General features: G+C 43.4%; 1 protein-coding gene, 3 non-coding genes and 1 pseudogene across 4 annotated transcripts; 1 reads left to right on the forward strand and 4 right to left on the reverse strand.

Annotated features, from left to right (window-relative positions):
• Positions 1–106,008: 106,008 nt before the first annotated feature.
• Trnap-cgg (transfer RNA proline (anticodon CGG)) lies at positions 106,009–106,082 on the reverse strand. The gene has a single exon. It is a non-coding gene; the product is annotated as a tRNA-Pro (tRNA).
• A 45,677-nt stretch (positions 106,083–151,759) lies between these two features.
• Positions 151,760–414,013, forward strand: LOC126183848 (probable ATP-dependent RNA helicase DDX31). Its single transcript, XM_049926135.1, has 12 exons — positions 151,760–152,265; positions 152,421–152,792; positions 152,873–153,139; positions 153,293–153,513; positions 160,012–160,309; positions 162,719–162,988; positions 163,075–163,134; positions 269,478–269,668; positions 312,696–312,774; positions 316,806–316,911; positions 379,230–379,431; positions 413,809–414,013. The coding sequence occupies exons 1-12, from the start codon at positions 152,197–152,199 to the stop codon at positions 413,891–413,893; spliced, it is 2,220 nt and encodes a 739-aa protein (XP_049782092.1). The 5' UTR covers positions 151,760–152,196; the 3' UTR covers positions 413,894–414,013.
• On the reverse strand, positions 196,717–196,791 carry Trnat-ugu (transfer RNA threonine (anticodon UGU)). Its single transcript has one exon. It is a non-coding gene; the product is annotated as a tRNA-Thr (tRNA).
• On the reverse strand, positions 324,524–324,597 carry Trnat-ugu (transfer RNA threonine (anticodon UGU)). Its single transcript has one exon. It is a non-coding gene; the product is annotated as a tRNA-Thr (tRNA).
• Positions 414,014–549,033: 135,020 nt separating the features above from the next.
• Positions 549,034–549,151, reverse strand: LOC126185595 (5S ribosomal RNA; annotated as a pseudogene).
• Positions 549,152–576,716: the final 27,565 nt, after the last annotated feature.

Here is a 576,716-nt window from a genome sequence, read left to right on the forward strand (position 1 = left end):
GGAAACATCCCCCAGGCTGTGGCTAAGCCATGTCTCCGCAATATCCTTTCTTTCAGGAGTGCTAGTTCTGCAAGGTTCGCAGAAGAGCTTCTGTAAGGTTTGGAAGGTAGGAGACGAGATACTGGCAGAAGTGAAGCTGTGAGACCGGGCGTGAGTCGTGCTTCGGTAGCTCAGATGGTAGAGCACTTGCCCGCGAAAGGCAAAGGTCCCGAGTTCGCGTCTCGGTCGGGCACACAGTTTTAATCTGCCAGGAAGTTTCATATCAGCGCACACTCCGCTGCAGAGTGAAAATCTCATTCTGGAAACATCCCCCAGGCTGTGGCTAAGCCATGTCTCCGCAATATCCTTTCTTTCAGGAGTGCTAGTTCTGCAAGGTTCGCAGAAGAGCTTCTGTAAGGTTTGGAAGGTAGGAGACGAGATACTAGCAGAAGTGAAGCTGTGAGACCGGGCGTGAGTCGTGCTTCGGTAGCTCAGATGGTAGAGCACTTGCCCGCGAAAGGCAAAGGTCCCGAGTTCGAGTCTCGGTCGGGCACACAGTTTTAATCTGCCAGGAAGTTTCATATCAGCGCACACTCCGCTGCAGAGTGAAAATCTCATTCTGGAAACGTCCCCCAGGCTGTGGCTAAGCCATGTCTCCGCAATATCCTTTCTTTCAGGAGTGCTAGTTCTGCAAGGTTCGCAGAAGAGCTTCTGTAAGGTTTGGAAGGTAGGAGACGAGATACTGGCAGAAGTGAAGCTGTGAGACCGGGCGTGAGTCGTTCTTCGGTAGCTCAGATGGTAGAGCACTTGCCCGCGAAAGGCAAAGGTCCCGAGTTCGAGTCTCGGTCGGGCACACAGTTTTAATCTGCCAGGAAGTTTCAAGGCAGAGCTTGTTGCTTCCTACATTCTGACACACAGAAAAATTCAATGACTACTCGTTGCTACCAGAGACTAACTCTGTATTGCTTATTCTCAGGGCAATAACTTTCAACAGCCTTGCCGCAGTGATATCACTGGTTCCCGTCACATCACCGAAGTTAAGCGCTGTCGGATTGGGCTAGCACTTGGATGGGTGACCATCCGGTCTGCCGAAAGCTGGTGGCAATCAGGGTGCACTCAGCCCTTGCGAGGCAAATTGAGGAGCTACTTGAATGAGAAGTAGCGGCTCCGGTCTCGTAAACTGACATACGGCTGGGAGAGCGGTGTGCAGGCCACATGCCCCTCCATATCCGCAGCCAGTGACGCCTGTGGCCTGAGGATGACGTGGCGGCCGGTCTATACAGTAGGGCCTTCGTAGCCTGTTCGGGTTTAGTTTTCAGTTTTCAAAGCAATAACTGTTGCTGGAAACTTATTGGGAAATCAGTTGTCTCCCTCGATTGAGTACGGTCTTCCCGTAGTTTACAGCAGCACCAAAGGGTCACTCTATAGGGTCTTCGAGGCTCGCTGTAGTACTGCTCTCTACGAATACTAAATGCGACTGCTTCCTGCTATGACTCCATCTAACTTATGGTAATGACTGCTTTTACCTGCCACTCTTCACTGCCAACTGTTCACTTCCTTTCGGTGCTCTGTGGTAACAGAAGTTATATTGGTTAACACCGATCACGTAGTTAAATGATAATGCATCTGCTTTTCTCGTTACTACTCAACGACGATATTATTGCACTTGGTGTTATCAGAAACGAGCGATTTCGTTACAGGTCGCCTTACCATTTGGCTCTCCGAGTACTACTCACGGCCAGACACAAACTTGTGTCTGTCGTCAACCATGTGTCAACAGCTTGTACTCGTACATCCATTACGTATGTTGCTGTGCAAGGGAGACATTTTGCTTGAAAGTCGCTTGCCCGGTGTCGGCGGATAAATACGATATTGTAGTGGCTATGCAACGTTCCTTCGGACATGCATGTATGTTCAAACGAACATTGCATCGTAATTCGGAAAAACACAGGCACTGCAATATCGTACTAATATTCTAAGTTTCTCTCGAATTGTCGATGCATTTATCCACTTACACTGTTGTGAATAATACCAGTAATAATGAAGGTTACTTTAGAAGTATTGGGAATCTGTACTTGACAATTAAATTAATCGTGCATGTTTGATAGGTGCTACTTCACTTGACATTTTTCTCAGTGCACGTCACCCACGTGAAACAGCACCGTTTTAGAGGACTCACTACACAAGGTGTAACGGGTGTAGGTGCAGATACTTCTATATGTGGTGCCTTAATATGTGCACATATTAGTGTCTTGGTTGTGTTTCTTTGTGTCGAACAGTCTTCCTCAAACACGTCACAAATTTTACGATCTGATGTTTTCTGCAGAGTCGTACTGCACCACAAAGTGCACTATGTCGGCCAGTATGGACTAACCGTTTTGAGTCCACGCATCGAAAAAATGGTTCAAATGGCTCTAAGCACTAGGAGACTTAACATCTGAGGTCATCAGTCCCCTAGACTCTGGAACTGATTAATACTAACTAACCTAAGGACATCACACCCATCCATGCCCGAGGCAGGATTCGAACCTGCGACCGTAGCGGTCGCGCGGTTCCAGACTGCAGCGCCTACAACCGCTCGGCTCCCCGGCCGGCGTCGGTCAAAGCATCTTGCTTATCAGCAAGTTACCATTCAGGCAGGGCACGTAGTTTTGTAGTCTTTTTTTGTGTCTCTTGGGGTGAGCTTACATGGAACGAAATGGGGCCCCTACTACGCGTTGTATCGTGTCTCTCGGCGAATGGTACAGTAACCAACTGCCAGGTCATGTCCAGGTGTTTGTTCATCTGCAGCATCCTGCAGGTTTCCTGCACCTACAGCAAGACAATGTTACAGAACTGTCTCAGAATCGGCTGAGAAAACTCAACATTTCTGACCCTTACCATATTAAGAACACTCTCTAACTAGCCAAAACATTATGACCACCGCCCACCGCGAGGTTCAAGGCCCCCTGGTAGCATTGCGAGCACAAGACGCAGCAAGGAAAGTGTATAAGTGTAGCAGAGATGATTAGGGGGCCATTCTAGTGACGATATGGTCCGAAAATTGGGAAATCTGCTGATATAAGCAACTTTGAAAGGGCAAATGCCAATGGCCCAGCTCCAGGGAACGAGCATCTCGAAAATGGCGAAGCTGGTCGACTGTATGTTTGTTAAGGGGCTCCGGAACGCCCTATTCTTGCAATGTTAAAATAACGCTTATAAATTACATCTTTCCTCACAAAATATTTGAGGTAGGAAGTTGAACTTTTTACAGATTATTTATTGGAATATGGGCTACAACGCAACACAGGGATTTTACAAAATTTTAGTTCAGTTATTAAAGATGATTTTTTTCAATTGTAATGAAAATTCACAACATTTTTTTGCAATTTTTTATTTATATATTCAAAAATATACAGTTTTTTTGGAAAAAGGCTGTGTTAAATTATGCAGAAGGTACTGTGTAACATTTACTGAAAGTTTGAAACAAATATGTTTGGAAGATCCTTAGAAAACATGTAATTAGTATGAGAAAATAAAAGTTTTGGGAATCGAGCGGCAAAGATTGGATTAACTTTTTAGTGCATTCCAGGTCCATAGGATGGATTATCTTCATCCTCTGCAAACTCCTCCTCCAGCTTCCTCTTGTTCCTCCTCCTGTTTACTCTTGCTTGTATTTCTAGACTCTTTACAGCCCTGTCTGGAGCCCGAAGGCGTTCCTTGTCTAAAGCAAGCATCGCTCGTACCATGTTAGAATGTTATTATTTACAGTAATAACACATATCTTTGGCTTTCCAACATTTCTCCTTTTCTTAAAAGCCTTCAGATGATTTCTAATAACTTTACTTTTACTCATTATTATACTTCAACAAAACAGACTCAAGAAACAGAATTAATTACGAATATTTTCGAGATAACGACAGAGTAAATAAACATGAAACAATCGACAATCACACCAGCGATATATATTGAACCATCACAGGTTAGCCACAACACATACTTTATCTCACATCACTAAAATGTACCTGATGAACACGGACGTTAATAATAACACCATTTGACAGCAGTTTAACAGCGCCACAGTGGGTCACGCCCATGTAGAACACATATCAAAAAAAATTTTAAAATAGTTGTAGCCTTCGGAATTGAATAAATTATATATCTATTAAAAGGTAATAGTCTGCAGATTCAGAAAACGCAAAAAAGTAAAAATTGAACTTTTCATGATTTTGAGCCTTTCCGGAGCCCCTTAAGGTGGGCTTACACCTGTTCGCCGTGCGTCTTTCAAAATGGCTCTGAGCACTATGAGACTTAACATCTTAGGTTATCAGTCCCCTAGAACTTAGAACTACTTAAACCTAACTAACTTAAGGACATCACACACATCCATGTCCGAGGCAGGACCGTTGCGGTCGCGTGGTTCCAGACTGAAGTGCCTAGAACCGCTCGGCCACTCCGGCCGGCCGTGCGGCTTTACCCCACACGGAAGATGAGGCGCCAAGTGTGAACACGCCCATGTTGAGGAAGAGGCGTGCACCCACACGTGTGCCTCTGCTTGTGTGGGGGGCAAGGTACAGCCTGACGGCGACTAGCTTCAAGACGTGCAGGTGTAAACGCACCTTCTGCCGTGGTTCTCACTGAGGCGATGTGATATGCGATACGATACGCGGTACGCCACAGAAACAATCCACATTGGTGGAGCACATAGAAACGTAGTGGAAGCCACTTAACCGGGTCACTTTGGGACGACAGTGACCCACCGCCGACACGACTCTTTGTCGTATCGCCGAGCCCAACTTGTTGTGCTGGTTGCTCCACGCAGCTGTATAGTACAATACATGGGGAGGAAAATTTCAAGTCACCTGATGTGCCTAAAACAAATTGTTTTATGTACATGAAGCAATGCTACATGTGTCTCCAGATTTACTTTCTCAGAAAAAACTTCTACTCATTTGTAAAAATTGCAAAACCACTGTTTTGCGACCGAGCGGGGTGGCGCAGTGGTTAGACACTGGACTCGCATTCGGGAGGACGACGGTTCAATCCCGCGTCCGGCCATCCTGATTTAGGTTTTCCGTGATTTCCCTAAATCACTCCAGGCAAATGCCGGGATGGTTCCTCTGAAAGGGCACGGCCGACTTCCTTCCCAATCCTTCCCTACTCCGATGAGACCGATGACCGCGCTGTCTGGTCTCCTTCCCCAAACCAACCAACCAACCAATGTTTTGCTTTTTAATATAATCCATTATGGAGTTGAGGTAGCAGTTGTCGTTACACTGGTTATCACTGTTAGCATTCAAGCGCGATTCTTATACATATATTTTAACAACGCGTTTCAAGAGACAATGCTCTCATCATCAGGTTGTAAAGTCTATGTCATGAAATTAAACGGACTAAAAAGACAAAATACCATCACAAATAGTTGGGAAGTCCATAGAGTAAAACAGATTTAAAAGTATATTGGACTGTGGGTCCTCGTCTTACATTGAAGTTGTTGAAACAAGTCAATGGCCGTCCCATAGCTACCAGATATGCTGTCGCACTGCGCCGGCTCGGCAGCTGTTGTGGACTGACGTGCCTAGGTGTTGTGGCGTGGTTACAGCCGTGTGCTTGACGCCCAATAGCATAGCGTTACCGCCTGTGTGATCCAGTTATTCTTCGAGTGAAACCAGTCTGCAGTAAATTCACCAAGTGAAAGTAAAGCAGCGGTATACAACACAAACCTGGTTACACATACCAGAGGGTAGCACCATCCCCAGACACGAGAGAAGACATCCAAAGCTGAAATAACCGATACACATATTTATTTAATTATATACTGAAAGACTAATTATTCTTTTCACTATTTAAAACTCATAAATAGACTGCTTTGCATTTGATTGTTGTAGGTGCAATTAACATGTGACTAATAAGGCTTCTTCGTTGGCAGTATAAAGTTGAACAAGTATAAAATTTCTCTTAGGGGTTCGTGAAGAAGGAACTTTTAGTGACTCTTTGCACTCCATTTTACTGAAAAAGTCTGATTTCGTCCGTTAATTAAAAACCATTTTAATTTCTGAGATTGCACCTGCATGCTGCCTGCACACTCCACGCCGGTATCCTGCTGCTGCCACCAGGGCCAGGGTGAGGGCCAGGAAGGCAAACGGTGTGAGGAGGTAGCCAGTCACCCTGTGTTGTGGACTGACAAGACAGCCAGTCCACAGTGACGGGTAACCGAAAGGCACGCGTTTACACACGCCGGCTGGCGTTATGTCTGAAACAGGATACGTAATGAATGCTATACGAAAAGTACGTAGCTTCTGGAATACTTAACTTTAATCCATCATTTGTATACAGCATTCTTGATGATACAAGTGAGACTCTCTCTAGATATGGTTAATGGCGCCTTGCTAGGTCGTAGCCATGGACTTAGCTCAAGGCTATTCTAACTGTCTCTCGGCAAGTGAGAGAAAGGCTTCGTCAGTGTAGTCGCTAGCAAAGTCGTCGTACAACTGGGACGAGTCCTAGTACGTCTCTCTAGACCTGCCGTGTGGTGGCGCTCGGTCTGCAATTACTGACAGTGGCGACACGCGGGTCCGACATGTACTAATGGACCGCGGCCGATTTAAAGCTACCACCTAGCAAGTGTGGTGTCTGGCGGTGACACCACACCCTGCAGTGCTGCGCCCGCACCGGCTACCACGCCACTTCCTCGCGCCGGCTGTCACCCTGGCAACAACAGCAGGAGGCTACGGCGGCGCCTCCACGCGCCCGCCCCATCGACCGTCGTCGCCCGCCTCCGAAAAGGGTGGAAAAGGTTTGGAAGCGAAATCACTCAAGCCCAGAGTGACGTAACCAACAAATACTTTTGTCAGTAGGTTCTCACATTAAATGAAACATCTCAGACCTGGAGAGTGACGTGTCACCGACTGGGCACTCCTCGGTTGTTGAAAACCTCGTCACTATTTATTTACGAGGTGAGTGAAATGAAAACCTTAAATATTTTTTTAAATATTATTTATTGAGCAGAAGTGGTACAAAGCTGTATCAATTTTCAACATAATCTCCCCCACGCCCATTGCAAGTCCTCCAGCGCTTACAACGTGCATAATTTCCTTTAGAAAAAAAAAAAAATCTTCTGATAGTTCGCGCAACCACTCATGCACCGCATGGCGTACCTCTTCATCAGAACGGAGCTTCTTTCCTCCCATTTCGTCTTTGAGTGGTCCAAACATATGGAAATCACTTGGGGCAAGGTCTGGTGAGTATGGTGGATGAGGAAGACACTCAAAATGCAGGTCTGTGATTGTTGCAACTGTTGCACAGGCAGTGTGGGGCCTTGCGTTGTGATGTTGCAAAAGGACATCCACGTCGCTTTGATTTGATTGGAGGCCGCAGATGATTTTTTAGGAGATCTGTGTATGATGCACTGGTGACAGTGACAGTGACGCCTTTTTCGTCCCAAAAGAGAGTCAGCATACCTTACCTGCTGATGGTACGTTCGAAACGTCTTTGGTATTAGTGATGAGGAATGGCGCCATTCCTTGCTAGCTCTCTTCATTTCTGGTTGGTGGAAGCGAACCCAGGTTTCGTCCGCAGTAACGATTCTTGCAAGGAAGCCATCACCTTCTCGTTCAAAGCGCCGAAGAAATTCTTCACAAGCATCAACACGTCGTTCTCTCGTTTCAGGACTCAGCTGCCGTGGTACCCATCTTGCAGACACTTTGTGAAACTGGAGTACGTCATGCACAGTGTGGTGTGCTGACCCATGACTAATCTGTAAACATGTTGCAATGTCATTCAGTGTCACTCAGCGGTTTCCCTTCACTATGGCTTCAACTGCTGTAATTTTCTGTGGAGTCACAACTCGTTATGCGTGACTTGGATGAGGAGCATCTTCCACTGAAGTCACACCATTTGCTAACATCCTACACCATTCGTAGACTTACTGCTGTGACAAACATGCATCACCGTACTGAACCTTCATTGGTCGATGAATTTCAATAGGTTTCACACCTTCACTACGCAAAAGCCGAATAACAGAACGCTGTTCTTCCCTGGTGCAAGTCGCTAATGGGGCGGCCATCTTTATACTGATACTGATACGGTATGTGTGCATCTGCACTATGCTGCCATCTACAGGCCATTCTACACACTGTTTGTAGCACGCTTACCAACTTACAGGGTAACGGCGCGAAAGTTCGATTTGTTATTACAAGTTTAAGATTTTCATTTGACTCACCCTCGTATAACATGCTTGGATACTCCTTGGAATGTTGTCCACAAGATAGTCGAGACTTCGCTACTCAAGACTGTCCCCACTCATTGACGCCAGACCTCTCGATGTCATCCAGTTTCTGTTCAAATGTTCAAATGTGTGTGAAATCTTATGGGACTTAACTGCTAAGGCCATCATTCCCTAAGCTTACACACTACTTAACCTAAATTATCCTAAGGAGAAACACACACACCCATGCCTGAGGGAGGACTCGAACCTCCGCCGGGACCAGCCGCACAGTCGATGACTGCAGCGCCTTAGACCGCTCGGCTAATCCCTCGCATCCAGTTTCTGAGAAAGGTTCGTGCAACCAAGCACTGCAAGCTTCAGCTGGTCTCATGCACACAGTCAGGTTCGTGTCAGCAGATACTGCAGACCATTCATTCCATTCAGTTTATTCTTGCCTGCAGGAAGAAGGTCTTCATGTGATTGATGATGAACCCATCACTGAAAGAATGATGGCAGGACTGGTCAACATGTTGGAGGGTCTTTTCCCATTATTACACGGCTGTCAAATTACCTTCGATGGCGATGACAGATGTACATGACGCCAGCCCAAAACAGAGCTGACCCCCTCCCCTTCTGAACCTGTGTGACTGCATGCTTGAAGCATGCAATTGCACTTGGCAACCTCCACACTCTTCTTTGACGATTATCAAGTGATGCACAAATCATTCACTCGTCGGTGATGGAACCTGACACTGTGATCCTGGTGCCATTTTGGATATTCCCTTATTCACATTCTTCGTACACCACCCTGTTGGTTGATTTGCACTGTTGTTCATAATGGACTCCTAGAGGCCAAATTCCTAGTCTGGAGACGACTGCATTCTGTTTGGATCGATACAGCCTCCCCAGCTTCCTCTAAAAAGGCTGTCCATAATTTTTTAGCATTCGTTTCAGCTTACGTATGAGCCATAATCTGTATGGTGTCGCTAACTACGGGCGACCATAACGCCAATGGTGATGCTATACTCCAAGATGATGGGGCCCCTGTTCACATAGCTTGGGTCATCCAGGACTGGTTTTGTGACCACTAGGATAAATTGTTGCATCTCCCCTGGTGAACAAAGCCACCAGGTCTCAATATTATTGAACCTTTGTAGTCTATTCGTGACCGCTATCCACCTCCATCATCGGTATCTGAAAAATTTTAAATTTTTGAAAATTTGTGGTAAGTTCTATGGGACCAAATGCTAAAAAATTATGGACAGCCTTTTTAGAGGATGCTGGGGATGCTGTAGAACAGGTTTTATTACACAATCTAGATGTCGGCCTTAGGTCATTATCAAGTGTTAAAACTGTATTGCCCGTTTTACTGCTTTTGAAGTGGGTTTGGTCTTCACGTGGATGTAATTGGGAATGACTTCATTTGCCCTACACTCTTTTTTGAACTAAATGCATTCTGTTGCTTTGGTTAGCTTTATTTTTGTTCGATGAAAACGAATTACATCTCCATATGTCTGGCAAGACAAACAGTTAATTATTTTACTTTTGTATGGAGCCACAGTCATATAATGTAACACTTGATGACGGCCGAAGGCCGAAATCCCGTTTGTGAAATAAAACCTGTTCAAAAATCAAATGGCGGTTATATCTTTCAAAGAATTTTATAAAATCATTAGAGATACAAATATAAAATCATTAGAGATCAGTGTTGCTGGATACGGGAATTATAAAAATTGACATTGGTCTCACCCCTAAGTATCACTTTTACATTTGAGGGTTAGCACGTTTTTCCGAGCATGTCTTCAATTGCATATATCTTATTTTATAATGTTACTTATAATCCGTCTTGATTGCAAATTCTTTTTATTCATATGACCGGTTTCGGTTCATTCAGAACCATCTTCAGATCTGTAACAAATGTAATGTAACAAATGTACCAGACGCCACCTGTCGGTAACAGTATTATAGTTAATATAAATGACGTGCATTATGCCAACCAATTTTATGTGACGCAGCATGTGAAAGTTGTTGGATTTGGACGGGTTACTCCTGTAACTGAAATACCAGGTTCGTTATGGTACATTTGATGTTGATTAGATAGGATGAAAACGATTTGCTTTCATGAAATAGTAAATTAGTATCAGTATCCTTACAGATCTGAAGATGGTTCTGAATGAACCGAAACAGGTCATATGAATAAAAAATTTTGCAATCAAGACGGATTATAAGTAACATTGTACAATCACTGATTGCTGATATCCCATCAGACATTATGTCTGTTTTTGCAAAAAATATCTTATTTTAACTCGCTTGTGATTAGAAAAATCTGTTTCTGTCCTGCTCGTATAGCTTAGCGTGCAATGTGCCAGTTCTGCAGGCAGGAAGTTGAGGTACACAGAAAGTGAATACCCTCGGCGTATTCACGACCATTGATTTGGTGCACCGATCAGGTTGAGCATGGTTTTTAGGCAGTTTCTCGCTCTGTTAATTATCTTGGAAGTGATACTGGTACAAATTCCGTAAAAGTGTCGCTATTGTTTAGGTTAGACTAGGAGCAGTGCTCGGCGTTGCCCGAAATGTTTAATATCTGCCACTCAAAATGACTGGCCTGAGCCTTGTTGATACTCACTGCGAACGCAAGTCGCGTGGGAAAGAATATGTTTTCACCTGCGGCATTCATAAAAATGAGGTTCAAGGCGTCCGGTTCTGATAAGTGAAACATCTCAGGCCTGGAGACTGACGTGGCCGCAGAATAGTGTCATTACAAGGTATACACTCATGTTCAGAAAAGCAGAACACATTGAACGACTCGAGGTAGGATATTCATATTCACTGGACACGTACATTATTACTCTACTGGCCATTAAAATTGCTACATCAAGAAGAAATGCAGATGATAAACGGGTATTCATTGGACAAATATATTATACTGAAACTGATTACATTTTCACGCAATTTGGGTGCACAGATCCTGAGAAATCAGTACCCAGAACAACCACCTCAGGCCGTAATAACGGCCTTGATACGCCTGGGCATTTAGTCAAACAGAGCTTGGATGGTGTGTACAGGTACAGCTGCCCATGCAGCTTCAACACGATACCACAGTTCATCAAGAGTAGTGACTGGCGTATTGTGACGAGCCAGTTGCTCGGCCACCATTGACCATACGGTTTCAATTGGTGAGAGATCTGGAGAATGTGCTGGCCAGGACAGAAGTCGAACATTTTCTATATCCAGAAAGGTCCGTACAGGACTGCAACATGCGGTCGTGCATTATCCTTCTGAAATGTAGGGTTTCGCAGGGATCGAATGAAGGGTAGAGGGACGGGTCGTAACTCATCTGAAATGTAACGCCCACTGTTGAAAGTGCCGTCAATGCGAACAACAGGTGACCGAGACGTGTAACCAGTGGCACCCCACACCATCACGCCGGGTGATACGCCAGTATGGCGATGACGAATACACGCTTCCATTGTGCGTTCACCGCGATGTCGCCAAACGCGGATCCGACCATCATGATGCTGTAAACAGAACCTGGATTCATCCGAAAAAATGACGTTCGTGCACCCAGGTTCTTCGTTGAGTACACCATCGCCGGCGCTCCTGTCTGTGACGCAGCGTCAAGGGTAACCGCAGCCATGGTCTCCGAGCTGATAGTCCATGCTGCTGCAAACGTCGTCGAACTGTTCGTGCAGATGGTTGTTGTCTTGCAAACTTCCCCATCTGTTGACTCCGGGATCGAGACGTGGCTGTACGATCCGTTACAGCCATGCTGATAAGATGCTTGTCATCTCGACTGCTAGTGATACGAGGCCGTTAGTATCCCTCACGGCGTTCCGTATTACCCTCCTAAACCCACCGATTCCATATTCTGCTAACAGTCATTGGATCTCGACTAACGCAAGCAGCAATATCGCGATACGCCTCTGCCAAGCACTTAAATGTGAATTGCAGAGTAATCATGTAGATGTAGATGTAGATAAGAAACCGCAATCACGATAGGCTACAATCCGACCTTTATCAAAGTCGGAAACGTGATTGTACGCGTTTCACCTCCTTACACGAGGCATCACAACAACGTCTCACCAGGCAACACCTGTCAACTGCTGTTCGTATATGAGAAATCGATTGGAAACATTACTCGTGTCAGCACGTTGTAGGTGTCGCCACCGGCGCTAACCTTGTGTGAATGCTCTGAAAAGCTAATCATTTGGATATCACAGCATCTTCTTCCTGTCGGTTAAATTTCGCACGTCGTCTTTGTGGTGTAGCAATTTTAATTGCCAGTAGTGTATGTTATGCAGAAATGATGAGGATTTGAACCATGTTTGGCCCGCGGGTTCAAGGTCAACAGCGATATCGCGGCGCCACACCACCGGTAAAAGGTGGCAGCGGCTCTCGTTGTCGCTGTAAACCGAAGGTAATGGATGAGTGTGACTTAAGCAGACGTGCAGGGTGCCTTGCAGACGTCCGTACAAACCGTGCCGTCAAATGTGTGAGTATGAAAGAGGGTGCACTATTGGCAAATTGCTGCTCGAGTGGGATGAAGTGTTTCGGCTGTGCAACGGGTTTGTGCAGATTGGTTCACGGAAGGCCGTAGAACACGACGAGATGTGTCAGTTCGCACCACCCATAGGATCGACACCTCATCCGGATGGCACTGATGGACATATCTGCGTCCTCAGCAGCTCTGTCGTAACGGTGCAACAGTTTAACACATCGTACACTGTCAGGGGTGACGGTTTACGTCCGCGTCGTCCACTTCTCCGCCTACCTTTGACGAATGTGCAGAAACATGTTAGACGACAATGGTGTATGGAACGACATCACTGGGGACAGGAATGGCATCAGATAGTGTTTTCGGACGAATACAGGTTTTGTTTGTTTGAAAATGATGGCCGCATTTTGGTCTGCCGCAGGCAGGAGGAGCGGCATCACAGTAAATACAGGGTTATTACAAATGATTGAAGCGATTTCACAGCTCTACAATAATTTTATTATTTGAGATATTTTCACAATGCTTTGCACACACATACAAAAACTCAAAAAGTTGTTTTAGGCATTCACAAATGTTCGATATGTGCCCCTTTAGGGATTCGGCAGACATCAAGCCGATAATCAAGTTCCTCCCACAGTCGGCGCAGCATGTCCCCATCAATGAGTTCGAAAGCATCGTTGATGCGAGCTCTCAGTTCTGGCACGTTTCTTGGTAGAAGAGGTTTAAACACTGAATCTTTCACATAACCCCACAGAAAGAAATCGCATGGGGTTAAGTCGGGAGAGCGTGGAGGCCATGACATTAATTGCTGATCATGATCTCCACCACGACCGGTCCATCGGTTTTCCAATCTCCTGTTTAAGAAATGCCGAACATCATGATGGAAGTGCGGTGGAGCACCATCCTGTTGAAAGATGAAGTCGGGCGCTGTCGGTCCCCAGTTGTGGCATGAGCCAATTTTCCGCGGGCTACGCGTGAAACTTGCCCGCACGCGTTCAACCGTTTCTTCGCTCACTTCAGGCCGACCCGTTGATTTCCCCTTACAGAGGCATCCAGAAGCTTTAAACTGCGCATACCATCGCCGAATGGAGTTAGCAGTTGGTGGATCTTTGTTGAACTTCGTCCTGAAGTGTCGTTGCACTGTTATGACTGACTGATGTGAGTGCTTTTCAAACACGACATACGCTTTCTCGGCTCCTGTCACCATTTTGTCTCACTGCGCTCTCGAACGCTCTGGCGGCAGAAACCTGAAGTGCGGCTTCAGCCGAACAAAACTTTATGAGTTTTTCTACGTATCTGTAGTGTGTCGTGACCATATGTCAATGAATGGAGCTACAGTGAATTTATGAAATCGCTTCAATCATTTGTAATAGCCCTGTACATTCGCACAAGTCATACAGTGTCAACTCAAGGCCTTATCGTGTGGGATGCTATCGAGTACCACTACAAATCACAGCTGGTGCATGTCCAGGGCACTGTGAACAGTGAGACCTACGCGAATAACATCCTGCTATCCATACCCATACCGTTTCTGCACAACATCCCAGACGCCATTTTTCAGCAAGACAATACACGAACCCATGTTGCTGCAGAGGATGTCTTTTGCCTTGGCCTGTCAGAGCACCAGACTTGTCGCCAATCGAAACTGTGTGGGATATGGTGAAACGACGGGTGCAGTGCTGTGACCTAGTGCCAACCACCACAGATGGACTGTGGAACCAGGTGAATGCAGCGTGGATAGCTGTACCACAGGACGCCGTTCGCGCCTTATACTCGTCGATGCCATCACACGGCGTTGTCACGAATGTAAAATTAGAGAGATTCGAGCGCGCACGGAAGCTTTCAGACAGTCGTTCTTCCCGCGAACCATACGCGACTGGAACAGAAAAGGGAGGTAATGACAGTGGCACGTAAAGTGCCCTCCGCCACACACCGTTGGGTGGCTTGCGGAGTATAAATGTAGATGTAGATGTAGATGCATGTAACAAGTTATCAGGGCCCATGGCGACCCCTGTTCCTACTAGGCAACAGGACACATGCTGAACGATGGTAACTGAAATGCTAATCATTTCTGTAGAACATGCTAATGTACATGTCCTGCGAGTATGAACGACCTGTCTCTAGTTGTTCAAGGTGTTCTGTTTTTTTCTGAAGATGAGTGTACACCGAATTCTAAACAAAAGTTTAATAATAAAAATTATATCACAGATTACGCTTTGATTCCCTTTTATATTACAAATTAAAACATAATGTCTGTAATGCATAATGTTCTTAAATTCTAACTGTAAAATAAATACTTTTATCGTTTCAATACCCTTGATTTTCTGTAAGAAATATTTTGACTCTAAAAATATACTGTACGAAAAGATCATTAGTTGCGCCATCAGTTGTCACATTTTGCCATAAGTTATGTGTTTTTGGATAATACGTCCTTTATTTTGTCAGCACAGTTTTCAAGTTGTGCTGTGTTTGAGCAGGAATCGAAGTGTTCAACAGTTTACATCACAGTTCAGAAAATTTCGGGTTCTGTTCGATCTTTTGAATGGCTCGCTATCTGATGACTTTTGTTGGTACTATATTCACGACCTGCCTTGGCGTTTGTATGGTACTGTAAATGGTTCAAATGGCTCTGAGCACTATGGGACTTAACTTCTGAGGTCATCAGTCCCCTAGAACTTAGAACTACTTAAACCTAACTAACCTAAGGACATCACACACATCCATGCCCAAGGCAGGATTCGAACTTGCGACCGTAGCGGTCGCGCGGCTTCAGACTGTAGCGCCTAGAACTGCTCGGCCACCCCGGCCGGCATGGTACTGTATATTTTAATAATAAAAATAACTGTGAAACACGGACTACAATATCCTCTAGGGTATATGTCATGTGTAACAACGGAAACTAATCATTAAACAAAAGTTTGCAACCATGTTTTTGTCAAATTCTCAAGCTTTCGCTCGTCCTGCAATCTAGTGACGTTTAATGATAAAATGTCCAAGACGTGTACTGCCACTGTATTATTCTCGCGTTGGCAATGACAGTCAGTTTACAGCAATATATTTAATTTCTCAGGAATTTAATCCTTCATTAATTTTCTTCATTGTTTCACCTGAATGTAGAAATCTGAAGTTAATCGGTCAATAACTTTGAAGTAAATCGGTCAAGTATGTTTCATGATGTTTGCTAAGAATGTTTCTCCTTTATACACTTTAAATATACCTCTATTTTATATGTATATTTAAAATATATATATATAGCGTATTTCCTCCCAAATGGTCAGTAAGGGATTATGTAGAAATTCAAAGTAAATCGGCCAAGAACTTTCAGAGATTTTTAGTAACAAACTTTACCCCCAAATATTGTTTACATATATGTTTCAAGCCAAATTACAAAATCTTATGTAGAAAGTGACCTTCGTCCTGTCTTAAAGGTAAAGTGTGGAAAGTTTCATCAGGATCGGAATGAAACTGTAGATTTAGGTGAATTACAAACAAACGCACACTCTTCTTTACGTATGTAGACAGATAAAAATTCGTGTTGTCATGCATTCATTGTTACAGTTTGATGCTTTTGGTGGCAGTACCAAGAATGACACTAGCTATATTAAGGCGTTAATTCTTTACTAAAATGTTAGCATTTTACGAGCAATGAAATTATTTCTGGGTTATTAACGTTAATTACGTTTAAAACTTTACGAGACGTGTTCACGAGAACAGAATATCGTATCGCCGTCACTTGATGGACAGTGTGAAACCGTAACGTGGTACCTCGTTAAGGACGTTAATTGAAAATGACCGTCCGCATTTAGGAGAAAACAGATCCGTTTAAGGAATAAACGTTTCCGCTACATTATTATCGCGCACTAACACTGGGAAACATTTTACTTATTTATACGATAGGCGAGCTTCGGCAGAGTCAACAAGAGAGAGGGCACTGATGAATAGCGGCCTGCCCGTCGCCTGTAATGGTCGGAAGTGCATGCTAAAATCCCCCGCGTTGCAATAATGTCCTTCGCTATTGTTGGTAATCACATTATTTAGATGTCTTCCGGAAGCTATCAACTTTTAAGACCATTTCCCAGTAGGCCGCCATATAACCCGCCTCAATACGCAGCTCCCCCCCGCAAATCCTTGGTACAGCCGCGGGCAAAAGTAGTGGAAGCTGCAGCGAGCTTTGGGAAACGGCGGTGTCCGCCAATAAAAGTTGTCTCCTCTTCCTTCTGCTGTACCCGAGCCCGCGGCCTGGCAATATGTACTGCGTTTGCTCGGCACAATTCTTAAGATATGCTAACAAATATTCAGCTGGCGCTGGTCCGGACTCTTCGTATCTTAAAATAAGAGAATCACTTAGAGCAGTTTAAGAACGGGTGAGAGGCTATGTTCATGGTAACAGTTAATTGAGCCGGATAAAATAAATACACATTTCTCAGTAGTATTTCCATTTTCTGTATATAATTTCGAATCGCTCGTGAGTGTAATTTCTGTCACGTTTATCTCTCAATTCGACAGTGCTCATCTGGGTACGAATTCTGGCTTTCTGGACGTATTTCAAGAGTTATCACCTGATTCATTCTTTCTTCGCGTCTATTTCATTTACAGATTATAATGTATTATTGAGTCTCACTAGTGAATGGCGTTTCTTCTTAGTGTCGTTATGTTTTCTTTTTTCCTTTTTCTTTTATTTTATTTATTTATTTATTTTTTTGTGTGTAAAATTCTGCCAGAGACAGTCAAACTATTTCGTACGATTCAACTCTGTTCATATCACATGACTCAAATTTGGAGAAAACAGAACTGTTATCAGTACAAACGAAATAATGGTAATGTGTAAACATGAAGTGGCAGCGCTCAACGGTTCAAAAATGGTTCAAATGGCTCTGAGCGCTATGGGACGTAACATCTATGGTCATCAGTCCCATAGAACTTAGAACTACTTAAACCTAACTAACCTAAGGACATCACACAACACCCAGTCATCACGAGGCAGAGAAAATCCCTGACCCCGCCGGGAATCGAACCCGGGAACGCGGGAGTGGGAAGCGAGAACGCTACCGCACGACCAGCTCAACAGCTCAGTTAAGCATGATAGATGTAGGGTAAATATGTCGTGATCGATACATCTGAAACGATACGTGCTGTGATTGTATTTTTTACGTAGTCAGAGATGATACATGTTTGACCACAACTTGCGAACGAATCGACGTGAACCGTTAGTGTCGAGGAATCCGATCACAGAATGTGACATTACAGGCGGAGGTAATTTTTTTATTCATATTTTATTTTAAGTATAAGTGTTTTGCTGCACTATTTAATCACTCGTAGTAACACAAGTTACACGATGAGCTCGTTTCGGCGTTTTGCCATAATTGCGTACCTGTAGTTTGGTATAATATTCTTCCTTAAGTCTATGTTAGTCCATGTCTACATATAGCACCTTATGCTGGTGAGTTGTGCTCCATATGGCATCTTGGAGCGTATATGTCGTTTGCCTTTTGCTATGATATGATAATATTATTTGTTTGTGTACTTTTTATTTGCGGGACCTTGTAAAGTTGTTTTTGATAGCTTCTGCTACAGCGATGCTCTAAGTTTACAGCCGTGCGGGGTAGCAGTGCGGTCTGAGGCGTCTTCCCACGGTTCGCGCTGCTCCCCCCGTCGAAGGTTCGAGTCCTCCCTTGCGCATGGATGTGTGTGTTGTCCTTAGCATAAGTTAGGTTAAGTTAGATTAAGTAGTGTGTAAGCCTAGGGACCGATTACCTCAGCAGTTTGGTCCCATAGAACTTACCACAAATTTCCAAAATTTCCATGTTTACAATGGAATTTCTATTTCGCGGAAAGTCAGTGACTACGTTTAATTTTTCAGAGATAACACGGAAACGAGCTGGTCCTGTAACATGTATCACTACGAATAAATAAATAAACAGTGCAACAAAACACATGTTCAAAATAAAATGTGTCGTTCTTCGACCTCATGCGAGCTGCGGGCCACTGCAAATCAAATTTTTTAATTCAGTTGACCTGAGGCACATGCTGTATCAGCACCATCAGATACATTATACATACATAAAAAAAAGTTTTGCATCTCCTCGGTTCCCAAAACTCCTGGACATAGACGTTGACTGTGGATACTGTACCACAGACACAGTCCCTTTGACTGTTCAGAGATGTCACAAAACCAGTCCAAAGATGTAAACAACCATGCATGAGCAGCACCTATTAGACGGAAGGAGTCCGACAGCCTATCAGTTCCAATCACTTCACCAGGATGGAGGACAGCTCGTGTTGTCTGTAGTTCAACCATGCCTAGACGGTCAATACTGCGGTTCCTTCGAGTCCGCACTGTTACTTTGTGCCAGGAAGGGCTCTCAACAAGGGAAGTTTCCAGGCGACACCTACCAAACACACCCACGCAATATCGCACCGCACTCGCCTGGTGTCGCAACGACGAATGTGGGGCCCTGCTGACTGTCAGCGTGTCGGCTTTCGTGGCGAGTCCCGCTTCTGTCATGGATGAAACGACCACAGGGGAGAGCGCCAAGGGGAGCGGTTTGTAGCCTTCCATCACACATCACAGCAGTCTGACATGATGGTGTGGCGAGTGATATCTTATGGTGCTCATTCACCGGTAGTGTTCGTAACGAACTCCGTGACAGTCGCTCGGTACATCTACATTTGCATGACTACTCTGCTGTTCACACTTTAGAGCCAGGCAGAGGGCTCATCGAACCACTTTCATACTACACTCCTGGAAATGGAAAAAAGAACACATTGACACCGGTGTGTCAGACCCACCATACTTGCTCCGGACACTGCGAGAGGGCTGTACAAGCAATGATCACACGCACGGCACAGCGGACACACCAGGAACCGCGGTGTTGGCCGTCGAATGGCGCTAGCTGCGCAGCATTTGTGCACCGCCGCCGTCAGTGTCAGCCAGTTTGCCGTGGCATACGGAGCTCCATCGCAGTCTTTAACACTGGTAGCATGCCGCGACAGCGTGGACGTGAACCGTATGTGCAGTTGACGGACTTTGAGCGAGGGCGTATAGTGGACATGCGGGAGGCCGGGTGGACGTACCGCCGAATTGCTCAACACGTGGGGCGTGAGGTCTCCACAGTACATCGATGTTGTCGCCAGTGGTCGGCGGAAGGTGCACGTGCCCGTCGACCTGGGACCGGACCGCAGCGACGCACGGATGCACGCCAAGACCGTAGGATCCTACGCAGTGCCGTAGGGGACCGCACCGCCACTTCCCAGCAAATTAGGGACACTGTTGCTCCTGGGGTATCGGCGAGGACCATTCGCAACCGTCTCCATGAAGCTGGGCTACGGTCCCGCACACCGTTAGGCCGTCTTCCGCTCACGCCCCAACATCGTGCAGCCCGCCTCCGGTGGTGTCGCGACAGGCGTGAATGGAGGGACGAATGGAGACGTGTCGTCTTCAGCGATGAGAGTCGCTTCTGCCTTGGTGCCAATGATGGTCGTATGCGAGTTTGGCGCCGTGTAGGTGAGCGCCACAATCAGGACTGCATACGACTGAGGCACACAGGGCCAACACCCGGCATCATGGTGTGGGGAGCGATCTCCTACACTGGCCGTACACCACTGGTGATCGTCGAGGGGACACTGAATAGTGCACGGTACTTCCAAACCGTCATCGAACCCATCGTTCTACCATTCCTAGACCGGCAAGGGAACTAGCTGTTCCAACAGGACAATGCACGTCCGCATGTATCCCGTGCCACCCAACGTGCTCTAGAAGGTGTAAGTCAACTACCCTGGCCAGCAAGATCTCCGGATCTGTCCCCCATTGAGCATGTTTGGGACTGGATGAAGCGTCGTCTCACGCGGTCTGCACGTCCAGCACGAACGCTGGTCCAACTGAGGCGCCAGGTGGAAATGGCATGGCAAGCCGTTCCACAGGACTACATCCAGCATCTCTACGATCGTCTCCATGGGAGAATAGCAGCCTGCATTGCTGCGAAAGGTGGATATACACTGTACTAGTGCCGACATTGTGCATGCTCTGATGCCTGTGTCTATGTGCCTGTGGTTCTGTCAGTGTGATCATGTGATGTATCTGACCCCAGGAATGTGTCAATAAAGTTTCCCCTTCCTGGGACAAGAATTCACGGTGTTCTTATTTCAATTTCCAGGAGTGTATAAATTAGCAACAGCAGAGGGTCTATGGCACTTCCTTGGGGAACGCCAGAGATCAAGTCTATTTTACTCTACGACTTTCTATCAGTTACGACGAACTGCGACCTTTCTGACAGGAAATTACTAATCCAGTCGTACTAGTGAGATGATACTCAGTAGACACACAGTTTGATCAGAAGCCGCTTGTGAAGAACGGTGTCAGAAGCCTTTCGGAAATCTATAGATATGGAATTAACTTGAAATCGCCTATCGATAGCACTCAGTACTTTTCGAGAATAAAGAGCTAGTTGCCTTTCACGAGAACAATATTTCCTGTATCCGTGCTGACTGTGTGTCAAAAGATTGTTTTCCGTGATTTAATTCATAATGTTCGAACACAGTTTATGTTCCTAAATCTTACTGCAAATCGACGTCAGTGATTACTTTTTTCTTGAGTACTGGTGTGACCTGTGCAACTTTCCAGTCTTTAAGTATGGATATTTCGTTGTATACCTGTATGATTGTTAAGTACGGAGCTATTACAGTATATCAGCATATACTGTTGCAATCTGGACCAGAAGACTGTCCTTTATGAGGTGATTTAAGCTTCTTCGCCAAACCGAGGATATCCACTTCTAAGTTAATCATGTTGACAGCTGGTCTTGATTCGAATCCTGGAATGCCGCGCGGTTTGAGGCGACGTGTAATGGATTGCGCGGCCCCTCCCGCCGGAGGTTCGAGTCCTCCCTTGGGCGTGGGTGTGTGTGTTGTTATTAGCATAAGTTAGTTTAAGTAGTGTGTAAGTCTAGGGACAGATGACATCAGCAATTTGGTCCTTTAGGAATTCACACACTGTGAGCGTGTGGGTGCTATTCTGTCATTCTGCGCAAAGGATTAATCTGAGATGCAACCTTTACCCTGTGGCTCCTGCAAGATGCAATTTCCACCCCCACACTACTACAGAAGTCAGACAGACGCTCCTAATGTTCTAAAGAGAAATGCCTGAAATACTTTCAGCAATAAATATCTTCTGGAGTCGTCCGCTGTAAGGAAATGAAACAAAAATTCACAAAATTTCTTACGTAACTAGTGGGATACTTGGGTACTGGAGTAGTGCTAGTTAGTGTAAGAAAAACATGAAACTAACGAAAATTATCATTTATTTTCAAAAATTCTGAGAAATCACAATGGCACTTTTAGTTACGAACTGAACAATTTATTTCTGGGTTCTTTTCGGAATGTGAAGTTACCTCTTAAGGATAGGCTGCGCTAATGAAATTTCTATACAAAGTTTAAGATTGTTATTGACTTGGCAGAATGGCTGAGAGCCGTGCCTACTCAACTTGAATAATTATCCGTTAGAATTTTGCTAGGTACGGTCGAGGTTGTCGCGTATGAAATGCAGTGAAGTGTACTGTTGTGGAGGAAATGTGTCGCTCGCAAGAGCTGTAGCGCTCAATACCGTAAGCTGCGATGACTGCTGTCTGCGCCGCTCGCTGCTGACAAATAAGATAACTCTCATTGTATCTGGATTGACCTTCGCCAATGAAACTCTCCCTACGCCTTGATGAAGTCAAGGACTTCTATTCGCCCCTAGTCTAACTACTGGTGTAGTATACCGGTCAGATAACCAGTCCACCACGATGTCACTCAAAAATTCGCTCACAGGCGTTTAGCTATAACTCTGTCTGTTCATACCACACAATAAGTGTGGCGGCCAACACAGTGAACAACGCTTAATCGCAAGGACTCAATATAGAGTCGCACTCCGATTCGCTCTTGACAGAGGTGCTCTCCCAGTGAAGTACTGAGGAGAGACTTGTTCTTCGCTCTTTGAGTACACGTACGATCGCACACGCTCTCGTTACGTGTTCTCGCTCCAAGAGCGACAGCGGAACGCCCCTCTCCACGCCAGACGTGAAGGGGTATATCTTTTGGTCTCTTCCATTACTCCTTCAGCTCAAGGCGTCAGGAATATCGTCTGCCAGTCAGCATTGCTCTTCTACAATGGGAGAATGAAATCTGTAGCATCGGCGTTTGGCGTTTGCTGTCTCCCTGTGAAAACCTCTGAAACTGCGTGCTATGTTTGTAAAGAATGCGTAGGTTGGGCGCTCCCACACAATGTACAGAATTTGCTTTTAAGCCGAACACGGGGTCGTTTTCCCCTTTCAATCGGGCACACGCTGTCCGCTCCACGGGTGGTCGCCATCCAACGTAGATAGGCTGAATTGTCCTCTGAAGGGACTGGCCTCTCGGCGTGCGGTCCGCCTCTCCCGAACTAAAAGCTCTTGTGACCGTCGTGTCTTGAATGTGTGTGTGTACACCAGCCTCGAGTATCTCAACCCTGGTGCGCACTTGTTATTTGCGTATCGTTTGCATGAATTCATACAACATTGACTTTATCTTATCGAGTTTGGGTTCAAATGAAGCGTCTTGATGTGCAGAATATGATTGTGAGGGCGGGCATGTAAGCAATGAAGGTCAGGAGACCATGACCTCTTACAACACATTTGAAAATTTGAATTCTGGAATATTTACTTCGTGTTGTTTGGTGAAGGAATTTCGGAAAACCGCATTTAGTAACTCCACTTCAGTGGCACTGTCATCGGTAACATTAGCAAAGCTATAACGCAGCGGAGGTATTGATTGCGTGTTGCCACTGGTGTACTTTACGTACAACTAGAATCTCTTTCTATTTTCTGCCATATTTCGAGACACAGTTTCGTTGTGGAACTATTAAAAGCATTTCACACTGAAGTTAGCATTAAATTTCACCAATCCTGGGAATTTTGCGTTGTTTTAAGTTTGGCATGCTTTTTCCGTTGATTTTGCAATAGTTTTCTGAAATGTTTGTGTACCATGGAGGGTCAGTTCCGTCTCTTGTTAATTTATTTGGTATAAATCTCTCCAGTGCTGTCGATACTACACTCCTGGAAATTGAAATAAGAACACCGTGAATTCATTGTCCCAGGAAGGGGAAACTTTATTGACACATTCCTGGGGTCAGATACATCACATGATCACACTGACAGAACCACAGGCACATAGACACAGGCATCAGAGCATGCACAATGTCGGCACTAGTACAGTGTATATCCACCTTTCGCAGCAATGCAGGCTGCTATTCTCCCATGGAGACGATCGTAGAGATGCTGGATGTAGTCCTGTGGAACGGCTTGCCATGCCATTTCCACCTGGCGCCTCAGTTGGACCAGCGTTCGTGCTGGACGTGCAGACCGCGTGAGACGACGCTTCATCCAGTCCCAAACATGCTCAATGGGGGACAGATCCGGAGATCTTGCTGGCCAGGGTAGTTGACTTACACCTTCTAGAGCACGTTGGGTGGCACGGGATACATGCGGACGTGCATTGTCCTGTTGGAACAGCAAGTTCCCTTGCCGGTCTAGGAATGGTAGAACGATGGGTTCGATGACGGTTTGGATGTACCGTGCACTATTCAGAGTCCCCTCGACGATCACCAGTGGTGTACGGCCAGTGTAGGAGATCGCTCCCCACACCATGATGCCGGGTGTTGGCCCTGTCTGCCTCGGTCGTATGCTGTCCTGATTGTGGCGCTCACCTGCACGGCGCCAAACACGCATACGACCATCATTGGCACCAAGGCAGAAGCGACTCTCATCGCTGAAGACGACACGTCTCCATTCGTCCCTCCATTCACGCCTGTCGCGACACCACTGGAGGCGGGCTGCACGATGTTGGGGCGTGAGCGGAAGACGGCCTAACGGTGTGCGGGACCGTAGCCCAGCTTCATGGAAACGGTTGCGAATGGTCCTCGCCGATACCCCAGGAGCAACAATGTCCCTAATTTGCTGGGAAGTGGCGGTGCGGTCCCCTACGGCACTGCGTAGGATCCTACGGTCTTGGCGTGGATCCGTGCGTCGCTGCGGTCCGGTCCCAGGTCGACGGGCACGTGCACCTTCCGCCGACCACTGGCGACAACATCGATGTACTGTGGAGACCTGACACCCCACGTGTTGAACAATTCGGCGGTACGTCCACCCGGCCTCCCGCATGTCCACTATACGCCCTCGCTCAAAGTCCGTCAACTGCACATACGGTTCACGTCCACGCTGTCGCGGCATGCTACCAGTGTTAAAGACTGCGATGGAGCTCCGTATGCCACGGCAAACTGGCTGACACTGACGGCGGCGGTGCACAAATGCTGCGCAGCTAGCGCCATTCGACGGCCAACACCGCGGTTCCTGGTGTGTCCGCTGTGCCGTGCGTGTGATCATTGCTTGTACAGCCCTCTCGCAGTGTCCGGAGCAAGTATGGTGGGTCTGACACACCGGTGTCAATGTGTTCTTTTTTCCATTTCCAGGAGTGTAGTTGTAAGATACGTGGATGATGTTCTGTAACCGGTAGCTCTGCTGATCGTGAACTGCCACGCCCATGCTCCATTTCTACAGGACAAATCTCGTCCTCACACCGCAGCCACGTTGCAGCCGTGGATACCCTGCCGTGGCCAACCACATCGCTCCATCTCTCTCCGATCGAGAATGTGTGGGACGCTGTAGAGCATGTTATCAGGACTCCACCTCCAACCAGCATTGTGTGCGATCTTTGCGTTCAGGTACAAACGGAACGGGATGTAGCAACACATGACTAAATCCGAGACCTGCAGAAATCCATCCAGCCTCGTCTGTAGCCTTGTATTCACATCAGTGGGGGTCCGACGTCGTTCTAGCATGTACCTCTGTGATTGTGTAGCGTAATACATGTGTAGCGTAATACATGTTGGTTCTCTAAAGTTGAAAGTATGTGTTTTACCTGCCTGCCAAAAATGGCTGCAGTGCGCCTGGTCTTTGTCTGTGCAGTTTTCTTTTATGACAACAAGTGTATTATAGGCAGAGTTTAAGAACATTATGATTTATTAACGTTCGTTTCAAGGTCATTCATCAGGCAGGTTCCAAAACTGTACTATTGGTCTAATAGCCTACGGAATATATAGAAATATATTTTTAAATTTATTAAGACTCGGAGCCCAAACGTAAACGATTTTTTTTTTTTCGCGGGATGGCAAATGCTGATAACTGTAGACTGTAGTCGTAAGAATACAGAGGTAAAGATTTTTATGGAGTTCAAACATGGATTTAAGTTTCTTTAAGTCCCTCTGAAACAAATTTAAGTAACGCCTCTGTTTAGAAACATGTTTCGATACGGCTTACAACAAAATAATGACGGTTAGCTTGCAGCAAACAACATTTTATTGTTGATAGCTAAGTCCGGGTAACCGCATACAATAGGTGAGGGACTCATTGAAACGTTAATGACGTTCTACAGATTGTTTTACACAGGACACCACACTACATAATTAAGACCTTACAAAGATGCATAGCTGAAACGGCTTATAACGTAGAAGAGACGTAATGCTCTGTACTAAGAACGACAGATTTTGCATTACAGCTACAGGATTACACCAGGGTATGAATCTTTACTTACAACTTATGTGAGCTTTATGAAGGATGAAGACTTGGTTCGGGATTTATTATTTGCAAAGTTGCTAGACATACACGCTAAAGGAGAATCAATATGTGGTGTTATTGAGCAATTCTTCAGAGAAGAGGAAATCCTACTTAAGTAGACACTTTCTTGCGGAACTGCCTATTTCAAGAAAACTATAGTGGGTACTTTTACAGTTCACTGTGTCATTCATCGCAATCAAGTTGTGGCGAAAAACGTAAGTAACCGCTTACAGAACTCGCTTCAAACTGTCATCACTGCACTGAATAAAGTGAAATCCCAAGCTCGCAGTGATAGACATATCCGTGGTGAGAATCGTGAAAACTTTGTAGTTTGCTGCTTCATACAGAAATTCATTGGCTGTCGAAAGGTATCTGTGTTAGAAGGATTTAAGACCTCTCTGATATTGTTGCGGAGCTTTTGCTCAGTGAAAAACTAGAAGCGATTAGGCATGATGTTGCAGGCCTTTCAGATCTGTTTGTAAAATGTAGGTCCAGTTGCAAGATAATGAATTCAGACTTATCAAAGCCAAATCTGTGATCTCAACATTTGTTTTGGAGTCGGTTTTGTTCAAGAGAAACCTAAGCCATCGAGAATTATACCGATTTTCAAGCCTATCGGGGTGAGATGAAAAGAGTAGAATTCTTGCTGATGATATGTTAGTTTACTTTGATCATTTGGGCGTGTTGCATAAAGAAATGACAGAACAGTTTAATGATCTCCTTTAGATGGATTTCCAGGTTGGATGATAAATCCACTTTCAGATACTGGGGAATTGGGAGTTTTGGAGAAAGAACTAGTTGAGGAACAAAATGCTTTTCAGTTGAAACTAAAGTTTAAGGAGTCTTATCTTTTGGTTGCTGAAAGATATCCCTGGTCGATATGCTGCAGTATGGAGGGAGATTAAGAAGCTTCTTGTTTCATCCCCAATATCATATTTGGTAGAACGTGCTTTTAGTCTGGAGGTGCGACTTCTTTACAAGGAAAGAAACATACTTCAGATTACTCGAAGGAGAGATCTGAGATTCTCGTTAACTAAAATTAAACGCGATATTGGAAACGTGATATCTCTTCATCAATTTCATCCATCACGTTGAGGTTGTTCTGAACGTTAATTCAGAACATTAATTTTGTCTTATCACATTTCTGCGTGAATTCAATGTTCAATTCTGAACTTAGATCCATTATTAAAGTTGAAATCTGCGTATTTTTTTTAAAAACACCGTGAATCACTTTTCAATGTTTATATTTTAAGGATTAATACTGGATAATTTAGGAGGGCACTTATTTGCATTTTATACGACGCGTCTCGGGAAAGTATTTCCATTTTTAAGTGCGATGTTCTCTGTGCGCTATGCCAATTTCTCCGTAACATTTTTGATGCGTAAGGTTCTTCTTTCTTCTGTTGACTTTACAGCAATGTATAAAAAAAACCGCAATTATTAGTTGACTGTCGATCTTTATATATAGTTAGTGGCGAAATTTGGAAGCACATATATTTGCATTTTTCTTAAGGTGCAATTGTAGAGAGTGTCACACATGTTAAACATCGCACACAATTTACTGTGCACAGTCCGCCTCCTTAGCTGGGTGGTAACGTGCTCGCCTCCCACGCAAGCGGCCCCGGGTTCGATTCCCGGCCGGGATGGAGACTTTCTCCGCTCAGGGACTGGGTGTTGTGTTGCCGTCATCATTTCATCCTCATCACGGGCGCTCAAGTCACCCAATGTGGCGCCGAATGAAATAAGACATGCACTTGGCGGCCGAACTTCCCCAAATAGCGGCCTCCCGGCCAACGATGCCATACGTTCATTTCCATATTTTTTGCTGTGCACAGCATACGTCGAGAATAACAATGTTACGTAAAAAAGCAAATAAAAGAAAATCGTGACTGGTAACAGAGAAGCTATTTATAAACAAACCCATGGAACTATGTATATTTTTTCTAAAGACACAGGATACGACACCAGACATAATTCTGCCGGCTGCGTCCACGCACGCACTGCGCACCTACTGTAAGCGATCCTGTTACACCAGAAATGCTTCCGCTTTCTGTGATTGCGTTATGTCGATGGTAGCCCGCGTGGTCCATATCCATTGAGGCGACCAGTGCGGATAGCGAGAGAGGACGACTTAAGTCCAACGGCAGCTGAGCTCACGTCGCAATGCTGCTGCTACGCCAGGGAGCGAGCCGCAGCGGCGCGTGGGCGGCCACCATTTTGTGCGTGCGAATTATCGACTGAGACAAGGCGCAGCGCCACGCTCCGGTGGCTGCCTCATGGCGCCCGCCCGCTTCCATTGTTGCGTCGCCTTCTCCCGCCGCCGCCAGCAGCTGGCGAAGCCACCTGTCCTGGTTTACATTCCACACGGCGACCCTCGCCACTCCAGTACACTGCCAGTCCATTTACGCGCACTGCCCGTCAGGCAGTGAAGGGGCAACTGACTATTTTAAACAACAGATTGGGCGGTAGATTTCTTTTCGGTCAGTCAGTTTTTTTTTATTTTTTTTTTTTATTCAGTTGAACCAACCGTAGGTGACCGCAAGGGAGCGGGAGGGGGCAAGAGGATGTATTTGCAAACCCATCCCATCCCCAATTGGACTCTGGCGCACAGAGTTTAAATTCAGTTCAGGATTCTCATACACCATACACAACCATCAGTTCTCTTGTATAAAATAAGGTTCTTCTGTCACCTAGTTCTTTTTGCCTTAAACGTCTCGGAACTGCCGACTCATTTATTTCAAAAACGGCCATTTTAGATTCTTGCTTACCGTGGATAAATTTCCGTGACCGCCCAATGAAACAACCGAATAAAACTAGTCTCTCCGTTCACGTCAGCTGTATGAATATTTTCCCCTCACTCTCCGTGTTTGAGTGATTATACTTAATGTGTGACAACCGAATAAATGAAGTATTTTCAAAAAATTCACTACGTTATTAGCTTAAATAGAAGTTTCTCGTGCTCGTGGCACTAACCGTCAATTTTTGGTTGTTTTAAAAATTAGACAAAGTGCTACATTGTAAATTTGTATTCAAATAAATGAACAATTACTTTTTTATGTCTCTATCTTCCTGTCATTTTCCACCCATCACCGGCTGGCCGGTGTGGCCGAGCGGTTCTAGGCGCTTCAATCTGGAACCGCGCGACCGCTGCGGTCGCAGGTTCGAATCCTGCCTCGGGCATGGATGTGTGTGATGTCCTTACGTTAGTTAGGTTTAAGTAGTTCTAAGTTCTAGGGGGCTGATGAACTCAGATGTTAAGTCCCATAGTGCTCAGAGCCATTTGAACCGTTTTGAACCACCCATCACAGATAATTTTCTTTCGGTAATTATTGAGTTGATGTGAACAACAAGCAAATAAGATAACTTTTTAGATTGTCTGGTGACTTAATCACGATTTTTTTAAGCATGCACTGCTAGTTGTCGAAATTATTTTTTGCGAAAAATATTTGTTATCATTCATTAATTTGCGATACATTAAGTTTTCGTACGTATAAAGTCAGCATTCACGTCTCAAACCCAGCATTCCCAGTGGTGACTGTCCAAACGCGTGGCAAAATCACATAAACTTTTGAAACAACGTTAAACGGGATTTTGGCAGAATGTAGTGAGTTTGATTTTGCGGAAACTCAATTTCTTCTATACATCATTTCATCCAAACCAGGACTCTTTCCTTTCTTTCCTGTCGCCAGATACAGATTCTTGGGTTCTTAAGACTGGAGAAAGCTATTTTCAGATAACTTCATCCGTTGATGATTTATTACAGGAAATGTATAAGCTGTCATAATATCAATAGTGTCTATCAAGATACACTGAATACTGACATTTGACATCGTAAGTTCCATGCGACCGATGTGAATGTATTCAAAGCAAAAAAACACACGCGCTTTTTAAATACAAATGTATTCTTATGAAAATATATTATTGTTGCTGTAATTATACTACCACCAACTGGAAACAACCAGAAATTTATCGACACTAGTACAGGGTGTCCCAGCTATCTTGTCCACCCAAAATATCTCTGGAACAATAACAGCTATTGGACAACGACTTTCACCGGTATCAATGTAGGGCTGGGGCCCATGAATGTACATATTTGGAAACATTCTAAAACTAAAGCGTATGTGTTTTTTAACACAAACTTATGTTTTTTTAAATCGACCTCCTATATTTTTTCTTCAGCAACCCATAGCATGACAAAGCACATACACAATGGCGTTGATTGCATCGCAATATTCCCAGTACATCCCGAGATATTGATACGCGAAGTTGACGCTTGAAACACACGACATGCGCTGCTAGCGCACGTCCTGAGGCTCAGGCGTGAGCCCCATGCTGCCCGTAATCGCGATGTGACTGAGATGTGTAATCACACCTTCATACTTATCAAGAGGTCCGAAACGAATAATACGGTCTGCTGCTATCAACTCTCATAGCACAAAATGGTTTCCCTCTTGCACGTTTTACGTATCTACGTACACAATATGAACCAGTACCGATCGGTGTACACCCGTCAGGTTGTCTTATTTATCCTGCACACCCAAAATAAGGTTTATCTAATGCGTTATATGACCCATTGTGCCTGTCGCGCAGGGCCTGGCTCTACCTAGTCAAGTGACCAACGTAGTTCCCACTACTGCCACAGTTACCACTTCGCCTTGTTTATGATTTGCGACCCATGCAAACTCCTGTACTCCACCACACTCCGAGCATCCCATTTGTTGTTGCTTTGCCGTGCAGTACACCGCTTGCCAGTGTAGTCGTGCAACAGAGTAATCTAGTGACGGCACGGAGGTAGTACATATTGTGAATAAACGTTGTGTTATGGAACTTATACTGTCCAGTATAATGTACACACATGAAGAGATGGTAGAAATGCTGCTGATCTATGGAGAATGTACGTTGATGGGAAATACGTTATGAGATTGCTTGTTTGTTGATAGTACTGTTAGCGAACATTATGATTATTAAGTTAATATGTCTGTTTTCTACCCTACTCTACATACCTGTACTGTACCCTGTTGTAGGTGGACGAAATGCTGTTCAGGCAGAACGACTGTATAGGAGACGATTCCCTGACAAGCCATCGCCTTCGCGCCGGATGTTTGGTCGTCTCACACCTCGTCTACGTGAAACGGGAAGCTTAAATCCAAGGCCTCGACATCGTCCTAGAACACGCACATATGAACGTGCTGAAGTTGCAGTGCTCGCTACCATAGCTGTGAATCCTCAAATCAGCGCACGTCAAATTGAACGTGAAGTTGGTGTGTCGAAATCAAGTGCACAGCGTATTCTTAAACGTCATAAATATCATCCTTACCATGTTCATTTACACCAGGATCTTCATGGAAATGACTTCCGCAATAGGGTAACATTTTGTCAGTGGACTTAGCAAAAACTTCTGACTAATCCAAATTTTTTTGCAGATGTTCTCTTTATCGACGAGGCATCATTCTCCAGCAATGGAATTGTCAATATGAGGAATATGCATTATTGGTCCGTAGACAATCCAAAATGGCTCCGTCAGGTAGAGCATCAACGTCCGTGGAAAGTTAATGTTTAGTGTGGGATTATTGGAGATACCATTATCGGACCTTTCTTTATAAATGGCATCCAAAATGGCAGACAATACTCCAGATTTATACGACACAATCTTCCTGTTCTCTTGGACACCGTACCTCTGAACCGGAGAATGGTCATGTGGTATCAGCATGACGAATGCCCTGCACATAACGCCTTACGAACACAACGACTTCTGAACCGTAAGTTCCCTGGTAGGTGGATTGGACGAGGTGGCCCAGTTAGGTGGCCTGCCCGATCTCCGGACCTTACACCGCTGGATTATTTTCTTTGGGGAGCAGTGAAGGATGCTGTTTACCAACATGAACCAACAACACCAGAGGACATGAAGCAACGCATTATTGATGATTGTACAGCCATCAAAGAGGAAACAGTAGCACGAAGTAGGGCATCCTTCATCCGCAGAGTGACTCTATGTATGCAAGCCAATGGGCATCACTTTGAACATGAGATGTGAACGCTATGTTTAGTATATAGTGCTGGTATCACAGTGGAAGTTTCTACGAAGGGCCATCTTACCCAGTAATGTTAAGAAACATTTGTTTGCAACAATTTGTCATTTAACGCATTAGATAAACATAACATTGATAATTATGTGATAATAAAACTAATTGGTTAAACATGTTTACATTCATCTTCTATGTCCCACCTGAACTTCCCAAATCAAAACATTTTTACCTAAACAACGGTAAAACTTTTAGTCCACTTGCTAGTTTCACTAAAACCATCAACATGAATTTTACTATTACGAGTGAATGATTAACTATCACTTGCGCTAGATCTACAGTAAAGTAAAGTTTTAACGTTGAACGGTATTACCTTTTTAGTAACGGATTAACGATAAGCGAAGTTAACTTTGTGACTAACGTTGCGGTACACAGATATGTTACAGAACCGCATCACCTCTAGCCTATGGGATAAATACCTGCTGGAATGTAAGACGTTAATGCAGGATGGCAGCAGACCGTATTATTCGTTTCGGACCTCTTGATAAGTATGGAAGTGTGATTACGCATGTCAATCGCATCGCGATTACGGGAAGCATGGGGTTCACGCCTGAGCTTCAGGACGTACGCTAGCAGCGCATGTCGGGTGTTTCAAGCGTCAACTTCGCGTCTTAATATCTCGGGATGTACTGGGAATATTGCGATGCAATCAACGCCATTGTGTATGTGCTTTGTCATGCTATGGATTGCTGAAGAAAAAATATAGGAGGTCAATTTAAAAAAACATAAGTTTGTGTTAAAAAGCACATATGCTTTCGTTTTAGAATGTTTCCAAATACGTACATTCATGGGCCCCAGCCCTACATTGATATCGGTGAAAGCCGTTTTCCAATAGCTGTTATTGTTCCAGAGATATTTTGGGTGGACAAGATAGCTGGGACACCTTGTATAACAGCATTATGAAGGCGGTAGCCGACACTGTAGCCTAATACACGCAACTACTGTGGTGAGTGCTCTCGTATCGTCGGCGAATATCAAAAGCGTAACAGTAAAGTAAAGTTACCGCTGTGTCATATGTCTGACCTTTGTATCTGCACAGTGTGTGTACTAATGTGTGTAATCTTAGCTTACCAGTTAGTGCGCAGATGGACAAAACATCTGAAATGTCTTCTCATGCCCAGGGTGTCAAACAGACATTCTAAATAAATATGACCCTGGCCCTGTAAGACAGCTAATATCAGGTGCGGGTCATAACAAAAATCATTAGAAATGCTGCTGTCACGTACCTAGAATGCATGAATTAATAAAAGTGGAAGTTTGGAGTCTACTCTAGGAAGACAACACAGCTATTCCCTGTTTTATGCTACATATAATTTATCAACTGTTGCTTTCAGGGGTCAGGTGATAAACAACAATCATGTTCAATTACTTTTGACACACAAAAACAAAATATTTAATTCTTGGACATATTGAAATGACTATTATTAAAATCGTTATCTCTACACATGAAATTTTTTTATCTCAGGAATGAATGATTATTAAAAATCCTCATCAGATCATTTAAATCTGCACTGTCATAGCCGGTCAATGCACTGAGCTGGAGGAGAATAAATTTACTTTTTGAACCAATGAAAAAACTCTCATGTACTCAATGCGACGGTAGGTTATTATTCTAGCTTTTGATATTCAATGGTCAAAGCGTACGCAAGTTGGAGTGAACAAAATCTAGACTCAGCATTTACTGTGGTCTAATGCGCGATAGTACTTTACCAAGCGGCTTCTGCACTGGCGTTGTCTCAGTGCTGGCTCTGAAACGCTAATTCCCTACTCTAGCCTTGACTGAATTCACTAAGTCGCAACTTTCCTGCATTCCATAGAACGTTAATCTTTGCCTGGTCGAAATATTGGCTATTGCACACTCTCTATGGGTTGTAGAGACGTGCACAATTTCTTTGCCCGCAAAAATTCCGGCAGGAATAATTAACTACAGCTTTGCTATCTGACGCCACGATACGTGAAGCGTATCGTCTTCACTTTCCAGAAAGCAAAGCTCCCAACGCCCTCACTTATTTCCACACCCTTGTGCGATCCGCCTTGAGACGAGAGAGAGAGCTAGAAATTTTAGGTCTCAAAATGCTTTTATATCTACATCTACATCTACATCCATACTCCGCAAGCCACCTGACGGTGTGTGGCGGAGGGTACCCTGAGTACCTCTATCGGTTCTCCCTTCTATTCCAGTCTCGTATTGTTCGTGGAAAGAAGGATTGTCGGTATGCTTCTGTGTGGGCTCTAATCTCTCTGATTTTATCCTCATGGTCTCTTCGCGAGATATACGTAGGAGGCAGCAATATACTGCTTGACACTTCGGTGAAGGTATGTTCTCGAAACTTTAACAAAAGCTACTGAGCGTCTCTCCTGCAGTCTTCCACTGGAGTTTATCTATCATCTTCGTAACGCTTTCGCTATTACTAAATGATCCTGTAACGAAGCGCGCTGCTCTCCGTTGGATCTCTATCTCTTCTATCAACCCTATCTGGTACGGATCCCACACTGCTGAACAGTATTCAAGCAGTGGGTGCACAAGCGTACTGTAACCTACTTCCTTTGTTTTCGGATTGCATTTCCTTAGGATTCTTCCAATGAATCTCAGTCTGGCATCTGCTTTACCGACGATCAACTTTATATGACCATTCCATTTTGAATCACTGCTAATGCGTACTCCCAGATAATTTATGGAATTAACTGCTTCCAGTTGCTGACCTGCTATTTTGTAGCTAAATGATAAGGGATCTATCTTTCTGTGTATTCGCAGCACATTACACTTGTCTACATTAAGATTCAGTTGCCATTCCCTGCACCATGCGTCAATTCGCTGCAGATCCTCCTGCATTTCAGTACAATTTTCCATTGTTACAACCTCTCGTTACACCACAGCATCATCTGCAAAAAGCCTCAGTGAACTTCCGATGTCATCCACAAGGTCATTTATGTATATTGTGAATAGCAACGGTCCTATGACACTCCCCTGCGGCACACCTGAAATCACTCTTACTTCGGAAGACTTCTCTCCATTAATGACATGCTGCGCTCTGTTATCTAGGAACTCTTCAATCCAATCACACAATTGGTCTGATAGTCCATATGCTCTTACTTTGTTCATTTAACGACTGTGGGGAACTTTATCGAACGCCCTGCGGAAGTCAAGAAACACGGCATCTACCTGTGAACCCGTGTCTATGGCCCTCTGAGTCTCGTGGGCGAATAGCGCGAGCTGGGTTTCACACGACCGTCTTGTTCGAAACCCATGCTGATTCCTACAGAGTAGATTTCTAGTCTCCAGAAAAGTCATTATACTCGAACATAATACGTGTTCCAAAATTCTACAACTGATCGACATTAGAGATATAGGTCTATAGTTCTGCACATCTGTTCGACGTCCCTTCTTGAAAACGGGGATGACCTGTGCCCTTGTCCAATCCTTTGGAACGCTACGCTCTTCTAGAGACCTACAGTATAATGGTGATCTCCCCACCGTGTCGCGTCTGCGTCGCCAAGTATGACTTCAGCCAGTCATCGTTTCGCTAGAGGTGAATACATTTTTATTTTTCTTGCTGGATCCCAACCTAGCCCTGTTAATGACGGGCAGCCACTTTCCCTCTGTCCCGGCCTTATTTACCTTAAAAGGAATAATGTATTGTTCTGGCCTTATCCCTTCCTGCGCTGAAACTTGCTGTTCACTTGGTAAATGGGATTTTTACGATATCATTAACCACCTGCTCGGTTCGTCTCCAAAATTCGTTTCACTTTAACTTGTTTGTTCATGCCTGTCCATATATTGGTAGATATTATTTTGTTAGTTTTCAGTACATGAGATTAACTGCAATTGCTTTTTGTTGATATAATGTAATTATTATTTTCTGAGGACCTCATACTACAGTGTGTTACAAAAAGGTACGGCCAAACTTTCAGGAAACATTCCTCACACACAAAGAAAGAAAATATGTTATGTGGACATGTGTCCGGAAACGCTTACTTTCCATGTTAGAGCTCATTTTATTACTTCCCTTCAAATCACATTAATCATGGAATGGAAACACACGGCAACAGAACGTACCAGCGTGACTTCAAACACTTTGTTACAGGAAATGTTCAAAAAGTCCTCCGTTAGCGAGGATACATGCATCCACCCTCCGTCGCATGCAATCCCTGATGCGCTGATGCAGCCCTGGAGAATGGCGTATTGTATCACAGCCGTCCACAATACGAGCACGAAGAGTCTCTACATTTTGTACCTGTGTTGCGTAGACAAGAGCTTTCAAATGCCCCCATAAATGAAAGTCAAGAGGGTTGGGTTGAGGTCAGGAGAGCGTGGACGCCATTGAATTGGTCCGCCTCTACCAATCCATCGGTCACCGAATCTGTTGTTGAGAAGCGTACGAACACTTCGAGTGAAATGTGCAGGAACTCCATCGTGCATGGTCCACATGTTGTGTCGTACTTGTAAAGGCACATGTTCTAGCAGCAGAGGTAGAGTATCCCATATGAAATCATGATAACGTGCTCCATTGAGCGTAGGTGGAAGAACATGGGGCCCAATCAAGACATCACCAACAATGCCTGCCCAAACGTTCACAGAAAATCTGTGTTGATGACGTGATTGCACAATTGTGTGCGGATTCTCGTCAGCCCACACATGTTGATCGTGAAAATTTACAATTTGATCACGTTGGAATGACGAAACTAAAATAAGTTCTAATATGGAAATTAAGCGTTTCCGGACACATGTCCACATAACATCTTTTCTTTATTTGTGTGTGAGGAATGTTTCCTGAAAGTTTGGCCGTACCTTTTTGTAACACCCTGTATATCGTAAGGTCGTTATGGATCAAGCTCATGTAAAGTCCGTAAAATCTGGAACCCCTACAGATGTAATAAGATTTTTTTATATTTTTTCGTGTATTATGGACCACCATAAAAAGTTAGTCGCCATAAAAGGAAAGAGAAATTTAAAAAAAAATATTTAAAAATTTTTTATAATCTCATCAATTCATTAAAGTACAATTTGTATAGTACACCCACCCGTATAGCCATGTGTGTTAATACGCTTCTTCCGGGACTAGGAGGTGCGCCGTTCCCGATCTAATCCCCTCGGAGGATTAACAAAGGGTGTCAGTGTGTCGCCCAACCTGGATGTGGTTTTTAGGCAGTTTCCCACATCCCACTAGCTAAATATTGGGCTGGTATCCAAGCCCCTCTTTAGTTACATGATTCGTAAGTATTTAGAAAAACTTTCGTTCGCTTTCACGTAAACAACACTACACGCAGCCAGCCAGCTGGTTACTGAGCGATGTGGCGCAGTGGTTAGCACACTGGACATGTATTCGGGAAGACGACGGTTCAAACCCGCATCCAGCCATCCTGATTTAGGTCTTCCGTGACTTCCCTAAATCACTTCAGACAAATGCTGGGATGGTTCCTTTCAAAAGGGCACACCCGACTTCCTTCCTCGTCCTTCTCTAATCCAATGGAACCAGTACTTCGCTGTTTTGTTCCCTCCCCCAAATCAACCAACCAACAAAGTGGGATACACATACACTGAGATGATAAAAATCATGGGACAGTGATACGCATATATACGGATGACGGTAGTATCGCTTATTCAAGGTCTGTAAGGGCAGTGCATTGGCAATGTCGTTTGTACTTAGGCGATTCATGTGAAAACGTTTCCAACGTGGTTATGGGTGCACGTCAGGAATTAACAGACTTTGAACGTGGAATAGTTGTTGGAACTAGACGCATTTCATTTCGGAAATCGTCAGGGAGTCCAGTATTCCGAGATCCACAATATCAAGTGTGTGTCGAGCATACCAAACTCCAGACACTACTTCTCACCACAGACAATGCCGTGACTAACAGCCTTCACTTAACGACCGAGACAGCAGCGTTTGCGTAGAGTTGCCAATGCTAATAGACAAGCAGCGCTACGCGAAATGACGTCAGAAATCCATGTTTGACGTACGCCGAACATATCAATTAGGACAATGCGACCAAATTTGGCGTTAATGGGCTATGGCAGCAGACGACCGACGCGAGTGCCTTTGCTGACAGCACCCCATCGCCTGTAGCATTTCTCCTGGGATCGTGACCATGTCGATTGAGCTCTAGATGACTGGAAAACCATGACCTGCTTAAATTAGCGCCGATTTCAGTTGGTAAGAGCTGATGGTAGGGTTTGAATGTAACGCAGATCCCACGAAGCCATGGACTCAAATTTTCAACAAGGTACTGTACAAGATGGTAGGGGCTCTATAATGGTATGGGTTGTATTTATGTGGAAGAGACTCGGTCGTCTGGTCCAACTGAACCGATCATTGACTGGAAATGGTTAATTTTGGCTACTTGGAGACCATTTACAGCAAGTCATGGACCTCATGTTCCCAAACAGCGTTGGAATTTTTATAGATGGCAATGCGCCATGTCAAAAGGCCACAGTTGTTCGCGATTGGTATGAAGAACATCTTGGACAATCCAAGCGAATGATTTGGCGAACCAGATCGCCGGACATGAATCTCATCCTACAAAAAAAATGGTTCAAATGGCTCTGAGCACTATGCGACTTAACTTCTTAGGTCATCAGTCGCCTAGAACTTAGAACTAATTAAACCTAACTAACCTAAGGACATCACACACATCCATTCCCGAGGCAGGATTCGAACCTGCGACCGTAGCAGTCGCTCGGTTCCAGACTGTAGCCCCTCGAACCGCACGGCCACTCGGCCGGCCTCATCCTACATTTATGGGACATACTCAAGAGTTCAGTTCGATCAAAACGTCCTGCATCTGCAACTTTTTCACAATTATGGACAGCTATAGAGGCAGCATGGCCCAATATTTGTGTGTGTGACTTTTAACGACTTGTTGAGTCCATGCCACGTCGAGCTGCCACACTGCTCTGGGCAAAAGGAGGTCCGACACGATATTGGGAAGTATCACGACTTTTGTCACCTCACTGTATTCCGTTCGGAGGGTAATGGAATGTCGACAGGAAGGGCATCCGCCCCCCCTCCCCCCACCGCCCTTAAATTAACCATGCCAAATACGCTGTTAACCGACCCTGCGCCGATGCAGGACATAGGCGCAAGAATATTATGCTGATGGTAATTTGTATAGTGATATTTTATACAAAGGGCGTTCAAAAAGTTTTGCACAGTCGTCTCTAATTTTTTTATTTTTTTGCAGGACGAGAATGAAATTTCTTGTGAACATAATTGAAACATTTGTCTATACATTGAGCCTACTCAATGTAGACTCCATCAGCTGTGACGCATCTGGCCCAACGTTCTTTCCACGATGTAAATGCACTTTACCAAAGTTCTGGGGATTGACTTTCACACCATCGCTTGACACAGGAAATAAGAACTTTCTCCTATCAAACGTTTTACCGTGCAGGTGGGCCTTCAGACGACCAGAGAGGTCAAAATGATACGGAGCCAAGTCCGGACCGCAGGGAGGATGAGGAACCATTTTCAAATCCATTTTCCTGATTTTCTCCTGCGTCATAAGGGCTGTATGGGGTTTGGCATTGTCATGGTGTAGTCTGATGATCTGACCCTGAAGCTGCGGTCTGTGAGTCTTGATGGCACGCCGCAGCTTGTCCAATGACAAACAGTAACGGTCCCGGTTAATTGTGGAGCCAGGTTCCAAAAAGTCAATGAAAATGTCACCACACTGATCCCAGAAGAAGGAGGCCTTTACCTTTCGGCCTACTGTCCGTGAAAGTCTTGTTTCTTCTTCCGAGGGGAACCCGGATGACGCCACTCCATGGATTGGGTTTTCTGTCAGGTTCGGACAAAAACGACCATGTTTCATCCTGGTTAATGACGCCGTCAAAACATTATGTCCACTCTTCAGTAAAGGTCTTCATGAGACCCTCGCACACATTCGTCCTCATCGTTTTCATTTCTCTTAATAATCTAGGCACCCAACGTGCACAGATTTTCCTGTACCCTAGTGACTGTATCCAATGACAAACGAGTCATTTGAGCAAGCTGTCGTGTCGTCACACATCTGTCATTTTGGATGATTCACACATCTGTCATTTTGGATGATTTCATCAATGGTCTCCTTATTCACATCACTCACTGCCGTCGATGGTCTACCGCATCGTGGATTGTCCAGTAGAGAGAAATCATCTTCTTTAAACCTCTGCAACCACCGCTGGATACTGCTTCGATACACTGTGTTCTTCCCATAAACAGGCAGCAACTTCCTGTGTATCGATGTGGCAGAGTCATCGCCGGTCTTGAAGAGGAAAACTACTGCTGACCGTGGTCAATTGATCTACCACCGCTGTTTTAGTACTGTTTGTGTTCATTTGTAGTTCGTGGTTGTCCGAGGCATCAGACAAAATTTTTGACATATACTTCATATTCTTTTCAGTATCTGCTAAGAATGCGATCTCAACAACAATTCGTGTCCAATATATTTGTTTATCATAAATCTTTATGTCTTTGGTGCCGCTTTCTATTATTTGCATTGCATTTTCTATAAATAAGTAAAATAAATACTGAGAGAGAGATAGGAGTAGTGAGAGAGAGAGAGAGAGAGAGAGAGAGAGAGAGAGGACAGCCTTGCAGGAAACCTTTCTTATTCAGTCCTCTTTCTTTACGTCATTGGTACCTGTTTATGTACTCTGACTCATGCATATATTGAGAACCAGTCTCTTATCTGTCCAGTGTATTTCAGTCTTTGAGTTCTCGATGTAACTTACTCATTTTTAATGTATAATTTTACTTCCACATTATATGTGAACGTAGATTCTAACAATATTTTATTTCACTAATTTAACCACTAATAGGTGCTACTCGTCTTCGGTTTTGAACCTTTATCTGACCAAATCAACATTACACTAGACTCTAAAACTTCCTGCCGCTGTCGACTCTTAGTAGCTCCATAGCATGGAAGAAACAACTGTTTGCGAATAACAGCTCTCACCATGGTGAAACTGTAATAATTTTTGACCACTAGCCGTTTTGGACGTGTATATACTGAAACAGAGCAAGTGAGCAGAGAATTCTTACCCTTGTTTTCACCAAGTTTACCGTTTCAGGTTTTTACCATCACTCGAATTACCAGCATGCAGAACTGATAGCTTCCCAACGTCATAGGTGCTGACTTGTGCAGAAGGTTTCGAAGTGTGTTGTAAATAATTCCAGCTCACGTTGAAAAGTAAAGTGCATGGTATGATAAACGTATAATGTTTAAAACGCTAGCTAGATCAATATTTCACGACAAACGCCAAAATACAGTGCCTCACAGTATAACTAGGCGACACACTGGTTAGGAAAGTTTGATTCGCTTTATGCTTAGTGGTGAAAGCTCGAAACCTAGCACGGCTACTTTTATAAGGAGAGAACGAGAACACTTTCGTGTCCAGATGGGTTAAAGATTAAAGCATGTATGATACCTTTACAGAAATGTGTTAAAACATGTTAGACTAACAAACATACTGCAAAGACACCATCTGCCTGAAGTCAAAAGTAGTGAAATGGACATAAAACAATATTACGAAAACAGTGCTAAATAAGCTACGAAGGGCTTCAAAAAGTAAATTACTCATGTCATTCTACACCGAGACTAGCTACATTGAGACTGTCGCTCAACAGGAGCGGCACTTTGTCAGGAGAGGATATAGTGGAACCCCGCGTAGAGAGCATAATTCGCTACAGACTCTTACTCGTAGTGCGAAACACTCGTTAAGCGAAACATTAGTTCCATATTAACTAATGTAAAATACGATATGTGTTCCATGCAGAAAAAGTACTAAAAGTTTTATCTTGTTGATACCATTTATTCAAAGAAAATTATACATACGGTATTATGTACTTTATTATTCACGGTACATAACTAATTCTTTTTTTACTACGAAGCTATCTACGAGGTGCATTCAAGTTCTGAGGCCTCCGATTTTTTTCTAATTAACTACTCACCCGAAATCGATGAAACTGGCGTTACTTCTCGACGTAATCGCCCTGCAGACGTACACATTTTTCACAACGCTGACGCCATGATTCCATGGCAGCGGCGAAGGCTTCTTTAGGAGTCTGTTTTGACCACTGGAAAATCGCTGAGGCAATAGCAGCACGGCTGGTGAATGTGCGGCCCCGGAGAGTGTCTTTCATTGTTGGAAAAAGCCAAAAGTCACTAGGAGCCAGGTCAGGTGAGTAGGGAGCATGAGGAATCACTTCAAAGTTGTTACCACGAAGAAACTGTTGAGTAACGTTAGCTCGATGTGCGGGTGCGTTGTCTTGGTGAAACAGCACACGCGCAGTCCTTCCCGGACGTTTTTGTTGCAGTGCAGGAAGGAATTTGTTCTTCAAAACATTTTCGTAGGATGCACCTGTTACCTTAGTGCCCTTTGGAACGCAGTGAGTAAGGATTACGCCCTCGCTGTCCCAGAACATGGACACCATCATTTTTTCAGCACTGGCGGTTACCCGAAATTTTTTTGGTGGCGGTGAATCTGTGTGCTTCCATTGAGCTGACTGGCGCTTTGTTTCTGGATTGAAAAATGGCAACCACGTCTCATCCATTGTCACAACCGACGAAAAGAACATCCCATTAGTGCTGTCGTCGCGTGTCAACATTGCTCGGCAACATGCCACATGGGCAGCCATGTGGTCGTCCGTCAGCATTCGTGGCACCCACCTGGATGACATTTTTCGCATTTTCAGGTAGTCATGCAGGATTGTGTGCACAGAACCCCCAGATATACCAACTCTGGAGGCGATCTGTTCAACAGTCATTCGGCGTTCCCCCAAAACAATTCTCTCCACTTTCTCGATCATGTCGTCAGACCGGCTTGTGCGAGCTCGAGGTTGTTTCGGTTTGTTGTCACACGATGTTCTGCCTTCATTAAACTGTCGCACCCACGAACGCACTTTCGACACATCCATAACTCCATCACCACATGTCTCCTTCAACTGTCGATGAATTTCAATTGGTTTCACACCACGCAAATTCAGAAAACGAATGATTGCACGCTGTTCAAGTAAGGAAAACGTCGCCATTTTAAGTATTTAAAATAGTTCTCATTCTCGTCGCTCGCGGTAAAATTCCATCTGCCGTACGGTGCTGCCATCTCTGGGACATATTGACAATGAACGCGGCCTCATTTTAAAACAATGCGCATGTTTCTATCTCTTTCCAGTCCGGAGAAAAAAAATCGGAGGCCTTAGAACTTGAATGCACCTCGTATAGTCATTTGTTTCTGCTGACGCTTCAAGACTTGCCGAAAATGCGACACAGCCTTATCGTCAAATAAATTTGTAGTGTGCGTAGACACTGGATTAGTAGGGTGATGATTTTCAATGTATGATGCAACCGATTCCCATGCTTTCAGCATTTCTCTTACTGCGCCAGGTTTCTGCTTTGCTGTTACCACCTCCTCCTCGTCTTCCTCTGAAGAACTCCTCTCCACAACTTCTTGCTGTGAAGCTCGCTGCAACTCCATAACCTTTTCGATAGTCATTTCTTGGCTGTGATCTTCCACAAGTTAATCGATATCATTGTTATCCACTTCTAGTCCCATGCTCTTGGCTAAAGACACAATCTCGTTGGCTACAGGCTCTTCAGGTACTGACTCAATTGCCTCGGAGTCACATTCGACAACGCACTCCGTCCAAAGATTCTTCTAAGCAGAAGTGAGAGTTCTCTTGGTAACCCCTTCCTTTTCGATGACTGACTCAGGCTACGATGTTGTAGCGATATTTCGAAAACTCTCTGAGAGTGAGATTGGTAGCTTCAGTCAACTCAAAGCAATACTCGAAGAGTGCTTTAGGGTAGAGGTTCTTAAAGTTAGAAATAACCTGCTGGTCCATAGGCTGGAGTAATGGAGTGGTGTTGGGAGGCAGAAATTGGGTCTTGATGAATTGAAATTCTTCAAGGAGGTAGTCTCGTAGGCCTGGAGAATGGACTGGAGCGTTGTCCATAACAAGCAAGACATGAAGTGGCATATACACCTCAAGCAAATATTTTTTCACCGAAAGGCCAAACACTTCATTGATACAATCACAAAAAAGATCACGTGTCACCCAAGCCTTGTTGTTGGACGTCCACATCACATTTAACCTCATCTTCTGGACTTGACACTTCTTGAAGGCTCGTGGAGTTTCTAAATGATAAACAAGCAGCAGTTTAATTTTCAAATTGCCACTTGCATTGGCACAGAATAGTAGAGTGAGACTTTCTTTCATTGGCTTGTTACCGGGCAATGCATTCTTCTCTGCTCTTATAAAGGTAAGCTTCGGTATCTTTTTCCAGAACAGACTTGTCTCGTTACAATTAAAAACCTATTGCTGCAGATAACCCTCAGAATCTGCGAGCATCTTGAGGTTGCTGATGAAGTTCTCTGCTGCCTTTGTGTCGGAGCGAGATGCTTCGCCGTGTCTCACAGCGCTGTGGATGCCGCTTCTTCTCTTAAGCTTCTCGAACCACCCACTGCTTCCCTTACACACTTCTTCCGCCGCTGATGATCCTGGCGTCTTCTTAACGAGGTCAGCGAAAATCATTCTCGCCTCTTCACAAATGATGTTTTCGTTAATAGTGTAGCCTTGTAATTGCTGTTCATTTATCCATATAAGGAGCAACCTTTCGACATCGTATAGAATATGAAAGCGTTGTTTAGATACCCTTGTCACTCCATTTGAAGCAGCTATCTCCTTAATCCTCTTCTTGAGGATAGTGCAAATAGTTGATGTAGGCCGATAGCATGTGCGTGCTAAAACAGCAACATTCAGATCATGTTCACATTTTTCAATGATTTTACGTTTCACTTCTAAGGTCATTTCTTTTTCTTATGGTCGTCTTCTTCCGGCTTTATCCTCGGGGACATTTCTACGGAGGTTACTAAAATTTCCAGACAAAAACACTGTGTGAACACAAGTTTAGAAAAATGTTTGATCACAAGCTGCACTAAGATGGTACCAGAAAGAGCCAGACTGCAGTACTTACTAAAGACATTATTCATATGCTGCTGCCGACAAAGAAAGGTGTTCATATTGCTGAACGTTTCCCCCGCCGCGCGCGAATGGCTGGTGACGTCACACTAAATCGTCGTCACTTGTTAAGTGTTTTGCTCGTCAAGCGAGTCATTTTTTTACAACTTGTTTTGTTCGTTATGCGAATTGAGCGTTATGGGGGATGCTCGTTAAGCGAGATTCCACTGTACATGTTTTGGGTCTCCTGCAGACACAGATCTGCGGGGGTGCTTTTAACGGATGCATCACAGGGTGGGAATGGAAAACGGAAATATATTCCAAAATTGAAGAAAGCAGGACAGTACGATCCTTGTGGGCAAAAGTCATCATTGCACGCAGATTTACCGTGGAATTTCAGCGGCGAGTGGACCAAATGCAGTGTCACGGACAGCAGTAGTGAAACGGTGCCAACAATTTGACCAAGGCCGCGCAGACGTGGGTAACACTGATCGGGTAGAAAGACAATCTATATTGACCACAGATGACAATTTCCAGCCAATACAGGAACTGATTCGCACCAGTCGAAAATTTTCCAGCGACAAGGACGTTCCCACAGCGGTTATCGACGTCTCGAATGGCTCCGAGACCAAGGAGCAGATTTGTATAGTCGCGGAATTGAAAGCTTGACAGAACGCTCCGACCGTTATTTATAGAGACTTGGTGACTATGCTGAAAATTAATGTCATGTATCTGCATCATTCTGAAACGTACTGCAGCATTCAATAAAAGTTACTTGATCTGCCATAAAAGTGTGTAACTTATGTTTTGAAGTCCCTTCGTAGATGATCACCAATCTTCATTCAAACGTACAGTTGTCAGGCATTGTGAGTATTGTGGTTGTACGTTTGTTTCGCGCAGCGGCCTACGTCGTCTGGTGGGAGGGAGTATCAACAAATGACTTTTAGGCTATCTTCGTTAACATTCGGCTGTGCCGTGTCCATACGCCGCTTCCCGTCAGATCAGAGAAGTTAAGGACTTTCGGGCGTGGCTAGCAGTTGGATGGTTGACCACCCGGGTCAATATACGCTATTGACCTACCGAAGTGCACTCAGACACGTAGTATCAAATGAGAATCTGTTTGACCGATTAGTAACGACCCCAGATCACAAAAACTGACAACGGCCGGGAAAGCGGAGTTCTGACCTTACTCTCCTCAATATCCGCATCCGATAACTCGAGTCGGCTGAAGATGACGCGGTGGTCGGTCGGCACTGTTGGGCTCTCTGAGGCCTATTCTGACGGAGTTTTGTAGACGCTGTCTAGCAAACAACCTCTGTCGACAATTCTGAGACGCAATCGTAATAATGCACAGATAATTATAGTGCAGCGACACATGTAAGTAAAACTCTTGCACTAGTTTGTAGAGAGTGGTTGGATATTATAGAATTACGTCATACGTGTTCTTCAGGCACTTGGAAACACACACAATCTTATGTCTGTGATGTATTCTTTCCAGTGCTTTAAATACTTCCAATCATTTACACGTAATCCTAAACAGTGCCATTTTTTCAAGACGAATCTGTAATTGTTAATATTGCTCGAAAAAGTAGTGTTCGGGTGCGGGTCCCCTGAAAGGGTGGGGCCCCTGGAATGATGATAGCTCGATGGAAGTTGGACCGTACATTGAATGAACAGAACGTAACTGACAGCAGTACGTAATGATACGAACACAAATGACACTTTTGATTTAAATACAGTAATTACACTAAAGTCACTAAAATTTTATATAGCTCCCTATAGTTTATAAAAGGTGGGACATGGTTCTTAATAGGTTTTATGATCACCACGGAAGGCAATGCATGGTCTGTAACGTGCTTCTACGACGGCCACAAAGCTGGTGAGGAGTCCTTGTGTTAGGGCGTTTCATTCCTCCACCAGTGCGTTTGACGACTGCTGAATGGTCCTTGGTGCATGTGTTCGTGCTGAAATCGTCCCCCCAACGCTCTCGATACGTCCTTGGTGGGATTTACAGGGTGACAATTATTGAACTATAAGAAGAAACCTAAAATTAGGTACAGACTATGACACACTTTATTTAATTGTAAATGTCATTACAGATTTTCGGATTTAGGTTATTACATATTCGATATGCCTGTCGTCATTGACGATGATGTGGCGTAGACGACTTGCAAAATTCAGCATGACCCGCTGAAACATCCAAATGTCGATGCTGTCGATGACCTCCTGAATGGCTGTTTTCAGCTCAGCAATGGTTTTATGGTTGTTGCTGTACATCTTGTCTTTAATCATCTTGTCTTTCCCGACCGTTGTCAGTTTCTGCGATCTGGGATCATTACTAAGAAGTCAAACAGATCTGCATTTGGCATTATGTGTGTGAGTGAACTTCGGGATATCTTGTCTTGGAGAGGGTGAGGGGGGGGGCCTTAGGTTAAGTGCCTGTCAATCAAAAGGAAATGGGGGTGACATAGAAAAGCACTTAACAGAACAATAGGTTAACCCAGACCTGAAAGTGTACCTGTAGCAGTGAGGGGTAGGGAGTTTCCTGAGGAAGGAGGGGAGTGAGAGGGCGTGGGGGGACAATAGGTTAAGTGCAGCGACACAGAAAACCACTTAACAGAACAATAGGCTAAGGACCCGTCAATCAAAGGAGAACAATAGGTTTGCCCCTGAGTAAATACCTGCCCCTTATGTAGGCAACCTGCAGTAACAAAATGGCCTGCCCCCATCTTCCTGAGATGGGAGGGGAGGGGGAGGGGCTGGGGGAACAATAGGTTAAGTGTGGTGACATGGAGAAGCACTTAACAGAAGAATACATTGACATGGAAAAGCACTTAACAGAACAATAGGCTCACATGGAAAAGCACTTAACAGAACAATAGGTTTGCCCCTGAGTGCATACATGCCCCTGATGCAGGCAACCTGCACTAACAAAATGTGCTATAACAAACTTTGTTGTACTACTTAGGTGTTGGCAGCTGTGCTACATTTAGAAGCGATTTTAGAACACAGAAAGAGAGGTTATTTCATGATCGCATGGATTGATCTGACATAAAATCAATAGAATTGCGAAAAATGACGAGGGAATAGGTATAAAGGAGTTGCATGCATTCAAATCTGGAGAATATGGTGGCCAATTGAGGCCCATGCCAGTGGCCTCTGGGTTCCCCAGAGTCAGAATGCAGTCACCAAAATGCTCCTCCAGGACATCAAAACACTCTCCTGCTTCGATGGGGTCCAGCTCCGTCTTGCATGAACCACATATTATCGAAATCAGGGTCACTTTGGATAATGGAGATGAAATCATCTTCCAAAACCTTCAGGTAACATTTGGAGTCACTGTGCCACCAAGGAGTATCTGCATTTACATCATGTGCCGCAAGCCACCCAATGGTGTGTGACGGAGAGTACTTTCGGTACCACTATCTGATCCTTCAACCCTGTTCCACTCACGAATAGTGTATCGGAAGAATGATTGTCAGCCTCTGTATTGGCTCTAATTTCTCGAATTTTCTCCTCATGGTCAAGACACGAGATGTATGTGGGGGGAAGTAATATGTTGTCTGACTTCTCCTGAAAAGTGCTGTCCCGAAATTTCAATAGTAAATCTCTCCATGATGCACAACATCTCTCTTGTAACGCCTGCCAATGGAGTTTGTTTAGCATCTCCTTAACGCTTTCTCACCAGCTAAATGATCCCTTGACGAAACGCGCCACTCTTCGTTGATTCTTCTCTATCTCCTCTATAAGTCCTATCTCATAGGAATCCCAGATAGATGAACAGTACTCAAGAATCGGGCGAACAAACATCGATTATTCTGCGAATGGACACTGCACACCACACAGTCACCCGTTGATGGTGAAGAGACTTCTCGATCGCGAAATGCGGATTCTCAGTCTCCCAAATGCGCCAATTTTGCTTGTTGATGAACCGATCCAAATGAAAGTGAGCTTCGTCGCATTCTTGTGCATACTAATTCCCATCATGCCCCGTGGCCAACCGTGCAGTTTGAACGTCCTAGCACAAACCGTTCAGAAGTTATGATGATTTTATTTCATACAGTTCAATGATTGTCACGCTATATGTGAACCATTGTACTTCACTGGTGCTTTTCAAGCACCTGTCAAGAACAAAACGGGTTTTTGTAGCGTCTGTCGATGTAGTGATGCTATTTTTATTGCATTAAACCCGCCCCTGCAGTCAAACACACAGCCCTTGGGTAATGTGTTTCCGCTCGACACGAAAGTAGTCAGTTTCATATATTTAGTGGACAATTTTTCAGTGACGAATTTGACGATCAAGGAGAGAAGAGATGATGCATACAGCTTCTAATCAGCAGGTGTTGTGTCAACCATATCCGTCTGTAGTGGCTCGTAGAGCCATGGCTGAAGAACTGTCGACAGTAAACTTAACATCAGTGGTGCCGTTGGTGCTACTAGAGAGGAGTTGTTTGGTGTCGGAAACGCATTTCAGACCCTCATTCGCTCAAAAACGCAATCAAAACACTCTCTTGATGCACTCATTACAAACCCATATCTTTACGACACTACAATCACATTTCGTGAAGGAAAGGTATCAGCGTGGCGAAGGAATAAATTATTTCCAATTGGACAGACGAAAAATATTTCGGTTCATCCAAAGTGATGTCATCGACTCTTTCTTTCTGGTAAGCCTTACGTTGTTAACAACACCACATGCTCGACAGTGAATTTCGTTTGTCGCATGCATGAGATATCCTGCCGAACAAACAGGTGTTACCTTCTGATTTTTTCAGGATATGAATCCCACCAGATTATGCACACTTGAGACAGTCAAAAATTAGCAAGATAGTGCTCAAAAATGCTTCCAGTCTCCACTTTCCTTTTCATCTCCTCTTGGAGTCCCTACATACGTATATCTTACAATGGTAATTCTTTTAGCGGCGGTGGTGGTGGTTAGTGTTTAACGCCCCGTCGACAACGAGGTCATTAGAGACGGAGCGCAAGCTCGGGGTAGGGAAGGATTGGGAAGGAAATCGGCCGTGCCCTTTCAAAGGAACCATCCCGGCATTTGCCTGAAACGATTTAGGGAAATCACGAAAAACCTAAATCAGGATGGCCGGAGACGGGATTGAACTGTCGTCCTCCCGAATGCGAATTCTTTTAGCGCCCATTAACTTATTGGTGTTACCGAGTCAAAATTTTGTTTCGTAGGCTTATGTTCTTGTTCGTCATACATCATACAAACACAACACCTGTAATGCGCTCTCCTAATAACCGAAAAGAAAGAATGGTAACTTAGTGTTGGACTTACCTTCTATTTAACTTAATTAGAGGTTGAAAGTAAACGTGTTCTTAAAGCTTACTCGCGCATAGAATCTAATTCCTAGAAGAAATCCCAGTAGCCTGTCCCTCCTGCCGAATGATATGAATAGAGTCGAGGTACGCCATCCAAGATGAATAATTCACGTGATAACACAGATTACAGCAAATATATATTTTATTATGGCGCACAAACTGCGTGAGGAACCATGCTTGGTAACTCACCTAGCGTTGAATGCCTACCACCCGTGTAGGGATTGTGGCTGACGTAAAACGTTTGTTTGAGATTAAATTGATTTGGAAGCAATTGAGTTAGCGTGTGGCGACTCTCTTGTAGGGCCAGGGTGCCGGTTAAATATTCAGCGCGGTCAACCGGGAAGTTAGCTACCTACACTACAGAGGAAAAGCACCGTTCGATAACGGGGAATGGATGCGGACAGAAACATGGAAGCACGCTACGGCACTTGTCGGAAATTTCATCAATTTAAAAATTGTCAAGCATTTTTACTTATTGCAATTTTTTTACACGATAAAATGATAATTATGTCCTGGTGGCGCTAACTGGTCTTGCAGCTAGCTCATGCCACCTCAGCAATTCCATAAAAACAGTAAAATTAAACTGAGCTCAAGTTTAACAGAAGTTTTGTCTTTGAGGTAAAACTAATTCCTTGTGCAGTAGATGAAATGGTCAGTTCTTTGTCGAGTGTTGTTTATCGCATCTGTGATACATAATTGACTAATTGTTATTGTTGTGGCCTTCAGTCCGAAGACTGGTTCGATGCATATCTCTATGCTCCTCTGTATTGTCCACCATGTGCTAGAGAAGTATGTGCCTAGCAAAAGTATAGGGGAGGGAAAGGATCCACCTTGGTACAACAAACATATTAGGAAGTTGCTGAGAAAGCAGAGAATCTTGCACAGCCGTTTTAAACGTAGTCACTGCCTCGCTGACAAACAAAAATTATGCGAAATGAAAGCAGCTGTCAGAAGGACAATGAGAGACTCTTTTAACGAATTTGAAAGCAATATTTTATCTGCAGATTCTAAAAATAAACCCCAAAAAATTTTGGTCGTACGTATAATCTATGAACGCTACAAATAGTCTAACACTTGCTCTTGCTGACAGTAACTGATGATGATAAACAGAAGGCCGAAATTCTAAACCTAGTTTTCAAAAACTCGTTTACGATAGAGGACTGTAGCACCATTCCCTCTTACAATTATCGAACAAACGAAAGGATGGCTGACATAGTGTTTAGTGTATCTGGGATTGTAAAACAGTTAAGATCCTTAGACGCCAGAAAGGCAACTGGCCCAGACAGTATCCCCGTAAGATTTTATGCTGACTATGCTACAAATATAGCATCATTCTTATCCGTCATCTATCAGAGATCATTGGAACGGCGGAAAGTTCCACGGGACTGGAAGAAGGCCCAGGTCATAGCAATCTATAAAAAGGGTAGAAAATCGGATGCACATAATTACCGGCCAATTTCACTGACATCGATTTGTTGTAGGATCATGGAACATATTTTGTGTTCAGACATAATGACCTTTTTAGACTCTGAGAAGCTCAGCTGCAGAAACCAACACGGTTTTAGGAAACAGCGGTCAGGCGAGACACAGCTGGCCCTCTTTGTGCATGATATACAACAGGCTCTAGATACCGGCTCCCAGGTTGATGCCATATTTATCGACTTTCGAAAGGCGTTCGATTCAGTTCCGCACTGTCGCTTGCTCCAAAAAGTGCGCGCTTACGCTCTATCCGATGATATATGCGGTTGGATAGAAGGTTTTCTAACAGCCAGTGAGCAGTATGTCGTTCTGAGTGGGATGACTTCAACAGAAACATAACTTCAGATGTGCCCCAGGGCAGCGTAATAACTTCGCTGCCTTTTACGATTTACATAAAAAGATCTGGTTGATGGTATTGACAGCGGCATTAGACAGTTTGCCGATGATGCTGTATTCTACAGGAAAGTAGTATCACACGAAAGTTGTGAACAAATCAATGAGGATTTGTAGAAAATAAATGCGTGGTGTAATGACTGGCAGTTATCTCTCAATATTAGTAAGTGAAACCTACTGCGTATAACAAGGTGAACATCCCCATTAACGTATGAGTACAAAATAAATGATCCGTCTTTGGAAGCGGTAACATCAGTCAAGTATCTGGGTGTGACTATTCGAAATGATCTCAAATGGAATGATCAGATTACACAAGTAACGGGTAAGGCGAACCTTAGACTGCGGTTTATTCGTAGAATCCTGAAACGATGCAGTCTTTCAACAAAGGAAATAGCTTACAATACGTTAGTTCGTCCAGTCTGAGAGTCTTGTTTATCTGAATGGTACCCTTGCCTGTTGGGTCTCATTCAGGATATTGAAAAGGTCCAAAGAAGAGCGGCAAGATTCGTGACTGGTACATTTAGCCATCGCGAGAGCATTACAAATCTCATAGAAAGTTTGAAATGGGACACACTTGTAGATAGACGACGCGCTAAACAGAAGGGGCTGCTCACTAAATTCCGAAATCTAATCTTCACCGGGGATGTAGAGCATATATTACTACCACCAACTTTCAAATCGCGTAATGATCATCATTCAAAGATAAGCGAAATAAGAGCTCGTACTGAGACGTTCAGACAGTTGATTTTCCCTCGTGCGATCCGCGAGTGGAACAGAGGGGGGGGGGGGGGGGGGGGTCGGAGGGGGGGGGGAATATGACTTTGGCGCGAATTGTGCCCTCCGCCACACACCGCTTGGTGGCTAGCGGAGTATATATGTAGATGTAGATGTACCGTACAAACTTCTTCATCTCCGAAAAACTACTACAACTTACATCCTTCGGAATTTGCTTACAGCAGGTCTATTCACCTCTTGTTCCCCCTCTAGGATTTGTACCTCCCACACTTCCCTCCAGCATTAAACTGGTGATTCCTTGATGCGTCAGAATGGATCCTAGCGACTGATTCCCTCTTCTTGTGAAGCTGTACTACAACTTTCTTTTGTCCTCAGTTCTCTTCAGCATCACATCTTTAGTTACGTGAACTACCCATCTAATCTTCAGCATTCTTCTGTAGCACCACACTTCAAAAGCTTCTAGTCTCTTCTTATCTAAACTGTTTATCGTCCATGTTTCACTTCCACACATGGCTACACTCCGTACAAATAGTTTCAGAAAAGACTTCTTGGCACTTAAATCTATATTCGATGTTAACAAATTTCTCTTCTTCAGACACGCTTTTCTTTCCATTGCGTCTCTACACTTTATATCCTCCATAATTCAGTTATTTTGTTGCCCAAATGGCAAATCTCATCTAGTACTCTAAGTGTCTCTTTTCCCTATCTAATTCCCTCAGCATCATATGATTTAATTCAACTACATTCCATTGTCCTTGTCTTGTTTTGTTGATGCTCTCCTTATATCCTCTTTTCAAGACGCTCTCCATTCCGTGTAAATGCTTTTCCAAGTCCTTTGCGGGCTCTTACAGAATTACAATGTCATCGGCAAAACTCAAAGTTTTTATTTCTTCACCCTGGACTTTAATTCCTACTCCAAACTTCTCGTTAGTTTTCTTTACGGATTGCTCAATGTGTAGATTGAATAATATCGCTCTCTTCTCAACCACTGCTTCCCTTGGTTGTAAATAGCCTTTCGCTCCCTGTATTTTATCCCTGACCAATAAGTTTACTTAAAGTACGTTCTATTATGAAATTATCAGAATAAATGTCTTCAGTCTTACTTTCTCGTGGTATATGTTCTGAAGAATAACTTATTCAAACAACACGCAAACGAACTGGAGATTTGCGATCGACAAAAAAATCTAAGTTCTGGTTATATAATGAGGAAGCAACATCACGCTGAGTTTCTTGACAGAGTCACACTTTCAAAATAACAAACTTGTTTTCAAAACGAAAATACGTTGATAAGGTGAAAATTTCTCTGTTTGTCACCAACATGGCGCTGATATCAATGAAGTCCTTTTGTTTATATCGGTACATGGTGAGGATGAATATAACGTAAGTGGCAACTTGAACTGCTGAATGGTTTTGGATTTACAACTTTTTAAAGTTGTCAGTATGTGTGTGTTTCTTTCAAATGGATGAACAGGAATACCGTACCATCATTAAACTGTTGGTCGTGAATGGTTTATTGCCGATGGAAATTCACGTAATGATGGTTAAGGCTTATAATGAGCTTGCTTCTTAATTTTTAAATTAATTTTCATGCTTCTCTTGGATACGATCCACGTAAAGGATGTTCGCAAACCACAACACACCGTGCAAGTTACACTACAATATTGTCACATCAGTGGGATTAATGGTGTGTGAAGTATCTGGTGCCATAGACATATCAGAAGAAATAATACACAAAGAATTAACCACGAGAATGCTTTGTGCAGTATGGGTGCCGCCTTTGACGAATGCTGATCAAAGGCGAAAGCGATGAGGAATTCCTTAGTACCGCTTCGACTGGTTTAGAAACACTTCATTTCATGTTGTGCACACATTTGTTACTGAGAATGGGTCGCGAATACACCTCTTCTCTAGTCAATCAGGAGTTGAAGTGTTAGGCGTAAGCCGGACACCCGGAACTAAGACATGCAAAGTCTATTTCATGTACGGAAAGATTGCATGCTTGCGGCTAGTGTTGGATGGGATGCGAAAGGTATTCCCCCTTATTTATTACCTTGCAATGAGAAAATAACAACAGGCGAGTGAATGAAGAGAAAGTGAAGAGACCGGAAATGTAAAATCAAACCATGCTTCATCATGAAAACACAGCTGCCCACAAAGGCGTTAGTCACCGGGAAAACTGTTGAATTCGTACTACGGATAATTAGACTATCTACCATCGAGAATAGATACACTGTGATTTTCCCACACCTATCAGTATATTTAAAGAAGTTCTTGCCTGAATAACGTTTTCAGTCTAATGATGAAGCTGTGGAAGCTATAACTCAGTATTTTGCAAACTTTCCACAATCGCTTTTCAGGCTCAGAATCTATCCACTGTAAAAAACTGCATTTATCTATTAGAGTACCACATCAAAAATACTTTGCATTTCTGACCGACAATAACGAGACTGATTCCTATTTCAACGTTGTTTATAATGAAGATACACTATGTGTTCAAAAGAATCCGGACACCCCCAAAAACATACGTTTTTCATATTAGGTGGATTGTGCTGCCACCTACTGCTAGGAACTCCATATCAGCGACCTCAGTAGTTATTAGACATCGTAAGAGAGCAGAATGGAGCGCTCCGCGGAACTCATTGACATCGAACGTGGTCAGGTGTTTGGGTGTCACTTGTGTCATACGTCTGTATACGAGATTTCCACACTCCTAAACACCCCTATGTCCACTGTTTCCGATGTGATAGTGAAGTGGAAACGTGAAGGGACACATACAGCACAAAAGCGTACAGGCCGACCTCGTCTGATGATTGACAGAGACCACCGATAGTTGAAGAGGGTCGTAATGTGTAATAGGCAGACATCTATCCAGACTATCACACAGGAATTCCAAACTACATCAGGATCCACCACAAGTACTATGACAGTTAGGCGGGAGGTGAGAAAGCTTGGATTTCATAGTTGAGCGGCTGATCATAAGCCACATATCACGCCGGTAAATACCAAACGACGCCTCGCTTGGTGTAAGGACTGGAAAAACGTTGTGTGGAGTGACGAATCACGGTACACAACGTGGCGGTCCGATGGCAGGGTGTGAGTATGGCGAATGCCCGGTGAACGTCATCTGCCAGCGTGTGTAGTGTCAACAGTAAAATTCGGAGGCGGTGGGTGTTCTGGTGTGGTCGTGTTTTTCATGGAGGGGGCTTGCACCCCTTGCTTTTTCGCGTGGAACTATCACAGCACAGGCCTACATTGATGTTTTAAGCTCCTTCTTGCTTTCCCACTGTTGAAGAGCAATTCGAGAATGGCGATTGCATCTTTCAACAAGATCGTGTACCCGTTCATAATTCACGGCCTGAGGCGGAGTGGTTAAACGACAATAACATCCCTGTAATGGACTGTCCTGCATAGAGTCCTGACCTGAATCCTATAGCACACATTTGGGATGCTTTGGAACTCCGACTTCGTGCCAGGCCTCACCGACCGACATCTATACCTCTCCCCAGTGCAGCACTCCGTGAAGAATGGGCTGCCCATTCCCCAAGAAACCTTCCAGCACCTGACTGAATGTATGCCTGCGAGAGTGGAAGCTGTCATCAAGGCTAAGGGTGGTCCAACACCATACTGAATTCCAGAAATACCGATGGAGAGCGCCACGAACTTGTAAGTAATTTTCAGCCAGGTGTCCGGATACTTTTGATCACATAGTGTATGTAGTATACTTCTTCTATCCCTGAAAGATCAAATATAATAAATTTGTTCCGAGAAACGGAAGGCAGATATTCTCGAGTTCAGTTTCCAGTTAACATCAAGCGTAAAGGAGTTTTCTCTCTTTCTTTTTTTTTTTTTTTTTTTTTTTTTAGAAATGCGTCATCACTGAAGTGCTGCTTTCAGTAATTTATTTCAGGACTTACCCGTCAAGGAAAACAGAATCCCCGCCACTGTAGGATCACTGTCGTATTTATCACAGATAGATGGAGGTACGAACAGCTTACACTCTAGTATTCTTAAAAGTTGAACACTGAAACACGCAAAACATCTGTCTGCAGCTAAACGTTGATGGGAACTCTAGCTTTAAAGTATTCATATAACACTACACGGTAAAGCGGAGAATTATTGTGTAATCGACGTCAACACACGTCTAGTCAATGTAGAGTGACAATTTTTATGCCCTTACTCCGCCTACCTTCCCTAGCCTAGATTAATCGATAGATCGAATTCGGCGGCGCTCCTAAAGTGGTCAGATACAGAGATAGAACAGGATGCCCAGAGAGCACGAAGATGGAGGCAGAATGTGCTTTTCACGACAAAGAACAACGTATCAAACACATCGCGGAAATACGAAAACAAAAAAATGGCTCTGAGCACTATGGGACTTAACAGCTGTGGTCATCAGTCCCCTAGAACTTAGAACTACCTAAACCTAATTAACCTAAGGACATCACACACATCCATGCCCGAGGCAGGATTCGAACCTGCGACCGCAGCAGTCGCGCGGTTCCGGACTGCGCGCCTAGAACCGCGAGACCACCGCGGCCGGCGAAAATTCTGGCACTGTGGGCTTCGTCACAGAACCCGTCCGTAGTACCCGCAGAAACTAGCTCGAACTGTTTTAGAGAAAAACAGCTGTTACATCAGATCTGGAACATCCTGTGTAGCGAATTAAGATCATTCAGTTCTCCACTGATCTTTGTTTGATCATCCAGTAAACCTTCCGAAATGGATCAGTATCCGTAGGATACTTCCTGGGACCATCATCGTGACGCAGACATAAACTAGCTCTGGTCTTGTTCGCAACTGGTTGCGACAACACACATCCCATCAAACAGCTCCCAGGAGCAGGAACAAACAAGAGGCAGATAATGCGTTCCATCAGCGCTACATAATGGCACACGGTAATGTACGTTACCGGCTCGAACTGTCGTTACGTCATAAAAATACCTGCTCTATCGAGAAAGAAATTTTCATGTCAGGCGTAACTACAGGAGTCTCCGTCTGACACTTCTATTCACTGCTGGCGGGTAATCACAGTCGCCGGCTATGACAGACTGTATTATACGCTACAACAACAAGCGCATTCTGAAAGAAACAATCCTGGCACAATCGCTGGCCGCCTAATTTTTCGCCCGACCTCTCCGCTCCCCCGCTATTCCCCTTTCTCGGCCGGCAACTGCCAAGAGCTGTTATGACCGCTGAATGTGAATTTAACGAACCGCTCGCCATAGCTGGCGCGCCGCACAAATAGCAGGCTCGTTTTTGTTCGCTCGCTCCAGGAAGGATTCTTGCACGATTTGCCGCGGTTATCGCCGGCAATAACCTCCCCATTATTGTCATGCGAGCGGCGTACCATTTCTCGTTGATCAAAGCGCACTGCCTGCCCGATCAGCCGGGAATTTCGCTTCTGCTATCGCTACGAGGAGATGTGAAAATTTTCGGAGATTGAAAAATCTCGTAGGCGCCTCGTGTGGGTCAACCTTCAATCTCTCGGTTTCGTTGGACCCGTTATCCCGCTACAGAGGAAGACATTCATTACAAAACAAAGGACTATTCAAGTATAAGTTTGAGAATACATCCATCAACACTATGGGAAAAAATTTGTTTTGAAAACGCTGCTTTTACAGAACGAAAACATATATAAGATGGTATGCTGGTCTCTATTTAGAAAACAGTAATTATTTACATATAAATGAAAAGCACCAAAATGTGAGTGTTCTACCGTATTAATTTACTCAGTTGACTACGTTTGACTTACAACGCCATCATTGGACAATTTGGAGGCAAAAGGTCAGATATGTAAGCAACGCAAATTATTTAATTAGCGGCAATTGTAATTACTTACAAGTTGATTATCTAATGATACGTCTGTCAGACGAAAACTGGTTAACCAAATAAATTAATACTGTAGAATATTCACATTTTTTGCTTTACATTTGTAAGTACAGGGTGGCGCAAAATAGATGTTATGAAGTTTTTGTCTACTACAACATAATGTGGGATGAATGATTCTTGCTATTATATTTATGCTACAGCAGAAAACCCGAAACTTAATAAAAAAGGTTTTCAAAGTGCTTTTCCTCTGCAGCAACCAGTGTGGAGAATATACGTCTAACATACGATGACAAGAAGATAGAAGAAGTGGACAGTGTTAAATTCTTGGGATTACAGCTTGATAATAAATTCAACTGGGAGGAGCACACCACAGAACTGCTGAAGCGTCTTAACAAATCTCTATTTGCAATGCGAATTGTGTCAGACATAGGGGATAGAAAAATGAAAAAGCTGGCATACTATGCTTACTTTCATCCCATAAAGTCATATGGGATTATTTTTTGGGTTAATTCATCAAGCCAAGCTAAAGTTTTCCGGGCACAAAAACGTGCAGTAAGAGTTATATGTGGTGTGAACTCAGGAACATCCTGCAGAAGCCTGTTTAGGGAACTAGGAATACTAACTACTGCTTCCCAGTATATTTATTCCTTAATGAAATTTGTCATTAAAAATATATCACTTTTTCAAACCAACAGCTCAATTCATGGAATCAATACTAGAAATAAGAATAATCATCACAAGGATTTAAAGTCACTTAGTCTTGTACAAAAAGGTGTGCATTATTCAGGAACACACATTTTCAATAACTTGCCAGCAGCCATAAAAAGCTTAACAACCAATGAAATTCAATTTAAGAGAAGCCTAAAGGATTTCTTGGTGGCCAACTCCTTCTACTCCATTGATGAATTTCTCAGTTAAACCAACTGATCTGTGTATATATATATAAGTACAATATAACTTCTGCACAATTTCAGTGTGTGTGTGTGGATTACATGTTTATCACCTTATAAATAAAAAACTTTTTTATTTTAAATTCAGTGCATTAGTATTTGTAAAATACTGACGATCATTCCACTTGGGACCTGTGGAATGGTAAATTAGGTTATTTATTTTAGTTGTAAATATTTGTCACGTATTGTCACAGATCTTTCTGGAAAATTCACTACGTGGGTCCTGGAGTGTAGCAGTTGCATCTTCGAAGAATCTGTTCTTAGATAATCTCAAAAGAAATAATCAAGGGAGTGAGATCGTGACTATATGGTACCCATTCCACACCAAGTCCAGCAGCTTCAACGTGTGGATTCGCATTACCCCAGAGTAGCGAGTTCCGTTTGTTGACGTCCCCGTGGAGATTGCAGTGTGCATCATTACTAAACCTGATTCTTAACAGCTGTGCCGTTTTCAAAGGCCTCAGTCATCTCATCTGCGCCGGCCGTTGTGGCCGAGCGGTTCTAGGCGCTTCAGTCCGGAACCGCGTGACTGCTACGGTCGCAGGTTCGAATCCTGCCTCGGGCATGGATGTGTGTGATGTCCTTAGGTTAGTTAGGTTAGGTTTAAGTAGTTCTAAGTTCTAGGGGACTGATGACCTCAGATGTTAAGTCTCATAGAGCTCAGAGCCATTTGAACCATTTGTAAGGTCATCTCATCTGCAAAATAATATCGCTCACCCACGTCACTGTCCTTTAAAGGTTTGCACAGCTGAATTTTGTAAGGCAAGAGGTTAACTTTCTCTTCCATTATTCTCAGCAGAGACAGTGGTGACACCCCGAGTTGCTGAGATGAATGTCTATTTCACGTTGTGGACTCCTCACTGAATATGATACGCACTCGTTCCACATTCTCGAGTGTTCCCGTTGAGGCTAGGCTTCCTGATGGCCCTTTCTTGAATAATGTAGGGATCCAGTCTTTTCAAAGGTTTCATCAAACTGAAAAAAAACAGGGTAAACATTACGCAAAATCCTTATCAGGGGATGCTCAAATTTTGTCATCACAACTGGACTTCCTTTCAGTAGTGTAACCTCACGGAGAAGATGTCATTTCGGATAGTGCTGTTCCTGTATCAAATATGCAGATGACTGCGCGTCTCATAATAAGAATACCTCAAGGCCTTTGGTAACATGGGTGCTATATTGCAGTAGGCAAACACTTCCTAACATTTTGCGCCACTCTATTATTCTACCAAGCAGCGACAGATGGATTGACTAACGTGTCATTATTTATCATTATTTGCAGTTAAAGAAAAAGGTAAAGTGTATGGGGCACAGCCCTTGACCGGGCTACTGGCCTCGCCGTAGGTACTAAGGCTGTTGATAAAATATCGTTGTGTCGATATATCGATGGTTTTTCAAAAAATGTCATTATATATGGGCGATGCTTCTTTCACCCTTTCACCAATATATCGATATGTCAATACTGAAACGGCAGTATCGAGTGCCGATGTTTTTATTTTATATTATATTTTTTTCGCAATTTTGGGTAAAAATTTGAAATTGTTCTTTTTAGAGTGTAGTAGAATATAATTTTACTTTCACTGTGTCAAGGAGTCTTACTACTTTTTGAGCTTCATCACGTCTAGTCTTTCTCTTTGACTGTGTGAAGAATGTATAGGTGGCACAAAGAACAAGTCCAATTGCACTGGGGATGGCGGTGTGAATGGAGTAACAAGATTTCCGATATGAAGAAATAGCACACCAGTTGCGTTAAAAAACAATTTTAACGCAACTAGTGTGCTATTTCTTTACTTCGGAATTCTTCAAAAAGCGTTGCTGAAAATGATGAAGAAGACGTGTGAGGGGAAATGCTAACGCAATCAGGGCTCGGCGCTACCAACAGAACCTGCAACGTTAAACTTCACCATGCAGTTTTCAAACTACAGTTGGTAGTTCGCTGGAGTTTGCAGAAATGAAAAAAAACAGGGAAGTCGGCATGAAGTGTTCCGGACAAACTCGATACGTGATGAAAACGGAAGACGGACCCATCGGACACTTTCGTTGTGCTACTTCATGCAGTTATCATTGTTAGCAAAGTGGTCATCGCCAAGCGTGAACATGCATCGTTTTCCTTTCAATTCGTACACTGACGGGGATAAGCAGGCCACTAGCTTGCTGTTGTACAGAATATCTGATAATAAACCAATGCTGAAATACACAGCTCTAAAACCGACAGTATATTTACGATGTGCAGCCGATATTTTTATGGGCCGGTACGTCAGTACTTTTTCGACCACTATATAGATACTTTTTTCGATATATCGAGGGCCGATATGGAAAGTTTTTAAATATCGGCATATCGGATTCCCGATATTTTAAAAATGTTAACAGTCCAAGTTCGTACTGCAGAGTACAGCCTGTTGTCGCCGCGGCACTAGTAGGTGGAGAGCGACGGGCCTATCACCCCGACCGCCTTTTGCCCCCGGAAAAGATCTCCGATATTAATTCGATAGCTCGCTACGTAGAACAAAAATCCCCACCCTTACCAGAAAATGAAGCCGGAACCTCCAGAGTCGGAATCTCTACCCACTATACCACTACGCTGACGTTATTTACAATTACTGCAAAAAAATGGTTCAAATGGCTCTGAGCACTATGGGACTTAACATCTATGGTCATCAGTCCCCTAGAACTTAGAACTACTTAAACCTAACTAACCTAAGGACAGCACACAACACCCAGTCATCACGAGGCAGAGAAAATCCCTGACCCCGCCGGGAATCGAACCCGGGAACCCGGGCGCGGGAAGCGAGAACGCTACCGCACGATCACGAGCTGCGGACAAATTACTGCATATTAAATAATTTGCGTTATTTAGTTTTCACACCTCTTCTTTCTCCATCTCTTGAAAATAAGCGTTTTCGTGATACGGTTGTCCCGTTTTCAAACTTGCAGTGGTTTCTGAAAATACAGGGTCCGATAAAAAGACCTCCCGTCTTTCAAAACGTAGTTACAAACACACAAAGACAGAGACAGGTAAAATACTTTCATTCGTGAGCAACAAATGGTGTGCAATTTGACATTAGTTGTATTTAAAAATTATGACGGGTAAATGGCGTCCTCCATTGTTGGACAAATTGGTGTAACCTTTCCTGAAGTTGTCCACTGTTCCTCATGTCATTTCCGGTGGAATGGCAGCCAATTCCTGGGTGACTGTCTCCTTAAATGCTTGCAGGGGCAAAGGGCGATGTGTGCACACTTGAGCCTTTAAGTGTCCCTAAGGAAAAAAATCAGTTGACCTTGTGTACCAGCCGATGTCTCCTCGCGAAGAGAGACGATGTAAGGAAAGAACTTTCTCAAAAATTCTAGAGAATGGCGACCAATGCGAGCTGTGGCTACGTGTTACTGAAAGCAGACTTCTCTGTGTGTGTGTGTATGTGTGTGTGAAATCTTATGGGACTTAACTGCGAAGGTCATCAGTCCCTAAGCTTACACACTACTTAACCTAAATTATCCTAAGGACAAACACACACACCCATGCCCGAGGGAGGACTCGAACCTCCGCCGGGACCAGCCGCACAGCCCATGACTGCAGCGCCTGAGACCGCTCGGCTAATCCCGCGCAGACTTCTCTCTCTTTATGGCCCGCAATAGACTCGTTTAGCTTAGGCCAGAGTAAAGTCTCTGCCATGTGACAGCAACGCTTTGAATTAACCGATACCGTTACGCCATCTCCAACAAAAAAAAAATTCGGACCTCACACACCATATTCAGCAACGACGCACCAAACCGCCACACGATGGCTGTAAAGTGGTCGTTGGCAATTCAATTTCCTCTCTCTCTCTCTCTCTCTCTCTCTCTCCCTCTCTCTCTCTCTCTCTCTCTCTCTCTCTCTCTCTCTCTCTCACACACACACACACACAATCTCTTTCACTTAATTTTTAGGTAATCGTCATTTTTTATGAGAGCATATGAAGATCTCAATGCAGGATCCTTCTTATATTCCTATCAGACAATCCCAGAGCAGCTGCATATTTAAGTACTGAACGCTTTGGAGATATGGGGGCTAACGCTCTCACACGCACCACATTTTCCGGCGACTTTATAGTCTGAGGCCGGCCAGTAGATTTTATCCAATACAGGACCTGATGCTCGGAAGTCTGTTACACAAATTCTAATAGTTTTTGTATCAGGAACAGAATCACGTCGGTCAAGTTCAAACCGAATCCGAAAGTCTCGCTGAGTAATAATCGCAGAACCACTATTACGAATATATTCCTCCAGAACAGATCCACGATGGTCACCAAGCCAAGCCACTGAGCCTCCTAACAATGTTATGTACTTCACTATCGATCGATACCCATTCCACATCAACATCCCCATCACACTGTGGCCTCTCCAAATACGGGAGGTCTTTTTGCCGGACCCTGTATTTCACAGTACAGAACTAAGTCTCCAGTACCTACTTTCGCTACTGGAACACGTGTGTTTCCATTGGACAAAAATACACGGTACTGTTTGATTATTACACCGGAAATCAAACTCTGTAATCATATAAGGAAGGCTACGATTGAACGTTCCGACGATAAAAAGGTCATTGGAAATGGAGCACAAGTTCAGATACAACAAATACGGGAGAGGAACCAGCCGTGTCTTTTTAAATAGTACCATTTCGTCATTCGCTTTGAGCGATTTAACTTAACCGTGGGAAAACTATAACAGAATGGTCAGAGCGGTTTTGAACGTTGCTCCTTCCAAATGTGACCCTAGCGCCTCAACCACTGAGTCACCTTTCAAAAATGGTTCAGATGGCTCTGAGCACTATGGGACTCAACTGCTGTGGTCATAAGTCCCCTAGAACTTAGAACTACTTAAACCTAACTAACCTAAGGACATCACACACATCCATGCCCGAGGCAGGATTCGAACCTGCGACCGTAGCGGTCGTGCGGTTGCAGACTGTAGCGCCTTTAACCGCTCGGCCACTCCGGCCGGCCTGAGTCACCTTTTTTTTTTATTTTTTAAAAGGATGCGGAGCGATCAGCTTCAGGCTGGTGGAGACAGGGTGCGCAGGGGTGGAAACGCGGGGCCTGGCCACAATGCATCCCGCTCCCATTCCCCGAATCGCGCCACCTCCGCATTTTATTTTATTTTTTGGAACAGGAAGGCAGGTTAAACAAAGTCTTTATTCCTATAACTGTACCCTTCTAGGCAAAGAAAGTATCTAAATAGCAAAAACAAAATTAAAGCATAAATTCAACGTAAGGGCCGCCTTTCCGGCGGAACCTACATTAAACACTACACCCGCGGCTATTAGCGACAAGAAGTCCGCGGGTCATTCTAACCCGCCATTGGGGTGTGGCAGGTCTTTACAAGGAAAGAGTTCATATGATTTTGTCACTTGTTCCGGACCGTAAAACTGACACGCAAATAAGGTTAACTTCTCATTGTAGCCACACCCCAACTGCGTGGAGGGTCCAAGAAGACACTACCCAGACAATTGGCAAAGTATTGTCTGTAGGTTGGATGGCGTCGGTGAGGAGCGAATCGTTGTCGTAGGAAGTTCCAAGAATCGCGAAAGTGTTTGGCACCATCCCGGTGAAAATACAAGTCAACTACTTCGGTTAGTTGGATTCAGAACCATCAGTTATTTGGTGATGTCTGTCTGGAGTGACTTAAGGTGGAATCGCCATATACATTTGGCTTGCAAAGGGGTAGAGGAGAAACTGAGATTCTTTTCACTTGACCTGTCATCTGGCTGTCGTCACGTAGATTTCCACCGTATTCTCATAACATCCTGTTGAATACGTCTCGCACTACACATTTTCATAACTTATACTCTACTTTAGGTGATGAAACATGAGAAAACTTATCGGCCATGGACATTTCAATGAAAAATTTCGCCACGAGTGTTGCAAGGAAATCACGAAAACCCAGGATAGCTCGATAGCCCGATTTCAGCCCTAATCTACGAACGTTTGATATCAGTGCGTTATCCACTGCCCCTGCTAACTCGTTAGTGAAATTGATTGGAAGAATTGTTAAAACATTGTAATTAATCAGCGATGCAGATCGCGATCAGTCTGTTCTCTCGCATTGCATGATACCTACATCATCATCTGCACTCCGCGGACCGCCGTACAATGTATGGGGGAAGCGTACGAAGTATCATTGTCCATATATTTGTTTCATTTTCGTGTGGTCTAGCAGGAAAGATAGCCTTCCGTATAAGCCAGAATTTATGGAATGTAGCCTGGCACCTGGCACACGAGATGTATAATGGAGGAAGTTCAAAAAATGTTCAAATGTGTGTGAAATCTTATGGGACTTAACTGCTAAGGTCATCAGTCCCTAAGCTTACACACTACTTAACCTAAATTAGCCTAAGGACAAACGCACACACCCATGCCCGAGGGAGGACTCGAACCTCCGCCGGGACGAGCCGCACAGTCCATGACTGCAGCGCCTAAGACCGCTCGGCTAATCCCGCGCGGCAATGGAGGAAGTAATACGTTTCTGGACTCTTATCGGAACGTGGGCCTTTCTTGCAGCATCTCCCACTGCGGTTTAATGAGCATTTTCTGAACCTATCTCGCTGTATGAACAAGCCTTTCATAAATCACGCCGCTTCCGTGTCTCCTTCGTTAATCCAACTTGGTACTGGTCGCATACCAAGCAGGACGGGAAAGAATGCCCACGTGCACTAGGTGTATTTCGCCAGGAGGTCTCGTCCGGGATTTGCAGGAGGCCTCTGCCGGCGGCTACTGAAGGCACTGGGTCAACGGGCTGCGAACAGTGGCTCATGTCGGCACGAATGACGCTTGCCGCCTGTGTTCTGAGGCCATCCTCGGTTCCTTTACATCAATGCTTCTCAACCTGTTGATAATTATCCCTCGAGAGGTAAAATGTAATTTTATGAACAGTAAAAACAAACGGGTGCAAGTGTTTTCCGATCACGAAATTTAATTATTTTTCAAAGATCATTACTTTTATCACTATTTCGTAAGGCTGTAATACAGCTTACATAAGTTACCAATGATTATAATTTTTTCGTATACTAGCACTGGCGTGTGACACAATGTGGTGGAGGTAAGCGTTTGGAAACCAATATATGAACAATATCTTCCTCACATAGTCCACCCACTATACACATACCTCATGCTTTGCTGTCTCCGAGTTGTAGGTAATTCCTGCAATAGACCAGAAAGTGTTTCATTGTTCGCTCCGTAGCAATAAATGACTAACTGGAAGAACAACCTAACAGTAAATACGTAATGGCTACTACACTTCCGTGTGGTCTATGCAGTATTATTATTATTATTATTATTATTATTATTACATTATAAGACAAGGAAAGGAAGGAATTATTCGAATAGGACGGAAATCGGTAAATGAGACATACACAGACAGACAAACAAATTATTACAATTTCAGAAAAATTGGATGATTTATTCAAGGGAAGTAGCTTCACAAACTGGGCAAGTCAATAACGCCTTGGAACACTTATGGTCCTCATAGAAGCTGTTATTGGGCTTGTCATTGATTGATATAGTATGATTTATTCAAGGGAAGTAGCTTCACAAACTGGGCATGTCAATAACGCCTTGGAACACTTCTGGTCCTCATACAAGCTGTTATTGGCCTCGTCATTGATTGATACAGTTGCTGGACGTCTTCATGGATATCGTACCAAATTCTGTCCAACTGTCGTCTAAATCCCGAGATGGTTCAAGGGACCTGCCCATAATGCTCCAAACGTTCTTAGTTGGGGAGAGATTCGGTGACCTTGCTGGCCAAGGTAGGGTTTGGGAAGCACGAAGACAAGCACTGGGAACTCTCGCCCGTGTGGGCGGTCATTATCTTGCTGAAATGTAAGCCCAGCATGGGCTATGAAAAGAAATGGCACCCAGACCATCGCTTCTTGTTTTCGGGCCGTATGGCGAGCGACAGTCAGGTTGGTATCCCACCATGATCTGTGGCATGTATAGACACATCTTCGCAGGTTTCTGAAGCTCTATTCGAAGCAGAACTCATCACAGGAAACAATTCTACTTCAGTCAGTGAGAGTCCAGGCTGAAACTTCTGATGCACCACCATCAATCTCTGTCACCATAGCTTGTAATGCCTCCTACAAAGTTTGACTTGGTAAAAGGTGCAAAGAAAATCACAAATAGGAAAAAGAGTAAAGCCGTAATACTGACCTTCTCTCCACATAAAAATTACTTAGAAGTTCAAGAAAAAGCAGGAAAGAGAAAGAAGAAAAGAAAAACTCAAAACGAAAACTTTTTATAGATAAGAACAAAAAGAGGCAAGTCGTGAAGGATCACTTTTTCACAAACCAGTTTTGGTACTTAAAATAGATTTATGGTATCATTTGCTAGTTTTTAAGGATTTCTGTGTGTTTCCACATATTTTTTTGCAGTTTTCCACATTTTTCGATTCATTTCAACGGGTATTGTGCGCCTAACGAGGTTTTTAGTTTTTGTGCTGAAATGTTTATTTTAAACTGAAACAGAACTAGTATCATGTTGTTGAACAAGTAATTGATTTGCAGACTTAATGATAATTGAAAACAATTTATACAGACCAGAAATTAACGTAGCCAGTTTTGCCCTACCTTCTCCTACAACAAGTTACTTTTATAAATAACTTACTCTACCTTCTTCTTATGCAAATTTTGACTGATCGTTATAGAGCAGTGCAAATCACGCACAACAAAGACAACGAAAAGAACCACAAAATTCTGAATAACCCACAGTAAATCAATGAAGTTATTTCTAAATACTATCGCCAGTCCAACTGGAATAACTCTGTTGATTAACTAGTTTGTTATCAGAAATGTAATTATTACATAACTTATCCAACACTTTACCCATGAATGTCTTTAGTTTTTCTTATGCACTGCACGGCTATATTGCAGCGGACTTACTTGAAATCTGTTCTTAATTGAATTTTACTATGCTGCGAATAGTCTTCCAAGTAAGTAATTATGTTTAGTACCCGCCCCTTGGGCAATGATAGTCCTTTACTACGTTTCACTGGATACGAGATTTGTGGCTCCCTGTCCGGAAAGAATGATGAACTGCACGCCTCAATACCTCACTTTCACTTGTTAAGAACGTATCGTCATCGTTGTACTCCTCATGTACATTGTCGGCACATTATAGTGCATACGACACCACATATTCCACTGACTCATCTTGCAGAATCGCTAATATTTCATCTGCCACTTTTTCCTCACTCTGTGAAATTCCTGACGAAATGTCTATTTCAGCAACTATTGTTGTACATTTAATGCAATGTTTGCTTTGTTTATCGTTGCCATTGCTCTGCTTTGTATTAACATCACTAGCACTGTAGCACTGCTGTGAGTTACTCGTCGACTAAGCAGTTCAAGTACGTTTCGTAGCCTCTTGCTGTGCTAGCCATTGGATGCCCCCAGTCCCACCCCCCTTTCGCCATCAGCAACCAATATTGTGGTTGTATGGTAGAGAAAGCAGAGTGGGTTAGCCGCGCGATCTTGGCGCCTTTTCACGGTTCGCGCGGCTCATCCCGTTGTAGGTTCGAGTCCTCCCTCGGGCATGGGTGTGTGTGTTGTCCTTAGCATAAGTTAGTTTATGTTAGATTAAGTATTGTGTAAGTCTAGGGGCCGATGACCTCAGCTGTTTGGTCCCATAGGAATTTATACCATCGCCGTGGTAGACAATGTGTGGGGCGTCGGATGCCGTCAATATCGTTCGCTTTTTGCAACCTCGCACTCAATGGGTACCTAGTTATTATGAAAGAAAAGCTTCTTCCTCCAGACTTGTACTTTCTAGAGAACAACGAGCTTCGTGTTTGCTAAAATGTATTTGGGGAATTTATAATGAACTATTTTGCCACTTAGAATGAATTCAGCGAACCAGTAATACATATTCTGGTAAAAGTAATTAAAAGTGGTATAACTGGGGTCATACATCACTGAAACACACTAGGTTTATAGACACTAGACTTTCAAAACCTTCCTTTAGTCGGCGTTGCAGTGTAATAGATATCTTCAAGTGCTTAGGTGCAAAGGATTTCGACTGTCAGAGTTGCTTCTGCTTACTGGAGGAAACTTGTAGCAGAGGTGACCTGATTATGGTTCGAATTGAGAATAGCCAGTACTGGTCGAAAGAGGGTGAAGTTGCAGGGAAACCCGTTAACATCGAAATAAATAAACAACACAGAAATACGCTGAAAAGGAAAAAAAGGGACGAATAAAATCCATTATTTTCTGGTCTACAGTCACCCAAAAGATGAACATGGAACCTCGTCTTGTGATACTCGGGTAAAAAAGGAATTTTCATCAACTTCGGTACGCTATTCATGACACTACAATGAAAACATACACAAGGAACTGCTACGTATGGTAGCACAGCGGGAAGACGGGAAGGCAAGTAAGATTCCCTTAGCCTGCTTGGGTTGGGCATAGCTTGGTTTGGTAAAGCAGCCGCCCCGTTCTGCTGATAACGTGCAGCAGTCTGCCTCCCTGGCTAACAAGAAAGCATGGGCAGGTTGAATGCGGGATGTGTTCACCAGGCACTCTTAGACGAGTGCCGTTCACATCCCTTCTCTGGCGACCGTTATAGCTGTCACGGAGAACTGCAACTCTAATCATTTATATACTTGCCGCTGGTGTGTATGGTGTACGTGTACAAAGTTACGTTTACATTCTATAAAGTCTCCCGTATGCTTCACCTTTCTGTCAGGCAGTGTATATTCCCATCGGAATTTAGAATTTTGTCGTTATTCACAACTGGTTCCACCCAGATTTACGTTGTTAATACTGTGTAGACACTAATAAGCGGTATTAATTCTGGGATTTTACCGTGGACACTACTGCAGTTAATAATATCATATTAACTTTCTTTCTCTCCGATCTGTGAGGTCGAAAGTTCTCTGAGAGTAATGTGATTAATCTCTCTTCATTTTTGGCAGGCAGATCAACATTGTTCCTGATGAATGACTCCTGTAAACAAAAAATAAATTTAAAAAAATATGTGCACACGTACTCTGCTACCCTAGTAGCCACTTCCTGCGTGTAGTGTCCGTTGACCTACTGGAGGGGACCACACAATTCTCTTCCCGTTAGCGGATGTGGGGAAATTTGCATCCGAGATACGCAAAATCGTCTGAACGTGTGGGTTATACCTTCCATTAGACTCCATTTTTGGTTATGATGCCGCAAATAGAGAGACGTACTTCTACTCTACGGTCGAGGCTAGCTGTCTAGCTGCCTTCATCAATTCCGCCAACTGTCCAAAGGAACTGCGGATGGCTTTAAAACCCAGATGGTGTGCATCATTTTTTGTAACACTATAACGATGATGTCATTTTTTTCAATAAATTATTTAAGTAAAATCTTGTGTAATCAAAAATATTTATTTTGCTGTAACTTTTAAAATTCATCTAAACATGTTTTTCGTATTTGATATGGATTTTCTAATACGATTTTAGAAACCTCTGTGATTTTATATAAATTATTGTTACATTGGATCATGTCATTACAGAAATTATAGGGAAAGTTAGGTGGTTTTCGTATTTGTCAGAGAATAACTGTATTCGTAGCACTGGTTCTGGGCGTTGTGCGTTACCTTGTTACGTTAGAGAGCACACGTTCGGACTCAGTACTAGCCACAGCATTGAGTGGATGTATGAATCTCGTACAAGACGAGAAGTTGGTCAGTGTGAGGCAAAGTCATATTTTACGAGACACAGAGGGAGAGATGCATGTGGGCTTTACAGATTTCAAGTAAGTCCCCTGCAGTATGGCCATGTAGTGAATAAGAAAAATTAGAGACATTCAAGGGAGCAACTGTTACAAAAATTGGTGTTTACCCGTTTCAGGGATTCTCGATACAATGTACAGGATGTGCATGATAGTGACCTACTACGCTATGCACATCGAGTTTCGTGCGACATAGACTACAGTGATTTCAAGGGAAACAGTGGATGGATGAATAACTTCAGGCAGTGCTACAGAATTGGAAAACGCAAGATAACGAAAATTCAAACAAAGAGTCAACTTGATCATGCACAGCAAAGTATGAAATCGGCCCGAAAATTTGTTGTAGATGCGATAAAGAAACTTATCCCACCGTTTTCTAAGGAATTTGTTTTCAACATCGATCAATCGTGATTTGCTGAGGAAATGCATATGAACCCTGGAAATTAGAAGTACCAAGAGAGTTACCGAGCGAGGTGGCGCAGTGGTTAGCACACTGGACTCGCATTCGGGAGGACGACGGTTCAATCCCGTCTCCAGCCATCCTGATTTAGGTTTTCCGTGATTTCCCTAAATCGTTTCAGGCAAATGCCGGGATGGTTCCTTTGAAAGGACACGGCCGATTTCCTTCCCAATCCTTCCTTAACCCGAGCTTGCGCTCCGTCTCTAATGACCTCGTTGTCGACGGGACGTTAAACACTAACCACCACCACCACCAAGAGAGCTGTATCAAGATCAAATAACATCAATGTCTTAACTCTTTCGTATACAATCATGCCCACTGTTAATCCGGATGCTAAATTGGAAGGAAAGGCGTTTATTGTGCTGTGAGAAGTTGGAGATGGTCTGCTCCCTACGATTCTTTCTGGTGTGCGTGATCTTGCAAGAGCAGTGGAGAACAATCGTATTTACGTCACGGCAAGCAAGAGTGGGAAAACGGGCTTAAGAGAACTGCAACTATAGTACGAACATTGATTTTGGGAAATGACTAGTCAAAATAACTTGCTTTTTCTTGACTCCTGGTCTGCGCATAAAAATCATACTTCTTTAGAGCACACTATCACCCCTGAAAAGTATGTGACTTTGCAGTTCACACCACCTGGAACCACTGGACAAACACAGCCTCTGTATGTTTGTTTATTCCGTATCTATAAAACATATTATTGCATTATTCACAGCTGTGCCTTAAAGGATAGGCCGTTTCAGAATAAGCTCCGCGACAGACTGTTCCGCATTCGGTTGCATACCATTACATTCCATCAGCGCTCATCACCCCGTCACACCAATAACACCAACATGATTTTAAACGCATTCTTTAAGAGTGGATACATCATGCACGGTTTGTGACTCCCAAGGATTTCGCCTCCGATCTTGATGGTGCAAACCTTTGTGAACAACTTGGCGGGCAATTTTTTATTCGGTGTTTATGGTGTAAATTAATGATTTTTTCTGAGCATTTCTTGAATATCAACGACGTCTGTTTTGTGAAGCTTAATACATACACTATGTGATCAAAAGTATCCGGACACCTGGCTGAAAATTACTTACAAGTTCGTGGCGCTCTCCATCGGTAATGCTGGAATTCAATATGGTGTTGGCCCACCCTCGGCCTTGATCACAGCTTCCACTCTCGCACGCATACGTTCAACCAAGTGCTGGAAGGTTTTTTGGGGAATGGCAGCCCATTCTTCACGGAGTGTTGCACTCAGAAGAGGTATCGATGTTGGTCGGTGAGGCCTGGCACGAAGTCGGAGTTCCAAAACATCCCAAAGGTGTTCTGTAGGATTCAGGTCAGCACTCTGTGCAGGCCAGTCCATTACAGGGATGTTACTGTCGTGTAACCACTCCGCCACAGGCCGTGAATTATGAACAGGTACTCGATCGTGTTGAAACATGCAGTCGTCATCCCCGAATTCCTCTTCAACAATGGGAAGCAAAAGGTGCTTAAAACATCAATGTAGGCCTATGCTGTGATGGTGCCACGCAAAACAACAAGGGTTGCAAGCCTCCTCCATGAAAAACACGACCATACCATAACATCACCGCCTCCGAATTTTACTCGTGGCACTACACACGCTGGCAGATGACGTTCACCGGGCATTCGCCATACCCACACCCTGCCATCAGATTGCCACATTGGGTACCGTGACTCATTGGTGCACACAAAGTTTTGCCACTGTTCAGTCGTCCAATGTTTACGCTCCTTACACCAAGCGAGACGTCGTTTGGCACTTACTGGTGTGACGTGTGGCTTATGAGCAGCCGCTCGACCATGAAATCCAAGCTTTCTCACCTCCCGCCTAACTGACATAATACTTGCAGTGGATCCTGATGCACTTTGGAATTCCTGTGTGATGGTCTGGATAGATGTCTTCCTATTACACATTACTACCCTGTTAACTGTCGGCGGTCTCTGTCAGTCAAGAGACGAGATCAGCCTGTACGCTTTTGTGCTGTACGGGTCCCTTCACGTTTCCACTTCACTATCACATGGGAAACTGTGGTGGACTTAGGGATGTTTAGGAGTGTGGAAATCTCGCGTACAGACCCAAGTGACACCCTCTCAGCTGACCACTTTCGAAGTCTGTGAGTTCCGCGGAGCGCTCCATTCTGCTCTCTTACGATGTCTAATAACTACTGAGGTCACTGATGTGGAGTACCTGGCAGTAGGTGGCAGCAGAAAGCACCTAATACGAAAAACGTATGTTTTAGGGGTGTCCGGATACTTTTGATCACATGGTGTATATACCATAGGAGGTTGATCTCTGCACCTCCCGGACACTCACTTTTTGTCGCCCTCCTGATGCACATGGTTAGTTATTAGTAACTAATACTTTTCCTGTCATAATTGTTAACACAAAACTTTTAAATGAGTCTTACTGAAGATTGAACTTGCGACCATCCACTCAAGGGGTTCCCTGTAAGCGTTCTTCGTACTACGTGGCGTACCAGTAGAATTTGGTTTTCAGTATCCACAGAGACACATTTTTTCGTATTTCAATGTTCGCTCTCAATTTAGAAAGCCTATACATTGCTAAATTCCGGTCACGAAAGCTGACAACGACCGGGAGAGCGGTGTGCTGAGCACATGCACATTCATATCCGCATCCGGTGACGCCTATCGGCTGAGGATGACATGGCGGTCAGTTGGCACCGTTGACCCTCCGAGGCCTGTTCTGACGGAATTTACTTTTTATTTTTAATTTACTACTAAATGGCCTCAAGTCCTTAGCACACATTCCCACACGGTTTTCAGTCACTAAGTCTTTATCCTCTTTCAAAATATTTATGGAGATACAAGCTGCTGGTAAAAATTACAAACATTTTGTAACATATTCTAGGTTCTCGAATCAGGATTTTGCAATTTTTTACCCAATTTGCGTTGCGAGACACCTACCTATTTATTAGAAGCTGCCTCATAAACACGCGACAGCTTTTCCCCTGCTGGCTCTGGGCTCTGTTTGCTGACATATATATTTCCCAATTCTTAATTTCTCCTCAGTCTTCTTTAAGATTTATTTGTTCAATTTGCTGTTCCCACCGTTATGATAAATGAGCTGCAGTGAAACTACCTACACAAACATATACCTGGCTAGTCACGTTGGGTTGATAGCGCAAGCTGTTGTTAGGTGTAGCAGGTTGAACGGGTCCTGTGAAACTCGCCGGGCTTGTGGAAACGGAAACTGGCCTGCATTAACCACCGTGATTCAGTAGACATGTACCCTTGTGCCTCCACTGCGGAAGGTTGAGCTGCCTTAATGGTTGCGACAGAGATAGGTGCAGGCAGGCTGGAAGGAGAATTTGTGCACCTCTAAAGACAGCGTTATCAGCATTTGACGGAATTTGAAAGAGGCCGCTCCATTTGGCCAGCTGGTCGAATCGCGTTGTATTCAGATTTCTGAGACATTTGGTTGTGACAGTGGACTGATGATAAAGTGCATGGAAACCTGAGGGGATGTAACTCGTCGTCGAGAGTCCAATTGGCCGCGTCTTGCCACCCCAAAGGAGGACAGCCATATTGTACACCGAGCAAATCGTAAGCCCTTTACATCTGCGCTTGCTACCCGAGAACAAGTAATGGACTCTCTGATACATTCTACGGAGAGTAGCAGCAGCCGGACAAGGGAAATACCTTCCGTGCGTAGACTGCCGTTAACACCGCTAAACAAACGGCTGCATTTGTGGCGATGCCGTGACCGGGGAGCATGGACTGCTGATGAATGGCACCGATGTTCAGCGATGAGTCGCGGTTTTGTATTATCCCGGGTGATCGTCGTCAGTGAGTGTGGTGACGACCTGGTGAGAGATCCTGTTCTTCCAACGTTTTGGAGAGGCGCAGCGGTATTGCTCTTGGTTTCATCGAGTATGTCTTCGATGATGATGATAATGATGTTTGGTTTGTGGGGCGCTCAACTGCGCGGCTATCAGCGCCCATACAAATTTCCAACCTTTGCTCAGCCCAATGTCGTCACTTTCATGAGCGATGATGAAATGACGAGGACAACACAAACACCCAGTCATCTCGAGGCAGGTGAAAATTCCTGACCCCGCCGGGAATCGAACCCGGGACCCTGTGCTCTATGTCTTCGAGTCACGGCTGATAGTGTCAGAGGGAAATCTGACGGCACGAACATCCTGCTTCCTCATGTGTCACCTAGCACACATGCGAACGGCAGTGAACACTTACGAATTTTCTGCGAATGCTCGTTTGCTTCTGTTCTTTCTGGTGTAAAGCTGGCTTAAGGGGGAACGACAGGATGACGATAAAAAACAACTCGAAATTTTTTATTACGGACTTCGAATGTATATACGTTGAAGAATTATTCCCCAAAATATTACGAGAGAACTCCAAACAGAAATGTTTCTATGAGAGTTTGAAGCCGAGATTGCACTTTACGCCTCGGCGTTAGAGAACCGGTTCCGCGCTCGCGCTCACTATTTACACCGATCTCAGTAAACCTGAATTGGAGCGAAATTTTCAGTAGTCTCATTTCGAAACACGCTCCAAAAATAACATCCAGCCGAAGCAAAATTGTCAACATTGCTTCAAATTTGGCCGTATGTCTATTCAATGTAGGCCACACAGCATTAATGCACGTAGCATATCCCCTTCAAATCAAAATCGGCGATGAAATGCGCCGATTCTGCGAAGATAGAGACGCCAGTGACGACGCGGTCTGCGACGAAAGGGGCTTTGAGGACTAAAATGACGATTCATCAGGTCAAAGTGGCAGAAGGTGGCCGTCCACTAGCTTGTGCGATAGTTATTGTGGACCAAACATCGATGATATCCCTTAAGTTTCAAGCTTTGTCCCTTTTTATGTGAGAAATGCTTATCAAACTTAAAACGCGTTTTTCTCAAAACCACGTTTTTCTACAAGGTTTTCGTCGCCCACGCTACATTTTTCATCCGATTTTAATGATTTTTGATCTCCCTTGAAGCAAACTGAATTCTCTTCTGTTCATCGTAGCCGATTTTTTAATGTTGATGTATAGTATTTTTTTCTACCAGAAAGGAGGGGTTCAAAAATGGTCATTTGTTTCAAATATCTATAATTTCGCCAAAAAATTTGTTTTGCAAATCCCTACGATGAACTAAAATTACATCTGTAAGGATCAGGGAGATATGTTAGTTTCATGTTTCATGTAATCACAGCCGGAGTTACAGCGACAACCGTCGATCTACCTCCTTTCAGAGCTCCCTCAGGAAAATCCCGATTACACAGTGAAGATATTAATATTTTTTCAATAAAAAATACCAATAAAAACTTTAATGTATGCTTTACTCATTCCAGCAAACCCCCTTTGTCTACTGCATTCCAGTACGGAGAAAAAAAAATCCTGAATTTGAGCAATACCTTCGTCCGTCTTCCTGTCGTTCCCCTCAAAATACTGAATTGTTAAAGGAGTTACCTTCGAACAAAGTATTGATTATTGACTGAAGTTTGTGATGGCGGTCGAAAGACTCAATTGCAGTTGTGTCCGACAACACTGCATCAGTTGAAAAAGGTGTCGTCAAAATGGGTGGAAAGAGTTCACATAACTGCAGTCCTGGAGTCGCAACAGTGTGCAGCGTCTGAAATGGCGTTCGGCTGGACACAATATTATCGCAGTAGTGGCTGACGATTGTGGTGGTGTTTAAGAGCGCCTGGCTTAGATTATCACGTGCCACATAAAAAGCGAGGAAAATATCCTTTACTGCAAAACTGTGGTCCGCCTCAGCACACAGATGCTCATTTCCTTGAACACTCGTATCTGTTCCCTGTTGCAGAGATCGAGATTCCTTGATCATGTGGATACTCAGAGCTTGCGGATGTCTGTCACAAATGGGAAACTACATGACGCTTCGATGAAGCAGCATACTGAATGATAGTTGTATACATTAATACAGGTAAGAAATGCCTACGTTTCTAGTGTTGCATAAATAACTACCAATGAAAGAACATAGACCTTTGAAATTCTCGTTTTAACAGAATGTAGTCATAATGACGTTCTCGGATAAGACGTCTTGCTGGTATGACGAGCAGTCATAGACTGTGAAAGATCGGACCTCCAGATTGACCAAGCTATTCCAACAAGCACACATAATAAAGATTGCTCTGGGCGGTCGTCTGCTGCTGAAGACGTTGTTATCCAGCCATCATCAACGAGATGAATTCCAGTCATCAGTCGAGATGCTCCATCATATTGTGAAGCTTTTCTCGATTGCAAAAAGCTGTGAGACTCACAAAGGAAAACACTATGCCAGCGAGAATCATAAGCGTTGTAGGTCGTCAAGAAGACCTTTGGATCACAAACTGTCACGAGCAGCCGCAATTATTCGCTAAAATATGTGCGTAGGGACGGCAGAACCTGTCCAGGAAGGGCAGCTTGTATAATCGACAAGGAATCATGTTACACTACCACTACAGACAACGCAGGGGTGGAAGCTGCTATCGAACTGACAGTAGGATCTGGAACAACGTAGACGAGAGACAGATATTTCATGTCAATTTTCGGATGCTTTCAAATACTGAAAAGACAGACCAGGCAGCCCACGGTAAAAGATCTTATTAACACTGGAGACACCCACCAATTAGCCAGAGTTCATATAGAGTGCCTACTGCTGACCTACGAATAATCCGGGAGTATGTGGAGAAGTGTTGTAAGAAGACATCATTGCACCTTCAAAGAGTCCTTGCTTCTCTCCTGTGGTTTTTGTGAAGAAGGACACCACGTGGCTTATCTGCGTTGATTACCGATGACTGAAAAAATCATAAAGAAAGATGCGTATCCATTGCCGTACTTTCATGACACCGTAAACTGCTTGAAAGAAGCAAAATAGTTCTCAATTATAGATATACAGTCAGGCTACTTGCAAATCGAGGTTGGCGAGGCTGACCGGAAAAATATTACCTTCATAATTCCCGATGGCCTCTATGAGTTTAAAGTTATGCCGTTTGGACTCTTAACAAACGTCCACTGTTTCGTAACTAACCAAAACGTCTGATTATCGATAGTTAATTCTTTGGTGAGACGGTCTTTTGCTCTGTGACACGAACTTCCCGTGGCCATGAGATTCCTATTGAGGAAATACAGTGTTTAACTTACTCTACCTTTCCCTGAATGCCAAGTGAGGTCCCAGAACTGTTAACTGACTTTAGCCCTCGCTGCTGCAAGGAAACACGCAATGGAAACCTAACAACTAAGCTTCAGATTGACCGAGCATGGACTGAACATTACCAGATGTTTCCTATTAAGTTTCTGTTACAGTGTGCATGAGGTTAGTGTTCACGGGAGGGAAGATGGTTCAAATGGTTCAAATGGCTCTGAGCACTATGGGACTCAACATCTGTGGTCATCAGTCCCCTAGAACTTAGAACTACTTAGACCTAACTAACCTAAGGACATCACACACATCCATGCCCGAGGCAGGATTCGAACCTGCGACCGTAGCAGTCGCGCAGTTCCGGACTGAACGCCTAGAACCGCTAGACCACCGCGGCCGGCGAGGAAAGATGGCGTGCTGGTATGCACAATGGGGAAAAGTTTAAAGAACTAAATTGACGATTACAGCACATTTATGTACAAAGTGAAAATCGTAACACTGTGATTACGTAAGAGCAAACTGTATTGATGATTATCATTCAGTGAGGATTGTGTTGGGTCGGGGACACAACATGGATGCACATACGCTTACACGCATAATCTCAGACACTCACAGAATTAACGAAGATAATATTCACCGTTTACTAGCAAAAGATGAGATGTGAAATCTGGTTTGTGCATTTGAGCACAAAGAGAACAGGAAACGAAATCAGAATCATGACGCATGAAGTGAATCTTGTCTCTGTAGAGAACAAGATCCGTCACATCTGAATTTAGTTAAATGATAGGAAAATTTTCGCTCGTCAGAACGCTATAACACCTTTAACAAATGACTGTAGAGGTACAAAAAGGTCCCGAGTAGGAAAATGTAAACCAGTTCCAAAATCACTGCCTAAGCGTGCATAAAAGAAACATACTCACCGTAAAGCAGTACAGTGACAGTGCGAACATAATCAGTTCTTAGTTCTCATTGTGATCTTCCTCCCTGGCACGGAAAAATATGAGAAAACTGAGGCAGAGAAAACACTCTATAGAGCTTCTTGGAATGTGTTCATATTACCGGTGATTCATAAAGGACTCCTGTACCAAGACAAATCCTGTGTCAGAACCACTGTAAGGAAATGTCAATTTTCCTGGAATAAGGTACAAGAAAAATCTTTAATGGTCCTTCCGTAAGCGATAACATCTTCTGCAGTCTGTATGATGAGAGTGCCAAGACAAAACTTCACATAGATGCTAGCGGTTTTGGGATAGGGTCAGTTCTAGGTGAACAGGAAGGTGGTGAAAATGTGATAGCTCAAGCTTTCAGAGTTCTTCAAGTCCGAGATCAACTACTCCACAACCGGGAAGCAGTATCTTGCAGTTATTAGGGTTACCAACAAGTTCTGGCCACATACGTTTACTGAGCCATTCATCACTTTGACGGTCCATCATTCTCTATGCTGCCTGAGTAGCCTCAAGGATCCGTCAGGTTGGCTGGTGACTTTTAGGAATATGGCGTCACAGTGGTATACAAGAGCGGACGCAAACGCAAAAGGGAATCCTTTGGTGGAACCAGCAGTGTGGATGAAATTTCAGTCATCGCTGCTGAATAGAGGGTAGATCCAGCACTATTGAAAACCATAGAAGCCTTTTGTATAAGAGGAACTGCCATCCAAGGGGCGGAAACGGTTGCTCGTCATCCCCGACCATTCGTGGGCAGTTATCCTGAAATATTTCGATGGCGCAACGGCATATGGTCACTTGGAATTTGTGAAGACTCTAGATAGAATAAGACGTAGGTATCACTTGCTAGGGCTCCAGATACTTTAGTCACTATGGATTGGCAGAGACGGAACCACATGCTGCAATTCCCTCCCGAGCATATGGTCCGAGTGCTGCCCGTAGCAGCTCCATTTCAATGAGTAGAACTCGACTTCTCGGTAAATTTCCTCAAGTCGACAAACGGGAATCGATGAATAGTCTGCACTGACTACCTCACGCACTACCCCATCACCAAATATGTACCGACTGCCGAAAATCTGGAAATTACAAAGTTCCTTTTAGAAGACACCATTTTACACTGAAGCGCCAAAGAAACTTGTATAGACATCCGTATTCAAATACAGAGGTATGAAAACAGGCTAAATTCTGCGCTGCGGTAGGCAACGCGTTTATAAGACAACAAGTGTCTGGCGTGGTTGTTAGATCGGTCACTGCTGCTAAAATGACTGACTATCAAGATTTAAGTGATTTTGAACGTGGTGTTATAGTCGGCGCACGAGCGATGACACACAGCAACTCCGAGGTAAATATGAAAGGTGATTTTCCCCGTACGACCATGTCGTGAGTGTGCAGTGAATATCAGGAATCCGGTAAAACATCAAATCTCTGACATCGCTGCGGATGGAAAAAGATCCTGCAAGAACGGGATCAACGACGACTCAAGAGAATCGTTCAATATGGCAGAAGAACAACCCTTCCACAAATTGCTGCAGAATTCAATGCTGGGCCATCAACAAGTGTCAGCGTGCGAACAATTCAACCAAACATCATCGACATGCGCGAAACAAAGCTTTACGCCTCGTCTGGGCCCGTCAACACCGAAATTGAACTGTTGATGACTGGAAACATGTTGCCTGGTCGGACGAGTCTCGTTTCAAATTGTATCGAGCGAATGGACGTGTACGAGTATGGAGACCACCTCATGAATTCATGGGCCCTGCATGTCAACAGGGGACTGTTCAAGCTGGTGGAGGTAATGTAATGGTGTAGGGCGTGTGCAGTTGGAGTGATATGGGAGCCATGGTACGTTTAGATACGACTGTGACAGGTGACACGTACGTAAGCATCCTGTCTGATCACCTGCATCCATTCATGTCCAATGTGCATTCCGATAGACTTGGGCAATTCCAGCAGGCCAATGCGACAGGCAACACTTCCAGAATTACTAGAGTGACTCCTGGAACACTCTTCTGAGTTTAAACACCTCCACTGACCACCAAACTCCCCAGACATGAACATTATTGAGCATATCTGGGATGCGCTACAACGTACTGTTCAGAAGAGATCTCCACCCCCTCGTACTCTTACGGATTTATGGACAGCGCTGCAGGATTCATGGTGTCAGTTCCCTCCAGCAATACATCAGACATTAGCCGAGTCCATGGGACGTCGTGTTGTGGCACTTCTGCGTGCTCGCGGGGACCCTACACGATATTAGGCAAGCATATCAGTTTCTTTGGCTCTCCAGTGTAAGATACGGGGTACTCCGTGTGATGATGTGTGATCGTGATTCCAGTCAAGACTAATATCAGAGATAATTTCACTTTGTTACATCAGCCGGGAGATGACGACAGCCTAATGTCGAAAGACGAATGGTCTCACAAGCACTTTAATGAGACGTTGGTAAATACGCTCCCTTCATATTCTGATGGTGAACAGAGAGACTGGGGTATAATACTGCCCGTCATGACGTTTGCATACAACACAGCGAAGCAAGACAATACAGGCGTCACACTGTTCTTTCTGCTCCACAGTCATGACGCTGAAACAGCAATGGACATGCTGTTCCCTTTTCAGCCAGATGATACTGAGGATGGCTATGCGAAATATATCATTAACATGACCGAAGAAGCAAAGCAGCTTCCTTACTAAAGTGCTACTTTGGGCCGTTTCATATTCTTCGCTGCTTGTCGTATGTCACATATGAATGGCCGCGCGGTTAAGAGGCACCATGTCACGAATCGCGCGGCCCCTTCCAGCGGAGGTTCGAGTTCTTCCTCGGCCATGGATGTTTGTGTTGTCCTTAGCGTAAGTAGTGTGTCAGTCTATGGACCGATGACCTCAACAGTTTGGTCCCTTATGAATTCACACACACACATTCTAGTGGTGGACTATGACCCTCCATCAACAAGAGAAAAGCGCGGAGACGTCGTTTCTGTCGTCCTTGTGGAGAGCTATTGCATTCCACAAAACGAGATTCAAGAAACTGAAGACCCTCTCACCCATCGCGAAGCTTCGACAGGAGGGCTATCTTTGATGTTCACCATAGTGGAATATATGCAACAACATGGCCAGAACGCAAGAATCCACTGGCGCGGCCGTACAGAGGCCCACTGACAGGGTCTCGATCCAGGGTACTGTAAAAGGCTCCAGTGCGAACTGCTGAAACAGCAGGTCACATTTTCTCCAAGGGAGAGAAAAATGTGTCGAGCTGTGGTACATGGAGTGTAGTGTAGTGATTAGTGTCACTTGATGGCGTGCTGCAGGTTCAGATCTGACCATCAGCAATTATTTGTTGTTTAGTATTTATCATTTCTGTAAGGTTCTTTATGTATTTTATATTTGTCATGTTCATATATTCAGGAATATGCGATGTCTGTTTGAATAGCAGCATTCTGGAATATTCGACGTTTATACACTCCTGGAAATGGAAAAAAGAGCACATTGACACCGGTGTGTCAGACCCACCATACTTGCTCCGGACACTGCGAGAGGGCTGTACAAGCAATGATCACACGCACGGCACAGCGGACACACCAGGAACCGCGGTGTTGGCCGTCGAATGGCGCTAGCTGCGCAGCATTTGTGCACCGCCGCCGTCAGTGTCAGCCAGTTTGCCGTGGCATACGGAGCTCCATCGCAGTCTTTAACACTGGTAGCATGCCGCGACAGCGTGGACGTGAACCGTATGTGCAGTTGACGGACTTTGAGCGAGGGCGTATAGTGGGCATGCGGGAGGCCGGGTGGACGTACCGCCGAATTGCTCAACACGTGGGGCGTGAGGTCTCCACAGTACATCGATGTTGTCGCCAGTGGTCGGCGGAAGGTGCACGTGCCCGTCGACCTGGGACCGGACCGCAGCGACGCACGGATGCACGCCAAGACCGTAGGATCCTACGCAGTGCCGTAGGGGACCGCACCGCCACTTCCCAGCAAATTAGGGACACTGTTGCTCCTGGGGTATCGGCGAGGACCATTCGCAACCGTCTCCATGAAGCTGGGCTACGGTCCCGCACACCGTTAGGCCGTCTTCCGCTCACGCCCCAACATCGTGCAGCCCGCCTCCAGTGGTGTCGCGACAGGCGTGAATGGAGGGACGAATGGAGACGTGTCGTCTTCAGCGATGAGAGTCGCTTCTGCCTTGGTGCCAATGATGGTCGTATGCGTGTTTGGCGCCGTGCAGGTGAGCGCCACAATCAGGACTGCATACGACCGAGGCACACAGGGCCAACACGCGGCATCATGGTGTGGGGAGCGATCTCCTACACTGGCCGTACACCACTGGTGATCGTCGAGGGGACACTGAATAGTGCACGGTACATCCAAACCGTCATCGAACCCATCGTTCTACCATTCCTAGACCGGCAAGGGAACTTGCTGTTCCAACAGGACAATGCACGTCCGCATGTATCCCGTGCCACCCAACGTGCTCTAGAAGGTGTAAGTCAACTACCCTGGCCAGCAAGATCTCCGGATCTGTCCCCCATTGAGCATGTTTGGGACTGGATGAAGCGTCGTCTCACGCGGTCTGCACGTCCAGCACGAACGCTGGTCCAACTGAGGCGCCAGGTGGAAATGGCATGGCAAGCCGTTGCACAGGACTACATCCAGCATCTCTACGATCGTCTCCATGGGAGAATAGCAGCCTGCATTGCTGCGAAAGGTGGATATACACTGTACTAGTGCCGACATTGTGCATGCTCTGTTGCCTGTGTCTATGTGCCTGTGGTTCTGTCAGTGTGATCATGTGATGTATCTGACCCCAGGAATGTGTCAATAAAGTTTCCCCTTCCTGGGACAATGAATTCACGGTGTTCTTATTTCAATTTCCAGGAGTGTAACATTAACCAATTACGCAACTACATTAATGCTAGATAGTGATGTTGGACGCTGGGTTCTGGAGCGTAGCAGACGTTCTAACTCATTCCAAATGTGTTCTGTTGGTTTGGGAGCAGGCCAACCCGCTTGAGGAGTGTTATTCTTCACATACCATTGCTACACAGGCGCTGCTTTACGACACGACACATTGTCATGCTGATACAAACAGCCATTATCTCCGAACTGTTCCTATACTGAACACACTACACTATGCCATAAAATCCGTTCATATGCTTCTGCATTTAGGCATTTCTTAAGCGTAATACGTGAATCTTACGCTAACCACGACAAACACCCCCTTACCGTAACACCAACTCCTACGTACTTCAGTGTTGCAAAATACATGATGGCAGGTAATGCTCTTCAGATATTCGCCAAAAGCAGACTCTACCATCGGATTGCCACAGGGTATTGGGCGATTCATCACTCCAAATCATTCGTTTCCCGTCATTCGCTGCCCAGTAACGTCGCACTTTTAACCACCTCAAGCGCCGTTTAGCGTTCGCTACAGAAATGTGCGGCTCATGTAGAGCTGCTATACCACTGTGCCTCGCTGTCTTCAACTCAATGTGCACGTTCATTGCGCCAGATGGACTGCTAGTAGCACTTTTGGGAGTCACGAGTGCTTCCTTTCACTGGTATGCGATTTTTTACAACAAGCAGCCACAATACTCGACGGCTACTGTCCAGCAATACATGAGGTCTCCTTGATATTGGTTCAGCCGTGATTGTTTCTTCTCGGCTCCTCTCCACAATCACATGGTTTCGTTACTCAGATGAAATCTAACGACTAGTCTTGCGACTTTTATAAGATAGTGTATGTAGATAAGTATCCAACACCTTTGCCGCGGTGGTAAGATCGGTTCCCGTAGGATCACAGAAAGCACTTTCGGGCTTGGCTAGCATTTGGATGGGTGACCGTCCGGGTCTCCCGAGTGCTGTTGGCAAACGCGGTGCACTCAGCCCATGTGAGGGCAACTGAGGAGCAACTTGATTGCGAAGTAGCGGCTCCGTAACGAAAACTGACATGTGCTGACCACATGACCCTGCATATCCGCGTCCAGTGACGCTTATCGGCTGAGGATGACACGGTTGTCAGTCGGTACCGTTGGGCCTTCCGACACCTGTTCGGGCGGGGAGTTATACAGGGTATTACAAAAAGGTACGGCCAAACTTTCAGGAAACATTCCTCACACACAAATAAAGAAAAGATGTTATGTGCACATGTGTCCGGAAACGCTTAATTTCCATGTTAGAGCTCATTTTAGTTTCGTCAGTATGTACTGTACTTCCTCGATTCACCGCCAGTTGGCCCAATTGAAGGAAGGTAATGTTGACTTCGGTGCTTGTGTTGACATGCGACTCATTGCTCTACAGTACTAGCATCAAGCACATCAGTACGCAGCATCAACAGGTTAGTGTTCATCACGAACGTGCTTTTGCAGTCAGTGCAATGTTTACAAATGCGGAGTTGGCAGATGCCCATTTGATGTATCGATTAGCACGGGGCAATAGCCATGGCGCGGTACGTTTGTATCGAGACAGATTTCCAGAACGAAGGTGTCCCGACAGGAAGATGTTCGAAGCAATTGATCGGCGTCTTAGGGAGCACGGAACATTCCAGCCTATGACTCGCGACTGGGGAAGACCTAGAACGACGAGGACATCTGCAATGGACGAGACAATTCTTCGTGCAGTTGACGATAACCCTGATGTCAGCGTCAGAGAAGTTGCTGCTGTACAAGGTAACGTTGACCACGTCACTGTATGGAGAGTGCTACGGGAGAACCAGTTCTTTCCGTACCATGTACAGCGTGTGCAGGCACTATCAGCAGCTGATTCGCCTCCACGGGTACACTTCTGCGAATGGTTCATCCAACAATGTGTCAATCCTCATTTCAGTGCAAATGTTCTCTTTACGGATGAAGCTTCATTCCAACGTGATCAAATTGTAAATTTTCGCTATCAACATGTGTGGGCTGACGAGAATCCGCACGCAATTGTGCAATCACGTCATCAACACAGATTTTCTGTGAACGTTTGGGCAGGCATTGTTGGTGATGCCAATGTTCTTCCACCTACGCTCAATGGAGCACGTTATCATGATTTCATACGGGATACTCTACCTCTGCTCCTAGAACATGTGCCTTTACAAGCACGACACAACATGTGGTTCATGCACGATGGAACTCCTGCACATTTCAGTCGAAGTGTTTGTACGCTTCTCAACAACAGGTTCGGTGACCGATGGATCGGTAGAGGCGGACCAGTTCCATGGCCTCCACGCTCTCCTGACCTCAACCCTCTTGACTTTCATTTGAAAGCTCTTGTCTACGCAACCCCGGTACCAAATGTAGAGACTCTTCGTGCTCGTATTGTGGACGGCTGTGATACAATACGCCATTCTCCAGGGCTGCATCAGCGCATCAGGGATTCCATGCGACGGAGGGTGGATGCATGTATCCTCGCTAACGTAGGACCTTTTGAACATTTCCTGTAACAAAGTGTTTGAAGTCACGCTGGTACGTTCTGTTGCCGTGTGTTTCCATTCCATGATTAATGTGATTTGAAGAGAAGTAATAAAATGAGCTCTAAGATGGAAAGTAATCGTTTCCGGACATATGTCCACACAACATATTTTCTTTCTTTGTGTGTGAGGAATGTTTTCTGAAAGTTTGGCCGTACCTTTTTGTAACACCCTGTATAGAAAACGAACACAACTGCCAAGTTTCATTGCCACAGCTCACTTTTTCGAGGCGGTAATTAAAACTTTACGATCACACTTGCTACGGTTGTCCAGTGCAGCAGTCAGTGGCTTGTATAGTACGAACGTACTCATAGATTGGGATCTGCACGATAACACTCAATGGAGGAACCTTTAGTGATTTGTGGGACGGTCGGCGCCGAGGCACATTTGTAGCGATGCTGGCGTCGCGGGGAGGACAGCGGCGAGGGCTCCGCGAAGGAGCGCGGAAATCGATGCTGGCGGCAGAGATTGTCTTGTCGTGCGGGGGGCGCACAATGCCGCCGCACCGCCCACCACTCAGCCGCCGCGGCGCACAATGCCCGCCCCCGCTCCTCAAATAAAAGAAATTGTTATATCTGTAACGCACCGAGAAAGACGTATTTTATGAAATGTAATGGAGCGCAGAATCCGCCCTTTGTGCTCGAGGATCGCCAGTGGTAGTAAGGTTAGCTTATGGCGGAGTAATCCCGCCCACTTTGGACGTAACAGGGCCACCTCTGAGAGCAACTTCGTCCGCCTCCAAATACATTTACCGCGCGGAAAACTAGATGCGGTTGCTCACACCCGTCGTCACTCCGGACGCCGAACTTATTAGACCCGACACACCAATGCCAAATACCCATTCGTAGTCAGCATTCACCAGCCACCGTAGGATTATGCCCTGAAATGTACGAGGGTGTGCTGAAAAGTAACACCTTAGAGTTTTTATGTGAAAGCTCTTAAAGCTTTTTAAATAAAACAAACGTTATTCACATTCTACAACTTTGCTCTTTATCTCTGCATATTTGCAGCACTCTGTCGCTAGAGGGCTCTGAATTTTAGCGTGTAACATGACAGTGTGTAACGTAACTATGTAGGTGCGTGAGAAAGTGAGTGCTGTAATCGAGTTTCGAATTCGAAGAGTTCGTCCACACTTGAAGCACCCTGTGCTTCAGCATGAAAATGCCAGACAATAAACGACCGCCGGGACATCTGCAGCAATCCGACGCCACAGTTCCACTGTATTCCATCATCCCCCATACAATTTGTTCAGAGAGGAGAAACTCCGATCTCTGCCGCATTCGGGCAATGAAAATTTGTACCGAGCCTAGGAATCGAAGTAGTGTCTCCTGCTTACTATACAGACGCGTTAACCATGTATGCCACCTTCACATATTTGATAGCCGGACTGCATGGATTATCCAAGCTCGTTTCACCCCTTGTCAAAATTCCGCTTTGCCGCACACTACGAAAGTAACGTCTGCGAGCCCTCATATAAGTATATATGCGCCGTGAAGGCTAATATGATCATTCAGTACAGAGCACTCTTGGCTCGACCTCGTGCGGGACATCGCGTGATGCGACGAGCAAAAAGAGAAAAAATTACTAGGGGCGCTAAAAAATGGCTCTGAGCACTATGGGACTTAACTTGTGAGGTCATCAGTCCCCTAGAACTTAGAACTACATAAACGTAACTAACCTAAGGACATCACACACATCCATGCCCGAGGCAGGATTCGAACCTGCGACCGTAGCGGTCGCGCGGTTCCAGACTGTAGCGCCTAGAACCGCTCGGCCGGCTATATGTGCTATTTCGGTAGTGTGCGACAATAGGAATCTGGAGTGAAGGAGAGAGGCATGCTTTGGTAGTCCATGCACTTGTGTGTAACCACTGCGTAAAGTTGTACTACATGATCAACGCATCTGCCTCGTTAGAAAGAGAACCGGTTGGATTCCCGACCTTGGGTCCGCATCTCGTGGCCGTGCGGTAGCGTTCTCACTTCCCACGCCCGGGTTCCCGGGTTCGATTCCCGGCGGGGTCAGGGATTTTCTCTGCCTCGTGATGGCTGGGTGTTGTGTGCTGTCCTTAGGTTAGTTAGGTTTAAGTAGTTCTAAGTTCTAGGGGACTGATGACCATAGATGTTAAGTCCCATAGTGCTCAGAGCCATTTGAACCATTTTCCCGACCTTGGTACAAATTTTTCCATTGCCCGAATGCGGCAGGAATCGGAGTTTCTCCTTTCAGAACATTCCATGTCCGACCTTGGGATTCAACACAGAAATGGCGTCTGTCCTTTCGGACATGTCCGAAAGAACTGAGGTGTCTCATATGGGTATCCTCCATGCAGTCTCAACTTGGCCAAAGCAAAATTCATCTTTTTTCCAAAAATTTAAAGTATCCCCTCTAGGACTTCACTTCGATAATGATGAAGCGGCGCAAATAGAGATGAGGTTGTGGCTCTGTCAACAAAGTCAAGCATTCTACAGTGGCGATATCAACGAACTGGTCTCTCGCTGGGAGAAATGTGTTCGTCGCCAGGATGACTACGTTGAGAAATGAACATGTAGGTACGAAGAATAAAGATGTAGAATTTCAATAACGTTTCTTTTATTTAAAATGCTTTAAGAGTTTTCATATAAAAATTTGGAGGCGTTACTTTTCAGCAAGCTCTCGTAATTAGAGTATACGGAAAGCTTACTGACTGGTATTATTTTAATGTATTACTGGATCTTCTGCAAGCCGTACAGACTCTGCCTGCATTTATAGTAAAATTCGACTTATAGTTATTTCTGAATTTATATAATTTAATTATCAAACTCTGTCTCAGACCATACTAGAATGATAGCATCCAGTCACCTGTGCTGCATGAACTCTATTTCACTAAAGCATTGCCCGCATCACGTGGTCGTGCGGTAGCGTTCTCGCTTCCCACGCCCGGGTTCCCGGGTTCGATTCCCGGCGGGGTCAGGGGTTTTCTCTGCCTCCTGATGGCTGGGTGTTGTGTGATGTCCTTAGGTTAGTTAGGTTTAAGTAGTTCTAAGTTCTAGGGGACTGATGACCTAAGATGTTAAGTCCCATAGTGCTCAGAGCCTTTTTTCACTAAAGCATCACCGGTTTCCATCATCTACTACTTCTCTTTTTATGGTTTACATTCGAAACATGAATTCATGCGCTTCTTGAACACTTTGTTTGATGTTTACGCTCAATGTTCCTGTCGACAGAAAAATTTGTAACTGAAGATAGTGACATATCTGGGATAGGCATTACAGTGAAAAGCAATCGAAAAACACTTACTTCATAAGCTGTACGTTCCCAGTACATGTAACAGACTTTAGCACGAGCTGCATAGCTGCATTATAATCAAGTTGGAGCATAATTGACACAATAGGAAAGATCGAGATGACTGGATGTTTGTGTTGTCCTCATCATTTCCTTGTCATTCATGAAAGTGACGAGATTGGGCTAAGCAAAGGTTGGGGATTTGTACGGGTGCTGATAACAGCGCAGTTGGGTGCCCCACAAACCAAACATCATCATCATCACCACATTAAGAAAAATCAAAAAATGTGTCATTAATGTTTGTCACGACAGAGTAACCAGTAAACATTGATTGTAATTCAACAGGTTTGTTGATTTCCAGGCACAAAAAGGTCGTATTGCTCCTCTATTAAGTATGGATGAGAGAGTTTTGGTAAACGATTCCCGGCGGGGTCAGGGATTTTCTCTGCCTCGTGATGGCTGGGTGTTGTGTGCTGTCCTTAGACGTGCACCAGGATTTAAAGGTAGAGGTGATTTTCTTTGTTCTTTAGGTTCTCGCAAGGAAGGTATTTGCGTCCGAAAGAACATATCTGTCTGAAATGTTGGTTACAGGACCATGTGCTGATGAGTGCTGTTTTTCTGCAAGACTCTATAAACGTGCTCTAGATTTCACTGCAGGTGTCATTGTAGAAACTAAATGCAATGCAGGTATCTTAACTATAAGCGCAAGAGAGGACTTTCAGCCTCGCTTAACGAAGCACTGGTCTGTATAATTTCGTAGATAATTGATTTTAAATGACAGAATCTTTTACATTACAAAGAATCTTTCACGCAATTTTGGCTGCGTGTTCCTGGAAAGTAGCTTAGCAACTTCTGTTATGCTCTTGGCATAAACGAGAGCTATTTAATAAGAAATGCAGCACATTTTTTCTGTGAAAGGATTCCAGTACACCATACCACCCCCACTCTTCTGGCTACAATACCCTACTTTTCAGCAAAATTTCCGTTTCATGCGTCGGCCTTACACCACCTTATTGGGATGGGAGGGCCTTTATGCTCGCATGGCACCACTCCACTGGTAGATGTCGCAGCCAACGTTTTGATGCATCAAAAATCTGCCTAATATCCACGTACTGATTCCTGTGGAGTGCATCCTTTATGGTGTGAAATGTGCGTGACATGGCTTCCCTGCAAATTTAAACGCAGCCAAAACCTCTCAGACAAACAGAAGCCAAACGATGTCAAAGTTAGCGTAAGGAGGGCTATGCGTGAAGCGTTCAGTGAATTCGAAAGTAAAATTCTATGTACTGACTTGACAGAAAATCCTAGGAAGTTCTGGTCTTACGTTAAATCAGTAAGTGGATCGAAACACCATATCCAGACACTCTGGGACGATAATAGCATTGAAACAGAGGATGACACGCGTAAAGCTAAAATATTAAACTCCTTTTTCCAAAGCTGAGGAAGACCGCACTGCAGTTCCTTCTCTAAATCCTCGCACGAACGAAAAAATGGCTGACATCGAAAAAAGTGTCCAAGGAATAGAAAGGCAACTTAAATCACTCAACAGAGGAAAGTCCACTGGACCTGACGGGATACCAATTCGATTCTACACAGAGTACGCGAAAGAACTTGCCCCCCTTCTAACAGCCGTGTACCGCAAGTCTCTAGAGGAACGGAAGGTTCCAAATGACTGGAAAAGAGCACAGGTAGTTCAAGTTTTCAAGAAGGGTCGTCGGGCAGATGCGCAAAACTATAGGCCTATATCTCTGACATCGATTTGTTGTAGAATTTTAGAACATGTTTTTTGCTCGCGTATCATGTCATTTCTGGAAACCCAGAATCTACTCTGTAGGAATCAACATGGATTCCGGAAACAGCGATCATGTGAGACCCAACTCGCTTTATTTGTTCATGAGATCCAGAAAATATTAGATACAGGCTCCCAGGTAGATGCCATTTTCCTTGACTTTCGGAAGTCGTTCGATACAGTTCCGAACTGTCGCCTGAAAAACAAAGTAAGAGCCTACGGAATATCAGACCAGCTGTGTGGCTGGATTGAACAGTTTTTGGCAAACAGAACACAGCATGTTGTTCTCAATGGAGAGACGTCTACAGACGTTAAAGTAACCTCGGGCGTGCCACAGGGGAGTGTTATGGGATCATTGATTTTCACAATATATATAAATGACCTAGTAGATAGTGTCGGAAGTTCCATGCGGCTTTTCGCGGATGATGCTGTAGTATACAGAGAAGTTGCAACATTAGAAAATTGCAGCGAAATGCAGGAATATCTGCAGCGGATAGGCACTTGGTGCAGGGAGTGGCAACTGACCCTTAACATAGACAAATGTAATGTATTGCGAACACATAGAAAGAAGGATCCTTTATTGTATGATTATATGATTGCAGAACAAACACTGGTAGCAGTTACTTCTGTAAAATATTTGGGAGTATGCGTACGGAACGATTTGAAGTGGAATGATCATATAAAATTACTTGTTGGTAAGGTGGGTGCCAGGTTGAGATTCATTGGGAGAGTCCTTAGAAAATGTAGTCCATCAACAACGGAGGGGCTTACAAAACACTCGTTCGAGCTATACTTGAGTATTGCTCATCAGTGTGGGATCCGTACCAGGTCGGGTTGACAGATGAGATAGAGAAAATCCAAAGAAGAGCGGCGCGTTTGGTCACAGAGTTATTTGGTAAGCGTAATAACGTTACGGAGATGTTTAGCAAACTCAAGTGGCAGACTCTGCAAGAGAGGCGCTCTGCATCGCGGTGTAGCTTGCTCGCCAGGTTTCGAAAGGGTGCGTTTCTGCATGAGGTATCGAATATATTGCTTCCCGCTACTTATACCTCCCGGGAAGATCACGAATGTAAAATTAGAGAGATTCGAGCGCGCACGGAGGCTTTCCGGCAGTCGTTCTTCCCGCGAACCATACGCGACTGGAACAGGAAAGGGAGGTAATGACAGTGGTACACAAAGTACCCTCCGTCACACACCGTTGGGTGGCTTGCGGAGTATAAATGTAGATGTAGATGTAGATGTAGGGTGGATGAGGAAGAACAGTCCAATGAAGTTTTGTGATCTCCCCTCGAGTGCACAGATTTGTGTGAGACCTTCCATTGTCATGGAGAAGGAGAAGTTCGTTTGCGGTTTTGTCGTTGCGAACACGCTGTAGTCGTTTCGTTTCTTCAATTTCCTGAGGCATGCGGGAGATCGGGCAGGTTTACGCGACCTTGTTGCGATGACGACAAACGTCACGCACGATGATTCATCGTGCTTTTGTTCACTGCTGTGTCTCCATAGACAGTCTGCAAGCACCTATGAATATCTGCCAGGTTCTGGTTTCCGCCAAAAGGATCCCTATGGCAGCTCTCTGCTTGGAACGGACCTCCGCTACGGACGCTATTTTGAAGGCTACGTACAGCGCTGCCACCTATCAGAATGAAGCGGGAACATTCCACGATATACCACAAGCAATTCCACTTTTTTTTTTCTACTGGAATTGGTCGAGCAAAAAGATGTGTTGTATTCTTATTGAACGCACCTTCTATTTTATACTGCCCGAAGAAATACGCGACCCGAGGTTATGTGTATTTTGTAGTTTTAGGTGGAATGATTTTTATAATACCTTTTCCTTAAGAGGCTTCCAGTAGTACTTTTTCATCCTTATGTCCAGACCAGAAGTCACAAAGCACTAGTCACTTTGTCGGCAAATGTGGATTCAAATATGACTCAAGAAGTCTCCAGATGTTCTTTCGTCATCTTCCTACTCACACTTTCATCTTCAAAGACATTTGGAAGACACCGTTTTTCTATTTCCGTTGACACACGGGGTCCAGACTTTGTATTTGGTTCTTGGAAAGATGGATAGCGTTCTTTGGAAGAAAGCTCACAGCTGAATTGACTCTGATGACAGTTCCATACAAAATCCAGTCTGGATATTTTCTGTCGTGACATGCACATTGACTTTAGCAACAAAAGTTTGAGCTCTTTGAATCGTCTCTTCTTTATCGTCCTTATCTTATCGCGCTTGGAGCAAAGCTATGCGGCGTGATGTTATCCTAAGCTCCCTTTATAGTTCGTAATAAATCCCAGTGACGCTATCAAGTTTATACACCCGAGGTTTCCGGCCATGTCCAATGCCCAACGTTGTAAATGCCAAAAACGAAACTGAGCGAGGTGGTACTGTAGTTACCACTCTGGACTCCCATCTGGGAGGACGACGGTTCAAATCCACGTCCAGCCATCCAGATTTAGGTTTCCCGCGATTTCCCTCAATCGCTCCAGACAAATTCCGGGATGTCTCCTTTGAATGGGCACGGCCGATTTCGTTCCCCATGCTTGAAATATTCTGAGTTTGTGCCCCGTCTCTAATGACCTCAATATCGCGCGGATGTTTAGCACTAATCTTCCTGTCTTTCTTTTACGCACTTTATCAAACTACGTCACTACACGTTGGTTGATGATATTGAACTTTAGCTTGAAATTTCCTTTGAAAACCACACTGCTTTCTCTTTTCTTTGCCAGATACTCCACTACGCTTTTAATATTGATTTTAGCCTTCAGTTTAGGGTATCTTTTCAGGAGATTATGAAATGTGTTGAAACCTCTGGCGTGATCATCATCGTACATGTTCTCCAGTGTGCTGTCATTAAACATCATGACGACGCTTTCGAATTTAAACGTCTCATCAGGGGAATGTTGGAATTCAGTTTCACTGCGGACTTTTTCTATCACTCCCGCTTTCAGTCAGCTGCTTTCCATTGTCATCACTAGCATCATAATTATTTGTTGGTGTAACCACACTATCCGTTTCCAACCGGTGCTAATATTTGTGAACTGTAACAGACACCAGAAAACGTGCGACTGATTCAACTTCTTCACCAGTACCAACTTCACGAAGAAGACTTCGTCGTAACTTCATCTCAATCAATCGCAATACAATAGCAGGGTTGATTTCCAATCGCCGACCCATTTGACGCTTAACAACACAAATAACTCCGCAAAATGCAACTTCACATACACAATCCACTGTCGCTACTGCTCTCTATTGGCGTAGCGGCAGGCAGTGGTCGAATTCTACATCACATTCTCAGCTGCATCTAATGGACGACTGCAGAGGTATGCAGATAAACGAATGTTACCAGCGCAATAAGGGACAAAAAAAAAAAAAAAGATCGCTCACGGGATTGTGGAGTAAATGAGTGTTCGAGCCCGAATACTGCCCTTGTCAGTCTGAAGATTGGTCTGATGCAGCTCTCCACGCTAGTCTGTCTGGTGCAAACCTCTTCATCGTATAACTACCATAGCCTACATTCATGCCGGCCACTGTGATCGAGCGATTCTAGGCGCTTCATTCCAGAACCACGCGGCTGCTACGGTCGCAGGTTCGAATCCTGCCTCGTGCGTGGATGTGTGTGATGTCATTAAGTTAGTTAGGTTTAAGTAGTTCTAAGTCTAGGGGACTGATGACCTCAGGTGTTAAGTACCATAGTGCTTAGAACCATTTGAACCACTTGAACCTACATTCATTTCCACCTGTTTACTATAGCTAATACTTGGTCACGCTCTACAATTTGTACCATTTTACTTTGTTCCGTTAACAAATTAACTAATCTCCCTGAAATTTACACTTAAGACCCTGGCAGAGGGTTCTTCGAACCACCTGCAGTCAATTTCTCTACCGTATGTAAATGTAGCCTTTCCCGGTGCTCCCATCCGGGTAGCTGCGTCGAAAATCCGCGACATTTCGATGCAGCTACCCGAATGGAAGTCCGAGAAGGTTTCATCAGCTATTTCTCTAGTGTTCTACACTGAAGCGCCAATGCCCGCATCTCGTGGTCGTGCGGTAGCGTTCTCGTTTCCCACGCCCGGGTTCCCGGGTTCGATTCCCGGCAGGGTCAGGGATTTTCTCTGCCTCGTGATGGCTGGGTGTTGTGTACTGTCCTTAGGTTAGTTAGGTTTAAGTAGTTCTAAGGTCTAGGGGACTGATGACCGTAGCAGTTAAGTCCCATAGTGCTCAGAGCCATTTTTTTTTGAAGCGCCAATGAAACTAATATAGGCGTGTGTATTCAAATACAGAGATATGTAAACAAGCAAAATACGGCCCTACTTCGGCAACGCCTATATAAGACAACAAGTGTCTGGCGCAGTTATAGAGCGGTTAGTGCTGCTACAATGACAGGTTATCAAGATTTAAGTGAGTCTGAAAGTGCTGTTACAGTCGTCGCACGAACGGTGGGACACAGCATCTCCGAGTTAACGATGAATCTTCCCGTACGACAACTTCACGGGTGTACAGTGAATGTCAGGAATCCGGTAAAACATCAAATCTTAGACATCACTGCCGCAAAAAGATCCTGCAGGAACGGACCAACTACGACTGAAGAGAATGGTTCAGAGTGACAGAAGTGCAACCCTTCCGCAAATTGTTGCAGATTTCAATGCTGGGCGATCAAAAAATGTCAGCGTGCGAACCATTCAACGAAACATAATCGATATGGGCTTTCGGAGCGGAATGCCTACTCCTGTACCGTTGATGGCTGCACAACACAAAGCTTTACGCCTCGCCTGGGCCCGACAACACAGACATTGGACTGTTGATGACTGGAAAGATGTTGCCTGGTCGGACGAGGCTCGTTTCAGAGTGCATCGAGCGGATTGACGTGTACGGGTATGGAGGCAACCTCATTAATTCATGAACCCTGCATGTCAACAGGAGACTGTTCAAGCTGGTGGAGGCTCTGTAATGGTGTGGGGCGTGTGTATTTTGAGTCATATGGGACCCGTGATACGTGTAGATACGACTGTGACAGGTGATACGTACGTAAGCACCAAAGTCTGATCACCTGCATCCATTCGTGTCCATTGTGCACACCGACGAACTTGAACAATTCCAGCAGGAGAATGCGACACCTAACACTTCCAGAATTGCTACACAGTGGCTCCAGGAACATTCGTCTGAGTTTAAACACTTCCGCTGGCCACCAAACTCCCCAGGCATGAACGTTATTGAGCGTATCTGGAATGCCTTGCAACGTGCTGTTCAGAAGAGATCTCCATCCCCTCGTACCCTTACAGATTTATGGACAGCCCTGCAGGATTCATGGTGTCAGTTCCCTCCATAACTATTTCAGACTTTAGTCGAGCCCATGCCATGTTGTTTTGCGGCACTTCTGCGTGCTCGCGGGGGCCCTACACTATATAAGGCAGATGTACCAATTTCTTTGGCTCTTCAGTGTAACATCGCGTGGGAAAAATGAACACTTAGATCTTTCGGTACGAGCTCTGATTTCTCTTATTTTATTGTGACGTTCATTTCTCCCTATGCAGGATAACGACAATGAAATATTTTCTCATTCCGAGGAGAAAATTAGTGAACGAAATTTCAGAAAAGATCTACGCTTTGAATAAATAAAAGTAGTAGATGAGTGTTGCTATTTGGTTAGCGAAATAACTGACGATGGGTGAAGCAGAGAGGCTATAAGGTGCCAGCTGGCTATAGCAAGAAAAAGAGGAGTTTTTTAACATCCAATAAAAAGTTAAGTGTTAGGAAGTCTTTTTTTTTAAGATATTTGTCTGGAGTGTATCCTTGTAAGGAAATGAACCGTAGACGATAAGCTGTTCTGACTAAAAGAGAAGTCATGCTTTTGAAAACTGATACTCTGGAAGAGTTCTGAAGATTATATGGGTAGATCGTACAACTAATAAGGACACACTGAATCGCATTGGGGAGAAAAGAAGTTTATGGTAGAACTTGAATAAAAGAAGGGGTTGGTTGACAAGAGACAGAAAGAAATCACCAATTTAGTTTTGGAGGGAAATGTATAGTGGGAGGGAGGGTTGAAAATTGTAAAAGGAGACCAAGAGGTCAGAACAGTAAATAGGTTCAACTGGATGTAGGCTAGAGTAGTTACTCGGAGATGAAGAGACTTTCACAACATAGAATGGTGTGGAGAGCTGCATCAGACTACAACACCGCAAAAATCTACCCCTTACAAAGAATTAATTTCTAAACCTAGCGAAAGAGTGGTTCTGTTTCAGTGTGATGTAGTTAGCGTTAAAATATGTCATCCGTTTTGGAAACGAGATGCTTGTCATGAACGCTTAAATGTTTTCGATTTCTATTCACAGTAATGGGCATCACAGCTATATCACGTTATTAACTTACGAATTTCCGTGTTAAAATAGAAATTTTTACATGGACATTAAACAAAGTATACACCATCTGTACGAATCCACTATATTAGACATAAATAATCAGAAGTGGAGTTCCGAATGCTCGAAGCCGGTAATGGTTAGGTGAAATAAAGTTCATTCATAACACGTAACTAGTTATTGATTCCAATTCATCAGCGCGCCTGATAGTGGTAACACAGTCCTTTGCGGAAATCTGGTTCCTGCTGGACAAAGAGATTCAGTAGTACACCCGAGAATTATTTCGGCGCTCCAGTTCAGTCTATATTTCAGTGCAGTCTCTGACATCCTTCGTATACTATGGACGAAATATTATTAGAAAACATTCATGTAACATAAAACTAACGAAATATGTGCTAGGATAGCTTCCTGAAATGAGAGCTGGTGTTCCCAAAAATAAATAAATAAATGAATGAAGCAGTGCCGAATGGATTTTTAACAATTGGGAAACAATCTTCTACTGCAACCACAAAAAACAGGACATAGTTGATTATTAAGGCTACACTCAAAAGAGTTACAAACGTAAATTGCTTTCTGATTTTACGGGGTTGTATTTTGTTTGCGCTATATTTTACAGAATTCCCACTGCTTTAACTTTTTTGGGCTCCGAATTTTTGAAGCCTTTCAAATAAATACTTTTTCACTATCTTGTGATAATTCGGTTCCACCATAAATAAATTATTAGAAATATAATTTATATCATTTGTATTTATAGATTATCAAAATCTCCTCGCTAATTTCTCAGTAGAAAAATTAAGTTTCATACAAACATATTACATTATTGCAGTTTGTGTTTCAAGCGAGTCCGCTGACCATTTTCGGCCACACCGCTTAAGCAGAAAGCCACCAGAGGCAAAGAGAGAGAGAGAGAGAGAGAGAGAGAGAGAGAGAGGCGGATCAGTCTCAGCAGCAGTCATGCTTTGTTTTCGTAGCTTTGTTGCTTGTGTTGGGTTGATGCGTAGACTCTATACGTGTTGGCAGCTCACCTGGCGACCATCTGATGCTGTTACGTTTGTAGTGACTTATATCAATAGAAATTGACAAATAAAAAATATTATATTGATTCCCATTAAAATTGTTTTAGTTAGTATCACTAATGTCCATGAGGAAAGTAGACCTTCAATGAGATATCATAGGGTGCTTCTACCTTTTTATGCAGAAGAGTTTCGCTTATGGTGCGTTATTCCACATATGTTTCTGATTGATCCTGTAACGCTACTGTAGCTCGTATCAATATTTTCCCCCCTTCTCATTCCATTCACGAATGCTTCGCTGAAAGGATAACAGGTAATTCAAAAAGAAAGAAAAGATTTCAGTTGTTTATTACAGACAAACTATGAAAGATAGAAACACATTGGTAGGTTCAAATGGCTCTGAGCACTATGGGACTCAACTGCTGTGGTCATCAGTCCCCTAGAACTTAGAACTACTTAAACCTAACTAACCTAAGACATCACACACATCCATGCCCGAGGCAGGATTCGAACCTGCGACCGTAGCAGCAGCGCGGCTCCGGAGGAGCGCCTAGAACCGTACGGCCACCGCGGCCGGCTACACATTGGTAGGTTCAAGTTCTATGTTTGCACAGACACTATACCGTATACTCAAGACGAACACCATTCGTTGTTCGAGAAAAATCAAAACGGTAGTCCATTTCATTCCACAATGAATCAACAGGTCACTATTTATTGAATAGACAACTTCAACAATTAAGTTTCTCAGCTCTTGACGAGTAGATGCCATAGATGGGACAAAGACTATCTTTTTTATACACCCCCCCCCCACAAAAAAAAATCGCAAGGTGTGAGGTCTGGTGACCTGGGAGGCCAAAAACAATGAACAAGATCTTGATGTCCACTTCTTACAATCGAACGTTGTGGGACGGTGTTGTTAGGAAAACGCCGCAGCTGAAGATGAAAATGAAGCGGGGCACTGTCATGCATAGAAAATGAGTCATTGGAATCTTCGTGAAGGAAAGAACACATTCCTGTCACACTTTCTTCAGCAAAAAAAAAGAAACGTTCATAAACTCTGTGAACAGAAAAGCACGAAACACATTCAGTTTCTGTGAATCTCTTTCGTGTTCGAAGTCCACCCCTAATTCTTCCATTATGTCAGTTTAATCCACCCGACAGATAAAACGTCGATTCGTCCCAAAAGATGAGTCGTTTTGAGAAAGTGTCCTCTGCCATATACTGCAGAACTGAAATGCAATATTCGTACCTTCTGTTATGGTCGCCGGGACGCAATTGCTGCAGGAACTGCAACTTGTAATGCTTTATATGCTGGCGTAGTATCAGAACGGGCCATACCGTTGTCTGAGGAAGTTGAATGTCCTGTCTTTCTCCGTGTGAACGCCTCTTGGATACGCTCGACATTTTCATCAGGTGTGAGTGGCCGACCAGTGCTCTTCCCGTTGCATATATAACCAACTTCCAAGAATTTTATATTCTAGTCATAAGTATGCTTCCATGATTCATTTAAAAAGAGAGCATTTTTAGTATAAACAGCTCCATCATGCACAGACTTGAACAGCTAGTTCCAGAACTGACGTCGAGCAGCACCAGCTGGATTGTTTAGTCTGTGGCACTACCGTTACTTGGTAAGGTTTCACTTTGCGTCAGTGCATATCTACTCTATTGACACTGTAGCCTGGAGTACTAAATGGCGCAACGATGTGATTGGCGACAGGATATTACCTCACTGTCATTGGTTCTATCACACCGTCGGGCACAGGGCCTGCATCGTACGTGAGACGCGGCTGTAAGAGGCTTCGTCTCATCTCTTTTGGTGTCTACAGTTTCAACGGCCGTGACGAGGTGGAAACACAGGTTCACGTCTGATCACCCGAGTTAAGGTGCGTTGGGCGGGGCCAGTCATTGGCTGGGTGACCGTCCGGGCACGCCGCGTAGTCCTGACAATTTTCCCTTTGCCTTCACGGCAGAGGGGACAAAAAGCGTGGTAACGTAACGTCCCTGATCACCAGTCTTGGCGCCAGTGTTTCGGATTCATTTCCAAACCTGTCCGCTGTGTCTCATGAAGTGAGGGCATGCAACACTGTTGATAGTGATCTGTCCGTCGACTGGGGACGTTAAGTTCGACGGCCCTCTTGGTGCTATTCGATGATGATGATGTGTGGTTTGTGGGGCGCTCAACTGAGCGGTTATCAGCGCCCGTACAAATTCCCAACTTTTGTTTAGTCCAAACTCGCCACTTTCATGAATGATGATGAAATGATGAGGACAACACAAACACCCAGTCATCTCGAAGCAGGTGAAAATCCCTGACCCTATAGGGAATCGAACCTGGGACCCCGTGCTCGGGAAGCGAGAACGCGATCGCGAGGGTGCTATTCGAGAGAGTAGGCTATATAAAGCACCGGGTTTCATCATTTCCCTTCTCTCATCATGTCCAACACGAACACGATACTACACTACACCCATACTATTACAGTTTTCTACACTTAACAAATACACTTAAAGATGGAAAACAAAGGTGCCTGCAGGTGCGGAGGTGGCTGAAGCTGCCTTACGGAGTCTCCCAGTCATTCATGCCAAACGAATTTAGTTAAAAGATCTAGTCTGTAAGCACGAGACTACTTCATTTACTTTCTTATTGTCCTGGTGTAAAAATGTTGGCTGCCCTATGGTTTCACTTATAGATGACAGCATGGAAGAATTGTGTTCTACTTTTACGTAAGGACCCACATCTATATACTGATCTAAAAATCCTTATCAGTGTTTCGGAAGTCTGCCGTAAGTTCCAGAATCAAACGTAAGTAATATACGACAAGTGGTTTTGCATCTGATATAAAAGGCGCCTTAAGTAGTTTAGCTATTGTGTATTTGAAACATGGTCTGAATAGAATCAACTTTTCGACATTGCTAAAGTACTTCGTTGACTCTCTTCGAAGCTAAAACTTTCACGACATCCCATAACTTTGTTGGCACAGAAGGGAACAATTGAAAATGACAGCGAAAATACGTCAAATTAAAGGTTTTCCAATGATAGGTGAAAGTGAATGGTAGTATTTGTCTCTATGAAGTGGCCAGTTATACTCTCCTGTAGACTCCTTCTTAGGTGGTGCCGTCAAATTTATGGCAAAACACACGGAAAAATTAAGAAGTAAATATTCCCGGAGGGAAATGACTCCACGTAAGTGTGTGAGCGCGTGCCATGGGTGCATAACAACACACCAGCTAAGCATTCACATCTAGTACGTCTAAAAATACGCTAACAATTTATTATCCTAATTCTAGAACTAAAAGCCATCCTTCCAATCTTGTCTATTCACAACACATCTTCACGTCTTCCGTGAACTGGTACGATCATTATGACTGCAATTATAAGCACAAGGTCACAAGTCCTATAAATCATAACAGATATTTATTTATGTAATGAAATTTACTATCCCCGCTGTTAAGAAGTGTAATATTACCCACAAAGAACAGTTTTCTTCACAATATTTTTTTGACATTTTACCTTCTGTACGGCAGTTTACATTCATCAGTTCCCCTGTCCATCTTGATCGCTGTGTCAGACGACAAAGTAGCAGCTCCAGAAAGAAGGAAGATAACAGTTTAAAGTCCCGTCGACAGCGAGGTCATGAGAGACGAAACACAAGGTCGGATTAGGAAAGGATGGAGAAGGAAATCGCTCGCGTTCTTTTCAAAGGAACGATTTCGGCGTTTGCGATGAGTGATTTAGGGGAATCGTGGGGAACCTAAACCTGCATGGCCGGACGCGGATTTGAACTGTCACCCTCCCAAATCCGAGGCCAGTGTGCTAACCACTGCACCACTTCTCTAGGCCGCAGTTCAGTTGTTCGATCCCCGGTTGGTTCTCGGACTTTTTCCAACAGTTAAGGTGACCTCTGCTTCCGATAGTGCTGCAAAGTGATTCGTATTTCTCGTTTAAGAGAACTGGGTACTTTTTCGGTAGCATATTGCGGGAAAATCAGGACTTATTTCTTTCATGCAATATTTCTTGTAGTGTATCAAAATTAATGCAGAACACTTTCTAAACGATTTTAAATATTCTGAACGATTTAGGACGTATTGATATTTATAAAAAAATAACAAAAATTGGTGCACAATTTTGTAAAATGCTTTCTAAAACTCAGGTAGCATCTAATTCGAAAATACATGTGTGAAGGAGGCCAAATTTTTACCAGATATGTATGGTATCATGGCAATCCACCATAGGTCGCTCTGTGATACAGTCGAAACTTGGCAGGGCGATAAAAAGAAGAAAATAAAGGAACACCTATTTTGGCTTAGGGGCCAATACGCATAGCTTCTGAGAAAATGACTCAGATTTTCGACACGACTTCACCAGGCTATTCGCGCGGCATCTAATCGACTGTATTCGTATCGCGGTGGCTAAGAGCACAACTTCGAAATTTTGCGTCCTGTTTTCGAAACCAATCAATATTATTTTTCCTTTTGTTATCGTGGGAGTGTGCGACATCAGTATTTTTTATGGTATCATGAATTACAATGGAATTATGGCCAAAAGAAATAAGGATTTCAAATCCTATTAAAAATAGATTTTATCACCACAATTGACACGAAATAACACCTCCCAGAATAGTGCTATCAGTAGTTATTGTTTGTCTTCAAGAATTTAGTAACAAATTTGGTCCTCCAGACCATCAAGACGTAAACCAATAAACAGAACGAGATCAAAAAGTTCACGTAAAGGCTATAAAATTATAAAGGTCACAAAAGAAACCTATTTTAGTTTCTGGACAATTTTTTGTGGCCTTGCGTAAAAATGGAGCCGTTTCTGTAAGCTCATGATTCGTGGGATGGGCAAAACCGATCTCTCCATATGAGATCGGCTGTTTGTCGATGAAATCAGAATACCGATAAGTTCATTAAAAGTAATTAATCCAAAGTGTATGCCGTTATGTAAAACCTGCGGCGTATACTTTTACTGACAGGCGAGCAGTTACATTCGTACCCTAATCTCAACGCATAGCGAAGGGAAATCAGAAGTAAAAGCGATGCAATTAAAATACACTCCTTGATCCATAATCAACTGCAGGCTCCAGATTTCGAGAAAATGCTTCAATATGCGTGCTTTATTGCGAAATCAGCGCCACATGACGAGGTTGTTTACCACATAACATTCACACAAAAAATGTGACTGTAGTATAAGTGCCAGCGCACGTTGATGGTGGTGCTCCTAATTTTTATTCTTTGAATATGTGTTTAAGTGCACTGTTTCCCTAGAAGAATGAAAACAAAAATTAAAGCAAACATTGATATACTAGAATTGTTATGTTTTTAATTTTAAATTACTGTCAATTTTCTAAGATGTTATAAGATTTATGGTAATGCAACACGGGGCGCGATATTTCTAAACTGTTGTCATAGCCACTGCTCTATCAACTCATTTGATTTTACTTTGATCGAGTGAGTTGATGAAATCACGTCGAAATTCTTGGCTAGCGGTGCGGCCGCTCAGTTTTGGAATTGGAAATTTGTGGTAAGGACTATGGGACCAAACTGCTGAGATCATCGCTCCCTAGGCTTACGCACTACTTAATCTGACTTTAACTTACGCTAAGGACAACACACACACACCCATGCCCGAGGGAGGACTCGAACCTCCGACGGAGGGAGCCGCGCGAACCGTGATAAGACGCCTGAGACCGCACGGCTACCCCGCGAGGCTGCTCAGTTTCGCGCTCTGTGTTCGAAACCCGCTTATTATTTTTATTTTTGTTTTTCATTTATCTACCCATGTCCGTGGAAGGATACTACAGGAATGTTTTCTCACTTATATTGAAATAACATTGTCCTTGAAACTTCCTGGCAGATTAAAACTGTGTGCCCGACCGAGACTCGAACTCGGGACCTTTGCCTTCCGCGGGCAAGTGCTCTACCACTGAGCTACCGAAGCACGACTCACGTCCGGTACTCACAGCTTTACTTCTGCCAGTACCTCGTCTCCTACCTTCCAAACTTTACAGAAGCTCTCCTGCGAAACTTGCAGAACTAGCACTCCTGAAAGAAAGGATATTGCGGAGACATGGCTTAGCCACAGCCTGGGGGATGTTTCCAGAATGAGATTTTCACTCTGCAGCGCACACTCCGCTGCAGAGTGAAAATCTCATTCTGGAAACATCCCCCAGGCTGTGGCTAAGCCATGTCTCCGCAATATCCTTTCTTTCAGGAGTGCTAGTTCTGCAAGTTTCGCAGGAGAGCTTCTGTAAAGTTTGGAAGGTAGGAGACGAGGTACTGGCAGAAGTAAAGCTGTGAGTACCGGACGTGAGTCGTGCTTCGGTAGCTCAGTGGTAGAGCACTTGCCCGCGGAAGGCAAAGGTCCCGAGTTCGAGTCTCGATCGGGCACACAGTTTTAATCTGCCAGGAAGTTTCATATCAGCGCACACTCCGCTGCAGAGTGAAAATCTCATTCTGGAAACATTGTCCTTGTTGATATTGTATGTCTGGTAAATGAATTTAAAAAATAAAAAGGAGCAACAAATAAACGAGCAACCTACTTGCAGTTGTTTTCGGTGAAATTCCTGTAGTGCGTCTTGATTCATAATCAATTGCAAACGCCAGTTTTCGGTAAAGTGATCCGTTACGCACGGTTTGCCGAGAAGTTATTGCCAACGCGTGAAATCTTCAGCAATGTTAACGATGTTTCTTTCCCAGGTGAGATACATAAGAAGAAATAACGCTGTAGCAAACATGCCTTTGCGCGATGTTCGCAGTGTACGGAATGTCTGTGTTTCGAATGTTTCTACTATCGGTATCATCCAAGTGAATGCGCCAAATCTTCCTGAAGAATAAATGATATATATAAGAACTGATATAAGAATGAAACATAAGAATATGAGAATTGAAAAAGATCGTAACCCTCGAAAATTCCATACACACATATATTATTAATAAATGTATGACACTTATTGTGAAACCCAGTTGTGATTTTCCAGTTAATATAACGTTCTTGTATCCCCTGACTTGATAAGAAACATTCATGTAGTAACCTTCTACAAACATGGTTAGATAAATGAAAAAAACTAAATTAAATAAAAACACTAATCTGGTACCGAGCGAGGTGGTGCAGTGGTTAGCACACTGGACTCGCATTCGGGAGGAGGACGGTCAAACCCCGCGTCCGGCCATCCTGATTTAGGTTTTCCGTGATTTCCCTAAATCGCTGCAGGCAAATGCCGGGATGGTTTCTTTGAAAGGGCACGGCCGACTTCCTTCCCTGTCCTTCCCTCATCTGATGAGACCAATGACTTCGCTGTCTGGTCTGTTCCCTCACAACAACCCAACCCAACTAATCTGGAGACGAACAGAGGGCCCAAAACTGAGAGGTCGCGAAGCTAGCAACTGTGATACCATTTCGGCTGAGATTATCGCGCGATAAAAGCCGTCTAAATTACACCGAAAACTTTGTCCTTCATTTTCTCAGAAACGGTTGAGTACCTACGGATAAGCCGAAACATGTGTGAGCTTATTTTGATTCCTCTTCCACTGAGCGAAGTTTCTGGGAAATCTGGTATGGTACTACCGGTGTCCTCCTCGTTAGACAATCATATCGTTTGCGGAAAGGCTCAGATTCCCTTTAATATATTCGCAATCATTAATATACTACAACAATGGCTCTTTCACTATTCCTCGCGCACATCCGAAGTTGCTTCTGTCTCTGTGGATGGTTGTCCATCCAGTATAACATGATGCGTAAAGACGTTCTCGCTCTCGTCACAAACCTGATGACATTTTTGTTAGGAACAGTTTTTCGCGTGATGGGCGTCGATGCGATACTGAATTGGCGCTGTTCAAAAATTAAGAAAAACAGAGTTCATCTGACTATTTCTATACCACTACATTCTGTTTAAAAATCACTGATATTAGACATGATACAGTTGCAGAATGTTTCTCTTTCCAAGCATTTCTTTCGGCTTCTTTTGTTGCAAGTTCCCTCCTCTTAGCCTTACCAGCCGCGATGTTTTAGCACACGGGAGCAGCGTCCTTTGAAGCACAATGGAAAAGGCGGCGGCAGGTAGGCCAGATTGATATCTCCCTGAAGACTGCGCCCGCTTGGCAGTTCCAGCTTTAATCGACAAAGAAAAGCTCTTTTCTCAGTGGTCAGTTCCCGTAAATCTAACTGCTGAAAAGCCTGCGAGAACGTCGACGCCCTTTCACTGCAAATGGAGTGCGCTGCCGAGTTCTGAGGGATAGGTCCATTACTGCGCCCGCTCTCCCTAATAGACTGATATTATTAAAAGCTTAGCGTCCGGCAGCTTAATTGCCGAGTGTAATGGACGACGGTCGCACGTGGCCCAACCCATTTCCTCCAAAATCCGCTGCCGCCTACAATTTCCTTCACTGTAATCATAGACAGAGTAACGCTGATGTAATAATAGTGACACATCCTCCTTGAATTCATAGCATAATACGCATGTTATATTATAAGCTTAATGATAGAGAAAGTCTCAAAATATTCCTTATCTTGTAGAGACGTTGTATTTATGTACATAGCATAATACGAATGTTATATTATAAGCTTAATGATAGAGAAAGTCTCAAAATATTCCTTATCTTGTAGAGACGTTGTATTTATCTCCTGAGCGTTGTACGAGGTGCATTCAAGTTCTAAGGCCTCCGATTTTTTTTCTCCAGATTGGAAAGAGATAGAAACATGGGCATTGTTTGAAAATGAAGCCGCGTTCGTTGTCAATATGTCCCAGAGATGGCAGCACCGTACGGCAGATGGAATTATACCGCCAGCGGCGAGAATGAGAACTGTTTTAAATACTTAAAATGGCGACGTTTTCCTTTCTTGAACAGCGTGCAATCATTTGTTTTCTGAATTTGCGTGGTGTGAAACCAATTGAAATTCATCGACAGTTGAAGGAGACATGTGGTGATGGAGTTATGAATGTGTCAAAATTGCGTTCGTGGGTGTGACAGTTTAATGAAGGCAGAACATTGTGTGACAACAAACCGAAACAACCTCGGGCTCGCACAAGCTGGTCTGACGACACGATCGAGAAAGTGGAGAGAATTGTTTTGGGGGATCGCCGAATGACTGTTGAACAGATCGCCTCCAGAGTTGGCATTTCTGTGGGTTCTGTGCACACAATCCTACATGACGACCTGAAAATGCGAAAAGTGTCATCCAGGTGGGTGCCACGAATGCTGACGGACGACCACATGGCTGCCCGTGTGGCATGTTGCCGAGCAATGTTGACGCGCAACGACAGCACGAATGGGACTTTCTTTTCGTCGGTTGTGACAATGGATGAGACGTGGATGCCATTTTTCAATCCAGAAACAAAGCGCCAGTCAGCTCAATGGAAGCAAACAGATTCACCGCCACCAAAAAAATTTCGGGTAACCGCCAGTGCTGAAAAAATGATGGTGTCCATGTTCTGGGACAGCGAGGGCGTAATCCTTACCCATTGCGTTCCAAACGGCACTACGGTAGCAGGTGCATCCTACGAAAATGTTTTGAAGAACAAATTCCTTCCTGCACTGCAAGCAAAACGTCCGGGAAGGGCTGCACGTGTGCTGTTTCACCAAGACAACGCACCCGCACATCGAGCTAACGTTACGCAACAGTTTCTTTGTGATAACAACTTTGAAGTGATTCCTCATGCTCCCTACTCACCTGACCTGGCTCCTAGTGACTTTTGGCTTTTTCCAACAATGAAAGACACTCTCCGTGGCCGCACATTCACCAGCCATGCTGCTATTGCCTCAGCGATTTTCCAGTGGTCAAAACAGACTCCTAAAGAAGCCTTCGCCGCTGCCATGGAATCATGGCGTCAGCGTTGTGAAAAATGTGTACGTCTGTGGGGCGATTATGTCGAGAAGTAACGCCAGTTTCATCGATTTCGGGTGAGTAGTTAATTAGAAAAAAAAATCGGTGGCCTTAGAACTTGAATGCACCTCGTATATAGTACTAACAAACAAGTATAACTGACATTTTTTTGACATAAAACTACAGCCTTTCTTCTTAACATCCAAAAAACTTCGACATTAATCACTCGCTTTATTTATTTGTATAATTTATACATGTATTCCAAAGGCCCTGCCGCAGTGCTAATACCGGTTCCCGTCAGATCACCGAAGTTAAGCCCTGTCGGGCCGAGCTAGCACTTGGATGGGTGACCATCTGATCTGTCCTGCGCTGTTGGCAAGCGGGGTGCTCTCAGCCCTTGTGAGGCAAACTGAGGAGCTACTTGATTGAGCAGTAGTGGCTCTGGTCACGAAAACAGACAACGGCCGGGAGACCGGTGTGCTGAACACATGCCCCTCCATATCCGCATCCAGTTATGCCTGTGGGCTCAGGATGACATGGCGGCCGGTCGGTACCGTTGGGCCTTCATGGCCAGTTCGGACAGAGTTTAGTTTTTATACATGTATAGACTAGGCACGCTATCGGAGGGGAACACAGTGGCGGTCCTGTAAACTAAATTCTTTTATCAAGACACGAGAGAATTAAAGACGTTAGTTGCCAGGGGCCATTGATTTAAATCAGTGGGGAAAGTTGACAATTTGTGCCAGACTGGAATTCAAATGCGTGTCTCGTGCATACTAGGCAGATGCCCAGACCACTGAGACATCTGTGTAGAGTCTTGTGCCGTAGGAATCAAGGGAGAGGACGCTGTTATGGGTGGCCTATATCCTCTTTCTACAATACAAATGCGCACGTGTATTAATACGGTTCTTTATTTACAAGAAGCTGCTAATTAACAGGAACAGAGTCCATGTTCGTGGTGCAAGCTCATCAGTCATAGCCCTCTTGCAAACAATATCGGTAATCTTGCTATTACTGCAACTAACGCACAGATGCCAAACGGGAGTGTGAGTTAGTGAAGTCCTCCGGTCAGCGGCGGCGGCCTAAATACTTGCTGTGAAGAGGGTGTTGGTGGCTTGTTGCTTGTCGGTGTGTCTCTGGTCTCTCTCGTGATAGGCGTGCTTGATCCAGCGCCTACTATTGACATTCGGACTTCATCTTTGCCGACTGGTGTGCTGGCGACAGCTTATGCCAGCACAATCCTAACACACTTTCCATACAGGTACGATGACTACTGTGTCCAAATGGTATAGTGGTCAGCGCATCTGTCTAGTAACCAGGAGACCCGAGTTTGAAGCCTGGTCTGGCACAAATTTTCAAGTTCCCCCACTGATTTAAACCAATGCCCTCTGGCAGTTAATGTCGTTAATTCTTTTGTGTCTTAATTAATTATGGCTGCAGGATCAAAATGGTATCACATATAAAATTCTTTTATGTTCATCATATAGGTAAGAACAAATCCATCCATTGCAACCCAATGTTTGTTTTGTTTTTAACCAAACAAATGTCACATATTTACACTAAGTATCATCAGTGGTTTTCATTTTTCCAATGGTTCTTCAGTAAGCACCAGATGCACACAGTACTGGTTTCCAGGTGATTAGTGTAGGCAGTTCTGCTGTTTCACTTGATAACAGAAGCAAGATTTAAGAAAAATCAAGACACATTCACAGGGTCTGTCGACCTAGGAAAAGCATTCGACAATGTAAAATGATGTAAGACGTTCGAAAGTAGCAGGAAGATAAGTTTAAGCTATAGGAAAAGACAGATAATAATACAATACGTACAAGAAACAAGGATGAAAAGTAAGAGTGAAAGACTAGGAGCGAAGTGGTCGTATGGAGGTGTGAGGTCGCGATACTGTCTTTTGCTTCTACTGTCAGTCTATACTTCGAAGAAGCAATGATTAAAATAAACTAAAAGTTCAGGAGTGGGATTAAAATTTAGCGTGAAATGGTGTTCGCTGATGACACTGCTATCTTCAAGTAAAACGAGGAAGAATTGGAGGATCTGTTGAATGGAATGTACGGTCTAATGAGGACATACTATGGGTTGAGAATAAACCGAAGAAAGCCGAAAGTAATGCGTAGCAAAAATGAGATCAGCGATAATCTTAATGTCGAAATTGGGGACCAGAAAGTAGACGAAGTGAGAAAATTCTGTCACTTTGGTAGGAAAATAACGAATGACAGACGAAGCAAAGACATATGAGGCAGACTAGCATAGGCAAAAATGGCATTCCTGGACAAACGAAGTCTACTAGTATCAAACATTGGCCTCAATTAGAGGAAGAAATTTTGAGAATGTGCGTTTCGAAAACAGCTTGGTATTGAAGAGAATCATGGATTGTGGAAAAACTGGAAGAGAATAGAGTCGAAGCGTTTGAGATGTGGTACTTTAAAAGAATGTTGAAAATTAGGTTATTTATAAGATAAGAAGGGAGGAGGTTCTCTGCAGAACCGGAATCGGCGAGGAGAGGAAATGTGGAAAATAATGAATGTTCAGTGGCACTGGAGAGAGCTGTAGAAGTTAAAAATTGTGGGGTAAGATAGAGACTGGAAGATATCCAACAAATAATTGAAGACGTTGGATGCAAGTGAGATGAAGGGGAGGAATTCGTGGCAGACATCATCAAATCTGCCAAAAAAGTATGTCGCCCTTATACATTTCACTATACGTAAGCTTTCCTGTTTCTCACTGCAAATGACATTGTTCACTTGCTGTAGGGTTGTAAAAGGCGCATTTGTTCTCATATGCATGATAAAATGCAATTGGTATAGCAACTGAGGAAGAACAGCTGCAAATATTAACAAAATTCTTTTATTGTATCACTACCTTTTGGTCAGCAGCTTTGCCCGCGAATGCATCGGTCACATGTATTTCACACACACACACACACACACACACACACATATATACATAACAACAGAGGCGAATCCAAGGGGGGGGGGGTGCTAGGGGGCTGGTTCAAATGGCTCTGAGCACTATGGGACTTAACTGCCGTGGTCATCAGTCCCCTAGAACTTAAGAACTACTTAAACCTAACTAACCTAAGGACATCACACACATCCGCATTCGAACCTGCGACCGTAGCGGTCGCGCGGTTCCAGACTGTAGCGGCTAGAACCTCTCGCCCACTCCGGCCGGCTAGGGGGCTGGAGCTCCCCACCCCCAGAACTAAAACTGTTTACTATTTCTTCTTTATCACAAAAAAATTTCTTTTTGTCATAGCTTTCAGACCTAACAGTTTGGTAGATTTTCTCCCTATTGTCGTTGTTATTACAATACATTAAGGCACACCTTTGTCTACTTTAGAATTTCGAGACGGCATGATGATACAAAATTTCTACGAGCTAAGCCCCCCTCCCCCCATCAAAAATCCTGGATTCGACTCTGACAGATAATATATATCATATGCTGGCTCGTTCCCTCATCCACTGTGAGCGACGTTCTCGTCGTACCTCAGATTCATCAGCCTGAGTTGGGGTGGCACGTTCCCGTATTTTCTAAAGCTGATGATGTGATAGTCTCATTTTTTTCGCAATAGCTTCGCTTTAATGTTCGAATCCTTTCGGTTGAATCTGACTGACAGATTTCCGTTTCGTTTGAGGCATATAGACACATTAACTGTTTGGCGTTTCGAGAAAAAGGGTAAGTGTCTGATATTGAACAACACAAGTAAAATATATATTGCGTTTATACTTATCAAGTATTTCAGGGTAAATAAATACAGGTAAGAAATACCAATTGGTAGTTTTCAAACATTTTTACATGTCACCCCTTCTCATCCCCATCCCACTCCCACCCCTAGGGGCAGCAGACACCCACAGTATTTACATACAAATAATGAGTCATGCATATACCAAATTTTGTTGAAAATGCTCCAGACGTTCCTGAGTTACGCTTCTATGACACCCGACACCCCCTTTTCACCTCTACCCCCATCCGTTTGGGAGGTAGGTGGTTCTTAACCGCACATTACTTTTTTCATAGACAGTATGTGAAATGTGAAGCAAGTTATGTTGAAATCTATCCTCTGGTTGATGAGGAGATGTGGAAAATATATACATATATTTTTATTTTCTATATACAGGGTGGTCAGAAACATCCAGTAAAACTTTTACGGGTGTTGCAGAGTAGCTTGTGCTGCGAAACAAGTGTTAAGAAAAAAATTCTATATGCTTCGCAGTTTCCGAGTTAATTAGCGATCAGGCCATTACGCGCGCACATTCGAGCCGCCCGCCAGAGACGATGTCACTAACATGTTCATTTGGTTTCCGAAAACCGAACAAGAGGATGGTACAAATATTGGACATGGGACGGTAGTAAAGGTCGAACCTGAGCCAAAGGCTGAGCAGTCTCGTGTGCTATCAACTACACTAAAACAACTACTGACACTGATTGGTATATCTAAATTGAAGCTGGAGCTGCATCTGGACACTACGCGGAGTCAGCGGCGACGAGTGAAAATATGCACCGGGCCGGGATTCGATCCCGGGATCTCCTGCTAACTTGGCAAGTGCGTTAACCACGGCGCAATCGGGGACGCAAGAGTTACCACAACTGCACGGGCTGTGGCGTCACGCCTCACGGCCGATCCACATTCCCATAGAGCGTCACCTATCTGTAGTCCCTGTCCATTTCCTCCATGTCCGAAAGAACAGTCACCACTCATTAATACAATTGACACTATTGTGTCTAGCGGGCCACATGAATTTCCACGTTCATTGGCCTGATTGGCTAACTGCAATGCCAATTAACTCGGTGCAACCTATCAATTTTTTTTCTTAACAATTACTTCTCAGCACCACCTAACCTGCAACGCCCTTAAAAGCTTTTCAGACAGTTTCTGACCACCCTGTAAAAAAAATTTAAGCCTTAGTTCTCACGAAGGGTGTAGTTGATTTCGGGGGAAGTAATGTTATATTTGTGATTTAAGAGTTGCAACCTTAGTACTACTGTGCTATCACTTGTAGCCATTAGTTCTGTCTACCGAGCAAGGTGATGAGACACTGGAGGACGATGAATCATTTCCCCAGATTTAGTTGCACCGGGGCCCACAGTCAAAACAAATTTTCTGAGTGACGTTAACCGGCATCACTGGCAGCCATAACGTGGATTGAAATATTCTTTTATTATGAAAAGTTCACTACTGCATGACACTTAATTCATTATCTTAAGCCGGCCGGAGTGGCCGTGCGGTTAAAGGCGCTACAGTCTGGAACCGCACGACCGCTCCGGTCACAGGTTCGAATCCTCCCTCGGGTATGGATGTGTGTGATGTCCTTAGGTTAGTTAGGTTTAAGTAGTTCTAAGTTCTAGGGGATTTATGACCACAGCAGTTGAGTCCCATAGTGCTCAGAGCCATTTGAACCATTATCTTAAATACCATAATCATCCCTATTACAACATCTGTGTGTCCTAATTCTCTGTTTTCAGCTATTTTATTACTTTGAAAAATACTGCAACGTTTGAAAAGCAAACAGTTGCTAAGGGGTTGCCCCCATTTGAAGAAAATAAATAAACAACAAACAAACGAAATAACAACTGTTTTGTCTGCCCTGTGTGCATAGCGTGGAGAAGTTTGATATTTAAGTGAGTTTGATGATAACTAGTGTTGGACAACACCTGGTGTAGGGACGAGTATCAAGGAAACAGTGTGACCAGTAGTACGTAGGGACTTCAGAAAGTAAATCGCACTCGCACACGTTGTCCCATGCTAAGACCATTGCGCAGGAGTGGTACATCATCAGAAGAGAGTACATGGTCTGTGTTTCCGTCAGGCACAATTATTCTAAGCACGGATAACAGCTGCATCACAGTGGTCGAGTGAATTGGTGTGGCAACTGTAAATGCACTCCAAAGTTGAAGACACGGGACAGTATGATTCTTATGGGCAGAACGTCTAAATTGATAACAGAATCGACTTGAAATCCAAAAAAAAAAAAATGGTTCAAGTGGCTCTGAGCACTATGGGACTTAACATCTATGGTCATCAGTCCCCTAGAACTTAGAACTACTTAAACCTAACTAACATAAGGACAGCACACAACACCCAACCATCACGAGGCAGAGAAAATCCCTGACCCCGCCGGGAATCGAACACGGGAACCCGGGCGTGGGAAGCGAGAACGCTACCGCACGACCACGAGATGCGGGCGGCTTGAAATTCTGGCGGTATATGGACCAAATGCACTGTGGCATACAGCTGTAGTGAAATGGCACCAACAATCAGAGCAAGGCCGCACAGATGTAGGCGATGCAGGTTGGGAAGGAAAGGCATCGACATCAACCACAGAGGACAATATCTTGGCAGTCGACCAAAGCAATGGCAGCGATTTCGGGGTGATAATCGCAGGCATTGTTCAGCAGGTGCTTATCTACATCTACATCTACATAGATACTCCGCAAGCCACGGTACAGTGCGTGGCGGAGGGTACCCTGTACCACTACTACCCATTTCAAATGGCTCTGAGCACTATGGGACTCAACATCTTAGGTCATAAGTCCCCTAGAACTTAGAACTACTTAAACCGAACTAACCTAAGGACATCACACACACCCATGCCCGAGGCAGGATTCGAGCCTGCGACCGTAGCAGTCCCGCGGTTCCGTACTGCAGCGCCAGAACCGCTAGACCACCGCGGCCGGCTACTACCCATTTCCTTTCCTGTTCCATTCGCAGATAAAGCGAGGAAAAAACGACTGTCTATATGCCTCCGTATGAGCCCTCATTTCTCATATCTTACCTTCGTGATCCTTACGCGCAATGTATGTTGGCGGCAGCAGAATCGTTCTACAATCAGCTTCAAATGCCGGTTCTCTAAATTTTCTCAATACCGTTTCTCGAAAAGAACGTCGTCTTCCCTCCAGGGATTCCCATTTGAGTTCCCGAAGCATCTCCGTAACACGTGTTGTCCGAAGCTACAGGTAACAGATCTAGCAGCCCACCTCTGAAATGCTTCGACGTCTTCCTTCAAACCGACCTGGTACGGACCCCAAACACTCGAGCAGTACTAAGAGCAAGTCGTGCCAGCGTCCTATATGCAGTCTCCTTTACAGGTGAACTACTCTTTCCTAAAGGTATCCCAATAAATCGAAGTCTACCATTCTCCTTCCCTACCACAGTTCTCACATGCTCGTTCCATCTGATATCGCTTTGTAACGTTACGCCCAGATATTTAAACGATGCGACTGTTTCAAGCAGGACAGTAGTAATACCGTACCCGAGCATTACATGTTTGATCTTCCTACTCATCCGCATCAACTTACATTTTTTCACATTTAGGGCTAGCTGCTCTTCTTCACAACCACCTGGAAGTTTGTCTAAGTCTTCTTGTATCTTGCTACAGTCACCCAACTTCGACACCTTACCGCACACCACGGCATCATCAGCAAACAACCGCAGGTTGCTACCCACCCTGTCCGCCAAATAATTTACGTATATAGAGAAAAACAGCGGTCCTACCACACTTCCCTGGGACACTCCTGACGACACCCTTGTCTTTGATGAACACTCGCCGTCTAGGAAAACAGACTGGGTTCTACACTCCTGGAAATGGAAAAAAGAACACATTGACACCGGTGTGTCAGACCCACCATACTTGCTCCGGACGCTGCGAGAGGGCTGTACAAGCAATGATCACACGCACGGCACAGCGGACACACCAGGAACCGCGGTGTTGGCCGTCGAATGGCGCTAGCTGCGCAGCATTTGTGCACCGCCGCCGTCAGTGTCAGCCAGTTTGCCGTGGCATACGGAGCTCCATCGCAGTCTTTAACACTGGTAGCATGCCGCGACAGCGTGGACGTGAACCGTATGTGCAGTTGACGGACTTTGAGCGAGGGCGTATAGTGGGCATGCGGGAGGCAGGATGGACGTACCGCCGAATTGCTCAACACGTGGGGCGTGAGGTCTCCACAGTACATCGATGTTGTCGCCAGTGGTCGGCGGAAGGTGCACGTGCCCGTCGACCTGGGACCGGACCGCAGCGACGCACGGATGCACGCCAAGACCGTAGGATCCTACGCAGTGCCGTAGGGGACCGCACCGCCACTTCCCAGCAAATTAGGGACACTGTTGCTCCTGGGGTATCGGCGAGGACCATTCGCAACCGTCTCCATGAAGCTGGGCTACGGTCCCGCACACCGTTAGGCCGTCTTCCGCTCACGCCGCAACATCGTGCAGCCCGCCTCCAGTGGTGTCGCGACAGGCGTGAATGGAGGGACGAATGGAGACGTGTCGTCTTCAGCGATGAGAGTCGCTTCTGCCTTGGTGCCAATGATGGTCGTATGCGTGTTTGGCGCCGTGCAGGTGAGCGCCACAATCAGGACTGCATACGACCGAGGCACACAGGGCCAACACCCGGCATCATGGTGTGGGGAGCGATCTCCTACACTGGCCGTACACCACTGGTGATCGTCGAGGGAACACTGAATAGTGCACGGTACATCCAAACCGTCATCGAACCCATCGTTCTACCATTCCTAGACCGGCAAGGGAACTTGCTGTTCCAACAGGACAATGCACGTCCGCATGTATCCCGTGCCACCCAACGTGCTCTAGAAGGTGTAAGTCGACTACCCTGGCCAGCAAGATCTCCGGATCTGTCCCCCATTGAGCATGTTTGGGACTGGATGAAGCGTCGTCTCACGCGGTCTGCACGTCCAGCACGAACGCTGGTCCAACTGAGGCGCCAGGTGGAAATGGCATGGCAAGCCGTTCCACAGGACTACATCCAGCATCTCTACGATCGTCTCCATGGGAGAATAGCAGCCTGCATTGCTGCGAAAGGTGGATATACACTGTACTAGTGCCGACATTGTGCATGCTCTGTTGCCTGTGTCTATGTGCCTGTGGTTCTGTCAGTGTGATCATGTGATGTATCTGACCCCAGGAATGTGTCAATAAAGATTCCCCTTCCTGGGACAATGAATTCACGGTGTTCTTATTTCAATTTCCAGGAGTGTATTATTTGAGAAGTCCACGAGCCACTCACATATCTCCAGGAAAGTTCTCCTCTCAAATTATTCTTGAGACCGAAAGCGGGGTGAAACCGGAAGCGGAAAGCTCTGAGATATTTAGCAAGTCGTGGAACGCATATCTGAAAGACAGATTAGAGGCCATTGTTCATTGCAGTTGGCAAAAAATTGGCTCTTTTGAGGTCTAAGTTGAGTGGGACAGTGAAATCATCTGCTCGTGTATAACAGAAGTATGTGAAACCAAGATAATTGTGGGGTGTTACTACGACCACCCGATTCTGCTGTGACAATTCTAGAGTCATTCAAAGAAATTCTCCCGTCAATAACGCATAGACACCCACATCACGCAATACTAGTTGGAGGTGACTTTAACCTACCGCGTATAGACTGGAATGTCTAGAGATTCATTGCGGGAGGGTACAGACAGTGATGCGAAATACTTTTGAACACGTTTTCTGAAAACTATCTCCAGCAGCTAGCTCGACAGATCACACACAATGGAAGTATCTTAGACACTTTAGCCACAAATAGGCCGGCCCTTATCGACAATGTCAGTATAGAAACGAGGATTAGCGACCATGATGTCATTATAGCAACTATGATTACGAAAGTTAATAAATCAGTCAAGAAGGCTAGGAGAGTGGTTCTGCTAGACAGAGCGTATAAGCAGTCATTAGCATCGCACTTAGACCGTGAATTGGCATCACTTAGTTCCAGTAAGATGGATAGAGAGCAATTGTGGGCAAATTTTAAGCAGATTTCAAATCGTGGTCTGAAAAGTAATGTGCCTAGTTAGTGGATAAAGGATGGAAAAGACCAAACATGGTTTAAAAACGAAATTGGAGGATGCTGAGGAAGCAGAGGCTGTTGCACTCTCGGTTGAAAAGGGAACGCACAAATGGCGACAAGCGAAGGTTAGTAGAGATTCGTGCGTCTGTAAAAAGATGTATGCGCGAAGCGTACAATAACTACCGCCGTCACACCTTAGCAAAAGATCTGGCAGAGAATTCGAGAATATTCTGGTCTTACGTGAAATCGCTAAGCGGATCTAAAGCTTCTATTGAGTCCCTTGTTGACCAATCTGGTGTGGCAGTTGAAGATAGCGAAACGAAAGCCGAAGTCTTAAATTCCACGTTCAAGAAATCGTTCGCATAGGAGAATCGTACAAACGTACCGTCATTTGACCACAGGACAGACTCCCGTAAGGACGACATAGTAATAAGCATCCCTGGCATACAGAAACAACTCGAAGATTTGAAAGCAAGTAAATCTTTTATGACGCACTCAGTGATGTAGTTGTTAGAGTAAAGGACAATGACAGTGTTCTGCTCATGGGTGATTTTAATGCCAGGATTGGAAATCGAACAGAAGGGTATGAAAAGGTTATGGGTAAATTTGGAGAGGATATGGAGGTCAACAGGAACGGGAAACAACTCTCGGATTTCTGTGCCAGTATGGGCTTAGTAATCACAAACTCCTTTTTTAAACATAAGAACGTTCACCGGTATACTTGGGAAGGCAGGGGAACCAGATCTGTCATTGACTATATAATAACAGATCAGGAATTCAGGAAGGCTGTGAGGGACACACGTGTATTCAGGGGATTTTTTGATGACACTGATCACTATTTAATCTGCAGTGAAATTGGTATTGTGAGGCCGAAAGTGCAGAAGGTCAGGTCCATCTGTAGGAGGATAAGAGTGGAGAAATTTCAGGATAAGGAAATCAGGCACAAGTACATAACAGTGATCTCAGAAAGGTACCAGTTAGTTGAATGTAGTCAATTGCAGTCACTGGAAAAGGAATGGACAAAGTACAGGGACACAGTACTAGAAGTGGCCAAAGAATGTCTTGGAACAGTAGTGTGTAAAGGTAGTATGAAGCAAACAGCTTGGTGGAATGACACAGTCAAGGCAGCCTGTAAAAGGAAAAAGAAGGCATATCGAAAATGGCTACATACGAGTACTAGAACTCAGGTAGACAAAGAAAGTTATATTGAAGAAAGAAACAAAGCTAAACAGATAATTGCAGCATCCAAGAAGAAATCTTGGGAAGACTTTGGAAACAGGTTGGAGACTTTGGGTCAAACTGCTGGAAACCCATTCTGAAGTGTAATTAGCAGTCTTAGAAAGGGAGGTAAGAAGGAAATGACAAGTATTTTGACAGGTCAGGAAAACTGCTGCTGAATCCTGTTGATGCCTTGGGCAGGTGGAGGGAATATTTTGAAGAGTTGCTCAATGTAGGTGAAAATACGATCAGTAATATTTCAGATTTCGATGTACAATGGGACAGGAATGATGATGGAAATAGGATCACGTTTGAGGAAGTGGAGAAAATGGTCAATAGATTGCAGTGCAATAAAGCGGCTGGGGTGGATGAAATTAAGTCGGAACTCATCAAATACAGTGGAATGTCAGGTCTTAAATGGCTACACAGGATAACTGAAATGGCGTGTGAGTCGGGACAGGTTCCATCAGATTGGACGAAAGCAGTAATCACACCAATCTTTAAACATGGAAACAGAAAAGATTGTAACAACTATAGAGGTATCTCTTTGATCAGCGTTTTGGATAAAATCTTCTCAGGTATTGTTGAAAGGAAAGTGCGAGTGTTAGTTGAGGACAAATTGGATGAAAATCAGTGTGGGTTTAGGCCTCTTAGAAGTTGTCAGGACCAGATCTTTAGCTTACGGCAAATAATGGAGAAGTGTTATGAGTGGAACAGGGCATTGTATCTATTCTTTATAGATCTAGAAAAGGCATATGACCGGGTTCCTAGGAGGAAGTTATTGTCTGTTGTACAAGATTATGGAATAGGAGGCAAACTTTTGCAAGCAATTAAAGGTCTTTACATGGATAGTCAGGCAGCAGTTAGAGTTGACGGTAAATTGAGTTCATGGTTCAGAGTAGTTCAGGGGTAAGACAAGGCTGCAACCTGTCTCCACTGCTGTTCATATTATTTATGGATCATATGTTGAAAACAATAGACTGGCTGGGTGAGATTAAGATATGTGAACAGAAAATAAGCAGTCTCGCATATGCGGATGACTTAGTTGTGATGGCAGATTCTATTGAAAGTTTGCAAAGTAATATTTCAGAGCTAGATCAGAAATGTAAGGACTATGGTATGAAGATTAGCATCTCCAAAACAAGAGTAATGTCAGTGGGAAAGAAATATAAACGGATTGAGTGCCAAACAGGAGGAACAAAGTTAGAACAGGTGGACGGTTTCAAGTACTTAGGATGCATATTCTCACAAGATGGCAACATAGTGAAAGAACTGGAAGCGAGGTGTAGCAAAGCTAATGCAGTGAGCGCTCAGCTACGATCTACTCTCTTCTGCAAGAAGGAAGTCAGTACCAAGACTAAGTTATCTGTGCACCGTTTAATCTTTCGACCAACTTTGTTGTATGGGAGCTAAAGCTGGGTGGATTCAGGTTACCTTATCAATAAGGTTGAGGTTACGGATATGAAAGTAGCTAGGATGATTGCAGGTACTAGTAGATGGGAACAATGGCAGGGTTGTGTGCACAATGAGGAAATCAAAGAAAAACTGGGAATGAACTCTATAGATGTAGCAGTCAGGGCGAACAGGCTTAGATGGTGGGGTCATGTTACACGCATGAGAGAAGCAAGGTTACCCAAGAGACTCATGGGTTCAGCAGTAGAGAGTAGAAGGAGTCGGGGTAGACCAAGGAGAAGGTACCTGGATTCGGTTAAGAATGATTTTGAAGTAATAGGCTTAACATCAGAAGAGGCACCAATGTTAGCACTGAATAGGGGATCATGGAGGAACTTTATAAGGGGGAATATGCTCCAGACTGAACGCTGAAAGGCATAATCAGTCTTAAATGATGATGATGATGATGATAAATCACCAGGCCCGAATGGAGTCCCAGCTCGATTTTACAAAGAGTACTCTACAGCATTGACCGCTTGCCTAGCTTGCATCGTGAATCTCTCGCCCAGCACAAAGCCCCTAGCGACTGGAAAAAAGCGCAGGTGAGTCCAGTATATAAGAAGGGTGAAAGAACGGACCCGCAAATTACAGACCAATATCCTAACTTCTGTTTGCTGCAGAATCCTTGAATATATTGTCCCTATAGGCACTGCTGATTCCATTGACCGAGATTTCCTGCACTATCGGATACTGTACTCAGGCTGGATTCAACAATTACTGTTACCTGAACAAAGAGGTCGCAAAAAACACGAACTGCGGAAAACCAAGCAAAAGCGTTTATCTCCTGCACAAAAATACAGTACCCACACGGCACACACAACGCAAGCTTTCCTTTAACGTTTTTTGGAAATATACGCCATAGAGTACAGATCTTGTACAGTGTGATTTTCATCATGTTGACATGATGAGTACCATTACCCTGAATGCACGGTGGGTACTATTGTGGGGGAATTATGAGTTGCTGCACGTGGTAACTGCCATTGCAGCAGATACTATTGGGCCAATGATGCTCGATTGACAAGGTGACTGCCTTTACGCTAGATACTATTGTAGAGCAATGATGGTCAATCGACAGGATGACTGCCATTGTCCTGGATACTACTGTGGGGCAACGAAGGTCAGTTGATAGGGTGACTACCATAACAGTTCCCTACATGATCATTCTTACGTGAAATTGTAACACATTGCCCCATAATCGATATTATACGAAACTGTAACAAACTACTCCTGTTATAGCAAAGTTGTAACAAATTTCTCCATATTACATCACTGTTACACGAAACTGTAATAAACTGCCAATGCTATAGCAAGATTTGTTACGAATTAATTCCTATATCGCTGTGTTACGGTAAAGCTCTAAAAAATTGCACCTGTTATATCAAAATTGTAACAAATTGCCCTATGCATGGCCGGCCGAAGTGGCCGCGCGGTTCTGGCGCTGCAGTCTGGAACCGCGAGACCGCTACGGTCGCAGGTTCGAATCCTGCCTCGGGCATGGATGTGTGTGATGTCCTTAGGTTAGTTAGGTTTAACTAGTTCTAAGTTCTAGGGGACTAATGACCTCAGCAGTTGAGTCCCATAGTGCTTAGAGCCATTTGAACCATTTTTTGCCCTATGCATCACCACTGTTGCGCAGAACTGTAACAGATTGCCTCATATCTAACCAACTGTAGAAGTTGAATTTAGTTCAGGTAAGCTGCGACTCGTTCCAACAAGCAAAAGCAATTAGTCAACAAACTGAGACTTGTTGATGTCGGGAAGCTAAGGCTTGTTTCCACAAACAAATTGTTCAGTCAGATTTGTGATGTCATATGAACTGGTCAGTATCCTATCCATGATATCACAAGCCAAGATCCATTTACTACGATGTCATCATGGCGCCACACATTCGTCATTCAACTCAATTAAGTGACATCACAATAACCATAGTATTTTGCTAGCCATTAAAACGAAACAGCCAATCAGTATGTACCCACCATCATGGACTGCGTCTGTTTAGCACGATATTTTTAGCAACAAAGGTTTTCTACTGTTATAGAAAGTAGCCATTAAAGAGAGATACGAAATTTATGGACGAAGCAGTTCAGTAACTGACAAAAATATTTCTAATATAGGCAAAACACAGGGAAAGAGATAGAGAGAGAGAGAGGTGAAATTTACTGATGAGGAAGAATTTTATGTGTTTATGTAATTTTGATAAATAATACAGAAGTGGAAATATTGTTAAGCTACACTCATTATAAGTTTTTTGATGCCGTGTGTGCACATGTGAGGTGACGGGTGCAGTATGTGACATAAAATCATTTTTTTCGTTTTTTAATAACACAGATCGTTCAGATACTTTTCAACATGGCGCACAGTTCAGATCATTTTGGTAGTTTTGAACATGGTGCAATTTAACGGAATTCAGGGTAAACTAATATGTTTTTGACGTGGAAACACAGTAGTATAGTGAATACTTTTACGTATTTTTGACAAATAATTCAAGTTGTTCAGGTAATTTTGAACACGGCTCGAGTTTCAGATGTATATACACTCCTGGAAATTGAAATAAGAACACCGTGAATTCATTGTCCCAGGAAGGGGAAACTTTATTGACACATTCCTGGGGTCAGATACATCACATGATCACACTGACAGAAACACAGGCACATAGACACAGGCAACAGAGCATGCACAATGTCGGCACTAGTACAGTGTATATCCACCTTTCGCAGCAATGCAGGCTGCTATTCTCCCATGGAGACGATCGTAGAGATGCTGGATGTAGTCCTGTGGAACGGCTTGCCATGCCATTTCCACCTGGCGCCTCAGTTGGACCAGCGTTCGTGCTGGACGTGCAGGCCGCGTGAGACGACGCTTCATCCAGTCCCAAACATGCTCAATGGGGGACAGATCCGGAGATCTTGCTGGCCAGGGTAGTTGACTTACACCTTCTAGAGCACGTTGGGTGGCACGGGATACATGCGGACGTGCATTGTCCTGTTGGAACAGCAAGTTCCCTTGCCGGTCTAGGAATGGTAGAACGATGGGTTCGATGACGGTTTGGATGTACCGTGCACTATTCAGTGTCCCCTCGACGATCACCAGTGGTGTACGGCCAGTGTAGGAGATCGCTCCCCACACCATGATGCCAGGTGTTGGCCCTGTGTGCCTCGGTCGTATGCAGTCCTGATTGCGGCGCTCACCTGCACGGCGCCAAACACGCATACGACCATCATTGGCACCAAGGCAGAAGCGACTCTCATCGCTGAAGACGACACGTCTCCATTCGTCCCTCCATTCACGCCTGTCGCGACACCACTGGAGGCGGGCTGCACGATGTTGGGGCGTGAGCGGAAGACGGCCTAACGGTGTGCGGGACCGTAGCTCAGCTTCATGGAGACGGTTGCGAATGGTCCTCGCCGATACCCCAGGAGCAACAGTGTCACTAATTTGCTGGGAAGTGGCGGTGCGGTCCCCTACGGCACTGCGTAGGATCCTACGGTCTTGGCGTGCATCCTAGCGTCGCTGCGGTCCGGTCCCAGGTCGACGGGCACGTGCACCTTCCGCCGACCGCTGGCGACAACATCGATGTACTGTGGAGACCTCACGCCCCACGGGTTGAGCAATTCGGCGGTACGTCCACCCGGCCTCCCGCATGCCCACTATACGCCCTCGCTCAAAGTCCGTCAACTGCACATACGGTTCACGTCCATGCTGTCGCGGCATGCTACCAGTGTTAAAGACTGTGATGGAGCTCCGTATGCCACGGCAAACTGGCTGACACTGACGGCGGCGGTGCACAAATGCTGCGCAGCTAGCGCCATTCGACGGCCAACACCGCGGTTCCTGGTGTGTCCGCTGTGCCGTGCGTGTGATCATTGCTTGTACAGCCCTCTCGCAGTGTCCGGAGCAAGTATGGTGGGTCTGACACACCGGTGTCAATGTGTTCTTTTTTCCATTTCCAGGAGTATATATATATATATATATATATATATATATATATATATATATATATATATATATATATATTACGCTGTAATAAGTGTGCCAGAATATAAATAGCTGTTCTGTTTGCGCCACTTTGACTAACTCGCCCGCCTGGTATCCTGAGAACTTTATATTAGTTCAACGAGCTGGGAAGGTCAACCATATCACAACCATTAGCCTGTTTGTTCGGTAGTTTCCTTTATAAGATGATTTGGATTCTAGCAGGTTGTATGCCTTTTTACAGGTTGGTGGTGGTCTTGGACAAAGCCTGACAGTATATTGCTTTGCAATCCCTTTGAAGTTGATACTCATTTTCAGTTGATAGTAGCTGATTTTAGTTATCTTCATTTATCAAGTTCTGATAATCTTTTTGGGAAGGCAGTTGAGAAGTAGCTTTTTGTATGTGGCTGTATGTTTTCTGATGTCACCAAATCAGGCCCGTTGGACCCTGTATAGTGTAGATGGAATGGGACAACACCTCTGACACTGCATCCCGTTCGTATCACCTATGCTTCTCGTAGACGTAGACGCGAAAGAGGACAGGATGCTGAGGCCGAAACTTGGAAGTGGAGGTCGGGACTTGGATCCTCCAAGATGGATACAGGAAATGAAGAAAAGTCCTGTAACGACAGTTACGCATTAACTCCAATGGCGACTTACCACTCCTGGGCAAGGAACGGCAAGTCGACAGAAACACCTATACGAAAAATATTTAATTATGTAGTAATGCAGGGAATAAAGACACAGTAATTTTAATCTGCAATCCTCCATAAATTTTCATGGTGATCCGAATAAAAATTGAATATTGATCATATCTATAATAGTTTAGAATTTACTGTTATAGTGAAATTAACAAGTTTTGTAACCAAGACCTGAATGCTAAAATCTGAACGCTTTGGTCGATCTTAATGATCGACATTTCATATAGAAGCGCATCATTAAAATGAGAAATGCGTTCCATCACGTTTCCGACTTTGATAAAGGTCGGATTGTAGCTTATGGCGATTGCTGTTTATCGTATCGCGACATTACTGCTCGCGTTGGTCGAGATCCAATGACTGTTAGCAGAATATGGAATCAGTGGGTTCAGGAGGGTAATACGGAACGCCGTGCTGGATCCCAACGGCCTCGTATTACTAGCAGTCGAGATGACAGGCATCGTATCCGCATGGCTGTAACGGATCGTGCAGCCACGTCTCGATCCCTGAGTCAACAGATGGGGACGTCTGCAAGACAACAACCATCTGCACGAACAGTTCGACGACGTTTGCAGCTGCACGGACTATCAGCTCGGAGACCATGGCTGCGGTTACCCTCGACGCTGCATCACAGACAGGAGCGCATACGATGGTGTACTCAACGACGAACCTGGGTGCAGGAATGGCAAAACGTCATTTTTTCGGATGAATCCAGGTTCTGCTTACAGCATCATGATGGTCGCATCCGTGATTGGGGACATCGCGGTGAACGCATATTGGAAGCGTGTATTCGTCATCGCCATACTGGCGTATCGCTCGGCGTGATGGTAGGGGGTGCCATTGGTTACACGTCTCGGTCACCTCTTGTTCGCTTTGACGGCACTTTGAACAGTGGACGTTACATTTCAGATGTGTTACGACCCGTGGCTCTACCCTCCATTCGATCCCTGCGAAGCCCTACATTTCAGCAGGATAAGGCACGACCGCATGTTGCAGGTCCAGTACGCGTCTTTCTGGATACAGAAAATGTTCGACTGCTGCCCTGGCCAGCACGTTCTCCAGATCTCTCACTAATTGAAAACGTCTGGTCAATGGTGGCCGAGCAACTGGCTCGTCACAATACGCCAGTCACTACTATGATATCGTGTATGGGCAGCTGTACCTGTACACACCATCCAAGCTCTGATTGACTCAATGCCCAGGCGTATCAAGGCCGTTATTACGGTCATAGGTGGTTGTTCTGGGTACTGATTTCTCAGGATCTATGCACCCAAATTGCGTGCAAATGTAATCTCATGTCAGTTCTAGTATAATATGTTTGTCCAATTAATACCCGTTTATCATTTGCATTTCTTCTTGGTGTAACAATTTTAATGGCCAGTAGTGTATTTAATGTACTGCTGAAAAAGGCAGATCTACTTTCATGACAATGTTTTGCGTACTCCCGCTCACAAGGCACTCATGGTTAGTTTCTGCTTTCCTATCGTTGCTGACAATACACTGACCATTGTGCTGTGCGACAGATCAATTGTTTGTTTTTCTCAGTAACAACTATTTTATTCGTGAATCACACAATCAGTTTGGCAAGCCGTAGGTTTGTAGCCAGCATCTGGTATGTGCCTATTATTTCGCCTGAAGGGAACGCTCATCGTGATTTTAATACTGCTCAGATCAAGAGAAGGAATAAAATCCTTAGGTAAGTTTCCATTCCGGTCGTTCAGTGTTAAAAATACGATGGGTTACGAGGATTCAACTAAAATTCCAACACAATTCCCAATTTATTTTTGTGTGAATTATTAATCTTTTCTCATTCGAATAAGCATCACCATTTGTGAGTAACGGCCACATTTCTCTTGTTAACAGGTTTAATTGTACTTCCTTCGCCAAAACACAGTGTAATTTGCACGAATTCATCTCACAGCAGCTATTGCGACAGAATTCTGAAACAGAGTGTCTCACTAAACAAGTAATTGGCAGTCAGAAAGCTCAATAGCTTACGAAAAACCTCATAGTGTCGGCTTGCAGTAACATAAGAGAGGAAATTTCATGTTTATTTTCATACTAGGAAATGCTTGTTTCACTTGTCGATAACTCTTCAGAAATTACAGTCACGGGAGTGAAAAAAATAAAAAAGGAAGTATAACTATTGACATGTTGCCATAGATAAGAAAGTTCCGTGTGTTTATGAATTGGCAAAATACTCTTTTCCTTGTGTGTTATTATTCGCCAAACTCTCGTTTCGATGTCTCGAGCGGTTTACGAGATATGAGAGATGTGCATATTTTATTCTCACCGGCGTCAGATCTAGAGTGAGCGCGCTAATTAAGATCCATTTTCTCGAGATCGGAAGCAGATAGAGACTTCCTCCCAAGTCCAAAGAAAAATTCAACCTGTTAGGTAAATTTCATACGCAGGAACATATGGTGTAATACGTACCTAATGCAAAATCATAGCGACCCCTATTTTTCATTGCAAACTTCTCGAATTTTGCGTAGCGTCTTACTAAAATGTGTATATCACAATAAGTTTGACCATTAGCGAGATGATAGGCACTTCCTCACGAAGGTGACATATAACGCTACAAGCAAGGTAAAAATGAAATATTTTTACTGAATAGTTTCTGTAAAATCGGTTGAGATAGATTACAGTGTGCTCGCACTTCGTTTCTGTCAGCGCAAAGCGTCACCAACCGGCACGTGCATCCATGTGTACGCGTCTCAATATGCATTGGACGTACGCGACACATGCGGAACGTGAGCGTCGCGCTGTAGTGTCGTGTAACGTCACACGTACTATAACGCGTCTCAACTTGCAGTTAGCCTAGGGCTGCGCCTCTTAACTAGACGAGGCGTCTTATCCTCCCTCACTGGCACCTGGCGATGCTGCTTCAACATCGGTATATCTATGGTGGTCGATTATCGACGGCACTGCATCAAGTGCTAGTCCTATCCAGGTGAAAGAAGACACAGGGAGTTTTTGGAAAGATTTTGGCAAAGATAATCACCTTATTGTAGTAGGAACAGGGAACAACCTGGCTATGGTCAGTAACTAAAGCATTAGGGGTGATCTGGATCAAATAGGAATAGCAACTATACACAGAAATGTGAGTTTTGTGGAGGTCCTATAGTGCAATAAATAGCCCTGAGTTAACACTGCTGTGAGTTGTGTGACCACTGAATTACTACGCGGGCTGTTGTGGCCGAGTGGTTCTAGGCGCTTCAGTCCGGAACCGCGCGACCGCTACGGTTGTAGGTTCGAATCCTGCCTTGGGCATGGATGTGTGTGATGTCCTTAGGTTAGTTAGGTTTAAGTAGTTCTAAGTTCTAGGGGACTGAGGATCTCAGATGGAAGTCCCATAGTGCTCAGAGCCATTTGAACCACTCTGAATTACTACTGATCTGTTGCACTTGCTAACATCATTTTTCAAAATTTTTGAGAAGGTGATGTATTCTAGAAAGGTATCTCACCTAAACTACGATAATATCCTCAGCAAATCACATCTGCATTTCATAAGAATTGCTCTACTGAGAATGTCATTTACCTGTTCAGTCACTTAGTATCTTCTGGGACCTGTCTGAGGGAGTTGACTGTGTAAATCACAGTATTCTCTTAGATAAATTGAAGATTTATGGTATTGATGGTATACCCTACCAATGGATAATGTTATGTTTAACAAAAAAAATGCAGAAAGTTGTACTTAGTAATTCAACCAATGTAGTCCAGGAGCATTATGCTGACTGGAAAGAAATCACATATGGGGTTCCCAAACCCCAATCTCATGTCTGCTAATGTTCCTCATGCATATGTGAACTTGCAGATGACACTAGTATTGTAAACAGTCCAAGCACACATACAGAAGCAGAAGAAATGGTAAACGATGTTCTCAAAAGTGTCAGTTTGTTTTTCTGTGAATGGTCGCTCCCTTAATTTTAGAAAGACACAAAATATTAATTACAGCACATTTAGAGGTACTGCACCAGTAATAAGTGTAACATGTGGGAAGAAAATAATAAATAGGATACAAATTTTAAAATTCGTAGGTTCCATACTGACAAGAACTGAAACTGAGAAAAGCATATATTGAACTCCTAAGACAAATTAGTTCAGCGATATTTGGGCTTAGAATCAGTACAAATCTTGGGGAGAGACATATTGGAAAGCTGACATACTTTGCATATTTCCATTCAGTACTGTCATATGGTATAATGTACTGAGATAACACATCTTCACGAAAGAAAGTCTTAATTACTCAAAAATGTGCTGTAAGAATAATATGTGGTGCTCACCTCCAATAATTTTGTAGACATCTGTTTAAGGAGATGAGCATTCTGACTACTGCTTCACAGTATATTTATTTTCATATAAGGTTTCTTGTATATAATCCACTGCTGTTCAAACAGCACATGATGCATATAATTACAATCCCAGAAGGGAAATGAGTTTCATTACTGTACATTAAGGTTGTCTCTAGCACAAACGGTGCACACAATGGTTACGAAATTTTTTGATAACTTATCCAGCTCTCTGACAGACATTAAAGCAAAATTTGAAATCAAATTGAAAAAGTTTATTCTTGACAACTCGTTCTGTTCTGTAAAAGAATTTCTAAAATACTAATGTGTAGAAGGCAGTGGGTAGGAACTACAAAATCATATCTGTATATTTACAAAAAATAATGAAATAATATAAAAATGTTCAGCATGTAGCCACATTTACAAATGACTCATTCTGCATCATTATGATTTATTGTGCAAATGATCCATAGGACATGAAACTAACTAATTAACTATATCATGGAAATATATATATATATATACATATATATATATTCAAAAAAGATAACAATTTATTTCTCATTCATCTGTTTATACAAAATACTACTTCACAACAATTTAATTAATATTCAGAAAGTGTAATTCACTCTTTTTACATCTTTGTTATTAACAGAATATTTGAATTTACTGAGAGGAAAGCTCACATGTAGCGTATAATTTCAGAACTCACTATGTTTAGATTTTCAGTACATTGTTTTTGAGATCTTCCAGCTTTTGTTACCTACTGAAATATGTTTATATTGCTAGTTGTATTGGTTATTGGAAGTCTACTATATTTGATAATGTATTTCATTTGTAGTACTCGAGCTAACCTATATATCTTTAAATTTAGTGACCTTTTGTACATATATATATATATATATATATATATATATATATATATATATATATATATGTGTGTGTGTGTGTGTGTGTGTGTGTGTGTGTGTGTGTGTGTGTGTGTGTGTGTGTGTGTTTTGCATAGCTCCAGATAAGTTGAGTTGTCTGGAGGGGAAACTTGCATATTACCAAAAAACCAAAACTTCGATATTATTTTACTTAAGCTTCCTGGCAAAGTAAAACTGAGTGCTGCACCAGAACTCAAAATCAGAACTTTGCTTATATGCACACACACACCCTAAATATAGGTGTCCTGTAAAGTTTACACAGTGGCTTAGTATTCCTTCAATCAATGTCACTGCATCAAATGTCACAACACACTTTTGGTATTCTACTTTGTGAAACGAGAATTGAGGTAAGATAAAGTTTCACATAACACCATTTCTGCAGATGTAAAGCAGTCCATAATGTATTTCATCTAATCACCAAAATTCATATACATGTTTGCACAGTTAATTTTGTTCAGAGTAAATGTAGCCCTCCACAGCCAATTGCAAGATTCCAGATATTATTCCTGCTACAGCTCACTGTTATGTTATGTCAAATAGTTGCAAAACAGTGCACTTACTGCTGGAAGCTGAAAGAGTCATTCTGAACTCCCTTATTGGTACAAAATGTTTGTATGCTATCCACTAAACCACATGAAAAAATGATGAGCTCTTTCAAGACAACTCAGTATACACCTTCTTTCGAATTGCAAAACAATGTTGCTAAAATCAGGATCCCTGGACTAATGTAGAACATCCTAAAACTCCTTATCATGTGCATCTATACTCTGCAAGCCATTATATGATGTATGGTTGTTTACACCCTTATCTGTTTAAGTTGTGAATGGTTCATGAGAAAAATAACTGTAGGTAATAAAAGCTGAGAGATCTCTTTGTGTCTTTTACAATGACTGTTTAATTATTCTGATGCATTTGTTTTAATACCCTGGTGACTGTAACAATCTTCTCAAGACTAACTGCAGTTCCTGTGCAGCACAGAACAGTTTTAATCATTGTGTTGTTGGCAGTAACCGATTTATTCAAAAACCCTATTACATTACTACTTTCAAACTAGAAATATTCTCTAAAAAGCTCTTACTTTCACTATCAGATGTTCATTAGAGATTCCTAATCCACCATATTTCATCAAATAATAAAGAAAATGTATCTGTATTTTTGTATCTGTCATATTTCCTGTTTAATGTCACTCTTATTATGTGAAAAATAAACATACAGAAGCATATGAAAATAACTGATTTAAAGTACCGAATATTTTTCCAGTGAGTCTCTACCACTCATCACAGTTTCTCTCTACATAACACAGACTTGAAAGTAATAGCATTAGCACTCATGACTAAACTTAGAAGGAAGAAAGAGCATAATGTTGGCCAATCAAGTGGAGGTAGTATTGAAACCATAAATACAGGGTTATTACAAATGATTGAAGCGATTTCACAGCTCTACAATAACTTTATTATTTGAGATATTTTCACAATGCTTTGCACACACATACAAAAACTCAAAAAGTTTTTTTAGGCATTCACAAATGTTCGATATGTGCCCCTTTAGTGATTCGGCAGACATCAAGCCGATAATCAAGTTCCTCCCACACTCGGTGCAGCATGTCCCCATCAGTGAGTTTGAAAGCATCGTTGATGCGAGCTTGCAGTTCTGGCACGTTTCTTGTTAGAGGAGGTTTAAACACTGAATCTTTCACATAACCCCGCAGAAAGAAATCGCATGGGGTTAAGTCGGGAGAGCGTGGAGGCCATGACATGAATTGCTGATCATGATCTCCACCACGACCGATCCATCGGTTTTCCAATCTCCTGTTTAAGAAATGCCGAACATCATGATGGAAGTGCGGTGGAGCATCATCCTGTTGAAAGATGAAGTCGGCGCTGTCGGTCTCCAGTTGTGGCATGAGCCAATTTTCCAGCATATCCAGATACACGTGTCCTGTAACGTTTTTTTCGCAGAAGAAAAAGGGGCCGTAAACTTTAAACCGTGAGATTGCACAAAACACGTTAACTTTTGGTGAATTGCGAATTTCCTGCAGGAATGCGTGAGGATTCTCTACCGCCCAGATTCGCACATTGTGTCTGTTCACTTCACCATTAAGAAAAAATGTTTCTTCATCACAAGTTTCGCACTGCACGCATCCTCTTCTATGAGCTGTTGCAACCGCGCCGAAAATTCAAAGCGTTTGACTTTGTCATCGCGTGTCAGGGCTTGTAGCAATTGTAAACGGTAAGGCTTCTGCTTTAGCCTTTTCCGTAAGATTTTCCAAACCGTCGGCTGTGGTACGTTTAGCTCCCTGCTTGCTTTATTCGTCGACTTCCGCGGGCTACGCGTGAAACTTGCCCGCACGCGTTCAACCGTTTCTTCGCTCACTGCAGGCCGACCCGTTGATTTCCCCTTACAGAGGCATCCAGAAGCTTTAAACTGCGCATACCATCGCCGAATGGAGTTAGCAGTTGGTGGATCTTCGTTGAACTTCGTCCTGAAGTGTCGTTGCACTGTTATGACTGATTGGTGTGAGTGGATTTCAAGCACGACATACGCTTTCTCGGCTCCTGTCGCCATTTTGTCTCACTGCGCTCTCGAGCGCTCTGGCGGCAGAAACCTGAAGTGCGGCTTCAGCCGAACAAAACTTTATGAGTTTTTCTACGTATCTGTAGTGTGTCGTGACCATATGTCAATGAATGGAGCTACGGTGAATTTATGAAATCGCTTCAATCATTTGTAATAGCCCTGTACTTGTGAATGTTAAATAGCTTGATGAACCCATTTGTAATCATCTGTTGATAAAATCTGTCCCTGATTTTTTTTATAAAAAAAGGAGGTTTTGTTACAGTGACCTTCTAAGGGACAGTATTTTTGACTCTAGACTCTTTAAAACATTATTTTAACGCTTTTATGGAATGTTATAAGTGTGAATACAATATTTGCACTGGTAAAAATAAGGTTCTTCTGAACCACAATTCCAAATCTGTGGCTCTAATTTCTTTTCGTCAGAGGTACCTGTAGAGGGTACTGGTGGGTACCATCATAAAACAAGCACTGGATAAACTAACATTTGTGCATGAAATATTAAGTGTTCCAATTTTCCATCTCTTTAAGATTACAATGAAGTGTAAATGCTATCTTGGTCAGAAAACATCCAATGAAAAACAGCCAATGGGAAGACCTAGTAAGAGTGACGTGCATGAACACAGACAGAAGTGGCTGAGTAATATGACCACAAAAGAGATAAGGTGAAGTTATCTTATGAGACAGTCTGATAAATAGTAGCAGGTGGAGTACCTCTGACAATTTGCGATGTATCGTGCTCTTTCACACATCGACTGCAGTTCTGCAACATAAATTGTCCACCTACCTCGATACTGCTGCAGATCTGCACATGTAACTCCTGACTGCAGCTACTTAAGAGATCTCAGAAAAGCAGTGTTGAAGAAACAGAGATTTCATAACTACACGTTGGAGGCCGCTATAAGTACAAAAAGATGAAAATAGTCCTGTGAACTCTAAAGAATTAGTCGGAAATGGGTTGCTGTTCAAATTTCTAAGTTCAAAGGTCCTTTTAAACTTGCATTAGGATTTTTTTATTGCTATTAAGCAAGATCATCAGCCCAGATGTGTTCAAATCATTAAAGTTCTTGCTCACAGTCCTTGTCACACTCAAACACTCAGAACTTTTCCTATCCAATTCCGAAATCATTTATGAGAGTAACACAGTCAATAAACTGCTATTTACTTTTGCACTCTGCATTAAGTGGTTGTCTTTAAATAAAGTTTTTGCTGGCCATAAATACTCAGTAAAATAAATTTACTTAGTACTGCCACGCTTTTAGTTCAAAGTTTACACATGCGATTTTCTCCAGAACAAAATATCTCTCGACTCTTAAAATTTCACAACTAGTTAATGGTAAACACCAGCTAACTTTATCACTGTACCGAAACGTGGAAGTCACAATATCACTTCACTTTACACATAATGCGTTCGGACACTTTCAGCATGACCGGCTCCTTCAGAAGCTAGTCCACCACTTCCTTCTCTCTGCCTCTACAAGCACCTCTACCTCATGCGTTAGGTGGCAAACCGTCTCACTTCTTATTGGCTCTACAGAATTACGGCCAATCAGAACTGACTTTCAAGGCGTGGCTCGCTCCAAAATCTAGCAAGAACCAACCACTGCTCTTAGCTCACTGACGTCATTAAAATAAACAACTCAAAACACTCTTGTTAAACAAATAAAATGAAATAAACTTTAAGATGTACTTTACGTCTGGAATTTAACTATATAGTCGCGAACGCTCCGGCTGCCTCTTACATATTGAAGCAGGCTTGGACATCCGTCATCGACTAGTAGGGGAACCACTGGTAGATTCGTTCCCACAATACAAAGCTGGAACACTTGCTAGTTCCTATAGAGAATTACAAACTGAAAATTTAATATTGGCGAATGTCCCACATACACTCACACAAGCACTCTCTTTCACACTCACCCTAACACAAAACATAAATATCTACTTGAAATTCTTAAAGTTATTACCACAGCAAAATTACGAAAGGCTTTCTAAAATGAGAACTTTCCAAATTTGAATCTAAGCACTGAAGGTGTTATCATATCTTTCCAAATAGTCACAGTTCGTGAAGTATTAACATATATATATATATATATATATATATATATATATATATATATATATATATATATATTGATTTAGTTTTTTAAGTGTCGGATAACTACGTTTTTTACTGACTTTTCTTTTTTTTGTAACTTCTAAATTATGACAGTTATTGACTTCAGATTTTGATAGATTGTTCCTTTACACAGTAGAAGGTTATGTACCTAATATGAAGTTCCTCAGGCTATTTCTAGATCAGTTATTAATTTTTATAGTTCCAGAGAATGTAATTACTCTGTAAGCACCTCTCCGCTACTTTCACACGCTGCAGTCACGCCATATGGTCATGACGCACGTCTGCAGGACACAGCTCACCCGTTGCAGATCGTATAAGATTCTGATTGATTACACTGGAGCCCACATACATTCATACAAGAAAGCTTTAATAGACAAATTGGCGATCGCGCCCTAGCTGCGACGCCTCAAATTGCTAAATTCACAGGAGCTCCAGTTTGAGGTTTTTGAACAATTAATGCAAACAGATACAGATTATGTCCATTAATAGCTGTCTGGCAAGAGAAAGACAACCCTAACAGCATTAATGAAAGTGTATTTGCTGTCTCAGTTATCAAGAGGGATTCCAAAATAACATATTGTATCACATGTCTCATATCGCCACACACAGGAAAACCCCACCCCTGTAGAAAATATTATGCAATTATTTTTCCCAAACTGATGTAAAGCCTGGAATAGCAGGACAGATCAAATAGAAATTATTAATACCAACCAATAAATGAAATATGTATAGCACCATGATTTGCCAGTACTCAATTAACTTAGACTACATTTCCCTGTATTGAGCTGCATGTTCACCTAAAGAAGAAGGCTCTATGAAAGCAAGTTGTCCTTAGCTACAAGTAAGCAGATACACTGTAGGTAATAAAATGGGCTGGGAGACCACTCCATGAGATTTTACAGAAGAGACTGGGACACTTGTGAAGGTCAACACAACGCCAAAAGACTGACCATGCTTTGAGGCAAATAGCATCTCCAATTGTGCCAGAAAAATGGACTCTGTTTTTAATGAGCTGTATGTGGTAGGGGGATTTGTGCCATTTTTACCAGATATCCAGAAGAACGCCATTTTGGACAGAGTGCTAGAAAGTAAGGTTTTGTCCAAATACACAGAACTCTAAAGATAACATCTCAGAGTGGAATGAGGGACAGCTAAGTTTAGGACACCTTTCAAGGTTGTGAGACACCAGCACCAAGCTTAGACCCTGCAACACAAAATGTTTAATGCAATGTGCAAACCACTCTGATTGGTTAACATAAATAATTTAGAAGTCAGAGAGAGTAACACAGCTGTGCTTACAGAGGTCCATCCTCATTGACCATGGAAAGAGAAAGAAAGAAAGTAGGACACACCTTTTCCAACCAAGAGTTATGAATTTTGTTATTGATTAACCACCTGAAATGGAAGTAAGGGAAGGAGTTCAGCGTCTTTTCAGACAACTTTTCGCAGGTCAGCGCTCGGATTTTTTTTTTGTTCAGCCAGTCAAAGTTACGTGACACCAGAATAACACTAAACTAGAGTGTTCCTTCTAGGACACATGTGGCAGAAACTTACTCTGCAACCATGAGCCATCATGGGACGATCTCTTCGAATGATTACCTCCACAGCCAGGTGCCTCTTCAAGCAGCCTTGATGAGCAGGCGACTTAGGCACTCTTCAGCTGATTTTAACTTAGACACATATACACGTTGTTAGAACAACATCAATGACTGATTTTGCAGTTACTTTAGCATCCACCTGCAGATTAACATGATTAGATCTAGCTGCAACGCCGAAATAAACCATAGGAAAAGACAAGTCATTTTTACCATGAAGTAATTCCAAGCTTCTTTCTGAAGACTTGTCTGCAGCTAAAATATTAATATGCTTTCAACTCCAGCCCTAGATGCAAATACATACCCTTCCATAGCACCTTCTCTCTTTAAACACCAACACTTCAGCAACCACAGTACGTCTTCCACGAATAAAATTGTTTTATGTTGATACGCTTTCATTTAAATCGTATTTCAGATCCCTTGTCCAGGCCTTCCAATGTATTAGCTTTCATTGTCAACCGTTTATCAAACCATTTATCATGCATTTTAATGTAATAAACTGAGTTAATTGTGATTCTTGTTTAATTTCGTAGATAATGAAATCCTTGGTCACTATTTTGAAGAGAAATGATGTAATTATGTCAGATAAACAGGCTACTCCCGCATACCTAATTAACATTGCAAGGATGCTCCACACACGACCACTAACAAAAAGTCGCTGATATGATCCTATGTGGCGATCTTCATGTCAGTGGTAGCTGGTTCAGACCCTTGTGGTGGAAAAAATTTTCACCATCAGTATTTGGCCAACAAGGGGAGAAGAGCTGGTTGCATAAAGTTCCTGATCACTTAATACCACGGTGCCTTGTACATGACAACACACTAGGCTCTACTCTCTCTCTCTCTCTCTCTCTCTGACACACACACACACACACACACACACACACACACACACAGACACACACACACACACACACACACACACACACACACACACACACACACACACACACAATGCAATTCAGTCACTTACACTCCAGGGATGTGCTTCAAAAAACAACTCTTACAAGACATGTGGAAGGGACTATTGTGTGCAGAGGCAGAAAAACAAAAGATCTACTGTCAGAGTGCGAACAGAACGTTGGTGCCCCAAACTGATGTTGAAGTTGGGCTCAGTATCATCCACTGTTAATAGTAAACAACTTGCTGGAATGATGTAGAACTTATTTTAGGATTTACAAATATCTACATTCCGTGGAAACTTCATAATTATCACTGCAGCACATAATTAGTCATTTAATTTTAAAAATAACAAAAATATTTAGAGAAAATCTATTTTCTGAGCTACACTATTCACAAAATCCGTCACAGATCTCGCTTCAACTTAAAGGATATTGAATATGGCATACAATAATTTGGGAAGAAAGCACCTGAGATTACCAGGATACAAAATTCGTAATATTTTACGAACAAAATCATGATTGGTGACATCTAATTTGCATTCCATAGTAAATGAAAAGTACAATATTGTGTATATTCTACAGGACATACACAATATAGCACTCTTCATTCATTATTATGTTGTTCTACTAAAAAGCGACTGAAGAACGGATTAACATTGCATTTCGTATTTTATGTGAGATAGTTTACAGCTATATCTACATGCAGCCTCAACCAGCCACATCACGGTGTATAGTGTAGGTTACTTCACATACCACTACCGTAACTGCCAAACCCACCTTCAGGTGAGCTCACATTTCTCTGTTTTTCCTGTCATGTTAATTTTGTGATATGTATATGAGAGGAACTCATATGGTGCACAGTTCTCCTTGGAAAGTCTGTTCTCGGAATTTGTTAGAAAATTTCTCAGTGATTCACAGTGTTTATCTTGAAGTGAATCTGGATGACCGTTTCTGTGACGTTGTATCTTTTACTTAACGAAACTTACAAGAATGTAATGCTCCTTTTTGTATTTCCTCTATCTCGTCTTTTAATCCTAGTAAGTGGCACCAGTAGTGATCCCATTCCGACAAGCAACAGTCATGACTCCGTTGAATGTGGGTCTTGTAACGTATCTCTTTTCTAAGTGCATTACATTTCTTTAAAATAATAATGCATCATAGTCTGGCATCTCCAGATGCCTACTAATAGAGATCTTACAGCTGTGAATTTTTACAGTAATCTATCATTAATCGAGAAATCAGATGATAATAAGTCTCTGCTGATATCCATGTGAGATACATTGTATTTCTTTATGTTATGAGTCAACTGCGAAACCCTGCTCCAGTCGTTGGTCCTTTGGTGGTCTTCCTGAATTTTGACTCAATTATTTGGTTTTAAGACTTTAAGTCCGTTTTACTCGGTGCGATTATCGCAATTGTCACGGAATAATGATCGTGCAACAATAATCGTACAGTTGGACAGGAGATGACTGATTGTAGACGTCAGCCGCTAGCGATTTATGTTCTGAAAGACTATGTACATGATGGCTCCTTCGTTTTCTGACGCAGATGACGAAAATCTGGTTGAAGAAGTGGCGAATCATCCATCACTGTGGCAGCTATGAAACGCATCCTGTGAAGATGAAAAGCTCGAGGACAATATTGGTCTGAGATTACTAACAAAGTTGTAAAACCAAATAAGCTGTTCTTTTTTTAAAATACCTGTATTGGCTTTCAGTAATTACTTCTATAATTTTCAATGTATAATTTGCTGATGAAAAGGCACCACATAATGAATGAAGTTTTTTTATGTGACATTGAGCAGTTCATGGGTAAAGTTGGCAAAAATAACAACACGGATTGTAATAATAATACTGTTAGTAATAATAATGATAATAATAAGACACTTTTAAAATGTTTGTGACATTTTGTTTGTAACTGAGATGAATGTAGCAGGGTTTTTCATACAGCAGTAATACATGGAAGAAAATAACAGTACCATAATTAATTTCAGTTGGTTCTATTAACCTGTTGATCTTATCAGCCCACCACCCCACTGATGCAGAAATATACAGCAAATAAACTTCTCACTTCAAATCCTTCAACATTAGCATACTCTTGAGCTCTTGCCAAACTAATTAAATTGTCTCTGGGTGAATTCTGCAGAAGTCTGGTTTATGATAAGAAGACCCAGTTTTGCTGTATAGGCATCCCTCAGTATGTTGCATAAGCAGCAGAAAACTATACAGCCTCGTTGACCGTTTTGAGGAGTAAATTTATTGGGATACAGAAAAATCGAAAAACTTATGCTAACAAGCCAAACACATTTACAGACGTTCAGCGAGCATGGCACAATCTGTAATTAAATACAGCTATCTCTGATCGCACTTCCTTGTGAGTATGGTGCCAACAGGTTTTGCTGCAAGTGAAAAGCATTTTCACTGATGAGCACATGAAGTAACAGCATGCTGAAGTTGGACAGCTTGCTTGGGGGCAGAAGCAGCATTATAGAACATTCTTCGCTAAGCACACCATTCGAAAATTGCTGGATCACCTTTTTTCCTATAGGACCCAATGTCGATATAAATGAATTTACAATTTTTGTCGATAACAGCCAGAAGCATTACTGAGAAGAGCCCTTTGTAATTATGAAAATTTTCTGGCATACAATTCGAACATCATTTACATCAGTGGCTCCTGAACAGTTGAGGAAATCCAATTTTCACTCAATATCTTTTGCGTTTCCTTCCAAGTTTTCTTGAGTCAGTGGCTGCAACATTAATGACATTAAAGTCTTCTTGAGTGCTGCTGAAGCGTGTTTTATGATTTTCCTAATTTCTCTTACACTTAATGAAAACTGAAACTGTAGCAAATGGAAGGACTCACCAGTTACCAAATGCTTAAAAATAAGAATGAGCAAATTATCGGTTCTTACTTGATGAATTAGCGATTAATGTTGGTTTACATATTATAAACTTGTTTGTAGTTGATGACAGTAAAAAACGCTGGAGAATATAAAATACACCTATGATAGAGAAAGAAGAACACCAGATCAGCAGCTACTGCAAGGAAAAAATGGGATCTGGAGGAAAAAACGATTATTTCTAAGAATGTCTTAAGGTAAAAAATGTGCTCTGGAGGAAAAATGATAATTTCTAAGAACATCTGGAGACTATCATAGGTATGTAACCATTTTTCAAAATAAATAAGCCCTAAAACTATTGTAGATAACATTTATTATTTGTGATTTCCTCTCACGAGCTTCTCCAATCCCAGTCTGTCACAGGAAAAGGAAGCAAATTCACCTTCGCCAGGTGATGAGCAAATTCCACTGATGCATACCTTAACACCAAAGCTAAACTTGCTGATGCAAGCCTCAACAATGTCAACAATAAAGTTGATTCTTTCTTCTTGTAATGCCACAACACACAGGGGAAAAAGATTAAACAATACAGGAATTGTAGACAACCTAGAAAAGCGAAATGAAACTGTGAGGTCATTGCTTGTAGAAGAAAGTGAGGATGATGTTGACCTCTGTTTCAAACGTTTGGCCAAATTCGTAAAAAAAAGACACCTGTTCTACAGCAATGACAAAAACCTTGAAATGTTACACACAATAACAAGGCTGGAAACTGAAGTGGGGGAGTCAATACATTATGGTTCCTACAGTATTTCCAATAGCCAGATATTTTGCAGTAATTCTTCAGATACTGTTACGCTTCAGACATTATCGCCCAATTCTGAAGTAGATTATCGATGTCAAAGCCCTACACAAACAGAGGTCATTTCTTTCTCTCAACGCCATGTTCCTTCTGAACTTTCTAAAAATTTTGCAGTTGCAGATGAAGCTGTTACACAAATTAATGGATGCAGAATTTTTCATTTTCTGCAGTCTTTATATTTGGAACTTCATCTTTCAGTTGATTTGTTCGATATACATTGCTTTTTATTATTCCTGTTTTCTGTTGAATATGTGTAAGTTTCGAAGATGCAAGACAATAGAATTTGAGAGTGTAATTAACAGTAGTACTTACCTCAAGGCAATAGCAAGTTTTTCTTCCTTTGTTACAGAGTACAGATTTCTGTCATATGATTCATTGTAGATATCGTCTTTCATTAGTCCTAGAATGAAGTCAAACTGCCCAACAGAAAGACAGGTAAATTCAAAGAATTTTTTGTTGTCCTTCTGCAGATGCATAATGATCAACTCTTCATTTATGAGCTCACACATATGGTGGCTTTTGGCTCGAAAAGTATCTCATCATCTTCCACCTCCTAAGTCAAAAGGCATTTCAGTAACATTCTTCTACACTTACTGTATTTTAAACTTACTCTATCTACTCTCGCTAGTACACTGTGACTGCGAATGGAAACACGAGACTAGTGGAAATTGCAGATAATCCAAGCAAAATGGTAACCAATGGTTATGGTTCAATGTTTAATCGTTCAGTAATAAACGTTAAACAATCGTCATGACAGCTACACTGAGGAATATTTACCATTAACTTGTATGTAGAAAATCGCCTGCGAATGGCCTCACAAAGCTTCTGATGTAATCCTACAGGTCAATTATGTACATCTTGAAGAGCAACATGCATGCAATAGTCCTGTGTTGCAACTTCAAAGCTAGTTTAACATCTGGTGATTTCTCCCCATTAATAACAATGTGTTGATTTCTATTGGCTAGGAAGTCCATATAATCACAAGGTGGTTCGGTATTCCCTAAGCTCACTTGACAACAACTCAGAACTTTACAGAATGCCTACCATAAGTTAACAAGCACACATCAACTTGGGCAACACTGTCTACTGTGTTCTATATCTCATGTATGAAAAGAGTGAGCTGAGTGCTGCAAGTCTGCTGTTTGCATAACCCGTATTGATTCGCACAAAGAAAATTTTTGGTTTCCAAACAGGTCATAATACACATGCATAAAACATGCTTTATATTTCTACAGCAGTTGGACAACAGAGATGTGGGCCTACAGTTATACTCATTCATCTTACGATTCTACTCAAAAACATGAATTACCTGTAGTCTTACTACACATCCAGGATTAGTCTAGAAAGTTCTGGTTTTTTAGTGCTGTCTTGGGAAATGTCTAGAGCTTGAGAATTTCATGAGAGGCAAGGATTTTCTTTAAATTTTGGATTTATATGTTAAGCATTGCGTTTTTAAACACTATCTCGTGGATGTGAATCCCTCAGCCAGCATTGGTGACAACTACCCGTTCTGGCACAACGCTTCACGTAGTTATTTGGCAACAGAACAGGGACAATGTGCTTATGTTGTCATGTGTTAAGTAGCTCATCTACACGTTTTGACCATTTTACCTATGTTCATTTTTTGTCTCATCGTTAAGCAATGGGAAAGGAAAGTGAGCATTTAATGTTAACCTGCAATAGGAATAAAAAATTTTGAAATTGTGTAACGACAGTAACAATGAACATGCTTAATGCACCCATAAAGAAAAGGCTCATATTAAAGATCACAGGAAAACTACATTATGGTTACTGCTTCACCAAATGTGAGAGATTTTTTAAAGCCAAAGATGGAATGACAGTGTGTTGCCAATCACAGTTTCAGAACATCAGACTTCACATCTAGATTGGTTAAATAGCCAGATGAAAACAAAACTGAGGCAGTTATTGTTAAAGTTTTTTCACCATATAGAGGGTGGTCCATTGATCGTGACTGGGTCAAATATCTCATGAAATAAGCGTCAAAAGAAAAAAACTACAAAGAACGAAACATGTCTAGCTTGAAGGGGGAAACGAGGTGGCGCTATGGTTGGCCCGCTAGATAGCGCTGCCATAGGTCAAACGGATATCAACTGCGTTTTTTTAAATAGGAACCCCCGTTTTTTATTACATATTTGTGTAGTATGTAAAGAAATATGAATGTTTTAGTTGGACCACTTTTTTCGCTTTGTGATAGATAGCGCTGTGATAGTCACAAACTTATGGTTCACAATTTTAGACAAACAGTTGGTAACAGGCAGGTTTTTTAAATTAAAATACAGAATGTAGGTACCTTTGAACATTTTATCTCAGTTGTTCCAATGTGATACATGTACCTTTGTGAACTTATCATTTTTGAGAACACATGCTGTTACAGTGTGATTACCTGTAAGTACAGCATTAATGCAATAAATGCTCAAAATGATGTCCGTCAACCTCAATGCATTTGGCAATACGTGTAACGACATTTCTCTCAACAGCGAGTAGTTCGCCTTCCGTAATTTTCGCACATGCATTGACAATGCGCTGACGCATGTTGTCAGGCGTTGTCAGTGGATCATGATAGCAAATATTATTCATCTTTCCCCACAGAAAGTAATCCAGGGACGTCAGATCCAGTGAATGGGCTAGCCATGGTATGGTGCTTCGACGACCAATCCGCCTGTCATGAAATATGCCATTCAATACCGCTTCAACCACACGCGAGCTATATGCTGGACATCCATCGTGTTGGAAGTACATCGCCATTCTGTCATGCAGTGAAACATCTTGTAGTAACATTGGTAGAACATTACGTAGGAAATCAGCATACATTGCACCATTTAGATTGCCATTGATAAAATGGGGGCCAATTATCCTTCCTTCCATAAAGCCGCACCATACATTAACCCGCCAAGATCGCTGATGTTCCACTTGTCGCAGACATCGTGGATTTTCCGTTGCCCAGTAGTGCATATTATGCCGGTTTACGTTACCGCTGTTTGTGAATGACACTTCGTCGCTAAATAGAATGAGTGCAAAAAATCTGTCATTGTCCCATAGTTTCACTTGTGTCCAGTGGCAGAACTGTACACGACATTCAAAGTTGTCGCCATGCTATTCCTGGTGCGCTGAAATATGGTACGGGTGCAATCAATGTTGATGTAGCATTCTCAACACCGACATTTTTGAGATTCCCGATTCTCGCGCAATTTGTCTGCTACTGATGTGCGGATTAGCCGCGACAGCAGCTAAAACACCTACTTGGGCATCATCATTTGTTGCAGGTCGTGGTTGACGTTTCACATGTGGCTGAATACTTCCTGTTTCCTTAAATAACGTAACTATCCGGCGAACGGTCCGGACACTTGGGTGATGTCATCCAGGATACCGAGCAGCATACATAGCACACGCCCGTAGGGCATTTTGATCAGAATAGCGATACGTCAACATGATATCGACCTTTTCCGCAATTGGTAAATGGTCCATTTTAACACGGATAATGTATCACGAAGCAAATACCGTCCGCACTGGCAGAATATTACGTGATACCACAGGTCGTGGTTGACGTTTCACATGTGGCTGAATACTTCCTGTTTGTGACTATTGCAGCGCCATCTATCACAAAGCGAAAAAAGTGGTCCGACTAAAGCATTCATGTTTCTTTATGTACTACACGAATATGTATTAAAAATGGGGGTTCCTATTTAAAAAAACGCATTTGATATCCGTTTGACCTATGGCAGCGCCATCTAGCGGGCCAACCATAGCGCCATCCGGTTTCCCCCTTCAAGTTGGATGAATTTCGTTCTTTGTAGTTTTTTCGTTTGATGCTTATTTCGTGAGATATTTGGCCTGGGCACTATCAATGGACCACCCTGTATATTTGATAATGATTTTGCTCTTTTGGAAGCATCAACTGTGTAATAGTAATGATGGATAGACCAAACAGAAGCAAAGTAAAACTTGTTCAATCTACAGAAGGGAATTCAAGTTAAACTTTTGAATTTCAATGAAGTGTCAGGTTAAGCCACTCATATCCTGATTCATTACCTTTTGTAGTGTGTGTCAAATATACAAACTTCAAGAAAAGTTAGTTTATTATTCTGCTGATAACACTAACAGTACTTTTAGTGATGTGAGGGGAAAGGGGAATGAAAATGTGTTTCAAAAAGTTCAGAATTATTTAGATAGACCTATTTTAGGAATTAGTTGTTCAGCCCATGTTGTAAACAATTCAATACAAACAGTATGTGGTTCTCTAACCCTGGACACACAAGTTTTTGTTGCATATATTAATAAAAATTTTGATATATATGCAGTAAGAGTAATGGGACTTAAAGGAGACTGTGAATTTATTGAAGCAGATTACACAAAGTTATTATTTTATAGCAGCACAAGCTTCCTTAATTTGTTACCCACATTAGAAAGAATTCTTTCCATTTTTGAGGGCATAAAATCATACTTCTTATCTTTCAAAATGCCCAAAATTTTTACTTGGTTTTTTGAAAATCTAGAATGTGAACTGTTATTGAAATTTTTTTATGGTGGAGTTCTGAAACTGAAAGCTAATTCCACCACAGTAGCAGAAGCATTTCAGATATATATTGTATTAATTCAGCAACTTCAGGAAAGAGAAACCCACAAATTTATACCATCTTCTGTCACAGAGCTGCAATGCACTTGGAAAGAAAATAATGATGTTAAGGATCAAAAATTCTTTTTGGACATAAACAGTTTTTATAATTCTGGTATCCAGCATTTTAGAGCTGTGGAGAACTAGTTTTGATAAAGTTAGTTAGTTTCGGTAGATAAATTTATGAATTGAAATTGTCTGGTTTCATTAAGAAGAGAGAGCACAAGTTGTTAGTGTAGTTACAAAAGATTCCATAAATACTGATGACCTATTTGATGAACATATATTATTGAACCAGGTAATTCAAAACCTCATTCCCCATTCTTGCACTCACTTTTTGCTTTCTGTATGTTTTTATTAACCTCCTATTTTTCCATTCTATATCCACAGCTCTTAAAATTGTCAGCAATACAGTTGACTCAATTACACGCTTTCTTCCAGGCCATAAAATGAATATACACCTCCATGTTCATTTCTATCATTTTTTCTCCACTTATCCTCATACTACCTATAGCATCTTTTGTTCCTTTACACTTGCTAAACCTAAACTGATCTTTTCCTGTCTGTTCCTCAATTTTCTTTTCAGTTCTCCTTAGTATGACTTTCATTACAGCCTTTGTAACATGACTGATAAAACTAACTCTTCTATAGTCTTTGCATTCATCTGAGTTACACTTTTTAAGTAAAGGTATTAATATGGTTTTAAGTAGATACTGAGGTCAAATTCCTGTGTCATAAATTTTGTTTACTATCTCAATCAATCTGGCTGTTGAATTTGCACCGAAGACTTTCGTCACCTCAGATGGTATTCTGTCACAGCCTAATGCTTTCTTTTCCTGGGGCTCCTGAACTGCTTTCTCCAGTTCCCGTATGGGTATCTTAGAATCTCAGTTCCCTACATTCTGTTCCCATTCATCTTCCAAAACCAGTCTGCTGTGTACCGTACAACTCGTCCATCTAATCCAGTCAAACTTCCATTTCTCACTTCAAGGACAAAATAGCGTTCTGCCTCCTGCCTGCTCATATGCCCTCCAAGGGGGCTGTTGACACTTGATGGAAGGGGTATATTATCCCAGGAGATGGTTCCTGCATCGTTAGCCACTCGTGAGATGACAAGTGTTGCCCCTACCACATGGAGATGATGTAAGGATTCAACGATTCTAGGATCAAATGGGTTTTCCTAGACTCTACAGTACTTTAAGAGAAGCCATGTCTAGTGAAAAATACAACTCAATAAACGAAGTTTAATGTTTCTGTAAACCACATAAACTGCTAAGACTTTTAAGTTATGCCAAAAAGGTCTCCTAGGTTGAATCCTAAAAAATATTTTAATATATCTTGGGTTGGACAAAAAATATTGTAGCCTACTTATCTTTATCTTGTTCTTGCCACATAGAACTATTTATTGCTCTAACAATCTACGATAAAGTGCTGCCCAAAAAGGAAAAATTTCTTTCGAAATAATGATATATACAGAAGTGTACAGATATTCAATTAGATTCAGTCAGCTTTCCTTTGTTGAGCACTTTACTTGATTTTCTATTCTGTCATCAGTCATCTCAGTTCCCATCACTGAGCACTTGTGCATTGGCTGAAAGTAGGAACTGTATTATGACCTTGTGTGTGACATAATTTTGGAAGATAGAATTCAATATTTCAGTCTTCTCTCTCTCACCTTCCGTTTCAGGCCACTGAGCAACTTGATGGGCAACTTTAATCCATGCACTTACTTTATGAAAGATCAAAATTAGTTGGGATTTTTGGTCAGATCAGGCAGCAAAATTCAGGGTTAGAATTCATTACCTGTGTCACTTGTTGCCAACATGGCTTTCTGCATTCATAAAAAATTTCTAACTCCATAGGTCTGTTGATCCATAGAGGGTCTTTTTCAATCCTCATGCCCTTGGAACGGTTCTAAGCCCAATTATAACGATTAAAACGAAGAATGGTTACTTTCTACCACTTCCTTTCACATTGCTTATGTGATGATGTAAATAAGGCTTACCATATTTTTTGGGAGCCAACCAACCCAGGACATATTTTTAAAATTAAGTTAAAATTTTAACAGTTTACTGAAACATTCAACTTTGTGATTATTGAGTTATATTTTTCACTAGAACGATTTTATCAGAAATGTTTTGTTTGCTTCATTTACTTCATAAAATTCATAACAAGGAAGTTCTAGGTTAATTAAAAAATTTTTGTTCCTGCTGCAGGTTAACGTTATAGATACACTTTCTTTTGCCCACTGGTAAACGGTGAGGTAAAAAACAAGTAGAGATAAAACGATCAACACCACGTAGAAAAGTTACTTCACACACAAAAACAACATAAACACAATTTCCCTGTTGTTCTATGACTAAACGAAAAATAGTGGCTGAAGTGGTAGCTATGCCTTCCCATCGATGTCAGCACTTGCTCCAAGATCAGCTGAGAGAGACACTGCTGTAAAAAAAGTTTAAAAACGTGATGTCGAACACATAGCTCTAAAATTAAAAAAAAATTGTCATTAGCCATAAAATTCTCAAACGCTGTGCATTTTCGGAACCCTGGGCAATACAACATAACAGTCGCGACACTTCGCCTCGATTTTGTTCCCTACCGCAGCAGCAGCGCTCCAAGTGGCCAGTAAGATAAACTGTGAGTTTGGCGCGATCGTGAATGCGAATAGTAGTTGTTCATTTTGATTTCTACAATGGTTTATACTAGCGGGAGTGTTTTTAGCGCAATAATTTGCAGCAACAACAGGAAGAAGACAACACAGCTTTCGTTTTTAGGTTTCCTAAGGATCCTGAGAGGTATATAAAACCATATTACTAAACTGTATAGTCAGGATTCACTTGCAAACTACATGTGTATTAATGATTAATGTTTTGTTTTAGGAGCAGAAAATAGCTAGTTATTAGCAGACTAGAAGACCTTATGAAAAAAGAGCCATATTACCTGCATAATAATATTAGGTTTTGTTCGCTACATATCTAACAAAACCAGTTCATTAACGCAGACAATAACAAACTCGAGTGGAATGCAGTACCCATACTGTTTGACATCCCGAATAAACCACCTCAACTGACGATGAAGAGGAAACTACCACAAAGATTCGACAATTCATTTAAAGCTGTAAAAGAGTCCTATGACACAGAAGCAGCCAGTTCAACTGTCCATGTATCAGTGCCAGATTCGTGTGAATCGTCAACACAGACCTGCTTTGACGATGAAGTATTTAGATTGCAGTTATTCGTGTCTTACAAAAGCGTAATGTTTGGTATGTATTTCATTAACTTCTGTTGTTAGTCACTTAATTTTCCTTGCTTCTTTCATATGATAACATTATTTTGTTAGCACCTTGTTCACTGACATTGTTTGAAAATTATTGAAATATTTGGTTTTGCTTGAAATGTAGTTATTCAGCTCATTATAATGTTTTCAACATAGTTCTCCCACTATTTGGCAGTTGCTTGTCCCACTTAGAATAATATAAATATGAAGGTAGTACTTGTGGCAGCAGGCGACAATGACAAACATAGTAGCCCCACAGAACGATAAATGAGCTTATGTGTGAATCTGTGTGTTTATATTCTTTTGATATCAACGTGGTAAGCTGCAAATCTATCCAATGTCACAAGTGTTTCTTCAGGAATGTGTGGTAGCTTGCCACTCGATTAATGGTTTTTGTCCATACTTGCGCTTATTTTAGAATCATTTTAAAAACATATATGCCTTCTGATACTACGCAGATCCTTGGAGGCAAGAAAATAACTCAAATATTTCGTAAATTACGCAGGAAATGGATTCAAAACGAACATTATGCTTACGACACGTGTGACGTTCAACTTCCTCGCCGCTTGGAGCGCTAGTGTCGTTCCATCTGTCAGACGGTAACAACAGGGAGTGTCCTGACAGTTGTGTTACACTGTGGGAATACTAAGAAAACCAGTGTTGTTCGGTATAAACCCGCACTTTAGGTTAGTGTATGTCAGTTTAGTTGTATGGATCAAATGTATGTTTTTTTCAATATGACTTGTAAAATATGCATCATATACATACTTTAGATCTGTTGAATTTGTCGGCGGAGAGTCGTTGTTTCCCTAATCGCTACGTACGTGTACAGGGGTGAAGTAGTTATCTGGAACGCTAAGAAACTTCTGCTGACTGCTAAGTTTGGAGCATCTTTCATATTATCTTTGGTTTAGCGAAGGGAGCACGTGTGTTTACAAGTGAAGTGTGTAATAGCAGACACTGATGTTTACGTTGTGATGTGCGTAGTAAGATACTGCTCGTAAGGTGCTGTATGTCGTGTATTATTCGCTGTGTGACAAAAATTTACCCAAATTTTTGTGTAAAATGGATTTTAATGACAGCATTTCGATAAATGTTGGAAGTTTTTCTTCTGATGTCGACAACATATCGAAGGTAATGACGTAAAAGTTTCTTTTCAGATTCATTTCTAAATATTGTTCGTTATATTACGAACATGAGTCACATGCTGACATTATTGTAATTTTCCACGACGAAAGCTGTTCCTGCGTAGAATTTTACCGCAACTGGATTCCGTTAATTATTTTCAGGTTGGAAAGACACGTTTAACAGTACCTTCTGCGGTTTCCAACAAAGGTATGGTAAAGAAAGCTGTTAAGCACAAGAGAGAATTTTCCAAAGTTGAAGGTTTCGATAGGGAAACTGTTAGTGATACACACCAGGATGAACAAGAATCTGCACATATTCAGTCTGAGAGATCTACCAGTTCCATACCTCATGCCACAGAAGGTTTTAAGAGAAAGAAATCTAATGAAGCCAAGAATAGAGATGACTTTCATGAGAAGGACACAAAAGAAAGCCAATTTCGAGCAAGGATGTTGGAGAAAGAGCCCACAGAACCAGTGAAGGAAATTTTATTTTCTACAGACGAATTTAAAGCGTTGCCTATTCATCCTTTTACTGTAAGTTTTCTGCTGAGGTTTGTAGCAACCATGTTTGTAAATGACCTTAATTGATTGTAATATGAATTTGTCATTTTTAGGTTTCTAACTTGAACCAAAATATGAATATAAATAAGTTAACAATGGTTCAGAAGATGACAATACCAACCATATTATCAGGTGTGGATGTTTTAGTTAGATCACAGACAGGTAGTGGCAAAACTTTAGCATATGCTGTGCCTATAATTGAAGCTTTGCAAAAAATAAGACCAAAGCTGTCACGAAAGGATGGCGTCCATGCCCTCATTATCGTGCCAACCAGGGAATTGGCTCTACAGACTTATGAAGTATTCGTCAAACTTCTTAAAGTAAGTAAATATGTGACACTTATTCACTCACATACGTGTTATATGTTATTAATGTGCACACTTGTGGTTCTACTTGTGCTTTCTTGTTTGCTTTGGGTTTATTATCATTAAATAAGAACTGTTTTAATAAAACTGTTATTTTTTATTGGACAGCCATTCACATGGATAGTACCCGGATGCCTGATGGGTGGCGAAAAGCGGAAATCGGAGAAAGCACGACTAAGAAAAGGAATAACTATATTGGTGGGCACACCTGGGCGACTTTTAGATCATGCTAACAAAACTCGTGCCCTGAGGTTTGATCGTACTTCATGGCTGGTTGTAGATGAAGCAGACAGACTGTTTGAACTGGGCTATGAACGTGACATTAATGCGTGAGTGACTGATCAGTCTTGAAATTGTTTTACTTTTGATTACATGTTGCTACACCAGTTGCTGAGTTTAGTGTATCTCTTCAGTAATCCATAACTCAAAAATAACATTTATTGGACTATGAAAATTGTGTAGCTGATGTGTAACTCAGATTTCAGGGACAGGAAACATAGACCTACTCACTGAGTGATATTCCTACCTCATGACAGATTAATCATGAGGTCGTTCATTAGACCTGTAATGCTATGTGAAAATGTGAAATGGCTGTGTTTTGTGCTTTGTGGAAACTTTGTCATTATCACTGCTGACTTGCACTTGATTAATGTACTTTTTTTTTTATTTCTTCATGTAAGTTTTCTCTTTTCTCCTTCTGATGGTTCACACTTTGAATTGATAACCTTCTCCTGTTCCATTCTCTTATCTGTCATTTTAATGTGCCTTTTTGTGAATTTAACTTTGTTTTTTGTAATGGTGTCAGTTTGTTTGTTTCCTTGTCTTCTTCGATTTTGATGGAGTAGACTATATGTCTGTTCTTTCTGATATCCAGTCTCTGTAGTCACCTGCAATTATGAAGCATTGGACATTCATTTGTTTATTCACACATCCACAATAACCATTTTGTTTATCTACTTGTTCTCTTGCTTTTTATTACTTTTCCTGATGTGCTGCTGCTTTACCAGTAAACAGTATTGCCACATTTGTTTACCAATTTTTTTATGTAATCTAACAAGTTTCCATTCAACAGTTTAACATCTCACCTTCTGCTGCTTCTATTCACAGAGGTTTTCTTTTGGCATATCTGTACATTTTATCTTTGAGGTATGTATAAACCACCACCACAAATCCTTCAAGAAAATGCTTTAATTTTCATTACCGGTTGTGTTAGTCAAATATTGTCATGCGACCTGTAGTGTAATTGAACAGATGCACATTCAGGATATACTCTTATAAAATAAACATTTAAGATTTTTTCACATTAGAGTATTCGTAAGTGCCAGGGACCGTTTGGAGTACTTTGACATATATCAAAACAGTTTCAGTGGCATCCAATTCTATACCACGGCGATGAAATTTTATAGTATATTAAAGCTTTGTGCTAAATCCACTGGCAAATGTGGAGCTGTAGTCTTTCACATACCAGATATATGCAAAGCTTCCAGTTTGAATCGTGGACTAGCACACCAGAATCACTCAGAAAGTTTCACAACAAATTTGGTTTGTGTGTTTTACACTTCCTCTGTCCTCATGACAAGCTTTATTGCATGTCATGATACCATCATCAAACTTACTTAAATGTTCAACACACTATAGGCCCCACTCTTTACTGCATTCCAGCATTAGGCATTCATTATTTTGTTGTTTTTAGGCTAAATGTTTATTTTGTACTGTTTATTAATTTTTCTCTTACTTTTGTGTGTGTTCGCTTAATTATCATTGGCTGCAACAAATTTCTCATATTTCCTATGGTTTTATTTTCCTGCACAGAGCTTTCCATGATCTATGCTTTCTTCCATTTCATTGAAAGTGGCTTCAGCTCTTATCATCTAATAGTGTGGGATTGTCTCAGGAAATTCTGCATGTTTGTGAAAAATGTATTTCCATATAAATGTAATTGATTGTTTGTTTGTAAATAAAACTGCTTTTACTTGCTGAGCTGTAATTTATTTCTCCCAGGAGCATTTCACTTTTTTACTCTAAGGCATCCTCAGTGGGATAGTTTATTGGCATCTGCGTTTCCTCTCATCTGGAGGATACACATAATGAACTCATGATATTTATATCTTTAAAAGCAGTTTTCGAACAAATATCTATAACTGGCAGCAAAAGAGTAATAGTGCACCACGAAAATAAGAGTAAACATGGTGAACAGTGTGAACAAAAAGTTTGGAGTGTAAAAATATGCTTATGTTTTGGAAATGTAGTTTGACCTCCAGACCAGATGAGAGGAAATACAGATGCAAGCAAACATCCCACTTAAGATGCTTTAGAGAAAAAAACGCAAAATGCGTCTGGGAGAAATAAATTACAGTGCAGCAGGAAAATGTGGTTTTATTTACAAAACAAGTATTTCTGCGCTTACTGTGGAGGATGGCCATGCAAACAAACTTGTAATGGATTGTTATTGTCAGTAACTGATGAAATGCATCAAAGCTTCTATTTCATATCACCCATTTTAAGCTGCAGCATCTCTGTCATAAAAGAAGTGTACACAGTAGGTCTCCTTAACACAGTTTTGATTTTCACAGGTGGTTATAAGTATCTGCTGTCTTAAATAACTGGAGTGTAATTTGGCTCAGATTGCAGCTAGGTGTTCTGTGATTTGCTACTTACATGACAGTTGTTGCTGAAAGGTGTAAGCTCTGTTCAATCACAGATACTGTGATTAACATGGTGCATCTTCTAGGAATAACACATATCCAGCTCAGCATACAAAGAAGAGAGTTGACTTTGCATGGCCCAGGAAAGAAATCTAATGACTGTTCTTTTATCTAGGAGAAGAAATCATCACACTTTCTCAACAAAACATACAGAACACACCTTCAATTAAGCATTTTTTGAAAAATCTGTCCCATGTAATTAAACCTGTCAGCTCTTCTGGCAACAGTTATGTACATTAACTCTTACTGTGTCCTAGCTGTGACAGAAGTATTTTTTCCCAGTGGAAATTTGAGATACACAATTGTGAATGTTAACCTTTTCATCATGTGCAAGTACTGCCAACTTAATAATCAGGCATAAGAGATCATACTGAATAGGTGAAGACACACACAATATAATTTTCTTCTTGCTAAAAGAGGGCAAGGGGGGGGGGGGAGGAGGAGGCCATTAAAATACATTGACGAAAATAGAATCACAGCCTCAAAAAATAATTAATGTAGAGTTGGGCATCATTATGAAGACATTTGCAAGTCAGTGTAGCAATGTGCAAAAGCTTATGACCAACAAAATACATGGATTTGGTTGTTTCACTATATTTCTGTATAACTGAATATTGTTATTGTTATTTTGAATGGTAATTATTGAATGGTCATTTTACTGTTTATTACAATAGAAAATATTTTGTAATTAATGATTTAAGTCCAAAAAATGAATCAAAGTGTAAAAAGGATGTTTTGAAAAAGGGTACATATTTTTGAATAAATCTTGCATCTGTAAATCATTTAAAAATCACTGAAAAGCATTAACACATAACTAAAAAAATTTCCTTCCTCCAGAAAAGATTCAGGTCTAAAAAAAAGAGTTAAATGACAGAGGAAATGAAGCCCCACTTGAAAGGTCTAATTGAAAGAGGGCAACAGAAACAGGATTGGAAACTAATGAAACTGGCACATATCAACATAGTGTAAACATTTGACCCAGACATACATTCTGCGAAAGGATGACCAATCTGACACACACATACCTTCAATGAAGTTAAAATATGTGTTCCAGAGGGAATATGAACATGTTTTTATAGAAATTAAGCACATGATAACAAGAAGAAGAAAGAAAGCAGCAGACTTCAACCCAAGAGAGATGAGAGAGTTGAAGAAATGATACATTATTAGAACGAACTGTTAAAAGAAAACTGCAGAAGACAGAATAGCCAAACCCATACACAGACAATTCAGTTCGCGCAAGGCTATAACCAATGTGTTGAATAAAGGGACACCGTAATAATCATACTGAACAGGTGAAGACAACCACAGTTTTCTTCTTTCTAAAAGATGAGGATGGGCTGTTAATATACAGTGATGGAAAAAAAATTGCGACGCCAAAAAATATTAATGAAGAGTAATGGAATTTCAGGGATACATTTGTGTAGGTAGCATATTTAAGTGATTAAAATGGCACAGTGACAGGTTAATGTAAGTGCAAGATAAGCCATTGCATTATTAGCCAATGTAACGACCAGAACGTTAAATGCAAACATGCATGCATTGTGTTCTGCAGATGCAGGATTTCAGTTTGTGGGATGCCTGTTGCACTTGGTTGGTCAATACAGGGACAGTTAATGCTGGTTGTGGATGATGATGGAGTTGTCGTTCAGTGATGTTTGATATGTGCTCGATTGGAGACAGATCTGCAGATTGAAGAGGTCAAGGCAACATGTCAACATTCTGTAGAGCCTGTTGGTTTACAACAGCGGTATGTGGGTGAGAGTTATCATGTTGGAAAACACCCACAGGAATGCTGTGCGTGAATGGCAGAACAACAGGTTGAATCACCAGACTGACATACATATTTGCTTTGGGATAGCCACAAGAGTGCTCCCAATCTCATTGAAACCACCCTTGTTTGTTCTACCAACTCCTCAGTTGGCTGCATAGGGCTTCATTGGATTCAGAAGTTTGCCTACACGTTAAAATAGTCAAACTAATACCATTGATAAATAATTCAGGTGCCTCACACAATTGACAGTATTTCATCATTACTTTCGTATATTCATAAGATCTCAGTATATCAGTATCAGGGCTGTACAAAAATTACACATCCTGTCTCCTTGCATTTTAGTTTTTTCCCGGTTCTCATGTACAATTAGTGAGTCGTGAAAGTGAGATTGCTACCTTGGCAATTTTATATTTTTTTGTTGATTTTGGTGGAATGAAGACTACTTGGTTAGCAAATTAATCACAAAGCCACTTCTGTCCTTTTGGTTTCATACAGTAGTTGACATATTTTTCCTAAACATAAAATTGTGAATAACAGATGGAATTAAAACGTTGAAGCAGTGACCTTATTTAATTAAAACTGTGTTCACATGCTGTTCAAATTGTGCACTCTGTATGATCATAGTCACCTATCTTGGGCATATTGACTTTGACAATTTTAATTTGTAGTTTCCTTTAACTATAGCCCTTCAGTTGTGCATAGGTACAGCCATAGAGGTACCACATGTTATCTTGGAAGAAAGGTATTCCACACTATTTCCACGTGTTGTGCCAGCTGGTCTGTGGATATCGCCAGTAATGCAGACTGTACCAGATGCTGTCCGATCATGTGTCACATGTGCTTTATGGAGCAGAAATAGTGTCCATGCTGGCCAGGGAGTTAACAAATGTATCAAGGAGCAATTTGAGGAGCATGACATTAGTGTGCACCTGCATTGTCTTGCTGGAGGAGCACATCTCCCTGATGTAAGAGATAATGAAAGAACAGGTGTACTAATGCTACAAATGTATCCTTCACTGTTCAGGCTTCCTTCAACAGGCACCACAGGTTGTAAAGCCATTATCAGCTATGGCCCCTTGTATCACAATGAACATATTTGTTTGAGCTTATTGACACTTTCATTCCTCACTCTATCAGTGCACATATAAATATGGTGTTTTCTTCACCATGTTGTTTCATATTTCCATTTTCTGGTAGGGTATTGTAAAATATCATCATTTCATTCACTGTGCACACCAAAATGAAACTTTAATTTTCTGTCAGCAAATAAGAATTCCTGTAATTATTATTAAAATTTTATTTCCCTTACATGTCACATGAAAATTAGAGAGATCATCCATTCTGTTAAACATTATTAGTTGCAGCATTTTGCCCTCCCTCTATTTCAGTTTGGTAAAATATTCCTGCGGCTGCAAAAATTATCATTTAAATAATATTACTACTTTATAATTTTGTAGATAAGAAATGAAGTGAGTGATAGAAATCCCAGGTTTCATTTCTTATACAACAATGTTAAATATTTTATGTACTGTGATCTGTTTTGTGTTCTAGACATTTTCAGTCATTCTGGGAAGTAGGCCTATCTTTAATGTTGAATGTAAGCAAATGTGTGGAAGACAAAGAGAAACACACATAGGGGATTAATAATGTTTTAGCATTAGAGTAGTCATGTAAGCCTAATAACAATGACTTTTGTTGATGCCATCAGTTTAGACCAGGATATGCAGAAACTAGTGGGTATATGATTTATTTATAGGCCACAAGATGAGACATTTGTCTTTGGATTGGAGATCATAATGTGTTGCTTCAGTTTGAGACATAATCCTTTGTCATTTAGTAGTTTTTGTTAGTTATAGAAAAGTTTGATAAGAAATGTGGCTAGGTATGGTTTACAGAATAACTAATAGAAATATAAACATTTATGGAACAGAGGTTATATATGCTGACTGGTGCTACAGAAGTTAACCGGCTTACTTGAAGATTGACGCTGTGCATAGGAAAGGGCTAGGCACACAGGGTGCTGAAAGTTTTGTCTGTAACCATTGCTGCCTTTGATTTATGGGGCTAGCAGAATGTGTTGCAATTCAAAAGTACCTTGGAATTTTGTAACAACTGTATTTATTGTGTTTAAAGCTTATGGTTGTGTCAATATGCACATACTGTTATATGTTTGAATGTAGTCTATCACTGTGATGGTAGGTTCTGGAACTAATGTTAATTGACATTGTCATATTTAAACAGATCTTTAAAAAAAATAAATTGCACTAGCTCATGTAAAGATCTACATGTGATGTATTTCATCTTTAGGATACTGTGCACATGAATTCTAAATGGAATGATTTTTACAGCTTGCTGCAGTTGTTGGATGATCACCGGAAAGAATATGAATTGTGTTACGGTGCTGGATATGGTAGCATTCTTCGTCAGAGTGTACTCCTCTCTGCAACACTTACACCAGCTGTTAAAAATCTTTCTAATCTTGCTCTAAGAGATCCGACATACATTGAGACTGCTGAAGAAGGTGGAACGGAAGTAAAGAAGGATACAGATATCACCCTGCCTTCAACTTTATCTCAGTACTTTATGATGACACCAGCAAAACTTCGCCTTGTCAGTCTCATTGCATTCATTGTCTGCAAATGTCAGGCAAGTCTTCTTGTATAAGATTTTCTCTTTACATAGTTTGTAAGTAGCCTCCATGGTTTATGAATTCCGTTCACTATGTGTACTGTTACAAGTTGTAGAACTCTAACTCAAGTTGCATGTTTTTATTTTGATTTGCACATATCTCAACTTGGCGAATGGTTGTTAAAAATAACTGTGATACCAATTTTATTTCTGTATTTGATTTACTCAATAGTGACAGTCCTAAACATTTTGACAAATAAGATTTTATTCTTCATTGGCTTTTAAATTTTTTATTCAAGAGACATGATATTTGTTTTTGTACATAAAGAAAAATAGGTATTTTGACCATATTTATGATGTGTGTTTGCTCAGTTGCTTCTGGGCATAAAAACACAGCTTGAAAGCTTTTGGCTGCAGTTCCAAGTTGTATTAACTCATTTGCCTATTTTTCTGTCATGTAATTAATTAATTAATCTATTTTGGGACTACATAGGAAAGTAGATTGTTGCAAGTCACATGTTGTCATATGTCAGTTAAATTTCTGGGAGAAATCTGTTGAACCTTCAAACTAGAATGTAAAATTTTGTTGTACCAGGCCTTTCAATGAAATATCTCACTAATTGTTTATTTGAATTCAAATACAGTAATTTACAAGGTAGGCACTTAGTATCTGTTATCAATAAAACCTGAACATTTATATCTGGTAGGACATTGTACTCTTTGGCTTTCTCATTTTCTTTCTACTGACTATTATCTTTTATCTTCTGTTTAGCATAGCCTTGCTTAATGTCACTACCCCCCCCCCCCCCCCCTCCCGACTTCAACTTTGGGTTCTTGATTGGAACTTTCATCCATTGGAACAGTGGAAATTAGTCTTACTTCTATTTATTTATATCAACTTTATTGTTCTGTTATGTTTCATGATATGACTTTGCTTGTTTATTTAAGTTTAAAAAAATTTGTTTCTGTGTATAGGACTCAAAAAGTTGTTAATTATGTATATTGGTCTATAAACGTGTCAAATTAAAGTCAAAACATGAGTTTTGGGGTACCATGAGCAACACTCTCATTGTAATGAGATAAAATTTGACTTCTAGTCTGTGCTCTATAGGCTTTTATTCAGAAAAGATTGTGCTACCATGGGTAGCACTACAGGGGTAGTTAAATGTCTTTTTATTAGTTTGTATAGAACCAGAATAAAGCTTTCACTTGGCAGTACAGTGTACAGTGATATGAAATTTTCCCTAGCCTTAATCTTTGGCTCAAGGAACCAGTGATATTGACTAAACTATGCAGATTCAGTTCACAACCCAAACTGGAGTTATGGTCTGCTATTAACAACTGTAGAGTTTGGCTAGGAGAAGAAGACTTGGTTGCAGATTGAAATTGAGGGCATGTTGTGAGTTGTGTACAGGTAGCTCACTTGGTAAGAGGACAGTCCTTCAAATGAAAGGGACACTGTTTGATTGCAGATTGGCTCATATACATAATCTGTGCTTGAGAACTTTCTGTAGATGCCACATATTTCTGCCAAAGCTCAGCTGTGTTACACTGTCTTAATTTATTACAATACTACCTACTTCTTCCAAGGAGAGAGTTAGTCATTCACGAGCCATAAAAATTATTCTCTGCCATATTCTTTCTTCAAGGAATCTCTGCTCTTGAAATGTTTAGCCTTAAAGCTAGAGACTAAGACTCAGCTCATGACTCAATAGATACTGCTCCATGTACATATTCAGGTTTACATTTACATTAAATTTAAAAATGTGGAGTTATGTAAGTGTGTGGTACACTTTGCAAACCCTCATTTTATTAGTGCAAGTTGCTATCATCCCATTGAAACTGTAACTGGCAGAATATTTAAACTAATGTAGTAAATGAAAGAAACATAATTATTAAATCAAGTAATATGTCAAATAGATTGATATGTGACACTAATGTAAAATGGGTTCTTATGTCTGCCTATTTTGACCAAATTTGTTTGAATCAGAACTTGCTCAATTCAGTTGCTTTCTTGAACACAAATCAGTGTTTGTGCCATTGTATGAGATTATGATATCTGAGAGGAATCTGGAGAACTGTATCATACTACTGGAAATATTTCTTAGTTGTGTCTGGCTTGATAATGATTTTGCTGGTGATTCACTTTAGTTGCACTGAAAAATGATGACTAAGTGACTTACATCCTCCAATTCCTCGCAGTCTAATGTATATCATGCTGCTGTTCTTTGTTTGTTGAAAGAAGGCTAATCACTGGACTGAATGTTCTGTCTTGTGCCAACAGCATTTCCAGAAAAGATGGGGAGATAATACACCCATAATTTAAGTCATTGACAGATAGTATGAAAATAATTTTGCTGGTGTATATTATTGATTTTTCTTATTTTTGTAGCATTATTTAATCTGAATAAATATGTTCTCTTGCAGTTCAGCGAAGAAAGGAAGATCATAGTGTTCTGTGGAACACAAGATATGGTGGACTTCCATACAGACATATTCTCAGTAGTTCTGAATGATACTTCAGCTGCCATTGGTAATATCTCATCTGAGGATGACATATCAGATGAAGAGAGTGAATCAAACTCATTGAAGAAAAAGAAGAAACTTAAAACACCGCTTGTTATCAAACAAGATTATGAAGAAGGAGCCCTTGCAGATATTGACGTTTTCCGGCTACATGGACATATGTCTCAGCAGGTATGTGCCCTTTATGTAATGTAAAAGAAGAGCACTGTGTGATACCAATTATAATATTTTTTTTTTAAAACATTGATTTGTTACAGGAAAGAACAGAAGTTTTCAAAACATTTAGGAGTGCCTCGCGTGGTGTGCTTTTCTGCACAGTGAGTACATACAGTTCTCTAATTCATTCCAGTGTTATTCCTGTTCTGTTATTTTGATTTAGTCATTTGAGATAAACTACTGAGCTTGAGGTTTAAGTTTGTTAAAAACTGTTATACACAATATGCCTGAGTATTTTGCTCAATATGAGCTGATAATTAGTCTAGGAGTCTTTCGTGTATTATAGTATGAGCATAAAATATAGGTGTTATTGTCTTCTGTGCCAAGTTATATTACTGCCATTTTTACAAATTACAGTTTATTTTCAAGTGGAAAAATGCACTTCCTTTGTTTTCGGAAATTTTCCCATTTAAAATATCAGAACACAACATGCACTTACTGTTATGCATGGTTGTGTGAATCTTCCTGTGAGCAAAATAGGGACTTCCATATAATTGGCTTGTGAAAGTATTTGTTGTGTTCCATTAACCAACATTTACTGCAGCCATTGCTGTAGGTTCAATGAAAACACTGTGGATAATTGTTTATCAGTGGGGAAATTTGTATTTTTAAAGTGTTTGTTTGCTGTCACTTTTTGTTTTATTTGAGACTGTGGATCTGTGTTTATCTGTTGTTCTTGCAGCATTGAGTTGGATCACTACTTCTCATCTACAATGCTTTCCAGTTTTCTAGATCTCTATCATTTTAATATTAGAATGGTAGATGGTGGGGTGGTTAATAAGAAAAGCAGCTGTGCTGTTGGTTGGAGTACTAGCCTATTAGTGGGAATGGTAAAAAAAAAAAAAAATGCTCCTGTTCAGTGGCTCTGCCTGTAATTATAAACACAGAAACTTCTAGTGGCATGCAAAACTTAAGGGTTAAAGTAACTTTCACATGATATATCACTGCCAAGTAACATAACTCGATGAAACTTGGACCATAGATAGAAACAACTGCTACGGTATAGTACAGAAAAGAACTGGAAGAAATAGAAATGACACTTTTATTTAAAGACAATAATTACACTGAGGTTGCCACAGTTCATGATAGTCCCTTGACTTTATAAATGATGAGACATCATTCTTAATAGGATATGTGAACACCAGAGATGGCAATGCATGCTGTGCAGCGTGCTCCCGTGCCGACCACGAGGTTGGTAAGCTGTTTTTTGTGATGGGACATCCCATTTTTCCATCAGCATGGTTGGCAACTGCTGGACTGTTGTTTTTGCATGTGTATTTGCTCCAGTATGTCTCCCCAATGCATCCCACATGCACCCATTGGGATTTAAATTTGGGTAGCGAGCAGGCCAGCCCGTTTGCCGAATATCCTCTCAGTCCAAGAGCTGCTCCACCTGAGCGCATTGTCATCCATAAAAATGAAGTCGGGGCTGAATGCACCCCTGAAACAATGCACTTGGGGAAGGAGTACAGTGTCACAATAACGCTGACCAGTGAGTGTACCTTATTCATAGATTTGGAGGTAAGAACACGCATGCAGCATTATGCCTCCCTACACCTTGAACACCTGGACCACCAAGACAATCATGTTTGACAATGCTGGATGTACCCTCACATAGTGAGGAATTACACATAATGCACCCAGGAGCAGTCTCATACATGCTCGTTTTGGTGAGCCAAGTGTTATGGTGAGGGTAGGCGTAGCATTTCATGGGCATATAGACATCCAAATCTTTGAACACGGTACACTCACTGGTCACTATTATTGTGACACTGTCCTACTTCCCCATGTACATCTTTTCAGGAGACAACTGCATCGAACAGCATGAGTGGAGGAACACTTACAGTGTGAGTATATTCCGTGAATGGGCTAGGCTGTTCGTTCCCCCAACTTAAATACCATCAAGCATGTGTGAGATGCACTGGGTAAACATATAGCAGAGCATCAATATACACCGACGAAGGCCCAGCAGTCGTCGAGCAAGCTGGTGGATGAATGGAATTCCCTACCACAAGAACTCTTTACTGGGTCACATGACCAGCATGGGAGCATGTTGCAAAGTGTGCATTGCTGTCTGTGATGATCACACACCTTATTAAGAGCCATGACCCATTGTTTGTAATGTCCAGGGGACCATCATGAATTGAAGTCACTTCAGTGTCATTATTGTCTTTGAATAAAAGTATCATTTCTGTTCATCTGTTCTAGGTCAGTGCTGGTAGTCATACACATTTCTTCTGCACCCTTGTACTCCAGCATAGTATCATCAGGGATTTAAACTGAATTAAAAAAAGTGTTAGTCAAGAAATACTTGGATATCAGACAATTAATTAATTATCAGGCATAATTCGTTCTGTGGTATTATCTTCAGCTGTTGGAAGGTAGTTTGCCATCGCCTTAATCATTTTAATACTTCTGGTGGCAATTTTGGGAAACCATATATTGTAATATTGACTCTGATAAATGGGTGTCCTTTGTCACTGCTGCTATTTCAGTATGAATTTGTTTGCTTTACATGAGGTTTTCTGGGTACTGCTCTTTGGCATTGTTGCCTGTTGTCTTCATCTTCCAAAGGTGACTGGCTGTCTGTCACTGTGTTGGGAATAGGAGGTTGTTCATATTTTCTATGTAGAATGCTAGTCGCCTCATGTTCTTGTCCCTCACGTGTGATGCTTACAAGGGAAAAGCTAAAATCAGGCAAGATAAATGGTGATGAATGCCATATTAATTAAATTGTGAATCAGAAACAAATAATTTCACACACATGAGCTCGAGCTTTACTTGAGCCTCAAGGTCATTGCCAATTTGACTGAAGACCTTTCTGTCAGCAAAACTGCTTGTCACTCCACCATTAGACTGACAAGTATCAATTATTACTCATCATGTTAGTGTTGCCCATCATTAAAGTGGGTGTATATTAAATGTTTATGCCAATGCTGCTCTCAGTAATAACAACTTGGGTCAGATCTTATAATTTATATTTATTACCTGTATCCACATGCTTATTGTGAAGACTTTTGAAATATTTTGGATGTATTAGAGAGAGGAGTAAATATCTTGGTCTGCTACGGAGATGTCATTGGTATTGGAGATTTTTAAGGTGTGTGTTTTTAGTGCATGTTGCAGAACAAGGTAAGTAAAGAGTCAGCTTTGTCTGCTGAATAATTTTGAGTATATGAATTTTTAAAGTAAGTTTGTCATGTTTGAATGAAACAGATAAAGTGGAGTACAGTGCTGAATAACATTTATGGGTTTGGGCATTTAGTTTCCAATGGAAATTCTTGTATAAGTTTGATTAAGGCTTGTAAGAAGTTTTCTCAGTCATTATCAGATTTTAAGAAGCAGGCTTAAAAATTAAAATGTTGCTGTGCTTCTCTTAAAGGCGATCCCAATTACAAAGCAGCATCCACAAGGGAAAATATTAAGATACGCTGTCCAGTCAGATTAATGTGACCATCTGTTGGAAGTCTGAATAACCACTTTTTGCATCACGGACCACTGCGAGACGTGCAGGAAGGGCTTCAGTGAGGTCCTGGAAGGTACCGGCAGGGGTGTGAAGCCATGCTGGCTCCAGTGCCATGGCTAGCTGCACTACACTAATAGCCTGGCAGAGGTGATCCCACAGATCCTCATGTGGATTTAAATCTAGGAAGTTTGGTCGCCAGGGTGCTCTTTGAACCATGCATGTACACTCTGAGCTGTATGACACCTTGCATTGTCCTGCTAGTAGATGTCCTCTTGCCAAGGGCAAATTGCATGTAGGGGTGTGCGTGGTCCTCAAGGATAGAGACATACTTGTGTTGATGCACTGTGCCTTCCAGAATGACTAGATAGCCCAGGGAATGCCACAAAAACGTTTCCCAGACCATAACACGTCCTCCTGATGGCAGGGTGTTTGGTTTCAAATGTTCCATGCCGTACATGCCAACGGCCATCTATCCAATGGAGTATAAGGCATGATTTATCTGGGAAGGCCACCTGTCACCACTCACTGGACGTCCAGTTGCAGTATTGGTGTGCAAATTCCACCTTTAATCAATGATGAATAGCAGTCACCATGGGTGCATGAACCAAGCACTTATTGCGGAGGCCCACACGCAGCAATGTTTTCTGAGTGGTCATTAAGGAGACGCAGTCAGTAGCCCCTGTGGTTCACCCGGGTGGTCAGTTGCACATCTATTTGTTGCATACATCTCCACAGCTGTTGTTTACCCCCGTCATCTATGGCTTATGCTACACCACTTTTGCCATGTTGCTCATTTTGTATAGCGCTGTTTTGCCATTCACGGAGTACTTGAACCTCAGTAGCATCCTGGCAGTTTACCGACTTAACTGTTTTGGAAATGCTTACACCCTTGGCCTGAAAGGTATTGATAATGCCCCTTTGGACATCATATAAATCAGTCTGATTCTGCATTAGGACAGTGACTGCACTCCAGAATGAAATTTTCACTGTGCAGCGGAGTGTGCACTGATATGAAACTTCCTGGCAGATTAAAACTGTGTGCCAGACTGAGACTCGAACTTGGGACCTTTGCCTTTCACGGGCAAGTACTTTTAATGACTGCACTGTTTTTCACGTCCCTCTGGAACATGTCATACACCCTCCACTGCTAATGCTGCCATGTGCTGTCTATGAGTGATTATTGTATGTTGACATCGGACATACACTGATCAGCCAGAACATTATGTCCATCTTTGCCACTGGTAACAGAGGCAATGCATTGTGACATGGAAGCAGTGAGGCCTTGGTAGGTCACTGCAGGGAGCTGACATTACATGGGCACGCAGAAATCACCTAATTCCCGTAAACTCCAGGAAGGGGATCGATGAGCTCTGATGTCACCTTCAGTCACATCCCAGACATGTTTGGTCGGGTTCAGATCTGACAAGTTGGGAGCCAGCACACCAACTGGAACTTGCCACTTTGTGAAGTGGCGCATTATCTTGTTGAAAAATACCACTGCCATCAGGAAACATGATTATCACCATGTAGGGGTGTACGTCGTCTGCAAACAGTGTACAGTACTCCTTCACTCTCATGGTGTCATGTGTGAGCTGCAATGGACCCAGGGATGCTCATGTGAATGTTCCCGAGAGCATAATGGAGCTACTACCAGATTGCCTCCATGTCGCAGTACAGGCGTCAAGGAGCTGTTCCCCTGGAAGATGATGGATTCACGCCCTCCCATCAGCATGATGAAGAAGGTATCGGGATTCATCAGACCGTGCTGTGCTTTGCCACTGCGCCGATGTCCAGTGCTCATGGCCACGTGCCCATTTAAGTCATGGTTGCCAATTTTGTGGTATTAACATTGGTATGTGCATGGGTTGTCAGTTGTGGAGGCCCATCATTAGGATTGTTCAGTACACTCTGTGTTTAGACACACTTGTACTCTGCCCAGCATTAAAGTCTGATGTTAGTTCCACCACAGTACGCTGCCTTATCTGTTTTACCAGTCTGTCCTGCCTAAGACATCTGACATGTGTAATGAGAGGTGGCCACCCAACCCCACAACATCTGGATGTGGTTTCAGCCTGTGTTGAAGACATTCACCACAGCATTCCTCGAATACCCAACAAATTGTGCAGTTTCTGAAATGCTCCTGCTTAGCCTCCGTGCCATCACAATCTGCCCTTGGTCAAACTCAGATAGATCACACATCTTCCACACTCTATACCCAGACAGCATGCTTACTGAAACTAAATGAACCATGTGTGTGTCTGACTAATGGTCATTCCTTGCCAGGGGATGCTGCTATCACCTGGATGGGTTTATATCGATAGCAGACTGGTGGCTGATCGCTGTAGACAGTTGTCACATTAATTTTATTGAACTGTGTTGTATACAGTATGGTTTTGAACAATCAGTAGTGAAATGGAAGCTTTGTGCAAAATGGGAGCCATTTCGTGTTGAACATTAATCAAATGCAATGTGAAAACAAATTTCTCCACTCCATTGAAACATTCCTTTCATCCATGTCTCAGAGCTCCTGTGGCTTTGGCTGAAGACACACACGTGACCTGAATCCATGCACTCTTGGCGACATGTGGTGTGCAACACAAATTATGGGATGTAATGCTTCACATGTTTAATTGGAATATTGGCAGCCTGGATTAATTCTCTGCTTTGTTGCAGTAACTGTTGTTCTTAATAAGGGTAGCCAACCAACTTACAGGATTAAACTTCTCACCAACTCCAAAGTCAATAATTGAAGGCCCTGTACCTAGAGAACTAGTTTGAGGAAAGATTTCGAGATCGGACCACTAGATTGGAAAATGTTTACCACAAACAGTTCAGTACACTGCCTCGAAAAGGCTGCTACTAGCAATTCTTGCTGATAAACCCACTATGAAAACATCACTTCTGGTTTGAAGGCACACAACTTCATGAACTCCCAAATTGCTTATGAAATTATTAACATTTATGTTTTGCAGACAGTCACGAACAAGAAGTAATCATTCATTGACCATTACATTCTTCCCCGTATAGTGCTTCTGTAAGATGTTTCTTTCATGACAGGACATTAAGGAATTCTTCTGGCACGTGAAGAGGAAATTACTCACCTTCAAAATCAGCCTGGTCTGCTCCACTTGCCACGATTTCGGAGAATTAGGGCATGGTTATCCTATCATCTTTAGACCAAACAAAAACCTCTTCCCTCTGTGTCTGGAAACTAATCTAGGCAAATACAATAGCAAACAGGGCTAGCATATGGGGGTGGCCAGGAAATGATACTGCCACAAGAAATTGTCTTGTAGGTCACAAATGGGAAATATGTCGAGCCAACAGGGACATGTGTTGTTGAACGAACTATCAGTGACACATTTTTGGATGGGTTGTTGCAGGCATCACAAGCAGTTACAGATTGTGGAAGATCAGAGCTCCAGGTTAATGAAGTTGTTACAAAAAGCACACATAACAAAGTTTGCTTTGGGCTGTTGTTTGCCTTTGAAGACATTGTCCCACCATCATCAGCGAGTTCGAGTTGTCAATCTAGGTGCTCTGTTGAACTTTAAAGCTTTTGTTGAATGCGGAAAGCTAGTCAGTCTCGCAGAAGAATGCGTTACAGGTGGCCAAAGAGAACTTTGGATCACCAGTTGTCATGAGCAGGAACAACTCATCTTTAAAGGTATATGCATAGGAACAGCCAGACCAGTACATAATGGGCAGCTCAGTGCATCTGGACGTTCAGAGTCTCCTTGATTATCTTCTGTGGTGCTTGTGAAAAAGATGGATGGCACTAGGTGTTTCTGCGTCGACTACTTATGACAACAAAATCATGAAAAAAGATGTCTATCCATTGTCATGCATTGATGACACCCTAGGCTACTTGTACTAGTTAACGTCGTTGGCTGCATCGGATTTCTCTGGGATAGAAAAGACGGGAATTGGTCGTTCAGTCTCGTGATATCAACTGGCAAGGGACCGCACATACTCGTCATCACCGATTCCATCCCAAATTAATGGTGTATGCAGGGCCAGGCCATAACTGAAACTGACAGAAGTGGGAGCTCCAGATGACCAAGCGTTTGGGAAAAAAATAGTATTTTTGGCGCCGGTCGGACGATATATGACCCAATTATGTTAGCGTACTTTCCAGGCAGCGAATGGCGTAGTGGAAAGAATACAGAACGGTAATCCGAGATTCGCGGGGTGGATTCCCTATGCGGACAGTCTTTTTCATTTTCAGTTTTTACGGTCACTTACGCTGCAAATAATTCCGAAAGGCTCATGATATTGTATTTCTCAATATGGTCATAAATTGCTTGGAAGCATAAGGGAAATTTGGGGTGGCAAATAAATTTCCAAAGAGTAATTTTGCTTACGGCGTCCGTCCAGGAGGACTCTGGAAATAAATTTTCAAGAGGGGATTGAAATTAAAGCCTACAGGACCTCATATTACATTAGTTTCATTTTGAACTTCGAGCAGCGTTACACGTGGTTTGATGCAAACTGTGCAATGAGAGCCGGCCGTGGTGGCCGAGCGGTTCTAGGCGCTACAGTCTGGAACCGCGCGACCGCTACGGTCGCAGGTTCGAATCCTGGCTCGGGCATGGGTGTGTGTGATGACCTTAGGTTAGTTAGGTTTAAGTAGTTCTAAGTTCTAGGGGACTGATGATCTCAGAAGTTAAGTCCCATAGTGCTCAGAACCATTTGAACCATTTTTGTGCAATGAGAGGGAACCTTTGATGAAAATAAACCGTGTTTGTTTTTCTGCAGAAACTTTGAAATAACTATGTAGTTGTAAAAACGCACCGTTTATAACGTGTGCAAGATGCCGAGAAAACGACTGCTTCTCTTGTTTTAGGAGGATTATAACACCAGGTCGTGGAAATCATCAACTGTAGAATAACAAAATTATCACCACCGGCAATGGAGGGTGAAGCTTTGACAATGCCAGCCACTCGTGCTGGCGAAACGTCGGAAAAATCACTAGATGAACGTCGGCCGAAGAACCCGAGACAGAAGCCAATAGGCAGTTTGTCAAATTATCTAATGTTGTACGTGAGCGTATCGTGTACACTTTACAATCGTTTCCGGGAAATTTATTTGAGGAGGCCTCGTGGATGCTGTAACTGCAGTCCTTTCTTGGAAATCTATTTGTTGTCCCAAATTTTCCTTCGCATTTTCTTTTCGTACCTTTTATGAAAATATGATTAAGTAGAATATATTGAGCAAAATGTCGGATTGTTTGCAGTGTGAGCAACGTAGAAACTGAAAAAAGGTTTCTGGTTAGAGATTGGCACCATCCGCTGCCTGGAATCCACGTCAACGAAAGTGGCCCATGCCGCACGTGCTCCACGCCAAAAGTGTTATTTGTTTTCTAAACGCTTGGCCATCTGGGGCTCTAACTTCTGTCACGCGCATTTCTGGCCAAGTTGTAGGCATGTCATTAAATTAGGGCGAATCGATGATAAATAGGCGCGGTCCCTAGTGAGGAGCTATTTAAGTATGTAGCTAATTTGATATGCAAATTCAAAGGCTTGCAATACACTACTGAAAAGTCGACAATAAATTAAAAAATTTCTACGTTTTTCAGTAGTAGTGTTACGGTCGTAAAGAGTAGTGTCACATTATAGCTATTCCTGTATTGTCTCGGTATTGGAAATTTTCGGTTTCTAGCCGCAATTCGGGATTGCGTCAGGTCGTTCTTCTCGCACAATCTCGCGCGTGTTATTTAAGAAGATGGTGAAATGATAGTGGATCAGTACGAGCTTCCAGCGCACATCTTACGATAGTTTACGGACTAGAGAGAGAGAAGATTAAAACCGGCACTTGGATGGTACTTAAGTTGTTTATGCGCTGTTAATCGACCGTAAGTGTAGATGACCCTTGAAAGTGGATACCATAAATTTTAGGAAACTCACACGCTGACCAAAGTGCTCAGCTGACGTGTCGTATTATTCAAAATACGTCATGCTATGTTTTACGTAAACCTTTCAATAGCAATTACTAGAACCGATAAATCTGCAGTTCTTGTATTTGCTTTTTATAAGGGACGATCAAAAAGATTCAGTTTGAGCGTGTTGCTGCATCGTATATGCAACGTAGCGCGACGCCACTGCCGGCATATAACACCAGTATGTACCGGGTTAATAATGTTGATAGAGAGGTAAAAATTGACACACATGCTTGGAATGACATGGGGTTTTATTAGAACCAAAAAAATACAAAAGTTCAAAAAATGTCCGACAGATGGCGCTTCATCTGATCAGAATAGCAATAATTAGCATAACAAATTAAAACAAAGCAAAGATGATGTTCTTTACAGGAAATGCTCAATATGTCCACCATCATTCCTCAACAATGGCTGTAGTCGAGGAATAATGTTGCGAACAGCACTGTAAAGCATGTCCAGAGTTATGGTGAGGCATTAGCGTCGGATGTTGTCTCTCAGCATCCCTAGAGATGTCGGTCAAGCATGACGAAAGTGGCGGCTGAGCACACGATCATCACCAAACAACGCTCGCAAGAGCTTTCATGCGTCTATCAATATGGGGTGGAGCGCCATCCTGCATTAACATCGTACGTCCCAGCAGGTGTTTATCAGCCAGGCTGGGGATGACGCGATTCTGTAATATATTGGCGTACCTCTCACCCGTCACGGTAGCAGTTACAAAACCAGAATCACGCATTTTCTCGAAGAAAAAAGGCCCGATAACGGTAGACGTGGTAAATCCAACCATACCGTGACTTTCTAGTCGTGGAATGGAGTTTCCACGACAGTTCTAGGATTTTCGGTAGCCCAAATTCTGCAGTTGTGGGCTTTGACAGACCCTCGAAGCGTGAAATGAGCTTCGTCGGTCCACAACACGTTACTCAACCAATCGTCATCTTCCGCCGTCTTTTGAAACGCCCACACCGCAGTAGCCCTCCGCTTCACTAAATCGCCAGGTAACAGTTCATGATGCCGATGTATATTGTATGGATAGCACCGGAGGGTACGCCTCAGTGCCAAGCAAACAGTAGTGTATGGAATGCCGGTGCGACGTGCGACTGCACGAGCACTGACTTCCCCGTGCATAGACGAACCCGCTAGTCTCCATTTCTTCCTGAACTATCTCAGCAGCATTACGCCTTGTGCTCGGCGGCCACTACGGGGTCTATCGTCTAAACAACCCGTGGCTTCGAACTTCGAAATCATTCTCGCCACAGCTGCATTTGTCAACGTTCCTTTACCCGTTCGAATCCCCTTCCTATGGCGATAGGATCGTAACGCTGAACTAGCACATTCCCCACTCTGATAATACAGCTTCACCAAAAGTGCCTTTTCAGGTAACGTCTACATGCTGCGACTGCTGGCGCATCTGATTCTCTCTCTTTTTTTTTTTTTTTCCTTTATTGTAATTTAAACACCTATACAGGTGGGCTGGCAGCAGCATGGTTCGCTGCTCTTCAGCCGTTAGTTGAACAATAAACAGGATAGAGAGGCGATATACAAAAAAGACGGCGGGCAAAAACATGGAGATACAAAAAAAACAAGAGACAAGAAGCCGTTCACGTTGGACGAAAAAACACTAACACTTGGAAACATGGCGCACAAAACACGGAGAACGGCGACGGCACATGTGAACAGTTGAGTCGGGACTGTACGAAACACAGAACGATGCACACACACTAAACACTGGTGGCGATGGTCTCCGGCGCGCGAATGTTCACTGAGCGTGTACGAGTCCGGGGACCTGCCAAGAGGGGGGGTGGAGGAGGAGGAAGGGGAGATGGGAGAGGGGAGAGCAGAGATGCCACGGGCAAAGGAGAGAGGGGGAGGGAGGAAGGGGGAGGGGAAGGGGGAGGGGAAGCCCGGAGGAGAGGGTAGGAGGGAGGGGGAAAGGAAAGAGAAGGGAAGGGAAAGGGGGGGAGGGAGGGTGCCGAAAGGAAAGGACACAGGAGGGGGGGGGAAGGATCAAAGTTGATAGGAGGGGTAGATGCAGGGGAGGAGGACATCATCAGGGAGGGGGAGCTGGCGGAAGCCACCTTGGGAGAGGGTATGGAGGGTGGAGAGATGGAGACCAGGTGGGACATGGGAGTACAGGCGCGGCAGCGGGCGGGGGTGGGAGAGGATCGGGGAGACGAGCGGGTGAGGAGGATCGAGTTTACGGGAGGTGTATAGGATTCGTATCCTTTCGAGGAAGAGGAGGAGGTGGGGGAAGGGGATAAGGTCATACAGGATCCGCGTGGGGGAAGGGAGACGGATGCGATAGGCAAGGCGGAGAGCATGGCGTTCAAGGATTTGGAGGGATGTATAAAAGGAAGGGGGGGCGGAGATCCAGGCGGGATGGGCGTAACAGAGGATAGGGCGGATGAGGGACTTATAGGTGTGGAGGATGGTGGAGGGGTCCAGACCCCACGTTCGGCCGGAAAGGAGCTTGAGGAGACGGAGTCGGGAACGTGCCTTGGCTTGGATTGTCTGGAGATGGGGAGTCCAGGAGAGGCGACGGTCGAGGGTGACGCCAAGGTACTTAAGGGTGGGGGTGAGAGCGATGGGACGGCCATAAACGGTGAGATAGAAATCAAGGAGGCGGAAGGAGGGAGTGGTTCTGATTCTCTCTCTCATTACAGCTCCTTTTATACACGATTGTCATGCGCAGTCACTGACGTTTTGCTGTCCAGCGCCATCTGTCGGACATTTTGTGAACTTTGTTTTTTTTGTTCTAATAAAACCCCTTGTCATTCCAAGCATGTGCGTTAATTTTTACCTCTGTATCTACATTATTCCGTGGTTTATTAAGCTTTCAAATTTATACTGACTTTTTGATCACCCGGTATGTACGGGATTAGTGTGGCATTCGTGTTTCTTCCGATGTGCGTGCTTTAAATGCGGAAACGTGAACTATGGCGACATTATTACCAAATGCATCCAAACACCACCAGCTTGCTGTGGTAAACACCAGTTAACATCCATCGTATAATGAACGATGTGTATAAGGCAGCATGTGTGTTGAAAACCACGTTTGTGGAATGGTGCGCGACAAGGGGTGCTGCTGCTCCATGATAACGCACGTCCCAGTATCACAGATGTCGTAACGCAGAAGTTACGCCAACTCAAGTGGGAGACACTCGACCTCGTAGTCCTGATCTCTCCCCATGCGATTATTACGCCTTCGGCCCCTTGAAACAAGCGTTGAAAGGTCAACTGTTCATGTCGGACGAGGATGTGCAGCAGACAGCTATGGAATTTTTCACGCAGCAATACACGGAAATGTTCAACCTGGTGCGTCGGTGGATGCTTAAGGCGATTTTGCGTGATTGGCATACCGAGTGTGGACTGTAGTGCCTTCGAACAGAAAGTTTTTGATCGCCCCTTATACTTTTGGCGTGAATGCTTTTATTTGTTTAAGCACTCCGTCTTCAGGCCACGAGTGGCCTACCGGGACCATCCGACCGCAATGTCATCCTCAGTGGAGGATGCGGTTAGGAGGGGCGTTGGGTCAGCACACCGCTGTCCCGGTAGTTAAAATGGTATTCTTGACCGAAGCCGCTACCATTCGGTCGAGTAACTCCTCAATTGGCATCCAGAGGCTGATTGCACCCCGAAAAATGGCAACAGCGCATGGCGGCCTGGATGGTCACCCATCCAAGTGCCGACCACGCCTTTTATTTATTTGAGGACGACCATTTCTTATGGTTTTTTATACCTACCGTAACGTCGACTGTGCATCGGCGTCTCAACGTTTATGGATCTAAAGCTTGAAACCAATCGACATGGCACAGTTGTTTAATAAGGAATGGATTTCACATCCTGGCATAACAACCTTTTTTCTCTTTTGTTGTAGGTGTTATCTACAAAATTACTTACGGCAAATGGTGGGAATGCTCCTGTGAAAAGGACCCTGACCGATTGATTTCCCTATCCTGGACAATTCTAGCTTGTGATTTGTCTCAAGTGACCTCGTTGTCGACGACACGTTAATCCAAAAGACACGTTATTCAAAAAGACTCATCCGATTTGACGCGTCCATATTTCTGAAACTGACAAACATATACAATGAATTTTGTTTGTTGATGAACGGGAAACTCAAAAAAAAATTTTCATACGTTTTCATAGCTGTTCAGCATGCCTCCCCTTGAGATTCAAGGCATATGTCAGTGCGGTATTCAAGTTGTTCCCTCACTGCAGCGAGCATGTCTTGTTACAGCTTCCACAGCTGCTGTTATGCGATGTCTCAGTTCATTCAGTATTGTTGGTAACGGGGGCACACAAACAGTCTTTTATACCCCCCCCCCCCCCGCCCCCAACAAGAAATAATCACATTGAGTCAGGTTCGGTGACCTTGGAGGCAGTAACGTAACGCTGAATCATTTCGTCCAGTGTGACCGATCCATCGTTCAGTAATCCTTTGATTTAAGAGTTCCCGCACTTCTAGATGGCACATGACTCGCATTCGGGAGGACGACGGTTCAATCCCGCGTCCGGCCGTCCTGATTTAGGTTTTCCGTGATTTCCCTAAATCGCTCCAGGCAAATGCTGGGATGGTTCCTTTGAAAGGGCACGGCCGACTTCCTACCCTAATCTGATGAGACCGATGACCTCGCTGTCTGGTCTCCTTCCCCAAACAACCCAACTTCTAGATGGCAGTGAGGCGGTGCCACAATCAGTTGCTAAATGAAGTCGTTCTTAACAGCCTCCAACTGTAGGAAAAGAAAATATCAAGCTTATCGAGATGTGTGCTTCCTGTAACAATGTTCTCGGCAAAGAAAAATGGACCATACACCTTTTCCCGTGAAACTGCACGAAACTCATTAAATTTTGGAGAGTCCCTCTCATGTTGTACAACTTCATATGGTTGTTCCGTACCCCAGATTCTAACCTTATGACGGTTCACCTTTCCATTTAAATGGAATGTTGCTTTATCAGTAGGCACTAAGCGTGGAAGAAAACTGGCGTTTTCCATCTTGCCAAGAACGAAATTACAGAACTCCACACGTTGTTGTTTGTCACCTTCACAAAGAGCTTGCAGTAGCTGAATTTTGTATTGTTTCGTGTGTAACACACGCTAGACGGACATCGGGGGCATGGTGAGATGTCGAGCTGCATGGCGAACGAATTTCTGCGGGCTCCTTGTGAAACTATGGTGGATGCGTTTGACGTTTGTGTGAGACACTCTGGTACGGCCCGGAGATTTGCGTTTACACAAACAACGTGTTTCTCGGAACTGTTCATGCCCTCGTGTAATGTCCTGTGCTGTAGGAGGATCCACACCATACCTAGTACGAAAGTCACGCTGAACAGTCATTACTGACCCGCACTGCGCAAAACGTAGAACATCAAACTTTTTCTGTTTCCCCGACATCACTTTTACTAGAAATGAAGTGGGCACACACTGCTGCTACCTAGCGGGAAACATGTAAAACTCGAGAGTTTGCTCTTTCCGACAGTACGTAGTTCACGCACATATTTCAAATTACATAATAGTTATGATTTTTTAAAAATCGGATGATTCGTTTTGATACAGCGTGTACTCCTTTCCTCTTTGAACGTTCATCTGAACTTCTAAATGGCTGAGGCCTCATTGAGAAGAAGATCAGGTGATCTTAGTGAACTGCACCGGTGTACTGCAATAATCATTGGCGTAATAATTGAAGAAAGAAAAAAAAGTTCAGTGGTCGCATTTGATAGTTCAGATTATATGGCTGTGGTTAGTGGAGGTGAATTCCTTCATTGGTTCCTTAGCCGTGGATTATTGTGTTTTTAAGTGTATGAACGAGAATAAGCGTTTCGACGCTATACTACCAGTGGTGCTCTCTAAAAACAGATATAAAATTACTGAAATAACTTTCGTATCGTAGTCCAGAGGTAACTTAAATTCTCTCTTTCTCTCCAATGACACAGCGTGACAGAAAACGTCTGTATAATGTTGACACGTTGTACAGTTAAGATCAACAATGTCTTTCGGCGACAACTCGCTGCAGTCGCATTTGTGGACAGCCCTTCTTACTGCTCGGTTTTGTTAAAGCACACGAGGTCCGCGCAGTCTATTCAACGCAACGATTGATTTCCTCAAGTATTGCGTGAAGTTGCGCAACTAGCTATATCAGGACGCAATGAGTAACTGTGATGTGTTCTCTACTGACTTGTCTGAGATAATTAGGGGCCACATTGCCTGTACGTGGGGATGTGCTTGCCCAGTCGCTCGTATTGGAGGATTACGTGGCATCTCAGAAGTACCTGAGAAAATGTGGATATGAAGACATCAAGAGGACGACGAAGAAGGCATTTGTACTCTTCAAAAAACTAGAAGACGTGAAGAATCTAACACGGTCAATGTTAGAGCCATTTTAGATGTCAACATTAGAATCCATTCATGTCACCAAAAATGGGCGGAAACCTCGATTTACTAGTGACTGTGGTTACTGTCCGCGCCATACTTGGCATTGTGGTCGACGAGGATGACACATTGTCTTTGTAACAGATCTGCCACAGCACAAAATACGATATTCCATTTTCCTCATTTAGTGTTATTTAATCACAACGATCGCGATTACGATTTAAAATCCCATTTTCAAATGATAGCTGTAAGAATATAAATTACGGTAATACCGATTTATATTGTTACAGCTATGACTTGAAAATGGCATTGTAAGCTGGAATAGCGACATAAATAACAGCCCAGACGGAAAATGTTGTTCTCTCTAAAATATTGCAAGACTGTGGACATAGTTACAAAGAAAATAACAAAGTGGAAGAGTAAGTTTGGCTGTTTGAGGTTGGTTGCTTGTATCTCGAGAGGGAGTACTGGTTGAAAGTTCATTGGCGATGGACTCTGAGGAATGCACTCACTTGTACAATAATGTTTGCTGGGAACGATTCGGTCTCTTTATCCAACAATAAAAATGTCGTATCACGACAACAGCAGCGTGCACGCATCTAAGAATGCTAAAAACTACCTGAGCTTTCACCGTAATATTGAATATGTTTGAGCCTCAATTTCCCCAGTTTGGGAGCCAAGTGAGGAACGTACACACAGGTTCCTGTCTTTGAGAGAACATATTTTTAGTATCTTGTATCCCACAAAGGTTTTACGAAGTCTTGGACAACGAATGTTGGTGGAATTCGTGATAAAAATAAAAGAAGCACTTTTTACTTTAAATGAACAAGGAGGGTTCGTGGTCCCCGTGTAAGTGAGGAATCATGATTTAATTTATTTCGAGTTTCTAATTTTTTAATCTTATATTTGAAGGGCTTATTTCAGTAGTGGTACAAGTCGATTACCTCCACTTTTCTGCCTGTAATGCTTCTGAAATTAATGATCCAAACAAACAGGAAGAAAGGTTCATCTCTAGCAAGAAGCCATATGATTGAATATTTCTGGTATCTCAACTGCAGGTTTTTCAGCGCTCATTTCAGTTTAGGACTCTTTATCTCACAATGAACAAAAATGGACTTGTACCACTATTGAAATAAGCCCTTCATTTATTTTCAGTATTGTTTCGTAATGACGGAATATGTAAAACTTGGATTTGATTTCTGGAGAAAAATCAAGCAGCCAGTCACCTTTAAAAATTATTTACTCTATGAGCCTCGTCTTTTAAATTTTTTCAAATGATCGCTAGATAACAATATCGAGATGTGACGTTCTTATTGTTTTAAAAACGGACATTCGTTATTGTTAAAACAATGACAGCTCCGAACTTCTCAGACAAGTTTGTTTACGGTGACCTTTTAGAGGAACAGTGTTGTGCATAAGCGGAAATTTCATGTGAATTTTTTCGCTGGATAATTTTTTTTACGATTCATGCAAAGTCCTAACTCAACAGTAATGCTTCGAATCGCTTCGTTCAACTTTTTCTAAATAACCACCCTCAGAAAAGACTGTTTACAAATCCTTCGAAGAATTTCATAGTGGCTATGCTTCCATGAAGTTCAGATGCCCAAAAAGCACAGAGGCTGTGTGCAACACGATCGAAATGGATCACCGCGTGTTTTACCGTGAGATACACTATCTGACAAAAAATATCCGGACACCAATTAATGGACATTAATATGACGGCTTGAATTCTGCTGGAGACACTTTCAATGACGTATGGGAATGTCTGTGGAGGAGTGGCAGCCCATTCTTTCTCAAGAGCCGAAAAAGAGAGAAGGTAGTGATGTTGGACGCTGGAGTCTGGAGCGAAGTCGACATTCAAACTCATTGCAAAGGACTTCCATTGGGCTTAGGTAGGGACTCTGAGCGGGACAGTCCATGTAAGGAATGTTATTGTTTGCAAACAATTGCTTCGCGGTTCGGCTTTAAGATGGTGTGCATTGTCATGCTGAAGCAATCAATCATCGTCTCTGAAGTGTTCTTTTACGAAAAAAAAATTGGGCTGACTGTAGGCTTTTAGAAAATTTAGCGAGATTTGTCAACTTGTTTAGTATAGCATTTTGCAGTGCAGTTATCTCTCGTACATGTGATACACGAGGGAATTGCTCGCAACGGTGCAGAACTTACGGGCTCGCACATGTGTTGCCGACAACGTCCTGTTAACAAAAGGACAGGATATTGTTACTTTCCACGCCATACGTTTCGTTAGGATTATTTTGAACGCATTTGTACCTGTATCCATATAACAGGGCACATAATGCATCGTGTATCCTAAGACATGTTACGTCAGCAGAAGCACAACAGCACATGTTCTTGTTGGAATATGTTTCCGGCAAGACTTCAGTAATGCTATGTCTCGACATCGGTGCTTCAGATTTGTTGCAGGGCGTACATTCATACGTAATAATCAAGTGAACAGTCTGTATCACGTAAAGTGCTATAGCGGTTCAGGATTATCGAAATGGGGTTCACGGTATGCCCAGAGATGGCTGAGTAACATCTAGATCTCGAATGAGAATTCTGCCTCCGGACATAGGAACGTGCGACATTTACGTCTTATAGCTTTTTGAGACCATGCTTGCTCTGCGAAGTTTTATGGGGAGCGCGATATTTCACGTACGAAATACGACAAAAAATGTATTAAATAGAAAACACGTGACATAGCCTCTAAAATTTGTGTTATGAAGTTATTAATGAATACTTATTTTTTTAGACTAAATAATTGTTCGTGTTTTAAATGGCAGCATGCAGTCAGTGTAGTGAATTATGCGTCTCGAGGAAAATCGTGTGCCATACCATGAACGTATGGGCCAACGTAAACAATACTTTGCGCCTTGTGTACAGGTTGGCCATGAAACTGACATGTTATTATTTGCGGACATTGATGTCTCTACACACAGTTAAGTGCATCTAGTTAAAATACTTCACACAAAAAAAGGAAGGAAGATTAAGGGTTAACGCCCCGTCGACATCGAGGTCATTAGAGATAGAGCACAAGTTGAGATTACGAAAGAATGGGGAAGGAAATCGGCCGTGCCCTTTCAAAGGAACACTCTCGGCATTTGCTTGGGCCGATTTAGAAAAATCACGGAAAAGCTAAATCAGGATGATCGAATGCGGATTTGAACCGTCGTCCTCCCGAAAGCGAGTCGTGTGTGCTAACCACTGCGCTACTTCGCACTATCTCAATGTTCAAATGTGTGTGAATTCCTAAGGGACCAAACTGCCGATGTCATCGATCGCTAGACTTAAACACTACTTAAACTAACTTATGCTAAGAACACACACACACACACACACACACACACACACACACACGCGCGCGCGCGCCCGGCTTACCAGGGTACTGTCTTAACTGATGAAGAAAAACCGTAAGCGACGCTGAACGTTTAGGTCGATACTGGCGGTGTGCTCGGATGACCCAACTGGACAAAAACGAAAAAAATAAGCTTAATGTCGTATGGCATCGTTGGCTGGGAAATCGCACTGGATGGGTTAAGCCGCCTGTCGTAAAGGTGCATTGGCGCCTTTTCATGCGAATATGACAGTTGTGTCATCTATGTAATTGTAGAGTGTAATGGATGTTTTTCACAGAAGCGGCGAAAAAAGCATGCCAAATTTAAAAGAACGCAAAACCCCCAAGATTGGCAAAGTTTCCCAGAAGTCCGAAATATAGTGCGTACTTCAGTGCGAGATGCTTTCAATAATTTTCACAACGAAACTCTGTCTCGAAATCTGGCAGAAACCCCAAAGAGATTCTAATCGTACATAAAGCATACCAGTGGCAAGACGCAATCAATACCTTCACTGCGTGATAAAAACGGCGAAGTCACTGATGACAGTGCCACTAAAGCAGAGTTATTAAACACGATTTTCCGAAACTCCTTCACCGAAGAAGACGAAAGAAATATTCGTGAACTCCAATCAAGAAGAACTGCCAAGATGAGAAACACAGAAATAGATATCCTCGGTGTCACAAAGCAGCTTAAATCACTTAATAAAAGCTAGGCTTCCGGTCCAGATTGTATACCGGTCAGGTTCTTCTCAGAGTATGCTGATACAATGGCTCCATATTTAGCAATTATATACAACCTCTCGCTCACAGAAAGATCCGTACCTGAAGACTGGAAAATTGCTCAAGTCAAACCAATACACAAAAAGGGAAGTAGGTGCAATGCGTTGAATTACAGTCCCATATCACTAACTTCGATTTGCAGTAGGGTGTTGGAACATATACTGTATTCGAAAGTTATGAACTACCTCGAAGAAAACGATTTATTGACACGTACTCAGCACGGATTCAGAAAATATGGTTGTTGCGAAACACAACTAGCTCTTTATAATCATGAAGTAATGAGGACAATCGACAGGGGTTCGTCTATGGTCGTTTCTGTAGAGACCTCTCACTCTGTTCCACTAAGCACACACCATGATCTGGTGGCAGTTCTTCCATTTTGGTGTTTGTTGGAATCAACAACAAAAAAGAAAATAACCCAACTCAGTCGTTTATTTGAAAAATGTACTGGAGGTATGTTATAAGACAAGACGTAACACGCACAGGTGGTAATAATAATTTCATATCCAAAAGAAGCTATTGCCCTGTGATAATATTCACGCTTACTAAAGATGGAAAAGTCACCTTTTCTTAGTAAAACGTGGAAGAGGTATAAGATATCAGAAAACTCCGTAACTGCCAGGAAGGTGCATATACAGGGCTATTACAAATGATTGAAGCGATTTCATAAATTCACTGTAGCTCCATTCATTGACATATGGTCACGACACACTACAGATACGTAGAAAAACTCATAAAGTTTTGTTCGGCTGAAGCCGCACTTCAGGTTTCTGCCGCCAGAGCGCTCGAGAGCGCAGTGAGACAAAATGGCGACAGGAGCCGAGAAAGCGTATGTCGTGCTTGAAATGCACTCACATCAGTCAGTCATAACAGTGCAACGAAACTTCAGGACGAAGTTCAACAAAGATCCACCAACTGCTAACTCCATTCGGCGATGGAAGCGCAATTTAAAGCTTCTGGATGCCTCTGTAAGGGGAAATCAACGGGTCGGCCTGCAGTGAGCGAAGAAACGCGTAGCCCGCGGAAAATTGGCTCATGCCACAACTGGGGACCGACAGCGCAGACTTCATCTTTCAACAGCACTTCCATCATGATGTTCGGCATTTCTTAAACAGGAGATTGGAAAACCGATGGACCGGTCGTGGTGGAGATCATGATCAGCAATTCATGTAATGGCCTCCACGCTCTCCCGACTTAACCCCATGCGATTTCTTTCTGTGGGGTTATGTGAAAGATTCAGTGTTTAAACCTCCTCTACCAAGAAACGTGCCAGAACTGCGAGCTCGCATCAACGATGTCTTCGAACTCATTGATGGGGATATGCTGCGCCGAGTGTGGGAGGAACTTGATTATCGGCTTGATGTCTGCCGAATCACTAAAGGGGCACATATCGAACACTTGTGAATGCCTAAAAAAGCTTTTTGAGTTTTTGTATGTGTGTGCAAAGCATTGTGAAAATATCTCAAACAATAAAGTTACTGTAGAGCTGTGAAATCGCTTCAATCATTTGTAATAACCCTGTAGTTCAGTAAGAGTATAGAGTTCAAAAGTAGGAGTAGTTAATGATGGCGAGGAACTTAAAATCTAAAACGAATCAACTTCCGGTACATAAATTGGCGTAGTAAGATGCTCTCTTCACTATAGCTCCCGTCCCTCGTACGTGCAAACTGCAGTTTGCGTGCATGGGATAGCGATTTCACGAGGCATATCTGTAAATATAAGGAACTCATGACAACAGAAACACATACGTTACCAATACGAGATCATCTCTTCGGCTTCTACCCAGGTCATCGAAACTCGCCCTGTGTAGTCTGTCATTCGTTTTACAATAACGAGCGCATCACTTTACAAAGTTCCTAGTATGAATCAGAGATTATAATCAACTTTACAAGTAATGCCTTATAGGTCATTTAATGACAATATAAAAAATATTTAACCGTATTATACGATATTATTCACAAACTTCTGACGAACCATAACACTTAACTTGTGTTCAAAAACCGTTTCGGTACGGTACATGACAGATGGAAACTGTAATTACAGCTAAATGTATTTGGAAGACCATATGTACGAAACACTTATCCATTCAGTTGTAACTTACTGCGAAGTGATGTTGCAAACGTAATAGACGCTTATAAAACAGGATTTTCGCCCTTCTTCTATTTCTTGGTATTATCCCGCGTCTTTGACGGGATTGGTATGTTTTTCTAGGGCTTTGGTCGTGTTGTTAGTGTTAGAAGGTGGTGTCGCTTGTCCCTTCTGTCGCCACCCCTCCCCTCCCCCCCTCTCCGGCCCATGTACGGAATTTGTGTACACCATTTGTCTGCGTCTAGTGTTATCCCATGTGATAGTGCGAGAACATTTTCGAAATGATTGCAAATAGCATAACTGAGGCGGGACGTGCATATCAGTCTGGTATTCATCTAGTCGGATGTGGGGAAACTGCCTAAAAACCACAGCCAGGATGGCCGGCACACCGGCCTCGTCGTTATCCGCCGGCAAGATACGAACCGAGGCCGGCGTGTGTCCCCCGAATCCCGGAAGCGCCGTGCTAACATTGTCTCTTGCCAAAAACATTACTGAGGACGCACTCGGAGACTACTTTTACAATTATAATTTTCACATGTATTTACTGCTTTCAACAGTGCAATGGAATGTGCGTCCTCGGTCGTGATCAGAGTTTGTTTACGAAGTGTACGTGTAATGCATTGTGATCTGTTATGTATTTCTATCCGTAATGTCTGTCTACAATAAAGAGAGCACACTAGAGTTCAAATAAAACTACAGGCGTATTCCAGAAGACGCATTTCAGAAGATGATTCTAGTAAAAATATGAAAGCAAACGTTGTCTTCCGACTACGTAGCCGAGGTCGTTAACGCACACTTTTACAGTGGCTCTCGATTCGGAGTTAACTGACTGGAATTATGACCGTAGAAAAATTTTCGTCGCTAGTATTTGGCCGGCATACAACAGAAACAACCACACCACACTCACTCACCATATACACTCAACACACAACGTTGGTACTTCGCGAAGTAAAGTTGCGACTGTGCACGAAGGAAGTAAAGATGTTTTAATTCGGCGGCTGAACCCCCTCGTCTCTCAGCCAACCATGCCATAGGACTTATCTTACGCGAGTTTCAATACCTTGCTTCTGCTTAAAAGCCACTGGTCACGGCAACGCACGCGGTGCAAACAACTCCGTCACTGCTGTATGTGCTGATGGAAGAAAGCATTAGGGGATGCGAATCAGGGTGCATTTAGCTCTCGCATTGACGTATGTCGATAGATATCTGTCAAACGATGTATCTCTGATTGTACTGCGGCACGTGGAAAAAGAACATACAGTGGATTTGGTGTGACGGCCTGTGGTTGTTTTCCATGGAAGATTGAATGCGGGTATATGTGAAAACATTTTAGATAGCAGAATACTCTACAGTTTGAAAACAGTTTGGTATCATCATTTATAATGCTCCAGTCCATATTGCAGCGATCACTGAATTGTATAATTGTAAGAATTCTTTGAGATATCACTGTAGCCTGCATAAGCGGCAGACATTGTTATTAAATACAGCCATTCACGCTGATTGCTCACCATGTTTATTGAAGCGAGAGGTGTCTAAATAGTTTAAATAATTGGAGAACCACATCACTCTTCACGAATGTAATATCGATTTGGTCGCATATTCAGGAAGATGTATGAATTTTATGCCGACTGTGCTAGCAGTTGCCATCAAAGTATGTACTTTCAGCGTAGTTGAATGTAGAGCACTGACATCACGACAAAATTATCACGAAGTGGACAAAAACTAGTAACTGATTAGCGCTTGGCGCTTGGCAACTAACGTTTAAGTAGTGTAATTCTCGTAAGTAGACGATCCGTGATTAGTCACTGTAGTCAAATTTTTAATGGTACTTGTCAGGATACAAAACGGTCACATACAGACACTAGACTGAGAATTGTTTGAAGGGTCTTGAGGACTCTATTTCGCCGAAGGAGATGGAAGCCAAATATAAAAATGTCATTCGACTAAATCTCGGGTATTTTTTGTCTGCCTGGAACAGTTACCAAGTTTAACAAAGTGAAGCGATAGAGAAGGTTCAACGAAGAGGTGCGCGATTCATTTCGTTTTTGTTTAGTCAAATAAACGTTTGACAATTGAAAATTGCAAGTACCGGAAATCAAGGCATTCTGCATCGTGAAGGACCTATCAAAATTCCGAAAGTCCACAGTCCAAAACGAGCCCAGAAATCTTTTAACAACGGCTACAAAAAGAATTAGAGATTTCGAGTGATCAATCACTCGTTTCCAGTCATCCACTATCCAGTCGTGTCGCTCTTTACACACGACCTTGTCTATAGAAATGTGTTGCTTATGAGGAACTACTGGACCGTTTGTACCCTATTCTTTTTAACTCCCAACGCACGTTGTATTAGCTGAACTGCTGCCAGCATTTTGGAACTTGAGTGATTGCTTCCGCTGGTTTCATGCATTTTCCACACCCTGCAGCCAGCAGTGCTCCAAGATCCCTGCCCTTCAGTACATGAGTTATGATTGGTCTTGGTTGAGCTGTGGTTCTTTTTACACATTTTCACAATCACATCACCAACAGTTGACTTAGGCACATTTGGAAAGGTTGAAATTTTCCTGATGGACGTGTTACTCGGGTGCCATCCAATGACCTGTCCACGTTCGAAGTCACTGTGCTCTCGTGGCCCACATATCCTACTAGTAACGCTTCGCAACTGACAACACAGTACAACCCCCGCCCCAAAATCTCCTTTTATAGTGGCGGGTCCGCCTCTCGTGATATCGAGTGGTCAATTCCACATTACTAGGAATGTCCAGATACTTTTGATCGCTTAGTGTATCCGGACGTATACAATCATCCTATCCGCGTACCATCCGCATAAGAAACAAGAAGGGGGAAAATGATTTTGATAATGCTCTCTGGCACCAATCGGTAAATTGCGGAGTCCATATTTGGATGGTTCTTTTAAGTGCGTGATGGACGATTTCCCTGTTCATCCGAGCGAGTGTTCCATCATTAATTACCACGGTGTGAATGAAGCGGTCAATTCTGACCTTTCTATTATGAGAGCTAAAGCAAGGCCGTAAAAAGAACCAATCAGGTAAGTAAAGGCAACGGAGAGATGACTGGTGGAGTACCGTTAGAACGAGCTGGACCTAGAGGAAATCGAATCTGTACGGTTTAAAAAAAGTGAATTATGTCAGTTCTTCAGGTAAACAGGACGATAAAACTGGTTGGGTGTACGACAGTGCGCACGTAGCTTTTCGCAGCCGTTCCTGAAGGACAGGTACTGTAAAGTAGAGAAGGTCCCAGGTACAATGTATCGATACCGTGATTACCAAGAGGTAAAATGTGGAGCGTCAATACGGTTGCAACGACAGGGCTTGGCCATTAAATATGACGTGGATGCTGATACATCAGTTTTAAAATCTAACTTGACTTCAAAGATCTTTTTTCTGAGTTTTGTTCAGATGGTCATTACATATCAACCACCACAGAAAATCCAGCGTTTCTTTACCATAGAAAGAAAAAAAAATTAGCTTGCCAGCAATACTGCCAGATTGCAAGCCACTAACGACAGAAGAATCGCTGTTAATATGTCTAGGGACAAAAAAGTGAATCTGCGTCAGAATTGAGGGGAAAGCAAAAGGGTGCACGGAACAAGATGTGTGGGACAAATGTACAGCTCGCCGTCCGTATCGTTTAATCCGTACGAATAATGATTAGCAGAGAAAGCCTTCGAAGTAATGAAGGTTTTATCGCCAGAGGGACAGCTGCAATGTCTGCTATGTATCCTCAATCCTACGCTTAGATTTTGTAAGTAAAATGTTTATATTTGTGGTCAGTGCGTTGTTCGGGAACAAAATAAGACTAAAATACTAAATTTAAAAAATGTTGTGATAACCAAAATAGTAGGGACGTAGCATATATGCTACATCAGGACGCATATACGTCTTTTATCCTGGTAATGACATGTTTCGAGGGATCCTTTCGATGGATTTTATTTATAAACTGACAGCTGAAATACGTAAATATACTTATGAGAGTCCACAAAATGTTATTTTATTATTACATCTGAAAATACATTATTTTGGCACGCCAAGTAACTTTTATTGAATGCTGCACTTTGCTTTAAAGTGACACAGATACATGACACTGCTTTTCACCATAGTCAGCAAGTCTCTGTAAACAACGGTAGGAACTTTCGACCAATCGTTCATTTCATCGACCACAGATATCAAGTCCTTGGTCAAGGAGCCACTCGAGAACCACTGTGTGAACGTCCGCATCGTTGGAAAATTTCTTTTCCCCTGCGATTGCTATGAATCAGTTCCTCAACTGCCTGGATGTTGTCGTGTGTGTGGCCGATGTTGATGTCGGTCCTTCCCCGCTCATCAGCGCCACCCACGTCTGTGCGGCATTGATAAAATTGTTGGTACCATTTCACTACAGCTGGACGCGGCATTAGATTTGGTCCACTTACCGACAGAATTTCATGGTGAATCTGTGAGCAATTGTAGACATTTTGTTCACAATAATCGTACTGTCCTGCTCACTTCAACTTTGGAATACTTTTCCACTTGCAGCGCCATTTCACTCCCAGACTGTAATGCACCTGTTATCATTTCTGCAGGAAAACTCTGTTTGCAGAACACCAAGAACATTAACTCTCTTTTGAAATGCACCACTCTCGTTACACAGTTATCGTAGCGTAGAACGACCATGCGTAACTTATTTTTAAAGTCCTACGAATATGGTCTATTCTGCTGTTTTTTTTTTTTTTTTTGTAGGGAACTGCGAATTCTTCTGTGAAACAAACATATATTTTGCATTTAGTGCCCTACGTAAATGTGGAACTCATACATCCAGGCAACCCACATATATGAAACGACTTTTATGGGCTTTATTCATCATCTCAGGTAGGCGCATGATAGCAAGGGAAACTCCCCATCGCACCCCCTTCAGATTTAATTGTAAGATGGCCCAGTGAACAGTCCGTCAAAAACTTTACACAGATCAATCGTGAAAACAGGAAGGTGTACTGAATTGTGAAAAAAAAAGCAAAATAGAAAAAGTGAACTGTCCGTGCTTAGGATATGCAACATTGAGCGATATTGACTTGCTGCGGCGTTGTGGTTATGGGTTCACGGTGTTGGACTGCGAAGCGGGAGATCCGTGTTCGAATCTCCTTCGCGCCCTGTTTCTCATCTCACAAAATTATGATCCGAATATCTGGTCGTTGCTGTCTCTGTTCGCTGTATTCAAATTTGTGTCTGTGTCATGGTGTAACGACCGTTTGCAGCAGCGAGGTGTAATGAAAGGACCTCCAGACGTATGTACGTCCTATTTGTTCTACACAACTAACACATGTTATGAATCTTGCGTTCATTTTATAAGTTTTGACTCTTGAATTCCTTTATTATAACACAGTTCACACGCGTTTATTTGTTGTTTTCGTTTCTGTGAGAGGCCTGTGCTGCATCTCGCTTGCTCTCACTATTCATCATATTTACTTGCGCCATTAATCTATTCTACATTACTCATACTCTAGAACCAATGTATAGTATGACAACTGCCAAGACTGCAAATGGAGAACAGGCACGGCAATGACCGAACGGAAAGTTTATAATTTTGCGAGAAAAAAGAGGCAGGAGGGAGTTTTGAACACAGATCTCCCGCTTTGCAGTCCAACACCGTAACCACACAACCACGACGCCGCGGCTCTTGCAGTTTGCTCGATGATGCACGTCTTGACCTAGGATCGTTCGCTGTTTCTATTTTGCTTGTTTTTTCACAGTTCAGTACATCCTCTTCGTGTTTTCATGTTTGATCTATGTTCAATTTTTGACGGGCTATCCACTGAGCCATCTTACCACCAAATCTACGGAAGGGGGGGGGGGGGGGAGCGATTGGAAGTTTCCCTTGTAAGGAACATCCTTGCTGTTGGTGATAGTATAGTCTTTGGTGTTCTGTGGCGTTTCCTGTTTGGGAATTTATCGTCAGTGTCATCACTTTCCCCTCTTCTTGTCCACTCTCTTTTCTCCTTGCATTCTATCCTCTTTAATGTGAAAGTATAGGTCGTTGCCGAATGTAGACACGGTGCTACATCGGAAATATGTATCGTTATATTGTTGTGATGAAATAAAAAGTAACTTATTCCGGTAGCGTTGGGTATTGGTATTAGCATATTACAGCATATTCTAAACACGTTAAAACTGAAAATTACTGAATAAAACCATAAATTACAGTTATTTCTCGGAGCCATGCTAATACTGTGATAAACAGCTTTCGTGAACCAGACGCTGAAACCTACTAGTGGCTAACAGAAACTAAATAGAGTGATGTATAAATATGATGTGGTGTAAAGTATACGCTACAGTCAGGCGCAGCAAGTTAATAGCGTAGAAAGGAATGAAAGTTGAATGCTACATGAGGACTGAGGAGGGTATGCTAATGATGTAGTTCTGTTGCCTAGGCAAGAAGAAAATTTGCAAAGCATGTTTCACAAGTGGCTTGCAGTGGGAAGTAAAGTACACTATGTGATCAAAAGTACCCGGACACACCCAAAAACATGCATTTTTCATATTAGGAGCATTGTGCTGCCACCTACTGCCAGGTACTCCATAACAGCGACCTCAGTAGTCATTAGACATCCCGAAAGAGCAGAATGGGGCGCTCCGCGGAACTCACGGACTTCGAACGTGGTCAGGTGATTGGGTGTCACTTGTGTCACACGTGTGTGCGCGAGATTTCCATACTCCTAAACATCCCTAGGTCCACTGTTTCCGATATGTTAGTGAAGTGGAAACGTGGAAGGACACGTACAGCACAAAAGCGTACAGGCCGATCTCGTCCGTTGAAGAGGATCGTAATGTGTAATAAGCAGACATCTATCCAGCCCATCACACAAGAATTCCAAACTGCATCAGGATCCACTACAAGCACTAGGACAGTTAGGCGGGAGGTGAGAAAACCTGGATTTCATGGTCGAGCGGCTGCTCATAAGCCACATATCACGCTAGTAAATGCCAAACGAGCCTCCCTTCGTGTAAAGAGCGTGAACATTGGACGATTGAGCAGTGGAAAAATGTTGTGTGGAGTGACGAATCACGATATACAATGAGGCGATTTGATGGCAGGATGTGGATACGGCGAATGCCCGGTGAACGTCATCTGCCAGCATGTGTAGTGCCAACAGCAAAATTAGGAAGCGGTGGTGTTATGGTGTGGTCGTGTTTGTCATGGAGGGGGCTTGCACCCCTTGTTATTTTGCGTGGCACTATCACAGCACAGACCTACACTGATGTTTTAGCACCTTCTCGCTTCCCACTGTTGAAGAGCTATACGGGAATGGCCATTGCATCCTTCAACCTGTTCATAATTCACGCCCTGTGGCGGAGTGGTTACACGACAATGACGTCCCTGTAATGGACTGGCCTGCACAGAGTCCTCACCTGAATCCTATAGAATACCTGTGGGATGTTTCGGAACGCCGACTTCGTGCCAGGCCTCACCGACCGTCATCGATACCTCTCTTCAGTGCAGCACTCCGTGAAGAATGGGCTGCCATTCCGCAAGAAATCTTCCAGCACCTGATTGAACGTATGTCTGCGAGAGTGGAAGCTGCCATCATGGTTAAGGATGGGCCAACACCATACTGAATTCCAGTGCCGATGGAGCGCGCCACGAACTTGTAACTCATTTTCAGCCAGGTGTCTGTATACTTTTGATCACATAATGTTTGTAACGGAGTGAACTTAAGACATTGTAATTAATTTTGAATTTTATGACAGTGAAAGACCATGCCAAATGTTGCTAGAAGACAACACTACACAGAGTTCGGTAGCAAAAGATGCCTGTAGCCTAAAGGAAATTATCGGAAAGGCTGCATTTATAAAGCTGACCTCCAAGCTTCATCTGTATGCGGAAACAGATCGCAGACTTGTACATTTGGAGCAACGTTCTGTATTGTTCAGAAATTTGGGTCCTAGACAAAAGGAAAAACAAATACCTGGAAGTGTTTGAGTATGTTGCTGAAGAAAAATGGACAGTTAGCATGGAATTTCATATGAAGATTTGCTTGGAGACGGATTCGAAGAAAAACTGTTACATCATGTGATTCGTAAGAGAAAAGCTGATTGCAATGTATGCATCTTGAGGATGACGTGTCTGCTGCATGATATATTTGAAATTTGAAAGAAAACTGATAGGATCGCCAAGCTGTGAAAGAAGAGAAATACACTTCACAGTTTAAGAGAGAAGAAAGGCTGTACAATCTGATGGCTAACGAAGCAGAAGACAGGCAGAAGTAGGAGATTCACAAACCATTTGCGTTGACTTGCAAGCAGGCGGAAAACATAATGTCGTTTAATAACCACCAGAGCGATAGTTTTCGTGACAAACGAAATTAAAACACTCACTTTAATCAGATGTTTACGAATTTATAATCATCAGCTTGGTAAATATGACTGTCGTGCATGACAATAATTGGGTAATTTACCTGTTTCAGTATATTATGTTTGTAGGATAGCACCTTTGGAATACTTTCAGTAAATTTGCAAAGGAAACTAAGGATACTGACGTAGTGGAAAGAACATCAAGCGAGGTAGCGCGGTGGTGAGGCGGTGGACTTGTGTTAGGATGGACGACAGTTCAAGTCCCCGTTCGGCTGTGCTGATGTAGATTTTCCGTGCTTTCCATAAATCGCGTAAGGCCAATGCAGGGATGGTTGCTTTGAAAAGGCACGGCTGATTTCCTTCCCTATCCTTCCTTCAGTCCGAGATTTTGGTGCATCTCTAATGACCTCATCGTCGACGTGACGCTACACTCTAGCCTTCCACAAAGAAAATACACAGTATAGTATTGCTGATCCTCCAGAGAATGAAACTGTTCGCAGCTTCTTCAATGACTGAAACAGCGTACTGGCTTGGAACCCGAAGCCTGCCTTTCGCGGGCAGTGATCTGACAAACTGAGCTATTCAGGCGCAACTTGTAACTTGGTTTCATAGCTTCAGTTCTACCTGAACTCCTGTCAAGGATTGGCATTTGAATATCTATCTGGCACGTAGTTTTAATAGAACTGTAAATTTCGCAATAGCTCCCACACTTCCTAGTGAATAAATCATTATGAAAACTAACATTTAGCCTAGACTAAGTCATTCGCCGCCCTATCATTTCTCGTAGGAGTGCTACTTCTCTATGATAAGCAGGAGAACTTCTGTAGCAACAGTGACAGAACTGAAACTGCGAATATCTGGATAGCTTACTGGTTACAGTATTACTTGTGAAAGTAGCGCATCCGTATTCGATTCCAGGGGCTGTACGGTACACTGTTTTAATGTCAAGAAGTTTCATGACAGAGTAAACTTAGCTACATAGTCAAAGATTAATTTTGAAAACTGAAATGTTGTTTAGTCTTCCTGGTTACGTCGATAATAGCTGTAGCCTCCTTTTGCTTTATTGGTTGAAAGATAGCACGCCTTTTTTTTTTTAGTTTGTTTGTGTAATAATCGTCTATTCGTAGCCCGCTGGGCGACATATTAATCGCCATCTGAACAGACCAACATGGTCGCTTTGCCTGCAGATCGTGTAGAACTGATTGCTGTCGGTCATGTGAACACCTGCCTCCTACACGAGTCGTGGCAGTGAGGTGGTGTGTGTATGTGCCATTCGGTTGCGTGGAATCAGTGCAGTAATATGGATCGGCATAGAGCCTTCACAGAATACTTAGCAATTGTATACAACCACTCGCTCGTCGAAAGATCCGTACCTTCAGACTGGAAATTTGCACAAGTCACGCCAAAACCAAAGAAAGGAAATAGGAGTAATCCGCCGAATCACAGACCCATATCGCTAACTTCGATTTGCAGCAGGATTTTGGAACATATACTGTGGTCGAAGATCACGAGTTACCTCGAAGAAAACTATTTCTTGACAAACAGCCGACATGGATTCAGAAAATATCGTTCATGTGCAACAGAAGTAGCTCTTTATTCACGAAGTAATCAAAGGTATCGACGGGGGATGTCGGACTCATTCCATATTCTGAGATTTCCAGAAAGCTTTTGACACCGTTCCTCACAAGCGACTTCTAATCAGGTCGAGTGCCTAAGGAATATCGTCTATAGTTTGCGATTGAATTCGCGTTTTCTTTTCAGAAAGGTCACAGTTCGTAGTAATGGATGGAAAGCCATAGACTAAAGCGGAAGTAATATATGGCGTTCGCCATGGAAGGTGTTCCTGATGTTAAAAAATGATGTAGGAGACAATCTGATAAGTCCACTGAGATTGTTTGAAGCCGATGCTGTCATTTACCGTCTTTTAAAGTCAGCAGATTATCCAGACAAATTGCAGAACGATTTAGACAAAATATCTGTGGAGTGCGAAAAGTGGCAATTGACTCTAAATAATGACAAGTGTGAAGTCATCTACAGGAGTACTAAAAGGAAACGAGCGAGGTGGCGCAGTGGTTAGCACACTGGACTCGCATTCGGGAGGACGACGGTTCAATCCCGCGTCCGGCCATCCTGATTTAGGTTTTGCGTGATTTCCCTAAATCACTCCAGGCAAATGCCGACATCTTTCCCCATCCTTCCCTAATCCGATGAGACCGATGATCTCGCTGTCTGGTCTTCTCCCCCAAACAACCCAACCAACTAAAAGGAATCCGCTAAATTTCGCTCATTCGATAAATCACACAAATCGAAAGGCTGCCAATTCGACTAAGTGCTTAGGGGTTACAATTACGAATAACTTAAATTGGGACGATCACGTAGATGTTGTGGGGAAAGCAAACCGACTGTGATTTATTGGCGGAACACTTAGAAAATGCAACAGGTCTACTAAAGACACTACTTACACTACACTGCGCTTCTCCGCCCGCTTCTGTGCTGTGCGATGCGGCGTGGGATCCGCATCAGTTATGATAGGTGGAGGACATCGAAAAAGTCCAAAGAAGGGCAGCTCGGTTTTTATTATCGTTAAGTAGGAGAGAAACTGCCACGGATACGATACACGAATTGGCGTGGCGTTTATAGTTGCGGCAGGAACTTTGCATGAAATATCAGTCACTAACTTTCCCCTCAGTGTGTGAAGATAGTTTGATGGCGCCCACCTGCATAGTGAGAAATGATCATCATAATAAAATAAGAGAAATCAGGGTTCGCATGGAAAGATTTAAGTGTTCGTTTTTCCCGCGAGAGTTGTACGGTAGAGAAATAGCTTGAAGGTGGTTCTATTAGCCGTCTGCCAGGCACTTAATTGTGAGTTGCAGAGTAATCATCTAGATGTCTGTATCGCATGTAGGAGCTATCGTACTTACACTTGCGAAATATTACGCTGTTGATAAACTTCCCAATTTCTTGATGTGTCAACGCGGACTGTTCATTGTGTGTACAAGAATTGCTGTACCATTCGCAGCCACCTAACGCGGGGTAAGAGCTGTGGCGCTATGAACATCGTAACCTACAGGGGCGGAGACAAGTGTCACACCTTGTGAGCGAGAGAAGTTCCTGTAGTCATTGAATGCAGGTCCACAAGAGGCAGTTTCCGAGCAAACATTGCGAAAGGAAGTGCATGCAACGGACATTTTCGTTCGGATAACACACAAAGGCCATTGCTCACAGTGCCATGTAAAGCTTGAACGCTTTCAGTGGACTAAACAACACAGAAACTCGATAGTAATTGAAATTAGAATTATATTAATACCTTCAGCTGCTGACGGGCGTTTGATATATGTCAACGAACGGGGACAGGTGAAAATGTGTGCCCCGACCGGGACTCGAACCCAGGACCTCCTGCTTACATCGCAGACGCTCTATCCATCTGAGCCACCGAGGGCACAGAGAATAGTGCGACTGCAGGGACTATCTCGCGCATGCCTCCCGCGAGACCCACATGCTCACCTTGTATGTCCACACACTACATTCGTAGTGTCCCACCTCAACACACTCATTACTCGTAGAAGACATTCTTACCAAGTCCCGCAAGATTTCGGGGAATATGTGTACATCCGCACAGAAGAAGGTCATGGCCGGTATTGCCAGAACTGTATACTGATATTGATATGGTGTCTGTTCTTTCGGACATGTCCGAAAGAACAAACACCATATCCATATAAGGATAGTAATTGAGTGGAGACGTGTAGCGTGGTCCGACTAGGAGAGGTCTTGCCTGTCTCCAAATGGTGTAAGCTGGCGAAGAAAGTGGATGAACTCGCTTTAGCATCTGTACTTAATTGTAAAGTGGATATAAAATCCTATGAAACTGTGCTCTTTTTAGATTACTTGGGCCGTTGATTAGGAATTTGATGTCGGAATTACAAAATGCAAAATAGCGGATCAAAAGTTATAAATGTAGCGGATTCGAGCAAAACTTTGGGTATAAAGTATTGCGAGGTCGCTCATAATGAATTAGAAGTCTAAATAGCCATATTAAAATGATTTATTCGATATTTTACATTTTCAGTCGCTTTTTTGAAATTAAGTGAGCGTGTGGCATCGTTGGCCGGGAGGCCCCATCATTATTGCTTTCTGCTTTCGGAAGTGTCGCTGTCGAGTTGTCCACTGGGAGATGCTTCGAAAAGCAGATCTTTTACCTCTTGTGGCATCTATTTATCTTTTTCAATTGTAATTTTCTGTACCCCCGAGAAAGATGGATTCGAAGAGTCCAGGAGCCGATGGAATACGACAATATCGATTTCTCATGGGAATATTTGTAAGTAAAATCTTCTGGGTAATGCAGGGTATTCTTACTCCGAGCTTTCCGCGCTTCTTCAGATAGCTGCCCAATCGGCAATGGTGCAGCTTCGATTATGGCATATTCGTGCATCAAAACTATGTCGACTAACGTCGACATTGGACATTATTGCAGAATATTGAATGTCCGGTGGATTTGGCACCCGACTGTAGAGAAATACACATTTTTGCAGAGTCCTTGATAATTATGTTTTAGTTCTGTTTTCTACAAAATTTGAATAGCTTTCTAGTATTTCGCGAAAAAACAATATAATTTGGGGAAATTTTAAGCTTGTAATAAAGTTATTTGATGATTTACAAAAAAAAGTATTATGATTACAATTCCAAATGGCTCCACAAGAATTCTACAGATAACCCTAATGACATTTTTTTTGTGCAGGTAATAGTTTATGAGATAATTACAATAATGAGGGACACGTTTTTACCGTCTGGCACTGCCGCACTTTTGAAAAATGACCGTCCACTAAAAATGTGCAAATGTATAAATGTATGCATGCAAATGCATTTGAACTCGTCAACTACTCTACTAATGTAGTAAGAGAGGCACTTACAAAAGTGGACCCGCGCAGAGGAAATTTTGTAGACAACGTTGTCGGATAATATTGGTAGTAGTTTAGTGTTAAGCAGATATACGTCAGTACACCGGTTAAAAATGTCATGCACAAACATTCTAGAGTGCTGCCCATGTTATTTTATCCTGACAGCTAGGCAGGATCGTTGTCGTATTTTAAACAGGCTACACAAACACTACCTGAAAAATTTGTCGTCGTACGATTAAGTACGATTAACTATTTACCAGCAACTGTCATGGCACGTATCAGATCGACTTTAGACTGGAATGACACCCCAGGATGGTTGAGTATGCACCAGTTCAATCTACACAAGATTTCGCGGTACTGGAGTCGATACGCGCACCTCTCTCCCTCCCTCCCACCCTCTTTGTCCCCATTTTGTCCAGATTTTGAAGCTAGTTTGCCCACTGTACGCTGGCGTAATGAGGCGTTTAATCCGCAGTGTATGGAGGGAATCGTTCAGATCGAATGTGATTCTGAAATTTTGTGCGAGTATCTTTCGTATCATGACTTGGACCCGTACTTTCAGGCTACGACGAACAGGAAGCTGGATGTTTATTTCATCTTTCTCGATGACCAAGTGTTGCCCTTCCGTGTATATATTCACGAAGAGTTTGCTGCGTGCACTCACGTTTTCGAAGGTGAGAACGGCCATGTTCGCAGGGCTGCATTCATGCGTTTCATGTTCGACGAAGATGTGTGCACTCTACCGCGCCTCGACAGGCCCGCAAAATCAGCCGCTCTTAATCCCACGGAAATTTCTGGGACTGTTTGGAAGCGTGGGTGGCTTCAGCTGGATACGACATACCGGAAGATGTTTGTAGACTGTCTTCTCCGAACTGAGGCAATTATCAGAACAGTGTATTACCTTGATGCCTCCTGGGGAAACAAATTTTTCGTCAGCCGCTGTGCTTACATTTCTTTACTAGATACTGGTATTCCATTTTTGCTTCAGTGACGACCATTCTGGCGCTCATTACTTCCATATCCTGTAAACATTTGTACGTAAGTAACGGAGCACATCTTGGACTGAGAACAAGGGTGTCTCCCTTCGGATATTCCGTCTTCCGCTGCGACCGTCGAGAATGTCGGAGGGGACTTAGATGACAAATCTGCTTCCAACACCGGCGTCGCCGGTGGCTACCACTTCAGGCGCAGATTGGTGTCCTAAATCACGCCGGGGATGGAAAGCAAGGCTCCGTAATAACTTTGGCGGCCATCTTATACGCTGCCACTCGTCTTACCCGACAAATTGCTTAGACCCCTAATGGCTTTAACGAGAGGTAAATCATAAGAACAGAGGCGTCTAAATCACGTTACCTGAGACCACGGCTCGCCCGTTCGCAGCTTCTCGCGCACCTCTGTACTTCTCTGCTACCTGTAGGTAGAGGTTTGTAGATCAGATAAAATCTTAGCTCCTTGCACAGCAGCAGTACGGAAGCTTTTCATTATTTTGTTGTTTCCGAGATAACTTTGGCGTTGTGGGGAGCTGCGGTCGGCTTCTCTGTTTTCATTTCAGCCAGTCCATTCTTTTAAGCCACCGGAAACTTAATTTACGGCTATCTTAACAGCACGAACTCGCTTACGCGGTATCCTTTCCTCCACAATGTGTGTGTGTGTGTGTGTGTGTGTGTGTGTGTGTGTGTGTGTGTGAAGGTAATTGTTCTGTAGGGTTATTATTTATTTTTCTAAAATGATGAGGCTATCTGAGGAGAAGTACGATCTTCGAGCGAAAGCGTTATTGGGCTTACCCAGCATGATATTACTATGTGAGCTAAACGCTTTAACTTACTGCCGATTGTTGCTTCTTTTTAGCAATCTGGCCAACGTGGCCGGGGTAAATACGTTCTTAATAACCTAATGATGTCTCGAGTAACGAAGCCAATGTCCGCCAAGATGGTGTACGAAGAACTTGCTGAAAGACGACATTAACTGCTGTATCGATTGACGTATAATCAGCCTCCATTGTGTTCGAAGAAAATCTTGTCAAAATACAATCTTTTATCCATTTGTACATTGTTGTTTACATTAATGTGCTCATTACAGTCTGAGCTTCGCATTGGTTTGAGTAGGAGGAGGAGGTTTGGTTCCCAATCTACATTGAAGTCAATAACCCAGGCAAAAATAGAGGGAGTCAATAAATTATGTTGACGGAACTATCACGGGATCGCCTTAAGCGATTTCTCGAAAGCCTGTAAAATTTGAATCAGAGTATTTTTTTCCTGAAACTATCAGTTCCACATCTAAATCAGATTGCTTTATTGTATTTATGTATATTTCATTCTTCGCGAGTAGTTTAGGGTTCACGGACCTATTCTCAGGCACTCATTCTTGCAGTCAGCCAGGTTCCTGCTTGACAGCTTGGCTGATTACAAGAAAGAGCGCCTGAGGTAAGGGCCGAAACTCAGAACTAATCGCAAGGAATGAAATACACTCAAGATCAGAAAAAAACAGAGCACCATGATAGACTAGAGTTAGGACATATACATTAGTGTGTTCTGCAGAAATGATTAGCATTTCATTCACCTTAGTCCAGTATGTGCCCTGTTGTCTAGTAGGCACAGGGTCCGCCATGGGCCCTAATAACCTGTTCCAAGCGTGATGGCATTGACGCGTATAAGGCGCGAGTGGCATCCTGTATTTCTTCATTCGCCTGGTTCCAAAGTTCATCTATGGTAGTTGGCATTGGGTCACAGCCCTGCACCCATCGTTTCACCATATCCCACATATTTTAGATAGGGGACAAGTCTGGTGATCTAGCGGGCCAGGGCAAAAGGCTGACATCCTGAGACACCAAGAAGGCACGTGTTTGTGGACCAACGTGTGGTCGTGCATTGTATTCCTGAAAAATGACGTCTGGTGTGTTATGCAGAAAGGATATGGCTACGGGTCGCAAGATGTCATTCACGTTGTTCACAGTGCCTTGGACACGCACCAACTGTGATTTGTCGTTGAACCCAATAGCACCCTACACCATAAGGCCTTGTGTTGGCACTGTATGTCTTGTGCGAATGCAGTCACTATGATGCCGCTCACCCTGTCTGCGGCAAACCAAAATGCGGCCATCATTAAAAAAAAAACAAAAAAAAACAGAACCTGAATTCGTAAGAAAACACTATCTGATGCCATTCCTGTCCCCAGTGACGTCGTTTCATACACAATTGCCATCTAGTATGTTTCTGCACATTCGTCAAAGATAGGCGGAGAAGTGGGCGACGCGTACGTAACCCATGCCGTAATAAACGGCGAAGGCCTGTCACACCTGATAGTATACGGTGCGTTATACTGTTCCACTTTTGCGACAGAGCCGAGGTTGACACACGTTTGCCCTGTAGTGCCGAAACACTTGTCCCACACAAGCAACAGTGTCCCGGATGGATGCATCACATTCTCTCGTGCCAATAATGCACCCTCTTTCAAACTCATTGAATTGACGGTACGGTTGGCGTCTGCGAAGCATCCTGCACGTCTGCTCAAGTCTCACAGATCCATTACCTTCTGTTTATAGCGACAACGAGAGCCGCAGGCACATTTTACCGACAGGTGGTGTTGCGCCGCGGTATCTATGTCGACCTCGTACCCGCGAGCCGACATGGTTCAAATGCTAATCATTTCTGCAGGAACATGTCCTGTGAATACGAAGATTCTATAGGTAGTCGTTCAAAGTGATCTGCTTTTTCTGAACGTGAGTATATAAATAAATAAAATAAATTTTACCTGAAAAAGAGGAAAGGCCGCTGGACCTGATGGGATACCAGTGCGATTTTACACAGATCACACGTAGGAACTTGCCGCCGCCCCCCCCCCCCCCCCACTCCTTCTTGCAGCGGTGAGGTCTCTAGAAGAGCGTAGCGTTCCAAAAGATTGGAAAAGGGCACAGGTCATACCCGTTTTCAAGAAAGGACGTCGAACAGACATGCAGAACTATAGACATATCTAACATCGATCAGTTGTAGACCTTTGGAACACGTATTATGTTCGAGTATAATGACTTTTCTGGAGACTAGAAATCTACTCTGTAGGAATCAGCATGGGTTTCGAAAAAGACGATCGTGTGAAACCCAGCTAGCTGTATTCGTCCACGAGACTCAGAGGACCATAGACACGGGTGCACAGGTAGATGCCGTGTTTCTTGATTTCCGCAAGGCGTTCGATACAGTTCCCCACAGTCGTTTAATAAACAAAGTAAGAGCATATGGACTATTAGACCAATTGTGTGATTGGATTGAGGAGTTCCTAGATAACAGGACGCAGCATGTCATTCTCAATGGAGAGAAGTCTTCCGAAGTAAGAGTGATTTCAGGTGTGCCGCAGGGGAATGTTGTAGGACCGTTGCTATTCACAATATACATAAATGACCTTGTGGATAACATCGGAAGTTCACTGGGGCTTTTAGCGGATGATGGGGTAGTATATAGATAGGTTGTAACAATGGAAAATTGTACTGAAATGCAGGAGGATCTGCAGCATGATGCAGGGAATGGCAATTGAATCTCTATGTAGACAAGTGTAATGTGCTGTGAATACATAGGAGAGATCCTTTATCATTTAGCTACAATATAGCAGGTTAGCAACTGGAAGCAGTTAATTCCATGAAGTATGTGGGAGTAGGCATTAGGAGTGATTTAAAATGGAATGGTCATATAAAGTTGATCGTCTGTAAAGCAGATGCCAGACTGAGGTTCATTGGAAGAATCCTAAGGAAATTCAATCCGAATACAAAGGAAGTAGGTTACAGTACACTTTTTCGCCCACTGCTTGAATATTGCTCACCAGTGTGGGATCCGTATTAGATAGGGTTGATGGAAGAGATAGAGAAGATCCAACAGAGAGCAGCGCGCTTCGTTACAGGATCATTTAGTAATCACGAAAGCGTTACAGAGATGACAGATAAACTCCAGTGGAAGACTCTGCAAGAGAGACTCTCAGTAACTCGGTATGGGCCTTGTTAAAGTTTCGAGAACATACCTGCACCGAGGAGTCAAGCAGTATATTGCTACCTCCTCCGTATAGCTCGCGAAGAGACCATGAAGATAAAATCAGAGAGATTAGAGCCCACACAGAGGCATACCGACTATCTTTCTTTCCACGAACAATACGAGACTGGAATAGAAGGGAGAACCGATAGGTGCTACTCAGAGTACCCTCCGCCACACACCGTCAGGTGGCTTGCGAAAAATGGATGTAGATGTACTTCCAGAAATAATACTTTATCTGCTGTGAACCCAGAAATAAAGACTGCCTGACAAAAAGTAAAACATCTATAATTGGAGGAGGAAACGAAATTAAACGTCACAGAATGAGAGGGTATGTGATGTTTCAGTGATTACAAAATCGAGTCAGATTTGCAAAGAACATGGTGGTAAGCACCCTCTTACCAGCATAACCTTTTTAGCTACTGTGATAGATACACTGATTATGTTGGGAAGGGTGATTTAAAGCCGTTGTATCCTCTCCTGAGACACCTGTAAACAACTGTTGTAACTGTGCCTTGACATCCTGGATACCGACACTAGGACAGAATTAACGTCTGAGCTGGTCCCACACACGTTTTATAGGAGACAGATCTGGATATCTGGCCACAGGATTAACTCAGTATCGTGTAGGCAGTCCACAGATATGTCCCATGTGTGAACGAGCATTGTCGTGTTGAAAACTGCCACCTCGATTCGGTCACATTAGACGTAGGCAGCGCATGAGGACGCGTGGTATCCGTGATGCATCGTTGTACCGTCAGAGTTCCCTCAATCACTACCAGCGGTGACATGAAATCATACCTGATGGCTTCCTACACCATGACGCTAAGAGTATCACCAATGTGCCTCTTCAAAACATTGGAAGTATAGAACTTCTTGCCATGTCGCCGCCATACTCACCAACGATGGTCACACGGGCTAGTGCAGAACTGTGATTCATCGCTGAACACAATGCGATCCTATTCATGAACAGTCCTTGCTTCCTGGTCGCAGCTGTTTGCTTTGTGGTATTAACGGTAGCCTACGCGTGAGACGGTCATTGTCAAGTTCGGCTGCTTCTAATCTCTGACCAATGCTGCAGGATGACAGAAAGTTGCAGGGATCCCATTACTTGATCTCGGATGGCAGTTGCAGATGCGAAGTGGTTGCGATGTACTTGAAACTTGGCAACCAGTGTCTACCCTCACGTTCCCATGCAGTCACACACTTGGACAGTGTCACGTCCGAATGGCTCACAAATCTGGATATTACATGCTTCGACCAGCAGACCAAAGAGAGAACCACAATAAGGTTCCTTTCAAACTGTCTCAGGTGCTGATAACATTGTCTCACATGAGTATGCGGTGGTTCTAGGCGCTACAGTCTGGAACAGCGCGACCGCTACGGCTGTGTGTGATGTCCATAGATTAGTTAGGTTTAAGTAGTTCTACGTTCTAAGGGAGTGATGACCTCAGAAGTTAAGTCCCATAGTACTCAGAGCCATTGGAACCATTTTGAGTATGCGGCATCTCCATGTATTTCACCGTATCGACTCAACATTTGGCTCTGTTCATGCCCCTTATATGCTTTGCCAGGCCTGGTAACAACACTAAACACAAACAGTACTAATGCACTCTGGTGGCGTTCTACTTGTCACAGAAAATTGCAACTTTAATAATTTACGTACCAGCTGAGGGTGTGTACATGTACAAAATTACAGTGACATCGGACCAAATCTTTCTAGCTGCTTTTATTTTTTGGTCAGGCAGTGTAATTTTCCTTCGAAAACTATGGAAAGGACAATGACCCAAGAGTTCCTAAAAGTGCACGAATCTGAGTACCACTATTCCCTGAGCCTCAGTCACTGTGCCACTTTTCTCGACTACTCATTTGTGGCAGGCAGTGCATTAGAAAAACCATCTTCAACTATGTCACAGTGTCAGATTGCCTTAGTAAGAATACATGCGATCACGAAGTGGAACAATCCCATAGGTTCGTATGGATTTAGTTCATTGATAGTATACTGAAAAACTGTGGTTTGTTCATGAAAGAGGCGGTTAACAAAGCATGTGTACTTCATACATTGGAATGCTGCTCAAGTGGGGTGGATCCATATTATGTCAGATTTATGGTGGATATGGAGCATGTACAATGAATGGCATTTTGAATGAAGATACGCTTGTTGACTGGCTACTATGTGCTTCAAAGCATGAACTCTCATAGCAATAACAGTTCACACACAGGTGTATAGTCGTCCATTCTTTTCACGCCCCATGCAGATTGGATAAACACATAGCACAATGAAACGTTCCATATGCCACACACATAACGGTTTTTGTGTGCTTGGGTGTAAATGAAGATGGCGTGGATGATGCTCGACGTGGGTTCACAAGATACTGAAATTCCATTGAGCTGAAGCTTAATCTCTTGTTTCCAAATTATATAGTGTTATGATGATCGCATGAAGATGTAGCAAGTTCAAAAACGCCCCTGGACCCTTGGAAATTAAGGGCTGGCAATTACCTCGTCCTCAGTAATACTGTAACATTTGTGAAAGTAGTCACAAGCACAAAGATGTGCCCTTATGAATCCGTAATGGGAGAATGTGTGCTATCTCGACACAAAGTAGTCGAGACTGCTCCCATTAATATGTAACTCTTTGTAGTGGCCTATTAATGCGTGACTTATTCTTGATCTTGAACGGTCTCCTTTCACTGAACAAGTGTAATCAAGATCAATGATCTCAGTGGTTCAAAGGGCTCTGAGCACTATGGGACTTAACATCTATGGTCATCAGTCCCCTAGAACTTAGAACTACTTAAACCTAACCTAAGGACAGCACACAACACCCAGTCATCACGAGGCAGAGAAAATCCCTGACCCCGCTGGGAATCGAACCCGAGAACCCGGGCGCGGGAAGCGAGAACGCTACCGCACGACCACGAGCTGCGGATTGATCTCAGTGTCTGTAGCGTTCACTGAAGTATAGTTTGTGCGCGTCGCATGAAAATGTGGTGTCCTGGGTGTGAGACAAACGAACAGGTTTAGTTAAACGTGTCACATAGAGATAATGTATACATGGCTTAAAACAGGACGCGTGCAGCGTGTGCGGGCCGCGAGATGGGCCAGAGCCAATCCTGTCATTCGGCTTTGCCCGGTCTTTCTCGGAACAGCGCAACATTTCATTTACCATTGCGGTGCGGCATTTTGCGGTCGGCACAACCGTCTGTGTTCGGCAGAATAGTGGTGTCAGCATTGTTTACCCCTCGCTATTTGTTCGTGGTATGAAAGACGTTCACGGGTCCAGTGGCTGTTCGGACAAAAAGAGGCAGTCGAGCGATCCATCGTCACAATCATTTAAAATGAATGGCAATGCAGTAGAGAGGGATGAGAATTCTCGTGCTTGTTTGCTACGAAATGACATTATAGTACCATGCAGAAATAATTTAAACTTTTAGGTGAAAATGAAATAGCAAAAAATTACAAGTAATTCATTTGTGGGCACATGAAAAAGCACTTTGTGCTACATTTGCAGGCGTGGTGCACTCGAAGAACCTGGTGGTACGAATAGTAAAATTTCTGAAGTCACAGCCATTACTCCATTTTCAGTTGCAACAGTGGTAGTGAATGAAGAATTTCGTGTATTACTGCAAAGTACGTTGGTTAAGTCAAGGGACATGCCGGGAACGATTTTTCGATTTAAAACTCACTATTGAATTTATAAAGGAAAAAGGAGTGCATGAACGAAAATTAGAACATTCGGAATGGATTACAGACTTCGCATTTTAAGAGCGCTTGACTGCACACTACTCACAATAAGATTTTGCAAGGTAACTTCTTTCTGATTTGATGGCGATGCATTTAAAAAGAAAGTCGCGTTGTAGAAGGGGGACACTCTGACAAAGACAATCCAGTTCCCTAAGTTCACTGGCTTCAAATAAGGTGCGAGGTTTGAAGAATTCATTGTGACCTTGCATGAATTACATCGGTAGTTTTATAAAGGTTTTGAGGACACTGTCAATCTTACATCTGTTTTCGAGCTGTTCTCATATCATTTGCCATTTCAGTTCAAAGCGCCCCTGTGCAAATGCAGATGTAACTGATTGACCTGCAACGTAATTCCAGTTTCAATTATAAATCTTTTTACGTTTAAACTGTCCAGGACGTCTACTTCCTTTCGTCGCATAGATTTTCCACGTCTCCGTAATGAGGCTACAAAAGTTCTACAATATTTCGATCGATATATTTGTGTGAAAGACCTTTTTTCGATTATGAAACTAAATAAGTCACTATTCATGACCGGCCACTGGGACCGAGCGGTTCTAGGCACTTCAGTCCAGAACCGCGCTGCTGCTACGGTCGCAGGTTCGAATCCTGCCTCGGGCATGGATATGTGTGATGTCCTTAGGTTAGTTAGGTTTAAGTAGTTCTAAGTCTAGGGGATGATGACCTCAGATGTTAAGTCTCATAGTGCTTAGAGACGTTTTTCACGATTACATGGGAACTTGAGTGTGAAACTCTGTGAAATTGCCTGCATCTGTTCGTATGCCGGCAGTTTGTATCAGATAAAAATTATTTGTCTTCAGCGCGCCAAAAATAATGAATTAATACTGAAAACTTGTTTTGTTTGTGATCTGTGTTGATGCGTAATGGGAAATATGAAACCAAGTTTTATGCAGTACGACTGTTCTGCCATTTAAATGCGGCGCGTTCGTTGTTTTCCCCTCTTTCTCCTCCTTGCATTCTGGCAGTGTGGCGTGGCAGTGGGGCAAATGTGAAGACAGGCTGAGCACTTTGCCACTCGTTCCCGGGCGTGGCCCGTGAGCCGAAATCTTGGCCACCCCTGGCCTAAAAGGTCAGTGTTATGTCAAGTTTAATAGTAAAAATCCGTCAAATGAAATGGAAGCAGGAAATCAGTTGCCAGTATGCATTATCGACATCAGTGGGTATAAGATCCAAATGTTGGTACGAACAGGGCAGATGACCGTTACCAGTAAAATTGGTGTGTCATAGGTGTGGCATCTCATTCTGTACAGTGCATATTTCTCTGTCTGTGATATAAATGTGGAACCGGGGAGTAGAAGAGTTTCGTACTCAGCAATGAGCAAGGACTGGACCTCACAATGCAACCACAGCACTTGGTAACGGCCGTATTTTTCGCGTTTTAGTAACCGATTGTACAGCTTCCCCCATAATGATGTCTTTACGCTGGAGCTATGCAGAGCTCTGTGGATCTGTCTCCATCCGTGGTGATCGCATGTCTTTGTGTCACCTTCCAGTTCCCAGAGACCACAAAGCCCAAAATCACAGTGGGCACTTTGACGCCATCCCTTACTTGCCGAGTGGCAGACGTAGTGTTTTCTGTCGAGCTGTCTTCAACCTGTCCTACAGTGCTAACAGCATACGTTTTAGACATAATCTGGGACCTTCAATAGCTGTGTGGCGTAATGCTCAAACGCCAAGTGTCGTGGTTTGAGAACCATAAAATACGCCTTATTACCTGGATTCCAACATCTGAAGGTCAATTATAACAGCAGTCGCTTCATCAGGAAAGAGGAAAGTTTTAGGGCCTGAAGCTGCCTGAAGTTCTGCTATTCCATTAGACAATTTCAAATGCCACATAGAGCCAAGCATGTGCAAACGCTTTTCGTAGAACAAGTACTACTGTTTGTTTGGCTTGTCGCCCATACACTACGTCTGATTTGGTGGTAAGTTCTGCTCAGGTCATTGGTCCCTAGGGTTACACACAGGACTCGAACCTCCGACGGGGGGGGGGGGGGGGGGGGGAGAGACTGCGCGAACAGTGCAAGGCGCCTGAGACCACGCGGCTACTACATCTGTGGTGTGGTTGCTTGGCAACTTGTTCGAAATGGTTCAAATGGCTCTGAGCACTATGGGACTTAACTTCTGAGGTCATCAGTCCCCTAGAACTTAGAACTACTTAAACCGAACTAACCTAAGGACATCACACACACCCATGCCCGAGGCAGGATTCGAACCTGCGACCGTAGCGGTCGCGCGGTTCCAGACTGTAGCGCCTAAAACCGCTCGGCCACCCTGGCCGGCACAACCTGTTCGTCACAGTCATCCAGAACCTGCTATTGATACAGGTCAATTCTAACAATAAGTAAAAACCAGCAACCAATTTCTGTTGTTAACGTAGTTTATGAAAAACAAATACCGCTGCTAGCGCTCGTGAAGCGGCAGTTTCATCATATGACGGCTGTTTCCGTTTCGTTTTTCATTTGAATTAGTCGTCACGTATATATTCTCAGTTTTTGTTAGTGGCGATGGTTCGTATTAGCCCAAGAAACTTTCTCTACAACAAAAAACAGCCGATGTCTTCCTCGAGACTAATTTAAACGAAAAAATAAATTTGAACAGTCGTCAGATGATTAAACCGCCAGTTCTAAAAAGGTAAACAGTTATTTGTTTTTCATGAACGGCAGTAGTAACAGTGGCTGATTGCTGGTCTTTACATTTTGTAAGAATTGATCTGTATGTTTGCACAGACAAATTTTCACCATATCATTTTTCGACAAAATAACATCTACTATTGATGCTTTGTGGACTCACGAATTGCAGTATCGTAAATCCCATAGCAAAGTCATGAGTCTTGTCGGGTAGCTCAGTCTGTAAGAGCATTACACGCAGAAGATAACGGTTTGGGTTCGTGTCCCGGTCAGGGACACAACTGTAACCCGTCAATAATTATTACCTCAGGCAGGTAATAAGTCCTTTGGGGCAACAAAATGCCAAGAAGTTGAAATATTTCGACGCTGATTGGCTGAGAGATATCCAGGTAGCAAAAATATTTATCAGAACCAGGATTCCGTTGGCCAAGAAGGATCAAATAGAAATATGGTAAGGAAAATGGTTCTGTAAGAAGGAGCTGTGGTAGATGAAATAGGATTCTGTAAACTCCAGTGGTATGGCTGCGTAATGAGAATGAATTACACAGGGACTGCAAAAATATATTTTACGCAGAAGTGAAAGGCCAAGATCAAGATGATGATGATGATGATGTCATCGTCATTAGAGTTGGTCTGAGAACTGTCAAAGTGGAAGTGCGCTTATTCTGATTGTTCTTCTTGGTTGTCATTCCCCATAAAATCGCACCGCTGACGTTTTTGCCGGAAGCTACTACATGGCGTGTCCAAAATACCCCAGTAATTGATATCTGTACGCTGTAAGTATACCTCTTGAAAGTAAATTGCACGATTGCTCATTACAGAGGCTAGTGAAATATAAACCTGATGATCCATTGAATCAGCAAAAATATCAAGTCAGCGACTTGGCTGATTGACTGTATCTCCATTTCTCTCAAATGAGGACCGCATTTCGTGAGTATGACTAAAATAGCGTGTGAATCGTGGCAGGACAACTTCTGTAAGGTATAAATTCGCTCGACAGTATTTTCTACTACGTGGAGATTGATGGTAACGTACATTATTGTAGTCGTGTTTCACACATCTACAACTAGGCCTATACTACACAATCCATCTTACAGTGACATTGTTTCTTCCCGTCCGTGTTCCATTCGCGAATTGGTAATACTCTATGTGATCTCGAATTTCCCCGACATGATGATTTTTCGAAATGTATGTGGCAGGAACTGACTCTTCTTGGAACCTGATCTCTGGCGATTCTAATAATAAATTTCTTAAAGATCCACAAAGCCCCTCTTATAGCGGCAGTCACTGGAGTTTGATGAGCAGTTCCGTGACAAATTACCCCGTTTTAAAGGAACCCGTGACGAAAGCGGCACCATTTCTGGGATATTCTGTGTCTACTCTTTTAATCTTAGTTGGCAAGGGTGTCAGACTGATGAGTGCTATTCAGAATCGATCGATCGGGGATTTTGTGAATTTCTATTTCGTTGCCGAGTTTGATTTCCTTAGGATTCTTCCAGTGAATCTCAGCCCGACATCTACTTTTCAACTAGCTTCGTGTGATTAATCCCCATATTACTATTTGCATCGATTTGTCGCAAATAGTGTAATCGAATAAGAATGAATCAGTGTACTTATTTTTGCGCAGAACGATACTTTTATTCAAGTTGAATGGTTACTGCTAGTCCCTGCACCTATTACCGGCCGTGTAGTTCTTTGTACATTTTGCAACAGCATGCTGGCTTTGCAACGTTCCTATACACAACAATATTATCTGCGAACAACCACAGGTAGCATCCGGCGTTATCCACCAGACCATTTACGTTTATCGCGAAAAATAACAGATCTATAAAACTCCGTTGCATATTAATTCGTTAGCAATAATTACGCGAAATGTTATGTTGCTTTATACAGGGCGTTAAAAAAAGTGTCGAATATTATGAGAGGTGGTAGTACCCACTAAACCAAGAACAAAAGTCCAGTATACTTGGGCTCTAAAATGCATGCCTTAAGAGCTATGAGCACGTGTTCATCTTCGATACTGTGAGACATCTCTTCTACTACAAACTCTTCGCTTTCCTTTTTTTGGGAGGCGGCATTATGGACCAAAAGAAGAAAAAAGTCCAGTGAGCAGGCTCTAAAATGCATATCTTAAGAGCTAGGGGAACTTGTTCATCGTCGCTAATGTGGAACACATTTTTTCTATTGAACACGTGCTCTTAGCTCTTAAGTGATGCATTTTAGAGCCTTTTTTTACAGGACTTTTTTTTCTTGTTTTGACCCATACTACCTACGAAAATATACAGGGCAAAGAGCTTGCTGTCGAAGAGATTTGTTTCACAGTATCAAAGATGAAAAAGTTTTCGTAGCTCTTCAGGTATACATTTTAGAGCCCATGTTTCTTAGACTTGTTACTTGTTTTGGTGGATACTACCATCTCTCAAAATATTCTACGCTTTTTTAACACCCTGCATAAATGGTGAAAACTCCTGTCTTACTTTACACATGGAATATACACTGAGGTGTCAAAAGTTATGGGATACCTCCTAATATCGTGTCGGACTTCCATTTGCTCGGCGTAGTGCAGCAACTCGACGTGGCATGGACTCAACAAGTTATTAGAAGCCCCCTGCAGAAATATTGAGCCACGCTACCCATGTAGCCGTTCATAATTGCGAAAGTGTTGCCGGTGCAGGATTTTGTGCACGAACTGGACTGTCGATTATGTCCCGTGGATGTTCGACTGGTGGCCAGATCATTCGCTCGAACTGTTCAGAATGTTCTTAGAACCAATCGCGAACAGTTATTGCCTGATGATACAGCACATTGCCATCCATAAAAATTCCATCGTTGTTTGGGAACATGAAGTCCATGAATGGCTGCAGATGGGCTGCAAGTAGCCAGTCAGTGGTCGGTTCAGTTGGACCTGGCGACCCAGTCCATTCCATGTAACCACAGCCCACGCAGTTATGGAGCCACCACCAGCTTGCACAGTGACTTGTTGACAACCTTTGTCCATGGCTTCTTGGGGTCCTCGCCGAACTCTAACCCTACCATCAGCTAACTGAAATCAGGACTCATGTGATCAGACCACGGCTTTGGAGTCGTCTAGGTTCCAAATAATGTGGTCACGAGCCCAGGGAAGGCGCTGCAACCGATGTCGTGCTGTCAGCAAAGGCGCTCGCGTCGCTCGTCTGCTGCCATAGTCCATTAACTCCAAATTCACCGCACTGTCCTAACGGATACGTTCGTCGTGCGTCCCACATTGATTTCTGCGGTGATTTCACGCAGGTTGGAGGTCTGTTAGCTCTGACATCTCTACACAAGCGCTGCTACTCGCGATGGTGAGAAGTAATGCCAGAAATGTGCTATTGTCGGCACGCTCTTGGCGTTGTACATCTCGGAATATTGAATCCCCAAACGATTTCCGAAATGGAATGTCGCATACGTATAGCTCCAAGTACCATTCCGCGTACCGAGCGAGGTGGCGCAGTGGTTAGCACACTGGACTCGCATTCGGGAGGACGACGGTTCAATCCCGTCTCCAGCCATCCTGATTAGGTTTTCCGTGATTTCCCTAAATCGTTTCAGGCAAATGCCGCTATGGTTCCTTTGAAAGGTCACGGCCGATTTCCTTCCCCATCCTTCGCTAACCCGAGCTTGCGCTCCGTCTCTAATGGCCTCGTTGTCGATGGGACGTTAAACAACACTAACCTAATCTAACCATTCCGCGTTCAAAGGCTGTTAATGTCCCTTGTGCGGTCGTAATCAAGTCGTAAACTTTTTCTCATGAATCACCTGAGTACACATGACAGCTCCGCAAATATACCGCCCTTTTATGCGTTGTGTACGCGATACTACCGCCATCTGTATATATGAGTGCATCGCTATTCCATGACTTTTGTCATCTTAGCGTAATATCCATATTCTCGACGTTTCACTACTAGATACTTCGTCACACAGATTTGAAGGTCGTGATTTGTTTCGTGATTTCATTCGAATGGAAGAGGAAATTGTTTAGAAGGTGCTCATCATTGAATAATGTATTTTTAGACGAGATACATACATGAGCCAGTGCAGAAACCCATGCATCACCTTTTGTTTTCTAAAAGATTCTGGGGCTTTCTCATTCATTTAATAGAACCATTAACTCAAAAGTCGACGTTATTTATTGTAAATAATGTATTTGCTCCAATTATTGTTCCAAAGACTCAACGACTAGAATGTTTCCCCAGTTTCCAGAAGTCTTACCGTGACTGTCAGTCAATGTCTGTAAGTAAACACGAGTTACACACGCTGGAAGTTTTTGCTATTATGAAGCTTCATATAATACACTCCTGGAAATTGAAATAAGAACACCGTGAATTCATTGTCCCAGGAAGGGGAAACTTTATTGACACATTCCTGGGGTCAGATACATCACATGATCACACTGACAGAACCACAGGCACATAGACACAGGCAACAGAGCATGCACAATGTCGGCACTAGTACAGTGTATATCCACCTTTCGCAGCAATGCAGGCTGCTATTCTCCCATGGAGACGATCGTAGAGATGCTGGATGTAGTCCTGTGGAACGGCTTGCCATGCCATTTCCACCTGGCGCCTCAGTTGGACCAGCGTTCGTGCTGGACGTGCAGACCGCGTGAGACGACGCTTCATCCAGTCCCAAACATGCTCAATGGGGGACAGATCCGGAGATCTTGCTGGCCAGGGTAGTTGACTTACACCTTGTAGAGCACGTTGGGTGGCACGGGATACATGCGGACGTGCATTGTCCTGTTGGAACAGCAAGTTCCCTTGCCGGTCTAGGAATGGTAGAACGATGGGTTCGATGACGGTTTGGATGTATCGTGCACTATTCAGTGTCCCCTCGACGATCACCAGTGGTGTACGGCCAGTGTAGGAGATCGCTCCCCACACCATGAGGCCGGGTGTTGGCCCTGTGTGCCTCGGTCGTATGCAGTCCTGATTGTGGCGCTCACCTGCACGGCGCCAAACACGCATACGACCATCATTGGCACCAAGGCAGAAGCGACTCTCATCGCTGAAGACGACACGTCTCCATTCGTGCCGGCCGCGGTGGTCTCGCGGTTCTAGGCGCGCAGTCCGGAACCGCGCGACTGCTACGGTCGCAGGTTCGAATCCTGCCTCGGGCATGGATGTGTGTGATGTACTTAGGTTAGTTAGGTTTAAGTAGTTCTAAGTTCTAGGGGACTGATGACCACGGCTGTTAAGTCCCATAGTGCTCAGAGCCATTTTTTTTCTCCATTCGTCCCTCCATTCACGCCTGTCGCGACACCACTGGAGGCGGGCTGCACGATGTTGGGGCGTGAGCGGAAGACGGCCTAACGGTGTGCGGGACCGTAGCCCAACTTCATGGAGACGGTTGCGAATGGTCCTCGCCGATACCCCAGGAGCAACAGTGTCACTAATTTGCTGGGAAGTGGCGGTGCGGTCCCCTACGGCACTGCGTAGGATCCTACGGTCTTGGCGTGCATGCGTGCGTCGCTGCGGTCCGGTCCCAGGTCGACAGGCACGTGCACCTTCCGCCGACCACTGGCGACAACATCGATGTACTGTGGAGACCTCACGCCCCACGTGTTGAGCAATTCGGCGGTACGTCCACCCGGCCTCCCGCATGCCCACTATACGCCCACGCTCCAAGTCCGTCAACTGCACATACGGTTCACGTCCACGCTGTCGCGGCATGCTACCAGTGTTAAAGACTGCTATGGAGCTCCGTATGCCACGGCAAACTGGCTGACACTGACGGCGGCGGTGCAGAAATGCTGCGCAGCTAGCGCCATTTGACGGCCAACACCGCGGTTCCTGGTGTGTCCGCTGTGCCGTGCGTGTGATCATTGCTTGTACAGCCCTCTCGCAGTGTCCGGAGCAAGTATGGTGGGTCTGACACACCGATGTCAATGTGTTCTTTTTTCCATTTACAGGAGTGTATATACATAGCTTTCGCTAATATGAAACTTTATGTAATGTGAAGTTTCATAATAGCAAAAATTTCCAGCTTGTGTAACTTGTGTCTACTGACATAGAGTGGCAATCACGTTAAGATTTCTAGACAACGAGGAAACAGTCTAGTCGCTGACCTTTGTAACAAGAATTGCAGCAAATACATTGTTTATAATAAATAACGACTTTTGAGATAATATTTCTACTAACTGATTGAGAAAGCCCCAGAATCTTTTAGAAAACAAAAGGCGAAAAGAATTTTGAAGGAGGTGGATGCGAACTACGTTTCTCTTCTGAAGTCAGGAGATCACTACGCTGTGAAGTGAGCTACGTCTTCGAGACAGCACCCAGACCTCCGTACTCGGTATGCACTGTCTAAAGACTGTATGTACAGATGGCATTATTTGATATTTAATATGCAGTTTGTACCAAAAAGACGCACTTTTGCTAGATCATCATTGTGCCGTAGCAGTGAGACGGTGTACTTTTGTAGCACACCAGTTAACACTTATAAACATCAACTACAGGAAGTTTTTACGTACCGATATGTTGTTTTTTGTCATTTTGTTGTAACAAACCGGAGCTAAAACGACACGTTTGCGAGAGATGTGAGTTTTCTGATGCTATGAAACAGCTTATATTAATACTATGTATTCAGTGAAGGAAAAAAAAACAGTAAATACAAAGTTTAGCCCCATAAAACATGGCGACTCCTATGTTCTGCTTGTAACGGGAAACGATGTCGCATCTCATTAGCCACGTTCCTCTTCACTCGGCAAAAATCCGATTTACCAGATTCTTTATTTCACGCAGCGCAATGTACTGGAACGTGGAATTACACGTTGTAACATCACCATCTCCTCCTCCTCCACGTGCGTTGTCGCGTCCCGTGAAAGGACGACTTGAAGACTCGCGATATTCCGGATGTATCGGCGCGGATAGGGCCAGCGCTATTCTGACGCCAGATAAGAATCTGAAAGTGACAGAGGTAATACGTACAAAATAATCGGCTTGCAGGTCAGAATGCAACGAAATATTGCGTAATTAGCGTGTTGTTCGGATGGAAAAAAGAAAGAGAATTATGAAAAATTTTGATGGCAAAGTACAGTATCACACGAGTGCGATCTTCAGTCCGAGAAATAGAATTACGGCCGTCAGACACGTGATGGATGGCATTACACTGTTTAATTTAGTTTGGAGGCCTCCCGCCGAGGTGTCGGTAATTGCCAATCAGAGGACAAAGCGGGCCCCGGCTACCGGCTACACGCCCCCGACACAGCGCATTTCTCGCATTCCTGCGGCCGATTGCCTATCAGGGCGGCCGCGGCCAGCCAATCCTAGAAACTCGTCTCGTCCCGGGCGCGCATTCAGTGCGCTACCGGCCGCGGCTGCACACAACAGCCCCAATCTCGCGCTGACAGGGCCCAGTCGCGGAAATTTTACGGCTCGCCGCCGGCCGTACATTGTCGTTTCGTCGCTGCTGTACCGCTCCTCACTTTGCGAGTGCCGTGACCACAGCCCGATCGAAGGCGCGCTCCTCCTGACAACGTTTACCAACTACAGATTCAATAATCAGCTAACGCTCATAATTGTGCACTTCTGGTGTGATACGTTTCCAGGGTACAGTTAATCTTTACCTGTTACGATGTTGGTGTTGAGCTTTATTTTTAGTTTTTTGCTGTGCAGGATTATCATAACATTTTCACACGATTACAGAACGTGCACCTCACTACTGTTGGTTAATAACTATTAAATTCATGGAATAATAATCGAGAAAATTTTTCGCTCCCGAGCACAGTCATGCCGTATTCAAAAACATTTTGAACAAATCGACTTGCAGTGCGGTTGGAGCTTTCACTCAATATACAAGTGATGCTCCAGTGTACGTTACAATAATATTTGAAGCTAAGGGTGACTGAACGGTGTACTGTTGGGGAAACATTACGATGTTCGTCTTCTCGCTGAAATGCCCCTGTTATTGCGTTATGTAGATGAAATGTTATGTGCGGAAAAAACAATAAGTTGAACGTCTTTGCAAGTATTCATCGAGGATACATTCGGTAGTTTCGACATGAATATCTCTCTCAGCTGTTGTTCCTAATAGAGTTTTCAAAGTGTGCATTCCGGAACAATTTACGAGCTATGATGGGGAATTCTATGACGTTGTGACAGTACTGGAGTGGATTTGCAGGCATCACAGCACAAGATTTCTCGTCTCTACTGACTCGCTAGAAGCGGTCCACAAAATGTATCCCATAGACCAGTTGATTCACCTCATCCATGACTCCTTACGGCGGCTCCAACATCGTGTCAAGGTGGTAATCTTCTGCTGGATATCTGGACACATCGGGATATAGGGAGAGGTCACATTTGACAAAGCAGACAATGAAACATGTCAGTATGGTGGTGTACGTCGATGTGCCGTCCCCTTGCAAGCCGTCATCTCTTTATCTGCCAGACGAAACACTTGCCAGTGGAAAACTGGATGGTTGGAAGTGGCGGAAAGCAAACTGCGGTCACTCAAATTGACCACAGAGGCATGGCAGAATTTGCGCCAGCGACACCGATGAAAGGACTTGCTGATAAACAGATGGCATATAGGACACAGTCCTTTAACACATGGCTTTTTCCTCCAGCCGGAGAATCTACCACTCCGTGAAATTTGTGGTGTGCCACTTTCGATTCAGCATATTTTGGCTGCGTATGCCCTGTATACTGATATCAGGGCAGCCCTGGGTTTGGCTTAAGGTCTGCCCATCGCCCTCTCTTTGGCCATAATCATCGTCTCTCTCCCTCCCTCCCTCCCTCCCTCCCTCCCTCCCTCCCTCCCACCTTCTCTCCCTTCCCCCTCCCTCCCACCCTCTCTCCCTCCCCCCTTCCCTCCTTCCTCCCTCCCTCTCTCTTTCTCCCCCTCCCTCTCTCTTTCTCCCCCTCCTTCTCCCTTTCTCCCCCTCCTTCTCTCTTTCTCCCCCTCCTTCTCTCTTTCTCCCCCTCCTTCTCTCTTTCTCCCCATCTCTCCCCTCTCCCCAATGATGACGATGTTGTGTAGTCGAGTATTAAGTATTCTGTGTGAAGTAACTTTTGCACTTTCCCATGTCTTAAACAGGCACAAGAAAGTAAACCTCTGTGACATTGACAGAATATGTGAAAATGAGTTCCTAAAATTTTCGTGGTTGTACGTATATTCATCATCTCTATTCTTGTCTAGGTGAAGTTAGTGGTTTATCTATAATAATATCGACGTCGACCAGACGTTAACCTAAAACCTCCATACTGCCATTTTCTTTATTTCGTTGCTGCCATGAACAGAGTCAGCGCAGGTAGTGTTCTGTTCCCTTCCTTTGCTTATATTACTATTGAATGACGTCATAGACTGATGGTTATTGTATCTGCAACGCAGTGATGTCTACATTAGTGTGCAGGAATACGGAATAAGTCATGAAGGATTAAACTCGGTCTAGGCACTTAGCCTACTTCTTTTGTAAAACGCCTAACTTAACGTCAGCGTTATCTTAACCTCTCAGTTAAGACACTCGAAGAGGTTTACAGACTAAGGAGGCGCGCAGGCTAATGCTAAGTATCCTTACCTGCTTACTGTCCGCCCCCGGTAGCTGAGTGGTCATTGCGACAGAATGTCAGTCCTAAGGGACCGGGTTCGATTCCAGACTGGCTCGGAGATTTTATCCCCTCAGGGACTGGATGTTGTGTTTTCCTAATCATCATCATTTCATCTCCATCGACGCGCAAGTCGCCGAAGTGGAGTCAAATCAAAAGACTTGCACCCGGCGAACGGTCTACCTGACGGGAGGCCCTAGTCACACGACATTTACATTTACCTGCTTACTTAAAATTCTCCCTCTACCGGCTGCGACCGGGTCGGGTGCAACTATATCAGGGACGTAGACCGTATAGAAATACCAATAAAAGTACAATAATTAAGAAATCAACTTAACGCACATTATCGACTGCGGACTTGGAATTCTAGTAGTTAGCAGAATGAATTTTCACACTGCAGCAGAGTGTGTCCTGTGGGATCTGCCAGGAAATTTCAGCACTGATTAGAATTTTTCGATACAACATTAAACATTACAGTCATTGCCTTGAAATTTACGTACGCGTCTTGTAGAAAGGGAAAACACGAAACTGCTAGTACCTATCCTCTGCATGTGCTGAAGATGTTTCAGCCGAACCGGCGATGTCTTCTAGTGATACATCAAAGTAACCATGGCTTCGCTATCTAAGTCGAATAGTTAATGTGCTAATTGTGGGTGGTTTAGCTATGTAGATCGAATAGTTACTGTGCTAATGGAGGGAAGTCGGAGAGGGGTAAAAGGAATGACTACAGTTAAAGTGGATATCGGTTCCGGTAGTTATGCAGAGGTGATAACACTTGCAAAGGATTGACTGGCATTCATCAAACAAATCTTCGGACTGAAGAAAAAATTATGTAATGAAGTAATGGTATTTCTCCACATGTTCTCAAAAGGCATAATATTATTCTTAAACTTAGTGTGTGCTGAAAAGGCATAATATAATTGTAAAAATATATATTTTTGTGACATTTATGTAAATTTTCTAACTTTTTGTTTTTACTAATTGTAAAATGTGTTGATGTCACAACTTGTTTCTTCCAACCAATATGGCGCTGTATGTTTTACTGTCGGGCCTGGAATTGCAGAGTGTGGAAAATTATGCAGATAATCAGAATTTCCACGAATTTATCTGAAGATTATTAGAACAAAATTTTTATGTTTCTAAGTGTCTCGTAGATTCTAATGACGCCGATCGGTAATAGTCATTCCAATATAGGGATGTTGACACATCCCATAGCATATCTTTGAACTTGTATTTTCTTTTGAATAATTTGTGAGTATGTAATATACTTGTAACGAAGAAGATAAATGTGTTTTCTTATCGTAGCACCTTGCTTTTGCATCAACTCATTTAAAATGGACACGGAGCAGTAAAGATTTGAGGGGCCTACGAACTTTATACTGCCTATCATTGGTTCGTAAATGAACTTCAGCCCGCTCCTTGGGCCCGGCCGTACGGAGTGAAATGAAAGCCCACGGGTCAGCCAGACAGGTTACAGCAGCACGAATCTGACTGGTAATGTGGATCGAACGTGCTATTGTGGAGCTGTCGTGTGTTCACACCAGGGAGTCACTAAGTATTTCTGACGTCCTTCAGCAGTCCTATTCCGGAACTGATTTCATGTTCTTCGCGACCAACAAAAAACTGTATACATTTGGAGAAAAAAAATACAGCAGCTGCTTGTAACAATACTGGCACACGAGGTGTGTACTGTCGTTTTCGGATCTCATTTCTGCTGTGGGTTGTATCCCACTGCTGGTGCGCTTTTTATTCGAACGTGTTTCGATGAACTTTTGCGGGTTTCCATGGCAAGCAGTGCGGTAAGCTTTTCATTGCTCTTCTTTATTGGAACCTCAGCTGAACATTGTATATCTCTTCGATTAGCTGTGTGTTGACTGACAGTGTTCGGTTTCTGCTACACGTGATTTCGCAGTTGTCTCATTTGTTCATTTACAACGTTACATTCAGACTGAGACAGTTAAGAAATCTCAAAACGTGGGTTGTGGAGGCTCTGTGGAGAGAAGCACTATTGAGGAAATTTAAAGAACCGGAATTTGAAGCTGACTGCCAAACGATTCTGCTTCCACCAGCATACATTGCGCTTAAGGTCCGCGAAGATAAGATACGAGAAATTAGGGCTCATACGGAGGCATATAGACCTTCGTTTTCGCTCGTTTGCGAGTGGAACAGGAAAGGAAATGACGAGTAGTGGTACAGGGTACCCTCCACCACGCATCGTACGTTGGCTTAAGAGTATCTGTGTAGATACAGAGTACGGAGGAACAGTAAGTGCCGGCCGGTGTGGCCGAGCGGTTCTCGGCGCTTCAGTCTTGAATCGCGCGACCGCTGCGGTCGCAGGTTCGAATCCTGCCTCGGGCATGGATGTGTGCGATGTCCTTAGGTTAGTTAGGTTTAAGTAGTTCTAAGTTCTAGGGGACTGATGACCTCAGATGTTAAGTCCCATAATACTTAGAGCCATTTGAACGTGCGTAGTAGAAAATGAGAGCATATTTCTTTAACAGGTTTTGGGGTTACGCAACAAAGTAAAGTATAATCATAAAACGTCTGACATACAGAAGTGTGTAATGCTTACACACTTCTGTAATGCTCACACACTTCTGTATGTCAGACTTTAAACGGTTTGAACGTATAGCTGTTCAGACATATTGGTTAACAGCCTAGCATGCTCTCTATGAGATTATTCAAGCAATTAGGTTGGTGCGTAGGTTCGCAGCGTTTTTATTTTGCATGTTGATATTCCGGTTGCTTTGGGTTTATTTATCGATTGTCATTTTTTATTTGTAGTTCCCTGCTGTTACTTGAATTAACATATTGTCGTTTTGTTATTTGGAGATAGTGAGTGGAACTGTGAACTGTAGAAAGTGGAGAATCAAGTGAAGAAATAGGAACATTTCCGACATATTCTTCTATTTGAGTTCAGTAGAGGGGTGGCAGGAGCGAAGGTCGCCAGAAACATTTGCGCCATGTATTGAATAATGTCATTGGACAGAGCACGGCAAGAAAATGATTTTCTCGTTTTGAGGAGGATCGTTTTGAAATTACTTACATTTCGCGTTCAAGAAGACCTTCAGTGTTTGATGAAGATCGTTTAAAGGCATTAATCCACAATGATCCGCATCACTGTACTCAAGAACTGGGAGATGTGATGAACTGTGATCATCCCACCATCATGCGATATGTACATTCAGTGGGGAAGGTTCAAAAATAGGATGTATGAGTACCGAATGTTCCAAGCCAAAACCGCAAAAATCTTTGGGTTGCCGTATGCGCACCTCTGCTTGCCCGTCATCAACTGGCTCATGAACAACACCGACCATTCTTATCCTTGACGACAAATGGTATCTTTATGCTAACATAACGAAGAGAAAGGAGTGGTTGATCCCAAACAAAGCAACAACTCCCTGTACAAAGACCACCGTGCATCCACGAAAGATAAAGTTGTGCATCTGGTGTTACAGCGCGGTATGCTGTACTACGAATTGCTTCCCCGAGGTGTAACTATCACTGTTGATATTTATTGTCTAAACTGAGACATCGTGCATATGCAATCAAAGAACAACGACCAGGAACTGCTGAGGCAACGCCTGCACGCATTCTGCTAGACTCACAAAAAACTCTATACAGGAGTTGGGTTGGGAAGTCATTCTGCATCCACCTTATTCACCTGATCATGTGCACTCAGATTTTCACCTTTTCCGCTCTGTCGAACAACTTTCAAGGAACTTCCTTTCCGGAGGAAAATGCGTTCAGAACATGGCTCGACGAGTTCTTCGCCTCAAAAACACGCAATTTCTTCAGTCACGGAATCGAAAAGTTACCCAGCTGTGTGTAAATAGCTAAGGAGAATATATTATTGGTGACTTAAGTCTGTGTCTGTTGTGTTTATTAAACGTATGGAAAACGCTACGAACTTATGCACGAACCCAGCGTATAAGCAGTCGATTCCATTCCGGGATGAGGAACAGTGTGAAGTACTGGAAGACTCCCGGATGAAAGCTGACGGGCTGTGATTGGTCCCGTGATGCATCACAGAGATGCTTCATAGGATTCAGACCCAGAGACACGTCTTTCTGCCCCATTCAGTGGCTACCGTCATCTGCGAGAAATTCATCCACCGAAGCAGCCCAGCAGGAGCGGGAATTATAGTCCCTCAAGAGGAAGACAGAATCAACTGCACTTCTGAGAAGCTGCACATGTGTTTAGTGCACCTCATTCCTGTAAACGGTATGACTACATCTGACGTACATTTTCACTCCGCAGGTTGCCTGTGACGGAGCGTACGCGGTGTACCAGTCTCATTATTCCTATTATCTTTACGGATGATACAGAGGAGGAAAGACTGTCGGAATACCTTCGTATGGCCCCGGATTTCTTCACCTTTAGTGGCACGATCATTACGCGTGAGATATGTTAGACTGTTCAGCGCTTTTCTTGACGCAAGAGGGCACTTACGGACTGGCAATACTGAATCACAATTTTTGACAAAGATAACACCTTTCTATTTTTAATTACTGGTCATGCGAAAATAAATTAAAATTTGGTAAAGACATGCGAAATGCCGTACTGTTAACGAAAAAATTATATACATCAATATTACTGTTAAGTCTCTTGGAATAAAAATTTTTTTTAATAATTGATGTTTCGCATTTTTATATAAAATTTTAATTTATTGCGAATCCTCGCATTTTCACATCATTGATAATAAAAAAATTAAACTATGTTACTGTTATTAAAAAATTATGATACAATATTTTCATCAGTTAGTAAGTATAGAATCTTAATAAAAGGAAAGGAAGGTGCTGCTAACGGGATTTGAACCCGTGACTTTAGATTAAAAGGCCCCTAAGCTATGTAGTCAGTTACCGCCGATTGAATTAGTGTATATTATGTGTTTTGTATTTAACGGCTGTTTAAAGTCTTTTTGTCTTCAAATGTGATTTTTCGAGTTGTTGTGAGAAATGCGTCTACTGCTTTAGGAAATTGACGTCCGGCCAATGAACTTCAAATACTGTAACTCTGAGGAAAATGGAAGAGGGTCAATATGTAAGCTACCGTGGTCAGTCTGAAACGTGAGCACTGGGAATTTTGTAAGGGTCTTCGCGATGCATATGTTATGCCTTGTATCGTCTGCCACTGATTTTTATTGAGTATTTCTGTGACCGCTGACTAAACGGTCGCCTCTCACACCAGACGATACCACCAATCTGGTCTCCCTAAACGATATTTTTGTGGTTGTACTAGCTACCAACAAATGTGCGACGAAAATTATTCGTCAAAATAGTGAGTGATTCACCTGTGTAGCAGACGTTGCTTCCGCCATTCGTGATCCATACCTGATGTTACTGACTTCGCAATAAACGCCGCCGTGAGTGGGACATACACCGCTGGACGTCTGGCATGCTAAACAATCACTCCGAGCCGGCCTGGGTGGCCGAGCGGTTCTAGGCGCTACGGTCCGGAACTGCACGACCGCTACGGTCGCAGGTTCGAATCCTGCCTCGGGCATGGGTGTGTGATGTCCTTAGGTTAGTTAGGTTTAAGTAGTTCTAAGTTCAGGGGGACTGATGACCTCAGAAGTGGAGTCCCATAGTGCTCAGAGCCAATCGCTCCGAGGCTCCAGTACACACATTCCTCCAGGAAGATGTGACCTCTGAGGCAACTGTAAGCTCTGCAGAGAGTCATGCATTCGCTGGTAAATTTCTTCGAAGAATTAAGACATTATACTGATAGCGTTTGCTCACGGTCACTTTGTACTTGTCTACGGGGAACATTTGCCGTATGTTCAGGGGTCGCCGGCAAAGCTATCAAGTATTCGTCACGGAAAGGTTTTTTTGGAGCTTGAGGTTTCCCTTTATTTTACTTCGGAGTCTGACAATCAGACTTGCTCCTGTTGAACAAGGAGCCATTTGGATACAAATATTGTCAGAAATTGCCGTGTCTACGTGTGCAGAGAAGAAAATTTTCTAATATCTGCTACTGTGAACGCCTTGAACACATGGGAATAAAATGTCCAAACTCGTAATGGTGAGTTATCTGCGGAACGGCTTTGTCTTTATAACGGGCAGTCAAATGAAAACGAGACACGTGGAAAAAAGGCAAGTAAACGTTTTGTTATTTCAAAAGTTGCCGCCACAACTGTTAATACAGTCATCCCACTGTGCGACAAGACGCCAATGCGTTCGTGGAAAAATGTTTTCAGCTGCCTACGGAACCATGATTGTATCCATGTGTGCACTGCTTCGTCTGAAGCACATCAACGGCCATCACTTTGTTTCTTCAGGGCTCCAAAAATATGGAAATCCGTGGGGGACATCGGGACTGTGTGGAGGACATGTATGGGCATCCCAGCGAAACTTCCGCAGCGTAGGTGAAACAACTTTGGCGACATGTGGGCAGGCATTATCCTGCAAAGGGATGAGGCCATCCGTCAGCGTTCCTGGGCGTTTGGAGTTGATAGCGTTCTTCAATATTTGCAGTGTCCACGTACCGCTTTGCGTTAATTGTGTCGCCATTTCCAGTCAGTCAGCAAAGACCGGGCCCTTGCAGTCAAAGAGGAAGGTCTTCATCACTTTCCCGGAGCTGGCGTACCTGTTGTTTCGACTACGCTGCAGACGTTTCGCTGGTAATATCTTACACATCTTCCCTACAGTCCTTATCTTTTTTAGAGCCGTGAAGAAAGACACTGGTGGCCGTCATTTGCTTCCGACGAAGAGGTGCACGCCCAGATGCAACCATTGTTTCGTAGACAACCGCTAACCTTTTTTTCCACGAAGGCATTAGCCGTCTTGTCTCACAGTGGCATAAATATATTAACAGTTATGCCAATTACTTTTGAAATAATAAACAGTTTACAGTAGAACCTCGCTAATGTATCCCCTAAGGAACCAGGGTCACGGTCGGTACGCAGAAAAATGGGATTCACTGAGGAACACTTTTATTAATCCGTAACATCACAATACAGTGCAGTAAAACTTTAATTTTCACCTAGAAATACAGTCTGAAATATTGTTCCGTGCTGAAACAGTAACAAAACGAAAATAAAACGTCGATACACCAAAACCTCTTACACGAAAGTGTAATGTACAGTAGTGCCTGCACTAAAATATGTCTGCATCGTACAGTGAGATACTGCTATTGTGTTTGAAAGTTTAATAACTGTAAATACCTTGTTACAGTACTGCAGTGACACACAACTAGCTTACTTTGAGTAAATATTCCAAGCCAGGACCCAAAAGTGCCAAGAGATGAATGGTGGTCACTTTCATAGTCTGATGTAGTCAGGTTCTTTGCTCTGCTGTGTTTCTTTGTACCCTGGAACTCTGTTCTCTAGGCCACATTTATTTGCCCCACCCTGTAGTAGGCTACAAACAAATTTTTTAGTTTTGTAAGAAGATGAAACTGTTAGGAGGATATGGAAAAAGTTTCAAGATCACGATTGAATTTAAGGAATATTACCCTTTTTTACTTGGTAAGCGTGATCAGTACAGGGTTCTCGCTATTATTTAAAAAATCGTAAATTTTAAACTATTACAGAGCATCGTGGTTTGTTGGAAAACGTGCAGCAAGGTTTGTTGGAAAACGTGCAGCAACTCTGAGTTTTTTCTGTTTGGGCAGAAGTCGGTGTGTCCTACTCGTCGCTCGTAGAACGTGATGGTACTATTAGAGTTCTGCCTATGTACGAGTCGACATTGCAGCATCACCAGTTCTGATTGTTTCATTGATTCGTGCGCGAATGGTACCCATTTCATTAGCTGATTTGTTGACACCAGAGGTATACAAATTCTCTTTCCGGCGTGCCTGCCCCTATCTCGGCTGCAACCATTAAAGCACCTCAGCCTACCGCAGCAAACACACAAGAGTAAGCGGTTACTGAGGAACAGTGATTAAAGCAGGCCAACTATGTTTTCCGCAAGCCTGGCAAGCAAGCATCACGGGACCCGTTCAGCCTGCTGCGCTTGACATCAGGTTGCGCCATCAATCCAACGTGACTAGCCGGGTATATGTTTGCGTAGTTCGTTTCACTGCAATTCATTTATCATAACGGTGGGAGCATCAAAATGAACAAACCAGACTTAAAAGAGACTAGGGAGAAATCAAGAACTGGGGAATATATACCAGTCACGAAACGGAGCCCAAGTCCAGCAGCGGAAAAGTTTTCTTGGGTTTGTGAGGTAACCTCAAATAAATCGGTAGATGTCTCGCAGTCCCAATTGTTTAAAAAGTTACTAAACACTCATTTGAGAACATAGAATTTGTTATGGCATGTTTGTACGAGGTGCATTCAAGTTCTAAGGCCTCCGATTTTTTTTCTCCGGACTGGAAAGAGATAAAAACATGCGCATTGTTTTAAAATGAGGCCGCGTTCATTGTCAATACGTCCCAGAGATGGCAGCACCGTACGGCAGATGGAATTTTACCGCCAGCGGCGAGCATGAGAACTGTTTTAAATACTTAAAATGGCGACGTTTTCCTTACTTGAACAGCGTGCAATCATTCGTTTTCTGAATTTGCGTGGTGTGAAACCAATTGAAATTCATCGATAGTTGAAGGAGACATGTATTGATGGAGTTATAGATGTGTCGAAAGTGCGTTCGTGGGTGTGACAGTTTAATGAAGGCAGAACATCATGTGACAACAAACCGAAACAACCTCGGGCTCGCACAAGCCGGTCTGATGACATGATCGAGAAAGTGGAGAGAATTGTTTTGGGGGATCGTCGAATGACTGTTGAACAGATCACCTCCAGAGTTGGCATTTCTGTGGGTTCTGTGCACACAATCCTGCATGACGACCTGAAAATGCGAAAAGTGTCATCCAGGTGGGTGCCACGAATGCTGACGGACGACCACATGGCTGCCCATGTGGCATGTTGCCAAGCAATGTTGACGCACAACGACATCATGAATGGGACTTTCTTTTCGTCGGTTGTGACAATGGATGAGACGTGGATGCCATTTTTCAATCCAGAAACAAAGCGCCAGTCAGCTCAATGGAAGCATACAGATTCACCGCCACCAAAAAAATTTCGGGTAACCGCCAGTGCTGAAAAAATGATGGTGTCCATGTTCTGGGACAGCGAGGGCGTAATCCTTACCCATTGCGTTCCAAAGGGCACTACGGTAACAGGTGCATCCTACGAAAATGTTTTGAAGAACAAATTCCTTCTTGCACTGCAACAAAAACGTCCGTGAAGGGCTGCGCGTGTGCTGTTTCACCAAGACAACCCACCCGCACATCGAGCTAACGTTACGCAACAGTTTCTTCGTGATAACAACTTTGAAGTGATTCCTCATGCTCCCTACTCACCTGTCCTGGCTCCTAGTGACTTTTGGCTTTTTCCAACAATGAAAGACACTCTCCGTGGCCGCACATTCACCAGCCGTGCTGCTATTGCCTCAGCGATTTTCCAGTGGTCAAAACAGACTCCTAAAGAAGCCTTCGCCGCTGTCATGGAATCATGGCGTCAGCGTTGTGAAAAATGTTTACGTCTGCAGAGCGATTGCGTCGAGAAGTAACGCCAGTTTCATCGATTTCGGGTGAGTAGTTAATTAGAAAAAAAATCGGAGGCCTTCGAACTTGAATGCACCTCGTAATTTGACCAGCAATTTTCTCACTCAATGATCATTTCGAAAATAAACAAAGACTTACTGCAAGTTTGATTGTGTGACCATCCTCTAATTGGCTGACAAGTACATGGAACTGTGTGCTAAGGACTTGATGCCATTTAGCAATTTATAAGATTTCTAAATTTAGGGCAGACGTTGACTGAAAGGAAGAAAATATGGCTCAGTAGATATTGAAAAGTAGTCATTGCCAGTATCTATGGAGGCCAGCATGCAATATGCGAATGCATACCGCAGAGGATGATCGTTTGGCTGCAATGCTTGGCCGATTTGCACTTCGTACACAAAAAGGTGTAACCGCTTATGTCACATTTTATGGACAATTGATCCCTGCATTCCTCGTCACACACGACCAATTGACTCTTAGGGACTGCAGTGAATAGCAGCTTGCACTTTGTCAACACGTATGTTTAGACACAGGAGTACGCCGCCTTCGAGGAAGGTATTTGACACTGCCTCTGTTTAAAATTATTGGACTAGCTCCCCGTGGTGCTTGTTTTTGCTGGTCATGCCATCGCATATTGGCGTCAATAATTTCGCAGCGCCTTTGTCACAGATTTGGATTGTGCGTACCAGACGACTCATTGCGCCTTCTCCTCATCTGTCTGTATTTGATCCGCTCCAAGTTAAATTGCAATAAAGGACAAAAAAGAAAAAAGCTTTGAAAGCTGCTAAGAGTTTTACAACAAACCACCAGCAGCCTCTATCTCTAATACCTTAGAAGTTACAATTTTATAAAATGATAGCCGGACTTCATGGGCACCATGTAAATTAAGAGGAATACAATACATATTTTTTAATTTAACAAGAAAAAGATTTGGCTCTGGCCAAATGCAGTGAAAGAAAACACTTTAATAGCATTAAACTTGCAGTTACTGGTAATAATTGTCATTTACACCTAGCGGAAAAAACGTTATTCTTCTCCGCCTTTTAAACTACTGCTACATATCTGATCTTTCTTTGCATAAAAAAGTAAAGCTTTCCTCATCTCGAAGGTTTATAGGAGCGCTATAGACGGTAGTGCTTTAGTAACCATAGTCATGTTGGAGGGGGGGTCCCTAGACTTCTTCCGACATTAGAACGGTATTACCCAGCCAGTTGCAGGTGGGCCTACAGATTAATTTGGACACCGTACCACGGTGCAACTTGATGTTTTTCACATTGAAAAATCGTTGCCAGATGTGAAAGAAATAAGTGACAGAAAAAAGACAGCGGTCGAACTGATTATTGAACCTCAAATGCTGGCCTATGTGACCGAGCGGTTCTAGGCGCTACAGTCTGGAACCGCGCGACCGCTACGGTCGCAGGTTCGAATCCTGCCTCGGGCATGGAGGTGTCTGATGTCCTTAGGTTAGTTAGGTTTTAATAGTTCTAAGTACTAGGGGACTGATGACCTCAGATGTTAAGTCCCATAGTGCTCAGAGCCATTTGAACCTCAAATCTTTGGATTTTAAGTCTGACACGTAGCGCTATTCATCTCTCTAAATATCAGATGTTTCGTAATTACAAACGCAACGGTTTTCTTAGAGAAAAGTTGCTGTATGTTGTACGGAAAGGGTTCCAGAACACACAGTATCAAAGTCTGTTCTCTCTTTTTCGTCAAATGAGTGTAATCAGTCTATTTATTGGTGCGAAACGCGCGGTAACTCTGAATCCAGTGTCCGGCACTCCTTTGCTCTACTCCGATCAAACGGTCGCCTCTTCATTTAGATTCGGCCAACGTACGACTTGATCGTCGACTGCTACGCTAACACCGGACAAACCCGGAGAGAGCGCCCTAGTCAGAGACCTCGACTTCCTCGCCGGTTGGCCGGATCCGCTGACCAGCACTGCTTTCGAATGCCACTTGGTAGCGGTGGGAGGAGGAGGGGGTGGGGGTACTCAACACTGTTGAGATAAGTGCCTAATCTGCTTCAGGACCTCCAAGGATTATACTCGGCCAGAAAGGGCCAGCGACATTTTTGCGGCACTAAAAGGGAAGGCAAGGTAAGTAATTCTCGGCCTGATAGAGAAGTACACGTTTTTTAAAGTCTCAACAAACCTAGCAGCTCAAGTTGTTCAGATGGCTCTGAGCACTATGGGACTTCACTTGTCAGGTCATCAGTCCCGTTGAACTTAGAACTACTTAAACCTAACTAACCTAAGGACATCACACACATCCATGCCCGAGGCAGGATTCGAACCTGCGACCGTAGCGATCGCGTGGTTCCAGACTGTAGCGTGTAGAACCGCTCGGACACCCCGGCCGGCAAATCTAGCAGCACGTCTGTGAATTGTGTCGATCTCATTCTTTAATTGGACCTGATGGCGATCTCAGTCACTCGAGGAGTACTCAATCATGGCCGCACTGATTTTCTGTACGCGATCTCCTTTATAGATGAGCTAAATTTTCCTAGAATTCCCCCAATAAACGTAAGTTGATTGTTCTCCTTCCCTACTACCGACTTAACGTGCTCGTTTCATTTCACACCTCTTTGCAACGTTACTCCTAGATGTTCAATCGAAATGACTCTGGCAAGCTGCACACCGCCAATACTCTGTTTGAACATTGCAGGATTGTTTATCCTGATTGCTGTTGTTGTTGTGGTCTTCATTCCTGAGACTGGTTTGATGCTGCCCTCCATGCTACTCTATTCTGTGCAAGTTTCTTCATCTCCTAGTACTTACTGCAACCTACATCCTTCTGAATCTGTTTTGTGTATTCATCTCTTGGTTTCCGTCTACGATTTTTACCCTCCACGCTGCCCACCAATACTAAATTGGTGATCCCTCGATGTCTCAGAACATGTCCTACCAACCGATCCCTTCTTCTAGTCAAATGTGCCATAAATTTCTCTTCTCCCCAATTCTATTCAATACCTCCTCATTGGTTATGTGATCTACCCATCTAATTTTCAGCATTCTTCTGTAGCACCACATTTCGAAAGCTTCTATTCTCTTCTTGTCTAAACTAGTTATCGTCCATGTTTCACTTCCATACATGGCTAAACTCCATACAAATACTTTCAGGAACGACTTCTTGACACTTAAATCTATAGTCGATGTTAACAAATTTTTCTTCTTCAGAAACGCTTTCCTTGCCATTGCCAGTCTACATTTTGTACCCTCTCTACTTCGACCATATCAGTTATTTTGCTCCCTAAATAGCAAAACTCCTTTACTACTTTAAGTGTCTCATTACCTAATCTAATTCCCTCAGCATCACGCGACTTAATTAGACTACATTCCATTATCCTCGTTTTGCTCTTGTTGATGTTCATCTTATATCCTCCTTTCAAGACACTGTCCATTCCATTCAATTGCTCTTCCAGGTCGTTTGCTGTCTCTGACAGAATTACAATGTCATCGGCGAACCTCATAGTTTATATTTCTTCTCCATGGATTTTAATACCTACTCCGAATTTTTGTTTCCTTCACTGCTTGCTCAATATACAAATTGAATAACATCAGGGAGAGGCTACAAACCTGTCTCGCTCCCTTCCCAACCACTGATTCCCTTTCATGCCCCTCGACTCTTATAACTGCCATCTGGTTTCTGATTGTAAATAGCCTTTTGCTCCCTGTATTTTACCCCTGCCACCTTCAGAATTCGAAAGAGAGTATTCCAGTCAACATTGTCAAAAGCTTTCTCTAAGTCAACAAATGCTAGTAACGTAGGTTTGCCTTTCCTTAATCTTTCTTCTAAGATAAGTCGTAAGGTCAGTATTGCCTCACGTGTTCCAACATTTCTACGGAATCCAAACTGATCTTCCCCGAGGTCGGCTTCTACCAGTTTTCCATTCGTCTGTAAAGAATTCGGGTTAGTATTTTGCAGCTGTGACTTATTAAACTGATTCTTCGGTAATTTTCACATCTGTCAACACCTGCTTTCTTTGGGATTGGAATTATTATATTCTTCTTGAAGTCTGAAGCTATGTCACCTGTCTCATACATCTTGCTCACCAGATGGTAGAGTTTTGTCAGGACTGGTTCTCCCAATACCGTCAGTAGTTCTAATGGAATGTTGTCTACTCCCAGGTCCTTGTTTCGACTCAGGTCTTTCAGTGCTCTGTCAAACTCTTCACGCAGTATCGTATCTACCATTTCATCTTCATCTACATCCTCTTCCATTTCCATAATATTGTCCTCAAGTACATCACCCTTGTATAGACCCTCTATATACTCCTTCCACCTTTCTGCTTTCCCTTCTTTGCTTAGAACTGCGTTTCCATCTGAACTCTTGATATTCATGCAAGTGGCCCTCTTTTCTCCAAAGGTCTCTTTAATTTTCCTGTAGGCAGTATCTATCTTGCCCCTAGTGAGATAAGCCTCTACATCCTTACATTTGTCCTCTAGCCAGCCCTGCTTAGCCATTTTGCACTTCCTGTCGATCTCATTTTTGAGACGTTTGTATTCCTTTTTGCCTGCTTAATTTACTGCATTTTTATATTTTCTCCTGTCATCAATTAAATTCAATATTTCTTCTGTTACCCAAGGATTTCTACTAGCCCTCGTCTTTTTACCTACTTGGTCTTCTGCTGCCTTCACTACTTCATCCCTCAGAGCTACCCATTCTTCTTCTACTGTATTCCTTACCCCATTCCTGTCAGTTGTTCCCTGATGCTCTCCTTGAAACTCTGTACAACCTCTGGTTTAGTGAGTGTATCCAGGTCCCATCCCCTTAAATTCCCACCTTTTTGCAGTTTCTTCAGTTTTAATTTACAGTTCATAACCAATAGATTGTGGTCAGAGTCCACATCTGCCCCTGGAAATGTCTTACAATTTAAAACCTGATTCCTAAATCTCTGTCTTACCATTATATAATCTGTCTGATACCTTTTAGTATCTGCAGGATTCTTCCATGTATACAACCTTCTTTCATGGTTCTTGAACCAAGTGTTAGCTATGATCAATTTATGCTCTGTGCAAAATTCTACCAGACGGCTTCCTCTTTCATTTCTTACCCCCAATCCATATTCACCTACTATGTTTCCGTCTCTCCCTTTTCCTATTCTCGAATTCCAGTCACCCATGACTATTAAATTTTCGTCTCCCGTCACTACCTGAATAATTTCTTTTATCTCATCATACATTTCATCAATTTCATCATCATCTGCAGAGCTAGTTGGCAGATAAACTTGTACTACTGTAGTAGGCATGGGGTTCGTGTCTATCTTGGCCACAATAATGCGTTCACTGTGCTGTTTGTAGTAGCTTACCCGCACTCCTAATTTTTTTTTCGTTATTAAACCTACTCCTGCATTACCCCTTTTGATTTTGTATTTATAACCCTGTATTCACCTAACCAAAAGTCTTGTTCCTCCTGCCACCGAACTTCACTAATTCCCACTATATCTAACTTGAACCTATCCATTTCCCTTTTTAAAATTTCTAACCTACCTGCCCGATTAAGTGATCTGACATTCCACACTCCGATCCGCAGAACGCCAGTTTTCTTTCTCCTGATAACAACGTCCTCTAGAGTAGTCCCCGCCGGGAGATCCGAATAGGGGACTATTTTACCTCCGGAATGTTTTACCTAAGAGGACGCCATCATCCTTTAACCATACATTAAAGCTTCATGCCCTCGGGAAAAATTACGGCCGTGGTTTTCCCTTGCTTTCAGCCGTTCGCAGTAGCAGCACAGCAAGGCCGTTTTGGTTAGTGTTACAAGGCCAGATCAGTCAATCATCCAGACTGTTGCCCCTGCAACTAATGAAAAGGCTGCTGCCCCTCTTCAGGAACACACGTTTCCCTCCGTTGTGGTTGCACCTACGGTACGGCCATCTGTATCGCTGAGGCACGCAAGCCTCCCCACTAACGGCAAGGTCCATGGTTCATGGGGGGGCTATCCTGATTATTTGCATTAATTTACATTTTTCTGCATTGAGAATAATCTGCCATGCATCCCACTAAATACAAATTGTGTGTAAGTCTCCTGTACCCTTTATGGTCACTCAACGAAGATACTTTCCAGTACGTTACAGCGTCATCAGCAAACATTGGCAGATTACTGCTCGCCCCCAAGAAGTCTCCGTGCTCCGTATGTTCGGACCTGCGTTAGCACACTAAATATATTCGTAGTTGCTAATGCGGACAACTATCTGCTTTATAATGAAATAACGCATTGAGAATTTGTGCTGGACCGGGATTCGAACCCGGATTTACCAGCTTTACGCGAGTGGTCGTCTTAACCGCTTCGGCCTTCCGTTCACGACTCACGGTTAGACCCAAACTTACGTATGTCGTCGTTCCTGGGTCGCAACCTGTACTCCTGCATACATTATATAATTCATGTACAGGAGGGGATATTTGAATTGAAAGTCGCTAGCTGGGGTGTGCGGATAAATACGATATTGCAGTGCCTATGCTATTAAGAAGTACGATGCAGTGTTCTTTCGGACATGGAGTCTCTGTTGCTCATGCACGAAAAGTACACAAGTTATCATTCGAGGAAAGAGCAAGTAGATGTTCGCACGAGCGATGCTTTCTAAATCCGTGCTGAGTTGCGGACAGAAGGATGTCTGTCTCAAAGAAATTTTTCTTATTCGAACTTTGAATATGTTCGAGAATTCTGCAGTGTGCCGATTTTAAAGATATTTTGCGGGCCCTTTCTTTTACCCTTCATATATTAACGAGTTATCTCCGCTTTATTCAAGTCGCTTGGGACCTTACGCTGGATGAGAGATTCGCGATAAATGCAAGCTAAGTAAGGAGCCAGTGCCGTAGAGTACTATCTGTAAAACCGAACTGGGATTCCATCCGGACCTGGCGACTTACTTGTTTTCAACTCTTTCAGGGGCTTCTCATCGCTAGAGATGCCACATCTCTGTCGTCCATACGGGAGTTTCTGCATCTCTCAAACGATGGTATTTCTATCTGATACTCCTGCGTGAGTGGTGTATTAAATGCAAAAGTTTAAACTTAAGCTTTCGGTTTGCTCCTTCTATTGCAACACCGGTGACCGAATGGAAGCCTTCGATTCCCTTGGTTATTCTACATGAGGACCAGAATTTTCGATGATCTCGACAAGATGTTTCGTCAACGTCTGACGGCAGAAGCTTAAATAAGCTTCGCTTATTTATCTTTTTATAGATGCACGAATTTCCATTTGAACATGATTACCATATTATGCCTTGGTCTCCCTCTACAATTTTTACTTCCCGGACTCCATTACCAAATTAACTATTCCTTAATGCCTCTGGATATGTTCTATCTACCGATCGCATCATTTTTCCCCAGTTCGATTTAGTAACTCATCATTAGTTAGTCAGTCTATCCATTTACTCTTCAGCAGTCTTCTGTAGCACAACATTTCGAAAGGTTCTGTTCTCTTTATGTCTGAACTGTTGTTTATTGTCCGCATTTCACTTCCGTATACTTCCACACTCCATACAAATATCTTCAGGAAAAGGCTTCTTAACACTTAAATTTATATTATATATTAACAAATTCCTCTTTTCCAGAAATGATTTTCTTGCTATAGGCAGTCTGCATTTTATATCGTCTCCATTTCGTCTGTCATCAATTATTTTGTTGTCTAAGTAGCAAAACTCATGTATTTCTTTTAGTATCTTATTTCCTAATCTGCTTCCCTCAGCGTTGTCTGATTTAATTCCATTACATTCCATTAACATTGTTTTACTTTTGTTTGTGTTCTTTTTATATCCTATTTTTCATGACACTATCCATTCCATTGAACTGCTCTTCTATGTGCTTTGCGCTCTTTGAGAGAATTAGTGTAATCGACAAATCTCAAAGCTTTTATTTCTACTCCCTGAATTTTAAACTGACAGTGTACCTGTTTTGAGCATGCCCCTTTTCCTGATGAATGGATATTTCATTCTTTTGCAATTTAGGCTTTGTTTCATTTTTGTTTCATCAGATTTGTCCAGAAAACGTGCGTAGTGTTTGCCGGCTGCTGTTTTACCCTTTGCAAGTTTGTCAGTAATTGCATCGCAAAAAATGGCCATAACCTTTCCAGATGATGAAACCGACTTAGCAACATACAGATCTAATGAAAGTCGTTGTAGAAAAATTCACGGAGTCGACCTCGGCAGTGTTATTCCCAATCTGCTACCAGTAAAAATGTTTGTGACAGAATTTCGTCGCATGAATATTTTCGGCAGAAAATGATCGTCAAAGAACGGCAGTTTAGCAACTCTGTAAACACATGTACGATAGGTATCTTCATTCAGTATACGTATCATTCGCATACGGAAAATTAGCTGCTTTCTATCTGGTTCTTTACCGGTTATAGTTTCACGATCTGTTCTAGAGATATACTATTCAGGCAAACCTACCCCGAACGTCGATTCTCAAAATGTACCCAGTAGAGATTCGTGATATAATGGGGCATTTCTTCCAAAAATTTCCGTTTATCCTTCCGAGCATCGTCGTTACAGTTTCCTATGAGCTATATCGTCGGTTACGATCATAGCAAAGCGTCTCTGAATTACATCAGCGTGTGCAGTTAGACTTACTTGATGAGGGCCTAAACAGTGGATCAGTTGTCTAGAACAGGTCGCAGCAGCGTGTTATAAACGGTTTTGCTTTACAGATGCACCACACTTACTCAGGCTTCCATTCAATTCCGCATTCGGGAGGACGACGGTTCAATCCCGCGTCCGGCCATCCTGATTTAGGTTTTCTGTGATATCCCTAAATCGCTCCAGGCAAATGCTAGGATGGTTCCTGTGAATGAGCACGCCCGACTTCCTTCCCCGTCTTTCCCTAATCCGATGAGACCGATGACATCGCTGTCTGGTCTCCTCCACCAAACAGTCCTTCCATTTAACCCATGGAGAGCTGCCATTTGCCTTCCTTGTTACTGATTTCAGGGGTTTATTCCATTTCATATCGTTTCGTATGGTTACCGTCAGGCATCTGGCACGATGTGACAGGCTCCGGGAGTTAGCAGTTAAACTTTTAATCGGATAGGCCTACTATCGGTTTCTTTCTTGATCGACATTTCTACATCCACACTCAGCAAGCAATCATACGGTGCATGACGATGGGTACCTTGCATCATTCCTAGTCATTCCCTTTCCTGATCCAATCACGAATGAAGCACTGTCTATGTGGTGCCGTACGAGCCCTGATTTCTCTGATCTTGTCTTCGCGGTCCGTACGCGAGATGTTTTTTGTTGACAGTAGAATCTTCGTGCAGCCTGTCTGTAGCCTAAAGAGAGCTGCCATCCAGTAAAATAAGTGGAAATACTATTTAAGTCATCTTGCATTCTCATACAGTCATCTACATCTCCGGAGACTAAAAAATTTTGATGGAAGGCATAACCATAACATGCCCAGTTGTAAATGTTCAAAGTAAATGACTGTTCTGCATTAAGCTCTGTATGATTGTAGGTTAAAAACGGTGAAACATAACAACTGCTTTAAGTTAAGTAAAATCCAGGAAATCCACAGCATGTGGTAACAACATACACATATAAAATTTTGTCTGTTCTTCAAATATGTAACTACCGTCTTAAAAACCCAAATATATATGTGTACAAGTAGTAAAAAAGCGTTTTTCCTGTTTTATTGAAAATAACAAAAAACCCAATGGTGATGCTGAAACTTAAGCGAAACATGTCACTGGAATAAAGAGAAAAATAAAAATTGTTTTGCCCAAGGCGGACCCTCTCCAGAAACAAGTATATTTGTAAGCAGACACTAACAGAAAAGCTTTAACTTCGAGATGATTGTTCACCTTCATATGCTACAAAGATACCATGTGTAGAAAAACTGAGCCTCTTTTTCCATTACTTTGGTTTTTCCTGAATCAGAACCGATTCGTTGAGGGAAGTCTACTATCCTCCAGGTATCTCGCAGTGTTGGAGCTCAGAATTCAATGCAACAGCAGCAGTTGTCTAACGTTAGCGACACTGATCTAAACTATACCTTTCAGTGCTTTTACTCCTCTTAAGAAACCAATGTGACTTGGGCTCTTTTCCAGTTACCTGGAATTGATCGTTGAACAAGATTTTAGATAAATCTGAGTTAGGAAAGAGGCTTATTTGAAGCAAATTCAGTGAAAAATCTATTAGGTATTTCATCAAGACCAGCACTCCGTTCACATTGAGTAACTTTTATTTGTCATTCACTACCTAAGGAGTTGAATCAATATTACCTAGTAATAAGTTTGTGCGCCGGTGAAACGGTCGCTCGGCAGAGAGGTTTAAAAGTTGGAATTTATCTTCGTTGTCTTCAAGAGGTTGTATAGAGGTTTCAGTTCACGCGTCGTCTGCACAGAGGTTCAGAACTTCCTAAAAAATCCTAGAATAACTTTCAACAGTTTGTTGTAGGCTTCATGCATTGCATGTCTTACGGATGTGAAAGTTATAATAAAGTTTTCTTTAACTTTTTCACTATATTTTCTTTCGAAGGTAGTTCCTGATCATCTTTGTTTTCGAAACCTCATCGAATGGTGCCTTTACACCGAGGCCTGCCTTACCGACTTACATATTATTATTATTATTATTATTATTATTATTATTATTATTATTATCATTATTTGTAGATTTGACCGCATGTATTCTGCGTTTATCCGATTTGAAGTAAATTTTCTCGATTTGTCTTTTAAGCAGAGTATTAGTGGACGTCTTATTACTTCCGTCAAACGCAAATACTCTACTAGTCTTGGTGATAAAGTTTGTTTTTCATGATTATTGGTACCATAATAGCATAATGGAGCCGGCGGGCGTGGCCGTACGGTACTAGGCGCTGCAGTCTGGAACCGAGCGAGCGCTACGGTCGCAGGTTCGAATCCTGCTTCGGGCATGGATGTGTGTGATGTCCTTAGGTTAGTTAGGTTTAATTTGTTCTAAGTTCTAGGCGACTGATGACCTCAGAAGTTAAGTCGCATAGTGCTCAGAGCCATTTGAACCATTTTTGAAGCATAATGGACGTTAAATCATGTCTGTTTTATGCTACCAGCTTCAAGCCACTACTTTGACTGTTGTTTCCTGTGGAAGTCCACTATTTTAAAAATTCGTGTAAATTAAACTGTCCTCCATATTCATTTTCCACTTGCCCTGCATTATTTCGCGGCATGTACCAACATCGAAAACAAAATTTTAATAGAATCGATGCCGTGTGTTTGATATGAAGTGACGGACCTACGTGTCGCCGTCCGTAACATTTCGGTGCACGAAAATTGTTAAAACAATGTTAAGAACCTATTCTCTCTCGGTTGTGGTCAACATTCAATAAATGAGCCCATCTCGTGTAGATGTTTGTCATTATTATTATTCTTCTTCTTCACGTAAAATACATGTTACTTTTTCTTCGGATATGCCTATGACGTTGGTTATTTCATACGTCTGTAATCGCCAGTCGTCTAGTTGCAAATGGTTTAGTTTCTCACTGTTTTAATATGTCGTCGAAATTATGGGACGTCCTTCACCCATATCATTTTCAGCTGATGTACGTGCAGGCTTTAATTCAGCTTTCCATTTCTTCATTCTTAAATGTAAAAGAACTGACTTTCACAAATCTTCAACCTTGGTTAAATTTGTGTTGGTGATAAGCAGTGAAAAAAAAAAAGGTTCTAACGGCATGTTATGTAAGATTAAACTTTTACAGCTTTAAAAAACGGAGTAAACTGAACTACCCTGCAGATCTAGTTGCCACTTGATTTTTCCTATTAGACGGCGTGTACCAACATCGAAATTAAAATTTCATTGATATCGTCTCCGTCTGTGTGCAGGCGAGAAGTGCTTCTATCTTCGTGCGTAATTCATGTCGTATTGTCTTCGTTGTTTCTATACCTTAAATTGTCATTGCGTATTTAGGATTTCATATAGCAGGTATCTGGACTACCTGTCAGGAGTCAAAGCAGGAATAGCACAATGAGGTGTAGGGCTTTACATCAGGAAAGAAATGGAACCCAGCGTAGTTGCAATAAGGTATGTAAACGAACGACTGATGTGGATAGATTTGACAGTGTCTAGCAAGAAAATTAGGATTGTGTCAGTATATTCGCATTGTGAAGGGACAGATCAAGATAAGATGGATAGTTTTTATGAGGCACTCAGTGATGTAGTTGTTAGAGTAAAGGACAAGGACAGTGTTCTGCTCATGGGTGATTTTTAACGCCAGGTATGGAAATCGAACAGAAGGGTATGAAAAGGTTATGGGTAAATTTGGAGAGGATATGGAGGCCAACAGGAACGAGAAACAACTCTTGGATTTCTGTGCCAGTATGGGCTTAGTAATCACAAACTCCTTTTTTAAACATAAGAAAATTCACCGGTATACTTGCGAAGGCAGGGGAACCAGATCTGTCATTGACTATATAATAACAGATCAGGAATTCAGGAAGGCTGTGAGGGACACACGTGTATTCAGGGGATTCTTTGATGACACTGATCATTATTTAATCTGCAGTGAAATTGGGATTGTGAGGCCGAAAGTGCAGGAGGTCAGGTCCATATGTAGGAGGATAAGAGTGGAGAAACTTCAGGATAAGGAAATCAGGCACAAGTACATAACAGCGATCTCAGAAAGGTACCAGTTAGTTGAATGTAGTCAATTACAGTCATTGGAAAAGGAATGGACAAGGTACAGGGACACAGTACTGGAAGTGGCTAAAGAATGTCTTGGAACAGTAGCGTGTAAAAGTAGGATGAAGCAAACAGCTTGGTGGAATGATACAGTCAAGGCAGCCTGTAAAAGGAAAAAGGCGTATCAAAAATGGCTACATACCAGAACCCAGGTAGACAGAGAAAGTTATGTTGAAGAAAGAAACAAAGCCAAACAGATAATTACAGCATCCAAGAAGAAATCGTGGGAAGACTTTGGAAACAGGTTGGAGACTATGGGTCAAGCTGCTGGAAAACCATTCTGGAGTGTACTTAGCAGTCTTCGAAAGGGAGGTAAGAAGGAAATGACAAGTATTTTGGACAGGCCAGGAAAACTGCTGGTGAATCCTGTGGATGCCTTGGGCAGATGGAGGGAATATTTTGAAGAGTTGCTCAATGTAGGTGAAAATGCGATCAGTAATGTTTCAGATTTCGAGGTAGAATGGAAATAGGATCACATTTGAGGAAGTGGAAAAAATGGTCAATAGATTGCAGTGCAATAAAGCGGCTGGGGTGGATGAAATTAAGTCGGAACTCATCAAATACAGTGGAATGTCAGGTCTTAAATGGCTACACAGGATAATTGAAGTGGCCTGGGAGTTGGGACAGGTTCCATCAGACTGGACAAAAGCAGTAATCACACCAATCTTTAAACATGGAAACAGAAAAGATTGTAACAACTACAGAGGTATCTCTTTAATAAGCGTGGTGGGTAAAATCTTCTCAGGTATTGTTGAAAGGAAAGTGCGAGTGTTAGTTGAGGACAAATTGGATGAAAATCAGTGTGGGTTTAGGCCTCTTAGAAGTTGTCAGGACCAGATCTTTAGCTTACGGCAAATAATGGAGAAGTGTTATGAGTGGAACAGGGAATTGTATCTATGCTTTATAGATCTAGAAAAGGCATATGACCGGGTTCCTAGGAGGAAGTTATTGTCTGTTCTACAAGATTATGGAATAGGAGGCAAACTTTTGCAAGCAATTAAAGGTCTTTACATGGATAGTCAGGCAGCAGTTAGAGTTGACGGTAAATTGAGTTCATGGTTCAGAGTAGTTTCAGGGGTAAGACAAGGCTGAAACCTGTCTCCACCGTTGTTCGTATTATTTATGAATCATATGTTGAAAACAATAGACTGGCTGGGTGAGATCAAGATATGTGAACACAAAATAAGCAGTCTTGCATATGCGGATGACTTAGTTGTGATGGCAGATTCGATTGAAAGTTTGAAAAGTAATATTTCAGAGCTAGATCAGAAATGTAAGGACTATGGTATGAAGATTAGCATCTCCAAAACGAAAGTAATGTCAGTGGGAAAGAAATATAAACGGATTGAGTGCCAAATAGGAGGAACAAAGTTAGAACAGGTGGACAGTTTCAAGTACTTAGGATGCATATTCTCACAGGATGGCAACATAGTGAAAGAACTGGAAGCGAGGTGTAGCAAAGCTAATGCAGTGAGCGCTCAACTACGATCTACTCTCTTCTGCAAGAAGGAAGTCAGTACCAAGACTAAGTTATATGTGCACCGTTCAATCTTTCGACCAACTTTGTTCTATGGGAGCTAAAGCTGGGTGGATTCAGGTTACCTTATCAACAAGGTTGAGGTTACGGATATGAAAGTAGCTAGGATGATTGCAGGTACTAGTAGATGGGAACAATGGCAGGAGGGTGTCCACAATGAGGAAATCAAAGAAAAACTGGGAATGAACTCTATAGATGTAGCAGTCAGGGCGAACAGGCTTAGATGGTGGGGTCACGTTACATGCATGGGAGAAGCAAGGTTACCCAAGAGACTCATCGATTCAGCAGTAGAGGGTAGGAGGAGTCGGGGCAGACCGAGGAGAAGGTACCTGGATTCGGTTAAGAATGATTTTGAAGTAATAGGTTTAACATCAGAAGAGGCACCAATGTTAGCACTGCATAGGGGATCATGGAGGAACTGTATAAGGGGGGCTATGGTCCAGACTGAATGCTGAAAGGCATAATCAGTCTTAAATGATGATGATGATGATGCTGATGATGGTATCTTAAGAGTTTTTCGTTTCACTAAGGCAAGGATTTTTGAGTAAATGGCCTGTGGGTGCAGCATAAACGCAAACCGAGGCGGGTGCGTTAAAGCACGTCGGTGCTGAGTTGGTATTAATTGGGGGCGGGCGTATATATGTGCGTATTAATTGTGGGTGGTGCGACAGCGGTAGTGAACTATTAGAGTGCCGGGCGCGGTCGGGGGCATTAGGCTGCGCTGCGGGGAGCCTCAAACAAACCCGCCGCAGCCAAAGCCGCCACAAATAATGCGGCACGCCGGGTGCACACCCACGTGCTGTAGCGGGATTCCACAGTTGCCTGCCACTCCAACACTTCTGCTCTCCATGTCTTATATTAATATGCTTTCGCAGTTCTGCAGTGTCTAGATCCTTTGGCAGAAGGCTGTTACAATTCACAATTTGCCAGTCGGACTTTATTTTCATAATATGTGAAACCACACATGTCCATGTCTGTGACAAATGTACAAGTAACAGCAGAATGTCTACCAAGCCTTGGTACTAAAAATGTGAATTTGAGTTACGTTCGATTGTGTTCTTGCAGTTACGTCGAGACCAAGTTTTTGGACGTAAATATGCTTGATGACATTGTAATTGTGTCGTGGACGGCAAAGGACTTTGGAAATCTGTTGAAAGGAATTGATCGTGTGAAAATACATTAAAAGTTAATATTAACTAATGAGGGGCTGAAGGTACAAGTGGTACAGGTGCTTGCTGAAGCAGACTGACTAAATTGACTGCCAAAGTTAAATGGCTATTTATAAATGTTGCTGTCGAAACGCAGTTTTTTTTTTTATAATGGTCAGTTAGTCCATGTATAGCTATAGGTACGGTTCGAGATTGTAGTGCTTTTGAATTATATTTTATAATGTATTAAAATTGCTTATACTGCTAGAGCCTTAAAACTTTTTAGATTAAAACAAGTACAAGTTCAAAAACATTTTCTTTATTGTGCTTTATTCTGAAGATTTTTTAGCAAATTTGATACTCATAGCACAATACATGGTCATTATAAAACTAGTATATGCGTGTAAGTAATGCAGAATGAATGTAACACGCTGAAAAACAATAGGCAAATAGCAAATAAAATAAAAACAACAAGAGGAAAATATATTGGTATGGTTCCAACACATGCCGTACGTACGGTCGCAGGTCCGAATCCTGCCTCGGGCAGCCGGCCGCGGTGGTCTCGCGGTTCTAGGCGCGCAGTCCGGAACCGCGCGACTGCTACGATCGCAGGTTCGAATCCTGCCTCGGGCATGGATGTGTGTGATGTCCTTAGGTTAGTTAGGTTTAAGTAGTTCTAAGTTCTAGGGGACTGATGACCTCAGATGTTAAGTCCCATAGTGCTCAGAGCCATTTGAACCATACTGTACAAGAGATATTCATATTCTCTATAATCCACTGACAGTCGGTGCCTTAATATAGATACAGAATTTTCTGTGGTATCTCTAGAAGAATGCCCTTCCTGGGCAAACACTCTTGCTGTACCATCGCGTAGTGCATTTTCAACCTTCGTTGTCACCTTCTTTGACCATATCCTCTTCTTTCTCCACTTCCCCTTCTTACATCTATGACAACTGCCGTCTGGAAATGGGATGTATTGTTATATAACTCATGATAAATTGGAGGGATGTAGTTCTTTATTTTCTGAAGATTTTTCCACTTCTCATACTTTTGGTCATCTTGATGTAGAAACTGAAGAAGAGGTATTGAGGGCGATCCATATTGTGCCTCCTAAATCCGTTTCAATAAACTCAGAATCACATTTTAGTGAATGCTTAAACTAAAAGTTAGAGGGTTTTCTCTGCTCATTCCGATTCTACTAATGTTCATGCATCATATTTTGTTTCCTTGAGTGTCTTTAGCGACGTTTTCCTTTGCTATGGCATCCATAGCTTTAATTGAATGAAAGTTTTCTGTTTTCGTTTCCACTATTGTAAACTTTAGAGTGACTTTCTTGCGTGGGGGAGCAAGTACATATTCATGTGTTTATTTGCATTATCATATTCCAAGTACGTATGGCCATGTTCGAGGAACTTGTGTCAATACGCTGATTTTTCCTCAAGATGTACGTCTATTATTTCAAAACAGGCCCTATTTAAACATCCATTAAACAGCATTCTAAGTAATCTTGTTAGCATATACTTCTTTTTGCGATGAGGAGATCCATATTTTGCTGCGAGGATTCCACACTTTACCTTAACAAATGTATGCTTGGTCATTTCCCTGTAAAATGTCACTTGTACCCCTTGTACTTTCAGCCTCTCAAATAGAAAACAAGGATAATGGAATGTATTCAAATTAAATCGAGTGGAGCTGAGGAAATTACATTGTGTGACTACCGCCTATGTTCGATGTCGACGTGGAATAACCACTTACAGACTGCAGGGGGCAATACTAGCAGTGTAGTGTATATAAAGTGTGTCGGGGGACACGGAAAACAGTGCAGTCGTTGTCATGATTCAGAAACAGAACGATTTATCTCACACCCAATAGGACATGATCATTGGCTTTTGGGCTGAGGATGGAAGCATTTCCGAAGAAGCTAATTTTGTAAACTGTTCGCGTGCCACCGTTGTTAAATTACGTTGCGGGGATGAATACTGGTGAGAAGACATGGAACTGTAGATCAGCAGGGCACCCAGATGAACCAGGGGCTAACAACAGTGTTTCTTCAACCACGATTCAACGAACGTGGCTGCGTGTGGACCTCCCGCAGCAGATGACTGGTTCATGCACCAATGTTGACTGTTGTTCATCGGCGACGACGGTTGGAGTTCGCACGCCAGTACCGTAACTGGACTTGCAGTGAGTGGCGACAGGTGGACTTTTCAGATAAATCATGTTCTACGCTCCATCAGAGAGATACCCGTTGACGTGTACCGTGTGAAACGACTGAAAGCAAACGCCCTACAACACTCGTCGGACGGAGGAGGGAGCGTTATGATCTGGGGAATATTTTCGTGGCGTTCTCTGGGTGATCTCGTCGCTCTGGAAGGCACAGCGATCATGTCCACTCCTACATGCAGTTTATGTTTCCTCGACACGATGGCATTTACCAACAGGACAATTCAACGTGTCACACAGCTCGCAGTGTACGTGTGTGGTTCGCAGAGCATCAAGATTAGTTTACTCTACTGCCCCGGCCACCAAACTCCCTGGATTTAAACCCAATCTAGAATCTGTGGAACCAGCTCGATTGGGCTGTTCGTGCTATGGATCCTCAGCCGCGAAACCTAACGCAGCTGGCCACGGTGCTGGAGTCGGCATCGCTCAAACATCTTCCAGAACCATATTGAGGCTCTTCCTGCACGTCTCGCAGTGATCAGCGCTGCGTCTGTAATTATTCAGGCTTTGTACAGGTGGTCACATTAATGTGACTGAGCCGGCCGAAGTGGCCGTGCGGTTACAGGCGCTGCAGTCTGGAACCGCATGACCGCTACGGTCGCAGGTTCGAATCCTGCCTCGGGCATGGATGTTTGTGATGTCCTTAGGCTAGTTAGGTTTAACTAGTTCTAAGTTCTAGGGGACTAATGACCTCAGCAGTTGAGTCCCATAGTGCTCAGAGCCATTTGAACCATTTTTAATGTGACTGAATAGTGTATATTACGTAATAAGACACTAAGAGTAAGAAGTTTTGCTATTTCGGCAGCAAAATAACTGACGATGGCCGCAGTAGTGACAGTTTAAATTGTAGACTGGTACTAGCAAAAAAGGCTTTTCTTAAAAACAGAAATTTGTAAGCATCGAATGGAAATTTTAACAGTTATAAAATCTTTTCTTGAAGGTATTGTTGTAGAGTGTGGTCTCATACGGACGATAAACAACTTATTCGAAAAGTGGTGCTTCGTGCTACATAAGAATTCTGAAGATTTGATGGGTATATCAGGTCATTGATGAAGAAGTGCTAAATCCAATCAAGGAGACGTTACACTTATGTCACAAGTAGACTAAAAATGGCATTGGTTGAGAGGACAGATCACTACGAGTCAAAAACTGTTTAATCTTCTAGTGGACGGAAGAATGGTGATAAAAACTGTAGAGGGAGACTAAGGCTTGACTACAATAAGCAGGTTGAGATTTATGTTCGTTGCTGTAGTTAGCAGAGATAAGACTTGCGCAGGAGAGACTAGCGTGTAGAGCTGCGTCAGACCAGTCTTCGGATTGAACGCAACAATGACAACAACATAGGGGCGAAATATATTACTCAAAAATAGAACTGTAGTCCCACCCGTTCTGGTACTAACGAGATCTCGCGACTAGGCGCAACGTGTCGAAGAACTAGAAATTGTCAATTATTTACAAATTGCACGAAGATGAATACAACGTTTCTTCCACCTCGGTTGCTTCTCGCGTTATCCTGTGGTCGTGGTGTTCGCTCTTACAGACTTCCATTATTAGGCACTTTTTTATAATTTTGTAGCTGCATACCCTCCTGTCGTTACAATTGTCAGATAACCTCAACGGAGGCACGCTGTCTGTGCCACCTGTCAGAGAATCCTGTGATATCGTATTTTAACTGTTTGTGATTCGTGTTTTATGACGTGGTGACTGACGACCAGCCCGGCATTTGTCGAAGCGAACGCGGGCACATTGAGCTGGCTGGTGTAGCACGCCAACGGTCGTTGATTCGGCGCGCGGATTCGATCCGGCCTGACTCACCTCCCTGTCTCTTAAGGCTGCGCATGATGCTGCACGAGCTGGTTACGACTTCAATTCGGATATTCTTCCGAAAGAAGACTAAACAACGTGTTCGCATCTAGTATGCCATTGACGATGTGCACAAGTTTGCTGTGAGGCAGTAATTGATACTACACTGTAAATATAACGAGATACTCCATCTACGAAAATTTCGCCGCTCAAGTCGCGGTGAAGTAGATATCGAGGTTAGCAACGAAGCTGACAATGTTTTTCTGTGGAAGGGTTTCGCTTTATAAGGCTCTTGGGGAAAACATGTGAGCGACAAAACGCTTCTACGAAGTGAGCGTAAATGCAAGATTAGATGCTTACAAAAAAATAAAGCATCGAATTTCAAACAGCCAGTAGATTATTTAGGGAGATATTGAATGGCACACATTACTGTTGTTATGGTCTCAGTCTAACGCTAGTCTGTTATGTTGACGCCTCTTCAATTTTGCGTAATTGCTATAAACATCATCTACATCTACATCATTATTCTGCAATTCACATTTAAGTGCTTGGCAGAGTGTTCATCGAACCACAATCATACTATCTCTCTACCATTCCACTCCCGAACAGCGCGCGGGAAAAACGAACACCTAAACCTTTCTGTTCGAGCTCTGATTTCTCTTATTTTATTTTGATGATCATTCCCACCTGTGTAGGTTGGGCTCAACAAAATATTTTCGCATTCGGAAGAAAAAGTTGGTGACTGAAATTTCGTAAATAGATCTCGCCGCGACGAAAAACGTCTTTGCTTTAATGACTTCCATCCCAACTCGCGTATCATATCTGCCACACTCTCTCTCCTATTACGTGATAATACAAAACGAGCTGCCCTTTTTTGCACCCTTTCGATGTCCTCCGTCAATCCCACCTGGTAAGGATCCCACACCGCGCAGCAATATTCTAACAGAGAACGAACGAGTGTAGTGTAAGCTGTCTCTTTAGTGGACTTGTTGCATCTTCTAAGTGTCCTGCCAATGAAACGCAACCTTTGGCTCGCCCACCCCACAATATTTTCTATGTGGTTCGTAATTTAACACCCAGGTACTTAGTTGAATTGACAGCCTTGAGAATTGTACTATTTATCGAGTAATCGAATTCCACCAGATTTCTTTTGGAACTCATGTGGATCACCTCACACTTTTCGTTATTTAGCGTCAACTGCCACCTGCCACACCATACAGCAATCTTTTCTAAATCGCTTTGCAACTGATACTAGTCTTCGGATGACCTAACTAGACGGTAAATTACAGCATCATCTGCGAACAACCTAAGAGAACTGCTCAGATTGTCACCCAGGACATGAAAAGGAAGCAGTAGCTGAGAAGTGAAACACTGTTTTAGCCTATACCCCGTCTCATTTCATGTGAACACAGAGCTAACAACAAAGGAAAGAAAGGAGAAACTTGGAAAAAGAATTAAAGTTGGAGGAGAAATAAAAACGTTAAAGTTTCATCTGCATCCACATACATACTTCGCAATCCACGTATGGTGGATGTATGTCCTGGTGAATCTACTCACTGTAGTCAAACCTTGGTCTCTCTCTGCAATTTTTACTCCCTCACTCGCCTCCATTACCGAGTTAACGATTCGCTGGAGCCTCGGTGTGTCCTGTCAAACTGTAGATTCAGGTTGCGCCATAAAACCCTCTTGTCGCCAATTTGATGCAGTTCCTGTTCATTCGTTGTCCAGTCTACACTTGTAATCTGCAGCATTCTACTGTAGCATCACAGTTAAAAACGTTCTATTCTCTTCTTGTCTGTACTGTATATCGTCAACGTTTCACTAGCTTATAGGGCTACAATCCAGAGATAATTTCAGCAAAGACTTCTTAAGACTCAAATATATTTTCGGTGTTAACAAATTTCTCTTTTTCGGGAAAGCTTTTCTTGCTATTGCCATCCTGCATTTTATGTCGTCTTTACTTCGGTGATCGTCAGTTATTTTGCAGCCAAAATAGCAAGACTGGTCCACTACTCTCAGGTCATTTCTTAATTTAAATCCCTCAGTACCACCTGATTTATTGCAGCTACGTTGTTTTACTTTTCTTGATATTCACCTTATAACCTTTTTTTAAAACACTAACCATACCGTTCAATTGATATTCCAATTCTCTTAGCCGCCTCTGACAGGATTACAATGGCAACAACAAGCCACGAAGATAAGAGAAATTACAGCCCGTACGGAGGCATATAGACGGTCGTTTTCCCCCCTCTGTGTTTGCGAGTCGAACAGGAAGGGAAATGAATGGTAGCGTTACAGGGTACCCTCCGCCTTACACCATACGCGGATTGCGAAGTAAGGAATGTGGATGCAGATGAAACTTTAAAGTTTTTATTTCTCCTCCATCTTTAATTCTTTTTCCAAGTTTCTCCTTTCTTTCTTTTGTTGTTAGCTCTGTGTTCACATGAAATGAGACGGGGTATAGGCTAAAACGGTGTTCCACTTCTCAGCTACTGCTTCCTTTTCATGTCCTTCGACTCATATAACTGCAGTCGATTTTCACTACAAGTTGTAGATAAATTCGCTGTAGCATCAGAACTACGAAGAGTGTATTCTTGTCAAATTTTTTTACGTTTATTAGACCGTCAGTAAATGCTGACAAAGTTATAGCGTGCGTGATGTACAGTCAAACTAAAATACCGACCGACGCTTTGTTCGTAGACGTTCAGCGCGCGACTTTATTTTTAACAGTACCAGAGCGAACTCTGTTGCTATTTCTGTCTCTTTTTCGCGCATAAACACGACACTGCATCCACTGCTAAGACTAATTTGCATTGTCAGATGGTATTAACCTGGTTTGCTGGTACTGTTACACTGAAATTTTAGAAGTCGAACGTAATTATAGACAAAACATTTGGGGCTAATGCGTTTGAGGTAAGCTGTCGAAATACATAGATGCGGAGTGGGGTGTAGTGATCCATTGAGTAGCATTTGTTTGCCTGTAAGTAATGAGATCGTTGTAGTTCCGCGCGAGTGCTCGGATCTGTCGCTCGGGACGTGGGAGCTGAAGCCAATCTCTCACTCCTTTGTCAAAGAGTGAGCATTTGTACTCTGAGGTTTATATCGCAAATAAAATCTTGTCATGCTCCCCCCGCTGCCAGTATCGCTACGCTTGTTGGTTCAGCTAATGCAAATGCTTCTCAAAAGCCATAACGGTTTTAGCATGCAGATTTTTTAGACACGTGAAGGTGTTCTAAACATTTGCTGTAGTAATAATTTTTATGGGGCCTGTGACATTTGATGTTAACGACTTCTCAAATAAGCAACAACTGCAATTAATACTCCAGGGCGTGACAGTCTTTGTATGTCAGATTTCGTGTTTGGATAGCCATACCCATCAGTCCGTTTCGATAATAGTGCCAGTGCGGTACATGATTTACGCCATCCGTGTATCTTCAGATAAACTGGGTGTTGTGGTCGGGCCGGCCGGGGTTCCGAGCGGTTCTAGGTGCTACAGTCCGGAACCGCGCGACCGCTACGGTCCACAGGTTCGAATCGTGCCTCGGGCATGGATGTGTGTGATGTCCTTAGGCTAGTTCGGCTTAAGTAGTTCTAAGTTCTAGGGGACTGATGACCTCAGATGTTAAGTCCCATAGTGCTCAGAGCCATTTGAACCATTTGTTGTGCTCGGACGTATCGAATCCACATGGCTATTGAAGATGCCACATCAACGACAGGATTCCGGACCTCGTGCGTTGAATATTCTATACAGTGAGCCGTATGGCCAGGGGCGGGCAAACGTTGCACGCGGCTCGTGAGCGCACAGCGCTGTACGTGTGCTGCTCGCGTGCAATCGTCGAATGGGGCAGTGGCGACAGCCGGCAGGTTGTGGCAGTGTAGTACAAGGCTAAGCCGCGGACGTAAATGCGAAGCGACCACTACGTAGTGAACGTTGTATTTCAAGAACCGGAAAAAGCAGAGTGAATCAAGGAAACGGAGACGTGGAGATTTGCTATCTTTTAAAAAGTAATGGGAGAATCATTTTTTCTTTGTGCAAAGACGTGAAAATTCGAAATGTTTAATATGTGGCAGTATTCTCGCTGGTCAGCGGAAGTTTAGTACCGAAGGCCATTATAATAAATTTCACAAGGACGAGTACAATTTATTGTCGGATTCTGAGCGGATGGGGAAATTGACTGAGCTTAAGAAGAGCGACCTGACGATATTAGATGCATCTGTCCTAGTTCCCGTTGTCACGAGAGATCTGCGACTTTCTCTCGTCATGTCTCTCATCTAACTGATTTAACATTTTATGGAGCACTGTTTTCAGTTTTTCAGGACGACAACAATAATAGCCCAGCAGTACGTGCAACCAATGAAATTGCGCTTAATATAGTGAGAGCTGGAAAACCATGTGCTGAATTAATAAGCCTCGGTTAAGAGCAAACATAAGTGATGAAAATTTACGTAACTGTTTGCGTTTGTCTGTATGCAGAAATTTTGTTCCAGATATTAAACGTATTGTAAACTCCACCTGTGATAATTAAATAAAACGTATCGTAGTTAATAGGTACTCTTTCAAACCATGATTTATTTCAAGCACTCCTGCTAATCTTATTCCATCATTCAATAAAGCAATTACAGAGGAAGGAGTATACAGAAGGTACGGTGGGGAGGGGAGGTAAGCGGGTGGCCAGCTTGCCCCTGTGTGCACGCAGAACACCTCTTAACTGCACGCGTGCAAGTGCACCGAACACGTGCAGGATTCCTGCCCGTCCCTGCGTATGGCTATGCATTGTATCGCAGGTGGTACTAGAGATTTGGAGTAAAAGATTATGGGAACGGGGAGCCCGAAGGGAGCTTCAGATGTCTGTGAAGTGTTTAAACGCAAAGGGAAAAATGGAAATGAGCGTTTGGCGTCATTGGCCGGGAGGCCCCTTACGGGGCAGGTGTGTGTGTGAAATCGTATGGGACCTAACTGTGAAGGTCATCAGTTCCTAAGCTTACGCACTACTTAATCTAAATTACCCTAAGGACAAACACACACACCCATGCCGGAGGGTGGACTCGAACCTCCGCCGGGACAGGCCAGGTCCGGCCGCCTTGGTGCAGGTCTTATTACATTCGACGCCACACTGGGCGACCTGCGCTCCGGATGGGGATGAAATGATGATGAAGACAACACAACACTCAGTCCCTGAGCGGATCCCCGACCCATCCGGGAATCGAACCCGTGCCCCTTAGGGCGGCAGTCCGTCACGCTGACCATTCAGCTATCGGGGCGGACGCAAAGGGAAAATTAGGTGTTTATTGGTGGGGGAGTGGGGGGGGGGGGGGAGGAGGAGGAAGGAATCGCTAAACGGTGTGTCTGAATTGTATTGTCTCTGCTTTGTTAATGACAGATGTTATTTAATTTCCATTTTATATACGTTCTTTGCAAATAAAGTTGTATGTTACGTGGCTTTAAAAATTGATTTCTGATTCTGGTGGTGCCGAAACCCACACATTTTCTGGTGTAAAGCGACGGGAACGGGAACTTTTGGAATCTGTGCGACGTTTACGATACTTGGAGAGAACTTAAACATCGATTCCGAGCGACTGCACGGCGGAATTTCTTCACGCGCAAAATGCAGTGCACTCTCCTAGCTAAGTCATCTACGCATTGAGACCTCTGCCTATATGCATTCGTTACTGGCATGTATCATCCTACTGCTGGCTGTTGGAATGATACTGGAGTAGAGCGTAGAATAAAATTTTGATTACGTAGCAAGCGACAGAGTTTAATATTAACGCTTGTTAAGTGGTGCAACCTGTTATCGATTCTACAATTACGACGAAACATGAGCACAAATGTTGAAACAACCAACTGTCGTTATAAGTTATAATGTCAATGAAGAACGCAGCGTTCTAACGTTGCACCCTTCATTAATCAAATAAATTCGTTTGACGACTCGACACAAAAAATTGAGATAGAAAACGGTAGCAGTCGATTGCAGGAGATTTTGCCTAGTTTAATGACCTTGGATAACGTTATCCAAGCTTGACTATCTAGAATAAGAAGCCGATGTTTTAGCATGTGAAGAGCATTCCAGCTCTGTGAAGCTGGCGAGCCTGCTGTTGTGGCCGAGCGGTTCTAGGCGCTTCAGTCTGGAACCGCGCGATCGCTACCGTCGCAGGTTCGAATCCTGCCTCGGGCATGGATGTGTGTAATGTCCTTAGGTTAGTTAGATTTAAGTGGTTCTAACTTCTAGGGGACTGATGACCTCAGCTGTTAAGTCCCATAGTGCTCAGAGCTATTTGAACCATTTGAAGCTGGCGATCCTGAAGGCAAAATACATTATTGAGGATAGATTTTCAGACGCCACCTCCGACAGGACGACTTCTGGGGTTTCTACACAGTAGTGCAGTCACAGTTTTCGACTTCTACTGATCAAGCTAGTGCCATTGAGCAACGGATTCGTTTCTGGGAACAGTTCGAATCCTCTATCGATGCAGACTAGAACTTCTCAACTGTCAACAAGCATGTATTCCTTCGAGGCTTCCTGGAAGGGGAATCCAAGAGTTTGGTACCAGGCGTTTCTGTCACTGCAACTCTTTCTGAATAAGACAATAAAATTTTATATACACGTTATGGTGATAGAAATAGAATTACTCCTTTAACATCCTCCCCAACTTTGCCGAAATCTCAGAGGATTCAGGGAAAGAATGGTCGGTTCAACCAAAAGATGTCTCCGAAAAGTACTCCGACGTTCCAGTATGGACGCAGAAGACCCACAGAGGGTGCTAGTGAACACTGAAGCCGCCGTGAATTCGAGGCGCATCTATCAAATTGTAATAGTAATTCTCACTCCGGCACGCTTCCTCGTGGGGGAGAGAGTTACAAAATTGCAAACAGGGACCGAGCTACCAGTCGTAACAGACTAGACGGGAGAGTTCAGATTCAGTCTGAAACCAGCAGAAGATTTCTGGAAGCGTTGGCCAAAGGAAAAGCTCATGATATTGCGCAACTTCCACCAATTCAAACGCCCAAATGTAGGGTCGGTGAGGATCTGACTCGGCGACGACGTCCTACTGCAAGAAGTAGTTCTCACCTGGCACATGTGGAAGAAGGCAAGAGTGCAGGAGCTGAAAGAAAGCAGAAATAGAGTCCCATTCACAGCCATCCTTTTAGCTGCCGATTGATGGCACCTCACCAGGCTAGACCAGCTGTTCGTACCCCTGGAGGTAACCAGGGTGGTTAAGATGCAGGCAATCGCTAAACGACGTTTCTGAATTGTGGTGTATCTCTGCTTTGCTAATGTCAGATGCAATTTAACTTCCATGTTACACACTGACTAGCCTAAGTATTATTGACCACCTGCTTAATAGCAACGCAATATATCACCATTCTGTGTGTCATCGGTCCTACAGTTCGTTGGTAGATTTGTGGAGCTATGTTGTACCAGGTGTGTACGTACCAGACATGTAATTCCTGTAAATAACTGGCCGCTGATTGTGTACGCGGTGATTGCGCTCGATACCGACCCAGATGGCAATTATCGAATTCACATCATATTAATGTGATTTACTATAATGCTCCTCGAACCATTCGTCGTTGCATTGCAGTCCCGCTCATTCTCCATCTCTTGGGCGAGGATACATTCCTGGGTGCGGTTTCCGCCATGCACTATGCAATGTCGCTTTCTGCGCCGACAACGACCATGGACTTCTTTGCGCCTGATATCCAGCACGGTATCCAGTCCATTGTGGTGGGGCCGCATTGTACCCTGTTGGTTGTAGCCCCCTGACAACACGAGGATCGCTCTGCTGATGCCTGCTTCGTTAAATCCCCACGTATACCAAGGAGTAGATGCCTATCTCCCTGGGGCATTGTTACCCCTGGCAATGGCCATCCTGCCAGGTGGCCATTCCTGCGGCTGGGTGGGTCCCCTGAGGAGGGCCCTTGGTCGGAGTGGGTGGCATCAGGGCTGATGATGACATGCAATTAAGCATGGCACATCGTCTCTTGCTGGTGGCTAGCCACCAGCAGTCTCTAAGCGTTCGAGGGCTCACTTCAATGAACAGAAGTTTGACCTCAAATCGTTCCGCTCCCTAACCACAGCATGGGAGGAGCGAAAGGCTAAGGATGGCAGCGAGACTTATTCGTCCCGGCTCCTAGTTTGTACGAGAGCTGCTGGTGAGTCTTTCATGATGATGAAGCCTCAGTTCTTTGTGAAGCATTTAGAGGTCAAATTTGGGGAGATGGAGGGCTTGTCGAATATGCGCTCTGGGGCAGTTTTGATAAAAACAGCATCCTCTGCCCAGTCACGGGCATTACTCGCTTGTGACAGATGGGGGGATGTTTCTGTTACCATCACGCCCCATAAGAGCTTAAATATGGTCCAGGGCATTATATTCCACAGGGACCTTCTTTTGCAGTCTGATGACGAGCTGCGCGCCAATGAGCAATGCGGTGTTCATTTCGTCCGTCTCATCCATTGGAATCTGAGAGATATTCAGGTTGCTGCTGGTGCCTTCATCTTGGCCTTCGAGGGTGATATATTGCCTGAGAAGGTCAAGATGATGGTCTACCACTGTGACGTCAAGCCCTATATCTGTCCCCAGATGCGGTGCTTTAAGTGCTGGCATTTCGGCCATATGTCTTCTCGCTGTACTTCCAGCCTCACATGTCGAGATTGTGGATGCCCATCACATCCCAATACTCCATGTGCCCTACCTCCCATCTGTGTCAACTGCGGAGAGCATCATTCACCTTGCTCGCCAGACTGCATGATTTTACAGGAAGAGAGGAAAATCTTGCAGTATAAGACCCTGGACCGACTGACCTACACTGAGGCAAAAAGGAAATTTGAAAGGCTCCATTCGCTCTGCGTGACAAGGTATTACGCTGCCGCTATAACTGCAGTTCCAGCCCCATCCGTTGCACCAGTTCCAGTCAGCTCTCAGGCTCGTAAGACTACACCTGCCCCCCTTGACGGTGGGGGGGGGGGGGCGGTTCCCTCCCTGTTGCTCCTGCACCAACTACTTTGGGAGCAACACCCCCCCCCCCCTAACCATCGGGGATGTCTGTCCCCACTTCTAAGCTGGAGAAGTGTACCGCTTCTTTGGCTCCTCTCGCTTGGAAGGGGTCCCTTGGGTCCTTTCCTTCCCACATTTCTCCTAGTGGGCAGGATGACGCCCGCTAGTGGCTGAAGTGTCCAGAAGTCGCTGGTTGTAAGGCTTCAAAATCCTCCTAAGTCCCAGAGACTGAATCCGTGAAGCCCTCCCAGCCCGAGAAACCAAAGGAGTGGCGAGAAAAGTCGAAAAAGAAAACCCCCAAAACTCAGGAAATTGCGGCGGCACCCCCATCATGACAGCTACCTACCAGCTTTGCGTCTGAGGATGAGGTGGAGATTCTGGCGTCCCCCAACGGCCTCAGTCTCGCCTCTACCTCAGACTCCTTTTTCGGCCCTAGACGATGTCGTTCTTTGGTGGAATTGCAGCAGTTTTTTCCACCACCTTGCTGAGCTGCGACAACTCCTCAGCCTTTACCCTTTCTTCTGCATTGCTCTCAAGGAAACGTGGTTTCTGGCGATGCAAACCCCCGCCCTCCGTGGCTATTGGGGTCGTTATAAGAATCGGCAGCTTATGAGAGGGTATTTGGTGGAGTTTTCATCTACATCCTTAACTCTCTTTACAGTGAGTGTGTCCCTCTTCAAACACCTTTAGAGGCTGTTGCCGTTAGGGTGTGGGCGCCTCAGGCTGGTGATGTCCGGATGGTGATGTCCTACAGTATGTATTGGCTGCGCTGATAGACCAACTGCCGCCAACTTTTCTGTTACTGGGCAACTTCAACACCCATAATCCTTTGCTGGTTGGATTGGTGGCAACAGGCCGAGGCACTGTCGTTGAGCAAGTGTTTGCACAGCTCGACGTTCCTCTTTCAATTAATGGTGCCTCCACACAATACAGTGTTGTGCTCAGCACATGCTCAGCCATCAGCCTTTCATTCTGCAGCCCTGGCCTTCTACCGTTTGTCCAATGGAGTGTGCATGACGACTTGTGTGGTAGTGACCACTTTCCAATCTTTCTGTCACTGCCACAGCGTAATCTTCTGGGCGCCTCCCCAGATGGGCTTTGAATAAGGCTGACTGACACTCCTTCGTCTGCATCGCCACTAGTGAGCCTCTTTCCACTGACGCCATTGATGTGGTGGTTCACACGATAACCAATGGCATCATTTCTGCAGCGGAATCTACAATTCCCTGTTCTTCTGGTACCCCTCGGCGGAGGACTGTGCCTTGGTGGTCACCGGAAATCGCTGAGGCCATTCGAGATCGCAGGCAGGCCCTCCAACATCATAAGTGGCACCCATCACTGGAACACCTCCTTATCTTTCTCGCGGCTCCATGCACGAGCCCGACGCCTTGTTCACCAATGGAAGCAGGAATGCTGGGAAAGATATGTCTCCACCATGGGCATCTGTACCACTCTGTCACAGGTTCGGGCCAAGATTAGACAGCTCTATGGATACCCGACTCCCGTCAGCGTAGCTGGGCTTTCCCTGAATGGAGCAGTCGGTACTGAATCAGACATGATTGCAGAACTCTTAGCCAGGCATTATGCTCAGAGTTCTACTTCTATAAATTACCCGCTGGCCTTCTGATCCCTGAAAGAGCGGTTGGAACGTCAGAGCCTTTCATTCCATATGCGCCACTCCGAATCGTACAATGCTCGATTTAGTGAGTGGGAATTCCAAAGTTCCCTAGCCGCTTGCCTTAATACGACTCCCGGGCTGGATCGCATCCACTATCAGATGCTCAAACACCTCTTGGTGGACTGCCAGCGACACCTCCTAGCCCTTTTCAACTGTGTCTCTTGAGTCTCGGGGCCTTCTGGCTCCGTTTCATGATGGGTTCCATAAAGGCCCCTCTGCTGGCGATAATCTGGTCTGCCTGGAGTCTGCCATCCGTACAGCCTTTGCCCGCCGTCAGCATCTGGTTGCCATCTTTTTTGACATGTGGGAGGCATACAATACAACATGGCGACATCACATCCTCACCGCACTTCATGGGTGGGGTCGTAGGGGTCCGCTCCCGATTTTTATTCAAAATTTTCTGTCGCTTCGTTCCTTCCGCGTGCAAGTTGGTCCCTCCCATAGTTCATCCCGAGTCCAGGAGAATGGGGTCCCGCAAGGCTCTGTCTTGTGTGTCTGCCTGTTTTTAGTTGCTATCAATGGGCTAGCTGGAGCTGTGGGAACGTTCGTATCAGCTTCTTTGTATGCTGATGACTTTTGCGTGTGCTATAGCTCTACTGGCATTGCGATTGCTGAACAGTTACTATAGGGTGCTATCAACAGGGCGCAGTCTTGGGCCGTCACGCATGGCTTCCAGTTCAGGCCGACAAGACTTGCGTCATGCCTTTCTGCCGGCATCGCACTGTTCACCCTGAGCTGCGTCTTTATCTTGATAGCCAACCTCTTGCGTTGGAGATGTATCTGATTTTGGGCTTGTGTTTTGATACCCAGTTGACTTAGCACCCACATATTCGGCAGTTTAAACGAACGCGCTGGCGCCATCTTAACGCTCTTCATTGTGTGAGACACACCAGCTGGGGTGCCAATCAGTCTACCCTTCTACGACTGTATCAGGTGTTGATTCAGTCCCATCTCGGTGATGGGATCCTGGATTACGGTTCGTCATCGCCTTCCGCATTGCAGTTGCTTGACACCATACTTCAGTGCAGGATCCCACTCGCAACTGGTGTCATCTACGCAAGCCCTGTAAATAGCCTACTTGTGTAGGCTGGTGTCCCTCCATTGCGGATCTGGCAACAACGACTACTGGTCGCGTATGCTGCAAATGTTTGTAGCTTGCCTGAGCATCCAAATTACTGTCTCCTGTTCTCCAACTCGGTCGTTTCCAGAACGGCGGCCTCAGTCAGGGTGTACGTTCGCGTCTGGGCTTTCCTCTCTGGGCTTGAGTTTTTTCCTCTTCCACCTCCATGCCTTCGGCTGGATTTAGCACAGGGCCCGAAGGACTCAGTCCCACCTGAGGCCCTCCACTGCCGCTTTCTTTCCATCCTTGCCGCGTTTCACAGCTCCGAAGTGGTCTATACTGACGGTTCGACGGTTGCTGGTCGAGTTGGTTATGCTATTACTCTAGGGGATCATTCTGAACAACGCTCATTGCCGGCTGGCAGCAGTGTTTTCACTGCAGAGTTGGTAGCAATCTCTCGCGCCCTAGAGTATATCCACTCCGGCTCAGGTGAGTCTTTCGTCATCTGTAGTGACTCCCTGTGCGGTTTACGAGCTATCGACCAGTGTTTTCCTCGCTCTCATCTGGTGATGGCTATCCAGGAGTCCATCCATACTCTTTCCCGTTGCGGCCGCTCCGTGGTTTTTGTGTGGACCCCAGGATCATGTTGGCATCTCGGGTAATGAACGTGTTGACAGGCTGGCGAAACAGGCTATCAGTGAACTGGTCCTGGAGATTGGTCTTTCAGAATGTGATCTCTTGTCAGTATTGCGGCAGAAAGTCCTCGGAACCTGGGGTGATGAATGGCGCTCCTCCACGCGAGCCTCTCGCAAGGACTCAGTTGTTCTCTGCCGGCTACGCATTGGCCATACCTGGCTGACGCACGGTCATTTATTGCACCGAGAGGACCCGCCTCTATTTCGCTGTGGATCAGCGTTGACAGTGGTCCACATCTTGTTGGACTGTCGGCTTTTAACTGCGCTCAGGCAGACGTTTGCGCTGCCTGATACGCATCCTGCACTTTTAACGGATGACGCTGCAATGGCAGGCTTAATTTTAAGTTTTATTCGTGCAGGAGGCTTTTTTCGCTCAATCTGAGGGTTTTTCTGTTTTGTGTGTTGAGTCTGGCCTTTGGCCTACGGTTTCAGATTGGGGTTTTTAGTGTGCCTCTTGGTGGTTGGCTTTTCCTTTTTTTCCCATGGTCGGCCAACCACTGTAACACTCAGTGTGCTTTTAATTCCTCTTTTCTGGTCTTTGTCTGTGTCTTTCTTGTTCTGTGTCGTCGTTTGTCCTATCCGTTGCTTGTTTTTATTTCTTGTGGATGTTTCATGGTCGTGGAAAAAGGGACCGATGGCCTTTGTTGTCCGGTCCCTTCAACCCCCACAAACCAACAAACCAACCAACCAACGAATAGCGCCTATCTGGTAGTAGGTCCGTTCTGCTCTTCGTTTACTTTAGAATTTAATATAATCAAGGCTTCAATATGGAGTCAGTAGACGTTGTCTACCATGAAGAGATTAGTTTAGTCACCAGGACTAGCATCATACCAAACACTTGCACTGAGGCTGGGGTACCCCCAGTTACCATCCAGCGTCAGCTCTCGTTCAGATTTTTTCTTGAAACAATTGTCGCACTGGTTACTAGAAGGACCCAGAGTTGTTTTAGGTTTGCTGAAGGGGGCTACACTTCTATACAGGCTGAATCGGCTGCTTCTACCGCTTTATGCAAACCGTAGTATTGTATGTGGCCTTCAAAAAATCCAGGCGAAGGTTTTCATATTCTCTCGCTCTCGCTCGCGCCGCGCAAGCTATTAGCCCTACAGAAAAAATGAACAGGACCTGTATTGTAGGAGATTGAATGTAGGTAAAAAAATTTCGTACTGGGGTACGTTTTCCTTAGGAACCGAAGTTTTCAAGTTATTGAAACGCAGCCACACTCCCACACTCAGTCGCAGCTCGTTGTCTAGTGGCTAGCGTTGCTGCCTCTGGATCACGTGGTCCCGGGTTTGATTCCCAGCCGAGTCGGGGATTTTCTCCACCCGCGGACTGGGTGTTTGTGTTGTCCTCATCATCTTTCGGTTAGCGGTGAGACTGGAAAAATCAACATCATCATCATCCTGATTTAAGCAACTCATCAAACGAATCTGTGATATTTCCTTAGTCATTGGACGCATGAGTGGCTGCACTCGCAAAAATGCCAGAGAAGGCAAACACGAAAAAGTTATTTCTTAGTACAATATTATCAAATTATAGTGATTTTGGTGAGACAGAATGAGTAAGAAATTATTTGTTATGATATTGTGAGCTTACGTAAAAACATCATCATAGATTATGTTCAAATTGTTCTGGGGTAAACATCAAACTTTAGATTTTACTGGGCTTAGATCGGAAGTTCTGCTAATGAAAAATATCCACTTTTAAAATAATTACATTTGGCTTTCGCAAATATTTTTTATGGGTTTTCTGCATGTTTGATCAATTTTTCCGTCAAATTTATGTGAACACACGCAACAATTTCTTTTTGGTGATCTTCCATTTTGCGCAGTGTTCGGCTTTACGCAAGTAACTGCAAAATGTGCCATGGCTTCTAGACTATTCTTTCTGGCATGTGGTTTAACTAACTATGTTCTATATATAAGGACATAGCGTTTCGTGTCCTAATTACTTGAGAGGTGTTCTCCTTTTATAAGATTTGCCTTCCTAGTAGTTGGGATGTTGCTGTGAAAATAAACAGAGTAATTATGGATGCTACATCCATTATATTTGCCCATAAGTCAAAAGCTGTCTCCTTGACTTTTTTCTGCAATAAATTCCTGTTTTAATTTTACTCAATAATAAAACTATCTTCGACTTCATTTTATTTCCTTCATCTGCTGTGGCACTCTGGTCCAGCGGAATGGGTGGTATGAAACTTTTGTTCTGTTTGGCCACATAACCTGTCTCCAAAACCATATAATGAGGACACAACTTCACTTGTCTTGGAAGTCTTATCTTTCGGTGGAATTTCCTTGTTGTTTTGTCTCAAAGTTCCCATTGCTGTGATCTTTTCCTGCAACAACTCTTCAAGTAAGGAAACACTTCCGGAAAAATTGTCCATTGTAATATTTGTTGAGCTGTCCCCCAACGTCTTTGTTAGTCTCTTTATTCTACTGGGAGCAACAATAGCCTATTTCCATGATTGGGGCCCACAAAAGGTATCATTTCCTCAGATATCCCAATCTTTTTCTTGCTACTATCAGTTCACCTACCTTTTGAATTAGTATAGTGCTCGATCCTCTAACATGCTTAGCGAGATAAAATAGTCCCCTGCTTTCTAAAAATGACAGTTACAACACCTGTTACTGGTTCATGTGGACTTTTCATGATATGAAATACTCGAATTATGATGCATGGTGGCGGTGTTTTACTCCACTGATTTCCATCACAACCAATAAAGAAATCAGCACTTGTATAGTTTTTCTTCATTTGGAATGTTAGAAGGCACGGATTCATTACCTTGGGGACCATCAGTATCTTGCTGATGAAAACGTGCTTCATCTTCCAGCCATTCAGAAATTGTTGATTCAAAATTCCAATCACTTATGCTAATTCCAGATGATGTTCTTTTGTTTATAATATAAAATATGTAGTTCGTCCTGTAAGTAAAGGATAGAACTACCGTGCATATTCATTCTGTGCATGAAGTTAAACATATGATCACCTGAAACACTTTTGGCGTAGAGAGATACGTACTTACCTTCCAAATGAATTCTCAAATGTAGCTTTTGCAGTCTTTCTAGCTTTTCAACAACGAGTGTAGGAGTGCCAAACTATTAACTGTTGCTTATAATCTTTCCATCATAAAGTGCCATTTCGACCAAAGTGAAATAAAATGTCTAAAACATGATTTGTTTGCTAAGGGGTCTGAAAGGTCCCTGCTGTGTATTAGACGTATAACATTTAAAAATTAATAAAGAAATAATGTAAACATCTGCAAACGGTTTTTAAGAAACTTCGTTGATAAAGAAGACTAACTGGGTCCAAAAGACGTTATGCATTCAAGGGTTAAACAAGGCACCCCAAGTTCATGAAAATTTTGAAAACACTGATCAGTATTAATTGCATCTTCCGGGATTATCATTCCTATCTATCCTTCCTCTGTATCCTCACCCAGTTTGTAACCGAACTGCGAAGGAATACTTCTCAAATAGATCTTGTAAGGATGAAAGAGGGACCCTTCTGTAGATTAATTTTGTTTCTCGGTATCTGAGCCAATGGTCCTTTAGCTGGAAATGTTCGTTATAGAATTGTATCTCTTCATAAATAAAAAAAGAAGTCCACTGGTTCTTTTCAAATGCTCACACGAAATCACTTCGCATATTTATTTTCGGAGTCTAGTTCCTATCGCTAAAGATCAGGGCTCATTACACATCAAAAATGTTTATGTAGGTTTCCTTGTACTCACATTTGACGGGTAACTTTAAATTATATTCCGCCAAAAGGATGGGAATCTTGAATTAATTGGCGCACAAAGTAATGTTTCCTATAGCAGATCAACAAAATGTCTACAAGGTACGCGGAATGATTAGAGTTCGTTAAGGCACAGTGGCATGTTTACGAATGTTATTTGTTAAGTATGTCACCGATTCTAATAGTCAGTGCTCATATTCTCAAATAATCTCGAGGCTAGTTCAAGCAACAACACTAGAGCACACAGTATAGAGGATACGGAAATCCCGAAGCAAGTTACATACTGACCATGACTTAACTCCAAGAAAAACTAGAAGCGTTTCGTCCTTATATAGACGCGCGCTAGAATATTATGTGATTTTGATTATCTGAATATTATTTGAAATTTCCGTCGGTCAAATATTCCTATTTAAATAAATGTAATAATTACTGTTAGACTTTGTTTATCAAATTACCGATATGAGCAGTAGCTATTAAAGTATACTGAACCAAGTAATGCTTACGCTACGGCAAATCATGACTTACAGGCATGCCATTCATATTGATTATTAAAATTTGGTTATTAAAATTACGTAGTTCATAATTATGGCAATTACATATTTGTTATTGGTGTCGTTGGGTCCAGAAAATTTAGCCCATCGACAGTAACTTAACATTTTCCAGAAATTTATAGAGGTTTAGTCACAATATGAGCTGAAAGTTCGGGCTGGTTGAAATCTTTAACTAATTAGATCTACTAAATTAATTAGGTTTACCTAAAATAAACATGTCTTTTAAGTGAGCAAAATGTGGCCTACAGCCTAGAAATATTCTACTTTTCTGAATCTGTTTGTTAGCTCAGTAGATGGATGCTTTCTAGATCGACAACTTTGAAATACAATAACTTTTGAAATACATCATTTCCAGCAAAACTAATTAAAGCAAAACGTTCAGAACTGGGAAAACTAATTTATGTTAGTTTGTAAATTCGTGTAGTGTGTGTTCAGATAACAGATTCTATCATTAAATTTTGGGGAAGAATAACAGCAAGAAAAGAAAAAAACGCTAGTGTAGATATCATAATCAGGAGTATAAAAGACAAAGTAGGATGGTGGCGGGTCAAACCTGTTTTGTCACAATATGTACCGCAATAATGATATGTATAATTACACTTTCCGTAGCATGTGTATCTGTTTCATCACTATAGTACAGTGCATGTAACCCAAGTTTGCCTGTTTCAGTCTGTACAAAATAGAATCCTACGGTTCCAACCTTTTTGCTTAAGTCAGGCGTACCCCGTGGATGATTTGAAGGAACACTTGAGACGCACTTGACAGATTGATCCCAGGCACGCTTAATCTCGACTGGCATATTTTAGGGGCATACTGCTGCCTGTCGTCAATGACTTCAAGTGGCTGAATTTTGGCAGTCATTGCCAGCATACTCAGTCTCGAGAGATTAGTTATGTATCGCCAAAACTGAGTCAACTACAGTGAAAGGCGGTATGATACCACGAAGAGAGATACAGGAGTGATGACCACAGCATTCCACAGCGCACGCTGTAGCAATGATACCGTGGAAATGTCATTGTATACTCAAGCTAAATATTGTGATGCCTGCGATCGTTGGAGTTCAGACATGGAAACATGTTGCACAGATAAAATTTTCCCGGATACCAACAAAATGTGACTGGTAACGTTTAACATAAAACATTATCATTAATTTCAGTAGTCGCCATCCATAAACAGTGTCACTATAGATCACTCACGATGTTGCCTTTTTTCTGGTGCGGTGCTATCGATCAACAATTCTTGAAGGCAAACGATAATTTGCGTATATACTCGTACGTTTGATAAGAGTCGATAGTGAACTTCAGTGTCGAACGTCTTTCGGATACCTGAACATACAGGATCTATTGACCGGCGACCATAATTATTTTTAGGAATACAGGGTGGTTGTAATTGAACTACCGCTGTAATTGAGCCAGTGTTGACGGAAAACTATTTACCGAATGGATACCCAACTTTGTAGGAATGATGTTCAGACAGTGCGTTGCAGGATTTGCGCTGTTAGCAGTGTTAGTGTTATGACTTCCCGTTAGGCGCTGGTACTGGTTCGGCGACATAGGTTTGAAACACAAGCATCGGTGTGCATTATAGTTGCAGACAGCCAACATGGGTCTGGACATGATGAGAAGGGCTTTACTCGTAAATATGTTGTATCAAAACAACCGCAATTGTGCTGATGCTCTTCGCGAGTATCGCCGCAATAAAGGAATACAGAGAGATCCTCTTTCCGCACCAGGATTGAAGATGATGATTCGGAGGTTTGAATTACTTGGTGATGTGAGAATTGCTCCTGGGAGAGATCAACAGATTTCTGGCTGTTGGGTTACCCGAAGAACAAGGTTTAATAACGGAACACGTAACAAATTTTGGAAGTTGAAAATGAGCATAGCGAGGGAGGTAGCCAACATACCACCTAAGATGTTTTGGGTAGTAGTAAAACAATCTATAGTGCGGTTCGAAGCTGTTGACGCAGATGGTCGTCGCATTGAGCATGTAACGTTAACGTAGTAAGCAGTTAACAAAGGTCACGCTCTCATGTGGAAATTAAAGTGCTTTTCTTTCAATGTGTCACACGTTATTTCTCTTTCTGTTGTCGTTACAAATGTTTCAACAAAGTTTTATTGCTCATCGATCACTTGTTTTTCACGAGAGCCCTATCAAATAGCGAAAGTTTAATTATAGCCACCCTTAATATTATGTTTAAAACGGGCACGGCGACGGGAGTGGTGGGTTCTTTTGACATGAGTGATGATGAAGCTGTGTTACTCCCAGAATATTCTAAAATCCCACAGTTCACACGATTTAGAGATAATGGTTTATAATTTTGCGCATTTATTCTGTTCACCTTCCTAATAAACAGGAGTAACTTGCGTTGTAGTCACAAGCGACATTTTGCTGTGATTCGCGATAATGCTATCCTCGTGCGTTTCCGCAGCGAAATCGGCCTGGCGGTGCACCATCCGGACATCTGATTCAGGAATGAGACACTGCCCTGTCCTAAAATCCGGGAGAACTGTACACGCTCGCGGTTAACTGCCCCCTACACGTTGACAGTTGCGGACTGGCACGATATTTAAGGCACTGAACTCATATATGAGAAGAGCGAGGTTACAATGTGCGTCCGGTCACCCTGTTCAAGGCCATCTGTTCTTTCCGTAAATTTCAGATGGTGTATAAATGATTTTTTTTATGCAGTCTTATATGAGTATGAATCGAAGGAAAGACAGAAAACGGCAGCTAGTGGGCATTGAATTAAATCAATGGAGAAAGTTGAAAATTTGTGGCGGACCAAGACTCGAACCCATATTTACCACTTCTCATGAGCGGTTGTCGTAAGGGGGAACGACAGGGTGACTGTCGAAAGAAAATTTTTTATTACGGAATTCGAATGTGTATACATTGAAGAATTATTCCTCAAAATATTATGCTCGAACTCCAAAAAGTAATGATTCTGTGAACGTTTGAAGCGGCTCTTGCATAGCACGCCTCGGCGTTAGAGAACTGGTTGCCACAAGTCGTTATCGATGCCATCACTCCAATTTACACCTATTTGAGTAAACCCTATTTGCTGGAGCGTTGTTTGGGCTGTTTTACTCGAAATGTGAACGAAAGTTTCAATAGTCTCATTTGGAGATACGCTCCAAACTTAACAACCAGCCGAAGCGAAATTGTTGACATTGCTTGAAATTTGGCCTTTTGACTATTCAGTGTAGCTCATACTGCTTTAATGCTCGTGGCAAATGCCCTTCAAATCAAAATCGGCGATGAAATGCGCGTATTCTGTGAAGACGCGTTCAGAGACGAAAAGGGCTTTGAGGACGAAAATAAGTGCTTATCAGGTCAAAGTAGCAGAAAGCGGCCATCCAATAGGCGGGGTGATGGTTATTATGGACCAGGTGTCGATGATATCCCGTATGTTTCAAGGTTTGTCCCTTTTTTTTTTAATATGGTAAGTACTTATCAAACTTTAAATGCGTTTTTTTAACCATATTTTTTGACATGGTTGTCGTCGCCCACGATACAATTTTCGTACGATTTTAATGATTTTGTGTCTCTTTTGTAGCAGATTGAATTCTCTTAACCTTTTCTAGCCGATTTTTTAAAATGTCGATATTTAGTAGTTTTTTCGCCGAAAAAAGACGGGTCCAAAAATGGCCGTTTTTTCAAATATCTATAATTTCACCACGTTTTTTTTTAAAATCCGTGCGATGAACTATAGTTTCGTCTGTAAGGATCAGGATGATATGTTAATTTCGTGTTTCACATAACCACAAACGGAGTTCAGCGACAACCGTCGGTCTACCTCCTTTCAGAGTTGCCTCGGGGAATCCCAATTACACAGTGAAGATATTAATATTATTCAATAAAAAGATACCAAAAACTTCAATGTATGCTTTATTCGTTGCAGCAAACCCCATTTGTCTACTACATTTCAGTACAGAGGAAGAAGGCCTGAATTTGAGCAACAACGCTGTTGTTCCCTCTTAACCATTTCGGCTATTTGGCCACAGTCCCTGAACGACGCAAATTTCCAACTTACACTACTGGCGTAGTGTCCCCGCCTATTAAGCCTCTATATTTCGCAGCATTCGCTGATTTTCGTCGAGTTCAAAAAAAAAAAATGTTCAAATGTGTGTGAAATCTTATGGGACTTAACTGCCAAGGTAATCAGTCCCTAAGCTTACACACTACTTAACCTAAATTATCCTAAGGACACACACACACACACACACACACACACACACACACACACCCGTACCCGAGGGAGAACTCGAACCTCCGCCGGGATCAGCGGCACAGTCCGTGACTGCAGCGTCTTACGAGTTCATGCGGATGTTTTGTATTCACATAAGGCTGAAGGGTTAAACAAATGGTGTGTGTTCTTTCGGACAATCCAGCAAGTTGGAAATTTGTGTCGGTCTGGGACCGTGTTCGGATAGCCGAAGCGATTAAGACAACCGCTCGCGAGAAGCAGTAAATCCAGGTTCGATTCCCGGTCCGGCACAAATGTTCAGCTTTCCCCACTTATTTAATTCATTGCCCACTAGCAGCCGTTGCCTGTCTTTCCTTCGATTAATTTAATTTGAATTACGGGATGGACGCTTTGGAGAGGCCACGGCCGACTTGTCGCTCGCCACCGTTGCGCAGGTGTGTCATGGGTCGGTACTACTGTTTGCAGGACGTGGCGTCCCGCGGCCTGGACCTGACGCTGGTGGACTGGGTGGTGCAGCTGTCGCCACCGCAGTCCGTGTCGCACTACGCACACCGAGTGGGCCGCTCCGCTCGCGTCGGCGCCCACGGCTCTGCTTTGCTCTTCCTCGTCGATTCGGAGCTCGAGTTTGTCGAGACACTCAACGAAGCTCGCATCAGGTAAGTTCCGACACAACTCTAGTTTTGAAACGGCAAGGTATGTCCTTGTATCTACATCTATCCTCCGACGGTGTATTGTGGAGGGTACTTAGTTTACCACTTTCGATCTCCCCCCCCCCCCCCCCCACTCACCACCTGCCATCTTGTACCATTCGTGAATGAAAAACTGTTGTTAGCCGTCTGCATTATACGGGGTGGTTATAATGAAATAGGAGCTACTCGTGGAAGTCGGGTGTGGGCTATAATTATCACATGGTAGCGAAACTTGATAGATATGCAAATACGTTCATGCGGAACCGATTTACACTGGAAAAAGATTAGTTCCAGTTTCGGCCACCAAGTGCAAATCTGGCGCTGTACAGCATCTCGTCGACGTCTCTTGTCCTCATACTGAACATATTGTGCAAGCAGCAGCTGTCAGTAATAAAATCAACATAACTCTTACGTGTTGACTTTTTCTGCCCACGTCCCATTCCTAATCCACTACATACGGAAACATTTCTATACGTCTCTCCTGCATTCATAGTGCCAGGTTTACGCCTGGTGGTCAAAATTGGAACTAATTTTTTCCAGCGTAAATCGGTTCCGCGTTAACGTAATCGGATATCTATCAAATTTTGCTGCCATAAGATATTTACAGCCCACGTTGGACCTCTGTGAGTAGCTGTACTTTAATAATAACCATCTTGTACCTAATTCCCCGAATATTATTGTCGTGGTCAGAATGCGAGATGCTTGAATCATATGAGACGCCACTTGTTGTAACTTTGGAACTTCGTTCCTCCGCCTTGCTCTACGCGTTTCCTGTAGCGTCTCCTGTTTAATTTTTTTAAAGCTTGTCTCATTTGCTGTCGCGCTGGCTGTGCAGTTGTCTGACGAATCTTGTTAGTACTATGCGCTTCTGAAAAATCGAAATTCCAAGTTTTATGAGCCTCTCGAATACCACACGTGAGTGCCAGTTATCGAGTTGAGGCGTTAGACAACAGGCTAAGGCAGCAACTAGAAGTCGGCCTGTGTACTGCGTCCGAATTTGATTTCTTTTCCCCTGATCTATCTTCCTGCCTTTCCTTTCTGAACAAAGTTGGTGTGTTGTAGCGATACATGTAGTGGTCTTGCACTGATTATAGCAGATGTTGAAAGTAACCACCATTCATCTCCTGGCACTTTTTGGCCCTGGTGAGCAAGTTGCTGAAGGCAGAACGAAGCTGGAATGCTGGAATTGCTGCAGTTTCATCCGAAATGTTCTGCTGCAGTTCTTGAAGACTACGGGGTGGTTGCGATACACGTTAGACTTTAGAGCTCCCCGCACAAAGTAATCGCACACTGACAGATCAGGTGACCTGGGTGGTCAGTTAGGGCCGCGACCAAACTGCAGGTCGAGGTGGGGTATTCGTCCACGTGATCGACATGATACGCCGGTCTCTTGCGACAGGCATTGGGTTGATTTGGTAGAACTGGTATTTTCCGGTGTGTGGCACGTTTCGGAATGTTTTTGACTTGTTTAAAACAGATCCTGCCTGATGCCATTTTCCGACTAAGCGATGCATGGCACTCTTTGCTGGCACTTTGACACCGTTAAACTTCTCAGCAAATAGCTGACAACACCATTTCCACGATTTTGTTGTCACGTAACTTTCCACAACGGACACCCGCTGCCCCACTGTGAGTACCATCGTTCCGTTTGCAGTGTTCTACTCAAACTGACACAGCCCACACTACGCTCAGAACTGGCGTGGATCACGTGGTGGGCGTACACGTGGTGTGTGCGTCGCAGGGTGTGGTTATATGTATATATTCATGTCCATTCGTATCCACTCTTCTGGGTCACTTTTATTTGCCCCGCCCTGTAAATATTGTGGAAAACTGAGTATGTGAGATGCGAAGGAGGCACCGAAATCCGCTCGGAATGGCCGCGTGGTTTGAGGCGCCGCGACACAGACTGCGCGTCCCCTCCCGCCGGAGGTTCGAGTTCTCCCTCGGGCATGGGTGTGTGTGTTGTTCTTAGCACAAATTAGTTTAAGTAGTTTAAGTTGTGTGTGGGCCTAGGGAACGATGACCTTAGCTGTTCGGTCCCTTAGGAATTCAAAAACATTTGAACATTTTTGAGGCACTGAAATACATGGAAACTGAGGGCGGAAGAATAATAAAGACTACGAAATTTAAATGTCTAGGTGAAATAATACAACCAAATGCTTTGAACAAAGTAGGTAATTTAGCAAGGACAGGGGAAATAGAAGTGGCTTTTCAACTAGCCAAAGACCTGTATAACAAGAAATCTATTTCCGTAAATGCAGAACTCTGGCAGTACAACACTGTCATTAAACCAGAATGCCTTTATACTTCAAAATGCCTTTCGTTAAATACAGCCAGAAAATTAGGTGAAGTAGAAAATAAAGAAAGAAAAATAATCAGGATAGTCTTGAGACCAAAAGACGAGAATAGGAAACGGAAATTAAGAAGTAATAAATAAATTTATGAAACAATTAAAGCAGTATTAGACACAATGAAAAAGAGAAGAGTCATATTCTATGAACACCTAAAATCGCTAAATGAAAAGAGGATGACAAATGTAAATTTTTAACTTTGACTGAAACTCAATAACTTGAATGACATGGATCAAAGAAGTAAAAGCAGACCCGAGAGCAGTGGAAATAACGGAGGAAGCAATAGGAGAAAGAGGAAAGCGCAGAGCAAAAGTAAAACATTTCAAGGACTTCCAGGAGAAAACAAGGAAAAGACAGTTGCAGTATGCACAGAAGAAGGAAGAGAAACGTAGGGGAAGATTGAAAAACTACTGGAAAGAAAGAAATGAGAAAAGAAAGAAGACATAAGTTATTTTATGTTGTCCTTAATAGGCCAAAACAATAATAAAGTAGTCTATACTACTATAAGAGGTGGTCAATAAGTTTCCGTTCGATGGCAATACTGTCCAGAATCGGTATCCCAATCAGGCAAAATCTCCGTGAGCATTGAAGGAATCAACCCACCGACGCACCCGTTCGGTAAAGTACTGTGTTCTGCTGCGTGACAAGATTCGTAACTACTTGCTGCACATCCTTGTCTGACAGGAATGGATGACCCTTCAAGGCCTTTTTTGAGGGACCGAAGGCGTCATTGTCGCTTGGCAAGAGATCTACTTCCATGCTCTGCAGTCCACCACGAAGTGCACGGCAGAGACAGAATGGTAGGATAGGTGCTCGAGCGTCTCCCATTTGTGTTGGCGTTAATTTCCGCATTACGACATTTGAGATAGGGGGACGTGCGTTATATGAAGCAGCGGCACCTCTGGGCGCACCATTCCACATGGTGGTTTTCAACAGACATTCTGCCCCATACCCACTTTCATTCTATGGATTTATACCAGTGTTTGTCCTTTGGCACCCAACAAGAGAAAACAGCACGTCGGCCCTGTGTGTGCTCATTTGGTAATAAACTTGCCATAGTTCACATTTCCGCATTTACCGCTCGCATGTTGGAAAGACACGAATGCCACACTAATCTCTTGCGTACATGTGATGCTTTTACAGGATGAATCACCTACAACTTGCACTGCAGATATTGCGGAAATGGAAAATGGTACTGATGTGCGTTTTCACAGAATGAATTGGTAGCCAGGGGCTTTTACTGTTAGCTAATAAACAGATTGTAATAATACCTATAAAGGTTATTTTTGTGCAAAGATACACTTTTTTAAATGGAGAAATGGCTGTTGATATTAAATTAAAAGTGGTTAAATTAGAATGTCAGTAGTGTTTGTTGCAAGATTATAGTGCAAGTCGTTTACGAGATATCGTAGTTTGAGTAGTTCTCACACCGACACTTGGACATCACCTGTGGCAGCACACACTAAAGAACAACAAAAGTGCATTCAATAGTTACTTGGATTCTGACTAGTAATGAAACAACTGACCATCACAAAGCCGCGCGGAGTGGCCGCGCAGTTAGAGGCGTCATGTCACAGGTTGCGCGGCACCTTCCGCCAGAGGTTCGAGTCCTCCCTCGGGCATGGGTGTGTGTGTTGTTCTTAGCATAAGTTAGTTTAAATAGTGTGTAAGTCTCGGGACCGATGACGTCAGCAGTTTGGTCCCATAGGAATTCACACACATTTGAACATTTTTGAACCATCACAGAAGAACACAAGTGCATACACTAGTTATGTGGATTCTGACCAGTAATGAGACAATTGACGATCACATGTTGTGTTCAAAATGACCACTGGCGGCAGCAATACATGCTTCCAGTCTGGGGTGGAACAGCTGCTGCACACATGCTACAATTTCAGCAGAGGTGTCCAAGCAGGCTGCACTAATACATCATTTCATATCATTGAGTGAGTGTAGTTGGTTTGTCCTTGTAGACAGCGTCTTTCAGCTTCTCCATAGAAAAATGTCTAAAAGTGTCAAATCTGGGGAACAGACCAGTGAAGGTACCCTGGTACATGACCTCTTGTCCAATTCAGCGATTTGGAAACAATTTGTGAAGACATGTTGTTGTACTTCGTGCACAATGGACTGGACAGCCATCACGTTGGTACCACAGGTTCCCCCTAGTCTGCAGAGGAACGTCTTATAGCATCTGTGGAAGGTGGTCTGTTAGGAAGCTGGAATACTTGTGCACGTTCAGTGTTCTGTCCGGCAGAAACAGGCCTATGAGCTGATGGTTTAATATCCCACACCACCCGCTTACACTCCATGGACACTGATGTTCCACCTGACGAACCCAATGGGGACCAATAGTGCATACTTCGGTGGTTTACCGGGCTGTGAAGGGTAAATGCGGGTTCATCACTAAACAAGATATGTGGTACTTGTGGAGTATCCTCTCTTAATGTCCATGTACAGAAGTTAACGCGATTGTCATAATCGTTTCTATGCAGCCCTTGGAGAGAGGTACAATAAGGACGGAACCTATTTCGATGGAAAATGCGTAGGACACGTGACTGAGCGGGAGCTAACCTGCGGATCAACTGCAACAGCAGCAAGAACATCGATTTACCCTCTTCTGTCGTCGCTTGTTTCCGTGTGTTACGTTGTCTAGGTGTTACACTGCCACTTTCACGTTACTGGTTGAAGAGGCTGATAAATAACTACCGAGATGTATGACGTCTGTTGCGACATTTTGCCGCATGCACCATATAAGAACGTACTACATTCTTGCTATACTCTCCATACACCATGAGCATGTCGGCTTTTTCTGCATTGATGAACTCCATCCTCCACTCACAACCTACTGCTTGGACCGCCACACACTGACTAGCGAGTCGCTGTGCACTCAAGGAACATACAAATACACTGAAAGCAAACATAACAACATTGTACTCGTACTTAGAAACTACGCCGGTTGACTGGCACAAACAAATATCGATGTGGAAACTTTTAAAAATACGGTATCTGGTAAACAACTCGCACTAGAATCCCGCAACAAACTGATATTCTAATTTACCTTTTTTTTTGTTTGTTAATGTCAATAGGCACTCTTCCATTTAAAAAAGTATACGTGCGCACAGAAAATACACTTTCTAAGTATTATTAAAATCTGTTTATTGGCTAACAATATAAGCCCATGACAACCAATCCATTCTGTGAAAACCATACATCAATAGCACTTTCCGTTTCCGCTATATTTGCGGTGCAAGTTTTGGGCGATTCACCCTGTATACCGGCGTAGCATATACGCTGCAGCAACGCCCTCAAATGAAAACTTTTTGATCGCTCGTTGACTGCGGTTATAGTGGAGCGGCAAGCAGAGCAGCGATGACGAAACAAACCAGTGCTGCTCAGTGAGCGCGATTGTAATGACGCTACGAGCGGAGCGGCACAGAGCGCCAGTGGGAGAATGAAACTTTTTTTTTTTTTTTTTTTTTTTTTTTTTTTTTTTTTTTTTGAGCGCGCGGCGACCAGAGAGTTCGAGTGACTCCGGCTGCGGTCGGCCAACACCGGCACCATTCGGCTGTCGCTGTGCGTAGCAGCGTCAGTACTGTTGCTGACTCTTGCGTATCTTTTGTTGGTATCAGCGGAAGCTTTGATAGCAACTGTTTTTCCTTAGCGTTGTGTATGGAACCACCGAAATAATTATCATCCAAACTGATTCATTTTGGACAAATTATGTGACGAGATAGAAGCGGAACTACGGAGAATGCATTACATTAATCTCTTATCCCTCTCATTATCTTAAAACGAGAGATGATAGAGCTGAAGTAGCATAGCTGAGAAACACATGAGAGTCCTCTTTTTAGTATGTGAGAAAAAGTTTCAAAACTATCTCATTTGGATAGCTTCATTTGAAGGTCTGTTAAAGTTTCGTCCTGTCTGATTGCCTACTGTATGCTGCTCATTGACACTGAGGGATCCTTGTAGGTCGGTGACAGTGCTGTGGAGAACCTGTACGTTTCACAACATCGTCAGAAAATTCTGGCAAAGTTTCAGATGGCTTCCAAAATCAACCCCACTTAGCGCTCATTATTCTAAAACCAAATTCTGCTAATTGTTGTGGTCTGGAAAATCGGTTATTGAGATATTTATTCCACGGATCTAAAACACATTGATTGTAATATTTGATAAAATACCTCAGCAATGTGTATGCCTGATTTCCAATGCATACAAAAGGCAGTCCAACTGATGTATTCTGTAGTAGAGAGTCTGACGGTATATAAAGCTCCCCGTCTTGAACCACGCGAAATACACTAGAAGAATAAAATCCACCACTTTCCCATTTCTTTCCATATCCACAAACATCGATTATAACGAATTTCACCTGAGGATCTGCAACTGCTTAAAGATTGAATGAAAATTTTTATAACTTTAAATCTTTGACCCTCAATTTTCTGGGCATTTTAGACGAATATGTTTTGTAACAACATCGCTGACTGCAGTTGGGAAGTTCTGTATGTTATATAAATCATTTACAGTCTAGAAAACCAGGCTCGCATGTTGTGTGGCTGGAGACTATCCCACAGCATTTTGGTGATTGACTCCACAGTACTTACAACAGTTGTGAATCCTGTTGTGAATGTCAGTCATGTCTCGGAAACGAAAACTTCTTGTGGTTGCTAGGAACCTGTAACAGTTACAGTTTCATCAGCTATCTACGGCCCTTAAAAATGTTTCATTGGAAAAAATCTGTAGTTGCTTGAATATCTGTTAGGTATGAAAGTTTTACCAATTAATCGTATGGCAGAATATTCTCTTCTTTGCGTACTATCATTTCCCAAAGTCTTGTTTTGATATCTTAAACATTTTATGAGATATGAGGACCGTTACAAATATTTCATTGTGGCGTTTTCGCTGTCACATGAGTTCGAGACAAAACGCTTTACGTACGAGATTGGTGATAGATAGCAATACGCTCTAAGTGTAAAGAATAATTCAGTATGTTAGCTACATTTCATACGCAGAAACATATCACCTAACATACACCAAACGCAAGTTCATAGCGACCCCTATTTTTCAATGCAACCTTCTAGAAATTCTTGAGGTAGGGTACTTAATTTTGAAAAATCGCAATAATTATGACCATTAATGAAATGTAATGCATTTTATTTTGCAGCTGACGAATAAAGCTAAGAGGTGCATGAGAATCCAGTTTTTTCACCAAGTAGTTTTTTCAAAATCGTGGTTTTAAAACGACTGCACCCGGCTGGAGACCCGAGAACGGGTACAAACAGTTAATTCGTCGGGAAAGCCTAAGATCACACATCAGATTCCCCTGCGGGGAGAAGTTGAACCAGAGACTCAAGAAGCTGGATAAGCTTCGCGAACGGAAGGAGCGTCTACCGAGCTCTCTCGCCTTCCTGATGCGTGACCACGGCATAATACCGACATTCGCGAGGATTGCCCATCACATAAACACCGCGGCCGCCCACCGGATCACAAGAAGCGCTAGGCTGGCGCTTGTAAGGGAAAGGATCCGGTACACCTGTCGGCGGCTAGACACGACATCTAAGGAATTACTCGCACTCCACTTAGAGATGGCTTGTTTGCTCTCGACCGATTCTTGGGAGTTGGTCGACACTGTCTCCTGGGCTCATGTGGACCTCCAAGTTCCAACGTCTGGCAGCCAGAGAACAACAGGAGCAAGAAGTGCCACGCCGAACCGTAATCAGCTTCACCGGGAAGGAGATTGACGACGCAGCAAAATCAGTTCTGGAAAAGGGACTAAATTTCGCACCAACACAGACTACGATACCCATCGCAGACTTCATCAGTGGTACAGAGCAATTAATTTCCCAGCGAAGAAGCAGAAGAGATACGTCGGGAAACGTGCTGTGCGATTACCAAAGCCGCTCTACCGAGGCCGAACATCACGAAAGCACAAAGAGCTGCCATTCGAGAACTACGGAATGATCCTGAAATAGTTACTTTACCCGCGGATAAAGGAAATACAACTGTACTGCTTCCATTATCAGAGTACAATCACAAAATGTACGACCTACTCGAGGATCCAGCATACAGAAAACTGAAGGGAGACCCGACCAACAGGGTGAAAAAGAAGACTATTGAGCTTCTACGCCGGTACCTGCCGAAGGAAATCGTCAAGAAGCTCCGACCTCGAGCTGCTGCACCCCCAAGGCTCTATGGGTTACGAAAGGTGCACGAAAAGGATGTTCCTTTGCGCCCTGTCGTCAGTAACATAGGCGCTCCAACGTACCCGCTAGCCAAATATTTAACGGTAGAATTAAGCCCTCACGTCGGGAAATGTCAGCATCACATCAGGAATTCTGTAAGTTTCATTCAACGGCTGCAGGAGCTGCGCCTCCGTAACCAGGACCTCATGGTGAGCTTCGATGTGGTTTCACTTTTCACCTGAGTTCCGCTTGATGACTCTCTTAAGTTGATTAGGGAGAAATTCAACCCGACAATGACTAATCTTTTCGAATTTGTCCTCACATCAACATTCTTTCTCTTCGATGGAAACTATTACGAACAAACGGATGGTGTTGCCATGGGGTGTCCCCTGTCACCGGTAGTAGCAAACGTGATTATGGAGGACTTCGAAGAGAAAGCACTGGAAACTGCAGCACTGAAGCTTATGTGCTTTTACAGGTATGTTGATGACACATTTATGATATGGCCACATGGAAGAGAAAAACTTCAAGAGTTTCTCCAACATCTGAATTCTCTGCATCCTAACATCAAATTCACCATGGAGGTGGAAGAGATTGGTGAACTCCCGTTTCTGGACGTCCTAGTCAAGCGCAAAGCGGATGGCACCTTGGGACACAGTGTATACGGGAAAGAAACCCACACTGATCTATATCTCCAAGCTACCAGCTGCCATTATCCTTCACAGCGTGAGGGTGTACTACGAACACTGGTACAGAGGGCCCGCGCAATATCGGACGAGGAAAGCCTACAAGGAGAACTTAACCACCTTAAGGACGTTTCCAAGAAGAACGCATATAACGAGAGTCGAATTCGACGTGCTTTCAGGCAGAATGCACAAGCCCAGCAGAGAGAGAACGAAGAGGACGAGAAGACAATGGCGTACCTACCTTACGCCGGCAAAGTATCCAACAAAATCGGCAGAATTCTGGCTCGGTGTAACATCAAATGTGTCTTCCGCCCACCTCCGAAAACGCGTGCCCTGCTAGGTAGAGTAGATGATGACCTGGGGCTGCGCAAACCGGGTGTTTACCGTATTCCGTGTAAAAGTGGTAAGGCATAAATCGGGCAAACTGTACGGACAATCGAAGAAAGAAGCCAGGAACACAGAAGCCACACTGAACTGAAGCAGCCTACAAAGTCTGCGGGTGCGGAACATTAGGTGGATACTGGAGATACTATGGAGTACGCGAAAACGGAAGTTTTAGGGCAGGCCACATCTTTTTGGGACTGTGTTCTGAAGGAGGCGATTGAAGTACGTGTAGCTGATGGACTGATCAACAGAGACGCCGGGTTCAACCTCAGAAAAGCCTGGGACCCAGCACTCAGCCAACTAAAAGCACAGCGCCGACCCAAAGCGACTTCTGCGCCCGACGATGGCCACAGGACATTTGATGGTCCACAGTTCGCATCCCGCAGCCAGCAGCCCGCCCCTCCCCACCACCCGTCCACGCAGCACCGCGTGCGTCAAGACGCGGGGGGAAGGGGTGGGGAGCGATCAGAGAATAAAGGGGAGGAGATTCAGCGGAGGCGCTCAGCCTGCAAGTATCACCTGAAGATGACGGCAGGGAACGCTGTCGAAATATCGTGGTTTGAAAACGACTGCACCCGGCTGGAGACCCGAGAACAGTACAAACAGTTAATTCGCCAGGAGAGCCTAAGATAACACATCGTTTGAGAAAGATTGCAGGTCCTGTGTCGAATTCATTATATAATCATACAAACTGTCAACAGCTGTCATTACAATCGTGTTCTGCTCGGAAGATGGCATTTTGATCAACGGACAACCACGCTAGCAATGACGTCAGGGCACTTGTCAAGCGGGGTAGTGTTTGCAAGGTAGTCCCACATCCGCAATCGGAGAGTATAGTCACAGACGGTGCAATGTGGCACAGAGAAGACGCCTACACACTGTGTGCTGTGGAGGGCCATGGGAAGCAGGAGAGTCGCAAACTGATGTTGCCCGATGGCTTAATGTGAATCGTTCTGTTGTTTCTTGGGTGAGGCGACAGTTTTTAGAGAGCGAAACCGTGTTCTGGAGACCAGGACATTGCCGACAACGTGTGACATCAGGAAGAGTGGACCGTTATTTGGCTGTAAGGGCACGAAGGTACCGCCTTAGTACTGCACTGCAACTGGCATCTGACTTCGCAGCATTCACTCGACGTGTTGTATCGAGGCAAACGGTGGACAGAAGGCTTCATCAGAGTGGCCTTTATTGTTGGAGACCTGCTGTCAGCAAGATTTAATTGCTGTCAGGTACCGTGAGGAGATCTTGGGATTTCATACGAAGTTGTTGTGGGCTGAGACTTCGTACTGATGGACAATAATGCTCGACCTCACAGAGCATGGGTGGTTGATGTTTTTTTGGTAACGGAAGATATTGCACGCATGGCGTGGCCTGCTCGCTCTACCGAATTGAACCCAATAGATCATGTCTGGGATGCTCTAAAGAGAAGGGTTGCATCACATCAGCATCCATCAACCACTCTTCAAGACTTGTGAACAACTCTGCTGCAGGAAGAATGGGCGTTATTGCCTCAACAAGAAAGTGATGACATTATTCATAGCATGCCCCATCTTTGTCAGGCCTGTATTGGTGCCATAGGTGGCTGCAGCCCATATTGAGCACATTAATTAGTTGTCAGAATGTGTGTGCAAATCCGTTAAGTTGGAATGCGTTACGTATTCTGTACATTGTTTCTACTTTACTATCACCTTTTTTACTGTTTTGTGGCAAAATAAACGCAAACTTGCAAAATTTCCGTTTGTTGCTTTAATTTTGGACACCAATGTAATATAACATGTATGTAATATATAAAGTGGAAACGTTACTATCAAAAATCTCAAATTCATTGACCAATTTATTTCAGTTTTATGTCCAATACTCTGGTGAACATTTAGATGGAGACAGGCTGCATATTTTTTAAAATTATATTAAATATAAATATATATTAATATGCAAAGAGGAAAAATTATTACATAAATTTTGAACAGCTATTGAAAGATGTACTTCTAATTTTTATTCGTTACTGTAATGAACATTCGGACATAAAGATGCTATATATTTCTTAATAGAGATATTATATATGTAGTACATAAATGGGAAACTTTGTTACTAAAAATCTTTAAAGTTATGCAGCAAATTATTTCAAATTACAGGAGATACCCTAGTGAAAGTTTGGATGGATTTAGGCTATGTATTTTTTTTAACAACATTGTAAAGATTTTCTTTTAAAATTGACTGCGAGAAAGAAAATGGTGTGGTATGTTTTGGTATGTAACCTTGCACTTGTGTTCTGTTTCCCTAAGTCAGTTTTAACTATGATAACATGGCATTAGGTGAATTATTTCTCCCATACATATTCCTTATCATTATACGTAAGTAGGGGGGGGGGGGTGGTCAAAGCAGGAATGAGCACACTGTGTTTGTGGTGGTTGGATACATTCAGGGGCAAACTTGATTGATTTATGACACTCTCACCTCTCCTTAACCTATTCCTCTGATAGCCAGTTTATAACCCCAAGGGATAATTCATCCTTCTGAGAAAGTCTTCACCTCTCCCCCTCCACCCCTCTGGGCACCTCAAACCCTCCACGTCTTTACCATTTCTGATAAAAGCACACCTTTTATATCAAATTAATTCACTAACACCCCCCCCCTCTGATAAATCCCCCCCCCCAGTTCTCTCCTCCCACCCCCACCACTCCCCCCTCTTTGGTGAAGAAGGAAGTAGTTTTATCATCTTAAAGTTTGTCACCGTAGGGAGTGGGATAGCAAACTTACGTGTTGCACGTATGTCGGACATGTATGTCCTGAATTGAGTATTAAGGACATTGCAGTCTGCATGGCTAATATTTCAGAAACCACATTGCTTTAACTTTATAGTATGTTAAAAAGCAGAACTATGCAGCCTTAGGAGTGCATGTATTTATGTTCTATGATCATTTCACACTTGCCAAAACCTTCTTGGAGCTGGCCCTGGACACTAGGACAATACTTTAGAATTGAAAGCACAGTTGATTTATGTCACCTGCTCCAAACTCCACCTGTCTGGAGCTGCATCATGCATAAACCACACTTCTCTTCTTAACTGTTTGTTATACCACCACAAAATTCTCATGTCTACTATACACTAGTAAGTGGTGGTAACCTCCTCTTGTGCAGTTGGATGTGTGCCGTGAGTAAGACTGGTGCGGAACAGTTTTCATTGAACATAGTGTTACTTAACCCTGTGTGTCACAGTGGTTTCACTGTGAAACCACTTTTTGCTGCATTGTATCCCTTTGCGGCATATGTGACTCACTGTGAAACCACTGTCTCACCCTTGCTTGTAGTGCACTCTAGTGGATTTTCGGTGAACTAACTCAATAAATCTTGAGAGAGCAATGCTGCTAGCGGGAACCGGCATTCAGCGCTTGTTTTCCGTGCAAGTCCGACATATTGTGATTAAGACACGTTGTTTTGTGTTATTCAGATGCTGTACTTTATTCAGTGTAAGTAAAATTTTTGTACACGCCACGACATATATTCTAGATTGAAAATATGCCTAAAGTTTGAATATAGCACATTATTTGAAACAATGAGAAGCATAAATGTTTGTGGTTTCGCTGTGAAACCACAATGTTAGTATGATATCTTTACCATGCCAAGCTTCTATTCTTATACAGGGTGTTACAAAAAGGTACGGCCAAACTTTCAGGAAACAATTCTCACACACAAAGAAAGAAAATGTTATGTGGACATGTGTCCGGAAACGCTTACTTTCCAGGTTAGAGCTCATTTTATTACTTCGCTTCAAATCACATTAATCATGGAATGGAAACACACAGCAACAGAACGTACCAGCGTGACTTCAAACACTTTGTTACAGGAAGTATTCAAAATGTCCTCCGTTAGCGAGGATACATGCATCCACCCTCCGTCGCATGGAATCCCTGATGCGCTGATGCAGCCCTGGAGAATGGCGTATTGTATCACAGCCGTCCACAATACGAGCACGAAGAGTCTCTACATTTGCTACCGGGGTTGCGTAGACAAGAGCTTTCAAATGCCCCCATAAATGAAAGTCAATTGAGGTCAGGAGAGCGTGGAGGCCATGGAATTGGTCCGCCTCCACCAATCCATCGGTCACCGAATCTGTTGTTGAGAAGCGTACGAACACTTCGACTGAAATGTGCAGGAGCTCCATCGCGCGTAAACTACATGTTGTGTCGTACTTGTAAAGCCACATGTTCTAGCACCACAGGTAGAGTATCCCGTATGAAATCATGGTAACGTGCTCCATTGAGCGTAGGTGGAAGAACATGGGGCCCGATCAAGACATTACCAACAATGCCTGGCCAAACGTTCACAGAAAATCTGTGTTGATGACGTGGTTGCACAATTGCGTGCAGATTCTCGTCAGCCCACACATGTTGATTGTGAAAATTTACAATTGGATCACGTTGGAATGAAGCCTCATCCGTAAAGAGAACATTTGCACTGAAATGAGGATTGACACATTGTTGGATGAACCATTCGCAGAAGTGTACCCGTGGAGGCCTCATCCATGGCAGGTGTCCTCGTCGTTCTAAGTCTTCCCCAGTCGCGAGTCATAGGCTGGAATGTTCCGTGCTCCCTAAGATGCCGATCAGTTGCTTCGAACGTCTTCCTGTCGGGGACACCTTCGTTCTGGAAATCTGTCTAGATACAAACGTACCGCTCCACGGCTATTGCCCCGTGTGCCCGCATCTCGTGGTCGTGCGGTAGCGTTCTCGCTTCCCACGCCCTGGTTCCCGGGTTCGATTCCCGGCGGGGTCAGGGATTTTCTCTGCCTCGTGATGGCTGGGTGTTGTGTTATGTCCTTAGGTTAGTTAGGTTTAACTAGTTCTAAGTTCTAGGGGACTGATGACCATCGATGTTAAGTCCCATAGTCTTCAGAGCCATTTGAACCATTTTTATTGCCCCGTGCTAATCCATACATCAAATGGGCATCTGCCAACTCCGCATTTGTAAACATTGCACTGACTGCAAAAGCACGTTCGTGATGAACACTAACCTGTTGATGCTACGTACTGATGTGCTTGATGCTAGTACTGTAGAGCAATGAGTCGCATGTCAACACAAGCACCGAAGTCAACATTACCTTCCTTCAATTGGGCCAACTGGCGGTGAATCGAGGAAGTACAGTACATACGGACGAAACCAAAATGAGCTCTAACAGGGAAATTAAGCGTTTCCGGACACATGTCCACATAACATTTTTTCTTTATTTGTGTGTGAGGAATGTTTCCTGGAAGTTTGGCCGTACCTTTTTGTAACACCCTGTATACAGTAAGTTATTTAACTTTTACCTCTATTGAGGTGGATAAAACATACACCTTGGCGGAATTAGATAAAGCTACTGTCTACAACCTACTTTTTGAGGATATTCCAAGCGATTTGTTAGAACTGTCAGAATCTGAAGAGGATGAAGATGGTAATCTGGAGGGTATTATTCAGGCCCTTGGACAGTAAGCCCCCACGCTCCTACCTTCTTCAGCAGCTGAGAAAGAAGTTTTTGAAACTCCGGCTGATGTCAGTGAACTTCTTCCTTCCACCCAACAGTTTACAGAACCAAAGTGGGCACGTGAGTTCGGTGATTACGTTCATGTAAATTTTGTCTTTTTTAGTTGGTCCTGAAAAATTGTCGGTTCCCATTACCTCCATGGCGATTGGAGTGCAGAGGGAAAGTAGATTGTATGGAGGCATTTAATTAACAACAAATATGCTGGTGCCTTAGCCAGTGTATGTTGTTTATAAACTATGTTGTTAATATATTGGTCGCTGTGGGTGAGGTGTCGCAAAATAGGGAATTTTCTTAGGGAATTTTCTTGTTTGTTTTCCAGTGATGACAACTCACGGCCGTGCGCATCTCGTACCGATCAGGTGCTTATGGTTAAAACTGCCCACGTACACTACTGGCCATTAAAATTGCTACACCAAGAAGAAATGTAAATGATAAACGGGTATTCATTGGACAAATATAATATATTAGAACTGACATCTGATTACATTTTCACGCAATTTGGGTGTATAGATCAAGAGAAATCAGTAACCAGAACAACCACCTCTGGCCGTAATAACGGCCTTGATTCGCTTGGGCATTGAGTCAAACAGAGCGTGGATGGCGTGTACAGGTACAGCTGCCCATGCAGCTTCAAAACGATACCACAGTTCATCAGGAGTAGTGACTGGCGTATTGTGACGAGCCAGTTGCTCGGCCACCATTGACCAGATGTTTTCAGTTGGTCGTGCATTATCCTGCTGAAATGTAGGGCTTCGCAGGGATCGAATGAAGGGTAGAGCTACGGGTCGTAACACATCTGAAATGCAATGTCCACTGTTTAAAGTGCCGTCAATGCGCACAAGAGGTGACCGAGACATGTAACCAATGGCACCACATACCATCACGCCGGGTGATACGCTAGTATGGCGATGACGAATACACGCTTCCAATGTGCGTTCACCGCTATGTCGCCAAACACGGATGCGACCATCATGATGCTATAAACAGAACCTTGATTCATCCGAAAAAATGACGTTTTGCTATTCGTGCACCCAGGTTCGTCGTTGAGTACACCATCGCAGGCGCTCCTGTCTGTGATGCAGCGTCAATGGTAATCGCAGCCATGGTCTCCGAGCTGATAGTCCATGCTGCTGCAAACGTCGTCGAACTGTTCGTGGAGATGGTTGTTGTCTTGCAAACGTTCCCATCTGTTGACTCAGGGATCGAGACGATCCATTACAGCCATGCAGATAAGATGCCTGTCACCTTACTGCTAGTGATAAGAGGCCGTTGGGATCCGGCGCCAACCTTGTGTGAATGCTCTGAGAAGCTAATCATTTGCATATCACAGCATCTTCTTCCTGTCGGTTAAATCTGGTGTCTGTAGCACGTCGTCTTCGTGATGTAGAAATTTTAATGGGCAGTAGTGTAAAAGTGTCATTGCTGTTTGCCTCATTGGGTATTTCTTTCAGGTACCTTCTGTACTATACACCCTGTATATGGTCCAAGTTCAACCGAAGCACGTTATTTGGCGGTGACACATCATGCAAAACTTATTTTTGTCCTTACATTTTGCACACCAGTGTACTTAGTCGGTGACGTTAAGCTGTGATGTTCCTTCCTTCCCTTCCTTTACCTGAGATTGAGCGGAATTGCTGCGCCACGAACAGCGTTCAAGAATTGGTCTAACAAGAATTGTTTAAGTGACCTGTCTCGGGTGTGTTACGTACCCTTAGCATTCTCCGTAAAAATTTCAGACTAACAACTCCTGTTCAGGATCTGATTATTGTGATCATTGCATCTTAAATCGCTGCAGACGGATTCTTGATTATTCACACTGCGTCACTCGTTCAAAAATGGTTCAGATGGCTTCAAGCATTATGGGACTTAACATCTGAGGTCATCAGGCCCCTAGACTTAGAACTACTTAAACCTAACTAACCTAAAGACATCACACACATCCATGCCCAAGGCAGGTTTCGAACCTGCGACCGTATCAGCAGCGCGATTCCGGACTGAAGCGCCTATAACCGCTTGGTCACAGGGGCCGGCTTGCGTCACTGAATCTGAAGACTGGACCATGTTCATGCAGTCGAACGACATGGGATATTTTGTGCCGGTGACGGGAATTAAATTACTATATTTTATGTTGAGGTTCAGCTGAGATTCGTTGCACCATGCGCTCATAATGTGCTAGCTTTCGACTATTTCGTAACAAGTTTGTGAACACATGATCTTTCTGTATACAGTTGCCTCATGTGGTAGCATTTTCAGGAATCTATAAACGTTGTTGTCTAAGTCACCCTCGTGACACTAGGAGGCAATTCTCCTCAGTTTATTTGAAATATATTTTATGTAGCTGTTAAACAGATGATGGAAAGGAATTCACAAAAACTTCATAATTTTTAAAAGATATTCATGGACCGTGGTGACGTATAAATAAACATTAGAGAGACTACTTTATAGGTAATGCACGTAACAAAGTACAGTCATATTTGGCAGCTATTACTTGTACCGTGCAGTGGTTATAAATTTTGAAAAAGACGTAAATTATAACAGTTTTATTTCTGATTATACTCAGAGAGACGGTTGTTCTGTGATGTTATACAGAGCTGAACAGCCTTGGCACTTAGTTTGATTTTCTTTGTGCAGCCAGTGTTCTTACACCACATGCTGTTTTTTAGCTAAAGTAATTTCTGGCAAATGGGTTCATTAGGTGAGCGTGTTTGAGAGAGCAATAGTCTTCATGTCTTAGGAGTTGAGTCCTCATCTTCTTCTTCAAAATGTTGTGCCTGTTGGTTACTTAACAAATGCTCTGCAATTGTTAGTTTAGAATCAAGCTACTGCGGATACTCTTCTTTGATCATCATTCTGAATCCGATCAGTCCTATACTGAATCCAGCTATTTCCAGTTCTCAGTTCTATGAAGTGAGAAATAGTTTTTACAGTCCACATTTGGTTCTGGTGCAGATCCTGTAATAACTCGTTATTTTGTCGGTCAAGTCTGTGCCAGTCGTATTTTTAATGTGACAGCTTATTACTAGTGGATGGGGAACCTGAATGAATATTCCATAATTTTCGATTATCTTTTACATTGGTCCATAGACTGCTTCCCAATCTTGGTCAATGCAGCTATGGCTAGATTAGGTCATAACATTTTACAGTAGAAATTAGTTTGTCTTCTGTCACTGTCTGGTCAAACGACTCTCGTCCTTGATTTCCAAGAAACTTTTCTGCTGTCAGGTGGGCTGCTCAGGGAAGGGGAGATTGGGGGGAGGGGCATCGCGGACGTGGGGTAATAGTGGACACATATGTTTGGCTATTTTAGAAAAGGATGGAAGATGTTTTCAATAGCGCGGTCGTGAGACGACCCTGAAAGCAGCGCCGAAAAACAGTTGTGAAATGACGCCATGCTCACTGTACAAGGTGTGTTTACTTTATATTTTTTCAACTGTTTCATATAACTTATGAGTAAACTTGAATAGGTGTATGATATTTTAGGTAGAACATGAAACGCGATATCGTTTTTGAGAATTAACGTCTAGTTTTTTACGTACTCGTCGTGTGCATCATGCGGTTCTAACCTCAAACAAAAACATTGTTTTGCGGCACGGTATTGTTGGGTAATGCGGGACCTTTTGAGTTGGGTAATCCAGACCGTTCGTAATTTTACCCCTACTAATTAATCACATCTGTTTCAAATACCTCGAAATTACCATAGTAAGACGGAGACCAAATACAAACTAGATAGGGAGAGAGAGTGAGAGAGAGAGAGCGCCAGCGCCAGCCATTAAGGATGTCAAGAACAAAACACGTTCATTAGTAGAAGCACCTGCTACTTACTGTGTTCGGAAAAGTACTGTACACGACCATCTCAACAAAGAAATTACATAACCAAAACCTGGACGTAAAACTGTGTTTTTCGTAAAACAAATAAGGGAATTAGAAGAATTTATCTTAAAATGCAGTTAACTATTTTAAGGGTTAATGAGAGAGATGTTGCAGAAAATAGCTTTCAGATTTGCCAAAGTAAATAATTTGAAGCATAATTTTCACAAAACATCCCAAATGGCAGGAAAAGACTAGTTCTACGGATGTAAAGAAAAAGACGTCCTAATATTTCGCTACGGAAACCTGAGTCCGCTTTCATTAATAGAATTATAGCTTTTAGTGAAACAGAAGTGAAAATCTGTTTCTACAGGTATTCTTCTTGAGCTGATTGCAATTTAATTAAAAAGAATTACACCAGACGCGTTTCGCTTTTATCTATAAAGCAACATTCGTGGTTATTCTGTAAATTGGATACATACGTTTGTACATTTTTGACTGCTTTAGGTTATGTTCTTCAAAAAGTTGCAAACTTTGCAAACAAAATATCACTTTGATGCTTATCGTATTTGCAATGTTGACGAGACAGGTATTTCTAATGTCCAGAGAAAGTCAAAGATTTTAGCACCAAAGGTCCAGAAACAAGTGGGCCTGGCAACAAGTGGTGAAAGAGGCACTACAACAATAGTCGTTAGTGCATTTAGTGCTTTAGGAAAGTGTGTTCCTCCGCTTTTTATTCCAAGAGGAAGCGAATGAATGCTCAGTTATTCAGTTTCCGTCAGAGCTCTGATTCCTCTTATTTACCGGTACGATGTGCCGCAGTGGTTAGCACACTGGACGCGCATTCAGAAGGACGACGGTTCAGATCTGCGTCCAGCCATCCAGATTTAGGTTTTCCGTCATTACCGTAATCGCAAATGCTGGGATGGTTCCTTTTTATGGGGCACGGTTGATTTACTACCCTCATCCTTGAAACATTCCGAGCTTGCACTTCGTATGTAATGATATCGATGTCGACGGGACGTGAAGCGCTAATATTTCTTCTTTCCTTGTATTTTAATACGTCGGTCGTATTTTACTATGTAGGCGGGAGTCAACAAAATATTCCCATTTGGAGTAGAAAGTTCGCTTCTGCTGGATCCTGTTTCTCGGGAAGCCTTTTGTCCAGTTATAAACGTATTCTTTTCTTGTAAACGTATTCTTTTCTTGTAAACGTATTCTTATGTTCCTTTTTACGAGTAAAGGGGCGTTAGCAGAAGACATTGTAAGAGGCAGTGAAATGAAAACGAGACGATTGGAAAAAAGTAAGTAAACTTTTTATCATTTCAACAATAATCGCCATCACTGTCAATACGTTTATCCCACTGGTAGACAAGACGGTTAGTGCCTTCATGGAAAAATGTTTGTGGCTGCTTACGGAACCATGATTGTACCCAGGCGTGCATCTCTTTGTCCGGAGCAAATCAACAGCCACGAAAGTCTTTCTTAAGCGGACCAAAAACGTGGACGTACCAAATCAGGACTTTATGGAGGATGTGTAAGGGCTTCCTAGAGGAACTTTTGCAGCTTAGTCGAAACAATGGAAGTAATTTTTTTTCGTTCAGAGCCGTACTAACCGCAGGATGCTGCCATCTGATTTTAATTTTATGATCAGAGATGATAACATTTCTCTACGTTCTTTTATCGCTACACGCAACAAAAATATCTATCTTATTCCAAACAGGTGTTACCTCGTAAGATATTGTATTAATAACGTACGAGCACCTGAAAGTAGCAGTGCTCTGCCGAGAAACGTCGTACGAAACTACTTTTGGTACGAGTAGTGCTTGAAACAGAGAAATTACGAAATTTGGTAAATTTCCAAGAACTGTCGCGATTTCTACTAATTACATTGCAATGTAGAAAATGTAAGGTAACATCACATTAGTCGCAAGGGAAAAAAAATCTGGAACAATCTTGGGCTCAAATCTAGGAAATTATGTAGCCTGAACAAATCACAGTATATTGACGAAAGAAAACACCTAGAAGAAAAATGAAGATGTTCGTAGCTGCAAGTGAATGACCTTAAGGAAATAATTACAAGGGAAACTCCCATCGCACCCCGCTCGGATTTAATGGTAAGAGGGCCCAGTGGACAGCCTGAACACAGATCAAGCATGAAAACAAGAAGGTGGTGTACGTACTGGACTATGCAAAAAAATAATAAAAAGTAAACAGCGAACGGTCGAAAAACAAGAAGTGTAATGTAGAGCAGCCAGGAAGAGATATGGCGACGTGGTTAAGTGGTTACTGTGTTGGACTACCAAGGGGACTTGCCGTGTTCAGACCTCCCTCGTGCCAATTTTTTTTTTTTTTTTTTTTTTTCGCTCTTCGCTATTTTCAGATATATTCAGATTTGTGTCTGTGTCGGGTGTAACTCCCTTTGCAACAGCGAGGTGTAAGGTAGGGATCTATAATGACTGTTGATTCTACACAACTACTTTATAAGCAGCCGAAAGAAAGTAGCTTTCGAATGGGAACCGCAGACGTTTGATGACAAGGAGAGAAGACAACCGTATCTTCCATGGGAAAACACGTCTGGTGTGTCATACACGGCATTAGTGACAGTACGTGTGTCATATAATAGGAATCTCTTATCGACGCACCTAAATTATACGACTGGCGAGTGAGATACGCCTCCTTGCACGATATAGGTGTTAGTATGAATGTGAATGTGATCACTCCCAAGGAAATGATGGAAACGTGGTAGTTTGTTTACATAAGCTGCAACAAATGAACGCAACATTTTCACAATAACACAGTTTTTCTGTGCTCTGTTAAAACATGTTTTTTTAACGTTTTTGTAGTTTGGTTCCCTTTTGGAAGTCTTGAAACTTGAATTCTTGAATTCTTTTGTTGTGACATACACTCCTGGAAATTGAAATAAGAACACCGTGAATTCATTGTCCCAGGAAGGGGAAACTTTATTGTCACATTCCTGGGGTCAGATACATCACATGATCACACTGAAAGAACCACAGGCACATAGACACAGGCAACAGAGCATGCACAATGTCGACACTAGTACAGTGTATATCCAACTTTCGCAGGAATGCAGGCTGCTATTCTCCCATGGAGACGATCGTAGAGATGCTGGATGTAGTCCTGTGGAACGGCTTGCCATGCCATTTCCACCTGGCGCCTCAGTTGGACCAGCATTCGCGCTGGACGTGCAGACCGCGTGAGACGACGCCTCATCCAGTCCCAAACATGCTCAGTGGGGGACAGATTCGGAGATCTTGCTGGCCAGGGTAGTTGACTTACACCTTCTAGAGCACGTTGGGTGGCACGGAATACATGCGGACGTGCATTGTCCTGTTGGAACAGCAAGTTCCCTTGCCGGTCTAGGAATGGTAGAACGATGGGTTCGATGACGGTTTGGATGTACCGTGCACTATTCAGTGTCCCCTCGACGATCACCAGTGGTGTACGGCCAGTGTAGGAGATCGCTCCCCACACCATGATGCCGGGTGTTGGCCCTGTGTGCCTCGGTCGTATGCAGTCCTGATTGTGGCGCTCACCTGCACGGCGCCAAACACGCATACGACCATCATTGGCACCAAGGCAGAAGCGACTCTCATCGCTGAAGACGACACGTCTCCATTCGTCCCTCCATTCACGCCTGTCGCGACACCACTGGAGGCGGGCTGCACGATGTTGGGGCGTGAGCGGAAGACGGCCTAACGGTGTGCGGGACCGTAGCCCAGCTTCATGGAGACGGTTGCGAATGGTCCTCGCCGATACCCCAGGAGCAACAGTGTCCCTAATTTGCTGGGAAGTGGCGGTGCGGTCCCCTACGACACTGCGTAGGATCCTACGGTCTTGGCGTGCATCCGTGCGTCGCTGCGGTCCGGTCCCAGGTCGACGGGCACGTGCACCTTCCGCCGACCACTGGCGACAACATCGATGTACTGTGGAGACCTCACGCCCCACGTGTTGAGCAATTCGGCGGTACGTCCACCCGGCCTCCCGCATGCCCACTATACGCCCTCGCTCAAAGTCCGTCAACTGCACATACGGTTCACGTCCACGCTGTCGCGGCATGCTACCAGTGTTAAAGACTGCGATGGAGCTCCGTATGCCACGGCAAACTGGCTGACACTGACGGTGGCGGTGCACAAATGCTGCGCAGCTAGCGCCATTCGACGGCCAACACCGCAGTTCCTGGTGTGTCCGCTGTGCCGTGCGTGTGATCATTGCTTGTACAGCCCTCTCGCAGTGTCCGGAGCAAGTATGGTGGGTCTGACACACCGGTGTCAATGTGTTCTTTTTTCCATTTCCAGGAGTGTAGTTCACATCCGCCGGCCGGGGTGGCCGAGCGGTTCTAGGCGCTTCAGGCTGGAATCGCGCGACCGCTACGGTCGCAGGTTCGAATCCTGCCTCGGGAATGGATGTGTGTGATGTCCTTAGGTTAGTTAGGTTTAAGTAGTTGTAAGTTATAGGGGACTGATGACCTCAGCTGTTAAATCCCATAGTACTCAGAGCGATTTGAGTTCACATCCGTTTATTTAGGTTTCCGTGATTTCCGTAAATCTCTTCAGACAAATGCCAGGATGGTTCCTCTGAAAGGGCACCGCCGACTTCCTTCCCCATCCTTCCCTAATCCGATGGCACCGATGACGTCGCCTGTTCTCACTGTATATCACATTTACTTGTGACTATAACGTATTCTTACACATGACTCATATTCTGTAACTAATGTAGTAGTATGACAACTGCCAAGTCTATAGAAAGAAACTAAACATTTCAGTGACCGGACAGTTCAAACGTTGTGTTAAAAAAAAAAAAAAAAAAAGAGAGAGAGAGAGAGAGAATGAGAATGAGAATGGCACGCGGACTTCTGAATACGGCTCGTCCGCTTAGCAGTCCAACACCATGACTAAATACCCATGACGTTGTTGCTGTTTCATCTTCGTACATCCATAGTTGCTGTTTTAGGCTGCTCTTTATTGAACTTCTTAGTCTTGGACAGTTCACTGTTTCTATTTTGCTTTTTTTTTTTCACGGTTCAGTACACCTTCTTCCTGTTTTTATGCTTGACCTGTGTTCAGTTTTTGACGGGCGATCCACTAGGCCATCTTACCACTAAATCTGCGGGGGGTGCGATGGGGAGTTTCCCTTGTCAGCAGTTTTAGTGCGTATCAACGAACGTCGTTTTGTCCAAAAAGAATAAAAGCTTTTCCAGAATGTACGTTTTCCCCATAGGTGAGATTGTATTAATTCTAACTCCTGTAGTACATAAGGCGGTCAGTTTTGTAAGTGTCGCTTTCTGCGTGACGTCGTACTAAATCGCGGTCTTAGAAATAACGGCTTCCCCGAATCAGATACACGCGAAGACAAGTTTGTTTTGAGTTTGTGCTTTGTGTTTACAAGCCATAAATCCGACGTTGCGGCGGCACCGCCTTGATTGTACGCGTAAGCCTGAATTGGCAACATTTAGTTAGGGCGGCGGGAGTAGTAGGGTTGTGCGTGCGGCGGCCCCTGCGTCCGGCCGCAGCGGTAATAGCGACCAAGTCACTGGGGAGTAGCCCCCTTCTGTTTATTACACGCGTAAACGAGCTGTTGTCTGCGCAGGGCAGCGCCGGCGCCGGACGCGCCACGCTGCGGCCGCAGCTCCAGCACACCTCTTACTTCACCGTCGTGTAGTCCAGCTGCGCTTCAACGGAAGAGATAATTACGTGACGCGAATCGTCATACATGTAGTTCGTAAGTCTAGAGACACCTAAAGAAAGTTTCTGTAACTACTCCGATCATATACTCATTTCGTTAAGCTGGTAACGCGAAATCGAAAATTAGCAATATACGGGGTGAAAATTATTTAAACAGACAAACCTGGGCGGCTGCTTGGGACACAGAAATAAATATTTTCCTCTAATGTCACATTTTCCTGTGAGGATTTTTTAAACCGGTGGAAGGAATTGTCTCTGTGTGAAAATTAACTAACAAACTCTAGGAGGTTGCACGGAACAATGAAAACCCTTCTTCTAGTGTTTTTTCCTGTGGCGACCAAACGTAACATAAACAAGTTTCGATTCTTTATTTCCAAGAGACAACAAAATTAACACAATTACTTCAGTTACATTAGAGGTTCAAAAATATCATCACGGCCAAAGGCTGCAGGAGTGTCTTTAATTCTTACTGCTTTTGCTACTATCCAGACAACCAGGTCCTCTTCTGATTGAACGGTGGTTTTGTAAACAATGTTGCACATCTCTCGTTACACATAAAAGTCCAGTCGAGTTAAATTAGGGAATCGAGTAGACCGTGGTACAGAACCACCACTGCCAATCCACTTTTCTGGAAACTGTCGGTTCAAGAATTGACGCACAGGACGACTGAAAAGTCCTGGCGTCCCGTCAAGATGGAAACACATGAGCTGTCTTGTAGCGAGTGGCACGCCATCCAGCAACTCTGGCAATGCTCTGACGAGGAAATTGTAATAATGGCTGTCATTTAATGGCAAAGGTAGGAGATGTGGCTCAGTTAAACAGTCACCGTCAAGATATGCCCACACATTCACGTAGAACCGCAATTGACGAGCGCTATTACATGTGGCATGTGAATTAACCTCACTTAGAACATGCGAATTGTGGAGTTGAAGGTCCCATCACGCCTTAACATTGCGTCATCTGTAAACAGCACAGAGGACGGAAATATAAGATGTATTTGATACTGTAGTAGGTACCACTGCAAAAACTGTGGTCTGTGTGGATAGTCATCTCCCTCCTGGTTGTGCACACGCTGTAAGTGAAACGGATTAACAAACTCATGAAGGCGATTTCTTACATTCGTGTGATTCGTCTCCATGTTATGCTGAATGAATGGCACGAGTGCTGAGAGCTATTACGCCCTCTAACGAATTAAAAACTGCTCACAAGTTATTATGGCATTAGAGCAAAATGTTTGTTTCGGTGCCGTGCAACCTCCCAGAGTTTGTCGGTTTAAGTGTTTTTCACCCTTTATATGTAGGGCCGTAATAAAGTTTTCATTATCATCTAGAAAATTAAAATGCCGTAATTACTTTTTGGTATGTTTACAGGCGTATGCCAAAACTCCTCGTAAACATGGAAATCTCCGCGCCACGACACTGTAGCGCACCACTGGAGGAACCGAAAGATAATGGCACAGTGCATTGATAAAGTAGGCTGTAGTGTGCGGTAGTGTGTTTTCGATTGCAGCAGAAATGTTGGAGCTGAGTCAGACTTCTTTAGCCATCTGTAGTAGACTGACACATCTGCAGCATTTCCACTGCTGCTGAAAACGACTTACCACACGATACTCTACTCTATCAGTAAGCTGCCCCAATTTAAGCGTATTTTGACTCCTCTAGCCGCTTTCTACTATACCATGGCACAGGGATTTTATTGTCTACCAGAGCATCTGACAAATAAATAATTAATTACGTAAATCTATTTTTTCGAGATGGTAATTAAAACTTTATAAATACTTCTCTTACATTTTTAATCCGCAGGCAATCCTAGGGTGCATGGCGGAAGGTCCATCGTCGTAATCCCCTAATTTTTTTTCGAGGATAATATGTCAATTTTAGCAAAGTAACTTCCTTCCTCGTTTCGTTGGCCTTATTCCATTCGCGTATGGTAGCACGGGAAGAACGATTGTCGTTAAGCCTCTATATAATCTCAAATTTTTCTGTCGCTCTCATTTTGTTACATTTATGAGGCAGGAAATAAAACATTGCTTGACTTTTCGTGGACCGCTTGTTTTCGGAATTTTGACGATAAGCCTCTCTCTTGAAGACTACCGCTGGAAATCAGTGAGGATCTCCGCAACACTCTCGTACCGATTAAACGATCCCGTCACGAATAAACTCACAGCTTCTGTTTCAGTATTTTCTGTCTGATCGACTTTGCCTAGCTAGGCAGGGTTCTAGGGCAACTAACGGTATTCCAGAATCGGTCAAAGGAAAGTTATCTAAGCCGCTTTTAGTGAATCTCAGTGCTGGTATTTACTTTTCTTATAACTAGTATTATTCGGTAGTTCCACCTCAGATCGCTTCACATGCTGACTGCTGGAAGTTTTACCTATGTGACTTTCCAGCGACGCATTAAAACAGTAATATACCGCACCGCCTATATTCTTGCAGTTGTTTGTTCGTGGAGTCAGTTGCCAGCCCTTCCAAAAAAATGTCGACACTCTGCTTTTTGTCGTTGCGACAGCACTATGTGCTACAGTATCGTGCACGATGAAGCTTCGGTCATTATCCTCCACTTCAAATGGTTCAGTCGGCTCTGATCACTATGGGACTTACAATCTGAGGTCATCAGTCCCCTAGAACTTAGAACTACTTAAACCTAACTAACCTAAGGACATCACACACATCCATGCCCAAGGCAGGATTCGAACCTGCGACCGTAGCGGTCGCGTGGTTCCGGACTGTAGCGCCTGGAACCGCTCGGCCACCCCGGCCGGCTCCTCCACTTCAGTTACATATTTCGTGAAAAGCCCTGTGGTTTATGCCTGAAGCTACTGTCTAACGATTTCTAATTCCGGAAAACGGAGTCATGAGTTCTATTTACTAGGAAGTTTTCAGTACAGTCATAAATATCACGATATTCCAAAGCTCGTATTTTGTTCATTAAGTAACAGTGCAGAACTGTATAGATAGCTTTCTAGAAGCCACGGACTGGTATCAGCTTGTCGACTGTTGCGTACTGTGTTTTGTTTCTCGTGCGCGAATAGAGCTAGCTGAGTTTCACACTATCTTCTGTGTAGGTGTCACATAACCCCTACGCACAGCAAGTTTGTCTGCACACAAGTTATAATAAACGAGCGTACGGTGTGTTCCACTGTTACACAACAGACGCACATCAGCAACACAGGTACGTAACTGTGTGCATGTCTGACATCCCGTCATCAAAAAGACGAGACATGATTTTCTCTAGTTGTTTTCAACACTTCGTTGATCCAGCGATGTACAGTAAACTGCTGCTAGACGGCCTTCCGTATAATCCATATGTAATCGAATAGGAAACCAGTACATAGGTACAAAGAATGTAGCTGCGAAGAAACCATGGGTAACAGAAGAAATACTTCAGTTGATTGATGAAAGGAGGAAGTACAAACATGTTCCGGGAAAATCAGGAATACAGAAATACAAGTTGCTGAGGAATGAAATAAATAGTAAGTGCAGGGAAGCTAAGGCGAAATGGCTGCAGGAAAAATGTGAAGACATCGAAAAAGATATGATTGTCGGAAGGACAGACTCAGCATACAGGAAAGTCAGAACAACGTTTGGTGACATTAAAAGCAACGGTGGTAACATTAAGAGTGCAACGGTAATTCCACTGTTAAATGCAGAGGAGAGAGCAGATAGGTGGAAAGAATACATTGAAAGCCTCTATGAGGGTGAAGATTAGTCTGATGTGATAGAAGAAGAAACAGGAGTCGATTTAGAAGAGATAGGGGATCCAGTATTAGAATCGGAATTTAAAAGAGCTTTGGAGGACTTACGGTCAAATAAGGCAGAAGGGATAGATAACATTCCATCAGAATTTCTAAAATCATTGGGGGAAGTGGCAACAAAATGACTATTCACGTTGGTGTGTAGAATATATGAGTCTGGCGATATACCATCTGACTTTCGGAAAAGCATCATCCACACAATTCCGAAGACGGCAAGAGCTGACAAGTGCGACAATTATCGCACCATCAGCTCAACAGCTCATGCATCGAAGCTGCTTACAAGAATAATATACAGAAGAATGGAAAAGAAAATTGAGAATGCGCTAGGTGACGATCAGTTTGGCTTTAGGAAAAGTAAAGGGACGAGAGAGGCAATTCTGACGTTACGGCTAATAATGGAAGCAAGGCTAAAGAAAAATCAAGACATTTTCATAGGATTTGTCGATCTGGAAAAAGCGTTCGACAATATAAAATGGTGCAAGCTGTTCGAGATTCTGAAAAAAGTAGGGGTAAGCTATAGGGAGAGACGGGTCATATACAATATGTACTACAACCAAGAGGGAATAATAAGAGTGGACGATCAAGAACGAAGTGCTCGTATTAAGAAGGGTGTAAGACAAGGCTGTAGCCTTTCGCCCCTACTCTTCAATCTGTACATCGAGGAAGCAATGATGGAAATAAAAGAAAGGTTCAGGAGTGGAATTAAAATACAAGGTGAAAGGATATCAATGATACGATTCGCTGATGACATTGCTATCCTGAGTGAAAGTGAAGAAGAATTAAATGATCTGCTCAACGGAATGGACAGTCTAATTGAGTACACAGTATGGTTTGAGAGTAAATCGGAGAAAGACGAAGGTAATGAGAAGTAGTAGAAATGAGAACAGCGAGAAACTTAACATCAGGATTGATGGTCACGAAGTCAATGAAGTCAAGGAATTCTGCTACCTAGGCAGTAAAATGACCAATGACGGACGGAGCAAGGAGGACATCAAAAGCAGACTCGCTATGACAAAAAAGGCATTTCTGGCCAAGAGAAGTCTACTAATATCAAATAGTGGCCTTAATTTGAGGAAGAAATTTCTGAGGATGTGCGTCTGGAGTACAGCATTGTATGGTAGTGAAACATGGACTGTGGGAAAACCGGAACAGAAGAGAATCGAAGCATTTGAGATGTGGTGCTATAGACGAATGTTGAAAATTAGGTGGACTGATAAGGTAAGGAATGAGGTGGTTCTCCGCAGAATCGGAGAGGAAAGGAATATGTGGAAAACACTGATAAGGAGAAGGGACAGGATGATAGGACATCTGCTAAGACATGAGGGAATGACTTGCATGGTACTAGAGGGAGCTGTAGAGGGCAAAAACTGTAGAGGAAGACAGAGATTGGAATACGTCAAGCAAATAATTGAGGACGTAGGTTGCAAGTGCTACTTTGAGACGAAGAGGTTAGCACAGGAAAGGAATTCGTGGCGGGCCGCATCAAACCAGTCAGTAGACTGATGACCAAAAACGAGAACAAAAAAAAAAAAAGGAAACCAGTAGGACACAATCGTTCTTCTCTACTGAGCGACTCTGATTTTCAGTTCCGCGTATATACATCCCCACATCTCTCATTTCAAGATCATTATCAAAAGGAATGACCGTAATACGATCGTTTCCAATGAAAAAATTTCAGTGGACGGTATTAAACATTTCGGCATTCTGTTTGTCGTTCTCCGTCTCAATGTCAGTATGAAGAGTAAGCTGTTGAATAGAAGACTTCGGTTCGTCGACCGACTTTACTTGGGACAAAACTTCGTATCAGGTTTCGTTAGTTCGGAAGCTAAAATATTGTTTGGCTTCGTAGGCTTTAACGGCGGAATAACATTTGTTACTCTTGTCGGGTTTGCAACCAAGTGTTGATATCAAATTAATACAGTATTTCGACGGTCTAACCCTCCGTTATCTTAAAGTATGACGCTAGCTCGCTAGTGCTTCGACGAGAATCGGCAACCTGAGTGTCACACTTGAAGGTAACTATAGGTTTGACCGTTGAAATATTGTGTCGACCTGATTTGAAGATTTTGTTGCAAATTCGAGAAGAGAATCACAAGGTTAAATATTATTTTAAAATTTATCGAACGCTGCTTATATTGCTCGTCTTGAGCCAATTTTGATTTCGTAGAACTCCGATTATGAACAAAGTGTTTCATTTATTATCTATTTTTTATTCTATTTGCTTTTGTGGTTAATTTCTAACATCGGTATGTAACAAAGGCTTGTCGGTCCCAGCTCAGCTCAGCCCGTAACTGTCTCATATGTGTTTTACAGTAGATCGAACGTTTTCTTTTCATATTTCACATTTTATGTTCTAAAGATACTGTTTCAGATCAGCTACGTCCTAATGGGAAAGAACCGAGCGAGGTGGCGCAGTGGTTAGACACTGGACTCGCATTCGGGTGGACGACGGTTCAATCCCGCGTCCGGCCATCCCGATTTAGGTTTTCCGTGATTTCCCTAAATCACTCCAGGCAAATGCCCGGATGGTTCCTCTGAAAGGGCACGGCCGACTTCCTTCCCCCTCCTTCCCTAATCCGATGAGACCGATGACCACGCTGTCTGGTCTACTTCCCCAAAACAACCAACCTAATCGGAAAGACATGCAAAATAAATGTAGGACAAGAACTGTAATTCTAGTAGTGAAGCCGTTAGTTGTAATCAGGTATTTTCCCTGTCGATCTTCGTATGATTACTATGTTTTGTGCCTTTTTATTGTTTGCCTGTTGTACCACTTTTAACTGGCATGTTTAGGGATTTTTAAAGGCGCTATTCTTGAGCTTGTTAGAGTTGGTCCCTCACAGCGCTTTCTTGGATTTAGTTGGTATACAGAGTGTACCATATTAAATAACGAAAACTGACACGGGTTAAAATATACATTAATCGAAGCACAAATGTTCAGTGAACATGGGTCCACAAAGGATATGTTTGCGGGATAATTGCGAATGCGTGATTATCAAATGTTATCCTAGTTAGTAGAAATGTACTTAACAAAGGACATTTTCGGTTAACTCCCCATCTAATTGGCTTCAGTTTCATCCATGGCGTATGTGACCTATTGTAATAAAAAATACAGTACTGCTTTAGCAGGATACATGTCACTATTTATTGTATACACAGGTACCTATTAAAGGGGGTTTTCTCTCTAAATTCTTTCAAACACCACTAGATTCTCCCGTATATCTTAACACGACTGCACAATTGCGTTGCTCCTGCTCTCCAACCGTATCAACGGAACCGCCGTATATTTCGCTTTTGAAGTGAACTCAGCTAGAAAAATCCAGAGAATTGATGCCAGACGATCTTGGAGGCTGTTACAGGCTCTGCTCGCCCTGTTTGTCTTGGGCCATACTTCTCACATCAGCAGTAAAATGGACCCTGGCTGGATCTAACCCAATGATGCATCTGTACTAACGAGGACAGTATTTTATGCTGAAGTCAACGGCTGCTCTTAACCGCATATTATCAGTTACGTCGCAAGTGGCTCGTTCAGGACCCATGTTTATTGCACCATTTTTGCTTCTACACTGAAGCGCCAAAGAAAGTGGTATAGGCATGCGTATTCAAATACAGAGAATGTAAACAGGCACAATACGGCTCTGGGGTCGGCAATACGTATATAAGACGACAAGTGTCTGGCGCAGTTGTTAGATCAGTTACTGCTCCTATAATGGCATGTTATCAAGATTTGAGTGAGTTTGAACGCGGTGTTATAGTTGGCACACGAGCGAGAGGGGACAGAATCCCCGAGGTAGCGATGAAGTGAGGATTTTCCCGCACGACCATTTCACTAGCGCACCGTGAATATCAGGAATCCGGTAAAACATCAGATCTCCGACATTGCTGCGGCCGGAAAAAGATCCTGCAAGAACGGGACCAACGACGACTGAAGAGACCCTTCCACAAATTCCTGCAGCTTTCAGTGGTCAGGCGTCAGCGTGCTAACCACTCAACGAAACATCATCGATATGGGCTTTCTGAGCCGAAGGCCCACTCGTGTACCCTTCATTACCGCACCATACAAATACCCCTGATACGTCTAGATACGACTCTGACAGTTGACACGTACGTTATCATACTGTGTGATCACCTGCGTCCATTCATGTCCATTGTGCATTCCGACGGACTTGGGTAATTCCAGCAGGACAATGCTACACACCACACGCCCAGAATTCCTACAGAGTTGCTCCAGGAACATTCTTCTGAATTTGAACACTTCCGCTGACTACCAAACTCCCCGAACATGAACATTATTGAGCATACCTTTGGTACTTTGCAACGTGCTGTTCAGAAGAGATATCCACCCATCGTACTCTTGCGGATTTATGGACAGTCCTGTAGGATTCATGATGTCAGTTCCCTCCAGCACTACTTCAGACATTAGTAGAGTCCACGCCACGTCGTGTTGCGGCACTTATGCGTGCTCGCGGGGGCTTTACCCAATGTTAGGCAGGTGTACCAGTTTCTTTGGCTCTTCAATGTATAATCGTATAATTTCACCCGTGTCACTTTTCGCAACATTCTGTAGCCGCTTCGGAATTTCTGTTTTGTAAATGAAATGTAATCCGCCTGTGTAGGTCATGTTGTAGTACCGTTACGAGGGATTGTGCGGGTATGTGACACAGAAGCAGCCACGACCACGATAATGGGACCATACTGGCATATGTTAAAGTTGGTTAAAGAAAGTACGGAAATCGAAACGTGTATGGTTGGGAGATATTCTGAGTCGCACCACATGCGAATGTAAGTCAAATGCTTTCCAATGGACCTCCTCGCTCGGTATTTTATTTTGTCTGCAGCGAATGTGGGCCAAATCTGTCTGCCTTGCTCCACAGTAGGCGACACCTCACGATTCGTCGCGAGGAAAGATAATACTCTGAAAGAAGTCAGCAGGGTGATTCCACGACAATGCTTCAGGGATGGAGGAGGAGTGTGACTGTATCAATTTGACGTGAGGCGCCGGCGGAGTGGCCGTGCGGTTCTGGACGCTACAGTCTGGAACCGAGCGACCGCTACGGTCGCAGGTTCGAATCTTGCCTCGGGCATGGATGTGTGTGATGTCCTTAGGTTAGTTAGGTTTAAGTAGTTCTAAGTTCTAGGCGACTGATGACCTCAGAAGTTAAGTCGCATAGTGCTCAGAGCCATTTGAACTATTTTTTGACGTGAGGGACCCTGGTCCAAAAACGACCGAGTCGAAAATTATAAGCGAAAATCTTTCTGATAACTCTGACAGTGGAATACATGTATCGGTACTATTTTTGTAAAATTGTAGAGTAGGCAACTTCCAGTGTTGGTGGTAGGGACCAAAACAAGAAAAAAAATCTCTAGTAAACATGGACTGTAAAACTCATACCTTAAGAGCTATGAGCAATTTTTCATCTTCTGGTTCTACTACATACGAGCAAATACTTTATTCAAATTTAAAAATGTTGCAGTCGAGAAGCTTTTTGTCAGTACTATATATAATAACCTGTAGGTTATTTTATTGCTCTACAATACGCCAATAATGAGTAAATGAAATCAAATGAAGAAGTAGTATTGTCAAAAACCAGTTACTAGTTAAAAGTATTGTCCATAGAAGCTGTTTTCAAAAGTGTGGAACTCGTAATATTTAGAAACGCTGCACTAAACACAGCCTGTCTCACAAAAAAAGATAGAGAATGTCAAAACTGCTTGTGCCCGTTTCTAGTGCCCATTCTTTTGTGTGATTCTAAAATAAGTCACTAGGTTGGAACACGTACCTGGAAACAGCAAGTGTTCCCAGGTACACTATCTTCTCAGTACAAAACTCTCCCTCAGAGGAACAGTGGGGGACGATGGTTGTATCAGCATGTCAGTGCACCATTTGATAATGCAGAATTAGTGAGGCAATGGTTAGTGGACAATAACGTTGCTGAAGTGGACTGGCCTACCCAGAGTACCGACCTGAACTTAATGGAACACATTTAGATAAGTCAGAACGTCGACTTCGCTCCAGACCCAAGCGTGCAACATCACTACTTTCTCTGGTTTCGGCTCTTGAGGAAAGATTGGCTGTCATTCTTCCACAGACAGTCAGTCTAGTAGAGTTCAAGTCATCGTAAGGCGAAGTGTGGACTCACCCCGAGATAGTATCTACTAGTAGGTGTCCGGATACTTATGATCAGATACTGTATATCGTCGACACTCAGTATGACTCTATGCCGAGGCGTGTTAAAGCCATCGATGCTCCAGAGGTGGAAGCCGTGTGTACCCCCAAACCATGTTTAAATGTAATCAAGTAGTTTTACTACTATACTGTGTCCGCACAATAAGTGAAATCTTATTTGCTGTCCTTCCTTCTGTTGCAGTTTTAATGACCAGCTGTATCAGCAGCATTTTATGACATTTAAAACATGACGTAATGGCACGCCTGTGTTTCAGATACAAGCGTAAGCAACTGACCAGACACAAGTCACCGTATCTCGTAAACAACTCAGTAGTAACTTTTTCATTATTGCATCATTATCATCATCATTATTGAGGCTTAAGATTACATAAATCCATTTGTCGCACACAGATGATGCGTGTAACACGTGTTTTGTTAACACAGTCCAAAAGTGCTTGCTGCACTTTTTTTGTTTAAAAATGTTAATATACTACAATAATTACGGTTTTTGTGTGAAGAACCCTCAAATACGGGAGTCGCTGTGGTGTGTACACGTCGGGTACAAAAGCGTCATCAGTTTACGTCTGGTTGTGCATTCATAATGATATACACTGAGGTGACCTAAGTCATGGCATACCTCCTAATATGGTGTCGGACCGCCTTTTGCCCGGCATAGTGCAGCAGTTCGACGTAGCATGGACTCAACAAGTCATTGGAAGTCCCCTGCATGAATACTGAACCATGCAGTCTCTATACCCATCCGTAATTGCGAAAGAGTTGCCGGTGCGGGACGCTTCCATTATGTCCTAAGCTGGGCGATCTCGATGACCAAATCATTCTATCGAACCGTCAAGAATGTTCTTCAAACCAATCGCGAATAGTTGTGGCTCCATGATATGGCGCATTGGCATCCATAAAAATTCCATCGTTGTTTGGGAACATGAAATGCGTGTATGTTTGCAGATGGTTTCCAAGTAGCCGAACATAAAAATTTCAGTCAATGATTGCTTCATTTGGACCAGAGGACTTGGTTAATTCCATGTAAACGCAGCCCACATAATTAGGGGGGCACTAATAGCTTGCACAGTGTCATGTTGACAAATTGGATCCATGGCTTCGTGGGGTCTGCGCCACGCTCGAACCCTACCACAAACTCTGACAACTGAAATCGGGATTCATCCATGGTTTTGCAGACGTCTAAGGTCCAACCGATATGCTCACGAACCGAGGAGAAGCTTTGCAGGCGATGTCGTGCTGTTAGCAGAGGCACTCGCGTTGGACGTCTGCTGCCATAGCCCACTAATGCCAAATTTAGGCGCACTACCCTAACGGATGCGTTCGTCGTACGTCGCATATTAATTTCTGTGGTTATTTCACTCAGTGTTGGATGTTTGTTAGCACTGACAACTCTACGCAACCGCCGCTCCTCTCGGTCGTTAAGTGAAGGCCGTCGGTCACTGCGTTGTCCGTATTGAGAGGCAGTGCTTGAGATGTGATATTCTTGGTACAATCTGGACACTGTGGATCTCGGAATATTGAATTCCCGAGCGATTTCCAAAATGGAATGTCCCATGCGTCTAGCTCCAACTACCTTTCCGCGTTCAGAGTCTGTTAATTGCCGTAGTGTGCCTGTAATCACGTCGGAAACCTTTTCACATGAAGCACCTTAGTACAAATAACAGCTGCGCCAATGCACTGCCTTTTTATATCATTGGGTAAGCTGTACTACCGCCATTTGTATATGTCCATATAGCTATGCCATGAGTTTTGCCACCTTAGTGTAGACAACTCCTGAATTGGTTTACATGTACTACTTTACATAATATTTATGTATTTGTACACTGTTATTAAACACGGAGTATATAGCTGACAAATCTATCAACGCTAAAGTTCTCGAACCATGGCACCACCAGCGTATGTCACTGTGAATACCAAAAAACTTTTACCGAATGGTTCATTATCCAACAATTCGCCGTCTAACATTGGTACATAGCCATCGTCAGAGCACGTTTCGTAACATGCAATAGGACGAGAATCCGGAGCTGCTGAACAGAGAAACTCTCTTCGTTTTACAAGGTATTATCGTCACACGTACGGATAGAACAACCCGCATATAAGGCGTATTCTGGAAACCCTACTCGCTCTAAGATCCTGGAAGAGTTGATCCAGAACACCAGAATAACTTCGACATAATTTCCGCTACACAGTAATCCAAGACTCCTCCAAGCACACATTCGAAGTTAGTTAACAGACACATTCGAAGTTAGAATGTTCTGTCACCATGTTGACTTACACTCAGTAGTTTCATGTACGGTGTATAATACACGAAAAATGACTAATTATGGCCTCCGAAGACGAGACATGAAAAAACGTATTTGCACGGGGCACTACTAGATATTAGTAAAATTAATCCCTTAAAGCGCCTTACTGTGGAAATTGTAGTAGCCTAAAACTAACCTTGATATCACTGGGCCAGTACCAGCTGTTTCTTGTATTCTGTTCCTTCTAACGTCAGACTTGGTTCATAAACTCTGTAATATGCAAGAACGGCGTCCACGAACACAATTCATGCAATTAACTAAACGTAAATGTTGACGTGTTGTTGGATAGCAGGACACTAAACGATCTTTAAGAAGTCACAAACATGGTGGACGTCACATCGTAACGGTATATTAATGTTGATGTCAGTGGTTCAAGAAAGCTGAACATTCTTGTAATCTTGGTTTGAACGCCTGAACTGCCCATCGCAAGAATGGCCGTTGTGGACGACACAGCGAACTTAACACAAAGTACAACCAGTGTTACACCCAGTAGGATCACGAGGAACAGTTATTTGGACGCTACACTTAGTGTAACCATGCCAGAACGGTTCTTGTGAAAAGGCCAGTTGACGTAGTGCCGCCATATGTTATGATCTTAGGTATGACGAAACGTTTTGGCTTTTGCAGTCATTCTGCAGTAAAGAGTCATCCCAACACGTTGTGCAATTTTACACGCAGTCTTAACACTGATCGAAATAGCGCCGTCGTTAATACACTAGACTCGTATTCAGGAATACGAAATTTCAGTCCTCAGCCATTCACCTCGATTTATGTTTGTCGTTCTGTAAGGAGTAATACTCCATCTTCACCAACCACATGTGAACGGTAAGCAGTCGTGAGATCCATCGTGAACGCATCGCAAACGACTGTGTATTGTTTTCCTGCGTAGCGCCACCGATGTTGATACGGACATCCATTGCTCATTCAAGACATCGTAATGCTTGAAATATTAATTTCCTGCTGTTGGTTACTTATCTCAAAATACTCTGTTCAGGATCTTCTACTGTTTGTGTAATCTGGAACATAAGTTTCAGAAATGATGAGGAAAAAAAAACTCTTTTTGGCTGACAGTAATCATGCTGGCATGAAGTTGGCAGCCAGCGTGTAATCTTGTAATTTTCAGATAATGTGTTGTACTTATCTTGGTATGCTCGTTTAGATATGTTCTTTCCGTGCATGCAAAATCAGTAGTGACACCAGGTCCCGTAGAATAACCCCCAACAATTCTTATAATACTACGCATAGAAATAAAGTTAATGTTCAGCCACCTATTTAATAGCATGTTTGTCCACCTTCGGAACGCAGTACAGGAGCGATTGTGCGTGGCGTGGATTCGACAAGCTCTTGCTAGGTTTTCTGTAGCATGTCTGTAGTTCGTGTGGCGGAGCTTGGCAATGATACCATCGTGAGTTCATTATCGTACTCCTCAAACCACTGTAGCACGATTCTGGCCTTCTGAGAGGGATAGTTACTCTGCCGGAAGATGGTATCGCTGTCGGGGAAGACATCAAACACAGAAGGATGCAGGTGGTCCGACATTACGTTCGGTATCTGTCGTGGTGCCTTTGTTTACTACGACAGGTCCCACGGAAGCCCAGGTCCCCATAGCGTAATACTGTCCTGATCTCGCTGCTCCGTAACACTGTATATGTTCCGAGCAACCGTTCGCTTGAATGACGCCGTGTCTAGATATCACAGTCGACCCATTGGAACAAGAAACCTGATTAGTTTGAGATGATCCCTTGCCCGCTCAAATCACAACTGACAATCTCGGTGGGTCAACACGGGAACGCGCAGGTATCGTCTGCTCCGGAAGCCAGTGTTCAACAAAGTGCGCCAAACTGTGTTTTCTGAAACACTTGTGCATGCACTAGCATAGTACTTTGTCGTCATATCTGCCAGTTAGTTGCCTATCCTGCTGTACGGTGTCGGGAAACCTCTGACCTCCAAGTTTTGTGATGAGTCGTGGACATCCAACACCTCGTCGCCTGCCATCCGTCAACCACTTTCCTTGGAGGCTCACAATAGCAGGCGAACAGTCGACGAGCTTCGCTGTTTCCGAGATGCCTGTTCCCAGGCGCCGGGCCGTAACAGTCTGCCCTTTGTCAGAGTCGCTTATGTCAGTGGATTTCCCCATTTGCGGCCTGTATCGTCGCTAAAATTACTCTCCAGTTCGTCACTGTTCCATCTATATACACACATCAAATAACGTTTTGCATCATCTCGGTTCCTAGAGTTCCGGAACCTGTACAGAAAATTAGAATAGAGATCAACATAAACATCATTTCCGCCCGTTTTATTGCTCATGAAAACCACACATTGCATGTTGTACCACCATACAGCGAGACCTTTAGAGGTGGTGGTCCAGATTGCTGCACACACCGGTACTTCTAATACCCAGTATCACGTCATCTTGCATTGATGCATGCCTGATTTCGTCGTGGCATACTATCCACAAGTTCATCAAGGCACTGTTAGTCCGTATTGTCCCACTCCTCAACGGCGCCCTTTTCAGTCTATCCCACGCATGTTCGATAGGATTCATGCCTGGAAAACATGCTAGCCACTCTAGTCGAGCGATGTAGTTATCCTGAAGGAAGTCATTCACAAGATGTGCACGATGGGGTCGCGAATTGTCGTCCATGAACACGAATGCCTCGCCAATATGCTACCGATATTGTTGCACTATCGGTCGGAGGATTGCATTCACGTATCGTACAGCCATTACGGCGCCTTCCATGACCAGCGTACCAGCTGCACGAAATGCATTATTCAACATGGTGGCTTTGCTGTCAGGGTTCCTCCGAGCCATAATCCGTTGGTAGCGGCCATCCACTGCAGTATTAGCCTGTCATCGACAGGCATGTCATCGACAGTTCCAATCTCTCTCCATCTCATCCATGCCCGAATAACATCGCTTTTGTTCACTACGAGACGCCTGGACATTCCCTTGTTGAGAGCTCTTCCTGGCACATAGTAACAATGCGGACGCGATCGAACCGTAATATTGACCGTCTAGGCATAGGTGAACTATTTACAACACGAGCCGTGTACCTGCTTCCTGGTGGAATGACTAGAACTGATCGGATGTCTGACCCCCTCCGTCTAATAGGCGCTGCTCATGCATGGTTGTTTACAACTTTGGGCGGGTTTAGTGACATCTCTGAACAGTCAAAGGGACTGTGTCTGTGATACAATATCCACAAAATGGTTCAAATGGCTCTGAGCACTATGGGACTCAACATCTTAGGTCATAAGTCCCCTAGAACTTAGAACTACTTAAACCGAACTAACCTAAGGACATCACACACACCCATGCCCGAGGCAGGATTCGAACCTGCGACCGCAGCAGTCCCGCGGTTCCGGACTGCAGCGCCAGAACCGCTAGACCACCGCGGCCGGCCAATATCCACAGTCAACGTCTGTCTTCAGAAGTTCTGGAAACCGGGGTGCTGCAAACTTTTTTTGATGTGTGTACTTACCCAACCGCGCAATGTGCCCGCATGTCACTAGTGGCATTGAATTTCGCGGAGGGCAATGGTCATAATGTTCTGGCTTATTAGTGTATACGATTTCATCAAATATATTCTGCAGGAAATACCGTGCGTTTGATTGCTTTCCTCGCGTAAGAAACGGTTATCTTTTTATTTCCTCTGTCAGATGTATTTGTTTTACGCAGTTTTATTTTTTGTGGTGTCATTGTGACAGATTACACTTCCTTTCCAACAGTCATCGTCATTTTTAACGAGATTCTCTTGACATAGTCGAGCTTTCTACGAGGATAGTTCAAAAAGTAAGTCACAGTTGTCGTCCCACTCTGAGAACATTGCGCAACAAGGGTGACACATTGTCAGAACAGAGTACATTTTTGCGTTTCTTGCAGACACAGTTCTGATGTGGTGCAGATAACGGGTGCATCGCACTTAAGGAGAGAAATGGCGCGGCAACTGGAAATGTACTTCAAGTTGAAGTACGCGTGACAGTACAATTCTTGAGGGTAAGTTGTCTGGCTAGCGCATAGATTCACCGTGAAATTCTAGACGTATGGACCAAATGCAGTGTTGCGTCTAGCCATAGTGAGATGACGCCAACAGTTTGACCGAGGCAGCACAGACGTGGGTGCCGGCTGAAGTGGCCGAGCGGTTCTAGGCGCTTCAGTCCGGAACCGCGCTGTTGCTATGGTCGCAGGTTCAAGTCCTGCTTCGGGCATGGATGTATGTGATGTCCTTAGGTTATTTAGCTTTAAGTAGTTCTAAGTCTAGGGGACTGATGACCTCAGATGTTAAGGCCCATAGTTCTTTTAGCCAATTGAACCATTTGAGCAGTCGTCGCAGATTTTCCAGCGAGGAGGACGTTCACACAGTTGTTCTCCAGTGGCTCCGCGACCACGGAGCTTATTTCTGTCGTCGAGGAATTGAAAGATTGGTAGAACGTTCCAGCCGTCGTTTACAGAGACTAGTGACTATGCTGAAAAATAGTGTCATGTATATTTGTCACTTTGAAGCGTAGTGTAAATACAGTAAAAGCTACTTCGTCTGCCATAAAAATGTGCAACTTACTTTTGGGAGTCCCCACGTACCGTGTTTTTCCCAGTTATCTTGTTTGACAAGCCTTTTTCAGATTTAGAAGGAAAGTATTGAGATTATCTTTCTGGATATGTGCAAGACCACAAGACGATCATTTGGGATGCGTATTGCTTTGTCCTTATCTTTGCCCTTTGATCGTACTTGTTTTGATGTATGCACGTGTAGTAATGCTGTTTAGTTTGATTACTCTGTTTTTACCTTTGGAATTTTAAAACGAAACCAACGCCCTTGCCGCAGTGGTAACACCGATTCCCGTCAGATCACCGAACAAGCAGGGTGTACTCAGCCATTGTGAGACCGATCGAGTAGCTACTTGATTGAAAAGTAGCGGCTCCGGTCACGAAAACTGACAAGAGCGGTGTACTGAGCACATACCCTTCCATATCAGCATCCAGTGACGCTAATCGTCTGATGATGACACGGCGGTCGTCGGTAACGTTGGGTCTTCAGAGTCCTATTCGGGAGGAATTTAGTTAGTTTGAAACGAAACATCGTTGGTAATAGCTTTCCTCATACCCCGTACTTAATTTCCATCAAATAAAAATGCACTTCTCAGAAGGTATGTACTTATCTGTACAGAGCCTTATGCTTCCGATGATGTATCTATAGTCTAAGAATACAGCTTGAACGATATTTCACAAAACCTTGTTGACAGTAATGATTGTTTCCGTTTTCCTTTCTTGCTAGTGGTTTCTAGAGTCTGTAAAAAAAATAGTGACTTACACATCACGACGCCTGGCTGAAAACTTTAAAGTCCTGGAGCAATGTGTTTTTGTTCCGTCGGTGAATCCTGCACAGTAACATAAATCAATTGTCAACGTGATCTGCCGTATAGGTTTAGTGTACTTAAAAAAAGTGTGTTTTTAATAGGTGTGTTTGCTTCGTGGACATAAATGAATTGCGGTACTGTATCGTCATAATGAGTTTGACCGCTGATGCTGTGCAAGGATGTTCAGTTTTGACTAGATACAGTGTATAAAGTAGCGAAAACCGTCAGGAGTTAAAATAAAAGAACTTGGCGATTAAGACAAGAATGAGTTATTTGATAATGTTACCTGTTTCTAACGGATTATTGTCAAGAGACAGGTGTAAGAGAAGCCTGCTTCACCACTTACAACAGTTGGTAAATGATCGATATACGGGAACTGCGGGGTTCAACTCCCTATAGTTTTTCCACAATTTCCTATTTCGATGAAAGTGAGTGTGGGCAAGCTTCCTTTGAAAACGACCCGCCTGTTCCGTTCCTCTCCCGCTCCTCCTTGCCCTCCAAGCTTTTGATCCATCTCTGATGACCTCCCTTCTACGAGACGTCATCTCTTGATCTTTCAGGGATGGAACGTTGCACAAAGTTGATTGTCCTTAAAGAGGACAACGTCACCATGTCTTACCTTATGCCTACCAGGCAGTAGTTTCTGATTTGCAGACAAAATTTTAGTAATTCACGTCGATTATTTACTGTAGCGGTTACGCTAAAGTGCTGTTACCCGTTAGTAATTACTTTTAGTAACGTAAAATTTGTTCTTTTTTCCCACAGTTTAGAGGAGCAAGAAATGTCTACCTACTTCGAGTACTTAAAGATGGCCGTTAATGCTTCGCCGAGATGGAAAAGTGAGGTGAGATATTTCTTATTTTGTGCCGTAATATTTCTAGTTCATTTATGTTTAAAGGTCTGGTTTCCTAGAAGTGATAATATATCAGTTGTACGTCCATTAGCCCATCCTCTGAAAAGAATCAGTATTCTTGGATGATTTGAAAGTAAATGAACCCCAGCGGGAAGCTGTCAGGCATAACGAGAGCGCGTAACTTCACAGCTTTGGTTCTGTAGTACAATAGGTAACTTCAAATTTTATTGCATTCTGGATTTCAGAAATTAAGGAAAAATCACAAAAATTACAATAACTCGAGAATGTAGTAAGTAGTTTTCATGGTAGTTGAGTATATTGTTACCACAACAGCGCCGCACAAAATTAGTGCTAAAAACAGCTTCCATAATCTGTACAAAGCAAAGAGTTTCATGTTCGGTAGTAAGGCTTCAGTTGATGCTGTGGGAGTGAGAAAAGACTGACGTAATTACCAGCTTAGCCCGAACGATTCCGTGGCACCATTTCCCGAATGAACAGCGACTGACGGCCACTGGTAGAATTTCATTTGATCAGAGTCAAACAGGGATGGAGAAATGACTAAACATTCTTCGGTATTTGTTTGTATTCTGTGGCAACCAGAATGTACAGGAAAATACGGATAAAGGTTACCACACGTACCGATGACCGATATTTCTTGTTATGCACTTGAATAAATAGGTCCACGAGTCTATATCGGCTACGTACAGCCCTTGCTGCAGCCTAAGGAAGGGTGATACGATTCAGTAATGTGAACAGAAGGCTGCGTGGGCGCGACTGGTGTACAAGATGACCACGCGCGTCATGGGGGGACGATTGCAATGGACGTGTCAACATGTAGACCGGGCTCCGATCAATGATGGACCGCTGTTTTCACCGTTGAACCCTTGCTGACCTTGCAAAGAAACAGCAGATATACTTTGATGTCATAAGAACGTGCAATGGGCTATCATTTGTCAAACGGCCTTCGCACGAGACTGTCTTCTTGTATGGGATTGTTTATCTTTAGGTCGATGGACAGAGCTTCGTGTTTTCCCACCTGAATATGTGACAAGTGGTCGTATAGGGATGACAACCTTGACACATACATACGAATGCACCCTTATTTTGGTGCAATAAGTGACGATTTTATCCTACAAGGCGATAAAGCTCGTCTATACTGGCTTCGTTTGTGGACGAATAAATTACACACAGAACAGTACAATCTATGGAGTGGCCAGTTTTATCTTCCGAATTCAGTTTGAAATCTACCTATATTTACTTCCAGCATATAATCAAGCCGACATCAGTAGATACCCAAATCCGACGAATTTGTAGCCGTTCTGAAGCAAATGCCGCTAAGTGTTTCTTTCAGTTAAGAAATCGAGTTGAACTCACGAGGGCGTAAGTCAGGGGAGTGCAGTAGGTGGTATAGCACGTAGCAGCCCCATCAGTCAAATATATCAGTAACAGCTTGCACTGTACGTGCTTGAGCATTGTCCTGCAAAACGATGTTCAGGTTCAGCTGAAAGTGTCATCACTTCTATCTCTATGCTGTTCATTTTTGGAACACAACCTACGACCAGCTTAGAGACGGAAGCTATGACACTTTCTGCAGGATCTGCCCATTATTTTGCTGGACAATGCTCAAGCACGTACAGCGCAAGCTGTTACTGATTTGTTTGAGTGATGGGGGCTGGTAAATGCTACGACTTTCACATCGCTGGCAACGAGTTATACACAATGCTGGTGACTACTTTGAAGGTAAGTAAAACTTTCAAAGACGTATCTATTTTGTACGAGCTGTAAATAAATAGTTGCCAGTATTAAAGTTCCAACCCTCGTATGGATATTGGTTGACGTCACTTTGCCCAGCACAAAAAAAAACAAACAAACATACGTCTGATGCACTCCTATATTTCCGTCATCAGCTTTGCCACCGTCCTATTAATCAGAAATGAAAATACAGTGCCATCTTTAATAACGCATAGTTCTAGCTAGTATACCAACCACCACGTGTCGGTCCCTCCCCTCTGATACTAACTGCACACCTCGCTTGAAGCAGTTGCTTATACAGTGATGGTTTGTGACGTCATTCATATGGCGCCAATCAAGACATAAGTCAGAAATACAAAATGTCGTTTGAATCATATTATCTACAATTCCTAATTATGCTGAAGGCCAAAGTTGACTAAATTCATTGCATCAAAATATAATTCTAGGACCGAACACATTTCCGGTTGTGATCGGGTTGAATCGGGTTCACATGAGGAAAGAGATGCTAAAAAATACAAAAACAAAAATCATTTTAAAAATGTCACAATACAAATTAAACGTGTTGTTCATACGTGAGTTAAAAAAGAGGGCATTGATTAGTAGAGTGCAAATCTGAAATCGGGTTTTGTCAGGGCAAAGTATTTAGAAATTTATTATTTTTCATCAATACCTTAACATTAATTTAAATATCGTCTCTTAGATGAAACAGGTTACATGTATAGAGGTATTCTGAGCTCGTACTTCGACTAAGATACCCAAATTACTCCAAAATAACAAGAAAGAAGTTGAGCTGTGCTCTCGTATGAGGCTTGGTGCAATTACTTCAGCTACATCTACATCTACATGAATACTCCTTAGTTCACACTCAGGTGCCTGGCAGAGGGTTCATCGAACCACTCTTACACTATTTCTCTATTGTTCCACTCTCGAATGGCACCCGGGAAAAACGAACGTCTCGAACGTTCTCGCGAGTTGTGATTTCTCTTATTTTATTAGATTGATCGTTTCTCCCTATGCAGGTGGGAGTCCCCAAAATATTTTCGCATTCGGAGGAGTAAGTTGGATATTAAAATTTCATTAAAAGATCTCGCCGCAACGAAATTCAACAGATTCCTTTTAGTACTCATGTGGATGACCTCACACGTGTCGTTATTTAGAATCGATTCCCACTTTTCACACCCTACAGATATCTTGTCTAATTCGTTTTACGATTGGGTTTTATCTTCACATGACTGTACTAGAAGATAAATGAAAGCAGAATCTGCAAGCAATCTAAGAGGGATGCTCAGACTGTCTCATAAATGTTTTATATAGACTAGAAACAGCAGAGACGGTGGAACACTTCTTGGAAGAACGCAAGATATCACTTCTGCTTTACTCGATGACTTTCCGTCAGTTACTGCGGGCTGTGACCTTTGACAGGATACCAGAAATCCAGTCGCACAACTGAGACAATACTCCATAGAGACACAGTGTGATTAGAAGCCGCTTGTGAGGAACGTATGAAAAGCTTTCTGGAAATCAAGAGATATGAAATCAATTTGAAATCCTCTGTCGATAGCACTCATTACTTCGTTAGAGTAAAGAAGAACGATATATCCGAATCCGTGCTGACTATTTGTCGATAGATCGTTTTCTTCGAGGTAATTCATGTGTTCGAACACACTGTGTGTTCCAAAATCCTACTGCAAAGAGAGGGTATGGAGGCTGTTGCCCCCCTCTCAGAAAACTATTACGTCACTGAAAATAAGATATGGTTATGACTTTCAATAAATGTTAGTCATTGGCATCATTTCTAAAAATTGATCCCTGCAGTACCAGTCCTATGAGAAAAACACGAAAAGCTTCAAATGAAACTGTGTGCGCTTAGTACCTCGGTGGCTCAATAATAGGCAAACTAGGTTTTTTATCTGTCACTTAGCACTTTTTTTCATCTCTAACAATGTTAATGTGAAAAATGCTCAGTTAATTGTAGATTTCCCTGGCTTGGAACTAAGTTCGTAGATCGGGAGAAGGCAATGGCATACCACTAGAACAATGTGTAGTAAAGCACTGTGGTATTCAACCCAACATTCGAGTTGATGGCAGCTTTAGCTCTTTATCGTACAACGAGTGAAACTGAACTTGGGTCATAGCTCAACTTTCTTTTGATAAAATCGTGCAGTTTAAAACTGTAGAATATGTGTAGATTTTTAAGGAATTGGTGGGAATGTACGAGTTTTATATGTTTATAATATCGATGTGCTAATGTTTTCTGTTCGAATTTTCAGCTGGAAACCTACCTTCATAAAGCAGAAACTGTAGCAGTAGGTCTCCAGCACTCTCTTGAAGACATCGTGTTAAACGACGAGAAACTTAAGCAGAAGGCATGTAAAGGTAAGCCGGCATTTATTTCTAATGGAAATATTTCTCTAAGACAAGCGCCCATTGCTATATCAGTAAATCAGCATTTTCGTATTTCACAGAAAGACCTTACAAGGATGAACTTCGGTGTGAGGGTAGTAGATATTAACGTTGCACATGCCCCATTAGAGATGTGCCTCGGCGAAAATTGTAAGAAATGACATGTGTAGCGCTCTGTGTCTTTCCTTAGACTCTGACGTTAGGTAAATTAGTAAGTATTTTAGACACTAGTTGATGGAAGTAATCGAATGTACTAGAGCACTTTACTTTTTGTCCGCACCTTTTGACTTTTCATTTCGTGACAGGAAATAATGTGATATGTATCCTTCGAATCGTCCACTTAGTTTTCTCATTCATCTTCCCACGGGGGAAAGACTGAAAGAAGAGACATTGGAGTCGAAGTCAAGGGCATTGGGGGTGGAGCACATGTTACTTATTTCAGTAAATCACATTTTACTTATGTAATAAAATGCAAATTGTTGCTATAGCGGTTTAATACTATTATAGTTTAGTTACATACAAAATACTTTCTGAAGCACTTTTAAGTAGAATAGAAGAACAAGCACGCCTAATATAGGAGATTATCAAGCAGGATTTAGAAAAGGTAGATCATGTGCAGAACAGATTCTTAATTTAAAAACAATTTTGAGAGTGAGAGCTATACAAAATAAAAATACTGTAGTTACTTTCGTAGATTTCAAGAAGGCCTACTACTCAGTTGACAGACAAACACTATTCCAGATACTTTATGAAACAGGGATAGATGAAAGCACCAGAAGACTTGTTGAACAAACGCTCACAGATACAACATCAAGAATTAAGTTTCAAGGCGAAATTTCTGCACCATTCAAAATCAAAACAGGAGTTCGACAAGGAGATGGATTGTCCCCAATCCTCTTTAACTTGGTTTTAGATAAAATAGTAAAAACATGGGAAAGCACATTAAAAAAAGAGCCACAAAGGATATAAGCACGGGCCAAGGAAAGAACAAATTTGAAGTGAAATGTTTAGCCTTAGCGGATGATACGGCATTGATAACTGAAAACCGAACAGACGCAACAGTTATGCTCGATCTGTTACACGAGATTGCTGAAAAGACTGGGCTAAAAATATCCTATGAAAAAACCGAGTATATAAAACAAGAACATAATACACAAAAGTTTGTGAAAACAAAGTATGGAAAAATTAAGAGTTGATAGATTCAAATACTTGAGGATACAGTGTGCTAACCACAGCGCCATCTTTCTCGGTATCTAGAGGTTTAAAATTTGTATTACACTGCTCAACAAAACTTACGGATGAGATAGATACAGTAACATAACATTTTAGTACTCGATGGAAAAGAATGAAAGAGCGGGAGCGTTATACCAGAGGTCCCCCATTCGTGAACAGAAAGCTGCTCGTCAGGAACGGGAAAAAGACAGTCTGTGTCAATCAGCGAACAGTTGCGGTGCACTGTGGTGGTATCGTCTTCATTACAGCATGCCCCGGAGACATATTGATGAGTTTACGTGCGAAAAATCACCAGGAACTTAAAAGGAGGACGAAGCGTAACGAATGTAGCCCAGGAGTTTGGTATTGCTCGCAGAATTGTTTCACGTGCATGGGGAGCGTTCCGAACCATAGGCACTGCTGGCCGAAGCAGAGGAGGTGGTCGACCACGGTCAAGTACAACAGCAAATGGCCGCTACATCGTGCAGCGGGTGCAGTTGCAATCACATTTAACAAGAGTGCAAGGCATTCAATCTCATGCTGTGGAGTGGCATGGCAACTACATGGCGGTGGTCTCTCTGCCTGACAACCAGTACTTTGTGTTCCGTTGACACCGGAAGATCGGCGGCATTGTTTGCGAAGGTGTCAAGAGCATACATAGCGACCGGACCAACAAGGAGTGAGGTCGTTTGCTCCTCTCGGAATGAGAGCAGTTTTAGTCTGAGTAGTGATTCTGAACGCAGCCATACGTCTAGAGGTGACAACACGTAATGCACCCAGTAAAATGGTCGAATATGATCGGTTTGGTGGTCCAGATGTTATGTTGTGGGGAGACATCATGTTGCATGGATGTACTAGCCTCCAAATTTTTGAACGCGGTACACTCCCTGGTCAACATTATTGTGACACTGTAGTCCTTCCCATAGAGCGGTTTTCAAGGGCACATTCGCCCGTGACCTCATTTGCATGTATGACAATATGCTACCTCATTGAAACGCGCATTGGAGGAGCTCTTGGAAAAAGGGGATATTGGGTGAATGAACTGTCCTGCCCCTTCCACCGACATATATCCCATTGAGCACGTGTGTGATGGGTTGTGGAGACTTATTGCAGCACGTCTACGTGTACCGAGAACAATCGAGCAGTTGCCATCCTCGCTGTTGGAGGCGTGGAACTTCCTACCACAGGAACTCGGTACTAACCTCTTTGCCCGCATGGGAGATCGTTGCAGAGCATGCATTGCTTGCCGTGGTGATCACACATCCTATTAAGAACCATGCCCTGTCTTCTGTTATGTCTAGGGGACCGTCATGAAATGCGCTTACTTCGCTTTCTTTCTATGTATGATCCACGTTTAAGTTGTATTACTTGGCAATGGCATGTCATGCAAAAATTACTTCTTTCCTTGAGTTGTGCACGCTAGTGTATAGACAACGTATTTTACTTTTTAATGTGAGACCATAACGATCAGTTTCGAGACAGACTGCTGGCGACAGTGTCTGCAGTAACAGAAAGTTGTCAGTCATGTATGCCATTAATTTTAACGATGGTTAAAATGTGGAACAGTGGCAACCCTACTCCTCTCTTACAGTGAAAGCAAACTAGTAACCTGGCCTCTTGGAAACTTCGGCTTTCTGCACGGTCTAACTAGATACACATCCATAAATTTCAGTTTAAAGATGGAGATCTCCTTGTTCATAAACAGTAATTTTTCTGTTATACAGAGATCATCCTGAACATTATGACCACCGACCTACTATCGATATAAACCCATCCAGGCAGGCGACAGTTGCGTCACCTGGCGAGGAATGACTGCTAGTCAGACAAACGTACGGCGCATGTAGTACCAGCGAGCGTCCTGTCCGTGTATAGAATGGGGAAGGCACGCGATCTATCTCAGTTTGACCGAGGGCAGATTATGATGGTTCGGAGGCTCAGCACGAGCATTTAGGAAACTGCACGACTTGTCGGGTATTCGAGAAGTGCTGTGGTGAATGTTTTCAACACATGAAAACTACGTCCGTACGTCTTGGGATTGGGCGACCACCGCTCATTACAGATGTCGGACGTCTTAGGCTGGGTAGACTGGTAAAACAGAACAGGCGGCGAACTGTGGCCGGACTAACATCAGACTTTAATGCTGGGCACAATACGAGTGTGTTTGAACACACAGTGCACCGAATACTCGTAGACGACGACCCATGCATGTGCCAATGTGAACACCACGACACCGGCAACTACGACTGAAATGGGCACGTGACCATCGGCATTTGAAGTTGCCGCAGTGGCAGAGCGTTGCATTGCGTGATGAATCCCGATACCATCTTCATCATGCCAATGGGAAGGTGCGAATCTGTCGTCTTCCAGTGGAACAGCTCCTTGCCACCTGAAATGCAGGACGGAGATAACCTGGCGGTGGGTCCATTATGGTTTGGGGAACATTCATGTGGGCATCCATCGTTCCAGTGGAGCTCGTGCAGGGCACCATGACGGCCAACGAGTATCGTACACTGTTTGCAGACCACATACACTGCTTCATGACGATCATGTTTTCCGACAGCAGTGGTATTCTTCTGCAGGATAATGTTACAAGGACAGGAGTGTGATGGAGTGGTTCGAGGAACACAGTGGGTAGATCCAGTTGATGTAATGGCTCGCCAACTTGCCAGATTTCAACTCGATCGAACACATCTGGGATGGGACTGAACGTGGCGTCGGAGCTCATAGCCGCGCCCCTCCCCACTCCGTACTTTACGGGAATTAGGTGACTTGGGTTTGCAGGTGTGGTGCCATCTCGCTGTAGTGACATACCAAAGCGTTATTACTTCCGCGCCACTACACGTCGCCGCTGTTATCCTTGCCAACAGCGGACATACTGGGTATTACATAGGTAGTTATAATGGACCACGAGGGATACTTTTTGTCTCTTGGGTAGTGACCGAACGAGGTGGCGTGGTGGTTAGCACACTGGACTCGCATTCGAGAGGACAACGGTTCAAATCCGTGTCCAGCCATCCTAATTTAGATTTTCCGTGATTTCTCCAAATCGCTTCAGGCAAACGCTGGGATGGTTCTTCTGAAAGGGCACGATCGACTTCCTTCTCTAATCCGATGGGACCGAGACCTTGCTGTTTGGTCCCCTCCCCCATACCAACCAACCAACCTTGAGTAATGTTCATTATGTTGCTGAGATGAAAGTGGTGCGAAAAAGAAGAAACGTAACATCTATTATTATTTATAATAGTAAAGAAAATATTCTTATATGTTACCTTGAAACAGTATATAGTAGTAAAATAATACATTTAAAAATATGAGAATATGTTGATAATTCTACGTTATACTGTTCCTGATTGGGTATGTTTTTCTCATGGAGTTGTGTACCTCTTGTGTTACTGGAAGGACTTGTTTTGCGACACCCTGTAAATCGAATTAGTGCTCTGACAGGTGACAGAACCGTAGTGAAACATAAAAATGGCGCCTATGCAAGACAGTCATTACAAGCAACGTGTTGTAATTCAATTCTTGGCTGCAGAAAAGAAACTGGTGAACATCCATAAACGTCTGTGTGCAGTGTATGGTAATGATTCTGTTGATAATTGTGCTGCTGGGCAGTGGGAGAGAGAATTAAAGTGTCAGGTTGTGCTGAAACTCTGCTCATGATCGGTCACGTTCAGGACGTACTGTCACAGCCACTGCTTCCAACATGGTGAACTGCGTACGGAAGCCATTATTGATGCAGACAGGCCTCTAAAGCTATCGGTGAGCTTTGGAATTTGGAAGTCCGTTTGCAATGATTGAGATTCTTGGGTGTTCAAATGTGTGCTCGAGATGGGTTTCACGAATGCCCATAATAGACCAGAAGATCCAAAGAAAAGCCATTTCATCTGCACTGTTGTGCAATTTGATTCCAGTGGAAAAGCCTCTATGTCACAAAGGGTAAACCATTAAGTCAGAGGCGTATATAAAGAACCATTTCCTCAGTGTTCGATCGGACAAGAATCCAAAAGGTATCTTGCTCCAACGCAACAATGCACGCCCACACAGGTCTCAAAATCCGGAAGCGTATCACCAAATTGGATTGGACATCATTGCCTTATCTACCCTCGGTCTGTCATTAAGGATTCTCTTCGTGGGACACACTTTGAAGATGATGTAGTGTAATTTACTGGTGGGCAAGCGGCCATTGGTTTCATCCCAGCCCGCGGAAGAAATTCGTGGAACAGAGAAAGAGATGCCCGCATTGTATTTGCAAAAACAACACGTGCCTATACAATCAATCATATTAAGTACAAATATTTTAAAAATGCTTGCTAATAGTGTTTGTGGATATTAACACACCAAATTCCAAACAATCGAAAGAGCTGCCTTAGCCAAAAACAATAAAGTTTCCTATAATAGGTTGTCAATTGGGATTGCCTGCCTCATTGCCATATTTTGGTTCTTTATTCTTTCTCATAATAATATTAATAAATAACTCTTGTCTATTATGGATGTGTTAGAACACTGTAGCAGTTGAAACTGAAGGAAATATATAATGAATTAGCTGCAACCAGTTCCTTTTATTGCCGTTTATTTTTCCATGATGACATTTCAAGATGCGCGGCATCCCATTTTCAGATATTTACATTTATTTACGTGTCGTGAACGTCTCTTCGTTTTAACAGCGTTACAAAATTATGCAGCGGAAGTTTTTGAGACAGCTTTTGTAAAACGTCATATGTATAGAGGCAATATTCACGACGCGCAAGTACGAGTAAATGTAAACGTCTGGAGATGGGGTAAACGTAAATTGAATGTACCTCCAAAAAAAGCGTGGTTTGAGGCATAATTTGTTGGCGTGGCATGTCCGAAAAGGGGTACAATTCTTATCGGTCTGTTTACCATAAACATTGACGTCACTGACGATATAATTTGGTTTTTATACTATAGGGGCGCTGCTGTCGCGTCACGTGACGAGGTGACCCACGAGCTTCAGTAAGTATGTGAATGAATGGAGAACAAAGGTTGCTCATGCCTGGTATATGATTCATGCAATGGAAACATGGCTCGAGCAAGCACAGGACTAGAGCCTTCACCAACAGGGAATACACGCTCTTATATATTGCCAGCGTAAGGCCATAGAACGTGAGTATATATATCTCTTAAGAATAAATATGTTTTGAGAAAAAATAATTGTGTAGCATTATTTAACGACACTCGTTCATTGCCTGCGGCCTTAGGTAAACGAACTTTTGAAACTTTCTGGGAGATTAAAACTGTGTGCCGGACCGAGACTCGAACTCGGGACCTTTGCCTTTCGGTCCCGTGTTCGAGACTCGGTCCGGCACACAGTTTTAATCTGCCAGAAAGTTTCATATCAGCGCACACTCCGCTGCAGAGTGAAAATCTCATTCTGGAAACGAACTTTTGTCTGTTTCTTGTCTTTCTATGCATTAATTTGTAAATCGTCGAACACGAAACATAAGATGCCACAAATGATTAATTTATTGATGATGTGAGGCGTCCACTTTGGGATCTCTCTAACTTATATGATTGCAACAGAGAATGGTTTACCGCTTCCTGAAAAGTCGGTGAACTTCCTTCAGAGAGGTGAGGATGTGGAGAAATAGTTGCTAATCAATAAAGCGTACATTCCAAGAGCACATGATGCAGCGGAACTACCAAAACGTAAAAAACGGAAATAAAGACTGCGTTCGTTTTGATTGTATGTTTATCTTTTTTTGTTGGTACCTACTGGAACTTTGGTATGTCTGATATGTATAGAAGCATTTAGCGGGCTCTTGGAACGGCTGGGTGGATGCAATTACAGAAGCGGCGTGTTTTTGTGGCTGATGAGCCGGTCGCAGGACGGAGAGGCGGGTTTTCCGGGCGCCAGTGGGTACACCATTGTCTGGCGGCCGCGTCTCGGGAAGTAGCCTAATTTGTTTTCGCCTCGCAGACTCCATTTAACTTTTTTATGCACCTGTCATGCTTTCAGAGACTGTTTGTCTAACTCTGATTTGCGCGCTTCTGATCGCCGTGTTTTTTAAAAAAAATTTATGAGAAAAGAGGTCCAGTTGCGGCGTGTAATTGAAATGCTGCAAACGTCATTTCCCAGTTGAAGCTGCAGATGGGAAGTGATGTTTCCGTCGCACTGGTTTCTCCCCCGTCGTGAAAGAGAAGCTTCAGCAATAAACTGCTTTTCCGCAGTTGCCACGTTTTTCTGCCATCAAAACTAAAATCGTATATAAAATATAGCTGGTTTCATGTTGTTTGGTGATCGATTCAACACTGTTTTGTGACGGTTTCGATTAATATTTTTATTACAGTGAAATGAATACCCCTAGCTGCATACAGGCGTTGCTATAAGTCAACGGCGACAGTTGAAAATGTGTGCCCCGACCGGGACTCGAACCCGGGATCTCCTGCTTACATGGCAGACGCTCTATCCATCTGAGCCACCGAGGACACAGAGGATAGTGCGACTGCAGGGACTTACTTCTGGCACGCCTCCCGTGAGACCCACATTCCCAACTTATTGTCTTGCACTATATACATAGTGCCCCTGCCCATTATTACTCATTACTCGCGGTTTTTGCCGATTCCCGTAAGAGTTCGAGAGTTCGGGCACTGTTTGTGCATCCTCACAGAAGAAGATGGTCAAATGTCCGGTGAGCCTGAAATATATATGAAGATGCTATCTGTTTTTTTGGACATGTCTGAAAGAACAGATACCATCTTCATATATATAAATACTTCTATTTCCAGAAATGTGAGATGGGCACGAGGATAAAACTCGAACGGAACTATTTCTGTGTTGATTTGAAGCAAGCAGTCTACACTGTCTAATTTCATATCTCTGCTAGTTAACTTTTATTTAGTAGAATAATGGAGTCTAGCATGTCGACATTAATCGAATGCTCTGCGTGGTGAACTGCGAGATCGCCGAATTCCAGGACTTCATTTATCGTGTTGTGTCGTAGCAGAAAATCACCACTGACCATGATGCAAATTTTTGCATTCTGCCATTTTTGAAAATGGTAGCTCAAATATGACAAGGGTAATGACTTGGGAGAACAGGGGAGACCTCCTAGTGTGGGCGTCACTGTGTGTTGTAGAGGACGTTTCGACAGTGTCTCTGATCTGACAGTATCAACAGCTCTCCCGTATTTAAACGCCGCTATTAGCGTGCTGTAGTCTGATTCAGTTTGAACCAACGATCGTTTATCAAACCATAATCAGAATGGTTCAAATGGCTGTGAGCTCTATGGAACTTAACATCTGAGATCATCAGTCCCCTAGACTTAGAACTACTTAAACCTAAGGACATCACACATCCATGCCCGAGGCAGGATTCGAACCTGCGACCGTAGCAGGAGCGCGGTACCGGACTGAAGCGCCTAGAACCGCTCGGCCACAACGGCCGGCTAAACCATAATCATTAGTGAGTTTTTATCTATGAAAGAACTAATATCACGTATACTCGTAGATATGACAACTGATTGTGAGCGTTTAGACATAGTGGTGAAGAAGCTGGCTGCTGTTCGCGAGTCGCGGAAAGCTCTGTTGGCCAATGTCGATAAGCTTCATGTGGCCGCTGCGAATTGCGCCGGTGAGGAAGTGACAGGGAGGTCTCCCATTGTGAAGGCAACTTGCCAGATACTCCATTATACCGACAGAACCCTGGTCACCAAGCGGTCACGTTACGAATGCTGACGAGTCGTGGATTGATCTGGAGCTGTTTGTGGTGCGGAAGATAGCATGTGGCTAATGGCTCTAAAGAATAGGTGTGAGTCATTGCCTCGCGTGGATAATGAAACAGAACTCGTGGGCCTTGCCTCCCAGCTCGTACAGCAGTCTGTACTCTGTCGCGGTCAAGTCACTAACAGAGGGGAAAGAAGGGGCTGATAGTTGTATTCAATACCAGTATCCGGCGTGTGATGGCCCCTCTCAGAGAAATACAGTGACAGGAGGAAACGAACCAAAGTGCAGATGTCGTGTATACTGGGAAGAATTTTACGCCTGGTGGAAGAGTCCATTCCTGTACGCAGTGGAGAGCACAGAATGTAGTCAGATGCAGATCGTAGCTCATTTCGGCACTAATGACGTGTGTCGCCTAGGTTCTGACGGGGAGACATCACCAACATGACCCCATATTTGAAGGAGAAAAAAAAAAGGACACTAAGAAGATATCAGTGCTAGCTGTCGATCCCGCGCGATAATTTGTGGCTTAATCCTGATACCACGCAGATATGACCATCTGAAAGTATAGCTTTTAAACTTGGTGTGCGGCGGTTGTATGCCACTCGCTCCGTCCCACGGCAGCCGCCTAATGCCCGAGTGCGAAGTACTGTACAGCGGAGTCAGTAAGACATTTGTGTTCGTGGCGTCGGTGAACCAACAAACTATTGTGCTTTGTTCATTGTGTGAAAATGTGCGGTTTCCAAACTGTAGCTGGTGCCATAGAACACTCTGCTTTGAACACTTTTATAATGCGATCCCTAAATGCAATGTAAATTAATTAGGGGAAGGCGGGGCAAGATGGGGAAGCTAACTTTAAACCCTTATAAAAGGGATAAAAATAAACAAATTCAAATAGGTTTGATTATCATTTGTTTACTTAACCACTGAATTACAATAGCACGCAAAGAAACCTGCGCCGGCCGCGGTGGTCTAGCGGTTCTAGGCGCTCAGTCCGGAACCGCGGGACTGCTACGGTCGCAGGTTCGAATCCTGCCTCGGGCATGGATGTGTCTGATGTCCTTAGGTTAGTTAGGTTTAATTAGTTGTAAGTTCTAGGCGACTGATGACCTCAGAAGTTAAGTCGCATAGTGCTTAGAGCCATTTTGAACCAAAGAAACCTGCGAACTTGTTACACTTAGTTAGAAATATCTCTATTTGAGACATAAACTACCAATTCCCCCTCTTGCCCCGTATGCGGGGTAAGATGGGGAGCTAACATGAATTCATCTCTAAAGCTTAAATAAGGACTGGAATAACGAAATCATGTGACGATAAGGTTTCGAAACATGGTTCTGCGAATTGTAGAATCAGGTATTACGTTTTATTTAGGCCTCTTACTTTCACATAGTGCACAAGTGTGGACAGCCTCGTCATCATCACTTTCTATCCCTGCACAAGTGTCGTGGGCCCAGCGTCCGCAGTTAATACACCGTATCCAGCCTCCTCCAGAGAAGTCATAGCAGTATAAACATTCTTCACTCTCTTCCTCGATGTCATTCAACCTCAGTTTATCATCCCTTGAGCATGAAGGGGTGGTTAAGAGCCGCGCGAGACTAGCCGAGCGGTCTTAGGCGCTGCAGTTATGGACAGTGCGGCTGGTCCCGGCGGAGGTTCGAGTCCTCCCTCGGACGTGGGTGTGTGTGTTTGTCCTTAGGATAATTTAAGTTAAGTAGTGTGTAAGCTTAGGGACTGCTGACCTTAGCAGTTAGGTCCCATAAGATTTCACACACATTTTTTGGGTGGTTAAGACGTCAGTTACGTTCGTCACTTTTTCGTTGTCATTATGTCATTTTGGTGGCATCCCAGGTTTATTAAACGTCTTTGAGAAGAGTTTTCGTTTACATGCAGCACGTTTGGGGACTCCTTTTCGTTTAATTTCTTCAGATAGTTCAACCCTATAAGGAGATTCGGTTAAAACAACGGGTTTTCCACGCCTGTTAGATGGTTTCCTTTTGGTTTTTTTATCCACCTTTGTAATAACTAACACTATTTCAGGGCTGGTAACCTGAAAGTTAGACGAAACAGATGCTTGATCGTCAGTTGTTAATTGTTCAGGTGTTTTACGTCTTGACAACGTCTCTGGTATTTGGTCTTCCGTTTCTGTAACTTCAGGTGTGTGAGCTTGATGAATGTCTGTAGTTGAACAGGGAAGCTAATCACTTTCTTGAAACACATTTCTGTTTACAGGCCAAATGCCTGTTTTCCGAAACCCGTTCACTGCTGTGGACATTGTAGCTGAACGAATGAAGGCTTTGCCGAATAAACTTACGATCTGATGCAGAGTAACAACTTTTCCAGGATGGGTGCGAAGCCACGATCTTACTTCATCTTCGTAAAGTTTACTGAGAGGTTTCATAAATGCCACGTCTAATGGTTGAAGAGGGTGTGAACAGTGTGGTGGCAAACACAGCAAGACAACCCCATTTCCCGGCCGCGGTGGTCTAGCGGTTCTGGCGCTGCAGTCCGGAACCGCGGGACTGTTACGGTCGCAGGTTCGAATCCTGCCTCGGGCATGGGTGTGTGTGATATCCTTAGGTTAGTTAGGTTTAAGTATTTCTAAGTTCTAGGGGACTTATGACCTAAGATGTTGAGTCCCATAGTGCTCAGAGCCATTTGAACCAACCCCATTTTCGCGGGCCACATCCATCAGTTCTAAATTCTTGGTTTGCGTTTTGTGGCCGTCCAATATGAGAAGTATTGGTTTTTCCTTTGACGCTCCAGTAAATGCAATAAACTTCTTAAACCAAGTCAAAAATAGTTCTTTCGTCATACAACCAGTTTCTTACACTTCTGCCGAGGCACCAGGGGGCAGGCCAGTCTCCAACGCGTGTTGCATTCGTTTTCGAGGATAAATTAACATAGGTGGTACGTAGCACCCCGACGCTGAAACTCAGGTTTCTGCAGTCACAGTCTGGCCTCTTTCTGCTGAAGTAACTGCTCCCACCTGTCTGCGCCCTTTCAAAGCAACCACCTTTGTGTGACCTTTCGGAATGACTGTTAAACCAGTCTCATCGCAATTGAAAATTCTGTCACCCGTAAACTTGAATGTGTCTAATTGACTTTCTAACAGATCGAAAAACCGATATACAGCAACTCGATTAAACCCCATTGCTCCTGCGATTGATGTGGCCTCTGGTTTTCGTATTGTTAAGGTAGGATTTCGCGCAAGAAAGCCATTTAACCAATCTCTTCCAGCAGATTTGGCTGCAGTATTAAATGGATGTTTGATGATGTTTCGTTCAGCTAGCTGAAAAGCAAGTTCACAAAGTTCTTTAAGTGTTAGGCCAAAATACTGTCCTTCCATCTGTGTTAAGTAGTATGTAAGTTCTGCCTCTTGTTCTGGGGTAAACACACTAGTGATTGGTGCTAACCTTTTCACAACTGTGTAGCCAGGATTAGCACGTTTCTTTGCCACATGTCGTTCAATCGTTGTCTGTGGCACGTTGAACTGTCGAGCAGCCCTGAAAGAACCCATATGACCTATAACAGCATTTACAGCGCCTTCCATTGACTCGAATGTCCAATCTTGCCTAGACGTTTGTCGCCGATACTTGCGAACCATCTGAAAAAAAAAAAAACACGTGGAACGTACTATTGAGTCAGATCATTCCTGGTAATCTATATTATATAGTAAATACCATATTTCCAATAGTCAGTCGTTAAAGCTTAGCAAGAATACTGACTTTGCACGTTTTGTGTATTTTTATTCACCATATAGCCTAAGGCATACTTTGTAATTAATTAGGAAACGTTGGAATAACGAATACCATTCTATTTACAATTGTATTCAACGTATAATGTACGTGTTCAAAACCCACAGCGAGGTAAACACATGAGACGATAAGAACGTAATGGTTGGACAAATAGTAGGGGCAAGACGGGGAAGCTTTCCATCTTGCCCCACCGCGTCTTGCCACCTACCATGCTGTCAGGTTATGTTACGCCTACATGAACACTATTTAGTGAACATTGACTACTGACACAGCAGTTTAGTGTTAATAAGACGTACTATTCAGTGCTATATGCACAGTCTGGACAAATGTTCACGAAACACATGTCTTTGGACCTCGAAAGGTGTAAAACATTGCAAATCAGTATAACAATTGTACTTACCTTGCAAAGCTTACAGAAACCGCTGCGAAACTAAGGTTCAGCGATGTCAACACACTGGAACCTGTGTATTGATGATGTAGACGTAGCTATCCACAGATGGCAGCACTCTAACTGTAGCTTAAGGCCCTTCCCCGTCTTACCCCACCTCCCCGTCTTGCCCAGCCTTCCCCTAAATGAATTAGTGCGTCATTAAAGAAGTAACGTAGCGCTTTTACTTATTAGCATCGCTGTTGTGCTTCATTTTATTCGAATTGAATAGCTGACACTGTTAAAGTGAAGGAGTTACGTTATTCTGTAACGTGATTGGCATGATTATATTGTAAATCGAATATCATTAACTCCATTTCATAATAATACTTGAGTTGCTTAAGTTTATTCATTTTCATTTTCAGGCATGGTATTGAAAATACATGTGCGTTAGGTTGACGTATGACGTATTCTTTTCGCGAAACGACATTTTCTCCAACAAGGATTAAAATCACTTTCGGCAACCGTGTTACACTCCTTCCAAATCTTCCCATGTGAGGACGACGGATCAAATCTGCGTCCGGCCATACAGATTTAGATCTTCCGTGATTTCACTAAATCGCTCTAGGAAGATGCGGAGATAGTTCCTTTTTAAGCACACGGCCGATTTCCTTCCCCAACCTTGAAGCATCCCGAGCTTGTGCTCCGTCTCTAATGACCTTGATGTCGACAGGACGTTAAACCCTAACCGTCCTTCCATCCTTCCTTCTCATGCCTTCAACATCCCGTACTAGGAAGGCACTGATTGTCACTCCGAGTTCAGTACTTGGCGCTCGGGCATTAGGCGGTTGCAGGGGGGCAGAGTGAGTTACAGAAAACAGATACGCGCAAAGCTGTACAGTTAGGTCATGACTGCGTACTATCAGAATTATGGCCCAAATACTCGCGCGAGATCGGTTTCTGTGCCTGATATGTAACAAGCGTGCTTTTTCTTCTCGTTAAAATACGAGGAGTTGGTGATATTTCCTTGAGAGACCATTCCCTGTTTTTATTTTTTCGGAAGATGACGGAAGTGGTGAAGATAGCTAGTCTCAGTCGTGAGGTCTTTGCACAACTCTCCATTTACACCTTCGTTCTGAAGACTAATAGGGGTCCTGTGGCCTGTAGCTACATCGGAAAATGCCACTCGTATGACAGAATACGTGTGGAATGCACCCTGTTCTCATATGAGGCGAAACCCCACGATTCTCTGTACAGTAACCAGCATCAGATAAACCAATTATTTCAAAAGTTCAGTTAACAAATCCGGATTGTGAAAATACCAAAATTTTAATTCTTATCTGCCGGAGCATTCGCAGCAAAGTCCCAGAATTCACTTCCCCCGTAGACAGCAGTCGCCCACACATCATACTAGAAACTAGCCGAAAGCCACAGTACATGAATATTTGTAAACAAGTTGAACTTATGTCGAAAAAATAACACTCTCCAGCAGGAGTTACGTTTATAGCTACACGGAGAAACATTAGGTCAAGTGATGTCCAAAATGAATCCGACTGCAGACTACGTTATGCGAAAAAGAATAACAGGGATCAGTGGATTTAAACTAAAAAGCGTATTTTTTTACCGGCCGGCAGATTAAAACATCCGCCGTAAAGTCATTCAGAGAGAGCCTAAACTAGATATCTTGAACATAACCCAAGCATACGATGGTAGTACGTGATGACTTCAACGTGTCCTGTATCGAATGGGAAAACAACGCATACGCTGTCGGCGGTAATGACAGACAGGATTGCGAAATAATGCTGGGTATCTTGTCCGAGAACTGTTGTTAACATCTAATTCGACAACAAATGGTTCAAATGGCTCTGAGCACTATGCGACTTAACTTCTGAGGTCATCAGTTGCCTAGAACATAGAACTACTTAAACCTAACTAACCTAAGGACATCACACACATCCATGCCCGAGGCAGGATTCGAACCTGCGACCGTTGCTGTCACGCGGTTCCAGACTAAAGCGCCTAGAACCACACGGCCACATCGGCCGGCGATCTTTTAGAGTGTCTCAGCAGGCCGACAGAGATTAGCTACCATGATGCTGTTACAGGAACGATTATCACCAGTGCCAAAAAGATCATCAAGAAAGCTAGTACAGTATTTGTGTTTGGTCGAACTGATACAGAATTACTGTCAACTTCCTTAAAGGACAAAGTCACACGATACAATATCAAAATTGATTAACGAAAACAGGTCGATCAAGACACCTAGCAACAAACACGTTGACCCTTACCTAAGTTTATATCAAGTGAATTCGATTTTTTCCTTATAGATAAGACATATACTCTCAGACAATACAACGCACCAGGAAGGAATTAACTGAATGTGACGGAAATCGGTAGATGTGATGTCCATCTAGAGGCAAACAAATGATTACAGTTTCAGAAAAATTGGATGATTTAGTCAAGAGAAATAGCTTCACAAGCCGCCGCGGTGGCCGAGTGGTTGTAGGCGCTTCAGTCCGGAACCGCGCAGTTGCTACGGTCGCAGGTTCGAATCCTGCCTCGGCCATGGATGTGTGTGATGTCCTTAGGTTAGTTAGGTGTAAGTAGTTCTTGGGGACTGATGACCTCAGATGTTAAGTCCCTTAGTGCTCAGAGCCATTTGAACCATTTGAAAGAGCTTCACAAATTGAGTAATAACGCGTTGGTCCACATCTTGCCCTTACGCAATCAGTCATTCGGCTTGGCATTGATTTACAGAGTATTTGGATGTCGTACTGGGGATATCGTGCCAAATTCTGTCAAACTGGCGCGTTAGCGCCTCAAAATACCGAGATAGTTGGAGAGCCCTGCCCATAACTCTCCTAACGATCTCAACTGAGGAGAGGTTCGGCGGCCTTGCTGGTCAGAGTAGGGTTTGACAAACACGAAGAGAAGCAGTAGGAACTCTCGTCGTAGTCGGGCGGGCATTACGTTGCTGAAATGTAAGACCAGGATGGCTTGCCATGAAGGGCAACAAAACGGGGCGTAGAATATCGTCGATGTACCGCTGTGCTGTAAGGGGGCCGCGGATGACAGCCAAAGGGGTCTTGCTATGCCGGTCTTTCTGACCGAGCGGTTCTAGGCGCTTCAGCTTGGAACTGCGCTGCTGCTAAGGTCGCAGTTTCGAATCCTGCCTCGGGCATGGATGTGTGAGATGTCCTTAGGTTAGTTAGATTTAAGTAGTTTAAAGTCCAGGGGACTGATGACCTCAGATGTAAAGTCCCATAGTGCTTAGAGCGATTTGAACCTGCTATGAAAAGAAATGGCATCCCAGAACATCACTCCTGGTTGTCGGGCCGTATGCCGGGCGACAGTCAAGTTGGTATCCCACCACTGTCCGGGGCGTCTCCAGACACATCTTCGGCCTGTAATCTCATTGAATGGAATAGAATTGTCTTCAGTGACTATGCCCACTTCGAATCGAGCTCCAGTGATCAACGTGGAATCCCATTAATGCGAATAGAATTGTCTTCGGTGATGATTATCGCCTCGAATTGAGCCCCGATGACCAGGAAGGACGTGTCTGGAGACCAGTATTTACATGGAACGTAGAACAACCTGACAGCACAAGGAACTCTGGAACCGGAAATTTGGAATTGACTTCAACCATTAAAATTCGTAACACGACATTGATGAAACCGAGAAGTTGGATTTGGTGCTCAGACTTTATTTTTGACTACCTCAAGTAGGAGAAATGTCACACTCGGGACATCGGTACTCACAGGAAATACCGGCCCCGCAACAAACTGATGACGTTACCCTAGTTGCCTTGCCCGATATAGTACTTCGCGAACACTCGTTTAAGTTCTGGACCAGGAGAGAAAGAAATATCTCACTGGAAAGATATCCACTAAAGTGCTTAAGGTTGTCATTTGTTATCGACAGCATGAGCGTATTTAAAAGTGCAGCTATGAAGTATTAACCTGGTCTAAAATAATAACGCGCTTCACGCCGGAGATGGTCATTGCAACACGTAAGATCTGTAGTGCCACATGTTGTGACGCGCGCCACAGGGTCCGTACATGTCGTTGGCCCCGGAGAACATGTAGTTCATATCAGGTAAACACAGACCAATTATGGTTCATGTAACCACATTCTAGATAAATACGCGCCAAGTAAATTAATAAAAGATAGCAAAACGTCACCGTAGTTCAGTGATAACCAGCTATAGGAAATTGCGGAAGCAGAGACCAGAAAGTCTTAGAAAGTTTGGGCCCTACATAATGTCAGTTAACAGGTCAAAATCTTCCATTCAATCTGTCATAGACCTATCTGGTGTAGAAACTGAAGATAGCAGACACAACACAAAAATATCAAATTCAGAATTTAAAGTGCATTTACGCCTGAGTATACTGCCGTACCAATGTTAGAGCACCGCAAAGACTCACTAACGAGAGATGTCAAAATTACCACCCTCGGTATTGAAAGACAGTTAAGCCTACTTGAAGGCGAAGAAGGCATGAGGCATTGATGGAACTCCACTTCGATAGTCTGCGGAATCAGCTCCTTTGCTAGCTCAGGTTTAACAATTATCACTTTCGTAGTGAAAAGTCCCTCATGACTGGGAAAAAACGCCGGCCACTCCTGTTTACAAAAAGGGTGATGGACCTGGTACACGGAATTACATACCAAAATCGCTGATGACCACTTGTTGCAGGATCCTAGAGCATATTCTAAGCTCAAACGTTATGACCTTCCCGGAGAAAAACAAGTTTCTCTCAAAGAATAATCACAGATTCAGCAAAAACCACTCCTGTGAAACAGCTCGCTGTATTTGTGCTCGACATCTTGCAACCAGTAAATGCAGCTCAATATGCAGATTACTAAAAGCCACAAAGGCATTAATGACATTAGCTGCCAGTGGGCATTGATTAAATTAATGGGGAAAGTTGAAAATTTGTGATGACCGAGATTCGAACCCAGGTCTCTTGCTTACTGGACAGATGCACTGACCACTGCGCCATCCCGACACAGTGATCATCGTAATTGCACGGACTACCCTAGCACGCCTCCCATCACGCCCAAATTCTCAACTTACCCACACACTACCGGTGAAGTTCCCCGTGCCCATTATTCCCTTTACTCGCGGCAGTTCGCCGATTCCCGTAAGAGTTAGAGTGTGGTGTCCAGCTGCACTGAAGGGAACATTGGCCGTTCTCGAATTAGTTATACAGGGTGCTCCATTGATCGTGACTGGGTCAAATATCTCACGAAATAAGCGTCAAACGAAAAAACTACAAAGAACGAAACATGTCTAGCTTGAAGGGGGAAACCAGATGGCGCTGTGGTTGGCCCGCTAAATGGTGCTGCCATAGGTCAAACGGATATCAACTGCGTTTTTTTTTAATAGGAAGCCCATTTTTTATTACATATTCGTGTAATACGTAAAGAAATATGAATGATTTAGTTGGACCACTTTTTTCGCTTTGTGATAGATGGCGCTGTAATAGTCACAAACATATGGCTCACTATTTTAGACGAACAGTTGGTAACAGGTAGGTTTTTTAAATTAAAATACAGAACGTAGGTGCGTTTGAACATTTTATTTCGATTGTTCCAATGTGATACATGTACCTTTTGTGAACTTATCATTTGTGAGAACGCATGCTGTTACAGCGTGATTACCTGTAAATACCACATTAATGGAATTAATGCCCAAAATGATGTCCGTCAACCTCAATGCATTTGGCAATACGTGTAACGACATTCCTCTCAACAGCGAGTAGTTCGCCTTCCGTAATGTTCGCACATGCATTGACAATGCGTTGACGCATGTTTTCAGGCGTTGTCGGTGCATCACGATAGCAAATATCCTTCATCCTTCCCCCCAGAAAGAAATCCGGGGACGTCAGATCCGGTGAACGTGCGGGCCATGGTATGGTGCTTCGACGACCAATCCACCTGTCATGAAATATGCTATTCAATACCGCCTCAACCGCACGCGAGCTATGTGCCGGACATCCATCACGTTGGAAGTACATCGCCATTCTGTCATGCAGTGAAACATCTTGTAGTAACATCGGTAGAATATTACGTAGGAAATCAACATACATTGCACCATTTAGATTGCCATCGATAAAATGGGAGCCAATTATCCTTACTCCCACAATGCCGCACCATACATTAACCCGCCAATGTCGCTGATGTACCACTTGTCGCAGCCATCATGGATTTTCCGTTGCCTAATAGTGCATATTATGTCGCTTTACGTTACAGCTGTTGGTGAATGACGCTTCGTCGCTAAATAGAACGTATGCAAAAAATCTGTCATTGTCCCGTAATTTCTCTTGTGCCCAGTAGTAGAACTGTACACGACGTTCAAAGTCGTCGCCATGCAATTCCTGGTGCATAGAAATGTGGTACGGGTGCAGTCGATGTTGATGTAGCATTCTCAACATCGACGTTTTTGAGATTCCCGATTCTCGCGCAGTTTGTCTGCTACTGATGTGCGGATTAGCCGCGACAGCAGCTAAAACACCTACTTGGGCATCATCATTTGTTGCAGGTCGTGGTTGACGTTTCACATGTGGCTGAACATTTCGTGTTTCCTTAAATAACGAAAATATGCGGCGAACGGTCCGGACACTTGGATGATGTCGTCCAGGATACCGAGCAGCATACATAGCACACGCCCGTTGGGCATTTTGATCACAGTAGCCATACATCAACACGATATCGACCTTTCCGCAATTGGTAAACGGTCCGTTTTAACACGGGTAACGTATAACGAAACAAATACCGTCCGCACTGGCGGAATGTTACGTGATACTACGTACTTATACGTTTGTGACTATTATAGCGCCATCTATCACAAAGCGAAAAAAGTAGTCCAATTAAAACATTCATATTTCTTTACTTACTACACTCCCTTGACGGGAGAGCACCGTGTCGTCTTTTCAGACGAGTCCCTCATCTGCGTACAGTATTAAGAACCTGGCATGATGGCATGGAGTGCCATAGTGTACACAAAACAACCACCTCTGGGTCGCATAGCTGGTAGTTTGGACAGCAGCCGTTACATTTCTGACGTGTTATGGTCGGTGGCTGTTCCGTATCTTCGAGGTCTCTGTGACATCTTTCAACAAAATAACGGAAGGCCATATGTTGTCGTTGCTGTCCTCACATATCTCCACACTGACAGTGTTCCATTGTTGTTTAGCGCTTGATCTAGCTCTCTCACCAACTGAATACATTTAATCGTAGGTTCCCAAGATACTGGCGCGCCACTTCACAGCATATTGGACGAATTTTGGCACATATTTGAAACAGCATGGAATGAAGTTCATGCTGTATCTCTAAAAACTTACATTATGTGACATGTTCAACATTTGCACCACTGACCTTTTAACTGGATGCTACTGGCTTCCTTTTCTTTATTATGAGTAATACCTTACAATTATTCTTAGTTAAAGGAAGCTACCCTTCATTATATTGACTGGAAATTATGAACTTCATTTCAACGCCCGAAGGTGATAACTTTCTGTAGATAACAGCTTCGTCAATCAGAAATCTGAAAGTATAGCTAATTATATCTAATAAGTAGATCATGTATGTAGAATACATTCGAAATTCCATTACGCTTCTTTGCGGCATACCCACTGTTACTTTCCTTACTGTGGAACATCTGCCGTCCAGTATAGCGTACTGGGTTCTATTAGTCAAATATTCATCAAGCCTATAACATATTAGCAACGATACTCCGTAGTCGACAATGTATCACAGCGTTGCATGCTTTTCGGGAATCTAAGAGGAAGTAATATGTGCCAGACCGGAATTCGAGGAGGTGGCGGTATTTGGTAAGATCTTATGGGACCAAACTGCTGACGTCACCGGTCCCTAAGCTTACCCACTACTTATTTTAACTTACGCTGAGGACCACACACACACACACACACACACACACATGTCCGAAGGAGGACTCGAACCTCCGACGGGGGAGCCACGCGCACCGTGGCAAGGCGCCCCAGACCGCACGGCTACCCCGCGCGGCCCGATATTCGAACACGGGTCTCCTGCTCACTAGGCACAGACTGTGACCACTAAGCCATGCGAACACAGTGGTCAGCGCAACTGCATGAACTACTCTGCCACACCTCCCGTCAGATCCAAATTCTCTACGTACCCACACAATACTGATTTGGTACCTATGCCAATTATCCTCATTACTTCCTGCGTTTCGCCGATTCCCGCAAGAGAATACGCACACCACATATACAGGGTGGTCCATTGATAGTGACCGGGCCAAATATCTCACGAAATAAGCATCAAACGAAAAAACTACAAAGAACGAAACTCGCCTAGCTTGAACGGGAAAACCAGATGACGCTGTCATAGGTCAAACGGGTATCAACTGCGTTTTTTAAAATAGGAACCCCCATTTTTTATTACATATTCGTGTAGTACGTAAAGAAATATGAATGTTTTAATTGGACTACTTTTTTCGCTTTGTGATAGATGGCGCTATAATAGTCACAAACGTATAAGTACGTAGTATCACGTAACATTCCGCCAGTGCGGACGGTATTTGTATCGTTATACATTACCCGTGTTAAAATGGACCGTTTACCAATTGCGGAAAGGTCGATATCGTGTTGATGTATGGCTGCCGCGTCAAGGGAAGCCACAACTACTGTCGGCGTGCAGACAGTCCCTAGTACTCCAGACGTCATCGCGCTGACCGTTTGAGTTTTTGTCTCGCTGCAAACCAGCCCTTACCTGACTCGGTACATGACGCTGATGTACTAAGCTACACGGCGCAGAGAACAATATGTCTGTCCTCACGGGCCTTAGTCACATGGGGCTGTTACGATCTTGCATGGCGTTAAGTATTGACCTCCTGTTATAATAACCGAATACCAGATCGGATTGAACGAAGACATTGAAGCAATTCATAGTCAGTCTGCTAGATTTGTTTCCCGTAGGTTCGAACAATACGTAAATGTTACGGAGATACTTCGTGAACTCAAATGGGAATCCCTGGAGTGAAGGCGACGCTCTTTCTGAGAAACACTATTGCGAAAATTTATAGAACCGGCATTCGACACTGACTGCCGAACGGTTCTACTGGCGCCAACATACATTGCGCGTAAGGACTACGAAGATAAGGTACGAGAAATTAGGGCTCATACGGTCGCATATAGGCAGTCGTTTTACCCTTGCTTTACTCTGACATCGATCTGTTGTAGAGTTTTACAACATGTTTTTTGCTCGCGTATCATGTCATTTCTAGAAACCCAGAATCTACTCTGTAGGAATCAACATGGATTCCGGAAACAGCGATCGATGTGAGACCCAACTCGCTTTATTTGTTCAAAATATTAGATACAGGCTCCCAGGTAGATGCCATTTTCCTTGACTTCCGGAAGGCGTTCGAGAAAGTTCCGCACTGTCGCCTGATAAAGTAAGAGCCTATGGAATATCAGACCAGCTGTGTGGCTGGATTGAAGATTTTTTAGCAAACAGAACACAGCATGTTGTTCTCAATGGAGAGACGTCTACAGACATTAAAGTGACCTATGGCGTGCCACAGGGGAGTGTTATGGGACCATTGCTTTTCACAATATATATAAATGACCTAGTAGATAGTGTCGGAAGTTCCATGCGGCTTCTCGCGGATGATGCCGTAGTATACAGAGAAGTTGCAGCATTACAAAGTTGCAGCGAAATGTAGGAAGATCTGCAGCGGATAGGCACTTGGTGGAGGGAGTGGCAACTGACCCTTAACATAGACAAATATAATGTATTGCGAATACATAGAAAGGAGGATCCTTTATTGTATGGTTATGCGATAGCGGAACAAACACTAGTAGCAGTTACTTCTGTAAAATATCTGGGTTTATGCATACGGAACGATTTGAAGTGGAATGATCATATAAAATTAATTTTTGGTAAGGAGGGTGTCAGGTTGAGATTCATTGGGAGAGTCCTTAGAAAATGTAGTCCATCAACAAAGGGGGTGGCTTACAAAACACTCGTTCGACCTATACTTGAGTATTGCTCAACGGTGTGGGATCTGTACCAGGTCAGGTTGATAGAGGAGATGGAGAAGATCCAAAGAAGAGCGGCGCGTTTCGTCACAGGGTTATTTGGTAAGCGTGATAGCGTTACGGAGATGTTTAGCAAACTTAAGTGGCAGACTCTGCAAGAGAGGCGCTCTGCATCGCGGTGTAGTTTGGTGTCCAGGTTTCGAGAGGGTGCGTTTCTGGATGAGATATCGAATATATTGCTTCCCCCTACTTATACCTCCCGAGGAGATCACGAATGTAAAATTAGAGAGATTCGAGCGCGCACGGAGGCTTTCCGGCAGTCGTTCTTCCCGCGAACCATACGCGACTGGAGCACTAAAGGGTGGTAATGACAGTGGCACGTAAAGTACCCTATGCCACACACCGTTGGGTGGCTTGCAGAGTATAGATGTAGATGTAGATCACAACAACGTTTCACCAGGCAACGCCGGTCAACTGCTGTGTGTGTATGAGAAATCGGTTGGAGACTTTCCTCATGTCAGCGCGTTGTAGGTGTCGCCACCGGCGGCGCCAACCATGTGTGAATGCTCTGAAAAGCTAATCATTTGCGTATGTAGATGTAGAGGTACTTGCGAGGGGTACAGGAAAAGAAATGAGAAGTAGTGGTACAGGTACCCTCCGCCACGCACCGTACGGTGGCTTGCGAAGTATCGATATAGATGTAGAACTACAATTTTGACGCCCAACATAAAAGTAGCAGGCAGCGAACCCCCTACCGCAGAAAAAAAGTAGCTGTATTGAGGAGGCGTGCTTGCACTCTGCAACTGTCAGGTCCGAGGACAGTGGTAGAATATAACAAACATAACGTGGCAAAACGATAACAAACAATTAAAAACCATCTTTTAAAACAACGTACAAAGTAAATATTCAACTTAAGTTTGATGAGAAGACGTGGCTCTGAGGTAATAGTTCCAGACACTAGTCTTATCTAACACACTTCGACACTTTTTTTGTTATTAAATTCATTTTGTTCGATATTGTTCGTAGCATTTGGTCTGGGCGGACGTCACAAGACATCCATTCAAGTTCATCGTTGATTCTTTGACTCAGTTTTTTTATTACAGAGAGCACACAGCCCTCTGACCGAACACGCTGAGCTACCGTGCCGGCAAACACTTGGCGTGGACTGCGGCAACGTGACGATACTTGTCTATAACTGCTGGTGACTCGTCAATAACTGCAAATGTGAGAACTGGCCGAGTGAAGGTGTGCGGCCTCTTAAATCTGCGGTCGGCGGAAGAAAGTTCATCTGACAACTAAGAAGGGCGTTCAATAAGGAACATATGGGACACCGTGGAATATTTCCGTTTCGGCCCATGTAGTTCCATGACGATCCAATAGGTGGTGGCGCTATACGTAGCCTTCAAAACGGCGTCTGTAACGGAGGTACCTTCCAAGCAGAGAGCTGTCATTGAGTTTCTATTGGCGGAAAACCAGAGCTTCGCAGATATACATAGACGCTTGTACAACATCTACTGCCGGCCGCCGTAGCCGAGCGATTCTAGGCTCTTCATTTCGGAATCGCACTGCTGCTACGGTCGCAGGTTCTAATCCTGCCTCGGGCATGGATGTGTGTGATGTCCTTAGGTTAGTTAGGTTTAAGTAGTTCTAACGGACTGATGACCTCAGATGTTAAATCCCATAGTGCTTAGAGCCATTTGAACCATTTGAAAACGTCTGCTGAGATCTGTTAGTGAACAAAAGCACGGTGAGACGTTGGGCGAGGCGTCTGTCCCCATCGCAACAATGTCGCGCAAACCTGTCCTGTCTGCGATGAAATATGGATTCATCATTTCGAATCGGAAACAAGACGGCAATCCATGGAGTGGCACCACACTTTCTCTCCTCCGCAGATAAGGTTCAAAGCCACACACTCAGCCTGCAAATTTATGTTGAGGTCTTCTGGGACTCTGAAGGGGTTATTATGTTTCATATCCTCCCTCATGGTGCAACAATTAACTATATTGTCCGAACATCAGGAAATTGAAGAAACTTACTTCAGCATGTTCGCCACCACAAAGATGCAAACGAACGTCTCCATGGCAACGCAAGGCCTCATGTAAATCTGCTTAGGCGAGAGACGCTCATAAAACTTCATTGGAGTGTTCTTCCTTCTCCATGCTACAGCTCGGGTCTCGCACCTTTCGACTTCCAATGAAGGAAGCATTCCGCTGAAAGCAGTATGAGGATGATGTGGACGTTATTGATGCAGCAAGACGTTGGCTCCGACATCGACCAATAGGGTGGTACCATGTGGGATACAGGCCCTCCCAGTAGGGAGAGTAAAGTTCAAAATGGCTCTGAGCACTATGGGACTTAACATTTGTGGTCATCAGTCCCCTAGAACTTAGAACTACTTAATCCTAACTAACCTAAGGACATCACAAACATCCATGCCCGAGGCAGGATTCGAACCTGCGGACCGTAGCAGTCGCGCGGTTCCGGACTGAGAAGGAGGGTAAGGCTGTTGATTAAACAGAGGTTGTGTTGAAAAATAGGGTTTTGTAGCTAAAAGAGTGTGGAATAATATCATGAATTGGAATCCTGAATAAAAGCAACTTGTTTTCAGAAAAAAATACGCTGCTTTACGTATTGTGTGCCCCCTCTTATTTGCCGTATGAAGGAAGTGATCCCTGGTATCAGCGCCCACTGTGGCTGCAGACATAACTGTTAGTGAATAGATCGGACCATTTTAAATCGTATGGAGGAAGCATAATAGAGTTCCTGGTATCTGTGTCCTCGGTAGGCGACTCATAACTGTGTGGCAGCACGGTGGAGACACGGCCTGGCGTGTGGCGCCCTTTGTTTATATCGCTTTCTACAGAATCTAACGCTGGACACAGCACGCCCTGAACCTCTGTTCCACAGTCGCATGACAGCTGTGAGATCCCGAGCGACATGAGCAACGATATCGTGGAACCATAAATCGCGGTCTCCATAGGCGACATTCCTGCCGCTGTCGAATTCCGACACGGGGTGGTAGAAGTTTCTCTTTGTTACAGGTGGCTTAAAACGATATTCTCACACACAGCCGACATTTAGATGTTACTTCTGAGTGAGAAAACAGTTACGTAATCCTTTCGTGTATGCAGTGCTTCCGGAAATTCCCATTACGGAGTTCTAGGACTTGTAGAGGGGAATGAGTACATAATATTTTGCATAGGAACCCATGCCCGCAAAAGTACCGTTTGTGTGCTACATCCGTTTGAAAACATGTTTGCTAGGTAGGTAAGCGACAGGGATGTAATGTTGAGGGATGGTTACATCAGATCGGTAGATGTCTTTTGCCCCTTATCCTACCTCTCTGACCAGGTTCGAGGGTCATTCACGTGTCTGTGAGTGTTAGAGCAACATAGTTGAGTACACGTTAGCAGAATACACCGACATGATCCTTCTGAATGGCGAAGATCATGGTAATGGAAGAACTGCTTCATCGCATATCCTTTTTACCACACGTATTCATTAGAAAGGAAATGCTACCTTTACCGTCAGCAGGCGTTACTGTGGTGGTCCAATGAGACGCCGCACACTCGAGTTGGAAGAGGCCGTCTATGAACGGACTGTGCTCTCACCTGGAGGGCAAGTAGCGCTGTGCGCGGCTGCATTCAGCATTAATCCACTTAAAGGGATAGTCTTGCTGCTATAGGGGTTCACTCTATGCGTCCTCTGTGATGCTGTTCGGACTTCCGACTTCACGTAATCACGACAACCATCATCAGTGGTAAGCAGGTTACTGGGGCAGGCCAAAGCATAACTATGCTCAACGAGATTTCGAAGGCCACAGCGGACTTCCACGGTCATACTGGGCTGTCTTTTTGAACGCACCAACTGCTCCTTTGCCCGCATGAAGCCGCGGAACTGACTGCTGGCAACACTCAATGCTTCAACTGCAGATTCCACGATGGGTGCTGATGCGCCACTCGGCAGGTTCCTGCAAATGCGGACATGCAGTGGCTGCTACCAGAGCGCGCCAAATTGTTAGCAATAAACGGTAGTTAATTTAATACTGTCTCATTGATGCCTTGGGCGTGGCACAGGTCCTCACGAACACCTTGGCACTCAACCATTCTGAACCCGTGCTATGTCTGCATTTCCAGGAAAGCACTAAGTACCGCATCATTGCCTGTCGTGGAATTTGCACTGGATGTTGCCCGTGGTTTGTTCTGCAGTCAGTTCCGCGGTGTCCTGCAGGGCAGAGTGGTAGTCGGTGTGTTCCCTCAACTCAGCGTGATTGTGGACATCCGCTGTAGCCTCAGCACTCTCGTACAGCATAGTTGCATTTAGGCTTGCCCCAATAATCTGCACATCCCTGGTGACGGTTTTCATGATGGCGTGAAGGCAGAAGTTCGAACAGTGACACAGCCTGAGGTGCGGTCCCAGTGTACAGCTGATAAAGCGGTACACGCAGTGCCGAAGGGTGGCGCCACTTGGCACCCTGCTCCCAAGTCGAACAGTTTGCCCTCAGACACATCAGTCTTTTACGTCGCCCTCATCTTCTGTCACCGTTGTGACTAACGGGAGTGGCAGCTTGCAGAGTTGAAGTTCCTCTCCACAGCTGGATGGATGCGGACTCATACAAGTAGATTCCAAACTGGCAGTGGCTAGCAACAGTTTATGAGAAAAGTCATGGGATACTTCCTAATATCGTGTCGGACCACCTTTTTCCCGGAGTAGTGCAACAAATCGATGTGGCAGGGTGTCAACAAGTCATTGGAAGTCACCTGCAGACATACTGAGCCATGCTGCCTCTCCAACCCCACCATAATTGCGAAAGTGTTGCCGGTGTAGGATTTCATGCACGAACTGACCTCTCAATTATGTACCAGAAATGTTCCCTGGGATTCATGTCATCTCACATTGATTTCTACGGTTATTTCACGCAGTGTTGCTTGTCTGTTAGCACTGACAACTCTATGCGAACGCCAATGCTCTTGGTCATTAAGTGAAGGCCATCAGCCGCTGTATTATGTGTGATGAGAGTCAGTGCCTGAAATGTGGTTTCCTCGCACACTCTTGACACTGTTATTGCAGAATATTTAATTAGGTAACGATTCATTTAATCGTATGGTGATTTTATACAATATACATATGATATAAGATAAGATTAAACCTTAAAGTCCGTGTTTTTCAACCAGTTAATTAAGCTGGGTGTGAGAATGAACAAGTCATCGGGAATTCCAGGGTATGAATGAAGTGGACAGCGTTGGACTAAATGTTCCATTGTCTGCTCTTCTTGATTGCATTCACACATTAGTGAACTGATCCAGCCCCATTTGTACCTGACGTAGCTACAACAATCATGTCCAGTCCTTAACCTGTTGAGGCGGCACCAAAGTTTCCTCGGTAGGTCAAAACTTTTTGGCTTCTTTGTGGGATCAAGGTGATGAGCTCTTGTTCCCAATGTGTTTGTTGACCATTCATGCTTCCAGCTTTCATTTAGATAAACACCATCCGCGATGAGTTGTCCTGCAGTAACACTTGCTGGTCTTCTTGATCGCAATCGTTGCTGTGTCGGATGACAGAATTACGGGTGCAGTGGTAGAGAAGGTGATACAGAGATTTTCTTGGCCTCCCTCAGTAGATCTTGTTTCCGCCTTAACTGAGGTGGAGGGATGTGACTCAGTACAGGTATCTCAAGTAACCAGTGGCATGGGATTGATTTGCTAACGATATCCGCAATAGAATGTCCGATCTGTCTGCCTCCAACTATCACTCCGCCTTCAAAGTCTGTTAATTCCCGTCTTGCGGCCATAATCACGTTGAAAACCCTTTCACATGAACCATCTGACTACAAATGACAGCTCCGCCAATGCACTGTCCTTTAATTCCCTGTGTGCGCGATACTACCGCCATCTGTATAAGTGCGTATCACTATCCCGTGTCTTCTCAGTGTATGTCACTAGGTCATCCTGCAACTAAGGGAGCTCGTCCTCTGTCAGTATCAGTGATGTAGGCGGAATGACCATATTCTGAGCCCTGATGGGAAGGAAGGAAGGAAGGAAGGAAGGAGAGGATTATACAGTATAGTGGTTGATGACGTGACTCCCCTCGTACAGGTGACCAACTATGCTCCAGCTATTCGAGCCTTCATTGTTCTGTGCTGGTATAAAGTTTAATTTCATAGCTTTAGTGGGTTCTTTTATGCAAGGTTTGCAGCCTGAAAGGCATTTTTGCGTAGTCTTTAGCTGTAGTTGTCCCATTCTTCCCCATTAACAGATTGTTGTTATGCTTCATTTGCAGGGCTGTCATAGTGCCGAATCAGGTGTTCCTAACGGTCACTCTCTCTCTCAATTTGTGGCAATGTACCCTTCACTGTTTGTATTCTGTCGCCTCCGGCCGTTTATATCGTTACTCAACCATTGCGTGCTGTGCAGGCGCGCTACGGCTGGATGTCGTTCTAGACAGCTGAAAAAAAATTCTTTGCTCTAATACGCTGTGCAACACTGCAGAAGATGTCAAAGTTTTTTTTTCCGTCCTGAAGTGCTGTGCCTAAGAAGACGATCAACTGATATTGCTCTAAAATGTGATTCTTTATCAGTCATTTGTTTTTGCAACGTTTTTGACATTGGCAACTGCATATAAAAGTGTTCAGCTCTCAAACATGGTTCAAGCATGTTGCATATGAGATTGGTGTGTTTTTAGGAGAACTGAGACTTCGCTGATGATGAGACCAGCTTATTTAATAGCTACCCTTTCGCATACATTAATTTCTGTGTTCAAATATGTGTGAATTCCTAAGGAACCAAACTGCTGAGGTCATCAGTCCCTAGGCTTACACACTACTTAAACTAACTGAAGCTAACTTATGCTAAGAACAACACACACACACACACCCATGCCCGAGGGAGGACTCGAACCTCCGGCGGAAGAGCCCGCGCAATCCGTGACATGGCGCCTCAAACCGCGTGAGCACGCCGCGCAGCTCTTTAATTTCTGGTGTTGAATTTTACAGTATAGTACCCAAACCTTTTTTTTAGCTCCTGAGCCATTGCACATGTTCTAACAAGGCAACGAATGTGCATTTATGATGTTCTGAATATCCCACCTGGATAGTTGAAATACCTTTGTGCTGTAGGAAGTATGTTGGACCATGGTACAACTGGCGTCATTTTACAGTTAGGGTAGCTGGGTTAAAGAGTAGTCTAGACAGGTTTTTTAATTTCCCACTTTTCTCATATGTGCTAAAGCACAAGTGTGCTGCTTGCATTTTCAGATTTCCGTACTATTTCAAGTTACGTCACGTGGACTTCGATGTATGTGGGGTTGTGGGGGTGACTGCAGTGCCACCATAAACAGCATACTAGTGGCAGAAATGGAAAGTACTATCTTCGATTTTTTAATTACCTGCAACTTGCAACTTGGGCGGCAGGTGTGTTCTGTGGTGATGTGAGAGATCGTATATCGTAGCCTGCTCTTTGCATCATGTAGTCAAATCCGCAGCACGCGTTCAATGTCCTGCAGCGGTCCTGGGCGTGAAGCTATCGCTTGCTTACAGAGGTGTGACTCATACACAGCTAAGGGCTGTGCCTAGACTCTTCTGTCACTGCGAGCCCTGGAAGCTAGGCCAGATGCGGCATGGAAAATGTTTACATAAAGATGGAACCTCACATTCCTATTATATCCTATCATAAGGGTTTAAACAGCACACATTTTTAAACTTAGGGCAAGTGGACTCTTAGCACTCGTGAACTGTGACGTCATAGGAATGGGAAAGACCAATAATTTTGAATTTCCTTCAATTTTAAACTTAAGAGATGATTCTAAATTTAGAACAAGTGGCGTGGCAGCAATCCACATTGTCGTGGTTTTCATCAAGTTCACCAGCTTCGATTATAATATTATATGGTTGGGGAAAACTGAGAAAATATAACAATGCAGACTTTGATAAATTCTCCCAGCTTGGATTTTATACTTAGGACAATTGTACTATTCCACCATCTCTGATTCTTTGAATTGTCCGCCATTTTATGAAATTTACGCCATATTATTACGTAGGGCAGTTGATCTATGATGCCAGAGGATGAGGGGAGGAAAGGGGGGAATGTGACGACGATGCACGGTGACATGATCAGAAATCCGGCAATAGTGGAGACTGAGCTGAAACCCACTTAGCTACCCTCCTTTTGTGCATGTCTCATGGAGAGACTCGAAGCTTCAGCTGCATGAACTCCACTAATGGTATGTTTGTGATGAAGCTGACGTTGTTGGGCCAGATAGAAACCATCATAATTAGATTTTCTACGGACAAATTTTGAAATGCAGAGCCAATTAAACTTGAAAACAACATATATGAGATAAAGTTTATTTTCACAGTAATTAACGTAACAAGTGACGTTTGATTCTGACAGAGATAAGTCCTGAAGGTATCGCAGATATTTGTGACCATTTGTTTTGCTCTCCATTTGAAGATTGTTTTCGTTTATTGACTGTGAAGGTTTTATTGAATACTTTACTTGCGAATAATTAAATTATGACGTTAGCGAACACATTTAAAAATATCGTTGGCCACACCTACAGAAGTCTGTACTGCTATGACTAATATTCTCCATTTAGAATGCATTTTACCAAATGCAATTCATGACTTATTCGAGCTCGTTATAAGGCAACACTAAAGTATTTTTCTAACTGATAGCTTCATTTATGTTTTGGCAAACTATGTAAAAGTTGGTATGCTTTTTAGTTTAGAGTAGGAAGGGGTTTAATTATATCACAGTTTGGCAATGCAGTGAGTGTTGAATCTATCGTTCGATACATGCAGAAACAAATCTGATAACCTTAATGTTTCGCCATCGCTTGGTTTTCTGTAACCACCAACGATAATTTTTTATGAACTTTTAATTGACATTAACCAGTCCTCGTAACACTATAGAGTATTGTGTCTAAATATTTCGAACATACAGGCAGAATGGGATGTGAAATAATTCTAATGCGTTTTCCGTCTACTTTTTCAAGCAGTTTGGAAAATTCCGCAATTTTTCTGAAATCATTGATGTCTGCAGTTTCAGTTTTTGACGATTTGATAATATTCCTATGTAACTTTAGTTTCTTTTCTTACGATTTTCGCAACTGTTGGACGCCAACACGAAAAGAAAACCCTACACTTATAAATGACTGACCAATAAGCCGATATGGAAAGAAAAGGAATTCAGTAAAGCCCATGCGTTTTTTTCTATTCATCGTTTATTTGTAGATATACTGAATGTGTTTGAAGAGCAAAGTATTGTTAATCACATATATTTTCCTTTCTCCAGCAACTGCAGGAAAAAGTACATGAAGAAGCTCACGCAGTGAATTTAGGACTTTCCTTGGTTTCCATTCTAAAAGTAAGATATCTAAACTGCGTAGCACTGAGCTCCACATGGTTACCAAAGCTCCGTCATGAACGCCTCGCAGAAAGCTGAGAGCCACGTTTGCTTTAGTGGCCCCTCTCTTCGACGCTCTTATCGTAACATAAACGTACCCAAATAGTTACAACGTATCATTTGTTGTTTTTATGGGATAAAGACGGCATTGTGTTGGCTTGTCTTCACGAGTACCTTTAGGTGGCTTGTCCGCAGTCGCTAATGGAAATGATGGAGGTGTTGCAAGTTCAGTTTCTGTAGTTATCTTCGCAGAGGAATGAAACTCGCTTCCTACTTTTGCAGCATTTCGAATGTTTCCAGATTGATGACTTACGAGCTACCGTTTTATTGTTAGATAAAACAATCGAAAATTAGCTGTCGACGATTGTTAACTTCAAAAGGAGACTAAATTACTAATCTGCATGGTATCAGATGACTAAAACTAATATATGATACTACCTCAACTTTTTATGTTGATTCGAAATCTGTTTTCAGTTTTTTCCTGTCACGTACAGTTTTGCCGCAATTTGGCTTCAGAGGTACATTGCTGTGCCAGTAGGTTATGCGTACTGTTGGAGGGAAATTTCTTAAAATGGCCCTGTATAGCTTTAGGTTGTTACACTTGTTGATGCTAGTTGTTATTGTCGATCTTGAAAGTGTTGCTTGTCTCACAGAATTGCATTACCAGTTGTTTAAGACAGTATTAATAAAATAGTTCGCCTATTGGTTTTTGGTTACTACAATGTCATCTCGCATGTGTGTGAACAACCCAAATGTTTTCTTTCACGTTTGTGGAAATAATGCAAGTCCGTAAGCAGAGAATCTTTACAAAAGACTTCGCGAAAAAAAAAAAAGCTTGCCACGCTTATCTTAAAATGAAACTTGTTGACCAGGACAAGGGACGGGCCCCAGAGACAGTTTGCTGCTATTGTGTTGAGAGGTTAATATTGTGGACAAAAGGAAAGAAAACGTGGATGCCATTTGCGATTCCACTGGTGTGGGTGACGCCTAAAAATCACCTCAAAGACTGTTACTTCTGTCTAATGTTCAGGGGTGCCATTCAAAAAGTTAACAAACAGATTGTGAATCCAAGAATTGATGCAGCCAGTTGCACAAGGAAAAGATGCGACTGCTCCCCTTCCTCTAGCCGTTTTAGAGAATGTGGCAGATATATCTACGAGCCTGAATTCGACTTCACTCCGTAACTGTTCTGTCATACTGAACTTAATGATCACATACGGGATTTGAATTTGCTTGTGGAACAGCTTGGCTTCTGCTTAAAAAGTATGAATCTTCTGGAACGAGGGACACATTACTCACGTTACAGACATAGAAAGAACTAGTTCGTTTATTCTCACAGAACGACTCCTCGGTTTACTGCAATAACATAAACGAGCTAATGCACTTATATGGCATTGAACGTGATCCTAGTTAGTGGATACTTTGTCTAGATTCATCGACGAGGAGCCTGAAAGGTGTGTTACTACATAATGGGAGCGTGTATGGGTCCATTCCTGTGGTCCATTCATTTCAAATGGAGACTTGTGAGAACATGAAGGTACTCTTAACAAGTATCCAGTATGAGGAACGCAAATGGCTTACCTGCGGTGACTTCAAAGTTATCGGAATGCTATTAGGACAACAATCTGGATTCAGAAAAATGCCTTGCTTTCTATGCGAATAGGATAGTCGGGCAAGGCAAAGACATTGGACTGAGTTTGGCCTGACCGGAGAAATTTTGTGCCTGCAACTAAAAATTGAGCAATTTGTGAAGGCTCTGCTACAGGATGAGCCCTGCTTTTCTAGAAATTTTCCTTCAACAAACAAGACAAATTTAAAGCCGGAATTTTTGTTGGCCCTCAAATAAAGAGATTGATGAAGAACGAAGATTTTGATAAGGCAGTTAAGAAGGGAGAAGAAGATGGATGGACCACCTTTCGATCAGTCACTGAGAACTTTCTAGGAAATTTCAAGAAGATGGGTTGTAGTGTCAATGTGAAAGTCCACTTTCCACACCCGCATATGGACTACTTTCCGGAAAATTTGGGATATTATAGTGAAAGGCAGGGTGAACGTTTTCACGAAGATAGCAAGGAGATGGAGAGTAGGCACCAGGGGAACTGTAATGCAGCTATGATGGCCGACTGCTGTTGGATGGTGAAGTGGGACAGTCGTCATTTACAAGGATCTGCAAGAAATTAAAAGAAGAGAAAGTTTAAAAATTAATGGAATACTGTTGACTTCTTGTTTTTATAAAAGGTAGTTACGAATTACGTAGGGGAGTTTTTATTAAAATCTCACCTTGCGTGAAATGGTGTTTCAATATATTTGTGGGCTCAGAAGTTAAAATCGTCAAAGTATTACGTCTTATTTTGTGTAAAAGCCTGTCGTGATTGATAGAAACGGAACTTATTTCTAGGATCACCATGAAAAAAACTCATTGAGGAACACATACTTTCAACAATTCATCTGACAAAGAGTTTTAAAATGCAGATTACTAATCCTAAATGCAAGGAATACAGTTTTTCTTGTCATTGTCTGCGTCGTCGTTAATCTTCTGTGTAGTGCTCACGTATTAAGATTGTTAATACAGTCTGTCTCGATGGACCAGGAATATTAAAGGTGCGAAAAAGCTTACTTCGCATTTTAGCGCTCGCAGACATGCCCGCGAGAAGTAAGGTCTCATTTTATTCGCCTACGTGGGGATAGGTATTTGGAGGCGCGCGGTTGTAGCGGCGTCTGGCGTGATGGAGTTGGAAATCGGCGGCAGTAATGGGTCGGCCGTGCATATTTGTGGGTATCGTGGAGTGTGGACAGATAAGTGATGGGCTGCTTTGTGCCGGCCGCCGCGACTAATGAAGACATGAACAGTCTTATCTGGCTGCCTGCCCGCTCGTAATTGGCCCGGCCGCCGCTGTCTCAACACGCTCGCCCATTTTATCGGACACCCTAATAAATAACTTCATTCACGGCTCCCCTCTTTGCTGTTTCCATCGTCTTAGAATTTCGAAGCGGCCTTCACGTAGCACGGATCTGTTCTTGCCAGGCCGTTGTAACCCCATCGACGACCGTGTTAGCTGGTTTTACACAAGCGTGTCTTCTGTGGTCTTATACTTCAGTGCGCGCTATCTCGTTTCAAACAGAATGACTCTTCGGTCGCCTCCACAGCTGAGTAGTAAGGGCGTGAGTTGTCAGTGGAGGACCTGGGTTAGATTCCTGGCGCTGCCAAGTATTTTCCCATGCTGCGAGAATTGGAACGGCATCCACTCTTCCTCTTACGGATAGGTGAAGAGTCATTTGAACGAGAAGTAGCCGCTGCGGTTGCGAAAAGCACAGATTAACGACCCGGAGGGCAGTGTGCTAACCAAGATACCTCTGCAAATGACGCTATCGTCATGTGTACGAGAAGTAGCGATAAAGTTCTAATTATCACCTATACAAAATCAAGCTGCGAACATGAAACTTAGTGATGATGTTAGACGTTCTGCCCATGTTCACCGTTCAATCTGACACATTTTTCCCAAGAATTGATGCCTTGGTTGAGACTTCAGTTGTAGAAGTCTGTATTATCGGTGTTCAGGGAATATCTCACTTCGAAAATCATCTCGTCTTCATTCTGGAAATGCCAAATGCCTGTCACTTAGTAATTTCTTCATCCGGAAAAAGATGAACGAGTCACTGAATACTACGTCAGGAGTTACGAGTGGCGGGGAGGGGGGAGGGGAGGGATTGTGCTGGTTGGAAACTTCCTGGCAGGTTCAAACTACGTACCGGACCACGAATCGAACTTGGAACCCTAGCCTTTTGCTGTCAGTTTCTCTACCGGTAAAGTAACTGCCCGGGAAGGGCGAAAGATACTGGGTTTGTGTCCCACACAGTTTCAGTCTGCTAGAAACTTTCAGTATTTAGATTGTTAGGTATACAATCTATGTGAAAATGAAAATATCAGCAGCTGAATTTAGGAACAAATAGAGTACGGTATCAGACCAGTCTTCCGACTTGAGGTCCTGAACCACAAGTAAGAGAAAAAAATCGAAAATTTCCACTAAAATTTCTTTTGTTATTTCCTCTGTTTTCTTTTATTGTCCCCCAGGATCAGTCAGCTTACATCAGCGTCTCCCTCAGCATGCGCACAAGTTGGCATATTGTGTATTCCGTCTACAGATTACAAGTTTAATTCCTTGCGTGATCTGTTCACCGATGCACAGGTTCCTAATGAAGGCTGCCAGCACCAAGGCCACCACTCTGTTACACGCCAAACCGATTACGTCGAGTTATATTCTGAAGGAAATGCGGGAGTTCGAAAAGTATGTTCCCCAATTTTGATGTTTGTCGTACTGGCGCAGTAATAAATAGAAAGCAATCGTCCAGCTGCTTGACAAATGTCTAGCGACCACTATTCGGTTTTCAACAGGAAACATTACATTTTAAGATACTTTTGGATCTCGATTTTCCCCTCAAATTACTCTATTATACATGCTGCAATACAAATAAGAACATACCACATGCGATAAGGGTGTCGAAGCTCTAACTGTTCATAGCATACTTTTTTACAAAAAAATTATGTTAGTGTTTTATTTTATTTTTTTCTGTTATCTATAATTGAGTCTGAAAATCGATATAGTCTCTCGAAAACGTAAATTTATGCCAAAGACTCGGGTGGAAGATAATTGGAAATTTAGAGACTTCTACAAAAGGTACTGTAGTATTTGTAGGCCCAAAGAGCCACATTTTTTGTAAGCTTGGTAAGCGACAAGAAACATAAAAAATAATTGGACTGCTCATTGAAGTTAAGATTACAGTAAATAGATTTTTAGAAATTTTTCTAAAAGTGATTGTATGTATCCATTGCTTAAAAAAGCGGACTGTTTGCGACTCCAAGGGGAAGATGGCAGAAGTATTCAAAGGATATGCAGCTGTAAATTAGATCTACCCCGTCAGTCCAAAAACTTTCGGGACTGGATCAATAAAAAATAGAGAAACGTTAAGATGGTGATGTTAATGCTTCAGGTGTTGTACATTGTCTCCCTCCCACTTTAGTACAACGCACAGAACGTTCATACAACGTTGTGAAGCTACCAGAAGAGTCATTCTTTGGGATGTTGTTCAATTCTAAGCGTCATATTGGTTTAAATGTCAGCTGTGTCGTCAAAGTGTTGACATTTCAAGTGAATTTGTGCACTTTGCAGTGGTAGTTCGTATTGATACCACCAGTTCTTGTCACCCGTGATGATTTTTTCCAGAAAAGAATTGCCTGCATTTTTTATTTCAATCATGTCGCAGCAGGCGCCAACGCCTCGTCGTTTCTGTTCTGTACTCAATGTGTACGGCAGACTTTTTGCACACACTTTTCTCGTCTTCAGTACATTTTGCAGAATGTTATTCCACTGTAATTTGTGACAAAACAAGGTTGACACACTACAGTCGTGCGCCCACTGCTTAACACGGCTTGGCCACAACTGACAAGTGGAATTCACATCAGTTGTTTGCAGTTGTTTGTTCAAGTCGCCCTGACGTCGCCTACGCGCCAGGAATGAAATCAGTCTCAGGACTTTTTGAGCAGATGGTGTAGTTCATTATTAACACATTTACTAAAGAAAGGATAATCACCTTTCGCGTACCTCAGTAAGTAATTAGCTTCTTTTAATTGCGCGCGTGGTCTGAAGTTGTTTAATGATCTGTCTCTCCCTCTCTCTGTAGCTGGACGTAGGTGTTGCTCAGACAAATCAGTAGTTTTCTAAGTGCTCCTAGTGAACTATTAGTGAACGTATGTAACTTTTGTGCTTAAACTTGGATCTCTTTTTCCCTTTTTTGCGCGCGGGGAGGGGCTTGCGGTGGTCTTTGAGTCCAGAACTGTTGTACATGTGAAAAATACCGAGTCGCAATCCGATTCGGATTATCCCTTTTTACTAAGTGACCCTCCATGTATTGTCAGGTAAGCTGGTTTAGAGACTGGTGGTAGGGAAAGCGGTGCTGTGTGTGGTAGATATGTGATGTTGAAATAAACATTTGAACTGAACACTCCTTTTAGTTTTATTTGTATCTGCTATCCTACACTGTCAACGTTAAACGTCTTCGCTGTTTTTGTCTGCTAGGAGAACGCTAGGTTACCGATTTCAACTGTAAATTAGTTCACGTTAAGTAGGTATCAAAATCTCTATTTCCACACAGCTTCATTGTTTGGTCGCAACGCTGTTAAATCAATCGTTGTTGATGTCGTGTGCTATTGTAGTCGAGAAAGTTACAGTAGAATGCGAAAGGCGATCTACTATGTATCTGCTTTGCAGTCGGTCACACATGGCTGAGGAAAAGCGGAAAAGGGATTTGTTACCTTTCACTAGCGCAGATTGCGCGCGATAGGCTTGAGATCCGGGTTCGATTCAGAATCTGACACAAAATTACATTTCTCTCGACCTGTTGATTACCTTACCATATTAGCATTGCAGAACGGGTTATACTATTTGCAATTTAACTTCGTTGATTTCATGTCATTGATTTCATTCATTTAAATTCAGTGAACGTGTAACATATCGTTTCCTGTCTGCTCAGCTGTGCTAGCCCTTTTCGTTATTGTAGTCGCTTCAGGCAGTTTCAGGCGGCAGGGGAAGGGGACTTTTCGTTCAGCCTGAAGAAGATGAGCTGGATTTTACTTAATTCTCCTAGATGGATATCGGTTGGAACCGACTGGCTAGCGTACAGTGAGTATGGGGAGAGTAATTTCCCCATGATAGCCGTTGCAGAAACAGTTACTAATATATGAACATGTTATCTGTTCTTTCGGGCATGTCCGAAAGAACTGATACCATTGATGATCTTACAGCTCTCGAAGAATGAAATTACAATGAAACCTAGACCATTAGCTGCTTACAGTCGTTGATAAATATCAACAGGGACAGTTGAAAATGTGTTTCCCTACCGGGACTCGAACCCGGGATCTCCTGCTTACATGACAGACGCTGTATCTGACTGAGCCGTCGAGGACAAAGAGGATAGCGCGACTGCAGGGACTTATCTCTGACACGCTCCCGTGAGACCTACATTTCCATCTTACTGTCCACACACTACATTTGTAGTGCCCCTGACCACAATACTCATTACTTGCGGCAGTGAATCCATCGGTTCCCGTAAGAGTATCAGTAGTGTCCGGAAGATACAATCTTCATATAGATATGGCTTAACAGACAATGATATTCTTCAGTGCGGATGCACTCACATTGCTCACACTCTTACGGGAGTCGGTAGACTTACTGCCGCTAGTAATGAGTATAGTTGGCAGGGGCATTAGGGGCATTACAAATGTAGTGTGTGGACAGTACGTTTGAAATGGGGGGCTCACGGGAGCGTGCCAGAAATAAGTCCATGCAGTCGCGCTATCCTCTGTGTCCTCAATGGCTCAGTCGGAGACAGCGTCTGCCATGTAAGTAGGAGATCCCGTGTTCGAGTCCCGGTCGGAAAACACATTTTCAACTGTCCCCGTTGAAATTTGTCAACGGCTGTAAGCTGCTAATGGTCTGGGTTTCGTCGTAATTTCGAAGTTAATAATTTCCTGACAGGAGGAAATAGTTAACAGAAGCGCTGCACCCAGCAGCAGGGAATGGCCAACGACAAGGCCAACATTCTACCCCTGATTGTGATTGGCTGAAAGACCTCTGTGTTAAAAAAATTTCGTAGAGAGGTTGGGAACTCGTAAAATCGAGGAGCCCTCTTGAAGCTGAGGTGACAATTCATGAAACGTGTGGTGCAGAGTTTGTGTTATTTAGGTTCTTATCATTACGGGAGTCTGGAGTCAGTATCCTTCGGGGTCAACGGAGTTACTTGTCCGGTACGGGAATGCTGCAAAATATTCCAAAGTGCTTTCCCGTGCACTGGCGTTGAATTCTGCTTAGGCTTCTTTTTTTTCTGTGAGTGGTGAGTATTAATGAGTGTAGAGTTGTCCGGCAAAAGAAGGGCTCACCAGGGAACCGTACGAACTTCCCCACACCAATTTCATTCATATTGATAGGGTGTGTAGAGCACGACTAGGACTTCAACTTATGTTGACAGGGAGACCCAACTCTCGACCGTATAAGAGAAAATAGAGTTTGAATATTTTAGGCGTGTTCATATGCAGGATCGCATCAAAAAGAATCATCCGATTTGGCACGTCTATATATATGAAACTAATAAACATACACAGTGAATTTAGTTTTTAGTGAATGGGACACTCAAAAAGTTTTTTCTCATGCCTTTTCATAGGTATTCAATATGTCCCCCTTGAGATGGACGGCATATGTCAATGCTGTATTCAAATTGTTCCCACACTGCAGCGAGCCTGTCCTGAGTTACAGCTTCCGCAGCTGCTGTTATGCGATGTCTCAGTTCATTCATTGTTGTTGGTAACGGAGGCACATAAACAGTCTTTTATAAACCCCCACAAGACATAATCACATACAATCAGGTCTGGTGATCTTGGAGGCTAGTAATGTAAGGGTGAATCATTTGGCCCAGTGCGACCGATCCATCGTTCGGTAGTCTTTTGATTGAAAAATTCCCGCACTTCCCGATGCCAATGTGGTGGTGCCCCATCCTGTTCGTAAACGAAGTCATTCGAATCAGTCTCAAACTGTGGGAAAAGAAAGTTCTCTAACCTATCGAGATATGTGCTTCCTGTAACTGTATTCGGCAAAGAAAAATTCCCGTGAAACTGCACAAAACACATTAAATTTTGGAGAGTCCCTCTCATGTTGTACAACTTCATGTGGTTGTTCCGTACCCCATATTCTCACTTTATGACGATACCACGGGACTGGTAGAAGGCTAGTTCATAGCAATCTATAAAAAGGGTAGAAAATCGGATGCACATAGTTACCGGCCAATTTCACTGACATCGATTTGTTGTAGAATCGTGGAAGATATTTTGTGTTCAGACAAAATGACCTTTCTAGACTCTGAGAAGCTCATCTGCCGAAACCAGCACGGTTTTAGGAAACAGTGGTCATGCGAGACACAACTGGCCCTCTTTGTGCATGATATACAACAGGCTCTAGATACCGGCTCCCAGGTTGATGCCACATTTCTCGACTTTCGAAAGACGTTCGACTCAGTTCCGCACTGTCGCCTGCTCCAAAAAGTGCGCGCTTACGGTCTATCCAATGACATATGCGGTTGGATAGAAAGTTTTCTAACAGCCAGTGAGCAGTATGTCGTTCTGAATGGGGTGACTTCAACAGAAACAAGCGTAACTTCAGGTGTGCCCCAGGGCAACGTAATAGGATCGCTGCTTTTTACGATCTACATAAACGATCTGGTAGATGGTATTGATAGCGGCATTAGACTGTTTGCCGATGATGCTGTATTCTACAGGAAAGTAGTATCACACGAAAGTTGTGAAGAAATCAGTGAAGATTTGCAGAAAATAAATGCTTGGTGTAATGACTGGCAGTTATCTCTCAATATTAGTAAGTGTGACCTACTGCGTATAACAAGGCGAAAATCCCCATTAATGTAAGAGTAAAAAATAAATGCCCAATCTTTGGAAGCAGTAACATCCATCAAGTATCTGGGTGTGACTATTCGAAATGATCTCAAATGGAATGTTCCGATTACACAACTAACGGGCAAGGCGAACTCTAGATTGCGGTTTACTGGTAGAATCCTGAAACGATGCAGTCCTTCAACAAAGGAAATTGCTTACAATACGTTAGTTCGTCCAGTCTTAGAGTATTGTTTCATCTGTATGGGACCCTTACCATTTGGGTCTCATTCAAGAGATTGAAAAGGTCCAAAGAAGAGCGGCAAGATTCGTGGCTGGTACTTTTAGCCATTGCGAGAGTGTTACAATTCTCACAGAAACTTTGAAGTGGGATACTCTTGGAGATAGACGACGCGCTAAACGGAAGGGGCTGCTCACTAAATTCCGAAATCCGACCTTCGCCGAGGATGTAGAGCATATATTATTATCACCAACTTTCAAATCACGCAATGATCACCATTCAAAGATAAGGGAAATTGGAGCTCGTACTGAGGCGTTCAGACAGTCGTTTGTCTCCCTCGTGCGATCCGCGAGTGGAACAGGGGGGGGGGGGGGGGGGGAATTACGACTTTGGCGTGAATTGTGCCCTCCGCCACAGACCGATTGGTGACTAGCGAAGTGTATATGATGTAGATTCCTCTTCCCATTTAAATGGAATGTTACCTCATCTCTAAACACTAAACGTTTAAGAAAACTGTCATACTCCATCTTGCCGAGAATCGTATTACAAAACTCAACACGTTGTTGTTTGTCGCCTTCACGAAGAGCTTCCAGTAGCTTAATTTTGTGTGGTTTCATGTGTAAACATCGACGCAACACACGCCAGACGGACATCAGGGGCATGTTGAGCTGTCGAGCTGCACGGCGAGCGTTGCAAAAAAAAATGGCTCTGAGCACTATGGGACTTAACTTCTGTGGTCATCAGTCCCCTAGAACTTAGAACTACTTAAACCTAACCAACCTAAGGACATCACACACATCCATTCCCGAGGCAGGATTCGAACCTCCGACCGTAGCGGTCGCGCGGTTCCAGACTGAAGCGCCTAGAACCGCTGTAGGAGGATCCACACCATAACCAGTGAAAAAAGTCACGCTGAACAGTTATAACCGACCCGCACTGCGCAAAACGTAGAACGCAAAACAGTTTGTTGTCCCGACACCGTTTTTACTAAAAGTGAAGTGGGCGCACACTGCTGCTACCTAAAGGTAATCACGTAAAACCCGAGAGTTTGCTCTTCCCAACAGTACGTTGTTCACCCACATAGCTCATATAACATAATAGTTACGATGTTTTTAGTCGGATGATTCTTTTTGATACACCCTGTATTTCGTATGGTCGTTACCATTCAAGGAGTCCGCAGCCGAGCGAGTAAGTGTTAAGTTTCATAATCGCGAGGTCTCTGGACCGAATCGCGCTTACGATACTTTCTTTTTTTCATTGCCTGTAATTCTGACAACAGATATGCATGGAACATGATGAAATTATGTGACAATGCAAAACCGTTTATGAAATGTAAACCAAGTTTGTTTTGCAATAGACAGAGTTAAGAAACCATGTACATGCAGAAATTCGGCTTTTATTGAGATGTATGTCGCAATAATTGTTTTCCATGTTTTTATGTTCAGTTTCAACCTGAATCGTCCAGTGATCCATAGATTACACTTTCCACAGATGTGGACAGAATAATAAAACAAAATGGTTGTAATGATGTGATTTAAAGGTCTTGTGTATCCTGCTTTTATATCCAACCTTCTTACGAATGCTTTTTCTTTTTTCCAAGATAAAGATTGTGAGAACAATGTAGGACTCAGTAAATATCGACAATCTACATCTACATCCGTACTCCGCAAGCCACCTGACGGTATGTGGCGGAGGGTACCTTGAGTACCTCTATCGGTTCTCCCTTCTATTCCAGTATCGTATTGTTCGTGGAAAGGATTATTGTCGGTATGCCTCTGTGTGGGCTCTAATCTCTCTGATTTTATCCTCATGGCCTCTTCGCGAGATATGCGTAGGAGGAAGCAATATACTGCTTGACTCCTCGGTGAAGGTATGTTCTCGAAACTTCAACAAAAGCCCGTACCGAGGTACTGAGCGTCTCTCTTGCAGAGTCTTCCACCACAGTTTATCATCTCCGTAACGCTCTCGCGATTACTAAATGACCCTGTAACGAAGCGCGCTGCTCTCCGTTGGATCTTCTCTCTCTCTTCTATCAACCCTATCTGGTACGGATCCCACATCAGTGAGCAGTATTCAAGCAGTGGGCGAACAAGTGTACTGTAACCTACTTCCTTTGTTTTCGGACTACATTTCCTTAGGATTCTTCCACTGAGTCTGTCTGGCATCTGCTTTACCGACGATTAATTTTATATGGTCATTCCATTTTAAATCACTCCTAATGCCTACTCCCAGATAATTTATGGAATTAACTGCTTCTAGTTGCTGACCTGCTGTATTGTAGCTGAATGATTAAGGATCTTTCTTTCTGTGTATTCGCAGCACATTACACTTGCCTACATTGAGATTCAGTTGTCATTCCCTGCACCATGCTTCAATTCGTTGCAGATCCTCCTGCATTTCAGTACAATTTTGCATTGTTACAACTTCTCGATATACTACAGCATCATCCGCAAAAAGCCTCAGTGAACTTTCGATGTTATCCACTAGGTCATTTATATACAGGGTGTCCCAGCTATCTTGTCCACCCAAAATATCTATGGAACAATAACAGCTATTGGAAAACGACTTTCACCTGTATCAATGTAGGGCTGGGGCCCATGAATGTACATATTTGGAAACATTCTAAAACGAAAGCATATGTGTTTTTTAACACAAACTTATGTTTTTTTAAATGGACCTCCTATATTTTTTCTTCAGAAATCCATAGCATGACAAAGCACATACGCAATGGCGTTGATTTTATCGCAATATTCCCATTACATCCCGAGATATTAAGACGCGAAGTTGACGCTTGAAACACCAGACATGCGCTGCTAACGCACGTCCTGAGGCTCGGGCGTGAACCCCATGCTGCCCGTAATCGCGATATGATTGACATGCGTAATCACACTTCTATACTTATCAAGAGGTCTGAAACGAATAATACGGTCTGCTGCCATCCTGCATTAACGTCGTACATTCCAGCAGGTATTTATCCCATAGGCTAGGGGTGTTGCGGTTCTGTAACATATCTGTGTACCGCAATGTTAGTCACAAAGTTAACTTCGCTTATCGTTAATCCGTTACTAAAAAGGTAATGCCGTTCAACGTTAAAACTTTAATTTACTGTAGATCTAGCGCAAGTGACAGTTAATCATTCACTCGTAATAGTAAAATTCATGTTGATGGTTTTAGTGAAAGGAGCAAGTGGACGAAAAGTTTTACCATTGTTTAGGTAAAAATGTTTTGATTTGGGAAGTTCAGGTAGGACATAGAAGATGAATGTAAACATGTTTAACCAATTAGTTTTATTATCACATAATTATCAATGTTATGTTTATCTAATGCGTTAAATGACAAATTGTTGCAAACAAATGTTTCTTAACATCACTGGGTAAAATGGCACTTTGTAGAAACTTCCACTGTGATACCAGCACTATATACTAAACATAGCGTTCACATCTCATGCTCAAAGTGATGCCCATTGGCTTGCATACATAGGGGCACTCTGCGGATGAAGGATGCCCTACTTCGTGCTACTGTTTCCTCTTTGATGGCTGTACAAGCATCAATAATGCGTTGCTTAATGTCCTCTGGTGTTGTTGGTTCATGTTGGTAAACAGCATCCTTCACTGCTCCCCAAACAAAGTAATCCAGCGGTGTAAGGTCCGGAGATCGGGCAGGCCATCTAACTGGGCCACCTCGTCCAATCCACCTACCAGGGAATTTACGGTTCAGAAGTCGTCGTGCTCGTAAGGCGTTATGTGCAGGGCATCCGTCATGCTGATACCACATGACCATTCTCCGGTTCAGAGGTACGGTGTCCAAGAGAACAGGAAGATTGTGTCGTATAAATCTGGAGTATTGTCTGCCATTTTGGATGCCATTTATAAAGAAAGGTCCGATAATGGTATCTCCAATAATCCCACACCAAACATTAACTTTCCACGGACGTTGATGCTCTACCTGACGGAGCCATTTTGGATTGTGTGCGGACCAATAATGCATATTCCTCATATTGACAATTCCTTTGTTGGAGAACATCTGTAAAAAAAAATTGGATTAGTCAGAAGTTTTTGCTGAGCCCACCGACAAAATGTTACCCTATTGCGGAAGTCATTTCCATGAATATCCTGGTGTAAATGAACATGGTAAGGATGAAATTTATGACGTTTAAGAATACGCTGTGCACTTGATGTCGACACACCAACTTCACGTTCAATTTGACGTGCGCTGATTGGAGGATTCACAGCTATGGTAGCGAGCACAGCAACTTCAGCACGTTCATCTGTGCGTGTTCTAGGACGATGTCGAGGTCTTGGATTTAAGCTTCCCGTTTCACGTAGACGAGATGTGAGACGACCAAACATCCGGCGCGAAGGCGATGGCTTCTCAGGGAATCGTCTTCTGTACAGTCGTTCTGCCTGAACAGCATTTCGTCCACCTACAACGGGGTACAGTACAGGCATGTAGAGTAGGGCAGAAAACAGACATATTAACTTAATAATCGTAATGTTCGCTAACAGTACTATCAAGAAACAAGCAATCTCATAACGTATTTCCCGTCAGCGTACATTCTCCGTAGATCAGCAGCATTTCTACCATATCTTCATGTGTGTACATTATACTGTACAGTATAAGTTCCACAACACATTGTTTATTCACAATGTGTACTACCTCCGTGCCGTCACTAGATTACTCTGTTGCACGACTACACTGGCAAGCGGTGTACTGCACGCCAAAGCAACAACAAATGGGATGCTCGGAGGGTGGTGGAGTACAGGAGTTTGCATGGGTCGCAAATCATAAACAAGGCGAAGTGGTAACTGTGGCAGTAGTGGGAACTACGTTGGACACTTGACTAGGTAGAGCCAGGCCCTGCGCTACAGGCACAATGGGTCATATAAAGCATTAGATAAACCTTATTTTGGGTGTGCAGGATAAATAAGACAACCTGACGGGTGTACACCGATCGGTACTGGTTCATATTGTGTACGTAGATACGTAAAACGTGCAAGAGGGAAACCATTATGTGCTTATGAGAGTTGATGGCAGCAGACCGTATTATTCGTTTCGGACCTCTTGATAAGTTTGGAGGTGTGATTACACATGTCAATCACATCGCGATTACGGGCAGCATGGGGTTCACGCCTGAGCCTCAGGACGTGCGCTAGCAGCGCATGTCGGGTGTTTCAAGCGTCAACTTCGCGTCTCAATATCTCGGGATGTAATGGGAATATTGCGATGCAATCAACGCCATTGTGTATGTGCTTTGTCATGCTATGGATTGCTGAAGAAAAAATATAGGAGGTCCATTTAAAAAAACATAAGTTTGTGTTAAAAAACACACATATTTTCGTTTTAGAATGTTTCCAAATATGTACATTCATGGGCCACAGACCTACATTGATACCGGTGAAAGTCGTTTTCCAATAGCTGTTATTGTTCCATAGATATTTTGGGTGGACAAGATAGCTGGGACACCCTGTATATTGTGAATAGCAACGGTCCTACGACACTCCCTTGCGGCACACCCGAAATCACTCTCACTTCGGAAGACTTCTCTCCATCGAGAATGACATGCTGCGTTCCGTTATCTAGGAACGCTTCAACCCAATCACACAATTGGTCTGATAGTCCATATGCTCTTACTTTGTTTATTAAACGAATGTGGGGAACTCTATCGAACGCCTTGCGGAAGTCAAGAAACACGGCATCTACCTGGGAACCCGTGTCTATGGCCCTCTGAGTCTCGTGGACGAATAGCGCGAGCTGGTTTTCACACGACCGTCTTTTTCGAAACCCATGCTGATTCCTACAGAGTAGATTTCTCCAGAAAAGTCATTATACTCGAACATAATACGTGTTCCAAAATTCTACAACTGATCGACGTTGGAGATACAGGTCTATTGTTCTGCACATCTGTTCGACGTCCCTTCTTGAAAACGGGTATGACCTGTGCACTTTTCCAATCTTTTGTAACGCTACGCTCTTCTAAGAGACCTACGGTACACCGCTGCAAGAAGGGGGCCAAGTTCCTTCGCGGACTCTGTGTAAAATAGAAATGGTATCCCATCACGTCCAGAGGCCTTTCCTGTTTTGAGCGATTTTAATTGTTTTTCTATCCCTCTGTCATCTATTTCGATATCTACCATTTTGTCATCTGTGCGACAATCTAGAGAAGGAACTACAGTGCAGCCTTCGTCTGTGAAACAGTTTTGGAAAAAGACATTTAGTATTTCGGCCTTTAGTCTATCATCCTCTGTTTCAGTACAATTTTGGTCACAGAGGGTCTGGACGTTTTGTTTCGATCCACCTACCGCTTTGACATAAGACCAAAATTTCTTAGGATTTTCTGCCAAGTCAGTACATAGAACTTTACTTTGGAATTCATTGAACGCCTCTCGCATAGCCCTCATCACACTACATTTCGCTTTGTGTAACTTTTGTTTGTCTGCAAGGCTTTGGCTGCGTTTATGTTTGCTGTTGTTAAGTTCTCTTTGCTTCCGTAGCAGTTTCCTAAATCGGTTGTTGTACCACAGTGGCTCTTTTCCATCTCTTACGATCTTGCTTGGCAAATATTCATCTAATGCAAATTGTACCATGGTTTTGAACTTTGTCCACTGATCCTCAACATTATCTGTACTTGAGATAAAACTTTTGTGTTGAGCCATCAGGTACTCTGAAATCTGCTTTTTTTCACTTTTGCTAAACAGAAAAAAATCGTCCTACCGTTTTTAATATTTATATTTACGGCTGAAATCACCGATGCTGTAACCGCTGATTCCCTCGTCTGCGTTAACAGTTTGAAATAGTTCGGGCCTGTTTGTCACCAGAAGGTCTAATATGTTATAGCCACGAGTCGGTTCTCTGTTGAACTGCTAAAGGTAGTTTCAGATAATGCAGTAAAAAAATTTCACTGGATTGTTTGTCCTTGCCACCCGTTATAAACGTTTGAGTCTCCCAGTCTATATCCAGCAAATTAAAATCTCCACCCAAAACTATAACATGGTCGGGAAATCTACTCCAAATATTTTCCAAATTTTCCTTCATGTGTTCTGCCACAACAGCTGCTGAGCCAGGGGACCTATAGAGACATCCAATTGCCATGTTTGAACCTGCTTTAACCGTGACCTTCACCCAAATTATTTCGCATTTCGGACCTCCGTCAATTTCCTTCGATACTATTGTACTTTTTTTCGCTTTAAACACTCCTCCCCCTTCATTGTCCAGCCTGTGACTGCGGTATACATTCGAATCTGAGTTTAGAATTTCATTTCTGTTTACATCTGATTTCAGCCAACTTTCCGTCCCTGGTACTATGTGGACATTGTGACCGTTCATTAATGAGAGCGGTTCTGGGACCCTTCTGTAGACGCTCCTGCAGTTCACTATTACTACGTTATAATTGTCATTCCCTGTTGTGTGTTGCTTACTGCCACCATGCCGCGTTTCAGGAGGCGTCTAGTCGGGCCTAGGGAGGGACTTCTCTGACCTATAAAAAACCCACATGTGCCCTCCACACGTACTCCGCAAACCTTGTAGCCGCTTCCTGCGTGTAGTGCACGCCTGACCTGTTCTGGGGGACCCTACATTTCTCCACCCGATAGCGGAGGTCGAGAAATTTGCACCCCAGGCCTCCGCAGAATCGTCTGAGCCTCTGGTTTAAGCTTTCCACTCGCCTCAAACCAGAGGACCGCGTTCGGTTTTGGGAACGACACTAAAAATACACTACTGGCCATTAAAATTGCTACACCAAGAAGAAATGCAGATGATAAACGGGTATTCATTAGACAAATATATTATACTAGAAGTGACATGTGATTGCATTTTCACGCAATTTGGGTGCATAGATACTGAGAAATTAGTACCCAGAACAACCACCTCTGGTCGTAATAACGGCCTTAATACGCCTGGGTATTGAGTCAAACAGAGCTTGGATGGCGTGTACAGGTACAGCTGCCCATGCAGCTTCAACACGATGCCACAGTTAGTTAAGAGTAGTGACTGGCGTGTGGTGACGAGCCAGTTGCTCGTCCACCTTTGACCAGACGTTTTCATTTGGTGAGAGATCTGGAGAATGTGCTGGCCAGGGCAGCAGTCGAACATTTTCTGTAGCCAGAAAGGCCCGTACAGGACCTTCAACCTGCGGTGGGGCATTATCCTGCTGAAATGTAGGGTTTCACATGGATCGAATGAAGGGTAGAGCCACGGACCGTAACGCATCTGAAATGTAACGTCCACTGTGCAAAGTGCCGTCAATGCGAACAAGAGGTAACCGGGACGTGTAACCAGTGGCACCCCATTCCATCACGCCCGGTGATATGCCAGTGTGGCGATGACGAATACACACTTCCAATGTGCGTTCACCGAGATGTCGCCAAACACGGATGCGACCATCATGATTCTGTAAACAGAACCTGGATTCATCCGAAGAAATGACATTTTGCCATTCGTGCACCCAGGCTCGTCGTTGAGTACACCATCGCAGGCGCTCCTGTCTGTGATGCAGCGTCAAGGGTAACCGCAGTCGTGGTCTCCGAGCTGATAGTCCATGCTGCTGCAAACGTCGTCGAACTGTTCGTGCAGATGGTTGTTGTCTTGCAAACGTCCCCATCTGTTGACTCAGGGATCTAGACGTGGCTGCACGATCCGTTACAGCCATGCGGATAATATGCCTGTCACCTCGACTGCTAGTGATACGAGGCCTTTGGGATCCAGCACGGCGTTCCGTATTACCCTTCTGAACCCACCGATTCCATTTTCTGGTAACAGTCATTGGATCTCCACCAACGCGAGCAGCAATGTCGCGATACGATAAGCCGCAATCGCTATAGGCTACAATCCGACCTTTATCAAAGTCGGAAACGTGATGGTACGCATTTCTCCTCCTTACACGAGGCATCACAACAACGTTTCACCAGGCAACGCCGGTCAACTGCTGTTTGTTTATGAGAAATCGGTTGGAAACTCTCCTCATGTCAGCACGTTGTAGGTGTCGCCACCGGCGGCAACCTTGTGTGAATGCTCTGAGAAGCTAATCATTTGCATATCACAGCATCTTCTTCCTGTCGGATGTAGCACGTCATCTTCGTGGTGTAGCAATTTTAATGTCCAGTAGTGTAGTTAGCCCAGATTCCACCCCGCGAGCGAGGCTTTCCGCCTTCACCAACCCCGCCAACCGCCTGTATGAACTGAGGATGACCTGAACCCAGACGGCAGGAGTCATTGGTGCCGACATGAGCAACAAAAAAATTGTTCAAATGGCTCTGAGCACTATTTGACTTAAAATCTTAGGTCATCAGTCCCCTAGAACTTAAAACTACTTAAACCTAACTAACCTAAGGACATGACACACATCCATGCCCGAGGCAGGATTCGAACCTGCGACCGTAGCAGTCGCGAAGTTCCGGACTGAAGCGCCTAGAACCGCGCGGCCACCGCGGCCGGCCATGAGCAACAATTTGCAGTCTGGGCCACCCAGTGCTCTGTATCGCCGCTGACAGGGCGTCCTCCACATCTCGAATGGGACCACCCGGCAAGCAGACTGAGTGAACACTGTCCTTCTTCCCCGACCTTTCCACTATTTCCTTAGGGGCTCCATCACCCGCCTACCATTGGGGCTCCCAGTCACTAAGAATCCCCTCCCCCCGTGTGCCTGCTCGGACCTTGCTGAAAGAGCGGCCTTATGTCCACTCACAGGCAGAGTGGACGATGCAACACGGCCAGCCTCCACATTGACCCTCCGCCTCGTGCGACGCGAACGCCGTGGAACCCGCTACTCCCCGTGGGGAGAGGGTGGCCCAACCATGCCCGGTACCCGCGAAGATGTCTCGACAGCAAGGACCGTGGGGTGAAGCATGTAACACCTGGGGTGTCCATGCGACGCACCAGACTCCCCACTGCCGCTACACTGCGAGGCAGCAGTCTGAAGACGGCTGACCGCGGCCATCAGCACGTTCAGCTGTTCGCGAACAGTGGCCAACTGCTCCTGCGTCCGTACACAGCAGTCACACATCCTATCCATCCTAAGAATACAACAATTTACTGTAGGGAGTTAAGTAATCAACTTTTAACTAGACTGCTAATTCACTAGAGGCGGCTGGTAGCTGACTAAACTGTGGTTACTAGACACTTCTTGTTGGAAACAATGAAAATAAGCACTAACTGTCTCTGGAATGTATTGAAAACAAATACGAAATCTATGGAATACTATTATTAGTACTCGAAAATTAAAGCTTCCTTAAAAAAAAAAAAAAAAAAAAAAAAACACTGAAATAGAAGTGACAAGTAAGAAAAACACAGTTAATACCTAAATTTACATAGCTTGCTGCACAGGGGATGTGAAGCAGACGGCAGTTACGACGACAATTTGCACAGTCATAAGAAATCTGTTGTTAGATATACTAAACACCTTTTTCCAAAGCTGTTTCACAGAGGAAGACTGCACTGTAGTTCCTTCTCTAAATCCTCGCACAAACGAAAAAATGGCTGACATCGAAATAAGTGTCCAAGCAATAGAAAAGCAACTGGAATCACTCAACAGAGGAAAGTCCACTGGACCTGACGGGATACCAGTTCGATTCTACACAGAGTACTCGAAAGAACTTGCCCCCTTCTAACAGCCGTGTACCGCAAGTCTCTAGAGGAACGGAAGGTTCCAAATGATTGGAAAAGAGCACAGGTAGTCCCAGTCTTCAAGAAGGGTCGTCGAGCAGATGCGCAAAACTATAGACCTATATCTCTGCTGTCGATCTGTTGTAGAATTTTAGAACATGTTTTTTGCTCGAGTATCATGTCGTTTTTGGAAACCCAGAATCTACTATGTAGGAATCAACATGGATTCCGGAAACAGCGATCGTGTGAGACCCAACTCGCTTTATCTGTTGATGAGACCCAGAAAATATTAGATACAGGGTCCCAGGTATATGCTATTTTTCTTGACTTCCGGAAGGCGTTCGATACAGTTCCGCACTGTCGCCTGATAAACAAAATAAGATCCTACGGAATATCAGACCAGCTGTGTGGCTGGATTGAAGAGTTTTTCGCAAACAGAACACAGCATGTTGTTCTCAATGGAGAGACGTCTACAGACATTAAAGTGACCTATGGCGTGCCACAGGGGAGTGTTACGGGACCATTGCTTTTCACAATATATATAAATGACCTAGTAGATAGTGTCGGAAGTTCCATGCGGCTTTTCGCGGATGATGCCGTAGTATACAGAGAAGTTGCAGCATTACAAAGTTGCAGCGAAATGCAGGTAGATCTGCAGCGGATAGGCACTTGGTGGAGGGAGTGGCAACTGACCCTTAACATAGACAAATGTAATGTATTGCGAATACATAGAAAGAAGGATCCTTTATTGTATGGTTATATGATAGCGAAACAAACACTGGTAGCAGTTAGTTCTGTAAAATATCTGGGAGTATGCGTGCGGAAAGATTTGAAGTGGAATGATCATATAAAATTAATTGTTGGTAAGGCGGGTACCAGGTTGAGATTCATTGGGAGAGTCCTTAGAAAATGTAGTCCATCAACAAAGGAGGTGGCTTACAAAACACTCGTTCGACCTATACTTGAGTATTGCTCATCAGTGTGGGATCCGTACCAGATCGGGTTGACGGATGAGATAGAGAAGATCCAAAGAAGAGCGGCGCGTTTCGTCACAGGGTTATTTGGTTAGCGTGATAGTGTTACGGAGATGTTTAGCAAACTCAAGTGGCAGACTCTGCAAGAGAGGCGCTCTGCATCGCGGTGTAGCTTGCTCGTCAGGTTTCGAGAGGGTGCGTTTCTGGATGAGGTATCGAATATATTGCTTCCCCCTACTTATACCTCCCGAGGAGATCACGAATGTAAAATTAGAGAGATTAGAGCGCGCACGGAGACTTTCAGACAGTCGTTCTTCCCGCGAACCATACGCGACTGGAACAGGAGAGGGAGGTAATGACAGTGGCACGTAAAGTGCCCTCCGCCACACACCGTTGCGTGGCTTGCGGAGTATAAATGTAGATGTAGAATTACGTGGGAATGAAAAAGAAAAGACTTACTGTGAGTGAGATTGAATCCAAAGATCTTACGCTTATGAAACTAAGCGCCTATTCCTTCGGCTGCAGCGTCCTTGATTAATAGCAGACAAAAGCATGGCTAAGATTTTAAGACTAGATTTTCTCGAAAACAGTTGAGAGTTGCGTCTGTCGTCCTAGTCGTTTCCTACACACTCTGCCAACTTGAGCCAAGTCGGGGAGGGGGTCTGTTCGGTCCCCTTGTCAGAGCGGAGCGTGGAGACGTTATCTATCTGGAGGTGTTGTTAGATAGGAGTGAAGGATTTGGCAATGGCTAACTGACACAGATACATTTAATTTGTCCCCGTGTAAATTAGAACGTGTTGTTTCTGAGTGACCTGTTCCCTATCGACTCTGAACTGTGTTATGTAGGTTATCAAAGGGAATTAGTAGTAGACCATTGAAGGTGTGCTGAGCTGTTATCCGTGAAACTTTCCATTTCTGTGCTCGGATCCCGAAATCGTTCACGAAAGTAAATAGATACAGGACTTTTAATTATTGACTTTTGAGTTCTGAAGTTTAACACTTCATTGCGGGTCAGAGCGAGGCTGGCGACCCGACTGGTCTTACGTTTTCTACAGTGAAGGAAGTTAAACTGGGTCCACCAATAAACGTTTCCTCTTAAAAATGTGGAGTAGTAAGTAGACTGCTTTGTCTCACGCACCGCACACTGACAAAGAGGGCGTGGATACTAGCCACGTCCACGAGTGTGACGTAGCACGACCTCACGTAATCTTCAGCGACGGACAAAAGGAACGTTTCAGGCGTTTTATATCATCGTCGGCGGTTTGGTATCCACTGCTGGACACATGCGCCCTGCAGATTTACATACGATCTTCAGTCTTACGCACCTGTGTTGGTCCTACAACCTTTCCATCTTTCTATAGGTCGCCGTCTACTTTCTGTTTACAATTACCGGGATGCGTTGTCCGCTCACTTCCATTTCAGTATCACTCCAGTCAGTTACACCTTCCACTCCAGTCGGTTTCCTGATCTGTTTTTTTTCCTGGCTCTCCTAATTATTACCTAATGCGTGTCTCCATTGCTGTTTGAGCAGCCCCTCAGTTCACATTTAAAGCCCATGGATGGAGTCAGAACTCATAGTGCACACTGGAACCTTTGTTTTGAAAACTGCCTAGTTCATCCAAAGCACTGCAGGCCATTTTTTCGCTCTCTCTCTCTCTCTCTCTCTCTCTCTCTCTCTCTCTCTCTCTTTGTCACACACACACACACACACACACACACACACACACACACACACACACACACACACACACACACACACACACGCGCGCGCGCGCGCGCGCGTAACTACATTGTTAACTTGTACTGTTTTCTTTTCGGAGTGTTAATTGTACAGTATGTTAGTCTATTGTAGTTGATTTTCAAGCCTTCTTATCAAACGAGCTCAATTAAGTTACCCCATTTGTTGGGGACAGTACAGTGATATATAAAAATCGAATGTTGTTCAGATACGTTACATTAACATTCACTCCAGATTCATTTTGACAACGTAAATATCTGAAAAATTCCTCCAGGACTGCTGAAAATAGTTTTGAAGGTATGGAATATTTTTGTCAGGTTGCTACATAATTTTTGGCGTGTTAAGACACAGTCCTTTCTCGCTTAAGTTCTCCCGATGGTACTATTTTTTCACACCGCGTTAGAAAATTCCGTTTATAGTATCAGAGTAATAGGTGGAAATCTTAGTGACATTGAAACTTTGAGGCTGGCCTCCTGGCATGGTCAGACAACCTAATGGTTAATGTGACTGCTGACGATAAGCGGGAGATCTGGAATCGCTTCCTTGTGAGTCACAAATTCTTGACATTCGCATTAATGTCTTTAATAGCGTGCCTGTCCTTTCAGGTGGTTAATTTTACGCTGTTTCTAAACAATCGTAAATTTTACTACTACATATTTTGTTCAAAGGAAATCATGATTTATGCATTAGTTAATTATAAATGTGAAGTCTCCGTTGGTACGTCACTTACAGAATAAGTACAAAATGCCCTGTTTCACACGCTGTAGTGACACCAGGTTAGCGGGACTGCAAATTGGTGCCAACTTCCATCGAAAAATTTACAAGGGTTTAGTAATCTGCGGTTAACTGTGACATCTTTGTGGTGGGTTACAACACGAACAAGGAACCATTGCTGGGCCCAAAAGACACATTGTTGTGCGTGCATGTCCACGAGAGTAGTAATAAAATTGTTATTTGAATACCCTCATAATTATGCTAAATTTAGGGGTCGCGGAGTAGAAGGTACATTACTGATGGTTGGACTGTGGATTGGTTTTCCCGAAAAGTCGTTTTGTAGCGTCTGTCGATTGGTGGCAGCTGTTTGCCGAAGAGATAGCCGTGCTTAGACTGAGTGGGGAGGCCCGGCGCCTGTACGGAGCGCGGAGGCAGGTAGTGTAAGTGGAGCAAGCCTGCAGACGCCGCTCCTCGCCTCCCCGCGCCGCTGTGGGTGGGTGTGGTTCGATTTTCGATAGCGAATCCCCCGACAGCGAAGTGCACTCTGGACTGGACTTGTCCGCTGTCAACAACACGCTCGCCCGCCACCAGTAAAAACTCTTCACGCCTCGTTTATCAGAAACAAATGCTGGAGCGCAGCGTACACACGCGTCCGCCTCCCATTGTGGCCCGCGCCACCAGCTTCGGCCCTACTTTCCCCCAGTCTCCGCCTTCAGCCAAATTCGCTTCCGCCCGCCGCCGTGTTTTCCCCCAACACTGGCGGCCGCGTCTCTTCTGTTATTGAGCGCGAGTGTCCGCCGCAGCGGTTTCCTGTTCGAGGAACCGGAATCTGGACGTAAGCTGTTGCTCATTAGATCATTGTGTCCTCCTCCTGATTCTAAAGAAAAATTACAAAACTTTCGAAAGCAATGATAATGGATTAATATTCATCCACGATGCTGCGATAATGAGTTGTGCAAAATAGTTGACAAAAACGTACCTGCACCTGTGATTGAGACAAGCGTAGCTGTACCACAATATTCCAGAGTAAATTGTTAATTGACGAGTGTTGTTTTAAATTTTGATTATCTTCTTTTCATTCAGTTGTAGACAACCAATCGATCCTGCATGCTTGGTAAATAGGTGTAATAACAGTAAGATGGCATCCGATCGCTGTTGGCTCTGATATGTTATTTGAGCTCATTTTCGTTACCCAACAATTACAAGTTTCCCTCCTGCGAGTTTGCGTGTTTTGGATATGTCCTATGTGCCGTAAGATAAGAAGGTGAAATTATAATATTTTGCCGCGCTTGGCAGCCGCGCGGTCTAGGGCGCCATGCCACGGTTCGAGCGGCTTCCCGCCCCCGCCCCCCCCCCCCCTCCCCTCCCCCATCGGAGGTTCGAGTCCTCCCTCGGGCGTCGGTGTGTGTATTGTCCTTAACTTAAATTAAGAAGTGTGGAAAGCCTAGGGACCGATGATCTCAGCACTTTGGTCCATAGGAACTTACCACAAATTTCCAAATATGAAATATTTGGGATGATGCGTGGGTGGGAGCGTCATAGATCGGTATTCTTACAAAACATCGTATACATGGGACGTTAACATGGACGAGCGGCGAGCGTGCTAAACAATAGTCTATTTGTGTCGTGGTGGATATTTGCAGCTGGAGAAAACCGCTTCAGTCCTTACCGAGTTCTAGGCGCTACGGTCTGGAACCGCGCGACCGCTACGGTCGCAGGTTCGAATCCTACCTCGGGCATGGATGTGTGTGATGTCCTTAGGTTAGTTAGGTTTAAGTAGCTCTAAGTTCTGGGGAACTGATGACCTCAGATGTTAAGTCCCATAGTGCTCAGAGCCATTTGAACCTTACCGAGTGAGGTGTGCAGTGGCTATTATACTGATTTGGAATTTTGAATGAGCGAGTTTCCAGTTCCGTCCATTTGTAGGTTTGTCTTAAAATCGAAAGTAGTAGAAGTGACATTGATTAGTTTTCGGACTCTGCTGTGCTTGGCTCTGACCTTCCGTTTTTAATTAGGTTAATTTGTGCAGGTAGGAATGTCTGTGTGAAAGTTTGGTCTGCAATAAAATGTGTGTCTTTGTCTGTACACTTTCGTTTGCAGTGCTGGTGTATGTTCAAGTACATCTCAAGTGCTAGTCTACTATTAATTAACTTCATGGATTAGTAGTTTTGTGAATCTGTAAGTGAAACTATTTAGTTTGTGTTCATGACTTGTTGCGTGTTGAATGGCAGTATTTTTAAGTGTTTAAATTATGATCTGCCGAGGTGTGATAGGTAATAATGGAATTCTCACAATTTACAATGTCACAGGCACGCTAATCAGTTTAGAATCTATTTTAGCTTTTCTCGAAAACTTGAGCTAGCTTCCCTATTACATGTCAGATATTTATATTGAAAACAACAAACGTGGGCACTATGCGCCACAAGTGTTAAACTTAAAACAACTGGATGCTTTCTGAGGAATTGCGTAGTACCTGGAAAGACATTGACGCATAGAGAATGAGATAAATATATAACAGTATTGGATACAAAATTAGGACTTGATTGTAAAAGCGATAATTGATTGACGGAGAAGGAAAATTGTTCGGGCGTAACGTCAAGCGCCGGCATAAAGATCATGAACGGTACAGCAGAGAGGCCTGTGAGACTTCGTCAGCCATAGCACGGTGACTAGGACGTCACCACGACAGGAGCGGCCTCTTGACGAAGAGAATAAAAGCTGCGCGCCATCTAGCCGCGACCCCACGAGTAGACACGGACAGAAGAAGACGCGCACTAGGGGAGCCGCAACGATATTAATGATAGCAGTGATTTATGAACTTGTATGATTGAAGGACACTGATTATTTGCATGTCACCAATTGCTTGAGATACGTCCTTGTAAATGAAAGTATTGTCAGTTCAATTACTGTAATAAACACCATTAATATGATTTGCTTGTATCTTGCCTAGCTATCCGAGAACAGCTTCTTAGCCACCCTTTAAGAGACGAGTGGGCAGGATACTACACAAGTAATAATAATAATAATAATAATAATAATAATAATAATAATAATAATAATAATAAGCTCAATCCTCACGCTCCTCCAACCATTCAGTCCAGCAACACCCGCCGCGCAAATTCTCTATCGCCTCTTCTGCCAAGTGACGTGGCGCAATGGTTAAGACTGACTCCCGCTCGGGATGGTGGCTGTTCAAATCCCTCTCCCGGTATCCAGATTTCGTGTTTTCGTGATATCCATTAATGGCTTAAGGACAATGCCAGGACGGTTTCTTTGGAGAGGTTATGGTCGCCATCTTTCTCCTATTCCCACCTGTTGCAGAGGTTGTTTAGTTTATGTTAAAGATGTTTTCGCTGGTAAACCCTTAAAATCTTCCATACAGCCCCGATCCCTCCCTATGCGATTTCCATATTTGAAGAAATACATTCGAGGCAGTCGATTTGCTTCGGATGAAGAAGTGCAAGCATGTATACAATCATGGTTCCGTAGAGATCCGCAGCCGGCCGGTGTGGCCGAGCGGTTCTAGGCGCTTCAGTCTGAAACCGCACGACCGCAACGGTCGCAGGTTCGAATCCTGCCTCGGGCATGGATGTGGGTGATGCCCTTAGGTTAGTTAGGTTTAAGTAGTTCTAAGTTCTAGGGGACTGATGACCTCAGATGTTGAGGCCCATAGTGCTCAGTCATTTTTTTAGAGAACCGCAATTAACTGTTTTGACGATTACTTCTGAAATAATAAACAGTTTACTTACCTTTTTTTCAATCTGCCTGGTTTACTTCAGCGCCCACGAGTACGTATCTAGCAACATGAAAACTAGATTGAAATTTTCACTCTACAGCGGAGTGTGCGCTGGCTTGAAACTTCCTGGCAGATTAAAACTGTGTGCCGGACCGAGACTTGAACTCGGGACCTTTGCCTTTCGCGGGCAAGTGCTTTACCACTTGCCCGCGAAAGGCAAAGGTCCCGAGTTCGAGTCTCGGTCCGGCACACAGTTTTAATCTGCCACGAAGTTTCAACATGAAAACTATTGCAAGTTAGCGTATAAAGTGCCCCACGGATACAGTCGTCACATATTTTCTCCAAATACTGCATCATCCCAAAAATTGTCAACAGTTTTCTTGTGGGATACAACATTATTCTTCTTTGGATTTTTGATCTTCTCTCTGTTTTCATATTCATGCTCATTTCCTGAACACCATAGCAACGAAAACAGTGGTGAAATGCAATGTTTATACCGATGCATCGAACGTAGGACTGCGCGGTACGTATACCTCTTACAAACGACGCTCAGGAAATACGAATACGACAAAATTGAAAGTCATGGCAGGCTGCTGTGTATCATAAAACAATATCAGTAACGGTGTTATATAGTTAAGACACATAAAATGTATAAAAAAGAATGTTACTAAAGCAGACGGATCCCATTACTTTTATTATTTTTGCCAACACAGACGAGAGAACACTAAAAATCGAGGGACAACCAGCATTGCGAAACTACCTAACAACACGAATTCATATAGCGTTCTTGGCCAATGAGGGTATCTAATTGGAAATGCTTTCTTCCTAAGCACACACAAACAGCTTTTATGGGATATGAAAATATTGTTTCATGAATATACCTGTTTCATGTGCATGACTGTGACGAGAGCGTGTTGAGTTTAGCATTTTTTTTTTCCTGCTATTGCTGAGAGAAAGAAAGTATAATGTAAAGCTGGAATATAGCCGCCTCCTCTCCAATATCAACAAGGAGGCGACCAAGCGGAACACCTCCAAGAATGGACAAAGAATCATAATCATTGTCACATACGTACTGAGAGACACTATTGAGAAGTTTGAAATTAGAGGCCGAAGGGATCTTTCAACTGTTGCGCCAAATTCCGGTGGTGACATATTATTCCAGAACTGTGATTCGAAACGACTACCTTCGAGTCTAGCGCCATCATATTTTGCGTGAACGAATGGCTGTATCTTTTCTTTTCTTTAGTAGTAAATATGAGAACTTATGTATGTCAGTCTCATTAAAATTTTTCTGAGAATACTGCGCCGCCATCGTATATAAGACTTAAAATGATAAGTTACTAAAATAACCTACGTTTCAGACGTGCTGCAGCGGCCTTCCTGTCGACATAGACTAATTAGCTGGGATGTGGGTGCTTTATTCATTGTATTTCTTTTAGTGTCATAAGCCCTCCGACGTCTCATTTCTTAAAATTCAGTGGCCCTTAAATCACTCTGGTCGATGTTAGAAGAATGGGACGGGTATGTGAGACACCTTGTATAGCTTGGTGGTAGTAGGTAGCTCGCTACGAATTAGGAATGTTCCGTGATCATCGATATTCACAAAATATCGATATTAGGAGGATATTAAACATCAATGTTAAAGATAAAATATCGACGTTCGACGCTGGTAAAAAAAAAAATACTTGTTCCGATGTCAATAATGTTTTTGTCATTTAGACGATTCTTTTTCTCAACAGGTCGTATAGCGACATCAGTACAACATACCTGTGACTTGTCAAACGTGGCTATGGGGGAGGGGGGGCAGCAGTATTTTTGAACGATCTAAACCACGTACAGTGGCTGCTGTTGTAGCTGATATAGGTCTAGTGCCTTTCATTGTTCATTCAGTTCAAGCTTTCGTTATGTCAAGTAGTGTCAGCAACACGGTGATAAATTATTGGAAAATAGAGAAACCAAATTCGATTTATGGAGTGGACATTACGTAACAACAGAAGAAAAGAATAATTTGCTAACTGCAACGGGAACCTTCACAGTTCAGTTACTGTCTGAAAGATCGCCTTCTAGATCTTTTGCGGAGAAACGACGCCAGTCGTGCTGCGCCGTTTGTTTAACCAGTGGCGGCAGTGTCTGGCATTGCTGGCAACCAGACGACGGGAGACGATAACCGTCTCGATGTTGTCAGGCTGCTTCAGGAATAGAACTGCCTCTCTCATTCTGCTAGCGCACATCCATGGCTGTGTTGCAACTATTCGTGCTTCTTGGAACTTAACAGCCTTCTCACAATCGTAATGGTGCTCCGCTACTATCGGCAGGCCTATAATGTTTTTCTTTCCTCTTTTAGGAGTGGTTGGTGACGCCGTGTTTGTATTGGTAATAGCACATCTTAATACACCTGGCGTCATCTTTTCTTGTGTTTCAGCGTATACATCGTGGATGCGCTTTTACTCGAGCTACCCCAAGGAAGTGCGGTCTATCTTCAATATGAAGCGGGTGCACCCAGGGCACTTCGCGTCCAGCTTCGCGCTGCGCATGGCTCCGTCGCAGATCGTCCGCTGCTCCAAGGGTCTGCCGACTACCCCACTGCCGCCAAGGCCGAAGAAGACACACTCGCCCGTCAAGAGGTACGTGCTCTAGCTCTTCGGCCCGTATTACACTGTACGAGATCTCTGTGGAATGTTGTAAATTCGTTATCTCAGTAATTAAATGTTCGACAAAAGCTGCGTTGTCGTAGTATTTTGTTTCACTGGACTAGTTTCGGGCGTTGCCCACCATCAGCGGTATCTCTGTTTCACAATTTCACATATTTCTTATAATGAGGTACCACAAAGCAGCTTTTTCCGAACAATTAATTAATAAGATGACATATTTACGATTTCTACAAGCTGCAGAGCACCAAACGCACATGACAACCGTGAAATATCTTTTATGAAATGCCGCGCGGGGTAGCCGCGTGGTCTTAGACGTCTTGCCACGGTTCGCGCGGATCCTCCCGTCGGACATTCGAGTCCTCCCTCGGCCATGGGTGTGTGGTGTCCTTAGCGTAAGTTAGATTAAGTTGTGTGAAAGCCTAGGGACCGATGACCTCAACAGTTTGGTCTCGTAGGAACTTACCACAAATTTCCAAAAATTTTATGAAATACGTTTTATAACATCTTTGACAGTGTACTAGATTACTTTCATAATATCTGTTTACAGTGAGTTAGAGCGTCGTCCTAGCTGTTATAAAAGATTTGTCAAAGAACTTTGAAAGTGTAGTACTGGCCTTATCTCCAAGCCCCGTTGTTGTTATCTTTGCTAGTGTTCTCGGTAATGATGGTGACGGCTATGGTGCTGCCTAAAAAAACACTGATTTTCACCGTAAAACCGAATTAATACGAAGTGTGATCAAAGAGTAGCAGTAATTTTTATTTTTCTTAAAGAATATTTATTTATTCATAGAAAGCGCCTTTTTTCTCTTAAAAGTAATCCCCATGAGGTATAATGCACTTGTGCCAGCGCTTTTTACAGTCTTGGAAGCACTTCTGGAACTCACTTTTCGTTACAGTGGTCAGCTCCTTCAGCGATTCTGTTTTTATGTCATTAATGGTGGCAAAACGACGACCTTTCATGGTTCTCTTCCGCCAACGGAATAGAAAAAAGTCGCAGGGGGCCATGTCCGGCGAATACGGTGGCTGAGGCAACATAACGGTTTTGATTTTCCCAAAAATTCATCAACAAGTATTCAGGTGTGAGTGGGAACATTATCGCAATGCAGTTTCCTAGAGTGATTTTGCCACAATTCTGATCGCTTTCTTTGGATTGCTTCACGCAGACGGTGAATGAGTTTCAGATAGTATTCCTTATTGACAGTACGACTGTAAGGCATGAACTCATAATGCACTATCCAACTATAATCGAAGAAAACAGTGAGAAGAACCTCCACATTGTCGAATTTTTTCGGTCTTGGCTCTTCAGGCAGTTTCCATTGGGACGATTGTGTCTTGGTTTCAACGTCATGCCAGTATACCCATATTTCGTCGCCCGTTACAAGCTTCTATAGAAATTCTTGATAGTTATCGACTTCATTCAGCAATTCCTGAGCGATGTCTAAGTGACGTCGTTTTTGGTCGAAACTCAACAAACATAGCTGCTACACGTTTCATGCCCAAAACATCCAAAGAGCCAAAGGATATGCCGACTTCATCAGCAATCTCTCTGGTGGTGATTCGCCGATTTTCCAGAATCATTTTCTTTACTTCTTCCACACTGTCGTCAGTAATTGATGTACTAGGGCGTCCAGGGCGGTCGTCGTCTTCAACGTTTTCTTGGCCCTCTTTGAAACGTTTATACCGCTCGTAAACTCTTGTCTCACTCACAATAGATTCGCCAAAAGCCATAGTCAACATTTCGAATGCAGTTCTGCATTTAATTCCATTTTTTTTTTTCAAGCAAAATTTAATGCAGATTCTTTGATCCATCATTTTGGAAAATAATAATTCACGAAATACTCCAAAAACGTGTAAACTTCTCGACTGTCAACAATAAACTAATTATTCCAAACAGCTGAAAATACAAACATACATCAGGGACCTGTGTACCAACAAGACTAAAAAACTGAAAATTAGATGTATAAAGCCCAAAAAATTAAAAACAGCCTCGTACTTTTTTTAATGAAGTATTTGGTGTTGGGTGCATCTGGTTCACAGATGCACACGTTCACCTAATGGTGTCGTGAATAAACAAAACTGGCAGTTTTGGAGTTTCGAAAATCCGCATTTCTGTGAAGCGAAACCATTCTGTTCTCCGAAATTTACTGTGCAAGCTGCGGTATGCAGCAGAGGTATTTTCGTTGTCTTGACGAATACTTCGGAAATAGTCATTGTGTTGGATTATTGCTATTTTACTAGCGCAGGAATGGGTTGGCCTCCATATTCTCCCCAGCCGACTCTTTCTACATCTACATTCTACATTTATACTCCGCAAGCCACCCAACGGTGTTTGGCGGAGGGCACTTTACGTGCCACTGTCATTACCTCCCTTTCCTGTTCCAGTCGCGTATGGTTCGCGGGAAGAACGACTGTCTGAAAGCCTCTGTGCGCGCTTTAATCTCTCTAATTTTACATTCGTGATCTCCTCGGGAGGTATAAGTAGGGGGAAGCAATATATTCGATACCTCATCCAGAAACACACCCTCTCGAAACCTGGCGAGCAAGCTACACCGCGATGCAGAGCGCCTCTCTTGCAGAGTCTGCCACTTGAGTTTGTTAAACATCTCCGTAACGCTATCACGGTTACCAAACAACCCCGTGACGAAACGCGCCGCTCTTCTTTGGATCTTCTCTATCTCCTCCGTCAACCCGATCTGGTACGGATCCCACACTGATGAGCAATACTCAAGTATAGGTCGAACGAGTGTTTTGTAAGCCACCTCCTTTGTTGATGGACTACATTTTCTAAGGACTCTCCCAATGAATCTCAACCTGGTACCCGCCTTACCAACAATTAATTTTATATGAAAATTCCACTTCAAATCGTTCCGCACGCATACTCCCAGATATTTTACAGAAGTAACTGCTACCAGTGTTTGTTCCGCTATCATATAATCATACAATAAAGGATCCTTCTTTCTATGTATTCGCAATACATTACATTTGTCTATGTGACTACTTATTGTGGGGTGCATTGAAAGACACTGTCTACCGGAACCATTCCACCACGCTGGAATGGCTTGAATCGGCGGTGTGTGTGGCATCTGAATCCATTTTCGTTGAGACACCACTGGATGTGATGGCGAATTTCATTGTTCGTTTGCGCCACCTCCGCACTGCGAGTGGTGGACATTTGGAAAAGATAATGATGTGATTGCAAAGGCTGCTTGCAAAGGACGAGTTTAATTATGCACGTTGATACTGTACGAGCTGCACAGCGTACAGCAACATCCTTTAGCAACTTTTAGAACTATTTCGAAACTTATGTAAAAAATGCTTGCAGTTTTCACGATTAACAAACGTTTTTTCTGTTGCACTCGTCTATTGATCTTAGTTTTCGAGATACTTAATTTTGAAATCAGGGACACCTTCGCTTGACACCTTGTATGTATGGTCACATGCATTATCTTGGTATGTCGTGACTCTGGGCGCGCCACTCAGAATTGTAGGGAAGGACCCAGTACCACCTCGACGTAGCGGTGTGCTGTCCGCTTCTAATGTTCATGCACCACACGCGTCACGCTGAGGGATGAAGGGCAGAAAGATTAAAATATGTCCTACAGCTTTCAGCATATCAGTGAATGAGGTTCCAAGTCCGTTTCTGAACTTTCGCTGTCATTGTGTCTGGAAGTGTGAATCTGGCCTGGGAGATGTGTGAGTTCTCTATATCCACAGTGCACCTGTTGTAAACGATTTTGACTGTGTGGGCATTATGATGACAACAAGAACCCGTTGAAAGTTCTGTGGTTAACCCGTTAGAGTATGACACCATGACGTAACCAGTAACTCTCAAACTCTCAAGCCTCGAACATGCGCAGCTTCTGTATAACCTCGTACCCGACTCTTTTCTGCAGTGAACATTTTCAAAGAGTGGCCTGCGTATCTATCGTTGCACTGGTAACTCCGCGGCGTCTCTCCGTACATGAATAATTTCTCTGCAGATGTGACGTGGTGTTGATGGCGGGTGGTTTCTTGTATTTACAGCGGTTTTCATGCCTGCGCGCGCACACGTGTGTGTGTGTGTGTGTGTGTGTGTGTGTGTGTGTGTGTGTGTGTGTGTGTGTGTGTGTAAAAGATATAATGTAACGCCCGTAAATAGATGAAAACCTTCAGGTTCAAAAATGGCTCTGAGTACTATGGGACTTAACATCTGAGGTCATCAGTCCCCTAGAACTTAGAACTACTTAAACCTAACTAACCTAAGGACATCACACACATCCATGCCCGAGGCAGGATTCGAACCTGCGACCGTAGCTGTCGCGCGGTTCCAGACTGAAGCGCCTAGAACCGCTCGGCCACACCGGCCGGCAAAAACCTTCAGGTTTCATCCGAGCGCAACATGAATGATAGCCTGATAGTGGCGGTCAGAGAAATCACGTAGCCGGCCGGAGTGGCCGAGCGGTTCTAGGCGTTACAGTCTGCGACCGCTACGGTCGCAGGTTCGAATCCTGCCTCGGGCATGGATGTGTGTGATGTCCTTAGGTTAGTTAGGTTTAAGTAGTTCTAAGTTTTAGGGGACTTGTGACCTCAGAAGTTAAGTCCCATAGTGCTCAGAGCCATTTGAACCATTTTTGAAATCACGTACTATGGCACAACTCTTGGTGAGGTACATCTGAGGGTTTGCAGGCATGTGGTATTGACTTCATTAGGGACTGAGGAATGTATTACTCACTCAGTTGAACACGGATAATTCAGCTGTGACCTTGTTGGAGCACCTTTCTTAGCATTGGATTTGTTATGGAAACCATTTAAACTTGATCAGGATGTCCAGATAGAGATTTTAATAGTGATCATTGGGATACAGGTGTCGTACTCCTTGGTAACCTGGCGTGGTCGAAAAACTAATAAATGAAATTTTTAAGTAGGAAAGAGAATGTCCCTCTGTGAGCCCTTGAAATAATTTTGCACATGTAGAGATAACCTACGGAAGAGGGTACTGCAAAAACTTTCTCATTGGATTGAAGTGAATTATTGTCTATCTGTCTGTGGTCATGCAGTATGTTGAAATATCTGAAGGAATTCAAAACAGATCTATATGCATAATGATCTTCACGTTTTGTAAGCATGAAAGCTTTGAGAAGATGCTCATAAAACTCAAAAGAGGGCGCTGTGAGAAATGCATCGTGCGTCATGTGAAAGAACAATTCTCGAAATTCGGAAAATCTGTTTATCCTTCTACTTGTGTGCAGTGATAAACTGAGAGAATTTTGTCTCATGAGAGTGTATGAAACACAGAGGCGGAAGGCGACGGTACCAGGAGTCCTCATCTATGGATTTTACCGAGACTGACGATTATAAATACGGTTGTCAACTCCTTTATATCTCACGAACCACAGGTAGACAGAGAAGGAAGAAGAAACGGAAGGCTGATTGAAGATGTGCTGAAAACGGGAGGGAATTTGACTACGAACTGAAATAAGCCGTAACGTGCAAAACGCCACAAACGTGCTAACGCTCCCTACCGTTACTGGAGTCACTGAATTGTCCTCCCACGTTCCATTCTACCTAAGAACATTTCATTGAGACACCACGAGTAAAAAATAATAATAATAATAATCATCATCGTCTTTATTTAGCTAATGAATAGTCGCTCTTCATCCATTTCGCCATTTGATTTAGTTTTTGTGTACGAAATGAAGGTTGTATCGCAAATACTTCTAGTTTGCTCTTGCATTATCGTCAGAACAATAGGCTTATTGGCAGAATGATGGCGCAAGCGACTGTGATCGTGAATTTCTTAAATGTGATATTACTTAATTAAGAATGTAGTGTTCCAACAGATGAGCGTCGATTTCGTCATTTTCACAGGGGTAACGGAAAACATCCTCGACCTAACAGTGAAGAGTTTTTTTCTAAGTAAGTAAAATGTATTTACTCTAACGTTTCTCAAGTGTGTATGTTTGACCCCTAAAGTGCGAGTCTCGGAGATCTGCGAAACATCCGTCTGTGGCGGTCACAACTTCCCCACTGGACTAGAAACCTCAACATAAAAAGTATTAGCTTTTAACAGCGCTATATAGAATAGTCTGCACCAAATTATGGACGTAATTACCCCGTAGAGGGCTTCATGTGAAATACAGCTAGACCGTCTCGGTGTTCAAGATACTGGGTTGGCGGGAGATAGCGTAATGTTTAAGGCACTGAACTGTGTTCGGTACGATCGGCATTCAGATCCCCGAACTGTCGTGCTGATTTAGGTTTTCCGTGGTACGCTTAAATGATTTCTGACAAACGTAGAATGGTTCCTTCAGCAATGCCACTGTCGATTTCTCTCCCCAACATTAACCAACGGCGCTAATCTTAATAACCTCCACGTCGATGTGTCGTTAAACACAAAATTCTGTCCTTCCCTAGACATGTTTTGTGGATCAGTTACTTGAATTATTTACTTACAGGGCTTCACAGATGCCTACGGATATTTGAAAACGCTTAAAAGACAACATTAAACCGAATGAAAAGGGAAATCCTCTATTCGACACTATTGCACGGGTTGATGTGTAGATACTCAATCTGCATGTATACGTCATATGTGTAGATATAACAGCACTTCATACCGTAACCGTTCAGGTTTATTAGGCCACTCTTTAATCCACGCATGTTGCACTCCAGTAGAAGTTTCGTGTAGTACATCTATCCACAGTCACATATTTAAGCTTCAGTCTTAGTAGTTCACTCTGTCGCAAAGCTTTTGTTACCGAGCCAAGATTCCTCCCTCGCATCACAGTTCTGTAGCGCTTTAACAGCCAGGTTGAAATCCCTGTGCCACCATCCTCATTTTGGTTTATTGTATTATTTTATTCTTAGCATTGGATTTATTATGGAAATCATTTAAACTTAGATCAGGATGTCCAGATGGAGATTTTAATTGTGATCGTTCGGATACAGGTGTCGTACTCCTTGGTCACCTGGCGTGGTCGAAAAGCCAGTAAATGAGACTTTTAAGTAGGAAAGAGAATGTCACTCTCTGAGCCCTTCAAATAATTTTGCACATGCAAATGACAGAAAGGTTGTTCCAAACGTAGGTCCGACCTCGTATTTTCACTGAAGAGCCAAAGAAGCTGGTACACCTGTCTAATATCGTGTAGGGCCCCCGCGAGCACGCAAAAGTGCCGCAACACGATGTGGCATGGACTCGACTAATATCGGAAGTAGTGCTAGAGAGAATTGACACCATGAATCCTGCAGGGCTGTCCATAAATCCGTTACAGTACGAGGGTTGGAGATGTCTTCTGAACAGCACGTTGCAAGGCATCCCAGATATGCTCAATAATGTTCATGACTGTGGAGTTTGATGGCCAGCGGAAGTGTTTAAACTCATAAGAGTGTTCCTGTAGCCACTCTAGCAATTCTGGACGTGTGGTGTGTCGCTTTGCCCTAATGGAGTTGCCCAAGTCCGTTGTAATGCACAATGGACATGAATGGATGCAGGTGATCAGACAGTACGCGTACGTACATGTCACCTGTCAGAGTCGTATCTAGACGTATCAGGGTCCCAAATCACTCCAACTGCCCACGCGCCATACCATTACAGAGCCCCCACCAGCTTGAACAGTCCCCTGCTGACATGCGGGGCCCATGGATGCATGAGGTGGTTTCCATACTCATACATGCCCGTCCGCTCAATACAATTTGAAAAAGAGACTCGTCCGACCAGGTAACATGTTTACAGTCATCAACAGTCCAATGTCGGCATTGACGGGCTCAGGCCAGACATAAAGCTTTGTGTCGTACTGTCATCAAGGGTACACAAGTAGGTCTTCTGCTCCGAAAACCCATATCGATGATGTTTCGTTGAATTGTTCGCACGCGGACACTTGTTGATGGCCCAGCATTGAAATCTGTAGCAATCTGCGGAAGGATTGCACTTCTGCCACGTTGAACGATTCTCTTCCGTTGTCGTTGGTCTCGTTGTTGCAGGTATCTTTTTCCGGCCGCAGCGATGTTGGAGATTTGATGTTTTGCCGGATTCCTGATATTCACAGCACAAGCGTGAAATGGTCGCACGGGAAAATCCCCACTTCATCGCTACCTCGGAGATGCTGTGTCCTATCGCTCGTGCGGCGATCCACGTTCAAACTCACTCACACCTTGATAACTGCCATTGTAGCAGCATAACGGATCTAACAACTGCGCCAGACATTTGCCGACCGCAGCGCCATATTGTGCCTGTTTACATATATCTTATTTGAATACGCGTGCCTATACCAGTTTCTTTGGCGCTTCCGTGTAATAACGTGACTACACCCACCCACCCTCCGGCCGAATGAATATAGTTTCACTCGTCTGAGGTAATAGAGGTAATTACGTGAACAGATGAACAGATACCGAGGAAAGTCCCAATTTCAGTTTCTTCGTTGATTCACGATAAGCGCGCGCGCGCGCGCACACGCGCACACACACACAATATAACATGTGTATGTAGCTGCTGGACAGTACAAAGGATTTTGGCTTTTTCTCGGCTCTGAACATTTGGACACGCCGCTTTGCCAGCAGAGCGGAAACCGTGTCGCACTTAGCCTGCGGAAAAATAGCTCGGCAACCGTGGCATGGCGGCGGCACCCCGCTGCCTTGTTCTTTGTCACCGGTCTTACGTACGCGCCGCGCGCCGCTTTAACATGGTAATGGCAGTACACGACCCCCAAGACCGCCAGACGCGTTTTTCCCGCGACTTCGACATAAGTATCGGACTGCCTGCGCGCCCGAGCATTTCGTTTCGTGACTTTGTTACATCGGAGAGACACCTAGCTGATGAAGAGATCGGCCAGTGACCCGACGCCAAGCTCGACTTCCTAAGCTCTGCGCAGGTCTTTGATGAGGCGGAACAGTCTGGGTTGAGTGGACGGGCGAAGCTCTGGGAGAAATTTCGTCAGCTCCTTCTTCGCTCAGCTTTCCTCTCATTTCTTCTCCTCATTTTCAACTTATTAGTTGATATTTTTTCAGATTTTTCGCTTTTTCCCTGTGATGTTCATTGTAATTTAGTGACCCATACGGTAACTTACCGTGCGTCATGTAATCGATTGGTTTACTTGATGACAATATTGCAACGGTTACATTGCATTCGTGACTGGATCGTTGGTAACAATGTTGTTTGTCATTGCTTTCCTCTTCCCTGTGTGTATTGTACTTTACGTGAATATTCTCAAGATCGAGTCAATTTGTCACTATCAGTTCTTCCACAAGACGCGCACAGCGCGTAGCTTCTGAAGCATCTTACATGTTGTACACTGTCAAAGTATGTATGTGAGGTTACCGACTGGCTGTTTTGTACATTTCGTTCACTCGTGTCGTAGATAATGGAAATTATGTATACGAGTTGCGAACACTGATCATACACTTCGAAGCTAGGTATCAGAGTTTATGAAATGGCAAACTATTTTCGTGGCTGTGTGATGTAGCATATCATGGGTATACTAACGGCATAATTATAAACAACACGAATAATTCTCTAGGAAACCAAAAATTTACTCGTGCCATCGATATCCGGGGTGAACGTCTAATATGACGGTGTGTGCATGTCGATCGATTCTCAATGATAGAACAGCTGACCATCCAGATTGATCAACGGGTAATCAGTCTCCAATCAGCAACAACATTTCAGCGAATTACGCTACGCACCAGGCTTCAAAGCAGAGGGGCAACGTCCACAGCTACGCTAACGATGGCACAGACTACAATCAAGACCTGATTGTCCATCCCTGGTGCCCGAATTCGTTTCACATTAATCCAGTTATACTTTACGCCGAGTTCTCTGTCTGAATCCTCCCTTGCGCAGCCTACAACGGCTGTCGGATGCACTGTAGAAAGTATGGCTATAGATACCCGGGGAGTATCACCTCTTGACTGAGTTACTTCTAGCCGTTGTGCATGCTGCAAACGGTTGCTGCTGCACCCACTAGCAGCTGGGCGTAATGATGTCACTCTGCAATGTATAGGGTATGATAACGAATGCTTGTGTTTGAAGAGAGTCGGAGTGCTACTTTCGTCGTTATTTTTCTTTTACATCCCTGATATTACTATTTCTGCAGTTCATATGCTGTCTGAATTTCCTCGCTTCATGTTTCGAGTGCTCTCTATAGCTAAAAATACACGGTAATCAAACGGGAAATCAGCTTCGTTTTTCCCTTAATTTTAGCCGTCGTAATCCTCGTGGAAAGTCGTTCAGATGTGAATGATACCTGCTGAATTTTGTGACATAAGCAATTAGTGTTACGAACTTATCTTTATTCTCACCTTGGGCATCTCTCAGTTGATGCTTTAAAGCTTTTTTGTATACATAAAAAAGGACAATACGTTGGTTGACCGTTAGGCATTCTCATTGTTGTTTCGCGTGACCTTTCAACAGTTTTAGATCGACTTATTTTGGGTTACTTTACCACAGTCGCAAGCCTTTCCTCGCTTCGGCCTAGACATAGCATCTATCCCCACATTAGGGCTATAACAAAACTGAGATAAGTGGGTCTGGGGTTAAAGCACTGACTAACTATATGATGGAGTGGGTTTCATCCCACATCTGATCATCCAGATTTAGATTTTGCGTGTTTCTCGAAAATCAGTGAAGACAAATGTCAGGATGGTCCCTGTTTTAAGTGGGCACGGTAGATTTTCTTCCATATCCTTACCCCATCGATGCTCCCTATCTGCCTCTCTTCGTTCCCTTTTGCCACAAATTACTCTAACTCAACACGGTTCGACTGAAAATGTGTAGATTCAATGGAAATCTGAAACAGTTGAATCTGACGAGTTATATTATTCGTGTATAACGTTTGGAAGTAACACAGTATAATACACTCAGCCAAAACAGTATGACCACCTTCCTAATTGCCGGTATGTCCACCTTTTACACAGATAACTGTAGCGACGCGTCGTGGCATGGGAGCAATGAGGCCTTGATAGGTCACTGGAGGAAGTTGGCACCACACCTGCATGCACATGCAAGTCACCTAATTCCCGTGAATTCCGGGGATAGTTCGATGAACTCTGACGCCACGTTCAATCACATCCCAGATCTGTTCGACCAGATTCAGATCTGGCGAGTTGGGGAGCCAACACATCAATTGGAACTTGCTACCGTGTTCCTCGAACCAATTCATCACACACCTGTCCTTGTGACACGGCGCATTATCTTGTTGAAAAATACCACTGCCGTCGGGAAACATGATCGTCATGAAAGGGTGTACGTAGTCTGCAACCAGTGTACGATACTCCTTGGGCGTCAAGGTGCCATGCACGATCTCCACTGGACCCTTGAATTCCCACGTGAATGTTCTCCAGAGCATAATGGAGCCTCCGCCATCTTGTCTCCGTCATGCAGTACAGATGTCAAGGAGCCATTCCACTGGAAGACGATGGGTTCGCGCCCTACCATCGACATGACGAAGAAGGTATTGGGATTCATGAGACCGTGCAACGCTGTGCCACTGCCCAATGTCCAGTGACAATGGTCACGTGCCCACTTCAGTCGTAGTTGCCGATGTTGTGGTGTTAACACTGGTTCATGCATGATGATTAGTTTCGTATATAATGAACTAATTACCTGTCCGAGCACTTTTTGCGAAAGTTACTACTGCATATCCAGGTCGTCTGAAAAATTCTTCAGTTAATTTGGCACCACATTCCTTAGTCTGCCGATTCTATAATATTGATTTTCAGGCAGTTTTTCATTCCCATATCCTATTAGTATAGTTTCTTGTGAGTACAGTTCGGGACTCTCGCAGGGATATTTCAATTGTTTTAAGTTTCATTAGGAAATCAAATGTTTGGCCTTGCATTTTCTCTGTCAATACTGAACGTACGTAGTGACACCAGGTTGCACATCGGTTAGAATTCCTCTATAAACTGTACAACTGGATGTATGAGCTGTCTCTCAGTTCATAAAAAGGCAGAGGCATACATGCGGTAGATTCAGGACTAGTCAATTATTGCACTGTTTAATCAACCTTCAGGTTGATAGTTAATTTTTTTAATGCTCATCTTCCAGCTGCAACCATACTAGAGCTATAATTGCGAGATCAGTAAGCTTGGGTGTAACCATTGAGTGGCGATATACCGCCACATGAATCACTCCATTAACAGGTCATTCAGGAATATATGATCCATCCATAACATTTCATGTAACTTCCCACAGTCTCGGCAGCGGGTTCTGTTCGCACTTGAGTTTGACAAGTGGATTTTACTTCGCTCACAGTCCTGTTATGAGCTGCGGTAAATTACAAACGTATCCGTATACGGGACGTGTATGTTCGTCATGTCATCATGATGGGAACAACAGGCGTCTCCTTGCCTACACTTTCTCATGCCGAACTGTGCCGACATTCAAATCCCAGTTCGGCCATCCTGACTTTTTTCCTTAAATCACTTCCAGCGAATAGCTGGATGTTTCTTCAAAAAAGGCACGGGTGAGACCACATTCCTTTTTGGTGTTCCCTCACATGACAGCTCGGTCATGAAGACCTCCAACCCTAACCGTTTCTTCAATTTTTCTTCTTGTCATATCACTAAATTAGTTGATTAAAGCGCATTTTTAGCTTTTTTCAAATCGTTTTTCATGTTAAGACACACGTTTCCTTTTTCATTATACGAAGTGATCGTGTGATGCATTGTCAACAGCAGCAGATACGGTATTTGTCTAATCTTAGTCGATTGTCTTGTCGCTGCCAGGAACTAACGCTAGTTTATCGTCGTCGAAAGACACGCAATGTACAAACAGCAGTAGTCGAGAGCTGGTTTTCTAACTCATTTGCAACACGATGACATATTTTATGTCCCGCGAGTACTGTAAAATTTCTGAAGAAGTTCTGAGCCGCTGTATATTTTCAATTGTAGTAGTATGGAGTTAACCCCCACCCACTATTATGGCGAACCTTGCAGTTCCATTGAGGGCGAATTGTCGATGTTCGCACTCTTGGTGAATCCACGACAACATTCGTAGTAGTAATATGAGTATCTAGATCTTATAAAAAATCGTTTTCTGTTAAGCGCATTACTGGAAGACTTACATAACACAGGATGAAATTTAAAAAATAAGTCATCCCTAATAAGACAAAAGTGGTATATATTTAATATGCGTCACGAGTTCTTTGTCAATGAAAGTAGTGCGTAGAGTTTAATTAGAGTTATACTGGGGCAAAGGGACATTAGCAGCCATTGGCCAAAAGTTATTATGTAGTTTGGTACAGGTAGCTGGTGCTCACCGTTTGCGGTGCTACCATGTGGACACCGGTCAGGTGGTGTCGGGGTTTCGCTGCACTCTGGGTCTTCGGTAAATGAGGATGTTCCATTAGGTCGTATCTTGCAATTGTAAGCGAGAAAGGTGAAATGTGTCAGATTTAGTTTAATTTAAGGTTCTAAAATGCGTTTCTTTCAGGTGAAACCATTGGAAATCATGCCGTATAATTCATTCCAGTTGGGGTGAGGTATCATGGTTATTATATTCTGTTTCATTAGTCCTTTGTCCTATAGGAAATTAGTGATGGCACATTGTTTTAGCCAACCTGTGTCTAAATTTAGTTACTTTATGTCTCCTACGTGTAAATGCGTTGTGGGTTTACTGGATGTTCGTGCTAGAATTATTTTCTGTCGCTTGATTTCATTTCATTTCGAGAGTTTCGTGTTTGTTGAGCGTGCGAGATTTCGTGATCGTACTCAATTGTTTCTCATGTGTTGCACCGAGCATTTAGCTCTGGTAACCCACCCCCTTTTGCTGTAGCCCTTGTAATAATCTTCCGTGTGAATGTGACTTCATTTAACATGAATATCTTTCACGAGTTCAGTGTATTCCATTGTGTACCTTGTCTTAGATGACCAGGTGCGTTTTCAACACCTGGTGAGCTCTCAAACCAGCATAATCATTTCTTGCTTGCTCTGAATGTTAAACTGATCTTCTCGGTAAATGTGTTTCTTTCTCGCAGTACTTGTCAAGAGATCCGTGGTTTTTACGCGCATTTTGTTCATTGCTGAATCGTATAGTTATTGATGTATTCACATTCGTTGTTCAGTCAGATTTCTATATCGTGTGAAAAATTAGTTTTGTTCCAGATGTGCCTGTATCTAGCGTATTTTCGAGTTAGGAATTTCTATATAAGTTACTGATCACGCGGTTGACCGATAAAACTGTTTACTCTTTGGCCCAATATACGTGAGTTTGATGTACAGAAGCATCCTTAAGATTCTACTCTTCTCTCTGTGTGGATTTTTAGTATGAGTGTGCGTGTGCTTGATGAATCCTTTATTTTACTTATCATACATACTTCTTACGTGTTGAGATATACACTGAGGTGAGGTGACTGAAGTCATTGGATATCTGGTAATATCGTTGAGGTGAGGTGACTGAAGTAATTGGATATCTGGTAATATGGTGTCGGACCTCCTTTTGCCGGGAGTAGTGCAGCAACTCGACGTGGCATAGACTCGACAAGTTGTTGGAAGTCCCTTGCAGAAATAGTGAGCCGTCCTGACTCCGTAGCCGTTCATAATTGTGAAAGAGTTGCCGGTGCAGGATTTTGTGCACGAACTGAAATCTCGCTTATGTCCCATAAATGTTTGATGGGATTCATGTCGGGTGATATGGAGGGCCAGATCATACGCTCGAAATGTCCAGAATGGTCTTCAAACCAGCGGCGAACGGTTGTGGCCAGATGACAGTTTCGTCGTTGTTTGGGAACATGCAGTCCATGAGTGGCTATAAAGGGTCTCCAAGTAGCCGAACATAAACGTTTCCAGTCAATCATAGTTCAGTTGGACCATTCCATGTAAACACAGCCAACACTATTATTGAGGCACAATCAGGTTTCCCAGTGCCTTGTTGACAACCTGGGTCCATGGTTTCGTGGGGCCTGTGCCATACTCGAACCCTACCTTCAGCTGTTACCAACTGATATCGGGACTCACCTGACAAGTCCACAGATATGGTCACGAGACTAGGAAACTCGCTGCAGGCGATATTGTGCTGTTAGCAGAGGCACTCGTGTCGGCAGTCTGCTGCCATAGCCCATTTCCGCCGCGCTGTCGTAGCGGACACGTTCGTCGTACGTCCCACATTGATTTCTACGGTTGTTTCACCCAGTGTTACCTCTCTGTTAGCGCTGACAACTCTACGCAAATGCCGCTGCTCTCGATCCAGTGAAGGCCGTCGGCCACAGCTTTCTCAGTGGTGAGAGGTAATGCCTTAAATATGGTATTCTGTACACACTCTTGACACTGTAGATCAAGAAATATTGAATCCCCTAACGATTTCCGAAATGGAATGTCCCATGCTTCTAGCTCCAACTACCATTCCGCGTTCAAAGTCTTTTTATTCCCGCCGTGCTGCCATAATCACGTCGGAAACCTTTTCACATCAATCATCTAAGTACAAATGAGAGCGCTACCAATGCACTGCCCTTCGAGACCTTGTGTACGCGATGCTACCGCCATCAGTATATGTGAGTATCGGGCAGCACCATTGCTTCGCGATTATGATTTTCATTTGATACTTTTTGAAATAATTTTAGCCAAAAAAAATTTCACAAGTTGCGACATAATCGCTATAAGATTTGACACCGATCCAGAGTATCCTTTTTTTTCTTTTTTTCTTTTAAATCCAGTCATAGATGTACCACCTATATACGTAGTGACACGAATTATATAATGTACTGGTTTCACTCAGGTACGGAAATACAGCCATGTTTGCTATTAAAGATTTCTGACTCTGTATTTTATTTAATTTGGTGACATTTTCCATCAACATACCTTCGTTTGTTATTTTGAAGGTCTGAAGATGGTCATAGCTGACCGAAATTAATTATCTGGTTAATAAAAATAATTTATAACAAAACAGAAAATAAATGTTCACTTATTGCTTGATTATGATACTAATATTATTTCGTGCAATCCAACGAAGTTTCAAACCTGAATTTCTTCAGAGTCATGCGGTTATCAGCATCTTCAATAACCATTTGATTTTTAATACACTGTCCAGTGACGTTAATGTGACGATCTGTCAAAAGTCTAAATAACCAAATTTTGCAGCGTGGACCGCTGCGAGACGTGGGGACTAGAATGATTGAGGTTCTGGAAGTTTCCGACAGGGACGTGGACCCATGCCAACTCCAGTGCCATGACCAGGTTTCTCAGTTGGGGATACGTCGCGCGAACAGCCCAATGAAAGTGACCCCTCATATTCTCGATTGGGTTTAAATCCGGGGAGTTTGGTGGCCAGGGGAGTACCGTAAACGCATTCTGGTCCTCTTCGAACCACGAATGTAAACTGCGAGCTGTGTGACGCGTTGCATTGACCTGCTGGTAGGTGCCATCTTGCCGAGGTTCAAATGGCTCTGAGCACCATGGGACTTAACAGCTATGGTCAGCAGTCCCCTAGAACTTAGAACTACTTAAACCTAACTAACCTAACGACATCACACACATCCATGCCCGAGGCAGGATTCGAACCTGTGACCGTAGCAGTCGCGCGGTTCCGGACTGCGCGCCTAGAACCGCGAGACCACCGCGGCCGGCTCTTGCCGAGGAAAAACAAACTGCAACTAGGGGTGGACATAGTCCCAAGGATAGATGCATACTATTGTTGAACCATTGTATGTTATAGAATGACGATATCACCCAGAGATTGCCGCGAAAACATTCCCCAGACTAACTGTTACAGTGTGGTTGCTGTCAGGCGTTTCACTCCGCACACGCCAACGGCCATCTTTACGATAGGCGTAAGTGATACATCTGAAAAGGCCACTTGTCACCACTCAGTGGACGTCCATGTGGGGTATTAGGGCGCAAATTCCAGCTTTCGTCACCGACGAACAGCAGTCAGCATGGGTGGATGTACATGGGGCCTGTTGCGGAGGCTTATGCGCAAAAATGTTCGCTTGGTTGAACGGTCGTTAAGCATTGTTGGTAGCCCCTTGTTCCACCTGGACGTTCTGTTGTTCAACTTATGAACCTCTGTTCGCCCGTACACATCTCAACCGTCGTTGACCACTGTCGTCTATGACTCATGATGCGTCGCAAGTGCCTCGGCACCGGTTTTGGATAGCGCCATTTTGCAATTCGCGGTATACTTTAGCCTTTCCGGGAATGCTTCCACCCTTGGCCCGAAAGCTTACTATCATGTTCTTTTGAGCGGTAGATAAATCGCCCTGTTTCTGTGTTACGACAACGACTGCTCTGTTGTCCGCGTCGCCTCCCCCCCCCCCCCCCCCCTCTTTTCCTCTTTTCCCCAGTGACGGGGCAATCGACTGCTTTTAGCAATCGATTGATTTTTCGTTCAGTTGGTTTTTTTCACTAGAATGAAACAGCCGAATGAAACTAGTCTCTGCGTCCATGTCAGCTATATGAATGTTTCCATCACTCACCGTATTTGAGTGGTTTCACTCAGCGTGAGACAACCGACTGAAACAAGTCTCCGTCGCTTGCTGCTGTAATATGAATGTTTTTACTAACTCACTAGGTTTAAGTTTTTTTTTACATGCTTTACGGTTGTACATGAACCATGACTAGGGTTGACAAATTTTTGAAAGACAACTAAAGTATCTTATCTAAAGGAGATGTGAATAAAAAGTATATCTCTAAAAATAAATTATATTCAAAATGTATGCATTTACTTACTGAGATACGAATTTTCGTTCTCATTTTTGGTTGCTTTTAAAAGTTTAATATCTGGTGCTACACTGTAAATTTTTGTATATATGAATGAACAATCATTTTTATACGGTTTTATTAGGTCGGTTTCTTGCTGTTTTTTTTTTTCGATACAAATTTTGCAATGAATTGAATCTAACTACCTGATAAGCTTAAGACTTGAAACTTTCAGAGCAATATTAACTCGTTTTGTTTTCTGGTGGGTGCCGGAGAGTGAGTGCTACACCATTATTTCCTTCTTTTGTTGTTCTAGTCGCTAATTATTCGCAGTTAAGAACGATTGCTGCTAAACTTCCCCGTGAGCTCGAGTCTCTCTAATTTTTACATTTGCGGTCTTCTCGCGAGATGTGCTCAGGATGTTGGTTGACTCATTTGAAGAGAAACTGAAGTAAACCTGAAGTTTACCGCATGTCTCTGTTGTAATCTCATCAAAATGTTTGAAATCAATTGAAAAATTTCACAGACACGCACAAGACTAAAAAGCAAAAAATAACTGTTTAAATAGAAAAACTTTTTAATGTAACATCTTTTTAAAACGGACTAATAAATGTTAAATATCTCTCGTAGCCACGCACAGATTCCTTACGCCATACAGATAATTCTGAAAATTCGTGCTTGTGAATATTTAATAGCTATGAGGCAACGTGCAACTCTGAGACCGTGGGGAATACATGTATAGTCGGTGATGTAATTTTCTGTACAAAATACACTCCTGGAAATTGAAATAAGAACACCGTGAATTCATTGTCCCAGGAAGGGGAAACTTTATTGACACATTCCTGGGGTCAGATACATCACATGATCACACTGACAGAACCACAGGCACATAGACACAGGTAACAGAGCATGCACAATGTCGGCACTAGTACAGTGTATATCCACCTTTCGCAGCAATGCAGGCTGCTATTCTCCCATGGAGACGATCGTAGAGATGCTGGATGTAGTCCTGTGGAACGGCTTGCCATGCCATTTCCACCTGGCGCCTCAGTTGGACCAGCGTTCGTGCTGGACGTGCAGACCGCGTGAGACGACGCTTCATCCAGTCCCAAACATGCTCAATGGGGGACAGATCCGGAGATCTTGCTTGCCAGGGTAGTTGACTTACACCTTCTAGAGCACGTTGGGTGGCACGGGATACATGCGGACGTGCATTGTCCTGTTGGAACAGCACGTTCCCTTGCCGGTCTAGGAATGGTAGAACGATGGGTTCGCTGACGGTTTGGATGTACCGTGCACTATTCAGTGTCCCCTCGACGATCACCAGTGGTGTACGGCCAGTGTAGGAGATCGCTCCCCACACCATGATGCCGGGTGTTGGCCCTGTGTGCCTCGGTCGTATGCAGTCCTGATTGTGGCGCTCACCTGCACGGCGCCAAACACGCATACGAGCATCATTGGCACCAAGGCAGAAGCGACTCTCATCGCTGAAGACGACACGTCTCCATTCGTTCCTCCATTCACGCCTGTCGCGACACCACTGGAGGCGGGCTGCACGATGTTGGGGCGTGAGCGGAAGACGGCCTAACGGTGTGCGGGACCGTAGCCCAGCTTCATGGAGACGGTTGCGAATGGTCCTCGCCGATACCCCAGGAGCAACAGTGTCCCTAATTTGCTGGGAAGTGGCGGTGCGGTCCCCTACGGCACTGCGTAGGATCCTACGGTCTTGGCGTGCATCCGTGCGTCGCTGCGGTCCGGTCCCAGGTCGACGGGCACGTGCACCTTCCGCCGACCACTGGCGACAACATCGATGTACTGTGGAGACCTCACGCCCCACGTGTTCAGCAATTCGGCGGTCCGTCCACCCGGCCTCCCGCATGGCCACTATACGCCCTCGCTCAAAGTCCGTCAACTGCACATACGGTTCACGTCCACGCTGTCGCGGCATGCTACCAGTGTTAAAGACTGCGATGGAGCTCCGTATGCCACGGCAAACTGGCTGACACTGACGGTGGCGGTGCACAAATGCTGCGCAGCTAGCGCCATTCGACGGCCAACACCGCGGTTCCTGGTGTGTCCGCTGTGCCGTGCGTGTGATCATTGCTTGTACAGCCCTCTCGCAGTGTCCGGAGCAAGTATGGTGGGTCTGACACACCGGTGTCAATGTGTTCTTTTTTCCATTTCCAGGAGTGTATTTGCCTCGGACTTAAGGACTATGAAACGATTTATCTCGAATTACGTGTTCATTTTATCTGTATCCGTATCCTGTTACTGAAACGGTATTTTCCCATATGAGTAATGTATGAAGCAGTGACAAAACACAGTTCGTTGCAGAAACTACGGAAGCAATGTTAATGATTAGAGTGAATTATGATGAAACTTGAGTTGAATAGCTCAAATGGCTCTGAGCACTATCGGACTTAACTTCTGAGGTCATCAGTCCCCTAGAACTTAAAACTACTTAAACCTAACTAACCTAAGCTCATCACACACATCCATGCCCGAGGCAGAATTCGAACCTGCCACCGTAGCGGTCGCGCGGTTCCAGACTGTAGCGCCTAGAACCGCTCGGCCACCCCTGAGTTGAATGTTTTCATATGCTATTGTAGAATATAGCCGTGCCGAAGAAAATTTACAGCGCTGATAAATACTGAATGTGTCCTCGCACTCCTTCATCTAAGAAGGTACTAAGAAAATACAAATTAATGTACTTTTTAACAAAGTGAGAATTTGCATTTATTACATTGACTTAAGACTTAATATCAAAATTTTTAAGCTGTCCCAAATTAGAGTCCCGAACGTACAGTCATCTTAACGTACTATACTCCGTTAAGGGGATGCCAGAAACTTAGGTGTGTATGAACATTATGCTACAGACCGCGCTATTCTACCTATCTCCATTTTTTAAATATATGTGATCAAAGTTGTAAAGATCATTTTGGAACACCATGTATTTTCCATACTTCATCACTGAGACAGTGAGAAGCCGCCGACAATAGGCGGTCGCATGCACCGCGATACTGCCCTGCCCGCCAAACAACTCATTATCTTAAGTGTCATTCGCATTCTACACATTGACCTGTGTAAAACCTACTTAATTTCCGTTCATGCTCCTTACTGGAAATTGGTACTCTCCTTACTGGAAATTGGTACTACGCCTGAACATAAACGTCTCTAAAGTGCGCTTTCACAAATCACTGTTACTCTGGTGTGTAATTTATATCTGCTGGTCGGACGGAAGCGTGCGCCTGCTGGCGTTGTCAGCACTGAAACGCAAGCGCGGGAACATTCCCCGTTTCATATCCCCGCTCCCCGTTTAACGTTGTGGCCATCGTCCAACTTATCGTCTACAGACTGTTTGTGTGGTGGATAATAATCCGGTTTGACCCACATGTCCGGGGTTTTCGAACTTTTTTTCTGGGGTTGACAATTTAAGTGATGGCAGGCCTACTCCAGCGATAATTAGTTACTCGTTAACGGTACCTGAAACAATATAATCCCAACAATATATGTATCAGTTTAAGTGACGAAAAATTATTCCTTTCAGTACACAACTAAATGAACATGTATACTGCTTGTTTTTCAAGAAGAATATAATAATTCCAATCCCAAAGAAAGCAAGTGTTGACAGATTACAGATTGCCGAACTATCAGTTTAATAAGTCACGGCTGCTAAATACTAACACGAATTCTTTACAGACGAATGGAAAAACTGGTTGAAGCCGACCTCGGGGAAGATCAGTTTGGATTCCGTAGAAATGTTGGAACACGTGAGGCAATACTGACCCTACGACTTGTCTTAGAGCTGGCCGCGGTGGCGGAGCGGTTCTAGGCGCTTCAGTCCGGAACCGCGCGACTGCTACGGTTGCAGATTGGAATCCTGCCTCGGGCATGGATGTGTGTGATGACCTTAGGTTAGTTAGTTTTAAGTAGTTCTAAGTTCTAGGGGATTGATGATCTCAAATGTTAAGTCCCATAGTGCTCAGAGCCATTTTGAACTTGTCTTAGAAGATAGATTAAGGAAAGGCAAACATACGTTTCTAGCATTTGTAGACTTAGAGAAAGCTTTTGACAATGTTGACTGGAATACTCTTTCAAATGCTGAAGGTGCGAGAGGTCAAATACAGGGAGGGAAGGGCTATTTACAATTTGTACATAAACCAGATGGCAGTTATAAGAGTCGAGGGGCATGAAAGGGAAGCAGTGGTTGGGAAGGGAGTGAGACTGGGTTGTAGCCTATCCCCGATGTTACTCATTCTGTATATTGAGCAAGCAGTAAAGGAAACAAAAGAAAAATTTGGAGTAGGAATTAAAATCCAAGGAGAAGAAATAAAAACTTTGAGGTTTTCCGATGGCATTGTAATTCTGTCAGGGACAGCAAAGGACGTAGAAGAGCAGTTGAAAGGAATGGACAGTGTCTTGAAAGGAGGATATAAGATGAACATCAACAAAAGAAAAACGAGGATAGTGGAATGTAGTCGAATGAAATTGGGTGATGTTGAGGGAATTAGATTAGGAAATGAGACGCTTAAAGTAGTAGATGAGTTTTGGTATTTGTGGAGCAAGATAACTGACGATGGTCGAAGTACAGAGGATACAAAATGTAGACTGGCAATGGCAAGATAAGCGTTTCTGAAGAAGAGAACTTTGTTAACGTCTTGCATAGGTTTAAATGCCAGGAAGTCTTTTCTGAAAGTATTTTTTGTGTGGAGTGTCGCCATGTATGGAAGTGAAACATGGACGATAAATAGTTTAGGCAAAAAGAGAATAGAAGCTTTCGAAATGTGGTGCTACAGAAGAATGCTGAAGATTAGATGGATAGATCACCTAACTAATGAGGAGGTACTGAATAGAATTGGGGAGAAGAGAAATTTCTGGCATAACTTGACTAGAAGAAGGGATCGTTTGGTAGGACATATTCTGAGGCATCAAGGGATCACCAATTTTGTATTGGAGGGCAGCGTCGAAGGTAAAAATCGTAGAAGAAGAACAAGAGATGAATACACTAAACAGATTCAGAAGGATGTATGTTGCAGTAGGTACTGGGAGATGAAGCTTGCACAGGATAGAGTAGCATGGAGAGCTGCATCAAACCAGTCGCTGGACTGAAGACAACAACAACAACAACAACAACAACAACACTGCTTTTTTTATTTTTGGCATGCCCCTGACATACGTCTTCACTTACCACAGGGAGTTGGACTACCCTCTGTTGATATAATGTAGCACTGTTTTAGTTCAACTAATTAAAAGTATTGCAGACTAGTTTCACTCAGAAGAATGAGTGGATAGCTCATTTAGCTTTAAGTAAATATGAAAAGCTACAATGGTGTTTCACTCAAAAGAATGAATGAGTATTCTGACCAATTGAACTATTGTCTTCTTTCGGTTGCTCCCATTGACTAGTTTCACTCAAAAGAATGAATCAGTAATTCACCCGTTACGTAAAGCTACAATCGAATGAGTCCATTGTTTTTCAAGAGCCGAATGAATCGATTGTTTAACGTCGAACATGGGCGGTGGTGACATTAACATGACTTGTCCTTGTGTTTTATTTTGTGTGTTTAATTTGAGTATTTTTATTTCGATTTTGATCAGATAATAAACAAGAGAGGTAATGTTCTAACAGTTTATCTTAATTTTAATTGATATAATTATTCATCTGCCTCTCAATTATTTGACTGAGACTTAGAATAATGGAGAATCGACCTCTCGCATATCTTGACAACTGAGTAGGATGTGTTAAGAGAAAATTGAGTAGGCGTCATTCAAGCTAGCGGGCAAAGATTTTGTGACTCCATTAAAATAACACACTGGCTGATTTTGAACCCTGTAGAACTGATACCCTGCGGTCCAATGACACTCCATTGCTGACGTTAAGTCATTGCGGTGAAATGGTATCTGCGTGGCAGTCAGTTGTATGAAATCAGCACAGTAAGATGGACTGACTTGGAGACGTGACAGAAGAGCAGAAATGGGCTATTGTGTTTGGACGTTCCAATGATATCATGAGTGAAGCTGCCCGATTTGTTGACGTATCTACAACGTGTCTACTAGAAATGGTGAACCACCACCAGCCGTGTAACATGTCGTAAGAATAGTGTCTGTCAAAAGTATCTAGCCGACAGGGACTGGAGACGAGTGTCACCTATTGCCAATGACAATCGGTTTCAAACTTGACAGAATTTGCTGCTTTCAGTGAACGAAGATCCATCTCAACCGGTCTCTGAACGAACATTGCGAAGGTAACTGCATGCAGTGGACATTTGTAGTTGCGTACCTGGCTAAAGGAATAGTTGCACATACGTCAACAGTAGGCCAAATATCAGACACAATCGGCTGTGTCTTACTGGAGGCGTGAAGTATGGTCAGACGGCTCACGATTTTACCTTTTTTTTCTTTCCCTTTTTTCTCTTTTTCTTTCTTTGTTTTTTCTTTCTGTTTTTTCTGTTTCAAGTAGTGAACCCTGTGAGTATTTTAACGGGAACCGTGTGGTGGGTTAAGTTCAGGCCAGATTTGGTTCTGTGATGTTTCGGGGGTGTCTTTTATATCAAGACTTTACAGTGGAAGTGGAGGACGATGTTTGTTTCGACATCCTCAGTGACGAAGTGTTGCCCTTTCTCCCACAGCCGCAGTGCCCTCCGTTCTGTCCTACGACTACAGTCTCCCGTCACTGTTTCCCTGTTGCTCTCTCTTACTGCCACTATCTCATTACTTCCTTACTGCTGCTACTGTCTCTTCTCACTGTTACTATCTCTCTCTTTTTCAGTGTCATGGATTCTGTCTTTCATTATCACTGGCTCTCACCCATTTCCTCTTTCTCCTTCCGTTCATTCCTCTGTCACTGACACCGTCTCCTTCACTCTTCTCCAAGCACTGTTCTATCACTATCGACTATGTTCCACAGCCACTGTCCATCCTCTCTTTCTCTCACACTGCCATTGCCTCATTCGCTTTTTCTGTAACACGACCACTGTCTATTATCTTCCAGTATTTATTAGTTTTCCGTCTCTTTGCCACAGCAACTGTCTTCTCCTCCCTCAGCATAAAAAAGCACGAATATGTTCTCATGCCAAAATTTTTAAAGGTGGTGAGAAAGATAGAATGAGATAGCTGGTACCCCACTTCTCAGTCAATGCTCTTTAAATAAACAGAAACATACCCGAATTATATGTGCTCCGAAAGAAGCCCGCTGGTTCCGTTCTTTTCCCTGCTGCAGCAGGACCTATAACTCGTTTGGAAAGAAATGTATTGGACAGTAAAATTTAGCTAGTGTACTTATGTGAAATTGAAATAATACAAAACTAATGTTACATCTCAGACCAGATTTTACGTGCAAAAAAATTTTACGTGTGCTTCAGTACAATATGGGGTTCCCAAATCACAACGGAGACACTGCACAGCGTATTTCTCCATACTACGTCACTTGATAAACTAAGTTTTCGCCTCACAACGGATTTTACGCTCGGATTTTAACTTTGAACGTCTGTATCTCAGAAACAGATAAGGATATGAAGAAAATTTTCAAGGTTGTTCGAGATTGGGATCTTAGGAATACTTCGTAAAAAAATGCAGCTATTTATCCCGTCTCTGCATCCTCGGCTGGATTTTACTACCCAAAAAAACAAATATTTTGTGGGTGTATCGTTAGCGTATAAAGATTTTTGGTAATGGTGTCTCCAAAACACCTTTCAAGCCCTGCGTAGACCACACAAAATGCAAAAAAGAACCAACCGATTTACGTAACCAGGAGGAAGTGCGTAATTATACCCTATATTGTAGAATAGTGGCACTCAGACGATCGTTCTGTTGAGTATACAAATGGTACCTACCCAAAGCCTGTCCAAAACACCTGCCGTACCTTTTACCACCAATAGTACTAAGTATGAGCACCGGAAAATCCCGTTTTCATGCGCGGCGCTTTGGACACATATTAGGTACCCATGCATACCCACAGAAAATACCTGATACTATTTTGAACCTCGGGTGAAACGTAATGAAACGTAAGCATTCAGCGTGCCTCATAAATTGGTATCTCTACTGGATTTTAAAATTAATGAGTGGCTTCAGCTGGATATGATATACCCTCGCCATTATTTAAATTTCACGTTTAATAACTCATTCACGAAGAAGGATCGTGCAGACGTACCATCTTTTGGCCGGCGCACAAACTATCGTATGAAGAACGCAGAAATAGGCACGTCTAGCGCTGAGAAGTCTGGATAGAATGGTACTACAGTACTCTTCGTCATTGTCCCCTTACTTAGCCTGCATTTATGGTGAATCCAAGCGACTGGAAGAAATCGCAGGTAACTCTCGTATTTAAGAAGGGTAAAACAATAGATCGGTAAATTAACAAATAGATATGTTTAATGTCGGTTTGCTGCAGAATTCCAGAGTATATCGGAAGCTCAAATAAAATAAATTTCATTGAGACAGAAAAAATTCTGTCCACAAGTCAGCACAGATTTACAAGGCATCCCTTGTGCGAAACTCAGGTTGCAATTGTTTCGCACGAACCATGGATGAAAGGCAACAGGTAGACTCCATATACCTAGATTTCCGGAAAGAGTTTGACACAGTAACTGAATGCAGACTGTTAACGAACCTCCGAGCATACAGAAGAGGTTCTCAAATATGTGAGTAGCTCTACGGCTTCCTAAGTAATAAAGCCCAGTGTATTCATGAGAGATAAGGATATTGTAACATGTACCCCCTGGAAGTGTGATAGGGCCACTTTTTTCTCTATATGCGCGAACTATATGGCGGGTAGGGCGAGCAGCAATCTGAGACTGGAAAAATGCTGTCGTTCAGTGACTGTAGGAGGGTCATGGACTACTTCGTCAGAATTTATGTTTGGTACGATGAACTGTAGTAGTTGCTCTGAAAGTGGAAAATGTAAGTTAATGCAGATGAGTAAAGCAGTCATATGATGTTTAAATACGGTATTAATGGAGTGCTGCTTCACACAATCGCGTTCACTAAATATTTAGTTGCCACGTTTCAAAGGAACCTGCAATGGAACGAGCGCGTAAGGTTGGTTGTAAGGAAGGCGAACGATGGTGTTCGGTTTATCGGGAGAATTCAAGGAAAACGTTGTTCGTCTGTGAAGGAGATCGCGTACAAAACATTTCTGCGACCCAATCTTTAGTACTGATCGATTTTTTGGTGTTCCAAACAGGTTGGATTAAAGGAAGAAATAGAAGCATTTCAGAGGCGTCCTGTTAGATTTGTTACAGGTATGTTCAGTCAACAGGCGACTGTTACAGAATTGTCTTGAACTCAAAGAGGTATCCCTGAAAAAAAGAAAACGATCATTTCGCGAAAAACTATCGTGAAATTTTAGAGAACTGTCGTTTCCGACAGACTGCAGAGCGATTCTACTGCCACTAACGTAAATCTCTTTTCAGGACCGCAAACACATGTCCCGCACAGCGGCTTGCGGAATATACAGGGTGAGTCACCTAACGTTACCGCTGGATATATTTCGTAAACTACATCAAATACTGACGAACCGATTCCACAGACCGAACGTGAGGAGAGGCGCTAGTGTAACTGTTTAATACAAACCATAAAAAAATGCAGGGAAGTATGTTTTTTAACACAAACCTACGTTTTTTTTAAATGGAACCCCGTTAGTTTTGTTAGCACATCTGAACATATAAACAAATACGTAATCAGTGCCGTTTGTTGCATTGTAAAATGTTAATTACATCCGCAGATATTGTAACTTAAAGTTGACGCTTGAAACCTCCGACGTTCAGTTGCGTGTTGTAGCAAACACGGGCCACGGTCGGCGAGCAGCATCTGCAGGGACATGTGTACGATGACGACCGTGTTTACGAGTGTGGCTGTAGTGCACTGTTGTGGTTTGGTCTAGCTGTCGCAGTGTCCGCATGTAGCACTTGCTGCTATTGTTATTCTGCATTCGTCTCCGCACGCAGACCAACTGTAGTACACCGTGTTACCAGACGTCTGTGATAGTGTAGTGTTGTAGGAACTGTGACCATGGTGTATTCGAACTCTGAAAAGGCGGAGATGATACTCATCTATGGCGAGTGTCGACGAAATGCAGCTGAAGCCTGCAGGGTGTATGCAGAACGGTAGCCGGACAGAGAGCATCCAACTTGCCGCACATTGCAAAACATCTACCCCCAACTGTATGCAACAGGTATGGTCGTAGCACGCAAGCGGTTCCGTAACAGGCCCGTCACAGGAGAAGCGGGTGCAGTTGGTGTGTTAGCTGCTGTTTCCATGAACCCACACATGAGTACACGGGACATTGCGAGAGCCGGTGGACTGAGTCAAAGTAGTGTCATGCGCATACTACATCGTCACCGCTTTCACTCGTTTCATGTGTCGCTACATCAGCAATTACGTGGTGATGTCTTTAATCATCGAATGCAATTCTGTCAATGGGCATTAACAGAGAATGCGTTGCAGTTCTACCTGTTTACCGATGAAGCGGGTTTCACAAACCACGGGGCAGTGAATCTACGGAACATGCATTACTGGTCCGTGGACAATCCTCGCTGGCTCAGACAGGTAGCGCGACAGCGACCGTGGACTGTAAATGTGTGGTGCGGAATCATTGGCGACCACCTCATTGGTCCTCACTTCATTGCAGGGGCCCAAACAGCTGCAACATACATCGCGTTTCTACAGAATAATCTGCCAACGTTGCTCGAAAATGTCCCACTGGAAACGCGTCGACATATGTGGTATCAGCATGATAGTGCACCTGCACATTCCGCAATTAACACTAGGCTGACCCTTGACAGGATGTTCGACGGGCGTTTCATAGGACGTGGAGGACGCATAAATTGGCCAGCCCGTTCTCCTGATCTTACACCTCTGGACTTCTTTCTGTGGGGTACGTTAAAGGAGAATGTGTACCGTGATGTGCCTACAACCCCAGAGGATATGAAACAACGTATTGTGGCAGCCTGCGGCGACATTACACCAGATATACTGCGGCGTGTACGACATTCATTACGTCAGAGATTGCAGTTGTGTGCAGCAAATGATGGCCACAACATTGAACATCTATTAGCGTGACATGTCGGGACACACTCTATTCCACTCCGTATTTGAAAACGGAAACCACGTGTGTACGTGTACCTCACCCCTCATGGTAATGTGCATGTGCGTCAGTGAAAAAGACCAATAAAATGTGTTAGCATGTGGACGTAATGTGCTGTTCCAGTCTCTTCTGTACCTAAGGTCCATCACCGTTTCCTTTGGATCCCTACGTAATTCGGTGCTCTCCGATACACCCGATCGAACAGCGGAGGAGTGGTACTCGAGCGTCAACTTCAGGTTACAATATCTCCGTATGTAATTAACATTTTACAATGCGACAAACGGCACTGATTACGTATTTGTTTATATGTTCAGATGTGCTAACAAAACTAACGGGGTTCCATTTAAAAAAACGTAGGTTTGTGTTAAAAACATACTTTCGTGCATTTTTTTATGGTTTGTACTAACCAATTACACTAGCCCCTCTCCTCACGTTCGGTCTGTGGAATCGATTTGTCAGTATTTGATGTGGTTTACGAAATATATCCAGCGGTAATGTTAGGTGACACACCCTGTACATGTAGCAGATGCACATGTAGAAGCGATGTTATACGGTATTAACGTGATGTCTCCTTGGTGACTAAATGTTTGACTGGTGTGCTTATAAAATCTCATTGACTACCATTTAGGACTGATATGCATCTCGTCCAGGATGATTCCGGTTGTTTTGGATGCCAAAAATGACAGCGCAGTAGGTTCTGGGAGTACGTTCATACACATACATATCCAGCGATGACAGGCATGGCGACCACGCTCTGCTTCCACGAACTGCCTCCAATCCTTACTGTTTTGGGCACGGTTCCTCCAGGTGTACTCAGTCCACAGGGTTGCCAGGCCCTTCGCCAAGTCGTCCATCGAGCGCTGCCTTGGTCGTCCTTTGGGACCTCTGGTGCTTGGTTTCCTCTGAAATGCTTTGTTCACCTGTCTTTCTTCTGGCGTGTGGGCTACTTAGCCAGTCGGCTGCTGTGGCCGAGCGGTGCTAGGCGCTTCTGTCCGGAACCGCGCTGCTGCTACGGTCGCAAGTTCGAATCCTGCCTCGGGCATGGATGTGTGTGATGTCCTTAGGTTAGTTAGGTTTAAGTAGTTCTAAGTCTAGGGGACTGATGACCTCAGATGTTGAGTCCCATAAGGCATTTGAACCATTTGAGCTACTTGGACCGGTCACTGTATTCTTTTGCTCTTCAGCTCCTATAGGATCGTTGGTTGTTGCATAACCGCCTCCTCCATTGTCCTTTATCCAATATGGGTGACATATCTTCCTATTTATATTCTCATCTTCGTATTCGCTGATATTGATTATGAGCTGAACGTCTCCCTTAGGGAATACACGCATTTCATTTTCACTGCATTTCTTCCCCTGATGTCCATTACTATGCTGTTGTCACTGGTAAACCAAGATCCCCAGTATTTAAACTGATGAACTTTCTTGAATCTTATGCCATCTATCTCAAGAAATTCTTGATGCTCTTGTCGTCTTCCTAATTCTATGGACTCCGTTTTGTGTATATTAACTTTGGGCCCAATGTTCTGTGCGTAGTTGTCCATTTACATTTCTTTTAATTCATGGTTCACTTAGTAGTACTGTATTATCTTCATATTCGAGACAACTGAAATTACCATTCATCTCTACTCCAGTCCACTCCTGTTGTCTACATTCCCTTATTCCTTTCCCTAAGAATACATTGAATAAAACATAGGAGAGCATCCCTTTGCTTGAGACCAGTCTCGAACTGGAACGTTTCTGACGTGACTCCTCGAAAACGCACTGCTGCCCTTGACCCATCTGTACACGTCTGCACCATTTTCTACATCTACATACATACTACGCAATCCACCATACGGTGCGTGGCGGAGGGTACGTCGTACCACAGCTAGCATCTTCTCTCCCTGTTCCACTCCCAAACAGAACGAGGGAAAAATGACTGCCTATATGCCTCTTTACGAGCCCTAATCTCTCTTATCTTATCTTTGTGGTCTTTCCACGAAATGTAAGTTGGCGGCAGTAAAATTGTACTGCAGTCAGCCTCAAATGCTGGTTCTCTAAATTTCCTCAGTAGCGATTCACGAAAAGAACGCCTCCTTTCCTCTAGAGACTCCCACCCGAGTTCCTGAAGCATTTCCGTAACACTCGCGTGATGATGATCAAACCTACCAGTAACAAATCTAGCAGCCCGCCTCTAAATTGCTTCTATGTCCTCCCTCAATCCGACCTGATAGTGATACCAAACGCTCTAGCAGTACTCAAGAAAAGGTCGTATTAGTGTTTTATAAGCGGTCTCCTTTACAGATGAACCACATCTTCGGAAAATTCTACCAATAAACCGAAGACGACTCTCCGCCTTCCCCACAACTGCCATTACATTCTTGTCCCACTTCATATCGCTCTGCAATGTTACGCCCAGATATTTAATCGACGTGACAGTGTCAAGCGCTACTAATGGAGTATTCAAACATTACTTGATTCTTTTTCCTTTTCATCTGCATTAATTTAAACTTATCTATATTTAGAGTTAGCTGCCATTCCTTACACCAATCACGTGATGATGATGATGATGTTTGGTTTGTGGGGCGCTCAACTGCGTGGTTATCAGCGCCCGTACAATTACCCAATCTTTGCTCAGTCCAATTTCGCCACTTTCCTGGATGATGATGAAATGATAAGGACAACACAAACACCCAGTCATCTCGAGGCAGGGAAAATCCCCGACCCCGCCGGGAATCGAACCCGGGACCCCGTGCTCGAGAAGCGAGAACGCTACCGCGAGACCACGAGCGGCGGACACACCAATCACAAGTCCTGCCCAAGTCATCTTGTATCCTCCTACAGTCACTCAACGACGACACCTTCCCGTACACCACAGCATCATCAGCAAACAGCCACACATTGCTATCCACCCTATCCAAAAGATCATGTATGTAGATAGAAAAAAAACAGCGGACCTATCACACTTCCCTGGGGCACTCCAGATGATACCCACACCTCCGATGAACACAGCTCACTAGCTTCTCAGGCTAAAAAATGGTTCAAATGTCTCTAAGCACTATGGGACTTAGCACCTGAGGTCATCAGTCCCCTAGACTTAGAACTACTTAAACCTAACTTCAAAAATGGTTAAAATGGCTCTGAGCACTATGGAACTTAACATCTGTGGTCATCAGTCCCCTAGAACTTAGAACTACTTAAACCAACTAACCTAAGGACATCACACACATCCATGCCGGAGGCAAGATTCGAACATGCGACCGTAGCAGCTGCGCGGTTCCGGACTGAAGCGCCTAGAACCGCTCGGTCACAGCGGCCGGCACTTCTCAGGGATTATAAAGTCAGACAGAGCATTGTATAGGCTATTTCTGTGGATGCTATCATACCAATTTGGAAAATGACGAACAGACTGTAGATATCATATTCTGTGAGTACCCGTATTATTTTGTCCAACTCTTGTAGCTCGTATGAGCCATCTTACCAAGGTGTGACATTGTTTTGTTGTAGTATTCTAAAGTTACCGCAGCCACGTGCGTAGAAATAATTAGAATAACATCCATTAGTACTTGGACATAATTAAATATTAAGTGACGTAAGTGGTAAGTTCCAAATCACGGCGGGGACAACGCCAGGGGGAGCGGGAGTGCGCGAGCAGGGAGTCGGCGCGGAGCGGCGCGGCGTCGGTGGGCCGTGGTGCGCCTGCGCGCACGCCCCTGTCGCCATTGTGCTGTGACGAGAGAACGCCATGGCACACCCATTTCCCAAGCCGGAGCGCGGGCGCGGTGCGTGTGACCGGCCTTGTTTTGCAGTCTCATTTAAATGCTTTAATCCTGTTTTACACGCACCGTTTGTCGTTTCCCATGCCACCTGAAAGAGACTAGCGTTAGTTTGTATACGTGGGCGTCGCCTGACTTTGGATGCCTCAGCGTATTCTCGTAAATTGGAGGATGTGTGAATTAGGAACGCCATTCTACTCGTGAAAATGTAACATCCGCCCTCTCTCACAGAAGTAATTAACGCACTGAGTCGACGAAGAACGTAGTGCTTTATGTGTTTGCTGTATCAGTTGCCGATTCGTAGGGTTGGCCGTGGCTGGTGTCAATTGGAGCGGGACGAATGAATACACTGGGAGCCCGTGTTACCAGCCTACTGTCGTCCGACCGACACTTGAGTTGTTCATTAGTTTAGAGAGAGAGAGAGAGAGAGAGAGAGAGATTTAAAAATCGAATGCGCATTATATGCTCGGAGACTCTTGACAAAATTTCATTGTGAAATATACCTTGCCTTTGCATCTAGCTTGCTAGTTACTAAAAAGTAAATACATGGTGGGGCGGATGCATTTTCATACCACTCAAGACCTTTTTATTGACGAAGTACAGTTCCTACTGTACGGAATATCTTAACTTTACGATTGCAGGTACTTGGAAATAGCATACCATAAATCATACTGGGTGAAAAGTATTTAAACCGACAAACTCTGGGAGGTTGTAGGGGGCATCTAAACAAATATTTTTCCCTAATGTCATTTTTTCCTATGAGGATTATTTAAACCGGTGGAGGCCGTATTACGCTCTTCAGTTGTTAGAGGGCGTATTACGCTCTTTAGTTTAGGCAACTTCTGTCCACCAGTGTAGTAGTGCATTGTCTCTGTTTACTAATGGAGCGATACACCTGGAGTGAGTACATTGACATGGTTGGTGCGTACTACGTAGCGTACCACAACGGACGAGCTGCACAGCGGGTTTATCAACTACCCGCTCCCTACAAGACAACGCATGTGGTTCCAACATGGCGGGGCGCCGGCACTTTTCAGTCGTCGTGTGCCTCGATTCCTGGACCGACGGTTGCCAGAAACGTGGATTGGCAGAGGTGGTCCTGTACCATGGCCTGCTAGATCCCCAGATATGCCCCCTATGGACTTTTTTTGTGTGGGGAGAGATGCGCAACCTTGTTTACGCAATTCCTGTTGCATCAGAAGAGGATCTGGTTGCCCGGATAATAGCAGCAGCAGGAACAATTCAGGATACTCCTGGGGTTTTTGCCCGTGTCAGAACATGATCCGACGGTGTAACCTTTGTTTACGTGTCAATGGAGGCATATTTGAAAATCTACTGTAATTGAAATTGGGCTGTGTTAATGTGTTGTCTCTTGGTCATAAAAAAATGGAAAAGTGTTTGTTGGTTTAATTAATTTGCCGCCAGAGAAATCTTCCTCTACCGGTTTAACTACTACTCATACGAAAAAATGACATTAGGGAAAAATATTTGTTTTGATGTCCCCTACAACCTCCCAGAGTTTGTCGGTTTAAATACTTTTCACCCTGTATATTGGCTGATCGTCCTGTATGTAAAGCATCAATTGGTCAAACTGAAATGTCCACGTTTTTGTTCAATACAGGAAAAGATAGTAGTGCTTTTGATGATGATGATTATGGCAGTAACTTTTTAACGTAAGTTGCTCACTGCATAAAATAGTACAGCCAGAATTGACCATTATGATGTAATCAGCACAGTCATGTTTCTAGGATGTATGTAAGCTGAATATACGTTACACATATTTCATTAAAGGCTGCTGCTTTTTTACTCCTTAAGAATTTTGTCCTAATATATATTTAACTGTAAATAACATTGTAATGAAATTTATTCATTGAAAAAAAGTGTTTTCATACCTGTTATCTGTTTCAGGCCACAGCAGCCCAAGTCAACAGTTTCCGAGTATGATAGCGGGTTACCAGCCATCAAAAAGCGACGTAAATCTGGAATAAAATAAATGATCGATGAACAAAAAAGAAAAGAAAGAAAAAAATCTGATGTGTGAAACATTCCTGAACCACGTGAGCTGTTTCTGTCAGTGCTGTAAATCTCGGTACATAAATGAGAAAGAAAAATTGCTCACGTGCTTTGAAGCAGATCTAATGAAACTTTATTCTCCTACCACTATGCAGTAGTGCACTGCAGATCTTTACCGTAGACTCATAGTCGCGAACGAAGTTTGAAGATAATTCATTCTAGAGCACTTTCCCATAATCCATGACGTCCGCCGAGGTTCTTTCATGTAAAAGGAAACGTACACGCAGAGTTTTCTTATTTCGTGAGTATGTTGTGTTTGAGGGGCCAAAATTATGTAACCGTGATAATTTCGTAAGCATAAACGCACGCTCCCGGATAGCCGTGCGTCTTGCAGTGCCGCTTCCGGGACGGGAAGGTGCGCCGACCACGGATCTAATCTGCCCGGCGGATTGGCGACGAGCGTCGGTGTGGTTTTTAGGCGGTTTCCCACGTCTCACCAGGTAAATACTGGGCAGGTACCCAGGTCCCGCCTCAGTTGCATGGTTCGCAAACATTTAGAAAAACACTCGCACTCCTTCGTATATATAACGCTGCACGCAGACGCGATACATATATTCCCTCTCAGAGGGATAACAGGGTGTCGACAGGAACGGTATCTTGCCACCCTGTAAATTAACCATACCAAATCCATAGTAAGCATTCAGACTCTGTTTAGGTGCGGGACAAAGACCGAGAAAGACAAGAAAAAGAAAAATTTCTTAAGTATAAACGTGTTGGTATAATTACTCTTTTTAAAAACTAGTCTAACTATTTAATGTCTTCGCAGAAAGTGGGGTTCGGAGGCTTGACTGCTCTGTAAAGTAGGATAGATGTTGATCTGTGGCATCTCTGCAGAAAGAGCACAATATGATGCACGCACAAGTGTTACGGGGCACACCGTTCATCGTAAATTGTTGAACATGCAGCTCTGTAGCAGACCATCCCTAGGGGTTCGCACCTTGCCTCAACGACGTCGTCAATTACGATTGCAGTGAGCAGGGGTCCATCGGGATTCGACCTTCGATCAATGCAAATGTATCGGCTGTTCAAGGGAATCACATTTCTGCGACACTAGCTCGATGGTTGTCTCCACAAACGCACTCTTCGAGGTGAACGGCGGCTCTAAACGTGCAGTGCGTCACGGGCGCAGGCTGGTGGGAGCAGTATAATTCTGTGGGAAACATTCTCCTGTGCGTTCGTAGGAACTACGGTAGAAATCGACCACCTGCATCCCTTCACGCTCGATCCTTTATCGTGACACTGTGTGGTCAGACAATAGTGTACATCGTCTCATCCCAATTTGCAAAAATCCGTTGCTTCTAAGCATCAAGAGTAAAATTATTTATTTTAATGTGCAGTTGTTTTCTGCAGGATCCTACTCATCAGAATACTGACTATTTGTAGATACTCCTTCAAGAGCCCCCTCGGCACAGCATTTGGTAGGCGGGTAAAGTTCTCCTCCTACACAAAATCATAGTTAAATATGTGGATGTCGTGCTTATGTAAACAGACGTAGGCTACGCTGACGTCCCACCGTGATGGAAGGATGCACTACCTGGAAGGGGTAGTGGCGTCGGAGACAACAGTTCTATTTTTCGAAGATACACATATCCATATCGATGAGCAATTTTTTAAATGAATTTCAGTAATCGTGGGATCTCGGAAGCAATAATAGATTATAAAACTCATCAAGCTGTACAGTCATACCTTAACACAGTAATAAAGAAAATAAAACATGATTCCTTAACCTAGTCTCCAAAATGTTATTCCTGCTAAAATGTTATTCCTGCTAAAATGTTATTCCTGCTAAAATGTTATTCCTGCTAAAATGTTATTCCTGCTAAAATGTTATTCCTGCTAAAATGTTATTCCTGCTAAAATGTTATTCCTGCTAAAATGTTATTCCTGCTAAAATGTTATTCCTGCTAAAATGTTATTCCTGCTAAAATGTTATTCCTGCTAAAATGTTATTCCTGCTAAAATGTTATTCCTGCTAAAATGTTATTCCTGCTAAAATGTTCTTCCTGCTAAAATGTTCTTCCTGCTAAAATGTAGTTCAGTGAAGCGTAATTTTCCACTTAACGACTAGTAAATAGGATACATATACAAAAATTATAAAATGATAGCATAGAGGATATATCAGTAGTCACTATACAAGCCTAATAATATGCAGAAACAAAAGCACAGTAAAATGGAAAAGTAGTAGTGTTTGGAAGTTCTTTAGAAACCAGACAGACAAATGTCCTCTAGCAGAGTAGTTTCAAATACTTCAACCTTTAACGATCGATGATTTTCGCTCGTTTCTCAGCACTGCTGTTGGAAGTGTTATGTACTTCTTCAAAGAGGAGAAACTGAACGCTCAGGAGACATTGCTCAAACTGGAGAACTATTAAAGTTATAACTGAGGCATTTTACAAGCAATTATCTGACTGATTTGTCACCGAATCATGTGTTTCAGAATATTGGTATAGGAAAGTGAATAGTTTGTATAGGGACAGTTGCAAGTGTCTACCGTGTCCATCTCACTTTTCAGTATGTCGAAAATTGATATCACATCAATATTTGGAGGCATTTAAGCGTAATGTAATAGTAGTCCGAGAGGTCGGTTGGTGAGTTTGCTTAACGACCTCACATATGGGCTGTGCAGCAAGCATTGTGGAGTCATTACCGATTTTAAACGCAGTGATACTCGCGGAATGGTAGCAACTGCTGGCAGAGTGACTAAATCTTACTAGCATCGATGACCTCTGTACTCCAGTGTGTGTCGTGCAAGGATATTATCTGTTGGCGTCTAATGACGAGGTACTTCACTCGCGGAAAATACATTGCCATCCGGTGTGAATCGAAATCATTGAAACGTTAATGCCGTAGCACAGTGGAAAAGACAATAAAGATCAACGATCAAATCCTTGTTCCACTTTTTTCAGTGGCTTCCGTAAAACATTTCAGTCGAATGTGGAAATGGTTCCTTCAAAAACGTCATAAATGTTTTCTTCACACACATTCCTTCAACGTCTCCTGAGCTCGACCCTACCCCTTCCAAAAAAAAATCACGGATTCAATGGTGCAGAAAATATTCGAGGGTAATGAGATAATTCCATAGCCTGGCAGTGAAACAATGTGTTTTGTTGTGGTCTTCATCAGTCCAAAAACTGGTTTGATGCGGCTCTCCATGCTACTCTATCCTGTGCAAGCCTCTTCATCTCCCAGTACCTACTGCAACCTACATCCCTTTGAATCGGCTTACTATATTCATCTCTTAGTCTCCCTCTACGATTTTTACCCCCACACGCTTCCCTCCAGTACTAAATTGGTGATCCCTTGATGCCTCAATGTGTCCTGCCAACCGATTCCTTCTTTTAATCACGTTGTACCACAAGTTTATCTATTCCCTAATTCTATTCAGTACCTCTTCATTAGTTACGGGATCCATTCACGTAATCTTCAGCATTCTTTGTAGCACCACGTTTCAAAATCTTCTGTTCTCTTCGTGTCAACTATTTATCGCCCATGTTTCACTTCCGTACTCGGCTAAACTCCATACAAATACTTTCAGAAAGGACTTCCTGACACTTAAATCTATACTCGATGTCAACAAATGTCTCTTCAGAAATACTTGTGGGTCAAATGGCTCTGAGCACTATGGGACTTAACAGCTGAGGTCATCAGTCCCGTAGACTTAGAACTACTTGAACCTAACTAAACCTAAGGACATCACACACATCCATGCCCGAGACAGAATTCGAACCTGCGACCGTAGCAGCAGCGCAGTTCCAGACTGAAGCGCCTAGAACCGCTCGGCCACAGCGGCCGGCCAGAAATGCTTTTCTCTCCATTGCCAGTCTACATTTTATATCCTCCCTACTTCGACCATCGTCAGTGTTTTCCTTCCCAAATAGTTAAACTCATTTACTACTTTAAATGTGTCATTTCCTAATCTAAATCCCTCAGCATCATCTAGTTTAATTCTACTATATTCCATAGTCCTCAGTTTTCTTTCGTGTTCATCTTATATCCTCCTTCAAGATACTGTCCATTCCGTTCAACTGCTCTTCCAAGTCCTTTGCTGTCTATGGCAGAATTACAATGTTATCAGCAAACCTCAATGTTTTTATTTCTTCTCCCTGGACTTGAATTCCTACTCCAAAATTTTCCGATTTGATCCATTATAAATGGTTTTGAGAGCCTTCGACTGTGAAAACAATAGGTTTGTTTATAAATAATTCATCTGCTACCTGTCACGATTTTCTTTATTTACTTTTCACACAAAAGTAAGTAAAGAATATCGTGACTGGTAGCAGAAGAATTATTTATTTCCTTTACTGCTTGCTCAATAAACAGATTGAATCACATCGGAGGTAGGCTATAAACCTGTCTCACTTCCTCCTCAACCATTGCTCCCCTTTCGTGCCCTTCGACTCTTATAAGTGCCATCTAGGTCCTATCCAAACTGTAAATAGATCTTCGCTCCCTGTATTGTACCCCTGCCACCTGTAGAATTCGAAAGTGAGCATTTCAGTCAACATTATCGATAGCTTTCTCTAAGTCTACAAATGATACAAACATAGGTTTGCCTTTCCTTAACCTTTCTTGCATGAGAAGTCGTAGGGTCAGTATTGCCTCACGTGTTCCTGATGTTCGCCGGAATCCAAACTGGTCCTCCCCGAGGTCGACCTCTACCAGTTTCTCCATTTTTCTCTAAAGGATTCGTGTTAGTATTTTGCAGCCGTGACTTATTAAAGTGATAAGTAATTTTCACGCATGTCAGCACCTGCTTTCTTTGGAATTGGGACTATTATATTCTTCTTGAAGTCTGAGGGAATTTCGCGTATCTCATACATGTTGCTCACCAGATGGAAGAGTTTTGTCATGGCTGGCTCTCCAAAGACTATGAGTAATTCTAATGGAATGTTGTCTAGTCCCGAGGCCGTGTTTCTACTTAAGTCTTTCAATGCTCTGTCAAATTCTTCTTGCTGTATCATATCTCCCTTCTCATCTTCATGTACGTGCTCTCCTCTTTCCATAATATTGGCTCAAGTACATCTCACTTGTACGGACCCTCTATATACTCCTTCACATCTTATTTCCGACTAGGACTGGTAAACCTACGCCTCATCCAAAGTAACCATTTCCCCACAAAATTAGATAAACTCGTTTGAAACTGGCCTAAACATTGCCGAGAAATTCGTTTTCTCATTTTCTTTTAACCAGTATTTAATAATTGCGACACTCCTCTTGCACTTAGCATTGTCGTAATTAGTTATTAATATACAATTACCATACTATTTTTATATGGTTTGTCTATGACGTCGTTTGTTCCAGTCACATTTAGTCGCCGATCGTCCAACACTTTATAGTGCACCTTCGCGATGGTTTCATCCATCTTAACCGGTGTGGGACATGCTTCGTGTGAATCCATCTCTAAGAAGGGGAGGCCACGACGCTGGGTTCACAGATTTACTTCAAACTTCGTACAATTTCAGTAGGCCACTAACACAACATAATGTGCAAGTTTTAAGCTGCACTACTCTGGCAATTTCGAGAAAATCGCAAGAGTAGTTTCACGATTCTATTGTGTAGCTGGTGTATCTGTGCATAGGTGCCGGTCGTTATAGTTCACGGTGGTCAGGTCGTTAGTGTTCCAGCATCGTAAGACGAACGTGCATGAGGCCATGGTTCGACTCCCGCTCACACCTTCGTTTTTCTAGTACAAGTGTAAATTTTGTAATTTTGAAAAAATTTGCACCTACACTATGCGTTGTTACTACATTAGCAACTTCTCACCGCTACGCAGGCTAACTGCAAAATAGGGTCTTCATATGTGTCTGCAGCTCGAAGCTTCGAGGTGCAAAGTAGTTCAGGGTACCATACCAGGTGGTATGCATAAGAGACTTCGCAAATCACGACAGGCATACATTTTTAGGAAAACTCTATGAATATCTAAATTTAGTTGTCGATAGTTATAACTATGTTATTTCTAATAATTAAATTTAATTAAAAATAGTAAGCTTTCAAATAACATGAAATTCACAAAAATTTAATGCAAATACACGTGGTTTACTTTAATTATATTACCTCTAAAATTTCGTATAAATTAAATATGACCAATGATGAAAAAAATATTAATTGAACTTTATCTTTCAGCGAGAGTCGAACCGTCGCCTCATTCATGTTCGTAGTCGGTTGCTCGAATGCTAACCACTTGACCACCATGAAATCTAGCGTCCGCCCCCTATGCACAGATACATGTACATGAGTTACGTAAAAGACGCGTAAAACTTCTTCTGCGATTTTCTTGGAATTGCCAGTGTAGTCCAACTTGCTACTTGCACGCTATGTTGTTTTAATGGCGCACTAAAGGTGTACAAAGTTTGAAGTAAATCTGTGACCCCAACTTCGTGGCTTCCCCTTGTAAGAGAAACATGACCATATGTATATTCAGACAGCATTGAACATCGAAGGGCGGATTTATTACAAACCAGTACAAACGATAGATTAATTTCCATTGGCAATACACCATCCAAAATATAAAATTGTTTGACAGCACTGTATTCCTCGTAATCCATTTCAACGTAGCATAGACACCACGACCATTTTAAATATCCATATAAACAAGGCTCTGCAGATGAAGTTACCACTTAAATTACTCGACTGTGTAACTTACATCATCATAACAATAACTGAATGTCATTGATATCGACGCCATATCTATTAAATGAGAAACTTGCATTGAGTGCACTAAACGAGTTTCTCAGTAGGTGCTCCTGACAGTACTTCAGTGATCTGACGTTGCAGGTTTAGCGTCAACATCCGAGACATGCTCTGCGCCGGCCGGTGTGGCCAAGCGGTTAAAGGCGCTACAGTCTGGAACCGCGTGGCCGCTACGGTCGCAGGTTCGAATCCTGCCTCGGGCATGGATGTGTGTGAAATCCTTAGGTTAGTTAGGTTTAAGTAGTTCTAAGTTCTAGGGGACTGATGACCTTAGAAGTTAAGTCCCATAGTGGTCAGAGCCATTTGAACATGCTCTGCATTACTGTTAGCGACTGTGTCTGGGGTTTTGGCATGGACCAGCATTAGCTATGCACCCAGATTATTCCTGTTGTTATCGTTGGGTGCTGTGGTTGGCTTCTGACACAGTACCAAAGTTATATGCATTCATTTTCTATTATTTGTACAGAAGGCCGTCGAGTGTGCATAGCTGTTATCGCCGAGGCGACTGCGGAAGACAGTGCCGAGTCGTGGCCTATGTTATCAATATAATTACCACCGATCGAGAAAGGCATGTGACAGCTTGCACCTCATCTCTGCCATTGTCTGTGACTTGTAAAGCTTCAAAAATTCCGTTGCCACTTGGAGGAGTCAAAGTGGATTACGCTCTTCTATGCTGATTGCCTCGTTTTTACAATGTTTTCTGTATTTTGTACGTTTTTTAATTAAAACTGAATCTAAACTTCGTCCATAGGCAGGCCGATCGGTACCGGCTGTCTCCTTGTCATCCTCCACCAGCGGTGTCATTGGATGCGGTATGGAGGGGCGTGGGGGTCAGAACATTGCTCTCCCGACCATTGCCTGTTTTCGTGACGTGGAGCTGCTACTCATTCGGCATGACGAGGCTGATTGCACCCTGTTCCAGTCCTCTTACCAAGGAAGAATCCATGACACTACCGGCAATCGAACTCGGGTCCTCTTTATGGCAGACAGCCGCGCTAACTACTCTTTTAGTAGTAGTGTTCCAAAAACCGCCTTCAGTGTTTTAGTTTTTATCTCGCAGTGTATGTTCAAAATTAGCAAAACAAAAACCAAAAAGAACTGCAGACAAGCGACAATGTTACTGTGAAAATAGCGAAGAATCGGTGTTAATAGCCTAACAAGTATTGCAGTATCCAGAATGGCACTGCAGAATTTTTCTTGGTTTTGATTACTGATGTTTTATTTTTCGTTAGTTATTTTCAATCTCCTGTATTATTACTTGGTTCACAAAGGAATCTGCAAATCAATGTATAGTTGTATTGTATGACAGCACACTTTGTGGCGTTATCTACCTTATTTTGCAATCGCCCAACATATGTCTTTAGGGTTCAAGGAGATATATATATATATATATATATATATATATATATATATATATATATATATATATATATACGGCAACAATGAATTATTTATGGCTAAGCAAAAGACAGAGCATTGATGAAACTTGCTTGATATCAGAGCCAGTGCTTAAAAACATATTCCAAATTACTATAAATTTGTTGTAAATCAGCAGTGTTGTGGTTCAGAATCAGTATTACAGGTTCTCCATGTAAGACTATTTGATGGCTGGTTTGCACTCATCCAAATGGTCACTACCTTAGAAGATTAACTGCAGATTTAAGATTTGGTAATATATAACTGAGGAAGAACTGAAGTAGGTTCACGTCATCTACCTACACCAATAGAGTGCACCTTCATACGAAAAATATTCTAATATCGGTGAATGAGAAAAGATGTGATGAAGAACAATAGAACATAAGTGCTTTGTGTGTACGCGTGGCATATGTGGATAAACGTGTCCTTGTTGATAGACTATACCGGCATAATATAGAATGGACACACGATGTCTGTGATTTCACCACCCCCCTTTGCAGCTCTTTGTGGGATAGGACACTATCGTATTCTGCCATCACAAGGCGCTGATTGATGGAATGAGATGATACGAACTGTTTTACAGATATTACCAGTTATGAAACCGCTCCAGTCGACAATCATTTCTTGGTCGAGCAGAGCCCTCATTTCCGTATTTTAAGGTACCCGAAAATGCTGTCACACTACCGTCACCGTTTCATTCGAGATGATAAAGCTTGAGAGAGAGAGAGAGAGAGAGAGAGAGAGGGGGGGGGGGGGGGAGGGGCGGCGGAGTGGGCAGCAAGTAAGCAAGCCTTGGCGTGACATTAGAAAAGGTGCGCAGATACCGGGCGAACGTTATGACGATGAATATGCGCAAATCCTAAAAAGGGAAACTGATTTATCTCTTAGCATGCCATTGCTGCCATGTAAGGCACATGTCACCCCAGTCAAAGATATCGACAGCATAGAAATATTTGAAACGATTGCTTTCAATAATAAGAGTGCAGTTGGAAGTGATCATGTCAACAGGAAACGTCTCTGAAACACAAAAGGGATCGTTTCTCCTCTGTCTGTAGACGCTCTTGAACATCCTATTCAAACCTGGAACGGAGTCCGACCACTGAAATCTCGGTCGAATATTAATACCGACTCAGAAAAGTTAATAACGCTGCTGTATCTGATTGAATCAATAATCAACAACGGATCAATGAATACGGCGAGAAAACAATTTTTCCCAAGAAATAATCTAGCTTCCGCCTAGGACAATCAGCAACGGACCCAGCCTTATGGACTGACATCAGGAAATCACACCATCGGGAACGACCGAGTATGTAGGTATTACGATGGCCAAAATCATGTCATGAAAGCCACAATTAACTGACAACGTAGCAAATGCCCAAGAAATAACAAATTCAGGAAAACTTCTAAATCGCGTGTTGAAGCAGCCTATCATACAACAAGAATGGCACAAAACTTTCGTTCGGTCAGTGCCTTGGATTTGAAGTGTCGATTATAACCGAAACCAGCTGAGAGAATAATAGCTAGTGCTGGAGGAAACCTAACACTAGCTGCAGAACTACATTGACAAACAAACAGGGAAGCAGGGCACGATCATAAGAAAAAAGCTGTTTTGTAGCTACTATTGCAAGATTGATCTCCAGGATAGTAGCTAAAGAACCACAAGTCTAAATGCCTAGTAGATGACGCAGACTAATAAGGTAAGGAATGAGGTGGTTTTCCGCAGAATCGGCGAGAAAAAGTATACGGAAAACACTGACAGGAAGGAGGGACAGGATGAGAAGACATCTGGGAAAACCTCCTTGGTGCTAGTGGGAGCTCTCGAGGTATTGATCACAAAATTACCTCAAGGGAAAGGGTTTTTTCTTTTTTACAGAACCATCAGTGGTATGAGCGTATACAGTACGACACGCCAGTTTAAACATTCCTTGAGAACATAGTTCTCGATTTTCGTCTAGGTGAAAAGAAATACGGTTTTACTACGCTAAAAACCATGGCTGTTGGATGACTGACTAAGTTCTCCACGAGTCAGTAAGTGTTAGGAAAATTTGTTGTCATTGGCATCTCAATTTTAAACGATGATCACAAACCCTTGGACTGCCCGTGAATGGTTAGCAGCTGTTGATTGACATCACCGATATTTGTAAGTAATCTGGCACTATGATGGATGGTTAATCCAAACCTGGTCAACTGAAAGTGATACCTGCAGATGAGTTAGCCACGGATATGCAGTAGAAATTTTGTGTTAAAAAGCTGCAATGCAGAGCCTTGCGTAACGCTGTTCGGTCATAGGCTGTGACTAGAAGTGTGTATGCACAGAAATCAGGGAGGACCTCCCTAACGTCCAAATTCACCAAAAGTGTCGAGAAGATGAAACCATACAGCACTATTAAATCTCTCGTGGAATAATTTTGTGGGGTAACTCTTCACGTAGGAGGAAAGCATTGACTGCAAAAAAGTGAGCAGTAAGAATGATACGTGATGCTCATCTACGGTCATCATGGAAGTACCGTTTAAAGGAGTTCAGGCTTGTAACTGCACAATCACAATAAATGTATTCAATAATGAAATTCGTCGTAAATAATACGCCACAACTTGAGGAGACAGTAATGTTCATATCTACAACACTAGAGGAAAAAATGATCTGTATTACCTATTGCTAAAGCTCTCAGTGGCTCAGAAGGGAGCTCAATATGTAGCAGCAAAATATTTTGATCATGTGTTCAATAACATAAAATGTCTGATAGGTAGCAAAAGAAGTTTTAATTCTAACCTAAAATTATTTCGTGTGACCAACTCCTGTTCCATGGACTAATACTTATTTAACCTTGTGGTGCAGTTGTCCACTGTGTCGACTGCAGTTAATGTCGTTTCGTTGGAGTTTTTAATCAGTCCTGAGGCTACAAATGCACATAGTCCACTCTAATGAATACTCCCTACTGGTGGTTTGCCCTGTGTACATTTGCAGTCTCAGGGCTGATTAAAGGCGCCAAAGAAGCGACATTAACAGGGGTCAACTGCAGTGGCCAACGGCAACGCAGCATTAAAAACATAATCTGTGAGAATAATATGGTTCTTAATTGTAATTGCAAGAGTAGGACTAAAAATATATTTTCATTAATGTTTACACTTGTCACATATATCCTGTAAGTTGACTGGGCCCACATCATTCCAGGAAAAGAATCATTCAGATGATATATAGAAACTGTAACTAAGAGAAGATATGTGACAAAAGTAATGGGATACCTCCTAATATCGCATCAGACCACCTTTTGCATGGCGTGGTGCAGGAACTCGATGTGGCATGGACTCAACAAGTCGTTGGAAGTCACTCGCAGAAGCATTGAGCCATGCTGCCTCTATAGCCGACCGTAACTGCGGAAGTGTTGCCAGTGCAGGTTTTTGTTATTTGCACGAACTGACCTCTCGATTATGTTCCAGAGATGTTCGATGCGATTCATGTCGGGCAATCTGGGTGGCCAAACGATGTGTTCAAAAAATGGGTCAAACGGCTCTGAGCACTATGGGACTTAACTGCTGAGGTCATCAGTCCCCTAGAACTTAGAACTACTTAAGCGTACCTAACCTAAGGACATCACACACATCCATGCCCGAGGCAGGATTCGAACCTGCGACCGTAGCGGTCGCGCAGTTCCAGACTGAAGCACCTAGAACCGCTCGGCCACTCCGGCCGGCAAACCATGTGTTCGAACTGCCCAGAAGCTTCTTCAAACCAATCGTGAACAAATACGATTCCATGTAAACACGGCCCACACCATTATAGAGCCAGCACCAGCTTGCGCAGTGCCTCATTGACAACTTGTGTCCATGGCTACGTAGGTTCTGGGCCACACACTAATGCTACCATCAGCCCTTACCAACTGAAATCGGGAACTATTTCACCAGGCCATGGTTTTCCATTCCTCTAGCGTCCATCCGATATGGTCACGAGTCAAGGAGAGGCGTTGAAAACGATTAAAGGCACTCACGTCGGTCGTCTGTTGCTATAGCCCATTAACGCTAACTTTCGACGCAATGTCCTAACCGATACGTTCGTCGTACGTCCCACATCGATGTCTGCGGTTATTTCACGCAGTGTTGCTTGTCTGATAGCACTGACAACTATGCGCACACACCATTGCTCTCGATCGTAAAGTGAAGGCCGTCGGCCACAGCGTTGTGTGTGGTGAGGGGTAATGCTTGAAATGTAGTATTCTCTGCGCTCTCTTGACATTGTGGATCTCGAAATATTGAATCCCCTAATGGAATGTCCCATGCGTCTAGCTCCAACTACCATTCCACGTTCAAAGTCTGTTAATAGCCGTCGTGCGGCCGTAATCACGTCGGAAACCATTTCACATGAATCACCTGAACACAAAGGATAGCTCCGCCAGTGCACTGTCGATTTGTAGCTTGTGTACGCGATACTTCAAATGGCTCTGAGCACTATGGGACTTAACATCTATGGTCATCAGTCCAATAGAACTTAGAACTACTTAAACCTAACTAACTTAAGGACGTACGCGATACTACCACCATCTGTAGATGTGCATAATGCTATCCCATGACTTTTGTCACCTTAGTGTATACCACTTTCAGCACGCATTGAAATCGCAAGCAGGCATAGGGGCAGTTTTCATTACTGTAATTACTGTATGTAGGACACTGACGCACTCATTATCAATAATGAAATGAGACGTCCGCTGGTCCTTTATTCCATCTCAAGTGGCCATTAATAACAGATTTACAAGTAAATTTAGACTGTAGGATTGAATGAAATGACTGATGAAAACTAACAGAGACAGAAATCCATAGCATACAAATAAGTTTTTTAAAAATAGCAGCCACATGACTGACAATGGTATTACAGTCTTTATTGTGTATCGATACACATGTTTCAAAATATCTCAGTAGGAACGCGTGTAGTATACTCGATTTATCAAATCAAAACTTAAACATATGCACAAAAAACGGTATGGGACTTCATTTACGAAGGGAGAAATATCTAATTATCACCAGCACTGGGGTGAACACAGATTTAACTGCATATACTTATCACCTGCAGTAAATTATATAGTAATGCTACGAGAAAGTGCCACATAGTCGAAACAGAAATGTAAGCTGGACAGAACCCATTGTTCCAAGGCTAAGCTATATTCAGTAAGAAATCCGTAGGTCTTCACTAGACTTGTACCATTGCCAGTCATGCTTTAAACATCCACTAAGCAAACTCCAAGGAGTGCCATGTGAATAATAAAAATCGGGCGCAAATGCTTTTTCACACAGACAGAGAGCAGAATGAACTGGTTTGATGACGTCGAGGCACTTCATTTTACATCCTGTAAATTAGTGCTGAAATAAAGCTGTTGTAAATCTCCAGGATGGTTAAAAAAAATACAGCGCTTTACTAGGCATGGTTGTATTGGAGGTAGTATGCTGTTGCCTTCCACCAACCTTTGACTGACTTCCTAGCCAGTTACAGGTGGCTGTACAGTTTAACTTGGACTCCGAACCACAGTGCAGCTCGGCATTTTTCACAGTACCAAACATTTCCGGAGATAAAAGAAGTAATAAGTGACAGATTAAAATTCTAGAACTGTTTGGGATTAAAAAACCTGCGACCTTTGGATTTTTTGTGTATCACTTCACCACCAAGTCACCAAGATAAACGTTACAGGCAAATAAATAAATAATCTGTAAGGAATCTAGCCCTCCCAAAACATATCCACGACAGCTACTACTGGAACTGTAGTTCACAACCTAAGGGAATGAACAATGTCGATGTGATACATATAATTCACACCACGCAAACGCCAACCTCGGCCTAATGCAGACTATGGAAAGCTGGCCTTCGATCATAGAAGAGAGTAAGGCGTTATATTATGTGATTAGCCATTGTCTATACGTTGAGTTACTAGAGAATAGTGACATTTTTGAAGGACAGGCGCTACGATTTTTGTCCTTTCTCTCATAGGAGAGACTGTACTTGTTGCTCTACTTTGAACTGTAACAGTGATGGATTGTATGGTCTTCATTTGCTTTCTTCTGCGCTGTCTTGGTGTCAGAACACTAAGACTCATATTGATACCTATTGTCATTGCAGCGCTCCATTAAGAATAAATGTTGACATGTTGCAGATCTCTTGTTATCTTGTCAAATCACTTCGATCACTGCTTCAAAATGATTTTTAATTAGGTTTCATCTTTCTGTACAAGAGAATCGCAGTTACGAATGTATCGCTGTGTGGCCAAATAAATAAAAAAAGTGTGAATATTAGTAAAGAAGAAAAACATGAGCCCACTTCAAAAAGAACACTTGGGAATCTTCACATTATTGCTTCAATTGAGTTATGTGGCATTGTTTTCCTTGTGAGTCATTATATTGACCTGTAAGCATCATTTCTGAGAAATTATAAGATACGACGCAGACAGAAGAGTTTATACTGCAAGGGGTCGTTGCAAGTTTAACCAATCTAAAATAAAACACCCGGTATTAATCTTCAATAATTGAAGACTTTTCTGCAGCAGTTCTCTTTGCAGCTTGTTAGCCTTCTGCGAAACCGAATTGGTATTCGTCAGATACGAGCAGCAAACCTATTTCTATTCATTTAGAGAAAAAATTACTCAAGACGATGATCTCAGAGTGTGCTGCAGCATTTCATTTGCCCTCAAGAAGCTGTTTACCAGCACTTCGATCTTGTGAAAGGGCGCTGATGACCATGCTGTTTAACGCTCACCAATTTTAAATCCATCCATCAATCAAGAAGGTAACTTCTAATGCGTTAAACATGATCCTTTTTATCGACAGTTCTGTGTGCCGAACAAGTTTCTAACGGCCTGTACACACATCTAATCTTTTCCTGAAGTATCCTCAACTTAAGATCACAATTTTCTTAATGTATTTTGCAAAATACCAGCCATAACATATACAAATAAGCCGAAACATTATACTCACCTGCCTAATACTGTTTTAGTCCACCTTTGGAAAGTGATACAGCAGAAATTCTGCGCGGTATGGTTTCAGCATGTCCTTCGTGGGATCCTTGAGGCATGTGGCTCCACATTTTACAGACAGTTCACATAAATTACAGGACAGTGGTTTTGTGGTCACAGAACTGCTACTACAAAATAGTTCCATTCAGCCATAATCAATTATTGTGAAGGATAGGCAATTGGCAAATCAGAGCCTATCTTCCCTTGCAACCAAACCACTCCCGGTACAGGTCCATTGGCGTCCATAGTCAATATAATTTGTTTCTCGAAATCTGGCTCACTCAGTATGAGATAATTTACTAATCTCTCTCTCTTAGTTCCTCAATTGCAGTTTGTTGCTGAGCTCCTCATTCGTATGGCACTCTGGTCAATAGTTTATATAGTGGACTTGCAATCTTAATTAACTTTGGAATAAACCAATGGTAATATCTGCCTAATCCTAAATTTCTTTTTAACTCCTTGGTGGATTTTGGAACCAGAAAGTTCTTTACCTTCTGCTCATCTGGTTCTACACCGTTATCTGTTGTCTTCTGTCCTAAGAATATTACCTCCTGTCTCAGGAATTCACAATTAGTTGGTTGTAACTTTAATCTTTGTGACCTTGGCCTAGTCAGCATTTCCTTCAGGTTCTCACTGTGTTCCTTTAATGAACTACTTCCATAGCAGATTATGGCTTCCAAATACAATAAATACTTTGTGTGTTGCAATTCTTCCAAGGCAACATTCATTAGTCTCTCAAATGTACATTGTGTATTCTTAAGCCCCATCAGCACCCGTTTTTACTCGTAATGATGAAAATTAGTACTGGATGTTATCTCTTTCTTAATCTGCTGATGCCATAGTATTCAGTGACCAAATCTAAAGTGGAGGAATACTTGGCTTTCCCTAGGTGGTCCAATACCTCAGTTACGTTGGGTGGCGTTCCTTTGGTACTGCCAACACAGGTGCGCTCCGTGGACTTTATCTCTGAACAGTTATATCCTTGTTAACCATCTTCTCGATCTGTTTCTGTAATACTGCCTTGTTGCACTTCCGTTATTTTGTATGGATGTACATTCACAACCTTACCTTTGTGTTCTCGCAATATCAGGAGTGCATGTCGCACCATTTCTGTATCTGACAATTTGTCCCCTTTTAGATAAAATACATCACAACATGGACTACAGAGTTTTTCCTGGTTCATATCACGCATCGTTGCTCAAATGCTCGGTTATGATCGCTTCAATAACTTGGAATACGATTTCTGTATGTGTCCATTGTAGTAAGTTACTTTCTGCATGACTCGTATTGGCATCGCTTTCTCTATCGGTTTTGCCAAATGCTTTTAGTGTACACAGAGCGCATTCAGCTTCACTCATGTACACTACACTGTGAATGAATTTCCCTTGCTCTATGCGTACAGTGGATTTGGCTATATACATGTGTGATATGAATTCTTGTTTGGGATAATTATCTCTCTTTTGTTACTAGGATTTCATCCTTCCTCTAAATCTATAGGTGAGATTTTTCCCTTCTCTTGGACCTTTGTCGTGTATCTATCGGGTGCCATGCTGTTTTGTATAAAGGGTAACTCAGAACTTTTCTTCATATGATTTGAGTTGCATACCTTACTTTTTCTTTCACCAGCCTGTGACGTACACTGTTTCATTGTATCTGTATTGTTTGTGGGACTTTTCCCGTATTCACAGATCCCTTTTTCTGTCAGCAGTTCCCATCCATTTCTGCTTCCTTTGTAATCTCAAAATATGTCTGTTCATGTCTATTAACTGTCGTTGCCACTCAGACCGTGGGCGTCCTACCAGCTTGCTTCTTTACTTTGGTCTGCGGTACTGTCAGCAGTGGAATACTTCCACCCTGTGTTCTAATTACCTTCTCATCATAGTTAATCACAACTTCTTGTTTCGTCAGGAAGTCCCTTCCTACTAGACCATCATACGGAATATCAGATCCCCTTCCTATAATACGAAACTCGTGATTCACTGGCACTTTCCCTGTTATCAGTAACTGCAGAACCGTGGTTCCCGATGTATCTACTATACCTTGCGTCACACACTTCAGGCTTTGGATGACGTCCATGCTCATTACTGCTTTCTTTGAGAGCCCCTGTTCTTTTGTAATGCTTATATGTTTCACGGTATCTATTAATAACTCTCAGTTGCTTTCATAATTCATAGCAACAGGCCGCCATAATTTCGTTCCCTGTTTTGTAGTCTATGACTAATTTTTGGCTATTTCGTCATGGTAACATGCAACTACTTAGTGTTCCACACTCTTAGTTTTCCTTTGTACTTGGGTATAACATCCCTAATTTCTCATTGCATTGAGGTATAATATACCCATATTGTTTCCACTTGTAACACGTATGTGTTTTACAATCTAGTGCTTGACACCCACACCTTTTGCATTTTTCACAAATGGTTATATTTTTACATTCGCATCCATGTGGCCTGGTCTATTGCAATGGTAATAAAAATTCTGGAAACTATTTGCTTCTTCCTTCTTCATGGGTGTTGCTACTCATTGTACCTTAGCGCTCATCTTCAGCTTCCTACAGCCGTGTGACCTCCTTGCCCACAATTATAACATCTTTCTCCCAGGTTACATCGAATTTCAAATTCCTCATGAGCCACTCTTACGAACTGTCCCTTTTCTTCCTTCTTCCCTTCTGCAACACTACTTCCATTGCGTCACCTAGGCTAATTCCTTCACCCCGCCTTTGCACAGTTGTTTGAATCCTGTCGCTTCCTAAGCCATGTATGAAGCAAGTTTGCCCTAGTGCGCCTATCAGTTGTAATGCACCTCGCAGTTACGTAACCGTTATTGCTCTAGTGACCGCCTCTGTAAATGCTGTTGATAATTCAGCTATTTGATTTGCCCATGATGCTTTCCCTGTGTGTTGTTTGGCCTGAAATATCTTACAGGCGTAAAAATCTATTGTGTGCGTATCCAAATAATCCTCTTCCAAGATTTATTTTTCTTGATTCCAGTCGTTAGCGTGCCATTTGGACTCTTCAAATGCTACATACACATTTTCAATGAACACTCTAAGTACGGACCCAGCTCCATTAAATGCTTTGTTTACTAATACAAGAGCATTTTACACACACAGAGTCTTAAAATTATTACTGTTGTCGCTTGCCTGATTTCTTTATGCCGAGAAGTCCGCCCCGATAGCTGAGTGGTCAGCATGACGGAATGCCGTCCTACGGGCCCGGGTTCCATTCCCGACTGGGTCGGAGGTTTCTCCGCTCAGGGACTGGGTGTTGTGTCGTCTTCATCATTTCATCCCCATCCGGCGTGCAGGTCGCCCAGTGTGGCGTCGAATGTAATAAGATCTGCACCAAGGAGGCCGGACCTGCCCCGCAAGGGGCCTCCTGGCCAATGACGCCAAACGCTCATTTCAATTTTTATGCCGAGAATGCTGTAGTTTGCCGCGCGGTTAGAGGCGCCATGTACGGACTGCGCGGCTTCTCCCACCAGAGGTTCGAGTCCTCTCTCGGGCATGGGTGTGTGTGTTGTTCTTAACATAAGTTAGTTTAAGTAGTATGTAAGTCTAAGGGCTGATGACCCCAACAGTTTGGTCCCTTAGGAATTCACATACATTTGAAAATTTTTTGCTGTAGTTTCGCCGGTTTTCCTTTTAGTTCCTTCTACTGGTATGTCTTCATCTGCTGGGCTCTCCTTCAACCTGTCTGGCCTGAACAAGTTTACAACTTTTCTACCGGGCTCTCTGGGTGGCTTCTGCTTCTTTTGACCTTTTCTACAGGCCTGATTGTCGATCTTCTTGCAGTACATAGTTCTAGAGACTGATTTAGATAATCTTTCTACTTCTCCTCCGATATTCTATCACTCGATTCCCAACTTTTAATACCTCCATATAACATATACTTCACATCTGACACCAAAACATTTTTTGTAGTGCAGGAACGACGTTGATGACACTGTGGGCTGAGTGCTGCTAATTTCCGTTTGACAGAGTGAGAGGGAGAAAGTCTCCTAGGATATTTAGGAGAGGTGATGGAACAGAGATGAGCAGCTTGAAGGAAATGAAAACGGTGCAAACCCTTGCAAATACAGTATAGGAACACTTTATTTTTCAATAATTGAACATTACTCAAAGAGGTGTCCTACAGTGGCTTTTTATCCATTATTGATATGCTCTACCGCTTTAGCAGCCCCCAGTTCCTGAGTGCTACCTTTTGTTATCAGGGACCATCTGCTTTGCTAGCGGCCAGTTTTGATTATACCATTAAAAACTCAAATCAGGATAAGAGACGAATGTGAGACAACACAGAAAACTACCACTTGGTCCTCTTTTCGACTTGGGCAACTATACAGTAGGAGATAAGAGTAAGGTGGTACTTGTTTCTCTGTATATTCCGACATACACGCTATTACTCTTTGCTACTGCAGGAGTCAAAATTTAAAGAGCTTTGAATTTTCTCCTGTTTACTTGGTAAAAACATTCTATAGCCAAGATCGCATTAATGCTTCTTAATTGCCAACAACCGAATTCGACAGACTTTCCTGTCATCGTCTGGTCCTCAAAAATTTTTGTTACAAAACGTGTTCATTGTAAGCTGTAACCTAAAATAACCTAAAATAGCAACTTGGCATGAGGGTACAACTCAAAATGAACACGTTTTGTAGCAAAAATTTTTGAAGACCAGAAGTGTCTCGAAACTGGTTGTCGAAAATAAGGAAGTATTTATGCCATCCTGTCTATAGAAAGTTTCTCTACAGAGCCTCTTCCTTATTAGTAGGTGGAATACTGAAGGTAAGAACTGTGGCTGGATACTTATCAGAAAATCAGTGTCCCTCTTGAATGTGTGCAGTCTTATCGTAGTTTACTGATTCCTTATTGAACTGTCACTTTACAGGGATGATTCCTGACTGCTCAGCTGTTCCCTTGTGATGACTGAGGCTCTGATTGTACGACTCACTCGCGGACTTTCTCACTGCTTCACTCATCTGCTACTGCCCAGACTACAGTTTATATACTGCTTTTACAGGACGTTCCCTTGGCAATATTGCTTTCCCTTCCTTCAATGTAATGACCGAAATCTTCCAAGAAGCTTCTCAGAACTCCTCAAACAGTCTGCAGACACCTCATCTGGGCCAGCAAATCCTTGTTTTGGCCTCAGTCAATTAACCATGGCTACATCCATTGCTTGCAACATGTTGTCGCTCTAGCAGTGACCCTGACTGCGGTGGATACTACTTTCGCTTGGTGTGTGTGCTAACCATTGACTTCGCTTTTTCTACTTCCTGCTGGAGATATGAAGTGTGTCTCTCCAACACCATGCCTTCACCTTACTATTTAATAAAGTGTCTGTTCTGTTCGGAGCGCCCATGACACTTCTTATATCAGTAAATTTGACCTCTTATAATAAATCTTGACAGACATGACAACATTCTGGTTTCAGATCAGGTGAGTTTGGTGGACAAGACGTCAAGGTAATTTCACTGTCATACTTTTCAAACCACTGTAGCACGATTCTGTTTTTATGACATGGGCAGTTATCCTGCTAGAAGACGCCAATGCAATCAGAAAACACATCAGGTATGAAAAGATGTAGGTGGTCTGTAATAATCTTCACATAGTTCACAGCTATCGTAGTGCCTTCAGTTACTATCACAAATAGGTGTGTACGTCCAATAGCTTGTCTACTAGTATTTTTGGCTTTTTTCAACCATTTTTCGTACATGCTCACGACAGTAACATGGTTCGTCGTCTATGAGGTGACGACCGGCCATAACAATCTGAGCTTTGTCAGAGTCGCTTACGTTATTATATTTCCCATTTGCGGCCCATGTCGTCTACGGAAGGATTTCCCATTCGTCTCTGCTCCCCTAATATTCTTTACCTACTGTGACACGTATCTGCAACACCACCAGTCTCGCTGGGGATAGTAGTAATAGTTTTGGGTAATTAGTATCTGTGTGGGATATCTGACAGGTATATGTCAGTAGCATTATGCCCCCATAGCATGATACAATGTAATAGTTTGTTCTTTGTAGCGCATAGTGCTGAAATAATTTAAATTTTATGACAATCTTGATTGTAGGTGTTCTATGCTGTTGGATATCCGGCGAATTTCCTCTCTGTATGGAAGTCCAGCAGGGATCTACACTGTGGCAGTTGGTCTTCATTCTGATTGTGGATACTGCTACCAGAGGCCATCAGCTAGGACATTATGCTAGGTATCGGCATGGTTTAGTATCTAACGAAGAGGCTCACCTTCAGTTGCAATTTGAACATAGGACGATCTTCTCGCTGAATTTGGGGTATCATCCTAAGATTAAGAAGATGGAGTAACAATCAAAAATTTCTACCCTTCTTAGGACTCTTATTCTGTTGAGAACGAAAGCTATTCAGTTCATAAATTCGATCATTTTTATGGATTGAAGGCTCAGCCTGTGGAGTGAAATATTTTTTGGCGCAAGCAAGTAGCGTCCCATCTTGTTATGAAAGCAATCAAGCTCTATTAACAGTCATTCTGGTCATTATACTCAGTGATACTGATGGCAGGGGATGAGTTTGTCAGAACCCATATAAGGTGATTTATCCCACTTGCCACTGAGGCGCAGTTTATATCAGGTGGTGGAGACATTCTCATGCGCTGGACGATTGTGTGTGGGAAATGGAGCTCCTGATGTGTCTGCCATCATCTCTTACTGTCAGTCTATATATACACCCACTGTTAAATCACAGGCATCGATTTGATAACATTAACATGTATCATACAACCGGTCTCTTAAGCAATGCAGTGCACGAAACCATAGCTGCCAAACTGTGTCGCAATTGCTTCCAAGAAACTCAGAGAACATCCACATTCCTGCCCACAGTCCTGCTTAGGACATCTGAGGCGCCGATATGCGCTCCTAGGTTTCATATTTGGGTCGGCGATTGAGTGGCAGTGGATTAACAGTCTTCAGCAGTAAGCAGAAGACCCAGCTTCGAATCCCAGTCGGGCACAAATTTTCAACTTCTCCCACTGATATAAATCGGTGCCCACTGGCACCTTCCTTTGTGTCTTGAAAGATTCCAGATTCAGTATTTTGTATCTCGGATGGAAAATTTACTGATATACAAAATTAAACACAAATACATAGAATTACCTGATCGCTGAAGATGTCTCTCACTCAGGTTAAATTAATAGTAAAACGAGCGTGAAAGTCAGCATTTTGTAAAAAGTATGTCTATTTTCCGCTATACTTTAGAAAAGGCTGAAAAAGGGTGGCTGAAACAGAGATTTCCGGGTGTACCATCTTGTTGCGTTTGAGATACATTGGAGACACCGTGCAGCATCCTACATGGTTTGCAGCTGTCATTCAAGATTTACTTGCTTCCCGCTACATACCACAATCACCGCAGCACCAGTATGGAGATACATCGCCCTAATTGCGTCTGTTTCGCTAATCTAGTGGCATCACACTCAATTGAATACAACAATTGCGGGGCACTATACATCGCAGACAATAATATGTTGTCTATTACACACTGCGACCATAACATTGTTTATTGATCAGCAGCAGAAGGGAGAGACGTAGACCTCATGTGGTGTGGTCAGTTTTAACAGCAATATGGGCTACATAAAACCTGTCGTGGTAGTCATACTTGTAGACGACATGTCGAATAACTGACGTTGATGCCATGTTTCTTGATTTGTGGAAAGCGTTCGATACAATTGCGCGCCTTCATCTGGTAGACAAAATGCATACTTACATAATACACAAACAGGTCTTCAATTGGAATAAAATTTCGTAGCTAACAGAACCTACTACACCTCTCTTAATAGAGAGACATCTTTTGAATCGAAAGTAATATCCTGTCCACTTCAGGAGACTGTTATTCGACCATTGCTGATCGCGATATACACAAGCAGTCTGACAAACAACTTTTTTAGCTCTCAGAGGTAGTTCACACTATATGAAGTTGTATATAGGGAAATCGCATCGTTTGATAATTGTTGCAGAAGGAAGATTCGAAAATGATCAGAGCTAGGTGGAAAGGCTGGAAGATGATCCTCACCGAAAAAAAATTATGTGGACAAATAAACTTACTGCTTATTATTAGCGAAGGTGTCAGTTTGCCGCTTCTCTGTGTATGAGATGTCCTGTGACGGTGAAACTGGAATGTAGTGATTTGACAAGGTTGGGTAAGAGGTATGGTACTGTGTAGCGCTGTATTTAATCCTAGATTATTAAACCTTCGTAAAATTTACGATTGTAGTAGCGTATAAAACGACATTTTGTATCCACAATGAAGTTTACACTTTACCGTGGAGAGTGCACCAACGTACTGACAGATTCAATCTGTGTGACAGACAGAGACTCGAACTGAGGACCTTTGCGTATTGTGGGCAAGTGCTTACCAATTTTTCCCCCCTTCGTTTTGTTCATTGTTGTTCTCGTCATTTGGTCTGGATGGACGTCATATGACACCCCTCGTTGAATAGTTCACTCAGTTTATTACAGAGGCAGCCCAGCCTCTAACCGTACACTCTGAGCTACTGTGCAAGCGACCAGCTGAGCTACCTGAGCGCGACCCAACTCCTCCACGCAGCTTTACCGTCAGTCCCTCGTCTCGTACCTTCCAAACTTCACAGGAATTCTCCTGCACAATAGCCTTTCTTCCAGGAGTGCTAGTCCCGGAAAGTTTGCAGGTAAGATCACGGCCACTGTTTTCTTTGACTGTGAAGGAGTCGTGTATACATAGTTTAGGGTAAATGGAACTACCTTTAATGCCGATTCGTACTGTGCAACACTGACATCACTGCAAAAATTCATGAGAAAGAGGCATGGAAAATTATGCAGAGGCATTGGTCTCCTGCACAAGAATGCAACACCACACATGGTGCCGCATATCACAAGCTTCGCGTCAGCGTTTTCATTGGGAGGTTTGAAAGCATTCGCCATGCAGTGCAGACCTTGTACCATGCGGTTTCGATTTCCCGGCAAGCTGAAAGAGCATCTGTGGGAAAGAGATTTTCCAGTGATGAAGACATTCACACAGCGGTTTTCGAATGGTTCCGTGACCAAGGAGCGGATTTCAGTCATCGAGCAGTTGAACGATTAGCAGAATATTCCAACCGCTGTTTACAGATACTTGGTGAGTGTGTTAAAAACAATGTTATGTATCTGTGTCACTTTGAAGTGTGGTGCAGGATTCGTTAAAAGTTACTTGGCCTTGCATGCTAATGTGTAACTTAATTCTCTAAGTCCCCTCGTAATTTGCCCACGAAGGAGGTCACTTACGAGCTGCGCTATCCGTTACGTGTTTGCTTAGTCAACGTGCAATCCTCAACAAACTGCGATGGGAGGCGCTACAAGGAATCTGGCAATGATAGAGAGCTTTGCTACAAAGTTCCGAGATCCCACATTTCAAAAAGCCAAGGAACATAATATTGTACTTCGTACTTGCGTTATCACCGGGTCATAGAAATTTGGACTCGTGCAGAAGACTACTGAAGGTCTTCCTCCCTGCGTACCATCACCGAATGGAATACTAAGGACGGGGGGAAGAACGATACTGATGTACTATCAACCAGATGCTACTGATGGGCCGCGCGGCTTAAGGCGCCTCTCGCTGTGAAACGGTAAAACCGTATTACAGCCAATAGTTTGGTAATCTCTGAACTCCTTCCACATCCGAATCCGAGGAATACATTTCAGTACTGAAACTGTCATCAGCTACGTTGATAACGAGGCGATCAACAACAGAAACCACACTATCTGCTCTTCTTTTATGAGTTGATGTTACTGCATTTCGCCAGTGTTCAGAATTGTCGTGCGACAAAGCTTCGTGCATTAGTTCCAGTGCATCTGGCAAGTTAAATTTTTTGTTATTTCTCGTTACAAATATCTTAACATGGCTTCGCATCAATTCTGTTGGTTTCGGATTGCAGTGGTACGGTGGCAACTAACTATTAAAATTCATTTGTACAATGAACTCGAGGCCGTGAAAATTGGTTTCTGTGTTTCTACGACACTTACCACAACAATGGACTTAATTCATATAAAGAGTATTTGATTTTTCATTTTTCTTCCAAAAATTTACTTGTGTAATATTTTCTTAACTTAATCTTTATTAACATCGATAATTAAGAATTTATATTTGCAGCGGAAACTTGAATAATGTGTGCTATATGTAATTAGAAACAAGAGGATGTGAATTTTAATTAAAAATGATTAAGTATGTGTTAATTAGCATATATTTAATGAATTTCGTATTAAAATGATGTAGGTATTCGAACTGAACGAAAAAGTGGAAGCCATAGCGAGATCCGAACCAGCAATCCACAGAATACTCGCTTACCAGACACCAACGCTAATCGACCAAACCACGCGTTTCGCATCAACAAATACGGTAAATCAGGATGAAATGGTGAACAAAAAAGTTTGGGCCTCGTAGAAGACAAGAAACTGTTTATTTTAAAAAAAATAAACACCTTTCACAAAATACTTAAGTAACACATTAACAGTACCACATCCTCTTTAAGGCACTACAAAAGATAAAAAAATACTTATTTTTATCAATTTCACCTACGTATATGGGTGAAATGGTGAATGCCTTTTGGATGAAATGGTGAACTTTATTTCCCCTGCTTTTTGCGATATACGTCATACATAGATTCATATTTTGAACAATCTTCATGCAGCCAACGTTGGCAGCTAATACATTTGACCCAATCCACATCATTTTTAGTGCAACTGTACGGTTCACAGCACCCTGCACAACACCACTCATCATCATCCGCGTCGTCATCATCGTCTTGCAATTGGATATCCAGCGACGAGTCGGATTCGGTGTCAGTGGTAGACGCTTTTCGTTTCTTAGGCTGCTTCTGTTCGATAATTCCTTTGGTAGTCTCTTTGGTTACTGTTTCTCCTTTGGTCTTCTTTTTAACATCTGCTCTACTCTTCACTGACTCATTTTGTCGTTTTCTGTTTCGGAGGTTGTCGATGTTTTCTGGAGAATTCAAAACCTCAGCTAAAGTTCTGGACTTCTTCCTTCCACATGCAACTTTATCTAGGATAGGTATCGGCGAAATATGGTCCAAGAGTTTGCCAGGGATTATTTAAGATTGTTCTGTTGCCACTGTTGAGGTCATATCTGTTGCTTCTGATGAAGACTGCATGTTTTCCTGCGGATTTTCCGTCCGTTGCGAACAGTCCAATTCTGGTGAAACTTGTATGTGTTGAAGTCCCTGATCGTTATCTACGTCTGCAGTTGCTTCTTCCGAGGGATGACGTATCTTCTGCCAGTGCTAACAACTTGGTCGAGATGAAGTAGGTCTGTTTTCATGTCGATCGTAGTTTTCATGATTTTGATCTGAAGCTGATGTTAAAAACGCGTATTCGGGGATGACATCAGGATTAAACGGGATGATTCCTGTGCGCCTTTTTAAGCAGTTTTCCGAGCACTAGTCTGGAAATTTTTCTGTTTGGATTCATTGTAATGTACGAATTGCAAGCATTGTAATAATAAGATTTCAGAGCTTTAAAAAATGTTCTGTCTAGCGGCTGCAGATAGTGTGTGGTGTGGCTGGGTAGACAGAGCAAAATTATGTTTTTTCCTTCTGCAAACTCTAATGTATCCACGCTGCTTCAATGAGAGCTATGTCCATCCAAAATAAGCACGACTGTTCCCTCAGGCTTCCTCGGTGCAAATTGGTTCCTTAGCCACAGAAGAAAAATATCAGTTGTCACGTACGCCGACTCTTGTGACACGAAAATCGTGGAACCCGGCGGCATACCGTCCTTATACTCGGCCTTTTCATTTTTTCCCTTCAAAACACAAGCTGGGGGTAAAAACGTGCCCTCTCCATTGCAGCAAGCGATTACAGATATGGTTTCACCCTTTTCACCAAATGTTATCGCTGGAACACTCTTAGACCCCTTTGCTGCCAACACGTAACCTGGTCGATTATTCAGGTGAAGTCCAGACTCATCTACGATGAATATATTTCCCAGCTTATCAAGGAGGTTATGCTCTACCAAGATGTTCTGCAGCAATGAAAAATAGCCTGAAACGTTTTTCGTACTTAAACCCCTTGACCGTGCTTGTGAAACTTCTTCCGATTTGTGGATTGAGAGTTCCGGATTTCTTTTTAAGAATAAATATAGCCAGTCTATTCCAGCAATTTCCTTTTCTCGGTTAATTTTGTGATGTTGGTAATATTTCTCAGCTAGTACATATGCCATGGTACGTACTTCTGTCCTCGGTGCAAATCCGAAGTTTTGTAATTTTATGTTTTACCAACTTTTTCTCACATTCTTGTGTTAGTACAGGCGGCCCACCCGAAGATTTTTTCGTAAAGCATCCGTTTGCTAATCGTTTCTTTAGCGTTGACCATGGAACGTGAAACTCCTTTGAGGCTTTATTCAGGCTCATTCCATTTTGCACCGCTTTTACGGCATCGTTAAGTTGCTCCTCCGTCCAATCAGCACGGCTGGATCCTTTTTATCTTTTGTAAAATGTAGGCATCTTTGCCCGGAACAATGGCGGTAGTTAGAACATTTACTTTTTTAATCACTGACAAACCAAGCTGTACCCGCAAAAAAAATATAAAAACTAATTTTTAAATTAACAATTGTATTGAGACGTCGGATAAAACAGAATATAACTCTCGCATGGGATAGGAAACGCTAACATTTCATGACTTGTTAAAAACCCTGGTTGGGATGTATCTAAATAAAAGTTTTACACTTTACACATTAGAAAAGTCATTCACCGTATCATCCCTGTCCGAGTTCACCATCTCTCCCATTTGCTATGGGTGAAACGGTGAATAGCACGTCAAGAAGTTCAAAACACTAGACGCAACGATTTCTAGGCTATGTAATACATAAGCAGTATAAGAAGGCAGAATATATCAAAAAATACCCCGCGGACTACGCTACCTGAAGTAACATCTACAAATGCACGCAGCATATAAAAATTATTTAGCATCGAAAACAGTTTTGTACAAAGTACTTACGGTTTTTAAAACGGAGCTGGTTTTCAACACGTGCACACTGCACAGATGATCAGAGAAGTTGGCATGCAGACATACAGAGACATCTGTTCAACCAGTAAAGAATTAAAGCAATTCACCATTTCACCCGATTCACCATACCACCCTGACTTACCCTACCGTATGTTTAGTAACTGCAGTTTCTCGAAAAACTTGAAAGCCCATTTTCTCTGTAATCTTTCGAAAAGAATTAAGAACAGCTCTCTTCTCACCATTTTTAACGGTGTTCTGTGCGCGCGTTTCACTACGAAACAAGAAGCAGTTTCAAGCATTTTCACAGTATGTTTCAACAGCACGAAAATCAGCGCACAACTAGCGTTTACAGAAACTGCGACTGTACACGATTTTTGAAATAAAACTGCATATGTAAAGTATGATTCATAAACACGTTGATGGCTCTTAACACATTAAAGTATCTTAAAGTGACGGAATAATAAGATATCTAATGCATAATTTGGACGTGCTTCCGAGAGCGTAACAGCACCAGCATACGTGTGCTACGGCTGCTCACCTGTTATCAGGTTTGTGTTCGTTTACATCAAGTTTTTTCTTGTGAAGAACGAAGTACAGTGGCAACATACACCTGCTGCTGTAATAAGAGACTGCTGCAACCAGCGGGCGATGCGCGCCACCTCTCAGCCGCTTCTGCTGCCCTGGGCGGCAGCACGGGACCCGACAGTTACCACGCCGCTCCCAGCGGTTCGTCATAGTGGTGCCAACGTGGGGTGGTGGTGCAGACTGTCTGTTTACAGTGGTGGTTAGAGACAGGCTTAACTGTGAAAGTGGAATACCAATACATGAAAGTCCGCCGCTCGTGGTCTCGCGGTAGCGTTCTCGCTTCCCGAGCACGGGGTCCCGGGTTCGATTCCCGGCGGGGTCAGGGATTTTCACCTGCCTCGAGATGACTGGGTGTTTGTGTTGTCCTCATCATTTCATCATCATCCAGGAAAGTGGCGAAATTGGACTGAGCAAAGATTGGGAAATTGTACGGGCGCTGATAACCACGCAGTTGAGCGCCCCACAAACCAAACATCATCATCATCACCAATACATGAACGTCAATAGTAATTCTTCATGCCCGTTAAACACTACTATAGGTGCTACTGTTCAAAGACTGTAACATGTAAACAGGTTTTGTGTGTTTGCATGAGTATGATTTGTTCACGTACGCCGCCGGTATCGCAATTTTGTGCTCACTATATTTATCTTCCACACAAATTAATGGTTGAAGAAGTGCTGAAGATCTAGATTCAAGTGGTTTTTAATCAGTAGTCATCATCAAACCTTTCCAGTAAAACGAAATGCAAGCTAACAGTCACTAAAATTTGGCAATGTTTCTTACTTTTTCACGTACCCCTAATGAAGAAACTCTTTTGCTCAATTTTGTAGCCGCCAACGATACAACACCTGTTACATGTTGGTGTAGCTGGAACCACATAACCCACAGCAATATATTAATCATTTTTAAATGATGAAAATAAGAGTTAGTCTCATCAGTACATCATCAAATACTAGTAATGTAGGTTAGTTCTTACAAAGAAGAAAACAGCAACCAGCCACTATTAATACTATTTATTTAGGTAAATAGCGCCGTTACCGGTTTCGAACTGGCAAGTTCATTATCAGACGGCTGTTCACATGATTTTCAAGATACACTGCGAAAAATACAATCATGCAACTTCGCAAAAAAATCACGCGGAATTTTCGACGGCAACAACACACCAAAAATACTTCGCCACAGTGGAATAATAAAAATTGAAAACGGACGACAATGTAAAGTGTATCTTGAAAATCATGTGAACAGCCGTCTGATGATGAACTTTGTCAGTTCGAAACCGGTAACGGTGCTATTTACCTAAATAAATAGCAGTATTAATAGTGGCTGGTTGCTGTTTCCTTCTTTGTAAGAATTAACCTACATTAATTGTACACAGCCACGGTCTCACCATGTCAGTTTTAGACAAAATAGCATAATCAAATACGTATAATGTCATTGCAGTAAGCTATTCTGAGATGATGAGGCTTTCACTGGACACCATCAAACCAGTCTTCAGACTGAAGACCTCAACAGCAACATCCATAATGTTTAATTTAACTTGGGCGTATCCTCTGAGATGTCTTCACGTACCCACGGGGAATAGGCCTATAAAAGTACTATAGACTGGTTTCACTCAGAAGAATAAATGGACAGCTCAGTCAACTGCAACACAGTAAAGAGTGATGTCAGTTGAACTAATGAATATCAATGGTTCAGCCGACAGAAAAACTACAGCCTGGTTCCATTTGGAAAGATACTATGAATAATAGTAACTGATTCGGTTGTTTTCATTCGGTCCCTGCCACAGAGTGATTTTAGCCAAAAGAGAGAATGAATGAATGAATGAATGAGTGAGTAGTAGTCCATGCGACTGAATCGACTGTTTTCATTCGGTTGCTCCCAAAGATTAGTTTCAGTCAAATGAACGAATGAACAATTCAACCGATACATAAAACTACAACCGGATGAATCTATGGTTCTCCAACAACCGATAGAATCGATAATTTTCAGTTGGTTGTTCCCATCCCTGCGGGATACCGTTTGGTAGCTTGCAGGTATTTACACAGCCAACCACTTTCGTAAGATCTGTGACTGGTAGAAATGCCTCCAAGGTTAGTACATTTCAGTATGTAGAATGTCCTTATCTCCGTGAATATTTGCGGTGAGACATGATTAAAATAATTACTACCTACAGTGGATGATTTTTGGATCCGTGAAAATGATGAAACGCTTAAAGTATATTTACTGAGACGACAGAATAACTGGCAGTAGGGTAACCTGTACGATACCAAGTATTTAGAGCACAAAAAGAAAAACTCCAGCTTTCTCTTTCAACATGGTGATCGTTCTGAACATGCTAGAGACTACTTAGTATCCATAGGAACAGAAGCACAAGAACAGAAAGGAGCCAAAGCGAAGATATGTATCAGCAGCAACAGTTCGTGCACATTCAGTCTTACTTCCTAGCAGATGGCACTAAAGTGAGGGAAATACTCCATCCAAATAACTGTATTCTTGTAGCATGCTTTAGCTACCTGCTGTGCATGAATGTTTGAATAGCAGTGAAACTAATTGAACTACCGCAGAAAGCGTCATTTAACTGGTATGCTATTTACCAGGCCCCACGTGTATCTTCCACCTCACGTATCATTTAAGCTCTGCATCGGTCCCCTATTACGAACATTAATAGCCTTTTGTAAACAACACAGCAGAGAAAAGTCCTTACACATCTTTTCTGTAACCTCTTTTCACCAAGGAAAAAAGTAACAGGACGAGAAGTTATTTTAATTTGATACGGGTTATTACCGATTAAGGTGCCAAAAGGAAGGTCAATAAGAACGGAGGAGAGAATCGAACATTCTTCAAGGCATAATGGTCGACAAAAGAACTGTCGGAACAATGTGACAGTCGAGGTGGGAGAAAAATTACACTTGATGTACTGATGTGACGGCAACAGCGCGTTCTCAGCGCAGCGATTTTACAGAGCCTCTATCGGACGCTTTTACACCCGTGAGACGAAATGCGGCAATTTTCTGAACGCAGGCGATTACGTGGATGGCCAGTAAGTGTCACGTCGTTTCATGCGCTTGCTTCACAACCAGTAGGAGTCAAACGTCTTTGTGAAAGTGGAAAATATGCTGCTCAAATGGGAAAACGTGGTTTCTGAAAACTGACGGTAGTCAGGTCTTTCAGACACAAGAAGAGTAACATCGAAGTGTCATTTAAAAAATGCGGTATTATTCCTCCTCTAGAAATCACTATCCAGAATTTAGAGTTCTCGCGTTGTAAAATAAATCACACATATTTACTTCTTATCGTCCTTATATGCAGTTTTTTCACAAATCCTTCATTTTAATGTAGCACTAAATTCTCTAGGAAATGGTATTCGTGATATACGAATACTTCTAAATTATTTGAACTAATAAGATACGGATTATTAACCCTAAGTTTACTTCCAAGTATCATTCGGATATACAGTTTTCTTTCCTACGAATAAAAGCCAGTTACTTCCGAAACACACAAATCTATAAAGCTAGAAGGTACCATGACATGACGTACACAATATAAAAAGCATTCTGTAGATCAGAATTCCAGGAAATGTGCAGCGACCCTCACAATAAAGCATTGATAATTGCGTCAGTCCTTTTCATTTCACTGTCATCTAGACTGCTATGGCTGTCTTATGACCATCAGCACGAAAAAGTAGCACAAGGCTTCAAACCGTAATATATTACAGATTTATATTTTTAGATGAAACTTTCTTTATATTGAAAATAATAAAGAAAACTAGCCATATCACTTGCAACCACATGGTAGCGATGTGTAAGCCTTGTAAGACGATCATATTGTTCCCAGTCACATTCATCTACTTGCCGTCGCTCTTTTCTTTTAGTTCCGAGCGCTAACAAGACAACCAACAAATTTATTGTGACAGTACTGAAGATTTCTAGAGAACTGGACTCTACGAACACAATGTAAGTAACGCATGTATGTTGTTCAATGGAAAATGTCTCTGAGTACTATGGGACTCAACATCTGTGGTCATCAGTCCCCTAGAAATTAGAACTACATAAACCTAACTAACCTAAGGACATCACACACATCCATGCCCGAGGCAGGATTCGAACCTGCGACCGTAGCGGTCACGCGGTTCCAGACTGGTGCGCCTAGAACCGCACGGCCACACCGGCCGGCTGTTCAATGGATATATATTATTTTCACATCTTTTTGTACGTCACTGAACATATGTAATAAGGCTCTGATACAATGATGGCGTTATTTTTTCTCATTCTAACTGAAACACGGTAAACAGTTTTCCCCGAGTTTTCAGGCTGCTGAATCTGGCAAATAACAGACTCTTGTAGTCCACCCCTCCCTCCCTCCCTCCCTCCCTCCCCCCCCTCCTTTTCCCAAGACACTTGAGGTCGCTCAAATAAGAGCTTTAGGCTAATTGCCTAACTAATCCATCTGGTTTCCAACGAAACACGAGGACATTGCCTTTGTGCACAGGAATATTGTCGTATTGATTTTTACTGTACAAACTGTGGACCACTGTGAGAAGCATACTGTTTTCTGAAACGTTTCTTTGAACACATGCAGCGGATGAATACTGTCTTCGAGGCTTCCACGAGGTTCACACACGACCATCTGTGAGTCCCAGTGTTTTCATCTTGATGCCCCTAAAGGGTTCCTGCTAAAATTTTTGGAAACTAAGGATTCATCATTATGTTACGATATTGCAGTGCCTGTGTTATCTTAAATTACGATGCAATGTTTCTTCAGACATGCGTGCATGTCCGAAGGAACAGGCACTGCAGTGACTACAGCCGTTATGAAATACATTAGTGTATTCTCAGTTGCGGATATGGATAACCATCAGCTGTACACTGGAATGAGGACAATGAAAATTTGTGCCGGGCTGGGACTCGAACCCGGATTTCTCGACTATTGCGAGCGTTCGCCTTTCTATTTGGCTATCCGAGCACGACTCACGGCCACACCCAAACTTCCATATCTCGTCAGCCACATACCCACAACCTGCATTCATACATCCATTATGTATATTCCCGTACAGGGGAGACACTACTGAAAAGTCCCTGGCCCGGTGTCGGCGGATATATCACCTACAATAGGACCATGCCTATTAGAGGCTCCATTGTTGCCGGCCGCGGTGGTCTCGCGGTTCTAGGCGCGCAGTCCGGAACCGCGCGACTGCTACGGTCGCAGGTTCGAATCCTGCCTCGGGCATGGATGTGTGTGATGTCCTTAGGTTAGTTAGGTTTAAGTAGTTCTAAGTTCTAGTGGACTGATGACCACAGCTGTTAAGTCCCATAGTGCTCAGAGCCAGCTCCATTGTTAAAACTAACCATCGGATTGTCCTTCTGTTTTTCTCTGGGATTGATCAGAAACTGCATGCCACAGGCTCAGATTATTGATTTAGCCCTTTTATTAGACAAATGAAAGATTACGGATTAACGTCCCATCGACAACGATGTCATTAGAGTCTGATGGAGAAGGAATTTGGCCATGCTCTTTCAAGAGAAACCATCCCGACATTTGTCTTAAGCGATTTGTGGAAACCCCAGAAAATATAAATGTGGATAGCTGGTCGGGTAATTGCACTCCGATCCTCACTACCAGGACAGACGAGCCGAAGTGTTCATGGAAACACAAGTGTCTATCTTACGACAAAAATTGTAACACACTGATTAGCAAAAAGGCTAAGCGGGAATGGCTAGAGGATAAATGTAAATTAGAAGCATATTTGTCTAGGGGAAAGCTAGTCACTGCGTACAGGAAAATTAAATAGGCCCTTGGAGAAAAAAGAAGCGACTGTATGAATATCAAGAGCCTAGGTGGAAAACCAGTGGAAAGCAAAGAAGGGAAAGCTGAAAGTTGGATGTAGTATGTAGTGGGTCTCTACAAGGGAGATGAACTTAAAGGCAATATTACAGAAAGGGAAGAGGACGTAGGTGAGGATGACATTGGAGATATGATATTGCGAGAAGAATTTGACGAAGCACTGAAAAGTCCTAAGTCGAAACAAGGCCCCGGAAGTAGACAACATTCCGTCAGAACTACTCATAGCCCTGGGAGAGCCAGCCATGACAAAATTATTCCATCTAGTGTGTAAGATGTATGAGACAGGCGAAATACCTACAGACTTAAAGAAGAATGTAATAATTCCAATTCCAAGGAAAGCGGTTGCTGACAGGCGTGAATATTACTGAACTATCAGTTTAACCTCCTGAGGCCCAGAGGTGGTTTTCTTTGATTTTCTTTAAAATACTGTCTTTGCGGAACCCAAGTATACCCAAAGTGCATATTAAAACTAATTTTTTTTCAGTGTTACTTTTTCCAGAATTGGTGGTGCAGTACATAGGACTCTGGGTCTCAAGCACTGGTTTTATATTAGTAAAATACTGAATTATGTTTTAAAAAATGTTTCGTGTACTGATCAGAGAAAATGCGGTTCATACCATACTCAGTTATCGTGGTGAAATTGGGCAAAGCAGTTTCAGTTCAGAAAGAGAGAGAGGAAAACTTTGCACTTTCGCTTGCAGTCTGGCTTTCTGCATTTTTTCAGTCCTGTATGTCAGCTGTTTCTGGCACATGTTCCACACCACTTCTCCTTTTTCTGTCGTATGGCATGAGAATTTTATTACGCCTCCTTTTGGCTGATGGTTCTTGAAGTCCATTTTCATTTTCTGGGTCTTCGTTTAGCTTAAGAGCGTTTTCTTCATTACTTCCTTCTCCCAAGGCAAGCTTGTATTTTCTCATTTGAGGATTCTTATTTCTAGGAATTTGTTGACGCCATTTATCCTGCCGAAGTTACAGCCATGAAATGGCAAAACTTAGATCTAGAAGATCCTAACTGACCATTTTTTTTAGTTGTAGCGCGCCTTGGACAATAAGACATCATTCTGTCAGGTCCACTCCGTTCATGTTTCTATTGTACTCTTTGACAACAGCTGGTCTTTTAATTCGAATTCTATTCTTTCTTTGTATATCCTTTGCTAGACTATCCTCCTTTCCTCTTTTCTTCATTACTTTTTAGTTGTGCTTATTTTAGAACCTTAAGGTTGTTTGTTGTTCCAGTGGATAGAAATTCTCGAATCAGAAGGTCATTGGGTAGTTTCTCATTTGTAAAGTGCCCATCATGGTAAGCACTGTGACCAGGTGTAAGACTTCCAGTAAGTTTGAGTACAGAGGTCTCTCCCAGTGAAATCCCATAAGCTGTTACTTCTAGGAATGTACTTTCGCCCAAGGAGAAAATAAAATCTAAGACAATTCCATTTGGGTTGGGTTGCTTGGGGGAGGAGACCAAACAGCGAGGTCATAGGACTATCGGATTAGGGAAGTATGGGGAAGAAAGTCGGCCGTGCCCTTTCAAAGGAACCATCCCGGTACTTGCCTGGAGCGATTTAGGGAAATCACGGAAAACCTAAATTAGGATGGTCGGACGCGGGATTGAACAGTCGTCCTCCCGAATGCGAGTCCAGTGTCCTAACCACTGCGCCATCTCGCTCGGTAATTCCATTTGGATTGGCTAAAACAAATACTTTCAGATCAACTGGATTTGGTTTTTTAGGAACGTACTGGTTGAGACTGCATACACCAGAAAAAGGCACCATCATCTCATCTACACATACATACGTGTCCCTGGTTTGCATTAGATACCCATTTCTCATTCCGTCAATAAATGGTCGTAATTTACAAAGTAGATCTGTTTTACGTCCATTTTCTGGAACAATTTCATCGCACACTACTTTCAGAGACATTCACGGTATGAAAAATCTTGTGCATAACGTGTTATCACTAGTATTGTAACACACTATCTGTTCTCGCAGTACATTCTTACTTGGGGATGCTGTAAGGAACTCATTATAGGAACTGGAGTGTCGACGGTAATGGATGTAGACACTGTTTTAATCCGCTAGGGAGTTTCAGTGGTGGATGTGTTATATTCTGGGTCATCTAGATCAATTAATTCTTCTCCATTAGAAAGTGAAGCATCAGGTTCATCGTGAATGCTGAGTATTTTCTCAACAATATCAAATGAAAGTATTCCAGACATCGGAATCAGCTCAGAACATTACCCAAGTAAATTACGAATTGCACTCATAGCTTGCAGCACTGAAGAAGAAGAAGAAGAAGATGATGATGTTTATTATTATTATTATTATTATTATTGTTATTATTATTATTATTATCAGCATCAGTATTATAGCACATTATTATATCAAGTTAGTATTAATAGCACTATGACGCTAAACATCTGCGTTTTAAAATATTAAATTCCGCATAAAATTTCACATTAAAAATCACGATTTGATTTCAGCTACTAGAGCCCGGAAGTCCAGTATAAAGGACTTCGATGTGTAGCCTGTTAACAGAGACAATGTTTCATATATAAAAATTATTTTGATTACTCAGAACAAGTCTATATGTTTTGTAACTGCATATAAGTCACAATAACACAATAATTTCAACTTGAAATCGCTTATATTTTACTTACATTTGATGCGCCCACGCATGAACTTATTTCTGGATGCGATTCAAGCCACAATCCAGCCATATTCCTCTCTCAAAGTTATTTACGGCTATTGAAGGATTTTTTTTTCTAAATGAGCTAGGTGAATTTTACCGTCCAATCCTCGTTCATATGAACTTATTCGTCTAGATAACGAAGGAATTTGAATTCTAACATGTTTCCATTGAGTGTAATGCCATGTGGAATATGGTCTTCAACACATCATAAAACTTTTATTATAGACCTATGGAACATGTAATAGTAATTGATGTCCATGCTACTTTAAGTAGCCCAATCAGATATCATTATCTGATGTAGGAGTATTTTATTTCAAATGGATAACCAGTTATGCGAACAGCATTTATCATGTTTTGTGGGATGTCTTCTTCACCACAATCACAATGCTTCACTATTTCCGCGACCAGAATGGCAATTGTAACTTTTGGCTTGTATTTGCTTAGTAACTTATCCTAGACTTACGAATAATGTGAAATGATTAGCAGACATTTTTATTCCATTATATCTGCTCTCAGCGTACTGTATGAACGAAAGCATGGTGCACCGGTGTAAACTTTTTAACTGATATTTACACCCATCCCCATTCGCTTCAAAAATAATAAACGGTGGCGAAAACTGAATCAGTTAAGCTCTGCAAATAAAAGCCTTCGTCGCCATCCTCTGCATGCATATTAATCTTCACGTAACGTGTTACACTTTTATACTGTTTCAGAGATAACTGATTCTGAAAACGTGTATAATGTTGCTTCTCTTTAATTTTTTTTCGGACAGGCGCGTTTATTCGATTAAAATTGTTAGCGAACGCTCTGCACGATGAGTTACACATCACCATTAATTTCCAAACAGTTTTCAAATATTGCAGCAGCGGGCAGCTAAGAGGAGTGCTCGCCAATTATGGTAATGTGCGAACGACGGTTGCGATATTTGCGGATTTAAAAAAAGCTTTGAAAATGTTACCGTGAGAAATTGTTGCCTCGCGGGACTGTTTTATCGCATACTAATGTTTCCAAATGAATTTAAAGTGTAATGTAATAGCGTTCATTAGCGCTTCACTTTGCATACAGGCGCGCAGGGAGAAGGAGGCAGGGCTAAAGCGCACATTTCAGCGCGCACAAAAATAATCGTGCCGCCCTTACTTTCGCTTTGCAGCTGTAGCGCTATAGTGCTCGTATTTTTGCACGTGACTTAACAATGAAGGACTAATCCTGCAAGATACGAGTAGCACAAAAACTGTGAAGGTATTCAAAATTATAGTTCTGCTTTTTAATGGGCCGAATTATTTTAAATATATCTCCGTGTATACTGATTCCTATACCATTTAGAACTGTGAAATCAAATGTTCTGATCATATCTACCACTACGTTTTGAACAATTTACTCTACACGGTGATTAATGGTAGCGATGGTACTTTATTGAACCTTGTGATTGTATTTTATAATGTTAGTGTACTACTGTTTTACTTTTCAGCATTTAATATCAGTTATGTAAGACAGAGGTTCTACTATTAATAACTCTGGGCCTCCAATGTAGGCGTACTGTACGGAGAACTTACCTGAAGGGTGTGTCATGCGTAACAACGAAAACTGACTCAGGTGTAAGTACACTGTAATAAAAGTAAAGACGTTCCAGCATCGTAAATGAGCCATTTGCATGATAACTGATGTGTGGTCACGAGTAGCAACTGAATTCTGTGTGAAATACTGTCACAAGTCAAACATATTTGAAATGTAAACTAGAAGGTTAGGTCCCCATATAACTGGGTGCAGACTTCACCCGTGCCTTTTCCGCAACGTTGGAGAATGTGTTGCATGCATGGTGAGGCACCAGTACATCTTGCAGCTGATTTGAGACGACATCAAACGCACCAGTATGAGCCAAGGTGGATTGGTCGGCTAAGGCACATACCTTTGTCTCCAAAATTACCTTGCCTCAAGTCTCTGGATTTTTCTGTATGGGGACATCTCAAAAGCCGAGTGTACAGCACTGCCGTCCATAAGATCGAAGAACTGGAGCAGCTGACTGTACAGACTTGCCGATCTTTTCGAGATGTTCCACGGAGTTTGGAAAGAATTCGTAACTCACTGGAGAGCCGCATATAGTTTGTTGTTGTTGTTGTTGTTGTGGTCTCCAGTCCTGAGACTGGTTTGATGCAGCTCTCCATGCTACTCTATCCTGTGCAAGCTTCTTCATCGCCCAGTACGTACTGCAACCTACATCCTTCTGAATCTGCTTAGTGTATTCATCTCTTGGTCGCCCTCTACGATTTTTACCCACTACGCTGCCCTCTAACACTAAATTAGTGATCCCTTGATGCCTCAGAACATGTGGCAACACTGAATCTGCCTGACGCTACTCTGACGCGCTTGGTGCCAATGCATTATATATTACGAGTCCAGTTTTCACAGTACCTTCTAGAACAGGATATAGTCCAAATTACTATTAATATGACTGTCTTAACTGAAATTGTGTCTCAAATTTAATTTATAAAGTGCGATCTGGAAGTAATTAATTTCGCAAAGATTTACACGCCTAATGGTTAAAATAGAAAACGCTACAAAATTTGACAGTATTAAAAATAGTAGCATCCTGTTATTTTATAAGATAGATACTATTATCGATGGTAAAATTAGAAAAATTATAACTGGGGACAAAAATTTTGTTTGCGCAAAAAACTGAAGCATAACAACTTATGTTTACTGTAAATTTGTTTTTACATCATTTAAGTTGACAATAATTGTGATTACTAATGTTCATGGCATAAGAGCGGTATTGAGAAATAGCTCGGTATGATTAATAGTAATAAAATATTAAGAGAAGATTAGTATTTGGCAGTCAAATATTCCTTTCCTGTGCTAACCTCTTCATCTCAGAGTAGCACTTGCAACCTACGTCCTCAAAAATTTGCTCGACGTATTCCAATCTCTGTCTTCCTCTACAGTTTTTGCCCTCTACAGCTCCCTCTAGTACCATGGAAGTCATTCCCTTATGTCTTAGCAGATGTCCTATCATCCTGTCCCTTCTCCTTATCAGTGTTTTCCACATATTCCTTTCCTCTCCGATTCTGCGTAGAACCTCCTCATTCCTTACCTTATCAGTCCACCTAATTTTCAACATTCGTCTATAGCACCACATCTCAAATGCTTCGATTCTCTTCTGTTCTGGTTTTCCCACAGTCCATGTTTCACTATGCTGTACTCCAGACGTACATCCTCAGAAATTTCTTCCTCAAATTAAGGCCGGTATTTGATATTAGTAGACTTCTCTTGGCCAAAAATGCCTTTTTTGCCATAGCGAGTCTGCTTTTGATGTCCTCCTTGCTCCGTCCGTCATTGGTTATTTTACTGCCTAGGTAGCAGAATTCCTTAACTTCATTGACTTCGTGACCATCAATCCTGATGTTAAGTTTCTCGCTGTTCTCATTTCTACTACTTCTCATTACCTTCGTCTTTCTCCGATTTACTCTCAAACCATACTGTGTACTCATTAGACTGTTCATTCCGTTCAGCAGATCATTTAATTCTTCTTCACTTTTACTCAGTATAGTAGCAATGTCATCAGCAAATCGTATCATTGATATCCTTTCACCTTGTATTTTAATTCCACTCCTGAACCTTTCTTTTATTTCCGTCATTGCTTCCTCGATGTACAGATTGAAGAGTAGGGGCGAAAGGCTACAGCCTTGTCTTACACCCTTCTTAATACGAGCACTTCGTTCTTGACCGTCCACTCTTATTATTCCCTCTTGGTTGTTGTACATATTGTATATGACCCGTCTCTCCCTATAGCTTACCCCTACTTTTTCAGAATCTCGAACAGCTTGCACCATTTTATATTGTCGAACGCTTTTTCCAGGTCGACAAATCCTATGAGAAGTTCATAATTCAAATAAGAAAATTAGCCCAAGTCTGGCCAAAATTTATGCGGAATCGAACACTTCGGTTAAATTGCAAACTTACCGGGAAGGCAAGGTTCATTATACTGCTGAACCATGATTGCACCAAGGCGTGCACCTCCTCGTTCGAAGCGTATAGACAGCCACGAATGTCTTTCTTCAGAGCTCCAAACGTGTGGAAATCGCATAGATGAGAGATCGCACTGTATGGAGGATGTGAAAGCGCTTTTTAGAGAAACCTCTGCTACGTACTCGATTCAACCTTGGCAAGACGTGGGCCAGCATTATTATGCAACAGAATGACGCTGTCCGGCAAAATTCCTGGGCCTTTGGACTTCATGGCACGCTTCAGTGTTTGCGAGGTGTCCACGTGGCGCTATTGTGGTAAGCTCTCCCCATGCTGTTTCCATATTTTTGAAGCCCTGAAGAAGATTCGTCGATTTGGTTCAAATGGCTCTGAGCACTATGGGACTCAACTTCTAAGGTCATCAGTCCCCTAGAACTTAGAACTACTTAAACCTAACTAACCTAAGGACATCACACACATCCATGCCCGAGGCAGGATTCGAACCTGCGACCGTAGCGGTCACGCGGTTCCAGACTGTAGCGCCTAGAACCGTTCGGCCACACCGGCCGGCCCGTCGATTTGCTTCGGACGAAGAGATGCTCCGTAAACATCTACAAATATTTTTTTCATGATGACATTGGGCGTCTTGGGATAAGTGTATAAAGTTACAGGGATTACTTTTGAAATAATAAGCAGTTTACTTACTTTTTTCCATCTGTCTCGTTTGCATTTCACTGCCTCTTTTATTTCTTCTTCAGTAGGTCATTGGTAAAATTTGAGCCCAGTTAGACTGACCTTTAATCGAAGACTTTACATTTTAGGTACATTTGTACTTAACATGAAAATATTTCATATGAATCAGTGGCGGATCGTAACCACTCGTTCGCAGTTATCGCGGAAACGGAGCCCTGTTTACTGGAACGCTGTTGTTCCTATTGCCGTGTTCTTTCAGCCTTGTTAGTTTCCGCTATTAATTGTGATGCACCGTTTATAGATACCATGCACAACGTCGCGATATGTTGGCAATGAAAAATGTTTCTTCACATTTTTGGACTCTGAACTTGGGAACGCACGTCCTGCTAAGGCTGAGACAGAAACACGATGGAACTGTCATATCGACGAATGTTACACGAAATCTACAGCAAAACACCGCGATTTTGAAGTGGTTTTAAAAACCTGACGCAATATGTATAAAAGTTTATAAAGGGAACTTCCGGCGGTACGATGGAAGAGGGAAACGTATCATTGGCCGCCAGTTAAGTAGGGCTGGCAAATGTGATTCAAACTCTTACTAATTCCATTAGATAACATTACCGACAGTTGCAGATGTTCAGGAGATTCAAAGCGTGCCCCAAAAGAGGTACCGCCTCCACGTACACGTATCGCAATTAAGATGACGGTTATCGCTGCAGCAACCGCTTCCAGTCACATCAGTTTTTTCATCTTCAGTTTAACGTGACTGTTAAAACCGTACAAAACAACCTATTTCTGAAACAGCCGGTTTTTGGTCTTTTATTGTTATTATTTTATGTGATAAACGTAAGCACTGAAGAAAGACTGAAAAATTCTAAGACTCCTTCAGTCTACCAGAAAGCAGAAATGTTTTCAAATGTAGAATTGTTTCTCCTCGATTCCTTCTGTACCATGGAGGAAGTCTCGTATAGAAATGATTTGCCAGATACAAACAAGTAAATGTCCAGCATGTACCTCTATACTTTCTAACAGACTATGCAATCTTTTGCTCAACTGACACGTACCACATCACAACGTTTATCATGAATGTGATCTGCGGAAATGGAATTAACTAATTACAGGTTGTGCCGACTATTATTAGGACAGTGTTGACGAGTGCGTCTTGGGCTACGTAATTTGTTGAATTTTCCTGCTTTCACGACCAACATTTGTCTCTGAAGGTATATTCACGAAGTGTCTCGTAGGCATTGATGAACTCATGTTTTGTACGTAGGCATAACGCATCCTCTAGGTGTCAGTAACGCAGATTTTAGCTGCCCATTCTAATTAGTTCGTTACAGAACTTAAGTTACAGGTAATCCGCACGCGCGGCATTATAGAGCCGCGGCAGTGCAAATGAATTACCGTCTTCTCACTTGAAGTAGATGAAGAGGAAAGAGGCATCGCAATCCCTATCTTCGGTTTGATCAAGAAATTTAAATACGTCACTCTCACTGAAATCCTGGAGAATGAAGAACTGATGCAAATGTCTTCCGAGGACATTACTGATGTGGAACAAATTTATGAGCCTTTTACTGATGATGCTGCTAACGACTATGTCCCTTTCGATTGTATCAAGAAGGTAATTGAAGCTGAAAATAATGGCTGGTCAGTGAAAGCAATAGTGCATCCCCTCAGAAAGGTCAAGGACAGGAATTACCTATCTCGTTGTCAGAGAATTTTATGAACAATCTAATTCCATGGCTGTGCATGATGTTGATATAAGGTGGTGGGCATGCGCAAAAGCTAGAGCGCTTGGATTTCAAAGGTGGAATTACCTGGGTGTGGAATTTTAAGGCTGTCCACAAGATTGTGAGTCGCAAAGGTAGGCAGCGTGTAACGTACAAGCATGTTCAAGCGCAAGAAGACGGGGAATTCTGCGATTGCATTTGGTATTGAGTTCACGGACACTATCGTTCCGAATACTCAGCAACTGAAATTCTAAATACCGACCAGTCTGGATTTAATTATGCCATTCACAGAGAGCGCAGTCTATCTAGCATGAGTGAACGAGACACGATTGTCGGGGTGCAATCAGCATCTAGAATAACAGATTCGTATACAATTGAGACAATGATTTCCCTAGATGGTAGACTTCTTTCGCCACTAGTCGTTGTCTTCCGTGAACCAACCGGCACGTTTGGTCCCCTTGTACAAAAGAAAGTGAACCGATTTCCGAACATATTCATAGCGGCTTCAATATGAGTCAAAGTGGACTAGAGTATTCTCGAACAACGGCGTGATAACTGTCCCTCTCCCAATTTTGAAAAAGAATGTTGACTGATTCTGGATTTATTTTCACCCCATCAACAGGATCTGTTCGTAATTCTAGATAAACACACCAAGTTAACAACCATTCAATCTGGCACAAGGTCCCTTGTCCAATCTTTGGATTTATACTTTTTTTGCTGGTGGAAAAAGTTTACTAACCTTTTTTTACGAGAGAGTTTTACTCGACAACATCGATACTGAACTCCACTATCGTAAAGTTATCATCAACCTTCATGCAATTATTTATAATCGGTTCAGTGTCCCCATATTCAACAATATGATCAAGCATTCCTGGAAGAAAGCTACATTTCCACTTGAATTCGATGCTTTTGATGGGTGGCAATGTTATCTGGAACACGGGAGATTCAAGTTGCTCAAAACCCAACTGCACAAATGCATCATTTATACAATGCGCATATTGTCGTTTACATTTGTGTTTAACAGATTTCTGCGCCAAGACTCACAAACATGCTTCATAACAGTCACGTACAGCTATATGGAATTAACAACTAAATAATAATAATTATTATTGTGTTATTCCACTCCTGTCCTGTTGTTTATTACACCACTGTCGTTAGGCTCGCCAACGGCCTTGTAGCAGTGGCAACACCGGTTCCCGTGGGATCACCGAAGTTAAGCGCTGTCGGTCTGGGCCAGCACTAGGATCGGTGACCATTCGGACTGTCGAGCGCTATTGGGAAGCGTGGTGCACTCTGCCACTGTGAGGCAAACATGGGAGCTAGTTGATTGACAAGTAGTGGCTCCGGTCTCGTAAACTGACATATGCCCGGGAGAGCGGTGTGCTGACCACATGGCCCCGTGTATCCGCACCCAGTGACACCTGTAGGCTGAGGATGACATGGTGGCCTGTCGGTACCTTCATGGCCTGTTCGGGCTGAGTTTAATGTTATCTACAAGGCTCACCGACATGTGTAATTACCGCTACGGGCAACTAAATTTCGTGAAGTACTGGGTGACAGTTATTGAAGTATATGAAATAAAAGCGTCATAACTTCTGAACGGTTTATGTTAGGATGTTCAAACTGCACGGTTGGCCGCGGGGCATGATGGGAATTAGTATGCACGCGCGTAGTTTGGTTTACCGACGAGGCCCACTTTCATTTGAATAGGTTCATCAACAATTAGCGCATTTGGACTGAGAATCCGCATTTCGCGATCGAGAAGTCTCTTCACCTTCAACGGGTGACTGTGTGATGTGCAGTGTTCAGTCACGGAATAATCGGTGCGATATTCCTTGATGGCATGGTGACTATCGAATGGTACGTGAAGATTTTGAAGGATTATTTCATCCTCATTACCCAAAGTGACCCTGATTTCGACAAGATATGGTTCATGCAAGATGGAGTTCGACGTCATCGGAGCGGGAGAGTGTTTGATGTCCTGGAGGAGCAATTTGGGGACCGCATTCTGGCTCTGGGTTACCCAGAGGCCACTGGTATGGGCCTCGATTGGGCGCCATATTCTGCGGATCTGAACACATGCGACTCCATTCTGTGGGACTACATTAAAGACAGGGTGTACAGCAATAACCCCAAAACCATTGCTAAGCTGAAAGCACTCTCAGGAGGTCATTGACAACATCGATGGTCCGACACTTCAACGGTTCATGCAGAATTTCGCTATTCGTCTGCGCCACATCATCGCTAATGATGGCAGTCATATCGAACATACCATAGCCTAAATGCGAATTTCTGTAGTAACGTTTACATGTTGAATAATGTGTGTGCACGCCGTAGTTGGTAAGTAATTTATGTTTTTTCATATAGTTCAATAATTGTATTGATTACACTTGATATTTCCATCGTAATTAATTTTATTTCAATATCGCTGAGACACTTCACGAATATACCTCGTCAGTCCAAATTTCGGAGCCCAAACGGATTGCCAGGCTCGCCTATTCGATGGTTCCAGGCCTGTGACATTAATTTAATTCACCATGCCTTTATTCTGTCCCTTTTGGAAACCTATAGAAATTAGGGCCCTTCAAAGTACTCAGTGCAACCAGATAGCAGCCCAATTAATTCTTGCTTGAAAATTGCACCGTTTTACTGATTATTACTGAGCCCTGACCTCAGGTACTCTGCAGCATGTTTCAGCGCCGGCGCACTTCGTCACTTGTACCGCACGTCAGCGATATCGCCACTATAAGTGTAGATCGTCACTTACAAACTGATTTAATTAAAATGATCAAGATTACACCAAAAAATAAAATCTCATTATTAATAATCATATCATGTGACGAGAGCACAACAGCACAATCTCTGCTGAAAAACTGTTCCAAATTTCTACCTTCTCAAGCATGCAGAGCGTTTCCGTCATGAGACAGATTTTCTTGCCGAATGGAGATGGGAAGAAACCCTGGTCCTGAGAAAACTGAGTCGAAAGCTATGAACCAAAAGTACTGTACAATAACTGGAACAGAGGAATATCGCAACTTATGCATCGTTGTTTATACGACGTAAAAAAACGGTGTGTTACATATAATTGCTACAAATGTAGGGTAGGCAAACCCGACCAACGTAAACGTATATCACAACGGGAGAGGACAAGAAACTCCTCTAATGGACTGCAAATCAGATGATATGTACGCTGACATGGTCATTCTTGACGTAAAAGTTTATAAACCTGCAGTTTGTGATAAAAAGTTAACCAGACCACTGAATCAGCGCAAGTGAGGTTAGGTTAGGAGAGTGTTGTTTAACGTCCCGTCGACAACGAGGTCATTAGAGACGGAGCACAAGTTGGGGTTAGGGAAGGATGGGGAAGGAAATCGGCCGTGCCCTTTCAAAGGAACCATCCCGGCATTTGCCTGAAACGATTTAGGGAAATCACGGAAAACCTAAATCAGGATGGCTGGAGACGGGATTGAACCGTCGTCCTCCCGAATGCGAGTCCAGTGTGCTAACCACAGCGCAAGTGAAGTGGCGTCGTACACATTTACACAATCTGCACAAAAGACTTCTGTGAATAGACAATCAAACGGAAACTAGGGAAAGTGCTTGTGTCCACATAAGAGACATTCGAAGCGCGCCGCATTTCCTGGGTTGTTCCGACGGTTAAATGGAACAGGAAAACTGGTATCACAATACGATGTGTGTTAAAAACGTACGGGAATTTTTGTTTTTCGGAAAGAATTTTATTTATTGTTCTACATCAGTGCTATCCCCTTCAAAACATTCCCCATTAGCTATTAGACAATTGTTCCAGCTCTTTTTCCTATCCCAGAACACATCTGAAACTTGATCATTGGGGACATTTTAGCTCTCTCAGCGATGCGTTTAATATCATCTTTACTTGTAAAATGACGGCCCTTTACGGCCTTCTTTATTTTAGGGACCATAAAAAAGTCACATACGGTCATATCTGGCGAATACGGAGTCTAGCGCATCATTACGATATTGTTTTTGGCCACAAATTCACGAACAAGCAACGAAATGTGAATAATTGTATGATCTTGGTGCAGAAGTCACGAATTGTTTCACCACAGTTCCGGGTATTTTTTTCTGGATTGCTTCAGGAAAACAACATTGAACTTCTTAATAGTATTCCGTATTGATCGTTCGACCTTGTCGCACGATATCGTGGCGTACTATGTCGTTAAAACTGAAGAACACAGTGGGTATTATCTTTACATTTGATCCTAATATTCCTTAACGATATTTCGACTTGATGGCAAGACCTATTGTCGCTCTACGCCTTTAAAATCGAAAACCACTGTGAGCATAACCACATTTGATCGCGCTGGAACGTTTTTCGTTCTTGGCAATACAGAATTCTTTTACTGGGACGCCATATCCGGTCTGTTACTTGTTGCAGCGTCCTTCGGTAGTTCTGCATTGTTGTTGACTTCATATATCGCTACTGAGCGACTTACTGTCGCCACTGTTTTTGATCGAAACTCAACAGTGTTGGAACCAATTTTGCTGACACACGTTTCACTCGCAAAACACCCGAAAAAAATTTCAGGACATGAGTCGATTGATATACTGTCGTCAGCGACCTCTCTGAATGAGGTTTGGTGATCGTTCACTTTTCCACGATTTCATCGGTGGATGAGATGCTGTGGCGTCTAGGGCGCCACTTCGTTGTCAGTGCCTTTATGGCCTTCCCCGGAACGCTCGTTTTCCTCATCGTAGGCTCCCCAAAAGCAATATTTAACTTTTCTAAAATTTTACTGCATTTCATTCCGTTTTTTTAGCAAAATTTAATTCAGGTTCACTGATTCACTGTTATACGAAATAAATAATGGCGAAATTACCAATATGTAACCTTTTCGACAGCTGACAGACTAAATATCCGATATTGCTGGCACTGTACGAAAACTTTTCAAACATTTTAACCATCATAACAATGAAAGAATCTCGCGAATTATACTAATACAACACGTGAAATTATAAAACTCCTGTTACTTTTTGAACACACCTCGTACAAAGTTCAAGGAAGATAACCAACTGTACGGACTGGCTATTTGGAAAAAGCGAATCTTGCTCGCGTGCTCTATCAGCGCTGTATGCAAAATAATCCAGCTACACCTATAAAATCCACAGAAAGTGCGTGCCCTGCCCGCTATTGACGTATGATGTAGTATCGTGCTTGGTCAATCCTCACTTTTCTAAGAAAGTCCTTTTCCCAGAGTTGGAATGCTCAGAAGATGCAATAGAAATGTGTGAGTCTTTGAGGATGCCCCCGTTACAGCTGTGAACACTGACTAACACAGATCTGCAGCAAATGCACAGCGAACATTAGTCAAAGAGTGTTTAACACCCGTGTGTGCTTCCTCCTTAATGAACGGCAACGCTGTTATTTTGAGAAACATAGCTCTTACATTTTTGGAAGATACCGCATATGATGTTGGTGCACGTACGCGGTTCCAGCATGATGGAGCCCTTGCTCACTTTGCATATTTTTCTCGTGGAAGCATGCCTAAGACGTTTCCTGAGATCTCTGTAGAATGAGGCAGGAATCTATAGGCCTCTGGGCTTAACCTCCGGTACGGCTCATACCTGGCCACTTTTTGTGTTAACTGACCTGAAAAAATAGCATATTACACCAGTTTTCGAGTTAAAAGCATATTAAACAAAAATTAAGTTTTATTAAAAGACATTTTGCTGTATGTCACGAGCCACATGTGAAAATATTTCAATTCCAGAGCGGAATTCTGGCATACAGTCCATCGTCAGTGGCTTTTGACACAGAAGACAAACAAATAAATGTACGCATACCGATGTCTACAACATAAGATCGTTTTGTACCCGTATTACTTAGATATTATGTACGTCTAAATCAGACGACATGTGTCAAGTATGAAATCTTTATGATGTTAAAACTAATGTAGATCTATAAAAACCCCTTGGATATTTAAAATCTAATAATAACTATGTCTACGTGATCACGGTAGAGTCTATTATCGATCTTACCTCTGTGGTACACAGGCTGTCGCGTGTACTTCTTCTAGTTAGAACACAGCAAACAAAATTATACAGCAAGTTGAACCATCTGAGGTTCCGTTACCTACATCCATTACTGGCCTCTTAGCCCCAGATTACTAAACGCTTGTAAAATTTACAATTGTAGCTGGTAACAATTCGCGGTTCCCGCCAAGCTTTTATTGGAAATGTAGGTCGTAAGACAGAACGTTTTATGCTTATTTTGTATGTGACATGCCATTGGAGACCTTATAATTGTAATTAATTAGTGCATAAACTAAAAATTATAATTTCTTTTGAATAAAGTATAGAGTAGTAACATTTACGATGGCTTAGTAACAATGTAACATTTGCCCCCTTTTAGTGTTCTAATGTTAGGTACGAATTATGTAAGGAAATACCGCATCATAGAAACCTAACCAAATGAAAAAATTTAGAAAGCATTCTGTAATTTGAACAAAGCAGCGATCGGTGACATCCTTATCTCTACGGATCTCGCTCCGTCCGCCGCCACCAGCAGCCGTAATGGCGGGGAAAAGGCTGAAGATGGTCTGAGGAAAGGCCTAAACCGGTTGCTGACGAATAAAAATCTGTAAACGCGATCGAGATTGTGTTTATTTGATTTTTAACTACCTTATTCAGTCAAACACCAATATTTAAACTAATTTTATTTTTACAAGTAGCCATTTGTATAAGTAGCCAAGTATACACGTTTATCACATCGTTGGAATCTACCTAAAAGACTCAGACATCAACATTTAATTTCATTTTGTTTTGACTCTTTATATCTGTAGCTGGTGAATTGGTGGATACTACCTGTGTTGTTGTCGTGGTCTTCAGTCCAGAGATTGGTTTGATGCTGCTCTCCATGCTACTCTATGCTGTGCAAGCTACTACCTAAAACCAAATAAATAAATAATAACTGCCAGAGCTGCCTCCTCCTCCCCCACCTTCATAAAACTACCGTTCTACAACTTTTTCTACTCATTTGTAGCAAATTTAATTATTTTGCAAGGATTAAAAAATGAAGCATAATACTTACACTATATTGATATAAAATATTGTGCACAACGTGTTAAATGTATCATTGTAGTAAATAAAATAAATGTTATACAAACATGCTAAAATAATTGGAAGTAAAACAAAATTTGTATCTTGTTTATGACAACGGTTATACATATGTATTAGTATGATGGACAATACAGAACATATTTTATTTGTTCTTCATAGATTATTAATAGTGCATAAATTACTAATCAGAAATGGAAGAACAAAAACTGAGAAAGTATCCCTGTCCATGAATTATGTTTTTTATGATTTTACTTAGCATTTTCTTGCTTTGAGCGAAAGAAAATTACTGATCACTTTACTGAAGTCAATTTTAGTAGCTATCATATACCATAGAAAAGAGAGCTAAATTCGACAGTCTGCTTTGACCAATACTCGACCGTAAGGAGGTTTTCTATTATCTTTAAATTTCCGAAACTGCGCTCACAACGTACTGCTGTCACTGACATTGTCAAATATTCTCAAAGCTATTTCGACGTTTGGATAAACGTCTTTTCACCCTCATTTAAAAAAACCTTCAAAATATCTAACTGGGAAATCGTGTCAATGCCCTTCATCACCTCCTTCACATGTAGCTCTCGATCAAGCAGCTATTTAGCTAACAAGCTCCGCTGTATCAATATCTCTGATATATGTGGCACCAAAAACAGCTGCACATTTTTCGAGTTACGATACAGAGCTTTCATTTAAGGTTCTTCCCGACAGGAAATTAAAGTCAGATGAAATGACCCGATATATGTACGATTTGTTTTCCACTTCATTTATCATTCTATCAAATGCTTTGAAGCATTCTATCTCAAACAATCTCGCTCCGGTCCATAGTTGGTAAAAATTGGAAGCCTTCGGTCAAATAACGAATTTGCTTCAGCACCTGCTCGCCGTCCCTTGAAGTCCTACAATACCGTAGCGAAGCTGCAGCAAGAACTTCATTGTCGAACGCGAGCGAGTTGCGTAGGTGTCAGATATGTGAACCAAGCGCACTATTGCCACATAAAGCATCTCAGCCATAGTAGTTGCTTTATGATGCTGCTTGAACGAAATGTCACAGTAAAACTGTCACTGTGACGAGGACGGATGTTTGCAGTCGCGGACCGAAGGAAAGAGTTTTTCTCGTAGGCAGAACATCCGAATGCGAGGAGTAGGAGAATTGCTGTATCTCTCCAGGTTAGCACTTAAACAGTAAGTCTTTCTTGTGTTTTCTTCCTAACAAATTTCTGTGCCCCCTGTGTGCCTGTGCGCTAGACGGGCGGCCATCTTACCACCCCTCGGGGAGAGGAAAACAAATGATAACAGTTTTGGGAAATCAATAAATGTTCATAATGGAACTTTAAGCTCCTTTCCCGTGTTTTCGGAAAATAATAATGAATTACAGAAGAACTTGCAGTATCACTGCAGGTGTGACGTCTCCAGTGTCTTTTTTTTCTTTTGGTCTTTCTTCTTTACATTATGTGTGCCGTGTAGCTGGCAATAGAAATCAGCCGCAGGTCTGTATTATTACAGATTATCATCATTGCTGTCGTTGACTTGCCTGCTAAATGTGTTTTTATTATTGTTTTTATGTTTAGAGTGACTATTCTCATGCTCATTGGCCAATTCTGCTGTGGCTTACACGCACTTTTCACTGCACATTAACGTTTCAGGTACAATAACAGATAAAACGAACTAAAGATGCCACAAATGTGATGAAACATGTTTAGAGATTAAACAAAATAAAATAAATTACGAGGGAGATTCAAATGAAAACCTTACATTTTATTGTTTTTATTGAACAGAAGTGGAACGCAAGTGTATCATTTTTCGACATAGTCTGCTTGTCGTTCAGCACACTTCTTCCAGGACTTAGGAAGTGTACGGATCCCTCTGAAATAAATTCCTTTGGTCGTGCGTCGCTTGCTGCACCATTTTATCGGAACGACATTTCTTGCCTCCCATGGCCTCTTTGAGTGGGCCAAACATGAGGTAATCATTTGAAGCGTGGCAGCGACGTGCGCAGTGGTAGGGCGAATGTAGCAGAGCCTTCTGGAGTGAGCTGCCGTTGCACCCACCTTGCAGAAACTTAATGAATGATGTGATATGCCGAGCCATGAATAATATTTAGATCTGCGGCTATTTTATCCACGTCACATGGCGATTTTCCATCACAATGGCCTCAACTGCTGCAGTAGACTCTGGGGTCACAACGCGGTGAGCCTCACCTGGGCACTGAAGTCACGCCATTTCCGAACTTTCTACTCCACTCATACACTTCCTGCAGTGATAAACACGCATCACCATACTGGACCTTCACTCGCCGATGGATTTCAACAGCTTTCGTATCTTCACTGCTCAGAAAAAGTGCATGTCGCAAGTGGGGTAGTCATTTTCAGCTGGCCGGCCAATGTGGCCGAGCGGTTCTAGGCGCTAGAGTCCGGAACCGCGCGACTGCTACGGTAGCAGGTTCGAATCCTGCCTCGGGCATGGATGTATGTGATATCCTTAGGTTAGTTTGGTTTAAGTAGTTCTACGTTTTAGGGGACTGATGGCCTCAGATGTAAAGTCCCATAGTGCTCAGAGCCATTTGAACCATTTTCAACTGGTATTGTTTCGGCGTTTCGCTTGCCTGTAGCATACTGCAATTCCCTACATCATTGGTAACAGTACTGCCAACTTACAGAACAGTGACGCTAAATGTCGATTTTTAATTACACTTTCAAGGTTTTCATTTGACTCACCCTCGTATGTCTTTGGAAAAAGGCGGACTCTCTTTCATTTATTACCGGTAAATATTCACTAGAAAAAAGGTACTTGTGCAAGGGAATATACGAGAGGCGTTCAGTAAGTAAGGCAACACTTTTTTTTCCTAAAACCAGGATTGTTTTACTCGAGATTCCAATACACCATGTTATTCCAATTTTTTTTGGCTACAAAACCCTATTTTTCAACATAATCTCCGTTCAATGCGACAGCCGTACTCCACCTTAGTTGGAGGGTCTGCATGCCCGTATGGTATCACTCTACTGGTCAACGTCGGAGCCAATGTCTTGATGAATCAGTTACCTGCCCATTCTTGACGTAACGGTTCTCGCTTAGTGCACCTTTCATTGGGACAAACAGATGAAATATGCGAGATCCAGGCTATAGGGTGGATGAGGAAGACCGGTCAAATGAAATTTTGAAAGCTCTTCTCGGATGCGCCGACTTGAATGAGAAGGAGAAGTTTGTTTGCATGTTTGTGGCAAAGAGCACGCTGAAGCCGTTTCTTCGGTTTCGTAAGGGCAGCACCTTACACTTCAGAGTTGATCGTTGCTCCATGAGTGAGGACACCAAACAGAATAAATCAGGTTCTCAGAAGACCGTCGCCACGACTCAACCGGCTGAGGGTGCGGCTTTGAACTTTTTCTTCGGAGAGGTGGTGTGCCGCCACTCCATGGATTGCCGTTTTGTTTCCGGTTCGAAGTGATGAACTGCTCTTTATGATGTGTTAGGCGAGTACACACCTTTTAGTACCCAACTGGTGGATGAATGGGTCAACAGAGACGTCCAGCTGAGCAGCGAGGTGTTTGATTGGGATTCTTCGATCACCACCACGAATGAGAGGGTCCGCACGATCCAACATTGCAGGAGTCACAGATGTGTGCGACAGACTGGCACGCGGGAAATCGGACAGGTTTGCGCGACCTTGTTGCGATGATGACAGACGCCTAGCCTACCGACTCACCGTGCTTTTGTTCCCTGCAAGCGCCTATGAATATTTGCGATGCTCTGATTTTCCGCCAAAAGAAACTCAACAGCTCTCTGTTTGGAACGCACCTCCGTTACAGATGTCATCTTAACTCTCCTTGTACCATTGGGGTCAATATGACCCCATAAACACATTTGAAATATATATATATATATATATATATATATATATATATATATCTCCCTTGTTTTCGAAACGATTATTTTCAAAATTTGCCGGCCGGTGTGGCCGAGCGGTTCTAGGCGCTTCAGTCTGGAACCGCGCGACCGCTACGTTTGCAGGTTCGAATCCTGCCTCGAACATGGATGTGTGTGATAACCTTAGGTTAGGTTTAAGTAGTTTTAAGTTCTAGGGGACTGATGACTTCAGATGTTAAGTCCTTTAGTGCTCAGTGCCATTTGAACCATTTTCAAAATTTATGACTTTGACTCTCTAAGTTGCTTGTATGCAAATACATATTGTTCAGTTTTACATTTATTTGTTGTTGTTGTTGTTGTTGTTGTTGTGGGCTTCAGTCCTGAAACTAGTTTGATGCAGCTCTCCGTGCTACTCATCCCGTGCAAGCTTCTTCATCTCCCAGTACCTACTGCAGCCTACATCCTTCTGAATCTGCTTAGTGTATTCACCTCTTGGTCTCCCTTTACGATTTTTACCCTCAATGCTGCCCTGTAATACTAAATTGGTAATCCCTTGATGCCTCAGAACATGTCCTACCAACCGATCCCTTCTTCTAGTCAAATTGTGCCACAAACTCCTCTTCTCCCCAATTCTGTTCAATACCTCCTCATTAGTTATGTGATCTACCCATCTAATCTTCACCATTCTTCTGTAGCACCACATTTCGAAAGCTTCTATCCTCTTCTCGTCCAAACTACTAATCGTCCATGTTTAGCCGGCTGGTGTGGCCGTGCGGTTAAAGGCGCTTCAGTCTGGAATCGCGTGACCGCTACGGTCGCAGGTTCGAATCCTGCCTCGGGCATGGATGTGTGTGATGTCCTTAGGTTAGTTCGGTTTAATTAGTTCTAAGTTCTAGGCGACTGATGACCTCAGAAGTTAAGTCGCATAGTGCTCAGAGCAATTTGAACCATTCGTCCATGTTTCACTTCCATACAGGGCTACACTCCATACAAATACTTTCAGAAACGACTTCCTGACACTTAAATCAATACTCGATGTTAACGAATTTCTCTTCTTCAGAAACGCTTTCCTTGCCGTTGCCGGTCTACATTTTATATCCTCTCTACTTCGACTATCATCAGATATTTTGCTCACCAAATAGCAAAACTCCTTCACTACTTTAAGTGTCTCATTTCCTTATTTAATTCCCTCAGCATCACCCGACATAATTCCACTACATGCCATTATCCTCGTTTTGCTTTTGTTGATGTCCGTCTTATACCCTTCTTTCAAGACACTGTCCATTCCGTTGAACTGCTCTTCCAAGTCCTTTGCTGTCTCTGATAGAATTACAATGTCATCGGCGAACCTCAAAGTTTTTATTTCTTCTCCATGGATTTTAATGCCTACTCCGAACTTTTCTTTTGTTTCCTTTACTGCTTGCTCAATATACAGATTGAATAGCATCTTGGAGAGGCTACAACCTCTCTCACTCCCTTCCCAACCACTGCTTCCGTTTCATGTCCCTCGACTCTTATAACTGCCATCTGCTTTCTATACAAATTGTAAATAGCCTTTCGCTCCCTGTATTTTACCCCTGCCACCTTCAGAATTTGAATTACAACATATTAAAATTTATTCACGGGCTATGCGCTGAGTACAGCATGAACCCAATCCAAATTTTTGTCTTGTTTCTTAATTGAAACATTATGAAAACAGAACGATGAATGTTACATTGAACAGATGTTATACGAAACATCTGAAACAATGAAACTAACATGTCCCACTTATTACTTATACCTACTGTTGCCGTTTCGTGCCTCAGACGTTGTTGTGTATTGCCTCAGTTGATGCTAGTGTTATGCTTCAGCGTGTGCAAGAACTACATTATGACTGGAAAACGTTTGAGTTGTGTTGAAATACATGCAATTTTAAATGAAGAAGAGGAATTAGGAAATATGCCGTCTGATGATGATGAAGAGATTGGTGCTATTATTTCTGAAGGTAGGGAATCAACTAAAGATTCTGATGAAGATGTTGGAGATTGGAAAATTCTACTTCCTGAAGTTGCTGACATCTCAAATCAAATGTTCAAATGTGTGTGAAATCTTATGGGACTTAACTGCTAAGGTCATCAGTCCCTAATCTTACACACTACATAACCTAAATTATCCTAAGGACAAACACACATACCCATGCCCGAGGGAGGACTCGAAACTCCGCCGGGACCAGCCGCACCGTCCATGACTGCAGCGCTTGAGACCGCTCGGCTAATCCCGCGCGGCTATCTCAAATCAGAATGTTTTCAAGTAAGTATATATAATCTACCATATGTTTGCAAAAACTTTAATGATAGTACTAATAATAATAATATGTAAATACATATGTAAAATAGCAATTCAAATTTTTTCAGGTCGAGAAATGGAAATGAAACATGGGGAAAAAATCCTGTTGATTACATGGGAGACAGCCAGCACTAAATATATTGAAGACGGCTCCAGGTACCACGAGGCATACTGTAAGGAACGTAAATACTGTGCAGTCACCATTTGAATTATTTACTTTTTGTAACAAATGGACAGATCTTGCTAGAGAAGAATTTTAATGCTTTATTGGCCTGCATAGTCTTGTGGGAGTGTACAAAGATCACAGTGAGGGCATAGTGAATTTATGGAACGAAGAGCATGGCCGACCTATTTTCAATAGTTCTATGGCTAGAAACCGCTTTACAGAAATATCACCCTGTATTCGGTTTGATGATGTTTAGCACCGGCGACAGAGTCGTAGTCGTGATAAACCTGCTCCTATAAGGGATTTATTTGAACAGCGGGTAAGCACATTACATGATGCATACAAACCACACGAGAATATTACAGTTGACGGACAACTAGTAACTTTTAGGGGTAGGTGGATTTCGCCAGTACATCCCTTCTAAACGTGGAAAGTATGGTATAAAGATATGGGCTGCATATGACAGCACTAATTACAATGTCAAAATAATGGTTCAAATGGCTCTGAGCACTATGGGACTCAACATCTTAGGTCATTAGTCCCCTAGAACTTAGAACTACTTAAACCTAACTAACCTAAGGACATCACACACACCCATGCCCGAGGCAGGATTCGAACCTGCGACCGTAGCAGTCCCGCGGTTCCGGACTGCAGCGCCAGAACCGCTAGACCACCGCGGCCGGCAATTACAATGTCACACACATGCAGGTGTACACAGGAAATGACGAAGGTCAGCCTAAAGAAATCAATCAGGGAAAACGAGTAGTGTTAGAATTGACAGAACATTTATCCGAGAGATGGTGGAAATATCACAACAGATAATCTCTTTAAAAGTTTGGAGTTGGCAAAGGAACTAGGACGAAAACAAATGACTCTGCTAGGAACACTAAGAAAAAGTCGTCGTGAACTACCTGCAGAATTTATCGAAGCAAGGAGAAGAACTGCAGCTTCGTGTGTATTCAGATTCCAGGAATCAGCTACAATACTCTCCTATTGCCCAAAAAAGTGTAAGATAGTGACATTGCTGAGTACTATGCATTTCAGAGAGGAAATAAGTGACGGCGAAGCAGCAAAACCTATTATAATTCTAGACTACAATGCAACTAAATCAGGTGTAGACACAGTGGACAAGTTAGTCAGGACCTACACCACAAAACGTATGACAAGAAGACGGCCCACGGTTATTTTTTGTAATATTTTGGAAATTAGTGCCATAAATGCTTTCATAATTTGGCTGGACTTAAATCCTGACTGGAATTAAAAAAAAAAAAACAGTAACAAAAGAAGAGAATTTCTTCTGGAACTGGGAACAAGTCTAGTACAGAGAAACAGCAAAGCTTCTCTTTCTCGTCCTCCTCCTTCAGCAGAAGTGCATAGGGGGGCAAAACGTGGACGGTGCTCTCCACGCGAACTTTCAGTGGATAGGAAACATTCAGAAACGTGCAGAAGATGCTTTTCTTTCGTCTGTAAACAACATTCAGAGATTCTTTGCTTTAAATATAAAGAGTTGCGTTGTTTTAAATGTAAGTATCTATAAGATCAAGGTAAGTGCTTATCTACATAGTTCACCTGTTTTCAATCAATAATGTATGCTTTTATGTCACTTCATTAAAATAAATAAAATACTGACAATGCATCCCGTGTTAATTACTACGGGCCGGCATCTATGGCCCAGCGATTCTAGGCGCTTCAGTCCGGAACTGCGCTGCTGGTACGGTCGCAGGTTCCAATCCTGCCTCGGGCATGGATGTGTGTGACGTCCTTAGGTTAGTTAGATTTAAGTAGTTCTAAGTCTAGGGGACTGATGACCTCAGATGTGAAGTCCCATAGCGCCAGAGCTCGGGGTCATATTAACCCCAGCGGTACTCAGTGTAACAAAAAAATTCTTATAGTAGGAGTATTAAAGGCTACGTATAGCGGTACAACCTTTCAGAACTTCATGGAACTATAGGAGCTGAAGCAGGAATACAATTCCTTGATGTCCCACAGCAAATTCCTCATTGTTTCAACCGAAACTGGTCGAGAAAGAAAATGTTTTGCATAACTTATTGAACACCGCTCGCATGCATTGCTAAAGGCTAAATAATTTTAGCTGTGTTATGAATAGTAGAGTCAGGAAGCGCCACGGGCTTCTTAATGGCGGCGGTGGAGCGTTGTCACCAGCTCTCGGTTTGCGCTGTGAGCGGTAAGAGCGTCGCTGATGGCCGCCCCCGCGCCTTGCTGGCCGCTTTTGGCGCTCGTAATGCGGTTACCGGGCGCGCCGGCCGACTCTTGTGTAAGCGCATTCCCGATGCAGTATTACGCCAGCAAATTGGGTGTTAATCCTGCCGGCGCGGCGCCATGGCGCGGAATCAGTTAGCTGGCGCGCCGCTAATCACACACGCCCGTGGCGCCGTGCTGTCGTGTAGATGGCTGGCGCGGCTTTGCCAGCATCACTACAAATGATTTAGATAACCAGCCGCGTTTCTTAACCGCTGTAATATCGTTTTAGCGTGCCGCGCCTACTCAAAGGCACGGCTCTATTAGCGCTGGAAGCATTTACAGAAACGCTCTCGGTGTGTTCGAGTTCGTGATCGCGGATCTCGAGTAGTTCCAACAGCGACAGAGAACTGAAATTTGGTCGTCTGAGCCTGAGGTATAAATATGGCAGGGCCATTGACAAATGATGCTTTTGGCCTTTACCATTTTTATACGACGCTATCTGTTATGTATCGTAAATTTACAGTGTATATTTGTGTCCGGGTCGACACTTGCAAAAAATTTTCTTTAAATACACTGTCCGAAAATAAGTGAAGCACCCGGAAGCGGAGAAGGAAACGAAATGGAACTTCACGGTTTGAGAGAATATGTGATGATATCGAAACTTCTTTATTTAAATGTGTGAAACTGTACTTCAATTGCAGAATGACTGAGAAGATGAAACTTCTACGTTATTTGATTCTGAAACAGCTGAGTAAAACTGAACGTACTGAGCCTACTTTCTCTTTACTTTTTCTTATCATGTCTACACTGACAAACAATATTCTAGAGTAACGCAATCTGACAGCTCGAAAAAAAAATTATTACCTGACTTCAAATAATTAATACAAAAGAATGGCCTTGAATAAGAAGCAATTCTGACAATAACATATACATTTCATTAAGCACTTACCTCACAAAAACCTTCATTATGCGAACTACTGCGACACAGCGAGCGTCAATTGTATTTTTTTATCTTTTATCACGGCGAGCGTCAATACTGCCAGCTAAATAAAAGATTCTAACTACTAAAGCCACTAACTACTAATCGGCATGTGGTTAGCAAAGGAAAGATTTTGTTGCAAACCAAATATTGTATTTTTTCATCTTAATAATGTGAAATCCAGTTCAAACACGAATATAAATCGTCATTGATATCTAGTACAAAGGTATATAATGATGAATAATATTCAATCTCCAAGTCGAACATGCACAGGTCGTTAGCCTACGCTAACACTTCAGACCTCTACCCTCCATCAATGCTAACTTCTCACATGTAACATCCATCACTGCTGGCCGTTCACCTCCAACTGCCCAAAAGTACTGGCGATTAACTTCCAACAACGAGTCAGTTCAGCCACAGAATCTCTTACAAAGAAAGCGCAGTCAGAGATCCAATGCAAACCGATACGCAGTGCTACCAACACAGAAGCAGCTCACTTACACTATTTCTTCATATCCGGATCCATTGCTGAGTTATGCCGTCACGATAGCTCATCGTGTTCGGTAAGAGAGTTAACAGTCCTTTGTAATTAAAAAAAAACTGAGTGAACCGATCAATGATGAACTAGAACGCGTTTCACGGGAGTTCCACCCCGAACAAATGCAACGAACAATAATGAACAAAATGAGATCAACAAAAAAAAGTGGTCAGCGCAGCAGAACGCCACGCAAGGGGAACTGGTCCGATTCCAGGCTGGGTCGAAGATTTTCTCCGCTCGGAGAGTATGTGTTGTGTTGAAACTTCCTGGCAGATTAAAACTGTGTGCCGGACCGAGACTCGAACTCGGGACCTTTGCCTTTCGCGGGCAAGTGCTCTACCATCTGAGCTATCCAAGCACGACTCACGCCCCGTCCTCACAGCTTTACTTCTGCCAGTTCCTCGCCTCCTACCTTCCAAACTTTACAGAAGCTCTCCGGCTCAGATGGTAGAGCACTTGCCCGCGAAAGGCAAAGGTCCCGAGTTCGAGTGTCGGTCCGGCACACAGTTTTCATCTGCCAGGAAGTTTCATATCAGTGCACACTCCGCTGCAGAGTGAAAATCTCATTATATGTCGTGTTGTTTCCATCATCAATTCACCATCATCGACACTCAAATCGCCGATGTGGCGTCAACTAAAGAGACTTGCACCAACCGACATGTCTACCCGACGGGAGGCCCTCGTCACACGACGTTTCATTTCATGATTACAAAATCGATTCAAAGTGGACCACGCAATGTTAATCACATAGAAAATGTGTGGATCTATTTGGGACAGTGGGTGAAACGAAGCAATGAAATTCTTCACAAGCTGATAGGTCTGCGGGATCTAATCGTCAATGAGTGGCTCCATCTGGATATGGCACACGTGAAGAAACTTGTAGACACTCTTATTTGCCAGACGGTGGCTATTATCAAGGCTAAAGTCGGTACTCCACGTTATTAACGCGATTTCTCCTGAGAGTGATTAATTTTTCGTCTGGTGTGCTTATTATGCATCTTTTGTAGCACTACATCTATTAGACAAGAAAAATAAATAAATATACTGCCTGATGAAATTGAGAAGGAAACGAAATGAAGCATCACGAAATGCGAGGATGTGTGTTGCTATTTCAGTGATTACAAAATCGAGTCATATTTACGAAGAACTTGGCAACATGAGCCCACTTATCCATTGCACCCCCTTGGACTGGATACAAGCACCTATACGATTGGTAAAGGTATCAGAAGGCCATTGTAGCCTCTATTCAGGGAAAGTAGCCCACAACTGTTGTAACCGATCCTTGACATCCTGGATGCTGGCACTGAGACGGAACTGACATCGAGTTGGTCTCTCATATGTTCCGTTGGGGACAAATCTGGGGATCGTAATGTCCACGGGAGCACGTCAGCGTGATGCAGGCAGTACGTAAAGAGGTGTGCCGTATGTGGACGAGCATTGTTCTGTTGAAAAATGCCACAACGATACAGTCGTGATTACGTAGGTTTTCCCGGCGTAATAAGTCTTGAAAGTCTCTTCGGGTTTGCTGCCGGGTCCTAAAATCAACTTGACTCGATATTTCGGTGATCCAACTGGTCGCCATTTTCAGGAAAATGCTGCTTCTGCTGATGAGTTCCGCTGAGAACTGACGCCAGGTTGCAAATCCACGTCCTATATAGGCCACCGTTCAGTACACGACGCATGCGGCGCCCTCACGGTTTCTACCTTCCAAGACAGGGAGGGTCCGCAGCTCGTGGTCGTGCGGTAGCGTTCTCGCTTCCCACGCCTGGGTTCCCGGGTTCGATTCCCGGCGGGGTCAGGGATTTTCTATGCCTCGTGATGACTGGGTGTTGTGTGCTGTCCATAGGTTAGTTAGGTTTAAGTAGTTCTAAGTTCTAGGGGACTGATGACCATAACTGTTAAGTCCCATAGTGCTCAGAGCCATTTGAACCATTTTTTGAAGACAGGGAGGTGGCGCCGCCCTTAGTGAAACACTGCTGGCAACGATATATCGCAATCAAGGCCGCACCGAAGAACGTTCAGTTTTGATGCGAGATAATACAGGATTCCACGTCTTGCTAAGAGGAAACCCATTGTCTCTGTTGATTAAATTATCAGCCAACCTAATTTCAGTCGCCTCTTTATAGACACTGTTCAAAAAACCGGAAACGTTGGCAAATAGCACAGTTTCATATAATTTCATATTGTGTCCCTCATTTAGGCAGTGTTTTTCTACCGCCGATTTTTCCGGCTGTTGTAGCCTAGTATGACGGTGATGTTCCACACACCTGTCATGCACTGTGCGAATCGAACGGCCAATGTAAGCTTTCCCACATTGACAGGGAATTTTGTACACACCGGTTTTCCTAAGCCCCAAATTATCTTTCACAGAGCCGAGCAGTCACTTGAGAGATAAAACATGATGAGGCAGGTTGTCCGTGACGTACCATTGAGCCATCAGAGTTCACTCATTCACTACTAGCCCTGAGCTAAAGTGATGGTTCAAATGGCTCTGAGCACTATGGGACTTACCTGCTGTGGTCATCAGTCCCCTAGAACTAAGAACTACTTAAACCTTGTAAGTAGGCTGTTTATGTTTTCTTATTCGCAACGTTACGTAGCGCTCTGTATGAAAATCACTGGCTGTGCTGTGTGCAGTCTGTGGCTAGTTTGCATTGTTGTCTGTCATTGTAGTGTTGGGCAGCTGGATGTGAACAGCGCGTAGCGTTGAGCAGTTGGAGGTGAGCCGCCAGCAGTGGTGGATGTGGGGAGAGAGATGGCGGAGTTTTGAAATTTGTAAGACTGGATGTCATGAACTGCTATGTACACTCCTGGAAATTGAAATAAGAACACCGTGAATTCATTGTCCCAGGAAGGGGAAACTTTATTGACACATTCCTGGGGTCAGATACATCACATGATCACACTGACAGAACCACAGGCACATAGACACAGGCAACAGAGCATGCACAATGTCGGCACTAGTACAGTGTATATCCACCTTTCGCAGCAATGCAGGCTGCTATTCTCCCATGGAGACGATCGTAGAGATGCTGGATGTAGTCCTGTGGAACGGCTTGCCATGCCATTTCCACCTGGCGCCTCAGTTGGACCAGCGTTCGTGCTGGACGTGCAGACCGCGTGAGACGACGCTTCATCCAGTCCCAAACATGCTCAATGGGGGACAGATCCGGAGATCTTGCTGGCCAGGGTAGTTAACTTACACCTTCTAGAGCACGTTGGGTGGCACGGGATACATGCGGACGTGCATTGTCCTGTTGGAACAGCAAGTTCCCTTGCCGGTCTAGGAATGGTAGAACGATGGGTTCGATGACGGTTTGGATGTACCGTGCACTATTCAGTGTCCCCTCGACGATCACCAGTGGTGTACGGCCAGTGTAGGAAATCGCTCCCCACACCATGATGCCGGGTGTTGGCCCTGTGTGCCTCGGTCGTATGCAGTCCTGATTGTGGCGCTCACCTGCACGGCGCCAAACACGCATACGACCATCATTGGCACCAAGGCAGAAGCGACTCTCATCGCTGAAGACGACACGTCTCTATTCGTCCCTCCATTCACGCCTGTCGCGACACCACTGGAGGCGGGCTACACGATGTTGGGGCGTGAGCGGAAGACGGCCTAACGGTGTGCGGGACCGTAGCCCAGCTTCATGGAGACGGTTGCGAATGGTCCTCGCCGATACCCCAGGAGCAACAGTGTCCCTAATTTGCTGGGAAGTGGCGGTGCGGTCCCCTACGGCACTGCGTAGGATCCTACGGTCTTGGCGTGCATCCGTGCGTCGCTGCGGTCCGGTCCCAGGTCGACGGGCACGTGCACCTTCCGCCGACCACTGGCGACAACATCGATGTACTGTGGAGACCTCACGCCCCACGTGTTGAGCAATTCGGCGGTACGTCCACCCGGCCTCCCGCATGCCCACTATACGCCCTCGCTCAAAGTCCGTCAACTGCACATACGGTTCACGTCCACGTTGTCGCGGCATGCTACCAGTGTTAAAGACTGCGATGGAGCTCCGTATGCCACGGCAAACTGGCTGACACTGACGGCGGCGGTGCACAAATGCTGCGCAGCTAGCGCCATTCGACGGCCAACACTGCGGTTCCTGGTGTGTCCGCTGTGCCGTGCGTGTGATCATTGTTTGTAGAGCCCTCTCGCAGTGTCCGGAGCAAGTATGGTGGGTCTGACACACCGGTGTTAATGTGTTCTTTTTTCCATTTCCAGGAGTGTATATTATGACTTTTCAACACTATTAAGGTAAATACATTGTTTGTTCTCTATCAAAATCTTTCATTTGCTAAGTATGACTATCAGTAGTTAGTGCCTTTAGTAGTTTGAATCTTTTATTTAGCTGGCAGTAGTGGCGCTCGCTGTATTGCAGTAGCTTGAGTAACGAAGCTCTTTGTGAGGTAAGTGATTTGTGAAAGGTATAGGTTAATGTTAGTCAGGGCCATTCTTTTGCAGGGATTATTGAAAGTCAGATTGCGTTGCGCTAAAAGTATTGTGTGTCACTTTAGTGAATGTTTGAGTACGTTCAGTTTTGCTCAGCTGTTTGAAAAGCAAACAATGTAAGAGGTTTATCAGCACAGTAATTCATAAATTTTTCTAAGGGGACGTTTCATATGGCGACCGTGACAGGATGAACACAAATACACAAGGGTACACAAACATATAGCGGAATAATACAAAAGGAAAGGACAGGGTTTGTTTTACTGCAGTATTTTGCAAACAAAACTTTCTTTACTTCTTGGAGATCTCCCTTCATTCATCATTATTCCCAAAAAGTCCTATCTATACCTACTTTCTGTATTCTATTCATATTTCTTTCAAAACAATTATTTCTCAGTGTACTATACTCATTTTGGCCCAAATCTTTTTCGTATGACTTCTCAATGCATTCTTTCCCTATTGGCCATAGTCAGTTTCTTATATAGTCTACCCCCTCTTAAGCTAACTTAAATCTACTGAGCTCAGATGCATGCAGCATTATAGAAATTAGCAAAGCAATTGCAATATTATAACTAATATAAGGTAATGTGCAGCAAACAATAAAAATAAATCAGTAGTAAAAACTTAACTAACCTAAGCACATCACACACATCCATGCCCGAGGCAGGATTCGAACCTGCGACCGTAGTGGTCGAGCAGTTTCAGACTGTAGCGCCTAGAACCGCTCGGCCACTCCGGCCAGCTAAAGTGATATCCGATGATCCCCCACACCATGACGCTATGAATAACACCACTGTCTCTCTCCAAAACAATGTAATGACGGGACCTCTCCCCAAGTCACCACCATACCCGCCGATAATAGTTATCCACGTTGAACACAATGAGACGCCATTGATCAACAGTCCATGCTTCCTGGTCACGGCACTCCAAAAGCGAAAATTTGTGTTGTAGTGTTAATGACAGCTACTGCTACTGCTAGTCTCCGACCAATGGTTGGTTGGTTAATTTGGGGGAGGGAACCAAACAGCAAGGTAACCGATCCGATCAGATTAGGTAAGGATGGGGAAGGAAGTCGGTCGTGCCCTTTCAAAGGAACCATTCCAGCATCTGCTGAAGCGATTTAGGGAAATCACGGAAAACCTAAATCGGGATGGCCGGACGCGAATTTGAATCATCGTCCTGCCGAATGCAAGTCCAGTATGCAAACCGCTGCGCCACATCGCTCAGTTCCGACCAGTGGTACACGGTAGTACAGAATATAGCTGTCTTCGGATGACAGGAGCAATTGTGAAGGGGACGCGGTGTAATTGGTGCACAATGCAGCGAGGCTCCTTTGTGGCGGTCGGACGTAGTTATCCGGAACCGTAACGACGAGTATGCTTCCGCTCACTTTCCCCTGGAGCCTATCACCGGGACACTGCCACATTCGAATGCCACACAAATATGGATATTGCACGATTCGATCAGATGGCCAAATGGAGATCCACACTGAGGTTCCTTTCAAACTATCAGGTATTGGTAATACTGTCTCACACGACTACGTGGCATATCCGTGTCGTTCACAGTGATCACTCAACTTCTGACTCTGTTCACGCGCCTTGTGTACCCTACCAGGCCTGGACAACGCTAATTCACTCTGGTGGCCGCTTTATCTATTACAGAGATTTACAACTGAAGTTACTTTGACTTGTATGTTGTATGTTAAACGGGGACCTAGATGACGGAAAGGCTCCGTCCCCGCCGCAGCCTCTGTGGTCCACAACCCCACGAAGACTACCGCAGTCCACTTCACCCCTCCGCCGTCCCACACCGAACCCAGGTTTATTGTGCGGTTCGGCCCCCGGTGGACTCCCCCAGGGAACGTCTCATACCAGACGAGTTTAACGCCTATGATAGCGTGGTAGAGTAATGGTGGTGCCGGCCGGTGTGGCCGAGCGGATCTAGGCGCTTCAGTCTGATACCGCGTGACCGCTACGGTCGCAGGTTCGAATCCTGCCTCGGGCATGGATGTGTGTGTTGTCTTTGGTTAGTTAGGTTTAAGTAGTTCTAAATTCTAGGGGACTCATGGCCACAGATGTTAAGTTCCATAGTGCTCAGAGCCATTTGAACCATTTTGAGTAATGGTAGTGTACGCGTGCGTGGAGAACTTGTTTGTGCAACAATCTCCGATATAGTGTAGCTGAGGCGGAATAAGGGGAACCAGCCCGCATTCGCCGAGGTAGATGGAAAACCGTCTAAAATCCATCCACAGTCTGACCGGCTCACCGGACCTCGACACAAGTCCGCTGGCCGGATTCGTGCCGGGGACCAGGCGCTCCTTCCCGCTCCGGAAAGCCGTCCGTTAGACCGCTCGGCTAACCGGGCGAGCTACTTTGACTTACTATCAAGCCTTCTGGGTGCTTCCTTTTTTTCTTTGTTTGTAAGGCAATGCCGCTTGCATCATCCGTTGCATAAATCTTTTAAGGCTTAGGTTTAAACCAGTTTGCCTGACTCGTTAAATGTGTAAACGTTATCATATGAAAAGTGGAAATGTCAAACGTTCTAAGCGCCAGATCTTACATTTGTCAGGAGGATCGAAAAACAGTGTATCTGTTTATGTACATAACTTACTTGTACCCAAATAGCTGTGAAGGTTTTCTGAGGCTACCGCATAATTACAGCAAGTAAAGAGACAAGTAAGAAAACAAATAATTTATTAAGAAGATTCGAGGTGCCATACCAAGAAACTGACTGGTCATAAGAGCCCATAAGACAGTATTTGTTTCAAGTGGCATTAATACTGAGATACTGCGCTTTATTTGGGATAATACAAATACAGAAACATATCAGCAATGTCGCGACTGATATAAGTATAGTCAACAAAAACAGTTTCTCATATCTTTTAAATTTTTAAAAAGGAATAATAAAATTAAATGCTAGAAAAATGTCTCACTATCGACTCCTGTTTTTTACATAGCTCTTGGGATCAGATATTCCAAAGTTTGATGTTGAGGAAGAAATGGCAACGTCACCGAAAGGAGTTTCAGTTTTGCAACTGGTAAAAATTTATGGTCTTTCAGAATAAGTATAGCATGGTATGTATCAACCATAATCTTTCCTCTTTTGAATATGTTGATAGTTTTTCATTGTCTTCTTTCAGAATAATAATTTGTAATAGCTATTGACATGGGCAAGTATGAGCGCTTTAATACAACTGAATTTGAAGATGTTACATACCTCCATTAACATCAATGTTTCAGCACTTTTAAAGTCATAGAAGTCAGTCATCCTTATTGGAATTACATGGAGTGGGTTCATAGCTTTAGGTGACGTAACAGTATTGTGCCAGTCTTAAGAAACAAAAGCCTTGCTTGGGTTTCTTCTCCAACTTTTTGTCTACTGTTATCTCCTTCTCTTACACTGCTTCCCACATAAACTGTACATCAACTAAAGACAGGAGACCTTGAAGAATGGTACGCTGTAAGTAGGCTGTTTAGGTTTCTATGTTGGTAACGCCATGTAGCACAGTGGCTGGTTGGACTCATTGTTGGAAGTTTTTTGCCTATGTAGCGTTGGGCTGTTGGAGGTGAGCCGCCAGCAGTGGTGGATGTGGAGAGAGAGATGCCAGAATTCCGCCTATGTAGCGTTGGGCAGTTGGATGTGAACATCCCTTAGCGTTGGGCTGTTGGAGGTGAGTCGCCAGCAGTGGTGGATGTAGGGAGAGAGATGCCAGAGTTCTGAGATGTTAATATGAGCGGACGATCTGTACGTGTGTCCGTTAGAAAACGGAAATTTGTTAAAATGGATGCCACGAATTTATACATACAGGGTGTTACAAAAAGGTATGGCCAAACTTTCAGGAAATATTCCTCACACACAAAGAAAGAAAATGTGTTACGTGGACATGTCTCCGGAAACGCTTACTTTACATGTTAGAGCTCATTTTATTACTTCTCTTCAAATCACATTAATCATGGAATGGAAACACACAGCAACAGAACGTACCATCATGACTTCAAACACTTTGTTACAGGAAATGTTCAAAATGTCCTCCGTTAGCGAGGATACATGCATCCACCCTCCGTCGCATGGAATCCCTGATGCGCTGATGCAGCCCTGGAGAATGGCGTATTGTATCACAGCCGTCAACAATACGAGCACGAAGAGTCTCTACATTTGGTACCGGGGTAGCGTAGACAAGAGCTTTCAAATGCCCCCATAAATGAAAGACCATCGGTCACCGAATCTGTTATTGAGAAGCGTACGAACACTTCGACTGAAATGTGAAGGAGCTCCATCGTGCATGAACCACATGTTGTGTCGTATCTACATCTACATCTACATCCATACTCCGCAAGGCACCTGACGGTGTGTGGCGGAGGGTACCCTGAGTACCTCTATCGGTTCTCCCTTCTATTCCAGTCTCGTATTGTTCGTGGAAAAAAAGGATTGTCGGTATGCTTCTGTGTGGGCTCTAATCTTTCTGATTTTATCCTCATGGTCTCTTCGCGAGATATACGTAGGAGGGAGCAATATACTGCTTGACTCTTCGGTGAAGGTATGTTCTCGAAACTTCAACAAAAGCCCGTACCGAGCTACTGAGCGTCTCTCCTACAGAGTCTTCCACTGGAGTTTATCCATAATCTCCGTAACGCTTTCACGATTACTAAATGATCCTGTAACGAAGCGCGCTGCTCTCCGTTGGATCTTCTCTATCTCTTCTATCAACCCTATCTGGTACGGATCCCACACTGCTGAGCAGTATTCAAGCAGTGGGCGAACAAGCGTACTGTAACCTACTTCCTTTGTTTTCGGATTGCATTTCCTTAGGATTCTTCCAATGAATCTCAGTCTGGCATCTGCTTTACCGACGATCAACTTTATATGATCATTCCATTTTAAATCACTCCTAATGCGTACTCTCAGATAATTTATGGAATTAACTGCTTCCAGTAGCTGACCTGCTATTTTGTAGCTAAATGATAAGGGATCTATCTTTCTATGTATTCGCAGCACATTACACTTGTCTACATTGAGATTGAATTGCCAATCCCTGCACCATGCGTCAATTCGCTGCAGATCCTCCTGCATTTCAGTGCAATTTTCCATTGTTACAACCTCTCGATACACCACAGCATCATCTGCAAAAAGCCTCAGTGAACTTCCGATGTCATCCACAAGGTCATTTTTGTATATTGTGAATAGCAGCGGTCCTATGACTCTCCCCTGCGGCACACCTGAAATCACTCTTACTTCGGGAGACTTCTCTCCATTGAGAATGACATGCTGCGTTCTGTAATCTAGGAACTCTTCAATCCAATCACACAAGTGGTCTGATAGTCCATATGCTCTTACTTTGTTCATTAAACGACTGTGGGGAACTGTATCGAACGCCTTGCGGAAGTCAAGAAACACGGCATCTACCTGTGAACCCGAGTCTATGGCCCTCTGAGTCTCGTGGGCGAATAGCGCGAGCTGGGTTTCACACGACCGTCTTTTTCGAAACCCATGCTGATTCCTACAGAGTAGATTTCTAGTCTCCAGAAAAGTCATTATATTCGAACATAACACGTGTTCCAAAATTCTACAGCTGATCGACGTTAGAGATATAGGTCTATAGTTCTGCACATCTGTTCGACGTCCCTTCTTGAAAACGGGGATGACCTGTGCCCTTTTCCAATCCTTTGGAACGCTACGCTCTTCTAGAGACCTACGGTACACCGCTGCAAGAAGGGGGGCAATTTCCTTCGCGTACTCTGTGTAAAATCGAACTGGTATCCCATCAAGTCCAGCGGCCTTTCCTCTTTTGAGCGATTTTAATTGTATCTCTATCCCTCTGTCGTCTATTTCGATATCTACCATTTTGTCATCTGTACGACAATCTAGAGAAGGAACTACAGTGCAGTCTTCCTCTGTGAAACAGCTTTGGAAAAAGACATTTAGTATTTCGGCCTTTAGTCAGTCATCCTCTGTTTCAGTACCAATTTGGTCACAGAGTGTCTGGACATTTCGTTTTGTTCCACCTACCGCTTTGACATAAGACCAAAATTTCTTTGGATTTTCTGCCAAGTCAGTACATAGAACTTTACTTTCGAATTCATTGAACGCCTCTCGCATAGCCCTCCTCACACTACATTTCGCTTCGCGTAGTTTTTGTTTGTCTGCAAGGACTTGGCTATGTTTATGTTTGCTGTGAAGTTCCCTTTGCTTCCGCAGCAGTTTTCTAAATCGGTTGTTGTACCACGGTGGCTCTTTTCCATCTCTTACGATCTTGCTTGGCACATACTCATCTAACGCATATTGTACGATGGTTTTGAACTTTGTCCACGGATCCTCAACACTATCTGTACTTGAGACAACACTTTTGTGTTGAGCCGTCAGGTACTCTGTAATCTGCTTTTTGTCACTTTTGCTAAACAGAAAAATCTTCCTACCTTTTTTAATATTTCTATTTACTGCTGAAATCATCGATGGCGTAACCGCTTTATGATCGCTGATTCCCTGTTCTGCGTTAACTGTTTCAAATAGTTCGGGTCTGTTTGTCACCAGAAGGTCTAATATGTTATCGCCACGAGTCGGTTCTCTGTTTAACTGCTCAAGGTAGTTTTCAGATAAAGCACTTAAAAAAATTTCACTGGATTCTTTGTCCCTGCCACCCGTTATGAACGTTTCAGTCTCCCAGTCTATACCCGGCAAATTAAATTCTCCATCCAGAACTAGAACGTGGTGGGGAAATCTACTCGAAATATTTTCTAAATTATCCTTCAGGTGCTCAGCCACAACAGCTGCTGAGCCAGGGGGCCTGTAGAGACATCCAATTACCATGTCTGAGCCTACTTTAACCGTGACCTTCACCCAAATTATTTCACATTTCAGATCTCCGTCAATTTCCTTCGATACTATTGTACTTCTTATCGCTTTAAACAGCCTCCCCCTTCACTGTCCAGCCTGTCTCTGCGGTATACATTCCAATCTGAGTTTAGGATTTCATTACTGTTAACGTCTGGTTTCAGCCAACTTTCTGTCCCTAGTACTATATGGGCGTTGTGACCGTTTATTAATGAGAGCTGTTCTGGGACCTCTCTATAGACGCTCCTGTAGTTTACTATTAGCACATTAATACTGTTATTCCCTGTTGCATTTTGCCTACTCCTACCATGCCGCCTCTCTGGAGGCATCTTGTCGGGCCTAGGGAGGGAATTCTCTGACGTAACAAACCCCCATGTGCACTCCACACGTACTCCGCTACCCTTGTAGCCGCTTCCTGCGTGTAGTGCACGCCTGACCTATTCAGGGGGACCCTACATTTCTCCACCCGATAGCGAAGGTCGAGAAATTTGCACCCCAGATCTCCGCAGAATCGTCTGAGCCTCTGGTTTAAGCCTTCCACTCGGCTCCAAACCAGAGGACCGCGATCGGTTCTGGGAACGATACTACAAATAGTTAGCTCTAATTCCACCCCGCGAGCGAGGCTTTCCGCCTTCACCAATTCCGCCAACCGCCTGTACGAACTGAGGATGACCTCTGAAGCCAGACGGCAGGAGTCATTGGTGCCCACATGAGCAACAATTTGCAGTCGGGTGCACCCAGTGCTCTCTATCGCCGCCGGCAGGGCCTCCTCCACATCTCGGATGAGACCCCCCGTCAAGCAGACAGAGCGAACACTGGCCTTCTTCCCCGACCTTTCCGCTATTTTCCTAAGGGGCTCCATCACCCGCCTAACGTTGGAGCTCCCAATAACTAATAAACCCCTCCCCCCGTGTGCCCGCTCTGACCTTGCTGAAAGAGCAGCCACATGTCCACTCACAGGCAGAGCGGGCGATGCCACACGGTCAGCCTCCACATTGACCCTCCGCCTCGTGCGCCGCGAACGCCGCTGAACCTGCCACTCCCCTTGGGGAGAGGGTAGCCCAACCGCGCCCCGTACCCGCGAAGATGTCTCTACAGCAGGGACAGTGGGTGAAGCATGTAACACCTGGGGTGTACCATGCGACGCACCAGACTCCCCACTGCCGCTACACTCCGAGGCAGCAGCCTGAAGACGGTTGACCGCGGCCATCAACACGCTCAGCTGTTCGCGAACAGTGGCCAGCTCCTCCTGCGTCCGTACACAGTAGTCACACATCCTATCCATCCTAAGAAATCAATTTATTGTGGAGAGTTAATCAACTTTTAACTAGACTGCTAATTCACTAAAGGCGGCTGATTGTTGACTAAACTGTGATTGCTAGCCACTTCTTGTAGGAAACAATGAAAATAGTAGTACCTGTCTCTGGACTGCATTGAACAAACACTAGCACTACTGGCACTATGGTTGACTAAAGGGACGCTCTCTGACTATTCAAAACAAACACGAAATCTATGGAACACTATTACTAGCACTCGACAATTAAAGCTTCCTAAAAGCAAAAACACACGGAAGAAGAAGTGACAAGTAAGAAAAATACAGTTAATACTTAAATTAAGGTAGCTCGCTGCACAGCAGACGTGAAGCAGACGGCAGTTAGGATGGCACTGTACTTTTAAAGGCACATGTTCTAGCAGCACAGGTAGAGTATCCCGTATGAAATCATGATAACGTGCTCCATTGAGCGTAGGTGGAAGAACGTGGGGCCCAATCAAGACACCACCAACAATGGCTGCCCAAACGTTCACAGAAAATCTGTGTTGATGACGTGATTGCACAATTGCGTGCGGATTATCGTCAGCCCACACATGTTGATTGTGGAAATTTACAACTTGATCACGTTGGAATGAAGCCTCATCCGGTAATAGAACATTTGCACTGAAATAAGGATTGACACATTGTTGGATGAACCATTCGCAGAAGTGTACCCGTGGAGGCCAATTGCTTCGAACGTTTTCCTGTCGGGACACCTTCGTTCTGGAAATCTGTCTCGATACAAACGTACCGCACCACGGTTATTGCCCCGTGCTAATCCATACATTAAATGGGCAACTGCCAACTCCGCATTTGTAAACATTGCACTAACTGCAAAACCACGTTCGTGATGAACACTAACCTGTTGATGCTACGTACTGATGTGCTTGATGCTAGTACTGTAGAGCAATGAGTCGCATGTCAACACAAGCACCGAAGTCAACATTATCTTCCTTCAACTGGGCCGACTGGCGGTGAATCGAGGAAGTACAGTACATACTGACGAAACTAAAATGAGCTCTAACATGGAAATTAAGCGTTTCCGGACACATGTCCACATAACATCTTTTCTTTATTTGTGTGTGAGGAATGTTTCCTGAAAGTTTGGCCGTACCTTTTTGTGACACCCTCTATATTATGACTTTTGGAAATTGTTAAGGTAAATACATTGTTTGTTCTCTATCAAAATCTTCCATTTTCTAACTATATGGCTTTTATTTCAAATGGTTCAAATGGTTCTGAGCACAATGGGACTTAACTTCTGAGGTCATCAGTCCCCTAGAACTTAGAACTACTTAAACCTAACTAACCTAAAGGACATCACACACATCCATGCCCGAGGCAGGATTCGAACCTGCGACCTAGAATCGCTATGCCACCCCGACCGGCGCCTATCAGTAGTTAGTGCTTTCAGCAGTTAGAATCTTTTATTTAGGTGGCAGTATTGGCGCTCACTGTATTGCAGTAGTTCGAGTAACGAAGATTTTTGTTAGGTAAGTGATTCATGAAGGGCATAGGTTATTGTTAGTCAGGGCTATTCTCTTGTAGCGATTATTGAAAGTCAGATTGCGTTGCGCTAAAATACTGTGTTGAGAATAAGTAAAGAGAAAACAGTCTCATTACGTTCAGTTTCACACTGGACTTTGAAAATCAAATAACGTAGAAGTTTCACCATCATAGTCGTTATTTACATTCAAAGGGGATGTCTATCAACGTGCAGCACCAGAGGGAAGCATCGCTTGTCACAAAGACCATGCGCCATGAAGTAATGAATGTTTGAAACGTTTTCTCCATGATCTGGCACCTGGATCATGGAGGTGCCTGTTATGAAGTGTGAAGTGTGTATCTGTGTAGTGTGGTTGACTGTGACGAGTGTTTGTACAATGTAGTGTTGGGTTTGTTTTTGTGTGAATGAAAAGAAGGAAGTGGGTGAAACGCGGTGTCAGCACATAGCACCAGGCGGGCACCGAATTAACGTCCGCATGGGACTGACAGATCACCATCGACAATGTCACGTGCTCTCTCATTCTGAGGAACAGCGGATAGGTTGGGAACTTAATCCAGCACATTGGCGCAACGACTGTTCACCAGGTACTTCACGCCATCGCCTTTCCTCACCTTGCCGGCGAAATATTAGCACTGAAAATTTCACCCGTCACCAGGATTCGAGCGGACTTGCCAGCGAGTCGGGCGTCACCGAACAAGCGAGCCTCTCTGTATAGAGGGTGGTCCATTGATCGTGACCGGGCCAAATACCACGAAATAAGCGTCAGACAAAAAAACTACAAAGAACGAAACTCGTCTAGCTTGAAGTGGGGAACCAGATGGCGCTATGGTTCGCCCGCTAGATGGCGCTGCCATAGGTCAAATGTAGGAAAGTAGGAACCCCCATTTTTATTACAAATGCGTGCAGTACGTAAAGAAATTTGAATGTTTTAGTTGGACCACTTTTTTCGCTTTGTGATAGATGGCGCTGTCACAAACATGTTGTTGTTGTTGTGATCTTCAGTCCTGAGACTGGTTTGATGCAGCTCTCAATGCTACCCTATCCTGTGCAAGCTTCGTCATCTCCCAGTACTTACTGCAACCTACATCCTTCTGAATCTGCTTAGTGTATTCATCTCTTGTTCTCCCTCTACGATTTTTACCCTCCACGCTGCCCTCCAATGCTAAATTTGTGATCCGCTGATGCTTCAGAACATGTCCTACTAACCGGTCCCTTCTTTTGCTCAAGTTGTGCCACAAACTCCTCTTTTCCCCAATTCTGTTCAATACTTCATCATTAGTTATGTTATCTACCCATCTAATCTTCAGCATTCTTCTGTAGCACCACATTTCGAAAGCTTCTATTCTCTTCTTGTCCAAACTATTTATCGTCCATGTTACACTTCCATACATGGCTACACTCCATACAAATACTTTCAGAAACGACTTCCTAACGCTTAAATCTATACTCGATGTTAACAAATTTCTCTTCTTCAGAAACGCTCTCCTTGCCATTGCCAGTCTACATTTTATATCTTCTCTGCTTCGACCATCATCAGTTATTTTGCTCCCCAAATAGCAAAACTCCTTTACAACTTTAAGTGTCTCATTTCCTAATCTAATTCCTTCAGCATCACCCGACTTAATTCGACTACATTCCATTATCCTCGTTTTGCTTTTGTTGATGTTCATCTTATATCCTCCTTTCAAGACACTGTCCATTCCGTTCTTCCAAGTCCTTTGCTGTCTCTGATAGAATTACAATGTCATCGGCGAACCTCAAAGTTTTTATTTCTTCTCCATGGATTTTAATACCTACTCCGAATTTTTGTTTTGTTTCCTTTACTGCTTGCTCAATATACAGATTGAATAACATCGGGGAGAGGCTACAACCTTGTCTCGCTCCCTTCCTAACCACTGCTTCCCTTTCATGTCCCTCGACTCTTATAACTGCCATCTGATTTCTGTACAAATTGTAAATAGCCTTTTGCTCCCTGTATTTTACCCCTGCCACCTTTAGAATTTGAAAGACAGTATTCCAGTCAACATTGTCAAAAGCTTTCTCTAAGTCTACAAATGCTAGAAATTTAGGTTTGTCTTTCCTTAATCTTTCTTCTAAGATAAGTCACAAACATATGGCTCACAATTTTAGACGAACAGTGGGTAGCAGGTAGGTTTTTTAAATTAAAATATAGAACGTTGGTACGTTTGAACATTTTATTTCGGTTGTTCCAATGTGACACATGTACCTTTAGGAACTCATCATTTTTGAGAACGCATGCTGTGATTACCTGTAAATACCACATTAATGCAATAAATGCTCAAAATGATATCGTCAATCTCAATGCATTTGGCAACACGTGTAACGACATTCCTCCCAACAGCGAGTAGTTCGCCTTCCGTAATGTTCGCACATGCATTCACAATACACGGACGCATGTTGTCAGCGTTGTCGATGGATGAAGATAGCAGATATCCTTCAACTTTCCCCACAGAAAGAAATCCGGGGACGTCAGATCCAGTGAACGTGCAGGCCATGGTATGGTGCTTCGACGACCAATCCACCTGTCATGAAATATGCTATTCAATACCGCTTCAACCGCACGCGAGCTATGTGCCGGACATCCATCATGTTCGAAGTACGTCGCCATTCTGTCATGCAGTGAAACATCTTGTAGTAACATCGGTAGAACATTACGTAGGAAATCAGCATACATTACCCCATTTAGATTGCCATCGATAAAATGGGGGCCAATTATCCTTCCTCCCATAATGCCGCACCATACATTAACGCGCCAAGGTCGCTAATGTTCCACTTGTCGCAGCCATCGTGGATTTTCCGTTACCGAATTGTGCGTATTATGCCGGTTTACGTTACCGTTGGTGGTGAATGACGCTTCGTCGCTAAATAGAACGCGTGCAAAAAAGCTGTCACCGTCCCCTAATTTCTCTTTTTGCCCAGTGGCAGAACTGTACACGATGTTCAAAGTCGTCACCATGCAATTCGTGGTGCATAGAAATATGGTACAGGTGCAATCGATGTTGATGTAGCATTCTCAACACCGACGTTTTTGCGATTCCCGATTATCGCTCAATTTGTCTGCTACTGATGTGGGGATTAGCCGCGACAGCAGCTAAAACACCTACTTGGGCATCATCAATTTTTGCAGGTCATGGTTGACGTTTCACATGTGGCTGAACACTTCCTGTTTCCTTAAATAACGTAACTATGCGGCGAACGGTCCGGACACTTGGATGATGTCGTCCAAGATACCGAGCAGCATACATAGCACACGCTCATTGGGCATTTTGATCACAATAGCCATACATCAACACGATATCGACCTTTTCCGCAATTGGTAAACGGTCCATTTTAACACGGGTAATGTATCACGAAGCAAATACCGTCCGCACTGGCGGAATGTTACGTGATACCACGTACTTATACGTTTGTGACTGTTACAGCGCCATCTATCAGAAAGCGAAAAAAGTGGTTCAACTAAAACATTCATATTTCTTTTCGTACTACACGAATATGTAATAAAAATGTGTGTTTCTATTTTAAAAAACACAGTTGATATCCGTTTGACCTATGGCAGCGCCATCTGGTGGGCCAACCATCTGGTTTCCCCCTTCAAGCTAGACGAGTTTCGTTCTTTGTAGTTTTTTCGTTTGATTCTTATTTCGTGTCGTTCAAGGTGTTTTGTTTTCTCTGAACGTGAGTGCACATCCCTTATACGGTTCCGACCTTTACCCACGCGATTTCCGTATTGAGGTTTGCGCGAAGAAAGACGTTAGTTACCGTCGATTCGCTTCGGACGAAGAGGTGCGCGACTGGGCACAATCATGGTTCCGTACGCAACCCCAAACGTTTTTCTATGAAGGCATGAACCGTGTTGTGTCTCAGTGGGATTAATTTACCAACAGTTATGGCGTTTACTTTTGAAATAATAAACAGTTTATTTACTTTTCCCATACGTCTCACTTTCATTTTACTACCTCTTATATTTAGCAACGTTGCAACACCAAATCATTTTAGCAAAATTCAGGAAGACCTGCAGGAAATCGAAGCTTGATTCGAGGACTGGCAGTGGACCGTCAACATAAATAAAGGTAATGTATATTGCGTAAATTTATGGACTGATACAGTAATGTTCAGTTACAATATTTGCGACAGTTCCCTGCTAAATGTGGGAGTATTTCTTTAGAGCGACCCGACGAGGAACAAGCAAACAAAATTAGCCGTAAGTAGAGGTCTTCCGCGAATATTCGCGGATTTAGGAGCCACTACGTTGGTTGGAATGCTTAATGACCTGTAAAGCGTAGATGTTTTATTGATATTTGCAAGGGCTCAAGATAGCGGCATGCCTTTCTTCCTGCTATTCCGCACGATTACACGGAGATTCTATTTCCGTCGTAACAGCGCCTGCCATGTGTCTGAGCCATTTCTGTGTCTTTCGGCCCGCATCTCGTGGTCGTGCGGTAGCGTTCTCGCTTCCCACGCCCGGGTTCCCGGGTTCGATTCCCGGCGGGGTCAGGGATTTTCTCTGCCTCGTGATGGCTGGGTGATGTGTGGTGTCCTTAGGTTAGTTAGGTTTAAGTAGTTCTAAGTTGTAGGGGACTTATGACCACAGCAGTTGAGTCCCATAGTGCTCAGAGCCATTTGAACCATTTTTTGTGTCTTTTGTATTAACAGATATCACTTCTGCAATTGCCGAAAGTTGTCATAAAGTTACATGAAGGCTATTTTAGAACACTCCATCCTTTGGAACCGTCACACCTAGATATGACTCGTGTTAGTGCTTCACATGCGACATTAGCCCTAGAACACTTAAAGTGGGCAAAATGTTACATTGCTACTAAACCGTCGTAAAGTATACTAGACCAAATTTTATTCAAAGGCTGTCATAATTTTTAGGCTATGCATTAGTTAATAGCCGGATGGAGTGGCCGTGCGGTTCTAGGCGCTACAGTCTGGAGCCGAGCGACCGCTACGGTCACAGGTTCGAATCCTGCTTCGGGCTTGGATGTGTGTGATGTCCTTAGGTTAGTTAGGTTTAATTAGTTCTAAGTTCTAGGCGGCTGATGACCTCAGAAGTTAAGTCGCATAGTACTCAGAGCAATTTGAGCACTATGCGACTTAATTTCTGAGGTCATCAGTCGCCTAGAACTTAGAACTAATTAAACCTAACTAACCTAAGTACATCACACACATCCATTCCCGAGGCAGGATTCGACCTGCGACCGCAGCGGTCGCTCGGCTCCAGACTGTAGCGCCTAGAACCGCACGGCCACTCCAGCCGGAATATATAGTATGTGACGACAACATGTAAACATTTCATTTGACTTTCTCATGTTTCAGGAATGTTCCGCTGAAAAATTCACAACTTGGTTTCCAGGAATTGCTACAGGAAACTATAACTTGAAGAAACAATCAGGAATGGGACAGCCAATGATGTGTCGCGATAGGTCTCTTACGTCATTAGTGTATGTAACGTAAATCACGGTATCAGACTGCACCACATGAAACTTCAGGACATGAAACGTCAGGGTAAAGGAAAGCTCAAGCTACCCGTCACAGCTCCGGAGTGCCGAAGGGATTCAATTGATCTACTAAATTTTAATGTTGTGGTTTGAATTTCCCTTCTCCGTGCAGACCTCTAGCTGTAGCAAAAGCAGAAGCAAGATTGAGATTCACTGGAAGAATTTTAAGGAAATTAGTTCACTCACGAAAGAAGTAGCTTACAAAATCCATCGTTCGAGCGGTTCTAAAGTATTGCTCGTCTGTCTGGGAGGCCTACCAGATAGCAACGGTAGAATAGACAGATATCATCCAATGAAGAGCGACGCGTTTCGTTATCTGTTCGTTTATTAAATGCCATGGAGATGTTCATGAAATGGCAGTGGTAAACACTGCGAGAGAGGTATTTCTTCACGCACAGATAATTATTGTTAAAATTCCGAGAGCTTACGTTCCATAACGAGTCAGCTGATATATTGCTTCCTCCTATACAGTGTGTTCCGAAACTGTTCGTTCAAATTAATACAGGAGGTAGAGAACATCGAAGCAAATATATTTCGATAAGGAACATATAGTCTTCTGATGTCTGCTTGTAGTGTTAGGAAACATTTTGCTAGAGGTTCTGACGTAAGCTGTTGTGTCGGTGTTGCTGACAGGGAATGTGTACTGACATTCAAAATTGTCCTGTGTATAGATGGTTGGCTCTGAGGTCTGCTTGGAAATTCGCCGATTTATTCGTAAGCATCACCGCCTTGTGACAACACCAGTGAACAAGGAGCGGTATACGTATGTGAAATGGCTGACGTGCACCTAGTGTACGGGTCTGCGAATAGAAATGGACGAGCTGTAGTGAGAGAGTATCAACAGCGCTCTCCCAAGTGACGGGTTCCATAGCAACAAACATTTGAACGTCTGCATCGCCTGAATAGAAACTTTCCGTTCAAATATGCATGATGCAGGTCATAATCGAACAGTGCGAATTCCCGAATTGGAAGAGGAGATTCTGCGACGTGATGAAGACAATTCAACCACAAGTACACGACGTACTGCACACATCCTTTGCTTCAGACATAGCCTTATGTGGGATGTGTTATATGACCATCTGCTTCATCCTTTCCATCTTCAGCGCGTGGCAGCACTAGCACCTGAAGATTTTGTCCAACGCGTGCAGTTCTCACAATGGTTTTTACAACAGGCTGCCCTGCACCCCTTATTTCCAGCCGACGTCCTGTACACCGACGAGACTTTGTTTACTCGTGGAGGCTATTTCGATATCTACAATTCACGTTTTTGGACAGATGTGAATCTACGAGGTAACCGGCCTTGGGCTCCTCAATAGCGATTCGGTGTTTATTTGTGGGCTGGCATTCTCGGTGATTGGTTGATAGGACCATATATTCTTCCATTCCGCCTCAACAGACAGAGATATCCATCTTCGTGGAAAATGTGTTGCCAGAAGTGCTGGAGGATGTGCCCCTGAGTGTTAGGCAAGGGATGTACTTTTATCACGATGGCGTACCAGCTCATTTCAGCATTGCTGTGAATCACTTGAAAGCCACCTTCGGGAATAGATGGCTCGGCCGATATGGCCCAGTGACCTGACCAGCAAGGTCATCTGACCTCACGTGCGCATATGAATCAGCTGGTGTATGAAACCGTTGTGGAAACAGAATAACACCTCGTCGCTAGAATTGCCGTTGCTGTTGGTACCAATGCGGACATGCCAGGAATCTTCTAACGGACATGACAATCAATGGTTCGACTGCGTACTGCCTGCATAAGGGCCAATTGTCGTACATTCAGGCCGTTTCTGTGAAAGCCACTGCTGCAATTATCATGCTAAACAACCTACGGCTCTAGCACCAGAAACTGCCGCCAGGGACCATATGTACCATCACTAAATGTATTTGTTTCGATGTTATCTACCTCCTATATTAATTTGATGAATAGTTGTGTGTGTGTGTGTGAAATCTTATGGGACTTAACTGCTAAGGTCATCAGTCCCTAAGCTTACAGACTATTTAACCTAAATTATCCTAAGGACAAACACACACACCCATGCCCGAGGGAGGACTCGAACCTCCGCCGGGATCAGCCGCACAGTCCATGACTGCAGCGCCTCACACCGCTCGGCTAATCCCACGCGGCGATGAATAGTTTCGGAACATCTTGTGTACACCTCAGAAAATGACCACGAGGGGAAAAACCACAGACATTCGAATTCATACGATGTCTTACCGACACTACTTCATTCCACGCATCATTCGTGAAGGTAATAGGTGAAGGGGGTGGGGGAGGGGGTAGGGGGAGAAGTAATATTAATACCCGAAGGAGCCTCTAACATGCCGTAAGGGGGCTTGCGTACTATGTGTGTAGATTTAAATGCAGCCATAGGTAAAGAAGTATCAGCAGCCATTACAAGGGGTTTGGGTAGAGCCCCGTCGACTGACGGCCGACGTCATAGACTCATCTCCTCCTGTTCTGAATCCTTCCTTTTCTTTCAGTGTATTTTAGTTACACTATGAAACTCTTGTTTTCATTTTCAACATAAGCAATGTCTGTACACAATGTGTAAAGTGAACTGTTCAACTAACACCCTTTCAATTTTCCGTTCAAATGGTTCAAATGGCTCTGAGCACTATGGGACTTAACTTCTAAGGTCATCAGTCCCCTAGAACTTAGAACTACTTAAACCTAACTAACCTAAGGACATCACACACATCCATGCCCGAGGCAGGATTCGAACCTGCGACTGTAGCGGTCGCGCGGTTCCAGACTGTAGCGCCTTTAACCGCTTGGCCACCACGGCCGGCTCAATTTTCCGTAACATTTGTTTCACAGTAGATTAAATGCTAAGAATATATGTGGTAAACAATATTACATGCTGGAATCAGATTGAAGAAACGAACAGTCTGCCACAGAAATTAGATAGTGGATAACAGAATGCTCACGGTCATAAATAAGTGCGAGAGGTCGTTATATTCATTCTGCTGACGACCATCAGTCAGAAAATCAACTAGAAACCCAAAATGTGGAGCATATTGGGAGGTCGGAGTCTCTTCGCTGAATCTTGGTGAACTTTACCGTCACAGTGACACTTACACGAATATGTGTGCATGACAAGTGTATAAAGAAAAGTAACTGCGACTGTCGTGTTCTTCATGTATGATCCACTTTTCTTCTAAATTGATATTTAACTTTAGACTAAAACTAATGTAGACTTGTTACGTCGAGGTAGGTTGCTGCTAGGAATTCCACATTCCGATAACGCATCGAACCTCATTTTTATGACATCGGTGATGATAAGTTTATCTATCTGTCATGTTTATTTTCTCTCTCAGTGTCCCTTTCCCTTTTCGTACGTCGGTTTATTCTGTTTTATAAAATAAACCATATAATTATTTACAAAATGAGCCCACGGCTGTTATTTAGCACGTGCCTTAGATATTTATGGACTGCCGTAGTTGTCAAGAGTGCAGGCCTACGTTGTTGTGGTCTTCAGTCCGAAGACTGATTTAAGGAGGATATCGACTCTAGTCTATCCTGTCCTCTTCATCTCTAAGTAACTGCTGCAACCTACATCCATTTAAACGTGCTTGCTGTATTTATCTCTTGGTCTCTCTAAAATTTTTACCCCTCCCCCCCCCCCCCCCACTTACTTCCCTCCATTACCAAAATGATGATTTCTTGATTCCTCAGGATGAGTCCTATCATTTATCCTTTCTTTTAATCAAGCTGTGCCCCAAATTTATTTTCTCCCCAGTTACAATGAGTACTTCCTCATCAGTTAAGCGATCTACCCATCTACTCTTTAGTATATTACGGTAGCACCACATTTTTTCACTTCAATACTATACTCGAAATACCTGCACGGGAGACTTCCTAACACTTCAGCTTATACAATTAAATGTGTGGTGTCTATTCTTTCGGATACGCCTCGAAGAGCATACGACTATTTCAGTGCAGATGCATACCGTCGTTCGTACCCTTGCGAGGCTCCGAGAAACGGGGAAAATGAACGGGTCACAACATTATTAGAACGCAGCAGTTGGGAATTTCACTCGGACGGGAAACGTGTCCCGATGGCCGAGGCGGTCAAGGCGATCGTTCGCGAGAAGCGGAGAATCTGTTGTCGAGTCCTAGAACCGTCATAAATTTTCAAGTGGAGGTGTTGAATTACTTCAATGCCCAAAGCAGCTACATCATACATATTTCCGTTTATTTAAGCTTATATTAGATGTTTGACAAATTCCTCTTGTTCAGTAACGCTTTCCTTGCTTTAGCCTTCTGTATTTGGTGTTCTTTCTATTTCGGCAATCATCATCTGCTGGCCAAATTTAATTCGACTACATTTCATTACCCTTGTTTTACTTTTGTTGAGATTCATATTATTACCTCATTTCAAGACATCATCCTCTCTGTCAGCTGTTCATCCGAGTCCTTTGCTGCCTCTGACAGTTTAACAATGTCATCGGCAAAACTCATTTTTTTAAAATTTCTTCTCATTAAATGAAACAACAAGTTTACTGTTACCGGTCACTCTTTATTTACTTCCACGACGAGTTTCAAAGGTTTAAACCTCCACCATCAAGTGGATTTACATTTTTTTAGTATGACAAGTGCGTGTGTGTGTGTGTGTTGTGTTACGATTTTTTGGAGAAACTTGTGGCACTGTGTAGTGCAAGAAACAAAACACTATTTCAGAACATGGTTTTGGGTTTCTGTTGACAAAAACTAAACGTATATCTAACGGTAAAAATAAAATAAGTAAAATAGAGTAGCTCCAGTGGTCAGAGATCCCTTTCACTGCCGTAACACATCACATGTATAGTGTCATATTTTGTAAACAAATATGGCGTCGGGAAACTATTAGGTAGCAGGATCATATAGCAGAAGAGAAACATTATCACAAAGTACAAAGTACGGCAGTGAAAGGAACCTGTGACCACTGAAACTACTCTGTTTTAGTTATTTTATTTTTACCGTTACATGTACGTTTAGTTTTTGTCAAATTAAACCCAAAACCATGTTCTGAAATAGTGTTTTGTTTCTCCCACTACACAGTGTCACACGTTCCTCCAAAAAATCGTAATCGTAACACAACACACACACACACACACACACACACACACACAAGTCATACTAACAAATGTAAGTCCATCTGATGATGGAGGTTTATACCTTTGAAACGCGTGGTGGAGATTAATAAACAGTGACTGGTAACAGTAAACTTGTTGTTTCATTTAATGTTAATAACAGTCACTGTAAATCCTAAATTAAAATGTTCCCATTTAAAGTTATTTCTTCTCCCTGTACTTTAATTCCTATTTTAACTTTTTCTTTGGTTTCCTTTACAGCTTGCTCATTGTACAGACTGAATAAATCGGGGAAAGACTACGAGCTTGTACCACTCTCTTGGTAACTACAGCTTCTCTTTCATGTCCTTCGACTCTTATAACTGCAGCCTGGACTGTGTACAAGTCGTAAATGTAACCTTCCGCTTTCTATATTTTATCCCTGATATCTTCAGAATTTCAAACTGTTTTTTAGTGCAGGCCTAATGTGAACGAAGTGTATAAAGAAATTAAATCCCTCACGAAAATTTCTGAGTCATCAGCATACAGTACACAGTTTGTAGTAGATTCGTCTCTTCGAGTGGTTCCATAAACAGACAGCGCGTAAATCCCTGTGGTATGCCGGCCCGGATGTTGAGGCGTGACGACACACAATTACGCACCAGCACGTGGGGGGCGCCGTCCGTCGAGATAGCTATAGAAGAGCTTAACGTGTGACATGGGCACCCCCTGTACAAGAAGCTTTCCTGATTGGCGTGGAAACAGCTATACGAGAGGAAAAAGTTGGGTGTTATTTGGCCACGGGTATACCTGGGTAGCATTCACTTTTGTGGCAGCGCGGAGGCGCCCCGCCAGGCGAGAAACGCGCCAGACAATGTCCGCGTCGTCTTGTAATTACAGCGACGTTTGGCTGGCGAGAGAGCGGCGGCGCGAGCAGATGCCGGCGAGGGAGCGGAGCGGGGAGCCAGCACTTCGTTACGCCACCTCGGCGCGCTATTATCAACTGACTAGTGTTAACCTAATTAATGGCTATGATCCGAGTGGGATTGATCCGTGTGTTAATGGGGCTCCATTTAAAGTGCTCCCCTCGGCACTTCCATATCCATTACGGCCGCCACCCCCGCCGCTGCGCGCCGCGCGGTACAGTCGCGGCCCGCCACGACCGTAGCGCGCGCTCCCCGTCTGAGCCGCCCCTCAGCCAGCCGCTCTGTTTTAAACGGGCTGTCCCCACCTAACACTAATATTTTATGTCGGTTTAAGATATTCTTTTTCGTGAAGTGATAATACGCGATGTTTGCAACTTTTCCTTCTACTGAAATACTGAAGCAACTACTTTTTTAAGGAAACGATGCTCTTTTGACAGCATTCGAGAGCTCTTCAAAAGAGGGGTGTAATGATATAATGCTCTTTAATGTTTGCTGTTAACTATATGCTGTTTACTGAATAACGGCGCAACATTTACCTTTTACACCTCGTCAGCCCGAAAAAGTCGAGACTGTGTTAATTAAAAATAGAGAAAAGTTAAGACGATCGTTTTAATGCTTCAGATGTTCTTCATAGTGCCCCCCCCCTCCCCCACCCATCTGAGTCAAACGGACGTGAAACTATAAACCAAAGCCTCACAATGGCTTGAATACCGGGACGTCGACCCTTAATGTGAACCTCTGAACTTCGTCATTTCGTGGCAGGTTCATCTACATCTACATTTATTCTCCGCAAGCCACCCAACGGTGTGTGGCGGAGGGCACTTTACGAGCCACTGTCATTACCTCCCTTTCCTGTTCCAGTTGCGTATGTTTCGCGGGAAGAACGACTGCCGGAAAGCCTCCGTGCTCGCTCGAATCTCTCTAATTTTACATTCGTGATCTCCTCTGGAGGTATAAGTAGGGGGAAGCAATATATTCGATACCTCATCCAGAAACGCACCCTCTCGAAACCTGGACAGCAAGCTACACCGCGATGCAGAGCGCCTCTCTTGCAGAGTCTGCCATTTGAGTTTGCTAAACATCTCCGTAACGCTATCACGGTTACCCTGTGACGAAACGCGCCGCTCTTCCTTGGATCTTCTCCATCTCCTCCGCCAACCAGACCTGGTACGGATCCCACACTGATGAGCAATACTCAAGTATAGGTCGAACGAGTGTTTTGTAAGCCACCTTCTTTGTTGATGGACTACATTTTCTAAGGACTCTCCCAATGAATCTCAACCTGGCACCCGCCTTACCAACAATTAATTTTGTATGATCATTCCACTTCAAATCGTTCCGTACGCATACTCCCAGATATTTTTCAGACATAACTGCTACCAGTGTTTGTTCCGCTATCATATAATCGTACAATAAAGGATCCTTCTTTCTATGTATTCGCAATACATTTTCTATGTTAAGGGTCAATTGCCACTCCCTGCACCAAGTGCCTATCCGCTGCAGATCTTCCTGCATTTCGCTGCAATTTTCTAATGCTGCAACTTCTCTGCATACTACAGCATCATCCGCGAAAAGCCGCATGGAACTTCCGACACTATCTACTAGGTCATTTATATATATTGTGAAAAGCAATGGTCCCATAACACTCCCCTGTGGCACGCCAGAGACTACTTTAACGTCTGTAGACGTCTCCCCATTGAGAACAACGTGCTGTGTTCTGTTTGCTAAAAACTCTTCAATCCAGCCACACAGCTGGTCTGATATTCCGTAGGCTCTTACTTTGTTTATCAGGCGACAGTGCGGAACTGTCTCGAACGCCTTCCGGAAGTCAAGGAAAATGGCATCTACCTGGGAGCCTGTATCTAATATTTTCTGGGTCTCATGAACAAATAAGGCGACGAGTTGGATCTCACACGATCGCTGTTTCCGGAATCCATGTTGATTCCTACAGAGTAGATTCTGGGTTTCCAGAAATGACATGATACGCGAGCAAGAAACATGTTCTAAAATTATACAACAGATCGATGTCAGAGATATAGGCCTATAGTTTTGTGCATCTTCTCGACGACCCTTTTTGAAAACTGGAACTACCTGTGCTCTTTTCCAATCATTTGGAACCTTCCGTTCCTCTAGAGACTTGCGGTATACGGCTGTTAGAAGGGGAGCAAGTTCTTTCGCGTACTCTGTGTAGAATCGAATTGGTATCCCGTCAGGTCCATACTGATAACACTAAGTCTCGTTAGAGCGATGGTTTTTCCAGAAAAGAACTGTGCAAGAGCCCGCGCATTGTTATTTTCCCTCGAGAGTCAAGGTTTGCGTCACAAACTTTCCACACACTTTTCTCTGCTTCAAATAATCGTGGAGAATGGCCTGAACACTTGATTTACAGATTTTCAGTTGATTGCTCCATTGCAATTTGTAACACAAAAACATTGTCACACTGCGACCGAGTGTCAACTACAGGCCATCTCAACAGTGGAATTTCAATTATGATGATACAAACGTAAGGACAACATAGCAACCAGCCCCTGCGATTAGCCCTCCGCTACGCTGACCGCGCAGCTGCCCAGGTGAACATCCAGTACTTTAACTGCCTGCTCACAACCCACTCGTCGAAAGCACAGCTGTTGTTTACAGATGTTTGCTCAAGCCGCCATCGAAGTTACTGCGCTGACATGTGGCTTATACAACAGAAATGAAATAAATCTAGGAAATTTTTGGACGGACGTCTTATTTATTTATTCTAGACACATCCGAACATCTTTTTCTACATCTTCAGTAACGACTGTCTGGTGTTACATACTTGACGGAATGTTCTCTTCCTCTGCAACCTGTTCGTATAGCGTACGCGCAGCATACTGGCTAGCGAGACAGGGATTTGGGAATTGAATCCGCATGGCGGGTTAACGACAGTAGGCTGGTACACCTGTCAGCCTGAGTGTAGATTTTAGCCGGTTTCCCGCCCCAACTATCCCCTCAGAGAATGCGATACACAAACAATGACAGCGCTCGCGAACCCCCTCCCTTAGGTTGCCTAAGGAGCTTTGACGCCCTTACAACGAAAGAGTGAAGCCTGCTTCTGCTGAGTCTTGGTGAAGTGTTCGCACTGCAGTGCTGTACTTCAGTCTCACTTAAAATAGGAATAAAACGTTCGGCTGTTCTGACACGATGAACACCATGCCGACGAGTGAGAATCTGCGTTAAAAATTAAGTTTTCAACTGTCTAATGATGATTAGTTCTCGGAAGTATATTGCTTCGAAGTACATATTCAGAACTGTCAAATCAACGCATTAACGCTAAGATGGTAGATTTTACACAAGGTTTTAACGGAGAAACAGTCTTCTAAGGCTCCCCAAGATGGCGGACATGCTTCGACTGACTTCTGTACTCAGCATATACAGGGTGGTCCGTTAACAGTGACTGGGTCAAATAACTCACGAAATAAGCATCAAACCAAGAAACTACAAAGAACGAAACGTGTCTAGCTTGAAGGGGGAAACCAGATGGCGCTATGGTTGGTCCGCTAGGTGGCGCTGCCATAGGTCAAACGGATATCAACTGCGTTTTTTAAAATAGGAATCCCCATTTTTATTACATATTCGTGTATTACGTAAAGAAATATGAATATTTTAGTTGGATCATTTCTTTCGCTTTGTGATAGAGGGCGCTGTAATAGTCACAAACGTTTAAGTACGTGGTATCACGTAACATTCCGCCAGTGCAGACGGTATTTGCTTCGTGATACATTGCCCGTGTTAAAATGGACCGTTTACCAATTGCGGAAAAGATCGATATCGTGTTGATGTATGGCTATTGTGGTCGAAATGCCCAACGGCCGTGTGCTATGTATGCTGCTCGGTATCCTGGACGACATCATCCAAGTGTCCGGACCATTCACCGGAGAGTTACATTATTTAAGGAAACAGGAAGCGTTCAGCCACACGTGAAACGTCAACCAAGACCTGCAACAAATGATGATACCCAAGTAGGTGTTTTAGCTGCTGTCGCAGCTAATCCGCTCATCAGTAGCAGACAAATTGCGCGAGTATCTGGAATCTCAAAAACGTCGGTGTTGAGAATGGTACATCAACATCGATTGCACCCATACCATATTTCTATGCACCAGGAATCGCATGGCGACGACTTTGAACGTCGTGTACAGTTCTACCACTGGGCACAGGAGAGAAAACGGGACAATGACAGATTTCTTGCACGCGTTCTATTTAGCGACGAAGCGTCATTCACCACCAGCGGTAACTTAAACCGGCATAATACGCACAATTCGGTAACGGAAAATCCCCGATGGCTGCGACAAGTGGAACATCAGCGACCTTGGCGGGTTAATGTATGGTGCGGCATTATGGGAGGAAGGATAATTGGCCCCCATTTTATCGATGGAAATCTAAATGGTGCAATGCATGCTGATTTCCTACGTAATGTTCTACCGATGTTACTACAAGATGTTTCGCTCCATGACAGAATGGCGATGTACTTCCAACGTGATGGATGTCCGGCACATAGCTCGCGTGCGGTTGAAGCGGTACTGAATAGCATCTTTCATGACAGGTGGATTGGTCGTCGAAGCACCATACCATGGCCCGCACGTTCACCGGATCTGACGTCCCCGGATTTCTTTCTGTGGGGGAAGTTGAAGGATATTTGCTATCTTCATCCACCGACAACGCTGACAACATGCGTCAGTGTATTGTGAATGCATGTGCGAACATTACGGAAGGCGAACTACTCGCTGTTGGGAGGAATGTCGTTACACGTTTGCCAAATGCATTGAGGTTGACGGACATCATTTTGAGCATTTATTGCATTAATGTGGTATTTACAGGTAATCACGCTGTAACAGGATGCGTTCTCAGAAATGATAAGTTCACAAAGGTACATATATCACATTGGAACAACCGAAATAAAATGTTCAAACGTACCTACGTTCTGTATTTTAATTTAAAAATCCTACCTGTTACCAGCTGTTCGTTTAAAATTGTGAGCCATATGTTTGTGACTATTACAGCGCCATCTATCACAAAGTGAAAAAAGTGGTCCAACTAAAACATTCATATTTCTTTACGTACTACACGAATATGAAATAAAAAATGGGGGTTCCTATTTTTAAAAACGCAGTTGATATCCGTTTGACCTATGGCAGAGCCATCTAGCGGGCCGACCATAGCGCCATCTAGTTTCCTCCTTCAAGCTAGACAAGTTTCGTTCTTTGTAGTTTTTTCGTTTGACGCTTAATTCGTGAGATATTTGGCCTGGTCACGATCACTGGACCACCCTGTATAACGCCTTCTTCCCATTATTTTAACCTGTTTGGGCTGCCTTGACAACTGTGGCGTCAGGAAGGCCATCCGGCCACAAAGCTAAATAACGAAACGCAGTGTGCCATATCCTGGAAATGCGGACCCCGCACTAGATGGGATAAAGCTAGGGCAAATAAAGAAAAAAGAAAGAATACTGTGTTTCTGTTTGAAAACTTATCTACTAGAGAGTTATATTTACGGTAAGCAGACGAAAAAGTAATGTGAGCAACGGTATGTTGCTACAGGAGATTGGGAATAAGCATGCGTTAGAAAATGAACTAGTTTTCTTATATTTTTTTCAAATGTAGCCCTTAAACATTATACAAGTCGTTTACATCGGTTTCAAGGGGCTCATATTTCACGTTAAAATCGAAGATATATAGCAAGTCCCACACACAAAACAAAGTTTTCTCAATTTTTCAGAGATCTTTCGCTTTATTAAATGATTATATCACATTTGTTTTTATTTTCATCGTCTTTCATTTAAGTTGATTCCAGGTTTTAGACATAATATCAGAATCCCCAAAAACAAGCAAGATAAACGATTTGTAGGATGCGATGTGCAATATTTAAGGACTAAATGTGCAACGAACGAAAGTAAATTCCGTAATTTTCCAATACATGCTTGTTCCTAACCTCGCATAACCACGCTTTCACATTACGTTTCGCTTGCTTGCTGTAAATCGAACTCTCAGACAAGAAGTCCGCTCAAAGAAACATCGCGTTGCAACAAATATAAAATAATGGACACTCTTGGTGGAAAAGCCCTTCGAAACTAGTCTGGAGATGACGAATGACATAAATGAGTGGTAGAGCCATCATTATGATAACAGGAAGTTATTTATATACAATCTGATTTTTTCTAAATCTCACTTGCGAAATATAAAACTAGTTAAATATTTGACATAAACATTTTCCAACAGGGAAATGTGTAGAATGGGAGACATAACTGTGACGGCAGGGTGCAGTTCCTGTCCTTGCATCACATATCTAAATTGTTAACTAAGGTAAAACTGCGCTGTAACAGCTGTTTCGTCCTTCAAATTTAGAATATCTACGATTTTGTAAATATAGAAATGCTTAAGTACGAACATTAACGAGCATTATGTAACCATAATGTTCGTTTTTCTATCACTAGAATGCTGTTAAAAAGAATGCAGTTCGTAGGGAATCTATTGCTGCAATATCTTGCTAAGAGGAAATGGAACAAACACTAATGGTCCCTTTGCGTACAGTCACAAATAACTTTGGTTTTCCGATGCAGACTGTACTCACCTCCCTAGACGAGGTCGACAAAGCACGCTTGTGCGGTAGCGCGCCATTGGAAGGGACGCCGGATCGAATCCCGTTGGTGAAAAAATTTCACTGCCAGTATTTAGCTGCTATGGGGAAGAGAAGTGGTGGTGTAACGTCGCTGATCACCAGTCTTTGCTGGATTAATTTGCGAATCTCTTCGCAGCGTTTCATGAAGTGAGGGCATGTGAAACTGTTCATGATGGGCCGTCCGTCGGTGGTGGTGGTGGTGGTTAGTGTTTAACGTCCCGTCGACAACGAGGTCATTAGAGACGGAGCGCAAGCTCGGGTTAGGGAAGGATTGGGAAGGAAATCGGCCGTGCCCTTTCAAAGGAACCATCCCGGCATTTGCCTGAAACGATTTAGGGAAATCACGGAAAACCTAAATCAGGATGGCTGGAGACGGGATTGAACCGTCGTCCTCCCGAATGCGAGTCCAGTGTGCTAACCACTGCGCCACCTCGCTCGGTCCGTCCGTCGGATGGGAACGCTAAGCTCGGCGGCACCCCTAGTGCTATTCAAGAGGGTAGGCTATGTACGAGGGGCGTTTGAAAAGTCCGTGCAAAAATAAAAACTAACTTAGGTGTTTGGAGTAAACCTTTTTTATTTTTCGATATAGTCTCCTTTTAGACTTATACACTTCGTCCAATGCTGTTCTAATTTGTTGATCCCTTCCGCATAATAGGAATTGTCCAAGTCTGAAAAATAGCTATTAGCTGCTGCAATCACCTCCTTGTTTGAATAACATCTTTGTCCTGCCAGCCATTTCTTCAAATTTGGGAACAAACAGTAGTCCGAGGGAGCCAAGTCTGGAGAACAGGGGGGGGGGGGGGGGGATGTGAAACGAGTTGGAATCATATTTCCACTAATTTTGCGACCGCAAATGCTGAGGTGTGTCCTGGTGCATTGTCGTCATGGCAAAGGATTTCTTTGCGGTCCAGTCACCGGCGTTTCTCTTCCAGCTCGGTTTTCAAACGGTCCAATAACGATGAATAATATGTACTTTTAATAGTTTTACCCTTTTCCAGACAGTCGATGAGGATTATCCCTTGAGAATCCCAAAAGACAGTCGCCATAACCTTTCCGGCCGAAGGAACTGTCTTCGCCTTTTTTGGTGCAGATTCTCCCTTGGTAACCCATTGTTTAGATTGTTGTTTGCTCTCAGGAGTATAGTAATGTATCCATGTTTCATCCACAGTGACGAAACGACGCTTAAAGTCCTGCGGATTCTCCCTGAACAGCTGCAAACCATCCTTGCAGCAATTCACACGATTCCGTTTTTGGTCAAGCGTGAGTAATTGTGGAACCCATCTTGCGGATAGATTTCTCATGTCCAAACGTTTATGTAAAATATTATGTACCCGTTCCTTAGAGATCCCCACAGCACTAGCAATCTCACGCATCTTAACTCTTCTGTCGTCCATCACCATATCATGGATTTTATCAATGATTTCTGGAGTCGTAACCTCCACAGGGCGTCCAGGACGTTCAGCATCACATGTGTCCATTTGGGCACTTCGAAAATTTTGAAACCACTTATAAACTGTTGTAATCGAAGGTGCAGAGTCACCGTAATGTTTGTCAAGCTTCCCTTTAGTCTCCTGAGGCGTTTTGCCTTTCATAAAGTAATGTTTAGTTACCACACGAAATTCTTTTTCGTCTAGTTTTTGACAATCACTCGACTTCCTTGATTCACACGAATGCCAAACACAAAGAAATAGACCAATATGGCTGAAACTTGGTGTGCGTTCTTTCCAAATACGCTACTAACAAAAAATGATCTCGATACGCGCCGGTAGTCCCATCTCTCGGACTTTACAAACGCTTCTCGTATTGGCTCTGGGTTTCACCCTCTCCCTAACTTTCATCCATAACAACAGAATCCCAACACTACACCGTACAAGCACTCATCAGTGTCATCCGTAAGACACAGATGCTTCGTCAACTTATATGGGAATTCCTGGGGAAGACGACGGTCTTTCGCGAGCCGCTGTTACAGAAATTTGGAGAACAGGCATTTGAGACCTACTGCAGAACGATTCTGCTAACTCCACCGTACACATCGCGTAAGGATCACGGAGTTAAGATGCTAGAAATTAATGTTCGTGCGGAGACTTTTAGACAGTCGTTTTCCCTCGCTCTATTCGCTAGTGGAACAGGAATGGAAATGACTAGTAATGGTATGTAGTTCCCTCCGCCATGCACCGTTTGGTGGCTTGAGGAGTATGTATGTAAATGTGGATGTAAATACAAAATTTGACGCTTTGTAACAGGTCGGAGAAAGTCAATGGCGAACCCCTCTCCAGTAAGACCTTGCAAAAAACGACTTTGTAAATTGCCAACATCTGTTCACCTACGCTCGTTCCCCGCGTGTCGAACGACTACGCTTGTATAAACTCTCTTCCATCTATAGCATGTCGTCTCATACAATAAATCACCATATCAGCTTAAGAGCATTTATTGCTACGGAGAATTCACATTTACGAGGAAGTATACATTTCTACGACCTGGATTGAAGTGTGTGCAAATGCGAAGGGCTTACTTCAATAATGTTACAAGTCCATTTTTGTTCATATTAAGATACAGAATCCTAAAGTTAAATGAGCGCTGAAAAATCTGCAGTTGAGATACCAGAAATATTCAAGCGTATGGCTTCTTGCTAGAGATGAACCTTTTTTTCTGTTTGTTTGGCTCATTAATTTCCGAAGCGTTATAGACAGAAAAGTGGAGGTAATGGACTTGTACCACTATTCAAATAAGCCCTTCATACGTAAAAAACAAAGATGGCGGCGTCAAATGTAAAGGCGTTACAACTCCGATCGGACAAACGACGAATAAGACATTCTATGATAGCTTTTTAATGTTAAAGAGTTGAAAACTGCCCCGTGTTCTTGCTAAATCCAACAACTAAAGGAAAAACTTTAAAAATATAGTATCTTTGTTATTGTCGAGTTGTCTATCATTTCAGGAATACAGTTTCTAAATGCGAAAGGAGGAAAGTTTAAAAATTCTTCATTGTTTCTGGATGCCACATTTCTTCTTAGATTTCGTTTTATGCAGCTCATACAAAAGAAAATGGTTCAAATTGCTCTGAGCAGTATGGGACCTAACTTCTGAGGTCATCAGTCCCCTAGAACTTAAAAGTACTTAAACCTAACTAACCTAAGGACATCACACACATCCATGCCCGAGGCAGGATTCAAATCTTCGACCGTAGTGGTCGCGCGGTTCCAGACTGGAGCGCCTAGAACCGCTCGGCCACTCCGGCCGGCCTCATACAAAAGACTTGTACTGTATTCATAATTATTCTTTAACTCTTTATAGTACAAAGTAATCAACAAAAAGAGTAATTTTTTAAACCGCAAAATGAAAACACCTGTACTTTTTTTGTTCTAGGAAGCCGACTTACACTCCCTGATTTCATTGCTGTATCATGCTGTGTGAACTGACGAATCCACGGTTCATCTACAGGAATTAATTTGCGCATAAACTTCCTTAAACAGTCCAAATCATTATAATAAATTCGTTTCTCTATTTGTTATTGATTAGCATTCAGCATACGACCCACCCATTATACACACACTTTTTGAGCAATATACTTTATGTCAAATGTACGTTACTCTGCTTCCGATGTACCTATTGTGCCGACTCGTTCAATGTCACATTCCGCACTTTCTTCGCATTTTCCTGTATGGTTTGAGTTTTGGGAAGTCTTTCAGGTGGATAATCTTCAAAACAAAAGTACATCACTTTCAAACTTACTCGTTTCTTATGTGTTGAAAATGAACAAGTAGTCCTCGGTGAACTTCACTGACTCCGTATAATTATCCCAACGCGCAGTGCAGTAGCATATGATACAGGATGGTGAGCCAGACGGATTAACGACCGTTGTTCTGGTACACCGGCTAGCCTGACTACGGTTTTTAGGCGGTTTTTGGCGCTAGTTCGTCCAAATACCGGACTCCTCTCAGTCCCTGCCAGGGTACACGATATCACACAGAAAAATACATATTTGCTCCTGCCTATAGTCACACATATATTTTGTCTAGTGAATATCGGTTTTGGTACTAAGTACTATCATCAGGTCACCCTACAATTATAAAATCACAACACATAGTTGAAGCATTCCTTAACAAATGTTTAGAAAACATAGAATGTGAAGTGCAGCCTTGCTCCTAGAGCGCAGTCGTCAAACTCATTTACGTTAGTAAATATATCATATACTGAAAGTAAATGTCAGCACTCAACTTTAATAAGATGCCAACTGAGGCCAGAAGTGAAAAGACTATCCCATATGTACAGAAGTTTTTTCTTAAAAAAGAGAGACGGTGTAAAATATATCTAAAAATCAGAGTGGCGTTAATATATGGAATGTAGGAAGGTAAATGATAAAACATAAATAATAAAGCAATCCCCTCTGGAATAAAACATTAAAGGCAAACTAATGCATTTAAGTCGCTGTGTATCCATTCACTATTTGCTATTCAGGGCGTACTACTGTAAAACACGGATCTGACCATGAATCTTCCAATCGAGTATGTACTGTCCAGAATAATAGCATTATTTATTGAAAACAAAATTATCTATATTGAAAACATTACGAGTATCCACGGGGAATAGTGGAGTAGTGTGGCTATGAGCCGGCCGTTGTGGCCGAGCGGTTCTAGGCGCTTCAGTCTGGAACCGCGAGACCGCTACGGTCGCAGGTTCGAATCCTGCCTCGGGCATGGATGTGTGTCATGTCCTTAGGTTAGTTAGGTTTAAGTAGTTCTAAGTTCTAGGGGACTGATGACCTCAGATGTTAAGTCCCATAGTGCTCAGAGCCATTTGAACCATTTGAACTATATGCTGTTTACAGAATAACCGCGCAACATTTCACTTTTATACATCGTCAGTCCGAAAAAGGCGAGACTGGGTTAATTAAAAATAGAGAAAAGCACATTTTTGAAAGCTCTATTTGTTTTCTTCAGTCCGGATAATATCATAACCGACATACTTGGGGAATCAACACGTTTAGATCACATGGAAGGCACGTGATGCAATAACAAAAGCATCCAGAACTCGGAGAATTCATTTTGTCGGCTCAGTTTTCAAACTATGGAGGAAACTACTGACGTAAGCGAATTCGAAAAAGGGTAGCCTGCAATCTCCAGTCTGGAAATTAGTATCGAGACAACCACGAAACTCGTCGAATTCCTATTTGATGCCATTATTATATGTACTGAAAGTAGACCAGTGACGCCCCCCGCCCCCCCCCCCCCCCAAATGCTATAAGTCCCACCAGATCCTCGAGCGCCATGCACTCCGCCTCGCCTTCCGTATACACCTCCCATCTCTCACGCAGATCCTCTATGACCTGATTCCTTTCCCCCATCTCTTCCTTTTCCTCGAATATGTCTGCATCCTCTACAACTTCTGCCGACTTGATCCCCCTCATTCTCTGGTTGCTCCTCTCCTCTCCAACCCCACCTGCTGCCGCACCTTCACCATTGTGTCCCCCCTACCCTCCACCTCCTACACCCTTCATCTCTATTCCTGTGGTGTCTTCCATTAGCTCCCTCTCCCGGATGATGCCGTCTCTCCCTCCATTTATCTCTCCTGTCAACTATGATCCTCATCTCTCCCTCCCTCCCTCTGTCCTTTTCCTGGGCTCCGTCTCTCCCCCCTCCCCTTCCATCCTGTTTTTCCCCCACTTACCCACTCCTTGACTCCATTCTCTCCCCCGAGTCCTTTTTCTTTCCCCTTCACTGACTTCCCCACTCCTTTCTCACATCCGCACTGCTCCCCCTTTTTTTCTGTGCCATCTCCCTCCATCGGCTGCCCCCTCCCCCCCCCCCCATCATCTGTCCGGGTCCTCCGCTGCTCCCACCCCCATACCCATATGCCTTCGTTCTCTATTGTGCAGTGTTTTCTGTGAGTGTTTAGTGTTGTGCGTCCCCTTTCTAAAGTGCTGCGAACAGAAACCAGACTGTCGCCATGTTTTTTAATTGTGCCTGCCTATTTCATAAGTGTTTTTAATCAACATCACTGACCTCTTTGTTTTTTATGTTTTCTTCAAAACTTTTTCGCCATGCACTTGTTTTAAACAGTCACTGTTTTATCGCCTCTTTTTGTTGTTATGTCTCCTCATTATGTTTTTTAACTTTATCTGTAGGCTGCAGAGCGTCGTATTATGCTGCTGCCAGCCCACCCACCCTCTGGGGGAGAATCAAAATACAATAAAGAAAAAAAAAAAACAATGACGGCGACACCACCGCCAGAGACATGGCGCTGGACGTGCGTGTCTCTTCCAGGAACACAGTCTTTGGGCATTTAACCACTCTGTACAACAAAAAAACGACGCACCGCTAAAGAGCTGTACAAATTGGTCACAAACTGATATTCTTACGGGTATCCATGGAAAATGCAAAGATGTAAACTTTGGTGGTCAATGAATGAATTTGTGAAGCTGCAGCGCAATTTCACCGGCAGCCGGCAGGATAGTAATCAGGGGACATGTCGATACCAAGGCATAAAGTCTTTACAAATTTCGTTACGTGTACTCGGTAGGACAGTGACTATGCATCACAGACAGGCGCGTGAACAATATAAACAAATTTCACAATTTGAGAAAGGACGTGTCGTTGGGCTTAACGAAGCCGGTTAGAATAATCGACGAATCGCTCCGCATTTGCATAGGAGCGATGCCATTATTCGATGATGTTGGCAGGAATGGGTGAACCAGGGCCGAACATACCATCAAGAAGGAAGCGGTCGATCTAGACGCGCTGCAGAATGATAGGACCGACCAGTCGTGAGAGAGGCTGTCAGAGCCCCGCATTCATCATTATCATCAATACGACGTGCAGCTGGTGCTTCAGTTACCACAAGGATCATTAATAAAGGAGGCTGAGCCGAAGGCTCCCCTTACGCAGACTACCATTGACCTCTGTACAGAAAGAATACCGTTTGCAGTCGTCTCAGCAACATTCGTCAGGAATGCATCGCCTAGAGTAGAATTGTCTTCAGTGGTGAGTCCCGCTTCGAGTTGACCCCCCATGACCAGCGGGGACCTGCCTGGAGACCTCTGGACAACAGTGGGATACCAGTCTGACTGTCGGCCGCGATGCGACCTGACAACAAAGAGTGATGTTCTGGGGTGTCATTTCTTTTCATAGCAGGAGCCCTTTACTTGTCATTCGTGGTACCCTTACAACAGAGCTACGTCTACGATATTGTACGTTCCGTCTTTTGTTCTTCATGGCAAGCCATCCTGGGCTTACGTTGCAGTGTGATAATGCGCACCCTCACACGGCGAAAAGTTTCTACTGCTTGTATTCGTGCTCTCCATATCCTAGCTAGAGCAGGAAGATCGCAGCATCAGGAGCAATATCAAGACTGCACCAGGGTCGTGTCTATGGCCAACGACAAGAAGACCCACTGACAGTCTGTAAGTGATAATACTTATCGTCCACCGAATTCAAGGCTAGACCAGAGTTAAAAACAGATCGGTGCAAATAAAGTTTAAACTGTAGACACGCACCTGCGCTATACTAAAGTTAAGTAGCGTAACAACACTTTTAATTAATGACTGTAAATTGTTGCTAATATCCGCTAACATAAATTTTTTAGCTGTTGCCTAAACCTATTTGATCGTCTAACGGGGCGGTGTAGTTGCTGTGTGCAAGCAAAGCGCCTCATAACAGCAACTGCTTTCCGTGGTAAGGGGTTCTCTTCCTGCCATATATTTATGTTTGACACCAAGAGTATTTGATGAATATACAACAGAAAGCACAATAGTTTCGTAAGTCACTTTTCTTGGCACTTTGTAGCAAATGTGGCTCTTCGTCAGACGAGGAGTATGTGCATCAACATTGGCACACCGACATCGTCCATTAACGCTGTAGTGAACATTTTTAGCCCTAAATTACAAGTTTAAAATGGGCAGTAATTTCACTAGATACATAGATAGTCTTGAAGGAAATACCACGTCATGTGGCTGACGTGATTATGGGAAACTATGTAAAACATAAATCAGGATGAATTTGACGAGGATTTGTACTGCAGTCCTAACGATTACCACGGTATGTGCACAGACTGGTTATGACAGTAACATGTATTAATGAAAATTCACTTGGGAATCTTTGGAACCTGTAGTTGTTACGTAAATGACTATAGAAGAAGTGTAATTCGTTAGTGTTATCCCTAGCTACTTTGAAACCTTCATAGCTGTTGTCTTCCCCATCTGACACGGTGTTTTCCAGCTGGGCAACTGACCATTCGACGACGCTGCAGTGTTGTAAACTAATGATGAATAGCTGTTAATGTCATCGCCGCAAGTTTGCTTTGTATCAATCCAAACGATTACATCTGGCGGGTCAGCGACCACCAGGTTAGAGCTAACCAACTACCTGCTCGTAATCCCCACATGTTGCGTAATCTGTTGGACATCTGGTGTTACCTACTTCGGCCACGTCCCAAGATCTCATAGAGTCTACGTCAACATGAATTTAAGATGTTTTGCTCAGTGTAGGTGATGGAACAGGCTATTAAAGAGTGGTCAACATTGACCGTCTGATCAGCACATGTATTTCCTGTACTACTGAGACCTGACACGCCTAATTGAATCTGAAATAAAGTACACAGATGCGTCCCTCTTCAAATGAAACCACTAGGCATAGTGTGTTATGACGTGCTTTCATCCGGTATGGCGTGGGTGTGAATTCCTTTTACTCCAATTTTTCGTGTTTGAAAATTACCTCCTAAGAGTCACCTGTTAATTAGGCTAATGGCTACCGCAGTGCGTACAACGGCAAACGCGCGATTAAAAGAAATAAAAGAAGCAAGAAAATGCTGCAGTCACGGACATTTGACCGCACTCCCCCATCCTTACGCCTTATCTGAAGCAATCAGGTAGCAATTATAACAGCCTAATGTATGTGCCATTTAAGAGCGCATATATGTATGTATAATTTGGAACAGGTTTTCGCCTTGGCGCGCTCTCCCCCACTCGGTATTATGCATAAATACAGCAGCGGCTTGCATTTCGTAGTAATTACGTAAGCAACCTTAAGAGAATGGAAGTGACGGCGCGACCGACCATATGCTGGGTACAGCCGGCCACAAAAGTGGGCTACCACAAAGCCGGCGGGACAGCACGGTGCTCGCTGAGCTCCGGTAGCGGCACAAATTGCACCGCTGCACTGTGTCCCTGAAGGTAATAAAGCTTGGATGAGTACACTCCACGTTTACGACTAACAGTGGAGTTCACATCAAACATTGCCTGTACAAGGTTAATATTTGTGGTCAGGTCGAAATTTAGTATTAACAGTATAACACTGACATTTTCCCATATAAATTTATACTGTTTGCTATTAAACTGACATTTTTAAGACTAATTTATTAAAATTGTAATTTTGATAACTGTGTTAATAGTGATCCATTTTTTGGATTTTTTTTAAATAAAATGCATCGCAAGTTCCTTTATAGTACGGATTGAAAGCTAGAAAAAAAAGGCTCTTCCTGCACGTATACTAACCCAACTGGCTGTTACAGTTTCATTGCTCTGGAATATGTGGTTTCAAAGAAGTGGTACATTAGGATAGAAAAAACAAAAGTTACGGGAAACTGAGTTTAAAGTTTTCTTTTACTTACAATGTATTTAATACATTCCTGGTATGCACTCATTATTTACATTCACAGCTTCTTTCGCTATATCTGTCATAACTTCCTCCGCCACTGATTCGTAAGCAGCATGCAGTAAAGAACAGGAGAGACTGGTTAGTTGATAATGGCACATAAAACTTTCTCTTTTGTAGGGAGCACATTGTGCTCATGTGGGAGCGACCTAGATGCTTGTAAAACAATAAACTGGTAGCCAAGATCGCAGGAATTCTTTTCATTCCATGATTACTGGTTTCGGTGAAACTAAAGCCGTCATCATCGCATCTTAGGACCTCCCGAGGAGATCACGAATGTAAAATTAGAGAGATTAGAGCGCGCACGGAGGCTTTCAGACAGTCGTTGTTCCCGCGAACCATACGCGACTGGAACAGGAAAGGGAGATAATGACAGTGGCACGTGAAGTGCCCTCCCCCACACACCGTTGGGTGGCTTGCGGAGTATAAATGTAGATGTAGATGTAGATACAGGTTACAACATCAAGGCAAACAATGGTGATATTAATAGTTGCCTATAACACGCAGGCCTGACAAAATTGTCGCAAATAGCACATAGGCATCCAAGAGAGATGACATTATAAATGTTAAGTGTCTCCATCATAAGCGCAAGTTAGGTACCTCGGAGTACATTATAAATGTTAAGTGTCTTCATCACATACAAGCGCAAGCTAGGTATGCCTAGGTACCTAGGTACCTAGCTTGCGCTTGTATGTGATGGAGACGCTTAACATTTATAATGTCATCCCTCTTCGACGCCTATGTGCTATTTACGACAATTTTGTAAGGCCTAGGTGTTATAGGCAACTATTAATATCAACAATTGTTTGCCTTGATGTTGTAACCTGTATGTGTTCTAAGATCCGGTGATGACGGCTTTAGTTTCGCCGAAATCGGTTATCATGGAATAAAAAGAATTCCTGCGATCTTGGCAACCAGTTTATCGTTTTACAATTTTTTCCCTGCTGTTAACCCCTTTCCAGTCGTACGATCGCCTAGATAAACATAATATTGTTTTTATTATATTCTTTATTTTCTTTATTCCAGATCCTCCAGACCATTTATTGACGACTCTGGAGGTCTAATTCGTCATTTCTTTGCGCAGAAAAAAATCACATGTGTTACGTTATTGTTATAGGAAACAACTGAATGCAAGACAGCAGATAGTCTTGCCAATGGCTGAAACCTCAGAGCAACGAAAAACATGTCCCTAGGCTTATGAATACAAAAAGCAGATATCACGCAGCAACAAGCGGGTGTGTCTCACTCTGCAAGCTGCCATTTAAACCGACATTTATAACCTTTAAATAAGAATTTATTATAAAATGCTTTTATATTCACACAAATCATACTTCATACCATCATAACCACTAATAAAAAGAAAATTAATCATTTTTCAAGGTACCATCTGCCCTTAAAACAATAGATATACATCCTGGAGTTGGATTCAGCGTCTCTGAATACCGAGGTATAGATATAGAATTTCTAGCGACCACCTAATTTTTTCCTTTCAAATAAGGAACTAAATGTACGTTTCAGTGTACCTTCAAAGTAGAGGCGATTATAAATAGAGCCAAATCTGGGAATGGAAAAGGATGTACCAAGAAATCGGCCTGGGCTTTTCTTGGCATTCACCTGTAGTAATTTATGGAAATAGTGAGAAACCTAAATCTGGATAACCTGAAAAGAGTTTGTACCCTTCCCAACGATCATACGTCTCTGGCGGTCTGGTCATTGTGCCACTATACTCGTTCGTTTTTCTGTAATGACACTTCACTTTAACAGAATCTTCCGTCGGTTCTTGGTAGAACAACATTATAATAATAAATGAAAAGCACCAGTTTGCTTTTGTTCTACAATATTACTTTTATTGCTAACCGGTTTTCGGCTTACAAGGCCATCTTCAGACATTTACTGAGTATTATTTTTTTAACTTCTTTGGTGATAATACTCAGTAAATGTCTGAAGGTAGCCTTGTAAGCCGAAAACCGGTTAGCAATAAAAGTAATATTGTAGAACAAAAGCAAACTGGTGCTTTTCATTTATTACACTTCACTTTGTCAGGTTAATTGAGAAGCTACTCGGAAAAATAAGCAGCAACCGTGATATGTAAGCCACCCACGTGAGGTGAAGTTGAAAAAATGGAGAAAGATTAGGGTTGAACTTCCTGTTGACGACGAAGTTCAGAGAAGACGTGGAGCGGAAAAGTTTGCACTGAAATCAGAGCCAGTTTCTTTTTTACTGTTGTTGTTATGGCTGTACTGTCGATATACTTCCCGTTGGTGTTTGTCTAGGCATTTTTGGCCAAAGTTCGTCTAGCACGAATAGTTACCATTGGTGTCCACCAACAATGAAGGGTGAATCTTTGACACTGCCGTTCACTCGTGCTAGCGAAATGTCAGAAAAAAAAAACATTAAAAAACTTCAGCTGAAGATCACGAAACAAAAAGCAGCAGGCGATACATCAACAAGTGGCCACGAAAGCCTTGAAAATTTTGTTTCTTATCATCTTAATGACGCGGTCAGTTTTGGTAAAAGATACGGCCATGATCTGCTACGATGGTGTGGCGCAATATTTCTCCGCCCGTTAGTGAAAGTCAATTTTAAGTCAATTCACTTTGTCCAATATGGCCAATTTTGTATGCCCCCAAAATATCCACCTACGAATGCCTCTTTACAAACACGTGTTACTCTCCCTGAAGAACAATCATCATGTGCAGCTGTAATTGTACACAAAGTTCTTCTCTGTATTTGCAAGTGACATTGTTTCCTAAAATGTGTTTCCCCACTCCTGTGGTATCATCTTTCGGATTTTGCTTTTTATTTCGAGACTAAAAAAAATTTTATGAAACTATGCGAGCACTTGTTTTTAAAAAATGGTACAAATGGCTCTGAGCACTATGGGACTCAACTGCTGAGGTCATTAGTCCCCTAGAACTTAGAACTAGTTAAACCTAACTAACCTAAGGACACCACACACATCCATGCCCGAGGCAGGATTCGAACCTGCGACCGTAGCGGTCTTGCGGGTCCAGACTGCAGCGCCAGAACCGCGCGGCCACTTCGGCTGGCACTTGTTTTTAGAACTGCCCATTTATCTACTCAGTTCTGAGAGTTTCGGTCAGTTTTACTTACCGGCAAGAGTTTTTACCGTGTCACTTCTGTCTCATAATCATCATCAACAACAAAAACACGACACTGCATTCTACACGCTCTCATCACAGTCTCCGAGCTTACACAGTTACATATTCAACACGTTGGACACACAAACCGTCGAAATAGTATCTGATAGAAAGGTTTGTACTACGAAATGAGCCATATAGGACGCAGATCTTCACTCCAAATTCAAAGGCAGTATGTTCAATATCTCGTCGAGATCATTAGAAAAAGAATAAGGAACGTTGGTATTTAGCGTACCGTCAATATCACAATTACTGGAATCAGTCAACTCATACAAATACCTAGTTGCAACACTTTCTGTGGATATGAAAAGGAATGATCTCATAAGTTCAGTTGTAGGTAAAACAGGTGGCAGATCGCGGTTCATTGATAGGATACTGGGAAAACGCAGACAGCCCAGGAAGGAGACTGCTTACTAATCATCTTCCCGTCCCACGTTTGATTATTGCTGAGGCGTGTGAGACCCAACAAAACAGGAATAGCAGGTCATATTGAACGTCGTGTAAGAGGGCAGTGTGAATGGTCATAAATACCTTTGACTCACGGGAGAGCGTCAGAGGATTGATAAAAGAAAGCCCTGAATTGGTAGAATTTCAAGTAGACGCCAATTATCACGTGAAAGCCAACTTACAAAGTTTCAGGGCTCAATAACAAGTGAAGAATCTAGAAATAAACATCAGCTGGCTCTATTAGGGACCGCGGATACAATATTAAACAAATTACAGCGGTCACAGAGAAACGGAAGCTATCATTCCTCCCACCCTCCTTATGAAATTTTACTGGCAAGAAACCCTAACATCTGGTACGGAGCTAAGTACCCTCTGCCATACACTTTACAGTGGTTTGTGAAGTATGTGTGTAGACACTAAACACAATTAACAAAATTGCTAAAGGTATCATGCCAGGGTTGGCGCCCAAGTGATTTAGGGACACCAAGGAAAACTTGAATTTTGTTAGCGAAGCGACGGTTTTAATCCTTCTCCTGCCATTTGCGCGTTCAGTGTCTTAACCACAATCTCAGATGCACTTCACGCGACATTTGCTATAGAGCGCAAGATGAATAGGCGGCAGTTGGGGGAAACTAACGGCAGCGGCCTTTTGAAAGAACAATTTCAATTTTAAAATTTTTATGAAACTATTTGATCACTTGTTTTTGCTCATTTATCTACTCCAGTTCTCAGAGTTTCGGTCAGTTTTACTTACCGGCAGGAGTTTTTACCCTGTCCCTTCTCTCTCATAATCATCAACAACAACAAAAACACGACACTGCATTCTACACGCTCTCATCATAGTCACCGACCTTACATAGTTACATATCCAAAACGTTGGACACACAATCCGTCGAAATAATATCTGATAGTAAGGTTTTTACTATGAAACGAGCCATATAGAACGTAAATCTTCACTGCACATTCGAAGGCGGTATATTCAATATCTCGTCGAGATCATTAGAAAAAGAATAAGGAACGTTGGTATTTAGCGTACCGTCAATATCTCAACTGGAATCAGTCAACTCATACAAATACCTAGGTATAACAGTTTCTGTGGATATGAAATGGAATGATCTCATAAGTTCAGTTGTAGGCAAAACAGGTGGCAGACCGCAGTTCATTAATAGGATACTGGGAAAACGCAGACAGTCCAGGAAGGAGACTGCCTACTAATCATCTTCTCGTCCCACGTTTGATTATTGCTAAGGTGTGTGGGACCAAAACAAACAGGTATAACAGGTAATATCGAACGTCTTCAAAGAGGGCAGCGCGAATGGTCACAGGTACGTTTGACTCACGGGAGAGCGTCACAGGATTGCTTAAAAAGTTGCAGTTACTGAAAATCAAGAACTGTAATGCCTGTCGGGATTCATTATATGATTTACAGCGATTTCTAACCCAAGGAAAGGAACTCTTCCAGCCGAGAGACGATGATAGGTAGCGGACCTGAAGTGGAGACGCTGAGCATTGCCTGGGTTCAGAGCGCTTTTCAGAAGCTGGCAAACAAGAAAATCGATTGATTACGTGTGTGGCCTTTCGTACAATAAGTTTCTTTAATTTCTATGCTGTAATACTGCTCAGCCAGAAATCTGTTTGTAGCAAGTGAAGAGACCTTGCTCGTTGGTTCCGACGGAGGTATGAAGCGGAAATCTAGCACGGAGAGAGAGAAAAGCGAATCTACGTATCTTTGGAATTTTTATTCCAATACAGCAGAAATAAGTACTGGAAACAACTGTTACAAACACTGAGGTGCTAAAAGAAAACAAGAACCTTTGTAATTGCCACCAGTACCGACGAAGACAGAACACGGTTTGCCCATTCAAGAAGCCTTAGTGAACTTCATAAAGCATTATAGTGAGGTGTCAAAAGTCATGGGATACCCCTAATATGGCCCGGCGTAGCGTAGCAACTCGACGTGATATGGAGTCAACAAATCGCTGGAAACCCCTGCAGAAATATTGACCCATGCTGTCTGTAGAGCCGTCCATAAATGCGAAACTGTTGCTGGTGTAAGATTTTGTGCACGAACTGACCCGTCGATTATGTTCCATAAATTGTAGATAGGATTCATTTCGGGAGTCCTGGTGGCCAAATCATTCGCTCGAGTTCTCCAGAGGGTCCTTCAAACCAATCGTGAACAATTGTGATCCGGTGACATAGCGCATTGTCATCCATAAAAATCCCATCCCTGTTTGGCAACAGAACGTCAGTGAGTGGGTGCAAATAGTCTCCAAGTAACCGAAGACACGGAAGACCAAGCCCATTGCATGTAAACACGGTCCACACCATTATATAGTCACCACCAGCTTGTACAGTGCCTCATTGACAACATGGCTTCATGGGGTCCACGCCAGACTCGAACCTTACCATCAGCTTTTACCAACTGAAGTCGGGACTCATCTGAACACGCCACGGTTTCCCAGTCGTCTAGGGTTCAACCGATATGGTCGGTCCAGGAGAGGTGCTGTAGGCAATGTCGTGCAGTCCACTCGCGTCGGTCGTCTGCTGCCATAGCCCTTTAATCCAAAATTTCACCTCACTGTCCTTTCGGATACATTCATTTTACGTCCCACATTGATTTATGTGGTTATATTACGCAGGTTTGCTTGTGTGTTAGCACTTACACCTCTACGCAAACACCGCTGCTCTCGGTCGTTAAGTGAAGACCGTCGGCCACTGCATTTTCCGTGGGACAGGTAATGTCTGAAATGTAGTATTCTCAGCACACTCTTGTCACTGTGGATCTCGGAATATTGAATTCCGTAACGATTTCGGAAATGGAATGTCCCATGCGTCTAGCACCAACTACCATTCCACGTTCAAGATCTGTTAAGTCCCGTCGTGTGGCCATAATCACGTCGGAAACCAATTCACGTTTACCACCTGAGTACAAATGACAGCTTCGCTAATGCACTGCCCTTTTATACGTTGTGTACGCGACACTAACGCCATCTCTATATTGTATGACGCTAACCCATGAATTTTATCACCGCAGTGTAGGTCATAGTAGACTTGCACTCATTTTTTGACTTGTCTGAAGATTTTTCCGGAACCGTTCGTGAGGCTATCAGAGGTGCAGACAAACTAAGGCATTAGTTTTACTCAATGAACTTAGAAGAATTTATCCCAACGATTAGATTTCGTTCCTAATCGTGTCTGATCTGCACTGAATTCTCCTCCAAAGACTGATAAGCCGCCGGCCGCTGTGGCCGAGCGGTTCTAGGCGTTTCAGTCCGGCGCCGCGTGGCTGCTACGGTCGCAGGTTCGAATCCTGCCTCGGGCATGGATGTGTGTGACGTCCTTAGGTTAGTTAGGTTTAAGTAGTTCTAAGTTCTAGGGGACTGATGACCACAGATGTTTAGTCCCATAGTGCTCAGAGCCATTTTTTTGAACCATCTGAACTGATAAGCCACCTCATCTCTGTGAAATGCATGAGCTCGGTTCCACGCAAGCTGAAGGCGGTCCATTTCATTGAACAAGCAGCAGCCACTAGGGAATTCATTGAGATCACCGACTGCGTTACCTTAGATAAGGGGAGAGTAGGCCGCAATCGTCGTCTGAGCTGTTACTACGTGACTATTGAACCAGCAGTAAGATACGCAGCTTAAAAAATGTCTCACTATTCGGATCTCACATCGCATAATGGTAATGAGTCGTCCTGTACACTCTAGCAATGAAAGCCCTGTGTCTGATGTCTGCATGCTCCGAGGCCGACATATTACGCGTAAACAAAGGCAAATTGCCCTGACACTAAGACTACTTGTAGATACTATGTATTTATTTACTTATTTAATGTGGTAGTGTTAGAGCCATCTATAGACACTACTGGCCATTAAAATTGCTACACCAACAAAAATGCAGATGATAAACGAGTATTCATTGGACAAATATATTATACTAGAACTGACATGTGATTACATCTTCACGCAATTTGGGTGCATAGATCCTGAGAAATCAGTACCCGGCACAACCACCTCTGGCAGTAATAACGGCCTTGATACGCCTGGGCATTGAGTCAAACAGAGCTTGGATGGCGTGTACAGGTACAGCTGCCCATGCAGCTTCAACATGAGACCACAGTTCATCAAGAGTGGTGACTGGCGTATTGTGACGAGCCAGTTTCTCGGCCACCATTGACCAGACGTTTTCAATTGGTGAGAGATCTGGAGAATGTGCCGGCCTGGGCAGCAGTCGAACATTTTCTGTGTCCAGAAAGGCCCGTACAGGACCTGCAACATGCGGTCGTGCATTATCCTACTGAAACGTAGGGTTTCGCAGGGATCGAAAGAAGGATAGAGCCACGGATCGTAACACATCTGAAATGTAAAGTCCACTGTTCAAAGTGCCGTCAATGCGAACAAGAGGTGACCGAGGCGTGTAACCAATGCCACCCTATACCATCACGCGGGGTGATACGCCAGTATGGCGATGACGAATACACACTTCCAACGTGCTTTCACCGCTATGTCGCCAAACACGGTTGCGAACATCATGATGTTGTAAACAGAACCCGAATTCATCCGAAAAAATGACGTTTTGCCATTCGTACACTCAGGTTCGTCGTTGAGTACACCATCGCAGGCGCTCCTGTCTGTGATGCAGCGTCAAGGGTAACCGCAGCCATGGTCTCCGAGCTGATAGTCCATGCTGCTGCAAACGTCGTAGAACTGTTCGTGCAGATGATTGTTGTCTTGCAAACGTCCCCATCTGTTGACTCATGGATCGAGACGTGGCTGCACGATCCGTTACAGCCATGCGGATAAGATGCCTTCTGTCATCTCGACTGCTAGTGATACGAGGCCGTTGGGATCCAGAACTGCGTATTACCCTCCTGAACACAGCGATTCCATATTTTGCTAGCAGTCATTGGATCTCGACCTACGCGAGCAGCAATGTCGCGATACGATAAACCGCAATCGCGATAGGATACAATCCGACCTTTATCAAAGTCTGAAACGTGATGGTACGCATTTCTCCTCCTTACATGAGGCATCACAACAACGTTTCACCAGGCAACGCCGGTCAACTACTTTTTGTGTATGAGAAATCGGTTGGAAACTTTCCTCATGTCAGCACGTTGTAGGTGTCGACACCGGCACCAACCGTGTGTGAATGCTCTGAAAAGCTAATCATTTGCATATGACAGTATCTTCTTCCTGTCGGTTATATTTCGCGTCTGTAGCACGTCATTTTCGTGGTGTAGTAATTTTAATGGCCAGTAGTGTATTTAAAATTACTTTCATTAGGAATAGCATATTATAATTTGCATCTAATACAGAAGCACACATTTAGGAATTCCTGCTACATAAATAGACCGAAAAAAGACAGTTTATATTAGATTCTGTCAAATACAACGATAAAGACAAATGCAGGGAGGTAGATTTAAAGTACGTTGTGTATCAACAATGGACATGAGATAAGAGGAGAAGAGAGATAGGAAGAGGAGGTGATGAAACGCAAGGCAAGGGAAAAGAAAATTGTGTGACGGATTGAGAAATGAAAAGAGGAAGAAGGATAAATGGGAGAAGATGGGAGCATTTGTTTATTGGTTGACAGAGGAAAACTATCCATGTAAATTAATATTTGGGGAAAGTCTATGAGGTTGACAGAAGGAAGCGCTTAGCTTTTTCTTAGATGCCGCAGGGCATTGAATATTGCACAGGGTGCAGGGTATCTTGTTCTGTAGGCCGACAGTAGAAGCAGAGACATCTCACTGCTGAACAGATGTTTGAAAGGGCTTCCAAGCATGTTTTTGACGTAGCATAGAGCTTGTTTCCTCGTGAATATGAACAACCACTACTTTATTTAATTTTTATGTTCGTTTATTAAATTTGTTGGTTTGTTTGGTTTTATTTAGCTTCTTGTCCAAACCAACCAGGCAACAATGAATGATTAGAAGGCAATTAGGTGACGGGCATCGATGAGCGAGAACAGATCCATAATAAAAGATATTTATTTGTATATTAAGTAACTGCTTAATGCTGCTCATCAAGACTACAGTAGTTATACACTGAGTGGCTAAACATCGTGGGAAAGCACTGGACATGATATTAATAGCGAGTAGCTACCTTGCGAGCGAATCTTTCTGTAGGGGCAGTGATCCACGCATCTTGCAGTGTTCTTGTGTGGTCCATGCTAGGTTCGACGAGCGTGCACAGGTATCTACAGCATCCCTGAAAAGCTCCACTGGATTAAAAATCAGGTAGTCCAGAGGGCCAAGCCACTGTCGTGAATTCCCTAGAAAGTTCATCGAGCCACCTGTGTTCAGCCGAAGACCAGTAAGCTACTGCATTGTGCTGTTCAAACATGGCATCTCCATCAGGATTCTATAATGCCAGAATGGGAATGCAAATGTGACCTCTTAAGCTTTCCCTGCGGAATCACTTGTGAAACTCTTTCCGGTTTGCAATAGGATCTTCAAGTCAAATTGACACAATATTTCGACGGTACCTGAAGCCAGGTGGACCATCGAAATACTGTGTCAGCTTGACTAGTAGATCCGGGTAAAAATAGGAGAAGCGTATCATAGGCATGCAGGCGGTGTGCATGAATGTCCATATAATGTGCTGCCATTGGTCCTTGAAGCCTGACAATGCGTACTAGCTGCTACAATGTGAACACAGCCTAGACTATCACAGAGCCACCTCTTGCACGGACACATGACGACGCTCAGGATCCATGGATTCATCGGTTATAAGCCACACCCTCTGGCGCTCATCGCCTCGATACAACTGAAACCGGGGACCATCGCGCCTTGGCACTCGTCGCCACTGTTCCATGATCGAGTAACAACGTTAGTGAGACCATGGCAGCCGTTGAGTTCTATGTAGAGGTGTCAGCATAGGAACACGAAACGGTTGTCGGGTACTGAAGCCTAGAGGTACATTTATTTCCGTGCAGTGTTGACAGAAACCGGTCCCTGACGCCCCAAATTTAAATAGGTGACGATTTGAGTTAAGTAGACTGTCGCACCATATGGCTCTGAGGACGTGACGGGACATCCGTTCGTCAAACACTTGTTGTCATCCAGTGCGACGGTTTACGTATGTGAAAGCAGTCTCTGCGACATTAGACATTTTTCACCTAGGAAACCCGAGCTCTTGTGAAATCTCCAGTATGCCATAAACTATGCGTCTTGAATCGATCGCACGTACAAAGCCGGTGAACCAACGAAATGTTGCCATGTCCACTACACACCTGTTTGTATCAGTATGCTCAGGTATCATGTCTATCCTCGTTCCGTATGCCACAACATTCGGGTACCAAACACGGCGCATCTTCAAAAGTGGTTCAAATGGCTCTGAGCACTATGGGACTTAACTTCGGAGGTCATCACTCCCCTAGAACTACTTAAACCTAACTAACCTAGGGACATCACACACATTCATGTCTGAGGCAGGATTCGAACCTGCGACCGTAGCGGTCGCGCGGTTCCAGACTGTAGCGCCTAGAAGCGCTCGGCCACCCCGGCCGGTTATCCACTGGGAGATGGTTCGAAAAGCAATATCTTTTACCTCTTTTCGCATCTATTTATCTTTTTCAGTTGTCATTTTCTGTACTCTCGAGAAAGATAGATCCGAAGAGTGCAGAGGCCGGCCTCGGTGGCCGAGCGGTTCTAGGCGCTACAGTCTGGAATCAAGCGACCGCTACGGTCGCAGGTTAGAATCCTGCCTCAGACATGAATGTGTGTGATGTCCCTAGGTTAGTTAGGTTTAAGTAGTTCTAGGCGACTGATGGCCTCAGAAGTTAAGTCCCATAGTGCTCAGAGCCATTTGAACCACCCCGGCCGGCTGGCGCATCTTCAATTGGAACAACTCTTCCCATGACTTTTGGTCACTTAGTTGATATTAGCAATCTGTTTCACTGGATTTTATAAACTGGTGGAAGTCCATCGGATAGTGCGCTAGTCTGTGGCCCTGGTGGTTTCGGGTTGAGTCCTGCATAAGGAAGGGGATTTTTCCGGGATCCAGTCCCTCCACGACGGTGCCAGGTCCAATCAGCCTGGAGTCGTCCCCGTGGTAAAGGGCGGCCTGGACGATAGGCCCGCCACACCTGACCATCCTAGTGCGCGGTGAAGAGAAGTGGCAAAAATTCAGCCAGTGTACATAATTGCTGTTACCGGTGGTCAAGGGAATATACAACCGCAAGAAGGCTGGGCTCTGGACGGCCACGTGGCCTTATCGAGAGGGAAGACCATTTTGTTCGGCGTATGGCTCTCGCGTATTGTACTGCAACGGTAGCAGCAATTCGAGCACCACTTGGCACCACAGTGACCCAACGGACTGTTATAAATCTGTTAGTTCAAGGACAGCTTTGAGCCAGACAACTTGAAGCGTGCATACCACTGGACCCAAAACACCGCCATTTGTGACTTCAGTGGTGTCAAGAGAGAGCTCACTGGAGGGCAGGGTGGAGGACTGTTACGTTTTCTGTTGAAAGCTGGTTCTGCCTAGGTGCCAGTGATGGCCGAAGGAGGCCAGTGATGGTTAGAAGGAGGCTATATGAGGGTCTGCAAACAATCTTTCTGCGTACACCTGGAATTATGGTCTGAGGAGCGATCTCGTTTGACAGCATGAGCACACTCGTGTTTATTTCACGCACCCTGACTGGAACTTAGAACGTCAGTCTGGAGTTTAGACCTGCCGTGCTGCCAATCATGAACAGCATTGTAGTGGGTGTTTTCCAACAGGATAACGCTCTTACACATACCGCTGTTCTAACTTGACATGCGGCCGGGCCGGGGTGGCCGAGCGGTTGTAGGCGCTACAGTCTGTCGCTACGGTCGCTACGGTCGCAGGTTCGAATCCTGCCTCGGGCATGGATGTGTGTGATGTCCTTAGGTTAGTTAGGTTTAACTAGTTCTAAGTTCTAGGGGACTGATGACCACAGCAGTTAGGTCCCATAGTGCTCAGAGCCATTTGAACCATTTTTTAAATTTTGTACTGGGATACGTTTTCGCTTGAGGCTGTAGTTTCCGAGTTGTTCAAGGAAAACGTACAAAAGCGGCCGTCAACCGCACCCCTTCTCCCACTCAAGCCAAAATGGTCAGGATTTATAGTACGTTGTTCATGACGCCCTTCATAGCACAGCACAAATATTTGCGACTGAACGAATGTTTTTCACATTCGACCTTTTTTGGTCTTCATTGACTGGCCTAATTACGCCACTAGCTTAGTGGAGCACTCACAAATTGTAAAATTGAAGTTCGTGTAAATTTTACCTGACAAGTTTGTGAATTTTACCAGCACAAAATGTACAATGGTCATTTTTCGTTCATTATCCTTATGAACACGTTTAAATTAATAATGTTAACGAAGTATGCGTGTAGTTTAATAGTCCATTCAGTACAGATAAAAAATGGTTGAATATTGGGAATAGTTCGCGCAGCCAGAAATTTTTGTACAGTGGTAGGTGTGAGTGCCACGAAGAACATGCTAGAAATTCTGACTTGTGAGATATGAGTGTAGCGAAAACATATCCCAGTGCATAATTTAATTACATCAAACTTTCTACGAAAAGGTCCCGCCCATTTCTTTTCCGATGACTTATAGTCTGCGCGTAGCGAGCGAGAGAATATGAAAATGTCGCGCCTGGGCTGTGAAAGCCAGCTATAACATCGCGGGGTGCATGAAACGACAGCGGTAGATGGAACTGAATCAGCCTATACATTATAAATGTGAAATGTTATGTGTATGTTAGTATGTTTGTTACTCCTTCACGCTGAAAAGGCTGGATGGATTTGAATGAAATTTTTAATGCAGATAGATTCCATGAATTAACACATAGGCTACTTTATATGTATATATATATATCAAAGGGATAGGGAGGTGGAAAATAAGTGTAGCATACGACGCGCCAACACCAATACTATATTTGATCGGTATTTAAGAACGAGAGCACTCAGTGACTTGCAAGAAGTGTAACATATAATTTCAAACGTTTGCGAAACTTTTTCTCGTCGACAACCCTGACAAAATGATGAAAGGAATAAAGTTTATCGCTTGTTACATTTTCGCTCCGCATGAAGCATGACGTTTTAACTTATTACTACTTTACAACCTATTGAATTCACGACACATTTTGCAGATAGCCTTTACATGTACCACGGAATGTACCAGCGAAGTTACATCATTGTACGACACATTGTCCAGGAGAGACGACGTCATAAACACTGAGATACATGAAAACTGCCGCATCATTCAAATGGCTCTGAGCACTATGGGACTCAACTGCTGCGGTCATAAGTCCCCTAGAACTTAGAACTACTTAAACCTAACTAACCTAAGGACAGCACACAACACCCAGCCATCACGAGGCAGAGAAAATCCCTGACCCCGCCGGGAATCGAACCCGGGAACCCGGGCGTGGGAAGCGAGAACGCTACCGCACGACCACGAGATGCGGGCGCCGCATCATTTATGACATTTAAATTTATTACTTCTTTGCTACTAATTCTATTCACAACACGTTTCACAGACAGTATCCACAAACTCGTATGTCACTGTAACTACAAAAATATATCACTGTACTACACGTATTTCAGGATATACGGCGTCATAAATACACTCCTGGAAATGGAAAAAAGAACACATTGACACCGGTGTGTCAGACCCACCATACTTGCTCCGGACACTGCGAGAGGGCTGTACAAGCAATGATCACACGCACGGCACAGCGGACACACCAGGAACCGCGGTGTTGGCCGTCGAATGGCGCTAGCTGCGCAGCATTTGTGCACCGCCGCCGTCAGTGTCAGCCAGTTTGCCGTGGCATACGGAGCTCCATCGCAGTCTTTAACATTGGTAGCATGCCGCGACAGCGTGGACGTGAACCGTATGTGCAGTTGACGGACTTTGAGCGAGGGCGTATAGTGGGCATGCGGGACGCCGGGTGGACGTACCGCCGAATTGCTCAACACGTGGGGCGTGAGGTCTCCACAGTACATCGATGTTGTCGCCAGTGGTCGGCGGAAGGTGCACGTGCCCGTCGACCTGGGACCGGACCGCAGCGACGCACGGATGCACGCCAAGACCGTAGGATCCTACGCAGTGCCGTAGGGGACCGCACCGCCACTTCCCAGCAAATTAGGGACACTGTTGCTCCTGGGGTATCGGCGAGGACCATTCGCAACCGTCTCCATGAAGCTGGGCTACGGTCCCGCAAACCGTTATGCCGTCTTCCGCTCACGCCCCAACATCGTGCAGCCCGCCTCCAGTGGTGTCGCGACAGGCGTGAATGGAGGGACGAATGGAGACGTGTCGTCTTCAGCGATGAGAGTCGCTTCTGCCTTGGTGCCAATGATGGTCGTATGCGTGTTTGGCGCCGTGCAGGTGAGCGCCACAATCAGGACTGCATACGACCGAGGCACACAGGGCCAACACCCGGCATCATGGTGTGGGGAGCGATCTCCTACACTGGCCGTACACCACTGGTGATCGTCGAGGGGACACTGAATAGTGCACGGTACATCCAAACCGTCATCGAACCCATCGTTCTACCATTCCTAGACCGGCAAGGGAACTTGCTGTTCCAACAGGACATTGCACGTCGGCATGTATCCCGTGCCACCCAATGTGCTCTAGAAGGTGTAAGTCAACTACCCTGGCCAGCAAGATCTCCGGATCTGTCCCCCATTGAGCATGTTTGGGACTGGATGAAGCGTCGTCTCACGCGGTCTGCACGTCCAGCACGAACGCTGGTCCAACTGAGGCGCCAGGTGGAAATGGCATGGCAAGCCGTTCCACAGGACTACATCCAGCATCTCTACGATCGTCTCCATGGGAGAATAGCAGCCTGCATTGCTGCGAAAGGTGGATATACACTGTACTAGTGCCGACATTGTGCATGCTCTGTTGCCTGTGTCTATGTGCCTGTGGTTCTGTCAGTGTGATCATGTGATGTATCTGACCCCAGGAATGTGTCAATAAAGTTTCCCCTTCCTGGGACAATAAATTTACGGTGTTCTTATTTCAATTTCCAGGAGTGTAGTTTATGGGTCACCATCATACTCTTCACATGTTAGAACGCTAATTGGGCTGTTATAGCTAATAAGGAAATCTGATATATATATATATATATATATATATATATATATATATATATATATAATCTTTATTTCTGTTTTTACATGTCAGTTGAGATAGAAGCCCCTCATGTCCAAATTTAGTGATGCACTTCATGCATATTTCAGTATTGGTTTAAGCTATGATTTTGAGTGTAGCTGTTTTAATATGAGATGGTGCAAGTTTGCTTTCTATGATTACTGGCGTGTGCATTATTGGTAACTGCTGCTACACACTGCTCAGAGTGCCCCATGTCAGTTTCTATCCTGTGTGCTATTCAAAGGGAAATATTAATGAAAGTAACTTCAACAACCAATATTGTTGTGACTTGGCAAGACAGCCAAGCCACTATGATTGGTAGCCGAAAGGCACGTGTTACGCTCACCCAGGCTGGCGTGAGGTCTGGAACATTTAAGGAAGTTAGACTTTAGCAAAAAAGGCCGTAGCTGTTGGAATACTTTACTTTAATTCATAATTGGTGAACATCGGTCTGACGGTACATGCATCACAAGATAAATAGCAAATCATAATGGCGCCTTGCTAGGTCGTAGCAAATGACGTAGCTGAAGGCTATGCTAACTATCGTCTCGGCAAATGAGAGCGTAATTTGTCAGTGAACCATCGCTAGCAAAGTCGGCTATACAACTGGGGCGAGTGCTGGGAAGTCTCTCTAGAGCTGCCGTGTGGCGGCGCTCGGTCTGCAATCACTGACAGTGGCGACACGCGGGTCCGACGTATACTAGCGGACCGCGGCCGATTTAAAGGCTACCACCTAGCAAGTGTGGTGTCTGGCGGTGACACCACAAATATTCAATTTTCTTAAAAATATATTTCCAAATTAGTGTGCCCAATTGGGCTAGCGACCGTTTATTTTTTCGTTCATATATGAACTTTACCACTTTCCTTAACTCCAGGGTTTCAAGTCTGTTTAGTTTTTCTGTTAATTTCACCATATTCGAAATTATGGTCCGACATCTTTGTCCATTAGACACACGCGTGGTCAAAATTCCAAAATCCTCTCAACGGGTAACATTAGCTTGTTCAACTGCAAGTTAGCGTGATAAGTGGCTTTTCCCAGGACAAGAATAGCAGGTTCGGTTGTTAGGGAAGAGTAACGTATGACAGGCAGGCTTGTGTTATAACGTGACTTACCCGAAGTTATGGCTGCTGAGCGGGACAGACACAGAGGGAGGTGGCTGCAGCTATTTGAGTGTCCCAAAGTGTAATTTCCAGGACCTGGACGCGATTTCAGACAACAGGAACCGTTAAAAGAAGGCAATGCCAAGGTCGTCAACGGGTAACATCAGCAAGAGATGACCGTTATCTCCGGTTAACAGCCCGTCGAGACAGGAGGCTGAATGCAACTCAGATGCAACGCACCCTCCAGGCAGCGACAGGACGCGCAATATCAACACAAACAGTCCGAAATCGACTTCGGGGCAGTGCCCTCTACGCACGTGTGTCCCATTAAAACCACGACACCGTTTACGCCGCCGAAACTGGGCGGAGGAACATCAGGATTGGAGTCGTAACGCAAGGCGCCGGGTGGTGTTCCCAGATGAGTGAAGATTTTGTGTTCAGCCGGACAATCGTCGTTCCCTCATCTGGAGAGAACGTGGAACTCGGAACAATCCTGCTTATGTGTAGGAAACATCACCATATTATGGTGGTGGACCAATAGTGTGGGGAGGAGTCAGTATTAGCGGACTTATGGACCTCTATGCGCTTTGACTGCTCAGAGGTATAGAGACGAGATCCGTCGACCTTTGTTGTGCCCTACGCTGGTGCCATAAGAGATGGGTTCCTTCTGGTGGACGATAACGCTTGTCCTCACAGAGCTGCACTGGTGGACAACGTGCTTGAAGCTGAGGGAATTGAACGAATGGAGTGGCCAGATTGTTCACCGGACTTAAACCCGATTGAGCATGTCTGGAATGCACATGGCAGGTGCATTGCAGCCAGACTAACACCTCCTACAACGGTTGCAGAGCTGGATATTGCTCTCATGGAAGAGTGGCCAAATATCCCTCAAGAGCTGATTGATAATCTCATACTGTCCATGCCACGCACGTGTGCAACTGTACTGGCCGGCCGAGGTGATCGCACACCATATTAGAGGGTAACGAGAATGACTGTTACACTATTATGGTAGCCCCACGGTGCCTCGCTCTACATAAAACGCCATGTAAACGTAAAGTAAAGAGTTGAAGCTGCAAAATATCGTACTGTATTACACAAAAATTACAATTGTAACGGATATCTGAATAAAATAAATTACCATATGACTGTTGTGTATGATATCTCACCTGATCCCCTAATTGTTGTTGTTGTGGTCTTCAGTCCTGAGACTGATTTGATGCAGCTCTCCATGCTACTCTATTCTGTGAAAGCTTCTTCATCTCCCAGTACCTACTGCAGCCTACTTCCTTCTGAATCTGCTTAGTGTATTCATATCTTGGTCTCCCTCTACGATTTTTACCCTCCACGCTGCCCTCCAATACTAAATTGGTGATCCCTCGATGTCTCAGAACATGTCCTACCAACCGATCCCTTCTTCTAGTCAAGTTGTGCCACAAGCTCCTCTTCTCCCCAATTCTATTCAATACCTCCTCATTAGTTATGTGATCTACCCATCTAATCTTCAGCATTCTTCTGTAGCACCACATTTCGAAAGCTTCTATTCTCTTCTTGTCTAAACTATTTATCGTCCACGTTTCATTTCCATACGTGACTACACTCCATACAAATACTTTCAGAAACGACTTCCTGACATTTAAATCTATACTCCATGTTAACAAATTCTTCTTCTTCAGAAAAGCTTTCCTTGCCATTGCCAGTCTACATTTTATATCCTCTCTACTTCGACCGTCATCAGTTATTTTGCTCCCCAAATAGCAAAACTCCTTTACTACTTTAAGTGTCTCATTTCCTAATCTAATTCTCTCAGCATCACCCGACTTAATTCGACTACATTCCATTATCATCGTTTTGCTTTTGTTGATGTTCATCTTATACCCTCCTTTCAAGTCACTGTCCATTCCGTTCAACTGTTCTTCCAAGTCCTTTGCTGTCTCTGACACAATTACAATGTCATCGGCGAACCTCAAAGTTTTTATTTCTTCTCCATGGATTTTAATACCTACGCCAAACTTTTCTTTTGTTTCCTTTACTGTTTGCTCAATATACAGATTGAATAGCATCGGGGAGAGGCTACAACCCTGTCTCACTCCCTTCCCAACCATTGCTAACCTTTTATGCCCCTTCACTCTTATAACTGCCATCCGGTTTCTGTACACATTCTAAATAGCCTTTCGCCCCTGTATTTTACCCCTGCCACCTTCAGAATTTGAAATAGAGTATTCCAGACGACATTGTCAAAAGCTTTCTCCAAGTCTACAAATGCTAGAGACGTAGGTTTGCCTTTCCTTAATCTATTTCCTAAGATAAGTCGTAGGGTCATTATTGCCTCACGTGTTCCAACATTTCTATGGAATCCAAACCGATCTTCCCCGAGGTCGGCTTCTACCAGTTTTTCCATTCGTCTGTAAAGAATTCGCATTAGTATTTTGCAGCTGTGACTTAGTAAACTGATAGTTCGGTAATTTTCACATCTGTCAACACCTGCTTTCTTTGGGATTGGAATTATTATATTCTTCTTGAAGTCTGATGGTATTTCGCCTGCCTCATACATTTTGCTCACCAGATGGTAGAGTTCTGTCAGGACTGGCTCTCCCAAGACTGTCAGTAGTTCTAATGGAATGTTGTCTACTCCCAGGGCCTTGTTTCGACTCAGGTCTTTCAGTGCTCTGTCAAACTCTTCACGCAGTATCATATCTCCCATTTCATCTTCATCTACATCCTCTTCCATTTCCATAATATTGTCTTCAAGTACATCGCCCTTGTACATGTTAGATACAGATAAAACATGCGACATGTGTGTATGCGGCCAGATCCACGAGTAAAAAAGCTACTGCCGAACCCTTGCATCGATTTCAACCAAACTTGGTACGTATACTACTTACTATCTGAAATGAAACTGGTAGCTAGAACCAGCACCCTCCTACTGATGTAGGGGTGATAACATGGGGAGAGAAAGCAGTAGGTGATGGTGAGACAGAGGGGGGAAGGAGGCGATCGACAGAGAGGGGGGAGGAGGTTCAAATGGTTCAAATGTCTCTGAGCAGAATGGGACTTAACTTCTGAGGTCCTCAGTCCCCTAGAACTTAGAACTACTTAAACGTAACTAACCTAAGGACATCACACAAATCCATGCCCGAGGCAGGATTCAAACCTGCGACCGTAGCGGTCGCGCGGCTCCAGACTGCAGCGCCTAGAACCGCTCGGCCACTCCGGCCGGTGAGGGGAGGAGGAAATGAGTAGAAATAGAAGAGGAGGAGATGAACTGAGAAAGGAAAGGGAAGAAGATGGATAGAGAGAAGGGGAGAACGAGGTGGGAGAGAGGGGGTATGAGGAGATAGGCTTAGAGGTGGTGTGGAGGAGACGGAGTTTGGGGAGGTGAGCAGGAATAGAGGGGGAGCAGATTGTGGACGGAGGGGGAACAAGCAGACTGACAGAGGGAGGAGGGGAAGATGGACAGAGAGAGAGAGGAGGGGGAGAGGGATAGAATGGGAGGAGGAGGAGATGGACAGAACGAGGTGGAATGAAGACATGGACTAATAGAAGACTGTAATAAACACATACCGGGGCAACGCTGGGTACCCAGCTAGTATACTGTATGATGATAGCTGGGTGGGAATCCGATATCGCTTCTACGGCAAGCAACTAGAATGCGTCAGCCGGCAAAGTGGGTGTCGATGTCGTGGCGGCAGGAAGGCAGCGGAGGAAGCTCGCCAGCCAACGGCCGTGTCTGCTGCTCGATAAGGCGGGCCGCTCGCTAATTGCCTCTTTAAATGCGCCGTATTTATTAAGACCTTATCTTATCTGGCGCGCTTATTGTGTTCAGCCGGAGTATTTAGAGCCAGCTTCCGGAGCGCTGCCTAATGTTTGGCTCTTGAATCGTGTTGGCAACGTTGTTCTGAATAACTCGATTATCATACCATTAAGCGTCTTTGTGATCTGTCTCGGAAACGAGTTCAGTGTTTCCCATTGTTCTGACCGTTCTTCAGATTCTTGACTTCTCCCTGAGCATTAGTAATGAGCTGCTTCTGGATACATCTCCGAGAACATTTCAGCTAGTCATTTAGTTGCATCCGATCTTAATCTTTTTTCTTGTTGTTAGCTCTGTCGACGTACAAGGTGGAGGTCGTACGAACTTGCGGTCATTACCACAGACAAGATATTATTATCTTCTTTATTTCCTCCAGCTTCCTGGCATCGTGTGAAAGCAAAGATACTCTTTCGGCAACATGTAACTACGTGCATACATTGCTCTGCAAAACTTAAGGGCGAGATAAATAAAGTAACGTAGCGTATTAACTAATCGGTGGGAACGAATTAAAGTGCGAGATGATGTTGACAGTTGTGTCCCAGTCCTGCGCAGAGAGCTGGTCGTCAAATAGTGTGAGGTTAGCGTGACTATATCGCTAAATGGGGCTGGGCACGCAATACGAGTCAGCTGGAGGAACGTGAAAGACAATATTTATCAGCTAGCGAGCAGTTACCGTGCAATATGATGGTGTCCTTCATTAATGAATGACTCGGAGACAACATCTGGATGACATCACACGAAGAAAAATCATCGGGAAACTTTAAGGAGGACGAAATATGACGAGTGTAGTTTCGTATTGCCCACAGCATTTTTTCACGTGTGTGGGGATCCTTCCACAGGCACGGCTGACCGAAGGAGAGGTGGTTATCGACCACAGTCAGCCTCAACAAGAGATGACCGCTACATTTCCGGCCGGAGTGGCCGAGCGGTTCTAGGAGCTACAGTCTGGAACCGCGCGACCGCTACGATCGCAGGTTCGAATCCTGCCTCGGACATGGATGTGTGTGATGTCCTTAGGTTAGTTAGGTTTAAGTAGTTCTAAGTTCTAGGGGACTGATGACCTCAGATGTTAAGTCCCATAGTGCTCAGAGCCATTTGAACCATTTTTTCTTTTTTTTTGACCGCTACATTGTGCAACAAACAAGAAGGACCCACGTCTCCAACTACATACAGGGTGATCAAAAATTCAGTATAAATTTGAAAATTTAATAAACCACGGAATAATGTAGACAGAGAGTTAAAAATTGACACACATGCTTGGAATGACATGGGGTTTTATTAGAACAAAAAAAAAACAAAGTTCACAAAATGTGCCACAGATGGTGCTGGACAGCAAAACAGCTACCGTGACGGGTGAGAGGTACGCCGATATGTTACAGAATCGCATCATCCCCAGCCTGGCTGATAAACACCTGCTGGAGCGTACGATGTTTATGCAGGATGGCGCTCCACCCCATATTGCTAGACACGTGAAAGATCTCTTGTGCGCGTCGTTGGGTGATGATCGTGTGCTCAGCCGCCACTTTCGTCATGCTTGGCCTCCCAGGACCCCAGACCTCAGTCCGTGCGATTATTGGCTTTGGGGTTACCTGAAGTCGCAAGTGTATCGTGATCGACCGACATCTCTAGGGATGCTGAAAGACAACATCCGACGCCAATACCTCACCATAACTCCGGACATGCTTTACAGTGCTCTTCACAGCATTATCCCTCGACTACAGCTATTGTTGAGGAATGATGCTGGACATATTGAGCATTTCCTGTAAAGAACATCATCTTTGCTTTGTCTTACTTTGTTATGGTAATTATTGCTATTCTGATCAGATGGAGCGCCATCTGTCGGAAATTTTTTGAACTTTTGTATTTTTTTGGTTCTAATAAAACCCCACATCATTCCAAGCATGTGTGTCGATTTTTACCTCTCTATCTACATTATTCCGTGATTTATATAGTTTTCAAATTTATACTGACTTTTTGATCACCCGGTACATGTCAAACAGCGGGTACAATTGCAATCACATTTAACAGGAATGCAAGACAGGCAACCTCACGCTTGACAATGGCATGGCGACTGCATGTTGAGAATAAGAATATATGTATAAAGTATAAACAGCTCTAAAAAAAGACAAAAAAATAGTACCTTTGCCAGAGGACCAGTACGATGCGTTCCGTTGAACCATTTGCGATAGTACCAAGAGCATAGGGACTGAAACAAGGTGGAGTGGGTTCGCGTCTTCCTCTCTGATCAGAGCATATGGCGATAGGTGGGAGCAGATAATGCACCCAGGAACACTGTCAAACATGATCGTTTTAGTGATCCAAGTGTTGTGTGGGATAGAATGTTGCATGGGCATACTGACCTACAAAACTTTGAACACAGTGCTTTCACAGGTCAAAGTACACTGTACTCCTTCCCCATGTGAGTCTTTTCAGAGGTGCATTCGGCCCTTACTTCATTTTTATGGATGGCAATGGACGACTGAGCTCTTGGGACGAGAGGATATTCAGTACATGGACTGGCCTGCCCGTTCCCCACGACTTAAATCCCATCGAGCACGTGTGGGATGGGTTGGGGAGAAGTAGTGCAACACGACGACGACCATTCAATTGCTGTCAGCCGCGATGGTGGAGGAATGAAACGTCCAATCACAAGAAGTCCTTATCCTTGTGGCGAGCATGGGAGCACGTTGCAGAGCATGCATTGCTCTCCGTGGTGATCTAACACCCTATGTCCCATTTTTTGTGAAGTCCAGGGGATAACCATAAATCGTGATGCATTCAGTGTCTGCCTATGAATAAACGTACCAGTTCCCTTTGTTTCATGGCGTATTTCTTTCAGTTAGTTTGCGTACTGCAGTTCTGGAGTTCTTTCTACGAATGGTCCGAGCTTCATCGGGCTATGTTACTTGGCAGTGACATATTACGCGAAAGCTAGTTTCGTCCATAATGTCTGCTCACCAGCGGAGTTCGCAAAACAATGTTAAAATAAAAGAAATGCGATCATATGTAGGTCAGTTTGGATAGTAGCTACGATTTGCTTGCTGAGAAAACAATTAGAAATTTAACGAGTTTGTAGTGTACAAGTAAAAGGACTAGATAATTTCAATTCACGTGATGTCATCGCTTGTCGGACATTTCAGATTTGTGAAGTTTACAACAGAGATAAGGGTTCATCGTATTACATGTCGACTATGCCTTTGGTTCTCAGGACCAGGAATCGTCGTAAACTAAATGAATCGGAATCTGTCTCAGTGTGGGTGAAAGGAGTTGACAACTGTAAAATGATCGCATTCGTTGGTGATCTGACTCATTATTATAGAAATTAAGTGAAGTTCCCTTCCTGATCCTTAATCCTTATATATTAAAAACGAGTTTGTAGTGTAGTGTTTCCGTGAACGTCTGACAAACTTTCAGGAGTGTTGGAGAAAGACGATTGTGTCATTTTGAGATAAGGAATCCGGTCCAGGAACAGGTGAGTCGGAAGTTACGAAACCAGAAGTGTTACGGACTAACTCTGCTAGTGGAATAAAGGAACCTACGGATTGTTGTTTTTACGGCGTAATAAACTGTTTTGTAAAAGTTTAATAAGCTCATCGGATAAAGTATTAGTCATCACCTTAAAGGAGCACACGGATCGCTTTGCAGCGTTGTTGATGAAGCAAAGGTGGTACCAAGCGGTCATGAGACTCTCCATCTCTGACATAAGTCATGGCAGTGAGGTGGCGTGTATGTGCCAAACAGTTATACACTGAGGTGATAGCAATACTCACATAAGCTGTGAAAAGGTTTCCGACGTGATTATGGCCTCACAACGGGAATTAACAGACTTTGGACGCGGAATGGTGGTTGGAGCTACACGCATTGGACATTCCATTTGGGAAATCGTCAGGGAATTCGATATTCCGAGATCTACAGTGTCAAGCGTGTGCCGAGAATACCGAATTTCAGGCATTACCTCTCACCACGGACAACGCAGTGGACGACGGCTTTCACTTAACGTCCGAGAGTAGCGGCTCTGTCAGTGCCAACAGACAAGCAATACTGCGTGAAATAACTGCAGAAATCAATGTCGTACGTACGACCAACGTCTGGTCCTGTTGCATGGCCAGCTCGTTTTCCTGATCTGAACGAACTCAGTTTTGTCGTATGCGTTCATGTGAAGTGTTTTGTGTTGATGACTCCTAGCGAAACAAGAGGAGCTTCTGCGAAATATGCCTGTAATACAGTTCGAACAACAACACCGATATTGTCCGAACAGATACGATGAAAGTTTGTGCAACAATGTTATTCCTGTTATAGAAGCTGGGAGACGCCAGTTTGAACGACTGTTGTGCTTGTTTCGTCTAGCGCAAAATATTGAAGAAAAATGTGTTTCTGAATTTTTGTGTCAGCATATAACGCAAAAACTCGGAATTTTCTCGTATTTAGTGTGACTTTATGGACTAGGTTCCCAATTCAAAAGCCGGCCGGGGTGGCCGAGTGGTTCTAGGCGCTACAGTCTGGAACCGCGCGACCGCTACGGTCGCAGGTCCGAATACTGCCTCGGGCTTGGATGTATGTGATGTCCTTAAGTTAGTTAGGATTAAGTAGTTCAAAGTTCTAGGGGACTGATGACCTCAGAAGTTAAGTCCCATAGTGCTCAGAGCCATTTGAACCATTTGAACCCAATTCAAAAGTTGATACATTTGTCCTTCTACATCTTCCGTTAAAGTTTGTGACAAAATCGCAGAAAAAGTCTGAACACATCCTACTGCTACAATCTGATACTACGACTCAGCATAATTTCCTGTGGCATTAGGACACTTATCGTGGCATTGGACGAGGCTCGGTATACCTTAGTCATAGATGTCTGCTGATAACAAATTTAACCGTTCCTCGATGGTGTACTGAAGCCCCTCTTCGTATGCAAAACATTCTGGTCATAGCCAGTTTTTGGTGTTACAGAAGATGAGGCGGAGGATGACTCTACTACTCCCTTTAGAAAACTTATCAACAGTTCTTGAATTTTTAACGAAGTGTGGGTGAGTGTATTTGGGTTAGCAAAACAACACCGAATCATAATGTGACGTGTCATTTGTTTTGAAACGTTCTTCTTAGATTTTTAAGTTACGCTTTACACTGGAGACTTAATTGTTACTATTCATTCCATGAAATGGATCAGCAGTATGACACTCCTGTCTCAAAAGACAGTGTCCATAACATCCTTCCACGATAAAAAAGATTTCCGTTGCTAACCGGCATGAGCTCAGGCCATAGATTGATGTTTCTCTCGAATTTTCCGTAGAGAACCTATGGTCTCATTACCTGTTAAAAAAGAAAGTGGTTGAGAAACTATTTACCGTAGTATGTAAATGACAGCCGAACCATTCAGTGACAGTCTCTTCTCAATCCAACGAAGATGCATATCACATTAGCTACTTTCATCCGTACTCATTTACATTGTAATTAAAAAGTAACAGAACAAGTGAAAATCACTACTCGAAAACTACTAGCACAGATTTAAAATTCATCTTGGGAAATAAGTCACATTTTTTAATAACAAAAAAATGAATTCTCACAGTAGTCTATGTTTTATCGCTTGGGGGCGCTGCAGCGGTCCTATGGTTGTTAATGTTCATCATTTAGTTACGCGTACTGTATTCTACTAATAGAAAGTATCGCGGACTGGCTGTTAAAATCCACTTGGAAAATGGGGCCGCGTTCGTCACTTTACGTAGGTGCTTATGGTCAATAATCATGAACGTTACTGTACTGCGGTAGACAATCTTCAGCGCCACGTATGACTGTAAAACGCGACTAAAACATTTTTTCATTCTTAAAATGTCCTATGTGATCTGAGCATTTACGTGGGATTCTCATAATGCTTATGTCAATATTTCTGTACCACTTTTTCAGTTTTATGTTGCTGTAGCTTCATCCAATGAAAGACGACGACTGATAGCTGAGTAATGAGTCCCGTGTCTTTCTTAAACTGAGAAAAGGCTGTATTTATCTAAATGCATTTGCGAGACTTTCTTTCACATATAAATTGTTGAACGTGTGTCGGTGAACGAATTAGCTTATATCAAAACCTAAGCTATCTGAATTCTTTAGCGTGCCTAACCAGGAAGAAATGCCATAAAAGGATTTATAGAGAAATTAAGAAGATCCTAAGAAGAGCGCACGGAATTAGATGACGCAGTACTTGAGACACTCGAATCGCATTCGAGAGGATAAGCATTCAAATCCCCTTCCGTCCAGTAGGCTTCTGGTTTCCCTAAATTGATTAAGGTGATGCCAGAATAGTTCCTTTGTAAAGCATACGGGTGATTTCGTTCTCTTAACTGAGCATGTGCTGTTTCTGTAACAACCTTATTGTTGACGGGGCGTTAAACCCTTTTATTCTTACTGTCGTCCGTAGAAGAGCAGCTCCTATCGTTACAAGTTTCTTTAGTAAGTGGGGCAAGGACACGAGGATACTCATTAAATACCACTGGTAAACGCTACAAGAAAAGTGTTGTGTATCACGGTGAGGTAGTACGGGATGTACAGTAACGTAGGTCAAGTGTCAACTTGATCTGTGGAATATTTTTCATTATACGACCTTTTGGATTAGTTGTGATATGTGTACTTCGTTCAAATGGATAAAGTGAGAAAAAATTTAACCTGTCAGTTACTGATTTTTACACAGCCACTGTTAGGATGTTTTTTGTTTAGATGACCCATTTTGAGATCTTAAATCTCATTCTTAAATTTTTCGTGGATCATTTTATCGTACAACCAGATATTAGGCATGTAAGCAATACAGTGAGGCTGAAGTTGCTTTACTTCTTTTTTTTTTTTTTTAACACGACCACTAATACAATTCTGTATATTAATATGAACATTACCTCCGACCTTTCATGAAGTGTTTGCAGTGATATGAACGGAACATTGGGAAAAAAGTCCTTAGTCTTGGATAGCTGATCGTACATGGAATTTAACACTCAGGTTTTGAACGTTTATAAGGTATCTCCTCCGTCACCTCCAGCAATTGATAAATGGGCTACTGAATCAAACATGGCCTTACTACTAATGATGATGATTATTTTGAATGACGTTCAAAACTGCAATCTTGGAGGAAATTTGTACGTACGGAAATTAAAGCTTCATTAAACACCTGACAATATAGAAATTCTTTTGTATGAGTTGGATATCGCATTTGTTGAATTGTGACCACAAGTAAGTAAGAAAACTAATTTCTCAGCAATGTTAGAGCCATGTGAAACAAAATTCTTCTGATTTTTTGCGTCGATCGGTATATATACACTCCTGGAAATTGAAATAAGAACACCGTGAATTCATTGTCCCAGGAACGGGAAACTTTATTGACACATTCCTGGGGTCAGATACATCACATGATCACACTGACAGAACCACAGGCACATAGACACAGGCAACAGAGCATGCACAATGTCGGCACTAGTACAGTGTATATCCACCTTTCGCAGCAATGCAGGCTGCTATTCTCCCATGGAGACGATCGTAGAGATGCTGGATGTATTCCTGTGGAACGGCTTGCCATGCCATTTCCACCTGGCGCCTCAGTTGGACCAGCGTTCGTGCTGGACGTGCAGACCGCGTGAGACGACGCTTCATCCAGTCCCAAACATGCTCAATGGGGGACAGATCCGGAGATCTTGCTGGCCAGGGTAGTTGACTTACACCTTCTAGAGCACGTTGGGTGGCACGGGATACATGCGGACGTGCATTGTCCTGTTGGAACAGCAAGTTCCCTTGCCGGTCTAGGAATGGTAGAACGATGGGTTTGATGACGGTTTGGATGTACCGTGCACTATTCAGTGTCCCCTCGACGATCACCAGTGGTGTACGGCCAGTGTAGGAGATCGCTCCCCACACCATGATGCCGGGTGTTGGCCCTGTGTGCGTCGGTCGTATGCAGTCCTGATTGTGGCGCTCACCTGCACGGCGCCAAACACGCATACGACCATCATTGGCACCAAGGCAGAAGCGACTCTCATCGCTGAAGACGACACGTCTCCATTCGTCCCTCCATTCACGCCTGTCGCGACACCACTGGAGGCGGGCTGCACGATGTTGGGGCGTGAGCGGAAGACGGCCTAACGGTGTGCGGGACCGTAGCCCAGCTTCATGGAGACGGTTGCGAATGGTCCTCGCCGATACTCCAGGAGCAACAGTGTCCCTAATTTGCTGGGAAGTGGCGGTGCGGTCCCCTACGGCACTGCGTAGGATCCTACGGTCTTGGCGTGCATCCGTACGTCGCTGCGGTCCGGTCCCAGGTCGACGGGCACGTGAACCTTCCGCCGACCACTGGCGACAACATCGATGTACTGTGGAGACCTCACGCCCCACGTGTTGAGCAATTCGGCGGTACGTCCACCCGGCCTCCCGCATGCCCACTATACGCACTCGCTCAAAGTCCGTCAACTGCACATACGGTTCACGTCCACGCTGTCGCGGCGTGCTACCAGTGTTAAAGACTGCGATGGAGCTCCGTATGCCACGGCAAACTGGCTGACACTGACGGCGGCGGTGCACAAATGCTGCGCAGCTAGCGCCATTCGACGGCCAACACCGCGGTTCCTGGTGTGTCCGCTGTGCCGTGTGTGTGATCATTGCTTGTACAGCCCTCTCGCAGTGTCCGGAGCAAGTATGGTGGGTCTGACACACCGGTGTCAATGTGTTCTTTTTTCCATTTCCAGGAGTGTAGATTAGTCATGGGTTCACTACTTCGAGCCTGGAAATAAACAACAACCAAATCAGTGTGTGGAAGCCGATGTTGCACCAAAAAGGTGAAGGCGATTTAAACCACCATAAAGGCTATGGCCGGTGTTTTCTGCGATATTGGAAGGATTCCTCTATTAATTCCCAAGTAATTGGTGAAATAATAATTAGAGAGCACGATGAAAGTTTAATAGATGAAATGGATAGAAATATATGTGAGAAGAAGATGGATTACGAAAGAAAAATAATATCATTCTTTCGGAAAACAACCTGCGTTTTCGACCAAAGAAAGAAAATGCAGTCTTTGCTGATAGCAGAGGAAAATTTCACCTTGCCTTAGTATTGAAATTAAAAAAAAAAAACTCTGTTTTTATACTGGACTGTCATGATCACACATACTTTATTTTTCTCAGATTTCGACCATTTCATTAGTATTTTCTATACCTGACTGGATGAACTATTAGGTCCAACACTGTGCTGCAGCATCTGTATCATATGATAGCTACGGAGATAGTAAATCATAACATTTTTACAACCCTGAGTAGCAAGCCATCTTATTTAAGATAAAAACTTCCAAAGGAAAGCAGTTCTTGTTAAGAGGGCTGAAATATTGCCAACGGAAATATAGCAAACCAACGTCGTAACTCCTTTAATTAATGGTTATCACTAAGAATATTTGTATGTAGTAGGAGAATATTAAAAGCTGTTCGCATTTAAATTTTGTGTCTAGTGTGTTAGTTTTCAGTTTTCTACCCTTGGGTGCGGTTACTCATTTTGGAGCGTAAATAGGCAATTGATTAGTATCGCACATTATTTGGGATAACTCACTGTTTCTTAATTGTTTAAATATTGACAAAATCTAAACTTTCTGATTTCCTATACTTTCCTGTCAGCAGCACACTATTTTGTCCAGAACTGATTTTGACTGACGCATATCATGTTTTGTTTCCAAGAGAACAAGAAGTAAAACTGAAATTTTCTGCCTGTGTTTTATTATCTCGATGAATTATTTATACACTGCTCTGGTAAACTTAAGAGCGAGAGAGATAAAGTAAAATAATGTATTAAGAACTCGAGGGAAATGAATCAAAATGTGAGATCATATTGCCAGAGGTATCCCAGTCACACACAGAAAGCTAGATGCCTCATGTTGTGAGGTCAGCGTGATTACTACTCCAATGACGCTCACACCGCAAGATGATACAGTGGAAGGAATCATCGAGTAGTTGAGGTGCGCTACGGAGCCGTTCTTCATTAGAACACAACCCGGAGACAACATATGGATGATTTCACTTGGGGAAGATTCATCAGGAAGTGTGACGAGTGTAGCCCAGGAGTTCGGTATTGCCTACAGCATTATTCACGTGTATAGGGAGTGTTGTGAACCACAAGCGCTGGTGCCCCAAGGAGAGAAAGTGGTCGACCACTGTCAACTATAGCAGCAGATGACGCTAAATTACGCAACAGGCAAGATGGGACCCACGTCAAACAGCGGGATTCGTTGCAACCACGTTTAGCGAGCCTGCAAGACACGCAATCTCACTCTCCACAGTAGCACTGCAACTGCATGGTGTGATCTCTGTGACCGACGACCAGTAAGTTTTGTTCTGTTGAGACCCGCACATCGATGCTATCGTTTGCGATGGTGCCAACAGCGTAGTGTCTGGCCCAACGAGGAGTAGAGTCACGTGCTCTTTACCGGTGAGAGCACATTCAGTCTGAGTAGAGATTCTGGATGTACCCTCATACGGCGAGAGGTGGCAACACGTAATGCACCCAGGAACGTTGTCCAACGCGATCGTTTTGGTGGTCCAGCTGTTATGGTGTGGGGAGGCATAATATTGATCTCCAGATTCTTAATCACGATACACTCACCGGTCAACGTTATTGTGACATTGTAGATCTTCCCCATGTGTGTATTTTCAGGGGAGGGTTAGACCCTGCTTTCACTTTTATAAATGACAGTTCGAGACCGCGTCGAACAGCACAGGTGGAGGAGCCCTTGGAATGAGAAGATCGTGGGCGAATGGACTGGCCTGCCCGTTCGCCCGCCTTAAATCTCATCGAGCTCTTGTGGGGTGCGTTAGGGAGACGACTTGGTTCAAAATTGTTCAAATGGCTCTGAGCACTATAGGACTTAACATCTGAGGTCATCAGTCCCCTAGAACTTAGAACTATTTAAACCTAACTAACCTAAGGACATCACACACGTCCATGCCCGGGGCAGGATTCGAACCTGCGACCGTAGCGGTCGCGCGGTTCCAGACTGCAGCGCCTAGAACCGCTCGGCCACTCTGGCCGGCCCAGGGGAACACGTTGCAGAGCATACAGTGCTGCCCGTGGTGATCTCATCCCCTATTAAGAACCATGCCGCGTCTTTCGTAATGTCCAGCGGAACATCATCGATAGCGGTGACTTCAGTGTAATTATTGTCTTTAAATAAAAGTATCATTTTTGTTCGTCTCATTGCATATTTCTTTCAGTTACCTTCTCTACTATAATGTAGCAGTCCTTCCCATGTAGGGTCCAAGTCTCATTGAGTCATGTTACTTGGCAGTAACACATCGTACGATGGTTACTTTCGTCCTTGAGTTTTGAACATCAGTATAGATATGCTTCGGAGCCAGCATAGTTTATTTGCTCATGGTACAATTTTTTCAGATCAAGTGTCTTTTTGTGTTGTGGTATCAGTGCTAGGTTTTGAAACAATTAGTCAACAAAAATATCTTAAGGATTTTGTAAATGTAAATCATAGCGTGGTAGGAAAGCTTATGTCCATCATCGGTGTGTGAGTGTGGGGTGCAATGCTTGATAACTCCTTCTAAACTAAAAACTTAACTCCTCCATAACAGGCCATGAAGGCCCAACGGTACCGACCGGCCGCCGTGTCATCCTCAACCACAGGCGTCACTGGATGCGGACATGGAGGGGCATGTGGTCAGCACATCGCTCTCCCGGCCGTATATCAGTTTTCGAGACCGGAACCGCTACTTCTCAATCAAGTAGCTCCTCAGTTGGCCTCACAAGGGCTGAGTGCACCCCGCTTGCGAACAGCGCTCGGCAGATCGGATGGTCACCCATCCAAGTGCTAGCCCAGCCCGACAGCGCTTAACTTCGGTGATCTGACGGGAACCGGTGTTACCACTGCGGCAAGGCCGTTGGCTGATAACCCCTTCACGTTCTGGAAAATTGCCTAAAAGTGGCCCTTTGTCGTGGCCTTCCATCAAGTAAGGAAAATTTGTTATCGCAGATAGTGCTTGACCGTGATTATTGCAAGTCCAGGATTGTGACTGGTTGTTGCGGGGAATGTGGTTGATGGTATCCGAGGTTGCAACGACTTGCCATGAGCATTCTCTCACACGTTCGTTCTTTAAGACACAATGGAATGTTCTGGCTCTCAACAAAAATGGTAGACAGTCAAAAACTGAATGCTATTACCTTCGATACCCTATTCTCTGAATACGAGCCAACCCCTCTCCAGGACGACAACGGTGACAGCAGCGGCTAATATGTGAAGAGAACATAAGCGCCGCGCCGCGGCCAGTTGAGGAGTAGCCACAAGACTAGCGACTTAGAGAGAAGCGACAACGCTCGTTATTCTGCTTGTACATTCTATGTAGCTCAAACTTGGAATTGTTATGCTGAAGAAACTTGATTATTTTGCATGTCGCCCTTTGATTGCGACACATTTGTGTATTTCTATAAGTGAAGTATTGTCATTTGCTTTTCGTAATAAAACTCATTAATACGATTTGTTTGAATATTGTCTAGCGATCCGAGAAAGCAGGTTTCCTAGACATTCCGCATTTGACGTCTAAGCTGGGTTTAGCATGAGGCCGCTGTGGCCCAGCGGTTATAGGCGCTTCAGTCCGGAACCGCGCTGCTGCTACGGTCACAGGTTCGAATCCTGCCTTGGGCATGGATGTGTGTGATGTCCTTAGGTTAGTTAGGTATAAATAGTTCTAAGTCAAGGTGAGTGATGACCTCAAATGTTAAGTACCATAGTGCTTAGAGCCATTTGAACCATTTTAGCATGAGAACGGTTCAGACTCCGTCCAGCAACCCAATTTAGGATATCAGTGGTTGCCCTAAGTTAGTTCAGGCAGATCCCGTGCTGATTGCCTCCGGAGATTTCAATTCCCATTCTTGGGTTAGTCGAACGAAACTGATGCTCCAAGTGTAATACCATGTCGCCGACGGATGCTAAACCATAATTTTCTATCCTACTATTAATTACGATAATGTTTTTCGAAAAGAGTCTCTGTTCCGTTCAACGTCATTTGATCGTCACCATGGTCACGAAGACGCAGGATGTCGGAGTAATAGGCGGTAGAATTTCATACTACGTAACCTTTCATGAAACTGAATACTCGTTTAAGCAACCTCAGTGTGATTATAAATATAATGACAGGATTTTATTTTCATTTTATGATTTTTAAGAATGTGTTCAGTGTGTTATTAACTGTGGTAACGAGAATTATGTCCCACTATTTTGAATTTAGCTCCCACCTTCACTTCGATTATGTCGGAATTGTGCAAAATAGGTTACCGTCTGATAGCAGATTCTTTTCTTTCTCATCACTAGAAGGCAAACATCCTTAATGACAAAAGAATATGTCATCCGACAATACACGATACGGAGGTACTGATATACTGAGACGCAGAACAAATTTAAGGGCAAAATCTCTGCGCCGAAGATGAATTTTGTTGTGACTTGGCAAGACAGCCAAGCCACTATGACAGGAAGCCGAAAGGCACGCGTTTAAGCTCACGCAGGCTGGCGTGAGGTCTGGAACCGGACAAGATATTTATAGTAGCAAAGAACGTACGTAACTACTGGAATACTTAACTTTAATTCATAATTGGTGAACATCGGTCTGACGGTACATGCATCACAAGATAAATAGCAAATGATAATGGCGCCTTGCTAGGTCGTAGCAAATGACGTAGCTGAAGGCTATGCTAACTATCGTCTCAGCAAATGAGAGCGTAATTTGTCAGTGAACCATCGCTAGCAAAGTCGGCTGTACAACTGGGGCGAGTGCTAGGAAGTGTCTCTAGACCTGCCGTGTGGCGGCGCTCGGTCTGCAATCACTGATAGTGGCGACACGCGGGTCCGACGTATACTAACGGACCGCGGCCGATTTAAAGGCTACCACCTAGCAAGTGTGGTGTCTGGCGGTGACACCACAAATTTCACTAATAATTTCGGGATGGTGATCACTGGTTAAGATTCTAGGACACCCATATGTAATGCGGAGACGGTAAGTGTTGTGTTTTTAGAGAAACAGTAACAACGGCATGGGTCGGTTAGGAGTGACTTCGAACGTGGACTAGCCACCGAATGTCACCTGAGTTACATATCCATCAGTGACATATCAACCCTTCTAAAGCTGCCCAAGTGGACTTTGGCGATTTTTTTGAATGTGAAGTAGAAATGCGTAGGAACAACCACAGCTAAAGCAAGACCTCATGTACTGATGGACAGCAACCGCCGATGGTTGCGAAGGACGGTTGCAATAAAATCGCATGAAATCAACGTAAGGCGTCATCAGCGAGTTCCAAAATGCTACCAGCAGTCCAGCTAGCACATTATTGCACACAGGAGTTAAAAAAACAGGAGTACATTGGTCGATCAGACCGTCCTTAGCCACACATATCTGTAGTCAAACGATGCTGGAGATGGTGTCAAGAACGGTGACACTGGACACTGGATCATTGGAAACGTGTTATTTGGAGTGATGACTCATGCTATTGGAAATTGGAAATTTGTGGTAAGGTCTTATGGGACCAAACTGCTGAGGCAATCGGTCCCTACGCTCACGCACTACTTAATCTAACTTAAACTACCTTACGCTAAGGACAACACACACACCCATGCCCAAGGGAGGACTCGAACCTCCGACTGGGGTAGCCGGAATCGTGCTATTCCTGTGACAATCCAATGGAAGGGTTTGGGTTTGGTGAATGCCAGGAGAACGTTAGCTACTGTCATGTGTACTGCCTTCAGTGAAGTACTGAGGATTGGTGAGGCTGTCTTTCGTGGTTAGAGTGTGATCCCCTTACTGCACTTAAGAGAACGCTAAATGCAGAAGGTTATGAACACATTTTACAGCATTGAGTACTGCATACAGTAGAGAAACAGTTTGGAGACAATGATAGTATCAGTACTTCAGTGCATCATGTCACAATGCAGCATCTGTGAGGCAATGGTTTGACACAATAACATTCCTGAAATGGGCTGGCCTGCCAAGCATTCCCAATTTGAACTCAGTGAACACCTTTGGGATGAGTCAGAACGTCGACTTCGCTCCAGACCCTTCTGTCCATCACTATTTAGATTGGTTTCGACTGTTGAGGAATAATGCGATGACATTCCTCCACAGACATTCAGACACTTGAAACTTCCTGGCAGATTACAACTGTGTGCCGGACCGAGACTCGAACTCGGGACTTTTGCCTTACGCGGGCTAGTGCTCTACCAACTGAGCTACCCAAGCACGACTCACGCCCCGTCCTCACAGCTTTACTTCTGCCAGTACCTCGTCTCCTACCTCCGAGTTCGAGTCTCGGTCGGGCACACAGTTTTAATCTGCCAGGAAGTTTTATATCAGCGCACACTCCGCTGCAGAGTGAAAATCTCATTCTGGAAACATCCCCCAGGCTGTGGCTAAGTCATGTCTCCGCAGTATCCTTTCTTTTAGGAGTGCTAGTTCTGCAAGGTTTGCAGGAGAGCTTCTGTAAAGTTTGGAAGGTAGGAGACGAGTTACTGGCAGAAGTAAAGCTGTGAGGACGGGGCGTGAGTCGTGCTTGGATAGTTCAGTTGGTAGAGCACTTGCCCGCGAAAGGCAAAGGCCCCGAGTCCGCGTCTCGGTCCGGCACACAGTTTTAATTTGCCAGGAAGTTTTATATCAGCGCATACTCCGCTTCAGAGTGAAAATCGCATTCAGACACCTCACTTAAAGTGTCTCTAGCATCGCTCAAGCAGTCATACATGGAGTAAAAAAGTATCCATAGAGATGTATATTTTTTAAACAAGTAAGTCCATAGTACACGAAAAGAAGCGAGTATAAAATCTGAAGAGCCATTGCTGCGGAAAGTATTCCAGTAAATTGTTTTTATTGAAAAACAAGGAACAAAATACACTCACAGTGAGAACAAGGTTAACAAACTACTTCATAACGTTTTCGTCCACCGTTTGAATACGCCTCAGATTCGCGCCCAAGGACGAAACTTTAATGCTGACCCACGTCATACTCAAACGTCAACCGTCCTCAACCACAGTTAGCCACCTCTAATTGTTTTGAGTGGCACGGGGATAGTGCAGTTTGCAACATGGGCTGTAAGGATAGTGAGACCACCATAACTGAAAGAAAACTTATTCTGCGCTTGCATAATCAGTGCAAATACTCTTCAGTGGTTGCTAAAGTAGTCGGTAGATCTAGATCGACGGTTCAGTCGATAACACACACATCAAAAAAAGTTTTGCATCACCCCGGTTCCCAGAACTCCTGAAGATAGACGTTGACTGTGGATATTGTTTCACAGACACATTCCCTTTGACTGTTCAGAGATGTCTCTAAACCCGCCCAAAGATGTAAACAACCATGCATGAGCAGCGCGTATTAGACGGAGGGGTCCGATAGCCGATCATTTCCAGTCATTCCACCAGGAAGGAGGTACACGGCTCGTGTTGTCTGTAGTTCAACCATGACTAGACGGTCAATACCGCGGTCGATGGCGTACGCATTGTTACTTTGTGCCAGGAAGGGCTCTCAACAAGGGAAGTATCTAGGCGTCTCGGACTGAACTAAAGCGACGTGTTCGGACATGGAGGAGATACAGAGAGACAGGAACTGTCGATGACATGCCTCGCTCAGGATGCCCAAGGGATACAACTGTAGTGGATGACAGCTACCTACGGATTATGGCTCGGAGGAACCCTGACAGCAATGCCACCATGTTGAATAATGCTTTTCGTGCAGCCACAGGACGTCATATTACGACTAAAACTGTGCGCAATAGGCTACCTGATGCGCAACTTCACTCGCGACGTCCATGGGGAGGTCCATCTTTGCAACTACGACACCGTGCAGCGCGGTACAGACGGTTGGTTGGTTGGTTGGTTTGAGGAAGGAGACCAGACAGCGTGGTCATCGGTCTCATCGGATTAGGGAAGGATTGGGAAGGAAGTCGGCCGTGCCCTTTCAGAGGAACCATGCCGGCATTTGCCTGGAGTGATTTAGGGAAATCACGGAAAACCTAAATCAGGATGGCCGGACGCGGGATTGAACCGTCGTCCTCCCGAATGCGAGTCCAGTGTCTAACCACTGCGCCACCCCGCTCGGTGGTACAGATGGGCCCACCAACTTGCAGAATGGACCGTTCTGGATTGGCATCAAGCCGTTGTCCAGAAGTTAAGCGTAATCACGAAAGGAGGATATACTGCCTCATCAGGATGTCGGGGGGATTACTAAACAAGCTACAGCTTAATCACAAGCCTTTGGGCATACCGCAGTGCCAGAAAGAGAATGACACAGAAGCTCTAATAGCTAAGATACATATTTGTAAGAAAATACAACTCGGAAATCTCTTCCACTACAAAAAAAGCTGATAATAAGTGATGTGGTTATCTGTAACAGCCACACAATATGCAAAGCGACGTGACATGCTGTCTACGTGATGGTTCACGAGGTTTCTTGGCAATCGATCCCATTTCACAGCAAGGGCGGTGCAGAGGTCTGGAAGTGCCATTCGTGGAGCCTGACAGGATACAGTTCGCCTCCCTAATGCATCCCAGGCATGTTGTACGGTGTTCAGTTTCGGTGACCTCGCTGGCTAGTCCATCCGACAGATATCTTCACTTTCAATAAATTCATTCAGCGTAGCAGCTCGATGCGGACGTGCGTTATCTTCCGTGAAGAGGAAGTCTAGGCCAACTTCACCTTTTAAAAGGCTAAAACGTGGAAATAGTACCTCATCTCTGTACCTCTGAGCGTTTACAGTATTCCTCCGACCACCAACAAAGATGTGCACCTCCGTACGGCACGATGCCCACACCATGACGCCGTCACCACCAAACCGGTCTCCTTCATCGATATTCCTGGGACTATACTGGCTACCATGAATAATTTTCGACATTGATACGGGATTTATCTGTGAAGAGTATATTCCTCCACTGATTCATGATCCAGTGTCGATGTTGCCGACACTACAATATACGGGCCCGTGCCTGAGCTGGAGTGAGCAGGATGCACACGGCCAGAATTCTGGCAAACAGCTCTGCTTTCCTGTGATTCCGAGAGACATTTTTTCTGAAAACAGCTACTCCTGAGGCAGCTGTAACCTCTGCAGCCGATTGTCCTGCAGGTGTAGTCCTGTTTCGTTGCGCTGTTACAGCCAGATATCGGTCCTTCTGTGAGGACTTCGGGCGACATTGAACTGGCGTACGGAGATTATCTACTGTGCCTCTAAACCGTCACCAAAGCCTCGAAATCACACTTTGTGGCACAATTCGATCCCTGTCTGGCCTGCTTCCAAGTGGCCGAATATGGCGTCTTTGTGGCATTACGTTCTCAACTTCACCAAGAAACTACGCTCTGCTCACTGTTGTTGTTGTGGTCTTCAGTCCAGAGACTGGTTTGATGCAGCTCTCCATGCTACCCTATCCTGTGCAAGCTTCTTCATCGCCCAGTACCTACTGCAACCTACATACTTCTGAATCTGTTTAGTGTATTCATCTCTTGGTCTCCCTCTACGATTTGTACCCTCCACGCTGCCCTCGAATACTAAATTGGTGATCCCCTGATGTCTCAGAACATGTGCTACCAACCTATCCCTTCTTCTAGTCAAGTAGTGCCACCAACTCCTCTTCTCCCCAATTCTATCCAATACCTCCTCATTAGTTATGTGATCTACCCATCTAATCTTCAGCATTCTTCTGTAGCACCACATTTCGAAAGCTTCTATTCTCTTTTGTCCAAACTATTTATCGTCGACGTTACACTTCCATACATGGCTACGCTCCATACAAATACTTTCAGAAACGAGTTCCTGACACTTAAATCTATACTCGATGTTAACAAATTTCTCTTCTTTAGAAACGCTCACTATGAACGGAGAAAGACGACTGAGACATGAGTGGTGTCATGCTCTGTTTGTGTTTACCTTTCGGTTACGCCACTATCACAGCACGGGGTACTCCTTTCCTATAAAGAGAGAATAAGTGGGGCTTATAGGGAAATATTTACGGTGATATTGGGTGATTGATCTCAGTTTCTCTTTTTACTTTCGTGTTTTCATGATTATGGTTACCTTTCGGGTAGTACTGTATATAACACCACTAAAGAAGCCTGTGTATCAGAGGTCTAACGTATGCCAGGTGTAAATGACAGTAATGAATGCGCGTACAGTGTTTGAGTTGTTGTTCTTGATTATGATGATGGTGATGATGATGACGATCATGATCACGACGATAGGAAAGAAAGTATAAAACCTGATGCCAGCACATAGCCTACTCCTCTCAAGAAGTACCTAGGGAGGCACTAAATTTAACGTCCTCGTCCGACGAACGGATCACCATCAAGAGTTTCACATGCCCTCACTTCACGGAAAACTATAGAGAGGTATAGAACTTAATTCAGGATATTGGCGCGAAATCTGGTGATCAGGAATCATATACCATCACATGTGCGTAGTTGGATGGCTGTTCCGATATACTTTAATAACAGACAACGCAAAGTTCGAGAACTGGCACCGTTCTGGGCTACGAATCTTGTTAACAAATTTGCGTCGAAAAAATGGCTCTGAGCACTATGGGACTTAAATTCTGAGGTCATCAGTCCCCTAGAACTTAGAACTACTTAAACCTAACTAACCTAAGGACATCACACACCCCCATGCCCGAGGCAGGATTCGAACCTGCGACCGTAGCGGTCGCGCGGTTCCAGACTGTAGCGCCTAGAACCGCTCGGCCACACCAGCCGGCCATTTGCGTCGAAATATGACACCGTATTGCATAATGAAATGAAAATAAGCGAAGTAAACAACCATGCACATTTGCGTAGAAAACCATGGTCATTATTCCTGTTGAAGACGCAGCACTGTTTATGAAAAGGACCTAAATGTGATATTTGCAAGAAAGCTTTTTATCTATTTTCAGTTTTAAGAAATAAAAATGTTTGACTGTACTTGTTAGGTCCACCTTTTACGATAATTGTAATGCACCTTTACAAAAATTCCGCGTTTGAAGCGGTTTGCTCTGTGTTTTGTTGCAGTTGAGTGACAACCTCTTTCCCAGAAGCTATACGTTGATGTTTAGTCAATAATTTACATAATATTTATGTAATTCACATCGAAACAAGCGTCATCGGGAGCATTCCACGATTTATAGTGTCTCAAAGTGTTTTCCTGTTTCTAGAATGAAATTTTCACTCTACAGCAGAGTGTGCGTTGATATGAAACTTGCTGGCAGATTAAAGCTGTGTGCCGGACCGAGACTCGAACTTGGGACCTTTGCCTTTCGCGGGCTAGTGCTCTACCATTCTAGAAACATCCCCCAGGCTGTGGCTAAGCCATGTCTCCGCAATATCCTTTCTTTCAGGAGTGCTAGTTCTGCAAGGTTCGCAGGAGAGCTTCTGGAAAATTTTATAAGGTAGGAGACGAGGTACTGGCAGAAGTAAAGCTGTGAAGACGAGGCGTGATTCGTGCTTGGGTAGCTCAGTTGGTAGAGCACTTGCCCGCTAAAGGCAAAGGTCTCGAGTTCGAGTCTCTGTCCGGCACACAGTTTTAATCTGCAAGGAAGTTTGTTTTCCTGTTTATTAACAATGGTGGACAACGTTCTTCTACCATTTTTATAGCTATGAAAAGATCCACTAATGAGCTTTTCCCTTAAGAAGCGAAGTATAACGTAGCTACGTTGGCTTCCGTGACTAGAGCCAGTTGACATGAAAGTTCCCTGGGTATGGTATCGCGTCATGTTGTAAAACAAACTATTACCACTGTAACCGCGGTCGAAACGTTGGTTTCACCAGAAAAGTCTATAACATCACGCGGTACCATACCCAGAAAACTTTTGTGTCGAAGTATAATGTATTTCACACGATGAAATGCTTTTTAAATCAAATAAGATATCTAACGTTCTGAACTTGTCATGTAGCTGCGCAAATACTTCTGTCACTAACGAATAAATTTCAATTCCTGCTCATACTTTTTACCCGAGTCTGAAAGAAAATTCTGTGATCAGTTACTTTTAATACCTTCGAATACGTTGGTAATAAGAAAATCGGCCTGTAATTCTCAAAGAGATACTTTTCTCCCTTTTGGGAAGAAGATTTCCTAATGAGTATTTTAATCGTAAGCAGACTGGTCTCACCATAAATAAATGTTGTACATGCGACTGAACACAGCACTAGTGTATGTACCTGCATGTGACATAATCGTTTGGAACACCGGATTTAGAAAAAATTTGCAAACTGGCTGTACTAATAAAAATTTTATCTAGTTGGCTAGCTACTGATAAGAAATGGTTATTAAGTATTTTGTGAAACTGTGGCTGTGGCGGATCACTAACAGTTTCGTTTCTCACAGAAGAGATGCAGTTGTTGAGCACTCTCCTTCTGCGATGGTGTCTCGTTCACTCCGGCCTAGCTTCAGTTGTTGTGTAATTTTTCAGTATGTTTCAGTATTGTGTGTAATGAAATTTTGCAACTTGTAACTGTTTTTAATGTTAATTCATATTAGGCTACAACATTCGATTACGTTCGCATGACCTTATATCACAACTACGTAGAACAAGTTTCTTATATATACCATATTTCGTCTTGGAATGTTTTGATGGGAAAGATATATCAAACAAAAGGAGACAAGACCGTAGATATGTATCATATTGGCGTTAAAACTGTACGCATTGTAACCTTCTTGCATTATCTTCAAATGTCTACATTGCAAGTTAACCATTAGCTTACACTGTTGGTGTGTGAGCCGATGAGTGGTTGTATAGTGTAGATACACGCCAAAGAAACTGGTATAGGCATGCGTATTCGAATACAGAGATATGTAAACAGGCAGAATACGGCGCTACGGTTGTCAATGCCTATATAAGACGAGAAATGTCTGGCGTATTTATTAGATCGGTTATTGCTGCTACAATGGCAGGTTATCAAGATTTAAGTGAGTTTGACCATGGTGTTATAATCGGCGCGCGAGCTATGGGACACAGCATCTCCGAGGTAGTGATGAAGTGGGGATTTTCCCGTACTGCCATTTCACGAGTGTACCGTGAATATCAGTAATCCGGCAGAATATCCCATCTCTGACATCGCTGCGGCCGGAAAAAGATCCTGCAAGAACGAGACCAACAGACAGAAGTGCAACCCTTCTGCAAATTGCTGCAGATTTCAATTCTGGGCCATCAACAAGTGTCAGTGTGCGAACCATTCAACGAAACATCATCGATATCGGCTTTCGGAGCCGAAGGTCCACTTGTATACACTTGATGACTGCACGACACAAAGCTTTACGCCTTGCCTCGGCCCGTCAGAACCTACATTGGACTGTTGATGACTGGAAACATGTTGCCTTTTCGGAAGAGTCTCGTTTCAAATTGTATCGAGCGGATGGACGTGTACGGGTATGGAGACAACCTCATGAACCCATGGACCCTTCATGTCAGCAGGGAAATGTTCTAGCTGGTGGAGGCTCTGTAATGGTGTGGGGCGTGTGCAGTTGGAATGATATGGGACCCGTGATACATCTACATACGGCTCTGACAGGTGACACGTACGTAAGCATCCTGTCTGATCAGCTGTATCCGTTCATGTCCATTATGCATTCCGACTGATTTGGGCAATTCCAGCAGGACAATGCGAGACCCCACACGTACACAGAGTGGCTCCAGGAACACTGAGTTTAAACACTTCCACTGGCCACCAAACTCCCCATACATGGACATTATTGAGCGTATCTGGGACGCCCTAGAAAGTACTGTTCAGAAGAGATATCCACCCCCTCGTACTCTTACAAATTTGTGGACAGCCCTGCGGGATTAATGGTGTCTATTCCCTGCAGCACTACTTCCCACCTTAGTCGAGTTCATACCACGCCGTGTTACGGCACTTCTGCGTGCTCACGGGGATACTAAACGATATTAGGCAGGCGTACCAGTTTCTTCGGCTCTTCAGTGTATGCCGTGTTTATAATGTTCTGGATCATTATGAAATGGAAGGAAGGGTGCTGGCATACGCATGGTCCTATTGAAGGGCACCAAGGGGATCTCCGAGCTCAGCCCTCCCGTCCGACGGACGACTACTATCAGGACACTGTAGGGAGGTTTGGAATGTAAGCCACATCACTGACGCAAGGTCTAGTGATCAGGAACTTCACAGTATCTCCCTTTTTTCCATTTGATAAAACAGAGGGATAGGTGCTCCGCGTCTAGCGACACCGGACTAGAGAGCGAACGGAGAAATACACTCCTGGAAATTGAAATAAGAACACCGTGAATCCATTGTCCTAGGAAGGGGAAACTTTATTGACACATTCCTGGGGTCATATACATCACATGATCACACTGACAGAACCACAGGCACATAGACACAGGCAACAGAGCATGCTCAATGTCGGCACTAGTACAGTGTATATCCACCTTTCGCAGCAATGCAGGCTGCTATTCTCCCATGGAGACGATCGTAGAGATGCTGGATGTAGTCCTGTGGAACGGCTTGCCATGCCATTTCCACCTGGCGCCTCAGTTGGACCAGCGTTCGTGCTGGACGTGCAGACCGCGTGAGACGACGCTTCATCCATTCCCAAACATGCTCAATGGGGGACAGATCCGGAGATCTTGCTGGCCAGGGTAGTTGACTTACACCTTCTAGAGCACGTTGCGGACGTGCATTGTCCTGTTGGAACAGCAAGTTCCCTTGCCGGTCTAGGAATGGTAGAACGATGGGTTCGATGACGGTTTGGATGTACCGTGCACTATTCAGTGTCCCCTCGACGATCACCAGTGGTGTACGGCCAGTGTAGGAGATCGCTCCCCACACCATGATGCCGGGTGTTGGCCCTGTGTGCTTCGGTCGTATGCAGTCCTGATTGTGGCGCTCACCTGCACGGCGCCAAACACGCATACGACCATCATTGGCACCAAGGCAGAAGCGACTCACATCGCTGAAGACGACACGTCTCCATTCGTCCCTCCATTCACGCCTGTCGCGACACCACTGGAGGCGGGCTGCACGATGTTGGGGCGTGAGCGGAAGACGGCCTAACGGTGTGCGGGACCGTAGCCCAGCTTCATGGAGACGGTTGCGAATGGTCCTCGCCGATACCCCAGGAGCAACAGTGTCCCTAATTTGCTGGGAAGTGGCGGTGCGGTCCCCTACGGCACTTCGTAGGATCCTACGGTCTTGGCATGCATCCGTGCGTCGCTGCGGTCCGGTCCCAGGTCGACGGGCACGTGCACCTTCCGCCGACCACTGGCGACAACATCGATGTACTGTGGAGACCTCACGCCCCACGTGTTGAGCAATTCGGCGGTACGTCCACCCGGCCTCCCGCATGCCCACTATACGCCCTCGCTCAAAGTCCGTCAACTGCACATACGGTTCACGTCCACGCTGTCGCGGCATGCTACCAGTGTTAAAGACTGCGATGGAGCTCCGTATGCCACGGCAAACTGGCTGACACTGACGGCGGCGGTGCACAAATGCTGCGCAGCTAACGCCATTCGACGGCCAACACCGCGGTTCCTGGTGTGTCCGCTGTGCCGTGCGTGTGATCATTGCTTGTACAGCCCTCTCGCAGTGTCCGGAGCAAGTATGGTGGGTCTGACACACCGGTGTCAATGTGTTCTTTTTTCCATTTCCAGGAGTGTATTTATTTACGCCGGTATTTCTCAAAACGAAAAGAACACCATAGTAGTGATATTTTTACTGAGTACCGTAAAGTTTATTTCTGTCTCGTTCACTGACCAGTATTCATTTTATTTCCTGCGGATAACAGTAGCATATAGCACCGCTATTATCGAGCAGCTGGTGGCCCTCTTTTCATGCTCAGGCGCGCACACCTTGGAGAATCAGAAGCACCACGACTGGTTTGCGACGTGTAGCGGCGGTGCTCTTGTTTCCCTTGCGTCGTTTTCTGCCGCACTGAACAGCCGCGTCCTGGTGTGAAAATTAATCAGATGCACACTTTTAGTTTGTTTGGACGGCACCAGGAAGTAGGCTTCGCTGGCTGCTAAACACTTGCCTCTGCTTCTGTTTTTCCCTCTACACGCAGCCTTCACTTTCACTGCACTCAGTTGCTCTGAGCTTCTCGCTTTATTTACAGTACGCACTGTCGGGAAACAGAACTATGACACACTGAAGAATGGTGTCTGGTTAAATAGTAGCATATTGCACTTGCGGAGTCTACTGGGTATTATGGATAAGTGTTTCGTGACTCCCCCTCCATACGGTATAGCGTTATTCGCTGTGTTGTAACATCTGCATTTAAGAAGTAAACAGTAGCAGTTATCATGACTAGCTTCATTACGGTGGAGCAAGTACTTGTGGACGGATATCACAGAACTTGTTCGAGCTCCCAAACTATATCCGTACACCTAATTATTATTATGATTTATTCTAGGCGCCGAACACTGCAACAATGATTTAATAGCGGGAAACATGCGGAAACTGCAACGTCGCTTTATAACGTTTTTAAAGGTTACTGTCCCATTAGCTAGCTGTCGAGCCATTGCAGGCTGTTACCATCAGATAGTAGGTGCTTATAAGGATGTTTTACTGTATACAAGTGCAGTCCCTGGGATTTGATACTGCTGAAAATACCTCAATTTACATAGATTCTACCAAATTATGTAAAATACGAATAATATAGTTACTTGCTCCACAAGTAATGCTTATATTTTCAAAGCACCATGCACGCTCCCATCTGTATTATGTTCCTGTTGTGGTCTTCAGGCAGAAGAGTAGTTAAATCAGCTCTCTATGCTAGTCTATCCGGTGCAAGCGTTTTCATCTCTGAATAACTGCAACTTACATCCTTTTAAAACTATTTATTGTACTCATGTCTTGGCCGGTCTCTACAATTTCCCTCCCCTTCCCACCGCCCACCCCCACACATCGCTCCATTAGCAAAATCACGATTCCTTTATGCCTCAGAATGTGTCCTATCAACCTGAAATTTCTTTTAGTCAATTTGTGCCATAAACGTCTTTTTTCCACAGTTCGCTTCACTGCCTCCTTATTAATTACTCGATGTATCCGCCGAATTTTTCGTCTTCTGTTTCACCACACTTTAAAAGCTTCTATACTCTTTTTGTCTGCCCTGTTAATCGTCCACGTTTCATTTCCATACAAGGGTATAGCCCAGAAAAATACTTTCATAAAAGGCTTCCAAACACTTAAAATGATGTTAACTGAATCTTCCGTCGGTTCTTGGCAGAACAACATTATAAGAAATGAAAAGTGCCAGTTTGCTTTTGTTCTACAGTATTACTTTTATTGTGCTAACCGGTTTTCGGCTTACAAAGCCATCTTCAGACATGTACATTAGTCGGTAAATGTCTGAAGATGGCCTTGTAAGCCGAAAACCGATTAACACAATAAAAGTAATACTGTAGAACAAAATCAAACTAGCAGTTGTTAACAAATTCCACTTTTTCAGGACTACATTTTTTGTTATTGAGTAGCCTGCGTTTTATGTCTTCTACTTCGATCACCATGAAATATTTTGCTGCTAAAATGCTCCATCTTCTGTGTTTGGTGTTTTTTTTCCCTAATCTATCCCCTCAGCACAGGCTGATTTAATTCGACTACATTCTATTACTCTTGAGTTGCTTTTTTGTATACTGATCTTACGTCTTTTCAAGACACTATACTTCCATTGAATTGCTCTTGCAAGTCCTTTGCCGTCTCTGAGAGAATTGCAGTGCCATCACACACATAATTTTTTTAATTCTTCATTTGTATGGCCATATTATCCGTAGTTGCTTTACAATTCTTGAGGGTATTTTCGTTCTGTGCTCTCAACTACAAAAAATGAGTGTCTTTTTTTCACCAGACATGTTTCGCTTTATTGAGATAAAGCATCATCAGTGGTCTGTAATTAAGTTATTTACATTTTGATATACTTTAAGTTCGAAAAACAGTTCGTTAACAATATTCAGGTTTACTTACGGTGATTTCCGCTTAATTTCTTGCCTACATCGGAAAATGCCGTCTGCTAGAACATCGTTGATGTTTTTCTTCTTAGGCACTGATAGCTGTGGTCTAGTTTTTAGTTTCTATGGTTCAAATGGCTCTGAGCACTATGCGACTTAACTTCTGAGGTCATCAGTCGCCTAGAACTTAGAACTAATTAAACCTAACTAATCTAAGGACAGCACACACATCCATGCCCGAGGCAGGATTCGAACCTGCGACCGTAGCGGTCGCTCGGCTCCAGACTGTAGCGCCTAGATCCGCACGGCCACTCCGGCCGGCTTAGTTTCTATGCAGCACTATGCATTTTATACGTTTTACACAGCACACTTAATCACACACCACTATTTTCGGTTTGTTTTAATACTTCTAAGAATGTTTTGTAGTTTGTGTTTTGTAGTGTTGCCAACATAGCCAGAATTTGTATAAAATAATTGATGAAATTACATGAAAAAGAATCTCCCACCGAACCTCCCCCCCCCCCCCCCCGTCCCAATTTAATTTCGTTATTGCTCCTCACCTTCCCCTGCAACTCACACTCCATCACACTACTATACACTAATCGCCTCCCTCTCCCCCACCAAAAAGAAAGAAGAAAATCTCCGTCAGTATTCGTTCCATACTCTTACACAGTACATAAATACACAACATCTTAATTAAATAGTGTTACACACATACAACAAAATAAATAAAAAAACGAGTATAGGTCAAAGACAAGCTAGTGGCAAAATTATGTTACTTTACAGGAGACTTATAGGAAACTAAAGTTAATCGTTAACTCGAAATAGTTAACATTATATTGTGGTGTAGTGAAATGATCAAGTGAATCAAAAGTACTACCATTGCTTAAATGAAAATGTTTCGGCTGGGTTTAGACAGGAAATCGAATATAAACAAAAGCAGATTAATCATTAAATTATTTGGTTTTATAACTATTTAGTCAGCAATGTTACATCACTGGAAAACCAAGATACAGAAGCATCAGATAGTATATGATATTAGGTGCGTATTTCCCTTCACGAACATCAACACGTTAAAGATTTCATCGAGAGCGGGCCCGCTTCGGAGAAAAAACGTCTTTGCCCACAAAAAAAGTCGTCAGACTGCAGCACTCGAGGGTATAGGGATATTATATTTAATAAATGAATTTACTAAAACTTGTACCGCAAAAATGCTGCAGATAGATTAGCTTGAATTTCAGTGAAAAAGTATCTACTTACTTAATAAAGAATATGCTCATTAACGATGCGTCTGCCTAATGTTTTCCTCCAAACTAAACTTTTGCTGGGATTTTAAGTTTTTAGCAACTTCTCAAACGATTTTGATTCGACGACATGTACAGGAATCATGTTCGTAACAAAAAAGTTTACTCTGCATCGGTCCGCACTATTTTGAGGCACACCTCTGCCAGTTACTGCAGCGCCAAAAGCCTCTCCAATGCTAATCCGTCGTTTCCTTTTAACTGGATTACTGCTACTAGCTCTGCTGTCGATATCGAATGCCCCAAACTGATTTTATATTTTGGCTTTTCTCGACTAGACCCTGACTTCACTGTTTCTTCAAACTGTCCAGACGGCGATTCATGTGCTGTCCTTATGTGATGTTTCATATTATCAAGGTTCGAAATGAGAGCCCAAATTGTTGATTTTTTTAGGCCAGCACACTCAAATTCAGCTACGTAGTTCCATCAGTTCTAGAGCTAGGATCCGATCCCACGGTTTAGTTTCCAAAGTCAATTCACTAACAAAAAGTAATACTCAGTAGACATCAACAAACAGCTAATAACTATAAAAAATAGTTATTCTAGCTTGCACTCGATTGTTTACATCAATCGCGTGCACCTCGGCGTAGCCACACACCTGCATGAACAGAACTTGCCGCGGGCGGTTAGGCGTCATTTTTGTCATAAATAGTAGGTAACTAATTAACGATTAACGGACTCAAAGGAAGTTAACGGAAGTTAAAGAGTCCTTTAATTTTTTTTACATTAACTTGAAAGTTAATCCATTACTCGAAAGGTTAACCATTAACGAATTAACAGTCTGGTACCCAACTATGCTGTCCTTCAGTAAAAGTGAAGTATACACAGTTCTTGTGTTTTACGACAATGATAAACATATATATTGACACTCAAGTGGACATGGGATGCATCTAAATTAAATAATCTATATTAAAGAGTTATAGTAAAATGAACTAATATTTTACGTGTGTTATGGTACCCACTCGCCCTCCTCCTGAAGTAAAGCTAAGCTGCTACGATATACAGAAATAACATTGGGTATAGGCTACAACCTCGTCTCACATTCATCTCAACTACTGCTTTCCTTTCATATACATAGTCTTATTGCTGCTTTCTGTACAAGTTGTAAATAATCCTTTTCTCCCTGTGTTTTACCACTGCTACCTTAACAATTGCATGCAGTCAAAATGCTCTCTACCGAGCGAGGTGGCGCAGTGGCCAGCACACTGGACTCGCATTCAGGAGGACGCCGGTTCAATCCCGTGTCCGGCCAGCCTGATTTAGGTTTTCCGTGATTTCCCTAAATCGCTCCAGGCAAATGCCGGGATGGTTCCTTTGAAAGGGCACGGCCGACATCCTTCCATAATCCGATGAGACCGATGACCTCGCTGTTTGGTCTCCTCCCTCAAACAACCGAACTGAACCGAAAGTGTTCTCTAAAGCTACAAATGCTATAAACGCGTGTTTATCTCTCTTTATCCTATCTTCTAAGCAAGTCGTAGGATCAATATGAGTTTCTACATTATCCGTAGCCCAAACTGATCTTCCCCGAGGTCGGCTTCTACCGGATTTTCCGTTCTTCTGTGATGAATTAATCAGTATTTTACAACCATGAGGTGTAAGTAAGTGTCCTATTGGTAGACAGAGGTTTTTCCTTCTGTAGTTCCACGTTCGTCTGTGAACAGCCTTTGGCAGACAGGTGTTGTAGTACCAGAGGCATGGCAAGCTTACCGTAGGCACACCGCTGAACGTGCGCTAGCTAGAAAGGCAAGTCCCATGCTGAACACAATTATCACTGGAGATAAACACGACGTAAGTACTGACTCGTACCTCGAATGCTCACAGTAAGACTCTTCCCAAGTATACTGATGTGACAAAAGTCACGAGATACCTCATAATACCGTGTCGGACCTCCTTTTGTCCCACGTAATGCTGAAACTTGACGTGGCATGAACTCAAGAACTCGTTGGAAGTCCCATGCAGAAATACTGAGTCATGGTGCTTGTGTAGTAGTCCATAAATGCGAGAGTGTTGCGGGTGCAGGATTTTCTGCACGAACTGACTTTTCCATTATGTCCCATCAATGTTCGACGGGTACCCAAATAATCCGCTCGAATTGTCCAGAATGTTCTCCAAACCAACCGCGAATATCTTTAGCCCGATGATACGACACCGGTGTTTGGGAACATAAAATCCATCATCGGCTTCAAATGGTCTCCAAGTAGCCGAACATAACCATTTTCAATCAATCATCGTTCAGTTGGACCGGAAGACCTAGTCCATTCTATGTAACCAAAGCCAACACCATTATGGAGCCACCATCAGCCTGCATAGGACCTTGTTGAAAACCTGCGTCCATGGCTTCGTGGGGCCTGTGCCACACTCGAACCTATCATCAACCCTTACCACCTGAAATCTGGACTCATCTGACTAGGCCACGTCGTCTAGGGTCCCACCGATATCGTCAAGAGCGACGCTGCAGGCGATTTCGTGTTGGTAGCAAAGGCACTCTCTTTGCCCATTAACGCCAAATTTCACTGCACTGTCCTAACGGATACGTTCTTCGTACGTCCCACATTGATTTCTGCTGTGATTGCACGCAGTGTTCCTTGTCTGTTACTTCTGACAACTGTACGCAGACGCCGCTATTCTCGGTCGTTAAGTGAAGGTCGTTGGTCACTACGTTGTCCGTGCTGAGAAGTAATACCTGAAATTTGGTATTTTGGGCACACTCTTGACGCTGTGGATCTCGGAATATTGGATTCCCTAAGGATTTCCGAACTGGAATGTCCCATGAATCTAGCTCCAACGTCTATTCCGCATTCAAAGTCAGTTAATTCTCGTCGTGCGGCCAGAATCACGTCGGAAACCTTTTCACATGAATCACCGGAGTACAAACGACAACTCCGCCAGTGCACTGCCCTTTCATACCATGTGTACGCGATGCTATTACCATCTGTATATGGGCATGCCATGACATCTGTTACCTCAGTGTAATACTGGTAAAAGCGATTAATGTGTGTGGAAGCTGCAACAATTCGGTTTATAACGTTTTCAATTACTTTTCTCCCACTAACCAATTTTGAGGTACTACAGGTTTACTGACGCAGTAAACTGTTTCATTTACATTACAGGCTCATCATCAGATGGTGGGTATTTACAGAAACTCTTATATTCTATATCACATACAGCTTATCTCTGGGAATTTTGTGACAGTGAGAAATGCTGATTTAGAACAGAATAATGCAAAAAAATTAAGCAATGTATCAAATACCTTTCTAGAGGGTACATTCCATCCCTGAGGTGTGGTATTGAAAGATCTACAAAATATCATCTGCCTCTTCATTAGACTAAAACGTTTTCTAAACACGAATTTGATTCCATGTGTGATTAGGTGGAAGTCAGAGGGTACCAGATATTTTAAATGTGGAGGACTTGCGATAATTTGTGCTTAAACCCCTCAGTTTTGCCTTTGTCGAACACGTTTGACGCCAAGTGCTTATAGTGATGAAAGACTTTTCTTTAACCAAAGATTCTTCTCACTTGCTTAGTATTCACTAGTAAATGTCTTATCCCTTGCAAGGCAAAAAATAATAAGAAACCCCTTTTGTATTCTGTCTTTCGTATCCTATCTTTTCTAGCTGATGGAATCGTCATCGTCCTTCCTTTTGTGCAGAGCTATTACTTACCACCCATTGCTTTGATGTATGTTTCGTTTCCGAAGGTAAGTGGTGGACTCTCGTCTTATTGACCGTAACAAACTGGAGACAAAAATAAGTTGGAGTCTTTTTAAAGCCATCCAAACATTTGTTTTGGCATTTGCTTATGGTTAGATTTCAACAAATGCAATTCCTACATTATAGCCAGTCTTCTTACAATAATTTTTAAGTGCACTAGCCTATCCGCACTCTTTCTTTTAACATGACTATGGCTTCTGCACACATGTCTCATTCCCCATCGCCCAATACCATGCTGTGTACTTCCTCAATGTTTTTCATTTTTTGTTGCAGTTTTGGAGCCTCCTTCACGTGGACGCTGGCAACATGTGAACGCATATACCCATTATTTAACTGATGTAAACGAAGAAACAGACTTCTTACATAATTCACCACCTTGTGTCAAATTTCTGTTGATGATAAATCGTTTGAAACGTAGAATTTTGTGAGATCAATGTATACCAGTTAACACATTTAAAAAACACATGTGGCACGACTAATTAAAACAAGGAAAAAATGGTTCAAATGGCTCTGAGCACTATGGGACTTAACAGCTGTGGTCATCAGTCCCGTAGAAGTTAGAACTACTTAAACCTAACCAACCTAAGGAAATCACACACATCCATGCCCGAGGCAGGATTCGAACCTGCGACCGTAGCAGTCGCGCGGTTCCGGACTGCGCGCCTAGAACCGCGAGACCACCGTGGCCGGCAAAACAAGAAAACAACGTATCTACAAGACAGCTGGGCAGATCTATTTGACTTGTATCATTGTACAACGTACAGTAAGACAATGAAAGGAAAAGTCAGAGATATCAATACCATCTCGGTATCAAGTCGAGAACGTTTCACCTTGCTGTCAGATGTGGTCAAGGCAACGCGTTTATGACATGTGATCGTGTATCACATAATCATATCTCTGTACCTCAGAGTGAAACGTTCTCTCTCTCTCTCTCTCTCTCTCTCTCTCTCTCTCTCTCTCTCTCTCCCTCCCTCCCTTCCTCCCTCCTTCCACGCCCCCCCCCCCTTCCCTCTATCTCTCTCTTTCTCTCTCTCTTTGCAATCGGCTGTTTTGTGAATTGGGACATTTCTGACAGACCGCTCTGTGTCCTGGATAGGAACTCAAACCTATATCTCTGAATCTATTTTGGATAATGCTCCTTCCATCACATATTCGTTTAACCAATAAGAAAGAAAAATCGTTCTTTTTTTCCTTCACAGCCTCTACTTGACGCAGAATCATCCAACTTGCCGGAACGCAAGTGAGGGAAAACTAACTGAAACGCACGCTCCCTCCCTTTTTTTGACTGATCAGCAAATGTTAGCTGTAATGTGCGTTCATTACTCGTAGACAGAGTCTCAAGGAAACTCAAAATACACATTTAAACCATAGCTATTGTCTTTATGTCAATGCTGGCAGTTTAAATCTCCGAAAAACGTTTTGGGAAGTAATAAAAACAGAACAAACATTTCGAACAAAATCCTTTTGGGTGTAAATCCGTATGTTTATGAAACACTAAAACTATAAAAACAGATGTTTAGGCCGCCGTTGTAGCAGTACTCTTCAGAAGACCGATTCAAAGGCGGTCGAAACGACGGTTTTGTAGTTGTTTTAGTGTTTCGTAATGACACGGTCTAACACCTGCAAGTATAATATACAAATAGAAGCCAACTCACTTGTACCAGAGTAAACATATCCACACATTTATACCTTACACTGTGTTATCATATGCGATTAAGAATACTGAGTTTTACTAGTTTTAATTTTATTATTGGACATTAGTTTTTAAGCCGGTGAATTGGATCGTTTGTTGTAGGAAGTGTAGCTGCTCATACAATAATTTTTACAAAGGGTGATTAGAAATAGTCTGAAAATTTTGTAAGATTTCTAAAGGGTAGATTGTGTTGAGAAATAATTCAAAAATGGTTCAAATGGCTCTGAGCACTATGGGACTCAACATCTTAGGTCATAAGTCCCCTAGAACTTAGAACTACTTAAACCTAACTAACCTAAGGACATCACACACATCCATGCCCGAGGCAGGATTCGAACCTGCGACCGTAGCGGTCACGCGGTTCCAGACTGTAGCGCCTTTAACCGCTTGGCCACACCGGCCGGCAGAAATAATTCTTAAGACAAAAATTCGATAAGTTACACCGTTTCCTAGTTAATTTGCATTGAAGTTAGCCAACCAGGCCGGTATGCGCGCAATTTCAAGTGGCCAGCCAGATACAATTAAAATGGTTCAAATGGTTCAGAGCACTTTGGGACTTAACAGCTGAGGTCATCAGTCCCGTTGAACTTAGAACTACTTAAACCTAACTAACTTAAGGACAACACACACATCCATGCCCGAGGCAGGATTAGAACCTGCGACCGTAGCGGTCGCGCGGTTCCAGACTGAAGCGCCTAGAACCGCTCGGCCACTCTGGCCGGCAGATACAGTTAGTGTCAGTTGTTCTAATAAAGTAGATGATAGCGCACGAGATTGCTCAGCCTTTGGTTCGGGTTAGATCCTTACTATCGTCCCATCTCCAGTTTTTGTGTAGGTTCCTTATTCGGTTTTAGGAAACCAAACGGAGGACACGTTTGCGACACCGTCTCTGGCGGGACGCTTGAATTTGCGCGCGCAATGGTCTGATTGGCTGACTTCAATGCTAATTAACTCGGAAACAGCGCAACGATTCGATTTTTTTCTTAACAATTATTTCTCACCACAGCCTATCCTTCAACGCCCTTCCAAGCTTTTCAGACTGTTTCCTACCACCCCGTAGAACATGGAAAACATCAGAATGATAAAGATAACTACAAAAATAATCCTCTGTAAGTCTATCTTTACACAAATGGTTTCGACACCTCGGCTGTTTAATGTAAAATATCGCATAAAACACCTTCAACCGTCTAGATTTCCAGTTTTATTTTATTTCAGCAACCAGTTTCAGCGCTACGTTACACCGTCTTCAACCTCACTGACCAACTTTTAGGAAGAATCCTGCCTCTGATTCAGCCAAAATAGGCGGCAGCATTCAGTGACACCGAAGCATTCAGTGACCCTTCGACCGAAGGGAGCCTGAAAATGGCGTAACGCAGCGCTGAAACTGGTTGCTCAAATAATGTAACAAATGGAAATTTATACGCCTGGAGGTGTTTTTATTCGACATTTTACAAAAATAATTTGTCAAAGTTGGTGAAACTTATCCAGCACGTAGAACACAAGATACAGATTAAACAAACTACGAAAACATAGTCCAACACAAATAAATTATATTCTTAGATATAAAACGTTCTAAATTTTTTTATGTGGATGTCAGTACAGACAAGCATAAATGATATCAGTCTTCAGCTTGATTATACTGAGTAGCAGCACAGCGCATATAGCTATGTGTGATGGTGTTAACGATGGTTTTTATGGGATTTGTAGAAAGTGAATGCCTTTCTTTCAAAGTTTTCTCAGTATGTCAAGGGTCTGGGATGATGGTTGGCAGTTGCAAACCTTCTGATAAAATCCTAAACATGTTTCCTAGGATTCACGTTGGGGGATGAAGCCGTAAACTAATTACTACAGACACAGATCAGATATGGTGATCTGTTTACATCATGTAAGACCTCACGTAACACACCAAAACATGAAAATTTCTTGTCGTACCTAGTCAGAGTTCCTTGTGGAAATGCATGGTGTCTCGTGGGTCAGCTTAAATCTATACCAGGACGAAAAACAGACACCCCTCTTCTGAAGGTACCCCTTTCACGAGTATTTCTCATTTCCACTGCAAAACACGATGTACAACGTCGACAAAGAGCGAAATAATACCGTTTGGATGCAGACGGCACACAAAGCCTCCTAAAGTGTAAAGGTTGCAATAGCGTATGTTCTATCTGCAGTCTGAAGTTGATGGAAAATCCAATAGCTTGTCAAGCTGCAACTGAAAGTGGACTAGGCAACAAGTTACTTACGAAGCTGTAGACGAAATAACAGATAGGAAAAGTGATAGGTATTAAGAAGATTGGACCTTGCCGTTGGTGGAATAGCTTGAGTACCTCAGCCATATGGATAGCAATACCGTAGGTGCAACCACGATGGAGAGTTATCTGTAGAGAGACCACACAAACATGTGATTCCCAAAGAGGGACCGCATTCTTTTCAGTCGTTGCAGGGGCCACAGTCTGGATGACTGACTGATCTGGCCTTATAACGCCAACCAAAACGGTCGTAGTGTGTTGGTACTGTGAACGGCTGGAAGCAATGTGAAACAACGGTCGTATTTTTTCGTAGTGCATAGATTTCGCCTGTATGGTGAAATGAGGTTTGCATCCTCTTGGTTAAAATATTCCAGAGATAAGATAGCCCCCCATTCGGATCTCCGGTCAGGGTTAACTCAGGAGGATATCGTCACCAGAAGAAACAAGTTCTACAAGTCAAAGCGCGAAATGCTAGATCCGTTAATCGGGCAGTTAAATTAGCACATTTAAAAAGGAAAATGGATAGATTGAAGTTAGATATAATGGGAATTAGTGAAGTTGAGTGGCAGGAGGAACAGGACTTCTGGTCAGGTGAATACAGGGTTATAAATGCAAAATCAAATAGGGGTAATGCAGGAGTAGGTTTAATAATGAATAAGAAATTAGGAATGCGGGTAAGCTACTGTGAACAGCATAATTAACGAATTTTCGTAACCAAGGTAGACACGAAGTCCACACCCACCGCAGTAGCACGAGTTTATATGCCAGCTACCGTCAGCAGATGATGAGAAGATTGAAGAAATGTATGATGAGATATAAGAAACTGTTCAGATGGTTAAGGAAGACGAAAATTTAATGGTGAAGGGGGGCTGGAATTCGATAGTAGGAAAAGGTGAGAAGAAGAAATAATAAGTGAATATGGACTGGGGGAAGGAATGAAAGAGGAAGCCGCCTGGTAGAATTTTGCACAGAGCATGATTTAATCATCTCTAACACTTGGCTAAGAATCATGAAAGATGGATATATACGAGGAAGAAACCAGGAGACGTCGGATGGGTTCACATTTATTATATGATCGTAAGACAGAGCATTCGGAACCAGATTTTAAATTGTAAGACATTTCTAGGGGCAGATGTGAATTCTGGCCATAATTTTTTGGTTATGAATTGAAGATAAAAACTAAAGAAACTGCAAAAACTTAGGAAAATTAGGAGACAGGGCCTGGATAAGTAGAAAGAATCAGATGCTGTTAAGAGCTTCAGGGGGAGCATTAGGAAACGATTAACTAGAACAGGGGAATGGAATAAAGTAGGAGATGAATAGGTAGCTTAGAGAGATGAAACAGTAAGGCAGCAGAGGATAAAATATATAAAAAGACAAGGGCTTGTAGAAATCTTTGAATAACAGAGGAGATACTGAATTTAATTGATGAAGGAAGAAAATGTAAAAATGCAGCAATTTTGTAAGCAGATTTTTGCGATATATATCACGTTTCTTGTGGTAGACTGTCAGCATTTCTGATTTACTCTCTCGCCATTCAAACAGTTGTGTCAATGTTCACTAAGCCTTTCTCTGTATACGCTCGATGTACCCTGCTAATGAAAACATATATGATTCTAAACACCTGAAAAGTATTCATGTGTGCTTCATACAAGTGTTTCGTAAGCGATCACCTTGTTCGCAAACTATATTTTCCCACTATATTTGCGGTGGCCGAGCGGTTCTAGGCGCTGCAGTCTGGAACCGCGCGACCGCTACGGTCGCAGGTTCGAATCCTGCCTCGGGCATGGATGTGTGTGATGTCCTTAGGTTAGTTAGGTTTAAGTAGTTCTAAGTTCTAGGCGACTGACGACCTCAGAAGTTGAGTTCCATAGTGCTCAGAGCCATTTGAACCATTTTTGAACCCAGTATATTTGCTTTACCTACAAGTGAATTTACTTACCCTTCCACTTCATACCTCTTATTGTTCTTCTCAGTTATGTTTATTACGTGACCAACCCTGTCTTTGAGTCATTAATCTTGTATTCAGTAGCTACTACATACGACGTTTCGTGAAATCCAAAACTTTCCATTCCTATACATTAACTGTTAGCTCCCACCATTTGCACCACGCTGATACTTTTTAGACGTCTGCATGGAAATACCTACAGTTTCTTTAAGATGAAATACGTTTATAGATAATCGTGATTCTCCATGCAGACACACTGCTACACAATTGAACCATTACAGTGTCCCTAATAACACGGACGTAGACAAAATATTAACTCTCTTTACGGTGACATCATTATCGCTAGCTAGTAAAGCTAATTGATTTTCTTCCTTTCTTTGTTCGTTTCTCCTGAAACGTCGGGAAACATGGATATAAAGAAGAAGGAATTGTTTTCAGCAAGAGCATAGTTAGGCTTGTTGGGTGAGGGAACGGCGATGGGGGCGCGCCGCCCGTCGCTGTCGTTATTGGAACGTGACTATTCGCTTCTGATAAAAGAGATATCAGCTTCCTGGCGCGGGACAGGTGGCGCCGACAATTAGAATGTTCCCTCGCCCCCACACCTTCCACGCCAGTGTCGCCGACGCCATTACCGTATTTACGTCCGGCAGCGATCGTTTGTTGTGTGTTAACAAAACCGTGAAGAGGGCGGCCGCTAATATTAATTGCGTTAAAATAAAATTCTCTCCGCGCCTGGTATGCTCTCTAATTGCACTTCCGGCGTTGTCCGCGGAAGTGCGCCACACGTAGCGCCAGCTGAGACAAGCTAAGCGCTCTCTAAATATTTTCTCAGCTTTCTGAGGACCTTCACGCGTTTACAGCTCAGGTCTGTGGAGAGACCGGACGTGAGAGCGTTATGCTCTTCTGTCTTCTTTACTCCTGCGCACGCGCGCGCGCGCGCATTCATACACACACACACACACACACACACACACACACACACACACACACGCACACGCACACAAACACAAGCTCAGGAAAAAAAGGAACACCTTGAACGATTAGAGATAGAACGTTCATATTCACAGGACATATACATTAGTATGTTGTTGTTGTGGTCTCCAGTCCTGAGATTGGTTTGGTGGAGCTCTCCATGCTACTCTATCCTGTGCAAGCTTCTTCATCTCCCAGTACCTACTGCAGCCTACATCCTTCTGAATCTGCTTAGTGTATTCATATCTTGGTCTCCCTCTACGATTTTTACCCTCCACGCTGCCCTCCAGTACTAAATTGGTGATCCCTTGATGCCTCAGAACATGTCCTACCAACCGATCCCTTCTTCTAGTCAAGTTGTACCACAAACTTCTCTTCTCCCCAATTCTATTCAATACCTCCTCATTAGTTATGTGATCTACCCATCTAATCTTCAGCATTCTTCTGTAGCACCACATTTCGAAAGCTTCTATTCTCTTCTTGTCTAAACTATTTATCGTCCACGTTTCACTTCCATACATGGCTACACTCCATACAAATACTTTCAGAAACGACTTCCTGACACTTAAATCTATACTTGATGTTAACAAATTTCTCTTCTTCAGAAACGCTTTCCTTGCCATTGCCAGTCTACATTTTATATCTTCTCTACTTCGACCATCATCAGTTATTTTGCTCCCCAAATAGCAAAA

Source organism: Schistocerca cancellata, chromosome 4, assembly GCF_023864275.1.
Source record: "Schistocerca cancellata isolate TAMUIC-IGC-003103 chromosome 4, iqSchCanc2.1, whole genome shotgun sequence".
Classification (NCBI taxonomy): Eukaryota; Metazoa; Arthropoda; class Insecta; order Orthoptera; family Acrididae; genus Schistocerca; species Schistocerca cancellata.

Excerpts from the sequence above, each read along its gene's own strand:
- LOC126183848 (XM_049926135.1), top strand. The coding sequence starts at position 152,197 with ATGGATTTTAATGACAGCATTTCGATAAATGTTGGAAGTTTTTCTTCT. Across the intron at positions 160,310-162,718 it reads TCATTGTCTGCAAATGTCAG|TTCAGCGAAGAAAGGAAGAT; the intron begins GCAAGTCTTCTT and ends GTTCTCTTGCAG. Across the intron at positions 316,912-379,229 it reads TAAGCAGAAGGCATGTAAAG|CGTATACATCGTGGATGCGC; the intron begins GTAAGCCGGCAT and ends CTTGTGTTTCAG.